This window comes from Nipponia nippon, unplaced genomic scaffold (genome assembly GCF_047370975.1).
Source record: "Nipponia nippon isolate SJK-2023a ecotype South Korea unplaced genomic scaffold, ASM4737097v1 scaffold_2, whole genome shotgun sequence".
Lineage (NCBI taxonomy): Eukaryota > Metazoa > Chordata > Aves > Pelecaniformes > Threskiornithidae > Nipponia > Nipponia nippon.
Window position 1 is genome coordinate 47,336,749 of NW_028262336.1, and position 576,716 is coordinate 47,913,464.

The following is a 576,716-nucleotide window of genomic DNA, read 5'->3' on the forward strand; positions in this document are numbered from 1 at the left end:
GGCTTTGGTGTAGCCTCTACCTTTATTTCCAGATTAGAAAATTCCAAGAGGCAAAATCAAGAGGACCACATTTGTATTTTCCCACCCCAGTTACGTACCTTTGCACATTGAACTTCCCAACTATTTCCATGACAACAGATTATAGACTGACATTTATTTTCTCCATTGGCAGTGAATTTATAAACCAGGGATTTATGAAGTATCGATGTTAAGAGATGCATCAGGATCAGACAGACATGCCACGCGTTTCTGAAATAACTCACGCCTGGCTGTCGGGAGGGTTGGGGCACTTCGTGAAACACTGTGTTTAACATTCACACCGCCACCGCTGCGTCACTAAATATCGCCTGCTTGCCCTGGAGCCCCGGCAAGTGGCGAGCAGATACAGCGCACCGTAAATCACTCGCTGTATCCTCACTTTTATGCTTTTGTAGTTTTATTGCTTTACTTTAGCCGCTAGCTGTTGTAACTGAATCAATTAGAAGTTTACTTATCACATTATCACCCTTGGGTAGGGAACGTGTGGGTATTCCCCTCGCTCCCCAGTGCTGGGACGTGGGGCCGGCTGTGGGGATCATCTCCCAGCCCCATCCCAGCAGCAGGGCCAACAGCATCCTCACCTGTGGCTCTCCCACCAAGGTGCTGGGCTGGCACGTGGGGTCCTCGGGGCTACCCCAGGCCCCAAACACAGTCTGGAGCCCCTTTCTAGCTCCTGCCACCAAGAACAAGCATGAGGCAACGTGGGGCAAGCAAAAAAGGAGCAGCAGCTGGAAGTGAGCCCCAAAGACCCCCGGCAAGCAGGGTCACGGCCCCGATAGCAAAGCCCCATGGTGGCACAGGGGAGCCCCAGGTCACGGGGAGCCCAGGGATGGAGGGACTAAAGTGCCGTTAGCCTGGCGCTGCTCCACAAGTCACCTTGGTCCCAGCTCGGCTACACAGAGAAACACTTCAAAGCACAAAGGAAGGGTACAACAGACGTCGGGAGGAGAAGGGCCTCCTTTAAAAGCTCTGGTTTGATTTGTAGTTCAGCAAGTTCACAAGAACGATTGCTTCAAGCAGAAGGAAAGGTTAACGTGCGAACACTTCACCCCTGAAAACCCGGGTACCACTCCTGATTATGTCACAAGTAAAAAATTAGATTTTTTCCAATACGGAGAAAAATTAATAAGACCTTTAATGAGTCCATAAAAACATTAGGATAGCTTTAGTCACTTTCTTTTTAGTAACTATTAGCCTTGTACATTTTCTTAATGGAAGTACAGAGCAAGAAAAGTGCTTCCTTATGAAGAAAAACGAGGAAATGGCTGCTAAAAGTGGAATAGTCAAGGATGCGGAAATGTTGCTGGCTCCTCCATCTGTGTGAAGAAATGGGAGGGAGAGCCGGGGACAGTGAACTGCCAGGTGAAGGAGACTTGAACAGCAAGGGCATGGCTGAGACACATACAGGACACTTTGGGGGGATTACTGGATGTTTCTGTATTACAATTTTTCCTTTGAAAAGCAGCAAACCTAACTAATGTAAGGAAAAACCATTTCTGTAGGATTTTCTCTTGCTTGCCAATGAATGCCTATTACCTTTGCTAGGTTTATTTCTGTCTGGTCACACTAATGTTAGTAACGCAGATTCTCTCTTCAGAATGAATTGAGAGATGGAAGTAACAATCTTACTGCTCAAATCAAAGGGTTTTTTTAATACCGTAACAGCCTCCCTTGGAAAGAGTACCTTAAGTCCAGAAATATCACACTAAGAGAGATCCTTTAAACTGTTTTCTGCATCTTTTTTTCCCTCCTCCTTTTTATATTTATTTTAAAGTGCTTTCAACAATGCTGACTAATAAGTTAGGATGCAATTCCTAGTGTTGGCACAGCACTCATCTATACTGTTGATTCTTGTTTGCCTGCCACCCTCTGCCTCCTGCTTTCCTTGCTGTCTGCTAACCTGTTAAGCAGCAAGTCTCCAAGAAGTATTTCCAGCCCTGTTGTGGGCAGCTCAAACCCCCCGAGGCAGACATTCAGCCCTGCACGACACCCCAGCAGAGCCTGCAGTGCTACACATGGCCCAGGATACTGTGGGAGCCGAGTTCCTGCATCAACCCTTGTTTTCTCCACATATCCAGGAGTAAGGAATATGACATCCCTGCATGCATTTATGAGGCACCCCCTTCCTCACACCCAGTCCCTGGGAATTAGCAGCACAGGCTGTCTAACAGAGCAGGGTACAACAGTTCGCTGTTGCTTTAGCCCATGGCTTACACCTCGAGTTTGCTGACTGCGTCCCATCCAGTCCAACAGAAGCGGGTGGAAGGGTGGCCAGGAAGGTGCACCAGCAAGCACCCAGCTCCACCAGCACTTTGCAGGGGTCCTGCCTTTACAGAGATGGCAAAGCCTGGTACTGCCAACAGCGCTCGGTTTGGATGTGCCACTTGTTATGCACCAAAGCCAGCCTTGCTTCTTCACATTTGCCTTGCAGAAGTCACATTAGCCCATAAGGCCCTACGGTGTACAAGATCCCAGCCATCAGAGCCATGCAGCATCCTTTACCCACCCAAGACAAGCAGCTTGCTGCCACCGCCCCGTGCTGAGGATGCCGGGCAGCAAGCCACTCAGCCCTTGCAAAGCATAGCACCTGCACATCTTTCAAACTTTGGCCCCGGATCCTTGTGCTCCCGCAGAGAGGTGGGATAAGCTCAGCATGCGGCAAACAATTACAGGGAGGTGGAGGAGAGACAAGCACCGCTCAGCTCTGTTGCAGTCAGCAAGCAGATGGCTCTCTCAGCTTGCTTCGAAACTGAGCTCCAAGGCGCGGAGGAAGGCCAAAACCCATCCAGTTTCCTGGGGGCTGGGCTTTTAATACCTGAGCTTTATGCACTACTGTAGTATAAATCTTAGACTTTCTCACTTTCCCTCTTCTAGGCCAAGACCCCCGAGCCGAATCAAGGCAGCCCCCTGCACCCCCTGGTATGCAGAGCCCGGCTAACACGTCCCATCTGCCGCAGTGAATCAGCAAAATCCATCAGTATTTCCCGGCAGGATTTTGGCACCTGCTCACAGAGTGAGTCGACAGCCGAACCTGTTATTCCCTGCTGCAAGAATAATAAGCTTGCGTTTTCACAATGCTTTTCAGTGGAAAGTTTCCCAAAGCATTTCACAAACAGCACGAAGCATAGAAAAAGGGGCTGTTCCTGCCAAAACCTGAAGCACAGCCGTTATGTTCTGGAAAACAGCAACTGCTAAATAATGAAGAAAAACAACACCGAGCTTTTTAGGAAGCAAAAACAAATGGCTGGAGGAGTGTGGAAAGACATCCTGGAAACTTAGCTAGAATTAATTTGAAAAAAAGCTGTGGATATCTAACTGTCTTGGCTTTAATTTTGATTTCAAAAGGCTTCCTTTTGTTATTTGTGTGCCAATCATAACTAGGCTCCTGCGTCTTTGGAAGACAATCAGCGGAGCAATTGCTGCCTTTATTTAAAAAAAAAACCAATGCATAAGAACATGTAGATCACTTAGATGTCGTCCAGTCAGCAGAGCAGCAGGGTCTGACAAGCACTGCTCGAGGTACAGAAGGGAGTTGCTGGGGTAATCTCAGAAGCGGTAATCTCAGAAGCGATAGCAATTGTCTTTGAGTGCTCACACAGGCACAGGGAAATTTTCAGAGACAGCTGGGATTCAAGTCCAGGTTAAGGTCTCTGACAGTAGGTCTCCACGTCAGAGCTGGGTGCCTAAATTTCCATTTTCATCAGGGGAGAGCCAGTCAATGGAGGGTACGGAGAACTGTGCCTCATGCCACCGTAGACGCTGATGGGCAGCTTAGATTAACTCCTCTCCAGATTATACACTAGTGTCTAAACTTGGCTACCTTGTGCCATCTGGGACTCCTTGGGGTGTCCAGAGTGTTCATACGGGGCTGACGTATGAGACGTGGCCAAGGGTGCCTTTCTGGAGTGGCAGCTGGAGGCCAGGGCTGGACCTCAGGCATCTCAGGGGCCACAGCACAGCCGTGTTTACCGAACTCCCTCCCACCTTGGATCCCCCTCATCTGCAATGGGAGTGCAGAAACCTCATGCCCATGCAGACACCAAGGTGCGCGCACCTACCGTTCACAGCCTTCAGCTCAAATTGCCTTCTGTCCCTCAGTGCTGTTAAAGCTAGAAACAGAAGGACCTCAGAGGATTTTAAATGAAAGGCCCAACAAGCAGGAAAGGGCAAGGATTAGCTGAACTTCAAATGCTCATGTGTGCTTGCTGGCTTGAGCTCCAGGTAGGTAGTCGCAATGGTCTGACACTTACATACTTGGTGCCTAGGAACAGAGGCACCGATGAGGCACGATGGAACGGTGATTGCTGAAAATATTGCTGGGTTTGCAAGTGGCGCCTTCAATTCCAGTAGAAAGTATTCAATCATTCTATCATTATATATTTTCCAGTGAATTTAATGTCAATAATATCTCATTGCACCTTGTAGGGGTTTTAGATTTTTTTTTTTTTTTAGCAAGACTGCTGCTCCTGAATCTGTAACACTCCAGGAACAGTCACGTAAGAACACATATTGAATGCATTTTTGCATTTCCTAGAGATTATCAAATTATGGTTATCAAATCATGGGTTATGATTTAATTACTTTTCATTATCTGAGCTGCAGAGTTCTTGAACCTGAGAAACCCACTCCTTCAAAAGCTAAAGAAAAATAAATTGTTAAAAAATATTACCCTCTGTAACCATTTCTATAAATCCTTCTGGAAAAATCCCCTGCACACCCCAAGGCTGCAAAAGAAATGAGTTTTACTGTTCAAGAAAAAACAACATCTCTTTCTGAAATAAAATTCCGAGTTCTGTTCTGAGCAGGAGCTTTATCCTGAAATGCAGTGGATTTCCATACTTCTGGGTAAATTTTTCTTATTTCAACAAGACCTCGCCTTTAATACTGCAGTAGATAAAGTACCTGGGAAAAGCTGTTTGATAATTGACAAAATGTCAAAGTACGTTTCTGCAAAACTAAGAGATTTATAACGAAATGTGTGTTCTAGCTTTTATTTCAAATTCTTTATTAACATGTTCAAATATTTAAACTAATCCCAGGGAAGAAGGGGAACAGAGATTAGATGCCAAATTAATTGATTGGCTTAAAACAAAGACTACACTGAAAAAAATCCCCGTCACGTGCCGCTTTGTATGTCTGCTTAACTTGTGTAAATAATTGCAGATGCAACTAATTAGCCTAAAATATTACCAACCAATAGCAACAGTGGAATAGCAAGCATCCGCAGAGATACTGGTTTGAGACGACATCTCTTTTGGAAACTGCCTGGTTTTGATTTTGTAGAATCATACAAATGTAGGCTTAGCTTAAAACTCAGGAGGTCAGCTAATTTTAATCCATCCTCCTGTCCTCAGGCAGGAATGAACATCCATTACTGAGAGATGTGTGTCTTGTGTAGCCCTGAAACACTCCACAGTCAGTCTCAGTAGCCCATGCCAATTCTTAACAGTCATTACATTTAAGCTAAATCTTTCTTGTTGCAATTTAAGCTGATAATTTCTTGTCTTGCCTTTGGTCATGATGAAGAAATGAGCAACATCCTACTTGTAGCAAGTTTATACACATTTTAAGACACTCTTGAGATCCCTGTCTTCTCTTCAGTATTCCCTTCCAGGAAACAAACAACTAAATCCTTCCCCCCGTCCTTCCTCTCTGCCTCATTCCCTCCCTCCCTCCCTCCGTCCCTCATTCCCTTCCCCCCACCCACCCACCCATGTTGTATTTCCCAGATGTCTCACAACTTTCTTTTTTTGTCCTTTATGTTCTCTGTAGTTTATCTGTATCTTTCTTCACCTGAAGGTCCCATCCCTGGCGACAGATTTAAAGTAAGTTTGCTGGCCAGATATGTATCCCCTTTTTAAGGGCACCATTTAGCCCATGTCTCCCTAGTATTCTTACGAGTGTAGATGCTCCCGCTTTGAGGGCTCTTGGCTATTTTGGACGGGAGACTCTCTGCTGTTTTCCTTCAGAGGCAGATGGTCTGAAGTGTTTCTCTTCAGGATCCTTTGCTCACCATTCCCCTTGCAGAAAGAGTCTGGTACCTGGTTTGTGGCTGAAGGATGCCATTAGGTGCCCACTGGTCAGTATCTAGATAGATACTAACCTAGTGCTTTATGATACCACAGGACTCTGCAAAACACAAACACTTGCTTGACAGTCTTGTCAGACCCAGTTCAAATGCTTGAAGAAATTAGTGCTGGAAATAGAAGAGCATGAAAAACTTAACTAGGAGACATGGGAATACAATGACCCCTTGGCAAAGAATCACACAAGCACACCTGGGGAAAAGAAAAGTCCTAGGCAGGATCAATAGTGTAGGTGTATTTGTGTACCTACTGTCATTTCTAAGTGTTTTCAACGTTTTGACTCAGGTGGATTTTTCTTAAAGAGATGCATTTGAAAAATGATTCCTGAGGAGAGCCTGCTGGGTTATCTAGGCCAGTTTCTGTTGAGATAGGAAACCTTGGACCTTATGAGAATATCAAAAGTTGGGTGTACGTGGATCTGAGATGGGAGCTACAGTGAACATCAGGAAGTGGGTTTAAATCTTTTGGGAAGTGCAGAAGTGGCAAAATGAGTCTTTACCGCAAGTGTCTAAGGAAAAGTGTAATTCCTTTATCACCTTCACAAGGCCAGCGTAATCCCCAGAGCGATCAGCTTGACCCATTTAATTTCAAATTAATCTTTCTTTGTTTTGGATTTTAAAATTGACTCTTTTAGGAAGAAGACACTCACAGTACTCACAGAAGTACAGTTCTGTATCACAGTTCCGGACTCAAATCTGTCTCCTATTAAAGTCAAGTGAGCGGTAAGTTTAATGAGAATTGAATCCTGATCATACAAAATAGGGAGCTGTGAAGTGAGGGTTGTTCAGTGTTGCCAAGCAGTTTGGCTTTAGCAGGCTCAAGGGCAGCCTTCGCTTGCACTGCGGCGGTGAGGCATTAGATGGAAAAGCCGCAGGCTTGCTGCTATAGCAGGGCAGGGAATTAGCTTACCCAGCCCATTAGATATGAGATGTCTGTTTCAAATGAACTTTCCCATCACCTGCCTTCTTCCCCTCCCCTGAAATAGATGGCCATTTAAGCATAAAAAATAATGTAAGGGAAAGAGAAACATTATGATTTAACCGCTGGAGGCACTTATCTTCCCATACGGTATAAAGTGCCTTGACAGTCACTTACACTAGACACCCACTAAAATCAGGCGACGTGAATCCTACCCTTTGTGCTTTCTTTCGCATTTCCGATTAAAAACCTGGTGGAATTCCACAGTCTGCTAAATTTAATGGATTCTTTCCACTGACTCCAGAGGCTCAAGACAGACCGACCTACCCCACGGAGGTGGCACGCAACACCTTGGGCTGGAGCCGCCAGACAGCTGTTCACTGCAGAAGTGGCCGGTGGGGTTTAGGAGCATACCCCCTGAGTGCTAGAGGTGACTTCCCTCTCCAGAGAGCCTGCAGAAACAAAGATGTGAGAACACAGGTAGTGCCAGGGATAAGGGAGCCCAAAGTTCAGGGCCTTGCTTCACTTGATTCAAACAAGAGGCTTGAAACAAAGGCTGAAGCTATACTGTGCCACAAAATGTGGGGCGGAGAGCCCCAGCCCAACAGGATCTGCCTGACTGCCAGAATGGGTGGGTTTTACAGCTGTGTCAATAGAAAGCTGCACCCAAACTGCTGGCCCTGCTGGACGGCGGGGCTTGCCAAGAGAGGCACATCAAACAGGCTTGTGTTTGAGAGGAAGGTGTGCCCACAGCGGTGTTTCAGATCGAGGTGGTCTAACGTCAAGCATCCTCATCAAAGTGTCTAAAAAGCAGCAAAAGGCTCCATTCTTATCTAAACATTACTGTTTATTATCAGCTGAGATGCCATAAGGACAGCAGGAGCCAAGCTGGTGGTCCAGAAGGGCACGGGTCACCCACAGATGTGTTGCCACATCTGCCAGTCTCACGTGGATGTCCCAGACAACCTATGATATTGCAAACGGCTTTAGACACCCATGGTTAGGTGGATCGTCATTGCTTGCAAATGGGAGCCCAAATATCCAGCTCACATAGGTCTATGTGACAATTTCAAACCCAGTCACACCTGCTGTCTCTACAGGTACTCTGGATTAGCCAGTTTAGGTTGGCTTTGGTACAGACTGCAGCTCACTCCATTGTACCAGCTAGAAATGACCTTAATCTCACAGTCCATTGACCCTCCATGGTTTGGGCAGAAATTCCATCCCAGAAGTGGCAGATTTCACCTCCAGATCTTTTGTTTTGGCAAAGCAACATTTTCTAATAAAAATTTCTCTGTTGGAAAACTACCATCTGGATTTCCTTGGAGATGCTTGAGAACAGCACTGATCTTTTAAATGCAAACACTATTTTAGCTGTTGCCTTTTTAATTTGGGAGATAGAGGCTTGTTTTTTACAGATTTTAGAGGTCACTGCCCATGTTGAGATTGCCATCAAGACCAGTGCTCTATCCCTCATTCGCTCTCTTCACCACGTTGTTTCAGAGGGACGCAGGAGCTGGCCACGGACCTGGGCCTAAGCTTTCCAGCGGCCCCTCGGCATCGCCCATGGGGGACGGGGTGGGGGAGAAGAGGCAGAGGCAGAGGCTGCCTCAGTGAGCAGGGGTCTCCTGGAGGATGGGGGGTGGCTGGGGCAGGAGATACAGCCAAAGGACTTGTTTCAACAAGAGCTGCTCAGACGGGATGATGCTCATACTGCCGTCCTTGCTGAAACACCCAAGAAGTTTGCTTTTTTCTTTCGGCTGTAACCTGAGTGTTAACGTTGTTGTCTGCTAATGAACTGTATCTTTTTTTATCTTGCAGATGCCCAGAGATGTAAAGTTGCTCCTTAAACTGCTCCCGGATGAATAGGTTGGTAAGTGGTTACTTCCTTAGCACTTTACATTCCTCAGAAACCAATTATTTTTATTTCAGAAGCTGTGAATCCTAGAAAGCCTGTTCCTAGCTCAGAAATGTAGCTGAAAGCATCAGTACTCTAAATTAGGAGCATGATCTAATTGATTAGTTTTACAAAAATATGACTTCCAAATTGAAGCAAGGTGGAAGCTTTCATTGCCTTGACTGCTTTAAAGCATGAATGTTTCCTTTTTAACATTGCTTCTCAATAAATACTCTTTTTAATGAATTCCAGTGATGTCTTGTGCATCGCTATAATTTTATCAGACTATGCTGAGATATTTTTGGTTTTCTCCTTGAGAGGTTTACATGGGTGTTCAACGTATTTGATCTTCGGGAAGGGTGATTTGGGAGGCCATCTGATCTAATGGGCTGGGCACTAGACTGGGACTGTAAAGACCCAGGTGCTAATATCCATTCTGTGACCTTGGGCAAATCATTTCATCTTCCTGCATTTCTCTCCTACCTTTTATCTTTCTTTAACACTCTTAATTAAGCCGGAGTGCTACAGATAATACAGATAATAACCAATTCTTCCCTTTCATGAATTAGACATGCTCCTCTTAAAATGCCACAGAGGTCGGACTGTGGTGAATGTGTGCAATTACTTTTAGTAAAGACAGTGGTTGTTGCACACAACCTCCCTGGATTCATATGAGCATCTGGATTAATTATATCCTGTCTTCAGTAATCCTCTGGAGAATGAAAATAATGAAGGGTAAATACCTTTTATTAATACAATTATGGTGTATAATATGAAAAAAGCTGAATGCATCATACATTTCAGTAACTACTTAATGGAACAGGAGGACATTACTAGAACAAACGCCCTGTCCTCAGACACGCTCCCCTCTGGGTTTCAGCCAATGGGCCTTCTTACAGGGAGGCAGAGCTGCCAAGCTTCCCGTAACACCAGCAGCACATCACCAGACCCCGCAGGTTTTGATGCAGAGACGTGACCAGGTAGCAATCGGTGCGCCCTGTGATACTGAGAAGGTGCAGTGAGGAGCTCAAGCTGTGTGCCAAGAGAGGTCGTCCCTCGCCTGCCACGACACTTCAGGCAGGGGGAGGACTGGGCTCTGCAGGCGTCCCAGGGGACCGTGAAGTCTCCATGAACAGCCATGGCAGGCTGCAAATTTTGGAGGGATGGAGGCAACTGCCAAGCTGCTGAGCCACGATTCAGTGGCTGAGCATGTGTCTGTGAAAGTCACTCAGTCATGATTAGGAAAGTAAAACTTTCAGCAGAAAATAATATCCTGGTTAAGCGCTCTTAGTGCCTAAAGTAAGCAGTGACATCTTTGTATTGAAAAAAAACCAGTGGGAGAAATCTAACCTGTGAAAGCCATCTGGATGCACACAGTGGAAAATGGATCATGACAGTCTGAGCACAAGAGGATGTGGTGAAAGGTATATTTTGCATTCAAACAGATAAGGTAGATGAAATTTAAAAAATCCAGAGCCCTCTTAATGCAGCACCAGCATGTTTAGTTGAAGATCACAGCAGTCGGCATTCAAGCACTCTGAGCCCCCCAGCAATGTTAATGCAGGCTCCTTGCAGAGCCACACCACCAGTGGTCAGGGTGGTCTTTCCTTAATGCCGGCTCTCAGAGAGGCACTGTCCGATGCACAGCTATTACTTGAGAGTAACTGTAGCAGCACCTTAAGGAGCCACTTATGTAGGACATTATTATCCAGGAAAGAACTGAAAAACAGGGGCAGTGTCTGTATAAAAGACCCTGGAGCAGAGAGAGAGTTCTGCCCCCTGTCTTCAGTGCGGCGCTGCTCTGCTCTTTCATTCACGGAATCCGATTCACTGCGTGCAGTTCACTAGGAATAGGTATGGTTTACAGTATTTTAAGGAATGGCTAGAATTTCACCCTCAGAGGAACCTTTAGGACATAATAAGTTTTTCAGATTACAAAATGGGCTCTGTCTGCTTCTCATCCTTCTGGTAGAAAGAGAGAAAAATTGATGTATTTTGCAAATTGGAAGGGAGCGTCTTTCTTTTCTCCCTCTCAGCTCATGCATAGCTAAAGCTTAAAGTCCTGCAAGGTGAGAAACACACACCTAGTATCAAAAAAGCCATTTGAACAAGAGGGTTGGGCTAGACAGGCTCCAGAGGTGCTGTCGAACCTCAGCTATCCCATCATCCTGTGAAGAAGTGCGCAGTCTTGCTGCCGAATAGGTCCTACAGATTTGCTCTCCAAATGCCACTATTCCCATGTCAGCAAAGCACATCAGACTCCTAGCCCAGTCAACTCCGGGGAAAAATATGGTGCATCTCTACCACAGAACTTGTTGTGCTGTTCTTTGCTTGTTTTTTGGCTTCCTATTATCTGAGCAGCAATTAAGGGAAAAGGAATTAGCTTCAAGCCAGAATTGGCTTAAATACTTCATAAGGGAATCAAACAGAGCTTCAAAGTCTGACATGTCTAGCTCCAGCCATTGCAATGCATGCCAATATTTTACACTCTGAGTACTGGATGTAGCAATGGGACTGCTGGCTTTTATTTTTTAAGATGCACATGTCCCCCCTGTCTCTGTATTGATACAAACTCTCTATGTCTATGTAATTTTTATTTTCCACTCAAGTAAGTAAAACGTAGTCCCCAGTGAAATATTCAGAGTGTTTGGACTGATAACTCCTTACAGAAACCGTAGCAGCCTTATGAAGATGGGGGAGGAGGGGTGTCCCCACACATCCTTCACCCTTCTCTGCAGCAGACAGGTCTGTATACTGCTAGTCCTCAACTCTCCGCTTCCCGGCCCAGGTCTAGACATCCAGCCCCTTCCAGTTATCCCTCCTGGTCTCTGTAGCCCTCTGATATGAAATTTCCAGGTATCTCACTCTCTAAATGCCTAAGGCCGACATGACCCTCAGGGGCAAGTCATTTCCCTGCCGGGAGGCTAATGCATGTTCACACACTATTATTTTCTTCCTTAGCCTATGCTGCTATTCTCGTCAAACACACACACACACATGCACATGAAGCTTTTAAAAGCAAAGTCAGGAAAGAACGCTGCATTCACATCAAAGAACATAAAATACCCCAGGTTTAAAAAGCTATCAAAATTAGCATTAAACTGAACTGAATATGTATCAAGGAGCAGCTAAGGCACCCAAATAATCCTAATTCTTAGCCTGCTGAGAAGCCAGCCATCTGCCATCTCTGATTTTGTGGGCAGACTGTTGAAAATACACGCCACAAAACACTAGGTCTGTTTTTGTTTACATATATATACACACGCATATATATATATGTCTAGTCTACAGTACTAAATGTACTGCTTTGTCGTTATGCCAATCTTTGTATTTTTCATGAAAGTACTATAATTTTATGACCTGGGCCCATGAGATCAGTATATAGGAGAGCAGAACTGGCGATGCGTCTAATGGCCACTGGGTAATTCCCAGGAACAGGCCAGGTGCTTGGCAGCCTGGAGAAGCAGATGAGGAGGAGGAGAAAGTAGTACCTGCCTCCTGAGGGACGGGTGAGGCTTTAAGCCACTGGCTGGCTTCATGAAGAATAAATGCCACAGGTCCATGCTCCCTCATACATTTCTGAATTCTCCGACAACCTCCACCTTTTCGATCAGACCAACCGGAGCAATGCAAACTGCACAGCTTCAATGAAACCGTGTCTGAAACGTTTTTCAGAGTCGAGGCAGCAGTGGCAGAGAGAAAAGATCCAGAATGACAGCCAGAGGAGGTAAAGAAAAGGAATCTGAAGGGTAAGGATCAGGTAACGGCGTATCAGAGACTCAGGTTCTAACCCCTGTCCTCCACATGGGTGAGGTGACATGTCTGCAGTCATCTGCACCTGCGCCTGAGAGCCATGCCTGAGACCAAGTGCACCTCCCATCTTCATTTGCTAACCTCCACGAAGACTTTTTGGCCTTGTCCCCTGGTGAGGAAGCCCTGCCGCACCAGTGCTGGAGAGTGTAAGATACACCTGTCCAACCTCACATAGCTGATGTGAAAGCACACAGAGAAGCTCTATACCAAAGGCACAAGAAGGGCGGCCTTGACGCATGTCGCTGGGAAGGCTGCTCTGTGCGTTGCAGCAGTGCCTAGGGGCCTCTACCGCTTGTGAGAAAGCCCTGTGCAGGCACACACCTGACGACTGCATGGGCAGGCTCTGGACTCTCTGGCAACCGTTCCTCACCCAGGTTTGCCTTGCTGAAGAAAGACGAAAACCTCCAAACCCAACTCCTAGAGCAGATGAAGCCTTCGCTAACCTTGTATATGCCATTAAAGGCCCTGTGTGCTCATGTTGCTCACCTGGGCTTCCTTCTGTGACTCCAAGTTCACAAATGTTTTTTCTGCCAAGAAACATGAAAGGCTTTTCTGGCAACATGCACCCTGTGGGAAGTGCTGGGGCATCAGAGAGGGCCTGGCCTGAGGCTCATCCGTAGCTTGGTGTTCCCGGGAGGCTGCAACCACCCTTTCAGGTGCAGGGCATCAGTGCTCTTGTACTGCTCCCGGAGTGGTATGAGCCATCTCATGGGGAAATTCACAGTCCACAGTGGACAAATGGACCGCACCTTGTTCACATTGTTATCTGCTGCCCCTAGCTCGCAGCTATGCCTCTCTGCAGCATCGCTGTAGGACTCTCAGACACCTGCTCCCGCAGCTTAACACCAGGGACTGGTCAGTAGCGAAGCGCAACACCCTCACAAAATTCATATAGGGGCAAGCATCACCTTGCAACAGATCCCTGTCTCAGCAGGGAAGCTGGGAGGTACTAATGAACCATGTTGGACATGTGTCACAGCCCTCACTGGATGTCCTGAGGCCATTTCCCTGCCAACTACCAGTTTCTGTGGCACCCCCGACAGGGTTCAAAGAGCTGCCATTGGATGCGAGCCCTGCTACAAACTGACAGGAGCAAATTTTCTCAACCACAATCCACTTGACCATCTGGGTTAGCTATTTCAGTGAAACAGGGTTACACAGGACATGGTTAAGAGGAATCACAGGCTCTGGCTGGATTTCATTGCACTGCTCAGCCTCTGCTGTAACGACCTGCCATGCAGCCCCTCAGAGGTTCCCTCTGGCAGATGACACCCTTGCTTGGCCTCTTGGTGAATGGGAGGCTACTGTGACTGTCAGAAATGCCACGATCATTGAAAATTTTGGTAAGTGGCACCTTCAGGCAAGTGCAACAGAACAGCGACGAGTGTCTTCCATACTCGGATCCCTTCTGCTTCTCAAAAACTATGCGTGATGCTCAAACAACGCAGACTAAAACATGCCCCACGGCCGGAGCACCTGTGCTGAACTCTGATATGTTGTTAGAGTCACTGGGAAGTAGTGAGTAACACCACAGTGAGTAAGGTAGCTGACTAAGCTAACACCCCCATCTTCAAAATAACCATGAACTCTAGGCTGATGCTGTTCCCAACACACAAAGCCAGTCAAGCATCAGCTGTCCTCAGCAAAATATGAAACCCACTCACTCTTCTGCTGTGCCCAGCGCATTGCCATATACCTGCCATGAATTTTCCATACGCAAACTAGTCAAGCAAAATCCATGCCAGCTTCAAAGCCACTTCAAAGCCACCCTTGTGACTTGCATTCAATCTGTTTGCCATCAAGTTGTCCCCTGTCACATGGCAAGCTGCTTGTAGACGTGGCGGTGCATTCAGGATATGTCTGGTAAGAGAGGAATAGCCTCTGTCAGTAGGAACAAAGAAATATGCGTTGTCAAGCCTCTTGTTTGTCCCCTGGATTTCAGTCCACTCTGCATCATATTGCTTTTGCTGAGCAGACTGTGGACCACCTGAGGCTAATATTGGCAGCCCCCATGGAGGAAAAGAGCCAGAAAGAGCTACCTAAATATGTGGCCAAATGCAGACGCTGACACCTATTGTCAGTAAATCATTTCCGTCGAGACCCTGGAGGCCTGGAGACACCCAACACAGCAAATGTGGAAGCCTCTCTCTTGCTCAGTGAAATTCATGTCTGCTGGAAAAGGAGGCCTCAGCAGTCAGCCTAAATCGCAGCAGCCCGCGCGGCCTGCATCAGCTCACACCAGGGAATAAGACCAAAGCATCTTGGCGTAAATCTTCCCCGAGATACGCTCCATTGCTTTTCGCTTGCCAACAAGGACGAGGGCTGAGCCGTTTTGTTGTCTGTCATTATCTGTTTTCATGTTCTCACAAACAAATGGGTAATATTCCCCCAGCAGGTAGCACTCTCCAAGGCTGGCCCCCGGGAATAGATGAATGCATTCATTGCGGGGACCTTTGCATTGAAACTGAACCCAGCTGATCTCTGTGGTGCTGGTCTTTAAAGACAGGCTAACAAACACAAAAGGGGTCAGTGAAGTTATGCCAAACATATGCTGTGTAATTGATTTCCAGATTTGGTTCGCTATCTGTATTACCAAAGAACAAGGGAGGAGAAAGACAAAATATGATGCAAGACATAAATATTTCTCAATGGTATGTTTTTAAAAGTTTTCTGTAAGGCATCATCTGCTCTTTAAGCCTTGACTATTATTCCATTTTCGGAATTTATAGCACAAATAATATCCACATTTTCTTTCTTTCAGAAGTGTCCATGCAGGTCCTCAAATAGTTGGCTATCAATCTGAGGAACGAACATCTTGGAGATGGCTCTCCCAGCCAAGGCCTCAAGAGATAAGAGGATAATAACACTACGCATTAGCCCTAAGCATTCCCGAAAGCCACGATCCCGCTGCAGACCCGGTTATTTCCCAGCATAGGGTTAGTTTCTTGGTAGCTGGTGAAGTTCGCTCCAGCAACTCGCGCAGCATTTCCTGCCGTCCCTTTCCCACTTTCTCAAGAAAACCGGGATGGAACAAAATAGCTTTTGAGGCCAGAGTCGATTGCCATCCCCAGATGCTTTACATTCAACATGCCATCTGTGTTTTGTTTTCTTGTTAAGAGGGTTTTGTAACAGTTTTTATTATCTACTGTAACTAGAAACAACAGCAGGAAATCATGTAGCGCAAAGCAAGTATAGTGAGTGATTTGGCCTCACAATCACCAGCCATCAATCCTCCACTTGAAGCCTCTCCATTGCGAACCTTTTCCATCCTCGCTTGCATGTGTCTATGTGAGAGAGAGAGGGGGTGAGCGGGGGGCAGAAGCACGCATTTGGCAGAAAGTCAGGAGATGGGTAAAAAGACCCCCTAAAACCTAAGGAAGGCATAGCAGGGTTTAATGCTGTTGCAAACAGACATCATTTGCAGCAGCATGCAAACTAGTTAGCTCATTGCTCATTTTTCTGAGGAGCACACAACTTTTCTGCATCTTTGGTCAGCCCAAGAGATTATCTGACTGTCCAATTTACTCGGTCCTGTGCTCTCAGCAATTTGATTAACAGCTTCATTGATTAATAGTGATTAGTTTAACCAACGGAGTTAACCTCAGAATTAATGTGTGGTCAGTAATTTAAGTGACTTGTAAAAAAAAATCATCCTGATTGCTGTCTTGCAGCCCATTTCCCATTAAATCTTTCTTTTCATTTGTAACCTTCTGCTTTCTCTACAAACCCACCATCTCACACAAACTCCTGTTTCAGTGTTTGTACTCCTCTGTATACATTAAGTGGAGGAAAAAGGAGGAAGCAACATGGATTATGATATCCTAGTATAGGGTTATTGTAAAATTGCACTCGCTGCATACTTGGGAATAGGAAATTTCATTTTCAAGGGCTCCCTGGGGGGCTGAGATAAACTACAAAAGTCACAACTTGTCATAATTAAACACTCATGCCCATTACACACAAAGGAAATTATGCACATTTATCTAGGTCATTGAAACATTCATACGGCAATACTATACATGAATGTCCATTAATATCCTGTAAGAATTTAGTGAAAGTGTTCTCCCAGAAGCGATGCAAGGCTGTCTCGGATGAAGGTGCTGTAATAGCATGGAGGAGAGAGGGGGGATGGATGGGAACGGGTAATGTATTTCCAGCAGGAACGCAAAAGCGCTTAGATAGATATACCCACCATTCCCTCTCTGCCAAGTAAAGCATAAATATGTTAATTGGATAAGCTTTTCATATCATTATTCTATACGGTTATCAAACAACAGTAATGAAAGTGGTTTAAAAACTGATCAACAGCAAGTGTTGTGCTGTTTGGAAGTTGGCTTGGTTCGTCTAGTGAAATTTGGTTTATTGGAAGTTGGTAGCTCTGAAAGTATCTCCCACCTCTTCCCTCAGATTTGTATTTTGAATATCTACTTGCTGTGGGAATGTGTGTGTGGGCTGACAAATAAGAAAATATTTTTCTATAGACACCGTTGTAATCATTCATATTGCCTTTATTCTTGTCATCTCCTTGATGGTAAACTGCAGCAATCTCACCTGCCCTCCAGTACTTTCCAAAAGTCAAAAATATATTTTTCCCCATTAAAAAAGCAGCAAGGATTGTTAGAAACAGCCCTGATGAGTTTGGCACTAGCATCTCCTGGGGAATTAATGGCCAGGTGTCGCTAATGGCTCTCAGCTTTGCGTCAACACTCCAAGTCACTCCTAATCCCCAGGACGGGCTCTGCTCCTTATTGCTTAATTAGAACACAAACAGCTCTATGAAAATAACACTGATGGTCTAACTCAAACCCACAAAAGAAGATAAAATGCAGGAGTTAAGGGTTAAAAAAAAAAAATATCCCAGAAGGACTAACACACAGCCATCTGTGTAAGTAGGTTTTGTTTTACAGCAAACACTGTTAATAGAAATGGCTGAAAATATATTTTTTCAGAATCTGATCTGTAGATGTTTTGCAGCTAAAAGACCTGCATTCAGTTGCTTTTATTCCTAGATTATGTTTTATGCTATTTGGACCACTGCCAAGTATGTGACAACCCTTGTGTGGGAAAGTGGCATGAATTTTAAGAATGAATGAGTAGTCCTCCAAGTGTTTGTGCCAGAAGCACCTCATTCACTAGTGGTGTTTGTTTTTTTCTTATATAAGTTATTTTATTCATCCAATCAGTAAAAAAAAAAAATCTTACCATATGACCCATGAAATTTGTGCAACATAAAGGGTCATCAAATAGAAGAACCCACAGTTTTGATATTCCATCAAAATAGTGGGTGAAACTCTCAGCCAATAAACATGTTCACAGGAAATCAGTAGTAAGCCATGAACCATTTTTTAATCTAAAAGAAAGGGAGTTTGTGATAGTATTTGAAGCGATTCTACTTTCTTTGACTTTCAAAATGCTTTTCAAGTTCTGACATGTACAATAGCTTGGTGTTTGAAGAAGTGTCCCATCCCCAGCTCTAGAGGTAGAAAGGTCTGCCTAAAGAAGGGGACTCCTAGAAAGCCAAATCAAATTAGCCATGTGGGTTTATTTTGCTAGATTCAAACTTTATTGTCGGACTGATCCAAGGGTCATGTTTGTGAATACCTATAAGTTTTTCTGTGTGGACAAAGCAATCCAAATTAAACCCAGTGCTCTGTTTAAAATACAGGGCTTGCAATCTATGTCCGACTGTAGGAGAAATTTCCAGACCTGTACTAGTAAGACCCATGTCTGGATGTAGATTCAAACACATGATTTTGCTTAAGACACTCTGTTGCAGCTGCCAAAGAAAGAATTTTTATTCTTTAGCTATTTGTGAATCTGGATATACACCAGATATAATCCTACAGTAAGTAGGAACATGACCTTTAGACTTTTACAGAAAACCAATGCTAAAACAGAGTTCAAATGATTGTTTTACAATGCATTAAAACCTTTCTCTCCCAAATTAGCAGATAACTCTAGACTAAGTCATATTTCCTTCAAGAGGATGTTAGTGAAAATAAAGTATTATTTTATAGGTTTTCTTTGGTGTTTGCCACTTGGGGGAAAAAAAAAAAAAAAAAAAAGAGATGCAGCCATCAGTATTTTGAATGCGTTTGGAAGATGTGCCATACCTATTAGCAGTGCTATTATCCCTGTCGGCAGCGCTGCTGTGCTCCTGCTAAGCTGCCTCGGAAGGCTCACATACATACAATGCATCCTGTTTCCTCTAAAAAAAAATCCCTTAAGCTGACTTCTGCTAATCCCCTTGGCCACACAGAGTGGGCTCGGTCAGGCCGGGGAGCAGAGCCAATTTATAATGTGAGCTGTAGTACCTCTTGCAAGATAGAAATTCACCTTCGCATTTGGGAATTGGGGAGAGAAAGTCAGAAGGTTTTCACAGCTATCCTGGTAAGGAAATCTGTATGAGCTCCATACCAGCAACAGCAGTAATAACATACAGCATCTACTGAGCAACATTAGTTACTCTGCTTTTTGCGTCTCTGTGTGTGTAGCAAACTGGAAGTATAAGTTTTATCAATTCATATGTATTAAAGACTAACGACTTTGCGCATGCAGATTCAGAACTTTTGAGAGATGTGTTGCTTCATTTCTTTCAGCCAGTTCTAGCTTTAGCCTTTTTTTTTTGCCTGAGATATAAATTTTATGTATTGTAAAGTACACCACAGGCATGCACTATAAATTATTTCCCTAGGGTTTCCCTAGGGTGGAAGGGTTGCTTTTAACAAGATGCCTATCCAAATGTGGCTGTGTGCATTTATCAGTCGAGTGTTCAATTAATTGGAAACTCTCAATAGCTACGTAGGACCTGAAGCTTTTGTCCAGCTTAGCCTGTTTGGCTACATTTCATATGGTGGCAAATAATTACTCTTTTGCACAAGTGGTACTGCGTGAGAAAATTTTCCCCACGTGAGAGAAAAAAAATTAGTGCCCTCATTTTATGCACTGAATTGTCACCATTTGCTAAGCATGATGTGTTAGGTGTTGATCTTGCAGTATGTCTCTGCAGCAAAATGTATGAATGTAGCATGGCTGGGCATATCTATGCCTCATTGAATCTACTTAGCCTGGGTAACAAGAGGAGTGAAAGAATGGTGTATGGGAATCAGAACAGCTCAGCAACCCTATTGCCCTCCCAAGACTTGTCAGCGAGGCCTGAAGCCTGTTCCACCTCATCTCTGCTGCTCTTGTACATCTTTATAAGCACACCTTCATCTTGTTACAGAGACAAACCCCTAGAAAGGGAGCGAAGGCATGATTTGTTTCTCTCCTTAGAGATTAGGAAACGCCACCTCCTTCTTCGCCTTTCTTTTACATAGATATATGTATGTATGGGATTCCCTGGAGAAAACATGACAGAAGTAGGTCTTCAGGAAGGAAGGCATCAAAACAGGTAAGTAGTAAGAGCGTGGTAGCTTCCCGCAGAAAAGCTGCACCACACCCTAAGGGCCATGGAAAGAAATGGTGCGGGGGTGACACCCAGGCAGCCGAGTTGGGACATGTCTGCAGGATGGAGGCCACAGGTGGGCAACATAACTTGGAAATGCAACACGTGGGAAAGCGCAGGGCTGTGCAGTGCTTCAAAAGTGAGTACAAGGCAACTGCAGCTGAGAGGAGTCAAGAGACAGTGGGGAGGGCTGAGGCGACAAGCAAAGAGGACAAGCTTTGCTGCAGCACGTTTCCCAGGCTGGAAGGTGCAGTGCCTGAGCTGCAAGGCAGTTGGCACTGGGACTGGAACGGTCCTGGGATGAGCCTGCAGCTCTTGAGCACGGATCTGCAGGTTGCCGAAGGAGTGACTCCCATCCCACTGGGTGTCTGTTTTCCCATAGTGTTTCCTGAATGTTAACATGCTGTTATAACGCATACCCTTACACACTTTAATACATCATCAGTTGTTTAAGTTGTATCTGCATAAAATGAGTGTTCAAAATACTGAGCGGCTGTGTAACCAAGAGTTGGGCAGACCTAAACACTTCATGAAATACCAACAAAATAGCTGTAAATCTCAAGCTTAAAATGCCCTGCTCAATACGAGCACAATATTTAATCTTACTTTTTCTTCAGGACACACATCATTAACTGCTAATCAACTCAAGCTTCAGAAATCCCTGAGCAGTATTCTCAGTTTTCAAAAATGCAGTTAAGAAACAAAGTACTTTTTATCCCACCCTTGGCAACGGTAACAGGTCCCAGAGGTGTCCAGGTGCAGACGACATCACTGCACGGCACACCGAACCACGCTGCGCTGGATATACTTTGCCTGTGTTTTATAGGACTTGCACAAAGCCCTCCAGGTTGACAAACATAACTGCTCCGCGGCACATGGCGTTACACGCACCTTGGCTGTCAATTAGGCAGGGCCTGGGAAGCCGAGCCAAGAAGCCGGCGGAGCTCGCCTGCTCCCATGAAGCCTGGGCAGGCGGATGCAGGCTGGCTGGGGGCAGCGCGCCGCGCAGCTGCTCCGGCTGGGTGGGAGGCGGAGGAGGGCTTGCTTTGCCGAGTGAGCTGAGCTGTGGCATCAGGCGCAGAGCAGATCCCTGTTGCTGGAAGTTTTTATTTCCCTGTTGGAATCCAACGTGGGAACGATTGCCCTTTTTGCACAGGGGCTAAGCTCACGCACACCCACTGCAGCGCCCTTATTTGTAAGGGAGGGGTTGCTATTTAATTAGCCTGGCGAGATGTGCTGTGCGTTTCTACGGAGTGAGAGAATGCTGCTTTGTTAAAAAGTATGCTTGCAGGTGCTAACAGGAGTAATTGGTGGATTCCCCCCAGCATAACGTTTCTTCTGGGGAATTTCTCTGCTGGATCCTGGAGCCTCTCACATCCCTGAATAAGTGCACTGTACGTGCCCCTGCAGTCTTGATTCTGCAGGCTCTTGCTCCAGAGTCTTTTCCCATTTCTCTGATTTGTAGGGGGTATTTATACAGCATGAACACAGTCCAGAAAGCAGACTGCCTTCATTTGAGTTCATGTTGTGTGCCAGAGACTTTGGCCACTTCCTTCCTCCTCATCTTCCTCCTCCTGCCTTTTCTCCCCCTCCTTTTCATTCCACAACAGTTAGTGCAGGAGGCTGCTGATAAAGGTGCAGGCTCAGGAGTCAAAATATGGCAGAGTCTATTCCACCAGGTGCAAGGAGCCCCACACTGTCTGTGTGGGAGGTAGGAACAGGATCAGATATATAGGGACACTTGTGCTGCACTCCCCCAGCTCCAGAATCAAGCTTGGAGGAATTGCCTTGCCACCGCCCCCGTGTTAATAAATCCTGCCTAGTGGGCTCAGCTGCCTAGGCAGCACGTGGGGCTGAGCTGGCAAACCTGTGCTTCACCACATGGATGGACTAGCTCAGGTCTCCATGACCTCAGACATTTCTGTACCAGGCTAACACGTGGAGTAGATGTGCCTCCCTGCTCTCTGCCCATCATCCTGCTCTGGGAGGGGTCTCCGATGTCCAGGGTCCCACCTGGTACATCCTCTCTCCAAATTCATAATGAGGGTGATACTGCACAGCTAAGGGCACCTGCCCTGCCAGCGGTCCCTGGCCTCCAGACCAAGCATGATGCAGCATCTTCTGCCCACACTGCTCCAGGCTGGCTCTGTCTGCAGCAAAATGGCTGAATCCACACTATGCGACACACCAGCCTGTCCATCGTAATTACCAGCATTGCTGGGGAGGCCGGGACAGTCTGAAGTGCACAAATCAATGAGAGGGTTGTGCTGCAGCCCTCCAGAACAGTTGCTTTGTAGCCTGGCTCCACAGGGATGTGAGGAGTGGGGATGCGGATGTGGCGTGAGGGAAGGCGTAAGGTGCCAGGCCTGCTGGGATAGCAGTGGAAGACCATGCAGCAGGGTCAGACCTGTTATGGTCTGGTCCACACAGCCTGTATGGCACTACCCCGGTGTGTTACCCAAGTTTTATCCCAGAAAATTCAGGGCTGGCTCACTCTAAATGAGTGCCAGGCAGCAAACTAGCAGGAACCCCAAGATGTCCTGGGCACCTGGCTGTGGCTTCAAACGAAGGAGCCAGGCTATTGAGCCAGCCATCTCTGCGCCAAATGCTTCCCTAGTAATGACTGCTGTGTTGCTCAGTGTGGAGGGGGGAACAGGTTTTGAGATAAATTGGACCCAAAAAATTAATGACCTGGATGATTAGTACCAGGTACTTGAACTGAACCCCCATCTGAAGAAGGAGCTAGTGGAGGCCTCTGGAGGGCTGTGCTAGTTCTGCTGAAGAAAGCTGCCTGGTGTGTAGCTTATTTCTGTGTCGGTCCATGCCTCCTAGCTCCAGGCTAGAGGGCATTACCATAGCTGGCTTTTATTTTTCCATTCTAGAGGGACCTTTTAATGAGGAGGCTTTGCCTCTCAGACATCCCCTCCTCTGTTCCTGAGTCGGTCTGGTGTAAGAGAAATAAGGATATGGCCCAGAGGGACTAATCGTATAAATAAGATTTTAGGATCTGACTCTGAAGTAATAAACGAAAGGCTAGCAATTTCATATTATGAAACCCCAGCTGCACGAACTCTCGACTTCAGCCTAGTGCCTCTGCCAGCTTCCAGCTGGCTATCAGAAATCATTTCCACTTCAGTGAGACCAATGTTAAAACGTCCCCTTAATCCTTTTCCAAACCGTGCCCACACATTCTAGCTGTATTTATTTTTACTACAATTCGAGCAGAAAAGGTGGCCTGACGTCACCCTAGGAAAAGCACAGCGTTCGTTTGAACACTTCAGCCTGACGTCCGCCCTCCTTCCCAGCCTGTAAGGCTCGGGGCTCTGCTCAGCCCTGCCACAGCCCCGTCCTCGCAGCCCCGACCCGCTCGGGCATGCTGCATGGGGGCAGGGAGCCCAAAAGCAAGAACAAAAAATGAAAACAGAATGGGGAAAAAAAAAAAAAAAGCCTACTTCACAGGTTTTTACCACCCATTTTGCCGAGGTTTGCAGGATACGGGTATGGCTGGGCCTTCTCACCTTTTGAGTGTGTTGCAGCTCATTCATCAGGGGAAGATGGCGGGCGGCCAGGGGGTGGGTTTTGCTGAGCTGTGTTGGCTCACGTTCACCAGCTGGCCCACGCTTTCTGGAGAGGGGGAACAAAATTCTCTGCCGCCCCTGTCCTGTGAGCCCTGATCAGTGACATTGCAGCTTTCCAGCTGAGTGTGGCTTGAAGCAAGGAAGGTGGCGCAGGCTGGGTGCACGGGCACCCTGCTGTGGCTCCGTACCCGAGGCAAGTGCCGCTGGAAAGAGCTTTTTGTAGAAATTTCTGGGTGGCAGCAGCTGCAGGACAGCTGCTCCAGAGGCAGCTGTGTTTCAATGCATGGGGGAACCATATCTATGTAGGGGTGTGGAGAGAGAAGCCTTGGGAACCCCTTCGGGGTGGGCGGCAGGGCAGCTCCTGTGGCCACCGAGGGCGGCTGCCACTGCGCTGGGGCCCACCGGCCGGCATGGGCACGAGGCCTGCGTGCGTGGGGCGGGGGATGCTGGCACCACTGCTGCTCCTGTCATTATCAATAATAATTTCACGTGGCCCTCGGTAATCTGGGGGAGGCGCTGCCATTAGTGGGATGTGGGGAGATGTCGGTGGCTGGGGGGGCATGGGGAGGCTGGCCCTGCAACCCCCCCCCTTGCATGGCAACTGGTGAGACGGGGGGCCTGTGGGGGGATGGCTGCCATAGGAACCTGCTGCTGGCTTTATTGTTAAACAAACAAAAAAACAGCCCCTAATTTCTGACGGGGGTGTCAGTGCTTCAGGGGGAGGCTGGGGGGCCACCGCGGCTCCTGCTGCAAGGGGGAAACCGCCAGGCTGGGTGGGTGTGAGTCGGACCTGCTGCCCCTCCGCAGCGAGGGCTGGGCTGTTTCGGAGGGACAGGAATCCAGACCAAGGTGGGCTCGGTGAGCACAGGGCCAGGAAGGACACCGCTGCCCCGCAGCTGCCGCAGAGGCCCATCGACCTGGCCTGTCGGTGGACTGAGGCTGTCCAGAGAGGAGTATGGCTGTGCGTGGGGTGCCTGCAGTTCGTGGGGGCACTCCGGGCACGCAGCTCTCTGCAAGCCTGTCTCATTTCAGTCGCTGGGAACTGAGGCACCCAAAATCATTGGTCAGTCTTGAGAAGTTTGGCCATCATGCATGGTCACAAATCAGCATCAGCATACCCTCAAGTGCCAGTCCTTTCCTTCCCTAAAATCTAGGTCACAAACAGTAGGGTTTTTCAGCTTGTTTTAGTTGGTCCACATTTTCCTTTTTTTCTTTCTTTCATTCTTTTTCATGTCTTTCTCTTTCTTTCTTTCTTTCTCCCTCCCTCCCTTCTTCCCTTTCTTCCATCCCTCCTTCCTTCCTTCCTTTTCCTTCCTTCCTTTCTTTCTTTCTTTTCTTTCTTTCTTCCTTTCTTTCTTTCTTTCTTTCTTTCTTTCTTTCTTTCTTTCTTTCTTTCTTTCTTTCTTTCTTTCTTTCTTTCTTTCTTTCTTTCTTTCTTTCTTTCTTTCTTTCTTTCTTTCTTTCTTTCTTTCTTTCTTTCTTTCTTTCTTTCTTTCTTTCTTTCTTTTTCTTTCCTTCTTTCTTTCCTTCTTTCCTTCTTCTTTCTTTTTCTCCTTTCCTCCCTTCCTTTATTTCTCTTTCTCTCTCTCTCTTTCTTTATTTCTTTTTCCTTTTTTTGTCAAAATAAGCAGGGTTCCCTTCAGGGGCTGTGCAGAACTGGAGCCCTATTCACAAGCCAGAAGTGTGATACACTGGCAAAGTTGCCTGTGGAGAAGAATAAACCATGAACAGTCATATCATTGTTGATCTTCTTTCAATAGCTATAAAAAAATCCTTCAGATAGATATTGCTTTTTAATAAACCAGGAACCTCTTCCAAAACAACCTGAAAATAATTCAGCCTCTGACTTCTGACAAGCTATCACTGCTGTGCACAGAAACCCAAACATTTGCTGCTCGTGAAGGCGCGGGGATGGCAGCACAGTGGCAATGGCTTCATGGCCATGCCACCTGCAGGGTTTTCTGTACTGCTGTTCACGTTGGCCTAACCTTGTAGCAGAGCTGCCAGCAAGCTCTCCTGCAGCTGCAGCACAGCCCAGTCCCAACGCTGTGCTGCAGCTTGCCTTTGAGCACTGTGACAGCTTCCCCCAAAGTCTATCAAAGGATCGATGGTGTTTTAGGAATGGTATTGTTTCTGCTGAGGGGAGCAATCAGCTATTTCCCAGCACTCAGAACAGGTTCTCCTTCACCACCATCATTATCCATAACACCATTAGCTACAAAGCAGTGTCTCGCTAATAACTGGCTTTTGCTTATTACTATGAAATTATTCTTCTGTGCCATATGCCATCTACATTCCTCTTCCAAAAACGTGCTAGGGACTCCATTAGTGGCATCCGCTGTTTATTGGGATCACAGCAAGCAGATAGTGCTTGAAATGTTCCTATTCACATGGGCATATCACGCTAGAATTCAGAATAAACTTCAAAACGGACAAAGAAACAACAAGAGAGGGGAAAGAATGCTCCCTTTGTGCTTTAATATTCACTTATTTATTGACAAATGCAAATTCATCCACGGTGAGCTGCCCCAAGGAGGCACAGCCACCAGACCAAGGACATCAACACTAAACAGGAATTTCCCCTATGCTGATTTGCCTGTGACTAAGCCCTGCTAAAATGTTTAAAGAGCCATACCCAAAACCAAAGCCATAACTATTGTGGTGCTGTAAGAGTCAATATCTACTGGGCAATAAGGAGCACAAAGGCATTAAAGTGATTTGACGCTGGGAAGTTTAAAGGGTCAATACTTGAAAATTGTGACTCAAAGAGAAAGCTTCAGCTCTGATGCTCAACAACCAGCAAGGGAATAGGGAAACCCGGGGACATTCTTTCTCCTGTGGAGGAGGGTGGGATCCAGGCTGATTTACACCACAGCCCCCCCTTAAAAACAAAGAAACAGATTAATTCCACCGCAACCGTCTACGGACAGAGCTGTTGTCTGCCCTATTTTTTGCTGGCAGATCTCCAGGAGGAAATTATTGTGGGGATCTTTGATGCTATCTGGCATCTATACACACTCATGCATATGCAGAAAGCAAAAGGAGTGCAACCATTAAAGTGGGAACCAAAGCAGGACAAGTCCTGAATAAACCAGGTGGGCGACTGGGAGGAGGATTTGGGTAGCAGACTAAAGTAGCATATGCACTCATTTTTAAGACATATGCTCACAAGCAGACAGACATACACACACATTTATGGAAAAGGCACACTGAAAGAACTTTAAGCTAATGAAGGTTAGGAGGATATGCCATTCATACCCACCCCCAAGTGAGAGTTCCCGTGCTCTAAGCCCTGCTGAGGTGGACACACACTTCCTGAACGTGTCTGATGCTCGGCGTGTCCGTCCCCACGCTTGGCACGCACATTTAGACATCACACTTACTTTGCAAACTTCTGCCCACCCAGAGGCAACTATTGTCTTCTGATGGACAAGTGAAGGAGCCGGCTAGTCTTTGGGCTTCTCCCAACTCTTTCTGCACAGCTCAGACAGTTCATAGGCAAGGTCTGCCTTAAGCCCTGGTAGAGCTCCACTGCCCAGCCTGCAGTTGGCTGGCCACTGAGAGAGCTTTGGCTACAGCACAGCAACTTCACAGATGCTTAACTGCTAACAGAGCCAGAGCAGCCATTTCAGTAGCTAAGTAGGCATAGAGAAGTTTGGATTATGTCTCATTTCTTCCAAATTACTTGTCCACCGCCTCCCTATTCCCTTATTCCCAGAGACTACAGGGCTGATGATGAATGGCCAAAACCCTTCCAAGGAGTCCACCATCCTGAAAGAAAATCATGTGGCTGAGCAGTGTGAACGTAGTCAGAAGGGGGATCAGAAGAGGGGCTCTGTTTTTTTACTCATTATCAAGAGTATGGTAAGGGATTTGCAAGTGTATTTTGTGCCTGGGATGGTAAGCTCCGTGGGAGCCTTCAGTACACAGCAGAATGGCAGATTACTTCTTGTGAATAAGTTTTGGGGGCTCATCAGGGTCTAAAGATGAGATATTGTGTTAGTTGTTCACACTTTCTATCATCCTGCACACACACATAGAACTACCAGTATCTAGCTTAATCTAAAAACTAGGTATCATCTAATCTAACCTGAGAGTCTTGTCCCTAGACAGTGAACAGAAACAGACACCTCCAGAAGGTGACTCAGAGCCCCTCAAATAGGTACTCACCAAGGAGCTGCATTCTCTCCTTCCAGCAACAATAGAGGCTATTAAGTATAAATAACCAGACCAAGTGCCCAGCTTTCAGATGGTTGAAGTGGTCAGGTGAGGTGAATTCCACTCACAATATATAATATTTGTATTCATTCTCTTGCTTTGTATAAAAATGTGTATCTGTTATAGTGGGGGCATGAGAAAGCACACACAGACACACACACACACACACACAGAGGAGAGGAACGGAGTTACTGTGCAAAGCTACGGCATCTCAAGCCTCCTTCCTCCACAGTAGGGCTGGCCAAGGCACCCATCAGGTATTGAGGGGCTGTGACCACCCTGTACTGTGGTGCAGACTTGGCCACGGAGGCTGCGGTGTTTTCCTGGTCTGCCTGATATTAGCTCAGACCATAGCGTTCGTATTTTGAAATATTTTCTTTCTTCTTATGTCTTGGTTTTGTGATAAATCAAATTATTTGGCTGTTATCTCAATCCTTCAACATTAAACAATTCATTTTAGCGTTAGGCTTTTATGATCAATGGAAAGCTCTTAATCAGAGCTGCCAGCAGTGCTGCTTTTATTTAAGGCTCACGATGATTAATGAAAATGTATATGATCTCAGTTGTGCTAATTTTTGCTAACTCTGCCAAGTACTCCCAACAGCCTGGGAGGGTGACCGGCTCTAGTCCACTTCATGCCTCACCGTGGACATGCTGAGTGAGCCCCACGGGCAGGGATGTATTCCCAGCTCCACACCCACCCACTGCATGAGTGCAAACACCCGCTGAGGACCATGGGCTGTAGGGCTCTAAGTGAACCCAGGATCTGGCCCTGAGGGAACTCACATTACTGAGAATAAGTCAATAAACAGAAAAAGGAAGCCCAGATGGCAACCAAAGCCCAGGATGAGTTTGCACGTCTGGTGAACAGAGCAGGAGTAAAAAGGAATAAAAAATTTTTTTAATTGGATTTCCTCATATATTCCCATGGAAGTCAGTGAGAGACTAGAAACGTGGGGTGCCATGTGAGAAGAAGTGCATTGTGTGAGCCCTTTTCTGCCAGCTTGTGTGGCAAGCAAGACTACTGGTGTTAACAATTAGAAAGTTCACTCACTGTAATCCAAAATAGCATTGACCAAGCAGCTCAGAATAACAATACCTCTTCACTGGATTCTTTCAAGTGAAAATTCCAATTTAAATGTCACCTGTTTCATACTGTCTTTGGGAGTAAGTCGGTGAGGACACAACCGAGGACACAACCAAGGGCAGAGCAAAGATGACCTTATCACTGAGTGAAGACAATGGTGAGCAGGGCTGGTCCTGAGAAGGAGCAACCCAAGATGGGTCAGACCACAAGTTCCCATACATATACTGCAGCTGAACTCAACCCCGATGGTGTTTGATGAATTTTGTCAAAGTTTGCTCTGGAAAGATGAAAAAACAACCCTGTGTCCTAAGAAGCCAGTGAACTTTGGGGGAAGAAAGCACATTTGCAGCTGCTGTGTTTGTGGGTACCCTCAGGTCTCTTAAGGCATTATCAGGTTGTCAAGTTAAATCTGAACACTTTGGCATGCCAGCACATGGTGTTTTGTACTGCTGCTGCTATATTTCCAAGGATGCAAACACTGCCATCCATTGGTATGAGTCTATCACCTCTGTGGAATTCCAGCCTCATGAAAAAAATTTGAATTTAAAAGACAAAGACACAAGACCCATGAATGGAACAACATTCTGGTTTCTACTTAGGCATAATAATAATAAACTAAAAATCATACAAGAAATGAAGCAAAATCAGAGGCAAAAAGTTTTAGAAGTAAATGGCTGGGTAGTTACAAGGCATGAGCAGATGTCATGCCATCATTCAATGAACTACCACATAGGTTGATCTGAAAAACTGGCAGGTCTTGGAGAAAAAAAGCTTCTGAAGAGAGTAACACCAGGTCTGCAGAGTGAGAGAGAAGATGGGGCTATTTAATAGACAATGCTGACAGCAATTTGGGCATTTTTGTTTGTGCCAATGAAAATTCATTTATTTAGCTTATTCTGTCCACTGACTTCATAGAACAATGAGAAAAAATGTCACTAGCAATTCCTAGGGAAGATTTTTTTCCATCAGGAAAGGTGATGATCAAGCATGTGTGTGGAAGCGTAAGTGGTATTCATGAAGACCCATCCCTTCTGAAAAAGATAAATAGTCTAATGTGTATAAAGGGTGCCTTGCAATAAAGCTGTTAAAGCAAAGAGACAGGAAAATTATTCTCTTTTTTAAAACAGCTGGGCCACTGACTCATTGTGTGGCCGTGGGCAAGTCCTGGGACTTCTTTGCATCTCAGTGACTCCAGCAGTTCTACTGGATGAAAGCAGAATGGATGGCAGTATGCTCCAATATTCAATATGCTGCAGATGCCGCTGCTGAAAGAAGCATTCCTGGCTAAATAAGCTCACAATGCAAACCCAAAAGAAACCAGGGATAGCTGGGGGCACCAGTGCGAACAGCAGCATTTGTGTTGTTTCTCGAAGCCTTTCCGCTGTCGTAGATCTTAATGGTCATAGAAGCTTATAGCTCAAAGTGCAATGGATTGGATTAGATGAGATTTAAAATTGCTTCTATCCTGTTTTTCAGGTATTCTTTATGATAAATCCCATCTATCTCTCTATCTATGTAAAACAATATGAAACTCTGATTAGTTTACTGTGCACATAGCCCCAGAATGTTTTCATATAGAATCATAGAGTCGTTTAGGTTGGAAAAGACCTTTAAGATCATCAAGTCCAATGTTAAAACTGTTTGAGGTATGCATGGCCAAACCTGCAAACATGCTGCTGCCTAGAACGGTCTTGAAGTGGTTAATCAAGAGATTTAACCTTATTTTTTTATATGTTTATACATAAAACCTTATTAATTATTCCTATCACAAGATAATTCTGCAAGCTAGAATCATTAAAATAGCACGTGTGACATATTTTAGAGTAAATTCCTCTTCACAGAAAAATATCTGTTAAAGTAATAAATATTCTCTGCACTAAACTGAGGTGCACAGTAGACAGAAGTATAGGTTAAAGTCTTGTACAGCAATGTTGGCTTTGGGACCCAGTTCAGCACAGCGTTTAATTGTACGCAGGTACTTCGATCCTAATGCAGCAAAGCACTAAAGCACATATTTAATTGCCACAATGAATAAAGACCTAAATAGGAATGGGATTGCACATTTTTAGCATTCTTAGTAGTTCTTCATGTTCAGCAGATGTTTAATGCTTAATGTTTTACTGAGCTGGATCTAGGCTAAATTTATTAACAGAAAGATTTTAAATTTCTTCAGGAAATTTCAAGCAAGGAAATTTCTTTCTGAGAAAGGTCAGAGTTTATTAGCTTTTGAAAACACTGGAGATCCTCTGAGCTACGGCTGGAGAGAAAACTGTTCCACCGTTTTTTGATGATGCTTTTTGAGGCCAGCCTGCATTGCAGCACGCGGAATCACTGCCATCTGACCACCTCCTCAGTGACTTATCAGAACAAATTAAGCGTCCAGGGAGTGTGTACCAACATCACAAACTTGCAACTTCTTCTTCCAGGACCAACTTCCATGAACGACCTCAGTGAGTGAATGGGCACTGGAGGACAGACTACCCACTTACCTCAGAAGATTAGCTTTCAGCAGCCTGAGAAGTACACATTGCTAAGGCAGGGAGGAATAATTAGCATTGCTATCGTGCTGTACATGTTCAGGAGGAAAAAAGTAAGCAATGCTGGTGCAGAAATCAATAGAGCACACACTTCATGGTTACCGTATGCAGTTCTGGTCAGTCTTTTCCAAAAGGGATATAGAGGAATTAGCGAAGGTAGAGAGAAGGATGAAGTGGGTGATCGGAAGCACAGGACCTCTTACATGTGAAGAAGGACTAAAGAGACGAAGACTCTTCTGTTCCCCTACAGTGATAAAAGAGGTGATGGAGACGATTTATGCCTGAGGGCTACATAACCACAGATGGCATGGGGAAGGTGGGCAGGCAGCAAATTTTGTTGTCTTACCACAACAGTTCGGAGGTACCCCATGAAATAAACAGGCAGCAGATTTAAAAACCAAAACAGAGAAGAAGCTGGTTTCATACTGTGCATAATTACAGCTGTGCAACTCATTGCCATAAATGGCTCAAAGCAACTGAAAAAGGGATTAGAAAAGTTCCCAGGGGAGGGTCTATCGGTAGTCTATTAAACTGAATTGCAAACACAACCTCTGGCTTGGGAAGTCTTGCAATAGCTGGCTGGTGGAGACTGAAAAGGTGTGCCAGGACAAGGGTGACACTGCACTAGCTTTTTTTTTGCATACTCGTCCCAGGTATCTGCTTCTGGCCACTGTGGAAGATTAGGTCTTGAACTAGATAAACCTTTGGTCTGATACAGTATTTCAGGGAGAGGGTGGGAGTTACGTTCTTATGCACCTCTTATGTGAAAAGGGATCCCACCTCCACTCCCCCATTGCGGGACCCTGGGTATGCGGCCCCAAGAAATGGCAAGAGGTGGGGTTAATCCCCATGATCTCCTCTTCTTTAATAAAGCTACTCCTAAACAAAGCACTGGTTCCTCATGAAACAATGTCTCCCCACAGGAAAAAACCACTATTGTATGCTCTGTGGCTTCATTGTCTTGTCTTAAGATGGAGGGAAAAGGCAAGGCGTGCCAACTCATTGCCAGTTTGATGGAAAAACTGAGTTTACGCAGACCAAGAGCAACTAAATTAGCATGTTGTAGTCACTAACTATGGTGACTTGGAGGAGGAAGCTGGTGTCACTGACAGAGCATCCAAGTGTCAGCCCATAGGGGACACAACAGGTCTTCTGCATACCTTTCTGCACACAGTCAGGTCTCAGGAGGACATTATCATTGTAGATGCTTTCTGCTCTTCTCATTTTTCTCAGAAAAGCCGCCATCTGTCAGTGTTTTATTCTCGCAGCCTCCGAAACACAGGATTTTTGTGTGTACTGAGGAGCATTTTATTAAAGTTGCAGCAGCAATAGCAACCCAACTATTTGGGCTAGTGCAACCGAGAAACACAAATTTGAAATAGGAAAGCATATTGTGAAATCAGGAGCTAAACTCTTGCCCAGGTAACAACAGGCTAATTTTGGAGGGGAGAGATGTGGCTTCAAGTTTCAAGTCAATGGAGATTTGGGTGGGGGAGTGTGATGGTGGGAATGACTTACTGTTGCACCGATTTATTTGCAAAGTGCACTAACATCTGATCTGAAGTCCCCATTCCAGCTTGGTTTCCTGCTCCTGCCACTGCTTCATTACCCCCTTCCCTCACTGAAGATGAGATGGGTATTTTGTGCTCTACTGAACTGCTAAAGGACAGGACATGAGTCATCACAAGCGAGCAGATTTTGCCTCTTCTTCCCATTGCTCAGCTTTGCTCCAAAGGAATGTTATGCCAAGAGCTGTTGACATTAAATCTGAACACGTTTTGCTGACCGTTGCAGAGTGCATGGGTGGCTGAAACAGGCTCGTAACTGCAGATTTCAAGAACAAGCTTAAGGGAAACCCTCCTTTGATCAAGAAAGGTGACTGCATACGCTGCATGTGATTCAAGCACGTCGCAGGTGATTTACTGAGGCAGCACCAAGGGGCCACATTTTCAAGTGCGTGGCACCTACAGTCAGGATGAGACTTTGCCCAAGGAGCTCAGCTCCCCCAGAGGCACCCAAACAAGTAATGCTCAGGCTTTCAGCAGTGCAGGCTTTCACAGGAACTGAGCAGGAGGGGAGGGGAGCCAGCTCTCCCGGCATTTTGACCCTGAAAGCCCAAGGCAGGGTCAGAGAAAATTCTCCCTTTTGCTCAAAGGCCTGGGATCAGGTCTGATGGATGTGCCTAGAAGGGACGAGATGTCTTGAATCTCTAGCCATGTCTGTGCTAGCTGTGCCAGTCAGAAACTTGTGCCCTTGTCTAAACCATGTTTGCTGGCAGTGAGAGTGAAAGCGATGTCTCCAAAGCATCCGTTGCTGGCCCTGGTCAGCTGGTCATTCTTCCTACCCCCACTGCTCGTGTCACCTTCTTTTCCCTGAGACGAACACATGTGTAGTCCTCCCTGTGCTCCCATGAGAAAAAGCCACTTAAACCCTCTGAAGACTGAATGAATAGCACAGGAGCTCACCGAAGAGCTAGCAGTTGTTCTTTGGCAATTACATTAACAGGGCTTGGTAACAGAAAAAGAAAGATGATGAAACATATTCTGATTAATTGCTCTGTCCCTATCTGTGAGGGCAAAACCAAAACCTTTCCATGCTGTGGGGCTTGTGCTCCTGGGGCTGTGACATTCCCAGATGATGCCACTTGCAAGAGGGAAGAAGGGCCTTAACTTTGCTGGTGGGCCTGGAGGGAAAGCCGTGTTTCAGGAAGTGTTATGGCACACATCCCGGCTTGAGGAACGCATGGTAAGGCTCTCAAGCTCACAGCACTGTATTTAACAGCCTGCATTCTTTCCCAGCTTCGCCTTTCATTTTAACAGGAGATATTTTCTGTCCAAATGACATTGCTGAAGGGAGGCATAACAGATGAGAGAATGCTATAGTGGTCTTGTCCTCCTGGCCTAAAATAAAGCGCAAAAGGCTTAGAAACCAACAAATAAATGGGAAAGAGGAACCTCCATCTTCCGTTTCAAATAAGCGAACACCAGCAGTGCCATGAAAAAACGGCAATTTGAGGGTCAGCAGGAGAGAAAGAGGAAACCCTTCCTACCCGCAGATATCTGAGGGTGATATGGAAATAGGTCAGAGCATATTGGTTTCCCTCCATGGACACACGGCACGTATATTATCGAGCAGAAAGGCACTGCAGGGCTGGGGGGCCAGCATGATCATGGGGCTCTGGGAGAGCTTGCTGTGAACGAGCAAGTGGGAGCAGGGAGGGAGCACGCAGCAGCTCCTGGCTCTAAATCTGTTTTCAGGGGATGGAGAATCTGTCTGCCTGAGTCAGGCACAAGCAGCGCAGCTCTCAGGAGGAGCAGAGAGCAAAGCTTGCTGGAGGCAGGAATTTGAAGCAGCCAGGCTGCAATTTCTGCTCAGCTAGGCGAACCCACCTCCATTGTAGCCCTGGATGGCAACATTTATAAGCATGGCATGAGAAGGGGAAAGTCACTGAAATGGCTGCTGTGCTGCATAGCGGCGTTGGTACTGGAGGTGCCAGGACTGCACTGGGACTTCACCTCTCCCTGTGTGACTGTGGCCACATTCCTCCCATGCTGACTTGCCATGTGGCCGTGGGCAAGCCCCATGGCTTTCCTGGGCCTCCAAGAGCTTCCCAGCTGAGCTGAGCATGCCCCTTCCACCAGCAGATGTTGTGACCTAGTGGGTTTTCACGATAAAGGTCTTCAGGCAGAAAGCCCTATCTGCTGCCATTGGGCCTTGGGTCCCAAAGGCAAGGGATTTAAATCCCAGAAGAGAAGGTAGCTGCCTTCTGCAGGACTGGTTTCATGGCTGACGATAGCAGACACTGGACCTGTAAGGCATTGGCTTAGCATGAAGTGCAGAGACCCACTCCAGTCCAACACAGGCTTGCACAGCTGCAATATTTCTCACCACAGAAGGTCAGGGAGGCCTTAAAAGTTGGCAAATATGTTTTCTCATCAAAGCACACATTCACTTAACAACAGCCCCCGCCTCCAGCACGCTTTAAAAGGAATACGCAAAGGGAATACACACCTTCCTGTTGTTTGTTCTGCATGTAAATCCCACTCCCTTGTACAGCATTTTGTCTGTCTGATCTAGACAGACTGGCAGGCTTTCAGACAGGACCAACATACACCCTGTACCTTGCAGTATCTAATTTGCTCACTCTCCACATGTAACGCTATGACGAACACAGGGGCATCCCAGCCTTACTTTGAACTCTTCAGTCTCCTGTAGAGCTACAAGTGACAGTAGAACTCACACAGCCACAAGAGATGCGGGAGGGGACATTCCTTCTGTGACCACACCACCATGGGGAGCTTTTGCTTGTTTGGGTTTCATAAGGTCCAAGAAAAGCATAAAAAGCAAAGCCATGTGTAAATATGCCCAGATAAAACCTGCCTTTTTTGCCCCCAAAGGCTGTGGAGGTGGGAGGCAGGCAGCGGTTGCTCCAAACTTCTTTCCTCCCATGTTTATAGACACCTTGATGCTAAGAGCTCTTCAGTGGCCAATGCAATACCTGATCTGACTCCATGTGGTTTCTCTTCACCATCTGTATCATTCCCTCCCAGATCATGGCCAGACGGGCTGGACTTTGCCAGCAAACGGGCTCCTGGGCAAAGCAGACTCTCTGCTGGAAGGGTCATTTTAGCCAGCTCTTCCTCTGTCTTTCAGACTGGGCACCGCGGCATCCCTGTCAGTCCCTTACTGGTGCGTCCTTCCCTGGCTCAGCTGCATGCATCCAGGTCCTTGTCCTTACGTTGCTTCAAACCCATCTCCCTCAAGGATGGTAAATGCTCCTCTTCTCTTGTGACAGTGTTAAAAGTGGGCGCTCCACATCCCAGATGTCTTTTAAGAACGGCCAAATGGCCTGCTAAAGTCTGACCAGCCCTGCTTACTAGCATCTTGTCCTGGTACCGTGAGAAGCTTTAATTTTGGCTGGTGTTACCTGGCACCTGTGGCCCCATCATTCATCCAAGCACTGCCCTGTTGCTTGGTAGTGACCAGGGTGGCTGCTCTCGTACCATCAGAGTGTGCTACCCAGGCTCTAAAAGGGGCGATTCCCCATTTGGGGGGGATCTCAATCTCCCCCATTTTCTCCACGCACTAAAATCACTAGCTGGGCTGCATGAAGAGCCCGCGCCTGATGTTTTTGTGCCTGCGCGTCACCCGGCAGGGCTGTTCAAAGGAGCCAGGTGGGGGATGCCTGTGCTGAGAGTAAGGGGCTGCAGCCATGCAGGTGGTGGGCAGGCCCGGCAGGGATGCCCGGGCAGAGGCTGCTCTGCTCCGCTGTGCCCCATCCAGGCTTCGGGCGTCTCTCCTTTTTATGAGCTGCACATTCCAGTCTAGCTGAGCTGTTGTTGACCGCACACTTTGCTTTGTTTTATTTTTTCCCTCTTGCCAGCACACACAGCCTAGGCAAAACACTTGAACATTTTGTCTTTTAAGTATTTACTTCCTCAGAAGCAGCCAGCCTGGCACCCAGTCAGATTCCCAAAATAATCCAGTAACAACTTAAATAAACTGCCTGCAGGTGTTGTCCAGCTGCTTCATTGTGAAGAAGCGTTGAACTCTCCACCCGCCCCTTAAAGCCAGGGAGGGATGGTGCAAGACTTGCTTTTTTGCCTGCCGGTAAGGCCTGATGCGCCGCTCCTGCTCCGGGGCTGGGACAGGGCTGCCTAGCCCTCCTCCTCCTCCCACTGCCTTTTTTCCACTTGCGCTCTGAGATCATCTCTAGCGTTACTGTCTCTAAGATATTTTGCCATCTCCCCCCACCGCAGACAATGGAAGAGGAAAATGAAGCAATTCACAGTGATTCCCTGCAGAAGCCGCCCTAAGCAGAGGTGGGGGGCACAGGCACAGGGGCCCGCAACAGAAACCTGGGAAGTCCTGTCCCCATCCAAACCAAGGGGCCGGAAAAGAACGGGAGTTTCATTCCCTGAGCAAAAGGCGGGTGATCAGACTTGACGTAGCCAACAGGGGACAGAGTTTAGCCCCAGGTCAGTGCTGTCTGTAGCACATGCAGGGGTACAGCTGTGCAGTGCCGTGGACCCGCGCTTTCTTGAACCTAGCCGGTCCCCGGCAGGGCGGTGTGCTGGCACTGGCTCAGGCTCCCTGCAGCTGTGCCAGCCGGAGCTCTTCCTGCGCTTCAGCTCACATAACCCAGCACCATCCCGCCAGGACTGGCAGCACCAGTTAAATCCAGGTTAAAGGAGAGCTGTGAGCCGCTGCAAACCTGCATTCGACTACAGCTGAGCTGTAAACCTGCTCCTGCTGATGTTCATGGTAGGGAGTCGGGCCAAGGGAATAGTTTTGAGAGGTCAATCTTCAAATCCAGTGTTTAAAAAGAACTTTTCTACATGAAATTTTACACACGCCTGTTTGTGTGTGCCTGCGTGCTATTGAAATAATGCTAACCCATTGTATTTCTACATGCATGTAATGGATATCCACGTTTTCCGTGCCTGTGCACATACACACATGCAGTCACACACACGCTGGGGGAGGAGCGTTAGATTAAGCTGACTGCAATAAACGTAAGAAGCAGATTCGATAATGACCCCAAATATGGACCCAAATGTTCCTTCTTCTGCTACTAATTGACCTAATGGATTTCATATTTGTAACCCGGCCGTGGTTTGTATTGTAAGTTTCTTTTTGTTTGCTGCTTTAGAAAAACCAAGAACTACTAGAACATAACACATACCATATTTGCAGATGTAATCGCTACGAAGCACCCCCCCCAAGCAATCGCCAATAGTGGATTACTAATAGTTTGGAGCAGTTGCGCTGTAATTTATGATGGCAAACTCTGGGGCAGAAATCGTCAGTCACTATGCACACAAGTACAATGATATATATGCATATTAATCTATTTTAACAGCAACATGATATTCTAGATCCTCAATCGAATGCACAGTGCTGTCAGAAGGGAAAGCATGATTTGCTTTTATTCTGGCAGGGGAAAAAAAGATTTGGGGGGGAAAACTGAGACAACAGATTAGCGTCTGAGGTGGGAGTAGATCTGTCATCTCGCTGTATGCACCTAGCTGCTGTGCGGTCCTCTCCCTCTTTGGAGGAGCAGCCTCGCCTTCCTCAGCAATGCTTCGCTTCATCTCTGTTTGTCCATCCACACTCTTCCCCCCTGCACATCGCTGTCCCTATTACTCCTTGTTTCCTTCTCCCTTCGGTTCCACCCAAGTTTCAATGACTCTGCCACCCTTCCCACCTGAGGGAGAAATTTGAGTGAATCCTCACTCTTTTTTTTTGAGATTGCCAGGCACAGCGGGGAAGCTAATACCTACACAGCTGCCTGTGCCACAGTTGTTTCAGCCACTTCAAAAAAAAAAAAAAAAAAAAAAAGGAAGAAAAAGAAAAAAAAGAATTGGATGCTCTACATCTCTCAAACTGGCACCTTTCAGGAGTGCTAAATGGTCTTAATAAGGAAATAAAATGCAGGCTATTTATCACAGAAATCAGAATGGCACCTTTGCAGCTGTTCCTGTCTCTTGAGGAAAAAGATATAATTAGGTAGATTTTTTTTTTTTAATTAAACACCCACTTAATTTGGAACCACTCCAGTCTGCTGAGTAAGTGTGTGTCTAGGCGAACTTTAAAACACATTTTCTGTACCAGATAGAAGAAAATCTCAGAAGGAGCCTCCCTGGTTTATTGTATGGGTGTGTATTGGGACAGGTTTAAAAACATTTTAGTGTAGCTGACGGATCATGACCTTTTAGTACCAGTTAAATCCAGATTTATTTTTTTAAGAGGTATGCTATTGAAAGGCACTGGCAGTCAAGTTAGAGAAGTCTGCCATAGTATTTTCACAGGATCATTCCAAGGTATTCTGTTGCTCATGCCAAGCAATAAAACCTTTCTTTTTGTGCGCCTTTCTGGACACCGCTGTGCTCTCAGCACAGGCAAATTATCTCCAAAAGATACTATTTCACAGAGAAAACTATGTCTTAAGCAAGAAAGTTTCGCTTTTCCATATTAAGATAATGAAACAAAAAAGGGGGCGGATTTACATGTGTTGTACATATAAAATGAGAGAACGGGAGGGTACTCAAATATTGTTTTAATTATTTTTCACTTGTAGTTCTCCATATGTTTGCACTGCAGTCAGTGAACAATAGAAGAGCTCTCCTGTGGTTAATTTTACACCTGTAAAGTCCCCTGGATACAAACCAAGATTGCGTGGCCAAGTGGATAAAGTATCTGGCTTATCTTGCCAATGAATTCATATGCTCCAGGGGGTTAGGGAAGATGGGGAGAATATGAGGAATTCTATTATTTTCAGTCTTTAGCAGATTTTCATTACTTTTACCCTTTCTATCTCCCAACACCCGAGGAAAGAGACCCCTACAGCTTCAGGTCTTCAACGCAAACACTGGAAAAAATCCCCGCAGTGTCTCTGCTCCCTGCAGGCAACGGGAGAGAAATCCGGGGCTCCCTCCGTGCGCTCCCCCGCGCTCCACGCTCCGTGTGCAGGAGCAAGCGGGTGTGCGTGAACCCGCTCCCAGCGCCGCCTGGCCGAGGCAGTGGCCTCCCCGGCTGCGCGGCGGCAGGGAAAGCCGCACCTCGGGGACGCTTCAGATTTCTGTTCAGCCCTGCCCGTCCCTTTCATACTCCTTCTAATCACCTGCCAATTATCACGGCTACAAAAGCAATCGAGACACTCCAGCATTTTTTCCCTACCAGCACGCTGGCTGAAGACGCCTGGGTTTCCAGGCCAAGCCTTGCAACAGGCTTCAGCGTGACCTCGGGCAAGGCACAGCGTGCCCGCGCTCTGCGGGCAGGACAGTGATGCTGCCCGGCGCCCGCTTCTCGCCCGCTGGGGTTGCGCGTGCCGCCTGGCGAGCTCTGGCTCTTCTCTGTGTCCCTCACCTTCTCTAGCAGGCTCAGACCTCCGCTGTAGTCACTACACGTTACCGTAACCGAAATTAATAGAAATAATTAGTGCTTCACAATCATGCAGATTTAATATGCCTGGGAGTCTGACACTAATATATCAATAGCACAGTTTACAGTACATCATTGGTATTCTTTGGGAGCCGTGACCTATATTCTGATGCAAAGGATCTTCAAGGTTCCTTTGCAAATAAAAGTAAATGTTAATTAAAGCACTTTTCTTCGAAAAGCTTTCTTTAAAATGACTTACAATTCCCGTATTTGCTTTATGGCGCGCACAGATAGGAGGATTCGCAGTCTCACAGGAAATGTCATGTGAATGTAGGAAGGAAAAAGAAAAAAAGCCGTAAGGAGACAGAATCCCCTTCTACAGCACATCAGAATACAGACTTTGGCGATGGGCTGCAAGAAGGCTGAAGTGAGGAGGGTACCTATTGCAGATGGTTGAAACACTGTTTTTAACTGCAGAAAAGGTTTGGATCAATTTTTCTTTTTAGTGAAAGGGATGACTAGGACATACAAAAATGAAATGTAGTCTAACATTTGCATTGCTTTCAAGATAGATGCTTGGAGGCATTTTATTTTCCCTTTCACAAAATTTTCTCTCTTAAAGAAAATTCTCTTACATAGCTTATTTGAGGTTATATCTTTCTACGCAGCCCTTTACAGTATATTTTCAGTTACATTCACAATGCACTTCAGAACGCGAGATCACATACAAAACGCATCGCCTTTTGCAGACGTAAAAACACTCCTCTTTTTGCACAGAACAATTCTTTTTTGTGCAGTTCTTCCAGCTAGAAGGCCTACTAAAGCTCAGCTAAAATATATGATCTCAGTGTAATAGCCTAAGAGATTCCGATCACCAACAAACATTCTCGGTTTTATTAAAAACAAAACAAAAACCCAAACCCACAGAGTCCCCAGGGAGTCAGACTCTGCTATTGTTCTTCCATTTCTGATGCAAGTCAGGAGATACCAGACAATACAAATTACTGAGTCACCGCTCCCTAAGCTGTATTTGCTTAAACAACAGCTCTCCCAGCTGACCTTTCCAAGTTAGCAGAAAGCATGGAAAGACAAAAAAGCGCTCAGTGTTCAAAAACCCAAGTGCTTTCATGCAGCCAGGTATGCTGTGAAGCTGGGAAAGCGGGAAATCAGACGGACGTCCCAGAGGGGAACCGTTTGAGTCGGAGCTGATTTGGATGGGTTTATTCTGCGAGAAAGTGGGGACAGAGAAGGGTGGCTCACGGCTGCAGGGTCTAGGCAGAAAAGGGGGAGGCAGACCGAGGAGGCACTAGATAAATAAAGGAAATACCTACATTCTAGCAGATAGGATAGTTAACTCAATCCTAAAATAAGGATAAGCAGGGCTTCACTAGTAAACGGGCACACAGGACTCAGAAATTGAGTCAGGACGAGGCGTACAGCAGCAGACTGCTGCTTTCAGCACTTTTTCTTTAAATATCTTAGAATTCACCAAACAGAAGATAGATTACACTTTATAATATAAGCCTCCTGAGGGAATGCTGCTAAAAGGCTGTCAGCAGAAAGAAAAAGAAGTGTTCAAAGTGTGCATGTAGGGTTAGGGACTCCACATTTCAACTCACCTGCAGCTGGAGATGAGATGCATTTACATTTCTTCCCCTGGCTGAAGACCTAATATTCATTACAAAAGCTATTTCAAAAGAGTTCTAGCTTAAAAATTTACTCACACGTAACCCGTATAAAATAAAAGAATTTACATAGCTACACTTCAAACAATCTCGCCTACCTCCAGTAGGATATGCAGAGAGATAACTTTCAGTTTCATTTGGGTTTGAGTCAGGCCTTCAAATAAAGGCCAGAATTTACTTAATTACTGTAGTGCTGACGGGCGCTCTGCTCAGAAACGCTTTTGCACAAAGCGTTGTATATAGAAACAAAAATAAAGTTTGGCCCAGAAAGCTTACTTGTCATGGTTTCAGCATCCCTCTGCTCCGTGAATGAGTGGCTTTTGTTAATGATCACTGTCATTTTCCTGGCATTTAACTGAACGAATTTTCTTTGGAGAAATTAAGACAGACACGGGAAACATCTCTATAATCCAAAGTACTGAAGATTATGTTTCTGCAGTTCAGATTCACTGGTCGCTATTGTGACCATATTCTCAGATCCCTGTGGCAGAGGGGAAGCTGGGGCTTTGGCTCACATTCCCTCAGCAGAGATTTGTGGTAGCCTAAGGCGCTGTCACGCCTCTCAGTCTGTCTTTCTGCCTTGGCAGAAGTCAGCAGAAGAGCATTTGGGCAGGCATCGCAGCCATTGCTGTTCCGAGTCCAGGGTGCTTGTGCAAGCCCCCACGCCAAATTATGAGCTGGCGTGGGTAACTTAGACAGTCGCGATGAGGTCAGTAACCCCCAGGAGGAGGATGAAACAGCTGAATTTGCAAAGCTTGTCTGAGTGCTCACAACACCCATTTCCTACATTTGTTCCTTGTGATCATTTGATGAGTTATTATATATTTTTTTTTTAATTTGAATGAAGCTCTTATTTGCTAACCTACATCCTGATACTTCAACCACGTTTCTATACGTTAATCTTTCCTACCTCAAGGAGTCATAAACAGGATGGAAGTTACACACTCAGATGCTGTTTACAGAATTGGGCCATAGGCTCAAGTATCAGTGTAGTAAATTCAAAGCCAAGTAAAAGCTTGACTAGATTTGCTTCCGGACTAAGCAAGACTAGGTTTTGCCCACAGTTTCTGAGAAGAGGCTTTCTTAGGACAAGTACCTATTTAAAATGAAATTGAGAAAAGCCACAGAAACACAAAAGGTTTCAGTGCTTGGGGTGTGGGCTTTTTTTCCTTTTATAAAGAATATGCTGTCTTTGTTGTCTTGTCATAGGAAAGGTATCTTTTACTGTTACTACAGTTATGAGGGAAAAAGAAACTACATTCAAAAATAAGATCTCCATATAAAAACATTTCACTGGTTACATGGAGGAAAGCAAAGATTTTCACACACATATTTGCTTTTGTTTATCTCTGCTTCCAGCGAACACTGAAAGCGTAGCTCTATAGAACTACATCCTTAAAAAAAAAAAAAAAGGAGACAAAATGTGCTCAACTAGCACCTCCACGAGATCACACAGCAGAAAAATAATCCTCACTTATAATCCAAATACATGGAAGGATGGAAAGAATGTTTTATGGAAAACTATCTTACTGGAATTTAAGAAGAAGAGTTCTGCAATGTGCAGAAAACAGAAATTTTTTAATAGGTTGCTGCTTTAAATGACTGAATTTATTTCTATGAAGGTCATGACCATAAAGTAGAAAACTAACTCGTCCTTCATAACAGTGGCAGAAGGGGAACAGAACATAGCAACACTGAAATGTTATCTTTGATCTCTTAGAGGAAGTGGCAGAATGATGTTGGGTTTTTTTTGTTGTTGTTTTGTGGTGTCTGTTTTTCTGTTGTGTTTTTTGTTTGTTTTTTTTTTAAGGTTTCTTAAAAAAAACCCTGTATTTTTCTCACTTTTCTCAGTTTGGAGTCCATAAATTACCTGTAAAAACATTTAAACAAAACCAATCAGGTCAGTAATGCATTACTATTAATTTCTCAGTGTTTTCATCTTTCTCTGACAACTGGGGGAAAAAAAAATGTGCCTACGTATTTCATTTTCATGTCCCAAGCACCTGGCTGTTCTGTTCACTCCTTTCCTACAGCCACTAAAACAAGCGTAGTAGTATGCAACAGACAAGAACTTAAAACAATTTTCATTCCTCCCACCCCTCAGTGTGAAATAGCTGACCCTTTTCTTCTGAAATTTCCTGCCTGTGCAACTGGTAAGGGAAAGGAATTATCTTGTGGATCAGAAAACTAAGCCCATCCCTTTCAGCATATTTGTTGCCAAATCTGAGTGAAGACTGATGCTCTGGGCAATAAGAACCAAAGTAGGATGCGATACAAAAACTGCTCTCAAAATCCAGCTTACTAGACCCATTGCTTGCAGAATCCTAAACGTTCTCCAGTGATAATGCAGACCTCAGAAAGCAAACTGATGCTTAATGAAACAGGCCTGCCGTTCTTATCAGCTTTCATGGTTCGCACAAGTGAGGCAAAACATGGACTGGATAAAAGAAGCGAACAAGGTAAATAACGTAATGTTGTATAGTAGTGGGTGTTTCACACAGCCAAGCAGACTGGAAGCTCGGTTGGCTACAAGGGGCCTGCTCCAGATGATGTTATTCTGGGTCCTTTCACCAAACCCTCAGCCAGCCTTCAGTGTCAAAATCTTAGAGAGCAACTTGAATAAGATAACGCTCTGGGCTCCTACAGACCCTCAGGATTTGTCTATATGTGCAGTTTAAAAAGTGTGACATTAGCAGGCATTAACTGACATAAGAAGAGTGTAAATCAAACGAGCCATGTCTGCGGCAGCCTGAGCTTTAACTCCTTTGGCTTGAACTAGCTAGAATTGTGGACTGCCTTCTGCATACTGAAAGGCACTAGTCAGCAAATATTGGACATCTTATTCTGTATTAGGACACGAAGCAATTTAGGGCATTCAGTAGAAAAGACAGGCACAGCATCCTATTAGCAGTATAGTTTTTTATCTTTGGTTAGTAACCTCTGCTCCCAAACAGAAGATCTTGCAGAATTTCCCATCTGGTTAGGTCCCTTCCTTTTCTCAAGTCTTTTTGGCACTTACTCAGCAGGCTTTCACTGCCATGTCATTCTGATGTCTTCCCAAGGCTAGAACGCCAGTTTGTTTCAGTAAGTTTCACCTGTCCAAGTACTTGGGGATACAGCCAGCTCCCACATCTGAAAATCCCCTCAATTTGGGCTGGTTTGTTACTCTCTGTCATGTACCTGTAACCCTTCCTATCTCAAACTAGGCACCCAATGATATTTTTAAATGTCTTCTGGCCTACAATATTGTTATACTGCCTCCTGAAACCTGACACTACATGCAGAAAGATCTCCTTCTGGACAAGCTCTGGTCCCTTCGCACTGTTTTGGGAATTTCCCAAGCCTCATGCACTTGTCTGCCTGCCAGCGGCTCTGGAGTTCTCTGCCTCAATGGGGCTTACAGAGCAGATGCCACCCTTGGAAAGTTTGCGCCAGCAGATTAAATGCCAAAGAATCTGCTAAGGCTGTGAGAAAAGAGGATGCTGATCCTGGTGGTTCCATCAGCCCCGCATTTTATTATTCATACAAAAATGTATGCGAACAGTTGCCCCATGTGTTAAAGATTTACAGATGATGTTAAAAGTAACTAAAACAAAAATAGCATCTCACTGAACAAACAAATCCAAACTCAAATTAAATCATTTTTAAATGGAAAGATTTATCTTAAAAGGATAAAGCTCAGCTAAAAGTGAAACTTCAATTGTTCAGTGAGAGCACCAAAATCAAATTCTCTGAACTGCATCATTCTGTCAGAATATTTACCGGTTCTTTCAGTCAAGGTTTTCGGTTTCTCAGAAAAACTTTCGGCCCTCGGTAGGTGGTGCTGCAGCCCTTCAGTCTACCCAGGAGTAAAAGGCAGCCCTGTTTCCAGTGCAGTAGTGAATTTCGTGGAGTAGTATCATCAACGTCACCTCACCACTTAAGGTGTGGGGGGGAAATCTACACTAAACTTGTAAGTTAAATACTTACATAAGCTCATAGTTCAGGTGGCATTTAACGTCAGCAGTTCCCATCTCACTTCATGGACAGATACCATCATACCATATACTGAAGAAAAGAAATCGGTGGTTGTACAAGAGAACTACAAAATTATCACATTGCCACATCTATAAAAAAATCAGAAATAAAGAACCGCACAAATGTTTAGCCCCTTCTACATCTTATTCTAAAATCCTATGAGCACTTCCATTAAACAATCTGAACAAACACTTGAAGAAAACAGAAAATAATGGTATTGGCATTGTTCTAAGGGATGAGTCCTGGCTATTAAAGCAGAACATGTCTGTGAGATGGGTTATTTACACGCATGCTGTGAAACCCACAACATTTTCCATCAGAGCCCCAAGGAGCACCGAGAGGCCTCAGCTGCCTTGAGCAGCCTGCCCCTGTCCCTCTTGGCCACCCCTGCGCATGGGCCGGGACCTCCCTGCAAGCACAGCCCGACCTGGTCCCCTCTGGGCTACCCGGCAGGCTGGCTGTACAGCCCTGTCCCCTGCAGCCTCCCCTACCGGGCAGGGGGACCAGGGCACCCTGCTCATAGCCATGTCCCCAGTCCTGCTCGGCCCCGTCTCCTGCATGAACCCCAAACCCGTGTTCAGCAGTGTCTCTGCTGCTGCCGACTGGACTCTGGACCTGCCTTGTTCCCCTGCCTCCTCTGGGACTGCCGGTGGTCCCTGCCAGTCACCACCCCAGCCCTGACCGGAGCTCCCTGTGGGAAAGGGCATGGTGCTGCCCCTGCGGCGGCTGCCCTCGGCCCCGCCTTGCTCTCCCTCACTGGGGGAGCACTGCTCAAGCTGCTCCCTGACATTAAGTGCAAGGAACAACTACGTTCATTTGTTAGACAAGAGCGTGCAGTGACCCACCTCACAAATGCGTAAGAGTCATCTGCACTACAACAGACAGGTACGGAAGAATGGAAGTATTTCACGGAGACTTCTCTCCCAGCTCCTACAGAAAATGCTTCAAGGGACTGCCAGGCTCAGGGAGACCAACGAGTGTTTGCTCCGTTCATTTTACTCGCTCACATACCAACCTATCTTCTCCAGCAACGTGGCAGCAAGCGCTGAGGAATCTGCTGGAAAACTTTCTAGCAGCCTACCTAATTTGAAGCAACACTGCCCAAGAGCAGAGTAGGATCCGAAACAGAGAGCTTATCGGTCACCCAATAGCTACTTCAAGGATCTAAACTTTAAAAAACAACAAGAAAAACCCCAACCAACCAGAAAACACCCAAGCAAACACCAACCCTCTTCATAGTTTAGAGGGAAGGGAAAGGCACTCCCTTGCAATTTTTTCCAACTCCTATGGAAGTGCTATGTCGGAAACAGAATCATTAAGGTGTCGTTCTTGCAGGAAGAGTTATTTATAGGAACAAGGATGTGACCACTAACGCAGCAAGACCCACTACTGCAGGCCTGACGTACACAAAATTTCTGCTGAAACCCACAGCAGTTGCAAGTGAGAAGTGGAGGTGGGGATGGAGTTTTGCCATGGTCTTTATTTCCATGTCACTGCCAATGTCTAGTGAAAATTAATACTGAAGTATTTTAATACTTGTGTAATATATATAAAGAGATATTTTCTTTTTGCATATCATAGTGATACATGTAATTATTAATATATTGTATGAAAATACCATATGCACCACCATTCACAAGGCTACAACAGATGCATCAAGAAAGCATAACATTTTACACGTTACCAGGAAACGTGTACCAGATCCTGGATGTGAACAGTACCAGATCAGAGGGCTGTCAAATCTGATGCCAGAAGTACCGGATGAAATATCATCGCAAATCCAGAGACGTCAATCATGCACGAATAAAGTGGTCCAGCTCTCCTGTACAGAGAAAGGACTTGTATTGCATTAGAGACAGGTATTAGGACTACAAAGATGGAGGAGGACAGGTGGCGAATTCTCCGTGTTTCAAATGAACAGATTACCTTCCAGCCCTGTTTTATTCCTTGAATGAAGACTAATACAGAAAGTGATTCCACTGCGTGAATAAGGCCTAGTCTACGAAAAATGCACCAGTTTAAAGGAGTTTCTTAAAAATTTTACTCAACTCCTACGCTTTTGTAGAAATCTCTGTTTCAGATAGCTCACACAACGCTGTAACTGACAAGTCAAGTCCAAAAGAGTTTGCTTCGGTTTACTCAATCAGTTAAGGCAGTCTAAATTTGGAAATCACCTGACCTCAGTCAGAAGATCTCCTCAAAGCCATGGTTCCTGAAAGGAGATCAAAAGAATCTTTTCACATGAAACGGTACCTGAACTGTAGATCCATGGTGCAAGAAATATTTAAGACACACATATGTAGTCAAGGAGCTATATGCTAGTTTTATTTGTAAAATACTTTATTCCTAACAGCAAAATACTGTAACTTTATTTTATAAAAGTTAGCAAAAATTGATACATTTGAAACAGAAACAAGAAAATTATTTCTACTTTTATTCAATTCTCTTTTCAATATGGAAGCTATAGGTATGCACCACACTAACAGATTTCAGTGCCAGACAGGTCATTCAATAAATATATCATTCTACCATTAAAATCTGTGAAGGACAGTGAAAAAGTTTCATAAAACTACTGAAAAAATATAAGCATTTTTGGCTTTTTCTGAGGTTTGGAACTAGTAATATCTACACACAACAAAGTTCTTGGCATTTATAAGAACGATTGTATAGAACAGTAACAGCAGAATTTGTCCGTAGTAAACCAAAGCAACCAAATTTGCACTACAACACTTCTAGTAAAAAAAAAAAAAAAAAAAAATATCAGAAATTCAGCCTATTTCTTAAATCCTACAGAAGACTTCTGCAAGGAGGTGGTAGGGAAACTTAAATTACTAATTTCATATCTGATAAGGCCATTGCATATCCTAACTTGCAATAAAAAAGCTGATCCTATACTGCATATAATAAACACTGCTTCTTTGTTATGAATAGAAGTGCGAACAAGTAACTTCACTATTTTATCCTATTGCTAATAAAAAAAACAAACCATGAAACCTTTGCCTTGGAGAAGACAGATTTCATTAAATCTTGTTCTGCTATGTACACAGGCATAATTTTGGAAGCCACAGTTGCATCAACTTTCAGAGGTGAAACTGGTTCCCTGTGTCAGCCTTCTGCAAAGCTTCTTTCTGTGAAAAAGTTGGTCATCTGAGACTACACTCAGACATAATGCAAGTGGCAAGGCCACTTCACACCCCAGTAGACAGCAAGAAGACTGTGTGACTGATGCTGGAAAAACAAGTAATGGAAAGACGTATATCAAAGATTTCCTCTTTTGAAAACAAACAAAACAAAAAAAAACCCAAACCAAAAAACACAACCAAAAAACCCCAACCAACAAAGAACTCACCCCACAAAAAAAGCCATTAACTTCTGTACAGTTAATGCTGTTGAATTTCAACTTACAAATGAAACAGAGGGGGATGTGAATAGAATATATATATAGTCATTCATTTTTATGAGTTTGACATCCAAGTAATTTTCAAAATTTGTTTGTTTGGTTTTGGGTTTTTTTAAAAATATATAATTCAGTGCACTAATAAATCTTAGTGTTGTGTGGACAGAAAGGCAAGGCAAGGGTATCAACATTTGCTGCTGACAATAACTTCTTCCTCCAAGTGACAGAGGAGCCAATGAGGAGAGGAGCTTTGCTGGACCTCATGCTCACCTACAACAAGTGACTTGTTGAGAATGTGAAGGTCAAAAGCAGCCTTAGCTGCAGTGACCGTGAGATGGTGGAGTTCAGGATCCTGAGGGGAGGGAGGAGAGTAAAAAGCAGGCTCACAATCCTGGACTTCAGGAGAGCAGACTTTGGTCTCTTCAAAGATCTGTTAGGAAGTCCTATAGGATTAGGGCCCTGGAGAGAAGATGGGCCCAAGAAAGTTGGTTAAAATTCAAGGATTGCCTCCTCCAAGCTCCAGAGAGATGCACCTCACTGAACAAGAAGTAAGACAAAAATGCCAGGAGGCCTGTGTGGATGAAAAAGAAACTTCTGGACAAGCTGAAACACAAAAAGGAAGCAGGTGGAAGGTGGAAGAAATAACAAGTAACCTGGGAGGAATGCAGTGACATTGTCTGAGCATCCAGGGATAAAGTCAGGAAAGCTAAAGCCCAACTGGAATTGAATGTGGCCAGGGACGTTAAAGACAACACGAAGGGCTTCTGTAAGTACAGAGGTGACAAAAGGAAGGCTAGGGAAAATGTGGGCCTGCTGCTTGAATGAGACAGGGGACCTGGTGACATAGGACATGGAAAAGGCCGAGGTACTTTTTGACTGCTTTGCCTCAGCCTTTACTAGCAAGGCTGGCCTCCAGGAATCCCAGGTCCCAGAGACTAGGGGGAAAGGCTGGAGCAAGGAAGACACACTGGGTGGAAGAGAATCTATCTGGTCAGGGAACACTTAAGCAATCTAGACATATGCAAGTCCAAGGTGAGCTCACAAGCGCTGAGGGAGCTGGCTGATGTCATTGCAAGGCAACTCTTGCCTCTTTGATCGATCATGGCAAATGGGAGAAGTGCCCAAAGACTGGATGAAAGCAGATGTCACTCCTATCTTGAAGGAGGGCAAGGAGGAGGACCCAGGGAACTACAGGCCAGTCAGCCTCACCTCCATCCCCAGGAAGGTGATGAAGCAGCTATCCTGGAAACCATTTCCAGGCAGATCAAGGACAAGAATATCATAAGCATGGCTTCAACAAGGTGAGGTCATGCTTGTCCAACTTGATAAACTTCTACGATAAAATGACTGGCCTGGTAGATGAAGGGAAAGCAGTGGATATTGTCTGCCTGGACTTGAGGAAGGCCTTCAACACTGCCTTCCATAAGATCCTCACAGACAAGCTGTTGATATATGGGCTGGATGAACAGACAGTGAGGTGGACTGGAAACTGGCTGAATGGCTGGGCCCAGAGGGTGATGATCAGCAGCACAAAGTCTAGTTGGAGCCAGTGACTGGTGCTGTACCCCAGGGGTCAATACTGGGTCTGATCCTGTTTAACATCTTCATTAATGACCTGGATGATGGGGCAGAGTGTACCCTGGAATGTCCTAGTGGACACTAATTTGAACATGAGCCAGCAATGAGCCCTTGCCAAAGAGGACAGAGCCAAAAGGTCGGAACCAGGCTCTTCTCAGTGGTGCCCAGTGACAGGACCAGAGGCAATGGGCACAAACTGAAACACAGGAGGTTCCCTCTGAACATCAGGAAACAGTCTTTTTACTGTGACAGTGACTGAGCCCTTGCACAGGTTGCCCAGGAAGGTTGCGGAGTCTTCATCCTTGGAAATATTCAAAAGCTGTCTGGACACAGTGGTGGACAACTGGCTCTAGGTGGCCCCGCCTGAGCAAGGGCAGTGGATCTGATGACCTCCAGAGGTCCCTTCCAGCCTCAACCATTCTGTGACTCTGTGAATAATCACAGCACATCTTTCAAGATCTTATAAGTTAACAAAGGCAGGATGACAAGTCTCTAGAACAGCAGCCTACCCAGACAGCAAAGCAAACATGCCTAGCCTTGTAGACTTGAGTATTAAAAGCTATGATTATAAGCTTGAGAAGGTGTACCACTGGTGCTGGTCATCTCTGACTGCATACCAACAGTATAGCATGTGTCCTCAGTTTTAACTGAAAAGCCGATGACTTGAAGCTGACAGAAATTTTTATTTCTGAAATCTGAATCAGGATCCAAATCCTCTAGATGAAAGTTGCAGCAAATTTGCATCTTGTGGACATCCACCCCAGTGGATGAGACATATGCCACTGAGCAGCAGACCAAGCTCCTGAAGAAGTATTTTCTTTAATTTTCACCAAGAAAAAACAGAACCAACCACTGGACTGTTTGTTCTGGATACTTTTTTTTGTGCTTTTGTAGAGCTAAATCAGAGGAAAGAAAATATTACCAACTGTACTTACATTGTTGTCTGCCTCTTTCCTCATCCTACAACAAAGACTGCTATAGGAGGCAAAAAAAGTGAGACATATAACAAGTTAGCTATACGCAACACATTTTTTTTTCCTTTCTGCATTAGATATTTTTGCTTAAAATATCCAATTGTCAAAGCAAATTTAATTCCTCACACATAATGAGATAATTTAGCTGCCTATGAGTCTTCTTCCAAGGAGGACCACTCTTTCCTCTCCACATTTCTATTGCTTCTGCTGACTTGATGCGCAGTGCATCTTTTCTAATGAGATTAATCTTCAAGAGTCAATGAATCATGAGAAGAAGGTGCTTTTAGGGAAGAGTACATTGCAAATGCTACAGAGAACAGTGGAAGTAATTTCTGAGGAGCACAAATGCTACTTATACAAGGAGTTAGGGTTCCCAAGTCTTCTGCTAACTTTGGTCTCGTGAAATAATACTATTTAGTGCTGCTGACAACTCAGTGTAATAGGACAACTCAACGTAATAGGCTTCTATGTGGGATTTATAAAAACCTTCTAAATTAAGATTTGAGACACATGTCAGAGAGCTTCAGTCCATGAGATTGATAGTGTCACTTTCAAATGGCTTTACTGAAGTGGGACTCTGTGGAGGACTCTTTGCACTCGGTGCCGGCACTGCCAAGACTTTCCGACGGATTCCAACTGTAGCCTTTTTATGGTCATGTCTGAGACTGCGGATTGTGCTGTTTATGGCAGCCACACATGCCTTCCAATCATATCCAGTTTCCTTTAGATCAAAGGATGGATAATTCTCTTGAAGAAAGTCTAAAAATAAACAAGTATATAAGAGTGAGTTATCAATTACTTCTGCAAGCTATATACTCTTTTTGGATATAATTAAGCCAAAACAAGTGCATGCTACCAAAACAGGACAGCTAGGCGTATTAGGAGGCTTGAAGAGCAAAGCTACAGGGCAGATATTTTTTCCCTCCTCTTTCTGTTTAATTTGAAAATGAGTAACGAAAGATCTAAGCATAAAAACAAAATATGCAAAAAAAGCATGTAACTGTGTATGTGGCCTCGATCCCTTGAAGTGCTGAATAACTTCAGCGTCTAATGTGGTCAACCAGAGCAAAGAAATCTCAGGCTCCATTTCAGCATGGCCAGTATTTGGCAGGACCAAGACCTCCTTCAGAGGATCTCTGACAACTATATTCACTAAAATGAAACACAGCAATTCAACATAACACAGCTGTAGAGGAACAACAGTGACAGAAAAACTGCAAGAGCTTGTTCCTTACTATACTGCAACAAGATCAGTAAACAAATATTTGTCCCATTGCTACCAAACTCAAGTAAAGCAAGACTACAGCACCTTTCTCCCCTTCAACAAGTAAAATGAGTAGTTTTAAAATCAGATTTTAATTTTTTTTTTTTTAAATTACTGAGGAGTGATTGTTCTTCTGAGCTTAGCTGAATTACATGTTTTCTCTAAGCAAGCCCCTAAAAGATTTAAATAAGCACCAAAAAGGAATTCTCAGCTGTAATTTCCAATCAAAGGCAAAACTATTTCTACTTCTCTGATTAACATCTAGATTTACCTTAGTAGAATGAAAGGTATAGCTAGTTGATATTATGTCAGTTTTGCTCTTCCATTGCTCTCACATATAGTAGCAAGTGAAAATCTAATATACTATCATTGTTTACAGTTGATATTTTAACTTGTAGTTCCAAACCTGGAAACCTGTTTTGCCAGAAAAGCATGGGTCTGAAGGAATAAAATAACATACAGAAAAACTTGTGCTCTTGCAGTTTACTCTGCTCCAGGGCGGGTGGTGGAGGAAGCGAGAGCGCCTTAGGTTCTTTCATTCCCAGGATGCTCCTGTAATAAGCTGTGCTGACAAAGGATACACGAGCTGTTGGCCGAAGCAGCACCCAGGCTCTCTTCCCCTCCATCCCTGACAGCAAATTCAAGAAAATGCTTCACCTCAGAGCTACAGCACAGAACAGGAATTTCTACTACCACGCCTACAGAGCCTTTGTACATGGCCCACGAAACAGCTTTTAAATTATGCCTTTTCTTTCACAGAAATTGACCAATTGTTGGGACTACAGTAAGGCTATGCAGGCCCCCTTCCTGCTCTGCAGGGTTACATTCAGGGACCTGATGCTGCCATCCAATCAGGCCATCTTATAGTGTTAACGAAAACAGGGCCACGGACTGCCCTCTGGCCCCAGAGCCAAGTGACACGGCCTGACTGCAACCACAACACAGAGGACTTTGTCTCTCATCTGCTCTGGAGCCTACATGGTGTTTCCTGCGCACCTAAGACACACTTAACGCATCTTTTGAATGCTGCTTCAGCTCAAAACGCCATGAAACAAAATACATGTACTATAGGAGTATGTGGTGACGCTTAAAGTGGCAAAGCTTCACAGGCTAGTGGTGAAGGAATATGTACAGTTTGGGAAAGCCCACTCTTATGTATAGTCTTGCTATGTTGGGAATGGTTTTTGGCATGCTCTGTCCCTCAAGCCATGCCCAGACATCGCCCCAGAGAGTGCAAGTCCCAGCTCCATTTTATTCAGCGCTATTGCTGTATCCTCAGAGGCAATCTTTCCACTCATGCGGAGCTGTTAGGCTGCACTGTCCAGATCTCAACAACCCTTTCAACCTCCCTATACTCCAGACATGGAGGAGAAGCAGTTTCAAGATTTGTTAGGAGATGCACGTTGCAAAAAAGCGTGACGGATCATAGAATATCTCAAGTCAGAAGGGACCCGTAAGGATCATCGAGTCCAACTCCCTGCTCCTCGCAGAACTACCTAAAACTAAATCATATGACTAAGAGTGTTGTCCAGACAAGGCTAACTAGTCAAATATGCAACCTTACTAACCCAGTGAGCACTATCACACAGTGATATCATAAGGACACAGGAGGAAGTAAAACCCTACATCAAGCCAGTGCTGTTGGGAAATGTTGAAGGCACTCCACTATTACGCTGCCTGCAGCCTGGGATCCAGCCCGGTAAATAACATCCCACAAGCAAAACTTAAGAATTCCTGGCAAAGTAATTTCTCTTCAGATTTCCCATAGAAAAAGCCAACTTTTACAATGAAAATATGGCAAGAGCACAGAAAATTAAAGAAAAGGTGGAAAGATTTTTATATTGCATGACCGAACCTTTTCAAATATGTTGAACTCTCTCTTTAACATACTGCAATAGCCACGGAGCAAATGGCCACCAAAAACCTGAAGATCTTTCCCCCAACACCATTGTTTGTGCTGGCCATGCTTAAATCTTACCAGATAATGTCAACTTTTCTTCTGTGTGATCACCCATACACCTTTTCTACCTACAACCTACTTCACATTCCTCCTCACTTGCTACGTAACTATTAATTCTACTGTCACAGCTCTATTCGCTTTATCCAGCCTTGCAGGAGGGACCAAATGAGACTAACAGAAGACTCCCTCTCAGGATGGAGCATGGATCAATGTTCCAGAAGTCTTAATGCTGAAGCAAGAACAATGAAGAAGGCAAAACATCTGCTACAACTCCAACCATAACATACCCTCCCTCTGCTTCCAGAATAGCATTTGCAAATAGAATAAACAATAACAATTTCCTGAAGACATCTTGGATTCATGTAAGCTGAGGAAACTGCAAAACTGTTCATATTCATACAGTGGAACAGGCTGTTACACATTATTTCAAAAGACACACTTCAGTAAAGATTCGTTATTCAAATAGCTCAAACTGGTCTAGTTCAAAATGCTGCCTGCTCACTTGGCAGCAGTCCTTATCCCATCTGTAGCTTCTGACAACTACGTTATTTGCTGAGACCTTTTCTCTCAATGGAGCCTCTTAGGTGAATAGGGACAGCCAACCTCTGAGCCCTTAGAAGGGCAAGGCACTTGAATCTCCTCCTTTCCAATCACAGTCACTCAGGCCGTGAGGGACCTCGGGAGGTCTCTACTCCAACCTCCTGCCCAAAGCAGGGACAACTCTCAGGTCCGACCAGGTTGCTCACGGCTTTGTCCATTGAGATGTTGAAAAAGGACGGAGATGGCACAACCTCACAGGGCAACATGCTCCACTGCTCGACTGTCTTCATGGGGAAAAAGAGTCTGCTCATATCCAGTCTGAACCTCTCTTTTCCATTTATGCCTGTTGTCTCCCATCTTCCCACATTCAGTGCTGCAAACAGCTTCACTCTAGGAGTTTACTGAGAAGATAAATAGTGGCAGGTTGCTACTAGGTTCCCTTAGAGCCTTCTCTTTTCCAGACTAAATAAGCCCAGTTTCCTCACCGGGCAAGTGCTCTAGTTCCCTGTCCCTTCTGGCGGCCCTCCAGCTTTATCAATACCTCTTTCTTGTACTAGGGGATGCAAAATTGGATGCAGTAATCCAAATGCAAACTCATGAGTACTAAACAGAGGGAGATAATCCTTTCCCTTGATCTGCTGGCTGTGTGCCTGTTAATACAGTCCCAATTTGCTGTCAAATGCAAACCTGATGAATGTTCTCCATTGTCTCCAAGTCATAGATAAAGATGTTAAACAGGCCAGGTACCAGGGAAGACCCCTGCAGTACCCCATGTGTCAGTCACCCAAGCAGAGCATGACCCACTATCCTCTGAGCACAAACATCCATCTAGTCCTTCAATGTTGTCCACCCATCCAAACTGTAACATCCCAACATGAATACCAAAATATTGTCAGAGACAGAGTTGGAAGCCTTGCTAAAAAAATAATCAAGCTAAGTGACAGCCACTGGTCTCCCCTCGTCCACAAATCCAGTCATTTTACCACACATGGCAATCAGGTGGATCAAACATGATCTACCCTAGGTAAGAACATGCCGACTGTTCCCAACCACCACCACCACCCCCTCAAGGCCCGAGAGACCTTCATGGTGAAGAGCGAGGTAGAGGAAACACCGAGTACCTCAGCCTAATCTGACTCTGCTGTCACTAAGCTACCTGCCCCATTCAGCAACAGGCCCACACTCTCCTTGCTCAATCTTTTATGATTAATGTTGTGGCAGATCTTCTTGCTGCCCTTGACATTCCTTGCAAGTCTCAACTCTAGCTGAGCTTTGGCTTTCCTGACACCATTCCAACACTCCTAGGCAAAGTTGCTAAATTCTGCTTCATAAGCTGTCCTTGCTTCCAATCTCTATATACTGCTTTTTTTGCACTGGAGCCCAGTTATGGATTCCCTGCTTAGCCAAACTTGTCTCCCCATAATTCAACCAGTTCTCCTAAGTGTCAGGATGGGCTCTCTTGTGCTTGTAGAATGCTGTCCTTAAAGAACTGCCAACTTTCCTCAGCTTCTCTCCTCTTCAGAGCTGTCTCTCACAAGCACTCACCTATGAATTTCCCGAATAAACCAAAGTCTGCTCTCCTAAGCTAGAGGGTCTGTACTCTCAGACCTTTTCAACTCTACTCAGGATCTTGAGGTCCATTATTTCATAGTCTCTACAGGCATTACTGCCACCGATTATGACACCCCAACCCTTCTTGTGAAGGGTGCCATAACCTGCTGTGCATTACCTCTGGTTGGCCTACCTAGCCCCTGTATCAAGCAATTATCCCTGACACCCTTCAGAATCCTCTGGGACTGCTGCCATCTCCCACCGTGTTGCCCTTTCAAGCAGATGCCATGGAGACTTGAGTTTCCTCATACGAACCAGATTTGTGATCTGGAGACTTCCTTGAGTTGCTTAAATATAACTTCATCTACTTTCTCTCAAGTTTTTCCACTCCTTGCACTAACACATGTCAGAACAGTTTCACAGACTTATTTCTGAAGCTCCATGGTTTGTTCATAGGATACAAAGTTAATCACTCCTGTTACTTTCCCACATTACCATTTGAACAGATTTTCTTACTTACCTCTGAGAGCATTAATTCTGTTGCAGTCCAGTGGGCTCATGCCACGTTCAAGATTACCATATACATTGCTTTTTACCAGCACATCTTCAGTGAACATATGACGAATTAGGTAGCGAGCTGACAACTCTGGCCGAGACTTTCCCTTAGCTACATAAATGACTGAGAAAGGCAGCTGAACATTGCGCCATGGACTTCCGAGAAGTTCTAGAAAGGATGTCAGAGAGAGAGAGAGGGAGGGAGACAGACAGAAATTTTACTTATCTGATACTGACCATACTTCAAAGCCGCTGTATTACACTAAAACTATGACACAAAAAGTTCTCCCTGACACTATTGTACTTGCTTGGAAAGACCAGAGCAAAACCATAACACTACAGCTAATACTAAAATGCAACATATTGCAGACAAATGTCCAAGTAGCCAAAAAACCCTGCCTGTTTTACAATAATGTAACAGCACTTCTGATATGCTTTCAGCCATGCTAGCAATGTAACCTACATTATTAATGACTGCTTTCTAAATTGTTTTCATTTCACATGAAAAGATGATGCTATTCCAATTACCTAAGTAAATAAAAGTTCTGCTACTTCAATGGTGCTTAGATCCTGTAAGTGGAAACTGAAAAACAGTGAATATTTTTTTAACTACTTCAACCTGACTCCACTGCAAACATTAAAAAATAAAAAATGCAAAATGTGTAGTAAATCAGGAGGTCTGTGGGATCAGACTAACAAATCTTGGGTGCAGGAGCAGATCTGATACAGCCCAAAAGTGATTCTAACCAAATAAATTATTTCCAAGGGCAACTAATCTCATCTCATTTTCCTTGAAGCTCTCTAGAGGCATCACATGCTGTATATGGAATTTTTTCCAATGTATTTGTATATTGTACATTTTTATTAAAAAGAAAAAAAAAGGGATAAAGGGTGCTTTAAAACGTTTATTGTCCTAAATTGTCAGTTTTACAGAAAGGTGTGCTTTTCCTCTGAAATTGCAATATCATTCAATAGATATTCCGAGCTAGCTTATTCCATTAAGGTAGAATATCTACCAAATAAAAAAAAAAAAAACCAAAACAAAACAACAGGGCAACTGTGAAATAATTCTTGAAAAATAATTATTCAGAGAAACTGAAAAGAATATCTTACAGCTGAACTTCCCAATCTTACAGTGAATATACATCATGGGACATTGGTAGATGCAAATACATGTTCTGTTAGCCAGATAATGTTCTTGTTTGCTCCCATGAAGACTTACTATATATACGAAGTGACTGCCTTAACAGGAAAAGAAGAATCACATAGTTCAGCAAATCCTCTTACTACACAGTAAGTCTGTGCTACTACAGTAGCATCTTCTGCCTCTCATTGACGATTTAAAATGCAACACACAAATCCAGAAGATGAAAATTTCTTAGTTTACCCATAGGTTCCAAAGACTGCGGTTTCTTGACTGAAGATGCATGAAAAGCTTCTGGAAACTTATCCAATCCTGAATTCTGCAATGTGTCAGTTGTGGAGCTGGTCATTTTGAGAGAGTTTTGAGAATTGCCTTCACTACCTTCATTATAATTTAAATCTACACAGTGAGATGTATCTGGAGCATCAGCCACTTTTTCTTTCCCTTCAGCTGTCTCCTGAAACATTAGATGAGGTTAGCACATGCACTGGGAGAAGCCTATTGGTTTTCTAATTAGTGTTCCAGTTCATTTCCCATTTAGTACAAATTAGATTCCAGATATTTACGATATAGTTACTCCTGAATTTCAGTCATGAAAACCATAAGTGAAACAGATACTAAATACGCACAGATATGCACAAAGCTTTTTAGAAGCAGAGGTAAATGGAGTTACAGGTGTTTTGGGAGTGATGTTTCAGTCAATATAAAGCTGAAATGCATGGCTCAATGTATCTGAAGGAAAGCCTGCGAAAACAGTGCTAGCTTGAGTTTAAGCTCGTAATCAAATTTGACACTACTGCTGGGCAACGTTTACAGTGCTCTCCTTTTAGTATCCTATGCTTATACATCTCTTAACTGAATGCTGGACACAGGAGCAGGAAGAGACAGAGCAAGAGAAAGGGATATGCTTCCAGTATCCCCCATACGGAACCAGTGCTTCAGTCAGCAGGCCTATGCAGAGCAATGCAAAGACAGCACCCAAGGAATTTCCAGTTAGAGCACTTGTATGATGAGGAGTTTAAATAATTAGTTTGAGAAAGAAGTACAAACCTAGTACTTAACAAATTATCGCCTTGAGACAACTTACTGGGTTTATTTTTGTTTCAGAGCGTAAACAGCGGATCATAGCATTGACATTTGTGATACAGGTTTTCCAGTCTTTTCCATGCTCACTCAAATCATAGTTTGGAAAGTTAGTTGCAAGAAATTCTGCATATAAAACGTAGAAAATTTTTTAAGCTTCATGACAAAAAGCGGTATTTAAAAGTAGTCTAATTTAGAAAGAAATAAAGAAAGATAAGAAATGCTTCACGTTTACTGTTCTCCGTTTAGAAGCTTTAGATTTCCAGCTTTAATTAAAGTAAACTCACATTTTAAAGCTAAGCAGCACTATGAATTTAAGATGTGCAATGACACTTTTTTGAGGTGGTGTGAATAATGCTTTTATTATTACACATTTCCTGGTAGAATTAGGGTAAAGGTGTGATTTATCGTACTAACTTTAAAACAAAACAAAAACCCCACAAAAAACAGAGACAGGGTAATGCTGATGCTGCAACTACTTCACATGGCTTAAATAATCTCCCACCCTTTAAACAGGAAGAAGGAGATATATAGATTCACACGTATGTGTGCCCGCCCCATCTTCACCACTTCTCAAACAAGATATGTGAACTTAAGGGAAAGAGAAGAGTATTTAAGAATCACCAGTTAACGTTCATCGCAAGTATACCATGGCCATAAAAAAAACCCCAAACCAAACCAAAATCGAACCAACCAAAACCACAAACCCCATGCCACACACAAACACAAAATAAGTTGTAATGAAAAATTTAGAAACAGTCAGCATGACTGATGAACATGAAGTACACAAAACCAGGAGAAATCAGAATTGTTTTATCCACATTGAAGAAAAATGAACATTGAGAAGTACAAAGCGGGAATTTCAAAACCAAAAGACACAACAGAGTGGGGCATATCCACTACTGCATTTATCAGTTGACCAGCTGCTAGACAATAGTTAGCAGAAACATGCAGAAAAGGACTCCTTGCAAGTTAATAACTTTGTTAAGTATTAAAGAAGTAAATCTGGGCATTTTGAAAGGTAGCATACCTCTTATTGCAGCAATTTTGTTTGGATCCAATGTTCTGCGCCCTCGTGCACTCACTCCCATAATGCTGCACATTAATGTTTCCTTGGGAAACAAGACACGAACTAAGTAGCGCGCTGCATACTTTGGTTTAGTCTTTTGCCGAGCTTTCATCAAATAGTTTCCAAGAACTTTTACATTTCTCACTGGGTCACCAACAAACTCTTTTGTAAAACAAAAACATTTAAAGAAAAAAAAATTAAATACCCAAGCAAGTTGTTAAGAAAAGAACACTTTTTCAAACTCTTTCTCTTGACTTCTATGGTACTCTCGGTATATGTTCTCTACTACAGCCAATTCTACTACGTATTACTTATCTTTGCTGTTACAAAAGCAGCTTTAAATTGGAATGCTGACAAAGATCTTTTTGATTTACATTAACCACAAATGTAACTCACTGAAATAACAACACCGAAGAAAATATATTAGATACACGAGAGTCCGAAATGTTCAGACTGGCCTATTTTACACACATGCAGATACCATGTATGTTTTCAAGACAACGACCCAAGAAGAATGGCATATCCGTACACAGTACTGCCAAATCATACACTGTTTACAAATTCCCAGATAGATTTCTGAGTATTTCACCTACTGTTCATGCAGCTCTTCAGCTGTATGAACTTATTTTTTAGACCAAAAGCAACCAAAACCTCATAGCTCAGCCTTCCACAGGACTCGGGGCGTTTATACTTTAGAAAGAAATGCATTAGTTTTTAAAACATAATGCTATTTTATATGTGCTTGCTTATTATAATGCAATGACCTCTGGAATTCTTCGTTTTCTGTGGAATTAAGTATTTTGAAAGAAACCAAACACTGGAGGATTTGAGAATAGAAAGGATTTTTCACTGATAAAATCCTCCACGAGAAGAAAAAAGGCATTTCCTTCACAGAAATAAGGTAAGTTGCTTTCTTAAACTCAAAACATGTATACAGGCATACGCCTCACTTAGCTTTACTGGCAATCTCTTTTGTCTGTTCAAACATATGCATAGCATGCATACATTACTTATGACATATACACAGGTTAAAAATAGGTTATATCAAGAGAGGAAAAGAGGGCCTAGTCTTAAAAGAACCCAAAGTACATGCTGTAAATCAAAGGCTTGTGGTAGTCTATACAACTGTATATACACCGCAGAGGTTTTTAAGTGATCCCTGGCATATTAAACTTCCCTATGACCTTTGTTTCAAGAGTTTTAAACAGTATTCCATTATAGAAATCCTTGTAAGGCAGCCAGTTCTGCTCCTTTACTTTTGCTAAATAATGATAAAGAGATTTCTTTAGGCATATTTTTTATACTAGCAGCAGCTTTTTAGCTTTTGTTTCTAAGTATTTATCACAAAGGAACTCACCAAAGCTAGGATTGATGGAGACTGAAGAAGAAGGTAGCTCTTTACTAATGTTCACACTCCCAGATGCATTTCTGTAGTTCACCACCACAGCATTATTTCCCAAACCGGTCTCAGATGGCGCTGGCATCGATGACGATGCCACTGGTGAAGACGCAACGTTGACAGTACTTTCCACAACGTTGGCTACAAGATTTGATCGTGGAGAAAGGTCAGGAATCCTGTTAGTTGCTGCGTAGGATGAATGCAATGAATGCGTAGAAACTATAGTGGGGAGTGGTGGGCTCTGCCTACGAACAGGCTGCTGCGATTCAAGCTGAAGACTCTGTTGAACATGTTTTATTGTGGAATTGACCTGAACGTGGCCATTTTGTAAAGCAACCCTTATGACTGGGCTATGCCTTCCCTGGCCTGGCGAAGAGAGATGAAGAGTCGATTCCCTTTCCATGGATTTTTGTACTCTTATTTTCCCTTGGGACAAATGATTGGAACTTCTGTATGTAAATCCAACTGGTTTCTGCAAATGTGATTCAGAAAACAATTAAAAGGTTAAATTAGACATATATGATAATTTTTCTCTTTTGCAAGCCAGGAAGGCTAGATTTTAGTAATTATGCTATTGGCAACAGACTCTTCATTGAAGTAGTCATTGTCATGATGCCAGTGCTATTACTTTTTAGCCTTCCCTCTATTTTCTTTTATTCTCACTTGTAGTTCCAACACTAAGAGTTTATCTGGTCAGCTTCAACATTTCTCAAGTTTTTTTTCCACCTGGGGTGCTGGCACAATTGCTTTCTAAAAAGCCAGAGAAATATATAATGAGAAAGGCAGCTGTGTAAAGGCTTTTAAAAAAAGCTCTGTAAAAAAAGAATAGGCAAAATAAAATTTAAAATTTGTCAGCCATTGACCCAGTCTGCTGAATTTTCAAGGGATGTCTCCACTGCCATGTTAGTTTCCTTTTAAACAAGAAAAAAAAAAACAATTCACTTTCTCTCCTGGCTGCCTCTTCATTCTTTACTTGCTAGCTGAAAACATTAAACATTCAGATCTCATCTACAATGGAAGACTCCAAAGAGACCAAGACAAACAAACTGAGAGGCGAGTTATGCTTTCGACCGCTTGGAGTACTTTTATTAAGAAACGTATGCACCCTAAAGCATGTGTTCTAGTTCAAGTCACAGGCAGGAGCTACCAAATGGAGCTGACACATGTGGGTTTGTTTTTTTGTTTACAGAAATCTGATTATATTCCACCCTTGTAACCTTTAAAAATCTAGGACCTGAAGAAAGGCTTATATGCTTGAAAGTCTGTCCATTTCTGCAGCTACTGGAGTTGATCTAATAAAAAAAAAAAAAAATAGTACCTTTACCACCAACCTTTCCTCATTTATATCCTTAGTCCATCACAGGTACAACAATGGTACAGCTATAAAAAAAAATCTACAGCATTCCTGACAGTTTTAAATATAAAGTGCTAGCAGAACCTAAGAAAATGGTTGGCAAGTTGCATTTGCTGGCTTCCCCCTTACACCTTATAGCGATAAAAGCCTTCTTCAAAAAAAAGCAGTACAGGTCACTTTTAATTTGAACATTAAAGCAGCTGCCATCCCACATGATCAGAGGGGAGGGTAAGAGCACAGAGGTCACAGGGTCCAAGCATAGCTGACAAGACCAGTTTGTTCGCTGAATCTTGTATTTTTGGATGTGCGGATGGTACAAGCTTGGAGTAGTCAACAAAAAAGCATTCTCAAATAAAACCTAGTATCTTATCAATAACTGACATGCACAAGAATGTCATCGCTTTTACCCACCCTTAAAGCAAATGTCTTGACATCTCCTGACAGCAGGATGACCTCTGCCATATTAAAAGCTTTGCAGTATTGTTGACAAAGAAAGGTCATTATGGATTTTATGACCTTCTTCAAAAACCATCTGTTATGTTTTCCTTTTAAAGAGCATTATTACAAGTACTAATAGTCTGTCTCTTTAGTTAATAGTGGATTGACCATATAGGAACAAAATGGATAGGGTGTACTCAGTATCAAACCTTTTCAAACATTTTGAAAAAAGGTGTTTTATTAAAAAAAAACAGAATTCTATACCGTAATGGATATGACAATACACTGCTGAGATCTAAAAATCAGTCAGTCAATTGAACCAGCCTGTGTGAGTGATGCATAAACTCTCTTCTAACTGCAGAAACCAATGAGACAGTACACCACATCTCGTAAAGCAGCAATACCAACATACCCAAGTTTAAAATGTAACCTACACAATTCATTTCTGTTCATTCCAATACAAATAGAATTTTACAGCATCTGTCACAACATCCTGAATTTGATGGGAGCCACTGGCCATTCTATGACCACTGGTCAATAACACCACAGGAGACTGAAGCTGGCGTACAGCAAGAAATCTAGAATAATTTAATTGAAACGGATTTTAAGTCTACTACTTTTCTACTAATTTTAATCTTAGTGAAAGGAGAGGATTTTTTTTTTTCAAATAAGCATCAGAGGAAGTGAGAGAATTAAAGGAAAAATGAATGTCTTAGGTCTTTAATACTCACAGGTTTGAGCAACAGTGGCTTTACACGAGTATGCTGCATTTCTGAGACCTTCCGATGAAGCAGGTCAAATTTTTTGTCCAGTTTCTGAATGGCATCATACATGGCCTGACAACAAACATAAGAGTGAAAACAGTATTGTTTTGCAAGAATCCTATTTAAATCTGAAGAAATCAAGAAAGTTTAATTAGGGGCAAAATTCCCTCCCTAAAACTGGGTAAGATCTGTAGATAATATATACATTCTGTAAGCATATTAAAGATCAACTTAGATATAAAATGCAAATAACAATTGTAAATATCACAGTAAAAAGATTTCTCAGAGAAGCTTACTCTTGTGACTTTAATGTGGCTGACACTTAAAGGTTGTTCTTCCTGCTTCCAGCAGATGTTTTATGTTTACCTATTTGGTATGTTTTGTTTTACATTGAAAAGCTACTGACAAGCTCTAAGGTTAGTTAGGTATCATGATAAGCTATTTTAAGTCATAATAAGTTTCCAAGTACACAGGTAAAAGGCTTATAGGCAGCCACCGAGATATTGATTTCTGTATCACCAATGGGAAATATGTTTAGAAAAATACTATCTGTAAAGTAAAAGTCCCAACTGGAATTGAATGAGGCCAGGGACATCAAAGATGAGAAGGGCTTCTGTAAGTACATAGGTGACAAAAGGAAGGCTAGGGAAAATGTGGGCCCGCTGCTGAATGAGACAGGGGACCTGGTGACATAAGACATGGAAAAGGTGGAGGCACTTGGACTGCTTTGCTGCAAACGTGACTAATGGTACCCTGGGCTGCATTAGGCAAAGTATTGCCAGTAGGTCAAGGGAGGTGATCCTTCCCCTGCCCTCAGCACTGGTGAGGCCACACCTGGAGTGCTGGGTCCAGCTCTGGGCTCCCCAGTACAAGAGAGACATGGACATACTAGAAGAGTCCAGCAAAGAGCCATGAAGGTGATGAAGGGACGGGAGCACCTCTCCTATGAGGAAAGGCTGAGGGAGCTGGGACTGTTCAGTCTGGAGAAGAGAAAGCTCAAGGGGGATCTCATCCGTGTATAGAAATACCTGAAGAGAGGTGTCAAAGAGGACGGTGCCCAGTGAAAGGGCCAGAGGCAATGGGCACAAACTGAAACACAGGAGGTTCCCCCTGAACATCAGGAAACACTTTCACTGTGAGGGTGACTGAGCCCTGGCACAGGTTGCCCAGGGAAGTTGTGGAGACTCCCTTCTTGGAGATATTCAAAAGCCATCAGGACATGGTCCTTGGCAACTAGCTCTAGGTGGCCCTGCTTGAGTATGGGAGTTGGACCAGATGACTTCCAGAGGTCCCTTCCAACCTCAACCATCCTGTGATTCTGTGAAAATGAGATGTAAAAGATGTACGGAGAAATCAACGTGGCCATGCCTTGCAGAACAAACATGGCATTGAAATCAGTTCCATCCACACTTTTAATAATCACAGAATGAAAGAGAAAGGATTTTCAAATTCTAATTATTGTATTGAAAAGTTTCTGATCTTCAGTCAATCCCCAAGGTCAAGTTTTCTTTGAGATGTTAAAAATTTGTGTTGCCTTACTAAAACAATCAGGTACAACTTTTCAAAAGTATTAATGTGAAGGCCCAAATTTTCAGACATAAAAGCCAGATAAATCGAAGCATTCAAAGTCCATCAGTTATGACCATACGTTACTGCGTGATATAGGAAGTTCCTTCTTCAGTGTTTCCAGGATTTAGCAACTCAAACATGATACTTACGCAGCAATTTAGACATACACTTTGTGCCTTAACAGTATAAAAGAATCAGATAACAGAATATTAACCTAGCATTGAAAGGACATTGCCAACTTCAAAATATGTATCAGGCACATGTCATCAGCTATTACTGCAAAAAAACCACACACGGACATTATAACTCTATGAGTTGCAAAGAAGAAATGTGTCTTCAACAAACTAAAGCAATTTCATTTGTTGATCTACAGCATAGCTAGACAGAAAATTTTAAAAATACATATGGCTGTAAGAAAAATTGCTAGATGGATTTGTAGTAGAAAGGATTTAAAATTATTTTCAATTTTATCAAAACCAACAGTTTGGTTTCAATGTGATAGCTACCTTTTAAAAAAATTAAATATCCTTAGACAGAAGAATATATAAATCTTCCCAAAATTTAGCAATACCTCAAGGAAGCACTAAAAGACCTTAAATCAGTATGGACAGTACAGGCATTATTAAAAGGCTTCATGTAGCCCTAGGGCAGATTTACTGGGAATAGGGGATAACAGTGGGGTGAAGGAGATGGAAAGGGGCTAGTAGGCAGCAAGAGGCTATAGCTTCTCATTAGCGCTACTTGCTACAGCACGCATTCCCTGACTAGCGGCAAGAACGTTAGTCACACAGTCAATTTTCTTCCACAGCACTGCTAAATATATGCTTAAGGAGACTTACAAGACATTAATACTTGCCTACAAGCCACTCAGAAATTATCCTCCCTAAAGCATGGCCTGAATGTCTTTCACTCTACAGAGTACTGTGACTCCAGAGTCCCTCAAGTGCTCACCTGAATAAATATGGGATGCTTTTAATTTTCAGTGCAGTGATTTTCAATCTGGCCAGCTACTGCTTCAGAAGTCAAAAGCAAAGAGCTTGCCAAAACAACACTACTAGGATTTTGGCACACTTTTGGCAAGCCTCATGTACTTTCAAAAGCTGGATATGTATGACAGTCAGATCTTTCCCATTACTGTGAGGCCCCTCCCAATAAATCACTAGACTTCACATTTTGTATTAAAGCTTAATATTTGAAAAATATTCTTGTCAGCTATGGTGAAAAGTTCAGAGAATATAAAGAAATAGATTATTTTTTCATTGAAAATATTGAAGTGGGCAACTAACAAATAAACAACTGGAAAGGATGAAGTCATAGGTTATCAAATATAGAATGCAAATCTTCCTGAAATTTAACTAAAATTGTTTAAATGCCATTTCAGAGATAAAGAAAAAAAATACCTGGCAATAACTGAGGACCTCCATAAGAGTTTTCTGCTGATCTCCAGTGTAGGAAGCTTCAGTGTAGGAAGCTTCAGATACAATACTCCCCTATGTCATTAAAATAACAAAAAAAAAAAACAAACAAAGAGTGTAAGCTAGTAATACATACACAGTCTTAGGATATCACATTAAGCCAATAAAACCCAACTTCAAGCCTCGTGTGTTATTTTAGTCTACCCCAAGACATATATCCCCAAAGCAGCTTTTCCAAGTCAGTCAAAAAAAAGAAAATTAACTTACACATTCATAGTCTGGTTCATACTCATAAATGACACTGTCACTATCTTCATATTCTCCTTCCCTGGTTCTCATCTGGGAAATAACATCAAGAACTTTTCATGTTTTGGTTAATGAAAGAATTCAAAATATAAACTACAGAAAGAACCTGCTAGGAATCCAACTTGGACACTGTCAGTTGTAGCTATATTCCCTCCCCTGGCTACAAAAGGGCTCAAGAAGGCAAGAATTAAGAGTCATCTCATTTATGTGCCTGTAGTCAGGTCGTATGAACACTCACCTCACTTTTGTTTTAAGAGTATCTTATTCTAGTTTAACATAAACCTCTGGCAAATTTATATAATAATATGTATTTTTATTTGGTTATTCTAAGGCCAGAACTTTCTCATCTAATTATATATGTAGTATATAGCTAGGCTTACGTAATTATGAGACTCCATGTAGATTTTTACACTAATTTAAATAAATCAATTTGAAAAAAAAAGTGTCTTTATTTCAATGGATATAACTCTGCACACAGAAACTGTAACAATGTCTAAAAGAATTTTCTTACCGCTTGAAAACTGCTTTTACACAGGAATCAACAGTGCCACCACCTGGACAATTCTAACATTTTTCTTTTACTGGATGGGAGCAGTTGCTGTCCACCATACATCACTGATTTCATGAGTCCGTTATTGTTGTTGTTTTGGTTTTTTCGTGTGTGGTTTTTTTGTTTGCTTGTTTTGGTTTTGTTTTTTAAACTAAGTCATATTTAATCAGGTCTTATTTTTAAAAAAGGGAGGTTGGAGGTGTGGGGGGTGTTGGTTTTGTTTGTTTTACAATGGGCAGAATTAAACAGAGTGGAACTGCTTTTACAGCATTAAAGGCACCCCAACTATTGGAATTTAAGAATAAAATATGGTGACATGAACTAAGCTTCAGACTGCCTCAAGTTAAAAATATATGTAGTCTGTCTTTGGACAGAATTGTTCACGGAGGCGAATCCTTATTCAACATTAAGTTTCAATTCTTATTATCCTAAATTGCACAAAAAGATTTTTACTGAAAAATTAAGAACATCTACATGGGAAATTAGCATAAGTTACTCTCCACTGTACACTAGCTGTTGCCATACACATGTACAGTATCCAGTACAACAAGGTTTTACTAGAAGCTTCCATGCATTACATGGATATCCTACCCATACTTCTTCACTGCCATCAAATGAGCATACAAAAGTGAAGGAAAAATTATATTCCCGGTAACATTGAAACTGGCCTCAAAACAAAGGGCTACTGTTTGGTGAAACATACCATATTCTGCCCCACTAGAGCAGGGGCAAGTCGTTTTCTTTTATTATGCAAAACCACAAAATCCATTTTTTCGGGGCTGTGACCATTTCCTCTCTGCATACTTGCAGAATGGCTCATTTGTGATGCCACTCGTTCAGCTAGCAATGATAAGCCTTCGCTTCCTGGAAAAGTGGAGAGAAAGCAAAGCACATCAGCAGGTTTCCCACTGCATTAAACATTTCATTACCAAAAACATGCACAGTCATCCATTTTTTTTACTTTCAAACTGCTTGGTTATTTTGAAATTTGTTTACTAGCATACTATTAAACATTTATTAATCCAACTTATTTAGACCTGAAATTATAAATTCAGTTTAATATTCTTTCTTCCAAACTCTCTCCAGCATTCATTTAATTTGCCTTGCTTTTCACTGTTGATTCTCTGTTCTCATTTCCATGTCCGATTGTACAAAGTCACGGAAGTCAAAACCCCAACAAAACCAGTTAACTGAAATTCAGGCAATACACTCACAATGAAAAACACAGTTCCCATTTGTTTAGTCCTCAGCTGTCCCTTCCCAACACTTATGGGGTCCCCCCAGTTTTGTCACTGAAGCACTGCGCAACAAAAAAGATCTGCTCCAGATACCTCCTCCGTTGAGCCAGTGTAGGTCAGGGACTACCAAACACAAACTACCCACAAACGGTACACAAAATGCCATTACCTCTTCACGTGCGGGCCTGGCACACAGTTAAAAAGCCATTATCACAGTTTATCACTGCTCCATCCTAATTCTTTTGAAGCCCACATGATTGCCAGACCTACCTTTTAAAGAACGTTAAAGGATTTTCACAGTTAAGGGAAAAGGCACATCTCTACTGCCAAATCTGCCTGTCCATCATTTACAGGTTTCTACCTCAAACTTTCAGGAAAGGGCTATGGCAACTCTTTTAAAAAGAAATAAAAACACCCTTAAGAGGGGAAGAAGAAAAAAAAACACCTAACTATTTCCCCTTGAGTTCTACCTCTTTTAGCTATAGACAGGCCAAGCACTACATAGATAACAAGATATACAGATATAGATAAGAGAAGATATTAAAAGACAAGTAAAACTTAAGAAGCTAAACAAGACCTTGGAACATTTCCAAGAAAAAAGGAGAAAAACTTAGCTGTCATAAAAAGGCAACACCAAGTCTTCACCATACTATCTGCTGTGAAGGAGCTTTTTGGAGCTTAGGCCAAGCTGAAAAGGTATGGTGTGGAAGTTTTGTGGGTACCTACTGTAAGCTCCTCCCAAGTAAAAGGGGGCTGCATGAGGAAAGTTACAAGGGTACTTCTTACTACTTTTGCAGAATAATGGAGCTAATTTCATGGCCCAACTGGAAAGTAGAGCGAGTATCTCAGAAGTGAAGGAAGAGAAAATGAATCTAATGGGACATGGACAAGCTAAGAGAAATACTGAAAAGCAAAGACAACTGCTTTCCTTTTACACGCTAGAAGAGAAGGGGCCAAGGACAGGACAGAAAAGTAGTACTATATTTAGCATCATAAACTAGAAAAAAAATTTTCTTTGCGTTAAGAGCCCAGACAAATGTAGCAGAGTTGACAAATGCTACCTAGGCAAGATCTGTGCTAGATTTAGGTATGTGTAGTTAACGTAATTTTGAAATCACAATCAATAACTGAGTAATAAAAATACATAAGCAGTTACATAATATTTGTTCTCTTAGGTGAAGATGAAAACCTACCTAGCCTCCCCACCCAGCTCCAGAGTTTGCTTCCTTTCCCAGATCACCTCATGCCTCTGTCCCTGCCACACAGACCAAGCTAGCATTCATCTATGGCACTTAGCACCCCCAGGACTTAGAGCTGGGAGATGGCAGCACTCTGGGACCAACACCAATACAGGCAAGAGGACACGTTGAAAGCAGAAGTGGTGCAGGGCAGCAGGATTAACACACTGGTACAATGTAGTCCCTCAAACTTCAGATACTTTCTGCAGCCAAACCAGAATGCCACTTCACCTGGAGAAACATTACGTCCCTGACTTAATTACATTTTAAACATATTATGCTTATGTTAAACTAATCGCCTTTCTAATTAGTTTCCCAAATTTAGATTTAGGTACAAATACGATGACCTAAAAAAAAAGTGCCAGCAAAACTGATACCGAGTGTGTGGGCATAAATGCGTAAGTAGAAGTATTCTGCAGCAGGCGGGGAGAAATAAAGACCTAGATCTATATCTTAGTGATGAGCTTGCTCTGCCAGCTAAGTATCTGTAGGCAAGAAGATATGAGACAAAAGTAAAAGAAACCGGTTTGGACAGACAGAATGAGATCTGAAGAAAAGGCACTGCTCTACAAGACAGTAGCCTAAGATGGTGGTTGAATAAAACCAATCAGAGAGGATTTCAGTTCAAAGAGTTAAGTTCAACAGCTATATTCAAGATAAACTTGTCATGTTTTGATCGTACATCTCACTAGACTCAATTTTAACTAGACAATACCTAACGCTGACAATCTACAACAGAAGCTGTAAGCCCAAAGATGACAAAACCATCTTTTACCTTTTAAAAAACAATCATACCCACTCATCATGATTCTTTTGTTGATAATGAAAAAATTACTCATATCCTGAAACCAAGGTCAGCAACTGTCTATGACAGTTTCTTGGACAGGAATTTTTATTTATTTATTTATTTTTAAAACAGATACAAAACCCAAAGTAAACCATCCTCCTCTGCCAAATATATTTTTAGACATAAATGTACAACAAATTACAGTATACTCTACTGTCAAATAGAAGACCAAAAAGATTAAAGGTTCTCAGAAGCACCTAACAACACTAGGCAACAGAGATGTAATTTGACTCTGCTGAAGAGAAATACTGATGATATTCTCTATAAAGTCAACTGCCATCATAAAAAAAAAAGAAAATCTAGTAAGTAAGTGCCATCACTTAGTTATAGTCATTTTTCTTGCTAACTTGGTAATACTGCTACTGGACTTACTAAATGCTCATAAGCTATGATTAATTGTCTGGGCCAATGGAGAATTGGGTAAGATTTCTGAGAGCCTTTGATCTTGCATGTTGTATTGGGTTTGCGTGGCAAGGTTTTGGTAGCGGGGGGGATACAGGGGTGGCTTCTGTGAGAAGCTGCCAGAAGCTTCACTTGTGCCTCATAGAGCCAATGCCAGCCAGCTCCAAGATGGACCCACCGCTGGCCAAGGCTGAGCCAGTCAGTGATGGTGGTAGTGCTACTGTGATAACATATTTAAGAAGGGGAAAAAGTTGCTGCACAACAACAGCAGCAGCTGGAGAGCGGAGTGAGAATATGCAAGAGGAACAACTCTGCAGACACCAAGGTCAGTGAAGAAGGAGGGGCAGGAGGTGCTCCAGGCACCAGAGCAGAGATTCCCCTGCAGCCCGTGGTGAAAACCACGGTGAGGCAGGCTGTCCCCCTGCAGCCCATGGAGGTCCACGGTGGAGCCGATATCCACCTGCAGCCCATGGAGGACCCCACACCAAAGCAGGTGGGTGCCCAAAGGAGGCTGTGAACCCATGGGAAGCCTACGCTGGAGCAGGCTCCTGGCAGGACCTGTGGACCCAAGGAGAGAGGAGCCCAGGCTGGAGCAGGTTTGCTGGCAGGGCTTGTGACCCCGCGGGGGACCCACGCTGGAGCAGTCTGGTCCTGAAGGACTGCACCCCGTGGAAGGGACCCATGCTGGAGGAGTTTGTGAAGAAGGGAGTCATGGGAAGGACTTCCTCCTTCATGTGGGAAGGACTCACACTGGAGAAGTCCATGGAGGACTATCTCCCCGCTGAAGTAGGGGAAGAGTGTGAGGAGTCCTCCCCCTGAGGAGGAGGGAGTGGCAGAGACAACATGTGATGAACAATCCCCATTCCCCGTTGCCCTGTGCCACTCAGGGGGAGGAGGCAGAGAAATCGGGAGTAAAGATGAGCCTGGGAAGAAGGCAGGGCTGGGGGGAAGGCGTTTTAAGATTTAGTTTTTATTTCTCATTACCCTACTCTGATTTGATTGGTAATAAATTAAACTAATTTCCCCAAGTTGAGTCTGTTCTGCCTGCGACAGTAACAGGTGAGTGATCTCCCTGTCCTTTCTTGACCCACGAGCCTTTCATTGTATTTTTCTCTCCCCTGTCCAGTTGAGAAGGGGAGTGGTAAGAGTGGCTTTGGTGGGCACCTGGCATCCAGCCAGGGTCAACCCACTGCACACATTAAAATAAATACAATGAATTAAAGACAATCACCAAAGGCTACTTACAGCTAATAATTTACCACCTTAAACAACCATCTTATATCATTGCACAACAGTATCCCCAGTGCTCCACTAAATTACACTGGACAGTTTATCTAAAAATCTCATTTTTTGGGTTAGGTTCTTCCAAGACAGTTATTATCCAAATTGCTTGCTAATTCATTCGTAGGTATACTTACTTTACAAGTAAGTAAAAAACTGTCTTTTTAAAATACAATATTTCAGTGGGTTCACTATTAAAGACCTCTAAAGTAATAACTAAAAAGGTCCCTGTTTCTAAATGCATTGCCAAGCAATTTCTATAAATTAGCTTTCTCATAAAACACATTTTAAAGATATGGGTAATACAGAAAGCATTCAAGACAGGAACACTGAACATACAGCATTAAAACTAGCCATTAACTATTAGATCACAATAAAAGCGAACAGTAATTACCATAGGCACGTTGAGCCACATGGTGAACAACACTGTTTACTTCAGAGTTTTGTTCCATTGACATGCAGCTTTGTGTGGACAGTCCATTTTCTCCATGGTCAATAATCACTGCTTCAACATCATCCCCAACATTCACAGACACATAATCTATTAGCATATGCAGAAAGAGAAACAGGTAAGACTAGACACCATTCTGCATATCAGATGACAACTGTAGTGCTTGTATCACGTCTAGTATTATCTGAATCGTACCACGGGCTAATTTAAAACCAGTTTCACTTTAGCATCTAAATGCAAAGTCACTTTTAAACACAGGCATTGAGGTTTTAACACGCACTAGATAGGAAGCAGCTTACTATTGCTTAGACAGTGGGATTCCTGAAACTATTCAGTACCCAACTCTTCCTACAGTGTCCAGCTTCAACAGGAACAGTTAGAAGCCAGTAACAAGCACTTCTGAGAACGCCATTATTTACATTCAAGCATATAACAAGATATATTAATTTGGTTTTGAAATTTTACTTTTGTAAATAAGAAATGCTTAATACACTTGAAACAAATCAGTCTACAAATCCTAACTGCATATTTGGTATTCAGATGAAACCAAACATCAGCTCCCAATGAGATGCTGTGCAGAAACACTGAATGGCAAATCTCCAGTACCAAATTTTTTCCAATTAAACATACTACATCAAGAAAAAACGTCCTGGTTTCAGAATAACTGTATTATAGCTATTATAGCTAGATCTGGTGGTTTTGGGAGGGTAGGGGAGGGAGTGGAATTTATTCTTGATGAAACAAATTAATGGAAGGAATCATACTGTGAACCACTAAAGTTAGGAAATAAAACTTAAATTCAGCCAGCACACAGTCATAATGACATGCTAACTATATGAACACATGCCATATTTTCCACAGGATCTCTACCCTGCTCAGTGCACAGGATGGACTGAGCTCCAGGAACGAATCAGAGTGTAACAGCGATCTGGTTCTTTACTCTTATACAAACAATTCACTCCAAATCCTGCCCTCTTCCCTCTGTTCCAATTTCTTAAGAGACCAAAAGGTGGGAAAGAAGCTGAATTCCACAGGTCAAAGTTTTCCCTATGAGCAGTACTCCCATCTAATCCAGAAGAAACAACACAGCAGGGTTTAGGTTTGGCTGTCATCAGATTAGGAAAGACTCCACCAAATTGAGGGTCTGTTCAGAAACACCTATCAATTGCCATGCAGTCAATAGCTATGTTTACAGTAGTAAATGAGGCTAAAAAGCTAGTTGGGGCACAGCTGCCCTGCAAAAAGTGGTTTAGCTGAGAGGACATGAACTGGAATTTAGGCTCGAAGTCAGAGAACAGTTCTTGGCCAGTTTTAATTAGCTGTATAGAAGTAAACAACAGGACTACTCATGAACTTAATTTAGGTGCAGCTTTTAGCAAAACACTTCAGTGATGTTCACTGACTGAAGTTCATTACAGGCCAAGATGAGTTATTTGCATGCATTGAATTATTTAACTGCCTCACAGGCACAAATTTTTTTGTTGACAATCATTTAGTATTCTACCTACTTTGGGACAGAGTTAACCGAGAGTCGGGAAGAGTGCATCTGCAATGAAACAGGTGGGAACAGAATCCTCTGTGCCAGTCTCCCCAGCCACTATGCCACGTTAATGTATGGCCTGACAAACACCTTACTTAGAGCTGGGCCTCTGCTGCCCTGCAATCATCTTTCTGTCCCTAACTAAAGGAAGTGACACAAGTTGTACATTACCTTTGTAAACCTACAATGCACAGAACTTACCCATATATTCATAATCTTTGCCACAAATCTCATGCCTCACTTTTGCCTGCCTTATTTCCTGCGGGCCAATCAAGCCTACCTGACCAGCAACTACGTCACTCAAATCTACAGCAGATGGAGCAAGGGAAAAAAATCTGTGGAACCAGCACGTAGCAAAGACAAAGCAGCTCCATCTGGACTAGAGGAAGGCCGGTACGATCAGAAGTCAGGAGACTTTCTACAACAGGTTGATACTGAATGCAAAGCTCGGTCTTCCATACCCCCCCCACCTTCCCTTAAATAAGTGTCAAAATCAGAATTTCAACAGTGCCGTGGACACTGGGCAGAAAGTGTTTCCAAAGTCTGTAGCTACAGCAACTCACAGCTGGAGGATAAACATAAACTAAACAGGAAAATACAGAAAAGGAAAACACCACACTTCCAAAAAATATCTAATGAATTACAACACATTTCTACAATGATGTAGAAGCAATGCAGCAACAAGCACTAATCTCTCGAGACTTTTAACCTCTAAGATGGTGGTCAGAATCCTCCTCATTCCCAGGGCTTTTAACTTCCATCATCCATTGCTGAACATGGCTGCTCTTATCCAGGGAAAGGAAATTATTCCCTCTTCAGAATGGCACTCTTACATGGACAGTCAGGAAATTTTGAGATTAGACCACATGACCCATTTCCATGAAGGTTTATCAACATGACTCATCACTGCAACAATAAGGAAAGCTGCTCCAAGAACTGTAGACCCACCTGCTTTATACCAAGCACTTCTTCCTTTTCCTAATCTATTCTAGTTGCCTTGCCTCTAAAGTCAGTGGACAAATTTAAATATCTTTGCTGTAGATTGACTACATTCATCACCAAGAGAATATCTGTGCTCAAAAATATTTTGTTTAGAAGACTTGTCAACAAATATTAGCTAGTTTTAAAAAAAAAGGGGGGGGGGCAGGAGAAGTAGTTCTCATCTTGTAGTCCTATACATATCTTATACAGGCAAGGGAAAACAACACTTAATGTCACTACCGTAGTCATTCTTACATGTGAGGACAACTTTGTTCATTCAACTACAATCTTCACACCTTCAAAAACTTGTGACATAAGAATTCCAGCTATTTACTCATAACCTTAGAGAAACTGCAACTTAGTCCCGCAAGCCATTCTAAATATTTCTGACGCTTCTTAAAAGTGCTAGCAATATGGAGTAATACCATATATATAGCACCAAGCAATATAAAATGCAGATCTGTCTCTCTCAAGTAGAAAGCACAAACTGACAGATTCTGCAATTAATTTGTGCCCCACAAAAAAAAAAAAAAAAAGAAGTCATCAAGATATTTTTTACTTGTGACTTGAATGAAAACGCAACTGCATTTCTTGTGCCAAGTTAGTAACTTCACTGAATAAATTAACTCCACTGACACAAAATGTCATGACATAGATGTTTAGATGTTTCCAGTAAGTCTTGAAAGGAAATTATAAATTTAAAAAGTGTGATTAAGAAAATATTTTATGTTTCTATATTTCAAATAAGGCTTTTACTGTGAATTGAATTACACATTATAGTAAGACTTACTAGATAGGCTGGTTTATCCAATCACTGGAACAACTTACTAGTTTAAGAGAACTCTGAATTTCTGTTTGAAAACTGAAGTGACAATCATCTAAAATTAGAAAACATCACCAAACTAATTTCCTTCTCAGACTCAATGCGTGCTCTGGGTTATATGGTATAGACTATGACTTATTATTTTCAGGAAGGCAGTAGGATATGCTATATTATAAGGTACAGGTTCATAAAAAAATGCATTGTACAGAAAGATAGTTGTAGACAGAGCAGTGCTGCGAAATGATCAAATTAGAAAGCCAAGATTGGAGGTGCTCTTTTTAGCTTAAAAGCTGTTTATGTTCACTGTTTGGAATTCTTTCACGAGGAGCACTTCTTTGCTTCTGCACAAAATCATCAGGTAGCAGGTATTTGCAGAAAGCTAAAGGCACTTAAACTTGAGCCCAGCTTTCATAATGATCTACATGCAAAAATGTCCAACTGTGTGTCTAACCCTGCATTAGAAGTTACATTACTATATTAAGTTACAGCTTTTTATGCAGCAAAGTAAAACCAAGCATCATAAAGAATTTATTTCCAATAACCAATAGAGAAATACATTTAAAAGTAATTATGACTTGAAAGTTTTCTCTCTTTGGAAACTCTGTCATTTGATCAACATACTCCAGTAACAAAATGACTACTTATCTTTTTACTACTGCTCAGTCACCTATCCCCAAATAATATAGTAGTATAGCCTTTGGCGAAAAGAGCTGAAAACAGAAGAAAAATGTGAAACATAAGAATGAAAGACGAATAGAACCAAACCGCAACATAAAGAAAACTTGGGGGGGGGGCATGGACGGACCACCAAAATAATTTAGAGAGAGAAAAATGTTGATATGAAACATGAAGAAATACTTAAAACAAGCAAACAAAAAAATGCCCACAAAACCAGAAACCTAAAACCAAACATGAACTTTTTCAAAGCCAGATTTAAAAAGACAAACAAAAGCCCCAAAAGCTCTGTAGCAACTATGAATTACATACCAAAGCAAACCAAGCAAAGCAACCCTACCCAGACAAATAAAAAATATATCAAGGACCTTACCTGGGTTTAAACTATGTCACAAAAGGAGAGCCAGCTAGCATTAATCTGGACCACAACTAGATCCTGCTCTATTTATGGCCTGACACTTATGCCAACATACAGAAAAAAAGAAACACAAAGGAGAGCACAGGGACACCAGTGTCATGATGCCTTTCAGGGGTAGTATCATCCCACCCCAGCTTCAAGTAATCATTTGCATATTAACCAAATCTCACTGCAAATGTAACAGAGTTTTACGCACGTTTCTGCATACCACGATAACCAAAGCTATGCGCACAGAAATACAACCAGATCTGATGCATCAGCTGAAGTCTGAAGACAAGCTGACAAGATTACTTTTCTTTCCCCAAGTACGTTACTAATTAAATACACCACATAAGCCAGTGGGATAAGGAAGCGGTCTGTACTGCGTCAGACATTACCTGATGAGTGCTCTCGCTTATTGCGGAAACAGCAATGTAGGTAACCACGAGGCATGGAATGGGAAAGGGAGGCGGATGGGAGAGCTGAAAGCACCAAGTAGTACTAAATCCTACCCCAGCCTCTGCTTCAGAGTTCCTGGGGGCTGCTAGCAAAATCACTAAAACTAAATCAAACTTTTCACAGAAATCCAGTGTTTCTTCTTCATTTTCTAAGAGTTCAGTTAGACACCTCTATTTCTGCAAACATGATCTCAATACTCCCAGGTGCAACAGACAGCCATGGAAGCTATGTGTAAGATGAACTAGATTTTATAAAGATGCTTAAATACTGCACTCGGAAAAATGGGGTATCATCCACCTCAAGTTGCACCCTTGAATTTAGCATACTTCTGACGATTTTGTCCTTAATCTAGACAGGCTGTCACAGATCAAGGACACCAGAATACCAGAGATAAAATGCTTATCAACAGTCTCTGAACACTGGACCAATAGTTAATTTAGAATGCTGTCGTCAGAATTTGCATGACTGAAATTTGCAACAGATTAAGACAATGGGATCGTATATTGAGCAAATACAAACCAATTACTATGGTTAGAAGCAGAATAATGAAACCAGATTTCCCGTGGCTTTATGTCTCATATTTGGATTACTGAGATGCTAAGATCAAAACTCAAGGTAAAACAAGTCTTCCAGAGAGGCCTCTGATGTTTAATAAGATTTGAGCTCATACTGTACCTTTTGACTAAGGAATATGATTAATGACACATCTTTTCTATTGCCGAGAATTTAGAACACTCTTAATATTTGTTAAGATTACTGAGTCACAGACAAAGGCAATCAGGAGACCAAAAAACTGAGGACAAACGAGAAGGAACAGACACCCAACGCATTACCCTGTACGTTTGCTTAATCAGGAGCATATCAGGACTGCTATGCTCCCATGCTCCTGCGTCTCAATCCTACCCCTTTACTTCATGCTGACACTTGTATACTTGCACAGGGAACTGGCCCAAGCCTAACCACACCAAAAATAAAACTACTTGTTAGCCAGAAAAGCTCCCTGAACCATGAAGTCACACAAGGAAATCGGGCATCTGAGCAAGAAACAACTGGAACCTCTTGAGAGGGCAGAGGTCTGTGGCAGCAATGACAAGCCAAATGAGCTTAAACTGATGTGAGACTGTACAAACATTACTCCTTGAAAGGGCAAGGTGAAGCATGTAACTGACAGACATATACCTGTTTTGATCCTAAGTAAATGAAGCCCATATACATCTGGGATACAGAAGTTGCACTATGCATTACGTCTTCGAATGGAAAGATCATTAGGTCAGGCATCTCACTTTGGGAGCATTACTCATCTCTGCTGGTACTCAGGTTTTGTATCTGAGTAACTGCAGCACTCAGGGACCTGCCAGGGCCGAGCCACCGCTGTTCCACGACAAAGTCTCCCCAACATTTTGCCACTACGCTCATCCACCATTTGAAGACTACGAAACGCGAAAGCTTCCCCCACCACACACCATGCAACTGCCGCTGTCACCCTCTGGCCCTACACCATGAGGCAATCGAGCTGTGGCAGGGCCACACTACTGCTCCTGAGCAGTAACTTCCCCGAGAGTCCTGCTACCAGCCCCACCGCGGCACGGCCGCGCACGGTGGCACCGCGGGCCCCTCTGCCCTTGGCTGAGCTGCGGAAGGAGCGACGCTGCCGGGGCGCCTCGGGAATACGCCTCCCGGGGGAAAACCCGAGCGCTGCGGACAAGCCCGCAGCCCGCCGGGGCACGTACGCCCGGCTCCGAGCGCCCAGAGGGGGAAGAGCGGCGCCTCCTGCCCGCCCGCGGGGACCCTCAGCCCCGCCACGCGCGGAAACCGTTAACGCTGCCGGCTCCGCCACCCCCCCCGCGCAGCACCTCCAACCGCCCGCCCGCGCGCCCTCCGTGCCTCCAGCCCCCACCGCCGCCACTGACGCGGCGACGACGGGCAGCAGCGAAAGCCAATGGCGGCGGCTCGCCGCGCCGGAACCGGCGAATAGCGGCGGGCGGGGTGGGCGTGGCTCGGCCGGCTCGGCAGAGAGCGTTGGGGCTGTTGCGAAGGGTGAGGGAGCGCTCTCCGCGCCCCGTCTCCCCTCCCGCGGGGGAGCGGCGGGGCGGGGGCGGCCGGGAGCCTTACCCTCGGCGGACATGGCGTGCTGGGGCGGCAGAGCGCGGGGTCCTTCTCGGGCGGGCGGCGGAGCGAGCCGGGGCTCCTGCACAGGCAGGTGTGGCCGGAATGCGGCGTTGGAAACGGAAGCGGCTTCTCCGACGTGAGCGACAAACTGTTTTGAAGCAGTGCGGCTGCGCGCTGGGCAGGGGGGCGCGCCTGCCAAACGGGAGCCGGGGGGGCGGGGGCGGTGCCGCCCTCTCCCGCAGCCGCCCGCCCGCCCGCGCCCCGGGCGGCCGCCTCGACCCCCGGCGGCTGAGGTGCGATGCCGGGCGCCGGCTCTCGCGTTACGGAAAGCGCCCCGGCTTTCTCTGTCCTCGTCTTGGTTGCGTGGCGCTGCCACGCTCCCGGCTAGCCGCGGCCTGCCCGAGGGCAGCGGGTTCGGTTTCACGCAGGCTTCTCCGTCCCCAGGGGGATGGAGGGCTGCCGAGCTGCTCTCCGAGTCTCTGCGGGAGGGCAAAGCCGTGGGTGACTTCGTGCCATCCCCTCTGGGCTTCTCAGACTGCAGTGCCTCTTGTGCATGCCATCCACAGCCTCACGTCTCAGCATACGATAGCATCGGGTTATCTTGCCGCACCACCAGGTTCAGTTTTGGTTCTTCACAAACCACTTGTTGTAATGGGAGAAGTCCAGTTACAGACGGGTATTAATGGCTGCAAAAGGCTGCCCTCACAGAACTGTACAAAGCCAGGTTTTGGGGCTCCAGGGGAGTCCCGCCCGGCTCTGCATGTTTGAGGGGGCAGAGGGCTGAGATGGTCTGCACCAGCAAATGCAGCGGGGCTGCCGCCTCAGGGACTCGCATGTGCCAGCACCTGGGGAGGCAGATCAAGGACCAACTACTGGGTAGACTGAGTCAATGCTTCCTTCATCACTTCGTGATCTTTAGTCGGTTTTAAAGGCCTTTTCTCTCGTTGACATAGATAGCAAGATGGAAGAGCAGCATCTACAAGCTCCATCTTGAACGAATCAGTGCAGTACATCCAGTTTCTTGCGTAAGTTTCTTCACCAAAACACATCAGAATTTTCTGATGCTTTCCAGTTAAAGTACTGGGCTGAAAGAGCATTCAGTAAGCAAGCTGAGAGTTTCACTTTCCTTAAAGCTTGAGGTGATGAGAGAAAATGCCTGAGTAATAGGGAGCCCAGCCAACAATGCTGTATTCAAAACCAGCTTTTATCTTCCCTTTATTTTTTCCTGCAGAAACAGAGGAACTTTTTTTATGATAGGGCAATGTTTTGTATGGATGTAAAGAAGCAGTCCCTGAAAAGAATTATTTGGGCACAGGCAGGTCTTGGGAGGCCACAGAGGCTGAATGGGGTACTGAGAGACAGACTTAAGAAGTGAAGTACCAGAGCGAGGGATAGGGGATACTGCCAGCTGTGGAAAGGAAGCATTCAGGGCAAGGATAAAGAAATTCTGGCTTTGAAAGGAAACAGATTGGAAAAGTTTGTTGGATATCTGATTTCCATAGTCTTGTGGGGCGGTGGTATTTGGAGGAGCTACGAGAAGGATATTTAAGGTAGGGTTAAGAGGAGGACAGTCTTTAGGAAGTGAAGCTAGATGAAAAGGAATGATCTGATACGCTAGAGGCTGTAACATCTCTGTTGTGAATTACAGCATGCTGTTTTAGTAAGTTTTGTCTTGAAGATATGAAGTGGTAGGCATTCCTCTATATTTCTACAAATATTGTTTCAGTGGCTTACTAATCATGTAGAAGGCAGGATTTGAAAAGAAAACTGAAGGAAGTGGAGGTAGGCGGGAAGTTGTTACAGGGAAGGGAGCCAGCTAATAGTTAATGCATTTGAATGCAGAATCATAGCTTCAGAAGGAGTGAGAAAACCCAATCTGCAAAGAATTTCTTTTTCTTCAATCAGTTTTCACTAGAAATTTCCTGAAATTAATTTGTTGGTCATCTTTCCTGGTACTTACAGTTATTGGAGCCAATAAAATAAAAATATAAGTTTACCTACTTTATCTGTTTCTTTAATGTCTTCATTTTGGGTTTGAAACTTGGTATTTTGTAGCGTTGGACATTTCAAATGACAAGTGAAGTTGTGGGCTAACTCCAGTTACACACTAGTCTTCGTAGATCCCCAAACTTGTTTTGTGCATTGAGTTGAGGAAAGTAACAGAAATTACAGCCTAAACTTACATTATCGGGATTTATTTGATGGTTCAGCTGGCTTGGCAAAGTGAAATGCACAGAAACAGATCACAGTATTAGGATAATATGGTTTGGCATCAGTAGTTAGAGGGTATGGTCTCCATTTCATTCACTTTGCTTTGGGTCAGCCCTTAAATTATCTACCAAACCCAAGAAAACAGTGCAAGTGTGAAGCCCAATCTAGAGGATTCATTTTTGAGGCTCTACCATTCTTAAATGGTCATAAAGCCATTTGTTTTCCTTACCCATAATGAAGAAACTGTGGAAGGGGTGTCTGCTGCTGAGTAAGCCTTTAATGACTACCAAAAGGAGGTACTTTTTAAAAGGAGAACATTAAAGGATGAACACTGAATACTAGTAATAATATAATAGTCCTGTGCCAGCCTTTTAAATATATAAAAAAACTTGACCGCTTAGGAGCTGAATGTCATGTTCCTACATATTTTGAATGTCCTTCACTCATAAAAATGTTTTTAACTGATGATTTATTTTTTCAGCTTTGGAGGCTTGTAACAGAACTAAGCCACCCGACCTAGATTCAGTGTGACTCGTTAACAGACTGGCCAAGCCACAAGTTCAGTCATGTTACTTAATTTTCTCAGTCTCAGTGAAAACCATAGTGTGAATTTCCACAGAAAACTCTTTGGGGGATTGCTTATTTTGTAGATGCATGTTTTTTGAGTGGTATTAAAAAAAAAAAAAAAGGCAGCCTAACAAATCAAAATTATCGCAAAACCGTTATTAGAGGGCAAGGCTTCTCTTATTTGTTCAGGTGCTGTTAGCAAAAAGGCTTTTTTTTTGCCTCATTAGTACCTCGCTGCTAGGTACGGAGAACGTTGCTGTAATATGGATGAACAGCCTGAATTAACCTGTGAGTTTATATCAAGAAATTGCCTTGGCCTTTGTTGTTCTTCTTTGGGGACTGAGGGAGCAGCTCCGGCCTCTCCTCTCACCCCAGCTGAAGGTGCCGGTGAACTGAAAAGGGAGATGTAGGGGCTGTTGTTTCCTGACAGGAATAGCTTATGGTTTGCAGCCTTTTTGTGAAATGGCAGTAGTAAGAAGTATTTGCATCAAAGCTCAATAATCTTCTGTTAAAAAAAAATTTAAATTGGCAGCAACCTATTTGGAGTGAAAGTGCATGAGAGCTACCACTCCTATCCGTGATGCCGCTACTGCCATCGCTATTTTGCACAGCTTTTTAATTTGTCTTCTAAGAAAACAGTAAACTGCACTGAGAATGCTGACATCTGTTATAGGATAAAATTCTCTTAACATTCAGAGCGGGTTTCTGATTTTCCAACTCTGGGGAAGTTTAAATGGCAATGCAAGTGAATCCAGTGGGAAGGACTGTATTCAGCTGCCTACCTGTTCTGTTGTCCTGACCTTGAGCCTATGTTGGAGGATACAGTTCCTTACGAAACATGTCCTCAGTTTTCTCTTCGGGGGGTACAGATGATACGATGTGAAACCTCCTCCATTCATACTGAAGTAATTAAAGGCAGACATCTTCGGTCAGCAGAGCAGGATAACTTGCATTCAAGAAGTCAGGAGAACCCGTTGAAGGATTCTGATGACCAATGATGTTGGGCACCAGAAAAGTTTCAGGAGAATGCTCATGTGCCAGTAGTTAAAAATACAAGCGGGACAAGCTGGGTAATTAAAAACCTGTCAGCCTGACTTTAATCCCAGGAAGCTATCGGAACAGTTAATACACACTTCTGTCACCAAGTAGAGAATTAAAGGAGGGAAATATAATTAACCCAACCAAAAATAGGTTTATGGAAAACAAAGTCTGTCAAGTATAGAAACGCGTGTAGAAATCAGTACTTGGATTGCCGCCAGAACTCAGCTGCCCTCATCCCTGGAAAGATGCTTGCCCCGGGGCCCGATGAGTTGAAGGGATGTTAAAAGTCATCCTGTCCGGTCCCGTCCCGTCCCCCATTCCACACAGAGGCACTGAAACACCTTTCCTTCTCTTGCCTGGTGGCTGCCCGGCCCCGTCGCCTTCTCAGCCCCCCCTTGCCGTGAACATTCCCCGAACGCCCCACGCGTTGTGCATACCGCCCCACCCCGGGACTGCAGGGGCCCCAGGGCCCTCAGCCTGCCCCTGCACCGGGGCTCTTCCCAGCGCCTCACCTCACGGGTGCCGTAATGGGAGCGTCCCTCGCCGAGGAGACACGCAGCTTGAACGGAAAACCGCGACGTTGCAGCATCAGTCCTGCCCGTTGCCGCCCTTCGCTAGGCCAGCCCCACGGCTAGCAAGCCGAGGGGACAGTGGGGGCTCAGCCCCAGGTGCTGCCCTCCCTGGGGGCAGCCCGGCAGCTGCCTGCGGAGCTGCCTTCTGTCCCGCCGCCTGGCCTCCAGGCTGGCTGAAGGGCCGGGTGCCGGGAGAAGGTGGGTGGCTGCAATCCGGTGATCGGACCCTTTACTGGGGAGGATCCCTCGCTTCCCAGACCGTGTCCGTGTGACACAGAGGAGCAGACGGATGCGACCAGCAGTGCTCCTGGGAGCAGGCACTAATGCTCAGTACTTGCAGTGAATTTTACGCTGGTCCCCTCTCTGAAACGGGATTTCTGTTGTGGATCAATGCCTCTCTTTTTAAGGCCAATAAAAGCTCCAGCAAGAGATGGAAGTGAAGACATGCCTCACGCTTGCTGGCTCAAGGAGGACCCCACCGGGTTGAATGTGTGGCCTGAGTTGCCAAGTCTCTGAGAACACTATAGGGAGACTGTATAGGAAGATTTGTTGGGTAGGGGTTGAATTCCACTCTGGGGAGAAGGTGCCAAAATTTTCAATTATGTGGCATCTAAGGTTTAACACCCATGTGCTTTATCATCCTCCAAAAAAACCCCCCAAACCCATAACCTTCCCGTGCATGGTTATATACGTTCCTTATACGTATCTACACAGCATGGTGGGATGCTTTGCTGAGAGGCAGGGTAGTACAACCTGAGAAGAGCTTGTATACACAGTGATACTACTTATAGTATCTAGTTTATATTATCTCTGAATGGGCTTGATGGTGGTATGCCATGTACACATACCCAAAGGTACACACTGAAGCCTGGATTTTACAGACTTACAAAAGTCGCTGTCATCTCATATGTTGTAAACAGTTAAAATGATTTCACTTTGTATATATAAAAAATCAATGGGTATATTTTACGTAGTCTAATGTTTCATCTTCTCTGCCACTGAGCGTGAAAAAAATACACAGGCGTACAGCAGGCAAATGAAAACCAGCTTGTGCCTGCCTCTACAGGCTAAGCTCATCCTACAGATCGTGCTTATCTGTATTTCTGGATTGAGAAAGGCACACAATCCAACGGGAAATTATCTACATAATCATTAACTGCTTGACCATCTGGTTAAAACAAATTTTATGCAAACTGATTCCCACTTGGAGACTACTCTAGCACCACACCCATCGGGGCAATCCTCGTATCCTTGCAAAGCATGACTGCACATAGCCCAGCAGCATTCCACACAGCTGATTTTGTCCGCTCACTCTAAGGCACCAGACCTGCGCATTTCAGCTTTTTTTTCCATATGCATTTTTTAAATACCAAGTACAGTGTTGCAAAGCTACTGACAAAATGACAGCTGAAACCACAGTTTCACACGCTGCACATCTTCCCCTCCCCTTTTCCTGCAGGTACGCAATTTTTGAATAGCCATACAGGGGCGGTCATTTAAACCACTTAGCTTCCATGTCCTGACTTTTCAAACTCCTGATAACCAGACAGTTTTAAAGTACAGTAGTGTTTGCACTTCTAAGTTTGTGTTCATAATTTATGGCCTGCCTTTAGCCCACGGCTTGCTTTATCTGATAAGGTTCAGTCACTGGATTCTCTATGCCTTGGGTCTGAAGTGCTGCAATTTGTTTTGTTTTCCAGCTGAAGATAAAGTAGCGGTCTTCCCACTATTATTCATCCCAGCTTCCTTTCTCTTACCTTTTTCTTACATGTAAAAGACCTGGGGCAAATTCAGCAGTCTTTACATTCTGGAAAAATTGTACTTGTGGGTCCACTTAAAGTCAATGACAGTTTGGATACAGATTTACTTACTCAGGTTATAAAAAAATTTAAGTTGAAGAGCAAACACGATTAAATGGTGTGAAACATGTAATGCGCTGAGACTTACCTTTGGAAATAGCATACTTGTAGTCTGTAGATTAGGCTTCACATTTCATTACAAGAAAGTAAAGAGAAGGTGTGATTTAATTGCAGTCACGTTTATTTGCAGTTTCTATACACACTTTCTAGGTAATCAAACTTTTCTGACACATTTTTTGAGAGGGGTTCACAATGAAACTGTCACCGTTTTTACTAAAAATAAATACAAGACTTAAAGTGTTGCACAGCTCTAAAATATACAAAGGCTTGGATTTAATGTAAACTTTGAAAACATTTTACAAAAGAAACCATCTTTGCAACAATTTAAAAAGTTCATATTTACAAATATTACAAAAATACAAAATGGATGCAAGTCCATAAACCATTGTCTTTTCTGCCAGCATGAACTGGTGCTAGTACCAAAATAGTTACACTGTAACCTTCTTAATTTTTTTTTTTTAAATTCTTTAAGTCATAACCTACAGTATTTCTCTATCTGCCACCATTGCAGCAAATGCACTCAATCACTGACCTTTGGCAAAAGCAAACATATGCTTTATTTGCTACAACTATTCCATGTCCTCTATGCTGCCACAACAAAAAAAAAAAAAAAGAAAAAAAAAAGAAACGGGGGAAAATGTTATTTTTCAGAACACACAGCTGTATAACTTCAGAAATCATTTCCGTAACATCAGTGCAAACAACGGAACAGTAGGTTGAAGTGATGGTTCAGCGGTTACCTGATGCATGTACTGTACCCTGTCTCAAGAGGTGAGTGATGTTCCCTTCACTCTGCAGCTTGTCCTCCGGTGCCTTAATGGCACGCCTGCAATGCTACAGGGGTCCTCGCCCTTCGTTTTCCTCTGACGCCCGCGTTTGTTACGAACTCTTTTCTTCACAGTGGATTTAGAATCTCTCTTTATTTGGGTTTCAATCTGCTAAATATAAACTAGAAAATTAAACAAACGAAGTAAGACTATATTATAATGGAATTGTTCTGCGGCCATTTTGTACGTGACCATTCCAGTCAAAAAAAATTTTTAGTGTATATGTATTTATTTATGGTCTCTATGAAATTATTGATTGGAAATAAAAAGTGATATCATCAAAGTCAATTCAGCTGTACTCTCTTCACAGTTTTGAATGACTGTTTAACTCAGGACTATTAAACATGTTGTAAAAGTGCTCCTGGTAACAGTTTTAAGGAAAATGACTGAAGATGACAAACTAAGGATTTGCTGCCCAATGTCTAAACTTCCTTTATTCATGTTCTCCAGAAAGTGGTTTGTTATATGCTAAACATTTCCTCTTACAACATTCTCATTCATTCACTTCACTTGTGTTCAGACTTATTTTCCTAACTAAGCTACTAATGTGATTAGCCTTTTGTTTCCAAAATCTTGCTCCCGTTACTTTTTTAGAAACTATTTTAGACTTCTAGATTATTCAGACTTCCCGAATTTGCAGACCTTCAGCTGACAGACCACCCCTCTTCCCAACGCGCGTACCACATGCACAGCCACTCTACCTTGCACACCAAACGCAACCGGGCTACACAGAGGACGGTAAGAAACCCTGAATAATATATTTCTTGTGGTAAGCGCTAGACGAAATCAGACATGAACCTCATGGGGAATAACATTTGGGATTTTTTAATCCATTCTCACTTGCTCAGACTCTTTAAAATCCTAACAGTTTTAGGTAGAACCTTCCTCTTTAAAACATGCTCTGCCTGCTTTTAAAAACTCTCAGCTTTATGCATTACATGATTAAAAGCAAAAAAACTAGTAAAAACCCATTTCACACATCCTGCTTCCCTATCCTTTACTTACGCTTAAAGCCAGCTTTTAGTTGATTTCTTTAGTACCGAAGTACGCTCCTTCTGCCATCCTACTCGACATGTCCTATTGCACGCCACATTCCTCCTCGCGCTATTTTCTCTGCACTAACCCTTCCTCTACTCCAAACCATATCCTACAGCAACCAACACCAACTGCATTGATTTTGGACAGAGGGCTGCCTTCTCCGAGTAGCACGGACGGGGCTACATCGATGGAAACCATGGTGGCCCAAAGGAGAATCAGGCCTGTTGGTTTTATTCCTTTTGAAAATTAAAAGTATAAAGCGACTCACGGGTTAAGTTTTAAAAGTACACGTTCTTGCAGTTTTAAGACGAGAAAATTCAAGTAACTTCAAGTAATTCAGCTTTTATTTCCCTGCCTTCATTTGTATCAAAGCAGCCGCTTTGATTTGTCTCCTTTCCCACCCCACCCCAGTCCCCCACCCTGTTCCGCGTTCTGGTAAACACAGACAAGATCCCAACTGTACGTGGCTGGCACAATGAACCAGAGCTTTCCCCTTCCCAGCTCAGCAATGAATATAAATAATGCATACACACACCTATTTCCCAGCTACGTTTTCACAGTGTCATTTTTGTAAATATTTAGGTAGCATGAATCTCATCAGCACAAAGAGAAAGCTTCACTGAAAATTCATTGCGGATATTTACTGATAAATCGAAAGCGCTTCTTGCATGCTTATAATTTATTTTTTTCCTTTACGAACCAGAAACTAATTGTCTTTAAAGATTATAGTTACCAGGTTATGACCGTGTTATGTATCCCAATAGCCTAATAGGAATATGAAAGTTAAGTACTATTTCTTTCGCATCTCTCCTCTCTGAAGCGATCCCTGCTAGAATAAAGGCCCAGGGGAGGCTGTGGGATGGGACCCTTTGGGGCTTTGCATCAGATGCGACTTTGTTCTGTCAGAAGCACGCTTGCCTTCCCCACCGATCCTCATGGTAACCCTCCCAGCTGCACTTTCCAGTTAGCTTCTTCAGAGCTGCCTTAGAAAGACAAATGGTTACTTTAATCCCATCGCAGTCAGCCTTTCCATTTCCTTAGCTAAGGCGAAGAATTCCTCCTTTCCACTGCTCAATGTCGTCAAAGTGGTTATTGGTGGCCATGTGAATTTTTTATGTTTGATATGAAAATGGTATTCACAGAATACAGTTATTACATTTGACTTCTTTTGTCTTCTATAAACAAAGTTGTTATGCAGTAAATCATTTGCCACGTCCACTTTTTGATAATTCTATTTACAAATTTTATCAAAAATATGGTATTTACATATGTTTTGTTAATTTCTTCTAAATTTTGTTCCAGCTCATTTTAGTGTAGAAAAATACCAACCCTCAAGAGCATTTTCTTTTTTTTTCTCCCTAGGGAAGCACTACAGTGAGGGATTTGTTTCTAGATGGGCAGCTTCTGGAAAAAAAAAAAAGTCACTTTTAACTCTATGGAAAGTGTATAGCCTTGAAATCTACAGTGACAACAGAAATGAGAGTGGGATAAACCAAATGAAGCGAAAAGTAAACAGAACAGACATAGCATATCTTCCTCCTTTTAGAAAATGTAACGTAATAAATAGCTACAGCTGTAGTCCTCTGTTTCCCCAGCGTCTTACAAACACAAACACATTTAAGCATCGATATTGCCCTGCAATTTTTTTCTTTTTTTTTTTTTTTTTGACTGCTACAGCATTGGCCTCTTATATTCACATCCTTACAGAACCCAAGTGGTGTTGGCAGCCTGGCCCTGGCGCCCACGCAGCCTACGTTGAGCTCTGAGAAGACCGATCATCGTGGGGGCTGCCGTCCGAGTTCTCCGTCTCTCCTTCGGAGATGGCCTGCATCGGCGTGTTGTACAGCCTGCAGCGCACGCTGTACCGGCTGCTGCTGGCTGCCGGAGGCGCCCGGGAGCGCCCCACTCTTGAAGACGCCGACATGGGAAAGCTCTTGGAGGAGAATCCTTCCGCGTTGACCCTGGGGGAGCAGGGGGAGAGCGGGGACAACGCATCGGGGCTCACCGCGGGGGGAGACTCCTCTAGGCTTTGAGGGGCATCCGCCGTCAGCTCTCCGGGAGACTTGGGCAAAATAGGGCTTTTCAGAATTTCCGTGGCAGACATCCTGTAGCTGGAATCCGATCGGCTGCCCTTTTTAAGGAGCAGTAGTTTAAACTCCTCATTGGATGTGTTGGACTTTTTGGCATTCCTGTATATGAGCCCAGGGGACCTCTGACTGCTTATGGGAGTGCCCACGCTGCCGGCCGGTGGCACGTTGCTGGCGGGCAGTGTGCTGCTGGTGGGGGGCTGGCTGCTAGTCCCAGACGAAGCTCTCAATCTGTTTCTTACGGAAAGGTCTCCAGAATCCTTTCTCCCAAGAACTTTCCTTTTTGATCTGTAAAAACACAAAGGAACACTCCTTCATATATTGTCTTTGTAGAATAACACTTAATGCTGGTCTGGAGTTTCACAGATTGACTGTGCTTTCATATTAGCTAGAGTTCTTGTAATCCCTCTATCAAATACCGGAGGCTAGCAGTGACTGACGGTACTTTAGGCCATGATAGCTCTTGTACAACGAACGAGGCACTGAGCCGCAGAGTCCCTCTCAGCCTCACCCAGCTCTTCCAAAGCAATGTATGCACAGCCAGCTCTGTATAAAGATGACAATGCATACGGAGTCTTAGGTGATAACAATACTCAGCGTAACCTAGTCAATATCAGAAATCTGCAGTTTCAGTTGTGATCACAAATTTCAGCTGAATACAAAATTGAAGAGAAGCCCTCTCATCATTCTCGCTACAATGACTCAGTCACCAGAATAGAGCTGGTGGGCAGAAGGCAGGAACCGCTGCGGGTAGTTTTCTTTGGAGACACGTATGTTTGTTAGAGAGAACGGCCTGATGTTGTTAACTGTAAAGCATCCTACACAAGCGATGAAGATACTCAGAGTGCACACCAGATCATAACAAAACATCTTTTAAAAGCCACCTTTTAGAAAACTAAACTCAATAAACTGAAGAAGGTAGTTTCAGGACAAGACTTAACCATCGAATAACCATCCTGCAGCTATCGTTAGTGGGCGACTGTGCAGGGCTGCGTGTTAACATTCCCCGTTGGCGCAAGGTTAGGTCACCTGTGAATGACTGCAAACAGATCCTCGGTAGTGCGGGGTTTGTTTGGAGACACAAAGACATCCTCAGCGTCAGCCTGCAACTCCTCACTCAGCGGAGACACGATGGAGTCGTCGCTTGGAGAGGACTCTTAAAGAAGGAAAGAGGCCACGCTGTGAGTCAGACCCCGCCACGCTTTGCAACAGCACCGCCAATGCGAGGCGCTGGCTCGGTTCACAACCGAGCGCCCAATACCAACACACAGGCTTTATCCGCTGATCTAAATATCCTGTACATTGCATCTTGGAGCCCATAAAGGGGTCACTGCTAGGGCCTGAAACCGGGATCTCCCGTTCACTGTACAGCTGTGATAATAAGGCTCCCCTGTTCCCAGGGTTAGCGCTCCTCCCTTTTCTCTTTTCAGCTGAAATGCAGCACAAGGGAGGAAATAAATATCAGAGAAATACACTCTCAATACACTGAAAAAGCATAAAATATCTTTGGGCTGGCTGGCCAGCTAACAGATCGGGGGGGCTCTGTACTTAAACCTACAGAGACACACCGATTTGCGCCTCCAGCCAGCTTTTTGACTCCACCGCCAGTCAAGTCCAAAGCGGCACGATCGGGTACAACACGGGAAGAGTTCACAACTGACCTTTCAGCGAAGGCTCGTCCGCGCCACCCGCCGGCTCGTCCTCCCTGCCGTCATCAGAGGCACTTTTGGTTGGGATACCTGATGCGATATCGTTTTCCTGCTTGCAACTCACTTCGCTGAGTGAATTCACTGCTGCCGTCTCCGCTTCGTAGCCGATATTTCCAGGCACATGGTGGCTTACGTCGGGTTGGTGCTTAAGCTGATCGCTGACGGCCGCCCCCTCAGCCTGACCTGGGCTTTCGCCCGCAGGCCCAGCTTCCAGCCTCCCCTCGCTGCCTGCGGAGAGCTCTCGCTGAGCCTGCACTTGCTGAAGGTCATGCTCTGTTTCTGCTCCCTGGCTGGGTTTCTTTGCTTCGCCATCACCTGTGAGGACAGCTGAGCCCTTCTGAAACCTGTCCTCAGAGACGGCACACGTCTGATTCAGAGCACATTCTGGCAAGCTCTCAGCGGCCCGGTGCGTTTGGTCCTTCCCAGGTTTAATTTCAACCAGACCCATGCTCGCCGAAGTTACAGCTTCTCGCTTACAGCTATTCTGCCCACTGAAAGAGGAGCTTTTCTCTAAAGGCGGCTTTCCGGGACCCCCTTCTGCTGGGGAAACGTCAATGTACGACATTATGGCCTCCTCTGTGGAGTACTGGCGCGATACTGGTTTCTTAGCTAAGAGCGGCCTCATTTTGCCCAGAGAAACGTCGTTCGCCATCAAGGCGGTCTCCTGTATGCAGAGCAGGTCTGGGACACTGCCTTTCTGTTTCCCTCCTTCGGGCTTGTTGACCGCCCGGAGGTGGACAGACTTGAGAACGGAGGGTGTGATGGCGAGGGCAGAGGGAGGGCTAGGATGCAGGGCTTCCCCGACCGTGCTCTGCTTGCTGTGGCTGAAGGCATGCAGCTGGTGCCTGTGAGCGAAGGGCTTGCTCAAGACATTGTGAAGAGCACTTAGGTCAAGGTGAGTAGGAGGTATAATTGGAAGTTCGAGGTCTTTGCTCACCGAGGCGGTGCCGTCTTTTGAGAGCGGCTGCTGCAGCGACGACTTCCTCTCTGGTACTTTCGGCTTCCTCTTGCTCCCCCCTGGAGACAAGGGTCCCGAAAAGAAAGCAGTTGGAAAAGAAGAGGTGGGCGTCTCCGACTGGCTGGAGTACCCGCTGGAGGGTGAGGCTAACCCTGCCAGCTTTTCGGGGGAGGCCAGCTTAAACTCGTTATCCACTGAAGGGAGGGATGGGGTGGTGGCTCGTGACCCGGACTGGGACGTCTGGGATTCGGAGCTCTCTGGTGACTTGATGCACTCTATGACTGTAGTACCCGTAGCAGTGCTTGAATTGGACAAGGACCTGTAAGGATCGCTGGATTTCAAGTCGTTCAGAAGCCAGAGGTCTGCATAGTGAGGTTGTTCAGCACCTTCATCTTTAAAGGAGGGGATATCAGTGGTGTCAAACGGAGCGTCCTTTAACCCGCCGTCGCCCTGGTTCGCCCAGGGGAGCTCCTGCTTGGCTGGCAGGTTGGGGCCTTCCACTCGGGAAGGTGTGTTTGAAAACTCAAGGGGCAGCTTCATCTCCCTGGCGGTGTGAGAGACGTGCTGCCCGCCGCCGATCTTTGGTTCCTTCTTGTCAGGGAGGTCGGTGCTGCCCTCCGATTTCCTCAAAGACGAGCTGCGTTTTGGTGGGGCTGGCTTTGCCTTTGGTTTCTTCAGTGAGATGCTCTGCCGTCCCTGCCTCCTGTGGCTCACGCACTCCTGCCAGGCGCAGTCAGCCAGGCTGGAGGTCACACTCCCGGTCTGTCCGCTCTCGGAGCCTGCGGCTGCATAGTTGCAAATATAGCTTTTATTACCCTTGAGACCGCAGTCAAAGTGCATGGAGGTATAGTATCCTTCGGTATCCACGGAAAAGTGTGAGCTAGTGTCTGCCTTGTCAGATGGGGTCTTTTCGAGGAAGCTGTCGTAGGTGGCCATGCTGGTGAAGCTGGGGCATCCCAGGCTGTCGGCCTTTGGGCGCTCGGGGCTGAAGTCCTGGCGACAGGAGGCATCGTGGTGATGGTGCAGGTAGTTCCACTCGCTGTCGCTCGTGTTGCTGTTGTTGGGGTCATCCAGTAGATCCGCCACGGTGGAGGTGAAGGAGCTCGCCCTGTGGCCCCTGACCTTGTCCACGTGGTCACCAAAATGCTCTGTGAGGAAGACGCTGGAATCCTCATTGGCATTGGGAGCGGTGTTGAGTGACAGCTCAGAGTCACAGTGCGAAGAGCCCGTCAGCGGAGGAGAGGCGGCAGGAGGAATGGTTTCGGACGTCTGGGAGGGACATGTGGAGCTGCTCCCGCTCCAGTTGCCACTGGAGGACTGGTGGTCATCTTTCTGGTCCATGTGGCTGCTGAGCAGGACTCCTGCTGTGGAAATAGAGTGAATTGGGCTCCCGAAGGTGTCTGAGTTGGACGAAATCTCACAGCTGCCTGAATCAGCCATCCTTGACAGCCGTGATCTCCCCCTCTCGCCGATGCTGTGTTCGGGGCTGTGCAGGTGCTGAGGACAAGTTAAACCAATGGGCTGGCGCTCTTGTGAACCCTGCTTGCTCAAGACCTCCTTCCCCTTTTTCGGGATCCTCTCCTGGCTGGCTAGGAAGTGCTCTGCTTCGTACCCTGCACTCTTGGCGTTGGCATCCTGACGGCCCTCGCTGGCCCGGGCGCCCTCGCGAGGAAGGCTCCGCGAGCGGATGCGGTTGTTTACAGTGGCAGCGAAGACGGCATCCCCGTTGTCCGCCAGCACCAAGATGTTGCCGGCAGAGTGGGAGAGGGAGGCGACGATGCTCTGCCCCCTCTGGGCGCGGATCCGCCGCCGGGAGGGAGCGGCTATCAAGATTTCTTCCGTCTGGCACTCTGAGTCCCGGGTCCCCGACCTCCTGCTGCCGGAGCCGGAGAAGTCCGGGTTTGCATGCACAATCACATTGCGCTCTCTTGCCACCGGCGACTCATCTGAATCTAGGACACACGGAAAGCCGGGTGAGTGGGAGACAGCTCCACATTTCCTGGCGCGAGACGACCCGCGGAGCAACCCGAGAAGCATTATCTGCTGTATTCTTTCTTTTTTAATCTTGCTGAGCATTGGACCCAATTTAACTTTGCTATAAAGAGTATATAAGGCAGACCTCATCCCGGTGAGGTGGGGAAGTTGTCCTAGTCCTGCAACATGATCTCAGTTCTCCTATTTCTGCAATGTGATCTCACATGGAGTTGATCTTGCCATGGTAAATATTAAGATAAATACTAAGTTTTCAGTTTTTGTCACTATTTCAACTAGTTAAAGACAGTTTTCAGGAGTGGCTGCTGGACAAAACACTCTGAGCTTCTAAAAATAATTCTATTTTGACTACCTGTCTGTTCAGAATTGCCATATCTGCTTCTTTACTACCAAGAATATTTGCAAGGCAACAGGATCTTTCTTTCATAGGTTCTCTGGTTGCTTATTCCCTATGACAAACACATTCCTGCTGCTTCCATCAAGTTTCACAGCAACGGACCGAGATACCAGAGCCATCTTCAGGTGCTGATGAACATTAAGAAATAACGATCCCGTTAGTTTCGTTTTGGGTTAATACCAGTTTTACTCTGGATTTGCCCTCAACAGAGTTGCTCCTAATTTACCTGGACAAAATTGAGGTAAGCGCTTGATTTCGGGCAAATATCCTTGGTAATAAAGAATGAAAGGAAGGAATTGAAGATGAGCATGATAAATAAAGGGAACGTTTAGCAAAGTTTCCCGTAGGGTACCAGCAGCTGTCTCTAAGGCGGATATCAAACTGCTCGTCGGAGTGAGTTAGCCGGCTGTTGTGACAGCCCATCATCACTTTGCTGAGCAACATCTGTCAGTTCTTTACCTTAAGCTCCCCTCACGCAAGAAAAAACTTTCACTTAATCTAGTTACTTTTTATGCACATAACTATGGGTTCATAACAGAAATAAAATGGAAAAAAAAAGAACTGATTAACATTTACACAATAAGAGCTGAACACGTACATCTATATTACTCAGTAAGGCCCCCGGTCCATCAAGGCCATATGGAGTAATATAGCTTTGCTTACTGTAGTAAATCAAAAAAACAAACCACATAATTCCCAAACTCCACAAGCATTTATGCTTTTGAGGTTTCGTTTCTTTGGAAGGCTGGCTACCAGCTCATATCCCTGCAATTTAAGTTGGTTAGAAAGCTATCTACGGAAGATTTGTATTTATACTACACCTATTTCTTGTTGCACTCTTCTGGGGATGCCAGAGATGGTTTTCCTCCTCCTCAACTTTCGTCTCCGCTGTAGTACAGATTGTGAATGAACAAGAGAGCAGCGTATACTAGCCTCTCTGTCAAAACCAACTCCTGCAACCCATAAATAGGTCTCATTAGCCTTTAGAAATAGTAAACAAATTTTCATGGCTGGAACACAGTGGAGGTATGTGAGCTTGGATTAAGCCTGTGAATAAACATAAGGGAGCCCTTATGTAGTTCTTATGTAAATTATATCACAGTATATCACAGTTTTACATCTAATTCCAGCTCCCCCTCAGCAGCCTGGTCTGCCAAAAATAACAGAAGGTGTAAAAAAAAAAAAAAAAAAAAGAAAAGAAAAGAAAAGAAAATCAGGAAGGAAAATAGAGTTGAGAGCTCTTGGTAACAGGGCATCTTTCTTATAGCTATTTATCCATCTGTCATCAGGACAATGACAGTAACTTGTCTGCAAAAAGTAATCTGTTCAGCTACAGCCTGACTTATTTTAAGCAACTAAGCATAAGAAAACAATTTAAAGTTATAATGCCATATTGCAGTAGCTGGGCGCTTCTTAGGAGACCAATATGCCAAGGGGGCTAACATTTCAAAAAGGAGACAGCTAAAATGGGGCCAAGTCCCTGTGCAAGTTTAGAGAGTGTTCTTCGTGACGATGACACGCGGCCAAGGGTGACATAAACGGGCAGCTGCTATTTATTTGCATACACCAGTAAGTGGCCTGATTTTCGCAAGTGCTCAGCACATGGCGGGATGCGTGGGAGTCCACTCTGGGAATCGGGTCACGCAGTCAATCAAGATCCCTAGTGTGGATTTAGGAGCCCAAGTTCACAGGCACATTTATTTATGACCACAGTCATACAGAAGAGGCGAGAATTCCTCACTTTCTTCATGCTTCCATGGCATTAGCACAGGGAAGTGTCTTTGACTTTGTTTTTTACAGTGTATTGTCAAAATAAAGTTAAAAGGAGGCATCACCAGAAGACCAGTGCCCATCTGTGCTGGCCTTTTGCAGAACTGTGCAATCACGCTCTCTAAAGTTGATGTGGGACAGGTCGGAAAAAATGTGCCAGGTCCATAAAAACACTAACGTAAGGATCGCTGGTACAGTGGTTTGTAATCTTAAGAAAAACGAACAAACTAAACCAAACAAAAGGAAAAAAAAAATCCTGATAAGAAGCTCTATTTTAATAGCGTATAATTATAGAAAACATAATTATACACAGACATACACGTACATATTACACTACATAACAATGTAAAACATTAAAAAGTAACTTTCTTGTAAAAGTTCTTCTTGAAATCTACTACAGTGAAATAGAGGCTTCAGACAGATGTCCTGTAACCACCAATGCCCCTGGAATAAGCAGAGGAAGAACTTTCTTTAATATGGAACAAAAGTGCCGTAAACTCCAACAACAGTCATTTTCAAAAAAGTGAACATTTCTCAGGGTTGGGAGAAGCTTAAAAAACAAAAAACAGAGAACTGAAAGCAAACTCTTTGAAACTAAAAATCAATCATCAGCATCATTGCTGGTTTTCCAGCAACTGTGAGTTAGCCGAGCATGCTCTGTGCGCCAGATGCACGGGGGTCATCTCCGAGAGGAAAGTGGAAGAGGGTCTATCCTCCCCGTGACGCATACAAATTATTCCCATTAGTGCTAATGAGAATGATACACATAAACATCCAGAAGATTACATACCATTCTTGATCTGTAAAACTGATCAGTGGAAATTTGGTTCCAATGTATGGCAGGTGGAGTCTAGGCAAAAATGGCTATTACTGGAAAAGTTAACATTGGTCCCAGACCTAACTCTCCTCTGAACTGCATTAGGTGACATTAGCCATGTTAGAAAGCCTACACCAGTTAGGGTCCTATATTGAATCTAGAAAGACCGTCATTTTAACACCCGCTTTACCTTGTGGAAACACGCCACACTATTTGCTACTTTCCACGGGGATTTCTGTCGGCAGCGCCCAACCCGGGACCTCGACCAGCCGGCTCCCGACTTCCAGCCCGGCAGGGTCTGTGCAGGCAGCTCTGCCGGCCAGTCGCCTTTCCTCCCACGGGGCCCTGGCTGGCCAGAAGCACTGTCCTGGTGGCGGGGACACCGTCTCCTGGCTGCCACCTCCCCGGGTGGGCAGAGCTGGAGGCACTGAGCGGCATCACCTCTGCTGCCGGGCTGGGGGGGAACCGGGACTGCGTTGCCACCACCAGCAGATGGTGGAGCAGACGGCGGCTTGTCACCGTGATGCTGTAGGACAGACATGCGGCAAGCCCAAAAGCCCAGAGCCCCTCGGTTGGGGGCTGAAGCTGGACTGTGGGCATTCAGCCCTCCCCGGCGCCACGGTGAACCCCGCAGCCTGTCTTGCAGGAAGGCTGGGCATCGCTGACAGACACGGGAAAGAGCAATGGGATGTGAAGGGCTGTGACCTCCCCCCCGGCCCCCCAGTTACCGGGAAAATAGAATGAAATACAAATATTTTCTCTGGGGAATGAAGGCTAACTGAAAGCTCCCTGCTTTTTTCCTGATTGTTTATATTCAAGTCTATAACCATGGAAGTCAGCTCACTTTATGCTCTTACATTAATCAAAACTTGGTGCGAAATATTATTGAGGAAAACTCAGATCAACTTTGTGTTTACCATAGCCCTCTGGAAGGAGAGAAAGAGAAAAAGAGAAAGAGAAAAACAGCCTGATTTTTGATTCTGGAAATGAGTCATATATCACATTTAATAAGTGATATACCTGCTGCTTCTATAAACAAATTCTCCTTTAAATAAATCTAGTCAAATGTATCCAAATCTTATATAAGTAAAAGAAAATGCCATTACTATACCTTCAGCATAGCTGCATGTAAAGAGATCTCAGAGCGATGGTTTGCATGCTACACAGTCATGCCTCGCATGTTTAAAGCACTGCAAATAGTAGCCTACATTCTCTAGTTTCTCTTCTCCTGCTACACATGATAATCATATGATTAATTTCCGTGGCTTTCTGCATTATTTCAGTCAGCTACATTCAAAAAGTTATTTGAGGTCTTTGTAAATACAGACTGTAGGTTATATACACAACAAATGTACATTGTTTACACAGGGAACCAGTGTTACGTTACACTGTATAATATGACTCTGAAAATATGGGCCAAATTAATCCTAGATGCAGCTTCAGTGACTCCAGCGGCCACGCATGAGGGATTAATTTAGCCCACTGTCTTCCAGAAACTAAATCCTCAAGCTAGGGTCTTTGCCCCCAGACTGCACAAGCCCGTGACTTCAAATAAATTAAACAAAACAAGTACTTGACCTCCCTTGAACCATGCAATAAATACAAAAAGAAAGAGAAGAGATTTGTACCAGTGACATTGATCGGGATAATGCAAGAAGAAATCACTTGGGCATCTTGTTTCATTTTCTCCTCTGGAGTTGGGAGAGGTAGTGCTTTACTCCAATTGGTTTGTTTATCCAGTGTAGAAGGGATATTATGTATTGGATTTTTCGGCCTCTGCCCTAACATGACATCTGTATCTTCGTCCTCTGGTGGATGGGACTGCAAATGAATACATTCAAAATCAGTGTCTCCCACTCAGGCACACAAGGCTAATTTTGAAACAAAGCAGACACACAGATCAGAAATCAATTACAGGGATGCAAGGAGGAACCGTTCTAGCTAAGTCACACAGCACAAGCTATTCTCCAATGGAAAAATAACAACCTGCTAACAGGAGAAAAATACCTCAACATACTGGAAACAATTCAGCATATTTACAGTGACATTTACAGGACATCTCCATCAGAAGGGGCATGTCCTGCGTTCGTGGGTAGCCGTTGCAAGCATGCCCTCAATTACCATCAGCACTAGACACGTGGGCCCTCATTTGCATCCGCAACCTTTTGAACACCGGAGTCCACTGATTACTAGCGAGGACTGGCCCCATATCACCATTCATTTGAGGACAAGCATCAGAAGGCCCAAAGTTTGAAAGAAGATCCCTCCGTACTTCAGGAAATCATTTGCATTTCATTTTTACAAACTCAGAACATGAGCAGACCGAAGTTACAGCAACCCAGCGGCTATGCGGTGGGAAGCGACAGGTGCTGGAAGAGTAGCCACCATCAGAAGAAATTCAAAGGGTTATTTAGAAACCATGCACATTTTTACAGCATGCTACGAGAAGCACTAGATACCGAAGATAAAGAAACGGAGAGAAAAGTATACTGCATGGAAGAAACACAGATGGTTTGTTTTCTTTTGGAAGAAATAACAAATCCCCCAACACCCTGTCTTGCAAAGCTGCTATAATTTCATCTAGTAAAAGAGAAATAAATTAAGCGCATTTTTGTGTGGTGCTGGCTACCAACTCGGGTTTGGGGGGTCTCTTTGTTGCAAAAAAAAAGTTTTGTTTTGTTTGGAAGGGATGGAGAGGAGAAACACTTACCTTTTTCTGCCTAATTTCCCTCCCTTTTTCCATTAATACATTCTTCTATAAGCTGTGACAACTCTTCGACCAGCCCAGGACGTCCATCTGGCTCTCAGTTTTTAAAAATGAAGCGCAATCCCTTTCAGGCTGGCTTTCTCTTCGGTCCTGAATTCTCAGCTGCTTAACTACCAGCCTTCCCCCTCATGCCTGCTGTTTACACTTCATTTGCCAGTTTTAGTTTCGGTAGCAAACACGGTGAAGATAAAATACTGCTCTCCGGCTCCTTGGCAGGGCGTTGAACATCGCAGGATCACGCCCAGGCTGCCATTGTACTTCTGCCATTCCTCCGCCCAGGCTCCCCACAAATCCCGGGAGAATTAACCGTCTCAAGCTTGCCAAACAGCTTTTACGCCCCGGCCCCAAAAGCATTTAAGATCTTAACTCGGCAGCTACTATTTAAACTGTTGGAGGGCGCTTACTTACCTCACCAGCGTTACCTCCCGCAGCACCCCCAGACCCGAGACAACGCACGCTTCCTCCTCCTCCCGCCCGCAGAAAACCCCCTTTTCCCACGTAGGATCTCAGGCAAACATCGCAGCCTTCTTTCTGCCTGCAGCTTTTGTGCCGATCCCCAGCAGACGTGAATAGCTCATATAAACTTCAAGCACAAAAGACTTTGTTTCCTAGGTAACTCCCCCCCCCCAAAAGTTTGATGCATGCATGCAAAAAAAAAAACCCCTTGCACACACGCACGCACACACACGGAGGCTGCATTTGTTGCCGATTCCTCCCCTGGATGACAATGAAGCGCTGGACAAAGCGGGCAAAGTGACCCTGGCGGCCAGAGCTCCTCCTCTCCAAACAGTGGCATCACCAAGTGGCCAGAGAATAAATACCCGCTGTTGTGCTGGCATTGCCCAAACAGTTTCTGACCGTTTAGGAAAAAAAGAAAAGGGCCAGTTTGGCAAAAACATTGCAAGAGAATGAAATGCAATCGCTAACGCTATCGCGTCTGTCCAGGTTCAGGCCTTTTACAGGAGGTGATAGGAGGAGGTGGCCCCGTCGCCACGAGCTCCTGAAACCCATCCAAGGTGAAGAATGAAAGAGGGGGGGAAAAAAAGTCATTATTGTATCTTATTGACAAGAGAAAAACAGAAAAGGCTTCTTTTAGCGCAGTAAAGTAAGCAAGTGAAAAGCAAGCAAGAAGAGGGGTTAGGATCTGGAAAGGAGAAGAGTTGAGACAGGGCTGTTAGTTGAGGATTGCTTGTTTTTCCAGTACCTTTCTACTCCAGGGGGTCATGTGGCAACACTCAACTGGGGAGGGCGAACGGGTGCTGTTAAACTATAAACGTGAAATGTAAAAAAAAAAAAAAATTAAATTAAAAACATACACAAAACGTTTCTGGTAAAAGCACATCATTTTTTTCTGGATAGATTAGCATCAGAGGCAAACCAAGCTGAGATTTCCACCCTATTTCCTACTGATGGGTTTGTTCCCCAGAACAGACTACTTCTCTACAAAATGCAGCTCAAGCAACTGTGCCCACAGAGTGGTTTGGACCCCTGTGAAATCTGTGCTAATTTTGCTTACTCAGATTAGACAAAACTGCAGTGAAATTGGTTCAACCTCCTCATACGGACATGCTTAAATTGTCCCAAGAATGCCTTGTATTGATTTGGTAACTCAAACTGTGTACTGCTTGGAGCTGAAGCAGTGCAAGGTACTTATCCAATTACATTATAAATGCTCTATTTCATAATATAAGGGAACTTTTTTGCATGAGGTATTTAAGCAAGGGATATAAATAATGCTGGTCCTGAGGGTGATTTATCAAATACATTGATTGCTAATGTTTTCTGATGTTATCATTATATCTCTAAGGTTGCAATCATTGTGTCAGGGCGACAATGGCCAATTGGCTTTTTGTCACTTTTTATAATGCTTGAAAGGACAAACAGCAATGCCCATAACGTCCTGGGTCTCGCTGAATCTCTGCACCTCTGAAATCCTCTTCTGGCGGAAACTCTGGTTTGTTTGTTGCAATGTCCTGTTTTCAAAACCAAGGAGTGAAGGATGACTTCTTTTGAAATAGGAAAACAAAAAAGGAGATAAAGAAAACAGGTCTGTTGATCACACTGGAAAGCTCCAGCAAGTGTTTCTTGGTGGGGGTTATTATGTTCCCCTTCATCAGTTAGCAGACCTGCCAAATAATCCTATGAACACTGTTCCCCCCAATCTTTATCAACACCGCCATGATGGATGAACCACAAACCTCAGTCTGAAAGACTGCATTATATGGTCTCCTCTCAAAAAAAAAGCTGTGGTGAGACTCAAAAGGCCTAATTCTCCATCTTGTCCTACTCTCTTCCTAGATACGCCTCCTGCTCTGCCCTGGTCCCATGTGAAGCCTCCAAATGAGCTGCCCATCAGCCTTACAGGAGAGCAGAGGGGGGAAATCAAAAGAGGACTGTTCCCAGTTAACATTTCCAGCAGGTTAGTTTCTACCCAGGTCAGTGCAAAACCAGTTCTCCCAAGCTGGGAAAAGTCCTTCTTGCAGGACAAACACCTCTGTTCGTGCAATGCAGGGTGCAGAGATACTGAATACATCAACCAGTTAAGTCTACTCTTCAGGTACACAAGGGTGATTTCACCCTTGGTCCTCCGGCTGAGTCTCCAGTCACCTGCTCTGAGCAGACTGACTGCATTTAACGGGATCAGGGTTTGAACGGAAATTCAGCTTCCCTGTGGAAAGTGTTGGAGGATCTCTGGGGAGGGTCGAGACAGGGGGGAGACAAATGCTGCTGAGGTGACAAGAGTTGAGGATATGAAACTCTGCAATGTTCTGCAAAGGCCTATGACGGTCTTAGTGCACAAGGAGAAGGGGACAGGAGGGACCTCCTGCCCTGAGCTCCAAGCACAGCTACGCGCATGAGCCACGTGGGGGCAAACCTTCCCAGGAGAAACAGTGGGACCTCGACTTTGGCCTCAAGCAAAGTCTGGCTGTGCATCTGTCTGTCCTGTCGGTGCGGGGCTTTCCTACCTCCGCTGTGTGCTGCTCTGCCCTCATCCTCTGAGAAAACACCCGTCCGGTTATGCATAACCATAGCCATCGTTGATGTGCTGAACTCTCAGGTCTCTGATTAAGCACAGCAGGACAAACTTCCTAGGCAGGTTCCTACCATGAAGAGGTAGGACAAAAATAGAGGTGACGGGCAGAATTTCAGCTCGTGCTGTCACAGCGGTGCTCCTGAGAAAGCTGGTGCCACTGCTACTTCGTCAAGGGGTCCCAAGGTCACCTACTGCCTGTTCCCGCGCAGTGCCTGCCACCGGGCAGCCAAGGGACACTGGGATATAGCAGCAGCCTCAGCATTTCAACACCTCCATGCTGGGGGAGAGAGAGAGCTGCCGCTCTTCAAATGTTCTCATTCACTCAGAAGACCAGAATATCTCTAAATGTCCTGAGTAAACACGTAATTAAGCAAGAAATTATTATTATATACCCAAGGCTGTTCTGGTCTGATGGACAAATCTGCAGTTAGTAATTTTTCAAAGTGAATTTCTTTTGTGTGGGTGTGCTTGGCAAACAGCAACAGTGATAATCAATCTGTTAAATACAAAGCCAGAATACTTTAAATAAGCATTTTTCTTTAATGGGCTAAGATTGCTTTGAAACCAAACTGGTGCGTAATTGCTTGAATAGGGATTTATTCTGCAGTCACTGACAAATGTGAGCATCTTTATTTTCTGAGCTATCCCATCAACTTCACTTGCAGAGGTGCCATTGTGCTTGTGAAACTGCTTTGCAGTAAAAATCTTAGTTGCATATGCACGTGATCTGATTTCTCAGTGCTCTGCGTCTCTTTGATGTGAAAGTCTTTGGCTTCTGTGCACTACAACAAAACAGTCGGATGTCCAAGTCTGAACTAGTCAACAAGGCTTCCCCCATAAAGAAAGAGAAAGCGGCACTGCCGCAGAGCAATTCAGCTCACCTTCCTTCAGCACCTAACTCAGGGCGAGACTGAAGCACCCCTGAACACTCTCCCCACTGATTTTAGGAAGAGCCTAGTGTTACTTGCAGGAACCTAAGTCAGGACACGCGATTCACCCTTTTAGCGAATGAAAATCTTAAACCCCATTAGTGCAGTGACAAAGAAGCAAGTCAGCAGTCAACAAGCTTGCCAGCCTGGCAATTTATAGGCCTGCCCCATTTATTGTCCCAGAGCTGGGATCCGGAGAGGGAAATGAATGGGCCAATAACAGGACACTTCAGCCCCTCTTCTGTTTTCCATCCCCCAAAGCCTGAGATGCCACTGTTGTTCAGGATCTTCAAGATATAAGGGAAGACTAGTGCAAGAAGCATCATTTGCGTTAAATCATGTACCTAGCCTGCCTTACTATAGTGACAGCATTACAGGAGATACTGGGATTTCAAAATTAGTGCACAGGGTGTATTGAACACAGTGCAATGGTGAGCAGAAAAACACAAACCCAAGAATAAAGAACTAATTTTTCTTCAGGTAATTAAAGATGTCTTGAGAATGCTAAAGCCTCATCAAGAGCATTTATCCTCAATGTGTTTGTCAAATTTAGGCATGGCTGAATTGATTCCTTCCCCCTCAGCTGTGTTTGACCACGTAGGCAAGGTGTTACCTCGCAGGACATCTCGCTGGCTGAGTCACAACTCCCAGCAGCGCAGGGCCAGTGCTGGCATTGCCGACACAGCCCTGGCAGTGTCAGCACAGCCTTGGCGAGGGCAGGAGGCGGCTAGCAGCACAGTGGTGTTCTCCAGAGGATTATTTTTGACTCCTGCTGCCTAAAAGTTGCAGCTAATAAAAAGCATAAGCAATCAATATTATTTCTTCAGGCTTCTATAGCACCGAGTGGTGGAAATTTCCTTCCCAGGAAATTTCCCTTATGAATAAAGTGGGTGATATTCACCCGAGCAGAGCATTAGCATGTAGCTTCAGCATCTGCAAGCTTCCTATAGGGTCCATTTCTAACATCAAACAGAACATATGCAGGATGCTTTCACCCTATGTGAGCACAGAAATAATATGTACTTGTTAACAGTATGTCCTGACTTCACGTTTGAAAGCAAACATTCACATACTGGAAAGGTAACATGTAGAATAAGTGTGAACTAGTGTTTAATCCCACTTTCATGTGAGTCAAGTACTGACTCCTTCTGTGGCCCTGGGTGAAACCTCCCTGTCTCCCTTTCTCTGCCTGTAAAACCGAGAGCCTGCTGCTTCATTAACTCACAGGAGTTCAAGAAAATGATATTGATTTACGTGGTGGAAAAATGAAAGGTCTGGTAAAAGGAAAAGAAATACTAATAAAAGGTTAGCAGCTTTCCAGTGTTTTCAGAGCACAGTTGACTACTTACTTAATTCAAAAGTAACATTCGTACCTATATAGCAGCTTCCTTACACAGTCAACTGATGCTGAAGAGAAAACAATGGGGACACTTCTGCCCATGCTATTTATTCTGCAAAACACAGCCCTGCTCACCTGCCTGCTCCCAACGTTTATATTTCCATATGTTTCATTCTCCTCAAGTTTTTGTTTTATCTGCTTGTGGGTGTTTTCTTTTCTTTTGGAGCATCACAAATGTGATCTGTTAAAGTACTGACAATCCTTTAACGATTAATATACTGCTCCAATGTTTTGACAAGGTAAAGGCAAAAATAAGACGTGTTTTGTGACAGAAGTCATACCACACATGGCATTCTAGCAGATGAAGGTACAAAATAATCATCCCATGACACAGGGTAGTGGGTATTGCGCTTATTGCACAAATAGTGCTGTACAAGTTCATTCTGACAAATAACGCCAGGCAGGTTTTATTTCTAACAGCTACAGGCAGGATTCGCACACAGAAAGTGCAGAGCCCAACTCGTGCCTGGCCCTTAACTCAGTTATTTTTTACTGAGGCTTGGTATGGTTTCAGCACAAAATGGTGTGAAAGTTAGTACGTGCAGTTGTGTTTCCCTTTGCTGTATAAAGCATGCTAAGGCAGACCACAGGGAATATTTTTGAAATGGCAGGGAGATGGAATAAAAGTACCTGATGCATTATTTTCTCTTCACATGATAATTATGAACAAACTGACACTGAACTTTGCGCAACTGAGAGCGTGAATTTCCAAATATGATGGGTTCCTTGCTCCATCTCCCTTGTTTAATTGTAACAGCTGTTCCATGAGGGGTTTGAGAAAGTGTGGTCGCATGACATTCTGAACTTGAACACTGAGATTTTGGAGCCTGGCTGGTTGGACTCAGGGAAACCAGAGAAAGAAAAAATGAAGAGAAAATGAAAGAGCATCCTGAAATGCAGTTGGAGTGACACAGCATCTTCACACTCCGTGACTGGCCTCAGCAGTGCTACAGGCAGGGTTGTCATGGGAACATGCGTGAGGAATATTTCACTCATTTTCCCAAGTCCATACCTTCCTCATACTCTCCTCAGATTGTTTTTGGGGTTTTTTTTTTGTTTCATTGGCAAAAATGCCTGAACAAATGATACTTATAAATGTGTTTGGTTGTATAGTTCTGTGCAGAGAGAGACTAAGTATGCTAGAGTTTTTCAGCTTTAAAAATGAATGACTGGGATGGATAGAAAAGTAAAATCATGTCTGCAAAACCAGGAGGGGCATGGAGAAAGGGAGCGGGAAAGCAGTGCTCGCTGTTTCTCACGGTCTAAGAACTAGAAGGGATGCAATGAAATTATGAGGCATCAGGTTTTAAACAAACAAAAGATACATTTTCATACAGATTGTTAAAGTCATTGTCACAGGATGCTGTTGAGGCCAAGGTGTAAATTTGCTAAAAAATGGATTAAACAAGTCTCAAAATCAATGCAGACAGGTTCCTTGATGGCTATTATTCTGTATTTGATCTCTGGCTCAGGAGCTCTGTAACCAATTTCTGTATGAAACTGGAAGGATGAATCATGGGACAATAAACGGCATAAACCATGCCCTGTTCTTATACTCTTTCCCGAAGGATCCCCTTCTGGCCTCTGGGCTATGTGGGCCTTTCACCAGACAAATCAGGGCAGTTCCTGTAACAAGAGTAGACTATAAAGCTAACTCCAAACTTATCTTGCCTGGGACACAAAAGATCCTATGTCGTTTCCAGTTCTCTACTTCTTCTCCACAACAAAATGATCATGTGATGGAACAGTACAAAATGTCCCTCCAGACCCATTTACACTGGCATTAGTCGCTTTGGACTTGAATTAATTTGGTCTTTCTAGGAATTTGTTGGACTTTGGCATCTTCCTCCCTGTAAAAATAGTCATGCCTAAAAGTGAATCTTCATCTGTTGTGGTTGATTTTCTCTAGCTTTACTACACAATCTTTGGAAGATCTTTGCAAAAGCTCATAGCCACCTAATTGGTAGCAATAAAACAGCAGCCAAAATGTACAAATGTGGAAGCCTTGGCTGGTCTCAGACATAGGTGACCTGTTTTTCAGTAGCTTTCAGTAGTGATAGTTCTCCCAGTCCTCGCAGTGGTAATGTGAACATTTCTCAAAATCAAGCCACTTATTTCAGTGCCTTAATGCATGCGTTTATTTTAGATGATCAGTTTGCAAAAGTCAGATCCTGTAACTTTTAAAAATTTCCCAGGTTCTTGTTGATCACTTTCCGAATTTATAAGAAACATAGAAAGGGGTGTTTATTGTTGTTTTGTATTGCTTTCACCAGCACCTTTCCAAAGCATTGGAAAAGTGGAATAGAGAACAGACTGCTATGCCATGAATAAAAATTCTTGTGGGATTTAACATCTTTAGTTCATTGACGAATAGATGATACAATCGACTGGAATCAGATATCAAACATTACTGACAGCCCCTGAAGCAGATACGCCTTTGCAGATGTCAAAAAGCTTATGCCAAAAAGGGTAAGCTAGCCAATAACAACATTCTCAACTTTCTCTTGTAATGATATCATTAAGTCATGAAGGCTGGCACAATATCAATTAGTTATTCATTGTTCCAGTGTCTTGTAAAAATCTCTGATTAACCTTCTGCCAGACAGAGCATTCATGTGCAGCTTCATCTTGCCTTGTTCTCTCTTTTTACAGTTGCCCCATGAACAAGGAGTTCTCTAAGAAATGGGTCAAGGCACTTTGAAGTATTCTGACCTTGGAGTATTTGCAATTACCAAAGCAGAACATTGCCAGATGCCTTGAAATCGATAGGATGACAACCTCCAAGCAGCTCTTGTTTGCTCCTCCTCAAGGGAACACTGAACCTGGTCAGCTTCCAAAAAAAGGCCCAATATGGGTGGGCACAAAGCTTAATATTTTTCCTCTTGAAAAGAAAAAGGTGGACTTGCTGATAAAGCCAAGACATCTGCATTCAGCATGACTTAATTTTGCCAACTAATACAGGACTCAGAGGGCTGCTCACTATTTATTATTATTTTGTGTTCCACAGATGGAAGTAATGTCTAAAACACACTGGTTGTTTTCCAAACACAGCAAAGATTCAGGCCTTTCACCACTGAGTATGCAATTTCAAAAGACAGGCCTCATTCCCCATCTGATACTAAGAGAGCTTTATGTTCAGTATACTGTCCAAACTATTATCTGTAACTAGTTCTGATCCATAACGTGGCGTCACCTCTCCTTTACCTTTCAGTGACCCTACAACAGCTCTAGCTTTGATGATGACTTAGAAAGAAGAAACAGGTAAGCCTGTTTCTCCTTTACGTCTTCCTACTCTTTTCTGTGCTTTCCCTTAACATCAAGATATCTTCTTTTGGTTGAATCATAAGGCCTGCAAATTTAACCAGTTCAAAGCCTGCAGTGATGGTGATGCTCTCCTCTAAATTATCCAGATAAGCCGTCTAAAAGCCAGAACAGTCAAACCAAAACCTTATCAAGCATTTCATGCTTTCAGATGAGAAACAAAACTCCTCCTACGGACTGGCTAGCTGATGTTTTGCTCCCTAGACAGATGCTTTACACTGTGACTCCTTTACCATTACAGTATTTCCATGTAGTTAATATAATGGATTAGGATGAATGTACTTGGATTTTTAAGCTAAGTAGGTGATGATTCAGTAGCTACACACTTATAATGTGCTCATGGGTGTAGCATCTCTGTCCCTGTGCCTGCAGATGCAGGACATATCTATCCCTACACTGAGGGCTGGCATTAGACATATGCATCAATTAAAAGTCAAATCCAGGTCTGACCTGTGGAGTTTAAAATGGGTTGAGGAATGCAGTGGCTCTTAGCACAGGGCAGAATTTAGCTACTATGGCACTTTCATGGGTCAAACACCCCAAGCCACAGAGGTACCAAAGTCCTGCTGAAACCAGTGGGAATTAGTGACACAATCAGAGTTAAATTTCTGGATCTGAGTGCATTTCCTTTAATGATGATAAATACAATATCGTCAACACTAATTTGATTTCAAATTAGTGCAGCAGGGGCAAGTCAGCACAGACATACAGGACTAGATATTCAGCTGGAGTTCCTCCCTGGCTGGCTGCAAGGACGTATGTGAGAAATGAAGCATCTGAAAAACCGTAGGTGGACACTGCAGAATAGGACCATTGCCCATACGTACATCGAAACTGTAGCTCCTCATAGCTGGAGAAGTGCTGCTGAACCTATCTGCACCCACGCGAGCCTCAAGCCAGCACTCAAAGTCATTGAGTTCTTGGCTCCTGGCAATGCTAATGCACGGGCTGAAATTACAGCACTTACTGAAATTACAGGAGGGTCCTGGAATTGCTACCTAAAGCAGGAGCAGAGAATGTGAAGGACTGTGGAGAAGCATGTGAATGAGTGCGTATGTGTGCTGGCCACGTGTGAAAATAAGATGTTTCTCAATGGAAACGCCCACCCTGGGGCCGGCTGCTGGAAGCTGCGACCTGAGTTATGTTACAGATCAGTCTTTAAAGTCAGCTCTGTTGTACCCACACAGGCTCGGGGCAGGAGGGGGGCACTTGTGAAGCACTGTCACACTTAGGTCCCACAATGCTAATAACGTGTTTGTGTGTGATAGCTGTAGCGAAAGACTTACTGGTAGCAAGTGCCGATCCTTTATCGCTTGCCTCTTTTGACTGCAGATTGCGGGGAAAGGAGGAAAGGGGGGAGCCACCACAGTGATGGGGCCTTGGCCTTTTTGCTCTCTGTTATCACCTCGGCTTCGATGTTCTGTTTCGGAGGAGAAAGAAGACATGAGTCTTTCAGAGTGTTAAGAACATAAATATCTCTATTAACAGCACCACAGAGACGCAAAAAGAACGTGGACTCCAAAGATGAAGGTCCTCCTCTTCTCCTCTGACTGGTACCTATGATCCCTGTTGCACCTGAAGGGGAGAAGCACTTACTGGATATTCAAGCTCCTGGAAGAGCAATGCTCACACAGCATAGCCCAGTGTGTGCACTGAAGCTGAATTCTCCCCGAATGGGATTTATACCCTTCATCCCTAGTGCCAAAGGAGCTACCTTCTATGTGCTTGGGACCCGAGTCCTGATTCCCAGTGGGAACTTGCAGCTCCTGTTGCCTTGAAACATCAAGCTGCAGTAACGCCTGGACTCTACACGTATGAAATATACGCCTCTGAGGAGAAAGAAGGAAGCACAGCCCCAGGTAGGATTTCCTTCCCCGGCTGCATGGCAGCACCAGGTCCTGAGCATTGGCTTGACATCATGAAGGTTGTTGCAGTGGCAGCTCTGTGTGGAGGAGGTCATCCTGGAAAAGTCAAGATCTCTCCACCCCAGGCCCACAGGAGTCTGCCTTCACCATGGGGTCACAATGTTCAGTCCTCTTCCAGCATCAGTCTCAAGTCTCCGAAACCTTCCAAGTGCATGGGATAACACTTAAGGACTTCCCATCTCTAATTTCAGGCGAGAGTCAGATAATTACTGTTTGCACGGAGTGCTGCTGGAAGGGGATGATGAATTCACCTGATGCACATAACTATGGTCCAGTCAAAAATGTTTGCTGCTAGCATAGCTGTTTTCTGATCTAATGTTTAGTTTTAATTACTCCTGGTTAAATAGATAAAGAGATAATGAAATTTTGATAGAAGAAATAGGTGAGACACAATAAACATGTTTAGGATAAATTTCCAATTATACTTTCACTCCAATATATGCAGTTATTTGGAAAATAAAATAAAGCAGCAAATGCCAAGCTGCCTGCTGAACCTTCACAGCTGCCGTTAAACGCAGAGGATGGGAAGTTGCCAACACAGAGATTTGTAACTTTAAAATGATGAGGCATTTTCTGACAGCTGCCTTCCCCTGCTGCTGTCAGGATTTCTCCTGCCCACAAGATGGCAGGCAGAGATCAGCCTGGTCTGGGATAATTGCAAAGCAGAGCTGCTAAGAGCAGAAAAGCCAACTTCTGCTCTGCTCCAGCACTGCTGGGACTGCAATTCAGCTGTATCGCTCTTTGCAGTGCTATGAAGACATACTGCATCCTCAGTGTGTTCTTGAGCTAAAATCTGTAGAGGGGTTCAACTGTGGTAATTAACTGGAATGTTTTAACCAGCTAACAGATGCTCTGCAGATCCAAGTAATTGATTATTATTATAATCTGATAACAATAATAAATGAGCAAGACAATGATAGCTGTTGGTGCAAAATGATTCCAACACAGGAGGTTGCTGCTGAACATTTTAAGGGTGACCTGCATGGATTTTCTCCTTCCTTATTGCATAGAAGACAGACAGGCTTGTTTGCCTACTTTTACATGCTTCCTGGTGAGAATTTTCCCTTGGTTAGGTTCCCAGTGAAAACTGACCTTTCCCCATCTTTTGCCTTCCCTGTTGTGTGCTGTTGTAGGACCATCCAGACGCTTGCACCTAGGAAATTCCCTTTATGGCAGGGATCCAGGAGCCTGGTTAGGACCTTGATTGCTCCCGCTTCCCCCCTGTGTTGCATGATTCGGTTTTGAGGCTACAGGTCTCCAGTTTGTCAGGCGATGTCAGGAGGTGTTCCCTGCCCAACCCTTCCAAGCTGTCTGAGGTATCACCTGGCTTTCAGCTGCCACCATTGAAGGATGCAGGTCTCCTCCAGTATTGTGCTTAGAAACGCCATGCAGACAGCTCAGTTTCTGTGGAGACTCTGTAATACCACTGGGCTCTAGTTTCAGCCCTTGGGAAGTTAAATCTTATCTGTCCTGGAGCTGAGGCATTGTTTAACATCTGTTTAACAGAGGCAGACAAGATGGCCTTGTTGAAACGCTCAGTGCCTCCATCCTTTTGGGGTCAGTTCATGGATTTGCTCACACAATTCAGACATATCCATTTTAATAGAAAAACATATAAACAAAGAATGTAAAAAGGAAAAGTCCTTTCCAGCTCTACTCTGGTCATCATAAACAAGCCGAAGAGGGCACAAGTCTTTTCTACTGCTAGAATTTCTTCAGATTTATTTCTTAGCCTGAGTACCTCAGTCCCAGCGGACACCAGTGCCCACAGCCCTGTCCCTGTGCCCGAGCACCCTGCCGCTGCCTGGAGGGGACCGGGGAGAGGCAGGACGTGTGCGGCACTGGGGCCGGAGCGCGCGTGAGCACCTACCTCTGCGCAAGGCTCGCAGGTGCTGCTTGGCGTGGTGGTGCAGCTCCTCCACGCAAGGCGGTCTGGTGGAGGGGAGGAAGATGTTTCTTTGCTGATGCCAAGGTGCTCGGTAATAGACACTCAGTTTGCTTTCTGCATCCAGGTTGGAGACAGCTGTAGGATAAAACCAGAGTGCAAGGTAAGACCCCTAGCCTCTCTTACATCAACCGAGCTGAAAAGCAAAGGGTCTCGCTTGGAAGAGCAGTGCCAAGAACGAGCACTGGGGATGTTACAGCACCTCTCCTCCCACCAAATAACAGCAACCAGTATCTTCTCCGCATTTCCATACCACGTTATACCACTTAGCATTTAGACAATGCACTTTTACCAGATCGCAAATGGCTCTACGGAGGCAAGTAGGTGCAATGATACTATACTGGTGTTAAATATATGGACTAAAGGGATAATCATTTCATAGATAGCAAAGCCAAAATGTAAAGAAGCTATGCAACCTTCCCACAGTGACATTCTGAGCAAGGGCAGAGGGAGGAATGGGTCTTCCATTTACCCATTCTCCTGCCAATATGCTCTTTCACTACCTCATGTTATGCACGACTAATTTCTGACACAGGTTGCTAGCTCGTTGCCTTCCAGAGCGTAACAACTGAGATTAACTGCCCGCCCTGCTGAGTGACACTAACTGTCACCTATCAAAAGAGGTTCCCTTAATAGACAGGGACTTCTGAGGGACAGGAACACTTCAATTTCTATACAGAGAAATCCTAGAAGTCTGCCTCTGAAAGTTACATGAACCAAGTCCATTAAAGGTTTGAGGCACTCAGGGGAGATGTGCCCAACCTCAGCATACGCAGTAGCTAGATTTCCAAAGGCCAAAGCAGGAGAGGAGGGCCATGGGGGATGCCAGCGCTCTGCCCCGGCTGACCGCACAGAGCGGGCTCGTCCCAGCTGTGCTCAGCAGCCCACGTAACACAGCAGAACACGTGGCACATCCTCAGCTATAGACTGGTCTTGCTCCTTCTTCTACAGGCATCGATACAAACAGTCTCTCCAGTCATCATCATCTTGTAACACCAAGGAGCTGCTGCAGCTGCAGGCGGGCTTCCTCATGCACGGGAGGAAGGGTGGTGGAGGTACCTCCTGGGGTTCCCTTCCCAGCGAGGAAGCAAACAGCCAGCGTGCCTCGGGTTGGTCCCCACACCGGCCATGGCCACGCACTCCTCTCCTTCACTCTCATCTCTCTCGACCAGCAGGAGCCCAGAGGAGCTGCCACGAGTGGAGCAGAGGCAGCTTCAATCTCAACACAGTCAATCTCAACACTGATGGCCAGAGCCCTCTTCCACGGAGAATACTACCAGGCATTTGTAACTCTGTGTTAGCCAGCCTGTGTGCCAGCCCCCTTCTCCAGCCTCTGTCTTGCCCACTGAGATGATGGGTATTTTGCGGCCGGGCCCTCCCCTTACATTGCTTTTACCACTCCAGGCAAGCGCAGCCCCCAGCCCTTGCCCCGCAGGGTCCTTGCCACTTCCACAAGAGCAGGAGAAGGGATGTGCCACTCTTGTGGGACACCACCGAGGGGCAGGCCAAGCCAGAGAAAGGGGTTGGCGGCAGGACGCCCACAGCAGCATGTTTTGTCCAACCAAGGAATTAGCATGTTTCAGAGCTCTCATCTACTTTCTGTGCTTTTGCACTCTCCAACCTGCAGGAGCAGTTGCCCTTCTTTGAGGGGGAGTCAGTGCAACATGTCAGAGAGCTGCTCTCTGGTGGAGACGCTTTGCTTTTTCTGGTTTTGTTGCTTTCTTAAATGCAAAACAACATTCACTCGGGCTGAATGCATACCAGTGCTTTGTACAGAGAAAGGAACTGGGTAAGTACAGTAGGAGAAGAAAAAGGAGGGAGCAGACACAAGGGGAGAAACCCAGGAACCGTGCTGCCATGTGCGGGATGCTGACAGACTTTATCAGTTTCCTTGATAAAAAAAAGGCAGTTCACAAAACTTCGTGGGTGTCACGATGGAAGTGGTGGTATAATACGATGACAGACTCACTGAAGTTCAGGTGCTCAGAGCTTAGCATCACCGAAGGGACCCTGAACTCTGTGCCCAGTCGGCAGCCTTGCTTTGCTTCTCAGTGCATTTTTGCAGGTCGGGTTTCACTCAGTTTACAGTACATTCGCTGCTCCGTACAACTGGCTGGCCATGGTGTCGGTGCAAGGAATGCCACCAGGGTGAGAAAAAAACGATTGATAGTACAGGGGTTTGTAGGATGAATGACAGCAACCTCTAGGTGTTCACCATGAGGATTTACTAATTACATTATCGACACTGTAATAACATAATGCTGACAAATCGCAAGCAGAGCTTTTGATGACTTGTCTATCTGTCACCACTGCAGGAGGTGAATATCTCACTATCATGAGCTGATTTTGATATTTCCTTTCCCCCTTGAGGCTAAGGAAACACTATGTCTATTTTGCAGACACCGTACCAAGACACAAAGTAACTTGCCCCAATCCTGTTCTGAGCCACACTCCCTCCTTGGGAAGCTCAGCTCAGGACAAAAATCTGTAAGTGACAGTAATGATACCCCACCCATTCTTTATATCACTGAGGATATGTGATATTCATGATCACAAATTGTACCCTGGAGGCTAATGAAATGGCAGGCACAAGCAGTTCCTTCCTACTCCCAGAAAAAAAACTGTCTAGACTGCAGCTCTAGTAGTTGGCTGTGACGGAGCTCAATAAGTGACTGGAAAGTTTTACCTACTTACGAAATGTTCAGAGATTTCATTAGACTAGAATAGATTTTGCTACAAAATGTAACTTGTAGAAAGCTCTTCTGGCTTTGGCAGCAGTGTTTTACAAATAAGACGAGTAGGAGCTGGGTTAATATACTTCGTGTGAGACTTAAAAATGAAACCAAGCTAATACAATTCTGCTACACGCTTGCTGTTGTAGACGCACATTGCTGTTCACAGATAAAATAGCATGACCTCTTAGACATCCAACAAGTCTCCCTTAGCCAGCCAACCTGGCAGTGCTGTACCAGAAGAAAAATAAAGCACAAATACATTGCTTATCTTCAAATGATAGGACACTAAGAAGCTTACAGTACCCTGTGCCATGGCCCCAGCCAGTGCGCATCCGTATCTTCTCACCTTTCCCTGCAGAAACTCTGATTCGCCATGTCAGGGAATATGCCCCACCGACACCAAGAAAGCAGAAATATTGCACAATACACACTGAACTGAACAGTCCTTTAAAATACTCAAAAGCTGGAGTGGATTTTCTAGGTGGTCCAGAATATAAACTAAAAGAGCTGGCAAAAAAGCTGCAAGGGGATGAATGTTCTCAGCCTGCAGTGGGGGAGAAGCTCCGAGGGAGGAGAAGCGCCGGGTAGGGTAGAGGACAATGCTGGCCCAAGGACAAATAAGTATAAACGCGCCACAAAAGCAAGCAGGCTGGATGTTTGAAGAACAGCATCCCAACCTCAGAGCAATGAAGCTCTGGAAAGGCCTCTGGGAAAGGGGAAAGAGAAGGAAAAAGCTAGCTGGTAAGTGAGAGAGCCTGCACCCTTTCTGAAAGCGATTATCTGACGTGATTGCCTGCCAAAAGAGGGACCTGCTTCCACTTCATTCCTTGCACATTGTCCTTTGCGTATGTCCTTCCACGTCCTTTGCATATTGCCTGTGCTCCTGCAACGACACCTCACCTGGCCCCCGCTCTTTGGGCATGGGCCCCTGGGAGCTGGGCACCGCTGCTGGGAGCTGAAGCCAGAGGATGCAACTGCCGGAGCAGAGCATGAGCTTTCAAGACCACCGAACGTCTGATTTTCTGCACAGGGTTGAACCTCTTACCTCCACTAAAAGAAAAAAGCCAGCCCTGCGGCAGGGTAATTCAGCAGTCAAAGACCGCTGGGCTGAGATCTAGAAGACCTGTTCAGTCAAAGCTTTGCCATATACTTCTGTTAAGAGCCTGGGTTAAATATTAACACTCCCTATGCCTCGGTTCTGTAAAATGGGGATAAGGTATCTCTTCCAGCCAGCACTTCTTTTCACTTGGTGTTTTACACTGCACGCTGTTTTTACAACGCCGAGCCTGCGCGTGGCTGTAGCCCCTCAGCATCCTCATAATACGCATAATAAATAAAGCAATACAGAAACTGTAAAGCCAAAGCCTTTAAATTATTAACAGCTGGACACCACAGTGAATGAGAGAAAAAGCCTGTACAGATATAGGAAATGCTGCATTTCAGGCATCAGATATAGATTGTTAATATATTTTTAGTGTGCGCTTTGATCAATTTAGAATATACAAGTGAATCATATAAACTATCATGTTCATTTCATTCCCGAGTTAAAGTAATTGGGTTTTTTTGTTTTGTGGGATGACAAAACGACAAGAGACCATTTAAATGGATTCTCCATTACATTCTGTGGATCCATTAACGTTGGCTGGTTTCCTGACAACCAATGTCAAACAGACATACGCTAATGGCTGTTCTCATGAGAAGATTTTTGAAGGTTTCCAAATAGCTGTTTTATCGAAGTTGATCACGTTTATCATTTATAGACCTCATCTTCACATCCTGTCATTCACTCTCCCTCCCTCCTTTAGCAAAGCAGAAAAAGGATCCTGCCGTAGCAGAGCTGGATGTGGATGCTTGAAGGTTGCACGGCTTTAGTGCACTCAGGCGTGGTTGTTCTAATAATAACACCACAAAGGCCAAGCAAGAAAGATTTCTGCTCTATTTATTTGATAGGTCCAGGGGTTTCCCCCCCCAACTCCGTCTGCTTCTCTAGACACTTGCTTCCCCCTGCCACAGCTCCTTCTGTTTCCCAACTTTCTGCTATTTCTTTCAGTTTTATAGTTGCGGTTAGGCATCAGAGGGGAAAAAAAGATAATTTCCTATGTTTCCTGGTTCAAAGAGAAAACATGATTTTGGTGTAAGGTGTGAAAAAGTGTGGAGCCTGGAGGGGATTTGAGTGGCGAGCAAGGAAGGTGCCTACGTGCTAAGGGGCAGAGCCCAGAGCTGTCATGCAGTGAAGTCCAGCACAAGTGAAGCCGAACCGGCGGCTGCTGAATCCTGATTAAAATATCTGGATTCCAAAGGACAAAATCCACAATTAAAAAGGATCAGACTAGCGAATAAGCCTATTCCAGAGCCCAGTTGCTCTTATGAGAGGCACTAATGACCCAGGCACTTTGTGGAAGGCAGAGGAGCTGGGGGCTGCACACCCACCACGCACCCACCGCTTGCTTCTCCCTGCTGTGCTGCAGGGCTGCGGGATGCTCCTGAAGGCTGCCGTGGCCAGCAGCACCGTGCCAGGCTCTGCTTGGGAAGCCCTTCTCCTCCAGCATTAAGATGGTTGACCTGTCATTTTAGCAAATGCCATTGTTTTTAGCCATTTCAGGTAAAAATGGTGACTTTTTTCTTGTGAAATTCAATGTAATAAGAAAGGTGTATGTTCACTCAGCCTTGCATAAACAGGCCTACACCAGCAGCAGCAGCAGGGTTCAACCTGATCAAACTCTTCCACACCTGCTGCCCAGGTCAGCAGTGAGTTACTGCCTGCTAAGTTTGTGTGTAAAACATCGCAAGAAAATGAATTCTGAGAAAGACCAGATGATCTCAAAGACTAGGCAGCCTGGCAACACATCCAACTTCATCATGCATTTTAGTGCATAAATGTTTCATTGAGGCAAGTGCTGAGTCTGATGTGAATTTTATTTATAGCCCCGAATGTCTCGAATGTATGCTTTCCCCAAGTACTCGTGTCTCCGCTGTAATACCCAGGGGGTTTATGCCTACAAGGCTGGTAAAAATCTAGTCGCTTCTCCACTGTATATGTCCCACATTTTGTGCAATGCATCAGCAAGCTCAGTACTTTCAAAGCAGCTCCCTCTGCGGCTGCTGCTTCACAGTGATGGCACATTGGGTGCCGGGGCTCACCCAGTTGGGGACACAGGAGCCCGGAGCTCCTCGGAGATGGGACAATCGCTGTTTTCTACAATCGTGCTTGCTCCCAACTGTGCATGCACCCAGACACTTCCCCCAGTCTTGACCTATTTGCCAATGGCAAACCCCGCCAACTGGAACCAGAAATAGCTATTTGGATCAGCCACCTTCCCATCCCATCTTTATTAAGGACTGCAAAATGCCGATGCAAAGGGAGTGTGTTGGCAGGGCTGCTGTTCCTTGCAAATAAGGCTACCGGCTCTTCAGCATTTTAATCACCCCACTGAACAACGGCAACCTCACCATAACTTCAGCGACTATACCTACAAGCACGGGCATGCACACAACTCCCCTCATACCTCTAGATAAAAAATTTCAAGCGACTGGGGCCAGAAACTCAGACGTACCCTGGTGCCCTCAGGAACCCTGTTCACCCTGGCACGGGCAGGATGCCATGCTTCCCCACCAAGGGGAAGCAATAATTTCTGTCCATGTCAGTGCCAGAGCAACAGCTGACAGTGATGGCTTTCTCTTCTGAAGCCCTTTTGCCAGGGGGGGACATCAGATGATGGGAATGGGACAGGCACTCTGGCCGCTTGGCACTGCGGGGGCTGCTGAGAACCCTGCCTGTGCTTCCCTGTCCTCCTCTCCCCTGGCAGGCTGGTGTGCAGGCCAGCTCCCCCAGGAGATGTGAGAGCTGAGGCAGGTCCTACCTAGGCCTTGACAGAGCTTTCTAAGCACACTTCTCACAAAAGACAAGAGATGCTCAACTCTCAATGAAATAGAAAACTGCATGCCAAAACCCTTTTTCCTCGCTGCTCTTGTGCATCTTTGGGATTTGTTCAGGATCTGGATGGGATTCCTCCATCCTTGGTCATATCTTTCATTCCTGCGTTCCTGGTATACTCTGACGTTTGTGAGGGCACTGTTCAGCACAGATATTTCCCTTTCGGTCCTCTCAGTGCCCACTGTCACAGGGCCATGGGTGACTGATGCCCCATTTCAGGTGGTTTCCTCCTTGGTTACTTCTCTCTGGGAGTCCATGCTGGAAAAAATGGCTTTGTACATCATTATTTCTTATTATTGCTATTATCAGGGCAGAAACCCAAATGATTTCTGAGGATTTTTTGCCCTGTGCAACCTGACTCCAGGATGGATGTGAGGAGCAAACTCCAGCGGCACAGGCCCTGAGACATGGCTTGGGCGACCGGTCTGGACCCAAAGCCTGGATCACCACATCTGCCCTGCCACTGGCACTCAAGGCACGCAAAGCAAAGCTGGCGCGACCATGTCCTCATGGGCTGCGGCTGCCCCCTGGACAAACACGAGGGGAGACATGACAAAACAGCTTAAGTCTTTAGCTACCTGTGGGCAACAACATGAGCACAATTATTATTCTGTTCTGCGCTCATGGATGGACAATTTAGCAAATTTTTCAAACTCAAGCAAAAAGGCAGAAACGTCACCATCAGCAGAAACTGCTGAGAAAGACCATGATCTTTTATGTTCTTTGTATTGTTTTATTTCTTGCCAATACAGTGAAACTTTTCATGTTTCAACCATGGTTTCTTAGCGCATCCCTGTGACATTTTTCTGCCTCCCATTATGCCACACATATGGAAATAACACCTATTCAGGAGAAAAACAGACAAGCGGACAAAATCCCATCCATATTTGGTGTTCAGCTATCTGGAAAGATTAAAATATTGGAAAGCATAGGATTTGGATGTCATTTCCATGTGCAGATCCTTGAATTTTGCATTTACCTGATATTCAGTTGAATGCCACAACAACAGACATAATTCAAGAGGGCTGGGAAGTGTGCAGTTCTATATTATACACGTAAGAAGATTAGGCTGTTAAGCAATATGCACTTATGTGAAGAGTACCACATGCTAATCCCATTCTTGGCTTTGCTGCTTTCAATCACTGCTGGCGGTGTTTGAACATATTTTTAACTGCTTTTCCTAACTCTGTCAAGTAAGTTACAGCGGCCAGAATGGGACTTGGTATTTCAAAGTATTTCAAAGCTGTCACTGCAGTATAGGCAATAACCTCTCAGAAATACACAGTATTTTATATGTTCAAGCCTTCATTCCTGTGAAGTTTCTCTAGCCAGCAATTTCTTCCTCTCCTTTTAGTCCTGTTCTCCCATCTATGTTTTACATGGCCTCCAAGAGTGGCTGGGAGAGAAACAGCTTTGTGCTCTCAGCTACGAAATAGCGGCAAATATAGTCACAGACAGCAGGTTTCTCTTGGAGGGTTTCATTAGTGGAGCTGCCCTTCTCACCCATGAGAGGTGAATGGCATTTTTATTTTAGGTGCACATGTCTACATATTATACATATCCATGAATATGTGCAATTGTGCGTACATACCCACCCCATCACACCCAGCTCTGCAGCAAAGAAATCCCCCCCGGTGCACATCTCTTCTAATGCCTGGTGACAGAAAGCACTGGAGGGAGTGCAACATACTTAACTATTAATAAACATCTGAAATGTTCAATAATGTATGTGTAGCCATGGTGTTTCTATGGTCCTTGTTCAGTCAGAGGTAGAAGGAAGCCCATCAGGGAAAGCAGGTTAGTAAGCAAAAAAGAAAACCACCAGTAAGGTCAGGCTTTATTCCCAGGCCAGCTGAAGGCATATGACTAGACAAGTTTTCTCAGTTGTGTATGTTTATGCATAAAATTAAACATTTAATCCAATTCCACGTCTTCAGAGACCACAACCCAGCTGGGAAGTGACTCATGCCCCAGCTAAGTGAGTGGAAGTGGTACCAAAGGCAGCATTGGTGTTGCTGCAGGACAATGGTAAAGAAGGCAGGCAACACCTGAGTCCTGTCTGGCAAGCTTAAGTTTGCCATTAGGTCATCTATTCTGCAGGGTGAGTCCATATTCATTTCAGTTTGCTACCATGCTCCATGAGAAAACAAAGAGCTAATTAGCCAGTAAAATAGGGAAGGCATAAACAGTGTTAAAGAAAAACCCCAAACCCAACTAGTTTAAGGTTACTGGACCTAATAGTAAGGATGGCTCATTACAGCAGGGATGATATGACACCACACATCTGCACACATATATACGTGTTTGTGCACAGACATACCAGAGCATGTAACTGAAATCAATGTCTCAAGAGAGCCCTTTCAGTCCTACATACTTAATTAGTTGAAAGCACTTCTTTCAATTTGACACACTTGCAGCGCTTGTCAACACAGATTTCTTCCCATGTTGACCCTTCACATTACTCCCACTCTCGATACACAGCAAGATAAAGTCTCTTAGCTCCAGCAGTGTAGTGTGTGGTCTCTATAAAACACTTGTAAGCATGCTTTTAGACATCTTTTGCAATTCTCTCTCACTACTCTGCTATTTTTCTCCTGTACTGTCTCAGCCCAAATCACTACTAAGCTTGCCCGAGTTGCTCCAACAGGTCACCATAACGCTCTCCGTTTTATCACAGAGAAGTGTGTGGCTCACTGTGATGTTGCTCTCAGAGTAGTCACCCCGATTTCACATGCCAGCACTCAGGAACTAAGCTTTACAAAATTCATTTACTATTCTACCTGCCTTGGTTAATGCTTACCTTCAGGATCTTGTGAAAAAAAAACCAAACCCTCACATTCCCCAGCCTATGGACATTTTTGTGATAGGTCAAACAGTGTTTTAGCAGCAGTTTTAACATATCTTGCCTATTCTCCTACTCAAAACATTTAATTCCCCCACATATTTCTATCTGAACATTTACACCTAAAGTGGTAATTTTCCAGTAATGGCCTTCTGAGTCTATGCTGAAGATCGTCTTTTCAAGAAAAGCAGAGCCTCACACATTGGAGCACCTGTTTCCACATCAGCATCCATGATACAAACAACCTCTCCACGTTTCTGAACATGCAGCCCAGCTGTAAAACACCAGGAGCCTTGAAAAAGCACACTGGGAGATGACACTCGACACAGAATATGCTGTGTTTGGCATGTTGGAAGATAAGATTCAGATGACTTATTCCAAGTACAGCAAATATATTTCTGTTTTCCTTGAAATCTTCATAAACCAGAACCTTCCATCAAAGCTCTAAGAGTTAGTCTCCATCAATCTCCGTGCCTTCTCTGTTCGGCTCTCAGAAGCGGCATTTAGCATCAATTACGCCAGCGGTGCTGTGATACACGCGCCTGTCTCTTGGACTGCGGATTGAGGGCACCAACTTATTTTACAGAGGGCATCAGAAGGCCATCAGCGGGTGACAGCGTTTTGTTTACTACTGACTTACCCTTCATTCAAGATGATAACCTGTAAGAAAAAAAGCCCTATATCCCCAATGCTTAATCTTGTTAGTCCCTGATGTGGCTCCCCATGGGTAATGACCAAGTCATTGTTTTGGAAGGGCAACACATACACTGTAGTGGAAAACCACTACGAAACAGGAACAGCAAAACCAGAACAAAGACACAGTTTACGTTTTGTATCTAGTATAAAAATATTTGGGATATTTTTCTGTGAATGACTTTCCTCGCTGGCATGAGTTTGACCCTCTTGCCTTCAGCACACTGCATAGTTGGAAGCTGCTCCCAAGTGAAAAACAAGACTGAAGAGTTTAAACAGAAAATGAACAAGCAGGGCCCCTCTTCCCTTCCACTGGCACCGCATGTAGACTGAGAAATCAAACCCCCAAAAGTCAGGAACAACAAGCCATGTGTTAAGAGTAGAGAAGGTGGCTCATATTTGACACTTCTTCCCTGCCATCAGGCTTTTTCAGCATGCTTGGCTAGATGCCCTGAACACCACTTAACTGCAAGTTGAGGTAAGTAGCAACAGTTTCCTCCAATTATATTTAGTAAATACTATGCTACTATTGCTACACATGTTCCTTTGAATTACTCAGAGACATCCGGGGGAAGACAGAAAGTCAATCATCTCAGAGAGACCAAAGGCAACTCTTTCTTGCTGCTGCTGCAGCAACATCAGCCCCTTCCTGCTGATGACCTGGTCCTGTCTCAGGACTTTAATTGCTCTTGAGGTCATGCCTGCCCCGGGAAGCTTCCTCCCCATAACGCTAAGGCAGCGTGTTTCTTGGGGCAGGCAACAAAAATCACGCGCACAACTCCATGAGGCTACTCCTGTGCCACCCTGATGATGGCCCAGGGTTTGCTGGGCACGGGGTGTAGTTAAAGATACAACCAGTTCACTGTGTAGCTCCTCTGGGTCCTTTCAATAACACTCTTCCCCGAACTCAGTGAATACCTAAGTCCTCCATCACCAGCCCTCTCAGATGTTCCTTTTGGCCCCGGCCTCCCAAGTAGTTTACTTGAAGCCCAGTTTCAGACAACTGGCTGTGAACTGGGCTTGCGGAGCACCCAGCCCACAAAGGGGCTCCAGGCCAGAAGGGGGGTCCTATTCCAACACTGTCCAGCAATATCCTTCTCCAGTCCCACTTCTGAGAAGACACTCGTGTAGAACACCAGAGCAAACAGGGCTGGAAGGGTTCAGAGAGCCACGCTGAGAAGCCAGCTAGGAAGAAGTAACGTGGCTAGCTGACTTGCTGAGTTTCACTTGTTGAAACAATACTGAATACAGTCCTTTTTGTTTAGTAAGGGGAAGGAGAGCTGCTTGAAAATACAGATTCCACCCACCCCACCCCATGCTTTCTCAAAGGAATTGATTTTAACGAAGAAACCTGCTTAGGGATGGATTCTTGTTAGCCTTGCAAGGTGGGGAGAGAGAGTACAATACATTTCCCTTCCTCAAGCCTTTTGCTCCCTATGCAAAGCCCACTGCAATCCGCAGTGCAGCGTAACTGCACAAACTCCAGTGCGTGCAGCAGCACCGCATGCTCCAAAAGGCACCGCAGGGAAAGCGGGGCTGGTGCTGGTCCCCCCCACCCCATCCTGCGCTGCCAAGGACGTGTCCCAGCTCCACTCCCCGCCGGGGCTGCAGCTCCTACCCAAGTATTGCAGCCTCTCCCCTCCAGGCTTTTGAGCTCAAAATTAGCCCTTAATCCGCAAAGCACAGACATGTTATGATACATGGAATGGACTGTATTACTTACAGTACTTTCTATACACATGGATACAAAACCACTGAGATATACTGGATTACTTTTTAGAAGGAATCCATCCAGATAACGTTTGGAAACTGTCTATTGTATACCTAGACGGCAGGATGAATTACTTATGTCAAGATAAGTTATTTTCCCACTGTTGTTATTATTTGAATAACATGTACTCAGCTTGCTCACCTTAGGCACTAATACTGTTTTCTGTGGAGTTGCACTGTTTTTTTCCTACTGCATTTCAGGTCCTTGCTTACCTAAAATGGTCCACAAGCCTCAAATGGTAAATGCTAGCTTGCAAATTTAACCGAGAGGGGAGCATTGTTAGCTGTATCCCCTTGCACGTCCCTGCAGAGAACGCAAACCTGTTACCATGCCAGCTAGGGAGCCCTTACACCTCATGCTAACCCGCTAACCCCCACTTCGAATTGAGACATCATGGTCACAGGCAACGAGCATGTAAAATGCAGCATAAAAACATTTAAGCTAAAATAAATTTTAAAACACTTACTTCTTGTGAAGTGTCATAAGGTGTTAACAAAGATCGTAACATAGACTATCCTTTACTGTTACGGCTAATACGGCTTTATGAGCCAAACCCATATCCTATTGTTTGTACTCACATTTATAATATTAAGCCATATATTTATGCGGAAAACCTAATTGAGTTCTGATGGGATTTCTGATAAGTCACAACTGCTGAAGAGCTACAGAGTTTGTCAGATGCGCAGGGGCGTGGGACCACTCTCTGGCAAGAGTTTTCATCCGGAACATAATAGCAAACAGCAAATTCTTGCACATTTGTAACTCGTCTGTCTTTGTGCGCGCATTGGACTGAGTACCAGGTAGTTTTCAACATGTTGGCTTTAGCGCAGCAAAAACACATAGTGGCAAACAACTCCTCGCTTAATGTAGCTATAAAATGATTACCTTTTAAGTGTGGGCAGACATTTTATCATGGCTGTGTACAGAGTACTGCACATGAAGAAGAAGGTGCAGTGAAATGGATACGTTTTGCTGCATCCAGTCAAAACCAGGGCAGAAATGTCAGGTGTCAACGCCTACTGGTAACTATCAGAAATACGACTGTGGCATGACATTGGAAGCTTTCAAGCTTCCGATTGTAAGCAGTGATGAAAATGAAATAAACTGCAGGAAATAAGCTGCAGGAAAAAAATCCACAGGAAAAGAAATTAAGCCAGAAAATACTGAAGGAAAGGAAAAAGGAAAGGAAAGAAGGAGAGGGGGGGAAAGGGCATCATCATTAAAATTATCACGCAGAGAGTGTAAGTAAAGAATGGGGCTGCCGAGTAGCAAACAGGGTTTGACCTTAACATATCACGTATTGAGTGGAACGGTGGCTCAGGGGAGAGAGCACTCTTGGGACGCTTGGATTTGTTCACGGGGTGCAAAGTTGACAATATTTCCAAGCATAAAGAAGCAGACAACAGAAAGTAATCACAAAAGTAACTTTCCCCAGGGGAGATCTGTCTCCCTGGAGTATTTCTGTAGCTAGCAGATAGGCTCCTCACTGATTTTGAGTAGGAATGAGCCTCAGAGAGCTCTGAATAGTCCTCCGGCAGAGCCTGTCCCCCCCTGTTCACTGTGGAAGGACCACAAGAAGATGGACTGTGCTGAGCCGGCGTGTCCCCCAGCCACCAGGCACCAAGAGGGGAGATGCTGCCTTTACAGGGGAGCAGGATCGCCTACTTGGACACAAAAGTGTGTCTGCAAAGTTATGGATGGGTTCCCACATTTACTTGTTGAATATATTTAATGGCAAAGTAAAAAAAACAAATTGGGTCACAGACAAGCAAGCTAGCAAGGTGACTTTTAACTCAAAAGGTGAAGCACTGCCTGAGAAACTGAACAAATACACTCATTTTTATGAAGAGGGGGGTCAACACGCTCAGAAATGTGACAGAGTAAGCCAGACCAGGTGTCAAATTTTGCTGTCCTTGCTCTGTCCTTTCTCAGTCACGGCTCTGCCTGACTTCTCTGGACCCTTTGGCTACACCAGGACATCAGGTCTGGCCCTAATTACCTCCCTCCCACTTTACTGCCTTCTCTTCTCTGCCTCTCTTCTTTCTCTGTGGATTTTCCAAGCGGCGTTAAAAAAAGAAGTGCTGGAAGAGGTGCCAGACTGCTCTAAAGGCTGAGATGCTCTACATGCTGAACAGCGAAAGGCAGACGACACCCACGGATATACCCCAGCCCTGATCTGGCAGGATGCTGTCTGGGGGGAGGTGGCAATCAGTCTTCGCATCTTATCAACTCCCGCAGCATCTGCCAGCACAGGGGGAGAGGGAGCCACCCCAGCCAACTTTTTTTATAATATGGATATTGTTCGTTAAGTCAGAGACATTTTATATACAAATACAGATCAGTTCACAGCCATCTGCTTATTTTCTATGTAGCATCTAAAGTATCGTTAGGGTGTTACAGAGAATATGAAAACAAGCTCTTATCTCTGCTGCTGACTTTAAAACAAAAAAAAAAAAAAGAAAATAAAAGGAAGGAAGAAGAAAATATAGGAATTGGTATGCAGTGAAAAGCAAAGAACTGAGACAGCATTTTCAAATGGTGGTTGCCTGGGCTGCTGTTGTTTGGAGATGCAGTTTGGCCTGGTAGGTGGATATGTTGGCACATCCCCACTCTGGCCCGGGGCAAGTCACCTCCTGGCCTTTATAGCCATCTCTCATCCTTCCAGGGACCTCCTAGCCTTTTCTCTCTTCTTTCTACTTTTGTGTCTTAAGGGCAGAAATCATCCTTTACACTAACCATTTACACATACAATAATAGGCCCCACATTTCATGTGCTAGTCCAATAATACTTTATTGGGTGTTTTTTTTAGTGTTATATTCTTCCAGATAAAAGTAGGCGTGCTTATTCCCTGCTAGGGCATGCTCCAAACCTTTGCAGATGAGCTGTGGTTAGTATTGCCCTGGCTGTGGTTTTGGACCCACAGGGCACTGCCAAGGAACCTCCACCATTTACAAGCAGCTCCAAAACACCGGACTGGATAAGTAACGGGTGGTTCATTATTTGGAATTAACCTGCCATTGCCAGTAAAGAAAAAAGAGCCAGCCTGGAGCCCTTCCTACAAGAGCTCAGACCCACACAGCACGGGGAGACACACAAATTCACTGATCATCTGCCAGATTCATTATCACTTGAGGTTTTTTAACTACTGCATTTAAATCACAGCTAACTCTGATAAATCAAGATTGTTTCCCTGACTTGCTGGTTTGATAATTTCATCGTCATGTTTGTTCATATTAGTAAGTATTGATTTCCTGTGGGATGCAGTACATCTTCCCGTAGCGAGTGAGGGTGAGGTCACTGCTTGGCAGTGGTTCTGTTAGGCAGAGTTATTTCTGAAGTTCGGCTATTGGCATACTCAACACACTTTGATTTTATCCAAAAAACGGGATTCTGTGCAACAGCACAGAAGAAAAAATATCTAAAAAGTGCAGCCACTAGTTACCTATGAAAATGGCAGTTAGGCAAAGGTTAATTTGGATGCTTTTCATTTAGGTTATCCTTTTTCTCTTTTATTAGCATCCTGATTCCTTTTGTTTTTGTCATATTTGCACAATAGCAGCATTTTACAAATACTGCAATGCTTCTTCACTGTACAAGTGCCAAAGCAGCCTCTCCACAGTTAATACAACTCTCCCTATTTTCTGCAAACATTTACACATACTTCTAGGATGGAAAAGCTACAGCAAAACTTCAGCCTTTCAGAAGAAAATATCTAAACTTTGAAGATTCTCATTTTGATCCAGAAAACAATTTATTTTGCAGATAATTCTACAGGACAGTGGAATAATTTTCAAGCCTTTAAGAAATTTCAGTTCTATCGCTCCTGAAGTTACAGCCACATCCATGATAACTTAAGACTAAGGGAAATATTTGTTAAAGGGATGGCTAGAAGATACTCATCTTCCTTCCCCTTCAATGCCCTTCTATCTGTGGACACTCAGTGAGTATAGGATGATGTTGCTCCAGAAGCACTGCAGCTAGAACAAAGCAATGATAACCAAAGTGCCACATGTCACTCACAGAAACAAGCCTCGAAGTAGGGTAGTGGGCAGAAAACACTTTCTTGTCCCGTTCCTGAACCACTGAGACAGGTATGTGCCCAGAGCTGCGCTCATTCAAGTAATGCCCAAGGTAACTCTTTGTATTCAGAAATTCTTTTTTTGGGGGCCAACTGAAATGAATTTGTTGCCTAACACAGAAAGCACAGGTTTGCAACAGCACTGTCGCTTGCCTAGTCTGTGACAATTCATTCAACCCAGCAGGGAGAAAAATGTCTCTTCCTCCAGCCAACTCCACACTCAGCCCAGACCCCCCTGAGGTGAAGCCCCACTGAACCACAGCTCTCAATTTTCCAGACCTGCCTTTCGGCTACCGTCATCCCCAGCAGTGTCAATGGGGGCACAGATCATCAGGTAATTAATCCCCCCTTAATGTGATGAAACAGGGAGACTTGGGGGTAGCTGTCCATTGGGCACATATCTCAGTGGTACCTAACATTTCCAGCCAGGTGCCTATGTAACGTAACACTGGTTTTACGATTACAGCTGATGATGACCAGAGTTTCATTCTGGATTTTGTACTGGCAATCTTCCATTTGGACTGGAAGGTCATAGTAGGTCCCTTCCAACGGAAAATATTCTATTCCATTCCATTCCATTCCATTCCATTCCATTCCATTCCATTCCATTCCATTCCATTCCATTCCATTCCACTCCACTCCACTCCACTCTACTCTACTCTTTCTACCAACATGATGCAGAATGGTCACATTTCATGCTGCTATTTTTATATCTAAGCTTCAAATTCATAATATCTCCCAGCCTGACAACTCGCTGCATTCAGGAACTCTACGTATAGGTGTTGGGAGGTCTCGAGCGGTACAAGGCAGTGTATTGCGTACACGAGCTAATTAACCTCTGGAAATAATTCAGGGTTTAGCTAACTCCAGCTGTGTTATCTGGGATCATTTTCCACTCTCAAACTATGAAGGTTCTTCGGGTTTTAATGCAACAAAATTACTTTTGTCTTTCTACAATACACTATACTGGCAAAGCAGCTGCAGCCACACTGACAGAACTGCAGTTTAGCAGTTAGCCTACTCCTCACACACCTACATTCATCAAAAAGACATGTTATGCTGATAAATGGTAGTAATGGCTTTGGCTGGCACAGTTTTACTGGTCAAAGATCACACACCTTTCAGAGCTTTGCCCCATGCCTTTGCACAAGCAGAAATGAGTAGTGAAGAAAATGAGCTTCAGTATGTTCATTCAGACTTGCTATGGGGAACACAACCTTTTAGGTTCAGATTACATGAAAGGGATTTAAAAGTGTGGGACACTGCTGCACTATAGTTTTTACTCCTTGTTGACTGCAATTTCCATTTCCCCCCCTTGATCTTTCCCCACTTGGCCCACTGAGTAAATACTACTTCTGCCCAGGAAGTATGGATTTCCGCCCAGCAAAGCCAAAATCCTTTTTCTGGGGTCATAAGCTCTTCAGGGTTGTTCTGTGTACCAAATCCTATTCCGATAGCCCACAGACCACAATTCGTAATATAAATAATGTTTATTGCATCTCTTGGATGTATCACCAATTGCACAGTGCCTCTGTTTAAACAGTGGCTGCCAGAAGATGAAGGCAGGGATCTGCCTGCCTCCAAAAAAGTTTCCGATAATCCTGAGGGGACTTCACTGTGATGCTGGCACCAGAAACAATTTGGGACCTGCAAGCTGACCAGGCCATGGAATCACCTTCCTCCAGAGAGGGCCAGAGCCTGCAACAAGGCCAACCCAGGGCAGGACGACTGGTTTGGAAAATGAGCAAGGCTGACTGAAAGGATCAGGGCAGAGAAGATGACTTCCTGAAAAGTTACCAGGAGGTGTAGGTGTTATGAAGAGGCACCGCAGAGCATGTAGAAGAAAAACTGTATGAAATGTAAAATTCACACATGCAGTAAGTAGAAACCCAATGCAAGTTCAGAGGATGGGGCTGGAGTAAAACAGACTGGCACATTGGCTGGCCTTTGAATAGGCTAAACACTTTTTGGTACATTTATGCAGTGATGTACAACTTACAGGTTTATTTATTTTTTATTTTTGCCTCATATGAATAGGCACCTTGCACTGCCAAGGCAGAAAGGGACAGCGGTCAGTCATACATTGAGACAGAAACAACTCAAGACGAAAGATTTTATCAAACCTGGGAGAATTTGCTGGACTCCTCCAAAGTTGAGAGAGTGAAAAATTACCAAAGGTAGGTTTAGGCTGTAAGACAGAGGACAGTCCTGGACTGCTCCAAAGAACAGAACTGAGCCTTCAGCACATGCCAGAACTGGGGATCCCGAGGCACATTTCCAGGATGAACACCCTTTTCCCAAGGCACTGCAAGAGCCAGGCTGGAGACACCGAGCCAGCGACCAAGCCTCTTCTCTGGCCAGTCTTGAAGCTTACAGCAAATTGCAAGATTTGGACCGGGGCATAACCCTACAGTTTTGGAGTTGTCTGAGATCGGCATCGCAATTCCATGCACATTACAGAAGGAGAAAGAAAGCACATTACTGCTTGTGCAGGTTGAATTTGAGGAGACTAGGAGACTACCATTTAAGCGCTGCACACCTCGTGTTTAAAAGGCTTTTCAAGGTATTACAGAAGGGGTTCACTCGTTTGTCTTGTATTAGAGCTGCAGCATCTCCAATGGACTCTGCTTTCCCAAAATGCTCATTAACCCATGCCTTCTGAATCACATCCGCTGTACCTGCCATTCAAACTGCACTGCCGTAAGTCAAGTCCCTTTCGTACATATCATGAAAGAACATCTTGAGAATAACATTTAGTCGCCAAAAACCTGGGAGGAATTCATACCAGCAGGGAAGTAAAACCATTCATTCTGATGAAGCTGACATACCACGAGAACTTTTTTTTTAAATTGTTCTATGACACGCTCACTGTTTCACAGTTAATTGAAAAAAACATAAAGTCACAGAATTGTTCTGATTTGTAGTAAAAACAAAACCGTGTGCTACAATTAAGTCCCTAAACCACTGCTGAACAGGGTATAGTAATTATTGCAGGCTTGGCTCAACATTTGGAGTTAGACATCAAAAAAAAAAAAAAGGCTTTGGTAGGCTGATGCTGAGAGAGGGAGTCAGGCACAAACTAAATGCAAAGGAAAATAGATTCCTCCCTTACTGGCCTCCCTTACCATGTCCGTATTTGAAGCAGGCGGTCTGGAGCAGAGCTGTAGCAAGGTGATAACGCAAACCTAGCACCGGCCTCACTGCTGGCCAGTCGCACAGCAGAAACCCTGGGAGGCAGGCGTGGGTTATCAGCTGGGTCAGGGCAGGGCTCAGGGCTGCAGCGTGCCAGGAGCACTGGAGACGAACCCCTCCGAGGTCTGCAAGAGCTACCACAGCACAGGCAGTAAATAATACCTTGTCAGCAGGCCACATTATTGAATAGCAATAACTTTCCCTAATAACTAATTAGTGTCACATACAGACCAGACTCTTAAGAGATAGAAAGTGCTATAGCTCTTCCTTCATCAGATTGCAGTGCTGAGGTCGAGCTTTACTCATCTGCTGGACTGGCACAGGAAAGTACCTGCATGTGAGCCAGGACCTTCCCTTTGGCAGCCATGGGTTGAATCATGTGGTTTGTCACCTCCCCCAGCTCTACGGTGCCGTTACTTCTGCGGCCATCCTGCCTGGACAGCAAGCTCTGGTGCATTTGGTTATCCCACGCTAAACCCTGAGACCTCCTCCAGCTCCTGCTCCCCAGCGGGGACGCGGCTCTGCAAAAGGAGGCTCCCAGCAGCACCCATCTTGGGCAGGGCTCACACCACCCAGGAATGGGCTCGCTCCTCCTGCAAAGGCTCCTTGGCATCCCTGAGACCCCAGGAAACCTCAGGGAAGGTTTATTTTGCTGGGCTCAATAACGTGGGCATGGTCAGCACTCTATTGCCCCACTTTTCTTGTGTATCAAACAGGGGGACATATCTGTGTTGCTCCATGTCGAGCATGTTGCCTTTTCATTCATAAAAGGCAGCCTGTATCTTTAATCACTTTGCCAGAATAACAGCAAAGAAACAAGCACTTGATTGCCTGTGTTATCAGACACTATTGGAAAAGACTAGATAAGGATGCTGAACAACCTTGGCTTATTAGTATTCCACATGCAAACGCTTCCCCATAACCCAGAGTCATCTGTATCCCGGCAACCCTTAAAATTTCATTCTCACTGAATTGCCAGATCTTTATCAAAATATAATTACAGTCTTAATTTGGAAGATAAATTTTGATTGCCTGTGCTATGCCAAAAAAAAAAAAAAAAAAGTCAGGTACATGAGAGCCGAGGTACAACTGTGAAACGTGAATCTGCATATTCTGACATTGGTGCGTCACCTTTCCTCTTATCAAAAGTTGGGCTCTGATAGCTAGCAGTGAGGTTACATAGGGGTAAATAGGCAGGGACATGAAAAACCAGTCTCCTGATGCCATCAAATGAAATTTGTGCTAAAAACAGGGAGGAATCTGAAATCTGCAGCTACACACAAAGATTATCACTATTATGAAGATTATATACTATTACCATTGCGAGGTGAGTGATGTGCAGGACTGCTGTGCAAACCTGGAAGAAAACACCAGTCCTTCCTGAAACAAGAGATGTGCAGAACTCGCTTTTTTCCCTGCTGTTTTTTTTCCCCCTTCAAACCCTGGCAGAAAACAGCACAGTGTTTTATAGTTATATCCAGAGGGTTCTCAAAATGCAAGGGTCACAAAATGGCTTCAGATTTCAGCAAATTGTTCTAGTGTTCATCTTAAACCTAACTGACAGCTTTTAAAAGCACTCTTAAGAACAGCCTTTGTGGTTGATTCATTCCAGTAAGATCTTCTGGCATTAAGAGCTTGGCTGTTACAAGGCTGAATGAAAGGGGTGCTGTTTTCCAGCAATGATAGTGGAGTCCTATGTATATAGGCTGCCACCACCTAAACACCTTGTGTCTGCACACTTCATGCGGCACAAAATAGCTGTTCCTTCACTTACGTGCCTATGTGAGCCAACATCTTTTATTCCTCGAAATGACTGAAGATATTAGGATTCATGCATGTGTCACAACAGACCAGAATCATCCGTCTTTACTATGTGCTGTTACAGCGATATATTATATTTGATCCCACTACCATCTGCAGCAGATGCAGAATCAACCTTTACATACAATCGTATGAGCATACAGTTGGAAATCCCATCACTTCGATCGAGCATTATTACCAAAGACATACTGCTGGGGGGAGGTACTCTTCTGCCTTCCAAGAGTTGATATGATCACAAGGATTTTTCCAAACTTAAAACATGTAGCCTAAAAAAGTATCCCAGAGGACTATAACCACTGTCTGCTCTACCAACAGAGCCCAAAGGAGAGGAGACAGCCTAGCAGGCAAGCCATGGAGGTTACCTAGTTTCTGACTTATCAGACTACAGCAGTCCAAACCCACTTCAGTTTTACACCGTTGAAATGCCACGGGGGAAAAGATAATTACTTGGATGACAATGGCATAAACGCAATTAGATGTTTGACCTTAGTGTTTCTTGGTCACACGCACAGAGTTGAACTCATTGCTAAATTTGGGACTGGGAAGGTATTCTTTTCCTCCTCCTCCCCCCCTCCCTGCCCCTCACAATGAGTTATTTGCACTTTCTCTGCAGCCCTGATAAGGATCCTTTCCTAGGACAGATGTGATCTCATCCCTTGAAAGTGATTTCCTTACCTTCTGGGGGGGCTTTGGGTACTCAGCCTCAGTCCTCTTTGTTATCTGCTTCTGTAACTTTGATCACCATTGAATGCACCATAAAATACCTCTTTGACACACCTGTTAGCTTGAATTCACTCCCACAGAGCTTATGTTGTCCTCCCCTGAGAAGCCCATGCAAGGTGAGAACAGCTGGAACAGTGAGCAAGTTCTACCACATAAACATACAGAAGGATTACACCCTAGATTGAAAGTCATACTGTGTCAGAGTTACAGCATGAAAAATGTGCTTCCTCGTGGGCAGCGGTCAACTACATCACTCAAGTGAAGTCTGTTTCCTTCGTGCTCCACTGCCCTAACCCTCTCCAAGAGACCACTCCAAACCAAGTGCAGTTTTGACCAGAGTCCAGTGTAAGCAAACACAGTTGCCAACTAACGATAAGACCCAAAGCTCACTGAAGTCTAAAGAGATACCGCAACCTTTGCAGTCACTTCTGTGCACTGGTTCCCATTTCCTAAAAATCATGCCCATCACTGACACATCAGTAACACTTTTGCTGACAGTAGCAGTAGAAAGTTTTACAGCTGAATGGGCTCAGGGACTGAACCATTCTTGTCCCCTTGGTGGTAGGACCTCAGTTGGTCTAAGTCATACTGCAGCAGAAATGGAGGGCAGGAAGGAACCATGAGAGAACTGTCTGGTCCGTGACTTTTGCAACCCTGAAACACAGCTAAAATGCCAGAAACAGCAAGAGAGGCACCCACCCCCAGACACAGAAGATGCTTCCTATAGTGAATTTTGACTGATGTGTGACCAAACCTGTCCTAAAACCACCAAAATGCAAAGCCAAGCATAATTCCACTGCTCTAAAGTGGACTGAGCATTTCTAGTCCACCCCAACTTTATTCTTACTTGTTCTTAAAAAGCCTAGAAGAAGGACACCCCATAAGCTCCACAGGATGCCTGTCCCAGTGCTTTATTTCTGTTTGCACTTGGAAAGGTCTTCCTAACCTTCCCTGCTGCAAAGTCAGCTGGTTCCTAAGGGGGAAGGCTGCAGAAGCGGGCACACTGGCTGCAGTCACATGCAGCTCCCCTCGTCTTTGGGTAGCGGACTCCATCTCTAGTGCCGTGAATTTGTAATTGCTCACCTCAGATGAACTGAGCTGAGACAAACAAGCCAGAACTAGTGCCCTGGAATACTGCAGGCAGGGGGCAGGGGGAATATCTGAGCCCCCAAAGGAAGAGGATGAAGCAATGCTTACTCCAGATGCACAGTTCTTTGTTCTCCTTTTTAAAATGCATTAATTTCCTGCTGATGAAGCGTGCCACACTAAAATCAGAGGAAACCAAAGTTGCCTATCCAGAGCAGCAGATTCAGCCTAGCGCTAGAGAGATGGAAAGCTTCCATATGCCATGGTGACTAGTTCAGTACAGCCTCTTATCCATTCCCTCCACCTGGCAGGCACACTGCCCCCACATCAGCACTATCAGTGAAGGCAAGCATACATCTGGATGAAAACCACACTGAAATGAACATGTTGTTTTGAAAGCCTGGCTTTTGGCTCTGAGTTACATATTGCAACACTAAGGCTAACGTTGGGAGGACTGGCAGAAGAAAGAGGTTACCAGGTTTACTCTCCCTCTGCACCGTGGCGTGTTGCAGGGGGAGGAGTTCAAAATGGCCCCTGTGATGGCTGCCAGCATCTTCATGATAGCTAGTAAAAGAGAGGTTTATTTCTCCCAGATACTCTCCACCGAGAGCGTTCTCAAGGGAAGCAACGGATTCCCCAAGGCTTTATCATCAGCAGGAACCTCCTGAAGGAACATTGCATATTCAGAAGGTATCACAATGTTCCCATTTCTATTCTGCCTCTTTCATTTTTGAGCCCCGATCTCCCATCTTTGAGCTCACAGTTGCCATGATAGGCTACAGCAGAAGGTATGTGGCTATCACATACACGCCCCAAGTTCCTAGTAAGCGAAACTGAGGTCTGGCTTCCTCAGCTCTCTCGGATGTTCTCCTGGGTGAGGAGACAAGCAAGTCTCACCACTGGCAAAGGGGAGCCCAGAAAGGAGTGTTATGAGCCTTCCACAGCCAACTGGACTCTCGATGTTACAGCCTCTGCCTTTGGACCAAGCAGCATCACAACCACCACAAACCCAAACTGTGCCAATGAGACCAGTAGCTGAATACTTGGAAATATAAACTGGGGATGCTCTTCCCCGCCCGCCATTTTGGCTAAGCCACTTTACCCTTGATGGACCTGTCCTGACAACCTTATTTATCTAAAACTGGCTTGACTGCTGCTGCTGCTGCTGATTCCAGGAACCGGCGAGCAGCACAACCCTCTGTGCTGCCGACTGTCCACGGTGCAGCCTGGCAGCCCACTGATTTCTATGAAAGACAGCAACAGGGCAAGTGCAGTGGAGGGAGCAGCACGCAAGTGGTTAATGCATGCCACGAAGAAATATACATGCATATACTACCTCAAACAGCCAGAACCTCTCATGTTGACAGTTTCCACTCAGTTCCACTAGAATTAAAATGCTCATAATAAAAACCTGGCAATCAAAAGCAAAGAAATTGTCACCAAAGCAAGATTCATTTCTCTCTATGTAGTTGAACAGAAGTCTTTCTGCCTCTTACAAGCAACATTAAATGCCATCCATTACAGCAACAAATGCTAGTCGAGTCCCTTGCTTTCCACCTGTGATTTTAAAAGTACATTTCCCATGCAGAAAGCTGTGTGCTTGGCAACCTCTGCATCTCCCCTCCTGACGAGTAGCAGAAATGCTGCATGCTAAACTCTTCCCTGTAATGACATGGATTCCCACACCAGAGAAAAATTCTCAAACTACCCAGGCAAAACTTCAAATAACCTGCGAGGTATTTAACAAACCAGAGGCAAAAGCTGAAGTCAAACCCTTAAAGCATACAGAGAGAGACAGAGAGAGAGAAAAGAAATGCCCTCTGCTTGACTCAAAATAAAGGTCTACTAGAACAGTTCTGCATAGGAAAGAAAATGAATTACCATCGTGGGGACCCTCAGTCATTTAGAGTCTCCAGTCAAGGCTGAGAGCCATTCTGAGACTGCAGGTTTTTCCTCTAACTTCACTCCCCGGCTCTGCGAGGAACTAGTTAAAAATGACATCACTGCTCATACTACCCTCCTCCCCCTCCCCATTCACTTGCTAAAAAAGCTGAGGCTGCTCCTCTCCCCCTGCATTGGCTCCACATTTGGTCCTCCATCCTCGCCAAGTTCCCGGTCTGCAGTTGACCGTGCGGGTCGGTGTCAGTGCGGGACGGAGGATGCACCGTCTCTCCGCGTTTTTACAGCATCCCCGCTGGCACCCACTTGAGAAATAAAATAGCCTTTCCCTTAAGAAATCGGAAGAGGTCTAACCTCGCGATGTACAATGCATTACACAGCCAGCTCCGTTTGCAGAAGGCAAACAGTCTTCCTGTTTGAAGCAGGAGGGAGAGAGAGACCCTCCTAGGGGCTCTGCCTTTTGGCTCGTCTTCCTTAAAGGAGAGGACCCTCTCTGTGGTTTGCTGCATCCTCCTTGCGTTAGGACTGCAATCTATCTTTTTTTTTTTTTTTTTTTTTTTTATTTCCCTCCCCTTGAGCGTGACATCATCAGACACCAACTCTGCTTCTGTAACAAAAAAGGATCCCAACCAGAGCTACCTGGTTTGAGGTCATCTGGAGGACCCAGGCGACGCTGGCTCCTGAGCAGTTGTCACTTCTTACAAAATACTTTGCTCTTACACATGGTCTTCTGGATTTAATAACCCTGCGCTTGCTGCAGACCAGGACACGCAGCTGCCAGGCTGAGATCAGTCTTGTTTCTATCCCCGCTTGCTCCACCAGCGTCAACAGCGAGCAGGTAACTCTGGAGCACTCCCCTGGTACCCGTGATTCACCTCACAACTCCATTTGTTTCCCTCCCCTAACCGCTGGGAAGGATGCTGCAGCAAAATCCCTTGGCCAGCACTCCTGGCTGCTACAAAGCAGCCAAGCCGCGAGCACCCAGCACACACGCTCCCAGCACTCGTCCGCTCTCCCAAGGTCTCAGCCTAAAGCACCACTGAAGGGAGCCTTCTCAAAACATTGTCACCCCTGACTGATGGCTGCAGGAGCCAGCAGCTCATGGCCGAGCGCGCAGCCAGCCCCAGCGCAAGGCCTGTTTGTTGCCAAGGGCACCCGCTGCCTTATCTTCCCTACCTGCCTTATCTCTCCTGGGGTAGCGCTGGGGCTTGTGCTGAGCGCTGCCCATCCCCGAGGCGGCTGGCAGGCCCCAGGGCGGCCGGGGTGAGCCCCGCTGCTGCTGGGGTGAGGGACGGACGGCGGCTCCCGGGCTCCGCAGCCTCCCTCACACAATCCCATGCTCACGGCAGCAGCTGGCAGCAGCGGTGGCAGCCACAGCACTGGCAGGAGAGGAGTCTGTGTGTACGTGCATATGTATAACATATGCTTTCGTATACCTATTATATACACAGAGAGCTACATGCAGATACAAACACAGATATGCATTCTGGATCTCTTAGCGCTACCAGCAATGTCGCAGGCGTATCAAATATTGCCCAAGTAAGGGGACTGATGGGATAAGGCATTTGCAAACGTGCTTATAGTCGCTTCTGCGCTACCTGTCTATACAGCCTGCACACAAATATAACCCTCGGTGCTACCTTGGTTATAGTTGGGTATTTGACATAGAGCTGTAAAAGCTTCACAAAAGTCAGCTGAGCTCCTCTAAAAGGTACAGTGGTGTGTAACACACACGTCATGTAACAGTACTTCTTTGTGTGTTAGAAATGTCTTACATGGGGGGGACTGCAAAAGTCTTTCAGCAATGAAACCCCCAGCAGCCCTCTGAATTGGGAACATGCCAGTGCATCAGATCCCACGGAAAATCCCTCCTTGAGACAGGGAGGCAGTGGGAAGTTGAAGGAAGTCAGTAAAAATCTTGCCTCAGGGTTTATTCATAACTCCTTCCCCGTTCTCTCCTTCTTCAGAGCTGTGTTTTGCATGTGGGCTGGTAACACATTCGTATCAAACACCAGAGCCCTTCTGAATGAGCCAGAGTTGAAAACCTGACATCTCCTGTCAGCTGGGACAGAAGAACGGTACACACTCAGCAAAGAGCAGGTGGTGTTACCCTGGGATAGGATTTCCACGAAAGAGTCTCCCTCTCCATCTTTAGCAAGTGCGTGGCCCTGCAGGTCCTCTTCTCCAAACCACAGCCCTGCCAGGCTGCACCCATCTTCTCCGTGCGTGCAGCAGGCACAGGCCTCTGGCACAGGCAGAAAAGAGCCCGAGACTGAGGCGGGATGACTGCGGTGGACAGGGATGTGGAACCATCTTTGAAACTCCTCCGGTGTGAACCTTCAGATAAATACAGAAGAGCGTGTCCTCTGCCACCACTCATTCATCAAACCTCAGTTTTCTCACTGCTCTGATAGGGATATCACCGTCATTAGCAAAGGGGGATCCTATGTACACATAGCAGCATCAATAACATCTCTGGAGTAACATCGATTATACATCATATACCAGATCAAAAGAGAAAAAAGCAGAAAGTGTGCCAATTCACCAGATAAATCTCCATATTTCCCTTCTAAATGAAATAAGTGTTTAACCCAAGCTTCTTAAGGAAAAAAAGGCAAACCTGCTGCCTATCCCCTGCATCCCATCTCCATAATTTTTGAGTTCCCTGCCCAAATTTCCCAAAATAATTTGATTATGTTCTATATAATTAAGTTCCTACAAATTTTAGGTGGAAAAAAGAAAAAAAAAACAAATCTATGCCACTCTCATTGAGGACACACAGGTAAAATTCAACTATTGCACTTTCCATTGGGAACCTACTGGCTGGCTAGCCCTGGGCTAGTGGTGGTTCCCTTGCCAGGGGAGAGGGAAGGGTGTCCTGTGGCTTTTCTGAGAAGGCAAACAGCGTTTCAGAGAGTAAAGGACTAGTTGACAAATCCACATGAAGTCCTTACTTCTTGGTTTTCTTTGGTTAATGGGACAATTTCTTTGGTGTTTCTGTTTTCTTTTCCTAAATCTGCTTCTCACGGGTCTATCAGTGCTTCACAGTTCAAATGCCTAGGTATTTTATCCCCTGAAGAAACCTTTGAACACCCCCTTCTCATTTTACTTTGGTTCTCCTAAGTGATGGCATTGTTTTAATCAGCATGCCAGGAGCGTTCACAGCCTGCCGGCTGGTTATAACAGCTCTGAAACCTGACAAGTTCCACGCTCATTCCCGGTCATGAGATGTTTTTGTAGGAAAGCAAACAACTCATTCCTGTAAGAAAGAACAGGCAAACAAAGTGCGGGATTGGGGGGGTGGAAAGAACCCAACATAAATAAATGAGGGCTGAAACTACATCCAGAGCTCCCAAAACTCCAAATCAAAGAGGTAGAAATCCTTCCAGCCAGAAGAAAGAGGAACTTGCCCACCTCTCCCATCATTTCCCCTCCTATTATACTGATATTAACTAACAGTTTCACTTGGCAAACGCAGATTGTTTCAAACCTTTGGGTGACTGAGTTGAAGATCGGTGCTCAAATAAATGAGCGTCAAGTAGCAGCACTGCCTTAATGTATGCATTTCAGTGTACCTTGGGGTACCTCCAAAGTAAATGGGGTAGAATATGCTCCATATTGTATGACTTCTCCACTTGCCTTAGCAAATGCACCTCATTCAGGATTTCCAATATCCTCTTTAATCTAGCATGATGCCTCCCATGAGCACAGTTTAACAAATGCATTATATTGTATAAATGGGTGTTTCCCATTTTGAGAATCATTCAGAGGTGAGCTGAGAGTCCCAGACTACTTTTCTGCTTTGACCAGTCTTTAAACGCAACCAAGTCTGGTAACAGACATGAAGAAGTCCGCAGATGAATGTCGCATATCTACATCCTCTGCTATTTTTAACATTACAGAGCGTACTGAAAGGAAGAACTGCAAGTCCTCTTCTTTAATGATGTCCCTGCAATTTTCGAAAAAATCTAAATTTCAATACTCTTCCATTTCAACCCAAACTGTTACAAAGTAAATCAAGGTCACGGCTGTCTGTCACTTTCCCAAATTACTCTTGAGTAAAGACTGCCTTCAGCCAAATAATATCAGTCTAAATAGGAACTCAGCCTCTCCTGTTTCATTATCCCAGGGAGGTTTCAATTTCAAAGCTGACTTGGACTACATAAAAGTTAGCTTTTAAGCAGAAGCAGTGCAAATATTCCTCCCTCCCCTCTATTTTACCTTCTCAAGGAAAGAAAGAAGAAAGTAAGACCCAGTACCAGTTCTCCTGACCTAACACAAAAGGAGAGGGCAGAACAGCATGGCATTCCTCTGAGACGAAATCTCAACGCCATTTTTTCACCGCCTATTTTCCTTCCTGCTCCACTTGACTACATGGTACCCTAAAAACAGGCTGCTCCAGCCTGCTGCTCCCATTTCAGAGCGTTGTCCTTGGTGGGGGCAGCTCTGAGCATCCCACCATTTGGCAAGTGAGGACAACTTGATTGGCCCCGGAGATCCTTACTGGGGTTATGCTTCTGATTCAGTCAGGCCCCCATAAACAGACACAGCCCAGCAAGGTGCAGCTGGAGAGTGAGAAATGGAGACAAAAAGGAGGAAGGAAAGAGAAATTTGGAAGGGAAAAACACGAGAAAGGAAGGAGGGAGGCTATCGCCGTTTTCCACTTTCCATGTACCTGCCACACAGTTTGAATGGCTGGCATGCACTTGGCACACGATACAGCTCACGTGTTCACCACGTCACCTCTGCCGCACTTCATTCACCACTGCTGGGTTTCATGTCCCCAGCAGGCAGTGGCCTCAGTGACAGTCACACACCGAATTCCAGCCTCCAAGTCTTCATGCCAGGCTCCTTGCAAAGGCTGGTGTTGACTTCAACATGTCTCTTTTAAGCTTTTAAAACTCTTCGGGGAATAGCCCTAGCACGGCTATTCCCTCTTGCTTTGACTTGCATGCCTGAAAGGCCTGGTCGCATCGTTGGCCTGTCCCCATTTTGGCCTTGACAGCCAGACCAAGGGCACTGCAGCCCCATGCTGAAATCTGGAAGCAGAAAGCAGGAGACGGGAGGGCCTGTCTTGCACCTCCCAATTCCTCTTAACCCTGACCTTTCCCATCTGTTACCGCACATCCCTGTCTACGCTCTGTTGCACACTCTGGAGCTATGAAGTGAATGCTGTAAATTCAGGTAGCTGTTGACATCAGGAGAGGAGATGCAAACTGGGGAGAAAGAGCAGTAAAAAATAATTATACAGTAAAAAATAATTGTACTGTAATAAAGAAAATGTAGTATATTTTGGATATGCTGGGCTGAACATTTCTGAGGAGGCAGGAGGGGAAGTTGTCAAAGTTGAAGCAGTGGGGAGGGACGACGGGAGGCAGCAAACACACTTCAGGGTAATAATATCATCTCGAAAGCCTTTCCTCTTTTGCAGTAACTGTACTCTGGGCTAGTTGTCTAGCTGCCATCCATGTGAAATGGGCATTGCTTTGTCACAAGCAACATAAAACGTATTGCAGATGCTTGTAGCAATGGAAAATACCAAAAGTAAAGTTCCAGAAAATGCAAATGGTAATAACTAATAGCACACTCATGCCTGGAACTGAGATTGTCAAAGCCGTTCTGAAGGGTTCAGATATGTACCGTCCATCAAAAAAACCACTTGGCTTTGAAAATCTCAACTCCCATCTTGCTACACTAGAATAGAGGGAGCTCTTTTGGCATTTGGGAGGCAAGCAAATGGTTTTTCTAGGAGACAAAACAGCTCATGTATTATTAAAATAATTAAGAACTAGAAAACAATGCAATACAACAAAGATGCATCTTTAGGTTTTGGGGGATAGCACCCGGAGGATATCAACGCCCAATGGGACTGGATTCCACTATCACGTTTTAGACCATTCCCCCATACCCATCCGCATATGTAGGTACCTCCACGTGGCCACGGACCCACATTCTCACCCTCACAGAATATTATGTTAAAACCTGAAAGCATCAGGCTCATCATCTCCTCCTGTGGTTCTGTTTCCTAAAAGGCTGCATCAACTAGCAGGCATTTTTCCCACACATTATAAAAAAACAGTCTTCAAGGTACAACGTCATTGACTCAGGGCCCTTTCATAACATCAACTCACAAAGCGCAACTCTTCTGCTTGCTACAAGCCAGGCCTTTCTTATATTCAATTATATGTCCTATATACTGTCATTTCTTAAACCAGAATTAATGAGCATCTGGTAAAAGACAAGTGCTGTTCTTCCACCAGTTCTGACGCATGCCTGTCATTGCAGACAAGCATCGCTGCCGGGAGGTAACTTTTGGCTGAAGCACCTGCAAGGTGAGTTGTGAGCCTTGACAACACCTTCACAGATGTCCTTCTTGGTGTCTGCTCCTCTTCTCCTACACCCTCCTTTCCAGAAACAGGGCCTTGGCACGCAAACCAGACCACAAGGCTGGTTTGGGCAATCGTTCTCATTTTCCCATACTTGTAGTATTGGTTTTGCTGCAACTGTAGCAACCACACATGTTGGAGCTAACAAAGGAAAACCTTCCACAGCTGTGTGGGAAGATATTAAAACTTCCCTGCTGCTCCTTAGGCCCGTTTGTTTTGTTTCTAATGCAGATAATTTTTAAAATTGGAAGCATGTTTGGAAATATCAGAAGGAGACAGGGTTATTCTCCCCCCCATTTCTGAATTTAAGTTGTCTGATACATGTATTCTGGGGACTCGTGAACACTCAAAGGTGCAGCACCCTTCAAGTGTCACATACATATATATATACGCATCAAAGTATACACACACACATACATACCAATGTACATACATGCAAGTAAATGTACTATATTTGACTTGGTAGTTCATAGCTCCAATGCCAGGTGCAAAAGGACTCAACCTGTGGAAAGCAAAAAATTAATCTCTTCTGCCATTGCTCCTCCAGCCCCTGGAGCATCTGTTGGAGTGGGGCTGAAGCAGGGCTGCCCCGGCACCCCCTGCCTTGCTCTCGCAGCTCCAGGGCACCAGGCTCCCAGGGGGCTGCTCCAGCCCCACGTTACGTGGTCACCTGAGGGAGAAAGCGGCCCCTTCCTCCATACGTGGCCATCTGAGCATGGGGGAGCTTGGTGGCAGCAGCAACATGAAAGCCAGTGCCTCACCTTTCTAGGGGACTCCTTGCTATCTGGGCTTTCTGTATGGGGCTTTAAGGAGCATATTTTCTCACTGCAGAGAGGAGAAACCCTCCTGGACCCATTTCTCTCCAGGCTACCTGGGTGCGCAGCCCCTGGGTGGCCGACCAGCAGAGACCCTCCTCGGGGGCTCCCCGCTCTGCCCTGGGCTGCTGGACCATGCTGGCACCAGGGGACAGGCACCAAGCAAAAGCCACCAGAGCTATGTCTGCTTGCACCTTGTTTATAAAAGGTCTGGTCCTAAATACGCTGTATGTAGCAGCAGCTATGAATTACCAAGGTACTTGCTGGTGAAGATTACTACAGGTTTCTGCTCTTCTTCCTACCGTGATCAGCCACACACATACAGCATACAAGCAGCTTTTAGCCTTGTTTCTTACAGAAACAAGTGGGATGGGATCACGCTGCCTGCATGGCTGCGCCTTCCCCCCATCCCCAGCCACCATGGTCCCCACTGGCCAACTTGGGCCAGATCCACAGAAGGTAGGTGACACTGGGGTGCAAAATAACAATTCAGAAAATTTATTTTTCTCATAGATTAAAGAAAGGATGTGATTTTTCACATCACCCTCACCTAGTGAAACTGTATTCCCCCAGGTCTCCAGCAGCACAGTGACCATAACACCTTACCTAGAGCACTGGAGACATGGATGCAAACCCTCCTCTCTTCGGAGGGATGCGATGCTGTATTTCCTACCTACGAGAACAGTGTGTTACCCACTGTGCAATACGCTGTTGTGGCATTGGTTTTCAACACTGATCCTGGTTTGTGTTAGAGTCTCAAAAACTAATAAGAGGAACCAAAACTTTCTACTCGCCAGGACATAAAGTTTCCTTCTCCTAGTTTAACTAATACATCAGGCTATCCAATGGAACCTGGATTGCCAAGGAATCAAAAAATAAAACCTTGAACTGAATTTTGGGTCCTTCCCTGGGTAACAGGGAAACTTTTTACCTGTTTACTATTCCCAGTATCCCGTTGCGTTTCCATGCCACCCCAGGGTAACAGGGTGTGCAACCCATGCTTTGGGAGAATTATGATGTAGTTTACAAGTCTTATAATAATAAAAGATGTTGTAGAAGGATCAATATATTTGCCTGGTCTTTTATCACCAGAAGCAGAATGGAAGTGTTTTTTTAAATGGGAAACGTACTAGTATAAATATTTTGGATTCATAATGTAACTTTCACTCACAACTCATTAATTAAGAGATGTGGATATGTGGCTCCATCCATTTCTATGTAATCCAGTAACGCCTCAACTGCCATGCTGTTTGGGTACCAGCTGCAAAATAAGAATTGCAGAAAAGGATCCTCTCCTTGACCCTTCTTTTGCCCCACAGTGCGTCACTTGCTTCATTTGTCTGAAGTCTTTGCTTAGCCACAGGTGATCGTGTCAGGCTTCTTAGAATAACGAAGCCCTGAGTTATGTGAGTATTGTAACTATATTATGTTTACTGTCTCTCACTAGCATTTCCAGCATTCTCCATCCTTTTTCACAAGATTTTCTTGTTGTTTATTTCAGAAGAACTACTGACTGTGTCATAAATATTGATGTTTTACTTAATATATTTTGCTTTTAGCCTGGCAACTCTATATTTCTGCTTGCCAGGGCTTTGCTTTTCAAACAGCTAAGGACACAGTTGTTATAATACAGATTAATAACTGCTTCAAAAGACCGTAAGGTTTTTTAAGATGAATAGAAATACAAGTAACCCACTGCCTAAAATAGTAACCATGGCATTGTCCTAGCACAACTTGTATCTGAAAAGCCTGCAAACCATCCAGCAAGAACTGCCCTATTCTGACCTGCTAAACCAAGGCAGAACTGCAATAATCACATAGCATTTATTGTGTGCTTTGCAGCAAGCTCTAGCCACAAACCCCAATAACAACCTAGGGAACTATCACTCTGTACTGACTGCATCGGTACAAATCACTATTACTTATCTAATAATTAATATCACTTGATGGAAAAGGATCGAGTGATTTTCAGTGCTGTACTTTCAGCACTGCCTTCTTGCTTTGATATCGAGTTAAACCCTGAAGATATATCTGCTGAATTTTACTGACAAATTACATTCATCATCTATGTGCCTGCCTTGTCAGGGTCTGAGATGTAATACATACTAAAATACTACACATGATTTTCCTGTTAGAGCACTAAGCACATACCACTCACTTACTGTGCTTGATTCCCAAAATCCAAAACAACACGTTTAGTGACCCCCAGGGAGAAGCCAAGCTATGGGATTAGAGACCTCTATAAGCAGTGACCACAAAAACAAGAATCCAATGGGAATTATCCCCAAGTGAGTTTGCCATCTGCTGCCCCAGGAGAACCACCCCAATTCCTTTCAACACACATGGAATTTAAGATGATCGTGGGAATTCTATATTTATTCCTCCATATCTGTTTGCTTCATCCTTCAGCTACGAAGGAGTCGATCATCATTTGCCCTGTGAGCTAGGAGTGCTATATTTGTGCTACGACCAGAAAAACACCAGCCTGGGGCAGTGGGGCTGAGCCGTCCGTCTGGAGCTTGTGGCTCTGCTGCAGAGGGTGGCCGAGGAGGTGCCAGGAGGAGTGAGGATGGACACGGTTGTGGCAAAGGCAGGGGACAAAAGAGCCTGGTAAAGGATACATGCGACCCCGTATTTCTCAATCTTATCGCAGTTGGCTATGTGTCTCTAAAAGATACGTCTGCTACTGAAATTTCCCTTCCAGACTGAAAGCAGGAGGAAGAAAGTACCTGAGCATGTGTCTTTGATTGAGGGACAAGGTGTCTCTTCTGACAAGCTCTGACCACCCGCTGCTTTTAGATAAAAAATAGCTTAAAAGCCTGGTGTCTGTACTTGCCTTGGTGACAGTGCGAGGGGAGAACAGTTTTATTTCATCCCTGTCCTCGTCATCGCTTTGGGAAAATGAAGAGAGGGACGTACATAATCAAATGGGAGAGAGAGATGAGTTGAAGTAATTCCAGGTGCTGCCCATAACAGCTACAAGCAGCTCAGAGAAGGGAAAAAAGGAAAAAACCTTGAGCCTTCATGTCCTGGAAACGAATGGCTGCTCTTTTTAGAGATGAGCTGCCTTAAGCTGGACTCCCTCATAGGAAAGGGAGATGGTCTGTGACAAAGCTTTCTCTGCGAGAGGCCACAGTGGTCACCTCCAGCTGGAACTGGTGCAGCAGTGAAATCCTGTCCCAGCCAGAGCCAACAGCAAGATGCCCAGTTGCAATCAGGCGAGGCCAAGGCTGTGGACACTCCAAGTGCCTTCTATATACCAAATGTTTGAATGGATGCTGAAAATGCTTAGTCTGGAAGACAGCAGCCTACTTGGGCAGGCTGGTGGCTGAGGCCGATGTGTGCAGCAGCAGTGGCAGGGCTGCAATAAGCAGTGGTGGTAATCCTCTTTGTGAATCAATCTTTAAAAAGCCAAAAAAAAAAAAAAAAGTTTGCACAGAGCCATGCGACATCATGACAACATGCAAGGGAATGGCATAACGCAACTATTTTCCCTGAGTTTCATTAGACAGCCCTGAATTTTGTGGAAATATTGATAGGCGAAGGGAAAAGGCCAAGTGCCATTCAGTTTTGACAGGTGGAAAAAATAATGCCTTGTACAAAGCATGATAGCTTGATGGTCTGCTTTGTCCCCTTTCATCAAGGACTAGCTCCCAGAGGCAGTAGCCAGGATAAAGCACACGTCAAATACAAGGAACCAGAAAGGCAGAGAGATTTTATGATTAAATATTTACAAGGGAGAGTGGAAGCGGGGGGAGTGGAGGATGTACATAAAGTATATGAAGCAAATGGTGCAGAAGAGACAGACACGGCGATACGGAACTGCCTGATGTGAAACCGAAACCCAGGTTGCGGAGGAGGCATGACCTACCTCATTTATTCACCACAATCTACAATTGGAAGTCATCCCAACAATTTATCTCAATTCCTTACTCAACTACATTGCTATTTGATAGGAAAATAGCTTCTCCCTGCTAGCATCTACAAGACCTGGCTAAACTCCTATTCATAGTAAATCTGGGACTAATTTTATTAAAGTCCTTCCTTGGTCATTGCACTCTTCCTGAAAAATACTGTGCCAACAGCTACATAGATAGCATTAGCTCATACAGACCTAGTGCCTTTTGATTTGGTATTGGCAACAGTGACTGAAGTGGGTTAGACAAATGTGGTTAGGCTTGGCCGTTTGTAAATGAGCAGTGCTGCAGACTGCCTAGTTGCTTTTCTGTTTCTGCCCTTCCTCCATTTGCAAACGCCCCTGTGTTCAGCTGCTTTGGTTGACTTAACATGGGTCAATACCTGCCCTGGGATGGAGACCCGCCAAGCCGAGCCAGTCGTTGGCATGGTGCTCCAGCTGCCTACTCTATCTACTGTGCAAGGTTATTGCACAGCATCCATGAGGTACGAACACAAGATACCATGAATGGGAATTAAAAAAGGTAAAATCATTTCTCTTTGACAGCATTTAAAATCTGCTTCCCTGGCCCTTTGAAATATGCTTCTCACCAAAGCTCCCTGTTCAAACAAAACCAGTGCACTGTACAGTGGATTGGTCACAGGCATCTTTGTTCTGCACCCACACAAAATTAGAAGTGACACTTTACTTCCATTGCAGGCCAGACATCAAGCAGAGTCATGTCCCCACTTATAGTTTATTTAAAGCCATAGCTGGCTTTTTAGGGATCAAAGAGAAGGAGGTGTAGGAGGGGGATGCTGTTCAGAGGAAGACTGGGAACGAAACAGTAGTTTAGTCGTATGTGTCTTTGACAGCTTCATGTTCACTTTTTAAATTGCTGAAATGTAGCATGGCAATGAAATTATGTAAAGCACGAGACACCGAGGGGTGGCCTATGAAGCTTTTTCAGTTTGTTAGTACTTTAGCTCTCTGCAGTACCTGTCGCAAAAGTAAGGGATTAGACTGGTGTCAATCAGTGCCGTCCCACTAAGGGCAGCTGCAGTGGGAAGCCAGGCTAAAGGCTCAAAGGGCTTCGCAAGCTGAGAGTATAAAGCATCGTCAGGATACACAGCACGCTGCCAGCATCTGAGCCCTGGGACAGGACGTTTGGAAAGGGCACGTAGTTTTTTTTATCATGACTTGGACTCTCTTTCAAAGGAATGCCATTTAAACCAGAAACAGGGCTCTGTGCACGGCCAAGCTCTGCAAAGCCAGCAGCTCGCCTCTCCCCAGATCGGTACATCTGCGTTACAATCAGCTGGATGCCCCAGCCCTCTCCCCTCCCTGTAACTGGGTTTCAAGTTTACAAGTATCACAAATGAATTCATTTCCTCTCATTAATTCTCACAAGTAGTTGCCGCTCCTCTGAACTCTGTATTTCTCTTGCCCCCAAATCTCTCGGGAGCCGCTGGGGCTGAAAAAGCCCTTCTCGACAGGAGCAGTTTCGGACAGCTGCCCAAATGAGAAGAACGAAGGGGGCCTCATTAGACCGGACACGGCACTCACAGAACGGATGGGGAGGGGGATTAAATCAACGGAGAAACTTGTAAAGCAGAAATCTGAGCAGCTTCATTTTTTCAGATAATTGTTTTCAGCAGGTTTCTTATTCGATACAAGCCTCAGCCAAAGTGGTGTTACAAACTATCGATCTCATGCTTCCAAATTCAGTTTATTCCTCTCTCTCCATCCCAGGCCTCTAATCTTCTTGCTTCTCTTAGCAGCCCACTAAGTCCTCAAACCGGCGGCTGAGATCCCAGAGTCTCCCCACCATCAGCTATCGCTCCAAATACGCAGCACGGCAACCTTTTTGACCCTAGAAAGTTCTGCACTAAACAGCCACTTTGAAAACCTTACTGCACTGACTGCATGCCAGATGAACTTTTGGACTGTCTCGTTGACGCTTCCATCAGGTCTTCTGCCACGCGCAAGGCTGCTTTCCTACACCCTGACTCCCCGTGTATTTTCTTTCAGTCTGGGGTTTCTCTCCCTCTCGCTTTGTCTCATGTGATTTTCGTACCATAAGCTCACATGGACGTTTTCTCAAATAGCAGAACAAATAAGCCAAGGCAGCCGCACAGTTAGGGCAGGACTCGGCACAGGGATATGAAAACAGCATGTGCATTTCCCTCCAAAACCCAGCACAGAAGGCGTAGTAACATCGAAGGCTGAAACAAAAACACAGGAAGTATAAGGTTAGGTGAAAGGACTTTCATGCCTTCCCGGTACACGACATACACTGTGGAGAGGCATTTGTCATCCAGTGCAAAACTTCCTTTAATGACCCTTGGCTAGTCAAATTATTCCAAAATGAGAAAAGCAAAAATAAATCCAACCAAACCCACCATATGGATATGTTCATTCCTGAGAGAGGGCACGTTCCAGTGATCAAAATGCTGGATAGCACATGAAGAGGTCTGGGCTTGTGTCCCAGCTCTGTCACAGAGGCTTTATAGATGATCTTGAGCAAACCACTTAGGGTGGGATTCAGTTGCTTAAACAAAGGTGTCTGGTACCATTGAGATGCCCTAGGGTATCTGACACATCCGTATAGGGCCGGTCGATACAAAATAGGACCCTGGGGCAGCAGCTGGAGGCCAGGAATGATTTAGACACCTGTATTGCATCCTGTACTGCTTTCTGACTGTCTGCTAGAGATACCTCATGCAGCTTTCCAAGCCTCACAGCTTCTAAGCTAATGCACCCATTACACACCTCTCCTGACCCCTGGTGTCCTGTATCATCAATGACAAGCTATAATAATGACCCATACGTTGCATTAGAATATGGCTCTTTTGGCCAACTTCTTCACTGAAAAAGCATATTTTCATTCCCCCTGCCCACAACGGTCCGTTTTTTGCTCGAAGTGAAGTTTAAAGCGGGTTATGCTCTACCAGGATGGGCGCAGGCAGCTTATGCATCTAGTCCACTCACGCTTGGCTTTTGGGCTCTATGCTACAGGCCCCTCTATTGGCCATGAAAGTTGGTGTCACCTCAAGCAATGTAACAGCCCATTTCTTGTATTTGTCACTGCAGTCACCCATTTGGCTTTATTAGGAGTGCAAGGCATAAGCTGTAAAACCCTGCATGGGGACTGCATCGTGATGTGTGACATTCTGCAGCATTTGCCAATCAACCGTGACATCACAGTCTCTTGATATATATAATGCCATAGGTTGACCAGTCACTACACAGATATGCTGGTCAAGCTCGGTGCAAGGCCCCATTTAAGTATTGGTCTGTTTTGCTGCTTTGGGGGGCAGGGGGGTGGGAGCTCACATAGCCGTTCCCTACAATCCTTGTGCCAGGATCTGGTCATCCTGTGATGCTGGGAGAGCAACTGGGGACTAATGACCATAAACCCTTTAACGTGGTCCAGTTATCACAGTGCACTGAAAGCCAGCTGCCCAGAAGAGGATGGACTAGGTTTATGCCCCCATTGCCGATTTTGAAAGAGTAGCAGCAGCCTTGGGCATATTAGATAATATGAACAGCTTCATAGCTTAGGGATCCGCTGTTGCTCCTGCTGCTTGTAGATTTGCTGAGATGAGCCTTAGATGTGAAGCCTGCTTTAAGTCTGCCCCACCAGAGTCTTCACATCTTGCCAGGACACCTTTAAAGTTGCTTTTCTTCCAGTGGTATGGTTTTGGAACAGCTGGTGCCATATTTAACATGCTAATGCCAACAACCATCACAACAGCTATTATTCCAGTGAGTGACTGGATTGCATCTTGGTTACAGACTGCAGAGCAGCCAGAAGAACCCCATTCCCCATCCTGCTGTACTCATAAGAGCAGATAACCTACCCCGTTATCTTCCCTTTTGGTTGCCAGTGCTCTCCCTGGTCACCCTGACTGCCTCATTTGCTCTGTAACCTTCATGGCCCAGGACCTGTGTCGTGTGAAGCATGCTTTCATATTCCTCAGTGCTGGAATTGCGTCACTTGGTAATAGCTGTGCCTGAAGCAAGCTCCAGCCAGGCTCTGCGCTCCCTGGCCCAGGGTGCCAGGCCCACCAGGTGGCAGCCAGCAAGGCTGGGAACACCCTGCACCCCGCAGCCCAAAGCCAGGCTGTGCAGGCAGCAGGACTCCCTCCCCCAAGGGCAGTGCCGCCCACAGGGTTTGCCCATGGATCCTGCTGGGAATGGAGTCACTGTGCTGGCAGATTTACATTGGTCTCCCAGTCCCTCCTGTACAACACCTCTGGAGAGACCCATGGGCCAGTTTATTTAGTCCACTGCGGTTAATTCCTCATGATGGAGAAAGCCTACAAACTCCCCAACACACTCAGCGAAGCTGACATGTCCATCCCTGTGTGTCTTTACAGCGTTGAGCACACAGCCCCCTCCCAAAATATCAAGCCTGCATTCCTTTAGCGCTTTTCCAAGCCCAGCGAGGCACGCACACAGGGGTGCCACCGGCCCGCCAGCCATAATAGGTTGGGCAGCAGTGTCCTTGGTTCTGTGGGTGGCCAGGGCCTGCGATCATCTCCTCCGGCCATGAGCTGGCTGTTGGACTGTGTATGCTCTGAGCAGGCTTTACAGCACAATTGCATTTCAAAATTCATCACCCGAGCCCAAATTGCCGGTGAGTCTTTCAGAGACAGAAAACTTTGGCAGTTGCAGTTTTTGGTGGCCAGAGGCCATTCCCGGTGAGTATAACACAGGCAGGGCGTTGGCTCTCACAGTGATTTACTGTGCACTCAAAAGGTAAATCACAGTTTCCTCCTGACTACTTGTGGATGTAATCACGTAAGAAGGGGAACGAAGCATTTCCATGGAGTCCTCCTTTCTCCCAGTTTGCAAAAGCATTTGGTTCCTCCATCTTACTGATGTCTGACATCTGCGCTTCACTTGTGCTGTTGAGAAATTGCGACTGGGTTTCGGAGTCCAGCCCAAAGCCAGGGTGACTCCTGCACGCTCCTCTGTTTCTGTGCGTCTGCCTCACCATGAGGTGAACACGGGTAGCACGTTCTTTTCTGATAGCTTCGCAGGGGGCAAAGAACATTGGCGCAAGTACTCAGGACATCCACCCACAGCCACCTCCTCCCAGGTCTAACATCACTACTGCCCACACTTCGTCCTCAGATTCATGCCAACCCATGTATCCCCGCTTTGGGTGAGTGGAAGCTCTCCCAAACTACAGGCTGTAACAGGCATCCAAAGGCCAGACACGAAGATTTCAACAGGGGAGAGGATGACTCCGTTCCTCATTTACTGCTCATTTATGAAAGCGAACACAGATCTGCTGGGGGCAAAACTGACAGCATCTCCAGCACTCACTGGCTGAGATGCCCCAAGCCACCAGCACCGGGACAGGCACCTGGCCTCCTATTCTGCACGCAGCATTAAAAAAGCTCTAGAAGCCACTGTGTAGGGGGTGAGGAAAATGCCTCAAAGCCCCAGTGAGTAAGAGGACTGCAGCTGGGGCTCCTGCTGCAAAGGATGGCTACAAAATGGAGATCTTCCTCCATGCTGCCCTTTCTCTCGGGTGCCAGCAGAGCAAAGTGGTCCTCCTTTCGTCCTGCCCATGCCCTGCCAGGGGTTGCACGGGCAGCACAACCGCTACCCTGCTACCTGCACTGCATTAATACAAAATCCACTTCTACACCAGCTGCTACTAGCTCTCTGCTATCCAACAACAACCAAGATAGTTGGCAACAGCAGAGTAAAATATCAGATCAACTGTGTCTTTGAGGGACTTCGTAAGAGGCCAACAAAAGCAAGGACGTTCAAAGCTCTCAGCTAAGCATAGCAAGAGGTCTCGGTGGAGCGTCAGATGACGAGAAACAGATTTGCTGCATTACATAGTCATGTCAAAGGGCTGTGCTGGAGCTTTAGCTGACGGCAAGTCTGAATTTCTTTGCACTCGCTGGCTTGAGCCAGACAGAGGACCCTGCAGCCTTCTGTTTCATATTTTGCCTATCTTTTTTCTTAATTTCATTGATCAAATTCTGATAGCTCTCTTACATGTCTTATCTTACTCCAGACTGGCCCCGCTGTTTTTGCCATGGGGATGACTTTAGCACAACTGCTGGAGGAGTAAGGCATCTCTTGTTATGATTAAGGGATGGTCCACAGATCAAAAACATAAAGATGCATTATTAAATGGTAGGTAGTCATGGTACAAACCCTTCATGTTAAACTGAGATGCAGTTCTTGCTTGGTTTGGAGCAACCTGATTTCAAAAGCCTTTTTTAATATGGGAAATTTGACGAGCACATGGTATTTCTCTCTGGCCATTTTGTGTATTTTCCCATGAGGACTGTCTGCTCCATAACAAAAGTAGATTTATCCAAGAAGCGCAATGTTAATAATTTCTAAAATCCCTATTTGTTCTGGAAGACAGTCAACAAAGGCAGCTACTCCAGAGCAACTATCGTCAGAGCGTGGCTGCGTTCGCTATACATCAGTTCCACTTCCCCAGGAAGACAGAACTTATCCCATTCCTGCTGAACCCAAAATGAGCTGCTAAAGAAAAATAGCTCAATCTGTCTGTCCCAGGGTCTGCATCCCTTTAATTTAATTGTTTTACAATTACACTTTTATTTAGCTGAGAACATATTTTTGACATACACAAAGACTTAGAATTGAGCTCAGTTAAACCAAAAAAGGCCCTATTATACAAAACAAAAGTGGCTTCACAGACTGTTTCTAGTTAAAGGCGCACCCACAACAGGCTTGCAATGACTTAGCAAGTAATACCTGCAGAGATGCTCCAGTGTGTGTGCTACCATACACATATTCATCCACACAGTAAGTAGTGGTACCTATAACGCAGGGAAAGCCATTAAAAGAGGAAAGTTTTACGCTGAGGAAAATAGAGACCACTGAACACAGAGATGAGGGGAGGTAGCTCTGCTGACAGTGGGAAACCTGGTAATTTACCAGAATTAGACTGTATCTGACTCTCCCCAAATCCTGGTTTTTTCCAACTTAGGAGAGCGAGGCATGTTTAAGGTCTATATTCCAGGTCTGTGGAGTCCCTGGACGTTACTAGCAGGTGTTGCACACCATTACACCAACAGACCAGAGAGACCGCTCTCACAACACGAACCCATTAACAACAGCAGCAACATTTGGAACAGGACATTGCTTTCTTGAGCCACAAGACGTCATTACATTTGGGGAACTTGTACCATAATGGCAAATTGTTGAAGCTATAACCAGAAAGTACTTACTTGCTTTTAATTATTAATTAACAGGGTGCCCAAATATTCGGGGGAGGGAGGAATGGGACGATTTCTGTAAAGAAGGTACCCGGAAAGCTAGGTTACATTTTATAAGGCTTCATTTGCACAAATAAAGCACTTGGTTTCATAAACCTGTCAAGGAGCAGTTCTGTATGGACTTCAGTGAAATGTCGCAGAGTGCCACTGGGAGATGTCACTATATAGCAATAGCGCCAGGCCAAAGACAAGAGCTGTGTCGAATACAGCGGAAGGCACATGCATTATTTCCAGGGGGACTATAAAAAGGGGGAATGGGGAGGTGGGTGATTAAATCATTAACACTTGGATGCTTGACACTTTCGTCATTGGCTGCCATCCATCCACTGACTGTTTTAAGATGACCAACCCTGGCCACAGAGTTAAGTGATATATGTTGTTGACCTCCCCTTTAATCTGTCAGGATCAGCATTTGCTAGTAATACAGTCGCATGTGCACGCACACACACATACACAACCCCCAAAGGCTTACACATTAGTGTAATCTTTACCAGGCATCAATAGATTTGACACTAACAAGGTTTAACAACAAAACCAAACTCTATCCCCTACCGACCCTTCAAGTTATGGAGAAAACTGCTGAAAGAGCTAACTGCCTAGCTAAACGCATCAAGCCTCGTCCTGCTACTCCCTCTCTAGCCCCCTCTCCTACCATCTCCCTCCCTCCGAGCATTTAGCTGGGTCTCCCTTATTAAACTGATCATGAATCCGATGCAAAAAATGTTTGACTGAATCTGCATTTTGCCTGGGGTCTTATTCATTTATTTATTTAATTTGGTGTTTCATTTGACAACAAAAAAATCCTGCCCAGTCTGCATTTTTTCTGCAAGGAGCAGACAAATAGAGCTATTTCTCCATGGTAGCAGAACCGAACAAATCAGAAAGGGTTTACAACCTTCTTCTGCAGATTTTATCACCAAACCAATTAGGTGATATCAGTGCTGTCATTTAAAAAAAATAACGGAGACCCCTGCCCTGCTCCCACTGACGCTTTGCAAGGAGAGGAGAAAAAATTAATAAAAGTGTATCATCTGGCTTTGAAGGCTGGCTGAATTTCAGATAAGGTTATTACACAAAGACCAGTCCCATCTTTCTCCACAGTCCTGTGAAGCTATCTGCAGGCGGTTAGCCGTGTTTGACGAAGGGCTAACATCCACCCATGAACCACCAGCCCTGGGGAGGAGGCACAAAGCCAGCCGAAAGCTGAGCGCTACCCAGCTCCCTGCTCCCACCCCGCAGCCCGCCGGCTGGCAGGGGAGGGCTCTGGGTACTTCATGAATCCCCCGCTCGGATAAGTCTCTCGGCCATGTGCAAACAAAAAATCAAATCATAAAAATGAAATACTTAGGCAGGCTTGCCAACTCGCAGAAAGCAAGGACAAACACTGAAATGTCTGAGCACTCTGTAAATCAGGTTTGATAAGAAGCACCTGTTACTGAAAGTTTTACTACATTCTTTGGCTCTGGAAATGGAAAAAAAAAAAAGAAGGAGGCATCCTAAAAATGAGGTGCGACTGTGCAGGAAAGCGAGCTGTGCTCCGCAGGCATTTGGGGAAAACATCCTTCCTCTGCCAGCGGCGCCCACGGGGAAACCTGGCAGAAAAAGGACTCGGCCTGCGCTCTTCAGCCCACAGCAGCTCAGGGCCACGGCTGCGCGCTCTGCTACGCCTCTTAGGAAAGCAGCCTGATGCCCAAGGGGCTCCTCTGTCCCCCACGGCACCCAGCCACGCCGGGACGCTGCGGTGCTCATCCTGGGGGAGGAAGGGGCGCGGAGAACCAGGGCGGCAGGCCCAGCCTCTGCGTGGCCTCCCCGCTCCCCTGCCAGGCTCACAGATGGCCCAGCCCTGGGACTTGGTCCTCCTAATCTCCCCACGGACAGCAAATGGGAGTGGGGAGCAGTAATCCCCTCACTCCTGCTGGCCATCGCGTGAGGGGATTAACACTTTCCTGCCCCGGAGAAGCTCGGGTACTTGGCTTCTGCTCTGGCTTAACAGCAAAGATATCAGCAAACATTCCTTCCATGGCTGGGAGAGGTGGGAGTGTTTAAGAATTAACCCAGCCAGCAAAGGAGAAAAATTGCGACCAGTAAAATTTGCTAGGAAGAAAAAAGAAAAAACCCACAGGTGTGATTAAAACCAGCCATTTCTCGCCAGCGTGCACACAGGGCTCCTTCTGCCCGAGCCCAGCGGCTGCGACTCGCTGCACATCGGGCAATTCCCAATTACGCGGACACGTGTTGCTCCCCTGGCCGGGTCAAGGCCAGCAGAAGCTGACCCCGCACTGCGCTGCTCACAAGGCTTGGCATTGCAATGCCAGACACGGAAACTGCAGCAAAGAGGGACAAATGACCACTGCCTCTCTGCAAGACTTCCTTAGGTTTCCTAAGAATTTCCTAAGAATTGTTAGCTGCCTACTTCCAGCCTCTTCGTTTCTGATCCCTGCGTCTGGAGGTGATGCTGTGCAGAACAGCAAGGAGGAAAAAGTCATTTTCAGCTAAGGAGCAGTCCTTACCCCAAACCCACTGCCTGTTCAATAGGCTGCTCCATCACGTAATGGCACCTCCGATTTTATTATCGCTGTGCAGCAGAGAGAAACGTTCTCCGGCAGCATTCCTATTTTCATTTTCTGTGGGCCTCCATTTGTTCTCCTGAAAGTATTTTTTCATTAAAAAAAAAGTCCAAACTGCCTCGTCTGGTTCACTGCATATGATCGTTGATAATAATAACTGGGATATGACACATGGAAACCAGAAAAAGAGAAAAGGCGGGAAAAGAGATTTAGGGAGAGATTTCAAAGATTTAAAAATAACAACGGCGATGGTTAAATGAGAAATTTTCTTCTCCGCCTGGGGAACCAGAAATGCTGTGATTAATGCTTGAGTTCCCCTGGTCAGGTTACCCACCCCAGCGATTACAAGAAGAGCTGAGCGGTGCAGCTCGAGTTCAGAAGGGGAGCTGAAGCATAGCAGAGGCTCTTTGATGCATTAAGGCAGCGCAAGTCAACAGCAGGTCTGGCTGTAAGGGAGGCAGCAGCCTTGGAGAACGTGACCTACATAGGGGCTTCAGCCTCCCAAGCAGCAGTGAGGGGAATCAGCGGCTTATACAGCCACGGACATTTCCTAAAATACTTATAATTGCGGTACTCGCCGGCTGCTCCATCCCCTCCCTTCGTGTGTAAGCCCTGGCACTGAGAGCAAGCGGATAACGGAAAAGCAGACCAAACATTTCTACAGGGTTTCATTGAGGTATGACTTACGAATGAGCATTTTCATTAAAAAAAAAAAAAAAAAAAAAGAAAAAAGGTAAATTAATCCATACATTTATTCAAATCCCCTGCTCTGATCCCAAGTTAGGCACAAAGCAATGTTTCCTTCCCAAGCCAGCAATTTTTCCGTAAAAATAACCTCACAAATGGGAGGAAAAGGTGCTTTACATTTTATTTGCTCTAGGAAGTAATAATAATTTTTAAAGGGGCGATATACCTCCAGCCCTGTTTTTCCCTTAAAATGACCCCAAGCTGCATAGGAAAAATATTTGCTCTCAGTGCTTGAACAAACCTCAGTGAATTAAGTTTTTGTTGTTAATGGCACGGCTGCTGTTTGTCTGCAGAGAATCAAACCAGATGTGGAAAATAACTGAGGGTTTGGTGGCTCGGCAGCTCACCCTTCAACCTCGGGGAGGAAGCCCACTGCCTAAACCTGGTTGAGGCTGCAAACAGCCCTAAAGCCTCGGAGATGCCTGGGTTTGTCTGCTGTGGCCATCAGTGCCCACCCGGCTGCCGGTAGGGGTCAAGGCGGGAGAAGTGGGAGCCCCAAATGGGCTCCAGAGGGAGAGCCAGGCGCTTTGGCACCTCTGTGCCCTCCTCAGGGAAACTTTCACATGGTGCAGACAGCTTTGAGCTTGTGATATTATTGAGGGTTAATTAAAATTTTAAAAATCTGTCACAATTGCCATCCCAGAGAAAATAATGTGTTCGACTCAGTAAGATTGCTTGGGCAAAACTTTTTTCTCCCATCAGAAAGTTCCCCCAGACTGGAAAGATTCAACACCTGGAGAGCACTAACATGGAAACGCAGCGGTGGCCTGCAGCCTGCAGCAGGAGGTCAGGGTGGCCGCCCCGTGCCACCTCCCTCCCCAGGAGCCGGGCTGCACCTCCCATGCTGCCCCCCAGGACCGATGCCGCCGGGAGTGAGGATCTCGCTAATGAAGGGGGGGAACACAAATACCCTCAGCAAGTACCTTGGCCAGAAGGTCCGCCCCGCAGATGCGCAGCAATACAGTTCCCATATGGCCCCGCAGTGGCTTTTCTGAATTTTAGCTGGAGATGTGTGTCAGAAAATGTTTGCTTTGTGGCTTCTACAGTTGTGTTGAAAACTTTTGCAGGAAGACAAAAAAACCTCAAATCCACCCATCACAACATTTTGTGACCAATTCTATTAAAACCTTTTAATCACATTTTTGACCACAGAAGCAGGAGGAAGCTGCATCTTTGAAGTGTTTTCCCTATTTTGCATGTGAGCTTTTCAGCCCGTCCCAATGAATACCCGCGACATTAACCACAGCCATCTAACAGAGCATTTGAAGCACAACAAGCACACGGGTGGGAGGCTGAAGAGGTGACCCTAGGCAGCGTGTGCCAAGGAGGGGTACACGACAGCCTGCATCGCCTTGCCGGGGACTTGCTTCCCCCTAAAACAAGCCTGAGCCCTGTGAAGGAAACATCTAAGCGGTGGGGAAAGGTGGCTGTGCGGATCCATTAGCAGTTCATTTCAGTAGCCCCGCTCCTGCAGGAGACCTAATTGGGCGTACTGAACCCGGTCCGGTGGGAGGACCAGTGGGAAGCTGTCCTGGCACGCCCTGGGAGATGCTGGGCAGGCACAAGGCTCTCCAGTGGCTCCGATGGCTTATTTATATTTCTCACCACATGCACCTCTGAATGAGGTGATACACTGCAAATTTAGCAAATGGCAAATTTAGCAAAAGGCTCACTCATCTTCCACTCTCTCTTCTTGTAGCTCTTTCCCTATGAAGAGATAATATAGCCCTTCATTTTCTTCATGGGACAGCCAACAGGTACTGACGGTTTAACCCCACTGTTCCTTTATCCTTAAATACCCAGGCTTATACTAAAAAAGTATAATTTCTGGAAACAAATTATGTGTTTTGGACAAAATTCCCAAATGCAGAAAATGGAGGGCGGTATTTCCATGCAGTATCTCTGTGGCTGCTAAGTAGTCTCCACCGGAGTCAGCCTTGCTAGGCTTTCACGTGGCTGAGATAAGGAGATGTACACTCTCCAGTGAGAGAACAATCCTATCACGTGCATCAGGGAGGCAAGGGCAGGAAAGTCACATTATGCCCCATCTGATAAGGCTGTACTGATGGTCTTGCAAAACTGAATAAATACCTTGTCAATCTAGTCATATTCATCAGAATATACAAGTTAGCATTAAAACAATGCATGTGATTTAAATATTGCTGCAGCACTACAGGAAAAGCGCATGCAGGTGTTATGCAGATTTGCGTGGGGCTGTCTCTGTCTGTGTATGGAAGAACCGTCGACTTATAAAATCAGGTTGCCTTTGTAACGCCACGCACAGATCTCCTTTTCTCCCCTCCCCGGAGAAATCAGGATGTGAAGAAGCAAAGCTTTCTTCCTTCTTGATGTTTCCTAACTAGGCCAGATCACGTTGGAAGATGGCCAAAAGTTAATTTAATATTCACCGCTGACCTGTTTTATTCCTCGGAGATTTCAGTAAAAAGTTGGGTGAAAGCCTTTTCCTCTGTTTGTCTGAAAGTGCACCACTGTTAATGCCAATCCCTGAAGCACGGTCTGCAGTGCACACATAAATGATTTATTCAAAGCTACCGCTACTTATTTGCTTCATCAACACACTCCTGCAGAAACTTGCTAGCTGCTGCTCAGGTAATATTCACTGGCAATCTCAGCAGCATCAGGGAAAAAAAAAAAAAAAAGAACAAACTGCTTCCTTTTTATTTTAACACCCTTATCATGGCCCTTTAGAGTCATGAAAGAGATTTGGAAAACAGGTAAAAAATACCAAACTCCCAGCTCTCCTCCAGCTGACTGCCTATCACCGGGCTGCTTAGCCAGGAGATTATGCAGTTGTGTAATCTGCAATGCAAAGCTGAAACCCTCCTGCTAACCATCAGTACCTGTCTGCAGTACAAAGGTGTTGTTCTGGCTACTGCAAGTAAGAGAGGATAAGGGGAGGGAACTGCAGAGGCAGAGGAGATTTTTTTTTTTCTTTAATAGCACATGAAAATCCAAGACAAAGTGCAATAAAGAGTGCAAATAAATTTGAAGCGAGTGAAAATCATGATTGTTTTACTTGCAGGTGAAGGGCATTGTGATCAGGTGTTACTAGATGTGCTGATCACAGAAGTAATTTTTTACCTGAATTAGGAATTTACAGATACTACACTCACATGCGCATGTGTTCACATGCAGGATCACTGATTACCTGTGCAGCAGATTCTGCTAGACATACATACATACATACATACATGACTGATGGCCATCAGTCCACAATAGCCCTACTGACTTTGGAAATTGCCCTAAATATCAAACATGTTATGTGTCATTAATCCTCTTAGCTTCCATTTTCTACAATAGGAGTTGTGAGTGTTCAGCTCCTTCTCAGACTTGGCTATGGAAGAGAATATATTTCTGTGCTTGCTGCTACGTGCTCAGATACCTAATTTAAGTTACTGGTTGTGACAAAGACATTGAATTTAAATTAATGATTCTGGATTCGGTCTTTCTTCAGTAGAGGGATGAACTGCTGTGCTGTAAATGCTGGTGTCCCAACCAGTAGTGGTCATTAAAGATCTTGATGATGTGTCTCACAAAATGGCTACTAGTTTTTTTCTTCAAATCAAGCTGCCTTAGAAGAACATACCCTTCTCATTTTAATTGGAAAAACTATGCTGAAGTTCCTGAACTAAAACATGCTCTTTCCAGTGAGCCCTGGTACCTGTGTTAAACACCTGCAGTGCTACTCCTGCCTTGATGGCCTTTCAGACACAGCAGTTTTAGGCAGTGGATCATGCTGGATAATAGCTGCTGCAGAAGGTGACGTGTCATACATAATTTGATGCTCGCAAAACTGTATCAGAGGCAGATTTTCAAATGGATTGGAGGTGCATACTGAAGGGTCCTGACGGATGCTTTCCAGGATACAAGTATATATGCATACCTATAGATAAATTCCTCTCAGAGGAAGGAGAGATTTTCAGCTACCCATGATTTCAGTGATGCTTAAAGGTGACACATTACAGCACTTCTGAAAACTCCCAAGAGGTAGATATACCTCCATGGGACTAAACCCTATTGAAAACCTGCCCAATAGGGTGAAATTCAGTTCATCGAACACCAGTTGCCTGAAAGTGAAGTGCCTACCCTAGTCCAGTCGTCCAGACTCCTCTGAGTCAGCGGAGAGAGACAGGCACCTTGGGAAGGCAACTCACATGGCCCACCTTGGATGCCTCCAGCACGGTGAAGTGAATACCCACCTGCAAGCATCCGCCGCTCTGCCTTGACTCTGCCCAGAGCACCCTCGACCAGATAACTCACTTTTAGGGAGCTGCTATTAGACAAGATGAATCCCAGCCTTGGAAATTAGCTGGGATCTTTTCCTCTTACTCCTTGTTTCCTGGCAGAGATCCCTGTTGGGAAGGCTCGCAAATCCCCAGGTCCTCAAATTAGGCTCCAGGTAGGGAAGTGTCTGTTCCCACACCACTTGCACCGCTCCTCCTTCTCCTCCCACATCCATTTTGCTCTCCAAAAGATTAATTCAAACAGAAATATTCAGTACCCAGAACAAGTAGCCAGGCAGCCCGTTTCTGTATGTACACAAACTTTTAACCTTTTCGGGGGAGTCTTTTCCTCACAATAAATAAATAGACTTGCAAGGCAACTTTTGCAGAAAAATTGAAACTGAAAACTTATGATTTGTCTGTTTTTTCCCTCTTAGGAGACTAGCCTTGACTCTGGGTGCCAAACACCACTTACCAAACAGCTCCCCTGCTCCCTGCACGAGCTCTGGTCCTTGCGTGAGGGCTCCCAGCGAACATGGCCTCAGCAGCTAACTTGCTGCTGACACAGAGCCCAGCTCTCCTTTGATTTACAACCTCCTTACGCTGCTCCGATGCAAACATCCTGCAGCCCAACGTTATTGAATAACTCGTATGATCTGTCTCCTGTGATTTCCATCAAAAACGCCTGGCCTAAAAGATTTTCATAGATCATAAATCGAAGGTTTTATCCGGATTTCTCAAGTGATGGTGAGCAAGATGTTTGCACCTATGGGAGCCTGTTGAAAACTTCCTTCAGCAAAAGATAGTTTTTGAAATGAATAAAGATTTTCTTGTGATTTCCAAACCAATACCATATCTTTGGAGGCACACTAAAGGGAAGGTGTTTTGTTTCCACAGAAAAAATTCCTTACTAACGAAGATATTTCGCTTTGTTCAAAAATTTCCGCGGATGATAAACAAATTAAAAATCTCTTATGTCATCAGTACCTAATGTTTAATTAAGTAAACAATCCTGCTTTACCAGAAAGGCAGCAATCTATATATTTTGGACCAAAAAAATGCAGACGTTTCAACAAGTACAAAGCCAAAGGAAGAAACTACAGGTACACAATAGCAGCTAGTGTTTTTTTTTTTCTGCCAGTGGTGGAAACGTTTCCCTTCAAATATCAAACGGTGAATTCACTTCTTAAGGTGAATAGTTCAAGTGATAAAGGCACATCGAATAAGAAAGCAGAGGAGAGAGAATCATGCATGCACACGTTAACCGCAAATCATCTTATGTAGTGTGACTTATTTATACTGTACATCAATAAAATAACAACTTTCAACCCACTTAGTGACTTTTTGTGTAGGGACAGAAAGCGAGCACACCTAAGTAGGCAAGGAATATTCAGGTTAAATGTACAAATTATTTATACTTTGTAGTCTATTTTGGAGGAAGAAGGGTTTGGGGGGGAAAGGGGAAGAAGCAGAATGTACTTCAAATAGCATTATTTATCATTTCCTGACTAAATATAGCATGTATCTCAGGAGAAGGTTGACTTGCGCTTTCCAGTCAGCAGCAAAGGGAATTAACCCGTGCTTGGGTTTGGCATAAACTGGTAAATCCTTCAAGTATGATCCACCCCTTCAATTAAAGTCAAAGCTGAGCTGCTGGAACTGGATGTAAGGAGAAACATTCCCCTTTTGATGACGGTTTGCCTTGAAGAAAATGCGATTTTCCCTTAATGCTTGCTAACCTCTGAGCATGGCAGGATCTCTGTGGTATGGAAGGACAACCCACCCCCCCTTCAGCCATCGGTCAGCCGCAAGCAGGAGACCCACATCCAGATGTGCCAAGGAAACCAGCCCTGGATGATCTAAGTCCGAACAAAAGTGACACTCCAAGCTGCAGGAGACCCAGACACGGAGCAGTGTGAGACCTAGGAAAGAAACTAGCAATTTCTGAAGCTGTGAGGCCCTGTGTTTGTGTAAATCTTGGATTTCCCCATTTTTTTGGTGGTGTCTGACCTTTGCCTTGCCTGCCTCCGCAGTCTGAGCGAACAAAGTTGGCAATGCTGTTCATGGGAAGGATTAAGCAGGAGCACTATTTCAGTATTATGTTCCAGCACTTCCCTCAAAAGCTGTGCAAATGTGCAAAATAATATGTTCCATTAAGTGATGAAAACTCACATGAAAATTGAAATAATGACCCCTTTGGAAAAGCAACAAATACTTCACCAAGCAAAAGCACACTCGCCTTTGCACTTCCAGCATCAGACTTATTTTACAGCCCTCAGAATCGACTCTGTCATTTATATTTCATCAGCTATAGCACGCTAGGGTACTATAAACATAATCCAAAAGAAGTGCCAGCTCAGCTTCCAGAAAGAAAAAAAAAAAAAAAAGCCCTAACAAACCCCACCAAACCCAAGCCCTGCTCCAAAGGGAAACACAGAGCAATCATGGGGTCTGCTCCTAATAGAGGGAAAGGCGGGCTCCTCCCTCCTGCTGGAGACAGCACCCCTTTCCAAGGATTTACGGATGGGTTGCTGCAAAGGTCGCGGGATGGGGATTGACGTCTCTGTGCTGTAAAGAGGAACAGGCAGACTTCTCAACTGCCTCAACCGAGGATACTTATCTCATTTTAATCCCAAATTTATTCCTGGCCCCAGAAATCACTGCTGTTATCCCACATATGTTATTACGAGTTATATACATCAAGCATGCTGAAGTGAAAGCCTAAGGCTCCAGACAATGTTCTTTCCAGTGCAGAAGTTGTTCCCATGTTATCTGAAATAATTTGTATGTCTGGTTTTCTGTCTTCCCTCCGTTACCTCTTTGCCCATCAGCGCCGTTCATGTTTGCATTGCGATAACTTGACAGATACACAAAAAAGTAGCAAAAAAGGTCTTGAGTATTTATAGTCTTCCTGTTGTTCTGGTGCTACATTATCTGGTGTGCCTGCCTGCAGTAAAAGGAGGCAAGGCTGGCTGGATGCCTTGGCGAATCCTAACGTGCTATCAAGCTTTTCTTCTAAATCACCAGTTCAAATGCAAAGTCAGCAGTGACCGGCCATTCTTATGACTTGCTCCAGCTCCTGAAATGCCATTAACTCTCACAAAACACACACCTACTTCAGCAGAAACCCTGTTGCAGTATGACTTGCAGCCATAGCCCAGAGGCTGGGCACCGAAGAGGCGTTCGCTACCGCATCGCTTCTAGATATGGCAATGGTTATCACACGCGTAGGACACGTGGGCCCTCGGAGAGCTTCCTCTTGGGCTCTATGTTAGCAAGTGGTGCAGGGCAATGGGAGCTGGTCTGCAGAGCGAAACATCACTGAGGACCTCATGTCCACAGGACCTGCAGTTTGGGGTTTTTTTTGCACCCCCCGCCTGGCTCTTGCCTGCCCCGTGGACTGAGCGCCTGCTAGCAGAAATGCACTGGGCGTCCTCCTGGGACACATCTGGTTTGGTTTTACCCAGCAGGTGAACTGCTGTGCCCGGCATGGCTCCACACTGCAAAGCAAAACCCAAAAGGGGACCACAGGGAGCACCCTCCTGGACCAACCTCTGGACTCCAAGACACGAGTTGGGGAGAAGCAGGGCACCTCGCTGTCCCCCGTACAGCCCACCCCACCGCCTCCTCCCCCTCGATCATGGGGCACATGTGGAGACTGCCAGGGCTTGTGGCCTTGGTGTAGCCAAACATGCACCAAATGTGGGTTGTGCATGCGGTGGGCGAGAGCAGGCAGGTCTCGCCACTGCCGCTGCAACCACAGCTCTGACTGTCCGCTAGAGCGAAGGCAGCTGGCTCTTACCCACCGCCCAAATTTCACATGGGAGCACAGTCACGTATGCATGGATGCCACTGCTATCCAAAATACGGCCATAAATAGCATGCAGGCTACAGCAGGTGTGGCAGGCTGTTTTGCCATAAATAGTAGGGAAAACGGGTCAAGCTGTGACTCACGCATATATGCTCACGCAGGGTTTTGCCCATTGAGCCTGGAGCTGCTCTAGTATTTTCAGTGGAGTAAACCAGAGCTGGTACTGGCCTAAGAAGCTCTATGCACACTGATTTCCTTCAGTTTGATGTGAACTGCTCCAACAATCCTACTGCCACTATTCCTTTTGGAAATTATTGCACAGCACAGGAAAAATTAGCATGTTTTTCCCTTTGAAGAGTTGCTGGTTACTACTGTGAGTAATTCTTCTCCTGCCTTGGTCTTTACATGTTCTGCAGGCGCAGACTACTGCATCTCCTTCTCGGCTGTGGCACTGCCAAGCAAGCCGGGTTTAATTCTTGCAAAGCACAACCGACAGTCTAGCACCCTTCCAGCTCCATCTTTGCTGCCCTTTACTGAACTCTAGCCAAATTGCCTCTATTTTTCCGAAAACCAAGGGATCAGAACCAGCCTCAAAATTCCAGTGACTGAGTCTCACAGAGACAGGGATTACTGTCTCCTTCCCTGGGACCTGAAGTCTCTCCATAATGCCTTATGTTTTAAACCTTCTTTGAAGCCAGTCAGTGAAGCGCTGCCCACCTTCCCACATGCTCCTTTAGCGCAACTGTGTTCTACTTCAAAACATCAAAAACATGTTTCATGTTTTTCCCTAGAGCTTAAACTTGTGTTCTAACAAGTCAAATCTCACTTTGTTATTCTCTGCTCATTTTTCCAACCTGGTAAAGCCTGCCTGCCTCCCTGTTCAGTACTCCTCATGGTTCTCACTGGCTTTTCCAATTCTTCCCAAGACAGCGTCACCTCCAAATTCCTCGATTGGTGTTTGAGAAAGGAGCCTTCCTAATAATAAGTAAAAATAGACTAGACTAGACTAGACTAGACTATAAAGAAAAGAAAAGAGAAGACCAGATGCAATAAGCCAGCAAAGCAAGTTGCAGAGCCAGTCCAAAGTGGCAGACGTTGCCATCTGTGTGAGCACCAACCAGTTACAGAACAACGTGAACACAAAAGGATTATTTTTTGCCTAGAGAAAAAAAAATCAGTGAAAGATCTCAAAACAAATGGTAATGTCTCTGCTCTCCCAATAGCAGGCATTATTCACTGATCTTTCAGGGAAATTAAGGCACAGAGATTTAAAGGGATTTGCCTCTGGACAAAATAATCAAGAAGAATGACAGTAAGAGATGATTAATATTCCAGATGGTAGCAGGGTCTGTAATTAAGACACGATATGCCAAAAGATACAGCCAAACAAGAAGCCTGCCCTCATCTGCTTCTTAGTATTACTAATTGTACGGTTATTAGGCCAAACAGTGGCTTTTCCTCATTATTCCAGCAGATAGACCGGTGGAACCATGCTCTGCCCTCCCTGAGACAGAAACAGGAACAGCCACCGGAAAAAAAACAAGATCAAGGGGATCCTGTATCCTCCCCTCACCAGACTGAAGGCAGTAGCTTAAAGAAAAGGAGTGAATGGAGGCAAGTCCACACTCGGGGCAGCAGGCGAGCCCCCTCCTTGCCCACCTCGCCTTCCCAGGTGCCTCTGTACCACAGGTATGAGGCTCTGGATGTGGAAGACCAGTCAATGGATGATGTGGATGATGGTCCAGCTACACCACAGGTGTCGCCAAGCTCAGAAAGGCCTATCCCCTGTACCATGACCACCTCCATGAGGATGGAAAGACGGGTTATATTTTATAGTTCCACAGGCAGTGGAAGCAGGGACAGGTATCCTGGGAAGAGTACAGGGACACTGCTCAGTTGTGTAGGGGTGGAGTCAGGTAGGCCAAGGCACAGCTGGAGTTGAATGTGGCAAGGGATGCAAAGAATAAGAAGGGCTTCTACAGGTATGACAGATAGAAAAGGAAGGTCAAAGAAAGCATACCTCCCCAATGAGCAAGACTGGCAAACTGGTAACAACAGACAAGGAGAAGGCTGAGGTACTCAACAACTTTTTTGCCTCAGTCTTCACTGGCAATCTTTCTTCCCACACCTCTCGAGTGGATGGACTGCAAGACAGGGACTGGGGGAGCAAAGTCCCGCCCACTGTAGGAGAAGATCAGGTTTGTGACCACCTGAGGAATCTGAACATACATAAGTCTATGGGACCTGACAAGATGCATCCCAGAGTCCTGAGGGAATTGGCCGATGTAGTTGCCAAGCCACTCTCCATGATATTTGAAAAGACATGGCAGTCAGGTGAACTTCCCGGTGACTGGAAAAAGGGAAACGTTGCATCCATTTCTAAACAGGGTACAAAGGAGGACCCTGGGAACTACAGACCTGTCAGCCTCACCTCTGTGCCTGGGAAGATCATGGAACAGATCCTCCTAGAAGCTATGCTAAGGCACATGGAGGACAGGGAGGTGATTTGAGACAGCCAGCATGGCCTCACCAAGGGCAAGTCCTGCCTCACCAACCTAGTGGCCTTCTATGATGGAGTGACCACATCAGTGGACAAGAGAAGAGCTACGGTTGTCATTTATCTGGACTTCTGTAAGGCCTTTGGCATGGTCCCCCACAACATTCTTCTCTCTAAATTGGAGAAATATGGACTTGATGGGTGGACTGTTCAGTGGATGAAAAACTGGTTGGATGGTCATCTCCAGAGAGCAGTGGTCTATGGCTCTATGTCTGGTTGGAGATGGTGATGAGTGGTGTCCCTCAGGGGTCTGTATTGGGACCAGTACTATTTAATATTTTTATCAATGACATAGACAGTGGGATCGAGTGCACCCTCAGCAAGTTGGCAAATGACACCAAGCTTAGTGGCGCAAATGACATGCCTAAGGGATAGGATGACATCCAGAAGGACCTGGACAAGCTTGAGAAGTGGGTCTGTGTGAACCTCATGAGGTTCAACAAGGCCAAGTGCAGGGTCCTGCACCTGGGTTGAGGCAACCCCCACTATCAATACAGGCTGAGGGATGAAGGGCTTGAGAGCAGCCCTGCGGAGAAGGACTTGGGGGTATTGGTGGATGAAAGGCTGGACATGAGCTGACAATGGCTCCGGGGAGACCTTATTGCAGCCTTTCAGTACTTAAAGGGGGCCTATGAGAAAGATGGGGACAAACTTTTTAGCAGGGCCTGTTGCGATAGGACAAGGGGTAATGGTTTTAAATGAAAAGAGGGTAGATTCAGACTGGATATAAGGGAGAGATTTTTTACAATGAGGGTGGTGAAACACTGGAACGGGTTGCCCAGAGAGGTGGTAGATGCCCCATCCTTGGAAACATTCAAGGTCAGGTTGGACAGGGCTCTGACCAACCTGATCTCGTTGAAGATGTCCCTGCTCATTGCAAGCGGACTAGATGACCTTTAAAGGTGCCTTCCAACCCAAACTATTCTATGATTCTATGATTATACTAATTCCTTTATTTGCTGTGGAGCTCCTGTCTTAAAGCCCCAGACACCAGAAAACCACTTTATGCCATGAATAACCCAGCAGAGGCAGAGAGGGGCACTTGTGAGGGACAGGGACAGAGACCCATGGACAGAGGAAGCGTATGGAGTGAAGGAGCGCCTCATCACTCTTCTCTTCAAATCTCTTTCTTACAGCCACCAAGACAATGCTTGGCCAAAAACTCCTAACTCAGTCTCTCTCCCACTCCAGGGGCTGCCTTCTACATGCAGATGGGGGTCATGGATGCCAAGTGCCTGGGGAGGATCACCGTCCAGACACTCGTAGGGAAGTTCCTCCTGTGTGTGGCCCCAGAGGCACCTGGGTGCACAGCTAAGGGGTTTGCAGTGCCAAAAGAGGTCCTGTCATCGGACAGCCTGCACCCCACCGTGCTGGTTATCTTCTGTAGTGCTTCATTGTAGCACTGAACTGAGTCCCATTGGTGCTCAGAGCTTGCAGTCCTGGAGCAAGCTCTCCCCTGAAAGTGCACCAAAGTCCCCCATCTGCTGCACAGCAATGTAAAGCTGAACATTTCCACTCTACCAAGGCAAGCATGACCCCGCACAGATGAACCAGCTGGGACCTGCTCACTAAACGTCCTTCCTACAGCTGTACAGACGCACATTTAGGTTTTCAACAGGCATCGTATACACGAGATGAAGAACGTGGGACAGTTTGTTCACGTGGATAACATGCGTACTATTTGAATACACATTAAAAACATTTCCCCACTGGAACTCAGCATTTTTTAACTTCAAACACATGCTGTACTTAATCTAAACAGAGCTAAAAGAGAATGTGAAGAATTGGATGTCTTTCAAAGTCCCAACAACCCGTCTTTTCAAATCTTAGACCACCCTTCATCTGATTATTTGTGGGCCTAATGAAGTAATTGCAGAGTGGCAGCCTGATTTCCTCGAATAAAATGTCAACAGTCACGAATCTCCAGGAGTTTCCGCAGCTTGGTAACACAGTGACTGCAGCATGGGGGCCCGTACATGTTTTTCATATTAGGGAGCAGATGGAGGCTCTAATTCCCTCTAGAGCAGAGGGATGCCTTTCAGCAAACAGTAGCAGATGACATGCTCATTTCTGGAAATGTTTTCCACTTCTATCCAACAGATCAATGGGGTTGTGGTGGAGAAGGAGCTGAAACAGTCAGACATGGTTGGACAAAACACCGCAGAGGGGATGGGGAAATACAACGACCACGTCATAACCCACGAGTCTCTGTTCCTCTGGTGCTCGGCATGGGGACTTGCTGCTCTCTAATGCCAACAGATTTGGTGATGGTGCCCAGGCAAAGAACTCTGCAAAGCCACTTGGCTTTTAGAAACGGAGACCACATTAGCACTGACAGCATTGCGATATTTCTCAAGAAATATGCCATTTTTCACTAGGTGGGTTTTATGGGTGATCTAACCTTTCTGTAGAGAAGACATTAGTGGAGCCACTGTGGTGGCAGGATGGCTGCGGTCTCTTTGCAAGTTTGCAAGTTTGTACAGAGTGCTTTTTCTTGAAGTCAGAGATTTTGCAGTCCTGGCTGCAGTAGGGTCAAGCAGCCTGTCAGCTGTCTGACTAAGGGAGGTAAGCTGCAAAACACGAACCCTGGTTACGCCTTCAAAATGAAAATACCCAGGCTTGCTGTCTTTTAACCCTCTTTTCAGGCATGACTCTTTGTTCTGCCAGCCAGGCAGTCACTCAGGAAGGCAAGGAGCATGGGGGGCTTCGAGTATCCTCTGAGCTTGACAAGGAAACTCTCTGACAAAGAAAATGCTCAGGACTTTTTAATTCAGCCTTGGCAAGGCAGTGCCTGCCAAGAGTATTTCCCCAACCCTCTTTCCCTTACTCCTAGCAAGGAGAGACCAAAGCCTGCCCTCGGGAAAATACACTAGTAAAATTTAGAAGAACATGAACTAGCAGAGGGAGAATAACTGGAAGACTATGAAAATACAGAATAATGTTGCTTACGGTAGGATCTAAACCGCTGTACATTTTTAAAAGGTGTACAGATTTGTTTCTCTTTCATGATGCCGATTATGTATTTTCCCAGACTCCAAGGGGCTGTTTAAAACCCCATCTACTGCCTAACTTGGGGATTTCCAACACTCTGAGTTTTCTGGAGTATTAATTTTACTGCTGGTGCATGCCGACTTAGCCCATTTCTGAGCTATACAAGTTCCCTCTGGCAAACTCTGCCACTGCCTCAGCTCTGACCTACATCTTCTCGGTTGCCTAATTCAAAGCTTCTCCTGCCCGAAGACTGCCTGTCAAAGCGTAGATGCCAATCTATATGCTAAGAGGCAGAGAAGCGCCCTGTGACAGACCGAGCTCCTCTTCCCAGAGGTGAAAGGCCACCAGCTGGGAGAGCTGTCTTTCCTTCCTCTCTCCTGACTGACAACTGTCAGCAACCAGCCCTCTAATTCACGCTGCACCGCAGGAACTAAATAAACAACTGCATTAGGCAATTACTGCAATAAATGCCTTCTTTCTTCCCTCATTTCCACTACCAATTTGTTGTTGGAGGCAAAAGACCACCTTGTTGGAGTGGCTTAATTTTTTTAATTGTGAAATAACCACCTCACTAACAGGTGGGTTATGGTATGTGTTTAAAATTCATTTGAATGAACATAAAGTCAGATGGGCTGTAATGTAATGCAAATTTGAATGTCTTTGCTTTTAATTCTGCTGAGCTTTTGCCAAGCTCAGGCATCCTCTATGGCGAACAGAAGATCCTCTCCCATGAAGCCAAAGTGTGTGGAGTTTTTTATCCCATTTTTATCCTCAAACATTTAAACTTTGAACTTGAGCTTGCCCTGTGTATTTAAGCACCCGGGAGTTTGCTGCTGAGGCCAGTCCAGCCTGCCCAGCAGTGAATGCAGGGAGGGGAACCTGCAATGGCAGATGTCCTGTTTAACTATGCCCAGATATGCTCTGCCTTTAGACGGAGATTTAACTTGTACACATGGGTAGATCTTTTCCACAAATGGCATTATCTGCTGATCAGGCCCAGACCTGATTTGATTAGAGGAATTTCACTTGAAGCTGGAAAACTGAATTCTCCTGGCAGTCAAAGGCAAAATAATTCAGTAAGCTGACAACACATTCAAAATTAATTCTGATTTTTAGAAGAGAGATCTTTTGGCAAGGTTGATTTTCCTACCAATCTGACTTTTTTTTAACACGCAGCTCACTATTTATTAAGCAATATCAGAGGTTTGAAAATCCACCGAATGCTGTTAGAACAATTGCAACATTCAGATACATGAGGAAAGTGTGACGTGGTACTGATTTATTTAGCGTGATAACAGATTTATATCAAAGTAGATTTCTATAGCTAAAAAGCCTAAAACATCTGCAAATTTACAATCATTTCTCTTCAGTCACCTTTGCGTGCATTATACGCACATTTTAAAATGGGCTCATGCATGTATTTCACTTATATGTAATATATGTATAATTCCTCATTGTAAAAGTTTGTTCAGCTGTTTTCTCATGTGTATCGAGATACATGTGCAACTGAGGGTCAACAACACCCTGTCTCACAACCCAAGCATTTCTACACATGCCACCTCGAGCTGCAGAGCATCAGCTCTCTGCTTGGGATCCTGAGGGAAATGCAGCTCTGAAATGAGGCGCCTGAGCCACGCGATGCAGCGTGCCTGAGAGCACAGCCCCGCTGCACTGGCACGGACTGCCGTGGCAGTTTCAACACCTCCTGCTCCTGTCACGGGCTACTGTTACCACAGCAAGGAGAGTCAACAAGAAGAAGAAAGTTGCAAACCAAACAATTTGTACAGAAGGGAAAAGGATAGGACAGAGATGTTTAAAAACTGGCCATGGATCTGTAGGATTGTCAGTCACATCTGCAAAGTCTTCATGGCCACTCTCCAAAATACTGCGCTCCGCAAGTGGATGGGTATTTGCATGAAGATGCAATGCCTGTCTTTGCCTCCTGTTGCAATTTTTTCTTAGTGTTTTCCACTGAGCTTGGTATATAATATGTGCACACGCGGGAACACAGGCAAGTTCCTCAAGGGAAAAAGCAATCCTTGGAGCAGACAGAGGTTTAAAAGTCTCCGGTTTTGAACGGCACCACAGCAATAGCAGGTGCTTCCACTCACACAGACAGGAGCTAATTGTAGGACTGGTGCTGGCCTACAGGCTTTCTTTTTTATCATTATGTCCATAAAGTCTTTGACTGTTCTCTGTAGTTAGTGACCACACACACAAAGAGGTCTTTCATTAGCAGCGCTCTATAGGAAGTCAGGGCACCGAGTAAATGATACCTTAATGTTCCCTTTCAAAGCCGGAGTGGTTTGACAATGACGCTTGTTAGCGTACCGCTGTACGTTCCTCCTGCCCACTGTCCTCCAGCTTGCAATTAAGCTTACAAACATCTAATATTTAGTTAGCCTCCAAAACTTTGGCAGTAGTTGTTTGTGAGTTCCTTTGGGAAGATGCAAAGGAAGAGCTCTGTTTGAAGAGCGTGGCTCCAATTCCATGTTACAGCAAGCGCTCATCAACCACACCACCGCCAAGAGAGGTGCGTGCACCCAGCACCCCCAAGGACCGAGCCCCACAGCTGTGTAGTCAGCAGGCAGGCAAACCCAGCAAGAATTCAGGGGTCCCGTTTATTTGCAGGGCAAAGAATTACCCTTTTGTTTCTGGAAAGTCCAATGGGATTTTTAATGTTCAGCCTTAGGTGTGATGCTGGTTTAAACCCGAGGCAGAGTCTGTTCAGCGGATATTACCACCTACAATGCAGCACAAGTCAGCTCTGGCTATAGACCTCTGTTTCCACCTGCAGTACCAACATCTGTGACTTTGTGGCCCAACGGAGACGGTACTATTCACTCCTGTTTAATTGACTACTGCAGCTTGCTACTTCTGTACCACAGGTTTCTGGGTCTTTGCGCATTAAATGAGAAGCAAAGAGAGAAACACAAACAGCAACTGTCACAAAGTCCTTTTTCTCCTATGAACTGTGTGCACTAAACTGAACTATCTTACTGACAGCTGATGGTGGAGAAGTTACAGGCATTACAGCTGAAAGTATCAGTAAGCATGAAACTGAGCATTGCCAAAGCCTACAAAACCACTTGTGAATTAAAATTAGCACGTTAAGCGATAGCATGCTAATTGGCAAAGGAAAATGTCCCGTTTCTGAAAGCAGGGGGATTTCTTCCCCATATGATCTGCTTTGCTCCAGAAAGGAATCTCTGTTTACCCACATTAGTTAGGACGGAGCTGTGTTTTGGTAAGTCAGTCCTATTTTCACAAGGAAGTCCTATTTTTATAAGGCATTGTACTTTTCAGAGACTTCATATCAAAATCCATCTTCTTGGAGAAGCAGAAGCAAAGGACTGCATGAAAAACAGAAGGCAAGAATAACAAAGACTACAGTTGCCGAGTCATGTGCAAGGCATGTTTACAACAGCAGACCAAATATACCTCAATATTTTCATCATTATTCAATGTGAGGCTCTTCTGATATTTTACAAAATGCTCTTAGTTTTGACAACTTAGATTATTAAGGGGGATTTCATGTACCCAGCCTAGTTTGAATGATGTGACTACAAATGCTTGAAAACAAAACACCAAAAAAAAAAAAAGAAAAAAAGGGAAAAAGCCCACAAGTGAATACTAAATAAACATATTTAAGTGAATACTAAGTAACCATATTTAGAAACATTGAAAAAAGAAGGTAATTCTTCATCACTTCTTCCATGGATTTTGAGTTGCATTCTATATAACTGAAGTACAGGCTGATGGAAATGTGATATAAATATTTTTATTTTAGTTTTTGGGAAAAATGGTAGGTTTTTTGGTTTTGTTTTGGGTTTTTTTTTGAGCTCTGCAAAATTAGCATTCACAAAGCCAGACAGCCAGGTGTTTTGTCTGTAAGAGATAAGCATCTCATCTCTCTCCCAGCTTTGTTTGACAGATGAGCACTATCCCATCACTTTCAAGGCATATCAGCCAAATTGAGATCTTCCAGCTGTACCCTTTGGAGCAGATGAGTAAAATGGTGCGTGGGAAGTATACATTAGTAAGGTAGCTGTCTAAAGCATTGTTGGAGATACTTATATTTGGAAAAGCTAGCTACAAATATGATACAGATCATCCTAAATAAGAGATGGACTGTAGTTACATGGCCTATTTTCTGTATCAGCAAAGCCAGCTCAGGAAACTCTTGCTTACCTTTGTCTTCCCCCATATTCTCAGCAACGTATATTAGTTTTTTTGCCATCTTAGAAAGGCAATAGTCACCCTCTGGAAATCCTGTGCTTTCCACCGACCACAGAGGGAGCCCAGATGCCTAGCCTGCAGTAGGACTCAAAGTGCAAGACAGTTAAAACAAGGTGATTATAGGAGATAAACCCTCAGAGGAAGGAGCAAGTGCTGAGGCTGTGCTGTTAGGCTATGAACTTCTGGTGGGTCCTTCCAGGTAAGCTAGTGCCGTATCTGTCAGGCATTCAGCACTAAGTCCAGACTCTGACCTGAGCTTTAGTACCGCTAGCAGAAGCCAGCTGCCAGCACTCCTCGTTTCCTCGCAAAAGCTTTAGAGTGCACAGTTCTGCTCACAACCTGGCGAGTAGATGGGAAATCTACTGAGTTTCAGTGAGCAACAACAGGAATGCCTACAAAATCTTTGTGCTCCAAGACCCATCTACAAACGACAGGAACCTCTGCTGTCAGAGCCCAGATGACAGAACTGTGGGTGACCTAAGCCGATGAGAGATTGGCTTTTGATTTCACCAGGACCAGGTTTTAACTGTGCTTCTGTCGTGACATAACCAGAACCTATTATATTCCTTATAACTTTCCAGCCGGCTGTGCAACATTTGTCCTGTTGAGGATATCCTGGCACCTCAGCCAGGAGAAGGCACGATGCTCTCGTTCTGCCCTCATTTGCACAGGCTCAACATTGCTCCCTAGTATGTCCCATTCCTCTCTCTCACCCTTCATCACTGTCAGGATGTTCCTCAGGCCCCCTTTTTCCATCTTATCCTTTTCCTGCAAGTCTTGCCTGAAATCTTTATCATAACACCTCTTGACACATCTGAACCACCATATTATTGTCAGACGTTCTGCTCATCCAGAGTTTGGCAACTTGAGCCACACTCCTGTGAAGTGACACAACTTCCATGTCTTGCTTTGACAACTTGGCACTGGGCAACTGAAATCTATTTTTAAAAGTACTAAAAATAATCGTTTGTTTTTTTGTGAAAATCAGGATTAAGCTGGTCTTCTATGCTAGGAATCTGTAGGGTTTCCTGGAGGGAGTTGGAGACTCGCTCCTGCAAGGCTATTTTTAGAGCATCCAAGACAAGTTCCATAAACATGTACTAAACAGATTTTTTTGCAAGTGGAAAGCAGTGCTTTTTAGCACATTTGGTCCCTTCTTTTTTTCTGGGTTGGTGCTCATTTGCTGTTGGAACTTTCTCCACAAAAGGGAAGAGATGTTGGGGGCGACAAGTTCTCCATTGCCTCTCTGCCTTTTTTCCTCTACCATTGATGGCAAAGACACTCCTCCTGCATTTTCAAAGGCTATCCCAGGTCTGGATGTTATGAACTCAGGGTTACTTTATTCTGGAGTATTTCTTACAGTCTGCTCCCCCCTGGGAACATGGGGCAAAAGACAGTTGCAGACTGGCTGCAGCAGAAGCAACTGTGGTGCTCTGCTAATAACCTGGTGAGCAAGGGGAGCCGTGAGACACAAAGGACCAGGCAGATGCATTTGACAGACTGGTGGGACTTTCTTCTCAAGTTATCGGTGACTGTGAGAGGAATCCCATCTCCTCGTCCTTCCTCACATCTGAACTATACAGCTGTACTAGATAAACGTCCCAGGAAAGAGCTGGAGCTGGCTACAAACATCTCTGCCACTCATGGGCTGATGCTCCAAATCTCGCTTTTCAGCGATGTTGCATACAGAGCTCTTCTATTTGCTCTTTCTTGCAGGGAGATTTTAAAATTATCCTCCAGGCAGCAGCAAAAGCAGTAGCAGATTATTCTAGCCTCCAACTTAATGAATCTTGTAAAACAGCCAAGTGGTTTGTCTACAAAATATTTTGGAACTAGAAGCATCCAGCAGTACACGCAGCTTAGAAAAGGACTATTTTCCTAACAAGCTTTCCCACAGTGGCGTTGTCAGTTCTCAGTGCCTTTGTATGCCCATGGATCTCCTTCGGTAACTTTGGCTCCTTCACACAGCCATCCTCCCCCTGATGTTGCAGGCTCCAACAGGGCATCCTTGAATACCTCAGAACTTGATGATACACAGGAAAAAACACCTTCATGCCATTTTCTGGTAATTTCCTTCATTACACAAGCTATTTGCCTGGCCAGCTGGGTACGCTTGCCTCCAACACCTACAGTGCAATTCTCCTGCTGGTTGCAGGGCACTGAATCACACATTTCATAAGGGCAACTTCTGCTCTTGCAACTGGGCCAAGCTCTTAGGAAGGATGCTGGTTACATCTACAAAGACAAGCCGTGTGGTGTGGAAACTCCTTTCCCATTAAACATTTTCCAGTGAGGACATTTCCCTTCTAAAATGACCTGTTAAGATTAGGAGTGAAAGGTGAACCGCTGCTCCTAAGCAGAGACTGTATGGGTATGTCTGTGAAGAGAAGGTTTTGAAAGTTGCTCATCTTCACATCTATAGTTCCAGTTTAAACAGGTGATGACCGAAGGAGTAGAAAACAGTGCTCAGTAAATATAAAAATAAATAGAGATAGCAGGGTGAAAAGGAGGAACAGAGCTTAGAAATGTTCACTAAAAATTTAGTGGCACTAGGATTTGGGGGTGCATGTAGGATTCAGCAAGACAGAGGTGGTGGAATAGTTTGTTATGGACGTTTTGACTTTTTTTACTGACTTCTATATGAATACAGCATCATTAGGAAATTTTGGCCAGTTTTTACACCCCCACGGTGCCATGTGGAAAACCAGAGCTTTGATTGTGAGCACTTGCCCAGCGTTTCTGGAAGGCTCCTGTTCAAGATGTGGTACAAGTCAGAAACTTTTTCATATAACTGCAAGGTATGTTAAGGAGTCTTGGGACATCAGAGAGTGTGCTACTCTGCCTGGGCAGAAAAAAGCTGTTCTATGGTTCATGGCCACTGAACTCTCAGTCTCCTCCTGTTTATTGATGAGGAACTCAATGACAGAAAGCTGTATGGCACTACTTTGGAACACGGCAATAAAAAGATATGCATGAGGGCGGCAGGAGGGCTGTTCCTAATACCTACATTGTTCGCTCTTGCAATTTTTTTGTCCACTAGTTAAATACCTGAGTCATAAATAATGCAAGGCTTCGGTTGGGTTTTTTTGGTTTGGTTTTTTTTTTTACATGCACACCTTATTTTCACTTTCTTTTTTTTTTTTTTTTTTTGTCTATCCAGCTCTGTAAGCTTTTCCTTTTAACACTTCTGCCTCAACTTTTGGCAACACCTGGATCACATATTTAATTTGCTTTTTATCTCATCAGCTTGTTAGCTTTAAACAACTGACACACTCCATCAAAGGAAGAAAAAAAAACAAAACAAGAACCATATTAACCTCTGTTACCCATATAAACTAATTAACTCTAACCCCTCCCCAATTGCCTCTGGAGAGGGGAACTGCTTTTATTAGCTTCCTGCTCTTTTTCCACCCCTCCTCTCCATGGCTGCTTTCCGTGCTCCTGAGGAGCGAAGCACTGACGTGCCCCCATCCGTGGCTGCCCTCGCAGCCCTCAGGGCTCTGCAAGCACCAGGCTGCCAGGAGATGCTGAGCCCCGCATCCCTGCTTGGCCACGGTGCCCGAGGGAAGGGAGAGAGGGTGATTTGCACTACAGCTTTTGGTCACACCTGGTTGTTCAGCCCATAGTCAAGGGTGGTGACCCTTAGCTTCTGACCTTGGATTACGTTTCAGGTTTTAAACGGGCTTCCCGTCCGCTGATTAAAGCTTGTTTGTTCAAAGCGAAAGGATTAAGAAGAGTAATTATAATCCTGCTAATTTATGTGATTCTTCATGCTAAACCATGCCTGCGTGCATAGACATCTGTGAGCACACGTGCCTGGGACGGTTTTTTGTGTGCATTTGTTTTAAACCTGTGCCAGCAGCGAGGGAGACAGAGATTATTAACTGGCTGCTGTTAGTCCTCTCTGTGCCATATATATGTCAACACACACGATCGTTCTTCCTTTTTCATTAAGAACTAACTAAAAGCAGTGAAGCATTTCAGTACGCTAAGCTCTTGCTTCTGAATTGTTATTCAACAAGTAACCTGACACGAAAGGTGAGAGCAACTGTGGCTATCCTATCCAGCTCCACATAGCTTTTTGGTCATCTCTTCCATCAAACACAGCCATAATTACACATTTCCAATGCACTGTATACCAAAGACAGGTATTGTGCATGTGGAAGCAAATAACGTAGACCAGTATCTACTTACGGTAGGCAGGCGAAGGGGATCTCGGCAAGAGTCCAATAAAAAGTCAATAGCAGGTCTGGGGCTGTAACCATCCCCATCAGCATCATGCAAAACAAGTGGATCAATTCAGAGCTCAAAGCAAGAAGGAGGTACAGGGCTCTGGGCTCTCGGCGACCCCCTCACAGTTATTTTGTGCCAAGGAAGCTGTCAGATGGACAGTCCTGGAAACTGAGCTCCTCTCTGCAGCTGGGCAGGGCAGACAGCCCGATGCAGACCCAACTAAAACTCAAGGCATGATTTATGGTTTCCTAAAGAGGTTTTGGGCTTGGTCCTAACTTGATACAAAAGTTGTTTGAGGGACTTCTCAACATGCTTCCTGACCTGGGCCAGGAGAGTTGTTTGGATCAGGATTTGGCGAAGCCGCAGGTGAGCCAGCGCCCCAACTGGGGTCTGTGGTCCCTCTCCAGTAAATGCCTATGGTGCACCCAGCACTGCCAGGCACAGACGGCGAGGGCCCACATGGCTGTAGCCAAAGCACAGGGTCCAGTCAACCCCATCCTAATGGTGGCAATCATAAAAATACCCATTTCTCTAAAATATCCAGCTAGCACACTTTCAGGGGCAACAGGTATTATACTGGTTTTTCTCCTGACAAAAGCTACAGACAGGAATAGGTGTCTGGGCAGGCTCTATAGAGCCCACGAGGTTTTGTTTTTGGTTTTGTTGCCCTCCCATTACCAGCTGAGCAGCAGTGCTGCAGAAACCTGCCTTGCCTGCCTCTCCATAGGGATGACTCAGGTTTATTCCATCCCAGGGTCTATGACACTCTAGTATCACCACTTAAGTAACTAAAAAAATACAGAGTGAATCTGATGTGCAGCCATTATAGAAGTGGCCCACGTTGCGAGGAGCCTAGCTTTGATGTGCCATCGTGGCTACAGCAAGTCTCTCCCCGCTCCCATCTGTGTTGGTGAATTTGAAGGCTTTTCTTCTAAGGATGCAAAATTGATCCAAATCCAGGTGGTCCCTCCACCCCCCAGCTCACATGAGAGCACCGCTTAGAAAAATAACTGCCAGCCTGTCCTCCTCTTTGCTTTTTTTCTCTCCTGTCCATGTTTCCCCTTTCCTGCCCCTGGGACCAGCCCCGTGGTCCTCAGCCCGCTGCCGGCCAGAGGTGATGTGGGAGGGAGCTGGGCGGCCAGCGGGGTGGTGTTACCATCTAGGACGACCCCGACTGCTCCCCGTGGTGCCCGCCCGCAGGAGGCTCAGCGTGCTGGTGGTGCCGGGGACTGGCCGAAGCAGCCCCTCTCCCATCCCCGTGGTGGTCTCTCTCGCAGTGCATGGGCTTCCCCAGCTTGTGCCTGCACGAGTGTCCCCACCTTTTGCTCCTCGCTCCGGCTCCATGTGAGAGTGCAGCAGCAGCAAAATTAAGGCAGCAGATTAGAAATGCTAAAAATTTTCAGTGCTCCCTCCCCATCCTCCTCTTTGGGAAACTGTTTTCAATCACTTTATGTACTGAAAACAAACATGAAAGGAAAAACTCTCCTCTGCCTTCAGTTGTCAGAGCGAAAACTAGAATTCCCTGAGCTCTTTTCAGAAGTGCTAATATTCTCCCCCAGGCCTTCATTATATCGCACACAGATCTGCAATCCTCTGCACACAGACAGGGAGGCAACAGCCTTAAAAAGTTGGGCTGCTTTATTTATTTATTTATTAAAAATAAAACCAAAAATTTGCCAGTACCAGCAAACAGCAGATCAGAGAGTGGAATAAAAAGGGAGGCTTTTGGTTCCAGTGGCAATCGAACGGGCAACGTTCAGTCGGTGTGACAGGGGCCTCTGACCCGGCTTGGAGGGAATACAGCCAATATGGCCGGGTCCTCGTCCTCCAGCCTGGCACTTGCACAGCTCAAAGCAACTGAATTATGTTTCTGTAGGTATCCAGTTCTCCTTCCCTTGTTCCCAGCAGGGATCTCAAACTTCGGCCTGCTGCGACTGAGCAAAATGGTGTGCTCCCTGCTCCTTGTGCAAGCTGCCCGATGCATAAATTTCCTCGCTGTTCTCCCTGCAAACCATTTAGATTTTGTCAATGGCCCTTCTGCTTCCAGGCTCAGGAATAGTCTTTGTTTGAACTTTGAAATTGAAATTTGTTCTAAGGGAACAAATAGTCTTAAAAGTCAAAATTCCAAGTGGGGGCTATTTGTGATATTTTTAAAATCTGGGCAAACCCCCAAATCATTACTAAATTTCCCATCAAACAAAAAGAAATTATTTTCAGTTTGATCAAAATTCTGTTCTCACTTCAACAACAGTGGAAATGCTTTGTTCAGTTTTCATGATCTTACAGCACATTAATTTAGAAAAATGTTTCTGCTGAAAAGAAAACTATTTCCAACAAGAAAATTAAACCATTCAGTAAGATGAAGTTTAGAATGAAATTTTTCAAATTTACTGGAACACTTCACAATTATTCTATAAAATAAAATTAAATTGCAAGTAACAAATCTGGGGGAGACTTTTCAGTTTTTAGGAAATCAGCACTTTCAACTGGAAAAAACATGCTGGGAAATTTCTGAGAGTGCAAAGCCAGCCTCATCCCACAGTTATGGATCCCATTCTCTTGGTCATCTCATTTTCCATCTATTTATAATCTGAATGAATCCAGCCTAATGTATAACCTGAGATGGGAAAGAGAAACACATTCAACATGAATGCTCTCTCTTCTTCTCCATGAACAGTTTTGACAGCCACGATGAAGGCATGATATACATATGGAACAACTGTAGATAATGGGTTTGAAACAAGAAGAAATTATCTTCTGTGTTACTGAACCTTTCACAACATCCGTGGTTTCACTTGTGCTGAGCATCCCACCTAACAACACTGTCCACGTGCTGAGACCATACGAATTTACATTCATAACAAAGGGAGTTGTGAATCTCATCTGTGGCCAAAGGACTCAGAAATCCAACCTCAGACTTGACAAAGCCCCATTTTACCAACTTGGGAGTAAATTTCCAGGCCTACACAAACTGGATGCTCTTGGCTGGGCCTTTACTGGCATAGCTCACACAACCTCAGTGGGAAGATGCTAGCTTCCACCGCCTGAGCATCCAGATTAAGATCACGTTACAACCACTCCTAGTGAAAAGAAATCAAGGTTCAAAGCTAGGCTGAGCTTTACAGAGACAGCGGAGAGCACTCTGATGGCACCTCTGGCAGGTGGAGCCCTGGGAGGTGGGCAGAAGGAGACCTGTGCCCAGGTCCCAGTCACCGGAGGGGTCCTGCATGCCCACCTGGGCCAGCCCTCCCCTCCCCAGTGCCTCTGGAAGGGGTTTGAAGAGGGACCCTGATTCAAGGAAACTCTCCTTTGGTAGTGAGGTACCCAAAACACAAGATAACAACCCAAATGCCAACCGAGGACCAGGCAACAGAACAAACAGACAGCGGGTGAAACTCCTCACTAATTCTCATGTCCTGTCACCCACTTATGAGCCCCTGGTTTGTGGTTTTTTTTGTTTGTTTGCATATTACAATCGTGGGTATTTACTAATGGCAAGACTGCACTAGCAGCACCCTCACTCCTGGAATAACTCCAGCACAGAAATGACATTTATAACACGCTGCCAGCAGCCATCCACATCAGCCCCCTCAATTTTTAGATCACAGTTTACAGCAGATAGAGCTTTTTTGTCTCTCACTTTATTCACACTGCCTAAAGAAGAGAGAGAAAAAGGGAAAAAAGCTCTAAAACATTACTGTATTGAAGCCTTTTTAAAAAACACCCCATGAAGCACTATTCCAGTCGGGTGTCTCAAACACCCTGGGAAGACATTAACCCTACCGTACCATTGCAAGTATACAATGTCTATGGAAATGAAGATCCATTTGGATTTCACTTGCTAGCCTAGAGCATTTTTGGGCTTTCTCCAAAGTTATGCGAGTTAGATGAGTCTAAAATGTCAGTGTCAACACTACAGCACTGGGAACAGAGACAGGGGTATGTGAATTGCTGGCCTGATTTGAGCCAAACTTTGCAAACAAGGCACACCATAAGACATACGCCCATATTCATAGCAAGGCACCTGCATCAGGGCAATAACAGAGTTATCCAAGCACAGAGCATCTTTCAACTGCCTCTAACAGCCCTGTCGTTAAAAATGAGATCAACTGCTTCAATGTGCTATATAAATGCTAGGATATCAAACTAGAAGCCTATGTTTAGGATGAACCTTCCACTCCTAAAAGTTGGAAGTATTTTTAGTGTCATGTCTCTTGAATCAGTTGGTTGTGCCAGGGCTGGAAAGCACTGATTAATTCTAACTCTCACCAGATGCCATCCAAAAGGTCTGAGCTATCTGTCCACTGTCTGGGGCCCAGGATTTGAGTGGTTTAGCATGTACTGCTGTCGATTCTTCTATAGCTCCACACACATTAGAAAGTATTAGGATAAACTACTTTGAAAACTTGTATTTTGCGTACTGCTTGCTGCTGAGCATCTAGTAAGAAAGCCAAGTTTGTTCACATGCCTCACTGGAGTAATCCTGAGAAAATCAGTAACATAGTCAAGATACAGCCATGCCATTCATATGGAAGCCATAGTTAAGCTAGAAGTTGAACATGGCATCCCTCAGGCTGTTTTCCAAGGCCAAAGAATTTTTAACTGTCATTACAACACTGAATGCATGCCATGCAACACATGTAATACACCCCCACACCCCCTCCCTTTTCTTTTTACTAGAGACAAAAATCTCTCTGAAGCTGAACAAATAACGAAGTATATTGTTTTCTGATCTATATGATGCCCAGAATATTAACCCTCCATCCTCAGAATATATTCAAGACATGCGGAATCAATAAAACAACCTGCTTTTTTTAAAGGCTACTCTTTGGCGTGGCCACCTACCTAGAGAATTTGCCTCAAATGATCCTAAAGTACTGATTATAATTTTCTCACTCTTCTGTTAGATCAATTCTGGCTGACAACTGCTCTCAGCTAGTCTCTTGAGTGTTGATTAAGTTTGCTCTTGTAGCTGAGATACAACAGAGGTAAGGCTCACAAGGAGAAGTAATTTCTTTTCATAGATGGAGGCCAGCTCCGGACTGAGGCGAAGTGGATGGTCTCCTAGGGCAACACACTGCTTGCAGAAGTGAAATGGCCCTGGTCCTTCTACTGCCCTTGCTCACGCCAGAGCCCTGGCAAGGCAGGGTGGCTGCTGCTTCAGAAAAGCAACAGGCAAACGGGTAAGGTATTTCCAAAGAAGGGAGAGGGAAGCATCTGCTCCCACTGGTGGAGCTGCAGCTTCCAGCCCTCCAGGCTCCACAGGGGTAGCAGATCTACAGATCTCCCCATCTCAACTCTTCACCCAGCTTTGGCCCGCTTTTTGCCACAAGCATTTACTTTTGAAGCAGCAAAAATCATTTTTGCCTGTACTGCCGAGCAGCTTGAAACAGCAATGTTAATTAGTCCCACAGACCAGAGTTAGAAAAAATGGACAAGCTTTCAGGCACTCAAGTGCTTCTTACTTGATGAAGCTATTTTCTGCAAGTAGAACACATTCAAATAACAGAATACCCTTTAAAATGGGCAACAAATCCAATTAACTGACAGGATCTGAAAGGATAGGGTGGGGAAGGAGAGATAAGGTAAAGTAATAAATTGCAAAAACTGAAAAAAAGCCGCACATAAAATGAGATGGATTTTGGTTGTTTCTCAGTGGGAAAGGAGTGGCACAGCCAACAGGACTGGCTGCTCTACATGTTATGACCCGCTCAGTAAAAGCACTACTTGATATCTATTTAAGAGGTACCAATGGCAAAGTATGGCTGTCCAGTGGGTTCCCAACCAGTCAGTATTCAAATTTAGAGAGGTCTACATCATCAAAGGTGGAAGAAGCTGAAGTTGAATCTCAAAGTCAGTCTAGTCTCATAGCTCATACAAACCACCTAATGTGCTATCACATCCCTGCTGCAAGATGTGGGTAGCATTGCGAGGACCCGCTAAAAGAAGGCTGTATAAACAATGCTTCAAATGCTGTTTTGCAAGGTCAGCATAGGGTAAGCTGGGGTGCAGCATGCACAGGCACCCTTACTGAAATAAAAAACAACTCACTTTTTTACTGCACATAGTACACAGCTTGCTACCCAAATGGAAAGGTCAAAAGTCAAGACATGATTGATATTCTTCAAGGATGACACAAAGGAAAAGAGGCCCTGCTCTTAACCACCGCACCACAGGCCCAGCAAGACGGTTTTATTTTCCTGAGGTTGAGGGTAAGATTACTGTGATGCATCCAGCTGGCAAGGCTGTCAGAGAATTTCCCCAAGGCAGAGTCTGAGCCTACAGACTCCACTGGGCAAGATAAACAGATGTACCAAGCACATACTGAGATCTCCGAGTATACTAATCACGCTTTACACCATGTCTAGGAACAATCCCGCCAAGGTTTATTGCATGGATGCGATGACCTAGATACTTGCAAGCAACACAGTAGAAGGCAGCAGCATTATTCTGCTAGAGTTACAGGCAGGATGAAATCCACAGCCCTATGAAATCACCAGGTGCCAGGTATGATAAATGAGCCCGGCTCCTTACTGTTAGGTATAATCTTAGCAGGGCAAGGGAAGAAGCACAGTGAAAGACGACAGACTCAGGAGAAATACTAAAGAAATCATCTTGGCATATCTTCTTGTCCTCCTTATGCCAAAATCTCCTTCACCCTTCAGCATCTTTCTTCTCCTCCCCACTGCCAGCCACCAGCAGGGATGAAATAATCAGGTTTAGCAGATGAGCATTATTGGCAAGAACATCTGTTTGGAAGTGTACCTTTGCAGCAAGGCTAATTGACTGTTTCTAGGATTGAGTACTTTTTAAAAGGAAGATGTGAATCTGATGCTAAAACTGAAATGAAAATAATTCACCTTTTATCATCACTTAGCATGACAGCAAATAGGAAAACAACAGGGTCAGCAACTGCCTCCATACTGAAAAATCCATGTTTCCTGATCTCTCCTTTGCTTTTTACCTTCCATGTACCTGATAACTCTGCTCAGGGTCTGCTGAAGACAGAAGATTATTCATCTGGAAGTTGCAATCCCTTAATTAATGCTAATAAACACCCAAAAGGATCCCATCATAATTAGCGTGGCTCTGTTAAAGTACTGGAGAAAATAGACTGCTCTACATGTAGGCTGCTGTACCCTCAGATTGACAAGCAAACTGCAAAACTACTTAAAAGCAGCATAGGGCTGAATCCTGCTCCACTTCCATGTATGTCACTTTAGTGATGCTACCATGAGATACAGTGGTGTAGGCCCCATAATTCAGTGATGAATCTGTTTTAGTTAAGATTCTGATTTAGTTAAGACTCTAGGACCTGAGAAGGCAGTTGTTCCTAAAACACCCCAGCCATTCTGGTGGGTCCTAGTACCAACTCTGGCAATGCACTACTGGACCAGAGCAGTGACACAAAAACAACCTGAGTTGTTCAGAGCCAATGTTGCACTTTCACTTGTCATTGATCCGCCTTTTGCCCATTAAAAGCAATGGTGAAACTCATCCTGGTTTCCATAGAACAAAATCAAGCCCATGTATGACATGTGGCTAAAAAGCCACAACCAGTTGTCAGTGTCTATTATTGCTGCACAGTATCTACATGTAGGCAAAAACAGATCAAATTTAATTTTAGTCTCTGATACAAGTGCTGTGTAGAGTAATACATCCTCACCACTAACTGGGCTGCCCCTCCAGTTCTGCTGCCCAGGGCCATAGTCAAATCAGCACGCAGAAGAGGCTTGCCCGGACGTAAGACACCCATGGAGTGAGTCAGACGTGCTCCTGTTCTGCAAGGGATTCAGAGCACCAGGACAAAGGCCATTCAGCGTCCCAAGAGAGCCAGCATGTTCAGAATTCAGAAAGATTAAACCCAACAATGACAGACAGCTCCAAGAAGTATTTTTAAATGGCAGCTTGCCACACGAACAGTGAAGTGCAGATTTTATTAACTAACTTTTAGTTAATTTACTGTCCAGTGGGATTCAGCAATCAAGAGACAGCTCTTTTCATGTGAGTTAAAATACCGCAGTGGCAAACCTTAGGTAAGCATATTCCCACTGTGTCTTTTAACAGTGTCAAGCAGCTTGGGGTGTGGGGGGAAGAAAAAAAAAATAAAGGAGATTCTCTAAGTTGTGTTAACGAATCCCCCCTAAATGCTGTGGCTGAAATCCTCGCCCCCATGGCAGCAGGAGGAAGGCTCTTCATGGACTCCCGGAGCGCAGACTCCACTTGCAGTCAGCAGTACTTGCACTTCCACTTCACTACCCCATCCTTCCTGCTTTTCTTGCTTTCTCAGTCTGCCTCTGTTCTCCCCTTTTAGCTCACACGTTACTGCAATCACTTCCAAATTAAAAATTAAAGACACTAAATCAATACAAACCTCAGAGCTAACAATCTGTGTCCAAGCCTCATCATTCATTCTTCTGCCTTGCTTCTATTCCTCTGGGCTCTTGCTTTTGTGGTTTCTGCTTCTCCCACGTGGGGGATCATTTATGCCAAAGGTGCCAGATTATTATTAGGAATGGTACACCGGCTCTATTGGGAAGAGCCGAAGAACTAGATAACCTGTAAGCAAGTGGCCAAACGAAGTGCAGGACTGAGGAGGCAGCTGAGCTTTCCCTGGTCTGTGGGCAGAAGTTCAGCCTCAAAGGAAGAAATGCTGCAGTTGTCTCATTCTCAGCCCTGCAGTAAAGATCAGCTCCCAGATAAAACGGCAATTAAGGGGTCTCTCTTACTGGCCAAAGATAAACCTCCCATGTTTCCTACCTGAAGAAGACACGCATTGGTTCAGCATTTGGAGGACTTGAGATCTAGGTTCAGTTCAGTGTTTGAACAGATCCTTCCCTAATTCCTTATGGCAAGTCACAAGGAGCAATTGAAGACTGTTACTTGACTACATATTGTATAACAGTAGACACAGAGGGACCTAAGCTAGAGAGAGAAGAGACAATTTCTAAGTGCTTTGTCAAGCCCAGACAGCAAAGAGAAGCTGAGGCAGTTTGGCTTCTATTAACCGCTTTAGAATGAGTCAATCCTTTCTAGAGCAGCTATCTATCTATAAGTATATACAGTACATATGTTATAGAAAAGGTATATATACACAGTAGATATATATGAAACTATTTATGTGTTCTTAAAAAAACTAAGACAGACAGCAACCCTACAATAACAAGCAGATCCAAACCTCAAACTTCTAGTTTTTATTACCAAAAGTGAGGAGAAATATTTTTTTAAGAAATGAAAGTCACAAAGGGTGTGCCTGTCTCATTTTTCTTCTGCTCCAGTTCTATACAATGCACAGCATGTGGTGGTTATCTGACAGTGAGATTCTTCAAGTCCTGTACACCACAATGGTGAGTTTGAAGGAGCATGCTACAAATGGCATGGCCTCAATTCAGGCTTGTTTTACTAATGCCTTGTGTCTATTTTTACAACCTATTTGAGAATTCCTTGCTCTACAATGGTGACATAGTTTTAATTTACAGCAGTCAGACTCCTAGGAACATTGCTCCGAAGTAACCAGCGTTTTGACCTCTGCACTTTTGGATGCTCATGACCTTTTAGAAACTTAAAAAAAACCCCAAACCCCAAAAGCATGATCATCTGCAGAAGGGAAACCTTAGGCAATGTCTGTGGCTACTCTCCCTGCTCTTGTCTCCTAACAAATCTAAAAGAGATGCTGTCCTCTCTGGGTGCATCTACATTATTATTTTAGCTCACATCAAGTGTATGGTTTGGAAGCAAATCTACCAATCGTTCCCACTTGCCAGATTTTGGGTCACATCACAGAGTGGGAGATTTTGAACCGGATGGTTTTTCACCTTGAAATTAAATTGGAAGGTGCACCCCAAGAGTGCACTCAGTGTTCTCCAACCACTAATGGACATTCAACTCCCTGGTACAAAACTAGAGTTAGCCCACAGTAAAATCCCAAAATGTATATGGTATGAACATCAGTCCTTGGCACCATCTGGTCCTCTCCTCTTGCAGTGTATTTACTACTTGATAATGTAGTCACAACCTCTGGAACTAGTTTCTAACTTTCCCTAGGGCTTGCTTGGGTAGGGTCTGCTGTGCCACTGCTGGGCAGGGATCAAAGCCACCAGCATGTGGAAAGACTGGGTGGCCTCTTCTGTCCACCTTCCCTCGCACTCTGTTCCTGGTGAATCTGCCTCTCAAATCATAGCCCTTAAATATGACTTAATGGAAAGAGAGGCTGTGGAGTCTCCATCCTTGGAGATATTCAAAAGCCATCTGAACACAGTCTTGGCAAGTCACTCCAGGTGGCCCTGCTTGAGCAGGGAGGATTGGACAAGATGACCTCCAGAGGTCCCTTCTAACCTCAACCATTCTGTGATCCTATGACAACCATTCTTTCCAACTGTACCATAAAATCTGAAATTTACAGCTCACATGGAATCAGAGGAACGTGTTGTCATCAAGCTCCCCATGGAAAGGGTTTGAGGGTTCCCAGGGCTGGCAGAGTAACCCACCATAACTGTCACGAAAGGATGCTACTAATTCTAGGAGTAACACTGAGCTTGCTCTTCTACAGCTGAAAATATTTGTCCTTGATTGGAACATCTCCCAAGTCATAGAAATGCCATTTCCATAAAGACATGGTGCCCAGGGATGTCTCTAGCAGAAAATCGAGGATTGCAGCCACTGGCAAGCAGAGTGACTCCCTGCCTAGAGCTGGGCAGAAGCCTCCGCCAGCTCATGCTTCAGCTCCTGCGCTGCCCTGGGGGGAAGCCGGAAGGGACGGTCGCACTGACCTTCCCTATCACTAATGCTACAGAGAGCGTGGCGGGAAATGGTACTGTAAAAGTATACGCACAGCAGGGTACCGAGGGGAAAATGCAGATTAATTAGATCGCAGACAAAAAAGAATGGTGAGCCATTTATTCAGGGTCAGCATTTTTGAGGAAGGGAAAACAAAACAGTTTTGCTTATGGTTCAGAAGAACACAATGTTAAAACTTATTTGAGGTTTGAGGCTAAATATCTCCTAAATTCACAATAGGATTTTTACAGAGGTCAAATACAATTTTAAAGACAAAAAGAAAATGCAGGCTTAAACATTGCAGAAAACCCATCATTTTGACTCTTGACATTGACTTTGCTGGGCTGGCAATATCCTCCAGCCAAGTCTTTTTGTCAGAATTCATCATAAAAAGCATTTCAGATGGCCCCTCTGCAGCTTTCCAGAGCCTTCGACAGAAGCTCCCTTTTGTGAATTGCATAACCCAGAGGACAGCACAGCTGCCCAAGGAGCCATCCTTACCAGCTGCACACTGATACGTGGACATCACAAGACAGAAAGCTCCAAATAGCTCAAAAGCAATACAGTGAAAATAAAGGTTCTTTAAATATATGGAGAAGCCACAGTAATGGGATCTAAACCATGGGTTATAAATAAAAGAAATGTAGAAATAAAGCACATCTTACCACGTGCTTTCACATGATGACTTCTACCATTAATCATAAAGTTTTGGTTGGGTTTATTGCATGTAGTCAAGAACCTTCAGCTGGATTTGCATGTCATGATGTAGCCAAGGCCTTCAGAGTGTTTTATTTACTAATTAAATGGATGCTGGTAGGCTAAGTGCCAGTCTGTGCCATTACACAATTACATTAAAAGGTCTGGATGATGTAGGACTTTCATCACCCATTTGGGATTTTAACAGGCCGTTTCACTTTCTCTACTCGTATCGGCTCATTACAGTAGGTGCTGTCGTTAGCGTTCAGTCAGCCAGAGCTGAATTTGCAGCCAGTTCGATGCGAGCATGTGCTGCTGTGTATTAATGAGGGAAGTGCTGAGGGTACCACGTGACCCACAGCTCTGCAATTAGCAGCTTTACGAAAGCATCTTTTGAGGACCCAAATGCAACTTAATCTTCTGGGAGAAAACAGCAAAAGAAACAATCAGCACAACATTTCAAATGGGATTTAAGATAACGCTACCTAAAACTGAAAGCTCTCACGTCTATGCAATCGGTTTTAGGATACTGGCCAAGTAAGTACCACGTCTTTGTTTCTGGAATAAAAATTCCAGCGGAGTACACTGCCCTTCATGTTTGCATCTTTCTTTCTACATTTTGGAAGCCGCAAAATCTGACCCAGCATGTCTGCATGCCTTATTATAGCATGACATCACCCTCGTGGCTATAATTTGAAAGAGAAAACTTGTCATTCCCAGTCAGATACCCACTGCACACACGACATTTGGTTCGTCAGTCGTTCAAAGACCAAACGTCTGAAGTTTCTCCAGAAGAAACTTTTTTTCCGCTGTGTTTGTACAATATTCAAAATGCCTTCGCTGCTCTGACTGGAGTTGGAGAGAAGTGGCCTTAAGACATTGCCAGTGATGTGCTTGTTTCCCGTCTCACTAAAGGGCAGACTCAGAGAGTTCGCAGTCCACTTTCCTCCTGCACTTGGTATCTCCTATGGCTGGGACAGACCTAGCTGATAGGAGACGGCAGGCTCGGGGACTCCAGCTACACTTAGTCTGGCTGGAATTGAACCTACAAACAACTAGATTTCTCCTAACAACCTCTTCTATGAAACTGGCTTTTAAAAGTAATTTTTCTATCAATGATGAGAAAAGATGGTGAGGATCAGCTCAGGTAAGCATTACAATTTGGAGCCTGTCCAAATGAGATCAAACGTTTTGAAGTCGTCCTCTTGTTGAAGTCTCTGTCAGCTCCTGAAATTTCTGGCAGCTGCTTAATGCCTTCTGGCACTCTCCCCTTCAGCCGAGAGCACACAATATCCTTGGGGGTTTCATGGGAATTGCTTCTTTCTAGTACCCTCCCAGGACTACTATCTTTTACCCAAATGAGAAATACTCTGTGATGAACTTCTCCCTCAGTTCCAGCTGAAATCATTGAGCAATCATTGAACATAAAAACAATGCTTAAATCCAAAAGTTAAATAATCTAGCTCAAGATTTCTGTAACAGTTTGGTGCAAATTAGGTTGGCTCCTGCTTTTATAAAGGCTGGCTCGATTCCTAGATTTTACAGACACCTGTTAGCAGACATTAGCCACCTCTTTGGATTTTACTTCTAATACAATGGCATTATTCCAAAAAAAATTCTCCAGCAGGTAACACAGATGGGCAATCAGCACCTACCAACCAGATCAGTGTGAATACTTTGTGCGATAACAGCTAGAGTGAGGATTCACTGTGTTTATCTGACATGATATTCTAGCTGACATATCAATTTAGTTAATCTGACACTCAGCTAAGATTTCCTGCATGAGAGCTGTTTACAGCAGGGATACTCAAATGGCAGAAAACCCTGTCCAGATCCAGGTGGTAAGTAAATGTTGTAGAATCATAGAACAGTTTAGGTTGAAAGAGACCTTTAAAGATCACCTAGTCCAAAACCCTGCCAATGGGGGGGGGGCTCATCCAGACATTGTAGAGGTAACACAATGTTCCCCAAATTCCTGCAGAAAACTCCCATTTCTCACTGCTCTCTTGCTCTCTGAGGAGTAGCTGCAGTTAGTCCCCACAACCCCAGCCATGAAAGTGGCATGAACATGGGCAGAGCTAGAACCAGCATGCTGCTTCTCAGCCCCAGCAGAATTAACCAGAGGACTTGAAGTCAACTGTCTTGGGATTAGGCAGAGTATGGACCAGCCTTGGTGAACAGCCACACAGTGAAACCTAGGTCCCCTGTTTCTTGAGAAGATCTTGTTGATGTCTAATAATATGCAGGAACAAGACCACACGAACTGGTAGTACACCTGTGTAAAACTCTTCTTTAATCTCAAATTGCTTTACAGATGTTCATTAAGCCTCACCCCCTCCTCTGATGTTGGCTGTATGCCCATTTTGCAGATGCCCCAGCTGAGGCATCAGTAACTGCTAGCTGGGGAGCAATGAGTCAGAGGAAGAATCCTGATTTCAAATCAATCCAATCACTCTGTGATACTCACTTCCCTAGAAAACCTTTAAACTTGAGCCATACAGAGGTCAGAAACATAAAATATCAGACTCACCATTACTTCTAGGCATAACTCTCAAGAAAAGCAACAAGAAAATATCCTGACATTCTTTTCTCCCCTCCCTGGAAGCCACTGGCAACATCCTACTGAACTTAATGGAGCCAATACTCTTCCCATTATCAATTATGACTGTCAAAGCTGTGTTGTCATTAGTTACAGGATTTTTTTGTGATGTTCAGACATGTGCCTAAGAAGAGGAACTTCTACAGATCAATCTGTTCAAGACCAAGACATTGATACTCTATGGTCTCTTACATGGTCCAGGTGTTACTAAAAAACAGATAATGACCGAATAATAAATTATCCAGATCAGGAGTAGAAAAGCTATGGCAGTGGAACAGCTCCCATACCAACACTGTATCATGTGGCTGGTCATGACGCTATGTTGGTCTTGGGACTACTCGGTAATCTAAGTTCCTTGCTGTGACCAGCCTGAAGCTAATGCCACCACGTCTTCAGCAAAGGTGCGGGATGTTGTCTGTTGTCTTGCATTTGCTTTGATTGTCTTTAGCAACAATGTTCAGTCCCCCCTAGGCAAATGTTTGTAGATCCATTCAATGAATAGGTCTTCAAGGCAATTTGCTAGTAGCCTGCATTTCCATAAACTGCAGCAAACATTCTCTTAAAGGCATCAAATAAAAAAGAGAGACTTTGGATATTCAAGATATCTCTTGAACCTGAGCAATGACTATGGCCACGCAAGGATTTCTTCAACACTTTTCATCTGTACTTTCTCTTCTCTGGGTTCTCTTGTTACCCCTCTCCTCTTAAAACATCTTCTTTTCCTTTTGAAGAAATACTCTATTAGCTTCACTTTTAGAGATTTTGGGCATCCATAGTTATGGCAGACCAGGAATTTTAGATGCTGAGCCCTACACTGTAATGTTGGTTTATAAGAATAAAGTTGAAGACAGTCTACCAAATCTTCTGTCTGGCTCACCACTACTATAGTAGTGTTCCCGCTAATAAATTAACTAATGATTCCCATAATCCATTGATGAACCATTCCATGGGAACTTAAAAAGGCATCTAAATGTAGCATTTTAAATCTATACACAGATAGATTAGTATCACTTAATATATATCCTGCAAATTGCACAGTTTACCAAGCAGTAAGCAGTCTAGGTACCAACCAGTCTAGACACTGCAGTCCCTGTTTTGGGCAGTAAGGGTTTTAAGAGGAGGCTTTTTCCTGGGATGAAAGGTTCTGTGGTAGTTAAATTTTCTGAAGAAAAGTATCTGAATACCAAAATGAGCTTGAATTCCCAGCTAGTATCTCAACTCAAGCTACCAGAAATAAGACCATCAGTGCAGTAAAGCAAGGATGCGTGCTGGCTGAAGGGCACATTTCCAAGGACATTAGCAGAGCTGATATTCAAATGGAATGGTCCTTACTTCCATGGCAACCACAATTCCTCTCAAATTCTTCAATCCTTCAAAGCAAGGAAGTTATCACCGTGAATGTTCTCCCTAGAAAGATTCTTCTAACCTCATCCAAGGGCCAGCAAAGCCAACAGAAAGATTTTTCTATCAGTCAACTGGTTTTCTTATTTCTAGGGCTTTTCAAATATGCATCAATTTGTTTATGAAAGACAGTGCTCACAGCTTTGTGGGGATAATCTCCAGTCTGAAACCTATCAGAAACAACAAATTAAGAGGAAGCATCTCCATGACCCACCATTTTCTAATTTTAAACCAAAACTTGCCTGCGCTTATGGTGCTATCCATCCATAGATGAGGTATGCCCCATTTTGCAGAATAGCTTGTCTCAGTGCAGAATAGCTTGTCTCAGTGACAACAGCTGTGGCAAAAAATTAAATGTTCCAGGATGAAAGCATTTCCATCAATGTTCTTCTGTTTAAAATCGCAAAAAAGATTTTGTGGCATTGCTCTTATTCTTTCTCTCTCTTGCTCTCTCTCATCCGGCTGCTAATTTGGGCTTCCCAGCAGGCTTTCAGCAGAGAAAGCCAAAATCAGGGGGTAGATCCTCAGCCATTGGATGTGTTTAAGAGCTCTACTGAAGTCACTGAAGCTGTGACAATTTACACCAGCTAAGGATCTGCCTGCAGGGCTCAAAATGCAGTTGTTGTCCCTCCTTCCCCTTCACCACACAAACACAATCTTATATCTCTTGTACAGTAATTCACTCCATACTATTGGGAAGAGGAAAGAACAGAAAAGGAGTTCCCTAGATTAAACGTTTGCTATTCGAGGCTTGGATAGAAACCCACAAAACTGTGAGTGATCAGAATGCACCACATGGAAATGATGATGGAAAACCCCAGTGAATAAACATGCCAGCAAAGCCTATCTCTAAAGAACACATTATTGTAGGTTTTCTTTTTAAAAAAAAGGAATTTGTGGTTGTTGCATTTTTTTATAATAAACATTTTCTTAGTTTCCTGTATTCTGCCTTTTCTCTTCTCTCCATAAATTTCGCACCTCTACAGGGTGAATTTCCCCTTCTCTACAGTCCCATATGTTCCAAAGTGAGACGGCACATTAGCAACCAGGCCAACTACAATTGAAAAAGTATGCAGGAGCACAGAGCAGGCTATGAGATGCATGGGAGGAGCGCCTCATTTTTTTCCTTGTGGATCATCTGGTTAGCATTGAAACGGAGCTGATGGGCTGTACCGAAAGTCCCTCTCACGTAAGGGCAGGTTATAAAGTCACCAACCAGTGTAGCAACCTACAGTGCACTCAGTCGCCTGTGGGCAGACCAGCAGAGCTGCCTGTGCTGCTCCAGCATGTGTCCCATGGGAATTACGGGACAGAGACAGCACTGTGCAAACACGGCTCCCTGCTTGCAGGGTCAGCCAGCCTCGAGCAGGACCCAAACCAGCTACTGCCTTGTAAACAGTGGGACTCAGAGTAATTCCCAAAACCCTGGCAATGTCCTGACTGCATGCTGGGGTGAGATAATGGCAAGCTCCACCTGACTCGCCACTCACTTTTCCCTCTTCCAAGGTCTGGGTTTCGGAGGGAGGGAGGGAGGGAGGGAGGAAGGCAGGCAGGAAGGCAGGCAGGCAGGAAGGCAGGCAGGCAGGCAGGCAGGCAGGCAGGAAGGAAGGAAGGAAGGAAGGAAGGAAACCCAGGGGTACGTGGGTACCCCTCCACCACGGGAGACGCTCTGCAATCTAATGCCGTTCCTGGTCTGGGTCATCACAAGACCAGGACCTTTGGCCGCACCACCAAAGGAATCCTCCCCATGTAGCAGCCATGGGAAGTCCTTGCCGCTACACAGAGTTTAGCTACCATAAAACTGAGTGAGCAGAAGTGATGGGATTTATTTCACCTACTTAAACATTCAGCCTAGGTTCTTTCCATAGTCAAGAGAGACATGCACCTCCCCAACACAGTTCATCCCACCTGTTTTAGGATGGGCTGGATCACTCTTGAAAGGTACTTGTCTTTCTCCACTGTCTCTAGAGGACATCTTAGATGCTTTTAGACAGCCAAGAAAAATGAAATTATTTCCACCCAGGTGTCAAAGCTGGCTCCTTCCATTCTTGCAATTTGACTGATATGATTAATCAGTGGAAGGAACTGACTCAGGATAATATTGAAGAAAAGCAATTAATAGGAGTCAAGACAAGATAAAGGAATCCAAGTTCTCTGCTGATGTAAAGGAGCAAAATTTATGGTTACTATCTGTACTGTCATTAGAAGAATACTATATTTCTATAAAGAAAGCTTTGTATTCTAGTTCATGAGTTACAGAAAATGTGTCGATTGTGCCCAAAATGCCAGCCTAGTAATTTCCAGTGTGATAGTTTTGACAGTCTTAATGAACGGGCTCAGCAAAAAACAAGGACTGGAATACAGAGATAGCTGTATTAGGTGGACTGACAGGCTCTTTGAGAAAGACTGCATAGGACCTGCCCTAAATATTCTTAGCCATTCTGTGGTAGTACTTCCTCACTTTCTTAAGCATGAAATTTACTTACATATTCTAAAAAGGAAAAAAAGGGGAGGGGGGGGAGAAGAAATTGGCATTTTTAGAGTGCAAGCATATTTACATAATCAGGGCAAAACCCTGCATTTTAAAAATGCCCTAAATACATATTTACATGAGAGAATGCAATGATTCCAAAGAGGCTGATAATATGCATTTTAAGGATAGCTAGCTACATATTTACACAATCAAGACAATAATCCCCATTAAGGATTTTTTTTTTTTTTTTACATTGCCACATTAGAAAACTGAACAGTTATTAATCCACACAACTCCACATTAACTCCTAGATACCGCGTGTCCTCAGGGCACTGCAGTACTAGCAAGCGTACGCTGAAGCCTAGAAACCTCCTCATGAGGAAAGGAGAGGTTCCCTCTCTCTCTGGGTTTTGCTCAATTATCAGTCATCTTCCAAGAGATCTCCTGGAACAGCAGTCTCTCTGCCGCAAGTGGCATCCTGCTCGAGTCACTGCTGAGCTGCACACAAGCAAGCACTTTTTAAACACCCCGATTCAGGACGCTATTTCTGAACGAACCGCGCACATGTCTGCTCAGCATGGTCATTCCTGAGCGCAAATGCACGCGCGGCAGGAAAACCCGATCTCCTCAGAGGCTGTGACAAACAGAGAGCATGTGGGATGTAGTGCTTTGGGTGTGACAAGGCAGGGGGAGACACGGAGACGGAGAGAACAAGAAAGGGTCCCTGCTGTCACCAATAACAGCCTCTCCTAAACAATGTAATGTAGTGAATAGATGAATAATATGAAAAGGAAGCTTGCATTCTCTCCTCCATACCCTGTGAATTTTCCCCATCAGAAAATCCTATCTCATTAACAAGTTGAACGGTATTTTTATACCTTTTTTTCTCTTCCCTTCTCCCAGCCTCAGTGCCAGTGACACAGGTATCAATGAGTTTTAGCAAATGAGAGACACTAGATTTTGTTTTCTTATGGTAAATCACCATCTATGATCAACACAACTACTTCAGTGTATCTGTGGGCACAACACTGTTTTTAAAAATAGACTCAAAATAATAAATTATGAAGCATTTTAAAAATTAATGCATGCTCCACTTTAAGCAGCTGTCAAATTCATCTGCTCCTCCTCCTCGCAGGAAAACATCTCTTCCTCAAAATATCAAAACTCTAAAGACAGTCAAATACAGAGCTTCGACTGGTGTGGAAGGACAAACATCCATCATCAAAAGTACTGGCTGTGTTTCACATCTTTTCTGCATTACTCCACTTCCCTACAACTTCCAGCCCTACCCCATCAGCAGAATACCTGAATTCCCTCCAACAACGCACCCAGCAACACGCCTGTCATCTGGTACGTGTGCTTCATCCTCTCTTTTCTGCTGCCAAAGGGGAAAGCTGTGTATGCAGTCAAGCATTTTGGTAGGGTTTTGTTTTGGGGGATTATTCAGATTTACAGATTTCCAGTCTCTACACAAGGACAGGCCTCCTAGGGAAGAGACCACACGTGGGCAGAGCTTGGATGGGCAGGTGGAGGAGTCACTGGTCTGTAGGAACTAGCCTAGAGTAGGGCTGACACTGTTCTTGGGAACAGTCAACAATATCAGTCATGTCCGTGATGTTTTTACAGCACCTTTGTCTGCTGGTTGAACTTTTTGAAGCATTTATTTTGCATTAGCTGATTTTTGCTGCTGTTGTTCTCAGGCTCCTCATAATACTCCTTAGTCTCGCCTCACTGGCAAGCTTCTGGAAAAAGATTCCCTCCTCTGACATGTGTCCATCTTGTTCTCGTTCCCTTTATACTCCTTCACACATTCTGCTATCGTACCAGGTCCAGCTCAACAAGCCCCATCTCTGCCTTAATCAGCTAGGAATCCAGTAACAAAAAAGGCCAAACATGAGAGGAGTCATCATTTCAAGGGTATTGCCTCTTCAGCATCTCCAGCTGCTGCCAGAGTACAGGAGGACACTGGGGACACAAAACAAATTCACATCCCCTACCTGAAAGCAGCATCACACTATAATAAATAGCATCACAGGCCGCTGGACCATGAAGAAGAGAACACTGAAGAAAGATTTTGAAGAGTTTTACCTCCTTCTCAAAAGAAGTATGGAAAAACAAGGAGTCTAGCTGTCAGCATAATCTCTGCTGCCTGGTAGGCAAACATTTTCATGAACAGTTGCGGTAATTTCTTACTCAAATTAAGCAAACAATAGTGTTTACACACACAAACACATGCACGCACACACCCCAGGTGAGGAAAGCTCCAAGCTGTGGCTATCCCTGACCACTGCTTGCAGACACAAAAGCTGTTGCACAGCCCCCTTACAAATATTTCTCTCTGCCACAGACCCGCTGGCCTGAGCACAACCAATAAACGGGCATCAGAATGGAGACAGCACAGAAAATAACAAGCCTCAGCAGGGTCATCAAGGGAAGAGATCGATCAAGAAGAAAGATAGGCAGCCAACACAAGTGGACTGAGACGGCAGTTGTGCTTTCAATAGCATACGTTTCTTGGGCCATAAAGCTGACACCGGGACTGCACACTTGCATTCCGACCCAACACATGTATTGGAGAAGTAGAAAGCTAATGTTGGCCTATTAACAATTGCTGTCCTCTGTAAATCACTGCAGGACCTCCCTTGAAGCATATTGCCTCCCATTTATCTCACAGGCATCAAGGAACCCTTTGCCCTCTTCAACTTGTTGTTTGGCCATTAAATCAAAACATTGCCTTTCGGGGAGAGGACTGGTTCACAAAAGCCAGAGTGGAAGACAGACCACTCCAGTATGAGGTTCATAACATGGCTGGAGGATACACATGACTTGCTCCCAACTTGCCATGAATTTCTTGCAAAGATTTGACTTCATTTTATTTCCCTTTCTGGAAAAAAATGGTGCTCCTAGGGTTTGTCAGTGCTCCAGGAGAGAAAGTACTACAGAAACCAGCAGCTCTTCAGGACAGGATACATGCACAGATGTGCTACTGTTTGAAATGAATGGAGATTAACAGTTTAGCATCAGTTTCCTATGAGTTGCTCAGATACAATTTTTCCTGCAGAGTTAATATAGGGCTAGAATGGCAGAATTTAATGCTATAATTATAATTTTCATAAATCTGGCTTATGCCGAAAAATTGAAAGAGTGCTATTTTTTTAACTAAAAAGCATCTTTTACAATTCCTGTATTATTCAGGGGAAAATGAACTGATAAACAATTGTCATAGGAAATAGGAAGAAAAGTGTGGAGATGAGATATTTCTATGCACTTTCTCATCAGCTGGACTCCAAGGACGTAGTCAGATACATTCCCTGATAAACTCACTCCTTCTGTGGTCAGTGTCCTGACTGACAAGGGCTGTAATGGCCTCCTACTGACAAGGAGCAAACATGTCCCACTTAGTCACACAGTAGGAAAGAGCAATAAGCGAAAAAGCAGTGGTGAAGTTCCTGTGGGAGAACACGGTGTTCACAATTCGTACCGCAGCGATGGTCCCACGGCAAGAGCTCACCCCGCTGCCTGCACCATCAGCCAGGGGTGGCCCAGGTTTGTCTGGGACAGGAGATGAGCTCCCCTCAGTGCTGAGCAGGTGGGAATCCCTGTTCTGCAAACCCTGTGTGGATATGCGCCATCGCACCTTCGCCCGTGCAGGAGAGGATAAAGGTCTACGGTGTCACCCTAGCGCATACGAGAACGAGAAGAAGCCATCCGTCTGCGCCGAGGTGCTGGGGCCGGACTGAGAGAGGGGGAGCAGCCACCCGAGCGCAGCGTGCCCTGGGGCGGGGTGGGAGGCTGTACCCGCAGACACGGTCTTGATTTACTCACAGGCTGCAAACATAAACCAGATATTTTTATGTTCTGTTATTGATGTTAACCACAAAACTAGAAAGGTTCTGCGCAGCCAGTAAAGATAGCAGTGTGAAATCCAGGAGGGCCATGCCACAAGTTGTAGAAAAAACTAATAAATTTTGGAGGAATGTTTCAGGCTTACTCTGTTTCCAAGGGACCCAGAGATTCCCTATGTGCGTAGCTCACAGGCCTGGCCAAAGGGGGCTTGGACAGACTTCAAGGGAAATCTGCAGCTATCTCTGCCTCCGCTGCCAGAAGTTTAATGGTGCCGTCCAACAAAGCGCTGCTGTCGACTGACAGAGGGATGGAAAAACAGATCAGATGCATGCCTGCCTTTGGGGAAACCTGCTGCAATCCAGAAGAGCCTCCCATCATTCTGATAAAGCAGTTATCCTTTCAAAAACCGGTTTCAAATCTCTTTTAACCAAGGTGGACAGGCAACGACCAGGGTCCCCTGACGCTGTCATGCCACAATGCTGCCATGCCAGGAAAACAGAGTTCCCCCTAAAATCCAAACCTTTTCACAGAACCAGTTTAAAAGCAAACAAGGAAGAAAGATGTTTCTACCCCCAGCTGATATAGTTGCATTCTGCTGTGTCAGAAATACTGTCCTCGTGAAGTATGCTTTTATTTCAATGGACCCAGTAAGTCTGAAACCTTGTGATGGTTAGCTGTGCCGTCACTGATCATGTTAGGCCCTGCTTGCCTCATACTTTTCCCAAGGCAGCAGTTTCCAACTTCTCTCACATCGAGAGAGTATTGCATTGCAGTACCAAGGAGGTACCTGTGGAAAGGGAAGAAGAAATGAAGAGACCTGGTCATAGCTGGCCAGAGCCAGGGCAGACCCATATGTCCCTGCTCACACTCCAGGCCCTGGTTACTCTTTTTACGGACACTCTTTGATGCTGTGCATACTTGGCCTTGTTTTTTAAGACTAACGCTTCTATGTGCTGTTGGATCTGTTTGTCTGAAAAACTAATTACAGGTTTAGGAGCACATGGAAACAGCACAGATCTTCAGAAACTACATTACCAAGAAAAGAAAAAAAAATCAAACACTTAATCTTAGCAAATGAAAAACAAAATATAAGCAGGAAAGAAGCCTGTGCTTTTGAGATACTAAAAAGGGGAAAAGGCAATGATTAAAAAAAAAAAAAGTTATAAATACTTTTCCTATTATTCATGCAATTCAGCTGGATAAAAAGTTGTTTAAAAAAGGTCTTTTAAATGACTTACAATGTGCACAGCTAAAAGGTTTATTTTTGCCTTTCTGGTTTTAGATAAAAGTTGTTTTGCTGATCAGAACAATTATGCTCATAATGGGGAATAAAAGGAATTTGTTACCTACAGAAACACAAACCAGTGATGCTGGAGGTACAGTCACTATTCAGCATTCTGCTACTTACATTGGTTTCATCTGTGAATTTTATTTCTCCACAAAATGTATATACCTTTTTTATTAGAGGCTTTCCATTGCCCTATGCAGTTAATACTTATTTTTACAACTGTGGAACAAGCAGGAAAGCCTTCTGTTTTGGGAAAAAAGAAGAAAAATAGGGACTACAAAAAGCAAAATAGGGGCTACAATTTACAGCTAAAAAACCAGAAAAAGTAATATCAAAACTTCAGTTCAACGCTGACTTCGCTGTTGCTACCAACGGGAAACGCTGCTGCACACAATGATTTGTGCTAGGTTCATCTCAGGATTTGTGCTATGTTCAAAACCCACCAGTATCAGCTGTTGCCAGAAACAGGGAAGCAGATCACACACACTACTCACTGTCACAGTTCTTATAGTCCTAGAAGATTTTATTCCCTTGGAAGCTTCATACACAGTGTCTATCCAGAAGGACTGCATTTTAATTATCCCTCAGAAGGCTGGCTGGATGTTGGGTGTCTCAGTAGTTTTGCTTGCTTTCTTAACATTGCCTTATTGCTTAAGGCTGTACAGATCCCTTTGTAATAACTGAAAGCATCTAAGCTATGGAAACATTATCTCTTGGAAAAGTAAAAACAAATCAAGATTTGGGTTCAGGATGGCTTAGCAGAGTGAATTCTTATTCATAGTCTTCACATTCTTGCTGAGGCTTCAGTTTATTGAATTCCCCGATATTTTTCTCTTGCTCTTTGATTAGTAAAATTCACTCTAGGTTTCTAGGGCACTGCTGAAGCACATGTTCTTGCAGTATCTGTGCTCAGTGGCGTTACAGCATGTGGAGAAGAAATGATGAATGAGTACAGTAGAAGAAAGAGAGGGGCAGTACAGAGATACCAAGTCTTCCCTGGCATCTCAAGAGAAGTAACCTCTCGCAATGAGATTGTCAAAGAACTGATCACACAGATTTATTCTTCCATGTCAAACAAGAGTCTCAACTGCTCCTCAAATAGCAAGCATATAGCAGAAGAAATGAGAAGGTAGTGAGGTAGGACCAACTGCCCTGGAGTCAGCTTTGTCTTGGCTTTCATGGAGCATGAGCTGCAGAAGCACTTGCACTTTTTATACCAAATAGGTTCCTAAAATGAAAATAAGACTTTCCAATAGGTCTTAATAACTCATAGGCTTAAGCAATTCTGGCCTGGTAGGACGCTGAGGACAACAGCAAGCAGTGTGTGGCAACCAAGATCAGTTAGCCATGGCAATCACAGGGGCATGTCAAAGGTCTCAGTTTCTTCACTTGGTGAGAGCATAACCTTCATTTTGCAAAAATTATGTTCCTATTCCCCACAGTTGTAAAGGGAATATTTACAAATGAGCCAAAGAATAGGTGTCTGCCTCCACCTGTAGGAAGCCTGCAAGAAATTGTTTCACACAGTATAAGTAGTCCTTGCTCATCTTAACCTCACCCACAGCTAACGTGTGGGGATAGCAAAGGAGCAGGGCCATAAGGGTGCCATGTGAGATGCATGGAGCGTACCCAGTGCCTTAATTAATCTGTGACTCGTGACAGCAATTTAAATGTAGCTTCTCCAGCTTAGCTTACAATGTTTAGGTGTAAATATGAGGGGGCAGTATGTACTACCATAGCCAATGCTGTAGCACCAATAAACCAGAAGACTTAAGTGTCTGGGCTGTCAATTTGGTAATTTGTATTAACACTACATTCACTTCAAAATTAATTTGAAAACAAACAGCCCTGGTAACACTAACTTTGGTATGTTACAGCTTATTAGCGAAAACAGAGAAAATAAAACTGCACCACGCACAGTTGGAGGTCCCGCAGGATCCCAAAACAGGATCCCACGGTGCCTTTTAAAGCAAATTGTTAAATCAGGACTATGCATGTCACTACAGAGCTGTCAGATGATATGGTTCCCAGGTTTCAACATTCTCTCTCTCTTTTGCACACAAGTGCGTACACAAATACTCCCACAGATTCAACAGAGCTGCTGCATACACCTCTGCCAATCCCTTGCCTGCATATGTATGACTTCCACTAAAACTGGCATGAGTTCAGTGAGAAATATAATGTATTTCTCTCTGTCCCATAATGCATGCAGCAGTGCTTTCTACCATTGCCATTTGTTGTTTATGAAAAATTCAGTTTATGCAACACAATTAGGAATATTGAAAAATGAGAGGGGAGAGAACATCAGGAACAAATATATTTGTCCATGACCCTTTAGAAAAGTAACATTTAGAATAAAGACCAACAACACTCTCCATTCTGAACTCAAATGAGTCCATCAGTCATCTAAAATAACAGGCTATAATTAATTAATAATATAGTGAATTAAATTATCGTAAGCCTACACCAGAAAATTATTTAAACACAACCACAAAATAGAGAAGGGTGGGGAAGGGCTGGGGTGCAGGCAAGGTAAGCTCCTCGGATGAAATCGCCCCCACATTCATCAGCCTCCCACCAACTTCAAGGCCCTGATTTCTCTCCTAGACTCTCTACCAGGTTTCACTCTCAGCTCACTGCGTGAGATCAGAAAAATTTCCAACACCTCCATTTCTGCCAAAGACGGAAACCCATCATCAAATTCAGACTACTGTTTGATATGCAATGTCTTTGATTCAGCACAATACTGTGGCATTGTGGCTATTTTTTAATGCAAGAGTAAGAGACATCCAAGGTATTTTGAGCCTCCCAGAAGGATGTAAAATACCTTTCACTGCATTAGGTTGGAGGAAGGCTTGTCTTGCTAATGAGACACTGCATGAAAATACCTGTGACCTAAGCTGAGTCCCTTAGTCCCCCATCCTACAGGGATCACTATGAAAATGACACCTGTACCCTGACTGACTCTTGCGAAAACTCGGGTCTCGTTCCCCCACTCGTGGGGATGGGCTCCAGCAAGGTGGGGGCAGCGGGGAGTGGGACGGAGCAGGGTAAAGGACCCGTGCAGCGGGACAGCCGCAGCAGGCAGGAACTCAGACAATACACAGGGAAAACAAACCCAGCGCACTATAGACAATCACTGGTTTTTGTTCTTACAACCATTTCCTGAGGAGGTGAGATAATCCAGTATTTGTCATCTTTGAAGATTTCAGGCTGATGGGTGGTTACGCGAAACTGTTAGAAATGGCACGGAGCCCAAACTAAGCGCGCGAGGAGACGTCACTTGAAGAAGTCTGCTCTGGATTTGTGCAGCCTAGCTGTCATGGTGCAAGATAAGGAGAACCAAGAATGTGTCTTCTCTGACCACAGAGACCCTGTAGGTTTCATTTCTCAGTGGTGCTCCAGAAACAATTCATCCTCACTCAGGTCTGAATCTTCATTTTTTTCCACATAATTTCCAGCTCCCCAGAGAACCTTGTCTTTTCAAATCCCTCCCGTTTTCACAAGGATTATCTCTCCCTTGTTGTGGTTTTGAAGACATTCAAATTCAGATACATAGCACAGTGGTTTGAAAGGTTACTTTCCTGTTTGACTGATCATTCTTGACCCATTACCCTCCCAGCGCTGCCCAGTGCAATAGCAATAACAGTTGTCAAAAGTGGGAAAACAGATCACAAAACAAAACATAGATATATCTATCTGTAGACCTGTATCTATTATATAGATTTACTACAGTGCAAAAAAACTACCAGTACCAAAACATAAATCCAATATGGAGATAAAATACATACCCACGTATACCCCTCCTTTCTTCTGTGTGGCCGTGTTGAATAGACTGGGGCTGGGCAAAAAAATAAGCTTTTTTCCTTTTCCTATGTGGAGTTTCCACAAAGGTCACCCAGCAGAGCAGCAGGGAGATCTCAAGAGTCGTGGCCAAAGCAATGGGGGTGAGTGGGGCAGGGGGTGTTCATAGCCTCATTGCCACACACCAGATCCCATCAAAATACACTGGCCTGCTACAGAGGCGACCTTCAGTCTCTAATAGAAATGATAGCCACTGACACCTACTGCCACCCTGCACATCTGAAGAAACATTCAGCAACTGACTGAAGGGCCAGTTTTGTGAACTGAGGCTTTATGTACAAATCCATCTGACCTAACTTTAGACATCTACCTCATGGGCTGAGGTGAGAAACAGAGTCACCTTGGTCTCTCCTGCAGCTGGAGGTGAGGCCCTTTCAGAAAGGAGCTCAGGTCTTAATCCAAGGGTGACCGCACTGCTCATTTGGGACCTCGTGTCAGGTGGGACGAGTCCACGTCTTAATGAACAGGTCTCTTTGTCTAGCGGGACCTTTTAAAGCACAAGGACTGGGAAATCCTGGACGGAGAAACTGCAACCCTGCTCCCACCTAACATGAATGTCCAGAATGCAAAAAGACTACAGTAAATCTCTGACTTTTTTGTTCCTTGGTTTATTCTTCTTGACTATGGTCTACATTTCTTGGAAAATTCCTCCATCTCTCTGTTGGCAGATCAGTTCTACACTTGTCACACGTGCTGCTTTAGCAGACCAATAACTTAATTTTCCCCACAAAGCAGTAACGTGTTATGGAATGAACATTTCTGATTTTTTAGAGCAGTAAAAAGTCTCTTATTCAACCTGTTTAATAGGTTAAGTGGTCATTGGGTATTAAAAAAATAATCAAGTATGCTTCGCTTCCCAATCTCTCTCCCCCTCTGTTTTTAATCTGATGTTTTAACAGTTTCAGGATCAGGGAAGTGGTTATTTTTGGCATGATATTCAGAAAGACAATCTTGCAATAGTATTCTCTACCAAGTAAGCGCTCAAATGAACAGAGCTTATAAATGATTAATATAACAGCAGTGAGATAACCCTGACAAGTACATCTGGTGTTTGTTAAATGAAGATTATTTCTTTTAAAGTTTTAATTGGGCCACGTTAATTGGATGCTTTTCTTCAGTAGACATATTTCATATCACGAAGTTAAGCCAGGTTTTGTTCAGCAAAACTGTAAACACGCAATTAACCACAGAAGAGCATGGACCCCTCCTTATGCTTGGAACACACGAACCCTGAAAGTAATTTTCACGGGGTTTTCCTCCCTAAAATCAAGTGGAGTCATAAGGCTGAGGTCTTGTATTATGGTCTGAAAACTGAGTGATCCCTCAGTAATTACCATGAGCCTGCACAGCACTGGCAAACCTGTCAAGACCCCTTCTTGGTACAAATACCCTGTGTACTTCTGCAGGAGTGTTTCCATGAGAAATGGTTGACAAGAACGGGACTGTGACAGCCCTTGGTTTCCCTTGCCTGTCGGAGCAGAGTATCGCCTTGCCTGCGTAAAGGAAGGCAGCAGCTCTGCTTTTGTGCCAAGGGGGTCTGAGCCACTCAGGAATGGCTCTGCCAGCGTTTATGAGGAGTGCATAGCACTGTGACCAAAGCCAAGAGGGTGTTAACACACAGAGGGCAAGAGAGAATGTACTACCATGTCATCTAGATTATTCAGAGTAAGACTGGAAACCACCTTTGGAAAAATACTGCCAGAAAGGCTACACAAGCCCTTTCTGCTTGGCAGCTGGGTTAGTCCATGGCACAGGGACTGCGGGAAGCGACTGGGTCAGTGCCAGTCCCATCTGCCCACACAAGTGATGGGGAAGCGGGAGAGCTTCCCATCTACTAGGATACATTTTCCTGGTTTTGAGTTTCAGCTTTTTAGCTTATCACCCTTCCTTTCTTTCTTCCCTTCCTTCCTCCCTCCCTCTTTTACTGTTTCCTATTTTCCTTTTTCTTCTCTTCTTTTCTCTCCCTTTCTTCTTTTCCTTCCTTCCTTCCTTCCTTCCTTCCTTCCTTCCTTCCTTCCTTCCTTCCTTCCTTCCTTCCTTCCTCTATTTCTCTTTCTTGCTTGCTTTCTCTATTTCTCTTTCTTTCTTTCTTTTCCCAAAATTAGCTAAAACTATTGTGTAAAAGCCGCACACATAGGCTGTTACAGTAGAACCACTCACTGATCCCTACCTACGGAGGCTTTCCAGTGCTCTGTACAAGCTCCTTTCACAATGAGAGCACACAGTGTTGTGAAAGAAGATGAGAAACCACAAGAACAATGTTATTTATGGGAACAACTTCTACTTTTGCTTTAGAATAAGAAGAGGTTTTAATCTATAGCTATGATGTAGAACTACATAAAACATGCATATGTTATACCAAGGTACGCGCACACACTCAGCACAGACCAGAGTGCTGTCATTTTCTGGTAGACTGAAATTATGACTGTACACAAGTGCCTAGTGCATTGTGTAGGCATGATAATGCTTTAATGTGAGTAGCTATATAGCTATATGGAGAATAGCTATATAATGTCTATTCTCATTAGGTAGTAGCTGTAAAGCTTATTTTCACTGAATTAATTAAGTTGTTTCTGTTCCAGATTCATGCCAGCAGGAGTTATGATGGATTAAAAGTCGTTCCAGCCATGATCTCCTTGAACATGTGTCAAAGGTCTGCAGCTGAGTGCCCATGTAAATTAGAGTACTACAATTTGCCTTTCATTAGCCATCAGGTTTTGGTTTGAAATGCCCCCAAGGAAACTATGACCAACTCTATGATCTGTAGAAAACACACTTTAGTCCCACAGGCCCAGTTCAGGGCAGTGTTCAGCACAGGCCTGGTTTTAAGTTAGTGGATACACTGACTTGTCTCAGCAGACCTAATCATGAACTTAAAGCCATGCTCCTGTGCATACTTGCTGAACCCAGAGCTAAAAGCAGATCAGCCTGAGAAACCAAATACATGCTCCATGATCACTTTTGGACATCCAAAGGCATTTTTTACATTTTAACATGGGCAAAAAGACAAATGACAGACATTTTCAGGGGACTAAAATCCAGAATTGCTTCATTCTTGATACACAACATGTCTTCCAGATATCCAGCAATGGCCAAGCTAACTGAGCACTAAGAACCCTGGGGAGTCACAGCTCTCTGGCAGTACCATGATGGAAACCATGCTAGGACCATGGACATAAGACTCCCACATGATTGAGTGGGTGGGGGACCCAAACCAAGCAGGAAGCCTCAGAGCCCTTGGAGACCTGGCTGAAGAGCTGGGTCTGACAGCAAGGCTCCCTCCACAATTACGATGAGGATGCCAGAGGAACCAGCTGACTTGGGAGCCTGGAAACCATGAGGTCCATTTCCTTGGGGCAGAGTATCCAGCAGGGATGCCCTGGAGCTGTGGACCCCAAAAGCTCCTGCCCTCCCCACTCTGACACCATCTTTCAGGCAGATTTTTAAGTCGCTGGGCAGGTAAGCTGGCAGCAAGCCTGCGAGGTTTCTGAGAAAACCTGGCTGGCAGGAAAGTTTCGAAACCTGCCTGACAGGCAAGGTCACATCGGAGCTTAGAGGAAAGAGGATGATTGACAGAAAATCAGCTGAAAGGAGCATGTTTCCATATGATGTTTTACATCTGAAAAAAATCAGCATATTCTAAGATAAAAATGTTCTTTTGGAAAATTTCCATCACCTCTACTTAAATGCCTATCATCTGCCACAATCTCGCTTTCAGCCTTACAGAATTGGATGACCGTTTGCGTGCTGCAGGAAGTCCTATTTGGAGTACTTTCTACAGCAGATTGTTTCTCTGAGCAAGCTTCATTTGGCCACAGAAAATGATATACTATTTAGCTCCACCACGGTGCATGCTATGTCAGATCAGAAATATGACAAAAGGAAAACATTCCCATAACACAAAATACTCTCTCGAAAACTAAATCTGTGGGATACATGGGTTACACAAGGTATCCTACAGCTGTCAAAAAACTGCGTGGCAGCAACCCTGAGACTCCACTCCACTACATGGATTTTCCCTTTTCTCTTTTAAGTTTCGCATGAAGAACTCACCCTACCAGGCTGTAGCAGTTAATAAATACCATTGGAAAGAAATCTGCTATCCAAATTTTAATAGGGTTTCAGCCACTTCAAAGCTGTTCATTTCTAACACTTTTAATCCTTTTCAGCCGCTAGCTGTCTTCCTGCCAAAGTCAAGTCAATTAGTTAAGAAGTCATTAGAAAAGCCCTCAGATACGAAAGCCATGCCTTAAAGTCCAGCTCTTTTGCGGCCTCTCTCAAAAGACAGGGCTGCTACTTTGGCACGGTTTCAGCCCCTTGGTCTACCTGAAACACAAATGCAGAATCAGCCTGACTCATCTGCTTTGTCTGACTGCATCCTCAGCCACTGAAGAGGCTTGCTCCAGGAAAGCAGACGAGCAAGTACCAGTAGAGCAGCAGCCACAACTTTCGTGCTGGCGACTGAATAACGAAGCAGTTGCTTCAGCAGACCTGCTGCGACAAAGTCGTGCCAAATTTTTAACGTCTTCAGGGATGCTGCTGTGCACTAGCCTCACGCAAAAGCCTTGGTAATCAGTGGCAAGTTCAGTTCTCCATGCCATGAGTCAGCCCTCACCCCAGGGCCAAACGGCGTGTACTGGTTCACAACTGCTCTCAATGTGGGGTCCAGTGATTTCCCTGCCAAGAGAAATATTTGGCTTGTTTCTGACTGGAGCCCTGAATGCATACCTACAGCGTGGGCAAAGAGCAGAGCCATGCCCCAGGGCAAAGCAGGGAGTGAACCAACCTGACAGCACAGAAACACCCAGTGAAATTTATTTTCATTTTTGGCCCATCATCTCCAGTAGGCTTATCTGGTGTTGCCATACAAGCTGTAACTCATGCCAAGACTCAAAATTTTCACACTTCTAGGCTCGCTCTGAACAGAGTGATGAACAGAGTGATGGCATCAATGCCTGTCCCAGGGGTGCCAGCCTGTTCACCGTGCTCCCTGGATATCCCACGGCCACAACGTGCTAGCCCCAGCTGCACCGAGTACAGCTGGCACCGACGCTGCTGCCACACTCACGGCTGCCAAACAGAAGGGGACCCCTTCCTCCATGGCGGTGAAACATGGCATTTGCTGCTGATGCATCCCATCCTCTCACCAAGACACATCTCAGCGAACAACACAGCGGGGTGCAAAGTAAATCCCGTCTGTACCATGAAGCCCTGTGTGATGCAGAGAGGGTGCACTAGAAACTGTCCTTTTTCCTAAGCCCATTTGCATCCTAAGGCAGGCTGTCATCAAACTTGGCATTGCAAAACAGAAACTGGCAGGGACCAAAGGCAAGAAGCATGCGCCTGCTGCAAGTACTTCCTCACACATCTCTGCATTTTGCATTGCAGCACAGCAGCAAACAATTATATCGAGCAACAAAAAATTGCTCAAATTACACATATTTACCCCTACAGTAAGTCAGAATGGGAGCTGATTCACTCATCACTCCAAAGAAACTGGATGGAGTGACTAATGTGGAAATGATCATAATTTTCCCTGCCCTTAATTTTGAAACTGAATTTAAAAACATACAGTCTGATGATGGCAAAAGATGGGTTGTAAATATTTTGATATGGCAGCATGAAAAAGGAGGCTGAGTGTTAAATACATCACAGCAAGAAGCAGGAAGGGATGCTCTTACTGTACTTGCAATTTTCATGTGGATTGTGCAGCGTCAGAAAGATATTGTCAAAATAGACGAAATTTGGTAAACAGCAAAATGAGCCAGGGCTAGAAGCAGGCTTAAGTGAAAAGACCGGGAGAGCTACCATTTCTGCTGCAGAAATGGTGAAAAGATAAATGTTCAAATTGCAAGTGCTGTAAAGTGTGAGCAAAAAATAGCCTGCACCACAAGGAGCGGACGCAAAAATTGCTCTCTGCAGCCTTACTTTGCAGTTCGGGCCAAGCAAGAGCCAGCAGAGACAAGCAAACAAGTGCTTCTGAGCCAAAACACCGAGGAGAAACAGAGTCGGTGCAAATAACCTGCCTCCTGCCACCAAGCCCTGGCATAGGCAAGGGTCCCCTGCCCGGCAGGGGGATGGGACGGCTCCTGCTGTGTGCTGCGTGTCTGCCCCGGGGTACAGGAACGGCACAGCTGGAGGACACGGTTACCCCTGATCTTCTGGGAGATGAAGAGCTGGCGAGATGCACGGGGTGGGGCTGGGGGACTGTCACTTGCTTCTTGCCTGCTCTGTTAATCAAGATATTCGCTCCTCCAAGGTGGCGACTGTGACCATTCTTCCAGAAGCTATAAATCAGGGCGAGGAGGGCACACGCCACCCGGCCATCCGCCCCGCCATCCCCCAGGCCAGCCCCTCCACAACTGCAACAGTGCAGGGCACCGCCAGGGCCCCACCGGCCATGTTTCAGCTCCCCTTCCTTGCCTTCTGCCACGACTGCAACGGAGAGGAGCTGGCTTTGCAGGGAGGTGTGAGCCCCCCAGGCAGGGATGGGCAGAAGGATGTGGGGGCAGCTGGTCAGTAGGGCTGCTACCCAGCACTTTCGGGCAAGAAATACACTTTGCATGGAGGAGCAGCCTTGGGGAATGGAGAGGAGGCAGAAAGGACGGAGCTTGCTCCCGCTCTCTGGCAGCTAAGTCACCGACAGCACAACAGGGATCCATTTCCCAGGTTTTGAGGATCCACTACTAGGCTTTGGGAACAGAAAAAAATACTCCCTTCTCTCCCCCAAATATCCACCTGCCGGTATTGGCAGCTTTGGAAGAGGCAGGTGGAAAATGTCCTGCATGTGGAGGCACAGGCAACCCACCATCACCTCAGCATCACTCTCTGTGCACAGGGGACATTTTCCAGGATTCCCTGATGCCCAAAAATGCTAGGGACAGCTGCTCACAGTGAGCACTTTGCCTTGAGGTCCAGGACAGCGTGTAGCAACCCCGGTCCCGGACCAGGCCACCATGGTGCTAGCTGCTATAGGACCAATGAATGTATACCAACAGTGTAACACCATGGTGATGATGTGAAAATCATCAGCCCTGTGCCGTGGCCCTGGGTTATTGTACTGCTGTGGATGTACCTTGGGAGACAACGTAAGATACCTGTCTTTCAGATGACTCTCTTATTCCAAGCAATGCTGAGAAACAGCTACAGAAGGCACGTGGGTGGGATGATGGGTTTGCAGAGCTCTTCAAAGGCTTCACAATGTCATCCTGACCTGTAGAGAGCCTGATGTTTCACTGCCAACTTCATTAAGTGTACCTCTGTTTCAGATAAGCCCCCAAACAATCTTTTTTTGTGTGTGTTTTAATTTAAGGGAAAAACATCTGGCTGCTAACGATGCTGTTGTCATTGGAAACATAATTAAGACTTTTGTTTTTGTAAACTAAAAATAATGGTGAGTGGTATTCAACAGCCTGAAATCTTTATGCTGTGTGTATAGGAGTCATGATTTTTCTAATGAGATGGCTGTTTGAAGTGTGTTTATATGTCTATAAAGAGAGCTAAATAGCACGTATTGATGTTAATTGCAGAGCTGACAAGTTGTTCTACCCTGTTATTACATTGCCCCCTTCCACATGATCCTAATTCATAAGCGATCTGAAAAGTTGTTTTGTTTGGTTTTAAACAGACCTCCCTCGGTGGGGAAAAGCTCACTGTGGTCTGCAACTAACCCTGAGACGGAGCTCACCAAAGCACGGCACTTGCCCACAGCCTGTGTTTCGGCCTCAGAGCGGTTCTGGCGTCCTGAACGTGAAGCAGATGAGATAGAAAATGCAACACCTCAAACCTGTTATCTGCCCTGTGCAAAACACCATTTGGATTGCCACCCACTTCTGGGAAGGGTCAAACTCAGCTCTTTATCTTGTCCTCGGAGAAGAAAAGGAAAGGGTTGGGGGAGGTCTGGGGTTTTTACAGGCACCGTCACCGCCTGTAAAAGCAATACAAATGAGGGGTTCAGCTCAAGCTCGGTTCCAGGCTCTCTACAAAATGGTCTCCTGACATTGCAGCAACACCATGGCTGCAAGAAGTCAGCTGACTTCTATGGGCCTCAAAAAGACAGTGGATGGTGACAACTGGGGCAATGCGTATAGGATTTCCGGACCCACAGACAGACTGGCACTGGGGAGGGACAGTTTGCTTGTGGCCAACTACCTCTATGGCTGTGAGTTGGGTGAAGAGCGTGATCACACCCGAAAATCCACTCAATGTCTACACGCATTAGAGAGATAGTCTGCAACAAGGAGAGGCCGAATGGACCAGCAGACAGGGATGGCAGTACTGCTAACATCTTAACTACGCTGCTGGAAAACCTGGGATTAGGAAGCACTGTAGGTTCTGCGTTTCATCTGTCTGATGAAGAGCTGCAACATACGTGTAGCACATTTCCATGTTGAAAGCTGAAAGTCTCACCTTATCACATAAATGCACAAGCTGGAGTGTACAGATATTTGTCAAATACCACAGGATTTGCAACAGTATCCCAACTGGAAGTGTTGGTCTCTCGAGGCTCTCAGTCCATGCAAGAAAAGGGATTTTTAGTTCATTAGTAGGTAGATACAGGAAGAACTACTGAAGTGGGAGAATAATTGTCAGGGAAAAAAAAAAAGATGGCAAGAAGCCACAAGAGAAAGCAAAGGTTTCCGCTGCTGAGGAAACAGGAAACTAAGACTTCCTCCTCCTTGCTGGTCCAGAAATATCACAACTTCTGTCCGTCTCAAAACATTGCAGAACTTGTGCATTTGGTCTTGTGTGGGACATTGTGTTGACAAAAACAAGCACAGAAATGGGGCAGAGGAAAGAGCTACCCACATGTTTTTCGCCATCAGACTGATCTTGGCTGTGGGACATCTAGGTGAGAAGCTCCACCAGTGTTTTATTTACTCCAGCATGTTTGCCCAGTAACGCAGTTCCAGGAAGATTATCCTGCTGATACTGCAAAGGTATTTTCCCTGGTTTGCCCATCCCTAGTACACAATAGTACATTGTCAATTATAACCATGCTCTATTTATAGTTCGCCCCATCCAGTTAACGGATACAGACCGAGTGGGGTTTTCCTTTTCCTTCCCTTGGAGAGGACTCATTTCACAGGAATGTTTTCTCCCTATTCCTCTTGCCTGAGCACGAGTCTATGTGAATACAGATGCTGGCTGTCCAAGGACTGCAGCTCTGACATGAACTCACACACACCTCAGGGACGAGCATCTGTTCCCTCCGTTTCTTCGCAATCCCTGAAGAAATGGAGAAACCTCTTTGCTTAACACAATCAAGACAGAGGCTAACATCTATCAAGTGCACCGGCAAGGAAGCCTAGCCATTTCATCTCTCCTCCGACACGAATCCAACAAAATACTGAAGAGGGTCAGGTTGAGCAGAAGAGACAGATCACCCTGGGCCACTGGTTCAGTTATGGTGGAAAAAAAAACTTTCATTGTGTAGCCATATGTACAAAATCTTGTGTGATAAAACCTACAAAACCAAATAAAACACAAACCACTAGAGGGGCAAAGCACCCTGACTTGGTCTGAAGGAAATCGCTCTACTGATGGGGAAGCACGGAGGAGCTGGGAGCTTCCTGCACTGTTCTGCTGACTCCCGTTCCAGCTAAGGAAGCTTCAGCATGCCAGCGAGAGCCACTCTTCTCTCCTTCTTTTCCCCTTTAGAAATGCTTAGATGCTTTTTTGGCATTTGGGGAAACAAAAACTGGCTTCCACATGTGAAAGGAGAAGACATACTCCTGCTAAGTGATAAGCATGTTCAATTCCTACTGACAGAGCTGGCTTTTTAAATAATACACTATCTTTGCTGACTGATACATGTGCTGACAGGTTATATTATTTGAGAATAACATGTGAGGAAGTTTATTTAAGCATAATCCAAATGGACAGAGTTAAGTTTAAATGCTATTGTTTGGCTTTTGAGAGATTAAGTTTAGGAATTTATCATTCTCTTGATGAATTTTTTATTTATATAATGTGTCAAACTGTAAAGCATATCAGTACATGCAGTCAGAAAAGATACTCAGTATACACAAGAGGGTGATGTTATAGCTTGCAGAGATGATGACAGTTTCGGTTTTGTATTCAACAGACATCCACCCAGTAGCGCAGGACAGATCTTCCATTCATTCAATCAACTTCATTTACTGAAATACAGATGAATGATGCTTAGCTGTAACCAAAATCATGCTATCTTCTATGGCAGGAGCCATAGCAACCACTTGTGTACTGCCAAGGGTTTGGTTTAAAACACACACCTACACTCTGCAGCAGAGACCCACCAGTGGGAACAAACCTAACAACACCCACTCTCGCAGTCCAGGGAGAAACACATACAAAACTGTGACAAGGGCAGCCAACAAGGCGGCTTGACTCTAAAATTAGTTGACCTTGGCCACGTCCCATTGAAAGAAAGGCTCTCCACAAGCTGTGAAAGTGATGCTCCTACATATACCCTCTCCTTATGTACACACGCCCCCCTGGCAGAAGCAGGAACGATGGAGAATCGTTCGGTCAGGGCAACACAAAGGGGCCTCTGCCCTGCTTCTTCTAGGTCAGCGAGCAAGTGCTGTGGTTAAATTGGGGTTTAATGTACAAACCGTCACTCAGTTGTTTCTGATTGTCCAGAATGTGTCTTTGTTTAAACACATAAACCTCCATCTGGTACCCATTACCGGCCCATTTCTTCATGTTGTGCATGGGTAACTAAACACAGCAGTTTGTAGGGAGGGTGAGCTTGGCTTGTCCACGTGGCCCCACAGCTCCCTCAAAGAGCTGGCTGGGCAGCCACAACGGCCCGCTTGCCCAGTCGAGGAATTGCCTCTATTGCTAAAAGGGGACAATACGTTAACGTTACCAAAAGGCAGGCTCTCCTTTGCCCAGGAAGCCAGATCTCTGAGACAGGATTAGCAGGGAGTGGGTTTCAGACAGGCATGTTTTAGTAATAACAAGGAGTGATCAAGGGCAAAATGACTGAAGTGGGGTGAGCCCAACCCAGAAGGTTCAGATCTGCATTCCGAAGTCCCAGATCTGGACTGCAACATGTTTCACACACATCCACCTTTTCTTCTCTCACGCACACTTCTGTAGGTGTCTACAGCTTGCATCATCATTGTAATAGAAATCCACCTACTGTATTTTGGGTTCACACTCAGACATTTGCCTCAACGGGCTAACAAACTCCAGCCTTCAGTTCTGCCAGGTTCAGCAACCTTCCCCTGTCCTTGCAGACGTTGAGTTTCAGGTACCTGCACCAATTACTTCTGAGCTGACACAAATCACTGTCATAGCTATCTCACTTTGAGAAGGGTTTGTAGAATAAAACGCACCCCAATCCTATGCTCACAAAAATGTTTCTTTTCCAACCAGCACAGACTGCAAAAACATCAACCTGTCCTGATTATGGCTCCCAAAAATGTCTGTCCATTGTAGAAGTGGCAAAATGAGACAGGTCATCTCCATGTTCAACCCGATGCGCACACACATATTTCTTTAAAACACTGCATTTTATATATTTGTAACCAATTTTATAAACAGCTAACCTTTGTATACTCCTAAACTTTGAGCTGAAGCTCATGCTGTCTGTCACAGAAGGGGACGCTCCTATTTTTCCTCTGGCCATCAGTGCATGACGAGAGCTTAGAAAAGCCGGCGGCTCTGGGAGCACTGTACTGGTGCCCCAGGCTTTCAGGTCCTGTCATCCCATGAGACAGCTGCTCCTCTGAAAAGCACACCCCTCTTTTGCCTGTACACCCACTTCCATTCCCTCATGTCTGGGGCTGAGAGAGACCCACACAAAAGCTTTTGCGGTCTAAGTCCACCGGCTATTTTCAGAACTTCACAGTGCGTTTCTAGAGAGTGGCAACCACATTCATACCGGCATGAAAAGGAGAACAGGGAAGAATGAAACTATTCAGAATAATGTGATTTTAAAGATAAATGACAAAGGGCAAACACCACATTTTTGCAGTTTGCCGACTGCTCTTCTTCCTAGATAAAGGATGACCACCATATTAATAAATCATGTTGGGTCTACTGCTTCTTTCTCTTAGGATAAATTCAGTCACTGAAACTCATCAATTTCTAAAGTCAAGTGAGTTTCACTAATCATCCCAATGTCATGGATGGGGAGCTCTGTTAATAACTTTTAAAATGACATTTTGTATTTCAAAAATCAGACCCTAAGCATTCACAAGATTGGCCTGAACAATTCATAATGCATCAGGGTATTTTATTTAGCTTCTATTTTTAGACACTGGGGGATATATTTTCCAAGAATTTTCTGCAACTCCAGGTGTCTATAAAGTTAGAAGAAATCTTTGATAGCCACCACATTAGAAGGAACGGGGGCTGAATAAGGTTTATTCAAAATAAGAACACTCAGCAGTGTTGCACTCAATTGTGGCAAAATGTGTAAGGCCAAGACCAGGACTCTGCCCATGGGTAACCTAAGGATTTCATTTGATTAGCTGTCACACATCATTTTGTATCAAGCAGCTCATTTGGCTATATTTATGGTGACAAATGGACACCTGTGCGCCAGACACACCAGGCCTTGGCTATTACATGCTGTGAGTATGAACACATGCCTACTCATACCCTGATGATCTTCTTAAAGCAGCACTTCCTGGAGTCAGGTGATTAAGTGAGAGTCAGTGGTATATTTGAAGGAAAACAAAATGGTTTTAGCTTTCTTGGTTGCAGAGAAAAGCTTACACCAAATAAAGCTAAGAAATCTGAAAGAAAATTGCTTTGTAAAAAGTACATAATAACCATGGTAAGTTTCTGGTCCTTGAATGACAGGTGTTGTATATATATACACACACACATTTTAGTCATCCAAGAAACAACCACTGCAGAAAGGGCTTGGTCTGTTTTTAAGGTGTGCACTAATGAATGCCCTTCTCCAGAAACCAGTCAACAACAGCAGTGGTTTTCAAGGCAATCCTTTGCCTTTCTGCGCAAAACTGAAGCTGTTGCACATTCTTCCTTCAGAGCGGAGTTTGCAGGAAAGCTTTTATGGACTGGCTGGTCGTCAAATTGGTAGGGGAAGAAGAGGGAGGAGCCATGAAAAATACTCATTTCTAATAAATCCGCGATGGTTTCACATCCCTGAGGCAGACTCATGTTGTTTTTGGCGGGCACGACATGAAAAATAACACTGAGTCTGTGACTTGTGAGCAGTTTCCTGCATGGGCTGTGGATTTGCTTTGTTTTCTGCTGTTATTATTATTGTTATTAGATGAAGGTTGTGGAAAAGAGCATAGGTGCGTGCAGGGGGGTGAAGTAGGAAAAAGTTAATCTGTCATGTCATCACTCTTTTAATTCAAAGCATAGAACCTTGAGGTTTTTATAGTGTGAGGTCTGATAATGATAATCCGGCACCACCTGAACAAACAGTCTGCGGGGCAGTCCACACCACAGCGAGCGGGAAGCGAGCGGTCCTCCGCCTGCTCTCTCCTCCTGCTCCGAGAAAGCTAGCCGTCTGAAAAGGGGAAGGGGGCACACGCCGTGGTGCCCATCCCATCAGCTGGGCCAGGGCACACAGGCACTGGGTTAGCCCAGCATATAATCCAAAGGATTCTTTGCAGAGAAGAGCCTACTTGAAGGCTTGCCCAAGACCTTGACCTCTGCCAGCTGTGGGTCCTGGGGCAGCCTCCCCTTTTGGAGACACGCACATGTCTGAAGAGGAACAAGCCTGTTAAAAGTGTTTAAAGCCTTCCTCACACCAGCGTTTACCCAAAAAAAGGTCAACAGCAATAATGTTTCTATAACAACTAGTACTGACAAAGGGGAATGACCTCAGCTTGGGCCATGGGAAGACCAGGTCAGAAAGTACTTAAATGGACAGATGCTCTTAAATCACATGTGTCTGAGGAAATTAATCCAAAAGTACTTAGAGAAGTAACAGAAGTCTCATGAGTCTTAACAGGCTCATTAGTGGTCATCTCTGAGAAACTGTAGATGGGTGAAGGCCCAGAGGCTGGAAAAGGGTAAGCATGAATCCTTGCTTTAAGAGGGGGAGGGAAGGAGGGGCAGGGGAACTCCTGGTAACACCATGCTGGAAGAGGCTGCCTGTGCCCCGGAGGACAGAATTACAATTCAAGTTGGAAAAACAGTCTGAGAATAACATCCTAGAATTCAGTTTGGATAAGGGAAAGCTTCCACACAAAGGCTGGAAGAGTCAGCCACACTAATACACCATGGGGAATCACTGGGCCAGCTGCAGCTGTACAGGAGGGAAACCTGTGGGTTAGAGCAGAGCACAGGGGCTCTTGTGATGCCTGACTTAACCCCAGTCTGACAGCTGATACAGGAAAGGAAACTTCAGATGGGGCAGAGATGCTCTTCCATTCACACAGGGAAGCAAGTATGGGAGCAGAACACCAATGAGGGAAGGTGGCTAAGCTCACCTAGCCTCTGAGCCCAAATGGCACGCAAAGATGGACAAAAAGCCTGGGGAAGAAATGAGACAATAAACTGAGGATGCCGACCCTCAATCCACTGCTGTAACATAACTCCCAACTCCCCTTCTCCCTGCCTTCATTTCTGCCTCTTTCCCGCTCTTGCTCTCCACTCCGGATGCTCTTCCACACCTCTTTTACTTGAGATGAACTCTCCAGCCTGGTGTGTCTCACCATGTCCTTCCTCTGCTCAGTTCTGTCATGACCATGTACCCCAAAGGACTATCCAATTTCATCTCTCTCTCCAGGATGGATGAATAAAACAGACGGGAAATTCAATAAGCCCAGTGCAAGCTAAACAAGATGAATATTAACTTCATCGCTCCATCACTGGGTTGTTTAGGTTCAGTGCTTCTTTAAGTGCTCCATCCTTTAGTTGTGTTAATCTACACAGCACACTCCTCAGGGCAAGTCTTTAAATTGGCCAGAAAAGCATACTTTATGCATTTATATATTTGTATTATATCAGTGACATCACTGGTGACACCATTGTCCAGACATGTCATCAAATCAATACAGTCAGGGATTTGGGGTTTATTTGTTTGGGAAAGTGAAGGAGAAAAAGAACAGCAGACCACAAATGAAGAAAATGCAGTGCCTTAAAGGCTTCCATGGGAGGGTTCTGTCCGAGATGAAGGACAGAAGAATTAGCTGTTAAAAGAGGAATCTCAGAGGAGCAGCTGTGCCATGTCATGGCAGCTTAGCTGCTGTGGACACCTCTGCAGCGCTGGCTGAGAAACGGGCAGCCTGCACTTCAGGACTGTACAGAAGGGGCTCCGCACCATTTTATCATTCATGATGATGTGTCTGACGTGTTAACATGAACAGGAGCAGCCACTTCATAAATGGAGACTGCTGTCTCCCAAAGACTCTCCCCAGTAAATCACTGGCAGTGTAAATTACCCCACTATAAAAACCTGGGGTTCTACAGGAGCCACCAAACTCATCCCATTCCCTCTCTGACTGCTAAGCTCCTTGTTGCTCATCTTAGTTAAGAGGGGAAGAGAGGCAACACTGAGGCAATATGGATGAGAAGAAGTGATCTTTAGTGAAAGAAAAAGACAAACCACTACTCCTTCTTTAACTCAGACATTATACAAGCAAGAAGCCAGCGCTTCTTTCACAGAGAGCTGAAGACTGAAATACACAGTACAGTCACTCTCTTGGTCACCCCACTGGTAGATCACCATACTTTGAAACAAAACCATTAGTAGAAAAGGATTCTGCCTGAATTTGCAGAAAAGCTCTATAGGAACTCTATAGTAGTTTTGATGTGAACCTCACAGGGCTGAAGAGCTGGGCAAGCAGCATCACAGAAGCTGAGAAACCACAGACAGAAAACCCCCACAATTTTAGTATGAAAACCAAAAGTAATGGAAGGGATGGAAGTTCCTGAAAGGTTTAATGGGACACGGACAGAGCACAAAGACTCCAAAGTGTGAAGGCTCTCTAGATGAATCATAAAACTAGGTAACACAGAAAAATGAGATACTACCCACAGACAAATGGGGCTAAAAGTGTACGTACTCAGCTCATGGTCTGAAACTCCCCTTGGTGCAAACGCATCTCAGGTGGTTTCACTAACCCAGCAATGATCCTTAGGTTATTGTGTCTCATCTCCTGTGCACCACAGGACAAGGAAAGCCATACAAGTGTCCTTAAGTTGGGGTTGGCAAGTTACACCTCAAAATAAAACCAAACCCCTGTCTCTTTCCCTCCTCCATATGAAACACAAGACATCTCACTACTGTTGAAAATGCAGGAATGCTTTGCTCCTTAACTTTTTTTCACTGATCTATGACACAACCTGAAATCTGATATATGTAGCACCAACCCAAAGTTGTAAAATTGTTATCTTTTTCCATGATGGACATTGCACCTGGATAACCACCTCCCTACCACAGAATTCCTCTAACAGAATGACCACGCCAACAGGCATGTTACTGCCCTCAAGTTATTCTTCTTTATCTTGTATTTTGCATACGGGTATGGATTTCCTTCGAAGATGTAAGATTTTATTTATTTGGCGGGAAAGAAGCTTTTCCTATCTGCTCTCCAAAACCTTAGGAAAATCCTTTAATTTTTTTTTCCCAACATATTTTCTGTGCTAAAAGATGAAAGTAATAGCCCTGATTCAACAAGGTATTTAAGAACATGCCTAATTTTAAGTACATTAGTAGTTTGACTGATTCTATTGTAATGAATTTTGTGTTCATGGATGATCACATGCACCTTGATGAAACAGGGCTAAGAGATTTATTTTGATGGGTACCAAGTATGTGTGGACAAGTGCAGATACATATGAACTCCCTACAACATGAGACATGAAACAACAGCCAGACATTTTCACGATCCTGTATCTGTTAGTCAACTCACTGTTGAAGAAGTTGTTTTTTCCCCCTCTTATACAGGAAAAGTCTGCAACACCTTGCGAACTGGTCATAGCGGTAAAGAATCAAAGCATGCCCCTGTGCCACATCGTTCCCTCCCATCCCAGCCTTACTTAACCCAAATATGGGTGAGCCAACAGGCAATGATGCAATCCTCCTTAATGTCACCTATGGACTCAAGATTTTTTCCTTTTAGTTTCTTGATGATTATGGAAGCTTCTCTGGGCACGGTCCTGCTTCTTCCACAGAAATTGTCAGCTGTGTCCTGCAGCCTATTTCAGTTACGATATTAGCTGTTCCTCTCCTCCCTGCTTCCCCAGCCTTTTCTAAATTGCAGGAAGGTTCCTGTGGTTTACTGGTTCTCCCAGCACTCAGAAATTGCTTTCAGTGTCACTGAGTATCATGTCTACAATCTATCCATAAACAAGGAGAAAATAGGGACTGGAAGAAAACAAAGAAGAAACAAAAAATGCAGTTAGTGATGCTGCTTAATCTCCACTGCCCTAGAGATGGGCTACGTTTTATGGGTGAATTATCCTCGAACATGCAACTGGCAACATCCTCTGTGAAATGAAAGGGACTGCCTTGAAAAATAACATTAAACATTTAAACGTGCTCAGTACTGCCATTCTGTTTCCGTTTATTCCTTTCCCTGCTCTTCTTCTTCCTTGTGCATGTCCATGCATGGAGTTGGCAAACCCTAGGATGGAGTCTGTTGTAATAACAGAGTCAGCGTTCACCTTCCTCCCAACTACAGAGGAGACGGTATCTCCTTTGCTATTTCTTACCCTAAAGCTACCAGAACAAACACACCCACTCATAGTCTCCAAACAAGGCCAAAAAAGTAGTATGTAATCACATACGCTGGAACGAAGTGCTCCAGGGGCAAATAAACAGACAATTCGGTGCATGGCAACCTGGAAAGCAGCTGAAATGAAAAAGGACATTTGATGCTAACTTCTGGTTTTCTTCCCCCTTATCAGGGTTTGCTTGTACTTCTGCTGCACCCTGGGAGAAGTAGCTGTGTACCGTGAAGATAAGCCTTCGTGACAGATCGACCCAGGGCGCATCTTCCCGGGTCCTCAGAACGCCATGTGAGCACTGAGGAGCAGAGCAACATCTCTCTGCCTTTCCTCCAGCTTTTTCTAAACAGCGGAGGAAAAGCAACTTGGGGTCGGAGTTACTGATGCAGTTTCACTCACTAGGAACGTTTTTACTAGTTCCCATGGAGTACCAGTGAGGGATTTGGTTTTCATCTGTTTTCCTCCAAGTCATCCCAATGTCTTGTTCCCAGGTGGTCTGCCCTGAGAGTCCCACATTCAACATGCTATTAAGTCGCCAAAACATATATATAGTAAAGACCCCTCTGTCATGAACCTTCATGGCTACAATGTCCCCTGACTGAATAATATGGCAATCTCCTCCTCGATTTCTACCAGTAAATGAAGTCATCTCTTGTGGCTTCATCTCCCCAGGCTTTCAGAGCTCTGTATAGCCACTGTTCTGGTTCTGCCCTGATGCAAGACCTGCCACGCACAAAACCCTTCAACAATCTCAAAAAACCTGCTTGGACCCATACAAACACACACTCACATGTGAATATCACAGGTATGCTCCAAATATTCAATGTCTTAAAATTCAGTCTCACTTATAGCCAAGCTAAAACAGGCCAGTGCATCTCCTCCCTCCAACTCACCAACAGCTGTGCATACATCAAGCACACACGTAGGTAAGGACAGAAATCAAAGTGCATAATTTCAGAGAGTCAGGGTCTGATACATGAAAAACCCTGAACTTTGTGTATGCTGCATGTATCTAAACTCTGTAGGCTCTGAAGTGAGTAGGAACCGACAGAAAACAGAGCCAGTGCCAGCACGTTTTTTGACAGCAGTGGCATTTGGTTTGTAACTCATTGTACTTGGGGCTGGGGGGGTGCGGAATGAAAAAAGGGGAAGATAGGAAAGTAGAAATAAAGCAAACTGCTTGCTATTTCTCTCAGGACCATCCACGGACCTGTTCAGCAGCATTCACATTTGCTCAGTTGCTCTGCTGCAACACGCATGACTTACATTATAGTGCCAGGTGAGCGTCAGTGTTTTCTCCTCCATGGCAGGATGGAACATGCCACCCTTAGAGATGCAGGCCCTCCATTTCTGGATAAGCTGGGTGATCCAAGAGACAAGCAGTGGACATGCAAAACACATATATGAATTTCTCCAATGTTTCTTTGGCATTGTTAGGGAAATCTCCTGTGTATTTCTGAAAGTATTATGGGTGACCAAGAGAGGTTGCACCAACATGTGAATCCACCCGTTTCACTACAAGGGAAGAGTGTAACCGGCAGTAACTCCTCCCCACCTCCTATGTTCATTTTCCCAGTGCCAGGGAGTGCCCTGCTTTGGGTCCCATCACAGGCAAAGGCAATGGCACCAGGTCGCTGCAGGCAGGGCCCCTTGCAGCGAGATGGCTTCACGGCATGGCACCTTTGGTAATGGAGTTCTCACACCCCATTTTTGGGCAGCTTGCAGGATAGTGAAGGTCAAAAATGGCCAAAAGCAACACCTAAACTGGAGGAAAGCTCCTGCACACAGAAACCCCTCTGGCAGCTGATAACCAACCTGCCTGCAGACTGACACAGGACATGGATTTGTTCACAGGTGAAGTTCTTAGCCAGGAAAAACTTAATAGCAACATCTACGAAAAAGATGGAAGGAAGTGAATCCTCTTTTGTTATAGGCATCCACTTGGAATAAAAGCTTTATCGTATTTACAATGCAAGAGGAACTAAACTTAAGGTTGAGACGTCTGTGGCTGAGCTGTGGCTGCCAGCACAGCTTATTCTTTGAGAAAAAAACCAACATCCAGTAGCAACTGTGAAAACCATCATATGAGAATACTCATAGGGCACAGCTAAGTGCAGTGACATTCCTGGAAACCCCTACCATATCAGAGCAGAGAAGCCACAATTATCTATGTAAGCATGTGGTCAAAATCCATTCCACAAAACTAAGTAGAATTTCCTATATCATATCCTCTTCTTTTTTTTTTTTTTTTTTCAGAAATTAAGATAGAAAATGATTTATAAAAATTACTTAAAGAAAGTGTCTTCTTGCCTGCAAAACTCACAGCTGCATTTTACAGAATTGAATAAATGCCACATGTAATTGTCAAGTGGTGTGGATGGCAAATACATTCAATGACCAACCTAAACACTTGCGTGAACCTGTCATTCATCCAATTTTCTTTCTCTTCACCTTTGCCCAGCCAAAAAAAAAAAAGACTTCATAGATGAAGACTCTATTGCATTAGATTAAAACCAAATCCATCCTTCTGTTTTGGTATACTTAGCACAGTTTAAAGCCGCCTTCTATGATTTTTCAAAATTCAGATCATATATTTAAATGAACATACTGTTTCAGAATTAAAGGCTGAAAAGTTTCATTTAGCAAATCTGAAAATGACATATTTTCATGTTCAGAAAAATGCTGCAATGAAATGTTTTGACTTTGTTAAACCTTCACTTCCTCCTCTTTTCTGTCAAAAATACTAATCAAATTTAACCCATTTTCTAGAACAATTTCAGTATCTCTGAAATTACATTTTAGGCAGAACTAACTGTGTATTGACAAAATCACCTCTTGCTGCATTATCACCTTTCTTAAGATAGTTCTGTTAATAATATAACAGCAATGCACTTTGTGCATTTTTGCTGTTTTTTAAAATTATTTTGATCTTCTCTAGCTTTCACGAGGTACACCTGCATTTTTGTGTCCTGTTTTCAAGTGTGCTTTGGAAGTGAATTTCCCTCTCATCCCCATGCACCGTGCCTTGGCTCACATCACCGAGTGCTTGGGGAGCATGCAAACCGGATTTCTTTCAGATAAAACCAAACGGCAAGATGTGCTTCAGGAACATATCTACCAGCTGCTAAAGGGTGTTCAGTCCATGGGGCTAGATCTGGTGAGCCCCTGCAACATGCACAGCGTGGGCCCAAGTTCTCAGCACTGACTTGTTTTTTGGATTTGTGTGCCTACTCCTGCTGCCCTGCACTACTGCCACGCAGACAGAGCCCACAGCCCCCCAGGGAATGTCTGTTCTCGGCTCTTGACATGTTTTACAAACCTGGCTCATTGTCACCATTACCGCTTTGCACATGGAGAAAGTGCGGCTGGCACAGTGCAATTATGGTTGGTATTTTCACAGGTGCTTGCTAATTTTGCATACAACATGGCTGGGCAGGCACAGAGAGAAACTCATGGTAGGAATCACCCAACTTGGGGGGTCTAAAAGCTAGACCTCTGAGTCTGAGTTGGGCAAGAAAGGGAAACGGAGACCTTCACAAGGCAATGTATATCTTGTCTGCCTTAAACAGCTCGCACACAGGAGAGGTGGCTCTTCCATAAACAGCCACTGACCATAGCAGAAGCTGAGATAACCAGTTGAGATTTAGGTGTCTAACTTTTAAACTTAGAGCAGAAGCCAGAAGGTCCCTCAGAAGAAAGGTTTTCCAGTACAGTGTTGATCAGCCACAGTTGACAAAAACTCTCTGGATCCGACTCACAGACCGGCCGAGGCCGGGGAGCACCTCTGGAGAGCATCCAGCCCAAGCTGCTCAGAGCAGGGGCAGCTGCGGCAGGTTGCTCAGGGACACATCCAGTCAGGTTTTGAGTAACTCCATGGGTGCAGACTACACAACCTCTCTGGGCAACCTGCTCCAGTGCTTGATCACACTCACCATAAAAAGGTTTTTCTTATTTTCAGATGGAATTTCCTGTGATTTCAGTTTGTCCTGTCACTGGATATCAACGAGAAGAGTCTGGATCCATCTTCTTCTGACAGTCAGTACACCAGTGGTCAGATTAAATTGAGCAATCTGTCGTTAAATGTAGGAATATACTGGTTTGTTCTGGTGATCAATAATTCCTAAATTAATACATCCCATCAGATTTTTCTGACTAGGCCATTCAATTCCATGACAAAGTCAAATAGCCATTTTCTCAAGCCTCAATATCAACTTCTAACTGCTTGTGTTTAGAAACTTCACAATTACGATGTTTATTCATGTTTCATAACCTCAAATTCAGTGTTGAAAGATGCAATGAAGCACCAATAAACTTTATTTATGCAGTTAAAAGTTTATTGCATAACCCATTCCAATTTTCATGAGATTTTTGCTCATAAATTTCTGCAATCCATTTCATCATTGATGTGTGTGCACAGAGGGAGACAGAAAGATGACAGATAGACAGTGATTTTTATGCTTAATCTTGTGTAAATGAAACCTAAAATTCAAACTGACTTTGTAGACACAAGCAGTGAGATTCACATTACGGTTGAAAAAGTGCATGCAGAGATACATGAGATGATGCAGGTGTGAAACTGTGGTGCACCACTGGGCACAGATTTTTAATTTTTATTTTCTTTCATTTTTCTTAAGAGCAAAGTTTATGTCCATATCCGTTCTTCCTTTGACAAATTATGATTCCATCAAATTAAATTGTGTGTGTACATCTTCGCCTCTGTTCCTCTCACACATTACAATCTAAAAGCCTGTTTCTGAAGAGAAAGAAATCCAAAGAGTGCCTGAAAACAGCTCTCAACCAACAAGAATTTAAAATGCACATGAGGGCAAACTCTCATGACTGGAAGTATGATGGATGTTGGGTGCTTACCTCCTAGTAGTAGAGATTTAAGAAAAGCAAGGGCAGGGCGACCGAAGCAAAAGCTATTCTAATGGTTATAAAAAGGTTTCCTTTGCAACGTGGCAGTCACCTGCCCACAATGTGCTCGATGGAACAAACTCCCTTCTCATCCATCTACACAAAATCCAGTAGACTTCAACCCAGACCAGGTAGGCAAGTCTCATTTGCCAACTGTAAACTGCAAGTTGGATCAATACAACAACATATGGACAAAATGAAAGATCCTCTAATATGAACATCTTTTTAACGGATTAAAAGTTGCAAGATATCTCCTGGCTACAGTTTCTGTGAAGGGACTGAACCTGCCAAGAGAAAACCTCTTCCAGTAAAAGGGTAGGCCTCATTCAGCCTCAGTACCTGAGACTGGGACTCTTGCCAGCACCATAACTACGTCAAACAAATGGATGGATTATCGACCATGCAACGATGACACAAGACAGGCTTCCTTAAGTGTTTTTCCTATGGCTTGATGCTGAGTTGAGGCCAGACCCCTTTTTCAATGATGGAGTGTTAGTAAATGAGCTTGTACCTGCAGCAAAGAATTGCACATCTAAGCATGCTCCCCACTGCCTGTTATCACTCCATGTCTGGGCCAGAACTAAGTATACTCTGTCTTGTTCCCCCCCTGCTCCTAACACAGACTTTCATGGAAACTGATGGAGCTTCTTTGCAATTACTTATGAAAATCAAAATCAAAGTAAAAATTAAAAGCTGAAGTAAGTCTACACAGGAGCTGAACTAACCCCAGGGTTTCTGTGAAGTCATGTCTCATGAGCAAGAAGACCTCAGGACCAGAAATTAATCCACCAAAATTTGCACAGTGAATACTGGTCCTAGCTCTGAGCAAAAAAGAGAGGAAAGGCTCTTCCACTTCTTCCTAATTCCCTCTTTTCTCCCTTTGTCTAAGGAAGCCCAGCCAGCTGTCAACAGTAGTTCTTTGGCAATTTTGTAGTGAGCTCATAACCAAAAAGACAGCTAAAAGCAGTCATAAACAGCTTAATGGTGGTCCTAATTTGCCAGGTCTTGGAGTGAGTGATAAGGCTGTGCTCAGTCTCTTCCTGTGCTGAGGCTGCCATGACGCTCATCAACAGAAATGGAAGTGGCATTTTTTATTGTTTCTATTTGCCTTTTTTTCCCTCTTTATCTTTCAAGCAAGAATACGCTGTTCTCCAAAAAAGCAGCAGCAACTACTCCAGCTTATCTCGAGTGACTTCGCCTTCCAACAAGATGGTCTTTAATGCTATATTTAATGCCAATTCTAAGTTCTCAAACTGGGTTTTTCTTGTAAACCCTCATAGCTGAAGCAAAACAGAATGTACTTCAGAAGCAAAATGAGATCTGCCCATGCAACACCTTTCAGATGCTTTCAGTTGCTAATCTGCATCTTTAACAATGTAGTATTGTAAAGTGAGCATCATGTGATAATGTGAAGTCTTTATAAGTCAGAGACTTTAATGGAAGTCGTTGGCTATATGCCCAAGCAGGCAGAGGTTTCTGTGCTCAAACTCTGCAACCTCACTTGACCATTAAACACCCTACCACATCAAGATCACATTAACACCTTTGACTCTGGGGACCCAGCATATTCTGTTGAAATGAGCACAGGATATCAATCAGCTGGGATGCCCTCCTTCTTCCAGATCTAATAGCTATTAAGCTGTTGGCAACACGAGAGGCTTGGAAGCTTACTGGAGAGCTCTTGGGATCATATCACAGGAAAGTAGGAAGGGCTCTAAAGAGAGCTCCTTGTTTGGTATAATCATCAGGGGAATGATATGGGCACATTACAAGCCTTTACTTCTGTTTTATAGAAGCAGATAGATCTTCCTCATGATGCACAACTTTAGAAAGTAGCCCTTGCCTCACTGCCAAGATTAGTTATCTCAAAATAACTATCATTCTGTTTATAACAGGAAGATTTGGGACTAGAGTCACTGATAAGGGTCTGGCAGTTCAAAGCTGTCATAAACATATTTGAGGAAACAGCTCACAGCCCAAGCATCCTTCCACTTGGCCAAGTCCCCTCTCCTTAACATGACTACCATTTGAACTTGCGGGTAGCCAGCAAATGGCAGAGCAGACCTGAGGCAAGAGACAAACTAAATCTTGGTCAGCTCTAAGCTTAAGTACGCAATGGGAGCTCAAAGGCCAGTTTTGGCCCATATATTTTTCCACTGACCCTTGCACAGCCACAATGTAAGATCTCACCTTCCAGTACTGTTGTTTTTATGAGACTCTAATACCCTGTTTTACCTCTTCAAAGACAAGATGGTTTAACTCTGGCATCCAGATGCAGGTTTTGAGATCCCCTATAAGCTGTCTCTACCCTCAAGAGTAACTGTCAGCCTCCGCTCCATGGGAGTATCACCAGCCCAGTTCCTGAACACAGGCAGACAGCAGCATCTGGTTCTTCTGGCACAAGCATTTCCAGTATCTCTCTGGGAAACTAAAGTGTGCCACAGGCTGGGTTCAGCATACTTGCCACCAGTTAAACCATTCCATTGTAAAAACAGAGATAGAAAACGCAGTATTTTTACACACTAAGTAACATTAGGTCACCCTGGAGACTAGCTTTGGAAGAAAATGGCCTTTGGAGCTCAGTGAGATGATATTCAGCTTCCAAATGGAGGCACTATTAGGAAGAAGTATGCCTAATGCCCATGGAAACCGAAATGAAAGGATTCCCCTCCGAGCTGCGTGGCAGTAGCTCCGAGGCACCGCAGATCAGTTAGGAAGCGCTCACCTCGCAGGACAAGGTTGGAAAGGAGGGGCGTTTTCGGTGGCTGCTACCCTTTGCTCATGAACATATTTCTCTCATATCTGCTCTCATTTTTCAACACTGCTTTAAAAAACTTACTCCCAAATGCCCCATCATTCAAGCCGGCAATACCCTTTGCAATCAAATTAAAAAGCCTAGACAGCAAATAGCCTGTTTTCCTGCTTGCCAGCACCAGCTGCTTTAAAAGCCTAACCTTTTTTAATTCCTCTGAAACCTTGTATCTCTCAAATACCAACTTCCCTAGAAACATTTTCTTCACTTGCTTCTCTGACACAGGCAAAATTACTTCAACAAGTATTTCTCTAGAAGAGATGAAAACCGGAGATCAGTGGGATTTCCAAGGCTGTATTTGGTGCCTTTTCTATACTGAATTGTGATACGTAATTTTGATTTGGGCCTCTCCAAAATTACAAAGTTATTTGTGTTCTTTGATATAGTAAGGAGTAAAAAATAAGTCATTCAAGAGAATATAGGTAAGGACTTATCTGTACAAAAATGTGATACATATAACAATTCCCAGGCATCACATCTGAAATACGCACATGTGCATGCACTCCACATATTCATACATACATTTACAAACGCATAGCACTTTCCCAGTTAGCCTAGTAGAAGTGACAAAACCTAGAGGGACATAGCACTATAACATCCCAAAGTCCTTTTGGGTAAGATTTCCCAGAATGTTCTTTAGCTCTGGAACAGAAAAACTACTAGGAACTGGGGATTTGTGAACCTATCTTACAAAAGGAGGCTAGAAGACTTCAGCTTTAGTCTTGCAAAATGAAGGCTGAGGGATTATATTGGTGCCTTCTCTAAATTCATCATGGAGATAAAAGCCAAAAACGAAGGCAGGCTATTGAAGCTGGCTCAAGAATAAATGGTTATAAACCAGTCAAAATTAACTTAGGCCGGAAATTAGAAGCCCCCTAAGTTTTAGAGTAGTGAGGTCCTAGAAAGTCTTCAAAGGAACTCAGAAGACTTCCTGCATTGTTGCTATTTCGCTTAAAGTCATCTCCTGGCTAGGTATGGCCAACCCTTCCACTGGCACAGTTAAAAACCTACTGACATGCATGACTTACTCCATCACCAGGGCAGAAGAAGATATCTTGGTGTCTTCAAAAAGCAGGATTTTGTTCCAAGAGGAAAAAGCATGTTTATGAACAGCTGGGCTGGCCAGAGAATATGGCACCCCTCAGTTGTGTTTGGTACCTTGCTGATCCAAGCAGGCAGCCATGTCGCGGCCTTGCCCTGGCACCTCACTCGCACATCTCTGCCCCAGACCTGTGTGGTTTGCCCACAAGAGGCACAGGCTTGCTCCCCACGTGCACCCCATGCTTGGCTTGCAGTGGCCATGGCCACTCACTTGGAGCAGCGAGAAACCAAACACTCAACCTGCAAAGATGCCTTCTCCAACCAACCCGGGTCATTCACAAATAAGATTTTACCCTTGGAACAAAACCCCAAATTCCTCGCAAGCCAAAGCATGCCCATGGAGGCACAGGATTTGCTTCAGGGCAAACGGTGAAGGATAGATCCTAGCAATTTCCCTGGGACCCTGTTATCTAGCGAAAACCCGCTCAGCTCATCACTAAATCCACAGAAGTGGCCAGGCAGGTAGGAGGGCAACGCCAGTCCCTGTTGGGATTTGTCCCTTTTGATGCCAAGAGACAGCAGGCAAGCGTCCTTTCATTCTCCCTGTTTAAAATGAGGGCTGCATCCTTCCTCTCAGGGGACCGAAGCTGCTGCTAAGCCCCGCTGGCTCCATGGCACCCGCGCAGGCAGCTCCCGCGCCGGCCTGGGAGCGTTGTCCTGCCCCTCTTCTTTCAGCAATGTGCTGGTAGCAGCTTTACTTTTGTTTTGCCGACTGATCCCTCCATCTGGGCGGCGGATGGGCCCATTCAGCAGCCGTCTCCCGTCTCCTGCTGCTCCCGGCTCCAGCACCAGCATGGCCATTGTCTCTCAAAAAGCGGTCAGTCTCCCCAAACAAAAGTCCCCAGAGCTGGGTAAATCCTTCTGACATCAGCCCCGCAGCAAAGGCAGCTGAACTTGGACTTTCCCCCCAGCCACTCTCTTTGGGACTTGTTCAGCGCTGCTGACCTCGCATCAAAAAGCACTGAAACAAAGAGCATCCTCACCCCAGCGTATGCTTAAATGTCCCTCCCAATCCATGCTGGGCCCCATCAAGAGGTTGGTGGAGCTTGAAAGCTGCCAAGCCCTTCTGGGCTGTCTCAGCTTGAAAATCAACAAACAACAATGCAGGAAAGGCCCTAATACTGCTTAGGTGTTACATTCCCAGTGCACTGGATGATTTCCACGTAGGAAAATTCCCGCAGCGATTCCACAGTATCTTTACAACTACGTGCACCAGAGACAGCAGGCACTGCACCCTGCACATTGAGATGCACATCCTTAAGCCACAACAGTCAATAACTGATCTGCAACATTGCTGTGCAACAGCATGCCTGCGTTCTCTGCAACGATGGATCAGAGCACAGCCACACAGCCTCAGTATGCTCATCTTTCATTTCTTCTAATCAATATGGAAACATGGGATGGAAGATGAGGGTCTCATTTGCAGACTGCAGTTCTTTTTTTAAGGATAAAAGAGAAAAAATATAGAGAAAGAAAATTAAAAGCTTTGACCGTCCGAAAGGATCTAGTTTTCACTTGAACGGAGAAGAGAAAAGCACTGAAAAAAGACGTAGGAAAGACATATTCTGTATTACAGATGCCTACTTAGACTTCTTCTTTTCTTGACTAGGAATTTTTGTTAATTCTACTGCGATGTGATGTAGGGTACCCACTTATACAGGACCTACTGTGCCAGTCAGGTACAAATATATAATGATCACCTTGCTGCTGATACGGGATTGAAAATTGAGGAAAAGAATGGACTTTACTGTGAGAAAAAAGATTTTCAAGCAAAATGAGATAAGCATTAGTTCACAGTGGGGATGGTAATAGCACCTGCCCTTACATCTACATGTACAGCACAGTTTTGATGGAGAGAGACATTAGACTAAATCTCCCCCATCAAAAGTTTCCCGCATGGCTCAGGACAAGTCATTTATTTCTGCTGCATACATATCCCTCCCCATCTCCCAGGACCTCTGAGAGATGAAAGACCTTAAGAGCAGTAACATATCCAAAGGCTACAGCATCGAGGGCCACGGGAGGCACCTGGGCCATGTACAGAGCAGGTCAGGGCCCCAGCACAAGGCAAGCCTCTCCTCGTGCTGTGCTGGTGAAGCCTGTCCAGAAGCGTGACGAGCTGAGCTGGCTTCCTCTTAGCTACATCACCCTGTGCCATTTAAGCTCACTGGAGACATGGATCACTCACAGGTCACAGAAAGAAGACAAGTCCTGAGGGTCTCAGAAAGAAGACAAGTTCTGAGGATCAGCCACAGCTAGAGATGTTTAACTAGCACTTAACCAAACTATCAGATCCACTAAAGCCACTTACTTCCAACCAGATCCTCCTGGGACTGTGAAATACTCTCTAACTCCATTTCTACAACAAGTCCATGAGATCTCCCATGACCACTGACGCAATCACGCAGGAGCAACTCTGTGATGCCGCTGCCATCAAAGGCCACCAGCCCTGCTACTGCTGGAGGAGGGAACTGTGGAAGACCCAAGCTCCCCTTTTCTCCTGCAGACACAGCCTCGCTTCTCATTTCAAACTGCCTACTGTGGCTGGGGAGCTTCTCCATATGTTTTTCTGCTATGTGCACTTCACGATTGATGGCAAAGGCATGAGATAAATGAGGTTCTGAAGAGCCCAGGGATCCACTTTTCCATGTAATACATCAAAAACATAAGAAAATTTTAGCATCTTTAAGTGAAAAAGTAGTAACCAGCCTGGATTTTAAAAAAGAAAGAAAGAGAGATTCATTAAATCAGACACATTCAAAACTAGCAAGGGTCAAGACTGCCAAGTTCATAAATACACAGTTTGGGTTGGTTTACCTAGATTCTATCATCTCCCACCACAGTCACTGAGATCATGATGATACTATTCAGCCACATTTATGAAGCTGTGATTGAGAGCTAGGTAATATTTTCCAAATCAGGAGAAAATAAAAAAATTACAAAAGCCCTCATGGGCTCACTAACCCTTCTCAGCCAAGTACGCCAGTCACAAAAGCCTCTCCAAGCTGGTGACAGTAATAACTCGAGAATTCCAAGTACCTCATATTTACAAAGTGACAGCTTTCAAAAAAGAAACTTAGAGCCCTCCAGAGCTAGAGAATAGTCTGAAATATTTCCTCAATTAGCAAATTTAGCTTTTCTTTCACTCCTGATGTGGCCAACATAAACTTTCCCATTTTCTGCTGTTTTTTTCTCTTGGAGAGCATCATGCTTTGCAACAGAAGCATGAAATCCCATGATTCCAGTTGTCATTGCGTTTGGCATCTTTTTTGCCAGGGGTATTTTTGCCATCATAATATGAAGCTTCCTACAAAATGGTGGCTTTGGGTCATTAGTATGCCAAGCATTTTTTTTATTTATTTTTATAGACAGTTCACCTTCAGGTTTCTTGGGATTTTAATGCTGTTCAAAGGCTTCAAAGAATATTAGCACTTTCAGCATTACTTACTTGTGTGATTTGTTTTCATCCTCCATAAAGATGAGAGAGGACTTTGAGTGTTTTCTCTCTGTGTCTGACAAATGTTAACAATGGGTATTTGCATAAGAAAGGCTCATGATTTATATTTTGATTTCCAATCTATAGTCAAGATAAGCCTCACCAGAGATCATTTTGGGAAGATAAACATTTATCCCATTTTCCTTTTGACAAGCTGAAAAACGCAAAAGTTTGGCATATATTAAAAGGGAGGATGCAGCCTTCCCACACTAAATTTATAGACTAAATTATCAGAGCTGGCCTTCAGATCTCCTCCCCTCCTCCCCTGTTCTGTGCAGAAAATCTGTAGAGCAAGGACCTTGCGCTCATGATTATTTTTTTTTTAAAGCTCTCAGCACTTGGTGGTGGTGTCTGAATAATTAATCATACATTTGTATATGGTTATGCATGCAGAACTATTTGTACCAGAAAATAACAATATGGACACACGCAGAAACCGTGCACACACTTTTGAGAGATTGCCTGGCTAATGGTGGCAGAAACACAGCCTACGTGTTCAGTATTGGCTTCTTATAAGGAATAAATATCTTAGCACTCAAAACCCTTTATGTGACAGTGGTATTATATTACTGGTACCATAAACCCTAAGAAGAGTTCAGACTCCACAAGAGAAAAAAACAGATTATGGGCAGGTTGATATATTTTTTTTTCTCCAACCTTTCCCCTGAAACAAATAATTTCGCAAGTCTTTTCCACCCATTTCATTTAAGAGATGCTCTCAGCAGATAAGGTTAGCATAGTACATATGTCCCTCTCCAAATCCTCACTCATCTTCCTAACTAATCATACCTGAGATTCAGCTGGCTGGTCATGCCCAGCATTCATTCTGCAGGGCTTACTGAGCCTTTGTGGAAACCGCAGCTTCAAAGTCATTATTCCTTAAGGTGTTTTTTAGCTGCTACAGCATTTTTCCTGCGCCCACATCCTTTACCTACAGGGCTTTTCCTAGCAATTATGATTTACGCTGCTCTGTTGCACAGCATTTTTATCTAACTGTGGGATTTTGCCCTACCTCATTCCAAATGCTCAGTTCCTACCTTCATCAGTTACAGCCAGCGTGCTGGCATCTCACCCAGCTCTTCATCTGACAGCCAAACTACTTACTCACTCAAGCTGGCGCACACTGCTCCCAGCTCCTGCGCTGTCTTTAGGATATAAACAGCCATTCATGGGAGCATCCCTTATTTCTCCTCTCACCTTTATCCCTGCACCCCAGCGTGAAGCTCATACTTGAGCACTATTCCCTTGGGTATAGTGTTACAAATCCACTGTCACCTTCCCTATGTGCCATAGTGGTTGTATCAGGGGTGCCTAGCAGGGCATGCTCCAGCAAGTCTCAGGGGACATGTGTGAGATCTGCTGGAGCGATCTGTGACTCCCATCCAGCCCGTGTGCTCTGGCTCCTCGGCACAGCCGAGAACGGGAAAGGACGGTACACGCTCTGGTCATGCCCCAACGTGGAGTTTGGACACAGCTGTGGCATGCATCCAGGCGCAGATGCTGGGAAACTCTCCAGGGTTCAGCAGCACGGGCGTTGCATTGGACAGAGGCTGTCATTGCATTTCATAGCTACTCTGTTTGAAAACACGAGACACTGAAGATTATTAAATGCCTCTGAAATACGTGCCACCAAGCGTGGCATTCCTTACCGGCTGCCAGGACAAACAAAACCAAGTCATTACATTAACATCTATATCCCCCAAGAGTACTAGACATTGGCAAAGGGTGATGCTGGGGAAGGGGAGGAGGGGCTGGAGACGCAGACAGGAGGGAGGGGAGAAGTCTTTCCTTACATACAGAAATAAAAGTAAAGTCTCAACCAGAGCTTGTAATGTTGTCCTTTCCGTGACCTTCTCCAGCCTGTGTTTACCAAAAGCATTGCGGAAATCACTCCAATTACTACATACTCGAGTAGAAGGTTTTCACTGGCACATAAGCTCACATGTGCCGGAGATGCCAGAGTCACAGCTTTCCAGACTAATGTAGCTCTCAAATGTGCACATCACTGCTGATAAGGGGATGAGCAGTGGGGGAGGAAACACGCAGGCTCTTGCAACACAGCTCTTCAGTTTTTCAGCCTGAAAAAATGCAGTCTTTCTGTGGGTATGCTCCAATAGCTCGAGTGTCTGCGTAGCTCTTCCTGCCCCCAGTTCCCATTCCCCTCTCTTGCTGTGACTTTGCACGCTCTTCCTTGCTCCACTTTTGAATAACTCTCTTCGCCCTTCCCCAGCCAGCAGAGCGCAATCCACCGGTACCCTGTTGTTTTACAGCGCCCACCAGGCTTTGGCTGTATCATGCACTGGAAGAACAGCTGTTGCCTCCTCTCACCCTTTTGCCAAGCAATGCCTTTTGCTTTTCCTTTTGTTGAGCATTTGCAAGTTGGAGGACCCCCCCTGCAAGCTACCTAAGTGTTAAGCGCTATGGGCCCTGGGGACCCGTGACCCTGCAGAGCAGCAGACATCCTGCTCTGTACCTGCTCTGAGTACCACGGAGGTGGGTGGATTCCTCCAGGGCTCTCTAAAAGGTTGAAAATTAACCTGGGAAGAGATAAGGGATCAAATTAAGTTAAGTGGACTGTTCAATTAATTGGGTTACAACACAGGAGGAAAGAAAGCCAAAGACAAACAAAAAAATAACTTTAACTATACTCAACCATGATGCTCCAGAATGGACAAAGAGATCTGGAAAATCTGCAAAGGTCCAAACATGTGAGAGGATATGAGGTCTCATACCAACCTTCTAGACTCCCCTTAGTGTCTCCTTATACTTATTGTTTGGCTATGTAGCAAAACAAAAAAAAAAGAATAAAAGTCTGTTTAGTGGGATTTCATCTTTTTGTTTCTATAAAAATAATTGCTATTAATGCTGGGGAATTTCTCCATATGAGGACTTTATCCTCAAGCAGAGGCACCTTTGAAAGAAAAAGCCCTCATCTGTGAAGGTAGGATGAGACTCAGTAAAAAACTGTCAGATACAGATAACCCTTCCAGATTGTATAGCTGGCTATTACTTTACTATTTAGGAGAAATGCCGAGTTACAGAATTAAAAACGTATGATGTTTTTATATAGGTGGCTGTGAACAAGTAACATCTTGCAAGCCTTAGAAAATTCTTTCTCTGTCAATACAAGTAAATTTCTAAAAGAGCAGCTGCATACACTTATTTTTTGGAAACTCGGAAATGAGGGACAGATTCAACCCATTCAGTTTTAACAACCTATTGGAGGTATTTCATAGGAGTTCACCAGAGACTTGAACCTCTGCCTCTGTCCCAGTGGTGGTGTGATGGGGCGTCCAAAGATGGAGCCCAGGGCAACCTCCTTCTTTGTCCAGGCTCTGCAGGGAAGCGTTACAAGTCAGGTCAGATCAACACCAGGTCCAAGTCTGCAAAGACCTATTTGAGTAATCAGTCTTGGCAAAGGTAGCAAATGCAACAGCTCCACTGAAAGCAACCAGCTGTCCTCCAGGTGAATATCCCACATAACCTGAGCAAGCATGGTGGGATTCAGCCAAATATGAGCATTGTTATTACACCTTATTTACGTAAATATTACATATTACTCGCCTAAAACTTTGCAACAACAGGCCTCTGGTTATTATAACCTCTCCCTGCACAGTTTACCCCCTGCAATAAACTTAGAAAAGATTCATTTTAATGCAGTACAATATGAACAGCCTAGTCCTTCCTCCAGGAGGTACTTCGCATGTCAGAGCACTTCATATACTTGTTACCAACAAGCACAGGCCCTTACAGTACAAGAAAAATACTTTGGCAATAAAAAAAGCAACAGGCAGCAGCTACAGACACTATTATTTAAATAGCAGTGACTTTAGAGTCACCTTTTGAAAGGTAAAATAAATAAATCCTTACGGCAAAGCCAACATAGCAAAGCATTCTGGGCTTTCCTATCTGCAACACCAGAGCAAGACTTGAGCAGCTCTGGGGCTCTGGAAAAGGAAGTCGCTGATAGATACAAAAGGCTACCAGACAAAAAATGAAAGTAGTTAGTGCATGAACAAGCAACAGAGGGAAAATGTGGGGATTTATTTGACAACCCTTTCTACAACACCCCAGCAATCTGATAAGTGGTTGGGACTTCCTCTGGAAAAAAGAAGGAGTCAAGTACGGCTTATTTTTTAAGGATAATGTGGAACAAAATCGCTTTTCCTCGATTCTGCCAAAAGCCCCAGTATGAAAAAAAAGAGGAAAAGCAGCAGCTATCTGTGCAGTGCTGCAAAGGCCTTGCTCGCTTACTCAGTGAATTTAAAAACTCTAAACTTGTTTTCGTAAGGATCCTGCAGGGATTAGTCCGTATGTTGTAGGAAAGGTGGTCACACTTTTTCTTGGAAACCAACTGGTCAGCTACCCTTTTATGGCTACGGCTGCCGCGAGAGGGACAACATGCCATCGCCAAATATGGAGCCAGGCTGAAGCCGCTGAAGCCATTTCTTTTGTTGGACCCAAGCCATTGCTTCTGCTTTTTTATTGCATGTTGTGTTCAGCTAGCCCAGATGTAATAAAGGCATCGAGATGCAGGAACACCCGTGCCTTCCCTTCAAAATATTTCCTCTGGAAGTGCTGCACAGCCTAATTAAATAATGACATTTGCAACAGGAATGGTAATGCAAAAATTAGAGCAGCATTTCGGCTTGTATCGCACCCCTCCTTGACAAGCAGCCCAAAGTAGTTGACAGTATGCAGAACATCACGCTGTGCTAGAAGACCTGATGTGCTCAGAAAAATAAAACCCATCCTCGGTTTGTGCTGCAGTGGAGGAATCGGGCAAGGAGCTCTCCCGGGAGTCCGCGGACAAAGTGCTCCATCACCTGAACCTGCGCAGTGGCGTGCTGAGCCGCCTGCCTGCCTTCCAAAGGCGAGAGCACCTGGCAGCATGTGTATTTAAAGGCAATAGCGCTGCTGAGAAATAAATGCAAAGCAGGGCCACGCAGATCACCACCAAGATGTTATTTGGCTCCTGTGCGGCTTAGTGCTAGCCCCTGGCCGGAGGCTGAGTGCTGGGGCTCGGCTGGGGCGACGAGGGGGCAGGCGGCACTGACGGGTGGCAGGTACCTAAGGGGAGTGCTGGAAATGCACTCGGCCAAACTTGCCAGGCACACTGGGGAAACTGTTCAACAGAGAATTATATGAAGCCTTGGAAGCAAAATGGAGTGACTAAATGCAGCTGGGCTCATCCAGAGATGACTTGGCCTATATAATACCTATCACCATTCCTCCCCTTCTATAATCAGCCTGAGGAAGGAAATTAAAAGCAAACAAGGAGACACAATAGCAATATCTCTTCATCAAACAAGGAGAAGCAAGGGAGAGCAAGAGGCCACAAATTACAGTTGCTTTTCCTTGGCCCTGCTTCTCAAAGATGCTGTGTTGTGCCTCTCCATCCCCGCCTTTGCTCTGCCTTGTGCTGGCACAAGTGTTTGCTCAGCTCTGCGGTGAGCTGGACCAGGGGAGCTAATCCAGGCTGAAACTAATCTAGCAAAAATGAGTTACAGCACAGGGGCAGGAATGTGTGGCCAGGGCAGGGGGAAGGGCAAAATCAGCTCCCTCAGCAGCAGTACCTGGGGGGGGTCATCTCGAACCAGCTGGGAACGATGGTGTTAGAGTCCCTACCTGTGAGTGCAGCTGCTATCATAGCAAGAAAAACAGTTCGTGTGGCCAGAGGCACACGGGGACTTTAAGCTCAGTGTCTCGGATGCTGGCTAGCAATGGAGACAAGAAAGCACAGAGCTCAGCACATGCAGCAGAGCCTGCCTGACAAGGCGGGTAAATATTCAAGCAGCTAGCTCTGTGCTGATGCAGCTACACAGTTAGTCGTGATTTAATGCTAGCTCCGGTGCGTTTGCATCCATCATAGTCGCCACAGAGAATTAAGCACTGTGAGTATAGGTCAAGAAATAGAGCTGGTCACATTTCTTTGCATTCAAATTGATGTTCCAAATGCAAAAAGCAGCTGGAATTTTAACATTTTTTTTTCCATTTCCACCATTTGTAAATAGCTTTTAAGAACACTGAAAGGAGCTCTGCCTCCCCAAAATCAGTCACAAGAAATGATTTCCTTGTATTAGCCTTTGACCTCCCTCTCCAGGCACCTCCAATTTAAAACAGCATTCATTTGTGGTATAACCATGTTGGCTACCAAAGAGTTAGAGCAGAGATGAGTTAGACCCACCGGTAATAAAACATCGCAGTGTCCCCTTCACTCCACAGCCTTTCTGCTTATGCCCAGCTCAGCTCTGAGCCACTGCATTGCTTTCACCAAACCCAGAGCTGAACTCGTTGCTGGCAGAAACCAGAGGAAACTGGGGGCTGTGAATGAGTGCTGACTCGCAACGGTTTCTCAGGAGCCATTACGATGTCAAGGCAGATCCAAGCGCAGTGCTCTTCAGCTGCTGGAATGTACTATCCCTCGCCTTGACATGCTTCCTGCACCCAGGAGAGCCAAGGGGAACTGGCACCAAGCTGGGCTGGCTCCAAACCAGCCGAAAATACCCCGGAGCTACTATCCAGTTGCCCTGATAGGGTGCGTTTAAGACCCCTATGTGCTCCTCTAGCAGTTCAAGGTGACCTCCGCAAGAAAGGTCCCTGCAGTAAACTTCATCCTTGGCAAAGGACTGGGGGAAAAGAAAAAAAAAAAGGAGGAGGAAGGAAAGAGAATCAGAAAAATGAATTTTCTGGTAATTAGTTTGCCGCATAGTGAAAGTAAATGATAGTTAATCCTAAATTAAATGCCACAGAGTAGACAGGAATAAAAAGAGTGAGACAGACAGACACACGCACACACATATGCAAAGGTTTGCAGTTAACTCACAAATGCACTCACAAATACCTACTGCAGAATAGCTATGAAAGTAACAAATGCTTATGCCATGCCAGGGGTGGATGGCACGTTTCTGATATCTCAGAGGAGGGTTCGATTCTGCTATCAATTACACCACCAGAAACTTTTCAGTAACTCCCTTTACGTGCCTGAAAACGAGATCAAAACCAGGCCCAAGGTCCCTGCTCCACAAAGTTTGCTGTGTACTGTTGACAGTTAAAATGATGAGCAAAGACATCAAACCTCAGGGAAAGAGGGAAAAATAAAGGTGACCAAACAGCAGGAAAAGGGGGTGGGGGAGAAGAGACACTCCTAGGAAAGCAATTATAGCTTCTCTTTCATGTTGCTTTCTTCATGCTTTGTGGAGACCAAGGGTGTTTTGCTTTTAAAAGCCAGGTGTGGCAGCAGGAATGGAGAGAATCTGAGCAGAGATGAATGGAAGTTTCAGAGACAAAAGGAATTAACTGACTTTCCTCTAAAAGCTTTTAATGATATTCCATCCAGGCCACTCTCCTGACTTCCCAGGGCTGATACCAGTCTTTGGCTGGCAGGAAAGCCTGTGGCTGCTGTCCTACCCTGTCACACAGACGAGACTCTTCTTTTAGTAAAGGAGCATATAAAAGATACTATGTAAAGGGAACTGGCATTGCCATAGTTTGTTTTTCAGAAAATCTGCTAAGCCTGAAAAATAAACCTATGGGTTGGTCTCTACTTCCATTTTGAATTGGGCAGTCTCCTTCAGCAGGTACGAACTTGCCTGACCCCAACCAGCAGAGCTCTGCTCTGCCTATCAGTAAAAGTCAAAGAGCCCGCGTGCACCAATGATGCTACACAATGGAAAACTGGTACAAAATTCACATTTCATATGCATGCATACATACACGAATTTGCTTGCATGCATGCATGCATGTGCATGCGTTTGAATTTAATTTTGGACAATACCTTAAATTCAGGCTGAAGAATAGAATAGCAGAAATCAGAAACTGCCAATCACTGGCACTTAGTCATGCAAAATATGCCTAATATCGTAACTCCCAGGTTACCGTGCTGGGACTTCACTGGCTATCAGAAGTCATGCAGGAACAGGCCAGAAATCCTCTGGAACGCATAGGGAGTGGAGCCAGTGGGGAAGGCAGCCATTTCCTTTGTTGGCAGTAGGGATGGGATGTTCTCCTTCCAGTCTGTTTTTGGGCAAGGAACTCACTCATGAGGGCTCTTTGTAAAGTGGCACTGCATAAGTGCAAACACACTTTACCTTTCCGCACTACGTAAATCAGCAGGAAGCTGAAAAGCCTGACTCCCCGCCTGCCCCTGCTGCTCGCCTGGGGCTCTCCATCCAGGGGGACCGGGGCAGGCAGGGCTGAGGCCGCCCGGGCAGCTCCCGCACCCTGCGCTGGAAGGAGCCCCTCCGCATCTCCCCCCAGGTGAAGACCCCCGTTTGCAGGGGTGCTCCTTGAGGGTGCTGGGAACTGGCGAAACGTTTCTATCGCACAGTGCTTTTGGAGGTGCACTTGAAGAAAAATGAAGGCTCTCGGTGAATTTGTAATCAACTGAGACTGCCGCATAGGGGGGGCTGCAGAATTCAGCGTCGCTTTACCAATATGCTGACTAATAGCCTTGATTAAAATCCTAGGGCGATTTCTGTAGCACACAGGAGCGTTAATTCCAGTTCAGTTAATTACCTGTGCCTAAAGAAATGCCACTTGCAGCTTCACCCAGGCCTGAAATTCTTTACCTCCCCTCTTAAAAATGGTGCTGTATACAAACACGCAGCTGCTCCATCTCCCTGGGATCCACGATCCTCTCTGCCCCTTTCCACTTCTATGGCCCTGCTCATTGCAGGGGGGTTGGGCTAGATGACCTTTGAAGGTCCCTTCCAACCCAAACTATTCTGTGATTCTATGATTTCACTTGGGAGGTAGGACGATGCCTGTATGGTGACTCTAGTTCCACAGATGAAAGATGCGATACAAGGGCAAAAGATATGCGCTGCCTCCATGACCTGATTTTGTCCTTTTCCATTTATCAGATGTTGGGTTTTGTAGCTTATGGCTGTTAGGGCTTCTTTTGTAAGCACTGCATGTTTAAATGGGAACTCTTGACTGTGCTGCTGTGGCAGCTGCCATTTTGCATTCATGTGCAGAGAGTGAGCCATCGAAGGAGCTCTGAAGAAGAATTCACATTACTTATTTTTTCTCCTTGTTTTGCTGTTGCATTTAAATATACAATAAAGGTCATCCTGACTGAAGGGACAGAACTGCTCTATGGAAACATGTAATGAATGCGCTGGATGTAAAAAGGGCAAACGTCCTTTAAGCAAAAATACAATTCGAATTATATTTAAAAAAAAAGAAACGAAAAGCTTTTTTGTCATCAGACAGTTTCTTTTTGTGACTAGCGTGGGTCAAGGCTCGAGGAATTATGAACTCATGAGCTGCCACAATTGCAGCAGAGGAAATACTTCCACTGCACAGGAGCTGCTTTCCTCTCCCAACTTCCCTAGTCACTAGGTGGGGAAGTTCGGGAAACGATGGAGCTGTAAAATTTGGAGAAAAAAAAATTACTTTTGCATGTTCTTTGACCTGTTTCATGTGCTGCTCAAACCTAAAGTAATTAAGCATCTCCAGTATCTCTAAAAGGCTTACTCCTGTGAGGCTTATCCGTGTTTGAAGGCTCTGACACAGAAAGGAAACAAAACACAGCAAAAGGGAAGCCAGTGGCAGAAAGAGTTTCCCGGCACTCCTGAATCCCAGCCTAGTGCCTGTCGCCCCACTGGTACTGACAACATAAAAGCTGACCTAAAGAAATCATTTGGCCATTTCGCATTTTCTGCCAGGTGAGCTCTGCAGAAGGAGGGTGCAGCCTGCTCGCAGAAGGGGCCACAGCGCTGCCCCTCTGATGAGCAAATGGCACCCTGCAGCCCTCTTCCAGCAGCTCTTCTTTGCATCGCCACACGCAGAAAACGAAGACCTTATCCGATGAGATACGGTCCAAACCTACACCATAAAGCCAGCAAAGCTCTGTTAGCAAAAGCCCAGGCTTGCAAAGCCTCAGCTGTATGCAGTGTGGTTTCCTTTCTAGTCTTCCCCACCTCATCCTCTCCAAAGACATTCCCAAGTGAGCAGCGACTGCTTGTTAGGAATCAGAAAACACTGGTGTGACACAAATTGTGGAAATTTTAGCTCCATTGGGTGCAAACACGGCGACACGTCGTTGCAGGCCAGGGGACACTTATAGGTTGCAAAATATATTTAAAAACCTGGTGTGTACGTGCACTGAGTAGAAAGGCAGACATGAAACCTGATCAGCCCAGCCAAGAATTACCTCGAGTTTGGAGAAACCCGTTACAAAACTTGTGAAAACAATCACATCTAAGCATTATTATGCAAAATTGAGTTTTCATGCAACACATTATGACAGGTCTTTCAAAAGGAGATCCGTAAAGACAGGAGAAGGAAGGAAATTAAAACAAATGGGAGTTTCAAATCGTAATGAGAGGCATGGAGGAGAAACATAAATCCCAACTGGAAAGACGTTTTGAAGAATGATAATAGTAACAGTTCAAGTCTCATCTCTACTACCACTTTGGGGGCAAATCATTTAAATCTGTCTTATCAGTTGCATATAATGTACCACTTTTTTCTCCATTGGCATATTCTGAGGATTAGTGTTTGTTAGATTTGTTTTCCATAAATATAGTGCAGTATCTATACACTCAGAATATAATCCAATTAGAACAATCATGCTTACACATAGCAAATGATTGGAAATTGCAAAACGCACAGACTATGCAGTGTTGTCTGCCCCAGGCAATCCAAAAACTATGACTTACACTTCAAGCAGGAATGAGAGTAATTTTAAAATCTCAATTTAAAAAAAAAAAAGTTCAGAAAATTGTCTTGAGGAGATCTTAATTTATGTTCTGCCTTTTGAAACTTTAGGATTTCTATTTTCCAGATTTTCGTACAGCCAGAAGGATTAACAGATGCAGCCAGAATCTGAGACTGAGAACTATGTCAGGAATTTGAAATAAATCATTAATCTCCGACAACTCTGGAAAAGGCTGAACTCAAACGACATCCTCATTTGTCTCATTTTTAAATACATGTCACTCCCAGACCCCCGACTGGGTTTGTGCAGACCCAATAATCCCCCATAGGTGATTCCCCTAGCGAAAATGCAACACGCAGCCGATGCCAGGCACAAGTTTGCAGCAGTGAACCGCTGGCAAGCACCAAGGTTGGAGTTACTGCACCACCTCCCACCCCATTGCTGCCTCACTGCGACGCTTGTTTGGGCAAAGAGAGAAAAAAAAAAAAAGCAGCCACTCAAATTTCCTAAAACTAATTTTTGGAAGGGAAATAGGAAAAGGTCGGTGTGGATGCTGCCACAAGTTGGGATGCTCTCCTGCCAGGGCTCTGCCTTCCTACGGGCTTTATAATCCAAAGGGGCTTTTATAGTGCATGGCAACTTCAAGTTTGCAGGCGCTGGCTGTGGGGCGGATGCTCAGCAGGTTGCTCCACCGGCAGCAGCCCTCTCCTCGCATGCCAGCACAGACAAGTTGGGCAGGGCATCTTGCTGCGCATGGGGGATACATGAAATGTGGAGCAGCCTCAAGAAAAGGTCACTCGTGGAAGCTTTCAGCTTTTAAAGTTTTCAGCTTTTTGCCCCAAGAAGCAGGAGCGTGCTGCCGGCCAGGCTGTGTGAGGGCAGTAGGGAGCCCGTCAGATGGGGCCCTGCCCTCGTGCTGTGGTGCCCGAAAAGCTCATGCCAGCACCCCGGCCTGGTGCCAACGATCGGCTGAGGTCAGTGGAGCTATGAAAACATACAGCAGCAGAAAATCCAGCCCTCTGTGTTTCTTATGCCCCCCTTTGCAGCCCCATTATATTAATCATCCTCTGCTTTGAGACCAATCTGTTAATTACACAGTTCTTCTAAGCTCTGCTCCCACCTTCAACTGAGTCAAAGGCGACGTGTACAATAAACAAACAACTGAAAATAGGTAGGACCAGATCTCGACTGTATATGCCATTAGCTGGGGAAGCAGTCTTTTCAGTATAGGCGATCTGTAAGCAGCACTGCATAGGTGTTTCTGAGGGTGTGGAGAATGCACAGCCTGCACTCGGAGTTGCTCACGCCAACACAAAGTATGGTGTTACTACTTCAGGAACAGCTTGGGAGACAGTGCTCCTTTACCTCCTTCCCTGCAAATACTACCACCAGGAACACGTTACTCAGTGCTTCCTTCAGATTCACTCAATACAAGCAGCGCAAAACACACCTACTGGCACACTGATAGGAATTCTAAATTCTTCAGCATCCTCTCAAGCCCTTAACTCTGCATCTGTCTGAAAGCGTGAAGATTCGCTCCTCCGCCTTTTTTTTAAACTGCTCTTTTTAAATTTTTTTTTTTTTTTTTTTTGCTGCCCATAGATTTCCCCAGTGTCTCCATTTATCAAAAGCCCTTTTTCTTCTTGAGGGGAGCTTTAGGAAACTACTACTGCCGCTATGGTACATGCAGGTTCCTTCACCGCTCTTCCTGCAGCTCCACGTTTCTTTTCCCGGGAAGAGCAACATCTGCAGAACTGCATACTAGTATACACCGACCCTCGCCATTTTAACTATGATATCTGCTGCTCTGCTGAAAGCCTCGGGTCTTGGCATCACCTGATTGCAAGAGCCCCTGTTTTGATTAAACACTAAGAATTTTTCTAGCTAATCTCACTGTAGATTCATAAAAAAGACTTGAAACGCTTCATAATGTTTCAAGACTTAAAAAACAAATAATAATAAAAAAAAGTTAACCGAATCTCAGGTGACTCGGGCATGACTTCTGAATACCTGGGGCTGACGGCAGAGCGGAAGAGCTGTCTGCACGTTATCTCCGTATCATGGCAAGCGTTCCTGCAGGCCCCATGAGCCAGGGAGCTCAGCATCATGACAGTTACAACGATTACAACTTTCTTGTGAAATCGAGAACTGAACAGAGGTACAAAGAGATTTAAATAGCATCGGATGAATCATGTGAGAAAGGTAGAGCCAAGCTGCGAAACATCCTCTCTCTTCTTGGCTCCCAGCCTATGGGCTCAATCTTACCATAACAGTCCTTCACAGATTATCTAGCAGCACAGCACATAAATCTCCTTTTACTTCAAAGCAGTAGGTAATCAATACCCTAAACAAGACAAAAACATGACTCTCTTTAGAAAATTGCTTTCTTGATAGAAGACAGGGAATAAATATTCCTAATAGGTACCTACTTGCTTTTAAATAATAAGGGCATCAGCTCAGTAATGTGAGATGCCTCAATTAGAGCCCCATTGTGCTATGAGATGTACGAACAGGTCAAACTGGTTCAAGCTATTCTTGTGATAATTTCCAAAAATAAAGAACAGAACATGGGAAACCATCAAAATGCTGAATGTGAAACCTCTTGTAGTTCTGTCAGACATCTTGAGTTGAGAAATCCCCAAGAAAAAAGCAAGCAAACTGCTGTGACAGGCTGTCCTTAATTAAAAAAAAAAAAATAAAAGCACTGAAAACTGATTTTGCATTAATTCTTGTTTCATGGGTTGCAAGGATGAAAGGCAGCAAAGGAGTGTGGTTGGTGAGGTAACTCCCCCTTTTGATAATGCGCGCACACACACACACACTTGCCCTCTTCCTACATATGGTAAAGAAAATCACTCGGCTTTGATTTTCATAAGTAATCAAATGAGTCACATCTAGCCATAAATTAACATGATTAATACTGAAGAGCAATCCACTACTTTAAATTTGCCCACTGGCAGTTGCACACACAGATATATTCAGTGTTTTTTTAATACAATTTTGCAAAAATGAAACCATCTCTCATGCTTCAGCATCTGAGATATGAATGAGAGGTGCTTTGTGTCAGCAGCCTCTAACGTTGCGAAACGGTGTTTCCCAGGTCACTTTAAAAACGGGCTTGAAATATGATGATGGAATGAATTTCCAAACCTCCTTTGATTTTTTCCTAATTACACAGATACTCTGACCTTCTTTATTTTCTCCAAAGACCGCTTTGCATCCCCAAAGGTTCAGTAAGAGATGTAGAGCCTCCAACACTGTATAGCTATGTACAGCCTTCAACATGGCTCCAAAGATCCTGGAGGTTTAAAATACAGCGGGAGATCACGGTTCAGCTGTTGTTATTATGAGAACTGATAGAAATTTTTTCCTCTGCAAGATAACTATGCAGAAAACTGGGTTTCTGCTTAAGGAATACTTTCTACTAAACTTCTGTTTTCTATCAAAAAATGTCAGTGCACTAAATCCCGTAGACTACAGGTGTTAAATGCTGCTGCAGTGAACCTGGGGAACTATTTGCATGTGTTGCTCATGCTCTCGCCTCGGGGTCATGTCATGCATCCCTCACAACCCCACACTGGGCGCCTGTCTTGGGATGGGCCGTGTCCCTTTACCACAGGGGAGCCATTGGTTTGATCAGGCTAAAGAGAAAAGTGGAAGCCTGAAGCATCTATTAACTATAAAACTCACAAAGTGCCCCGGCAGTGTTTCAGAAGCAATATATTTAGGTGTTAGGGAAAATACTTCATCAAAACCTCACAAACTTTATATGGGGAAAAAAAATCCCTCCATTTTCAGGTCCAATTACCATCATGAGAAGCTCATGTGATAACAGTATCAGTGCCAGGTAAAAAGCAGATAGGAGGACCTGCCTGGGGGAGTCTGTGATCTAAGTATTTCACCACTGTCTGCCAAAGTAATATGCAAAGGTATGGTAAGGAAGATGTAAGCAAATGCTTCCAATTTGTATATCTGAAATATTATTACAAAGTGCTGACTCCTCTCATCCAGTGCCTCTCAGCTGCGTAATTCTATGTAGAGAACAGGGTTAAGGAGTGTCTTCAGGGCCAGGAAAAGACTTTACTTACAGATCAACTGCAGATTTCACATCTAAAGTATGCTTGGTAAAAAACCATGAAAAAACTGCAGCCAAGGTTAGCAGCACCAGTGGAGCAAATGAGTCAGAGGACAGCGTGGAAGAGAAACACGCACACAGGAGTAAACCAGCACAGGGGATAAGGGGGCTTGAACATGAAGGGGTGAAACAGAGGGAGCCAGTCAAAGTAGATGGCAAGGTGGCTATAGAGAAGGAGATGAAAGAAGCATTGCTGTGGAAGAATAGGGGTAGGTTTTAGGGAGACAGGTAAGTTCTGGGCCGAAGATGGGAGCATGGCCAAAGCTCCTACTGCAGATGGTTTGGGACATTAGAGCAGGAGCAGCCAAAGGTGATCAAGGGCTTTTGGCATCAGGGTCAAGCTGGTGGAGAAGCAGGATGGTGAAGTACAGCCCCATGTTTCCAAAAAAGGTACCTTTGTGCAGGCCTCACTGCAAAACTACCTCCAGATTTCCACACCGAGCTCAAGCAACCTTGGCCTCTCTTCAGCCACCATCTGAGCTTCAGTTTACAATGTTGACATTCGGGCAGTTGTATTTGGTTTGTAAGGTGATAGGAGATCATCGCTGTATGCTCTCTATTGCTGTAGTCTTTGCAATGCCAGCAAAAACACCAGAGCTTTTCCTTTCCCCCAGGGAATGCTTGACGTTAACTTCCATGCCTTGCAATGGCTCTGCAGTCAGAAGGTCCCTGGGTTACAGGGATCAGACCTACAAATCCTCCTCCTGCCCTCCTGGCAGCGACCTGCCAGGAAAAGTCACATCCTGACAGATCTCCCACCCAAAGACTATGCATTGCTAGCGCCCATGACAGACATGAACCACACGGCTGGGCAGCAGAGAGCAGCACTGCTGGGACTTGCGGACAGTGATCACCACGGGTTGGTGGGCGGGGGGTTCAGGAAGAAACCTCTGCGTTCCAGTGCGGAGATGTGCTGGGAACACATCCAGCAGCCCTGACCTCAAGTCAAGGAAAGAAAGAGAGAAACATGTATCAGCTTTGTTCAACAAGAGAATCTTAAATTAAGAATTTAAGAGAGCCTCGGATCTATCCTAGCAATTGAAAGGTTCAACTTCATCATGAGATCTGGAGAGACTACAGCAAAACGGATGCTGGTATTTTACAGAGGGATTGCCTAACTCCCATGTCAATCCATGTGTACAGTTACATAGTTTAAAGGAGAAGAATAAACACAGGCACCTTCGGAGAGGAACAAAATGACACCCCTACCATGAAAAACCTTTCCCATGAATGACTTGGTCCTTTCCCACTCCCGGCCCTGCTCCCTGAGGAAGAAAGTGCTGAGCAGCTCTGTTGGAGCAACCAGACTCTATCACAGCTTTTTCTTCCATGGCTGAATTCAGGTCACGCCTCCACGGTCATTAATCCTGGCTCTTTGCTCTCAGTACACATTTGATCTGGATCAGCCTAGGGCACATAATCACATTTAAGATGAATTAGCTAGAACACATGATATGGAGTTTATGCTGGCCTCACGCCAGCTGCGGGAGGACGTACGACACTCGATCCCGCATAAAGCCTGCCAGTACAAAGTTTCCCCGGTGCTGTTTTTGGAACAAACGTGAACCGGCAGAGCCACATCGGTCCCCTGGAACCAGCCCTCCCCACAGACCGGTTGCTGCATTTTTGATGCAGTTACTCTTAGTCAGAGGCAGACTAAGTCTGACTTATTTACAAAGCCAGGGTAATCAGACTTACTCTTAGTCAAATTGCATTTCAGATCTTACAGCAGAGCTGGCCCACAAGTCAGGAAGATCTAAATCCTCCTAGACTGGGTGTAAACAAACACATGGTGCCTTCTTAGCTTTGTCGCCTTCCTTGCTGGGTCTGCTCAGGGCATGTGCCACGGTTCTCCAGTACTAGAGTAAGCAAAACCACACTCTAACTCCCCCCTCTGCATTTTGGAAACAAATTGTCTTACCCTTTTGGGCACATAAAAGAAAACTAGAAGACTGTTTCTTGACACACAGGTGATTTAACCTGTGACTTTACTGTTGAGTTTCTGCACCATCAAGCTAAATATGGGAGGAGGAGGTGGGATGAGAGATCTCCTGTCCAGTGCTTACTATTTTATTGCACCAAAACAGTCACCGTCAGCTGCTATCTCTGCTTGAAAACATGTTCCCAAAACATCTGCTGTGCATGCCAGTGATAACCATTTAAAAATATCGTATATTGTATGACACTAATTGAGCTCAATATAGTAGTTAGCTTGAGTATAGAAAACTGGCGAGTGTTCAAAGTGGAGCGCCTATGTAGACAGACGACACAATGCACTGTCTTCCTGCTAATGTCTGGGTGACAATATCTACACATGCCATACCAACATGAGCTTGTAACCAAATGTTTTCATATTCAGATTAAAAATAGAAGAAGTTTTCTGAAACAACCATTGCACAAGTTATCTTTTACTGGATGCAATTAAATTGTACTTAAACTCCTTGGATTGGATCCCTAACAGATAATTAGGAGGAAAAACATAAAGTTCTAGAAAATAAAAGCTGTAGGTGCCTCACTTGGGGATGCTCACAGAAGTGAGATAGTTTGAGCAGGGCTCTGAACAGCAATTCTGCCATTCTCCTTGTGGCAATGAAAGGTACAAATGGAAGAAAAAGGCAGAGAGACAACCTGGCTCATCTCCTGGCCTCCCACTTCGCTTTGTCCTTTGCCTTAGTTTCCTTTTCCCTAGTAGGCTAAATCATTTCTATCCTCCATCTTGAACCACATAATTCTGTTATTTCTAAGGTGTGATAACATTTCATTATTCCTGCCAGTTGTAAAAGAAAGCTTTCAAGGACCTTGGTGAAATGTCTTCTGTTCTAGCCTAGCTGATTCATGAGATAATCTGTTCTTAATATATACAGTCCTAAGCCTGTAGCCCTTAAGTTTTAGATCAGCATAATGTTCATTCCTTGCTGTGACTCAGTGGAGGCTGCAAGAGATGGCGGAGGGGAAAAAAGAAAAGTATTTTTATAGAAGGTTATTTTTATTAGAAAATAGTGTGTTGTATAAAAACAGCCTTATTGAATTGAGGTGTTCAAAGCGATTCCTGCAGAGTAAGATTATAGTGAGCAGAGTGCAGGTGAGAAGGTCAGAACTGCAAACTAAATGCAATTTATTCCACTGGTGTAGAAACCTAGGAATGTACTCCAAGGTAATCACAAACACGTGTGATACAAGTATCTCACATGCATAGATGTACATCCCACCACACAAATCTTGAACTGTACCTCACAGGCAGTAACGACAGCAAACATAGTAAAAAGTACAAACTCCTAGTCTCCTCACAAAATCGTATGTAATAGATGACTTTCAGCACAAGTGACGAGAACAACTACATGGCTAAAAAGACTAAACTCATCGTATGTTTAAATAAAGCATTTACTGAAAAAAGCCAAGAGTGCAGAAAAAAGGATGTGTTTGGGTGTGTCCATTTGAAACCATAGTAAAGCCCAAGACACAAAGGAGATCAGCTTGAAAATAAAACCCAGGTGGTACATTAAGCGTACATAGGTGAAACAACAATACAATGCAGTGGATGTAAACAGGTATGGGGATTAAAGCTAATGCAAAGGGGAAGACAAGCCATCTGTAAGCTGCCCAGGGGAAACAATGTATGAGATCATACTGAAATTTTAGCTGCTTGGATGCACGGAAACCAGGTGAACCATTTCTGCAGAAAGAATGATCTCACATTCATTAAAGACTGAGCTCTCACTGTCCAGTTGCTACCTGCTCCAAGCTCATCTCGGATTAATGCTGTCCACTACAGATGTGGGCAAGGGAATGTGCAACGAGGGAGTCTCACTAAAAGCAGAGTTCATCTGCAGTGCTTTGAAAACAGAGAAGAGGACGGGGAGAGCAAGAGAGCAAGAGCAGTATGCAGTTAAGTCACCAAACCACCTAGTGCAGTCTTGTATCTAGTGTGAAGACTACACTGCTCCGTATGCAAAACCAAACTGCCCACCAGCAACTATTTTGACCAGTGGCTTTAATAAAATGTAGCCAGCCAGAAAAAACACACTTATATATATTGACTCCTCAATAGTTACCCAAGATCAAAGCAAATGAAGATGGGGGGGGGGGGGGGCTGGGAAAGGAGGCTGTTTTTGTCCTTTATTCTGGGAAAAGAGGTTTTACTCCATTATTCCACAGCTCATTCTATATATTTTCTGCGTGGCATGTTCTTGTCCATACCAAGTTCACGTTTTGTCATCTCTAGTCGTGCTTAGCCTTCCATTTTTCCAGTGGAAGTTAGATGTGCAAGTCTTGCCAGCATGGATGGCGTGCCCATCAGCAAAAGATTGCACAGACTATGTTCGCTCCACTGGCATTTCATCACATTCAAATAGCTGTGAGCCAAAGAAATCTACGAGTTATGTTAACAAAAATTTCCACTCACCTCTATTTTCCCCTGCTTTAAAAAGAAAGACAAAACAAAAAGACTACGGATGCAAAGATCAACACCAGAAAAAGGCCCAAAGAAACCCAACACATGGTAGGTTTCTTGAAAGAACAATCCCTTTCTCTGAAGAGCATCTGTAGTATAGTATGTCAGTCGGAAACCAGAATTTCCTGCAATTAATCAATTTAATAAAAATAATTTGACAGCCTTCCTTCAAATGCTGCACATGGTTTGGTTGCATTTCTGTTTCTGGATCTTTTGATCAATCAAGGAAGAAAACTGACTGGCTAGACTTGCTCTACTGAAAATGAAAGATGAACTGGGAAGCTCATTTATTTTTGTTGGAGAAAGAAACAAAGACAGACAAACTGACCAACCAGCCAAATCAGGCCACTGGCCAAACCAATTATTTGTGTCTTGCCAGTCATTTCACTCCACATTTGTTCCTCTAACAAAACTAAGCAGCCCGTTCATACAGTTATTTGCCTAACAATGATGAGGCAATCCAAATTCTTCTGGATTGTTTTCAAACAAATTTTGAATATAATTTTGTATTCTGTTAATTTTTAAAAAGAATGAGTTGGATGCTTTCAGGCCTCCACACTTACTAGTACCTATTAAACAACCAGAATGAAGCTGACTCGCAAGAGAAAATGTCTTCTCAGCTGATGGAGACATAAAATTCAGCATTTCTGGCATGCAGCTGAGGAGGAAAGTGATTTCCTCTACAAATTATGCTTTAGATGTTCCACTATCCGAACCAGAACTGCACAGCAAGTTCAGGTAGGGGAAGACTGAAGAACAGGACAAGATCCTACCAGACACAACTAGAGGGTTTGCACTTGATTTATGGTCTCACAGCCTGAGAATATACCTCACTAGTGCTGCTGCTATAGTAACGAAACCAGACTGGTATGCAGGTTTGTGGTAATAATATTTGTTGAAAGAGTTTTCTCAGTTGCATATTCATGCTTCTGCCTCTTTTTTTTTTTTTGGCATATCTCTAAAGGAGATCAGTATATGAAAGCAAGAAATGCAAAATTGGAGGGGAAAAAAGGTCTGTAAAGGCTTTATAAGAGAAACACATAGGACTCTGCAGTTACTTCCCAAATATTAGGGATCAAAATGTTAATGGTTATTTGGGAAACTCCTAGGCATTTCAGACACCTTTTGGACTTCGAAGTGCCTGACCTGGCGGCACAGTCCTCCCAAACTCTTAGAAATGTCAGCAGCTTTCTAACTGAAGCACTGAATGGGAACTGAGGGGAAGAGAGCAAGACTTGGTTTATTCAAGACCAAGTTCATCCTATGGCACCAGTGACTCAAATCCTTACATACCCGCTTTTCTTTAAATGCTACGAACAGCCCCCACTCATGCAGTGAAATCAACAGCAAAACTTCCATCACCTGTATACATAAAGTTATCTGTGTGCTTTTGCTCTTGCGTGGGCAAAGATTAAATCCCATTTATCATACTGACCCATGGACCGAAAAGAAAGAGTCTGCTGTTTGGCCTTGGTTTAACAAATCCCCTTCTCCAGAACAGATCTCCTGTACTTGATGGCAGTATGTGCGCTACTGATCTGAGATCTTAAAAATACCCCTTATCACAACATTAAAGGTATGGAGGTAATTAAAAAGCAAATGAGGACACTCCGTAAAGGTAATTCTGGTTACTCTGACCTGTAAAGGCATGCAACGCTTTTGCTCTGGGTATTTAAAAAAAGGGGAAAGTGGTTTAGTTAAATATTATCATGGCCTCTTTAAGAGTACAGTGTTTAGCACAGAAACATAGGAGTATGCTTTCCTTTCTAATGGAGCTAAAATGGGACCATTTTAATATAATATTTCAAAAAGAGTAACGAATTTGGGAATCAGTGAAGAATGGCATTTGTCTTCACTTACATGATTTATAATATATATTTTCAATATTTTCTATTACGATATGAGATAATCTATCTGTCACTTTATTCTTTCACTTCTATTCTCTGTTTCTGTAGACCCACAAGGAAGAACAAGGCCCCTCCACACCTACTCACACTAATTATCGTTCTTGGCGCTCATGTCTCACCCACAGCAATAAGCTGAGTAATAAGAATCTTTGACTCACTGAAAAAGGGGAATGGAGACCCATGCAGCTGATCTTTGGTTTAGTTCCTTCATACAGGCCACCAGCCTAAAACTCAACCAGTGTGAAAAAATTACTTTTCATGGACTATAGACCACTAGCACATAAGAAGAGAGGAGTAAGATATGGCATGGCTTTTGGAGTACAAAAAATATCATCTCTGATGTGGCATACAGAAAAGGGAAGACTCATCACATACAGCACAATTTACCTTCTTAATCAAGAAGAAATACAGCCTCTGCACTGCAGCTTGTTTCTCCAGGGCCAAAGAAAAGGTACCAACACTGTTCTTACCATCATAACTACTGCAATTCAAAGAAATGAGCCATCCACCAACACATCTCTTTGAAGAAAACCCAAGGCACTGCACCTTGGTGTAGGAGGTCTGAGCCATTTCTTCAAGCTTTCCCCCCTTTAATAAATAAGGGCAGCTACAACATTGCTCCATTTTGAGCACATCAGTTTTGGCCTTTGGTTTTCTGGCAAAGCACCAATGTATCCTCTCAGTTATAAAAACTTGTCATGCCTCTGAGATACCAACTGGTTTGGAAAGGTGAACGTGGTCTAAGTGCCTATTAACGGTCAGCCCCTGTTAACGAGACTGAGCAAGAACGGTGATAAAAGAGGGGGTAAGGAAGATACTATACTGAAGTACCCTGAATCTGGCAGAAATTTTTAAAGCTAAAAGTGGCACTCTGGCTTCTTTCCCCCACCCCTGCAAGAGGTCAAGAGCCAAACCAGGAAATTATAGAGCAGCATGATTAACATCTGGCACAGGAAACCTTTAAGGGATGTGACATGAGAACACCTGGCAAGACAGTTTGATTAAGGACAGCCAGCATACATTTAGACACAGGAGGTCATGCTTAACTAACCTGCTGGATATCTTTGAAGATAATGCTGCCGTGGCAGATAAGAAAAACATGACAGATGCTGTATAGCACACTGAGGTTAGATTTTTCAAACAAAGTTTTGACAAGGTCCAGCATCAGAGATGACTAATGGAGACAAACAGAAAGTTATGGATTGCAAAATAAAAGGACGGAACAGTGGCTGTGGAAAAAGAGATAAAATCAGACATTGGGTGGGAGCTTTATGTTGGGAAAAGGGTATTGAGTGGAAGGGTCAGATTTACAAGGGTTATCCCATCCCACTTGCCCCAAACACTGTTTCTGTGCAGCATCTTCCAGACAAAAACATCGTCATGACCTACGCTACCTTTGATTAGGGCTCTTACATTACGGCAGCAATGAACAATGGCCTTTAGAGTCGCTTTTGGTTCACAGTACTGAGTTTGTACTTGTACACTGATGTCAATACAGAAATACTGAAAAGAATATCTTCACACGGTGTTCTAGCTCTCATGTTAGGAAATAAATCTAGGCTGAGCACAGTCAATGCAGAATTTGGTTCACTCAGCAAATGTAGCTCAACACAAAAAGCACAAAAATAATCCCTGAGAAGGAATCAGGCAAAGCTCTATATGCTAAGTACCATAACGACATGACACTTTTGTAGAGGTAAAGGATTTCAAGGGTTGTAGTCAAAAAAACATAATTAAAGCCTCCAATATATGGCAGAACATCAGAGAAAAGGAAAAAAAAAAAAAGAGAAATGGGATACAAACTTGTGTTAGTAGAGATACAGCAATAACAACAGAAATCAATGGCTTGTTCTGGAGATGGAGGCTTAACAGATGCTCTGTATTAGTCACTATATCACAGCAAGAATATTATTGCCTCAGAGGGTGCAAGAGCAGGGCAACAAAAAGTGAAACCAGATCTTGGCTCTTACTGGGCCCTAAATTATTAGGTGGGTGAAGTGAGGGCATGTTATGTTTATTCTCATTGGAAAAGAGAATACTTTGATGTGACCTAGTAGAAGATTTTCAAAATCATGAAAGGGGGTGATCAAGGTAACCTCTACCAAGCTAGGGTGGAGGAGCAGGGGGAAGGGAAGGAATGTCAAAACAGGCTGCAAACATTTCAAATAAAACAATTGGGAGTAAACAGGGAAGTTGTCAGGCAGAACTGCTTCAGCTGAAGGGCAATAAACATGTGGAACAAGTTACCAGGAGAGGCAGCTGAAACAAAGGCTATACATGAGCTCAAAAGACACCTGGACTTGTTTCAAGAGAAGAGAGGGATTCGGGGGCGGGGGGGGGGGTGAAAACCAGAATGCTGGGATTAAGATGCACTGTAAAGCGGCAGGTATGCTGAGCCAAGTCAGGGTGCCTAAAATTGTGCATACTGTCACACACTGTAAAGCAAAGTTCCCTGTGTTGCTGCCACACCTTTACCCTGGAGCCACAATTAAGAGAAATATCTCCACATACAGACCTTCCCTCCTGCAGCTTCTTTTGGCCAAACCATTTAAATCGAGAAGAGCTCTTCTCCCAAATACCTCAAGGCTACAAATAGCTCAAGGCTGTAACGAAGGCAGAAATGAGCTGCAGGAGTGTCACCGAGTCCCACCAGCAATGACCTCCTCAAGCACAGGCTACGCCTGCCACTGCTGCTGCGTTTGCTGCACGGCCCCCCGAAACACCGGCTGAGGTGCAGGAGGAAAGCGGCAACCAGAAACAACCCTGTGCTCACTTTTCAGGGGGAACTTCCCAGGTCCTCAGCCTTTCAAGCCCTGAAATGGTCAGAAGGTTTAAGAGGCAGGTTTCCTGCAACCCCAAAGTTGCCACAGACACAGCCGAAGCCTCCTAACGGCGGGGAGGGGGGGTGTAGGACTCCCCGCTGCTGCGGGTCCATTGCAGGGACCCTAACAGCTGTCTGTTTACCTGTCTTCTTTATTGCATTTCGGTTTAAAATATGGAAGAAAAAAATTGTTGCGCATGCGCACTCCAGAAAGAGACATGCTCACCACTCCCATCCCAAGGCCAGGATCTGATCAAGTCCATGTTGGGCATCAGCCCGGAGTAACTTCCCTGCAATACCAACAGCTATGTGATGCAGTTTGGACCAGAATGATGTCACGGTAAGCAGGTTAATGAAAAGTGGGTAAATAAAGATCTTAACTCTTCCTGTTTAAATTCCATTCTTATTTTAGAATAGCCACCTCAGAATTAGCTTCAATTTTGTTAAAAGAAAAATAATAGTACTCCCTGGTTTAGAAATTTACACCCACCAGTTTAGCTTCAAGCTATTTCTTGTGGATGAGATATAGCGTGCAGAAATTAGGCAACTGTTTTGGAAATGTTCGCATGCTTCTAATACAGAATTCACCACTGTGGAAATATTTTTCACCACTTTATTTTTATATTTGCTGTTAGTTATAGAAACATGTAAACCTGGGACTGAAACGGGATTTCTCTTTTGATATTTCTTCTTCTATTACCTGACACCCTGATTTCTTACTCAAGCAACAATCACTGGTTCCTAGTGTTTATTTTGTTTTAATATGTTATTAAAAAAGCAAACGTCAGAGCTGTTCAGAAAAGCATAAATAGCAACATAACTATCAGAATCGCATACAAGAGGAAGAATAAAGTAGATGAAGAAACTGTCCTGTCGAGCATGAGCATCCTGTCCTAGCTACAATGATCATAACAGAGACAGGATTTAGAACAAGGCACAAGGTAAAAAAGACATGGTTTTTTTTTTTTAAACGTCTTACTGTTCCTTTGGACACAGCTTAGCCAATGATGCTACCTTCAAATATCCCTCGGATGGGTGTGTTTATCTCCTTCAGCAAGTGCTGAATCCAAACAACCACTTGTTCGAAAGCCCAGTCAGTATTCTCCTTCCCCCTGCAAACCAGAGCTGTATCGCCCAGCTTGCTTTCCTCAGGGTGTCCACAGTATTTCTCTCCAGGAGACCTGCTGTATAATTCACATCAAATGTGAAAGTCCAGAAGTCTAGTTTGCAAATCTCGGCCAAGGGATTCCTTATCCCTCCTGATCACACCCAGCACCCCAGAAAAGGCCTTTAACTGGCTCCAGTCATCACACCATCACTGACAGGGATAACAAACAGAGACCTCTGGGGAAAGTTAATATTATTAGGCAGGGTGTGAAAACAGTTAATGCTATTTGGGGTAATGACAGACCACATTCCCTGCAGGTGTAAATGGAGTTTTGACCATTTATGGAAAGAGGGAATTTGGCTTTTGGAGCATGCTGTCAGCCCTGCCAGCCTCCTCCACATATGCTCCAGCACTCACTATGGAAACCTCAAAGACCATCTTTATTTAGAACTTTAGGCAAGTCCCTTCCAAACCCATCCATTCCTTCATTAGAAAGTTCACATCTGGGTGATATTACTGAGATGACCAGATTAAATACCCATGACTCTGGTTGCCTGCAGAAGACAACTGGCATTACTTAGGCCAAGAGACAATTGCTAAGGAATCCGAATGGTGGGCTATGTCACACACTCTTTTGCTCAAATGTGTTGCTCTGGAATAAGCAATTTCTAGTAAAAATGTGTATTTTGCACTTGTTCCTTGTTTGTGAAAAATTTTCTTCGTGTCCAATATTTATTTAGGATACGTCTTTTGACTGCAAGGTCTGGGAGACTAATTACAGTTTTCCTGTCTCAATTATCCACTGATAAATTATCTTGATTATCATGATGACTACGCTGTGCTTTGCACAACTAGGTGTAGCTTGTGAAATGCTCCTTCTGCCTTTCTAGAAGTCATTCTGGAAGAGAAACAGGAAGCATAGCTCCAGTTTAAGCCACTGAGCAAAATGGAGGGCATATAACTGACAGATGGACTGACAGAAACATTGTAAAACAAGATGAGAAAGATTAAGTCTAAAACCGCATAGGTGGGTCGCCATCAGTTATACCCCAGGCTACTCTTAACCAACTCCTGATGACCTGAAAACCAGAAACAGTTTGCTAAATACTTCTGTGAGACAGGTGCCCAGGCTGGAATCTAAAATAATCAGATAATGTCTTCATCACAATTTCCATCAGTAACAACTGTTCGTTTCCAAATATGTAAAAGTATAAATGCACATACATATATATGTAGTTCCAAACTATGAATCTATTTTGAAAAAGAGGAGGAACGAAGTTTGTTGTTCCATATTGGCATAGCAACCGGCAGAGAAACACATCATCTACTCCACACAGCAGCAGTGCACGGAGCCAACCGGTTGTGATAGAAATAGGAACAGGCAAGGAGCCTGCTGCAAGGCAGCGTGGGGCTGAGAGGCTGGGAGGCTTCCCTTTCCCACCAGTCTCCATATCATTTGGTCCCAGCACAGTGAAGCAGGTTACATGAGGATTTTCTTCCTCTCCAGCAGCCTCTACAGCTTTATCATAAAGGAAGTATAGCTTGGGTGAATTTGTATCACCCCGCCACACAGGACAGCTCTGAGAAGGTGGGACGAGTTATGGTTATAATGAACTGTCTGCACCAAATTTTTTGCTTCCCTACAGTAAGTTTCTATAAAAAGCTCTGACTTCCTTTTAAAGAAAATAAAAATGAAGCACAGAAAAGAGTCTATTCCTGCTTAGATGCATGTTCAGGCTGATGGCCAAAGACAGCAGTGAGAGCAAAAGCCTTATCAAAGTTTTAAAAAAAAAAAACGAACTGGAAAAACCCAAACAAAGAAATATATCCCAGGATAGATGCTTAACTGAACCCGCTGTGACACAGCATCCGAGTTCCTGGCCTTTCCCACTTCCTTCACTGCTTATTTGGGGCTTGACTGTGCTACGGTCGGTCTTGCCAGTCTGCTCAGGGGAGTCCCAAGGGATGCGCTTTCCCACCTCTCTGCATAGGACTGGGAGAAAAGGTGCGGGAAAAGGAAAGCTGGAGCCACCGAGCCACCCCGTTCCCTTGCAAGTCAGCAGGCAGCACAGGCAGGAGCAGGCAGGGTAGAGCCATTCGCTCTTGCCCTCTCCAGCCCGCCACCCCATGAGCTGGCTGGCCACGAGACAGGGAGCAGACACCGCGCTTGGTGGCACAGCGTCCTCCTTCTCCATCCTACTTGTCACAGCGCATGGAGAGAAGGAATGGGAGGGCTAGGGGTGCCTCCAGCTGCCAGTGCCCTGCTGGGGCTGTGCCTCCTGCTGTGGGAAACAGCCCCTTGTCCCCCGGGAGCCGTCGGGGTTTTCAAGGCAGAAACCTTGTACGGCAACTAAGGCACAAATGGTATAAAAAATCAGTGTCAATAGACGCGCTGCAAGGGAAATGTTCTGTTACAGCAAATCGGCACCTATGTCCCTCATGAAAAGACTGCATGAAAAATATCTCCCCTATTTCTTAACGGGTATAACAAAAAAGTACATTTAATTTTACTAGAGCAGTAAAACAAGCCTAAGTATTCTCTCCCCATCTCTATAGTTAGCATTTTACAGAATGATCAGTGCCAGCACATCCCCTTCTCCTGCATGTCCCAAGAGACAGTTTAAGGAATCTTTTAAAATGAACATTTCTTCATTCACACACAGAATGTACGTTCCAGTGCTGCTGTACAAATGCTGTGATGCCAAGAAACGACCACACGGTTCTCCTATTCAGGCTGCTTTTTTAAATGGAAAACAGAGTTTTATCCTCAAGTGTCTGCTTTTGGCTGACATTTTTCAATTTTCATAGAAATCCACCAAAGATATTCTGGCATCCAGAAAGCGAAACAGTTCAGTTCTGAGCTAAAAATTGAAGTTTTCCATTTGGAAAGACTGACAGATATTGTTTTGATGTTTTGATCCAAAATAAACTTTCAGCTTTCCTGCAACAAGACATTGTTTGGTCTCGACTCTTGCTTTAAACCAGTTTCCTCCCTACTTTCTCACCAGAGCAGCCCATGATCATTTGTGTAAATACTTAGGTCTCTTTCCATGACCCATGCTCTTTGCTTAGCCTGCGTAGCTCTGACCACGCAGCACTACCATGCCATTCCCCTCATGCACATGCAGGCCATGAAATGTACTTAGACACCTGACGAGTGGGAGCTGGACATACAGGTATTTTTGTGCAGCTGGGCCTATACTCTTAAGCTCAGTTGCAGTGTTCCCCTCTATACACATCATATTGTGTTGCACAGAAATGGGTTAGGGAAGGGATTTCCAGATCTCCCTGAGAAACCAATTTAGTCCTGAAGGCAAAGAAGCTGAATGAATTCACGTTACCCCAGGCTACACTAATTGCATTAGAACCAAGGACCCCGTTAAGAAACAGTAAGGCACAGTTCAGGCCTTCATGACAAATCTGCTTCTAGATTTCTCTGCTGTTTGTGCACTTCTGTTGTGTTATTTCACCTCTCCCTGCTCCAAAGGAGACCAGAAGCTGCTAAATGACTAAGGAGGAGGTTAGTCCGGAAAACGAGAGCCCAATTCTGCTGCCCAAAGTGACCCAAGCGTCCCAAGGAAGTTACAGCTCATACAGCTCATGCGACAATTCAGCTGTCATTAGATTCATTCACAGGGAAGCTTGACAAGCCAAAATGACAATGTGTAGAGAACAAGGAAGGCTCAGTGTCCCCCTCCTCCTCTTCCCCCACTTGTGTCTGGCCTGCTCGTTAGGTCTAGTGGCGGCAATTAGTTTCACCAGCTGCAACGTGCACACTCGTGGAGGCAGGCACTATACAAACACCGTGGGAGCAGCTCTCCCAGCCTCTTAGGGCGCTGTGGCTTGGGATTGTATAAATGGGTACGATAGACCCTGCTGGGGGAAAGTGCAGAGAGGTGAACCAGCTTGCCCAAAATCACAGGGTAAATCCACGGCTTGGCCAGACCTAGGATACCAGTCTCCACCTCCTAACGCCCTGACCACAATGGGACTGTACTCCCAGCAGGAAGAGAGCGTGGGGAGGGCAAGTGTTTCATGAGACAGTGCACTCCCTTCCCTCCCAAAGCACATCCCATCTTCGGTAAGGCCATCTCCTGTCCCAGCTGCGCCACAAACTCCAGGCTGGCACCACAGGACCTGGGCTCCTCCCGGCAGTGGCAGCGCTGGCACTGCAGTGCCCTCGGGGAGCTGGGGCAGGTCCCCAAACCACTCTCAGGTATGTCCCCTGGCAGCCATTCCAGGGTTAACACAGAGCCACGTTCACATTTAATTTCCTTGGTCAGGTCTTCTGACACTTGCTTGAAACCTGGGCTCATTTGGAAGACATTAGGATTTTGGGTGGAGGTGTTGCTCATACCCTGGACCGGCACTCAGAGCTTTAGCTTGTCATTTCAAACCTCTAGAAGCAAGAGACATGGGATTTTCCCACCCCTTTGCTTTCCTCATAAAAGTGCTTTCTAACGACTTTTGCAAAGCCGGCTTTGCCTGCAACGTGCAGGTCTCCTCCCTCGGCCATTTCAACACGCGGATAAGTTACAGCCCTTCACCTGCTCTCCGCCCTGATGCCTGTAACATGCAGCAGCCGCTGGAGCTCCTGCCCTGCCGCCACAAATCTTCGGGGAGAGATGAGCCAGGTGGGAGCGGGGCAGCTGGAGGTGAAGCGATGGCGAGACGCGTCACGCTGCCTGCGCTGGTGGCTGTGAGAAGCGGGGCAAAACCCGTCTGTCGCACACCGCCCATCTGTGCCACGACGAGGAAAGAGATGTAGGAGGCTTTCAAGGCCAGCGGGTGTTGCCTTCTTAGCGGACCGTGACATCCATGCTCTTTACAGGCCTTACTTCATAACAGCATAAAAGAAGCAGAAGTTGGGGTTAGAAAGGAGGACAAAAAAACAGTAAGCAATCTTGTATTTATACTGAGAAAAACAATGAGAAGACCAGAGGGGAGGATCCAGTCTTCCTAACACACGTGCCTTAACTCCTGCGGGGGACGGGGATGACCTCCCCTAGAAACACCCACCTCTTTCCAATGAATATGCAAGGAGCCCCAGAGGACTGCTTCACTATCTGCCTAAAATAGAGCTGGGTGGGTTGATGCCACTCTCGCACACTCCTAAGTATCCACTATAAAAGGCCTTTAGTCCTATTAATCCTCCTGCACCACAGAGTGCAACATCTCATCGTGTGAATGAAGACTGGAGCATAAGGCACGTATTTGTGTTGGCTGAAGTAAGGCTGCATGAACACCATCAGCTCTGGCGTTTTCCCCACGTAGTTTTCGCAGCCTTAATTGTATTCTTTCAGTAAAGACATTTGTAGTTTTGTGCTTTTCAGAGTTTTGGGGGGTTTGGTTTCTGGTTTTTTTTAATGCGTAAGATATTTAAGATGCCAGACAAGAGCCTCAATCTAGTACATCGATGGATTTTTTTTCACTCCATTCACAGAAAACCCCACCTCCAGAGCTGATCAAACCAGAAGAGGCAGAGAAGACTGGAGAACTGTTTGGTTTTCAGCAGATCCCTCCACAACAGAACAGAAACTTCCTGACAGGCTTCCCTTGGGATCGCTGCAAAAAGTAGATCTCATGTAAAAGCTCAAAGCTTAGTTGGAGAGGAGCTGACTTGGCTGTTCAGGAGTGGTGACACCGGGCTGAAGTGGTGATACACAGTGAAATTACCAGGTGGAGAAGAGTGAGACTTCCCCGCAGGCCAGCACTGAATATTAGCAGGCTGGTGTAACAGGGGTTGTTGTGCTGTTCAAATAGCCGAAGGGGCACACGGTGCATGAGATGAGCATCTTGTACTGTATCTCAATACATATTTTCCTTTACAAAACAGTTGCTTGTACAGCTCTCAAGGTTTTTTGTTTATTCTGTAGGTTTCCTGGGGTGGCAGAAAGGGGCCGGTTTACGTGTTTGTAAACATCATGCTTCCTCTCTCTGAGTAAAGCTGGTGATGTTTATGACACTCAGTGCTCTACAGGTATTTAGCAGCTTGATGCAGTGCAACAGGCCAGTGAACAATTTGCACATTGCTATGGTGAAGCCACTTCAGACTCCATCACCGGTTGAACTCCTGGTGAGACTTTTGCCTCTGAAGTGATAAAGTTTTAAAGCGAGTAAGTACTTGTGCTGCAGGGAAAAAAAGTAGAAAAGAAACCCCAAATCCATCTTCTTTGTTTGTCAGATGTTGGTACTCTGCTTCATTTCATAGCCATTACGTTTTCAAAAAGTAAAACAAATAAAGTGCAGTGAATGCCAAGGTCTAAAAGAGATCAATATGAAGACCTGCCTAGAACAGACTGTGCATTAAGGCTATACACAAACGGTTTCACTGCCGTCCCTCTCGAACCCTGTGTTCTGGTAGCCACCTAACTTAATCTGTTTAGCATGCAAGTAAGCAGTGAATCAAATTCTTAAGCCACCATAAATGCAGGCCAGTAGAAGAAAACATCAACAGTATTTATTCTTGACAGAAATCCTAATATCAGGAAGACAATATAGCAATGGCACAAAGAAAACATATCAAAACCAGATTTGATCCCCTCATCCTCAGATGCTAGAGGAGAGGCTTACAGGTTATCCCAGGTGCTGCTGGTGGCTTGTAGGGCAATTCCCTCTGGCCCCTGAGTGCCCTGAACACTTATTCATACACTGGTCCATCTCCACCACACTCACGAGACATAAACACTGCTGCAACTGGTCCTCAAAAGTGTTTTCAGACCATTGCTTCAAATAGGGTAGTGTCTAGCTTTAGGAGTTAAATTTCAGCGTTCATGTGTCTTTGCTTATTGTTCCCTGATAGAGAAGCAGCATTCTTTGCTTGCTGAAGCATGCATCAGGTCAGTGCGTAGTTTCAGGCACAGCCCAGTGCAAAATGGGGCACAGCTACCAGGGTACCAAAGGTTCAACAGCAACATTTCTTAGATTAAGGTTTTCCTTCCCCCCATATCACGCACACGAATCAAAACTCAGGAAGACAACAGAGTAGCATTTGTACTGACTAGCATTTTAACCCAAAGGTGACAGCAAAGAAGAGAATATATTTATCCTAAATGAGAAAGATTACCTAGTAGGAGACGGGGAAAGGACTGTAAGACAGTGGAAAGCATAGAAAAGATTCAAGCAGAGGGGAAAGAAGAGATACACTCTCTTTTCATCCTCTAAAAAGGCAGCACATGCAGCAATTTCTGCAGTTCAGACCAAAGGCTCTCCTTTGCTTCACAGAGTTTGAAGGAAGGGAAGAAAGAGCCAAAGAAGAAATGGAGCTTCTCTAGCAGCTAGCAGTGCGAGTGTTATGCCAGGGTGCCTTTCAAGAGCTGCAGCACTGGTATCCAAGCATTAATTCCTCTTCGCCGCATCGCAGAGAGCCAGTGGCATCTCAGCAGATTCCAACTTTACCTTAGCAATGCCCAGCGGAGCAGCTGCACTCTAGAGAGCATCTCGCTTGCACGTCCCCAAGCTGTCAGTTTGCAGCACATCACTCCAGCCATCCGAATGGGAGGCCAGCAGAACAGGGAAGGCTCACAGTGACCTGCCCAATAACATTTTCTGCAGACTAGAAATCCCAGTCAAATCTCATCCAGCCCCATCGTAACCTCCCACAATCAAACCTGACAAGGAAAGCCAACTACAGAATGCGTTTCAAGCCTCACCTGGTCTCCCAAGAGTAGCTCTACATGCTTGAAGCATATTGATGGGCTTCTTGAAATGCTTGCCTGGCTAAAGTGACCTACAATACCAATTTACAGCACATCCTTTATTCCATTTGCCTCAGTTTTGGAACCCAGGTGCTGTATTTAATGGGGGGGGGGGGGACCTCAAAACAAGTCAAGTCAGGAAGAGGAGGTGGACAAAGGAAGAACAGAAGAGCTGGGACTAGCTATTAATCTATAGTAGAGGTAATTATTATCATTTGAAGGGTATGTTGACAAATATGTTATGATGGGGACTATTAATCCTTATAATCATCTATAAAGGTGCCTCCAGAGTAGAACTGTCTTTACTCAGCACCTTTATATCTATGAACCTAAAAGAATGGATAGGAAACAGTCAATTGGCAAAACTGTGCTCTCTGAGCTGTACGGCCAATCCTTGCTCCACCACTGCCCAGCCCCACATGTGTGTGCCAACACAGGGAGCAGAATGCTTTGTACACAGATCTGATCCTTAGCACAATATCTTCTGCTAATAATAAAGTAAGAGTTGTTTGAGGACATTAAAACAGGCCAATCAAACAAAAAACCTGGGCTCAGGTTCTCAGGCACTGGAAATCAGTGCAGCTTCAGTGATACTAGTCAAGTTACACCAATTTGTTCCTACTAAAGGTCTGGTCCATTAAATGCTAACACCATCCTTGGGTTTTGCTTTCTCTCACTGGGTTCAGGGAAATAGGCTCGTTTTTTTTAAATAAAAACTTCCTACTCACTGTCAAGCATCTGTGTTTGAATTCAGGGAAAAAGAAGCAGCAGAAAATATTCATTTTTCAAACACACTTTTATCACAGCATGTGCAAAAATAAAAATGTAAGGCTATATAGAGATATATATGGAGAGATAAAAAAATCCCATATATGTGGCATATGATATATATATGGCATATACCATACACATACCACGTATATTTGCATGCACACACACACGGTATATACATGGACCTGCATGTTTGTATGCAAACACTCATGGCACAGATGTCTGGAGAGAGGGCAAAGAGAAGTCTTCACACAGCCCAGATTTTCAGGCATGGCCTCCCCCGGCACCAGGATAAATGTCTCTCAGTGACCTTGTGGAACAGAAAATGTTCCTTTCTGTAGGGTCAAATGTTGCAGAGCATCCAAGCAGGCATTTCCAGCCCTTCCACATCCTCCAGTAAGGTTTCCAGACAGAGCAGTTCTCTACGAAATCCTTTGAATTTTCACAGTTCCTTCAGTAAGGCCTGACAAGTCTCACCCCATCATATTTCATATGACTTTTTCCATAGGCAACAAAAGCAGGGGAGCCACGGCAGCTCTCCAACTTCAGCAGCAGCAGGTACACCTGAGCGGGTGCAGCAGGGGACAGCCACAGGCCGTCCTGCCCCAGCCCCACTGGAGTCTGGGTCACCCTTTTTGCTGGTGCCACCATCGCCACCATGGGCCTGCACGTCCCTCCAGAGTGGGGCTGAGCAAGGACTGGTGAGAGCAGACGGGCGATATGGAAGTTAGCTGCAAGCACACGACCTTACACTGAACCCCAGGTGAGAAACTCCTCTAAAGAAGGATCTACCCTCAACAAATGTTTCATTTGTGCCTTCAAACTCTTTGTGCTAACATGGCAAACTACATCTATTTGTGCGTTGTCAGCTGTTTTGAAAGGGAACCAACAATTACAACCCGAGGAATTTCTTTCCGATTGTTAATTCTGTTCTAGCAGAAGCAACGCAGTCTGGGTGTAATGGAGGCTCCCCATGATGTGTGCCTTTCACATCCATATAACGGAGGCTTCCAGCATGTTTGCAAAAGTCCATTCCTTGGAGCAAGAGAAAGCCAGCTCCTGCGTGCTTCCCTCCCCCTGAGTTACACACAACTTTAGGCATCCTCGTGCTGCAGCATCCCAGTGCAACAGCGCTTGGGATGCAAAAAGGTAATGAACACAAGGCAGTCGTATGCAAGGCATCTATACATATACCCATATTGGAGTAGCCTTATCCTTCATGCCTAAGATTAAATGCTTTGCTCAATCAACATTTCAGAGAATGTATATTTTTTCTTTTCCAACAGGAAAGGAAAAGATCTGTTGCATCTTTCTTCCCAGAGGCGAAGGTGTCCCAGCTCGGGCAGACCCAGGTTCCCAGGGATGCCCCTCTTATCTCCAACACAGCAAAGAGGTGGGGGGGAGCACCAAAAGGAGTGCCAAAGTTTGCCTTTCCCTTTTCAAAATGTCAGTGCTCATTGATCATTAAATCATTTCAACAGCTTATTAAGTAGATGTCACAGAGAGTTACTACCAGTCTCCTATTAATTCAAAAATACTAATGGGGTTTTTTTGAGTGTAATTTGTTTCTGAATGAAAAATGCTCCCTGTATTAAAACTGAACATTTTGGACCCCACTAGCCAGTGTGTGAAGCTGTTGATAATACAAAACATACATTTAGTAGAAATTTTAACACTGCAATATGTTTTTAAGGTTGCTCTACAGCTTTGTTGTCTTATTTCTTTATCATTTCAAAGGATCCCCTCCATTTGGTTTTTCCATTTGCAGACAAACTGACATTCTCCTGATATATATTATTCACAGGTTCATGTCAATACCAGCATAAGCAGAAGCTATCAATCACTTCTCTGATGATAACAGTAAATAAATAATGCACACTTTAAACCTTCAAAGCACTGCATAAATATCAGTTTGTTTTCACAACACCCCTTTAAACATTGAGGTAAGTAGTTTAACCATTTCACTAGGCACCAGCTCAGATTCAAGAATGGCTTAAGACCCATATGAATCATTTTGTATATTACCCACAAAAGACGTACATTCTGATACACAACCTATATATATAAGACCGAGAAAAGCATATTTTCTCCCCAAAAAATAAAACTGAAGCCAACTACTTCCCATTTTAGAGGAAAGCCAGGAAATGTTTCCATAGCAGAAGGGCCACACAGTATTACTGGGCTGCGCTGCCCTTCCCTTTGGATACTGAAAGCTTCTGCTTCCCCACAAACACGGAGGAGACAGGAGACACCACTGTCTGCCTCCTCCTAGTGCCTTCTTTCCTGCAGGACATGAGGCTGGAGCAGCAGCTACACATCTCTGTGGCACCTGCAGACCTGTGCCATACCACTCTCCCACGCAGGGACAGCACATGCCTGCCACAGGCAGGTAAGTGCCCTGGGCACAAAATGAAATACAGGGAAAAAAAGCTTTTTTATGGTGAGGGTGGTCAAACCCTGGCACAGGTTGCCTGGAGACCTTGTGGAGTCTCCATCCTTCGAGATACTCAAAACCCAGCGGGACACAGCTCTGAGCAACCTGCTGCAGCTGACCCTGCCCTGAGCAGGGGCTGGGCTGGATGCTCTCCAGAGATGACTTCTTGCCTCAGCTATTCTGTGTCTTTTGCATAATGGAGTTGGGATCCCTCATTTGGACTGCTACATGCTCATACAAAATAAGTACCAATATTTGAGGATACCAAAGCATTTCACTGCCTTTTACTTTTCTGTGGGTCCAGCTAGAAATGTCGTGCCCATGGCTAGAGATGTCATCGACAACCCACTCCTGCACAAATGCTACAGGGAGCCAGACGCGTGAAACAAAAAACACACAGGGAGGACCAAACCAAGACATCTGATTCCAATATACCGTGCAAGGAGCGGACAGGTGTTCTCTGTGTTTAGAAGCCTTTCAGCTCTAACATGAAACTACTGTTTGTTCTCCCACAAAAGACTGGGATTAAGTATCAACTTTTTTCATTTTTTTTCTTTTCTTTTGTTCAACAGCTACCAACCAGGCTTCGTAGCATCTTTCTCCCACCGTTTTCCTTCACAGATATAAAAGCTTCCTGCCCATTACGTCTTTGGTTATTTCACATCCCATTGATCATTCTGCCTGTCCAGCCAGCAGAACAGCAGCAAATAAGCAAGCAAACTAAGATAAGGCTAGATTTTTGCCCTGGAAAGCTGCAGCCCTGTGCTGCCTCCCCTGTGTTCTTCTCTCCCTTTCCCCCTCCTTCCTGTATCTTATTTCATCCCTAGAGACATTTCCAATAGCAGATAAATCAGCACTTTGAATTCTTCTTCTGATGTTGTAACAAGCTGGCAACTGGCATGACATGTTGTAGAGAGACACATGTGAATACCTAAGTCAGAAATAATGAGATTTCTCTCTCATATTCAGCGTGAAATGAGAGGCAAATGACATCACCGCTGAAAACAGAGGAGTGCAAGAAGAGGTGTGGGGAAGGGAGGTAGAAAGAGCGGATGTCTAATCCATTTTGCTTACTACAGCAGATTTCAGAAGAAAAACTGTCTCACAGGCAGCACCCTGGGAAACACAAACTCGGAGGGATGGGACAGTCACAGAGCACAGTGTCTCAAATCCAGGCAGCTCCACCCTGTATCCCAAGGGCACGTCCCCCGTGGCCAGGCACTGCTGCGTCTCATGGCCAAATGAACCAGCCCTTCAAATAAAAACCTAAGAGACGAAAGGAGGAAACAAAAGAGAAAGCGGATAAAAGGTCCCAGTAAATCAATTAATGCAAAAGTCTGCTTCAGTTTATAGTCAGCACTGGTAATTGCTCTGTGTGTTGCCCGTGATGAATAGGGGCTGGTTACCGTTGCACGGCTCATCCTTCTTTGCGCGGCTGGGAACCAGCAGAACGCTGATCTCCACTGAAAGTCTTTAATTATTGTTAAATTAATCAGGGCAGGGTGTCAGCTCTGGGTTCATGCTTAATTGTCCCATTTTCTCGCAGCCTCAGGCTCCCACCTTCCTCCCTTATCCTCCCACCCCCTCCCCAGCCCCTGCACACGCATCATTTTTAGTTTGGTCTGACACTGGCTCCTGTTTACACAGCAATAAGCCACACAAAGATTTTTGAGATCCTGCATTTCCACTGCTTCAGGACTTTGTCTCTTTGAAAGCCACAATGTAACACAAAACTTTGGAAAGCAGAACTCCAGACATAGTTAAAACCACAAGAAAGGGGGTAGAGTATTTTGCCACCAGTGTAGAAGTCAGAGATACCGTTGTTGCTGTTACTACTTAACGCTGGGCGTGCAACCACTTCCCAGTTCTGCTCTCATTCTCTGGGGTGGTAGAGAAGAAGGGGCGTCACCATCTTAAACCTTTTCATTCATATTAGGAATCACTCCGCTGAACAGTTTTTTGTCTAAAATCAGCATAAGCAAGATGAGAATCTGGTTCAAAATGTTTCTCTTTGTGGTGTTCAGACAAGAGGTCAAGAGCCTGTCAGTGGTTAAAGATGACTTCCACATCTTTGGAAGATTCCTTCCCAAAGTCTTAAGCCCCTAGTTTCTCTCTTCCTGTCTCCCCAAAATGCTGAAGGATTAGTGGGATTGGACTAGGATATTCCATGCAACTTTCACAATGTTAAGCCACAAGTATGTAAAAGATTACAGCAAAGAGAAAGAGACTGTGCTGAATGAATAGAGAGGATAGGACAAGAGGTAATGGGAGCAATTATGGAATAATTAAGTTGTAGCAGAAGACATCTAGGTTAGGTGTAAGGGGAAAAAAGCAGTAAGAGCAGGAAAGGACTTGAATAAATTTCCTAGGGAGACCGGGGAATCTGTCACCAGGGGGTTTTCGGAAGCAGATAGACAAACAGCTGTCAGGAATGATGCAGACATGGCCTGAAGACATTGAGGTGGTCTGAATGACTTCTTCCAGCCCTACACTGGGGAATCAGACTGGGCTAAGGGGAGGGTTATTACAGATGAGCAAGGCAGCAGCAAGGATCCTGAGGACCTGCTCAAAATAAAACTGCAGGGACAAATGCAGTACTCAAGGTTTGGCCCTGTAGAAATCTGAAAATCACTCCCATCCGCACTTCAGTGTGGGTCCAGCCTTTACATACAACATAAATGTTCCATGATTCTTATAATGCAAACATATCATTTACAGCAAAGTCCGGAAAAAAGGTGCGTTAAACTAAACAGTTTATTTATTAATCAAAAAGCATAACCCTCCCAGCAGCCTGAGTTCACCACTTTCCATCACTATGCAGAAAAAGTTAGTCACTTCTATAATGCAACCTGCATAACATAATCGTGCTGCTCCCCTTTCTCACCCAACTGAAATGATCCACACAGCAAGGCACCAAGGGAGAGGCCTGAAAACCAAAGCTGTGCACAGCCAGCATAAGCAATATTTCATTATTCTTTTTTAGCATAGTTTAAAGAAGACTTTGTAGAGATCGCTCAGAAAGTTCCTTCACTATTTCTAGGTCACTGACAGGTGAGCAAGTTCACTGTTTTGAAGAATACGTTATCAAGAGATGCCCAATCTAAGTGATCTAATGCACCTAACGCTGTGGAGCTGCTCACGAAGAACTTGGCCATGAATCTGAGAGCAGGAGAAAGACTTGAACTCTGAAATCTCAAGTAGGATCCCTAGTCATTCATTCCTTCATATTACCACATGACTTCTTTACTTTTGGCTTCTCACCAATAAATGAAAAGCCTTCAACATACTGAAGTCGGGCTGTATAAGAATATATCTTAGCATAAATACATTTGATAAAGAACCACTTTAGATAAAATGTGCTTGTATCACTACATTGATTCTTTCTTACTTCCTAAAAATGGAGACAAATTAGCAAGTCTTTATTATCCTAGAAAAAGGCATCTAGCGTTTTATTGGCACTCCCATATTCGCTCGGCTCAGTTTTACATTCATCAGGGGTGACATCATTTACATACCTTTATTTGCATTAGAATGGCAATTTAGGATCATTGTGCAATCCCAGCAATATGTATCGCACTGCACAGCCCTGATCTCCCTGCTGTGCTGGGAGTAAGGAAGCTAACACCACCATAAGTGATACAATAGTTTATCTTTACATAATTGACTGCTTTCAGCTCCTGATACCTTATTTTGGGAGGGCTGGGGGAAGGGAGGTGGTGGGAAAGAGAAGGACAAGAAGGAAGAAGAGGGACCACAATGAGATTCACTCCCTCAAAAGAAAATGTCTTTACTTTTTATCCAGACATGTGAAGCAGCAGAGTTTATTGGTTAAAATTAGTCTTTAAAAGATACGTTTCAGTCAGCCAGATCCTTTTTCCTCTGAAGGGCAGATATGGCATGATCTGCTTCAGAGACGAATGTGTCAGGGTCCCACCATGGCAGACAGAGGGACTGTAGCAGGCACTCCCACAGCACTGTCTCATCTTTTTCGTTTCAAACCCAGAGTCACGAATTCCTTTGTTTTCTCTTCAGACCCCAAACTGCTCCAGACTAAGCAGCCCAGACAGCTCCTGGGCTTCAACTGCCTCACTATCTTGGCTTATTTTTGTTCCAAAGACACTTCTTCTAAAGATCAGCCCCCATTGAAACAGCATTACCTGTATAATAACAGAAGCTCTCTCATATGTGTGCATTGTATATACCACCTAATTTTCTGAGGGTCACTACATGTCTTATCAAGAATGGCATTTGTTGGAGGGTATATAATCTTTCTTTCTTACTTTTTTTCCCATATACTAGAAGATCCCTCTCTTTCACAGATAGCTGTAGCTGAGATGTTATTGATTACTTTTTATCTGTGTGAAACTTGCATAACAAAATCACCGGGTTTCATACAATCAGTAAAGAATGAAAGGACAGAGTGGGTAAAACCAATTCTAGACGCAGTGCAAACCGAATCAGGACAAGACTCATGAGTTTGCTGGCACTTATTATTCTGCTTTTCTCGTCCATTGTATGCATCATAGCGTTATTTCTGAAAAATGTTCTTAAAGTCTTTTTCTGAGTTTGTTTACCCCTGGGGCTAGTATTTTGTACTGGGATTTTAGCTCTGCCAATAGAAGAGTCAGCTAGACAGTGTGTTAACCAATCCTCAGGCTCCCGTGCTTTATTCCCAGATGCCTCTTTATACTGTAGCAATTTGTATGTTATTGTTAAATAATTGGAGGTGGGGAAGATGTGAGAAGGAAGAACAAGTTACTTGTATTGGCTTCCACAGACGAGAAGGTAAAAGATAGTTAAACTTCTCCCAAATGGATAATTTCTTAATTATCTGTATAGATTTTCTGTCTGTCTTGCTCTTGCTACCACTGCATCTCATTAGGAGTTGTTTAGCTTCAGACAGTCTCACAATTGTTGTTTCTAGATGCTTTTGAAAATTACTATAATTTGTTTGTTACTTGTGTTAAAAAAGGCTTGAATTACGAGCTTTTCCAACAAATGTTTACCAAGCATTACAGAATCCATAATGAAATTTCACTCTGTAACACTTTGTGGGTTTATTTTTTATTATTATGAGGTTGTTTTTTTACTAATCTGAAGCACAGCAACCCTACCAAATAGTTAAGCCCAAAATAAAGCTCTTAAGAGTTAAGTTATGGTTAGCCTAGAGTACTGGAAGTAGGACTTCATTAATTTGAGCAGTATGTTATTACAGCTTATACATAACAAATCATAGCCATTAGTAGCTGAAAGTTATTACTTGAAGGCTAAGCAGGATCTTGCCTGAAACAAGATGACAGTCTTGCTTGACCTTCCAGGACCACGTGTCATATCTCCATGCCACAAACAGGTTACACCGGGTATACCCAGAAGGGACGTCAATTCCGAAAAAAAATGTTTTTTCTGCTCCCATGAGACAAAATGTGCTGCGGCACTCTTGGGTGAGGAGAGTGGAAAACAAGAGAGATGAAAATGTCCTCTCCTGACACCACTTTAGTAAAGTGGAGCCTGAAACGGTGACCGGAGGGGAAAGAGGTGCCACCTCTTTACAGCTGGCAGCACTTCTTAGCAGTGCACAAGGTAACAACAGGTAACACTGTAAATGGCCCCAACCTCCTCCTTGAGCCCAAGACAGATAGGAACAGCCCTACCATGAGGTGCCTGAAGGGCTATGACCCCAGACCTTTCAGTGGGGAGAGCAGAGTTATTTGTCACATTAGAATATCACTTTTCCTTCTGAAAGTACTGTGCCCATTTTAGTTTATTAAAAAAAAATCCTTAACACGCTTGAAGGATTTAGCAAAGGTATCATTCTTCTCTGTTTTCAGTCTGTTTTGCTTGTGGACTTGACAACATGAATCTATGACTGGCCTTCTTCACTGCATGACAGAACGTGCATGCTCTCCGCAGGCTCTACAACAGGATGCTTTCCAGAAACAGCAGCAGCAAATCTGAGAGCAAAAGGCCCTCAGGAAGATGAGTAATACAGAGAGCAAAGGGAGGGATTTCTGTGGCACAGGGCCCAAACTGCAACTCTTTATGAAGATCAATTGGGTTTGGATGTTACTGAGCGTGAACAAAGAATGCCTCCATGTATGAGAAAAGCGCCCACCCATCACTCATCGCTGTCCCTCGGGAGCTAACTCAGTCATCAGGCTGTCCAGTATCTCTGCTGTAGAATTTGGTGTCAAACCACATCAGCCTGAAAACTATTTCTCTAGGCTAGCACTGACATTCATAGTTCAGAAGAAAGACTACAGGTCTGATTCATCCTCATTTTATGCCACAGCAGTTCCACAGAAGTCAGTGGAGCCACACCAGCGCATACCCAGAACAGGTCCGGCTCAGCAGTCGGGAAGTGCCAGTCTCGCTCCTAGACAGCTTCTTGGGAAGAGAAGCTCCTGCAGGGCTTGTGTTCCCACAGTGTGAGCAACAACAGTGCTTCTAAGAATCTGCACACAGGATTTTTGAAAGGGAAAGATTCAGATCTGTGGGAAGTATAAGCCCGGTATGAGCACTTCATGTGGATATCCCATGCAGAAAAAAATATGACTGGCAGGGCACTGATTTACTTCAGATCATAATATTGCTCCTTAGCCACTGCATTTTGGTTGTGCTGTAACCTCTTCAAATGGCATGTTCTGGAAATCATTTCCAGCGCTGTTTTTCATGTTAATATTTTGAATTATTAAGCTAAGTACTTTGAAATCAGCCCTGCTGTGAGCCTCTGTGAGGCTTGACCAGGTGACCTCCAGAGGTCCCTTCCAACCTATAGTTTTCTCTGAATTTAAGATTCTGAGGTTATTTACTTCCAGTGCTGCTTATTCTGCCAAGGGTCTGTTTCAAACCAGACTCTAATCAAGCTCTCCCTGCTGTAACCCTCTTACCACAAAGTGCTGACTTTCTAGTTACTAACAGACTACTAACCAGAGTGCATTACTGCAAGATCATTTCTAGCCCCACTCATCTACACCAAATCGGCTTCCAAATCTGCTTTTACCACTTACATTTCTTTGTGTATGGGAGTCCCTTGTAATTTCTCCTTAGACATTCCTTACACCTGAGAAGCAACTGGGATTTTCCAGGCTGCCCTCATTCATTTCCCCAGTGCCTCCACATGGCTTCGACAGCTCACCATTGCTGTTATCTCATGGTAAATGAGAAGGGCCTGATGGCAGCCAGAACATTGAAGCAAACTTCATTTTGCTTTGTTTTTTTACTTAAAAAGAAATACACTCACACATTGGTATGGCCAGATATGTGGCAATGTCTCCCTCTGCTCCATACAGAGCCTATGTCTATACATACCACGTATATGTGGAGCCTGTGTAAGCAGCATTCTTTCCCAGAGAACACACCCTGTTCCTCTTTGGATACACCACTCAAACGCAGACAAATTACAAATGTGAATGTGCTACATCATTCATGTTTCTCTTGGCACTTCCACAGATTTTTTACACGGCGTGCCAAAAGTGCTTCTGTCAGTCAGTATCCAGCTCCTCACCACCACGGCAAACGCCAGAGAGAACAGGCACAGATTTATTGGGTGAGGATGGCAGGAGCAAGGGGCTAGGAAAGGCTTCACCCGTTCCACTAGTACCAGCTGCCTGGCCCACATTTGTCCAGTTACTCAGCTGTCCTCTCACCTCTACCACCCCTATTCATTTTGGTGCTGCAAACACCCCGGTGCTCTCCAAATCATCTGCCTCTACCTGGAGGCACTGCTGAAGCAAACCAGTTCATTCAAGCTGGTAAGCCTGTCAGTCACTATTTAAAAGATGTTCCAGTTTTGCAGTATATAAATTAACCTTGACACCTACTGCAGCAGTACCTTTGCTTTTCCTGCACATCCAGCTGCACTTGATGGAAGTTAATAACTGCAGGCAGCAAGAGAAGGACACTGCTTTCAGGAAAAATCGTGAGGAATAGCTTTCAGGGGACATGAAGATGTTCCCTGCAATGCAGAATTTTGAAATTAGCTCAAAGTCAAATACCCCAGAACACTTACTTGTCTATCGCTTTGATCTTTGGTGCTCAGCCCTGTGGCTTGGTGGATGTGGCATCTTTACTTCTGCTTGCTCTGTGCAGGAGTTGTATTTCAAGGCATCAGAGTGCTGAGGGATATTAGTAGAAGGTAGCATTTGTGTGGCCCTTATCCTAATTAGCTGTGTTTCCACATGTCCTTTAATTCACCCAACTAATCCTAGTGATAGCGTGACCTTTATCTTTCACCTCCTTTATCACACTCAGCAAATGAACTAGTTCCCATAACCTAGGCCAACCATTACAAATAATCAGCCAGGACTGAACTCTACAGCTTTTCTCTGCAAAACCAAAATACCTTTGCTTTGCCAAATTCAAAGCAGAGCTACAAGCTAGGAATCAGCTTGTAATGTATTTGTAGCAAATATTTTATGCAAATTCTGGCATTGTTTTTTTTTAATTAAATATTCCATCAGCTATTCATCTGTTATTCCAGACTTTTACTAACTTGACTATCAAATAATATTCTGCAAATATTTGCCACAAATCATTACATTATGTTTGAATGCACTCTAATATCAAAGCAAGCTGGAAGACAGCAGCCATGTCACGGCTGCAGACATCACTTGTGCTTGGACTGCGCAACCAAATCTAGCCCATGCGAAAAAGATACAGCGTCAAGTCAGGAGACTCTCCCCTATTTTACTTTGGTGCACACACAGCCCAGGTGGTTTCAGCAAACAAACAGGGCAGCGCTAAGCATGAGAAAGAAAGATTTCTGTGCTTAAGCCCTAAGCATATCTCCTGTGTGGAACGACAGCCAAGAAGGCAGAAAACTCGGCAATCTGCCACTTGGGCCCTATCTGGTTCACCTGGAAGAGTGAAGCCCAGACCTCTCCTTGGGGTAAGGTGCATTGTCTGCTAAGGAGACAGTCAAAAGCCAGCGCAACAGCAATGTGAGATGCCAAGATATGCAACCAGCCTGCAGGCATCCCCTCGCTGCGTAGGGGATATAGAGTCAGAAGGAGCTCCCATACACCTGAGCAGAGGCTGCCTGGGCTCGCCCCCAGCGGGCTTTGGAGAGCAGCCGCAGATGCAGGCTGCCTTCCCCCACGACAACTACTCCAGCCTGGAGAGTGCTGCCTTACAGGGGAGGAGACCCAGGGCCAGGCTCACTTCTGCAGATGCTTGTATCTGCCCCATCAGCTACATATATGCTAGATTTTTCCCCATAACACCAGAAGTTTGTTTTATTGGTCTAAGCAAACTAAAAGAACAAAACCAAAAAACAAACCATCCAAAAAATCAAGAGCACCCTTCTTTTCCATATTTGCACAACAAATTCGATGATTCACAGTGGCACTAAACAAGATGGTGTCAATAGGACCAAAGCATACAGAGACCGGTGACCCATGTCAGCAGCTACTAGCCTGCCTGGCATGGCCTCCGAAACAGGCATGCCCCTGCTCCTGAGCAGCCCGGCTGCAAACAAGGTCCATTGTGTCTTTTCCAGTGACCCATTCTGTTTGCTGAAAGCCGAAATGGGGCCAGTAGCTTTCCTGTTGGCATCCCACTTTTCGGCTGCGTGCCTCGTTCTCCCCTCCTCCCCACAGCCGACCAGCTCGCTTAAACAGCCAACAGCATTCATTTGGATTTATCATGCAGTTATGGCCCGAGTCCAGACCCGAGCTGGCAGGATCGGTGGAGAACCAGCATCGTCCTATTCAGCTACACACAACCTACTTGTCATCCTTTTGGGAACCAGTGACTCAGACGTAACTTTATTGCAGCCTGGCAGCTGGTGGGACCAGGCGAAGCATACAAAGAGAATAACGCCGGCACCCACCGAGCCCCGGAGAGCAGAGCAGAAAGCTGCCTGCAACCCTCATTCAAGCCCTGGCATAATTAAAACAACATTACCATTCTTGGTGGCAGATTTTCACCTTCTGTAAACCCAGACTTTCTGTGAGTGTTTTGTTTTACCAATTTACTATGTCTGAAAGTCAATGGATTATAAAACAGAAGAGCGAGTTCTGTTTTCTTTTGTGCTACTGCTATGAGCAAAGCCATTGGAGCCTACCTTTGGGGCTGTGCATATGGTGGATGCTTGACTGTAGCCTTGCCAGCTACCAGGGAGACAGCAAATCAAAGTAAGGGTTTACTCTTTTGCAAGGCTCCAGACAAGGTCTTTTTTCAGATGCTATATCTAAAGGGGGCAAGTAAGAGAAATCTTACGTTTATTATAGGCAATCTTTCCCTCTTAGGCTGTGGTTTCAGAGGAGAGCTGGGCAGCCCCATAGGCTCCCTGTGCTGCCACAGTCTCTCCTCCTTGTCTGCTGCCCGCTCCCACCCGCTGCAGTGCCCTTCCAGTCCTGCTGACACAGCTCGTTCTGCAGGCTGGCTCAAGCTGGACCCAGGAACTCATCTGGATGGATGAAGGGGAAAAAAGAAAATAGTAAGTCACCCTAAGCAGAAAGCAATCACAGTCTGTTTGCCTCCACACGGCAGTGTTTTGTTCAGGGTATCTGCTCCTTCCCAAAGAGCCACCCCTCACATAAGCACTACAACATCCCTGTAATGCCCTGCAGAGAGCGCGTCCTTCTGGTAGCTTTGCATATGCTCTAGCTTAGAAATCCAGCTCCTCTGTATCTTCTCAGTTACCAAAGACCCAACCAGTACCAAACTACAATATCTACATTTCTCCGTAAATACAGACTTTAGCCCTGCCTCAACACTGCAGATAGATACAAATAGACGAGGGTAAGGGAAGAGGAAACATATTCAGGGCAGTTGCAGGAGAGAAGCTAAACACATCTCCCTCCTTTTCCCTTCCCAGGATGCAAGACGATGCTGTTACTACATCCCCAGACCTATTTACATGAGTGTGCTGCCAACGCATTCCCCATCCACCCGAGGCAATGCCCGCTCCCGGTCTAGGCAACTCCAGCAGCTGATCCCCCTTCTCCTCACATCGCTGCTTGCTGTCCTAACCCATCCCCCAGCTTCAAATTTTGTCTGCTTTTCTGGAGGGAATAGCTCCTGCGGTTGTCTCAGCAGCTGCTCTTCGCTTTCCCAAGCAGCAGCAGAGCTAAATTGACCTAATTCCTGCTTGTTTCCCTGCCACCCACAGAATCTGAAATAGCAGCAGTGAAAACTGCCAAGGCGCTTGTCAGCGGCCGCTCTGCCGCAGCGCGGGACCGGCTCACGTTCACTCCATTTTCTGCAGGTCCCGCAAGGGTTAGAAACTTTTTAGACTGCAAGTTTCAAAACCTGCAAAGGCGGCGGACAATTATTGCAGACAGCTCCTTAGGCAGCCTCAAGGACAAGTGGATTTTTTGTACCCTACGGCACATCCTCGGCAGCGTTCTTTATACTGCAAACATCAGACATATCTATTTGTAAAAATCTATGGATAAGTCTGCCAGCTGCTGTCTCACCTCCTTTTCAGATGTAGTTTGGATTTGCAGTCAGGTTTGGACTATTAGGCTGATTTTACTTCTTTCTTTTACTGCAAGCTGGGTCAGTCTTGATCATACCTTCAGCAAGAACAGGACTTAAACTTGTATATGTATTCTGTAGTGAAATTAGCTGTAACCTGCCAGGGACTCTGAGGGACCTGTTACTGCTTCACCAGGAGCAACCTCCCTTTGCTGAAGTCCACAGTCTCAGATATAAAAAAAAAATCATATAAAAAAATCATTCTTTCCCTTTCATGGGACGCACTGCCACAGCCCAAGCTGCGCAACTGCCCCCAAAATTTAACAGGCTACAAAGCAAGCGGGAGCGGGAACATTTATGTTAATTAGCATGTGGAGAGGGAGCCAAAGATATGTTAAGATCTGATATGGCATATGGGATCCGATAGCATGTCATTAGAGGTAGAAAGCAACCCTTCCCAGTGTAGCTTTTCAGCTCCTTATTAAGGCTTTCTGTTCAAACTTCGAAGCGCACGGGCTGAAATTTTCCATGCCATAATTGCTACTATTCTGGTAATTAAAGCTGGCTATAATGCAGAGACACAAGGGCATTTCCTAACTTCTGAGTGTGTGCCTCTAGAACCTTACTCAATTTTTTTTCTAATAGCAGCTGAAGGAGGAGGAAGGCTTGAGTCTCTAAGCCTGAACATGAGCAAGGCTGGCATTCAAGTTCTCCCAAACTTGACGGGCACCAGCCTACATCAGACAGGGATGTAAACTTTACCAGAACATATTTTCTGTCCTTGCATCTGCGCTGGGTTTTTATTGCTCTTGAGACTCAGGGCAGTCTCAAATTTAAGTAGAACTCCTGTACCAGTCAGACAAGAGACATCACAAAAAATAATGGTGGCCAAGCACTCTCCAAATAATCCCCCCTTCCCATACCTTTGGCAAAGGGAGCTGTTACGAGTAGAAAAAGGCTCATAACTTATCATAATATGAAACATCCTTTTGGATTCAAACTGAATCAAATGACGCCCTGTGCACCATTAACCAGGCCTGCAAACATTTGCAGGAGAGTGAGAGGGCTTCGTTCTAACTAAACCTTGAGTCGTTCAGTTTCCAATATTTAATTGAAGCTTCTGTAGGTATCTTGCCCGCTTCCCTATCCCAGCTCTCATCAGCACAGTGACCAACAAATATCATTCACTTAAAGCTTGCCAAAGCTTCAAGTAAGAAATTCTGGCACTGCTTAGACTCTTAGGAAACCTCAGAGCCAAACAGCCTGTGTAATAACTATGAAAATTGTATTATTAGCTTCTAAACAGAAGCAGCATGACATTCTGCAGAGGAAATACGCAAGCTGTCAGAAGCACTGAGAGAAGGTGTCAGCTACAAATTAATGGCTATTTAAATATATTATTTGTTCCAAAGTGTTAAAAATGAGATTTTTAGCTCTGACGGCAGAAAAGGTGGTGGTGTGTCAAGTCCCACATCAGCATGCCATCTCTCCCAGCTGCTGCTGCCAGCATTTCAAAGCTGCTGATTGGTACCATTTAGAGACTCCCATGGGGAAAGGAAGCCTCAGGAGAAACAAAAGAGGTTTTATCCCTTCCCCTTGGTTTACTTGAGGCAGAGACATTCCACTTTTGGCTCTGCTGACAAACACACATGATTAAAGAAATGAAGGCAGAGGAACAGAGATCAACTTAAGTTATCACAGATGGACAACTTGGACACAAATCTATCTGATGGACTCCTATTCATTGAGAAACTGAATTTACAACTAGTTAACTATGTGTTGGCTCAACTAAGCAGTACAATGTGGCTTCTACATCCTAAGGGTACCGCAGATTTCCAAAGAGCGCTGTGAAAGCAGAAAGGTCCTTGCAATCTGAAATTTTTGCTGCTCGTCCCATTTCGCCCATTTAAAATTTACTGCCTAGAAGCAGCAGAGCCTCTGATATGAAACAGCCTGAGAAAATGAACTGGGAAAGCTAAAAGCCAAGCCAGTGGAAGGCAGAAATCTCTAAGAGGCACTGTCTTAGCTACCATACCAGCTCTTTTTTGTGGGGTGGGTATGTGTGGGGAGGCGTGTGCTAAGCATTGCTATCGTAGATGGAATTAATCCCATACGTGCTGCCACTGAAGATATTTGGGGACTAGAGGCTGGTACTGCTAAGTGGAAATACTACTGAAATTTTTTCACAGCACTTGCAAAGAAAGAGAGCAAGTGTGGCACGCACTGGTACTGCACTGCCCACAGGTGAAAAAGGGACCATTGATTTTAATCTGTTTGAAGAGCCATCTGTTGAATCTACTGCAAACATATCGATGGAGACTTGTAGGTCCAAGGTAGATAACTTGCCACACCCAGCCACAAGAGTGGGTTGGCATCGTCAGCGCTTGGCATGGCATGAAATACCCATATTTCATGTCAGCATTTCCTGAAAAATCTTTCTGCAGGTCCGTGAGCCTTGGGAGACTGGGGAGGGAGCACTCAAGGAGGTGGGACGTGAAGAGCTTCAGAAGAGTTAGGCTGGTTTCAGAGCATCCTACCACCTGGGTCTCATCGCAGCCACAGCTCGGGTGCCTGCAAGACCAGGCTACCAAGGACACAGACCTGAGACTTCCCTGGTCCTGGCTCCCATGTGCCTGCTGACTAGGTGGGGAGCTGGCAGGGAAGGAGGCAGGTCTCAGATCCTGCACTGCAGAGGAAGTTTTCTCAGGAAGCTGCCTGGCATCCATCAAAATCGCATCGTAACCAACTCAGTTACACAGACTCGTCTGATTTCAAATTGGCATTGCCTGATGGAAAACATGCTGTATCAGAATATGCCCAATCAACATGTCTGAATATAAAATGATGAAGGACTTTCCCTGAGTCCACTGTGTCCTGGGGCAGGCTATCTGCAGAGTCTGGGCTACTTCACATATTTCTCAGTGATCTTTTGAGTCTGAAATCCAATGCCAACTTCAAAATACCAGCCTTTTTAAGCCATTTCTGTCTAGAGATCTAGCACCAACCTTTTGTACTTACGGCACAGCTCCTTTATCTGGTCAAAACCGCTAAAACATCACAACATTGGTGCATCCCTGATTATGTTGACACTATCAGCATTTGAAAACTAAAAAAAAAAAAAAATTAAAAAACCATCATAAGAACTCAATATGCTATCCAATGCCAAACAGCAGCAATCCTAGCCTACTTACTCACTCATTTCTCTTTTCACTGAATTACTTCTTTCCACAAAGTTGCACAAACCTCTCGCATCAATCTCAGACTCTCACTAAATGTCAGTCTACGCAGAACTTGGGTGCTGGGAATAACTGATGAAAGGATGCAATAGTCTCAAGTATAAAACAAGAGGGACCAGGGATAAAATGGGCGACAAATGCAGGCAGGCTGCACTGGCAAGCACTCCAGCAAGAAATCACACCGTGGAAGTTAGAAGGGGAGTTTAAATTAGAGGAGGTACTGTTATTCTTAAGGTTTGTAATCAAAAGCCTGTGGTTCCAATTAGGAAAGCAAAGATGCCTGGCCAACATGCTGTTACCAGCTTTTTGGCAGGCAAACCCATTTACAACAACCAGGCTGCCTCTCCTGCACTCAAGTATTTGTTTTTACATTCAAGCCTTCTCAGACACTACGGCCCTTGGAACAGACTCCAGCCACACTTGTAGAAGGCAAAGTCCATATCAGATAGATCATCAAGCAGCACAAAGTATTATTACTTTCTCAAAGCTGCTATTCAGTCACACCTTTTATGTTATTTCTGTGAAAATGAGGGAGTGATTTCAATTATTATGTATGGAAAGAAAAAGAGACTAAAAATAGGAGATGAGTTGTTGTTGGGTTTTTTTTTGAACCTTCGAGGCTGAAGTTCATAATAAGGGTCCCCAGCATAATGCAAAGCACCTTCCTTTGATTGTGCTCTTCCACCTGCTGACCTTTGGAACATGTCTGGGAGCACCGCAGTGCTGCGCTGGTTGTTGAGTGTCGGAGGTGTTTGGTTATACTGGAGCAGAAACAAGGAAAGGGAGGGGTATTCACAAAGACTAGCATTTGCCTAAGGAGAACTGGGGCTCCTAAAGTCAGGCTCCTGCTCTGCATCAGCCGCAGGAAGACCTCTTCTCTCTCTGTCTGTCTTCCCATCTCACTGTGTCTTGATCTTCAGTGACTTGAGTCCCTTGGGTGATTGGTGGGTAAGCTCCCTTCCGAGTTTCACTCTTCCACACAGTCTCAGCCCAATGCAAAACTGCTTGTGTTCAGCAGAAAATGTCCTCCACCTTTTCTTCCATGCTTATTTAAAGCTCCACTTCATTATATTTACTGGTATTCTGACTTTAATAAATAATAATCATATGCTTCTTGGAGGCTCTAGGCATCTTAACGCATAATTAATCATACAACCAAACCCCATGAGCCTTCAAATCATCATTAGAAAGAAAATCTTCCAGCCAACCACCTTGAAAAAAAAAAAAAACAGATCCTTTCTCTCCCTTAATTGGTCTGGGAAGCACAGCCACAGCTCTCTCAAACGGATATCTTCTGCACCATACCCGCAGATCTGGGCTCAGACCAAACCAGGGAAATAAATTCCAGGGGTGCACAGCCCACACAGAGGAACGGCCTGCCAGCACCCGTCTCTCTGCAGCACAACCTGTCAGGTTGAAGTGACCACGAGAAGGAAGAGGGAGAGAAAAAAAGGGAGCATCCTTTCTCCTCAAGTCACGTAAGAATAAATATGGAAAGTGATACTTCAGGGATAAAGCACTACACATGGACACGGGCAACTTCACAAAGCTGCTGTTAACTGATGCACGCTTCTCTTCTCCTAAAGGTGGAAGTGTAAGAGTAAGGCTTCAGAACTGCTTCAACTCTTTTTGCACCCAACACCTCCTTAAATCAGGAAAGTTAAACTCAGTCTAATTTCCTTTACAGTAAACATCAGCCTTGATTACAGCTGGAGAGTCAGCATGTATCCCTAACAGCAGCAGAAGGTTGCTTCTGGTCTACACAATAATATTAATCATACTCTAACCTAAATGAGCACTGGGGCCACAGGCTGAGGGTTTTCTGCCTTGGCAGAGCTCCAGGTTAGCTCTGTCCCCATGTACTGTGGTAGGTCGGGACTCAGGGAGAGCTTAGAGAACTTGAACCTCTCTGCCAGCCCCAATAAGCAAAGTACAGCTGTCTGGGAGCAGCAGCGTAATGTCTCCAATGGCCACAGAGCACGTGGCCAGGCTGCCCTCGCTGCACCTCCCGTATGCCCTCCTGGCCCCAGCCACAGCGACTGGTGGGTCCCCGTAACATAGACATGGGGCAAAGATCTTCAAGCTCCAGTTTTCCCCATTAGTGACGCCGCAGCACCCTCCCAGCTCGCTTCATTCACCTGTGGTCCTTGCTATTGGCATGACCCCATCACAGGGCTAACCCCTGCGCACTCCTAGCAAGTAAGAGTAGATAGCTTAAAAGACAGGTTATTTCCTTTGTGTTATTTAAATGCCCTTTCAGTTTTCCCTTCTGTTACACAATGAAGTAAGGTCTAATATGTAATGGGTTACCGGCAGGGCAGAAGGAGCAAATAGCTAACTTGTTTGTTTTAGAAGGAGTACGCAATAAAAAAAGTGCAGCCTACTGTATTGTGCCCACGAACTTTATCCTTCTGACTAACACGCAGTATCCAAGAAAAATTTCCTGCTCCAAGAGTCTGTGACCTGGGACTGGAGCCCAAAGACTCCCAGAAAGCTCCAGCAGCGTGCATGTCCTGAGAGAATGGCTAACCTGGCAGTGTTTTTCCTTACACTAAATCCTTATTGCTTTAACAAGGTTGCCTGGAAGTGGCTTGAACAGAAGAAAAGGGAATGCTGCTCTGATCAAATGACTCATAGAAAGAGGGAGGGAGGTCTTAAGATACTCTTTGGAAAGGATTTAAAAGCTGAGCATATTGTTCCAGGAAATGTTTACAGACTGGAAAAGAGGAAGTTTTGACTTTCATTGGCTTGTTCTGTTGCAATACGGCATGTTTACCAAAAATCCATAAAGAGAGGGAAAAGAAAAGCTCCCTTCTGAAGAAGAGCTGGGCAGGAGGCAAAAGGAGTGCAGCTCTGCCAGTGGGAACTCTGCTTTAAAGAACCAGCCAAGAGGAGAAAATGAACTCCATCCTGGCTCCTCCAGGCACACTCATACCTCAGCCCCACAAACATCTCAAAGAAGAACAAAACCCAGAGTAAATCAGAAGAGGCCAGAGCACGAGAAGTGTACTCTCACTGCAGTTTTTAGGGCCATACTTGCCACATGCTACTCACTTTACAGACACCAAAGAAGACAGCACTCCTCCCTGGAGATGTCAGCAGTGTCTGGGAGATGGTGCAGTTAGAGGGAGACTATATTTGGAGTTGTGGTGGGGTTTTTTGTTGTTTTTAGAGATCGAACACAACATCGAACATTCACAACAACCAACAGACAAAGCAGGACTTCATGGATGCTCCTATGGAAGGGCTGAAGAAAATCATGTCATGTTTTAGGTCAGTGGCTCCTAATTTTTTTACAGCTGAGACTCCTTTGAGAAAATGGGCAGTGACCTGTTTAGTCCTTCAATTGCTTCAATTGCTTAAACTTTCTGTTTAGTCCTTCAATTGCTGCATTTTGTCCTGAGCCAGTGTCATTTCATTCCCCTAATCCACTCAGGATGTCCCCTCCTGTCCCCTACCAAGAGGCTGCAAGATCCTCCTTTTGCTGCCACCAGATTTTTGGCAGCAGCATTGCCCCAGAGGCAGAGCTCATGCTCCTCTCTGACCTCGCAGAAGTGCCATGTCCCAGGGCTGTGAGACATCCATGCTTGCGCTGCTCCTCACCCTGACCGAGCTCTTGCCTCTCCAAAGAAGTCTTGTCCTCCCACCAGAAAGAGCTGCAAGAACAGAGGCCTCTGGAGGACCCATGTGAAAACAGCCTAGCAGAAAGTAAGGGCTGAGAGAACAGTGTGGGTGTCCCTCAAACTGCACCGTGTCCCCTGCTCTGAAGCTTCACAGCATCTCCTCTATTTCTCCCCACCCTATAACCCTGGCTCCAAAAAGGATGGGAGTACTTTCTAATAGGCCCCAGAGCTTGTTGGGAGGGAGGCAAGCAATGAAAACAAAGGCTTGGCATAGGCCACGACAGCAGAGATCAACCCAATACCCATCAAAGGTGAAATGATGTTCATTTAGAATGACAAAAAGACAAGGAGCCTGATCCAGAAGGAGTGAAAGAAAGTTTGGGAAGAAAGCAAGCATTTCACTCCTGGAGATGTGTGCCAGAAGACAACAGGAGATGCAAAAGTCATCTTTTTCATCCTTAGCTCTTTCTGCAAACCATATATATTCATTTTCTTGCACTGCAGGAAGCTTAATGAGGGGTAAAAAGACCATACTTTGTTCTGCAAGCCATTTTTTTAAGAAACAGAAGTTCCTCAGATGTCAACACTACTCTAACCTGTGGACCCCTAAGTGGACTAGCTTTTGCTTTGGAAATGAAGGGTCCCTGCAGTTCACTGACTTAAGACATGGTGAAATCCTAACCTATTTGACAAGATATTAGTCAAAAAGCAGTGCCAGAATGTGTGAATTAATAGGACCCATATGTAACTGCTTAATAGTAACCACTCACTTAATCCTGTGTAGCTAAATGGTATAACAAAAGAATTAGCCAGTGACATCCACTTAGGAAATATGATCCAATCGATACTATGATTTCTTTTTAACTGCTGAACTGGTTTTGACACATATGAAAATGTGGTTTCAATCAGACCAAATTGCACCACTAAAAAGCCTTGTAAAGAAGCCCAGACCTGTGGGCTTTAAACAATGCACTGAAGTGAAGAACATTCACAATGGGATTGAGACTGGGAGCACGGGGGGAGGAAATAAGTGGTCCCTCAGTCATTATTACCAGCCATGAGATCACACAGACCTTTCATCTTATATTATCAATCTCCCTTAGTGCCAGACTTACTATAAAATATGTAGTGCCAGGCAGAGCTGTAACAGGAGGAACAGTCAAATTCCCCTTGCTTTTCTCCTCCTGATTGCCCTCATTTACATTAACTCCTCAGCAAACAGTAATAGCTAATGGAGCAAGACTGTTACAGTCCTGGTTCAGTGAGAGTGGCTAACTGCGAACACTAAAAGGATATTCAGAAACACAGACCAAAATGATAGCAACTGACACTTTAGTCTTAGTGGGGGAAAAAAAAAAAAAAGAAAAAAGAAATAAGAAAATAAACCTCCCAGATTAAAATATCCCCAACACCAGGGCCACTGCAGTGTAATATTTTTATGAAGAAACCCCACTGGCCACAGCTGATCTGATTTTCTGTATGTCCAAACGGGAGCTGAATGAAGCTTCCTCCTGGCGATGATCTCAATCCAAGCCCTCGACCCACCAAGCACTGTAATTGTCTTGGCTCAGGCCAGACACGGCCCCTAAACAGCATCCCACCTGCAGTTTTAAGATGGGATTTCATTAAACTGAATTATCTTTGTGCAAAATGTACAGATTAGCTCCTGGGCTATCTCATATTCATAAGTACACACAAGCACTGATGAAGCCAATCGGGTTTGATCCCATGCAGGGATCAACGGCAAAGCTAACCGACTTTGCAGACCGACCGAGAGTAATGCATCTCCTGTGCGTAGAAAAGTCAAAGAGGAAAAACAGGGCCAGAAAGAGCACACATACTGAGCAGTATGTGGTGGGTGGGTGTCCATCCCTGTATTTGTATGCCCGCATGCCTACCCTCTGACTGCGCTTGCAGATGACAGAGAACAAATATAGCTATGAGCTCTGCACGCATACAAAGTGCCTAAAAATCGTAAAGGCTACAGTAGCCCATGGGAAACAGGAGCACTTCAGTTTTGGAGCTGAACGTATCATAACGACCTCAAGAAACAGGCTGCCACATTTCCTCAAACAGGTTAGTACTTGTTTTACAGCTTCTGGCATTGCTGCTGTTCCCCCTGGAGCTGCCCTGACGGGTGCTGAGCCCAACACCTGCAGCCTTTGAGGGAAGCGGCCCTGCGCCGTCCTCAGGGTGCAGCTGCATCGCAGTCACTGCCTTGTCACACGTACGCCTCAGCAAGATTTATGCTAACTAGGCTTGCGTCCTCGTAGTACTCTGGTTGTAGTATCAGGGTGCCCGACTGAAGCTGCCTGCTGCGGTATCTGGCCAGCCTTTTCAGGCTGTTTTGCAGGCTGCAAAACTGGGGTTGTGGCAGGCAGACAGCTATTGATACCGATACGGCTAAAGACTTGGCTGTATTTCAGTACAGTCCCAGCAGGCTCTGCAGACCACAGGTGGTGTGGTCCTCCTCCTCCTCCATCCAAGTTAGAAGGTGAAGCAGTTAGCACTCAGCTACTCAGCCTACCAAACATTAACTTGCCCAAACCATGTCAGGATCCAGAAGAGTTTTGTAAAAAAAATAACAAACTGCTGCTTTTAAAAAGCTTTGAGTTTCTTGGCTATTTCCTTTCGGAGGTCACACAGAGCAGGTTTTAAGATTCAAAGAACTGTTTTCCTTTCGGGATACTGCCTACTAGTTTCACAGCTGAGGGAGGATGGATAGACATGAGTGGGCTTCTTTGATTTGCTTTCTGAAATAAATATTTGTTCCCACGTATCTAAGTCAAACATTAACAATAATGCCTTACTCTAGGAGCCCATAACAACATGAAAGGTGAATGTGAAGATTTAGAAGAGTCAGCTGTTAAAAAAAGACAAATAAGGCAATGCAAGCAGTATCTCAGAGAGGTATTCACCCCTTTGTGCAAAAGAAGTCCCAGGTCACCAGCCTCTGTACTATCTAGGAGCAAAGAACAATTTCTTTGTTGCTTTCACCTCTTTCTTTAGTCATATTGTTCTTTATTCATATGCCATTCATTCACCATGTCAACATGGCAAGCTGTCCTGAGAAGAAGGACATCTTGCCAGTTAGGATAACAAAGCTTTCACCAGAGAAAGGATGTTCGCAGACATCAGCACAGTCCAAATCCGGCCCCCTCTCTCCAGAAAAGAAGAGGCAGGAGAATTGCTGTTTCGATAAGCGATTTTTGCCCTAACAGTCAAATGTTTCCTCCATGCTCATGAACTGCCTAGCACAAAGATGAGGAATCTCCACAGCTCACGTGGGAGGAAAGGACGGGGCTGGGGCACATCTCCTCCTCTGCAGGTGCAACCTCATACAAGGGGGAGCGAGGAAAGAGGTTCTGCAGCTGGACGTGCCACACCGGCTGCTGAGACCGAGCACGCTGCACCGTGTCAGCATCACGGAGCAAAGCCAACATATTAATAGCTACAGAGAAAAAAATCCCAGTCAAATGTTTGCCAAAGCTCTTATAAGAAGTACGACCTGTTCCAACAAAGGTTATTCCACAACTAGCTCAGCCTAGAAGCAGACTGGTAATCTGGTGAACTGCAAGGGCAATTCCTCTGTTTCTGAGCATGGAGTTACTAAAGCTTCTGAAATGCCCCACTGGTGAACTGATACTGATGTTAACCCTGTAATAAAAATAGAGTAGGAATATTAGCCACTATGCACAAAGGCGTACAAAACGGTGAAGAGCTGATGGATTTATTCATATTTATTTTGGGTGAGCTAAAAGCAAATGTAAATTTCAAGCATGCTCCTCAGCTGCATCTCATCACTTTTAACCTTACTCATTACAAAAATCCAAATACAGTGTACTGAGCTTAGGACTTGCATTTGCAATTCACTGGTCACTGTGTTGAGATCCTAAGTGCTAGCAGAAACTCATGCATGGTTTTATTTCTCAATTTACACATTTCAGTCATAGCATAACGCTCGGAGGAGAGATATTCATTTTTTGTACAGTGGGCCACAAACAATGTAGAGGGACATCTTCCCCTCTGCTCAAGAGAGTGCAATATACCATCAACATATCCTGCAATAGTTTCCTTGAGAAAAGGCAAGCTATACATGCTTGGTACACATTGAAATGCTTGTTGACATGGCTCAGTCCTTGAACAGTCATCTTCCCGTGGATACGTCTGCTTATGGGAGAGGCCCTCTCCCATTGCCTTCAGACACTTATCACCCTACTGCAGTTACCAGACACTCTTCTTCCTCTTCCCTACTCCATCCTGACAGGTAAGCAGCTCCCTCAATTGCTTCAGGGAAAAGTCAGCTGGCTTAATTTAAATAACTTGGTGGTTCAACCTAAGCCAGTCCCTCTGGGTTTTAGTTCCACTAAGACTTGTTTTACCCAAAGTTTCCATAATGGTTTGACTACTTCAGCTGGGGGTGTGATGTTACACCTGTAAAATTAAAGTGGTAGCACAGATGTAGTTACACTGATATAAAATATTTCACAACACCGTAATTTATTTCTCCTTGTGAGTGAGTACCTGTAGCAGTGGAAACACCTGTGCACTGCCACCAGAACATCCATGTTCATCCCATGTGAACCTCATGAGGTTCAACAAGGCCAAGTGCAAGGTCCTGCACCTGGGTTGGGGCAACCCCCAGTATCAATACAGGCTGGGGGATGAAGGGATTGAGAGCAGCCCTGCAGAGAAGGACTTGGGGGTATTGGTGGATGAAAAGCTGGACATGAGCCAACAATGTGTGCTCGCAGCCAACCATATCCTGGACTGCATCAAAAGAAGCGTGACCAGCAGGTTGAAGGAGGTGATTCTGCCCCTCTACTCCACTCTGGTGAGAGCCCACCTGCAGCACTGTGGCCAGCTCTGGGGTCCTCTGCATAGGAAAGACATGGACCTGCTGGAGCAGGTCCAGAAGAGGGCCACAAAAATGATCAGAGGGCTGGAACACCTCTTCTATGAGGAAAGGCTGAAAGAGCTGGGGTTGTTCAGCCTGGAGAAGAGAAGGCTCTGGGAAGACCTTATTGTGGCCTTTCAGTACTTAAAAGGGGGCTTATAAGAAAGATGGGGGCAAACTTTTTAGCAGGGCCTGTAGGACAAGGTGTAAGGGTTTTAAACTAAAAGAGGGTAGATTCAAACTGGATATAAGGGAGAGATTTTTTTACAATGAGGATGGTGAAACACTGGAACAGGTTGCCCAGAGAGGTGGTAGATGCCCCATCCCTGGAAACATTCAAGGTCAGGTTGGACGGGGCTCTCAGGAACTTGACCTAATTGAAGATGTCCCTGCTTATTGCAGGGGGTTGGACTAGATGACCTTTAAAGGTCCATTCCAACCCAAACTATTCTATGATTCTATACCTAAGAGATGATGCCATTTTAAGACTCCGGCTTTCAAACCAACATAAAAGCACTTTGTGAAAAAAACAAAAATCCAAAACCTCCACACCCTGCAAGCAGTCTTGTCCAAATGCGGTCTGCCTCGGCCCTTTGTACTGGCTCCCGCTCTGTATTGCAGCCTCTGTGTAACTCAGCAGCTTCTTAAAATGCTCTCCCATGTGCAGCTGCAGCTGTCACACAGCTGGCAAGGCAAAGGTGGTGATGAGCACAGGCAGCGGGAGCCCTCACTTTGATGAGCCCTCACCCCCTCCTCCAAAGCAGCAGGACCACAACCCTGGTGGGTTTTATTCAGTGCAGCCTGCCTTTCCCCCTTTCCCGTGTGCCAAGCAGGTGTGCTTTGCACCCCCAGCACAAACATGGGCAGCATAAGAATGAAGGGGCAGAGAGCAGGGAAACTTTTCTCCTAGTCTCTCACTATCACTTTAAGAGGTGATTTATTTGGGGACACACGTGAGCACATGCTGTTTGGACCAAAGAGAAGTTGGTTGCTGTAAGCAGGGCCTGTGCACGTTCAAGAAAATGAGAGCAAACCCCTCTGTCAATAGCAGTGCTGGAGATGCTTAACTACCAGCAGGCATGAGAGCGGCTCAGAAGGACTCATTTTAATGGGGTGAGAAGACACTAATGCACCATTTCAATCCTGGCATTCCCACCACGGCTGCCAGAAAGGAGTTGCCAGATGGGACTGTGGGGAATGCGTACAAATTGCAAATTTTTCTGATGATTATCCAGACAAGATCACCCATCCATTTCATCGGAGGCTTCACAGCCGACGCTAGTGACTTGGAAAGTAAGGTTGTACATCCTAAGCCATCCAGTCTGGCTTTTAGATTTTATAGTTTTTAATTTAGATTCTCTTGATTTAGATTCTCTTCCATCTTCCTTTCTTGCTGTGCTGGAAACTGTAATATATCATGGGCAGAAAACAGAAGTGAGAGGGAGGGCAGGAAGGGAAAAAGAACAACAAGACTACAAAAGCGATCAGGTCAGCCAGAGCAGGCAACAAGAAGAAGAATATAAAATGTCAGCAGTAACAGCAGAGGCTGAAGGGACTGGCAGGGCAGAAGAACCAGCAGTGGGATGTAGGGGCTTTCAGCAGAAGATAATCTTTAAAACAACAAATCAATTCAAAGCATTGTCATAAAATACTCCTTCATACAAAGAGTAACACAACCCTCCAAACATGGGTGGAGAATAACATCTTCCCTCAAGCTACAGCTATAGTTACCCCCTAAGCTTTTCCACAAAGGACAGAAAGGGAAGCTGGAGTGAACTGGCCAAATATTGGAGTGAGTAGTAACTCCACCCTGCCTTTTAGCTATTGGCAAGGAAATGAACACCTAGCAGAATACAGCAGATTTTTATCAGAAACTATTTTTTCAATACATCTGTAATATTAAAAAAAGAATAGATTTAAATTTTATAGTGGTAGAGACCACATTACTAATCAAGCTGGTCACCCTCCAAGAAAATCCAGTAACCACATCCAGTAACTTTATTAATTGCATATGGTGTTTTTCTTACAGCCCAGGCTCCTGGAGTCAGGTCACTGAGTGGAAGCTAAGGTTATTATTTTAGTGAGAGGAAAGCGAAAAAAAGGAATTAAAAATTAAACCTTATAATTGTGGAGAACCATTTAGAGATGAGCAGAAGTTTCAAAGTACAGAAGATTTAAAAAAAAAAAAAAAAGGCATTACTATGTTTTAAATCTATTTGTTTTTTTAAAATAAATGTCAGTGTTTTAAGACTAGATTTTGACTATCTGGATGTCGCAACTCACTTCAAATAGACTAACAAGGTCAAATACAATGAATCCGTTTCTCTGGACTTCTTGACAGCTTGACATTTCAGAGCAACCTGCACCAATCTTCAGTTTCAGTATTTGGACCCTGTGAATTAAAAGAAAACAGCAAGAGCCAATGCTCTATCCACCACCCCTCCTTACAGACTCTCAGATAAGGGACCCATTCTGAAACAAATATTTTCTGTGAATAGTCCAAAGAAGATAAATGAGAAAGATCAGATGTCTAAAAAAATTACTTGAGAGTACAAAGTGAAAGAACTGGCATTGCTTAGTCTGAAGAAAAGAGGGGATGTAGCAAAACAGTCTTCAAACATATAAAATCTGCCCTGGAGAAAAGTCAATTTTCTATGTTCATGATGAACAGGGCAGTAAGTAACAAGCTTACATCACAGAGAAGAGAATTCAAGTTGGATAGCTGGAGACACTTTCTAATGATAAAAATAGCAAAGCCATGGAACAGGCTGACCATGAAGTCTTCAATATCAGAAGCTTTTCAACATAGGTTAAACAAACACCTTCTGAGAATGACATCGGTACAGCTGATCTGCCTCAGGGCAAGGAAATGGACGGCGCAATCCTTTGAGATCCCCTCTAGCTTGAGCTGTCTACGATTGCATGAATTGTTTATTAAACTAAAACTACTTACATTTTAGAAACTCTGTGGTTTACTGTGCCATATAATATGAAATAACCTCTGAAAACAAGTTAGCTTGTGGGAGAAATTTCCTTTGCAAATAATTCCTCTTCATTAAAACAAAGAGGAATTTTCTAGTTTCCTTCTTTAAACTGTGGCAAGAATATTTACTTACTGGTCTCATTCCTGTAGCAAGGTGAAAGGCCTACAGAGCATTCCTTTTAACAAAAACAAAAGCTTAAAATGACTACTCTCTCCTTCCCTAATCTTTTGTCTGTTTTTCAGATCACTTGTGGGTATCTTACTTGCTCTCCCCTCAGATGCTCTTCGTCCTCACAGCAGTTATACTACAAGGGAAATCTTCCCCTTAGTTTCATTTCTGTCTCTCTGCTACACTGTGATAGAAAAAAATATGTCCCACTTGCATATGTAACTGACATTCCTCACACCTCACACCTGAGGACTGATGAAGCCTCGCCCTAAAACACTTTCTCTAGATTTTGCTTGCGTGGATGTAAACGAGTGAAATACAAGCAGATCATCCAGGCAGTGGTAAATGAGATTTCAGAATGGGAATATGCCACGAACTCATGCTACTTCCAAGGAGACAGTCAGGAAACACCGCAATACTCAAGCCCAGACAGTGATCTGCTATCGTGACTTGGTCTAGTACACAGGAGCATTTGCCAAGAGCATGAACTGATGGCACGATGCAGCAAAACCCCTAAAGTTGGCCAAGTCTCCCTTTACAGGATTACCCCTCTCCTCCCCAAAACCTGAAAAATACATGAATCTGAAAACTTCTCTCATGCGTAAGTTCAGTCCAGCTCTGCAACATCACAGGGACTGTACCACAGTCTCTCTCTTCCACTGAGAAAGAAATGGAGGGCCCAGTGAATTCCCTCCATCACAACACACTGGTATAGGCAAGTTTTCTTTCCAGAAGAGCCATCTTTCTTTTAAACACACTTGTGATGAGCAGTAAGGGAGAGGATGCTCCTGGACAACGTGTCAGACCCAACTCTAGTGCCCCAGGCTAAGTCCTCGTGGGATCAGGTAGTGACAGTGGTCAACAAGACTGCCATCAAAATGTGCTTGGCATAAAGGGCCAAGGGATCAAAAAGAAAGGACATTTGGAGAAAAATAATTGTTTAACATAAGTAAGAAGAGAAGATGAGGAGCAAAAATGTGAAGCTGTTGTATTCCCCACCAGTGATGTGAAATGGTAAATGCCAGCACCTTCACAAGTTCGTAACAAATCCTAGTCTGGGAGCTTTTGAAAGAGAGTACTTAGAGGTTACAAAAATATGGTATGATGCATGAGGGTTACAAAACCAGGAGATCCCCCAGGCATGCACTCTACCTCCCAACCAGTCAGGATTATTTTCCACTGTTCAGCAGTAATGCATTGCACTTACAACAAAAAAATTGTTTTGAATACAGTTATCTTTATTGTAGGGCTCCTGAATAGCTAGGCTCACAGGGGAAAGAGTGAAGACATTTAAACAAATTAAGTGAGCAGAAACTATTATAGTGTTTTTAAACTGTTATTAAAGACTTCTACATCCTACTGTAATGGGCACGTCTGATACCTGTGAGGCAGTTGCTGCTCTTTGGAGCATGGTACATTTTGGACAAATGGCCTCTTGAGGGAATATTGAAACAACAGACCTGAAACAGCTCTATTGTGTCAAAGGCACCGCACTGACCAGATAAACCTTAATGTTTTCAAAGAAATCATTGTATTCTTAGGTTGCTGAAGCATGCATGAAAAGTTTTCTGAACAGGGTGTGCCCTTTTTGGCTCTACCAACTTTTAGAGAGCCCCAAGGAAGGTCTCACGCCTTTCATTTATATTTTTGTAGCTTTCTGATTAAAATACATGCCTGACCTAAAGAAGCAACTAAAAAAGAGCTTTCCCAATTAATGTCACCTGCTAGATCAGCAGGCATTACAGGTTATCAAATATTAAAAACAACCTTTTAGAAATGCAGAATTGGCCTTATTAACCCTAGAGAATGGAAGTATGTGTGGGTGAAAAGATTACTTCAGTGAAATAACAGGAGCTTGACTTTAACTTCAAGTGATTTTCCCTGAAGCATTTCACCTCAGCATCGTTCCTCCACTGGCCAGGTACAGCACTGGCAAAGGTCACTGCTCTACCTCCTGAACTATTTCAGCCCTTTTTTTGCAGGCTTTCTCTCTTGTAGTGAGACTGGTGGAGACAGAGGATGCAGACGAGTGCTGCTGAGCTAATAACTAACTTTGGGCACAGTCAGTGCAGTCACATAGGAAGGAGAAATGCAGCTTCATGGTTTGTTTTGCTGGTCTACTATGGCCCTAGGTCTAGGTTATTAACAATCCCTCTGGGTTCTCTCTTCATGAAAAACTTCAAGCGGTTTTTCATGGCATCCTCATGCACAATAGCAAAATGCTACAGGTTGCGCAATATGGGAAAGCCAAACTGAGCCTCCTTTCTTCCTTACCTTCCTTACCCTTTTCAGCAGCTTTGCTGTCTGCGGGGCTGGGGGGGGGGGGGGGGGCGGGGGAGGAGGGTTGCTCCCCCACCTTGCTCTTGTTTTGCCCTAGGCCTCCCATAATCTACCAACAAATATCAGATTGCTGGCTCAGCTGGAGCATTCACTAAACAAGAGATAAGGATTTCTTACATAGGAACTGTAAACCCGTCATCAAAATGCCTATAATTGCAGGAGAAACCAGCTGCCCAAAATGTGGAGGTCTCAGCTGAGTTTTGCCCACAGCCACAGGGCTCTTGCCTTTCACCTCCCCTCATACTTGTTCAAAGAGAAGAAAAAAATCCACTTTTAGCTCAATTAGTGGGGGCCATTTCCTCTGGTAGTCTGTGTCTCCAAGTAAGAGAGCAAGCATCTGCCAATTAACTACATAAAGACAAGTACAAAATCCCAGGTTGTGAAAGGCTTTCAAAGGTGATGCCTCTGGTACGAGCCTTGCCTCCCTACTTACTTCTGCAGATAGTGCAAAGCGCTTCATCTCTCTCCCTTTGCTCTCTAGTTTGGCTTATCTAAGGTCTACCAGACATACGTGCTTACAAGGAGCTTTTCATTAGAAGCAGGGCTTTTGCCAGGGTACACAAATACAAGAGTAGACATAAGCTATCTTTTCCCCAATATTGCCTCATTGAACTATCCCTCTCTCCATACTCTACCTTGCTTTCTTTGCACCCAACAGTGACCTAAACTGTTCAGCTATAAGATCTGGACAAGTATTTCCAGCAACTCATAAAAGCCAAAGTCAGTCAACAGCTCCTGTGCCTTGGTATGTCAGAAGTGCTTGATCTCAGTAGCACGCCAGCCCACCTAAGAGTAACAAGGCATCATTTTTCATATACTTTCACAGAAAGGAGGATAAATGGAGGTTCACGCCTGATAAAGCAGCCATCTCAGCCTGTGATTGAGTCATGACTGCTTCTTCAACCATGATAGCATGATATTAAGGAATTCTATTTCTATGCCTCTGTCTCTTTCCTCTGCAGTTTCATTTTACATTTCAAGCTCAGAGTTTTATTATTTTTTCTTTCTTTAGCCATTGTAAAAACTAGGGATAATTTGTACCTCTTGAAATCCTCAGTGACAGGTACAGTTTGTCCTGATTGATGTTGACTTTAAGTTGTTTTACAGAAACTATGTAAATGACAGACTATGAACAGAAAAGGCTAATGAAAAAGGGCAGAGAACCTGAAGGCTGCAAAGGTGGCCACTGGTCAGATGAAAACTAGATCTCCAGGTTTAAAAACATGGATGGAAGCTTGTAATAAACAGCTGGTTTATGCCTGGCTTAGATAAGGGGCTAACAGACCACCAGCACTGTTAGCAAGTCAAGTTTTGCCTCCACTCATCTGAAGAAAAGAAGATGTCATTCCTGGCCAACAGTTCACTCCTTGTGCTGTTCAAAGCAACGACAGACGGACAGAGCTGCGGTGCAGGTAAGCAAAGAGCAGAAAGCCATCCAGAAAAAGCCAACATCCTCATACTGTATTGTATGCATCCATCATATGGCAAGGTAAGAAATGAAAAAGCAACTTCATGTGCTTGTGAACAAAAATAGACATTTGAGTTCGGTTATTACAGCTGTAGTGTTCTCCCACTCCCAGCTCCGTGCCTTTTTTCCCCATACCACCCACGACACTTGGAACAGCTTCCAATTTCCTTTTTACCTAATGCCCTAAATCTCCGCAGAACCTATTTTCCCCTTGAAGCCCTTCTACATCTGCCAGACTTGGCCTGGTGTCTCTGCACCATTTCATGGCCAAATTGTTGTCTTGGTGCTGGTAAACTACCTGGAACAGGGCTATATTTCCTCCAGTGTTTGTGAAGCGCTACATGTGTTTATGGAGTGCTGTATGCAATAGGAATCTGAGAATGACTTCCCGCATTACGTGCCATCTTATAGCACACGCTCTCTAGATTTCATTACAAAGAGCCCTAATCCTCACACAGTCATGCCTAAATCTGTCTGCTGCTACAGCTATGACACCAGCATGGCGATGAAGCAGCTGTGTGTGGGGAGTCCAAAAAAATGCAGCAAGCTTCTTTTTGTTCAACATGCATTTTGTCTCCCTCACACTTATGTTACTTGCAGTAAAGCAAATAATTCATGGTCTCAAATATATATATGTTAATTTTGCTGTTAATGTTATTATTAATGTTTAATTAGTCTTTGCTCTGAAGATGAAAAACAGTGAAGCACATAAGTTAGGCTCCTGCAATTACTGTGATTGCACTCACAAAACCAGCTAATTGCACTTGCAAATTACAACTTAGCTATTTGCACATGTACTTCCGCAGTCTGCCGGCACCACCATGATAACTGTGTAGAGAGACTGGAAAAAAAAATAGGGTGAATTATAGTAATTTTGTGGACCATTATTGGGTCTTTATTTCACTTCCCACACACTAGGATTTTCCGATTCTGCTCCTGTGGCACAAGGGTTTTCAGATGATCACATCCCATGATGCATGTGAGACCTGGAGCTGTTCCTGGGGCTGCAGGCCCCGAGAGGTGCCGTTGCTGTGTCCCTCAGCTGACATGAGCAGAGAGAGGTCTCCAGGCGAGGCGGTGGGCACGGGCCTTCCCTCCCCACTGTCGGCTCTAAGGGGCATTGCCTCCCTGCTTCCAGGTGTGAAGTCCATCTGGCTCACCCCTTCCGTGGTGCACCCACGCTCATGGAGGGCTGCTGGCCCTCACCCTCTGCTTTCAATGTGCAGCCATTCCCTAGCATTGTGGTGGCCCAAAAGCTAGGTGTGGGCTAAACGAGCTTGGTGAAGCACAAAACAAAGCTCTCGGACACATCCTCTGCAGAACTTCATATCTTGGGCTAAATGACAGTTGCAAAATGGTCTTTTTGGCATACCCATTCATGCTTGTCAATCCTACATGGAGCGCTCAGAAACCCCACCATATCCTTTAGGGAGGTGGTAACACCAAGGTAGCTTTGGCCCTTACCCCTCCAATCACACCGTGCCCTCAGAAGAGAACTGAGCATTTGTACTGTGCACAGGTAGTACATCTAATTGCGCAGAGCTCCCCGACATCTCTATCTGGCAACACTCAAACCCTTCACACTGTCGCAGCGATGCAGAAAGGACTAGACCTGTCAGCAGCCTCCCTGAAGCAGCACTGGAGAGAGTCTGCAGTGTCTCTGTGGCCCAATTCATTCACATTTGACCACCTATTTGACAGGACATTAATATAAGAGTTAATGGTTGTTAATTTTTCCTGATGATTCCTTATGAAATGCACATGACCTGGATGTCTGAAGGTAGCAGGAACACAAGGGCTGATCAAGACACTTTCCTGATGAGCACATTTCAATACATCTATTTTGCAGCAGTCATGTTCTCTAACAGCAGCAGGGCCTTTGAATCCTTTCCCCTCTCCCTCACAAAATTAAACATTTGCTTGTTTTTCTAATCTTGCTATAGACAGCCTCCACAGGTCACGCACAGAAATGAGGACACAATATTAAAATCAATCTGCCCCGCATACTCATTTAAACGGAGGGGAAAAAACAGAGCCACAGAGCAGAACTGCAGGACTGGAATAAAAACCAATAAAGTGCCCCTTCTCTAATTTCGTTGAAGGTCTTTCTAGAGTTTTATTCCCAACAGTGCTCCTTAGATGCCTCGGTTTGCCTGCAGAAATGCTTGATATTTCTGTAGTGCAAATCAAAGTGAATTAAACATTAAAGCACCGTGATAGCATAGCGGGTCTGCTATAGGAGCGAAACTGGTTAACATGGCACTGAAGTTTATGAAGCAGTGGACTGGACTTTCCCCCTCCTCCTCTGCAGATGTATTTACTTATTTATTAGTTCATTCATGCATCCTTCAGCGCAAAGCAGAGAAATCTTCTTCCAGTATAACTGTTGAGTTATATTGGTCTGGCACTTTGAATTTTCTGCATATTGCAAGACAAGTTACATACATACAAGCTATGGGACACGCTGCATTCTGATGTGTCCTAGCAGATGGTGCTTTCCAGTACTCCCTCATTAAAAGGCAGCACATTAACTGAAGGATCCCAAACACTCCTCAGAAGAGGAATCCCTCTTCCTTTAATGGAAGGCTAAGGGGTGCATAAACACGCACTGCCTGAACACCATTACCACCGATCTTCTTCCATCACAGGGTATAAAAAGCATTAGAGATGTCTTATTCACAGGTGAGACCCTGGAGCACCTTGCACTGACTCCCATTCTCTTATCTGACTCACAGAGGGGCTGGCAAGCTGACCGGAGACGGCAGACTGTTTTCTGCAGTCGGCTTTCTGCTGGCCTCCTTCCCCTCCCTCTTGATCGTACACATTCCCTGCTTGCTTCCCCTTGGCCAACCCTGCAAGATTACAAAATGAGAGGGAAGCCAAGGACTTGTGAACACCAAGGGGAGCAGGCACTTGCACAGGTACCAAAGGGTCTACAGAAACCAACTCCACATTCAGACGTAAGGAAGAAGAGTTTGGCATCTGCATTAAGAGATCCAGGAAACCAAACACAACCACAACAAAAGCTGGGGCTTAAGGATAGAAATGAAAGAAGTAATTCAGACGAGCACACTAGAGAGCCAGCAAAGAGAATTAATTCTTAAGGCCAACTAAAGGGAGATACTCCAGGCAGGGCCTTGACTTCCATGTAGTAGAAATCTGCACTTCAAATTAAGCCCAGAGGAAGTTTGTCCACTGGAGCTGAATCATGAAACCACCATTCAAAATGATTTCATGTAACTTTTGTGGTTTTGGGTGTTGGTTTTTTTTTTTTCAAGAGAGAAGCTGCAAGGCAGTTGAAAGCTCAACTGTATTAAGGTTCATGGGGGCTAGGTCATCTGGAGAAGCTCTGATTCCCTCTGGGCATTTTGATGATTCTGACTCCCCTCACACACATCTCTGTTTCCCTCTCTCAGCACATCACATCCATGGCTATCAAGCCCTGACCAGTGACAGCTGAGCAGGTGAACATGATTCAGAGTCCATCTTTACTCTCTTTAAAAATATTTAGCAGGTTCTCTAGAGATGCTTCGGATTCATTATTATGCCAGACAAAAAGTTCAAAGCCTACTTCAGCACTGGTGAACCCATTCCTTGCCCTGTTTTCAAACTGCAGACATTAATTTCACAGCTAATTTTACTTCAGAAGGATGATTTTGCATAATCTGAGAGATTGCTCTAAATCTCCATTATGGTCCCCCCACCAACACAAAGAAGAGAGGCAACATGTATATGTATCTGGGGTCATCACCAGCTGAACATCTCAGCCAAATAACGTTCAGCCACGTTCCTAAAGAGAGGGCAGAGTACTCATACATAGATCCCCACTGTCACTAGGATCAGGCCTAAAATATACTATTTTAACACATGGCCACATCAGAAAGGAGAGGCAGGGAGGCCATACAAACATCCCAGGTCAGTGTTTCTTTTTATTTCAACAGATGAACACACAGAACTGCACAGGCAGCAAGCCAGAAAGCTCATACATAACCTTGCTCAGAAACTGGCAGATCAGGTTCCTTTTTTTCCCCTACTATTCTTATTTTGAGGAGAAAGTATTGTGGAGAGCCAGCATTGCGGAAAATGAGCATCAAATGTTTGTAGTAGCTATACTAATGTGAAGACAGGATGACATTTTATATCTTAAGTTCATCTATTCTCTTTCAAATATTCTGCATGCATTCTCCCTCCATCTTCACTTTCTTTTGAGAGCACGGCCACAGCAAGTATGCACTATCAATTATTTATTAAAATCCTTGGCTGCTTCTGCTCTGATTTCTGACTATAAACATGAATGTGCCTAGTCAAGATGAATGATCATTGATTCAAAGAAGTGCTTCTTTGATTGATAAGCAACTGAGATGGCCTTCACTGCCTACTTACCTTGACTTACATTAAGTGCCCAAACTCCCCACTAACGTCAGGGCCCCTTTGACCTAGGTATTAGCCAGTATCTATGAAAGACTACCCCTCCCCTAAGAGTTTCATAACCTAAACACCCATGAAAAGTAGAGATACAAAGAGGTGAACCAGCCTGCTTGCCACCACAGAGCAGGCTACTAGCCAGGCACAGAACACAATCCGTATCTCCTGCCTCTCAACAGGGATGGTGGCTCTTGCAATAGCTTTCACCAATACTGCCAGTGATTCAGGTTGACCTAGTGAGGCTGGCTCTTCTCCACTGCATATGTGAAGCTGGAGACTATTAAACACTCTCTTACTGTTTCTTTCTCCCTCTCACTGGTTGGCATTATCCGTCAAGAGAGGTTCCGCAACTAACAACAACAACAAAAAAATAGACGACTATGTTCTATTTGCTTAAACAGGGGATACAAAAATACAGAAAAAGTATATGTATAGAGATACGAGGAGAGCTTGTTTAAGCCTATATCTTATCAATCTAGATATTTAACTTTGTTTATGAAGTGTTCTCTCTCTGAATGAAGGCTTTTATTGACAGGAAACGTTTAGCTTTTTTCCCCTTAAAATCAATTCTGAGAAAAGCCTGTATACTCCTCTGGTAAACTGCTGATTTAGAGAGTAACAAGAGGATAATAATAATCTGACACCACCCTCTCCCAACAAAAAACAATAAAAAAGCAAGTATCTTCATTCTCCAAGACACCCATGTGTGTAGTGTGGCTAGTCCCCTCTTTTCAACCCTGTAATCATTGCCCTTCTCAGCAGAGTCAAGGGCATTAATTTTTACTCAGCACATTTCAAAAGGCCTCTAGATGTCCTACCCTCCTGAAGGGCAGCAGCTCCCCACACACATGAAATTTCTGCCGAAGCTCAGTTCCAGCTATAGGTTTATGTGGTATTTATATGCCTGCGCCAGGACCTACCTCTTGTTTTTCCCCTCGGGGAGCACCCCAGGTTTCATACTCTTTCCTTACTGCATTCCTCTTCCCTTCCATTGCTAGCATCCTAACCTGCCACGCTAGGCTCAAATAATACCTGGCTACTTTCATTTGCAGCAGTAATGCTTCATTGCATGTTACAGCACATGCAGTTGAACAGAACTAGATGGAACTATACCTTTGCTGAAACATCACATTGGTGACTTCCATAGACCAAAGCACTCCATATGCAGATAGTGGAAAAGCACCAAGAACAACTCAGGTCCACCTCTATCTCAGACAGGATCCGTTTTGCAGTGTAGCTGTGGCATAAGTTGGAGCGTAAGATTTCTTACCCTGTTTATTTTCAGGAATTACCCAGCTATAAGGGATTTTATACTGGGAAAATCTATAAAATAATGGACCACATGAAAGCATCTGGTTAATACAGCAAAGGCCACATTTTGCTGTCAGTAGTTCAGATAACCAGTGCAGAGGGACAGAAACATCAGAGGCCTCATTTAAATTGCCCTCTAGAGAAAACTCCCCAAACTTGTTATTTAGCAACAGCATAACTGTGACAGGTACACAAAGCATGCTCCATATTACAGTATTACATGAGCTAATGGAAATTATCTGCAGGAGTGATGGTGTAACTGTTTGTTCCATTGACTGGTACAGTCTTTGTCACCATGGCTTTAAAATGGTGCAACTTGCATTTAAAAATACAAATGAAACCATAAAGGGCCACTAGGGCAGGGTTTTATGATTACAATGAGAAACAGGAAATACTTTGGTAGGGACAAATCTGGGAGAGAGCGGAGGGAGAGTTTTCAATTATATGCACACACTTCCCAGGGATGCAGACCTTTTTAAAGCACATTTCTAGCCTTCCGTTATCAAAAATCTTTTAAAATATTCAGACATGATTAGATCAAGCATTTCCCTACAAAGCCCAATGAATGAGGTATGGCATTTCAGCTGTCTGAACGACATGACTGCAGAGTGAAGCCTAGGGGAGAAGAAGAGACTTCAAGCTTCACTGACATATACTCCATATAAAAGGCATGCTAGGCAGACTTTTTGGGTCAGTGGTAATCAGCAAGAACATTAAAGCCTAGCTGCACTGTAACCGTGGAAAAAAACCTCTTTTATTCTCTAATAGCAAAAGCAGTCACAATGGCTGCGGTGAGCAGCCAAGTGAGGGGCCACTTACCCTCCAGCCCTGTCCTACTGAAGCCAATGGTGCTACAGCAACTACGCCAGTGAGTGAAGTCGGCTTGCCAGAGCCCCAAGACACCAGCATGCTCCTAAGCTGCGTAGGCACGCTCTGGTTTTGCACCACCCGGTTAGGAGACAGCTTAAGCAGAGACGGATCTAATGAAAATGTTCCTCCTCACCAAAAGCATGCCAGTGAACATAAAAGGGCGCTGATGATTGGTATTAAACAAACGTGTCACCAGCTCCCTGACTTACACACTAAGGAAAGCTGTTGCATTTATGAGGTGCTTGGTGTTGCTAAAGTCAGCTGGCAAGAGGCTCGCATCCCCTGCTCAGGTTTGTATTCTTTTCTCCTTGCTCTGTTTGAAATTCTTCAGCTGTTAAAAGCAAGACTGTCTTGCTGACTGTCGAGTCATTCAAATCCCAGATTTCACTTCCCGTTAAAACGGCACACGATGACAAGAAGCAGGTCCTTATTTTACCCCAGCAGAGATTTTCCCTCAAATTAATCATTCATGCTATGAGCAATTAAAGAAACTGAAATCTATATACAGGACTGGGATAGATACTGCACTTGAGTATATGTAAATAAGCTCCAGTGCTAGACGGTCTGCTGTTTGAATGTGATTTCAATTACCTTATGATCAATTGGAAATCTTATTTGGATGACATAGGGCCCTTTCCCAAATTTAAAGTATACAACTTTAAAATGAGATTCATTCCTTCAAAGTAGACCCCAAATAACTAGACAGAGCCTCTTCAGAGGTTGTTCTTAGGTGTGGCTGGCTTGAAGAAGGTTTATATCTCTGTGCAACTCTCATTGAGAAACAAAATCAGAACTTCATCATGAGTAAGGTAGAACAGAGGCTATCAAACACCTTTCAGCAACACATGCATCCTTGAAAAGAGCTTGGATACTCCCTCCTCCTGCTTAGCCCTCTCTGATGCCTGTCTACCTCATCACTCAGTGCTACCTTAGTCAAGAGGCCTGATGGGCCAAAGCAAGTTTGATTTTAAAGATTATTGACAGCCAGTCTCAGGAGGAGAATCAGAAGAAAACTTCATGAAGGGGTCCCTTGAAGAAAATCCATGAAACCTTCCATCACACAGTGGGGACTTGTTCCAACTGAGTACCCAAAGGGTCTGGCTCCAAACCCTGCAAAACCTCACAAGACCACCTCGTCTGTAGAGTCACAACTTGTGTCTCCCCCAAAGCCATCTGACAGGGTGACGCTACAAGTGTGGATATTTGCCTGTTTGTCCCGCAGTCTTCATGATGGACACAGCCACTTTTAGGATGGGAGCAAGGAAGCAGTCACCTGGCACTCAGTCTGTGGGGAAACATCCAGGCAGACACACACGGCTAAGGAATGCAGTAAATAATTCAAGGCCTGGATTTTAGCATGTACCTGGAGCTCCCACAACTCAAATTCTAATAGCACAGGATCAAAATACAGAAAAGGATCATGGAAAATAACAGTAGAGAAACCCAATGCTTTGCCTCAATGGAAGCATTTCCTAACTTTTAAGGAATGATAAAATGACCAATATGCACTGCAATTAATGAACACCTTTCCTTTCCTCTGTTCCTGGAGCCAGAAAGCCTGCACACCATCGCAACAACATTACAGGTCTCATTTTGTGAGTGTTGTGAGCATTGCTATGTATGACTGAGTCTGCCATTCCATCCCGGACGTGCTCTGTGTTTTGGGAAGCTACCGGCTGGTGTTTTCCACCCGTCAGGACCGAGGTGTCAAGCATATGATGCTGCTTCTTGAGCAAGTAAAGAGGCTCTTGCTGGCATAGAAGCAAATGAGCAGCTTTCCCAGGAGTGTTTTTACAGGACACTAGCTCAATATTTAATAAAAAAAAAAAAAAAAAAAAGTCAAGGATTATGTATGATGAACAGCTGGAGAATGTTAAACATATTTTACTTTAGGTTTGGCAGGGTTTAGTAAATCATGATTTAATCACACTCCCAGGCCATCACTGTAAGCGAACTCTGGAAATGCTCAATAAGACATAAAGAAAGGATAAACAGAAGAATGGAAAAGACATTTTACCAGGAAGGACATAGCCATTTGTTACTTGGCTTTGGAGCGAAACAAATGTGAAGAACTCTCAGAAAGGAGAGATGAGAAGAGATATGAAAGAACACCATGTCACCTTCCTCCCTTGATCATGGGCATGCTTCAGCTGCAAACCTGACTGGGATCTCTGGGTGGGTGTCCCCATCCCACATGTGCACACATGCGCGCGCACAGAGAGAGAGAGAGAGAGAGAGAGATGTAGGCTCCAGAATGCTTTAATGTGAACTACCCATTCCTTACTGTAATACAACGTCAATGTTGGGAAATGCTGACAGCTTTTTCAATCAGCTAGGCAGTGCATAAGCCCAGATAAATTAAAATTAGTTCCGTGCAACTTTTGAGGAATACTGTCATATGCTTTACTGAGGATTAAGGGACAAGTCAATGAAAGCTGTGAAACTCACTTCGGTGGCGCAAGGTTTAGCTGTCTGAGCACTGCATTTACCTTATTCAAGCATTTTTAATAGTCATTATAACTAAGCAAATGCTCTGATTTATTCTTTATTAACACCAATTGCTCATTTTTTGTGGTTTTATTACCTCCTAGAAGCCAGAGGTTTATAGGTTCTGGGCCAAATTTAGAAGCAAGGCTTGTAAAACTGGTCTAAATTATACTTGAGTAAATTATATTCTACACGATCTTCTTAACTCCAAAAATGGGAAAACAAAATGTTAAACCGGAGGTCGAAGCAATTAAGTGTGATTCGTTGCACAAGCCACACCATTTTCTGCCCTCCTGCTAACTGCTTGAGTGAACCAAAGCAAACAAGATGACTTATACTAGGTCAGACCAAAAGTCTGTCCAGCTCAGCACCCTGTCTCTAGTCCTTTGCCTAGGCTTCCAGATTACAGGACACCGTATTACATGGGACTGCAAGACAGCATAGAAGCTTGCTCCATCCACTCCACACACATCTGATGTGGCAGCACCTCCCAACAAACAACAGCACCAGCAGTTGACCAAGGCAATGTACAAGAACTTGCCATGACTTTTCTCCAGAACACCCCATTTCCAGCAATGTGCCCCTCTGGGATTTCCTGGAGCAAGGCAAATGCCCCTGTATTTATCAGCACTCAGTACATCTCCTTTCCATTAGTGGATCCAGTTGCTTTACATTCCACGTATCTTTCTCGTATCCCAAAAGTTGAGGCGAGGAGCTCCCCAGTTGCTCAAGGACCCACCTCACATAGTTTTGAACTTATCACTTTCTAGTTTGCTTTTGCGTCCGCAGCATCTCTCTACTGTACCCAATTTTTCTGGTTTCTTTGGCGACAAACTATAGTAAACCAGGGTTCCGGTCAGCTGCTTAATAGAGTAAATTTTATGCGGCTTTAAGTTCAACATTTCCTCCTGAAATTTTTTTTTTACTATTACTTTACAAGAAAATAGCACAAAAAATAAGAATTTGTTTTCAGAATCCATTTTTTCACACACTTGTGACTTTTTACATTGTAAATGTTTACCTTGTAAACATTTTAAAACTTTGTTGGTTTCTATTCTTCATATTTCAGGTTTTTATAAGTAATTCACAAAAATTTTGGAGTTTTCGGTAATAAAATCTCCACTCTAATTGTCCAATTCTTTTTCCCCACTTACTAAGCATCTTCCTGCTCTTTGTGAAATCACTGCTCCCAAATTGTGCTGATGTAAGTGAAGGAAGAAAACCTTGCCTAGTGTCTTTTCATTCTCTCCTCTACCCTGAAACAAACTCCTCTCCCTTGCTTAGTCACATGCATGTTATAAAGAAGACGAAAGTTATACAAAATTTTACAATACAAGCCAAGCGTTTGCCAAGCATTCTGTTTTAAAGGATAGCGTGAGACCAAGTGGAAAACATCGGTTCTTACCGACACAGCTAAAGCCCCCAGCAAGAAGCTAGATCGTCTTCAATTAGTTTTATAAAAACATTCATGCACAGCTGCTTGATTACTTCTAATGGTTTGGCCAGAAAGACTGTTCTAAAAATCCATAGAAGTGAAGGCCTGAGGGCTTTCTTACCTATGTGAGAATTATATTTTTTCAAGCTAACTCTTACTGAAAATTTAGACTTCACAACTTCCACAGCAAGATGGCACAGTTGGCAGAATACAATGAAACCAGTCAAGGAGGTCCACGCAAGCACAGTTCATTACTAATGAGGACTGCAGACGGGCCATGCTTTGAAATTCAGATACTTGAACTTAAATACGAGGAGCTTACAAGTCAGTTGTGATGGACTTGCGCATTAGCAGTGTAACAAAAACGGCACGTTCACAGAATATTACCCATTTTGCCCCATGGAAATGCAGGTTTCTAAAAATGAACAATCAAATGAACAATTTTAACACGCATTCAATTTGTCCTGTCTTGGGACTACTTGTGCTGAGTCAGATTCCTGCTAGGAACTGGCTGAGTTTCTGGAAGGAAGGTATTAAAGACTGTGGTGGAAGTTAATCCTTTTAATTTAAGCATGTTTTAAAGGCTGCTGACAGCCACTAAGATATAGGACAACACATACCGTCTTTTCAAAAGGAAAAACTGGGAAAAAACACAGTAAGGAAAGGAAAAGCCACAAATGGCAGCCCCCATGTTAATCATACTTTGGACAGCAGTGGCAACCAGGCTGAAACACAGTCTTCATTCGGAATGAAGTCAGTCTTCCACTTCAAAACCTATACTTCAAAAATTAGCATGCTCACAGATTGTCAGGACCTAAATACAGTACTTCCTGCCATTGTGAGCGCTAAGCAAATGGCTTCAGTTCAGGTACATAAGGCGAGACAGCGTGTACTGAAGCCTTTCCTCCCAGCCCCGTGGCTTGTGGTGGCTGCAGAAGCCCCAGGACAGAGAAGATGACCTCAATGGGCAGCTCTACCCCCACCACATCCAAAACCTGGTACCAGAGGCCCACGCCACCCGACGGTAACAACGGCCCTTGTGGGACCACTCCTTAAATCCTTCTGTGCCAACAACGGCGTCCCCACCAAAATCAATGGCAAAACCCCCACGGACGCTGGTGAGGCCAGGACATCACCTGGGGTGCCCAGTGGGAGCCAAGACAACAGTGCCATCGCTTCAGCCACGTCAGAGAGAGAGCGGGAGACGCCAAAAAAAATTAAAAATGAAACTGAAAGGGGGATTTTGCTGTGAGGTCTTAAAATAAAAGAAAACTCCTTAAGAGAGTGATAAATATCATTCACAGCTTTTATCTAAGCATCAGCTCAAAGTATTTCCTTCTTTTCTAATTAAAATAGGGATTTGAGTGCCAGAACAATGATCTCTAGTCAAAGACTCTCACAGACGGAGGGATCACACCAACTCATTTCCTACTTAAACAATGAAATCAAACCAAGGTTTGGGAGACCAGCGTTTGTTGCTATTATTTGAGCTGGCACCACGCGCTCTCTGCAGTACTTTGATGTGGCTGCCTTAGGCAGCTCATAACAGGAGTAATAATATTGTAAAATATAAACAATCCCAGTTAGCAGTTTGGGAAAGGAGAAAAAAGAAAAACAGAGCCCCTGCTTTTGCAGCAAGAACCAGCATACCACCCCACCTTCTCTGCTTGCGGGGTCCAGTAAAACCACCCCCAAATTTTAATAGCGCCAAGTCTGTGCTCCTGAACGTGATGGAAGGGGAGATCAGTGCCAGCACAGACCCCCCCCCCCCCCCCCCCCCCAAGCCAGGTGGCCGTAGGTGTGGGGCAGCCTGGGCTGGGCTGTGGGGAGCTGGGGACAGGCCCTGCTGCGGCATCGCTGGGGCTGGGGCTGGGGCCATCGACCTGGGAGGCTGAGATGGGGTCCTGGGCCATGGGCAGGGTGGGGGGAGCCCCAGGGGGCTGGGCAGGGACAGGCTGGGCTTGGGGTGCCCTCAGGGCCCGGGCACGGGGACTGCACACTTCAAACCCAAGACCAACGCAGTCATACCCCGGGGTTACCCCAAGTGTCCCCCTGACTGGCAGGGAAAGGGCTCTCTTGCTGACACAGGGGCCATAAAAACTTTAAATTGCCAATGAAAGCGATAATCATGAAAAAAATTTAAGTGCTGAAAAAATATTGCTCACATTCCAATGAATGCCTGACACATAGGAGTAGATAATTTTTAAACTCATTTACTGCTTTTCAAGCGCACATTGCAATGAAAGTGAAAAAAGCGGGCACTGGAAAGAGCAGCAGAGCATACCTAACGGCAGATAAATCCACACATCCTATGGAGTGTGACCAGCCAGGCATCCATCCTCTTGAATGAATGAAAAGCAAAACAGATGTGTTGACCACTTAGGAGTACCACTATTTGCCTGATTCTGCACCCGTTCCCTTTTCTCTCCTCGCATCTCCTCGCGTTTCCTCCTTCCATTGCCATCCTGATCCAGTGCCTCTTGAAATCAGTGGGCCTCCTGCTACTGCTTTTTAAAGGCCTTCGGTCAGACTCAACAACACTTAAGGTCCTACCATTACGAGCAAACCCCACCAAGTAAGGAGTTTCCATCATGAGATGTGATATGCATGGGAAGGCATGGCTGGCAATGCTGGGAGACAGGCCTGCCATAGTTGAGCTGAACCAGGAGGTGGAACAGAATGACTAAAATCACAGAAATCCCAGTTTAGCAAGGGAAGAGGTAGCCTAATCTTGAGATGGGAGGGCAAAAATGACTTTGTTTTAATAACTGCAGTTCTGCCAGGGACAAAAAAAGCAGCACATGTCACAGAAGTAGAATAAAGTTAATGTTATTAATGCTAAGAAGCAGAGGGCTCCACTGAATCCAAAGCGGTTATTGTTCTTCTACTATCAATCGCTGTGCTAAGAGCCTTTTGTGTTTTAAAGCCTGAAGCCAAGCTCACAAGCCTTAAGATTCATTAGATCAAAGGAAATGGTTTATAGAAAAACAGGCAGATTTAAGGACATACCCAAACATATCTATTTACAGGTCTAATCCTTAAGGCATTGATTGTATTACTCAGTCTGTACATGGACAATGGTACTGGTGGTGGTGCTGCTCCAACTCCCTCATTAAAATACATTCAGATAGAGACCTAAACATTAAGAGTTGTGTTTTCTAGAAGTAAATTTATATGTACCAAAACCAGACAGTATTCCTCACTTCCTTTATCACACTATTTCCAGATAGATGGTATGCATGATACGAAATGCTGGTCATAAAATATTCAACCTCTGAATCATAAAATGAAGAGTGGTTTTAAGTAAGTCTATTCGGTAGCTTAAGAATTTACAAGCTTTAAAGAAGAGTGTTTTGGAGAAAAAAAAAAAAAGATGGTGGCTCCCTAGCATTTATCCAGGTTTCTCTCATTTGGAAATGAGCTAGCAGGAGGAATGTCAAGAGAAAAATACCTAACCACTGTCATATGCATTGGCCAATTTTGCAAGAAAAATATCTCAAGTCAACCAATTTTAACTGTTATTCTTCTATAATTTTGCACTTCCTTTGCAAAAATAGAAGGTACTATCACCACCAGGTATCACTACCACTTCCAGATTAAACAGCAAAATCTACCAAGATCTCATCTGTAAAAACAGAGAAGAAAAATTATGGAAGTACACAGTGAATGCAGCAGCAAAAATCCTTTGAGTAGGATGGAAAACTGCCTCTTTATTGCACTTACAGAAAACATAGCAATATGCCTGTCAGGAAGTCCTCTAGACAGACAACCCACTATTTATTTATGTTTTGGATTTATTTTAAGGTGCTGAGATCAGTTCCAAGTAAGCACACCTTAAAAGGAAGACCATATGCTAATCTCCGTCCATTATTGTCAAGTCCAAGTATTCAAAGATCAATAGTCAAATGCCTTTGGCTCCTAAAACAGAGTCTGCATACATATCAATTAGATAGAAGTATCAGGACTGTGTGTGTTGTTTTTTAAAAGGTAGTTTAGTGCTTTTCATTTACCTTCAGGGCTGTGAACCTCTCAAGTTCAAAATACTAATGTTCACAACCAGACAAGCTAGTAGTAACTTGCTTCTCTTTAAACAGGGAGAGTTGATGCTCAAATGAACATATGACTCTAGTTTTTGGCAGTCTAAGATGGTCAATAAAATCACAGAAGTTGGCAACGCTGCCCACACTGTCAGCAAGCCATGAACTAAGGGCGACGGTTCATCTACCATTTTACAAGGTCCCCTTCCATCAGTGTTTTTCCAAACAGCTACTAACAGCATCTCTCAAACAGTACAGCCTATGCTAGCACAAAACTAAAAAGATTAATAAAATAGCTGTTAATTGCATTCAGGGACAACAATATTGTAACAAGTAAGATGAGGACAAAATACTTCAGCTTCATTTGCACACTTAGCACAGTGTGCACGGCACACCACACTTCTCTCATGCATGGCATTCACTTAAACGCAATGAAGGCCTTATAGAGTACCCTCGGCTTCAACGTTTCACTCATTCTCATCTTTCTGAGGCCACCATCTATTCCTAAGATACCCACTTTTTTTCCCACCTCGTGCAGTGACAAAGGGTCAGAAAACAATCAAACTGTAATTTCAATGCAGATGAGGCAAGCAGTAGGAGTACATGCTTCTTTTTTACTGCAAAGCAATCTCTCTTAATGCCTCAGTGCTTTGAGCACAAAGCTGTTTCTCTGCTTGCAAAAGAAAACAAACACACAAAAAAACCCAAGGGGAGGTCACACCAGAAGCACGGAAACCTTTGGGACCGTGCCATGATTTGTGGAGTGGCCATACCGGTTTGCTATGCCTGTCCGACAACAGCAGACCTCTCAAGCATCTTCCTTCCCAACAAGTGGAAGAGCCCTGGGTCATGTCATGGAAAAGGAGATGCATCCCAGAGACTACATTACTTGTTGGGAGAGGTGTCCTAGCCCTTGGCTCTGGCCTGCTACTGAGCAGACCCGCGTCTCATTAGAAGTCTCCTGTTAGGTGGTGTAACCGCAGCTGCATCGCAGCAATCCCCTTCCACCAGATCCAGCTGCTTCCAGTACCTACGGTCAGTCACAGGATGTTACCGAAATAGGTATGAAATACAGACCTGGCTGCTAGGAGGCAGCAGGCAGAAGTCAAGCGTGGGGGCTCAATGTAAGATAAGTACCAGTCTGCTCCAAGCTAGGCAGAAATCACACAGTGCTCTCAAACGACAGTCTCCAAAGCCAGGGTATTCAGGCTTTCTTCAGAGCAAAGACATTTGTAGCTAGGAATTCCCCATCTAGCAGCACTGGCCTCGGGGTAAAAAATAAGATAAACATGGTCCCTTCACTGAGCTTGGAGGAGGTAGCAAGGTATCAGTACCGGGAGGTAGTGTGGAACCAATTAGTTTGATGTTCTCACTCCTAAGCTAGATGACCTCAGCCATGCACACAGTACACAAAGGAGAAAAGTCAGCACCAATTTTCTCAGCAGTCCAATACAAGGCCATAACCATGCTAGTCTTTCAGAAGAAATGTCATCCAAAGGGGCCAGCTTCCAGAAAACGATGCCAACCCACACCAAATATATACGGCCCTGTGCTGAAAGGCTGCTGCAGAGCTTCCAAACTCCACAGAAGCTCAGTTCAAGTCCTAGCCTGGCTTTAGGCCTGCACAAGGATGCAGCCCCACTCCCCATACTTGTTATCGTATTCCAAAACTGCCCATCACCCTTCCGCAGTTATGAAAATTTGCGGACATTATCCTCACTCCCCCATCACTGCTGCATGCAGCCTAACAATCTCCCAAGCAAAGTCACCCTTTGAGGGCAAGCACCTCCTTCTGAAAGGACCTCCCACGTGTCTCCTGTCATCAAAATGAGAAATCTACGCACACTGGTGACTGACTGCCAGTCGGTGGCTGTTCTGCCATGGGACATATGGCCTCATAAAGGAGTTCAGGCCATTCAGGCTTTACGCAAGCAATTCCTAGCTGTGTACTGCAGCAAGTTGCCACTTTAACATTGCTAACATCACTTCTGCCTCCACGCCAAGTCAGGACAGACACTTTCTCCCTGCAGTATCTCCCCAAATGTTTCAAAAGGCAGGTCACACTTAAGGAAACCCCCAGCAGAGCTGGAACCCCACTTTATCCTGTTCTGCATCAACACAGGGACAAGAACACAACTGTAAAAGAGTTAATCCTCCCAATGTGGGTATTTTTCTTCATTTTACCTTAGCTTAAGTAGGGTAAAAGAAGGTAATTCTGCAGCACAGGTATATCCTAAGCCAAGTCTATAAGGACTAAAGCATTTTTATCTCCAAATCATCCATTCCACAAAATTTGTTTTTCCACATGCTTACAGTTAAGGTGATTTGTTTGAGCTTAGTTGTTTTGCTTAGTTTTTAACATAAAAAACGCAAAATTGTAAAACTGAAGGTTTAGGAAAACATTTATATGAAATAAAGTACCCCACACTGTTTTAATTTTCTTGCTGATATTCACGTGGGTTTCTCACAGCACGTTTGTCAAACATTGCCCTTTACATTAAGGCTTTGGCAAGTGTGATAAAATACAAACACAGGCTTTATAAAACCATATTCACAGCACAAATTTACATTTATAGCAGTTAATATAATTAATATAGAGGACAGCAACAGTAGGGTGCATGTATTCTGTGTTTTCTTCAGCTGCTGAAATTGTAGCAAGAGCACGTGATTTTGAACGTCTGAGGGTAAAGATGTAAACATTAGCCCCTTTGACACAGATAGGAGGAGACTTGTACGTACTAACTGAGCTCATAAGACTCAATAAGAAATTAAGTAAAACGAAACAAGTAGCCCAGTTTCTCAAGAAAAGAAAGATAACACTGTTCCCAAGCTCAGAAGCACTGATTAGCAGAATATACCCTCATTTACTGCTACTGTATAGCCTAGACACACATAGTCAAGTTCCGTAATTAGTATCCTCTGTTACAAGGATAGAGTATGCATTCATGTCAGAATGGAGGGGAGAAGAAGAAGGGTGGGCGAAGATACTTTTTCCCATATAAAAGAAGCTACTGTGTTTCCGCGGCTCTGTGCAGACGCATTCTGTAGGTGGCCGTTGAAACAACAAAGGAAGTTCAAGGGTTCAAAACAGATTTCTGCTGCTTAATACTCAGAAATCTGCATTTTTAAACTCAGTGTCCCTGCTGTGCAATTATGTATGAATTTAAGACTAGTCGTTTTCTTACAAGAGGCTGTGTTGTGCAAGTGGGAGACAAAATCAGGTCACTCAATCATGAGAAGTAAATTTCCCCCACCAGCCATTGTACTTCAGAGAGAGAGAAAGAGGGAAAGACAGATTTTTTCCCTCCTCAGACTAGTCCAATTTCTAATCATATCCTTTGGAGTTTTGAATACCCTTTCCCTTCAGACCCAGGGACTAACATGGGAACCTAATTAAACCTTAAGTAGTGTTGTGTAAAGACCAACACTGTTAAGATTTGACTGAAATAAAATATGAGCCAAGGCTGCCTCTGTAAAATATACATCCCCTGTTTAAAACAAGGCACCTGCCCTCTCTGAGACTTCAATGTCTATTCCAATCTCCCTCCCTTCTCTTTTTTGCCTTTGAACACTTCATTTAAAGTTGTTTCTTTCCTCTGAGACATTTTATATATCCACTCAGTGTCTTCACAGTGGTCCATACGAACTGGAGCTCACGCCATTCCAGAGCAAAAAGCCTAGAGAGGAGACTAATCCAAATTGCTGTGCTTTGCCCCATTCCTCACCTTAGGACCTCAAACTGTCAGCAGAAATTCCTCCGATTTCACCGTGGCTTTGCAGGGGCAAGAGAATCCATAGCAGCAAAGCCTGACCCAGGATGCAGCCTCCCTCACCCACCACCTTATGATGAACATCCACACACATAGAACAGGAATATTTTACAACTGTCCAGAGAAAACCCAACCTGTCTCCTGGTGTCGGACCAGAATTCAGTATTAGTGAACACCTCTGAGACAAAATTTCTATTGCTAAAACCAACTGATTTCTCATATGCTTTCACAAACAGAGAAACCAGTAATTAGGGTTAAGGATTTTGCTAGAAAGACATGGCAAAGGAAGTACATCAAGCCTAAACCATATGGCTATGTGTGTTTTTTATTCGCTCCCAAACATTATTTTCTGTGTGACTGTGAATGCAAAAAGGTGTTTAGAAGAGTAAACCTGAGAAGAAATGACCTCCTTGACTACCGTGGAGGAGGCTACTCCCAAACCAGCAGACAACAATTGCTTCTATAGGAAAGATATGACCCAGGTCCATCAGCTTTATTTATATATGGCAGTTCTGCTCCGTAAACAGTTCGTTACACAGCACAAATTCAGGGTGTGCTGTCACTGCCTCACACACGTTGGCTCTTCCAAGGCTCCCAGACAGTGGTTTATTTGCTTTATGAGCATTCATTTTTTAGTTTCTGTATTAAAAATAAGCACTATCGGACATTTATATTTATTAGTCATTTTAAAAAAAATCTCTATTTTCAGTCACCAAATGTCAACAGCAAGTATACCTTGTTAATCAAAGCCTATTTTCAAAGGAAATTCATGCTGTACACTAGAGGTTACAAAGCTCATTCTGTTTAGTTCCAACATGTGCAATATACCACATTAGATCAAAAAGGAAAAACAAATCAGAAAATGTGTTTTCCTGCTCTGATTCTCTAACATAGCCCACACAGTTTCAACCCTGACCCAGTGTAGTTCAGTGCTGAAGAGCTGTGGACTAATTCATGGTTAGTGAGTCAAGCAAGAAAATCAATCACTGGATCACAGTAGTACCCTTTATCTGCAAATGAGAAAAAGCCTGGGTTTTGCCCTTTCTTTCCATATACAACAAAATACAAATGGCTGCAAAGAATCTTGAAAGAGAAACTGAAATGTGTGAATAAATCTAATAACTGAAGATATTACAATTTAAATACATGGATGGATGGATAGCTATTTAACATGCACGTACATATCTATGGATGTTAGAAATCACAGCTAAGGTTGCCATGCTCAAACTCTATTTACGACCACAGACAAGCTGCATGCTTACCCAGCTCCCCAGCTCTTTGCCTTGCTGAGGTCACAAGGCTATTTTTTTTGAGAGTCGAGAAAGTAAAGTGAAGGTGAATTTTGAAAATAATCTTTTTTTTTTTTTTCAGCCTGATTTGCCACTTTGGCATCTGAAAGAGACACTAGTGCATGGTCTACTGAAAACAGACTCCACTAATTTATGAAGGATGTGTTTTTCTCCCTGCACAGGGCAGGTATCATAGACTACATTCGCAGGGAAGAAAGATCTCAGCTAGCCACAGAAGAGTTATTAAACATCTCTGTATGACTTCTGCTGAAGCCTTCTCCTGAAATAAGAGCAAATTCCAACACTACAGGCCCAACTGCTGCTTTTTCAGCAAATGTCCCTCCAATGCTAGCTGGGGACCTGCATAACAACTTCTCTCTGAAACCTTCATCTTCCAAGCACTTAGCAAGCCTCATTTTTCCTTGAATGCATTTCAAGGTCTCAAAGTGCACTCACAGGGCAGCTTTTGCATCAGCTCATTTTTGTAAGAAAATGAAAATTACTCACCCACTACATATCCATCTTTTCCTGTGCGATATGTCCTACTCTTGTTGAACCCAGTGGTCCCCCCAGCAGTGAGGGGACCTCACAGGTCAGATGGAGGCATGGCACAAATGAGGGGACTAAAAAATTAAGCTCTGCCAAACCTATGCTAGCTTGGGGACTGCAGCACAACCATGCATCTCCAGACACAGAATCAGCAACATCTAGCTGGGTGTATTAATGCTGTGGTGGAGCCCGCACTGCCAAAGCCAGAGGCGGGAACAGCCTGAAGGACAAGGAAAGCCTCAGCTGGGCTAGAGGCAGCTCTAGGAAGGAAATGGTAAAGCGAGGTGAGAAACTGGACCCAGCCAGGCCCAGGACCCACTCAAAGCTGTTTCACGAGGCATGTGACTGCAAAAAGATTGGGAACTATTAGATGGAAAAATAAAAAGCAAGCCCAGCATTAGGAGTTAAGATGATAAATCCTTCCAGATGGGACCCATGCACCACTGTTCTTTCTGTCCGATCTCCTGTTACAAAGGACTGAAGCCACAAAACTGCTCTCAGATCCCACACATCTATAGTGAACTAGCTCCTCTTTGAATTCAATTTCAGCAGGTAATAAAAGGAAGGGATTTCTCTTTCAGTTCTTGTTAGTATTTTCATCCCATTTTGGAATTTGTCTATCATTTTTATCTTTTGATTTAGAAACGTTAATAAAGATTGATGGTCTCCCTAAGGAAAAACAGGTGAGCAGATAGCACAAGTTGGATTATATCATCCCAATAAATCTTCCTCTCAAAACAAACACAGCTTTCTCTTCTTGCAAAACACTGCTCTGTAAAGACCATACTTTGTTTTTTAATAAAGAAAAAAGTCTTTCAACTGTGTTAACGATTAGCAAATGAATATGGCAGCTAACCAAGATGCTCAGGCCTGTAGCTTTAGTCACTTACCAGATTAATACACATAAATGAAGGATTCTGTAGTCTTCACTTACAATGGCTGAAGTCATCGGGATTAGATGGCATGGTGAGGAACGGCTGCAGCACTGAGCCCAGAGAGGCAGGGAGGACGGAGAGAGAAGCTGAGAAGAAAGGAGCTCCCAGAACACATGCACATAAGGACACTGCTGTCTGCAGCCTCCTTTGAGTGGTGAATGATACAGAGAAATAAAAGAATAGTTCCAGAAACAGCTTATAAAAATAATTAGTGGCATGAAAAGATGTACAGATAGAAAGAGACTGAAGAGGTCTGATGTGTTTAATTTAGATATAATGGCACATGAAAAAGGTACACAAAGTAATGAATAGCACAGAGAAAGAACTCCAGGATTCCTTAATCATCCAGCTTTGTAATGCAAGAACAAGTGGGTATTCAGAGAAATGAAACCAGTTCCAGGGAGTTCCCAGGCAATGCACAGGTAACGTGCGGAGCCGCTGGCCTCATTGCATCACTGAGGCCAAGAATTTAGGAAGAATTAAAAAAAAACAAACAAACACGCCCCCCGCTCCATTAATAGTAGCATGTGCAATGACAACATGCAGAGTGAAAAAACAATACACAAGAAACTGATGCTTCAAGGGGCCTGTCAGAACCAAGCCTCCCTTCTCTAGGATAAAGCTTCATGTGTGGGCAGTTGTTACTACTTTTCACTACAGTACTTCTTACACTTTGCTTGAACCATCTGGTACCAGCCATGACTTTTCTGATCAAAACTATTTTCCTGAGTATTTGAGGATTGCCATGAGGCTCGTGGTAGAAAGAATACTCTTTATCCCCCCTGAGCCCTCTCCCTGTGCTACCTCAGCCTGCAGCAGCCCAAGCCTGCGAGGAGCCCAAGGGGAGACCTTGGGCTGCTCCCACCACTGTTACAGCAGGAACACTAACATTGCCGTGTGGTTGTTCCCATGGCCCTGGAGCACTTCCATGGAGGCACTTCATCCCGCCTCCAGCAGCAGCAAGGCTGAATACAACATCCCAAACTGGCTGTCATCCTCAGGCATTTTCACAGCTACTAGAGGGGGTGTGCATGGACACAGCTCCCCAGCTTTTCTTAACAGCTGATAAAATGGGGAAGCTAACGTAGGTCTTCTGCCACAGGCCACAGCTGTGGGGTCCTCCTCAAGCTGTAGAAGCAATTTAAAAAGACTCTGGGTGGACACAGGGCCAGTGGTGTGGGCTCATTTCCACAGTTGAAAAGAAAACCAGGTTCTCCCCAGGGAAATGGGCAGAGGAGTCAATCCCGCACCACATCAGCACCTGGGGAGCAGGGAGCACTGGGCAGAAGGGGCACTCTTGGTACAACTCAGGCCATAAGCAATGGGACAGCTTTTGCCTCCAGAGGGCAGAAAAACGTAAATGGAAACGATCCAGCTTGCTGTGACTGCTCCACATGCCCGCTCCTTTAGTGAGCTCCCTCAGAGAGGGAAAGAAATGAAGAAAAAACAGAAGTGATTCATGAGGGCGTGAAGCTTTGTCCGCCTGAATAATGAACTAACGGTTGGCCTTGCCGACAGCCCTGCGTCCTTTTACAATCTCATCAGTCCGCGCTTTGTTCTCGGGCCCCGCTCAGCCATCAGCCGAGGAAGTTCATCTGTCTCAGCAGCATGCAGTAATGATAGCAAGGGTTAAATACCACTTACATGGAGGTACAAAAGGCCAGTATAATTTTATATGAGGCCAGACAGCTGGTTTGTATAATTCCAGTTTTCACAGAGCGTTTTCTTTCCAGTGCATCCCCTTAAAAAAAAACTTTTCCCTGCGAGTTAATTCTCTCACTGGAGAATGCCAGCGCAGCTCCAATTATCAGTGAGACAATCCAAAGCTAAATTTGCTGTCAAACTCTGACTCGGGCTAAGGCTTCAAGAGAAAACTGCTCATAAAAGTTCTCACCGTGAAACCATTTAAGGACAAGGTAGAGAGTTTGTTTTGTGTCTATCCTGTTGGGGTTTTTTCCAAAAACAACCTTACCCCTCTATGTTTCTAAGAGTTTCCAGATAAGAACATCTGTTTTTAAATAATCTCAGTGCTGCTTTGGAGTTTCTACAGTGTACAATGACACAATCAGCTGCTTTTTATTAACTTATTTGTTTGTGCAACAACATTGGTGAATGTTCGTCCATTCATCGCTGCACATCTAGCAACTGGGGCAGATCCAGTAGCAGGAGTGTTCAGTGCTTGCCAATTCTGGTACATTAGCACTAGCTAGTAGCTGAATCATGCTTGCCTTGCCTGAGCAGCCTCTCATTGAAGACAAACACACACACACACACCGAGTTGCTTACTGAATCCTCTTTCCTCCACGTTTTAACACCTAAAAAGTGAGCTGAAAGCATAAGTCAACAGCAAGGCATTCAAGGTGCAGCGGAATCCTCCTTCCCCTTACTCCCTCGTCTCCAAGATTCTCCCAAATCATGGAAAAATGCCCTTTTCCAGGGATACCCCTGCAACATGAGTACAGGGTGGAGCTGATCCATGAGGACTCCCGTAAACAGATTTTACACTATCATGCACAGCTTTGCGAAGCTTTGAAATATCACCCTAGAAGCTTTTGGGATTCCTCACAGAGGGTGAGCTGACAGTCTCTGACTGCCAAAGAGCTGAGGGGAGGGGGCAGAGCAAAGCAGAGTCCCAGTTTGATAACACGCTGTGTGCCCCTCACCTCAGCGCACTACTTGAAGCCTCTGGTACATGACCCTCCTGTTGAGGATGGATGGAGGACACAAGGCGTCACTATCCAATCCACAGGATTACAGGGCAGGAGCAATACTGAGACCCATGGGTTCAGGGTATGCCACAGCAGCCTCGACAACCAAAAATGAACAGTTTCATCAAGTCAACAACGTGCACATTACCACAAAAGGGAGAAAGTCCTTTCACTGCGCTTGGTCTGACTGGCAGCCTGCTAAAGGCAAGTGGGGTCTGTCTTGTCTGCAAGTCTTCCTAATGGCTCAGAGCAGTGGAACTGGTGCCTATCCTCTTAGAGGATAAATGAAAAAGCATGTTCCTTGAAGCTTTTAATCATGGCACCTCGAGCTCTTAAATGCTTCAAAGACTGGATTATAGAGGGGTAGACAAAAGAACTAGAAAATCCCATAGAGTCCACTCTGATCTCTGCGCCTATATATTCTGTAATTACCCCTTTGACAGCACCATCCTATCTGATCTGATTTTGACTCTTCGCAATGACTGGATGTGGACAAGCTGCTTGGCTGCTGTGAAGATGCTGTGTGTGATGGAGTGAGGGGGTGTTTCAGTGAAAGCCAGGTCTCAATTTGTCCTACAGTACCTGATGATCTTACAAGCACGGATTAAAAATAGTTTTGAAATGTCTGGACCAAAGCACTATTGCTGTCCCTGCTGGAAACAAAAGCACCTTGTGATCATGCCACAAAATGAGAAGTTTCATAACAAGCTCTCTCCTCTTCCACCGTAAATCCAAGAACAGGGATCTCCACCCCCCACTAAAATGAACAAAGCTGTAGATCTGGGTTTAAAAGGTAAGGGGGATCTAATTACACTTTACAAGCCACCTGCATAACCTGAGTAAACTACTATTTAATTGAATTATTCTTCTGAAATTTTCTTTAAAGAAAAAGATAGATAGTGACTCATTATGGTTTCTTTGATCCTTTCCAACAGAAGCAGCTATATGAAGAAAGCAGTTTTCCTTCTCTGGGTCCTCTCCTATTTGTTTCCTGTAGCGTCAGCCTGCTCCAGCAGGCAGTCCCTGCTTGTGCCATAACACTGCTTATCCTGCCCACGATCTCTTTTAAGGACACAGCAGTTCTGATTAAACGCCATCAGCGCTACTAATGAGGCAGGTCTACTGTCATGGGTGGGTAAGACAAAATGAGTTCTAATGCCTACCCAGGCACAGCAAAGAACTACCACATCAAGACACTGCTTGTGACTTCCCCAGCCTCTACTAGCATTTTGAGAAAGGGTTGACTCCTAATACACCCTGCTCTGGCCACATCCCCTCAGGAATCCCAATCAAACTTGAGGTTCCCCCAAATCCCTTTATGCTGGAACATCTCTTTCTTGAGAGGCTTCATACTTATACGATCATTTAAATATTCCTCTGCAGTAGAATGGTACCTACACTGCCTCTACCATGCTTGTGAACTATGGAGGAAAAGGAAATATTAGTTTAATAATGCACTAAGGTGATGGTAACAAAAGCAAAGCTACAGCTTTCCATAACATTAGATTTACTATATTAAGCTTTTAATACTGCAAGAGATTAACAATGACAGATTCTGTTGTAGACTAGCAAAAGCTATTGCAATTCTTGCAACTTTCACATTAATCACATTTAAACATGCTGCTAACAGATGGGCATCATGGAGCGCTAGGTCTCTCACAAGCCAGTACTAACAAAAAGTATGTCTAGGAGATCTTGTGGCTTCTACAGTTCAGAGAGATTGTATATGCAGCCGCTTTATTATTGTTTTTGTTGCATATTATCTGTGATCATTAGAAAAGCTCAAGTTAAATAGATGACAGACTTCAGCATACGTGAGTGGGAAGGGAAAGGGAGGGGGGCAGAAAGAATCAAAACAAGACCACCCACACAAAGTTCCTCTAAGTCCACATTTCACATGCATGATCATGATTTTTCCACTACAGAGGGAAAGCCTTAGATTCTGCACTGCAAGTTTTCCTCTGACACTACTACCCGCACAAACCTTTTCCCAAAGCCCAGACACAAGCCCAAGCTGTGAGAAGTGAGCTGCCAGGCACCAGCCTGGCTGGACAGGGAATGACAATCTGTCCTCCCCTGTCATTAGTGCAGATGTCAAGCTCAGGTGGCCCTTTCTGACTGAAGCTGGGAGAGCACCTGAAGAGAACCGCAGCGTTAGTGCTTGGCAGCCAGATAGAACATATCAGACCTTTATTAAACTTCCCAGCACCGTTTTTTAATTAAACCAAGTCCCAAGGTACAAGCTCATCTTTACATGACTGTAATTAACCAGGACACATTGTGTGTAATGTAAGAAAGCTCAATCTCCTCTGTGAGCCAGGCCTCAAAAGAAAGATTGGCAACTGCAAACTTAGCCCAACCTAAGGTTTGTCCTCACAGGGCAAGAGCTGGGGTTCTCTGTAATAAGAAATCCTGCTTGCTGAAGGAGGACTGGAGAATCCCACCTGGGGTACTGCCGTCATCAGGAAGAACCACACAGCACCTGGAAGCGTTTGCCCGTGAAGGACAGAAGCACTCTGGATGTGGCAGGGTCTCAGCCTCGCAAGCCGCCTGTCATTCACAAAGCAGATCTGTGTACGTGGGGTACCTGTACAGTTTCTATCACCACACAACCCAGCTCGTCCTCACGGCTTGTGTGATATCACCTCTGAGAAGGGATGGGCTGTCACCCTGCCACAGAGCTGAGGAACAGAGACCTACAGAGCCTGTGGTGGTACCCACTTCACACCATGATGTTTACAGAAGTTAAGGGACTCATGCAATCACACAATCTAGAAACTTTCTCTGCTCAACAGTGAGAGACAGGCTCACCTTTGAATGGGATGGATGGCCCAAAGTTTAGAGTGCTAAAACTTGGTGATCTGCATCCCCCTAACAACCTTCACCTGAGCCCCCATGAGAAGTCAGCAGATGAATCCAGGTCTCCTAAGCACCAGTATTTTAGCCACTGGGCCCTCCTCCTCCTCAGCTCCAACCTGCAGGGCTGAACATCCTCAGCCCACTCAGGAGGGACTCAGCACCTGCATGGGTCTGGGTTTCCTCTACACATCTACCAGCCATTTACAGATAGCAGCTGAGTCTGCCTAAAAGCTCCCTGCTATGTTTTCTCATAAATGAAATGGTGCACACGTGGCTCATCGGCAGAAAAACAAACAGAAAAAATACTGTCATTCCCATGCCGCTTTCCAAACTGTCAGGAGGCCAGCCACCCTGCAGGGCCAGATCCAGGCAGGGCTGCCTCTGAAGGGGGTGAGGTCCCACAGCTACAGCCTGTCAGTAGTTTCTTCTGTACCATACCACACTCCATGATACACAGTGGTTGCTCAGGACAGAAGAGAGAAACTCCTGTCTGGACAGCCAGATGGCAATTCAATCTTTAGGCTAAGACCTATACTGTTAAGATTTATTCCAAGGGCTGCAGTGGTATTGAAAACGTTTCACAGACTCCATCCTGGCCAAGCATGGCTGCCTATGAGCAAGTTTCAGCGTTACTCAGCCTATAGCACCCTGCTCTAACACATGCCATCGTGCCCAGAAGGCACACGTAGGAATTCAGTGCTGCTCCATGATGGAAAACTTCCCTGGTAGTGAAAAAGGAGACCCCGGTCTCTGAATAGCCTCCTGAGGAGGCTCTTCTCACAGCCGCTCCAAGGAAAACATGTACTCTCTTTCTTTCTCTCTTTTTTTTTTTTTGTAATCATCTCCCCACTATGCATACATAACACCATCCACAGTAACAATATGGAAAAATGACTACCCTAACTTTAACGTTTCTTCAGCAGAAATGGAGAACAAAGCAGAGGAGGGTACTTAGGGACCAGCAGAAAAATAATCTCCTTTTGATGCAGCTTGTTCAGGATGAGCCTGATCTTCAGATTCAGGCTCGCTGGATGTACACACCAGAAGCATCCGAGTTATTTTAAACAAGCCATGTTGTGTAGTACAGCTTCTACAAACACCGCTTCAGCAAGTGGTCTTTCAGGAATGACAGAGACTGCTGCCTCACCCACTCCCTCCCGCTGCTGACTTCTCTCCCGCGCACCGACGCCGTCCTGCCGGAGGCTGCACAGCGCCCAGGCAGAGCAGCACGAGCTGCCCGCCGACGTTACACACAGGAACACGTTGCCTTGGAAAGCAGTTAGGTTGCAAAGAGGAAGCAGAGGAGAAACATCAGCTGTTCCGCACCCCCGAAGCTGCTAAGCAGCATGTCAAGGAAGGGGAGAAGGAGGGGAGGTGGGAGACACAATTCACTTGCTATAAATGGCATACGAAAGCAGGAAGGAAAAAGGCTGCAGGATAGCAGACAGACCTCTGATGTGGTTTCCTGGTCAGTATGAAACCAGGCTTCTCAGACCCCAAAATCACAATGAGAGCTGCAGAACCACATTCCAGTGTCCACAATGCGCTGCACCAGGACTGCACTGGCATCGGGCTTCCAGGGAGCGGGGGTTCACGTGACAATCACAACAGACCACCACAATGCCACAACACAGCAGGAAAAAGGCTGTACAGATCTGAAAGGCAGACTCAGGTGGGCTTCCACAAGCCCTACAAGGTTGTACAATGTTCCTGTAGTGCTATCAGGACACAAAATAGTAGAGAGCGCTCTGTATTATGCAGATGAAAATATTATTGGTAAATAATTTAACATCCTCATATCCAAGGAATATGATCTGAAAGAAAAAACAAGAACTACTTTGACACAGCAGATGTATCTTGGACTAAAAAGTATTGAAGTACTGGCCAAAGTTTGACTCAGCTGTAGCCTTCAATACTAGAGCACTTAATTATGCTATCCAGCACTTAGCTCTAGGGCTCTGTCCATCTGGCTCACACCACTAGAATCAAGAAGCTACAGAAGAGCAGACTGCAGCAAACAAGGTCAGTATGTGCCAACTTCTGTAGAGACATATTTAACAAGCCCAAGGTTGGACTGTCTCAAAAGGGAACAAAGGCAGGGGAGACATCTCTCTGCAATAATAAATACAGCACATTCCTTCAGTGAATCTGCAAACTACACTGTAGACTTGCATCACTTTACCTTTCACTTACCCATCTCTTCTCTTGGAAGAATTAAAATCTCATTAACCCGGCTGAGGTTTTCTACATTTTTTATTTTATTTTCCAACTCTTGCTGTAGTATAGCAGGGGCAATTCACCCAAAAGCAAGGGCTTTACTCTTGCAAGTACAATTAAACAGCACAATTCCCAGATTCTCAAGCAAGATGCACCTCATTACTGGGGCAGGATCACCCATTACATCCAGTAGAAGAGTTTCCATCAATACCACCACAATGTCTCGAGTCCAAACTAATCTTCCACTGTGAGAAGGAGGGGACGGGAAGGAAGTGAACTCCACGATGAGATGCTTTTGGATGAAGACACAAAGTCAAAACAAGGAAAGAACAAGAGACATCAATTACCTTCAATTTTCACCTTTGTAATGAGAGCTGTAGTACTGAATGTTTTCTCCCTTGTTCGACCAGGTTGCTGCTGATGTGGCTGTACAATTCTTCTCCACTTTATTAAGCTTTTCTAACCTCAGTGACCAGCATTATCTTGTCCAATCTTTCCACTGGTCTTCCTCCTTTATCTAGCTATGTGTTTATGTATATAGATATATAAAAAGGTGTTCTTCCTCTAGCGACACACAGAATTTTGAGGAAGAAGATGCTATCCAAGCCTGTTCTATTTCAACTATTGTTTATAAAGGTCTGCACAAAATTGGGCACACTATTTTATGTTAAATGAACTTTTTAGTCTCGCAGTCCAAGACGCTGCTTACCAGGTCAGATCTACAGCCAAACAGGAAACAAAATTCCAGAAAGGAAATAAATAATCACCCCGAGCTGCGATATTTTGCAGCTCCCTCTCATTTCCTTTAACAAACTGCCATTCTGCTGGGTTCTTAGGAACAAGCAGATAAATGAAAAATACTTCTAATCTACATTAATAATTTGTGTTAAGTTCCACTTGGACAATTTCATAAATGAATAGCCACGCTACAGCTGCCAAAGGCAGCTGTAACCCATTCACTCATTTACAGACCCAGCACCCCTCAAACAGGGGTGCTCATTTCCATAACATACCTGTAGGCAGATGATTTTATCGTTGGATCTGATATAGAACAGCCCTGTAAATTTTGCATGTATTGACACAGGTCCCAAAAAAAGTTTACAGTGCAAATGGGGTAAATACCCTGGGTCGTACTTTAAACAGGCGGCCAAGTGTCAAGGGGAACTCTGAGCACAGGTCCTGTGGCTCTGCTTCGGCCTCTCTCCTCCTCCTCTGTCAGACACAGGCGGTCAGCCTCATCTGCGGTCAGCCCATGGTCAAGACTGCCATCCTAGCTCACCTCCCAGGTGCTCCAGCTAGCTTCCTTCCAACAGATCTGGTCCAGAGCACTGTGGTGCATGGTGCACGTGGCTGGCAACTGCGCATCTCTTTGTACAACACGGCTACCTTACCGCAGCCCTGCTGCCTTGCTGGCTGATAGCAGACATACTGCTGCCTGGGTAGCCCCATGCCCCAGGCAGTGGCCCGGCCCCACAGCCCTGCCCTGGCTATGTCAGCTGGCCCAGGAGTGAGCAAGAATGAAACTGGAGCCATCTGCGTGCAGACTAGCATTGCTTTGCCATTCTGGCTTAAAAAGGGACAGCTTGTGGGCTCTGGGAACCGATTCACACCAGGTAAAGGCGATGGAGAATTAACAGTGAATCTTCAGGTGAGCTTCCTAGTCTCCATTGGGAGGATTTTGTCCAGAACACAGCTTATCCAACCCCTGTCTGCGCACCAAGGCTGAATCAAGCCTGTGGCAGCTGTAACAGAGGCCAAAAAAATATTGCTGAAGTCATGAAGTAGTGATACTTATTTTAGGCTATTAGCAGAGTAATGACAAGATGATTGCCACAAAATATACTTCAGCTAGAGTGCAATTTGAAAGTAAAGGAACTTAAACCAGTGATTTTAATGTGCCAGGCACATTGAATGCATTTACAACATCTATTAAAAGCAGGTTATGTTTGGGGGAGGGTGTTAATTAAATCTTAGCAGGTTATCAGTAGTTTATTAACTGAACAAGACAGCATCACATTAAAGATAATCAATGGAGAATAAACCACAGTCGTAAAAATTAATACTGTTCTTTCTCACAATGAGGGAGGTTTGCCTTTACCATTAATACAGAGGTAAAAGCATAGCTTATCCCCTGCGAAACTGTCACGAAAAGAGGAGCAAAGGATAGGATGGCCCAAAATGAAAGTCATTCAAGGCATAAGTTTCCAAAAAAAAAGATTAAAATTGAAAAGAAATAATCAGTAATTCTAGAGGGGAAAGAGGAATACGAACAAGCAGTTTTGCAAGCAGCAGAACTAATGAAGCCTGTTTTTCTCCAGCTTTTATGTCATGCAAAGGACTGACTTTCACATTGAAGAAAATCTGAGCTCCAACTGGAGCACTTTTTTTTATTGGGCTGCAACATTTATATGGGATTCTTTCCCCAGTGGATTTTCTAGTGTCTAATAAAGAACAAGCCCTTCCTTCAAATGCAGCAGGAATAGTCTGTTCTCTCCTTTACCTGGCAGCCTCTTTTATGATTTCTACACCGTGGCAATGTAGTTGAAATTGTAGCTGAATTACAGATACAAAATTTTTGAATGGCTGGTGTGAGATACACAGGCACGCCCACCCCCTCCCGTGCTCTACATGCACGGAGCGTGCTATTCCTTAATACTTGTTTCAATAAGAAACCAGGCTAAAAATGGTGTTGTCAGAATAATCCATCCTATGGGGAAAATTTAACTTTGGCATGCTAACCGTGTGCAAGACTTCAGGCAATTTGCTGCAGAGACCAAGATTTCAGGTTCCTGCAGCAATACTTGTTGCAGGGGAACAGAGTGAATATGGGAGGCGAGGCTGGATTTCTTCGGCATGCTGAGATAGGAGCCCCTGTGATGATGTTAACGGCTGGGGTCCAGGAAGGCCAGAGGAACTGCATTTAGCACAGCCGAGAGCAGCAGAAGCTGCACTGTGCAGCCAGAATAGGTTTTGGATAAGCGTGAGGAATTCATCCCCTCAAAAAACAAGGAGGAAAAAAAAAAAAAAAGATGCTTGCATTCAAAAGTTGGACTGTGCAGAGCTATGTAGCTTACAGGGTAAGAGCTGAACATGTGAAAGTAAGTGGTCAACCCATGATACATGCTTCTCTTTTTGAGAAATTAATTAATGTACATCTCTTGACTATCCTCCTGTACACAACACTTCACGAAAAGCCGCTTCACCAAAGAAAAGACCATGTCTATGCCAAGAAATGGCCCCTCTTTTTCCTGCAAGTACATAAACAAACCTTACAGGGAGGAAAAATGGAGCTGGGTACTATCTGCTCTTTGGACCCACTCTGATTTGCATGATAAGTATTTAATCATAACTAATCTCTCGTTTCACTTAAAATCAAATTGCCCCTTATCATATCTCACTAAATACTGGATGCAGTGAAACATGTATACCATCTTACAAAAAGTTTGCCTGTCAGCATCACAGTGAGTTATTGCTGCATATTCTGATCTGATTTCTGCAATCACATGCAGTCAAAGACCATCTGAAGAGAACAACGCTTGGTAATACCCTTGGGGGGGCGGGGGCAAAAGAAACCAACAACAAAAAAATGGCAAAATTCACCATGCACAGGGAGCCCAGTTTTGCCCTTAAAGCAATCCAAAGCCTGTGCACACAGAGGAATTTTTCAGTGCACTCCGCATATTTCACTCCTAAAAATGCACTGATTCTGCAGCCCGATACACACATCTTCAAGGAGAAGGATCAGCGCCTTTTCCCCCCAACTTGCCCTCCGTCCAGGCGAACTTAAAGGTCTTTTCAAACATTGTCAAGCTAACAAAAAAACCTTGAGAAGGCAGGGGGAAAAGCTGCAGAGGCCTGAACAAGCCATGCATATTTATAGCACAAACACACCGCCCTATGCTCATTCTCCTTAATCACATGCACACGCTAGCAAGACGGCTCCTCCGAACTTTCTCAGGGACTTGGTCAGAGCGGCTGTAGTTCAAAGTCCAACTGCCTTGGCAGCTGAAAAGAAAGAGAAAACCACGGTGGCTTTGTAAGAATTACAGTGATCCTATTAAAAAAAAAAAAAAAAAATGTCATTCTCTGCTGAGACTTAACATGGCAGTGCCACGCAGCACTCATTGAATCCAGCAGCATTTCAAGCACACAGCTCCTGGTGTAATTAAACCACAGGCTTAATTAGGTTCCCATCACTATTGCTTTCTTCCTGCCTTCAGCCAAGAAGGTATAAGAAAAGATTGTCCAATACAGATACTGCAATTTAAAGTCCTGAGTTAAGAACACAGTGGGTGTATATCTGCTATAAAATCTACCCTAAAAACATGCCAGTTGTTAAACTAAGCAGTGCATTAGACACAGTTAGATATAATGAGAATGTAAATGGAAAGTATTCTAGGGAGATATTTCAGCTAAAAACAGCACGCACTGTATGCTATCTTTTATTTTAATGATGCTCTAAGCCCTGCCTTTTTGAACTTTTTATAAATTCTGCTATCTCCCTTTGCAGTTACTTACATATTGGTATATAAATTCAAAGACGAGAAGCAATTAGGAATGAAGTGAAGACTCCCTCTCTTGATGCTAATACATCAAAGGAAGTGAAAAAACCTTCCCCCCGCATACACACTCGGAAACACAGAGAGTTTCTGCTCTTCACAGCCTAATAGCTCAAGTAGTTCCAGTTGAGGGTCTGATGTCAGCCTCCGATTACATGGAGATGCCAAGTGATTGGAAAGAGCAGCTTTTGAAAATCCAAGCTCTCTGACTCAGAAGACCACACAACCCTGCAACGATGCTTTTAAAATGCATATGTGTATTATTCACACCAGCTGGTCATACTTTTTTCCCCGCTTTGGGGATCATAACATTGGTTTTAAGAGTTCCCTGGGGGTCTCTGCTTGATTTGGGTGCAACATGTCTAGGTATGTGTGAAGGAAATGTGTCAGATTAGGGGCTCTTTAAAATAGCCAGTGCTCCCCCGTGCTCAGTCTGTTTTGCTCAGTCACTTCGGAGAGAGGAAGAGCCGGGTGCAGGCTTTAAACAGCCACGCTTAAGAAGCCTGCCTTCACCAGAACGGAGAAGGAGAGGTTGGGACCAGCTCGTGCCAGGGAGCAGTAAGGGCTGGCTGCCCTCTTTTCTCTCCACCTTTGTATATCTCTGCCAGACCAGCCATAATCTGATCCTTGAAACGGAAGCCACAGAACAGGGAAACCTACGTAAGAAATGTCAGCAAAACCTGATTCTGCTGATCGAGAACAGCAGTTGAGTGGCACCGTTACGCTGGATATTTATGTTTGCTTCCTGCAAGTCCTTCCCTCAGTCCAAGGACATTTGAGAACTATGCAAGAGTTTTCTGGAAACACTCCAGGCCCTTCATCTTTCATAAATGGCAACTACCATCTTCTTTGCACGTGAATCACCAGGTGAATGACTTCCCCATGCCCTCAATAAGTTATCAGAGTCCACTTATTTCTTAATCTTCAGATCTCTCCTGTATCAGCAGGGGAACTAACCAAAAGTAGGAATGACTCCATTGATTTCACTGGAACACTCATCTTATGTTTCTGTATGAACACATACATTAAATTATAAAGGCTCTTAAATAGGAGCATGGAGTTTTAAAGGGGCTGTGGGAAGTATTTCTGTTAAGCCATCAGATCCACAATAAGTGTAAGTCGCTTACGGGCCTGATTCTATTTTCTCTGCAGTTTTACTCCTGTGTAAAGGAGACCTCATTGGTCTTAAAGGAGTTAAGCCAATTCCACCAGGATTTCTAATAAACACACTGAAAAACCTTGCTTGGCTCTTGAGTATGAGCCAGAAAGAAGTTCCACTAATGATTATGATATTACACAGCTATATAGCTGAGGAGAGGTGGGAACCCAGCTTTGAATACTTTGGGATATCAGGCCTTTCAACTGGCAGGCTCTCCATCTAGCAACAAAACCCCCAAACAGTTCAAACCTGTTACATTAGTTTAAGTGCTATTTGTGGAATGAAAAGCAAGGAACTGTAGAACAGCAAAGGCCTTCTATGCTACAGCACTGGAAGACCAAGTAAATGAGATTCAGCAAAACTCCTGAAGATTTACATCTATGTAACAGGGAATAGCTTCAGAGGAAACCACAGCTGTCTGCTATTCATCTGTTACCAGGCTGTGCCAGATAAAGGCTAGTGGGTCTACCTGAGCAGTGGGCTCTCTGAGGTTTTCTTCCAAGAGTCTCACCGACCTTGGCAAGACAAAGGATTTTACACTCTGCTTTTATCTGCAAAGAGGCCAGAGTCTGCCTTCCACAAGCCAACCTGACTGAAGGTGACAACCCCAACTTCCAAAGCATTACACCCCTGCCAAAGCCACCTGACAAATTCCATCCCATTACCTTCTATCACACACTAAATGGATGAGAAAAAAAATTTCTCAAGCCAGCCTCTGAATGGCTGTGTTCTTGTGTAAAAGGTCTTCTATTGCCATCCTGCAAACAAAGATAAGGAATCTTTTTCTAAATGACGGTACTCTAGCTAATGGTGCTCTGGCTAATGTTATGGTAAGGTAGGGATGAGATCCTTAAGTGAGCAGGTTTTTCTTCCTCTGCTCCTTTGTTGTTCTGACAGCAGTAAAGGTGAGCAGGAAAGCCAGTGCTTTGGCCTCCCCCTTCTTCCTTTGGTCTCCGCTAACTTGCCACCAACCCTCTGCATTTACAAGAAGCCAAGCACTGAAGAAATTCTCCAACTTTCCCACACCCACAACTTGGGTTATTTGCATTCATGGGCAAACTACAGTCAAGTACACCAGAGAGGCGAGTTCTCTAACACGAACGAGTAAGCAGCAACCAGCACAAAACCAAAAAACCACACCCGGCAAGTAAAGCCAAAAGCCCTTCTCCATTTCCAAAAGGACAAGTGAAGAGGCTGTGTCATTCGATTTGGGCAGGTGCAGGACACAAAGCTGAAGGCAATGGATTACGACATCCAGCGTACAACCCTGCTTTTCTTTGGAGATTTTATTCTGCACCCAACAAGGATTTGCCAATTAATATGATTTTAATATAGAAAGGGAGCTCTGAATATATCCTTGTGCCTCATGTTCCCCAGGCTGCATTAGAGTGTATCTCTAAAAGCATAACTACCTTTACACTTAGATATGCTCATACACTGTCAAAATACAGAGTTAGGGGAAGCTAGAAATCAATTCTGATTTGTCTCCAGCAGTATCACAGATATTTTAATGTAAATGTATCCAACCCATGGAGGTCTACAGTTGTGCCTCAGCACAACGGAAAATCCACATAACGAAAATGGCACGTTAAATTCTCTAGGATTTGGTGAAGCTGGGATAAAGTGCAACACTTATCTACCCAACTTGCACTTGCTTCTTTTTTTCTTTCAAGATGGCACTGACTCTTAAGGTCTTACACACCTGCCTGAAGATCTCTGCAAGTATGCTCACCAAAAGTTAGCCTGGGACAGCCTTACGACGCAACGATATCTTAAGCAGCAACTGAGACTTCGGGATGTTAAGTCAAGGAGGAGGAGAGGCATTATCTGCTGAGCCTTGGGTCCAACATATGTTTTGTAAAAATGGTAGGATTGTGGCAGAAGGCACATAAAAACCTTCCAATGGATTAAACATTTCCCTGCAGTGCTCAAAACCCAAACAGAAGAGCATTGTATCAATGTGTAAAAACAAAAACAAACAAAAAAAAAACCAAACAAAAAACCCCAAACCAAACAAAATCAAAACCAAACCACCTAAAAAGCACAATGAAAGAGACTAAAAGCAAAAGTGAAACTAGCCAGGCTGTTCTCAGTAACCGACTTCAATGAAACGGAATAAATTAATGCAGAGCCTAAAATGATAAAGAATCAGCTCACAGCTGTCTTTTTTTATCTCAATACTGACACTTCAGGAAAGAAGAAAAAAACTACAGGGGAGCTCACTGCAGAGATCCGGGGGCCTCTGAAGAGCAGAGTAACACGGGAGATCCCCACACTTCTAAGCGGCTGTATCGCTAACTGCAAGCACGTAGGAAAATCAGGAACGGAAAAGTGGAGCAATGAAGATACAGCAGGCAACCGCTGGAAACGATACAGCTTTTAGAAAGACTGGCTACTGGTAACACATCGATGCTTTCAGAAAAAAAGCCTGGAATGTGTGGAATTCTCCTGGACGCCAGGGTGCAAAGAGGATCTCGTTAATGAGGGCTTTCAAAATCTGCTGCCCAGTCATTGCCGATTATTCAGAAAGCAAGATGGCTTACATCACCAGTTTCTGAAAAGTACAATATTCCACTTAGACTGCCAGATCTGTAGTCCCCTGGACTGAGAAATCATCTTTCCAAATAATAACGGAGGCACCGAGTCCCAAGTCTACGCACAAATCCAGCACTTCTCCTACATTTCTGTCTTACCAAGATAATCAAGGATCTAATAATAAAACTGGGCAGTACCACACTGCTCGGTTCTCTTGCTGGCAATAAGAAAACTCTAAGCAACAGCCAGACTGACAACAGTCATGTTATTCCCACATGGTTCTGCTTTAGAAGCAGTCCCTGGAGCTGCTCGTGATGAAACACAGCAAAGTACTTGGAGCGGCAGAAGGGCAAAGTAGTTAGTTCAGGAGTTGAGGAGCAAAACATTTCTCACCCTTGTTTCTCTTCCAGTCAGAGGGTGGGAAAGGATTCATATTTGCAAGATGCTAGCTGGCCAGAGGCTTATAAGAAAGATGAAAGGACAAGCAGCATCTGGGAAGGCGGAGGCGAGGGACCTTGAGTTTTTGAAGATGACCTGCTTGCGACTGCCCAGAATCAGTCCTTTATTCTGCCTAACAAGATTTTCCAATCATGCTTTCTGAACAGCGGCAAAAACAAAAGAGCAACACATAGGTAAGTACCTTTACCAGTAGCTCAGCAGAGGAGTTTAAGTTCTTTTCTTAAAGCAAAGCATACCCAGCCTTGCAAATGCTTACTACTTCAATAGCAACAGAGCTGAGAAAAATTACGGCCTTACGAAAATGACAGCAATAGTGATACTGGAAAAATGCCAGTTTTAATTAATTTCAATTTTCTGTTAACATTCCCTGAACCAAACATAGATGTTTTATTTGAATACAACAATACATAATTTTCAATATAAAATTCAACATTAGTACGCAAAATTGTACAATATGCTAATTTCAAGAGAGCTCCTTTCCTGCTCCCCTTCCCCTTGGTATCATCTCTGCAATTACCAAGGAATGGGGGTAGGGAAGCCCCTCTAACCACTGGCTCCAGTAGCTCCTGAGATGGCGTTAGCCCATTATTTCCTTTTTCGTCACCCAGCCTGTGCCTTCACAAGGGAATCTCGGAATCCAGCTGGCTTACAAGGCACGGAGAAAAAGGCCTTCCAATGTCACAGCTCAGTATCTAGGGCATGTCTGGTAGCGTTATTCTCAAATCACTGTGCTGCACTTGGTGTTAGAATATCAAGAATGTCTTGCTGTGGCAAGATAGCCTAGTAGTTTTAAACTGAGTACTTAAAAAATGTGTGGTTGGGCTGCACTGTTGTGATGCCAACATACCAGTACCTGGCATCTTGGTCAATGCGCCAAGCAGCCCAGCACCTCCAGACTCCTGGTATGCAACAAGCTCAATGCGACCATTACAGTCATGCCACGGGTGAAGGGCTGCATGCCCATCACCAACTTGTTCCTTGCGGTGCAAGTCCAAACCTCCAGCCAGTTCCGAGTTATTCTTAGATGTGGCATTTGGGCTGGACAGCCAAATGCCAGCCCAGCGGCCACCTCACCATTCCCATGTTTGCCACAGGAGGCAGAAGTCAGTATGCCTTAATGTGATGCTGGTAAGGTCCTGAGCAAACCTGTGACCACCTGCGATTGCATCCTTGGTTTCAAAAAACCAACTGGGTGCAGTGAGCGGAATACTGTCAGGAGTGAAGTGTGTAGGCACTTCATGCTTAAAACAAACATTAGCATAGTCTTGCTGAAAGTAATAACGAAGGAGGAGGTGTCAGCCCAGAAAGGAGAAAGCACACTATCCTTATACACTACAGTGAGGGTGGGCAGTTTCCTGCCAGGCAGTTTTATCTGGCCCTTGGGAACACTGAGCAGTCCGGAGGCCAAAGGCAGAGGTTGCTGTGGATGTGTATAGATTTGGGGGATGCGAGGAGAAGATGTGCAGAATGGTGCAGGTCAGCTCCAGGTCCCAGACGTAGCGCTATGCAAATGCAGCTGCGCTGGTCCAACACTGGATGGGGAATAAAAGCAGCCGGAGCACGCAAAGAAGTTGACTGCTCATGCGCATTGGGTCAGTGTGGAGACTTTCACCTTAGAAGCACATGTGGCACAGCGCTGCATGGAGAGAAGCAATGAGGACCGGGCAATGTGCCTGCAAGCAGCTGTGTAGCTGGAGGCGAGGCGCACACCTACGGGAGGGTGGGTAGTGGCAAAGCGCGGCATCGTGGAGGAGCCCGTGGCTGGCCAGACCGAGGGACATCTGCAGCCCTATCAGCGGCACTGCGCTGTACGTTGTGCTGTGTACAGGGGGGAGGAGGAACAGCAGCCCGACACGGGGAAGATCATGACCAAAAGTCTCTCCCCTCCTAGAGAAGGATTTAAAAGGAAACAGAAGAACAGCAAAGCAGCAGATTCTGTATTTATCATCACAGGGGTAAAGCTAGACTCTCTAATTAAGCACATGACATAACTGTGCTATAATATCAAGGTTTTGCACTGTGATTTGAAAACAAGCTGCACTTGCACAATGCAGAAAGAAAAAAAGCTGTATGGATTAGAAAGGCTAAGCTCTGCTCTCACTTACATTAGTATATACCCACAGTTACTCAGCTCAAAAGACTTACAGATGCGAATGTGATACAAGGAGTTTCATTTCCTCCGACAGTTCCCTCACTACATCGGCCAAGCCTCCTTCTCACCACAGTTTCCAATCACAGCCCAGCACTCTGCTCTGATTACACACCCGTCCTGAAACCACAGAAAGCCTCCCTCGGTCTGATCTACAGTTGATGTATATTAATGTATCACCAGCAAAGTCAGTCTACAGCTGCCGAGGATCTAGTTTAAATACCGCTGAAGACTTAAGACTTGATTCTGTTAATCAGTACAGCTTCACTGATCCTAGAAAAGTTAGTTACATTTCCACACCGCTCCAAAAGGGAGAAAGCCCAGAGCATGATTTTTTAAATAGCATATTCATTAAAAACACATAGAAGAGGGCATGCTCTCATTTACCCCAGTGTAAATTCACTTCACTGCACTCACTGGAGGTACTCGGGATTCAGAGGGGAACAGCAGAAGGCAAAAACTAAGCCAAATTCTCCTTTGAAGCCATTGCTTTTCCTAAACCAGATATTAAGAGGACAGGATTGACACCAATCTCTGCTATTCCAGACTTTCAATCCACAGCCCTACCTATCAAAAAAACATACATATTCACAAGTGCTTGGGAAGCGTACGCACCAGTGAGAGTACAAAATCATTACACTGCTGTGAACACGAGCCATATTCAGCAGAAATCAGCAGCTGTTCGGACTACGGAGCCTGTCACCGCTTTTATAGTTTGGGTGGAGAAGAAGCAGGATTCAAGCGCTTACTACTCGTAACACAAGTCGCGTATTGCCTTGATCTTTTTCTTCCCTCCCCTCTCCCCCCCCCCCCCCGGCTCTTCAGGGCCACTCTTTAAACAGAAAGAAGTCATTAACCAAACTTCCTTATTTTATGGCCCCAAAAGTTGGCTAACGACGAAGCAGCTTTATTATTTCTACTTAAGAGCTTAAAATTTTGATCGGGAAGTCAGAGACACTTCTAGGGGGACGACAAATCTATCCGGGAAGGGGGACAGGCCGGCAAAGGGAGAAAGCCCAAAGACGCCCGGGGACGGGGGCACATCCCCATCCCCCCCGGGGCCCCGCAGACGAACCTCGGCCCCCTCCCCGGCCGAACCCTTGGCTGCAGAAGATGCGCCCCGAGAGCCCCGCCAGCCAGCTCCTTACGTAAGGCACAAACCGCTGACATCATCCCTCCCGCCGGCATCGCCGCGGCGCCCGGCGGCGCCCACCGACCCGACCCGACCCGACCCGACCCGCGCTCTCCCGGCCCGGCCGCTCCCCACCCTGCCGCCGGGGCTCCCTTCGCACCGGCTCCGGCCCCCAACTCTGCGCGGCGGGTTGCCGGGGGGTGGCTTCCCCCGCCGCCGTGCGCCCCGTCCCGCGGTACTTACGCACTGCCTCCTGCTTGGGGTCGAGGCCGCGCACGGCCCCCTGCAGCCCGGCGATGCGGCCGTGCAGCGCCCGGACGCGGCGGTGGGTGCCCTGGATGTCAGCCTCGACCTCCTGGAAGAGGGTACAGGCGTGCCGGGCCACGTCGGAGAGCTGCCGGAGGATCCGCGACAGGGCCACGTTGCTGACCGAGCAGAGGTCCAGCACCATCAGCACCGCCGCCGCCTCCCTCTCCCCGCCGCCGGCCGCCTCCGCTCCCTCGCCCGGCTCCTCCGGCGGCGGGTCCCGCGGCGGCGGCGGCGGCTCCGCGCCCCAGCTCTCCTCCAGCACGGAGGCGGCGGGCTGCCGCCGGCACAGCCGCTGCGGCTCCACGGTCCGCTTGGCGAAGGGCATGGCCGAGCCCTCGGCCGGGGCTCTCCCGGGCTCCCGCGGGCACTGGCGGGGATCGCTGCCTTCCTCCTCTTCGCCGCCGCCGCTCCTTGCCCCGCCGCCGTCACTCGCGGGCGGCCGCCGGCGGGCGGCTCATCGCCTCCTCGCTCCCTGCCTGCGCGGGGCTCCGGGGCTGCGGGGCGGCCGCCGCGCCGCCGAGCATCCGCTGCCGCCGCCGCCGCTGCCGCCGCGGGGAGCCGGGGCGCATCCGCGCCGCCTCGCTCGCTCGCTCGCTCGCTCGCTCGCCGTCCCGCTCCGGCGGCGGGTGTGAAGGGGCGGCCCGAAAACCCGGAGAGAGGAATCCCGCGGCCGCCAGGAGGAGCGAGCCGCCGAGCCTCCCGCCCGGGAGAGCGGCGGGGCGGGGGCCGGCGACGGGGCCGGGGACCGGGGCGGTGCCGAGCGGCCGCCGCCGCGGGGAGGCGCTGCAGGGCCCCCCGTGCCGTGCCGTGCCGTGCCGTGCCGTGCCGGGGAGGACCGGGGAAGGACTCCTTTCCTCTGAGCGCCCCAGCCCCAGCCCGCCTCCCCTCCGCGGGAGCGCTGCTCAGGTGCAAAGAAGAAGAAGGAAAAGATGCCGAGAGGGGCAAAAGGGGACCCAAGTCGGCAAGGGCCGAGCGCGGCAGGAGGCTGGCGCCCGCCCGCTGGTGTCACCGCTCCGGGCGCCGCGGAGGATACGGCACCCTCCAAAGTCAGGTTGGTGCACTTGGGCACCCGGCTTCTTAGGGGGCGTCGGGGAAAACCGGGTTCCCGTCGGACAAGGAGGACTGCTTCTGAGGCAGGACAGCTGAGCTTGCTTACGTACATGCCCGAAAGCCTAACGAACAGGCATGAAATCTGAACGTAAACTGTAAATTATTAGTGGTAAATACACAGAGCAGATACCACAGAAAGAGCTACTGTCAAAGGAGAGCCGAGCGACTGCAAATGCAGGCATCCCACAGTTTGGAAATGTTAGCTTGAGTGCGCTCGCTTGCCCTTAGCTTGTTACCCTTGCGCACGTGTGTAGCGATGCAGTCTGTCATTACGTGACCACATACAGGCGGCTTTCAGTTACCTCTGGTCAAATAACCTGAGTTGCAGATAGCTGCACCGAGGAGAGCGTCGCCGCCAGCCCGGTGGTACGCGCATCCCGGGCTCTGTGGGCGCAGCAACCTGCTCCTGGGACAAGCTTAGGTCCCGAGGGTGGATGTGGTTCTGTTTGTACAGCTCGAAGTCTGAGCTGATAAACTTTGCTGGCCCTGCTGCTGGCTTTTGGTATGGACAGTTCACGTGCCTTCATGCGGTGCCTGTGGGAAGGGGAACACTCCACCGCGCAGAGTGAGCACTGAGGTCTTGAGCTCAAGTTTCTAACTCGGCTTGAAATGGGCAGCCCCGGCCCTGTGCTCGGCGGGAGAGGAGGGCACAGAGCCTGCCGCTGCCTGCCCCAGCCTCCGCGCCACCTCCCCGCACCTCCCGGGGCGCCCAAAGTTTGGGTGCAACCCAGTGGGAGCGGGCAGGGATCTGAGAGTCATCGCAGACCCAGGGGCAGCGCTCAAGCAGTACTAAAAATATTTCTTGGACCCAAGTGGAGCTGCTGTTAAAACCGCTGGGGCATTTGTACCCTGTACTCCTGAGTTTCCCCCGCAGCAGGGTGGCTTTTAGCCCTGGTAATGGAGCACAGACTGTACTGCTCTTCCCACCTGTGGGAGTCATGGCACATTATAAGCCACTGCAAGGTATTTTAATATTTCACTTGAGATTCATAAAGGGAGAGGGAGCGGTTCAGTTTTAATGCTCCAGAAAAAGCAGCAGCCGTCCAAACTGGTGTGGGATCACAAAAAAAGGACCACAGGAGTCAAACCTGTTGGAAGCAGCGTTGTAGCCAGGCAGGGGCAGGAGCCACCTTTGAGGAAAGCAGCTCAGGTGCTCGCCCTGCCTCTCTCAGGCACCCAGCGAGTTGCTGGAGCGGGCCATTCGTAACAGGTAAAAGCTGCAAGAGGCAGGAGTTTAGACTGCGACTTATCACAGCCTCCTGGCTGCATGAAATGTCTGACCAGCTCAGGTAGGGCAGGAGCTGTGCAGCTCATCCTTCCCTTGAAAACAACGCCTTGGTTCCTGCAGCATACCCCTACTCATCCTCAGCAAAGCTACCAGAAGCCAGCGCTTGCTCTTCCTTTACTTTTCTCAGTCTGTTATTACTACTCCACATTACCATAGGCTCCACGGTCTCTCCCTTTGCTCCAGGCTTGGAAAGGTACAGCTCGCCTTCAGGACGCTACTCGTCCCGTGACAATTGTGTGACTTCTGTATGTAGCAGCATGAGACGCCCACAGTGCCAAAGCCACACATGAGCAAACTTCTTTAAAGGAGGCAGGTCCTGCCAAGTCTGTGCATCTCCACCATAGGGAGCATATCTTCATTGTGGCGGCCTTGTTGCACTTCTGTCCTTCCCTCCGTAAGTGTAGATGTGCCATTTTTCTTAGTTTTTCATTGCAAACAGAACAGACTCCGTACACAGCTTGGATGTGGGGTGCCGGCACTTTCCACCAGGCAGGTGGAGATGACATCTCATTTTCCTTTGGTCAGAATACAGCTCCTATCGTTGCAGGTGCTGGGGGGGCAGGTAACGCCTTGCCCCAATCACACACCTGTAATTTGTTTTTCATCAGTAATATCAGGTGGTGCAAATCCAAATTCAGCAGCTTCTCGGCTGCCTGCAGGATTGCTCTTGGTGTGTCTGTTCAATAGCAGATGTAGTAAGTAGGGAGCCGTCTCAAAGGTTAAACTCAGCCTCGGGGGATGGGTGTCTGGAGGCTCTCTCTGTACCCAAAGCAGAGGAAAAAATTCTTCCATGTGGGATTTTGAGTGCTTAAAATTGGGCCTCAACTCTGAAGTGCCCCTCGGAGGGGCCTGTGCCTCGGCGCTGACTGCAGGGGCAGCCCAGGGAGGACAGCTTCCCTGGGCTGAAGTTAAACCTCAAGAGTATTCCCCGGGGTATTAATTTGTGAACACATCGGCCTGGACCAACCTTCTGCATCAACAGATTTCAAGAAACACAGACCTCGGAGACAGATGTGTCAGAAAGAATATTGGTCATGAACAGAGATGAGTATGTGAAACAGTTCCTTATGTATTTATTTATGGCAGGAAAAGCCTCCTGTTGGACTGTACTGCCTTCTTGCATGGGTGTGAGCTGTATTCCCTGCGTTGCTTGCTGTAAATTTAGGTTGGGATGCTGCTGTGGATGGCATTGGCTTTCACCCATGGCAATGAAAGGCTGTGGGATGGTTTGCTTCAGAGGCACAGGCAATGTGGGGGTGGAAGAGTGGGGAAAAAAGGGTAGAAGAAAGGTTGTGCTTGACCTCTCACCAGTGCTGCTGGTGGCAGGCAGGCACCTGGTCATAACCCACAGCAGCTGCTGTGCAGCTTCCCGCCCCTGCACCACAGCTGTATTCATCCCTGGCTTGCATTTTCTGCTGATATCCTTGCTGAGGTGTGATTGTACAGCGACACCAGCTAGGGAACATTCCTGCTCCTGGAGACAGAGGGCAGGACCACTGGCAGATGAGAAGGAATCTGGTTCCCTGCTGCAGCGAGCTGCAGGGAGCAGGGAGGTGGGATTAGGCAATCTCACCCGGTTTGGCAGGGCTGCTCTGGCCTGCTGCAGTACGTCTTGTTCTGCAGCGCCAGAAAGGGAGGAGAGGCTGGTGAGTGCTGTAGGCTATTGTCATTTCCTCCTCTTTCCACGGCTGTCAGGAGGATGCCTTTAGGCATCATATTAATGAAGTTGTGGCCTTTTGACCATAATGTGGCTTCTATCATCGCCGATGCTAGCCCCCCCGCCAAGTGCATCGCTTATTTATTCTCAGCAAAGATGTCACAGACAGAACATTACCAAACCTGTACCCACGTAGGCTAGCAAAAAGTATCCTTGTTCAGAAACTCCCTTCAAGTTTCAGCTGCCATTCTGCACTTACACCCGACAGTGATGTTCATTGACCACACCAAGGCCATGTTAAAGGTAAAGGCTCATAAGGCAGGAAAGTAGCACAGTCAGGGCAGTTCACTGTGAGTCTGGACCTGCTTATTTTGGACTCTCAGCCCTGACAGTTTGTTTCAGCAGGAAAATGTTAAGATCATGTCCAAAACATGAAACATTAGGATTTTAGCTGGGAACTACTTCTGCTGAAGTGGCTTGCTCTGTTTGAATGGCTTAGTCAGGCTAAAGGCTGGTAATTTAGCTTTTGACAATATATCCTGAGGCACACATCTTCTAGTTCCTGCTTCCGTACGACTTTATTGGCACAATCAGCTATACAAGTGTTGACAAAGCACGCAAGAGATGGCGAGTCTCTTCTAGGAGCTGCTACATGAATAGGTATGGATAGGTACAGGTATGAATATTCCCTGTTCATTCCTGCCCCTGCAGCCTCTCGCAATGCTCACAAATACACCGTCGCTGCCCCTTTGCCATCAGCACTAGCGCTGTGCAGTCTGAATTTTCTTTTGTCCTCTGGGCCTGGGCACCCTTTTTCCTCACTGCTCTTTGAGAAGGTGAATTTAACGATTCACAGGAGAGCTGTTTCCCTTGCACCTCCTGGCGAGGACGCATACGGGCGTTAGAGCAGTGAGTATTTCTCTGCATTAATCTCTCTCTCCTGTCCAACTGGATTTCCCCAGGCACTTGTGTACTGTCACCAGCTTACAGCGATCCAGCCCTCTGCAGCTCTTTCTGGTAGTTGTTAATATTTGTATTAGCAAAAACCTTTTCACTCTTAAACTATGACCCCACTGTTTTAGACACTGGTTGAAGTGGGGGAAATGCAGGGTCCACAGGAGCGCGGGTACCGGTAGCAAAAGGAATAATTGGACTCCGCATGGTGCTGCAAATCATACAGTGCAGGCAAAACAGAATTAAAAAACTGCAAGCTAACTCCCTTTCTCCAAACTCTCTTAATTATAGTTGTTATAGAGTTTACTTGTAATCAGAGTAGGGATGACATTTCAAACTGAAGAGTGATTATTAAATTGACACTTCCTTTAAAATGTGCCTGAAGTCAAGGCTGACGTGCTAATTGAATTTTATTAGTAAGAAATGTCTGTTTTAATAAGGAAACTTCCTTATCTCTCTAGCAAGTTCATGTTAAGTGCACACCTACTGAATGTTTTCCATCACTACTGTCTGGCATTGCCACTTAGAAAAAATCCTCACTGGAGCATCCCCCTGAGCAGCGAAAGCTGTAATTTCTGTTGATATCTTTTGATATTAGTTTCACATTCATACATCCCATTGACTGCTAGCTCTGGAAGATGTCAAGAAAGAAAAAAAGAAAGCTGTTTAAATACTGTTATCGTTTAAGCCTTTAAAAATAATAATGGTTAGGAATGCTCAATAAATGCTCAATAAATCCAAGAACAAATCAAAATTAGGAATTGCTGGCAAACTTCAGTGCCCCCCAAAAACCACTAAATGGTTCCAACTGCCCTAATATGATGGGTGTAAGTATCCATGCTGTTATCCTAGAGAATACTGATTCTCGGTTTGTTGCCTCAGAAGAAGGGAGTTATGCAGAGGACATTTGGGATGCCTTTCCTAGCCTCCATACCAGAACACAGCACAGCAGAGTGGCCTCCAGCTCCGAGGCGGACTTCAGGGAAGCTAGGCTCTACCATGTGGGCTGTGCCGCTCCGTCTTCGGAAAGGGCAGGTGGGCGATTCTTTAGATGACAAAGCCCTCAAACTAAAGGCAGGCTCTGTTTTATATAGGAGAGCTCTGCTGGGGCAGAATTGCTGGTGACCTCAGCTGGAGCGCAATGAAGCCTGCCTCCAGCCTACGCAGGGAAGTGGTTAATTCGATCTCTATGGTTGCAAGTGGGAACATTCAGGGTGACAAAAACTTAACAAAGGTGGTTATATCTTAAGAAACCATGATAAAAGAAGAGATAGACAAAAATAAACTGTGTTCTTTACAAAGAAATATAATCCACTCAAAGGAAACAGAGGGGAGAAAGAAGATGTTTTACTTCTAGCGTGAGATCCATCCACCCTCTTTGTTGCTCTGACTTCTTAATTGCACTTGATTTGATAGCAGTGGGGATTTAACCTGCACGTTGTGGTTATTTTCCCTGTTCTCTTTAATTTCGCCTGCTGGCATCAGGCGGTTTGTGCACATCAAGCCAAGTCTGCAGTCTTGATTCAGGACTCAGCTGACCTCAGCTGACATTTTGCCTGTATCGGGAGAGTGGGAGCAACACTAGTGTAGAGAAAGGAAGATTTATTGGGAACAGAAGGTGAAAACCCCATCATCCATAGATGATCATTTGTTCAGTATTAACAGCACGCGTTTTTACGCTTCCCAAAATAATTTGGCTCGTGCTGATTGCACGCTGAATGCGTCCTAATTCTATCATACAGTCTAAACATGGAAGTAATTTCAAGTTTCTGTATTCTGGTGTCAATCCAGCTTGCAGTTCATGTCAGTTCAGGTCAGTGCCTCCACACTTGCCACTGCTTCTCCCCAAGAGGAGGAACTTCAGTTTGGTCGGGTGGGCGTTTGCCTCGCCTGTACCTTTCTGTGTTGTGGCATGACCTTATCTCACTTGACCCTGGCTGCTGCTTGGAGACCAAGCTAGCATTGCATTTCTGAGAGAGGAGGGTAGGTCCATGTCGCAGGTTTCCTTGCAGCGCCTCATGCCAGCCATCCCCCAGTGGTTTTAGGCAAGCTCCAGGGGTCCAAAATAGCAAAAAAGGGAGGAAATCAGGTTTGAAGACCATTGGGGCAAGTAAATGCAAAAGCTCATGCTGCCCTGCACGTACTCTTTCCAGCTGTATGATTTCCATTATGAATAAAAGTTTGTCTGCCAGGAGTAACTCTTTGATTTTGAAAGAAATCAAAATAACAAAAGATAAATAATTACTTAGTAGGTGGGCTAATTCCTTCTTCCACATCTTTGTCCACAATGGAGACAAAAAGCATAGCTTTACGCTCAGTGGCTTGGCTGTGCTTCCAGCCCTCCACCAACAGAAGGGAAAGGCACCCTAAACATTAATATTTTAACTCTTACCATAAAGCAGTGAAGGCTGGCTTGTACCCTTGAGCAGGCTGAATAGTTCCTGCATGTGGCAGTACCGGTGCTGGAGGCAGAGCCACTAGCCCAGCTTTTAAGAAGAATCTTCATCTGATATAAATAATTTTTAGTTTGAGACCACTTGTGGTCTCGTTATGGCCAGTCAAATTGGCTTCCTGTTTTGTTTAACTAACAAGTAATATTTTAAGTGCTCTGACAATGAACCATAATAGGAAAAGTCTGACGAAGTAAGGGATTACTGGTTCAAGGGAAAACAAAGTTTATAGAAACATAATTAGTCATCTGCTCTTAAACCAGAAAAATATGGTAGAGAAACTGAAAAGGTATCTTTGGGGTTTTAGAGAGATACAGAAACATGTTAAATAATGGAATGTCATTAGAGTCTGCATTTATTTTAAGGTAAATATACAGTTACCCACCTTGATATCTACCCTTTCTGTGTTCTGCCTAATGGGCGCTCTTCCTTGTGTACAGAAAAAAACCCAGCCCTTTCCTGTTTACAGTTGAGCTGCAATATACTTAAAATTATTACTTCAGATTTTGTACATTAACTCTGTCTGCTGGCAAGAGGAAAACCCTCTCATATTATCTAATTATGTCTTCAAGCAGCACTAATGAAGAAATTGCGCAGGCTGGGGCCTGTTCTCTCTTGTCTGGAGGCATCGACAGTGAGCCTGTGGTTGCGGTCGCACAGAAACGGGGAGGGAGGCTGGGGCTGCCAGGCACAGCAGCGTGCAGAATGAAGTTCAGCACTCGAGCGCAAATGTGGAGTCAGGTCCACATGCCTGACGTAGGATTGCAGCCTTGATTCGTGAGGCTGAGACGCCCATCAATGGCTCATTCTCTCTCCGTCCCGGTAGCCTCAGCTGGGATGCCTCTCGGAGGTGGCTGGGCTGGGTCGGGGATGGAGACCGCCATGCTTCGGAGAGGCGAGGCGTGCAGCTGTGCCAGTGCAACCGCAGCACATGCCGACAAGCATATTCCTGGCAGTGGGCTGCGAGCCGGGGCGAGGAGCTGCTGCCCGGCTTCAGGAAAGTCGGGTCTGGTCGGTGGTGGGCGAGAGTCAGGTATATTTCCGCTGGAATCAAATGAGCTACCTATGCTGATGTAGAATAAGGGAAGGTCAGGCTAGACGAGCCAGGCTGTGTCTGCACTCATAGCAAGGACTGAAGCACCATGTGGAGATCAGTGAGCTTGCTATTTTGGTTTAGTATCATGGATGCAACAATTTAGCTGTAAAACCCACTGCAAAAGCCTAACACAAAACTCACAGCTGAGCTCCATGCTGCCACTCCTGACCTGTTACAGATTCCAAAGCTAACTGGTTTAGGGTTAGCTGTGCTAATTTTCTAAACGCTGTTGAAATCATGGCATGGACATACCTGTAGTCACCCCGTAAAGAATACAGAGTAGTGCAGAGAATAGGATACCAAGGAGAATCAGAAGCAGCTCCACTGATGGCTGGCCTACATGAAGACAAGAGACCCAAACTCAGATATGAGTTAATTGGGATTTTCTTCTACATCTCATTAACCTCTGGTATGGAGAATCCAGCAAAGCTGTGATTTATTTACCATAGATGCACTCAAAGGATACTGCATAACTTAGTGTTCTGGTGCTGTGAAAGTTATTTGCAATAATGAATTTCTTAAATTCTTTGGAGAAAAGTGTGTGCATATTCCCTTCCCCCACCAAATTAAAAAAAAAAAAAAAAAAAAAAAAAAAAGAAATTGCAGAGTAACATTCAAAGGCTCATTAAAAGCAGCCAGGGAAAATAGATTACAGAGACTTCAAAGACTCACGATACTGGTTAAGAATCAGCTCTCTTTTTCAAAGAAAATGTTATTAGCTAATCCTTGAAATTTGGGTTTTGGCAGATGACACAGTATTTCCTGCAGGTGCAGAAACAAGAGAGTATTAAAAGAGTTTTGGTAATGCACAAAAAAACTTCCCAACTAGACTTACAGTTCCATCTGTTCAAGCCAGCCTGAGTGAACTCCCTGATTCCTCATACGTGTGCTGAAATGTAGCAGCACTTCAGGAGACTCTAACCTACATGAAGCTGTATGTGTCCTTTACTGAGAAAGCAAGTCTGTTAAGGTAATGTGTGTGTGTGTGTGTGTGTTCGTTTTTTTAAGAGGAAATATAATGCCTTTAATACTGCTGTTATCAATAATATCAGGGGAACTGACAGAAAAGCCAATGCAATGCATAGCGGAAACAGTGTCTACACATAGCTTAGCAATTGCAGTAATAAAACACCATAAGCATGCAAACAAACATCACTCCCCACCACTTTCCTGCTTACATCAGTATGGAGATGCTTTGACATATTATCTCTTTTAAAATCTTCTTTACAAGGTCCCTTGTATGTGTTTTTGTCTGCTTTATCCATGGCTAATCCCAACTCTTCCGCTAGTTACAAGTCCCTGGTTATCAAAAGAGACAAGGCCAGCCACATCTCTCTCAAGGCCTTTGTTAAGCTGAGATCCTTTGACTTTGATTTAAAACCTGGCTGTCTCACAATGACAATTTTCCCAATGAGACTTTCACCTAAAATTTGGCCCAAAAGATGCCCAAAGCTATGTCCCACTGTTTCCATGGCAACCAATTGCTCGGTGTCAGATAACTGGACTTAAGATGCCCTTAGTAGTTAGCAACCTGAAAAGGAGTGCCTGCATCAATAAGGGATAATGGAGTAGCAGCAAAATCCGCAAGGAAACTTACTCCTATTTTCCAGCAATCCAAACAGTTGTTCTGTTGCTGTTCATTTTCAGATATACTCTGAACAATGTGGCTTATACATTCAATGCAGAGACGTTCAGGTGTCTGAAATACAAACCATGGCATAACTGGAGTTCTCGGCTTGTAGAAAAGAAACCATGGGAGCTCAGTTCATTAAGTCTATCGTTAACGCTAGAGACCCATGTCTGTGTACATTAGGAGACACAAATGTTACAGGGACGCAGTAAAGCCTACCACTTCACTGAGTTTTGCACCTGTCCTGAAGAAAGTATTTTGAAGTGTTCTTCAGATCCTGAATATGGTATACAGGCACTTGCATTTGCTTGTTAGAGACAGCTTCTCTTGTTACTTAAAGGTTTATTCTCTGAAGTGTGTTTTGTCCCCATACATGGCATCAGATATACAGTGCTGAGGCCTAATATCAGAAAACCTAACACAGTTACAATTGTTATTAGAGCCACAGGCATACCTACTGCAAAAGAGCCACAAGATACCACGCTGAAGAGTTAAACCGGTTCAAAAATGACTGCTTGTTTGTCTCAGATCCCAGGTCAGTCTGCGATGAACAGAGAGGTGAAGAGACAAGATAAATATTTTGGCCAGGGTGGCTTGTCTGTTTTGATTCAGCACCTAGAATAATTAAGTATTTTCCAATACATGTTTTTAATTAGAGCTCTCTGAACTAGCTGGGAGAGCTGAGACAGGAGGTGGAGAATGGCTGATGACACTGAATGGGATTAATGCAGCATTATTAAACAAGCATCACCAACATTATACAACTATGTGTCAAAAAAAAGCCCCAAACCAAACCAGGCACAAACCCCACCTAGGTCCACGTTTACACCATTATACAAGCATCTTGATTTTCAAAAGTTTCTCTTATTGGTCCTTATTGCTCTAATTTTATTGACATTTATGTAGATGTGTCAAAATGCCTGCTGGAAATTTTAATCCAGTATAATACTGTTCAGAGAACAAGAGGGCTCAGGAGATTTAATTTTTTTTTTTGTTAGAAGAGAGGTTTAAAACAACTTGGGTGTTATGGAATATTTATTGCTCAAAAGAAAAATAACCTAGAAGTCAGTAAGTAAAATAAACGTTTCTGGAAACAAAAAAGCTACATCTTGAGTGCAGGACATCTGAGCAGAGCTGTATAACTTATTATAGTTCTCATTTCCTTTGCATAGATTTATTTCCCTGCAAGTGACAGTAAAACGATGTTGGGTGTACAGCAGGATCACCCCCTCACTCAGACTCTTCCCTATGGGCAGAGGCCCTTGAGGGCAGGGAGGGTAAGGAGTGGAAAGAGAGGTTGCCAAAAAAGCACAGGTTGGGGGGTACTCTGACCGTTACATGAGTCTCTTAACTGTGATTATAAACATAAGAAAGGTATCTACAACCCCTGTACTCGCTCTTTACTTAATGTTGTGGGTCAGTGAGTTGTTCATCTTGCTAAGACCAGGATCGTGCTCTAAAAATGCCTGTATCTGCCCCTGGTTTATAGAGGCACTGTCTTCCTTGCTTGGGCATCTCAGTTACAAACCAGCATCAAGAGTCAGGGGGAATTAATCTGGGCCCCAATATCTCCCTTTTGGAGCAGGATATGCTCACAATGTATCGCAACACCTTCTGTATTAGATTAGCAATATAGTCTCTTGCGCTTCTCATCTGGAAAGCAGAGAAACAATGCTCCCTGGAAGATTTTGAGGGAGCATGAGATATATGGGGGATAACATCAGAAAAGGAGAGTGGCCACAGTGGATTATAAAAGCCACAGTGGTTATAAAGCACCTTGCTGGCTTTACCCAATCTAAGTAGGTAGCAAGAGTGAGTAGTATAACCAGCTTACAGGAGGTGGTACTGAATCATCATGTATGCTTTTTGGTGCATGGAAATTTTTTTGAAGGCACTATAGCATCCCTTTATCACCCATTATGTTCAACAAGAAAACACCTCCCTGTTCATCAACTGGAATGGGAGTTGAATTGGATACTCTACCTGTAAGAAAGATGTCAACACCCTTATCCCAGACCATTGTACTTGAAGTATTGGCTAAGAGTTTTATGTGGATTTCTCCATGGCTGCTATAGTGTCTGTTATCAATTTTAGTTTCCAAATGAGGTGTGCTTATTGCTACTTTAACAAAAACTTTTGGCTTAGTTAGGAATATGTACTCTTTTGCACCTCTCTTGACAGCAGCCAAGGCTGTACAGGCAAATAAAAATGTTCTGAGTACCTGCATAAGAACCCAGAGCGCTCCCCCTGGCTCTGTACAGCATAGCCCATGCTACCCACACTCAGCTCCCTTGGGTGCAGGGGCAGTGATGTTGCAGTGAGGCTGCTGACTGGAGGATCTGTCAGGACAACTGTTCGCATGAGTGATGCGAGACCCAGAATATTTAGGACTATACTACTTTTGGAATTGTATCTAATCTTTTATTCAAAAAAAAAAAAGCTTTGATAATCAATCAAGAGGAAGGAGAAGCATGAGGAAAGAAGTACATTTTTCAGCCTTGTTCCTACAACTTTACCCGCATTTGTTACTGCTTTAACATTTGTCGCAATACTTAAAATCTTACCACAGGCAAAATGTCTCAACAATATTGTTTCCACTTCAAAACTAGATGCAGAATTCCAGTCTTGTGAGTCTGCCTTGACAAGCATACAACACTGAGTGTTGTAAAGTAAAATCAAATTGAAGTGGCAATTCAGAAAAATCCATGTGCAGAACACATTAAAAATTCACTGCAACATCACTGATCAAGTATAAGGTCTTAGGTTACATGAAATGAGTTACTAAAGCACAAATTGTTCTTGAGAGCTACTTATCTTGCTCCCCATAATTAATTCAATACCTTAGATGAGGAGAACAAAGGTTAAGGCTTACTCTCCAGTGGGGGTCACTGTTGAAGGATAGCCTCTAATTTTTCTTCTGCAGAAGTTCAAACACATCCTAAAAATGCCGGGGATAATCCATACAGCTCCTGCGAATGTATTGGAATTTGATTGGAGCTGTTCACAACACCTGCCAAAGTGAGTCCTGTGTAAAGGCAAAATGTGGGGACTATAGGAAGAAAATTATCGGGCAATTAACACTCTATATGCATAACAAAGAAATGAAATAAAAAGACGGAAGGGTGGGGAGAAGTGTTTGACCTCAGATGAAGCTTGGCGGGAAGGATTGAGTCACTAAGAAAAGCTAGCAGCCCTCCTTTCTGCCAGGACGGCATTTAGAAACCTTCAGGTGCTGGTTATCACATTTCACGGCTGCGAAGCCTTTTCACCCAAACTTGCCTTTACTTTTAGTAGAAATGGAAAAGCAGAGGACCTCTGGGGTGCAGTTTGGAGGGGTCTCCACATGCTCCAGAGCCGCCCGCAGTGGGGTCCACCAGAGGAGTAATGTCCCAGGGGAAGGGTTTAGGAAATGGGCTGTGCATTTCAACACACACCTGCCCCCTTGTTCTCCAGCCTTCCCGGGGTTAAGGTTTTCCCAGCAGGAGCAAGAGCCTAATGCAGCTGTGAAGCAAGAAGCGAGCGCCCACAGTTGGGTTGGTGTGAACTGAAGGGTGCGTGGGGCTACATCCCTGTGTCAGTGTCCTGTGGCACAGCTCTGATGACTTCAGTGGTATCAGGCCCTTCATCCCAGATGATTGTCCCAGGTCCCCTTGTTAAACCCTTGATATTAGGAGCTGGTAACCAGCCACAAGCACTGGAGGGAAAGTGCTATGTCCCTGGTGGCTTAATGGATGAGTTGTTTAATAATGATGAGCAATAAATGAAATCGGTACTCTTGCCTTTCTGTATCACTAGGCTGCTTTTGTACCAGCTGACTGACTGGCCCGTTTACTCTGCTCTGGTAACATTAATGTAGGCCTGTATCTTCACAAGTATTGCTTAAGCCCTGAATCTCACCCCTTAAAAGATATTTACTACTATTCACTGTTGGTATTAGATTTCTTACTGAACCTGCTCTAATGCTCCCATTTTGGACTGAAAACTCCCATAAAACCAAAAATACCCCTTCAGAGCAGCACTGCTGTTACATGATATGTTGTTTCTCAACAGCATGATCTTTATACCTGGTTGTATTCAGATTAAAAAGTTGTTATTACTCTTTGCTTCCAGAGGACAGCAGCAGCAGCAGCAGGCCTCGGACCACAGAGGACAGATAGAGTTGCAGGCAGCCCTTATGTACAGACATCTACTCTTAAAGGCATGGTTTTAATAGAATAAAATAACCATACGCACTGGGTCAGATCTTTTGCTCCCATAAATTAGAGTGACGCCACCGGAGCTCTGCCATTTTTAATGGCTAACATCCAGCTCAGAAACTTTCAAGCTGTAAAATGTGGAGCAGGCAGCTCTCCCCTCCACCCGGCATCGGGAGGGAAGAAGGAAGGAGGTATTGGAGTAGTAGTTCCATACATGAAGATGTTAATCCCTGCCTGAAGGGATTATGAACTTCAGCTTTTTACAGTTCAAGGAGCAGCCCCTACCACTGTTAATCATCCAGAGTAACACTTCACTGGGAATAGATTAAAAAATCTGTTGGTTTCATGGAGTACACACTCGGTGCTTCAAATAGTCCTACTGAAGTTGGATGGAGTCAGAGACATCCGAAATGCAGAAATGGCATTTCTTACCTACTACAAACCTTTTGTCTATTTTTTAGCCATTAGTATTTGTCAAAGTCAGCAACTCCGCAGTACACAGGATAAACCTGGAGAGCAGGAGAAATGCAGTTCATTTGTTCTTGAGCTGGGACTGAGCTCTGCCTTCTGCACCACGCCGGTTCGGACATGTCTGCACATGGGGCATGCCTCCATCTGGTACCTGAAGAGGAGACTCTTTATTAGCCGCAAGCACAAGAGAGACCAGGATTTCGGGAAAACATTGAGAGATCTTTAAGAAATGTCATCACTCTGAGAAATTAACACTATGAAGAATCAGACTTAAAACTGTCATTTTTAGAAATGTAGCCTGTGTTTAAGAGGAAAACTGCTGGCAAAGGTCTTTCAAAACCTAAGTATGTTCATGTAGATGTAAGCCTCATGCTTTGTTTAATGCTTGCAATCTCAGCATCTTTGCAACTGCAAAATACCAGTTCTTTCACTTCTGTGCATACCTGTGTCTTTTCATGTCCTTGAACCTCCCTTCTCCATTGCATCTGACTAAGAATTGAAGTGTGTCAGCCAATGTTCACCTGTGGTTAGATACTCTTGGTACAAAAGGGAACATTATTCATAATACAAAGTATTTCATCTGGAGGACTTGGGTGTGGTGTAAGTAGAAGGTGTATATAACAAAGACAAAAGAAAATGCTCCTTCTACCTCACCTGAACAGATGTAAATGTGTGACTTCATGATGTGCTTCTGTTGCACTCTGTTATAAAATGAAAGTTGAACATTTCGTTCTGCTCCAATTTTAGCATCGTCTCCACAGCTAATACAGAGCACTTCACAGACTTTTCGAGAACATCTTTCTTTTTTTTTCCATAATGTTTATGGGAAAAGAAATTTGTCACACTACCTTGCAAAAGGCAGTTGCTTTGTTGACCAGATGCCAAACTGAAATTCAGACATGGATGGCCAGAAATAAGATTTACTTTAATCCTACTAATCCTGAGCTGTTGATTGGTACAAGGCACCATTATTGCTGGGTAAGCTTCCCAGGCTTATCATCTGATTCGGTTTGGAGTCATGAGATCACTTTGGATTCTCAGTTTTTCCTTTGTAAAGGGCAGTATTGCTGCCTCACATTCCATTTTCTGATATAAACAATAATGAGCAAAAGAAATCATGGACCTTTGCTAGCAAATGCAGAAAACTCAAGGCAGGTTGTTTGCTGAGCCTGGTGATATGCTCTACCAGGTCGAGTGGAATGAGAAGACATGGGCCTGTCCTCAAGGAGGTTAGCAGTCTGCCCGGTTAATTATAGGGCCTTCTTGTACTGACTTCAGTGAAGCCCCAAGCCATCTTCAGAAGCTGAAATCATACTTATAGGATCACAGAATCATAGAATCATTTACGTTGGAAAAGACCTTTAAGATCATCGAGTCCAACCATTAACCTAGCACTGCCAAGTCCATCGCTAAACCATGTCCCTAAGCACCACATCTACAAATGTTTTGAATACCTCCAGGGATGGAGGCTCAACCACTTCCCTGGGCAGCCTGTTCCAGTGCCTGACTACCCTTTCAGTGAAGAAATTTTTCCTAATATCCAATCTAAACCTCCCCTGGTGAACTTGAGGCCATTTCCTCCCGTCTTATCGCTTGTTACTAGGGAGAAGAGACCGACCCCCACCTCGCTACAACCTCCTTGCAGGTAGTTGGAGAGAGCAATAAGGTCTCCCCTCAGCCTCCTTTTCTCCAGGCTAAACAATCCCAATTCCCTCAGCTGCTCCTCATAAGACTTGTGCTCTGGATCCTTCACCAGCTTCATTGCCCTTCTTTGGACACACTCCAGCACCTTGATGTCCTTCTTGTAGTGAGGGGCCCAAAACTGAACACAGTACTCAAGGTGTGGCCTCACCAGTGCCGAGTACAGGGGCACTATCACCTCCCTGGTCCTGCTGGCCACACTATTCCTGAGACAAGCCAGGATACTCTTGGCCTTCTTGGCCACCTGGGCACACTGCTGGCTCATATTCAGCTGGCTGTTGACCAACACCCCCAGGTCCTTTTCCATCGGGCAGCTCTCCAGCCACTCTTCCCCAAGCCTGTAGTGTTGCCTGGGGTTGTTGCAACCGAAGTGCAGGACCTGGCACTTGGCCTTGTTGAACCTCATACAGTTGGCCTCGGCCCATCGATCCAGCCTGTCCAGGTCCCTCTGTAGGGCCTTCCTACCCTCCAGCAGATCAACACTTCCACCCAACTTGGTGTGGTCTGCACACTCACTGAGAGTGCACTCGATCCCCTCGTCCAGATCATTGATAAAGATATTGAACAGAACTGGCCCCAGTACTGAGCCCTGGGGAACACTACTTGTGACCAGCCGCCAACTGGATTTGACTCTATTCACCACAACTCTTTGGGCTCGGCCGTCCAGCCAGTTTTTAACCCAGCAAAGCATATGCCTGTCCAAGCCATGAGCAGCCAGTTTCTCCAGGAGGGCCTCCATTTCATAAAGCCGTGCTGACTGGACCTGATCACCTGCTTGTCCTGTACATGCTGTATGATGGCACTCAAGATGATCTGCTCCATAACCTTCCCTGGCACCAAGCTCAGACTGACAGGCCTGTAGTTCCCCAGATCTTCCTTCTGGCCCTTCTTGTAGAGGGGCATACTTCTGGCAGGAAGGCTTAGCTTTGTTTTGCCTAGGGGAAGAAGGGGAGAAACAGGACTCCTGAAACATTTTCCGATGGATTTGAGGACCACCAGAGAGCTGGTGGGAGCCTATTGAAATTTCTCTTCCATCTGGAAGCAGCCAACAGACTTCCATGGGCCTGTGGATTACAAGGTTGAAAACCACTTTAGACATGAAGCACTAACCCACAGAGGGTACTGTGCTCAAAGCCTGAATGCTCACGCTACCTAGCTGAAGAACGAGTACGGCCTCTACAACAAGGTTGTCTCTTGACTAAACAATATCTGATTCATTTACTTTTTTTTAATATACTGATTATGTTGTGTGTTCCAACTTGACAGAGCTGCTTCACAGTCCAGAACACGGCATTTGGTTTGCTTTATACCTCACTGGGATATTATCTGTATATCTGCTGTCTGCATTCAAGATCCTCTGGAAAAATTCCTGCCCTTGACGCTTATCTAGTTGTAGGATAGTTTGAAGGACACAGATTCCCATATATCCGATGTACCCCATGTTGCAATGTTATCAAGGTAACACCATCACACCAATGACGCAATTTGAGTTGAAATAAAAAGATACATATTCAGTTTTACGCTGAACTTTATCTAGAGGCTTGTAGATAAAACTTGAAAGGACAGTAGATGAGTAATAAAAGGCTTCTGAGTCGTAGTTTCACCTAGAAAGAAAAGGTGAAAGTTTTAACGAGGTGAGAACTGAGTTATGTTGATTTTTACTTCAAGATGTCTTCAAGGATTTACACCTCAGAGGGGTTTTTGAGACTGTGACTGTCTTTTTTTTTCTGTGTTCATGGCATCCCTGCAATGGAGCCTGCTCTATTTCTGAGGCTTATAGATGCTATGGTAATACGGACAATGTCTGGTAGTAAACAACACAACCTCCTACGCACAATATCTGTATAAAGCAGATGATTGAGAACAGTTCTTACGATCCCTTTTAGCAGTGGATGCAATTAATTTGTTAACATTTCCCTGTAGTCTCACAAAGAAGCTGAACAACATGGAAATATAAACCAGATAATAAACGTACATTGTTGAATCATCTCAGCCCTAAGATGTTATCCATCATTTATACTGAACATCTTCATACATCTTAAAGAGGAGTCTCTTCTTCTGCAGGTGCACAATGTGTTCTTGAGACCATGAAGTCCTTCCAAACATAATAAAACATGCCACGCCACTGTCACCGAGGCAGAAGTTAAGAACTGCATAACTGAGGTTAATTGCTGTAGTGGTGGGATGTGTAACATTGATCAACATCTCTCTTTACTGGGCCCGCCTACCCAGCTCTTGTCACTTTCCAGAGGAATTTTGAAGGGTACTGATTTACAGAAGTATTATTTGCAAATGATACTACGAAAGTATTATTTGCAAAACTATTAGCTCGGGGATTGAAAGATAGCTGGCTGTCCTCTCCAGAATCCTGCCTCCCAAAGGTAGGATGTGATAAAACCCACCTTTGGAAAGTGCTACCCAGCAGAAATGTCAAATGGAAGCAAATAGGTGAGAAGCAGCAGCTCTCAGCTACCCCAGGGTTTGGGATGCAGCAGGAGGTAGAAATGCCTGCATCTGTGAGAAGCTGTTTGGGGGGAGCAAAAGAAAGTGGCATCCTGGCCCATATGTCTTAGCTCCCCAAATGCGGTGCATCTCTCTCCTGCAGGGAGTAGGCTCCTCAGAGACAGGCAGCCTAAGCTCACTTGTAAGCCTGACTGTGCTGCTGAAGTCAGTGGAAATCTCTGCATTGGTTAAGTGCAAAGTTGATTCCAATGGTAGGAACTGGATGGTGTTGAAAAGACAAAGATCCTTTTAGCTGCTGTGGTTAATAGGGCAACAACAATTTTCACTATTAAGAGACTGCCTTATTATACGGGAAAAGACATCTCTGAACAACCTTTGTTGCAAGAATATTGTGCTTGCAAGGAATTATTACAGTGGGATCAGGGAATTGCTCCAGCAAGTTGACTGAATTTCTTTTAAAATTCCTCTCCTAATAATTTTACTGGTGAACTCATTCTCCAGTTGGACAGTGGGCACCTCTGCATCTGTTCCCATCAAGACACGGGCAGCCCAAAGATCTCTGTGATTGTCCTAGCTTCTTGACTTCTGATTATATACAGCTTATGCTTCTGACAGTTCACATAAATAGTCTTATTTAAAGCAGATCTGATGATCTCTTAATGCTTTTCTAGGCTAAGGTTTCAAAAGAGTTTTCTCTTTAATTTAGTTTATGGCAGCACTGTATTTCACAGCTGGTTTTAATGTATTTTTGGAAACTATATGGAATCAGTACTTGAGTTACAAGGTATGTATATCAGATGGAGCCATAGCCACCATTCCCTGGCAAACTGTTAGATCAAATGAGCTGAATCTCCTCTACTTTATTGCCTAATTAATTCTTGAACGATCATCGAATTGCAGGAGTGGAAAACCTGCCAAGTTTGGTCACATTCTGTATTGGGTTATGTCAGAAAGTATTGGAAAGTGAGGGTTTTCTTTAATCTGGGTTCACAGAGGGAAACTTCTAGGTAGGTGGGCAGGGGCTTCTTTTGCCTGCTTGCACAACTGAATAGCAAGAGGAAGCAGCTCTTCAGCCAAGGGTCAAAATCTCCAGGGAGGAGCAGATCCCACTGGGGAGCAGGACCATGAAAGCACTCTCATTTCTCAGTGCCAGCTTGCTGCTAAACAGGATGGGCTTGATTATCTGCAGCCAAGCCTTCCTTGGATGACTAGATCTTTTATGGTTTTTGTAAGCACTACCAAAAGTGGCACAGCAGATTAGTTGGAGAGCTAAGTCATGGACTGCTGAAGATGGAGTCACAGCACAGAAAAATTTCTGTGAGATCTGACCCTAAGGAGTTCAAGAAACAATGTCTTAGGAAGAACATTGTTGCTGGCAGGGTGATGTTAGACACAGGACCATCAGTGAAAAACTTTTTTTATTTTCCTGGAGCAGCAATTTCCTATTTCTGAGGCTTTATCCTGGTTTTGAGCATAGGAAGACTCTTTTAGGCATCTGGCCACATGACGGGTTTATTGCTTACACACTCCCTCCAGAAAAAGAAAAAGTATTTATTCTACAGCCATGGGCCTTCAGGAGCACCTGACACGCTGCCCAGTGTGCACAGCTGGAGGCCTCACTTCTGCACTGCTTTTCTGGACCATGCTGATCTACAGGTGGTAGCCCAGAGGTCTGGGCAGCCTTGGCAGTGGGTGCTCTGCCTGGATGGAGCTGCAGCTAAGCCACTGAAGTGCTGTGCAGGACTGAGTAGAAGGGCTGCTTTCATCTTTGCTTTCTGTGCAAGCCAGCCTGGGTACCAGAAGGTGTATGATCGCATGATATTCCACCTGTGCCAATAATGTGAGTAGCAGAGCACTTACTGCCTCGGGTACAGGAGTGACATGTCCGTAGCTATCTTGGGTAACTCTGCACAGGGCTGTATCATGTCTGTTAGCCACACCTTGAACATCCCAGCAGGAAAGAAATAAGAGCATATGCAAACCCCAGCAGGGTCAGACCAGCCATTCACCTGTCCCAGTGTTGTCTCCAACAGTGACAACAGTTGGAAGTGCCAGTCAGGGACGGCATACAAGCCTGCCTGCTTTCCCTTCATACTCCCAGCATCCACAGCTCGTGTATTTAGGATGCCAGAGGGTACACCCCAGCCTCCTGCCTTTAGCATTTATATATATAACTGCTGTCAATGAATTTGCCCAATTTGTCTAAGGCAATAGGGTGGAAACGTTGTTGGCAAGGAGACTGGTTTATAAGATGTTGTGGATTGCAGCTATGCTTATTCCTGGAATGAAAGGTGCAGTTGAAACATTATGAATGAATGCCACCACTTCCACTTAATGTGTAAATAAACTCAGGTCAGACCTCACTGTGGGTTTACCTGAGGTCAGTGACACAACCCGTATGTTTTGGTGAGTGGAATAAAACAGCTAGAGGCTAATAGAAAACTCAAGATCTGAAACTTAGTGGCTGTTTTACGTTTAGATCAGAGGCAATCAGCTTTGAACTGCTACTCCGGGCATTAGGGAGCTCTTCTTTTCCAGCAGACTGAAGCTCCTGGATAGGAGTCAGTTGAAAGTGTGGGAGCTCAGCACTGCGGTGAAGACCAGCAACAGACCCAAGGCAAAGCCCCTGTAACAGTACTCAGGCAAATTTTGTTTTTCTGACTGTTTGTTGAGATGCTTATTGGTTCCCAAATGGTCTCCCTCCAAGTATCACCACTCTTTTCCCTGGCACTTGGCTTCGGTTCTCATGATTCGGTTCATCACTCCTATGTTATTCAACCCTCTGAGGAATTGACAGTGATCTCCTCAGAAATAACAGAGTTTCTCTATGTGCATGGAAACAGCCCGCTGGGAGACTGGCGCTCAGAGGGCATGCAGGCAATGCCTTCCTCCCAGCACCTTGGCTCACGTCTGCAGTGGTTCCCTGGGAGCCACTTTCCCTCAAAAGCTGTCTCTGATGGGCCACCAAAGCAAACAAACTTCTGCAACTACAAAACCTCCTGCAACAAGCCCTACTGTCTTTTCTGGAACAAAAGCCTTCATAAAAAAAATCCGGAATGTAACAGCACAGCATGTCTGAGCACATGCTAGCAGAGCTAGACCCCAAACAAATAAATGGGGAAGATAATGCAGAACAGCACCACCTCATGCTGTTTACCATTACTGCAACGACAAACCTCCAGTAGCTTTTCACTGCTCTCATCCCTACGTGTCTTCTACAATTCAGCGAAAGCCATTGAGAAAAACAAGCCTGTTTCTTAGTAAATGTTTGTTGGCCACACAGAGGTTTATATCTCCACTGGTCACATTACCCAGGCATCACAAATTTAAAAAATGTTGAAAACCATGGTCCTATTTAAACCATATTAAACCTGTGTGAACCAGAGCTGTTCCAAAAGTCTCTCTGCTATCCAGGGAACGGGTGGCTATGGAGGGGGAACTCCCTATCTTGGTGATGTTCTTCTATCTTGGCGTCTCCAAGGGCCAGAGGGAGGAGGAGGCTGAGCTCCCCATGTGAGAGGGAGCCCATGGGAAGGTGGATGCTCTCCAAAGTATTTTTGCCTGTGAGAGTGTTGCCCATGGGAGCTCATGGTGAAAGCATGAGCAGAAATATGCTTGTTCTTTCACTGTCATCATAGGAGAAGCTCTTTGTGTGGTGTATCTAGGGACCACTGGAGACACCTATTTCCCTTCAGAGTTTAATGTGCAAAATGAAGGGAATTGGCTTGTTCTTGTTGAAATATTGACTCATCAAAAATTGCCACAAGCACAAAACACTAATTCTTCCAGTATTTTTGAATGTAATTGTGAAGCCTTTGCCCAGAACTAATCCAGACAAGGACAACATTAAATTAACTCTACAAAATCACCAGTTTCTTTTCTTACCACATATACAGGAAAGTCCTAGGGAAATACCCATGCCCCTTTAAAGAGAAATTAAATTAACATAAGACTATTTATATGAATAATGTAAATCATATTAATTTCAATGGCTGCTTTTCATACTGAATTCATTTGTCCATATTTCCAGAGCACTCAACAGCTTCTGAGTTCTTTTAACACTATATGTACTTAGTTATGGATAATTTATCCTTGGAGCAAAGGTTAAGGAGCCCCAGTCAGAACCAGTGTCCAGAAGGTGAGGGAGAAATGGCCAGGGAGGGCAGCCGAGAGCTGCAAGGTGAGGTAATGCTAATGCCCCCACCCCAGGTGCCAAGCGACCCTGCTCTGCCGTGGTCTGCAGAAAAGCAGGGTGGAGGGAGGCGGGCATGCTGTGCCGTGGCAGAGCAAGGAGGCAACGCCACAGCGGGCAGGGCGGCCGGCCATGCATGAGACCCTTGTCTGTGGCTCCTGCAAGCAACTCTAGAAACGCCTTTTCCCGCACGACTACGGGCACTGGTGCAGCTGGTCTCATGCCAGCATCACTGATGGAGGTGCCCAGGACTTCTTGCCTCCCCAGTAAGCCCAGTCCTCTGTGGTTTGTGTTGTGATAAGCCTCCTCGGACAGAACCGCACAAGAGTGTGGTAAGTGAGCTGGCGCACAAGGAAAGCTTTCATTCAGGGAGCATTTATTTGCTTTGGCTGCAAAGCTCTCTCATGTGCCTGCAGTGCTATAGCCTTCATTGATAGATACGGATCAGTGTTTGTATGCTCAGCACCTTTGCTTGCATCTGAATTTTTTCCAAATCAACAAAGTTACACAGATCTGGCTGATATGTCTGAAGCTTACAAACTTCCTCTTTTCCGCTCCTGCCTGTAATAGCTGGCTGCCGGTGATTAGTCTGCTAATTAGCAAGGGTGGACCAAAAAGAAAAAAAAAATGCTTTTAACTCAAAGACATAACCCCCAGGCACATAATTCAGGGATCACCATCTCCTAAGAGAAGCTGCTTGCCCCGCAATACATGTATTTACATTTCACATGGCGTGCCATCTCCTGCACATTCCTTCCAAAGAGTTAAATACAGCAGAAAATTATGCTCAATATTTTAATAACCTTTAGCTGTGAACCCCTAGCCTCACTACCATGTAAAGGAAGAGACCCAGGAAAAAAAAAAAACACTTATGGGGGAAACTTAAAGTAGCTATGCAACTTGCTGGAAATTATTGCAGACTTTCAGCTCTTTAATGAAGACAGGCTTGGTTCCTTGGGCTTGTTTGTAGAGAGCCACCTGAAGTTATGAAGCTGCAGCAGATGCACACCCAGTAGCATCCTTTCTGCCATACACAACCCTGCAGTGTCATCACAGCCTTTCACACTCATGGTGGCACTGAGCTGCATGAACTTTGTTTAGTTTGCAACTACTTTCCTCCCTGCTAATGACCTGCCTCAAGACTGAAAATTCAAGTGAGAGGACCATCATACTCTGAAAAAAACTGCATGTCCCTTAATTCTCTGTGAGAAGGACTCCAGATCAGACCTGTAAGGCTCTCCTCCCCTTCCTTGCATGTTCTAGCTAGCAGGAAATCCAGCCAGAGCTTCATGGCCCCATGGACACTATGCTAACAAGGAGGCAGAAGTGACACAAGCAGCAGCCACCAGCCCTGGAGGACAGCTTTGGACCCTTGGTAGAAAAGAGTTTCTTCTTCTAGGGTCCTGTGGACTCTCAGAAGGACCACCCTGTGTCACCTCCTGGGCAAGGAAGTACAACAGTTCTCCATGCCAACTTTCCTTAAGAGCTGTGTAGCAGGAAGAGGATAAATTTGCTTTCCAAAAAAAGCCCTTCCTTCCCCACCTTGGTTAAGTGGTAAAAGATGCTGCAAGAGGAGCAGGTAGCAGAAGCTGTGTGAAGCAATGGAATTGAGCCTTTCCCCCGTGTCACGAGCAAAGCCTCGTGGGTCTGCCAGGTGAGTTTCAGGGCCTTCCACATTCATATTTCTCTCTTCAGGCTCTGTGGACAGCCGTAGTGAGATCGCTGAGACCAGCGCACTGCATCCACAGGGCTGCAGCTAACGAGCCACCCACTGAGCACAATTGGTTGTCGGCTCAGTCCCTCTCATTTGCATTAATGTTTTGCGCTACTACCAGGCCTGAGGACCCTCACAGGGAGACTGCTGGGCATAAGAAGAAAAAAAAATATTTTAAAAAGCACCATCTTCTTAACAGCAACATAACGTGCAGCCTCTACAGCTCCATGCATCTGAGAGCTGATGGTGCTCAGAGGGCACATACCCAGCGCACGTCTCTAGCTCCAGGTACGCTCCCTGCTTCAGGCAGAAAAGATGCAAGAAGTACGGTTCCCACTAGCGGGGTACCCCTGGAGGACCACACAAGCACATTCCTTTCCATCCCCTCGAGTAAAAAGCGGCCTCCAGCCTTTCACTGTGTCAGCACAAAGAGTAATTCACATGCATATGAATGCATTTGGCTAATCATAGTGTAGGAATAATTCTCTGTATATAATTACATGCTGTACTAGGCAGTTAACACTGCAGGGATGTTAAGGTCTGCTTATATGTAGGCAGGGGGATGGAAGGTTATTATGCAACGTTTACAGGGCAAACGGGCAGTTTCAGGCCTGCTGGTATATTTTGCATAGACATTGAGCTAAAATCTATATCTAACTCAGTGCAATCCCGATGAAAACCAAAAATAGCTGTTGCTGGTAAGATCCAATTTAAACTCTATCCCCTTGTCTTTGTCAAAAACTTATGTCTTTGCATGGAGGTCTCCATCACACCAATAGCCAAAGCTGCCTGGCTTGCTGGATTATTAAAAAGTCTGGTCCTATGCACCAGGTTCACTGTCTCACTTTCAGAAGTTTTGAGCAGCTGTATCTCTCTCATACAGCAAGGGATTAGCAAGTACCTAGTATCCTTGAATATCACGACAGCTTTGTCTGGGTTTGAGGTGTTTCTGAAATCTGTGAGTGAAGGAGAAATATGGAGTCGTTTGAGTAGAAATAAAATAATTTAAACTTGAAAACAGAATACCCTTTTTCTTATTTTTATATACATCAAGAAAAACATAATCTAAAATTGAAGAACAGTTGGAAAAGAAAAGTAGAGGAATATCCTTGAATTAGGTATCAAGCAGAGGGTGAAGAAAGCAATTCACAACGCTGGGGATACAAGATACAGGAAAACTCAGAAGTATCAGCAACTCGAAAGCAAGAGCGCTCTAAGCAGTCACAAAATACGAGGCTGGTTTCCAAAGCTCAGGAGTAAGGCTAGAAAATTATGAGATTTTAAAAGAACAGAAACTTCTACTCCAGTTTCTAAGCCTGGAGAAGATACACCACTCTTCTTTTTTTCTAAGCTATTTTTTGCTCTGCTGTCACCACAACGAGAAGCTTAATTCATACGAGTCAAGTCTGAAATTCTTGAAGAATTAATCGGCTTTCTAAGAGACAGCAAATATTAATAGACTCATGAGAAAGCCTTATGAACTGGCAAGTCTGAATCAGGAACCCCTAGTGTTAGAGCAAACCCAAACAGAGACAACATGAATTGCTGACTGAAGCCAGGGCAAATCTCTCTATAAATCCTGCATGAGCCAGTGATTCTCTGTGTGACCTTTGGCAAATTGTTTGGTCTTGGTTTGTTCCTCTGTCTACTCAGCTGGAAAACTAGGTTAAAAAAAAAAAAGATGACGCAGGAGTTGACCGAAAACCAGATGCTTAGCATGAGCTAAGCCTTTCCAGGTAAATAAATTATTTTTAAATAATTATGATAATACAAAATGTTTGGCATACCTCATGTTTTTCTTTATGTATTTACTGCTGGCTCTGAGCCTATTTACCCCAAGAGGATGAATATGACAACTGTTGAGAGGAGGGATCTGGTGCCGAATCAATAGGGAGAGCCATCAGTCCTTGCAGGGAATACTGGACTGCCAACGACAACACTGTGATAACAGTGAATCCCACCCAGATTTCCCATGGTCTCCATGGGGCTGGGGAAGCCCCCCAGGAAGCTCAGGGCAAGGTCTCCCATTGGGTTGGTTTGGATCCTGGGAACTGCTCACATGGTTCCTGCCAGACGACAGGCAACTTTCCCTAAATCCCTCCTCCCTCCAAAATAACTCAGACTCGGTCACTCAGAGACACACTGCAGAAGCCATTTGTTAGAGCTAGTTTTGGGGAGAGATTGCGGACATATTCCAGAGGCACGGAGGAAAAGTGTTGGTTGAGTGGGGAGGGGTTTTGTAGCTTTGATTTACTGCCAAAGTTCACTTACTAGCATTTATTTACTGCTGTTGGCAGGCTGAGCGTGCACACTGCCTAACAGATTTATCTGTAATGCTGCTGGGTGGTCACTATTCTTGTGTTGTAAGATTAATTGTAAAGACTCCTAGGGCATTTGGTACTGGGAAGTTTAAGCTATTTGAGTAAAATAATAATGCATTTTTCTCCACAGCTCCATCCATCTGCACTAGGGAAGTCAGGGTCTGTAACAGACTAGCAGTGCAACTCCTCAAGCCATGGGGAGGAGCAGTGGCCATCGCAGCGCAGAGAAGGCTTGTGTACCTTATCAGCTCATTCTCCAGGCTCAGCAAGGCAACGCAGTGCTGAAAATACTGAAAAGTTGCCTTGCTGCTCCCTTTGTTCCTATAGGAATGCCATGGCTATGGGCTGTAAATATTTCACTCTCATGAATTTCCAGACCTACTGGCTCTATTTAGCCACCAGTGAACATGTATTAAGTGGCTGGCTTGGAAACTCATATCTAAGTCCTCAAAAGGATCTAATTCTTCTTTTGACACCTAAATGCTATTGATTTCTCTTATTTGATTTGGACGTCAGCACAAAAATCCCTCCTGGGATCTGTGCTTAAAAGTCAATGATCAATGAGAAAAGTATAGTTAACTCTTTAATTGCCCTGGTCTGAACCAAGCTTTTCTTCTTGCCCTGCCACTGTGGTGAGTGTGGGAAATGTTCACAGAAAGCACTGCGTCAGCACTAATCCAGCACATGTCTCCATTTGGGTACCAGAGGTCAGTGATTTGGGCTGCGAGGAAAATTGCTGGCTCCCACCCCTTATGGCCATCCAGCGATCACCAACGGCTATGAAGTGGAAGCACAAGACTTTCAGTGCCCATGACTTCTCTTCTTTGAGCTGCAAACACCACCTGTAAAGCCAGCAGTGAGTATTTTCGTACAGGGAGCTCCACTGGCTTCGCAACCTCGTGGCACAACCCTTACAGCTGTGGTTGTACCTGCCCAGTGGCAAGACAGGGGCTATTGGGGATGCTGCGTGTGCTGACACTCGTGCTACCGGAGGTGAGTTTCACCAGTGAGGAGGGGTTAATGGGAATCCCGTTCCCTGGCAGGGTATGGTGACAAACTGAGCAGATACATACCGCAGAGTTAGAGTACCAGTAATTATTGTGTTTATTTTTTTAGTAGTTCTTAGGGTGAGGAGACAGCTCCACTATAGAGAATATTTTTATGCTGATACATTTTATGGATTTGCACTGAGTGAGAGTGAACTTACTTGCCAAATCAAATATCAGTTTTAATAAAGCTTCTAGGACTTTGCCAGTTTAGGCACACAGGGTGCCATTTTTCTGGGGTGTATAGATTGCTGGCTGGGATTTTTTTTCTTTTTATACTTCAGTAACCCCTTTTTGGCATTAGCATCAGCTTCTCATTTCCTTACAACTGAGTGGGCAATAACAAGAGCTTAGACACACAGGGACTGCTGCTAAATTCACAGGCACACACAGCAAGCAGAAGCTTCACAGTAGAGTGGCCGGACTTCACACAGCAAATAACTCCCTTCTGGGTTTCCAGTGCTCCAGCTACAGTACGAAAAGGTCAAGTGCCAGCTAAAACCTGCAGAAATGTCCCCGTTCACTTTTTCTTCCTGTTCCAACCCTGTGTTACACAGTGCTTGCGCAGCAGCCCGTCAAGGAGGAGAGGGAGCAGCTGGTTTGCATCCGGTGGCTCCCCAAGTCGCCTGGTGCCCGGGACAGCCCAGGCTCCTCCAGGAGCTGCAAGCTCTGGCTGTGCAGCTGAGAGGGAAGAGTTTCCCGCCCTTGACCAAGCTGGCACAGGGTCGCTAGCAAGCACACTGGCCTGTGTGCTCCTATGCTGAACAGGCATCCCAGCATTGCTGTTTCCTGTTCTCTTTCCATAATTCCCCTTTCCAGGGACTTCTCCAGGTTTCTCTGCTCCTGTTCCCCTATGCTAGCAGCCCCTCTGCAAACTGGGACCTTCTCTTCTGCATCTCCTCTGCAGCAGTTTTCTCACTCAGCCTGCAGCCCTTGAAGCCCTCTCAAAGGAGAAGAGATCTTCCTCACTGTCCCTGCCACTTTCTTTCCCCATCGGCAAGACACACTTGCCAACTTTGAGCAGGTTTGGTATGCTAACCCTTCTCCACAACTGCCAGGCCAAGACCAGGGTGATAACATGAAGGTTATCACACATGCACCCCCCTTTTTTTTTCCAAATACATAAAACTTTTACTAGGTTTCAACGCCTAGGAACCCATCCATTGAAGGCACATTATGGGCAGGAGGGTGGGGAGGCAGAAAAGCACTGAAGCAAATGTCCTTTAAGCAGCCTTAGACACCTCTACCTTTTTTCAGGCTGAAGCAGCAATGGATTCCAAGAGTGTTTTGGAGACCCCTGAGCAGGAAAGCAAGGTGAGATCTTCAGCAGAAAGGAAAAACCCCTCAGCAGATATGTGGACTCGGTAGCTTCTGACTTACTGGTCTGTAGAAGGACCTGCCTGGTCCATTCCAGGAACTGTGGGAGCAAATCTTTCCTCACAGGTTTTCTGCCATGGGACAAGATTACAAGCATTACTTCTTAGAGGTGGGAGAGACTTGCTGAGCCCTGTGACAACCCTAAGAGTCCACCCAGGATTAGGATGTCTTAATTAATGGCCACAGACTAGCTCTCCCCAGACTGTCAGAGAAATACTCTCCAAGAGCATCCCAAGGGCAGCCTCTTCTTTACTACGTTACCACGATCACCCCCTTTTCCTCTTCTTCCCCCTAGGCAGCCCAGTCAAGAAAAATGGGGTTACAAGGGGTGCTTTATTCTCTTTAAGTGATGGTCAGTGCTGTGCAACCCAGACCTACAAGTCCCATCCTTCTTCTTTTGCAACTTTGGACATAAAGGTTGAGCTGACTGTACTGTATTTGGGACAGGCTGAGTAATCAATGGCTCAAATGCAAAAAAAAAGCTTACAGAAAGCACTAGCCTTTTATATTTTCTTATTTAAAAAATTACATTATTTGATGATAGATTCTTTCATGGTTGTATCTTGCACTAATTTTAGTGGAAGTTTTGAATGAATGAGGGTTGCAGTAACTGGCTCATGATAACCATTGAATATATAACAGTATTAGTGCCAGCAAAGCTGACACTTTAATGGCAAAGTTACCAGTTCTCACCACAAAAATAAGTAATTTTTCTAAAGTGCATTTGTAAAGTCAATGCATAGTAAAGTTTCACTCTGCCATTGAGCACAATGGTTAGTGATAAAAACAGATCAGAAGGTGGGGAATACAGAATACAGCTCTACAACAGCTTGCCGTTGCCATTTTTTTTTACAGAAAGGCCTTTTTGCCTCTCTCAGCAAAACTGGAGCATTCTTGTCTGTAAAAATGTCACATTTTCACCTAGGGCAAATTCATGGAAATTTGCAAAGATTTACAACAAGAAGCAAAGTTTTAATTTTCATGAATATGCCCCAGGTAAAAATGTGACATTTTTACAGAGAGGAATGTACCATTCTCCTCAGCAAATGAGTATTTTCCTAACAAAATAACAGTTCAATTTTAAAAGCTGCCTTCAATTACATTTTTTAGAGTTACAAAAGGAAAGTTTAATGCACCCATAAAACCCACTCCTTTCCCATTTTGCCACAAACAGGAGCTTCTCAGTTATATAGACAGTATTATTTTTATTGTCATTATATTTAAGATCCTTAACCATGGATCAAGACCCTGCCATGCTAGGCACTGTATAGAGAGAGAACATAAGGCTGGTTCTTGCTTCAAAGAGCCGAGCCCCCATGGCAAGAGGCAACAGCATGGGGGAGCGTATGGAAACGAGAAAACGGATTATCAGCAGAAGAGGTTTAGAAGTTGATGTACCGCAATCACTTTGCCTCATGCTGGGAGAACAGGGTCACCACCTATCAAACTGCAAAACCTTTGAATTCGAGCTGAGGACTAGGGACAGACTTGGAAAGATCTTGCTCAGCTGCAGCAGCCAGAAAAAGATGAGGTGCAATGCCATTAATGCGGAATTTTCCATTTGTCCTACTGTCAGTCAGATAACAAGTTGCTTATATATGAAGATGGGACTGATATAAAACACCAGGACAGAGCACCACAAAGCAGAAGATGGTCCAGGAGTGACTGTGGCATGAGAAGCCAACAATGTCCTGCTGCTGCAGAAACTGCAAGCATTGTGCTGGGATACTGCACCTGGACCATCATTTATAAGTTGTTTGACATACCTGTGGTCTATTTAGTGCTGCTAAGCCCTCAGCTGGAATATTTTTTTCAGTTTCAAGCACATCTTAATTTTTTTTTAAGAGAACGAAAAAAAGCTATGCCCCAAATCCAGTTCTTCAAAGTAGAAAAAACAATTAGAGATCTAGAAAACACAATTTATGAAGTAAGTAAGTCTGAAGGAAATGGGGTTGTTTAGTCTAGAAAGGACAAGACTGAAGGGGGACAATAACAGTCTTTAAATACATCGAAGTTATCTGCAAATATGGGGGAATAATTCTGATGATAGGATGGGAAATAATGGGCTTTAATAGCTGCAAAAGAGATTGAGGATAAACATGAAAAAATTTCTAATAGTAAGGATGATTATGCACTAGATAGATTGGCTGGGGAAACTGTTACATCTCCATCATTTTTGTTTGTTTTTGAATAAGAGCTTAGGCAAACATCTGTTGCGAATGGCTTAGTTACAAGCTGATCCTGCTCTTGGGCAGAGAAGGGATCAGGTCTGTGGTAAGCCATCGAGGTGCTCTGAACCACACCAGCCGCCCTGCCGGAGCTGCATTGGCCTGTGGGGCACAAAAAAATACCAGCGGGACTCAGAGAAGGCACAGGTGAGAAACTTTGAGAAAAGCTGGGCAAGACTGTCTCTCACAATCCTTTCAAACCAAACTGGAAGATTTATGGCATTTAGAGTGTAATATATCCTGTGGCATGTATAATAGCCAGGGGCCTTTGGCATGTCCATATGCTGGAGTTTAAGGAAGTCACTAGTAGTTCTGAGTGCTTCTAAGCTTGGCGCAATTCTGCCGCTTTTTGAGAACATGGTGGACACCTGCCCTCTGGAAGCCAAGGAAAAGGCTTTCAGACTTTTTAAAAGCTTGCTCCTCTTGGGCACCCAGAGTCACTCATCTCCTCTGCAAATTCAAAGGCACCTCTGCTCCGCAGTCTTTTCCAGACCAGTTTGGGGCAAGACATAATTAGCATTTGTAAAAAGAGATGATAGCTCTAATTGAGAGCAGAGAAATGGGAAGCAGGAAACATGGTTTCATACATTGATGAGAAGTACAACCAGTGAGGCTTGAGTACAACACTGAATCAAATCATAAAAGCGCACAAAGAAGAGATTCTGGAGACGTGAAGAACAGCCAGGAACTTGTGCTCTCCCAAAATCTGTTCTGTGGTTTGGAGATTTGGGTCAGACCACACAGATCAGAGGGAGTTTGAAATAACAAGGGTGGGAAGAGGAGAGACCCGCACCACAGCAAACGAAACCCTAGAAGGGGTTTGCAGTAAGTGCCTCAGTCTTACCTGCCTAAAATCCCTTTCAAGTGGAGCAGGAGGAAGAGACCATGGCTGCCACAGCATCCTGCTGCTTCAGCGGTGGTAGGTGCTGCTGCACAGCTTTGGAACGGGCAAGTCAGGTACTGAAGGCACGAGCAGATGAAGAAGATTACCCAGATACTCTGCAGCTTTCTCCGGTGATGCACAGCTTATCCTGAAAATGAGGCAGAAGTTATTTCACTGTTATTGGGGTAGGAGTACACACGTGGGCAAGTACCAGGGTGAAAGACATGCTGTAAGACGTAGTCATTAAACCTTCTGACACTAGTCTGTTCGTTACAGTACGGTGGACTATTTAGCTCTACAGCGCTTGTTCCTTTCTCTTTGAGCATTATGACTTGACACATGAAGACTTTGCTCCTTGGGAAGACAAACAATTACCTTATGGTTCAGCACAGCAAAGGGACAGTCCAGAGACAGGTTGTGACACAGAAACCACTTTGGTTCTTGCCCTGCTATTCCTGCTGCCAGCTGCAGCTGCAGCTTGCCGTGGAGACAGTTAAAAGCAATAACTCATTGGCATCACACTTCTGCAAAAACACCTATTCAACCACCCTGGCATCACAGATGCATGCGTGTCTTCATACCTCTCCTGCTAATGCCATGGGATTTGCCCAAGACCAGTCTTGGAGAGTGAGAGCAATGATCTCCCATTGCCTCCATGAAAAAATGAAACATTTGGAGAAATGCACTCAAAACCTCAGCCCCTCATCTGTAATGCTGCTCCTTACCGTGTGTTTCTGCCCAGAGAAACAAACCATAAGAACAAGTCATACAGCCAAAAAAAAAAAAAAAAAACGTGACCCATCTCAGACTTGTCCCACGTCAGGAAGATGATGCACATGGGAGCTTTCCCTGAAGGTGCTGCCTTTCTGTCTAGCACCAGCACAGCTCTGGTGACAGACAGGACAACCAGAGAAACATGAATGTAGGCAACAGTGGGAGATTTTCAGAAAGTACACCCACATAGGGACCAGGTTTCCAGCAACCAAAGCAAGGGCGTGCACACAGCGTGTGAAGCTGCACTGTGGATGCTGTCAAATAGATTAGAAGCAGGTGGAAGATTTATCTCTGCCTACAAACACCGTCTGAGTTTTCTTCCAAAATTTTCAGGGGAAGTGTAGTTCCCTACCTCTGAGGAAAATGAATAATTTCTACAAGATGTGCATTTTGTGCTCGAGTTCCCTTCTTTCACATAAAGGACAATTATTTTTCCTTTTCCAGGAAATCACCTCTTTTTTTTTTTTTTTTTTTTTGCCAGGTGAGTTTGGGGTGGTGCAGAGCAGAAGTGCCCAGGAGAATGCTTGTCCAGTGGAGAGGAGAGGTCCCTGCAGGAAATATTTGCTGCCAGACCATCTCCTGCTTTTCAACTTTGTGAAGCCCCTGAAAGACCTGGATAGATGTGCCAAAGGTACATTTATGCACATGGGAGAAAGGGGTGAGTGGAAAGAAGGCAAAAGAAGAGAATAAATTGTTTTTGAGACAGATTTTGACAGGAAAACACTCTGGAAGTCAGGTTGCCTACGGAGACTGATTCATTTCAGCTTGAAGCACAAATGTGGTTGCTAGCCTAATCCCCACAAAGCCACAGAGAACTTCCGCTAAAGAGTTCATTAGGCTTTGACAAACTATATGTACCGGGCTGTGTGTGCTTGCTGGACTCTCCTGAGACAGTGGAAAGTATTTAATACACAGGCAAACATCTTAGAAGGGAAGGTACCCTTTCCTCATATATTTCCACGTAAAACATTTTTATAAGATTCATTCAGTGTAACCTGATTATTTCCAGGCTGACATGTAGCTCCCAGGAACAGCTCTGACCCCGGCTGAGGGTGGGACCTCAAGGCATTCAGCTCTGAAACCAGCCTTTCCAAGCGGCTCTCCAGTTTGGTGGCGCAGTTCAGTGGCTATGTGGGGTGGGGGCAGAGGCGGGGGGAGGAAAAAAAAAGCATATTTCTGTTCACCAGCTCAGCCCTCACAAAGTATTACTGTGTTTCTTTCCCAGGGAAGTGCCTAGGGAATTAAGAGCTTGTTTTCTCAAGGGGTACCTGCGTCAGTTTGTTCCAATGATCTGTTTTCACCTCCCTTTTAGGCAGGCTAATTCGCTTCCTGCAGTCAAGGGGAAAAACAACAATCAAATTAGATCATATTATCAGCATAAGATAAAACAGTAGTGGTTTTATTTTTTTGAGCATTTTTATCTCAATGGCACAATTTGGAGCAAGTCCAAACCCTCAGAAATTCTGTAAATTTGCTTTTAAGAGCCCAGCAGGGGGGTTTCGTGGAAAGTGCTCCAGTATATGAAAGAATTCGTGAACAGCCAAGACCATTTACTACAAGATTTAATGTGATTTTTTTGCAGTGTGATTTGTGGAAGCCTACATTTCTGGTTGCTACTTCCCACCATTATGTTTCCATAAAAAAATGCAGGAAAGTTTTCCTTTGTTAAAAAAGTTATTACACTAAATAGCAAAACAACCAAGTCTTTACTAAGATTATTGCTCTATCTTTAAGGACTTGAAGCTTGTGGGGAGAGAAACATCTATTAAAGGTACTGACAGGCCATGGAAAAACAGACAAGTCACTGGATACGCAGGCCCTGTCTTCAGGCCTGAAGCAGCTATCATCAAAGCCCAATTCTGTTTGGCCTTAGAGAGCACTGCATGATAAACTGTCATTTTGATGGAAAATATTATCATCTCAGGCCCAACCATGAGCTCTCGTTAACTTATATTAGCAAGCTGTGCTCTTAGAAGCTAGTGAATCCCCCCCTTTTTGGGCTCCAGTACAACCCAGCAAGCTTGTCTAACTTGCTGATGTATCCTCAGCCACTGGTGTGTCAACTTCAAGTTGGAGGAACACCAACACTCTTCTGCAGCGACACGGAGGAAGAGTTTTTGCAGTGGCTGAGCACCACGCAAAAGCCACGTTGGCCCACGGGCTGCAGGGCCGTGCTCCTCTCTTGGCTTCCCACAGCTTTGCAGGCTGCAGGGTGGGCTGGACCCAGCCTGGAGGGATGGACATCTCAGAAATCCGGTCCTACTCATGCCATAAAACTAGACAGCCAGGTGATGGAGACACCCTGGCAATGCCACACTGAAGAAAAGGCTTCACAGTCTCTGCTCAGCACAACCACAAATGCCCCATAACCCTCAACTGGGGCTCAGCCCCCACTAGGCACCAAAGGATTTGCAGCTCGGGCATCTGTAGGAAAGCATCCTTCATGAGCCCCGCTGGTCTTGGGAGCGCAGTGCCTTCCTACACCTATACCACAGGACTCTAATTAGTAATTAGTCAGTTAGAGACTGTGATCTGTACTGCAAAATGGTACTTGGCTTTCAAACCTGACGCTCACCCCACCATCTAAGCAGCACAGCCCTTCTTTTGGCTCCACTGCTGTACCCCTGCGGGAGAGGACTGCACAGGACACGGCCTCAGCAGCTTTCAAGTGCTTTTTGGCTGGACACCAGTCGATCATCACACTGCTGGTGAGATATGTAGGGATGGTGTAGTCTTCTTGAGGACAATAGGAAAGAATGCCTTGTCACTGGTTTTTCTTGTATGCAGACATAAAAAATATCAATTGTTTTACATTTAAAAGAGCTGATTTTTTTTTTTACTAAATTGAGAATTTGAAGATGTTTTTTAAAAAAGTCATTACTTCAAACAGTAGAATAACAAATGGAGTCGCTGTGGTGGGAGAGCAGTGCAGAAACATGGCAACGACCATCACAAGTTTGCCTCAGTCTCTAGCATCAGCTCTCTCCAGCTGTCACCAGCCCTGGAAAGGGCAGGGGGAGAGATATAACCTGTCATTCATAACCTGTTTTTCACTCTGAAAAATGCCTATAAGTGTCTTCAGCTACCAAAACAAAATTAATCTAATCAATAACTTACTTTAAACTCATTAGCCACAAATATATAAAAAAAAAAAAATTAGCAAATAGCTTCTTTTGCCTTCATGAGGCTCTAGCTGGGTATTTTTCCCTATCAGTGCACACAGTTGAGAAAAAGCTGGGTTACCCACTCTCTTTCATGGCTGAGAATATTACAAAGCAGTAACTTACCCTCCAGAAGTTTATAAGAAAAAGGAGGTTGCCCACAACTCCCTCCTCTGTCACTGCAAAATCCTCCAGCACTTGGGGACAGGTCTGCAGCCCCTCAAACGCACGTGCTTACAATGCACGGGCTTCAGCAGCTGTGCACTGGGGCTTTTTAGGGACAAGGGGGAAAGGGTGCCTGGTCCCACCTGAGCAGGGAGAGGTTTCACCCAGCCCTCCCAGCCAGGGACCCATCAGGTCCCTCCTACCCCTTGCTGGCATGGGCTTGCTCTGCACCTTGCAGGGGCTTAGCATGCAGCTGAGGAATTTTTAGCAATATGTTTGCCGGGGTATCAAAGGCCCAAGAGCGACATAGCTGCCAGGGACGACAGCCAGCTCTGCCACGCCAAGGGCCGGCTTGGCCAGTCGCCAGGATCATAAGTGAAGCAGTTAATTTGCATCTAAATTACTTAGGATTTTAATCAGAGATTAATAAACAAAGGTTTTGGTAATTATTTATACAGATCACAGCAACAGTGCTTTGCACAACATGGCAGCCAGCATCATTTGCTCTTGGGGCTGCAGAGAAATACGAATGGAAAAGAAAAACCCACTGCTCCGCTGAAGCCGACTTCTCCGAGCCTGGCTCTCACTTCAGCAGTGGCCAGACCCTGCTAGAGCACAGGGTCCCCCTTCCCCTGGGGGACGGGGAGCTCTGTCTGCACCCTTGCAGCTGGGCATCTCTGCCAGGTCCCTGGCAGACAAGATGCCACCGCCACCTGCACGCAGGGCTCAGGCCTGAATCCTCTCCTCCTCCTCCTCACTGGGAGCCACCCTGTTTCAGCATGGTGGGAGTTTTGGGCTGCCATCCAGACCCCCTGAATTGCCTTGCTTGGACCCCCTGGCATGAGGTGACCCTGCTAAACAGCCCCCCATCATAGCAACAACCTTCGCTGCTTCTTCGTATCACATCAAGAAAAAACCCCAACGCATCAGTCTTCACTGGCGGAGGATCAGCTGCCTACGCCATGCCTTTGGCAGCAGAAGAGGCACTGGCGCAGAGTGTGCACAGACCAGCGCCCACCGGGGAGGGTGGAAGAGGGGAAACCAGCTCTCTTCCACAAATGCTTCACGCTGAAATAACACAACGGCTCGGGGAGATTTATACTTCCCCATATTAGCTTTAAATCCCAGGTTTATCAGTTGGTTTGTCCTGTTGATTCCCCCCTTATACTCTCTGGGTTTTTTGTCTTCATGCATGCATATGCTGCAGTTTGGTTAAAAAAAAATTAAGAGATTGGACTTCAAGTTCTCGCAGTAATCTCAACCATTTAGCTTTATGCTGCTATAGTTAGTCCTATAAAAATAGAGGATTTTAAGTCAATACTGCCTAGAAACTGTTGTTGCATACAAGAGAAAGGAAAAAGGATCTGTCTCGTTACTTAGAAATGCAAGATCAAAAAAATTCCCTGAGCACAGAGGTGCTCTGTTCTGCACAGCCACATCGGTTCACTTAGCAGAGCAAGGTCAAGAGAGACTCCGTTACACAATGAAGCAGCAGCTTACTTGTCCCTGTTTAAGGAGTCACCTCCCTAGACATTGCTAAAGAAAAAAACCTATGCTAGCAGGAAGGTACTGGAACACATCACTAGCATGAAGGACATGGGTGTTTTTCCAAGAAACTTGAATTGGTTTGGGCTTTAGGTTTCATTTCCCCCAGCAATGCTAGGCAAGAGCAGGCACAGCAAGCCTATTTTAGCTTACATTTTGTTAGTGGCTTGCAAACGGAAACTCAACAGCTTAACAGTTTAACACAGCTGGGGATATTCGGCTTCAATGACTAAATATGCCTGAAAGATGTCGTAGCTGACTTGAAGGATTTTACATTTATTCTGCCCAAAGACTCACTGTAACACTATTTGTCACTGCAGGTAATTGGCCCTGCTCAGTCTCTGCGTTCAACAAAGAAAGGCTCCAGATTTTCCTGTCTGTGAGTGAAGGAGAGTGTTTTTCAGTCCATCTCGGTGGTGGCTTTCAAGATTTCTTTTCTAAGGAAAAGAAAGCAAATAAGTTTACAGCTGCTTCTGAGAAGGCCTTCCATGCAGGTACAGATTCACAGGGATGAACGGAGTTGGGGGTAGGAGGAGAGAAAAAACTACTTGTAAGAGATTTGCAGCTTCTCTCTCCCATTAGCAAGTCCCTGTGCATGTCTGGCCAGACAGCACGCAATTTTTCTCCCCTCCTCACTTCTCCTGACCTGTTGAAGTTGTACCTGTCCTTACCTTCAACAGACATCTGCCACCAGCACTGCCTTTTACCTCTGAGACATTTCTGTCTGAGCTACCACCACCCAGCCTCCTCCTAACCTCCTCCTGGGGCACTGGAGGGCTGTTGTCCCTTCCCCATCAGCACTCATTGCCCCACACCGAGCATGCAATGGGTCCTGGCTCCAGCCCAGGTGAGGATCATTCCTTGTTCAGGTTACTCTGCTGAGGGAAAATCTCATTCAACTTTCTCACTTCAGTGTGCTCAAGGTACTGTACAAGCATCCTCCCAAAACCTTCCTCTAGATAATCCTTTGCAGCCTGGTGGGGAGCTGGGTGGGGAGGGCAGAAATAGATGGATGAGATGAGTGGAAAAGAGCAGCCAGGACCTCTGGAGGAGCTGTCAGAGGGGCTGCTGCCTGGTACAGTTGTGCATAAGGGTTCCTTTCTCACTGTGAGGACACAGTTCAATGAAAAGATCCATACTGTCTGCTCTGTGAAGAATTTTCCAGATTATAAAATTCCCCCAAAATTCAGGTTGGAGGGGGCCTCAGGAAGTCCCCTGCTCAAAGCAAGTCCAATCAGAAAAAGTTGCTCAGGGCCATGTCCAGTTCAGTTTTGAGCGTGTCCAAGGACAAAGAACCCACGTCCCTGGGCAGCCTGTTCCAGTGCTCAGTCACCCTCTCTGTGATATTTTTTCCTTGTATCTGATCAAAATTTCTCTTGCTGCAATCTGTCCATTGCCTCTTGTCCTTTCTTTGTACTCCTCTTAGAGGAGTCTGGCTCCACATCCTCCCATTTGGTAGCTGCAGACAGCAAATAGATCCCCCCCTTTGCGGTTTCTTCTCCAGGATAAACAAACCCTGTTCCCTCAGCCTCTCCTCATACAACAAGTGCTCTTGCCCCCTCTATCTGCCTTGATGGCCCTCCACTGAGGTCTCTCCAGTGTGTTGACACCTCCCTCAGAGTGGGGGTCCAACACTGGAGGCACAGTTCCTCCAACACAGTCTCTCCATTGGTGGCCCCAGAAGTGTCAATGACTCCATCATAAGGGATCTCGCCACTCTGTGCCTGGGAAGGATTCTGGAGCAAGGAGAGGGCTCTGGTGGAATCGGTGAGCATGTCCCTGGGACAGGCTGGAGGCCGCCCCCAGAGGCTGGGCACCGGGCAGGAGAGGCACACGGGTAGCAGGAGCTCTGTGCGGCCAGGGTGAGAGGCTTCACCAAACAGAGGGGGCTCTGGGGCTCAAGGCAGCCCTCACCTCATGGAGTAAGCACGGAGCCTGGCAAATCCCTGAACCAGTAGTATCTGGAAAGAAGAAAGCATTTTGAGCTGTATCAACAGAAGTTTAGCCAGCAGACCAAGAAAAGTAATTATCTTCCTTTACTTTTCGCTTGTTAGAACACATCTCGAGTACTGTGTCTAGTTTTGGGGCCCCTGATTCAGGAAAGTCATTGATGACCCAAAGGGACTTCAGCAAAGGGCTACCCAGCTGGAGCACTTGCTCTGTGAGGAGATGCTGGGGGATGTGAGCTTGTTCAGACTGGAGAAGGGACAGCTTCAGGCAGACCTTCCAGTACCTACAAGGAGGTTACTGAGAAGATGGAGCATGGTGGGAGAACAAGAGACAGTGGTCTGGTCCAGCAGAAGCAGGTGCCACCATCTCCCAGAGAAGTCAATGTGTGTCAGCCCTGGGCCTGGCACCAGCGGAGAGCCTGAGGGAAGGAGAGCCTCCGACTTCCATTGTGACTCCTCTTACAGGCCCTGGCATCAAGGGTTGTTATTTTGAAGCATTTCACAGGGGGATGGGGGCCATTAGGATCCCTGTGGCCAGGGAGAGGAGAGAGGCACACCTGCCTCCTCATGCAATGAGTGGTACCATGGGCACTGAGGAGTTTGGAAGTTTTGGCATCACACTCTGCTTACTCACATCAGTGACCACCAGCCAGGGGTGCTGCCTGATGTGATGAAGGCTCTTAGTACGCACACCATGGTCTGCCTCGTCCTCAACTCCAGGGTGAGCCATGCAAGCTCCTCTTTGGGGATCAGGAAGACCATGACTCTCGTGAAGGTGGGCCCCCAAAAAAGGGCAGCAGAAACAGTCTGCAGCAAGTTTCCGTGCAGTCCCCACAAATGCTGAATGCACCACCAGCCCAGCTCCAACTGGCATCTCACGTGGCCTTCAGTTCTCTTGTTCATGTCCATCATGGAGAGGAATGACACGTCAGAAAATTTCCTGCATCCTGACTGTAAAAATAGCGTCAAAGTAGGACATTTCCTCCTCTACTTCAGGGCTTATTCTTTGTTACTGAAGCACATCATGTAACAGTTTGCAATTAAAACCATCAACAGCATGGAAGGCCATACCACAATAGCTTTGTAGTCAATTATTTGATTTATAATTAAACATGCAGAATTTCAGCTTACTGACTAGAAAGTAGGACAAGTACTGTCTGTTTGCCTGGTTCTACAAAAAAATCCAGGAATCAAGGCTGCAGTTTCTATAGCATGGATAATTTCTCTCCTCCAGCGCAGGCTGTCTAGACAATGAGCAGGTTAGAACAAGGTAAGTTTCGGGATGCAAGTTGTAAGTATTACCGTAGCAACAATTAGAAACCCCCAAATAAACAAACAGCCGGTGGCTATGAAAGCCCCTCAGCCATCTGGGAAGGCAAGCTGGGTAAGACACAGAGAGCACTGCGACATGTGGGTCGGGTTGGCGTGCTCCCTTCCATGTGGTGACGTTCTCCTGGATTCATCAACGCTGCCATCAGCTGACGCAGCATGGTAATTTTGCACAGTGAGTCAGCACTTCAAACTGACCCCGAGGACAGCAATTTCCAGCTCCTTTTTCACTCACACACCAAGGCCATGTTGTCCATCCCTTCCTTCCCTTCCCAGCGAGGATGGCAAGGAAGATTTGAAGGTGGTTCTTGTGTCAGAGTCCTCCAAAGGCCACAGCAGTTCTGTGTTTGCCAGTTCTAAAATAAAAGACAGAATAAAGAAAAGGCCAAATATGTGACCATTCTCAATCTTACTGACGCACTGAACTTTACTTTGTTTAACCCTCCAAATCCTTGTGGTTCATGGGCCAGCCAAATACATGTGGGGCTGTATACATCTCTGCTGAGTACATCAGGTACATCTCCTTGGTCAGGCCTTGCAGTTCTTTGTCTGGCTTTCAGTTTTTATGCACATAAAGTGATATACAGTCTATTGCATGGGCATTTGTGCACAACATGTGGTGTGCTAGGGCTAGCAGCTTTTACCCAGCTGATGAGCAGAGCAGTATACTCGATCTAGCCAGTTCATGCTGTCTTCTCTGAGAAGCGATAAGCATATCTTGAAGGCTGTTACACTTTCCTAACCACTTCACACAATTAGTCTTGAGGGCTTTTTTAGAAAATATCTGTAAAATGTACTCTCGCCACTGCTCTCTTGTACGCATTAGATTACATTTGTCTCTTCTGCAGCTTTGTAAGAGGCCACTAGAGACTCTCAGGCTCTCTGCCTCCACTGGGCATGCCAGGAGGCTTATGAGGGCCACCAGCTCCCAGTTCCTCTGGGATTTCCATGCTCATGTAATGAGAATGAATGCTGAGCCACAGCTCATTGTCCAAGATCGCAAACATCTGTTTGTGGGAAGAGGTTTTGTGTATCCATGCAACTTATTCTAAAACCGACTTTCATGTGAACACAGTGTGATTTGTGCTCAAGACTTGGACAAGCACCATGTGGAGGGCCTATAGCATCACTGGAGCAGCAGAAAGACTTCAGGCTGTGAGCGGCCAAATGTGCATATATCTGACGTGTTTTTCTTATCTGGAGAGCAGACTTAGCTACATATGTAGACAAAACTATCATTACTTTCCCCATACTCTGGCTTTTGAACATCTCTGTTACTTATCTTTGAAAAACATTCACCTTTAGGGTCATGATATGACAGTGAAATAAGATCTGAGTAGTGGATATCTGCATTTTCCACCCCTTGACAGTAGAAAAGGGGCTTTACTTGGTGGTTTGTACAGTGGGGCATTTGTATGCCTGCTTGCCACTCTGCCTTCCTACAGTAATGGTGAACTGTTCTTCACAGACAAGACTACCTGCCTGGTCATCAGAAGAACCTACCTGTTTGCATGTGATCTTTCAGGAAGGTGAAGCAATAATGATGCCTCCTAGGGGATTGTTTCAGGAGTCAGGTTTCAGCTTGATCAGTAACAAGTATGCCTTAGTGCAGAAGTAGCTCCTCTCCTCTCGCCAGCCTAGCCCAAGTACAGTTTCCAAAAGCTTGGATTATTTTGGTATCACAGCGGTTGCACATGCACAAGAGGCAGATTCCCATCTTGAGAAGGTTGCAATAATTGTCTGTATACCTGGCAAGGGTTCAGTGGAGCTAAGAGGTGTTCACCCTATGGGTCAGGCTGCAAGACTGGAAAATCAGTGACATTTAATAAATGCCAAACAAGACATGTTCTTTTTGTGAGTTGGTTGCAGTTAGCACAACACTAGAAATACTCAGCATGGTTACAATTTTCATACAGAAAAGCAAACATGAACAGAGTAGAAATGACTGGATTTAAATGCAAGAGAACAAAACAAGGAGAAATTGCCACCTATAAAAACATATATTTCACTTGATGCATTCTTTCTGCTCCAGACCCATTCCTGAGCAGACAGTCAGCAGTGGACTTTTTTTCCTATTTTCATGGTTAGTACATAGAAACACATGCTCTGTGACCACAAAGATCAAATGGCAGAGTTCTAAATAAGGGTTATGTCCAGTATTACTACATCCACCAGCGACATCAATTGTTAAAAATAAAATTAAGACCATTTAACTATATTTTCCTTGCTTCACCATCTGACCATTTTTCCCAAATTAACTTTTCAGCTGCACAGGGCAGCAGTTTAAGTATGAAGCAACTAACTGGGATTTTTGTATGACTAAATGTTTTCCCGCAGGGTCTGGGAAATGTTTTCATCATCTGTTGCCAAATCATGCCTGCCTCCCAGCTAGCGCAAGGCCATGGCCTCTTTCTGGGGAGGGGAAGATGTTCCTCTGAGCCTACTAAATTGGGCATGAGGTGACTCAGAGTGGCTTGGAAAACTCTTCCTCCTCCCAAATCATTGCATGGGCCTAACACTGTACCGAGTGTAGTTATTTACCTCTCCACAGTGGAAAACACCGTTTTTCCATGCGGGCCTGACTCAGCACACAGTGAGGGTAGCTGCAAACTGCAAGGCTGCTTTTTTAAGCGGCTTAGGGGAGATGCAGCCTGAGCTGGAATCCAGGTCTTCTCCCCAGGCCTCTCCCTGACTTGTTCTTCCTTGGGAGACATGAGGATCCTTTTATTTTTCAGACAAATACCCAGAGCACCAGCAGAAAACAGAAGCCCCTGGATGGATTTCAGTCTCCGGAAGGAGACCGCTGGCACATCTGAACTCCTGGGAAGGCGAGCATGCTCAGGCAGGCATTTCAGCCAGGTGGTAAAGCTTCTGCCCGGCACGGCAATGTCAAATGTCAAATCAGTGCACTGTGGGGACCATCTTCTATGCATCTATCCAAGCAGCAACTGTGTGGGTTTTACTGATGTACATTTGGTATGACAAAAAAGTCAAAGAGAGCTTGGAGTTCCCCTCCCAGCAGTGCAAGAGTCTTCTCCACAGTGCTTCTCTGGTGCTTCATCCAGCCATGATTAAACCATAGGGTCAATGGTGTGGGACCGTGTTGGCAGGACAGAGCAGGTGCCCACAGGTGCTGACTGTGGCCAGTGGTTCTGAATGCTACTAGCCACCACCATAGTACTGCCCTTCCTCTTCCCCACACACCGCCACACTTCTCCCTTGCTGGCTTTAGGCTATTTTCTTCGGTAGACAGGAGTATTTTCTGCTGTTCTTCCTCATTAATGCCCCAGCCCTCCAGTGAAACACTGAGAGGTTTCCATTCATCACGCTTGCCATTTCACCAGTTGTAACATGAATCCGTGACCGCTGGCAAGTACTGAATGTTTCGGTTTTGCCCGTTCACTTTCCTGTGGTCCGTAATTTCTCATGTGTGGACGGCAGTTGCCTGTTTTGCCTCCTTTAAGGCTTCCCATGCATATCTCTAACAGAAGAGCTGCTTGCAGACAACCTGTACCTGGGACAGCCTAGGGAGGCAATAAATGGTAGCCAATTCCTCCCCAAAGCTAGCTACGTATTTTCTTTTCTGTGGCCAGCATTCATGAATCGTTTCCCACGGCCAGGTGTCTGAGTCTTACCCAGCGTGGCCTGGCTCTCTCCCAACAAGCCAGTGCTTTCATTTCAAATCTGAGGAGCAATTTGTCTCTGTAAGTGTGCAGAAAGCCCAAGTAGTTCTCATCGGTAATTGGCACCGAAAAACGGTTGTCTTTTTTTCCACGAAGCTTGCTAGATCTCATTACTGGAACTTCATTTCTAACAGCCACACTGTCGAACATTGACTGGCACATTAAAAAGTATTAAAACTAATGTGGCAAGTGTCAAAATCCAGTCCATGTCGCCAAGCCTCACACCTTCCTTTTTCATTATGTTCATTCACTTGCAAAATTCACTTGCTTATTTGCGCGGAGTGTGAGAGCCGTTAGGGAGAATTAAAGAGGATCTGCTGAAACTGAGGAAGAAAAGCTTAAGCATCTGCACAGAAGGGAGGGAGGGGAACTTCTGTGTGTTGGTTTAAGGCAGTGTAATTAGGACTGCACATACTCCTCAGAGAACAGAAATCGCCTGGAATACAAGCCTGCGGTCCAGAACCAACCTCATCCTGGAAACGCTGGTCTCTGCCATGTGGTTTCTCAGCCACGGTTAGGGTAATTAAATCTGCAGACTCACGAGCATGGTGAAAGCGGGGAAGAATTTGTGGAAAGGAGAGAGCCGCTTACATTTTGTTATCACTCGGCAGAGGTAGTGAGGGATTTAGGCTGATTACATGCGCTGCACCTAATCTTTCATTCCCCGGCACCTGCCTCTCGCAGGGGCTCTCGTCAGATAATGAGGAGTGACACACGGTGTGAAGTGCCAGCCCTATCTAATCGACGCTGTCATCGCCACTGTCACAAGGAAACGCTATGGGAGATAAATTTAAGCCCGACTGGTGTTTAGAAGGATTCAGAGGCTGTTTGTTGCTATTTTTATGCAGATTCTCTAACAAAGAGGCTGGAGGAGAACTGCTGAGTTACTGATCATGAGAAACAATTTCAGCTAATTAGTGTTTCTGACCCATATTAGAAGAGCATGTTTTTTTTTTTTTTCCCCTGGGTGATTTTAAAATGTATCTTGCAGGCTTTAGTCTCATGTAGAGGACTTGCTGAAACTGCCAGATCTAACATCTCACTACCTGGTTTGGGGATCTGCTTTGTGCAACTCTTTTAACTCTTCTGAATGTGGTTTCCCCAAACAAGCTTTGGCTTTTCGAAGGTCAGATATAAACACCATTTCATGGCACTGTCTGAGCTCACATGAACATGTACATAACAAAACAAATGCATGAGTGGGCAAATTTTTCCTTTAAGGACTGAAGTTTCAGTTTGATTCTTCCAAGAGATTATTATAAATTACTGTGGGAAAATGATGAAAAAATGCATGTAGAGTCCTTTCATAATAGTTGCACTGAGAAATATAATAAAAGGAAAATAATTCCCCTTTTGTCTCTATTTTCTTGCATAATCCTTGGTGTTAAAGCTGTGATTGTATCTCTAAGCCCTTTGCTTAACAATTGCTAGTTATAATGTATCAGCCACATTTGCACAGATAATAACCTCAGACCTGGTCATGACGAGGTTTACACCCATGTTTAAACTCCTGTACTGTGAACACCTCCTCAACTTAGAAGAACTGCTCCCTGTACAGAAAAGTTGAGCCCGTGCTTGAAGTCCTACAGGAGGACTGGAAGTCGCGACCTCTCAAGTGGTCTCATCCAGCTCAGCCCTGTATCATCTGTGCAGAAACCTCCTCGCTGCCTGACGTTTGCAGAAACCTACCCACACAAAAACAAATGGCACAATTTTGGCCTCAATCTGAGGCAATTTAAGATAAAAAGTTGAAAATGTTTTCACATGTATTTTTCCTGAGCCAATGAAAGGAGTGTTTGACTGTCTATGGTGCTAACATTCATTAGCATTTTGGAGCATACACAGCCTTAACTTTGTTTGCAATGAGTGCAATTATTGTTTAAAGGACTGAGAAGTGAAATCCTTGGAAGCTAAACTCTGTGGGCTCTCTCCAGCCCCCAGTATCCCCCGATGTGTGTCTGTAGGACATGGTGCTGCAGCAGCTGTTCAGAGGCCCCTGGTGTGGGTTGCAGTGGGGTTACCCCGCAAACGACTGGGCCAGCAGCAGGGTGCTTGCAATGTACGAATATTATATCCATCTCTACCCTATTGGGAGCGTTGTGACTTGCAAGCAAGGCCAAAAAACCTGCCTTTGAGCCAGCCATGCTTTCCTATGGGAGACTAACAAGTCTCCCAGTAAACCTTAAATCTGAACAGCAGTTTTTCCTGTAAGCAAATGAAGCACATGCAGACCACACGGGCCGGGTACCAAATGGGCTGAGCTGCTCCGAAGCCAACAACCATGCAGCTTCTGTGGCTGCAATTCTGAAAGTCCAAAGACATTTTTTTGGACAGGCAGAAAATCAAACCAGACTCTCAGAGTGATGAAGTCTGACAAAAAAAAGAAAAGATTTGGCTGACAAAAAAAGCCAAATCAGCCTAGAGAATTAGGTCAGCACAAAGAAATGCATTTGTGATACGTTTTGTGAATTGTGAGCTGTGTCTTGATCCATGCCCATGTCTCTGCAAATGGAATCCCATTTGGGAAAAATTTGGTCCGTAGCATATCGTTTACTCCTCACAGAGGAAGGGAAGTAATTTAAGGTGGAATCCATGCTTATTTGTAAATGCAGAGGTCACCGGGAGGGAAGACAAAACATGGCAGGGGCTAGGACTAACCAAGTGCTCCCCTCGAATACTCACAGAGCAAAGAAATCCTCCCTGCCAGCAAAATGTTAAGAACTCATAAGCTGAAATCTGTGTGTGAGATCCTTTGGCCCAGACTCTTTAGAAAAACAAGTACACTGGTTACAGCTGTTTCCCCTGCCTTTTTTTTATAAACCCAACAAGAGACTTGAGTGGGCAAAGAATGTGAGCAGTTGCTTTGGACAAGAGGAGATCTGTATAGGTGTAGTCCAGCTATGGGGTAGAAATAGGTGATAGTGGCATCTCTAGCATTTGGCATGAAAAGAAATTGTTCTCATCAAGCAGGAATATTCAAGCTATTCCCCTGGAGAGATAAGGAGCTGCTCCTGCACTGTCTTAAGCAGAAGGAGGAGCGAGATTTAGGCACAGGGAATCCAGGTCCAGGCATTCAAAGAGAAAAACTGAGAATAATAATTTAAATGGATGTTAGCACACTAATTTGTAAGTGACACTTCCAATGAGAGTAGTCTGTTTGGGGATCACAGATTGCAGCTGTGTATACAGGATAAACTGAGAAAAAGGCAGGGGACTTCGGAAATAGCGTTGCTCTCCTGGGAGTCTCCCAAAGTTTGAGGACATAGTCACAGCATATTCCAGATGACCTCACCAAACCACCAAGTTTATCTGCTTCCCAATGCCAAATGAACTGTCTGAAATGGGTGCTGTACTTCTGTCGATATCCGTGGAGGTCTCATTAACTAATTCTTGTGACTTTCAACAGAAAATCTGAGGCTGGACTTTCAGTGCCCTGAAATGGATTTGTTTCTGAGAGACATTCTTCCCTTCAGGTCCCTCTACTCAATCCTCAACAGTAAAACAAACCGGATTAGGCAAGTGCAGTCAGCTTCATGTGCTGCACTCTTACTTTTGTGGCAGAGAAAGAAACAAGGATGTCTTGGCAAAAATTAAAACACTTCCTATCATCCTCTTCATCTTGTCATAACCTTTTTAAGACTGAGACTTTTGGCCCCCAAAGCTGCACCACATGGTACCTTGACACATGCCACTGGGTAAGGCCTGCTTCCCTGGCCACTTTTACCTACCCTGACTTCTGGGGACTTGCTGTCCCTATATGGGTCTTTTTGCAAACTTTTTTTCTTGTGTAAACAATGAAAGGGCCAACAAGGTGAATGATTAACCCCTTGCATGGATGTTGTCATGTTGCGGATCCCTGTGGTGAACAAGACAATAAAGACCACCAGGCTCAACTGGAAATCAGGGCTGAACCACAATGAACTGCAGAAGTGTGAAAGTGCAAAGGACGTTATGAAGCCAGCTGCAGGGGTTCATCAGCTGTAGAAAAAATGAGTATAAAAGGTGCAGAGCTACACTAATTTTGAGTTAAAGTTTAAAGACTTTCTCAGCCACTTGCAGGGACCAAAGTTGTTTCCTCTGCCTGAAAAGCTGGCTCATCCCTGGGTATTGCTGGAGGGTCCTTTGAATGGAGGCAGCTATAAGATTAGTTTCTGCAGGGGGAAACAACCTACAGTGGAGACACAGTGATCTGTATGCATTATTTAAAAGGGGAGATTTATGGGAGATTAGTGCTGTCTCCTGCTTTTACACAATATATGCAATTAAATGTCAGATCTGTCAGTGTTTACGTCTCCATGCAGAAGCAGAACATTGCTTTCCTGAGCTGCTCTTTATCACTCGTATCATACTACCACGATTAAAACCAGTAGCATGTGGCTAGCCAGGCAGCCTACTGGATCACAGTACATTAAGGAATGGGGTCAGTCCTTTTTTCTGATATACCGATTGATTCCTAAGAAAGAACATCTCACCGTACAGGGACTGGGGCGCAACTCCACAAAGGGACATACTCACCTCAAACAATATGTATATCCTAAAGTCCTTAAATATAACTCCATAGAAACCTACATGCCCCCATTCCCCAGTGACTTTAAATCTGCATCCTCTTATGCCCACTCTTATATGTCTCACCAGAACTGAACAGCTCACACCCTTTTAAGACTCCCAGACTCTGTGTTCCCTCGCTATATCTCCCAACTAGCTCTGCCTGGCATGCCTCAAGCAAATTTATGGGATCTAATCTGCCCCCAAATCAGTTTGTGCAGCTGAAAATGACAATGTTTTACACAGTAGCTGATGAATTACAGCAAAGGGTCACTTTTTGGGGACCACCCCCAAAATACTGGAGATCTGCATTCAATTCTGTCCTCAGACAGCTTGAGGGAATCAAATTCATTCCTATCTTGAGATGGACCATGCAGGGGAGAATTGCTCTTCTCACCACAGAAAATTTGGAGTTTATTTGGCCAGAGAAAAGAGGATCCAGGCCTTCCTTCAAAAATTATCTGTAAATTTCATAAAAAATATACCTTCCCCATGGCAAGAGGGTTATTTTTTTCCTCTCCTAACTAATATTTATTGATTACATGCAAAGTGGAACAGCTTCAAACTTGAGAGATCTTCTCTTGGAAGTACTTTTTCACTGAGTGATTCAAGAATACTGTGGTAGTCTAAATCTTTTCAGTACAGAAGGGAGTTTCACACCCTTAATAAGTTCTTGTTTCATCACCCATCATGTCCTATCAGTGATGGAAAGAATGATCTCTTCTTGAGTTTTGCAGAAGGACTTTCAGGCACTTATTGCTACGAGAAGGGCTGAGGAGTCTCAGTCTGAAGGCTGAAGCCAACATCTCTGAGAGAGGCAAGTGTAAGACTTGCCCCCCTCCACCACCTTTCCTACTGGCAAGAGATATGTCCTTTTGCTGGTAAAAATCTGAGGCTGGAAACCAAGGGGGTGGGTGTCAGTCAATTGCCTCAGTTCCCCTGAGAAGACCTCTGTGTGCAGAGCCTGCAGTGGCCTTCTGTGTCTCTGCAGGCACCACAGACCAAGGTGTTCCTGCTGGTGCACATCACTGCTTAAGCTGCAGCTTTGGGCAATGCTGTTACCTTTCCAAGCAGCCTGGTGATGGGGTGAGGGATGGGATTTGGAGTTTAAAAGATAAAGGCATTCTTCTTCTCAATGCTCAGAGGTACTCCCTGAGTACCTGTCCTGCTGAGGTGAAGGATGAGACACACACAGCTCTTCATGAATGTCATTTATCCCATCCTGAATTGTCCCTCAGCCAGTGGGCTTCTCACTCGGCGATGTGATGGCCACCAACTTGGTAGCTGGCCTCTCCAGTGCCCTGCTTTGCCTCGCTTCAGTACTCACTACAGTGTCCAGCAAGATGGGCGGCTCTTCATGCCACACATATATCACCTCAATATCTATAGGCTGAAGCTAGTGAGAAGCTGCCACAGGCAATAGGGAGATTGCCTGCATCTCCAGCTACCATTTTAATGACCTGGCCTGCAGGTGCCAGGTCATCTTCTAGGAAACGGCTCTCCTCATAGTAAAGGAGGCAAAAAGACACAGCAGCCTTGCAGCCCTAAGATACAGCGTCCTGGTATCGGCATAAGGCTTCTTCCAGTATGAAGGCTGGCTTGGGCCTTCCTTATCTAGGGGATCAGCGCCTAAATGTCCCCACAGTGCAACTGGGCTCCCATCCTAAAATGCTCCAGAGATACCAGTAGAGAAAGGATTACAAGGGAAACATGGATGAATACACAAGGTACCAACCAATGCAAATGCTGTTTTGCATATTTACTAGTTCAACAGTAACATACTCATATTCTGGAACAACTACATGCTGCCAGATGACTTAGCAATATTTTCATGTTAAAATCCTTATCTAATCCTTATCTAATCTTGCTTAGCATGCTGGCTTTTGAGAAACTCTTTGGAGGTGCTGACCCTCTTCATATATGTTGCAGGAAACCTAATGTCTCACCAGGATGCCCCTCATGTGACGCTAACCCTTGGCCCTGGTGAACAGATGTGGCCAGTAATGTAGCAACCAGCTGTGGCGGGCTACAAGATACTAACCAGTTTTCTCCTCCCTACCACCCCTCTCTTTCCATCCATACTTTTTGAGCCTCAGAAGCGAACACGTCAAAACCCAGAAGGATATTCATGTAAGTCAGAGGGATCCACTGCAACGTCCTGCAGAGGTTTGTGCTGCGCGCACATGCTCCTGAATGCTCCTGTGCTTTAGTTTGTGTGCTGGGCTTGGGAGGGACAACCTGTGCCCAAGAAGTACCTGTTTCCTTCATTAACTGGAGCCTGGTATGACTGGCTTACACTGCGAGTTTTAGTCTTTATTCATCTTCAGTCAGATGGATTACATCTGTGATATCTACGTGAGATATCTAGCCACTAACCTCTGCACAAATACCAACATAACAATGAAGTGTCCCATTAACTCCAGCTGGAGTAACCATGTATGCCAAACTAGACATGAGAAGAAATTGTTGCAGGGTTAAGCCTTGGGAAGCTAAAGCAATGTGGCCTGATTTCCCAGAGAGTCTGCTGAGCGCTCAGATCTCCAGTTGAATTCAAAGGAGCTGTAGGTTCTCAGCACTTCAGAAAATCAGTTTGTGCCAGATTTTTATAACAGAATGATGCCATGCTGCACTTAAAAATAAACATTTTCCCCCCTGCCCCCTCTCTGTGTCCCATTTTAACTCACTTTTTTTTCCACCGGATTTTATCCATAGCTTTCTCGGTATGAGAAAAGGAAAGAAAATGCATAAGTTTTAATTAATCTTTAAACCTATGATGTAAGCGAGTCTTTAAAATCCAGCAAAAAATGTTGCAAAGGCTGTTATCCTTAATTACAAAATAAATATGCAAACTATGTCACCAAACTCTTCATAAATATCTTTCAGCTGTTCGTTTTAATAAAGAAAAATATGAACCCGTCTGTATTACTCTGAGTTTAAAGTAGCTCAAATGTTTGGTCTACCAACTTTGACAATGTCCCTTTAAGTTTTCTGATTCTTGTGGAAGATGTAGCCCTGGGGTTTTTTGGCTTAGACACAGTACTTGTCAAAACCCTTCAGACTTTCTTACTGAAGTGGCTGATGCTGAGTGGGGTTTTTATTTATTTATTTATTATTATTCTTTTTTTTTTTTCCTAGAATGACCTTGTTTCCAGCTCCAATTTAATGAGAAAATGTGATCGTGTCAGAATTTTCCTTTGGAGAGAATTTTCATTTTATGGATCTGACAGATTTGCAATTTCATGCTTTGATTTGAAGTTTCTGTGATTCTTTTCCTCTTACATTTTAATCTGACAGCCTGTAAGGCTAGGGGGACCTATTCTCCAATGGTTAAAGAAAAAAAAGGTTTTGCATCAGGAAATCTGGGTTCTGTTTCTGGTCTCATCTCCAGACTTGCTATGTAATTTCAGCAATATGAATATATGAGTGTGTGTGTCTCTGTGTGTATTTTGCTGTGTCTTATCCTTTAAATATATAAATAGGCATTTAAATAGGCAACTATATGCAAAGAAGGCAGTAATACTTACCCACCTTATTATCTATTAACACTTTTGAGGATTTTAAGCTTCTTGGCTGTGAAAGAAAAAAAAGATACCAATGCATGTGAGCATCATGGTATCAGCATGTTCCCTTCAGCAGTTGAATTTTGATATATTTAAAACTGATGTTGCATTTGCCAAAGTTTTGCATGTCTGCATATTCCTGCAATATCCTAAACAGACTATTACTTCAATGAACAGGTAGGGAGGGCTGCAGGCTGCATAGATGAAAATACATGACACTTGCCTGCAGCTTTGGCTTCTGCTGAGGTGGTTCCTAAAACAAGTTTAGGCTCTCTGGTCAGTGTGGACTGAGACATCGCCCACAGAGGCTCCAGCCACTGCCATATAGGTGTCTCGGAGAACAGGTGAATATTGCCAAAGTTCCCTATTCACCCGATGGAGAGAAATTTAGGTGCCTCTGCTCCTTAAAGTGTATCATCGCCTTGGGAGACCTTCAAAGGCATGTAATTCTCCATAGGGAAATGAGGTGGTTACTTTAAAGAGACTATTTCATTAGGTGCCAAAAATGTAGATGCAAACTACATGCTTATGTTGGCTAGATCCCTATCATAGAGATGTGAATATTTGGCTGGAAATCTTCAAGACTCTTTCATCTTGGCCATTTATATTTTCATTCAATGGCCATTTATATTTTTATATTTCTGTATTCATGGGTGAGGTATGCCTCACTAAGAAGGGCTATCTGAAAATTTAAAAAAGAGAGGTCAGTCCAAAATGGATGACAGATCAAACTGTTGAACAGTGAAAATACTGCTCCATGAAAATTGATTATCAGCACTCCTTGCCAGGCTCAGAAGCTCTGCGCTTGCAGGCTGTGTCATGTATTTGTAATTGAGCCCAATGCTTTCCTCTTCCAGCTGTCAAAGAGAACTGGGAAGGGAATCTGGAAAGCCACAATTTTGTTTTTGCAGTTCAGCTATTTTCTCATTCATGAATTAGATAGGAACTATGGGACTATTTACAATTTGGCTATTACCTGAAATGTGATCTGTGTAATTGGTCATATCATTCATATTTATTCTCTCTCAGACCAAACAATTCCAAGACCATAAAAGAGGCTTCAGTCTTGTCCCACCAGCCTTGCCAGTGAGACTCCCCAGGTGATCACTATCAGATGTGTTTTCACATGATTTTCATTTTACAGATTTATTTTCTGGCAAAAAAAGAAAAAAAAAGATAGGAAAATTCATCTACTTCAATGTTGGTGGAAAGCACATAAAAGGAGATCTGATACTATAAAAGAGAATTTGCTATTGTCTTCAAATACTGTTTTTTATCAGCTTTTGTTCATTCAGAGGTGATCTGTATCCTGCTCACGCAGAGCTTATCAGATCTGATGAATGATCTGATTCATTTTCATTCATATTCATTTGAGGGAGAATAATAAGCGTGTAAGAAGGAACGTGGCTCTTCCACCTCTGGCTAAATACCCAAAAGAACAAAAGTTAGGGGGCATGGGAGAGACTGGTTCAAGTGCTGTCAGGACTTGAAAGCCAAAGGGGGTCATTCTCAGTCTTGTGGAGGGACGGTAAGCTCTTTTTGGTATGTTTACGTGGTGTCTGCTACAAGGGGCTAGAGCATAAGGGCAAATGGTACGCTATGAAAGCAATACTCCTTAGTGAAAGGCATCGCATCTGGAAAGGGATATAAGCTAAGAGGGAAATAAATGTGGAGAAGGGTGCGAAAAATATAAATTCATGGAAAAATGCACACTCTCTTAAAGCTAAAAATGCTGTGTTTTAACTAAGATGACATGCACTGTTTCAATAATACTCTTCTTTAAAAACAGATATTAAAAATGGCTGCGACACTGATAACCTGTTGCTATTATTGGTGTCTCTCTCTCCTAGGGAGGGAGTAGATTCAGCAGCATCCTCAGCTCTTGGCAGGGATGCAGAGCTACAGCAGAAGGAGAGCAGCGGCATAAGCATGGCCCTTGGGGGGAACTTCTTACCCCTCAGTTAAGGTGAGAAAATTTACCTTCAGCTGGGGAGGTGGAAGCTATCTCGCTCTTGCCAAATTTAGTAAGGGACAAGGGTACAAATGTAGGTAGTTATTGAGAGCACATGTATCTCGTGTTTTTACAGTAACTTATTGCACTGCAACTTCCTGAATAGTATGCCACTTGTGGTAACAGACTTAATTCTGCTACTTTATTTTTCTTGAAATGTAGTCTCTTTCTGGTTTTGGTTGGTTTAGCAGAAGAGTGGGGAGGTAGTAAGCAGGGATGGGCTTGCCGTGCGAGAGAGTTATATAGGTGTCCAGTATTTTTAGGAATTTATTTCATATTGCAACCTTCTTCTCAGCCAGCTATTCTTACTCCTGAACTGTGTTCAACAGGCCAGGTAAGCTGGGTGTGAAGAATTCCCCCCAGAGATACTACAGTTCCCCAAGCCTTGACGTGCCCCACACATCAAAACGCCTGGGTGCTCAGTGTTTGAGCAGCACTGCTCACTGCAAGGGACACCCTTCCCCTCCCATAGATGTGACCTATTTAGCTTCATATGCCACAGGAAACCCTCAGAGAGCCTTTTCGCCTCCTGGCAGTACAACTGCAATTTATCAGTCTCTGGTAAGACCTCAACATCACACAGAGAAACCCAGCAGCCTTTCAATTAGAGGAATGGCAGAGCAAGCAGCCCTGTTTTCATTTCCTCTCTAGTTCGTTCCCTGTGCTTTCTCATCACCATCTAAGCCTTGACGCCTTTTCTTGTGGAAGGAGTTTATTGAGTTAGCTTCTTAAAAAATGCATGTCTTCCAGGAAGGGCTGAAATCCCAGCCCATACTCATTCCTCTGCAGCAGGAACTTGTGCAGATGAAGCACTGGGTTTATTGCAATACCAAGGACAGACGTCTTATAGATGCTATTAGTTTCAGGGACAGAGTTATTTTTAGAATGACAGAAATGCTACTCCATTAAAGAGCATTGCAATGCTGGGAGTATGGCTGCTCATGGACGACTCATTATCCTTTTGGGTAGGAGTGGTATCCCTTAATGTTCATCATCAGTAAGCAGGTTGTTTGCTCTGAGGGAGCCATGAGCCCTCTCTCTATGGTCAGGGGAAAGATGGTCATGTGAAAGGACAAGGTCCCCTTTTTGCTCCATGGAAGGACGAGTGTCAGGCTGTCACAGCAGTGCTCTTATGATGGGATGTGAAGGCTAGGTACTGTGAGCCTGGGAAGTGTGCAGAGGTATATGAGAGTATTAGGTCTGCCACAACGGGGCTGGGGGACAGTCACTGTAGATGCTGGGACAAAGTGTCCTGCCAGCAGTGACCAGTGTTCCTCTTGAAACTCGTTATAGAGGGGAGGGTCCCGGCATGAATTACTGTGTGTGCAGTGTGGGTGAGAGGGGGACTGGTCCCTGACAGCAGACTGGGAAGGGATGTGATTTGATAGCAAAAAGGCACAAAGTTGTCGGGGTGAATCATCCTTTGGAGGCATTTGCAGCTCCAGACAATAAAGAGAGCCGAGACAGCCAGGCAGAGCTGTACACCCTGCTCTCAGATGGCTACGGCTATGGCTAGATGAGAGGAGCCCCACTGGTGTCTCAACCCTTTCCAGCCTCCACAGGTTTGATTTCTTCCCTCTTTTACTGTGTCTGCTGGGAAACAAGCCAAAGCCACACAGAGCTGGATCTGCTCCTGATGTTCCTCATGTTCCCACTGTTCATCTCCATGGCTTTGGGTTGGCCCTTCAGAGGAGCTGAGGCCAGCAGGGAAATTTGGAGCTTGATCAGCTTTCTAAAGGGAGGAGTTTGGATTCAGGGGGTTGTTTCAATCCCATCCCCACCAATGTTTGCTAAAATAATAAAAACTCATTTCCTTCCATTAGCTTGACTTGCATTTGCTATGTTGGTGGTCTCTTTTTCTCCCCTTTCTTAAAGTCTTTCCTTATAAATTTAATCAAAACAAGTTTCCTAGATTTGCTGAGCGATTCCATTACATTTCCTGACCATTCTCTTTCACGTCTGCTTTACCTGTCTGCCTCTATTCCTCACTGTCCTGCAAGGATCTTTAATGCACCCCCTGAACCCACCCAGCCACAGCCCTTCAGTGTTTCCTTCGTAAGCCCTGAAACAGGCTGAAGTAGGCTGGACTATTTGACAGAGTAAGGCTACAGTGCATCCCTCTGCTGCTCCAAGGAAAAATCCCTTTCCCTGACACTCAGCTCTGATTTATAGCTCCTGTCCTACGTGACCAGCAGCTCCCCATCACCTCTCCCCTCTCTTTAGGTGGCTGGTTTCCAGACAGCAGCTCATCATGTCTGTACCGTACAAACTAGGAAACTCATCGTGTCATGCTGATGGATGGCATTGGAGGTGGGAAACGATGGCTTCTCCGCACCCCAAGCCCAGGTGGAGGTATCCCTGCTGTTCCGAGGTCGGGGTGCAGACCCCCCCGGCACCTGGAGCTCACTCCCTGGAAAGGTCCACGCCGCTTCTCCTTCCTGCCTGAATAACCATGACCTACCTTTCTGCATCCTTTTACTTCTCTCTGGCTGAATGCCCTTTCTTAACCTCGCAGGAATGTGAGTGCATACTAACCAGAGGGGATACATAAAACATGTCAGCCTGTACATAATACCATGTGAATGCGCTTACCTGAGACACTGGGGCATGAAGACTACAGTATGCTGCTGGGGAGCAGGAAAATTTATTGGCGGCTTTAGGCCTGACAACCTTTGATGGCTGTCAGAGTGGCAGGGAATAGAGGCAGAGACAGATTTGCGCTTTGCCCCTGCCTTAACTACCAGGAATTTATTGTTCAATCATTAACTTCTTATGTAGAACCTCCTTCCTCCAAAAGCTGCAATTATTACAGAGTGGGGGAAAGCCCTTTCTGCCCTTTCCTTGTTTCCTTTAAAAGAACCCCAAGTTATATATCCTGTGGAGTGTTTGTTTTAAAAGCCTCTGCAACAAGAGGGTAAAAAGTGTCAGAGACAAACCAGGGGTTGTTTTTTGGTTTTCCTTGTTTCATTGTGTTCCAGTTGACCAGCTGCAAACTTTTTTTCATGCCTTCATTGTCGTTTTTACTGTTAGTGGTTTTACTGCTTGATTTCTACTCGGACATTTCTTGCAGGTGTACCTCTAGTGGTAAATCAAGGCTGCCCTTGGCTCTTTGATCTGGGTCTTCAAATAATGAAACCGAGCGCTTATCTCTCTCTTTTATCCAGGTGGCTGTGTACTTTGCCAACACTAATGAGTCCAGTCTCACGACACTGAGGAGACAAGCTGTAGGTAACTATTGTCCCCATTTAAAGGGAGGTGCAGAGAGGCTCGCCCAGCGCAGCGAGAGAAGGCAGCGGTGCTGCCGGAGCAGCACGCCCAGCACTGACTGCCAGCACAGCCTCTCTAAACTGACTTCCCCTACTCTGATAACGACATGGGGAGAGTGATAGCAAGTCTGGCAGGTGCCATTGCTCCTTTGTAGATGGAAAGACTGCTCATAATAATGAGAATACATCATGAAAAAGCATGCTTCACCTTTAAAGCACTTTAAAAAAGTAGTTCTATAACTTCCCAGGTACATACTTAGCCCTATAATCTACTGCTCAGGCTTACTGCGACTGCTTATCTGCTGTGCCCTCTTACTAATTACTCCCAGAGCTCAGGACATTTTTCTCCTGGGAGTTAAGGATGTACATAAGAGACAGTGGGAGCAAGACAAAAAAGAGAAAGGTCTACATCATCTCCCTCTTATGAATTTGCCACCTGCATTGTGCCCAGTCTGCTGTAGAGCATAGCCTGTGGAGCATCCTGGTGTACAGGAGATGATAGCAACCTCGTGGCTGGGGACACAGGAGACCTAAAGGGGCTGACCGATCTGAAGAGGCAGGACAAACCAACAGGAGAAGTAGCTGGGTTGCTGGCAAGGGGCAGGTCATCTTGGTGTAGCTGTCCAAGCTCTCCCACCCAAATGCAGGCTCATGAGAGCTCTACTGAGAAATGACACAAGAGTCTGTTCTTAGAGATCACACAATCTAGCAGCTGTTCAAACGCAGATGGTTTCAGATCCACTGCTGACATGTTTTTCCATACCCTCCAGAATCTGTAATTCCAATTTTAAGAAATGAGAGGTTGTATACTCTTTCTTCTTACGGTGCAAACTGTGCCCAGATATAGCTTAATGCACAGCTGTGCTTTTAGCTGGAGGGTATGGTTTCACAAGACACCTTGAATTGAATTAATAACTCATGGCTCTGCTGTTTTAATGGGTCGAATTGGCTTATCTTGCAATCAGACAAGTGCCAGAGCTGGTGCAAGGAGAGGTAGGGAGTGTGTGGTGCAGACTGGGATCTGGAGGAGGGCATAGAGGGGACCCAGGGATGGAGGATAACGAGCTCTCCCCTCCTGGAGCAGCAGCTAGCTACTAATTCAGCTCATCCATAACCAAGCCCTTACTGACCAGAAAGAGATCAGACGGAAAGAGTGTCTGGACAGCTGAGTCACTTCTACAGCTGCAGGGGGAAAGCTTCTGAAGGCTCTCATGACAAGCTCGGTGCTTCAGGCCACTGTGGTGAGGACTCAAGCAGCAACTGCAAGAGAGGTGTCAGCTTAGAAGCCTCATTACTCACGAGAAAACAAAGGCAGCTCTGCTATCAATCTCCTGCAACACTATTAGTATTAGACTAGTATCGTACTCCCACAACAAGGGATGCAAGTTTTAACGGGTACACTGTAAAAAGTAGGGAAAAATAAGGGAAAGAAAATATGCATTCATGAGCCAAGTTGGTTTAAAAAAGTAATAAATATTTAATGAATGATGCTTTCAAAACAAAACCAAACAGGATCATGGAAAGGCAGGAGAAAATGCAAGTACAACAGAAAGGAACTGGATGACTGTGAAATTCCTAAGCTGGGTCGGAGGAGGGGAAGGTAAAGGGAGGAGCTGGTCAGAGATTTCTACTGACTTCTGTCTCTAGAGTGTCTCATAAAACCCCACATAGCTCAAATTATTTCATTCCAAGACACACATTATAAAGACAAACCTGTTATTAATGGGAAACTTTCCTGATATGAAGGGCAATATGAGGTTGATCTTGTTCTTGCCATATGTCTTCTGAAATGACAACTAAAGACAGCTGAATTGCCTTTCAGTGCTAGGCAGCAGTTACTGACTAAGGAGATTTTTTTTATTGAGAAAATGATTATATTCCTTTCCATGATAATAAAATTCTTCATGACACTCATTAAAAATGCTAAGACTTCCCAGGTAGCTGCTGTGCCTTGCTGGGAACATGGTGCTCTCCTGGTGTTCAGGCAAGCCCAAGGAATGTGTAGAGCTGGTTGTATATTTTCAGCATCTTTGCAATCCTCCTTTAAGAACTTGTGACTTGAATAAGCCCAGGAGTGTCCTGATGCTTCTGAGCTGATTCTTGCGCTGCTAATCTCTGCTCCACTATTTTTAGATAATTTTCCAATCTGCCTGCTTTTCAGTTATGTATTTGCTCAAAGTGATGGCTTATTTATGTGGTCCGGGAGCGTTTGCTATTTGCCTCAATACCTCGGTCTTAGCTCTGCAAACACTTTCTGACTTAAGCAAGCTCTAGTTCCCCTTATCGTCTGCACCCTGCTGCAGGAGAGGTCCCCATGGGGTGCACGACCACCCACCCATGGGGCTGCAGGAGGAGGGCACAGCTCAGCTCCCTCCCTCACCCCCTGCCACACACCCCCGCTGCCCACCAATATAAAAATAATCAATACATAGCAGTCTTTATTGTTTCAAATGTTGAGAAAGAGTACATGCTCCTACAGTATAAAGTATGAATGCATTGTCAGCATACAGCAGTGCCCCTGGCTGCGACTGCAGGAGGTCCCCATAGCACCTGACAGAGGCGGGTGAAGGTGCCCTGGAGCAGCTACAAGCTGGGTTTTGCCATGTGTTGCCCGAAGATAGGCGCGCAGCTGAGGCCAGCGGGGTCTTGCAGGCCCGGACTCACTCAAACCCACATTTGTGCAGCTGTGCAATAAACTGCAGCAAGGAACAGGGCAAAAATTATAATTTCTTTCCAAATCTGTTTTACTCCTGTTTGTCTTAAAATAGCTGTGAACCAAAGACCGATGGGTGAAGCCTGATGGGTGCAGGAGCCAGGCTGCCGCCTCCTGGCCACCTGGCCCTGCGAGTGCTTTGGTGGCTGCATGGGACCCGCTTCTGCTCCCAGATGGAAAAAAATCCTTGTGAAGACCAGCAAGCCACTCCACTGCTATAGCCCTAAGGGAGGGAGTAGGGACATGGAGGGGGCATGAGCCAGGGCTGGGGGGGACGTCTGTTGTCCTTTTCAGCATCTGAAGTGCTCCCAGACCAGGAAACAAAGTTTTATTGCATTTAAAGCTTTATTACCTTAAATAGTGGGAGGGATTCAGAGCTGCCTTCTGGGTTTGAAGCAGAGGCTCCTTGGGCTGCAGCTGGCACCGGGGACTGGGAAAGGTCAGCCTTGGCAGTGCCGCTCGTTGAACTGGCATGTGAGTTGCCAGCGGTGGATGACATCTGTGTTGCTGCTGCAAAGTGGGACTGCCATTTTGCTGTGAAAAAAAACCCCAACATTTCTTTAAACAGGCAGGAAAATTTCACCTTGAATCTAAACTAGGACAACTTGCACGATGTTTGCTGGAGGAAATGCAGTGAAAACAAAGCTGTGATGGCAGAGAGATGGGCTGGACGGTTTTTTTGCCCCCATCTCTGAGTCTATAAAAGTGTGGAAATCTCTCTTAGGGTCATATCTGAGCACTTCTGTGGATATTCACAAATCTGTCAGGTTTTGCTCAACAAACACTCAACAAACAGCACTGAGTTGTTTGGCTGAGACAGTTCACACCCACCCTCCTCCTCTGATAAAGGAGCTGAGAAGCTGCGGAGGGTCGGGGGAAGCGTATTTCAGCTGCAGCGCAGTGGTTTGTGCTTCACACTGCCATGCAAACTGCGTGGGTTTGCACTTTTAGGAAGTGGGGCTGCCCTCGAGGAAGAAAGAGAGGTTTATCTGAGCTGGCGCTGTGAACAGCACTTGGCTGCTATAGCTGCCACTTTCATTTAAGGCCAACATGAGCTCACGTGCCTTACACAACTGCAGATGCTGTGGGTGTTGCAAAAAAATCAACGACTGCTGACAACATAGCTACGGATAAGCCCAAACTCAGGCTATTCCTTGAACTTTGAACACTGAACTCCACTGAAGTGCCAAATGCTATTTATACAGGATACAGGTAGAATTTTAATTCCATATATTCTTACAGCTAAAGACTTGCTTAAAAATGGATCCAAAGTATCCAGTTAAAGCCCCTCAGTAATTTGTTTATTTGGGGCTTTTTACTTTCACATTTGTGACTCAACAGCCTGGCAGCAAAAGGCCTCCATTATTCTCATTATACAAGGCAGCAGGTTTAAAGAAATTGGATCCAATTATGTTGGTTATGTTGATCTTGCCAAACTACCTCTTCCAGCAAGAAATTACGTAGCCAAGATCATTTCTGGGTGACAAATATCTCTCATTTCCTTCAAAACCACAAGTGCCTTTTGCCCGGAGAAGACCGGCCAGAGCAGCAGGATGGTGAGGCCAGTGAACCTCCACCCTCTGACCCAGCAGCCACCTGTGTCCCTTGGTGGGCTGCCTCGGCCGCCTGTCCCCATCGAGGGCACCGAGGCCACTGACCGCCATGGGACCATGGTCCTGGGAGGGTTACACAGCAAGGGCTCACCACCCACTGAGACCTGACCTGCACCTGACTGCAGGCCTGGGTACAGCCTCTGGGACCCCCAGTTTCCCAGCTGGGGAAACAGAGGAGATCTTGCTTGGTTCACCTTCCAGGCTGCTGCATATTCAAGTACCGCAGTGACAGAAGTCACAGGAGCAAATTACATATTGAGAAAAATTTGGCTCTCTGTGGCATTACCACCTATCTCTGCCATACATAGGTACTCCCAGACTGAGAGCGACAGCCAGCAAAGACATGTGAAAACCACTGAGTGGTTTTTACCTTACCAGTAAAAGCCAGTGCTTTACCATACCAAGTCAAGCCAATGCCAGCAAACCCCTCCAATCAAACATGACAGGTTGAATGGCACAACAGTGTTCCTTGGTGTGTCCTCAATACTTTCATGTGTGTATACCAGGGCTTAACCTCGGCACAGGGAGCTGCTCACTGGTGATCACAGATGTGCAAGAGAGTTTACTGCAGACCCTCTTTGTCCCCATCTCCCCTCTGTTTAACCCTTAGAGCCTCCTTGCCCTTTACCTGGTATCCCCTTTGCTACCTAAACCTTTGCAGTCTGCTCTCCCTGCTCAAATACCTCCCGCTGTCTGCTCCCTTTTGCATGGCATGGGGTCTGCCTCGAGGCTTTATTCAAACAGCAATACTTCTGTCAAGGTGTGGCTGATCTGGGAAGTGGGTTACGGATGGAAATGTCCCCCAAAGAGCAGAGTTTCTTGGTTTCAGAGCATGATCTTGGCTTCAGAAAAGCTGGGTGACCCCTGACATGATGGAGATCTGTAGAAATGGGTATGTGTTTTTAAAGAGCATGGAGGCTGTTGGCATAGTTATTTTTGTTCCCTGATCCGATAGTCCCATCTCAGGGATCATTTCTGTCTGTGGGAAGGAAGTCCCACTGTGGAAAAGGCAGAGAGCTATTGAAGAAGAGAGTTAGAAAATTTCAGCTCAGCCTTGCCTCCCAAGCGCCCAAAACACCCAGTTTCCAGAAGGTGACAAACCTGAGGAAGGTCAGTCTTTGACGGGAAGAAGGAATGAGGACCATGGGAAATGATGCCATCAAACAGAACACTTCAGTGTTAATCAGGGGCATTAAGGAGTCAGGCAAAGAAAAAGACAGCAATGTAGAGAGCTGCAGAGGACAACTGCTGCCAGCTGAAAACGCCAGAGGTCCCCAAGCTAGTGGCAATGCCAGAGGTCCCCAAGCTAGTGGCACGTGTGGCACACTCACAGCTGGGAAGGCAGCATGCTGCTCCCGAAAGCGCGCTGTCACAGGGCGGTCGGCAGCGTGGTCAGCCCTGGTTTGAAAGCACCGGAGGTCGGGAGCTGCCCTCGAGCTCACACACGTGTGTGCACACCTGAGCTCATTCGGCTACTGCGGGGCACAACCTGCAATGCAGATCTGTGGGGTGGTCGCGGGAGACTGGGGAATGCGGGCGTGAACTCTGTTTCTGTCTGTGCAAAACAGACGTAAGGGAGGTAGATGAAACAGGGAACAGGATGCAGGCTGACATTTCAAACGCTGCCAAAGTCTCAGTCTGTGGATTCAGATCCAGTGCTGTCTTCGATTACTGCAAACCTTTTCCCTCTTAGTCTCGGTTCTGGTGTAACTAAAAGGACACCATCAACCACATTTCGTTGCCAAGTTTCTTTTTTCTTTTCTTTTCTTTTCTTTTCTTTTCTTTTCTTTTCTTTTCTTTTCTTTTCTTTTCTTTTCTTTTCTTTTCTTTTCTTTTCTTTTCTTTTCTTTTCTTTTCTTTTCTTTTCTTTCTTTTCTTTTCTTTTCTTTTCTTTTCTTTTCTTTTCTTTTCTTTTCTTTTCTTTTCTTTTCTTTTCTTTTCTTCTCTTTTCTTCTCTTTTCTTCTCTTTTCTTCTCTTTTCTTCTCTTTTCTTTTCTTTTCTTCTCTCTTTCTTCTCTTTTCTTTTCTTTTCTTCTCTTTTCTTTTCTTCTCTTTTCTTTTCTTCTCTTTTCTTTTCTTCTCTTTTCTTTTCTTCTCTTTTCTTCTCTTTTCTTCTCTTCTCTTCTCTTTTCTTTTCTTCTCTTCTCTTCTCTTCTCTTTTCTTCTTCTCTTCTCTTCTCTTCTCTTCTCTTCTCTTCTTCTTCTCTTCTCTTCTCTTCTCTTCTTCTTCTTCTTCTCTTCTTCTTCTTCTTCTTCTTCTTCTTCTTCTTCTTCTTCTTCTTCTTCTTCTTCTTCTTCTTCTTCTTCTTCTTCTTCTTCCCTTCCCTTCTTCTTCCTTCCCTTCCCTTCCCTTCCCTTCCTTCCCTTCCTTCCTTCCCTTCCCTTCCTTCCTTCCCTTCCTTCCCTTCCTTCCCTTCCCTTCCTTCCCTTCCCTTCCCTTCCCTTCCCTTCCTTCCCTTCCCTTCCCTTCCTTCCCTTCCTTCCTTCCTTCCTTCCTTCCTTCCCTTCCCTTCCCTTCCCTTCCCTTCCCTTCCCTTCCCTTCCCTTCCCTTCCCTTCCCTTCCCTTCCCTTCCCTTCCCTTCCCTTCCCTTCCCTTCCCTTCCCTTCCCTTCCCTTCCCTTCCCTTTTTATGTTTTTTTGGGGGGGGACATGTACTATTCATAAGCTTCAAGGATTTCTAAGTTTTCAGTTAAAACAGGTTCTAATCCAAAAGGTAAAATCTCCCTATGGATTTATAACTCTAATAAGGAAAATTATGGAGCGCCTTGAGTCAGCAAACCCTGCCCTGTTTATGTACAACTCAGACAGGTAACTACAGACAGTTCACCAGGATCAGTGGGAAATGGGCAGGTGAACTGGGAAGTAGCAGTGACCTGTTTTCATGTGCAAGCTGAGGGAAATGGAAAATAATGTCAGAAAAGAGCATCAAAAAAGAGGAACAAACAAAACTTGAGCATCTTTTCAATAGGCATGACCAGGGAAAAGACTTTTCTTAAAATTCCTAATGACTTTTGGGGATATTGAAATCAAGAGCAAAAAGGGCCTGAGGAAAGGTGGTGGGGTGAGATGGGGATGTGCCGATGGGGTGATGGAAAGGGAATAGCCATGAGCCTGCTGAAGATCATCAAACCCTGACTTCACCCTCCATATCTGTCCATGCAGACAAACCAAAAGCCTTTTGTTTTCAAGGCCTCTCAAATTCAAGTCCCTTTAAGGTACCTCATATTGAGCAGGCAAAATTGAAAGAGCTAAAGTCACAGGCCACTTCTGAGAAAGCTAGACCAAATTTATCTGGGTTTTTTTTTTTAAATTTTATTGTGAAATTATCTGTAGTTTCATCTACTGAGGATTTTTCTAATTTTTTAAAATAGCCATGGTTTGCATTTTTTGAAGAAACAGCATCAATTATCTTTTATTTAAATCTGGAAAAAAAAATATAGCTTTCCTGGTCCTCCAGTCAGCCATAAATCAAGGAGGATTAAGCAGTGTGCAGCGCATTTCTCATTTGTGCCCATTGGGCCTTTTTTTTTTCCCTAGAAGTTTATGGCCTCTCCTTTTCAGCTGACATTACACACCACTCATCACCATTGGTGCTGAAAGCTAGGCTAACATTTGTGGCAGCAGCTACTTCTCAACTAAATCCCCATGTTTACCTTGAAAAATGCCAATCATCCTCCAGTCTCAGTGCCCAAACCATGCAAGACTGGTTAATGGCAACATTTACCAGCTGCAGCAAAAGCATCATCTCAGCAACCTTCTTCCTAGAGAGTCAACTTGGCCACAGGACAGCAATGGCAACCCATGGATCTTCTTTCCTTACAGGAGCCAGGACAGCCAGAAGCTAAGCATTGGCAGGGGGAACTATTTTAGGTCTGGAGACACCTGACAACCTGGAGCCTCACTGAGAAGGGGAAGTTACTGGAGGTGATAACAGTCTGACTGAGGTTCTTGCTGAAGTCTCCTGTCATCTAGAGGTTATGCTTGGCCCTCTGTCTGAAGAGGGTTGTAAGCTCAAACTAAATTTTCCAGCAAATCCCTCGAGTTCTGCAGAGCTCCAGCGTAAGAGCTTGGGAATTTGTCAGCTAGCTCACCGAGGTGGAAAAAAAAAAAAAAAAAAAAGAAAAAAAAGAAAAAAAAGAAGAGTTTTTAATAAATAAAATACAAACCAGAGTAATAAAATAAGCATGGAAGATTCAATGTTATTTGTTTTTATATTAATTTTATGCTGCCCCCACAAATTCAATATACCACAGCTTTGTATATTAAGAAAACATGTGCAACATGGAAAGTATTAAGGAAGTGTTGTAGGGGTTGCGTTAGGGGAGGGTCGTTACTTTTGGCTGTCTGAGAAGCTGTCTGGAGTTGAGGAATGCATGTGTCAGCTGATCAAGACCACAGAAGTGATTAGCGAGGGAACCGTTAACAACGCTGCATGTCGATGCACATCTTTAGGCTAAGTAGTTAATTGCCTCTCTCAAAACTGTGGTTTCAAGAATTCTGTAGACCTGGGAAGAAAACCCAGTGGCAGTTTGCACTTGATCCACATTTTTCAAAAGTCATTTCACATCTACAAAGGCTAGATATGTCTCCTTCTAATTCCTGCTGAGGATTTTAATGTTGAGGTAGATAGCTAATTCTGTGAAGAATGAGGTAGCCATGAACTACACGAGCATTTACCCATCACCTCTCCTGTTTGCTACAACTTTTTGTTTTCAGGGAAGCTTTTCCTTGATTCATGAATTGCACTTCTCCAAGAGTTCAAGCGCATGTACAACACAGCGCCTTCCACCGAAGTGCTGATGTGCAGCATCCCCTTCAAAATGCCCTCCCCACCTTGGGAACAAGCACGTGCCATTCCTCCCTTTAAATGATCTTCTTCCCACCCCTTACTCGTAGGCCTGAAGGAATAAATATGGACCAAACATGACTAGATCAAGATTTTATAGGCTGAAGGAAGAGAAAGACTTCTTGTTGAAAACACTTTGGTGTCTTCATTTCATCTACAGGGGAGAACCTGGAGCACCTCTGCTTGGCAGCGCTGCCTGGACCCACCCTGGGGGGCACTGGACACCCTCCAGTCTGGCGGGTGCTGCCCAGTGAGCTGTACTGGGGGGCCTGGGTTTCGCCGGCAGCCTGATCACTGGCCTGGACCCCAGCCTGTCCACACCAAACCCAAGCCACTGCTCTTCAGCTGAAATGCTGAAGTGTGACCCCATGAAAAAACTAGGTGGTCTTTCAAGAGAGGAGGTCCCAGGCCATTTCCAGCTTTGAGAGCTCCTCTGGAGCTGTCCCCAGCCAGACCATAGAAACCAGGGGGTACTTTCTGGGTGAGATGTAACCACACAAGGCGACTGCTACCTACTGTCCCCCACTGGCGCTCCCAGGAGGACCGCACTGTGCTAATCCAAACTCGGGGTGCACAGGTATTGTTCGCTGTGCTGCAGTCCATAGGCAAATTAAACCAACAAAACTCCCAACTGAATAGAGGAAAAATAAACATTTGCTCAGGTCAGCTGCTCTGATCTGCTCATGTTTTGCTCAGCTCCCCGTACTCTGCAAGCCAGAGTCAGATAACAGACACAATCTATAATCAAGTGGGTCTTTTCCTGTCAATAACATGCAGGCACTGTCAATCCTATCTTGGCCGAGGCCAGCTGGCTCTGGGTGAAGCCCTACCCTCAGCCAGCCTTGGGTAAATTACCTTCCCCTCTAGCTCTGGGGCCACAAACACCGATCCATGCCCCTGCACTGGCTCACAGGCTGGGAAGCAGCAGACGCAGGGCGAGCTAACAACCTCAGTCAGCGCCTGGAGAGAATCAGTCTTTTCAGATGATAGATGCTGGGAGTGACGGACGTGGGTGCGGACGCTTTGTGTCCCTGCTAATAGCTGCTTAACACAACTACGAGTTCTTGCAAGAGTTAGGCACCAGCAGGTTTAAACAATAGGCAAAAAGTCTTTCGTGACCTCAGCTAAATCTTTAACCTGAGAAGAGGCGAGCCGGCTTTGGTTTGCACAAGCACCTACAGATTCAGATGTTTATTTCAGTATTTTTTCTTTTATAACAGCTGGGCTTGTCTTCTCTAGATATGAGTTTTTCTTGAGATATTCTGCATTTAATTATCAGCTGGGATGGAAAGCTTGCAAGCACAGCTGTTATTGCAACATTTCAGTGCTTTGACTTTCAGGCCCAGATGGAATGAACTGTGCAGAAATGAGAAATCAAGAGTAAAGCAAACTTTCTCAAACTTTCAAAACAACTGAATGTGAGAAACAGGCTGGGATGGATTAAGGGCACGCACGGACCAACTGAGCCGCTGCGGTGATGAGTCACGGTGCTACACTGATGTGACACCATGCCACGGTACTCTGCCTCTGCAGAAACGCCGAGGGAAAGGGCTCCTCTGCAATGTGCGGCTCGGAGACCTGGCCTGCCGTAAATCTCTCTGTGGGGCTGGGTGAGGGTTTGGCTCTGCCCTTATTTGGTCAAATACCCTTAATTCTTTTCATGGCTGGAGCTCATCATGGTTAATGATGTTATTTGCAGAAAAAGGTATTTGGCTGTTGAGTGCAGGCGTGGGGGACAGCATGGGTTCCTTGGCTCGTTTGCCGAAGCCGTGCCATGGCTGTCACTGCCAGCAGGCGTGTGCATGCACATGTGTGTGTACACGTGTCTTCCTGTCCCCACGGTGTCCAACAGGTTGGACCCTCTCTAACAAGGTGACTTGAAAATAGAAGCACGTGCTCAGACGCAAATTTGCCTTTTGTTTGCTGCTGAAACACTATTTCATGACCTTAGAAAGTTTAAAAGCTTCTCTTTGGAGGACAAGAGCTAAAATAGGATACCTGCCTCACAGGCCTCCTCTTTCACTTGCCCTTGACACTACCTTTCAAAAGGTGAAGATGACTCAGGCACTGCAAGGGTGCGGTTAGGGTCCCCCTGGGTGACCGGGTCGTCCTGTGTACTCAGCATGGCAGAGGCCACAGGTACAGAAAATGGGAATCTGCCTGCGTTCAAAGCTCAGGCCAGCAGCTTTTTTTCATGTACAAAGCTCACAGCCAGGGTATTCCTCTTTCATGCCCACCCTTTCATCAGCCCCGGCCACTTGGTCCCTGCCCCTGGCCAGCCGTCGGGCTGTGCCGGAGGTACCAATGCTGCTGGGTCTGGATTTGCAAGCCAGCGGGGAGGGTGACGCTGATGATGGTTTTGGTGTGATCCCTCACCTGCAGTGAGTTTGTCCCTGGAATTCCCAGTCTGTGTTGGTATTTCAGGGTCTGGGGGGGGGGTGTGGGGGTGGGGGCGTGTCCCTTTCCCACCCCCTCCTTGGGGTGCCTGCCTGCCCCCACACTGGGGCAGGACCTGTCTCTCCAGTGGCACATGCATCCTCACTTTGGCGGAGGGAAGCGCTCTGGGCCAACACAGAGAGGCTGATGATGGGGCTCATCTCCCCTCATGCCAACCAGGTAAATACCAGGAGTCTATTTAAGGTCTCCATTTCTGGCAGTCCTGCTTCCATATTATGCCCACCACCCCCACCTTGTTTCCCACCTCTGCTGCCCTGGTGCCAGCACGAATGGCCTCACAGTAAGCCAAAGGAAGGAACTGGTCTGGGTTAAAAGACCCATTTTTTTGCCAGGTGGGTGCTGACCCATTTCTCTTCCTTGATCTGGGTGGCAGCAGGGCTCGCGGGGCATTGCCAGGGCGGGACGGAGCAGCCGTGGGGCCGGGAAGGCAAGAGGGCAGCGCTGCTGCAAGGCGGCTTAAGGCCCAAGTGAGACCGGGGCCGCGATGAGGTGCTGGGAGCCCTCCTGTGCTCACCAGCACGGTAGCACTGCAGGAGCTTCCCTCCAGAAGTGCTCATCTCTCCCTGTTAAAGCAGAGGGAGCCCAGATGACTAGCTGACACTAGAGCTTTAACTCTTACCCAGGTGGAATTACACAAGGTTAACCCCACCTCTGATTGCTTTCCAAGGACGCTGAAAAGGCTGTGGCAGAGAAGGATTTGAATCCAGCTTTCCGTGGCTCATACCCTAACGCCTGGACAATCTTTCCTCTCTGGGGGCAGGCATTTGAGAGCCAGACTCTCGTCTGCAGCGTCAGCGGCAAATATTCAAACACCATGACAGTAGAGACAGCCTCAAGCACTTTTTCCTCTCAGAATTAATCAGATTATTTCCCCAGGATAATATTTTATTAATGCAACTGCAACCCATTCCATTAATACCTTTATTTACGAGCGGCTGCCTGTCATGGGTTTACGCTGCCATGGCTTGTGCAGGATGCTGGCTGGTGAGGTTCAGCACCTGCCCCCAGTCAGTAGCATCAGTAGAGGTTTTCCAGTCGTCTTCACGCTAATGCTGAGTGAAGTCCAGGTCTCCCTATTTCCTTGTCAGCTGATTACAGAGAAGGGAAAGGGTGTCCTGGCTCTTTTTGGGGGGCCAAAGAATCCAGTCCACAAGCTTAAAGGAGTGGAGTTCTAGGAAGGCAGGATTTCAGACAGCTTTGTGGAGCTCTCTCCATTGCCTGTGCAAGAAAATAATCTCTTTGGCTGGCTCATCCCGTATTAGCTTCCCGATTCATCCCCCAGGCTCTTGAGTTAGGGCTGTCCATACTTCATTAGTTCACTGAGCCCTGTTGCACCTGCCACATACATGTTATTAGGTCACTGCTGATTAAATAATTCAGTCTCTCTGAAATGACAGTCCTCAAAAAAGTGGGTTATATGCTGAGGTCAATCCCGTTTGCCTCAAGGAAGGCTGATGGTACTGGCCAATGTTGTTGGATTGAGAGAGATTTTTGATGGAGGAGGAGTTGCAGTAACAGGCTGGCTTTGTCAGAAATATAGGCTGTGATTTCTCTGCCCCCAAAAGTGTTTTCAGAACAAAGATCACTGCTCTCCTGCCTCTCCAAGGTACAGAAACAAGAACTCAGTTTCATGAATTTTCTCCATAGAAACACTCAGCTAAATAACTGTGATAGACTGCCTAAACATGAAGTACATGCAGGCTACAATGCACAAGCAAAATACAGCAAGGAACGTCTTCTAATTTCTTTTATAAAGCTGGATATGGTGGTTAATACAGGTGTGACGTTCCCATTTCTCATGGGACAATATTGACCTTGTATTAATCACAGAATGACAGCATCAGAGACTGGTTGAGTTGGAAAGCACCTCTGGAAATCACCTGGTCCAACCCTCCTGCTCAAGCAGGGCCACCTAGAGCTGGTTGCCCAGGACCATGTCCAAGTGGCTTTTGAATATCTCCAAGGATGGCAACTCCACAGCCTCCCTGGGCAACCTGTGCCAGGGCTCAGTCACCCTCACAGTGAAAAAGCGTTTCCTGATATTGAGAGGGAACCTCCTGTGTTTCAGTTTGTGCCCATTGCCTCTGGTTCCATCACTGGGAACTTAATAGTCCCAAACACTCTGGCAGTCTTCTCTGAGAAGGTAAGCCTTGGTGCTAGAGGAAAATACAGCTCCTGTATGTTTACTCCTTTATGGTGGGGCCTTGGAAGCCACAATTACTGAACTCTCCGCTGGTAGAAGGACCTTTAGAAGAGAAGCTGGAAATGCTCCTTCTATTTATAGCAACAGGAACTCCACATCCAGGCATGTCAGTCTGGCAGCTTTCACGCTCTGTGCTTGATACCAGAGACAGGACAGGTTTGAGTAAAATATTAGCCATTTTGACATTTCAGATATTTTGATTTAGAATACATGAAAACTGTGCAAAATAATGATGTTCTCCATGAACTTTTTTTTTTTTTTTTTTTTTGAGAATGAACAGGATAATACTGAAGCTGTTTGAGATTTTTTAATATGGCTATTACTTACACATTAGATACAATGCTTTGGGACGGCAGCAATGCTGTTATATGTGTATCAACACCTGAACAGCACTGCTGCCTATTTGCTCTCTCCAAATACTGACTGTATTTCTTAAAGGTCCAGCTGCTGGAAGCAAGGGATTAAAAATAAGTAAGCTTAGCTTTAATTTTGAAAAGTCTGTGGTCAGGCATTAAAAAGGTGCCCTGAATAAAGATTCAGGAGCCAGGAGTCACATTAAACAAACTTCCCATTCAATTTTCAGTTCTCGCTGTTTTTAAGGCCACCTTGTGATTCTGAAAGCTGGATTCATACATTTGAATCACTGGGGCTTGTAACACCCTGGCCAACACGACAGTGTGAAAGTGAAGATCAAATGCATGAAAATAAAGTTGGTTTTCCGATTCATTTCTTAAGTCCCTAAGGAATTTCTAAAATGTAGTTTATTTTTACCACTTATGATGTGTATTTACTTTTGCATTTCACTCAACTTGCACAACGAAACCAGACCAGTCTTTCTGAGTACTGTGGCTACTGTGACCTGCAGAATTACTGCTGTAAGCCTTCAGCACCTGCCTACAGTAAACTTACACACGCAGCAAGCAAATTCACATCCCCCTGTATGTCACCCACTTCCCATTGTATTAAAAGATACATAATGAAACTATTGTCAAAAAATATCAGCTACTAACACATACATCTAGGTTGAGGATTAACATAAATAACTTGTGCCCTTCTAACAGATGAGAGGATTATATGGTATCCTATTGTGTAGGCAGTAAATAATCAACCTGATTTTCTTTTAGACAAAAGCTAAATTTGAGGCCTGAATTATTACTTCTTCCCTAACGATAAAAGACAGCTGCATAAGGCAAAATGTGCAGTGATGCCTGAGCACAAAAATGAGAGCAACTCTCAAAAGGCTTTACAAAATTCAAAGAGGACCAATAAATACACCTATTTAAGGGAAACAAAAATTTGAGATATTTATTAATTTTATTAGAACTAATTTTGATATCTCATTCCTCTCCTGCCTTTGATCCCGCTTCTTCTTCTTGAGAATAAATAGATTGGACTGCTAAAGAGACATCTCAGGATGTAAAATTACCTGCAAAATTGTCCTTCTCCCTGAGAGCTTCCCAAGCCCAGGCTCAGAGTTACCATTACCATAAGCCCCAGAGCAACTCCTGAGCTTGGGATTTGCATTCTCAGGAGATGCACACAGCGATGCTGTTATCTGAGGGAGCAGAAATCAAAGCACATGAGGTCAGAGGACAATTTTTATCTGTCTGAAGAGACACCTTTTTTTAGCACTGTTTTTCAGGGAGATGCAGGCCTTCAGTCAGCTAAGGCCTGAGGTTTCCTCTCCAGCTCATGCAGAAACTTCTCCATGGGGTTCTCTGAGAAACGCACGGTTACGCAGTGTACCTTCTATGGGGCAGGGTGGCTCACACACACTTCTGAAGGTTTAAAAAAAAATTATTACTTTAAAACGATGCCTCAGGTTCAATGCAAGCATCGAGAAAAGAGAGTGAGACAGAGATTCACACCTTCTTTTACTTACTTGTACAGTGTTATTGACAAATTCTCAGTCCACTAGGATGATCCCATCCTTCCAGGATGCCAGCTGATGTTTGCAGGGCTACCAGATAAAGGGAAAAAAAAAATATATATATAAACTCCTGGGTGTCATGATGCTGTATTTTACAGAGTCACTGCTTCAGAAATGAGGTGACAACAAACTGGCTTCTGTTTTTGCTACCTTATTTAAAAAAAAACAATAAAAGGAAGGAGAAAAGTCCCAGAGAGAGGCAGCAAAACCAACTAGAGACAAAGAAATGCCTGGAAAAAGACTGGCTGAACAGATGGGAATTCCTCTGTCTATACTGGAGAAAAATAACACAGGAAATGACAAAAACCAAACCCATCTCAAATAATGAATGGCAAATGGAAAAGCAAAGCAGAAACTTCTGTAAATACGTTTGTATAGAGGTTATACTGCTGAGTCTATATTACAGGTATTCCTCTGTCTCAATTTAGAGAAGAGAGAAATTGCTGTGGTCAAAAGTGAAGCAGATGCTGGCCTTGAGCAGACTGCAGCAGTCCATGCTTCAGGTTCCAGAGATGCCAGAAGAAACGTCAGCGTGTCAGCCAAGGCAGTGGTCATCCAAAGTCTATTCGCTGAACCATTTTTAACAACTCTGGGGTTCTCCCGTTTTCCTCCAACACTTCTTGGCACTGCCCAATGTCAGAGTGACATATTGGATGAGATGGGCCAACCTGGAGCAACAGCTCTGCGTGTTCTGTGTTAGTGTTGCTATTAGTCTCAAATATTATTTCTGTAACTTTTCCCAAACTCTGTCAAGCACCCTCAGGTTTCTGTGCTCAAAGTTTGAGCCGGGTGCAGGCTTCCACAGACCATTTCGATATCCAGCTTGCAAAGCTGCAAGTCCACGATGAGACGATCTCCACCCAGCTGATATGTCATGAAGACGCCCCTGCACTTTGTCACCTGCAGCCAAAGCCACCTCCAGAATCAACCAAACCGGAGCAAAGTCGTAAACCCAACCATACATTTGTACATGAGAGCAAAAGCATGCCAAGCCTCCCAGGCTATGGGCTGAAAGCAGGACCAGCTGGTAAGCACCTGCACTCTGCTCAGTCTTTCCACTTTGTGCAAAACAAAGCAATTGCAGGGTGCCAGACAAAATTTAGAAAACAAGGCAAGGAATCAAACTAGAGGGAAGAGTAAGAAAGTATGGCTGAGGGTCCAACCCATTAAAATATACATTAAGTTAGCTTCATAACGAAGGTGGGGGAAATCAAACTGCATTTTTCTTCCTCAGATTAGAGCTTACCCATGGTGGTAAAACTCAGAGCAGGAGGAAAACACTGCTGGCCTGCCTCTGCCTGAGCCCCTGCGGTCCAGGTCCCTTCTGCCACACTTGACGAAAAATGCCTGTTACTTGCTTACTCTCACGTTGACGTAGCTCCATGTGCACTTAATGGCCAGCTCTAATGGGAGCATGATATACCTGCAACAGCAGTCTGAAAGGCTGTAAGAATAAATGTACGGGCTTAAAAATATGTGTTACTATTTGTACTAATGCGGGTGATTGGAGTAAATAGGCTGGGGTGAAACATGAAGGACAGTTCCAAATCAGAGCCCCCTAAAAGTCCTGGGATGCCTATATCAAAGTTCCCAACTGAGGATTTTTGCACTAACAAATTCAGAAATCACAGCCCTGAAGAGGCACCTGAATAACACAATTACCCAGACATTTAGAGAGCAATCAAAGCAACAGCTTTTTCTTTTTTTTTTTTTTTACCCCCTCCATGTGGTATGGTATTAAGCACTGGAAACAAACTTTTTCCCAAGGAGGGGTCTTTTAATCCCAGGAGATATTTTGGCTGATGATAGCTTCGAGTGGCTGATGACTCTGCCAGCACTGGTTTCTTTAGCGTCTAAGCTGAGACACCCAAAAGGGGGTTGCTTTTCTGGTGGCAGAGAATGGTGCCTCCCAGCACAGCTCCCCCCGCCGCGGGCTAATGGCTTTTGGAAGCGCACACCTCCATCACCCAAGGTGATTGCTCTGAAGGAAGATGGCTGGAAGAACTCATTAATGACACAGGAAACCATTATTTCTCATTGAGTACATGGTGTCTTTTAGGAACAGCACGGGGCTGGGAAACAAGGCCCAGGTGAGATCATGTGCTGGCTTTTCCCTCAGATAAGAGCATGAAAACTGTAGTAAACAATAGACGCTTTGTATTGGTCTGCCGAACACTGGTATCGCTGGCTTAACACACCCTAAACCTGTGACAGGCAGCATGAACTCCAGAATTCCTTAAGCGACCTTGGAAGGGAATAGCTCATGTATCAAGTAGCAGTCCTACATCCAAGCCTCCTGACAGCGAGGTGTCCAGCAGAGCTTTTTTAAGCACGTTATTCTGTTGCGTGGGGGTGAGAGCAAGGTGGTGGAGGTGCCCTGACTTCCCTGCTACCTCAGAAGCGCAATTACTTTTCCTGAGTCACGTTTTCCGTCCGTCATGGTCCCACAGAGCCAACACGCTGCCTCCTTCTCCGCTTTCCTCCTTGCTGGGCTCTGCACGCCATTTGCTGTCACAGGGCTGGACATGCTGTCACTGCTTCGCATGTGATAGCATGACACTCCTGCTTGTCTCCGCAGCGTGAGGAGGTCCTGGCGGGAGGCCTGTCTGTGGCAGAGACACGACCTGCACGTTTGCCAGCGGTTATACCCGTGTTTCACTGAAGACCACAGCACAGTGATGAGTAAGTTCCCAACATGAACCAAAGATGGGAAGTAAAATAATGATGTTTCTTGTAGGAGCAGCCTAGCTAAGACAAGAATCCCCTTCTTCCACCCTCCCTCCCTTCCTCCCTCCCTCCCACAAAAAACAGACTAGATGCAATAGTAATTAGTCTTGTCTAGCCCATCTCAATTCTGATGCATAAAGCATCCTCAAAATGTCCTCAGATAAGACATTCTTCCTAGCTCATGCCGTTTAAGTTAGCAATCAATAAACATAAACCAATTCATGATTTAACTGGGAATACAGATTCAGCATTTAGCCAGTGGACTACTGGGATGACACAGCTAGTGCCGCTGCTCCCAGACATGTGCCCAAAACAGTGGGTGCTGAGGGAATACCGGGGACTTGGCAGCCTGCCGCAAGGAGGCTTCACGTACCCAAGGCCTCCCGCTCCAAGGTGCGTTTGTTTGGGGGCACGCAGCACAGGGGGCTGCCGGGGGAGGTAGAATGGGAGGAGCGATGAGACCATGAGGTGAAAGACCTCTGATCCAGCTATGGGCTACAGAAACCCAGGGAGTTTTTTCGTTTCCTAATTTCCCTTTATTCTGCTTTGCCGCAGAAGCCCTGTAAGCATTCCACCTAAGCAGGCACGCTTGTGAAGCGGCATTACCTTAAAAACAGCAGAAGGATAAAAAAGGACTTTTGAAGCTTCTCCTGTTTCTTTTCTTTCCCACTTACACCAAGAACTTTTTTTCTAGAGCAGGAAGATGCATCTTTTAATTTTTAAGAAAGATTATTGGGAACACGAATTTAAATACGGAGAGCCAATCTAGAATTGCATGAAAGCACCCCAGAGTACCATCTAATTGTAAAAACTAAGAATGGAAGAGCCATCTAAATCCATCCCGCTGCCGCTGCAGAATAGCTCCCTACAGGATATTTACAAGTTTTTAGCGCCTTGGCCTTGTGCCTCACGTGCACCAGAGACATACTTTTAGGCCAATAAAATATCCCTTGTCATGGCTTAATGCTGTAAGAATTAATTTATCACTAATTATTTCCTCTTTTAAAGCCCTGCTCTTTGGATAGCTGTGACATAATTCTTAAAAATCACACTAGTTAAAGAGGAGTACACCGTCCCCTCCAGCTCCCTGCCCATGAAAGCCAGCTATTCAAATGTTTTCCTTTTCCCAGTTTAATTTCAGCCCTTGCAGTTGACAAGGGGCCAAAACCACTGATCCTGGGGCTGCTGGGGGAAACAGCTCGAGTCCTCTCACTGCTCCTGCCTGGGCACGCTCCGACCAAGGGTCTGCTGGAGGCTTGGAAGGACTTCTCCTTCGTGGTGGTGCCGTCCAGGTTAGAAAAGGATGCGCCTCTTCGGGCTTAATCATGGAGCTAGGTCTGAATTATGACAAAGCGAGGCCTGACAAAGTAAAGATGAAGTTTTGACTTAACTGAAGCCTAAGGAAATATGATTTCACTTTAAGTCAGTCTCTCTCTCTCTTGCGTACACACAATCCCAATGTAAGTGATTTCATCTTTCATAGTTGAAGGTCAGCCATTTCAACACTGTATTTTTTCCACAGCGAGTCACAGTTTCTGCTCTCCTGGCAGATCTGCACAATCGACATCCTAAATAAACCACAAAAGCAAGGCAATTTGAAGTTATTGGACGCTTTTATTTTAATGTAGCACCCAGCTCCATATCACATACATTTTCCAAAATTAGATGGGCATAGTATAGAGCACTATACATTTTGCAGCTTACCACGTGGACAGTCTGCAGCTGTGAAAACAAATTGCTTAAATCTGGCTATCTACTTTATAAGTTAAAATTCAAATATATAATAGCCTCAGGGTATTTTTTTTTTTTTAGATTAACAATGATAATGCTTGCAATACGATTTTTTATTATCAGAAAATCAGTAACAGAGTAAAACATAATGCATATGTTCAGAGCACATTATCATGAAGATAACTGAAAAAAGCTTCAAAATACATCATCTCTTCTCAAAGGTACTACATCATTTGGATCTTTTTTTCCTGAAAAAGTACTTTTACTCTTTAGTCAATAAAATATGTGGCTTCATGAGGGCCTCTCTTCCTTCTTTTACAACGCCGTGTATTTTCTTGTCAAGGACTGTGTGTGCTGAAGGCCGAAGGGCTGATGGTGCTGGAGAAGGGACACCGCTCATTCCCTGGGTGACAACTTTCACAGGCTCTCTTTCTACTGATCTGGAAGCTTAGCTGGGAGGAAAGCAGCTTATACACCACCAAAAAGCAATTTTCATATCATGCCCGTCCTAAGTGCTTTCTGTGAAGGGTTCCAAGTCCGCACCATCCCTTTGGGATCATTTGACCGTGCCAGTCGTCACCACCCCGCGCTGGTTAGCCCTGGCAGCGTCAAGCTGGGACTCTCTGGATGACAGCCGAACAAGTTCCTCTCCCTGATGCGGATACAGAATTCCCAGCAGCAAAACTACTGCCATGCACATAAAACCAGTCTGGAGATAACCTTTTGAGTTAAAAAGGATATTCACCAACTTACCAATAACAGGGCTGAATTGACTAACCACTGACATTTTTGCTACATCAGCAAAACTCCCTGGAAGAGAGAACTAAGAACTGTCTGGAAAGAGGTGGTCATGTTTGCACTGCATCCTAGTATAAATTTAATAACAAGGAGAAGGACATTGATCATGAAGGATTAATGTTTGCTCACAGGCAGTTTGTTTAAAGGAATGCCTCTGAAATGGAAACTGTTCACCTTGCTTAATTACCAGGCCATTATTTATATTTAAAGGCTCAAATAAAAATGGCTTGATCTACAAAGGCAACCTGTCATTACACTTAGCTGGGCATTTTTCTTTTTTCACCGCTGAATTACCATGTATTGAAACAAATATTTAATAGAAAGGTATCAGGTGATGTGAACATTAACAAATCCATAAAGAAATGCACGATCAAAAGGAAGACACGTGAGCGCACACTTACACACACACTGAGGAAGATCCTTATCTACTCTGCCTAATCTTGTCCTACAGACAAAAAATATTTTATTGTCCAAACCAGAATAGCTGCATGAAATTGAAGACTTAGTAAGGCACACCAGGCTCATGGTCTACGCATCCTCTCAGATGAAGCCATGCTCCAGCTCCTGTTCCCAGTTATCCTCTCTTGCTGGGCATATTCTGCTCTGCATAAATACCTACAGAAACCGTGGACTGAGTGAGACCTCACGTGTGGGAAGCTGCTCTCGCTCCCTGGTCGGGCCGTAAGGTGGGACAGGCAGGTCCTAGTTGCTGTTCCAGGTCAGGGACATCAGGGGCTTAAAGTTGATCACTCTCCTGTAGCTAAAGAAAGTGCCCTGAACATTGAGGAAACTGCCTGTGAGGTCTCCCCTTCTGACCAAGATGGTCTGTCTTGGGTCTAGGAGCATCTCCCATCCAAAGTTTCAGAAAGTAAAGGTTTCTGCAAGAAATGATGATTTTGCTGTACCCACATTTTTCCAAAGGAAAAATATTTTTTGAGAAAATCTGTGCTACTGGATTTAGATGTGAATTTTGACCAGCCAGGGTCTGTCAACAGTAGCCATGAGCGTGGCTGCGTGGAGCAACTGACAGAAGCACTGTCTATAGCTTCATGATGCCTTCTCCTCTCCCTCTCAAAATGCTAATAGCCTCCCAAAACCAGACACACTTTTTCATTTTGCGTGGGCTATCATGAATGCTTAAGTACTGAGACATACAGAAGAATAGCTTCCTGCACTGCATGTATAACACACCGACACTTCTCCTTGAATATTTCACTTTACTCTCTATGTGAAGTAGTCTATCATCATCATAGCCAACATTTCACTGAACAGAATACAAATCAACTCACACTCTAGTCCTTGAAGCTGCATGGGGCATTTGATTGCAACCCTAAAAATGCAGGGATGGTTAAATTTTTAATTTATTAAGTCCTGTGATAGAGTAATAACTGAGTAAATATTTCATTGTTGGCTAACCACGTATCCTGATTTCCAGTGAATGAAAAAGAAACAAACCTGTATATTAGAAGGGAGACATTTGAAAAAGACATACAAAGCAGACTTTTCCACCCTTCCTTTGAACAGCATCTATTCCATGAATAACCCAAGTAAAATAAATGGGGGATTATGCTAGAGGATGCTCCTATCAAACACGAAAAAGTCCTCCACTGCCTTAAAAATGCAATGTGCACAGTTCTTTGTAATCACTGAAAAGCTTTCCTTAAAAAAATCGCCCATAAAATAAGAAACAAATGTGCCATATGATTATTTCCTATCGAATAGTAGGGGCTTATTAACCAAATAACAATGTAAGAACTAAAAAGCAAAGGAAGAGTGAGCACTTAACCTCATTAAAATCTCAGGAATGACTCAGTGTTATGAACATATGAAATAAATGATGGTAACTTCTGAACAGTACCACTACTAGCAAGAGGGCAGCGGCTGTTTTGCAGCTTCCCAGAAAAACCTGCAGTTCTCGCATTTTGTCACTGACCAGGAATGGCCGCCTGACCCCAGCTATGCAACAGCGGCACAAAAGAAGCCCCAAATCCAGAGAAACGGTTGTTGCTTGTTGACATAGTGATTTTTAGTTGAATCGAAACCAACGTGCACAAAACCAGATTTTCAGTAACAATTCTGCAAATGCTTATTTTCACCTTCAGGCTTCTGGATCCATGTCCCACATCCATATCCCTTTCAGCAAAAGCAGGCTGTTTCCTCATCACTTCAAACATTCCCACTGATGTCTGTTTTATCTCTCAGCAAGTTTGGCTGCTCTGGTGTCCTCTGATACCCCGCCGCAGCATTCCACGATACACCCTGAAGGGAGGCTACCCAGCTGCTTCAAACCTGCTTCTCCTTCCTCTCAGCCCTCGGGCCATCCTACAGCTACAGGGAGAAAGCACCACGCCAACAACGGTAAAAAACTGCTGCACCATCTCTGCAAGGCGAACGTGTACACTTAAAGTAGGTCAGTGAACAACAGGATAGGAAACACGTGCAGCGTCACGTTTAAGACGGATAACAGGTAGGTGCCATTCCCTCGCAGTGAAGCACACATCATATCCGCGCAGGGAGCAGGGCCGACATTGTAATGTCTGAAGTCACCCAATAGAAGAGTATTGGCCCAAGAAAGAAAACATTTTTATCTATTTATCTCGCCAGCTTCCACTGCAAGAACTGAGACTGAAGACAACGACCACTGCATCCATGGAATTCAGCTGGCCCTGGATCGCACCCAGATAAAAAATTAATCTTTGCTTCTTCATTTAGAAAACAGATGGGCATTAGCAGCTTCACCCTATCAGTAGCATCTCCAGCGAGGTGCAAAGGAACTTTAACGAAAGCCTGTTGTAGAGGGCAATTATTTCCATCACACATTTTGTAACCTCATATACAGCACTTCTGCTACCTTTCTTCTTTTGGAAATACAGTTCTTGTACACATCCTTAAAACACATCAGCAGATATTAAGAAAACAAAGCAGACTAATACAAATGTACATAGAATAGCTTTTATAAAAATGCCCAGAATGCATTTTTAAGCTCTCGTTAGAAATATACTGTTGTTTAAAGAAAAAAAAGAAGAAAAAAAAGCTATAAACCAGTGATCTCAAACATGCTAAAAGTATGCAGAGACACTGGCAGTTGCAAGCAAGTAATCAAACACTGGTGATAGGAAACAGTTATAGCTCAAAACCAGATTTTTTTTGTAATTTCAAGAAAAAATTAAATTTTAGTATTTTTTACTGTTCTCTAATATGATTTGAACTTAAAAATACAAGTTCTCTAACATTAAAATACATCCGTGATTGCATAATAAACAGCGCTAAGAAAATAATTATCTGACATGTGATTGCGCATAAAGACTCTGTAAGTCTAGTGAGTTTTATTCCTGCAGTACATTAAACCCACAGGTATTCTACCATGATACAATCCTAGAGGAATCAGTAACATCCAGAAGCCCATCTCAGAGGATGAGTTTTAAATTTAAGCAAGAATTCAGGAATGCTGTACCTCGTAATGATCGGGGCAGGAGGTGCTGCCAGAACGCATATAAATCAGGAATTCTTCACATAAATAGAGTACTCTCAGGTTATTCATTTCAGTGATAAACTGCATTTACACATGAGGCTGAGAAGAAGGAGGAAAGAAGGCGAAGCATCCTCCCCGCTCAGAAATATCCGGCAGTCAGGTATTTGTTTTCTGTACCTTCTTCACCCACAAAGGCAAAGGCGCGCAGCGGGGCGAAGGGAGACCTGACAAGCCGGTCCTCCCCGCCGCCACCACCTCGGCGGAAACTCTGCCCAGCTGCACCGTGCTCCTCTCCTTGCGAGGCTGTCGGGACGCGTGCTCTGCTCTTGCCGCTGCACGGCGGTGCAGGAGGTCACAAGACAGTGACGGGACGTAGCTGCTCCAGCTGCGTTTCCAAGGCAATTCGTTCCTTGTGAACCTCCTGCAGGAGGGAGAGAGATGCGCTGTAACTTTTGGGATGCCGGCTTACACCACCCCGCTCCGGTGAAGAGCAGACAGGCAAACCACTGGCATTGACTGGAGGCTCAGGGCTCTGCTGTTTAAGTAACTCTCCTTGCAGTCTCAAAACACTGTACCAATGCCACACAACCGCCTCGCACAGCCGCCTCCTGCCTCCTCCTTACAGCGGGGCAATATGGAGGCTCAATCACTTGCTCGGGTGATCACAGAGAGGAGCAGTCATCCACTGCCAGTGGAATAGCTTGGGATGCAGCAACGCTGGCCACAGGTTGGCAATTTTACCAAATTTTACCAAAGCAATTTTACCACATTTCCCTCAAAACGGCTTTCTGAGCACTTCTGGTTCACGCAACCAACCTCTTTCCTTTTGAAAATGAACGAGATTGAGCCTTTCTAAGATGACACAGGCTTTGCAGTCTACGTCTTTGGCAGCTGCATCAGGAAGCTCATCAGTCTCGCTCGGAAACTAACTGTGAAGGCTTTGGGGATCAGTGATTTTGGGAAAGCCTCTCCTGGTCTCAAGGCTGCCCCTGTGCTGAAGGGCACCTGGCTCTCACTGCGCTCCCGTCCAAGGGCTCCCCGGCCCATGTGGGAGCCAGCCTGACCTGTGACTCCTCCAGGCTTTGGTACCCCACTTGGGCAGGCTCACAGCCTCAGCCCAAGAGCGCACCTGAACACTCCCCGTGTCTCAGTGCAAGCTGTGCCTGAGGGGCACCCATCAAGTCTTCTGGTCCCCATAAAAACACAAAGGCCCTGCTCCATCTGAAAGCTTCCAGGCAGCAATACAACTTGAAGGACAAGTTCAGTTTTCTGCTCTTGCGTGAACTCTGGCAAATCTCTCTGTCTTTACATGCTTCCTTCACTCTACCATAAAATATAGGTAACGGCCTGTTTTGTGAAGGTCAGGGAGTTTAAGCATGCTGAAGATAGTGCATGGAAGCAGATAAGACCTGAGCCAAGGAATGATGGCGATGTGCTGTCATTAAAGGCTTTCATCTCCATGCTTATTTCACTCGCTGTCCTGTATTTTGCTATGATTTCAGTACAGAGCATCCACTCTGCATCAGTCTGGGCAGATCCCTGAAAGCCAGTTAAGAAATTATGTTAAAGCAAAGTTGAACACGGAATCAAACTTTCACCTTGACTGAAGAAAAAGTGTAACTGGGAGTTACCTCCCTTTCCACACAAGTGTGTTCATAATATGCAAGGAAGAAAAAGCTGTAGCAGGTGAAAAACTGAAGTCTGTACTACCTTTGGACTGAGAAAACAGAAGAACCACAACTGGTATTTATAAGAAAACAGCCCCTTGAGAACATGTTAAGAGACAAGTCAGCGGACATTAAAAACCAGTGTTAGATGTTCACGTAAAGCATGGTTTAACCAGTCCATGTATACCAAATGCCTGGCTCCAGGAGACAGTTATGTAGAACAAATGATCAGAAGAGAAGAAAGCTATGCTTGAGTTGCTCTTCTGCACTAGGTGACACCACCACATTACCAAACTTTTCAGAACAACAAAGTTCACCCTTTAGACTTTAACTGCCAGTGGAGCTGTAGGCCCATAGGTTACAACTTTTCCCAGAAAGCTTCGTCCTACCCACACATACAGTACAGTTATTCCCCTCCAGAAAGCAGGAAATAACAGAGTAGGTTTCATCTGAGAGGATGAACAAGATTCTCTGCTGGAGCTGACACATAACTGATTGCAGGGAGCTTTGTCACTGATTTTCAATGCATTCCTTACCTTCAGCTGCTGCTGGAGCTCACTGTTCAACCTGGCGAGCACAGCATTGGCTTCTTTGTTTTTTCGTATAGCGGTCTGAATAGCCCTTTTCTGCTTGGAAGACTGTCTGCCAGACAGATAAATAGAAAACATTTCAATTAAGAGCCTCAACAGTGGCTGATGCCAGAAGACCAGCCATCCATTTTGCGCGTCTGTACTCTATACACACCGGACTACACTTCAAATACAAGGTACAAGCTACACATTTAAGAGAAGAAAATGTAACACTGAAACGAGATGGCTGAATCAGGTAGACTATTTGAAAGTAAAACGGTCACACTTGTTAACCTGAATGACAGAAACATTTCAGGTGTCTCAATTATTTCAAAATCACTGCATTCTGATTCAGCTTAAGAGTAATTCCTGCATAGCTGTACTTATTACAGCATCTTTGCTTTAGCTGCTTTCAGACACTTGCAGAGTTTAAAGAATAAGGAGTGGTTAACAGAAAATACAAAAATCATTCAATGCGGAAAGAAAGGACATCTGCATGAAAATACTGTCTCAGATTTTGGGGGACACTGCTGATTCTGATGTTTCTTTACTTCAAAAGTTAATCTTTCTTTCATTCAAAGCAGTCACTTCCATCAAAACCATCTGATGTCACAAACAGGAACAGGTAGGTGGCTTATGGACCTTCCTCATCTCTTGCTGCTTAAAGAAAAGATTTCTCTTCTATTATTATTATTACTCTATAGCACATGGTAACTGATTTGGAGGAAATTACAGTTAGGCAGACAGGTACAAAAAGAGACAGCTCGGTACATAAGGACCAACCTATTCCAAGAAACAGAGGTAACAACAGGAAAAAGGAAAGAAAATACTGGCTGAATATCTAAGCCTTTTTCCAAACAGATTATTTTAAAGTTTTACATCAGGCATCAAGAGCTCTTTAATGACAAATTTGATCTCAAACAGATGCCCTGTTTAAATAAAGTCCATAGTGGCACACAGTCCCCATTAGCTCTTCTCTCTTAACAGAGCTGGTGGCAGTGATCTTTGCAACAGGATCTGTTTCGCAGCACAGGCAGGTCTTTATGCTGTTATCTTCCAGCGAACTGTCAGTTTTCTGTGCACGATTTTGCTTCAAACTACTCTCCATAGGCTATAAAGTAATAATGGAAGGAAAACATAAAAAACAGGGACATATACCTCTGTGGTCATTTAAACATTTTAGGAAAGACATAGACAAGACAGGATTAAGTTGAGATGCTAACAAATGCTGTTATCTTCCTTTGAACCACTATGGAATATACACTCCCAAAGCACAAAATAGCACTTTCAGGGCATCCTAGGAGTCTTATTACTTATTCTAATCTCCAATTATGCAGCACAGATCCAGTTTACTGATAAACAGTTTGCCAAGAACCGCTCAACTGATTTGGGCAGCTCGGTTTTGTTCAGACTGAACCAGATGTCTTTGCAAGGCTTCGGGTGAAGGCGGGCTATAATGTTTGAACGCTGTTTCAGTTGAGGGAGATGTATAGACCCAATGGGGCTTCAAGTGCCTTCGCTTACCATTTGTACAGCCCCTTCTCCATTGCTATTAAATATAGTGAAATCCTTACAAGTCTTTGTTACTGACAGCTTCAACAGCTATATTTATGAGACCAAACAACACATGCTTGGGTTTGGCAATTACTGGATTATCACAAGTGGTCTATGGCTCAGCTCATACCAGTGGCGAGCTCATTTTCAACTCTGCCTTGCAATGAAGAAATATCACAAGGATATGACCAACATCAAGCATTTAATGACTCAATTTCCTGGGCATTTATCTGGTCGCATCTGTCCACATGAATGAGCAAAATTCCAGAAGATATGTGGAAGGCAAAATCACACACCCACAGAGCTAAAAGAAGTTGTGTTAGAGATGCTGGTTGAACAGCTAGGCTTGCTCTTCAGACATGTCTACCAGATACAGAGGTAGGACACCTTTGAAGAGGCTATCAATCAAATATTACAAATTTAAACAGCCACTACAGACTTAGTCTGCATTTGAGAAGACAGGTGTAGATTTCAAGAGACCTGTGTCTTGTGAAGCATTCTCAACACCAGAACTATTAAGCACAAAATTATGCAAAGAGCAAACCCTGCCACATCAGATCTCATGGTGCAGTTTGGCATGCTTGGTACAGGCTTTTACTTTTGAACTGGGATGTGAGGCTTGACTGCTGGCAGGGAAGAAGTCACATTTATAGTGGGAGAAAGCTCGGGGGTCTCCAGCCCCTGCGCCTCCGTCCGGAGCTTCCTGCGGGCGGGCTTGGAGGGCGGCTGAGCGAGAACAACCTCCTGCAAGGGAGAAGCACAGCGATGTTAAGTCTGGCCATATGCATCCCGTCATTGGGCTGGGGAATACTTGTGACACAGAAATTGCTGACAGCTGGCCTAAGATTTCATAATTTAAAGAGGTACAGAGCTTAATTCAAATTTGGTAATAGCCTCAGGTTTCTGACTTTGAAAAAAGGAACAATAACTCCTGCAACCCCTTAATGAATGAAACGATTATACTGGTGTTGTGTCTTCATCTGGATGACAGGCTCTTCAGAACTGGATTGCATAGCTCTGTGTGCATTTGGCGGGGTCAGAGGGAGGGGTATAAATACATATACTAGCCCTCAGTTGACCCAAAAGCATTAAAACCAAAACAAGATTTATTTTTATTTATCCTCAGTTGGTATGAATCAATAATCAATCACTTGCATCCCAACTTACTACCTCACCCATCTGGCATGGAGTCTCTCCCTTCTCCCCTCCTCTCTTACATGAAGCAACACTGAAAATATCTTAGAAAGACCAATGTATAAAATTATCCATGCAAAATGAACATGTTGGAAATGTAGAAGGCCAGTTATTTCTCTTGCTAAGTTACGTCAATGAAATAGTCTGGTTTGTAGGTAAAACAGAGTCTTGGATTTTTATGACTTCAGTGATAAGAAGTGTTTTCATTATTTTAAATTAAGACATCCTTTTTTTTGCAATAAGAAGTAGTTTAAATGCCTTATAGCTGTTTTAAATCTGAAATACAAATATATCCTTTTCAGTATATTTTATTATTAGATCTCTCTTACAAGGGATATAACTATTACTGCTGCATTTCATGAATGAGAAAGCTAAGACTCAAAAAGATGAAGTGACTTGACGAAGATTATACATTTAGTGTCACAGTCAAGTCCAGAGACGACATTTTGTTATCACTTGCACAGTGCACTTATTACTGGGCCAGACTATCTTCCTTACTATGTTTTGGCCAAATGTTAATAAAATAAGAAAAAAATTAAATAAGGAAGCATTTAATGACCCAGCAATCATAAGGAAAAAACCCAACACTGTAGTAAGCAGCCTGACTCAGCAGAAGAGACTACTATGAGTGACAGAGAATGAAACCAACATAAGACCATCAATAATTAGTATTAGAGGGATTACCATTATTAGAGGAATTAGAATTATAAGGAAACAAGGGGTTTCAACATTAAAAAACAGTTCTGCCATTACTGGAAAAAAAGAATCTAAAAATATTATGAGATCTTTTGACCAGGACGTCGGCACTGCACAGATCTCTCATAATACCGTGCCCTGAAATCCTATGCATATGCGCAGCTCCCTGCAAACACACAACGTATGGCAAGTGAGGAACTTGTGTATGCCTTATATGACTATAAACTGGTGGTATGCCAAATGCACAATCCCAGTCTACCTTGAACTGCCAAAAACCTACCAAATCCATAAGATAAATCCTTCTTCCATTTCAAACACAATACTGGAAGAAATGATCCAATACCTAAAAGCAGCGCCCTCTGCAAGGGCTCTTTGGCTGGCTGCTGTTGCAGGGTCAGCACTGTGCCAACAACCTGCTTCCCGCACCCCACAGCCTGGGCTTCTCTGTATTTTAGGGAGCCTGGTGGGACAAGGGTGAGCATGAAGTAGGTGGACCACAAGGATTTCGTTTCCCCAGCAGGGCTGCAAAGCAGAGCAAGGAAGAAGCAGGGCTCGCTAGTAGTAGCACGCGGTGAGCACAAGTGAAGCAAGGACACTGCCCTGAAAGCCCTATCGCATATGGGAAATGACACCGGCCATTTGTCTGTGCCCCCCACTAGGGTAAGAAGTGTGACGATGCTCTCTGGGCAAGGTATGCACTAGGTACAACACCTGCCAACCGTTCTTGGTCGGAGTGAGCAAAGGTTTTGTAGGTGCTCCCTCGTTGCAGGAGGGGCTGGAGCGGGGAGGATCTGTATTTGCCCCCTATCAAAAACTTCTTCGGGCTGGGGCTGGTGGAAGGAGGTGGTGGGAGCACCACCAGGAGTGGGGAAAGGCTCACAGCCATTGCTAAGGCCACTCCATCCCTAAGCAAAGCCCTGTGAAGGCTGCCATTGCAACTTCGGTGCTTACTTTATACAAATGATACAAAAACATATTAGAAGCTGCACATCTTGAGCAAATCTCTTCCAGTCTATTTAGTAGCAGAGTCTGACCTCTAGCAAACAGGTGTGGTTACATCAAAACTGAATCCTCAATAACTGGAAGCAAGAAGCGTGTCACAATTTGGAAGAATTACAGCGATACAGGGGTCAAGTACAATCAAACTCTTTTACTCTTTTTTGTCTTCCCTAAGGCTCCACAAACCCCTATTGATTTGAAACAAATGGCGAATTGCCTCTCTTAAAGCACGTGCATCGATGTGTATGTACTAAGAGCTTTCTTAATGATTTATCGGAGCTGATGTCACACGCGATCCCAGTTCTCTCTAGCGTCTTGACCTCCAGAGAAGGAAAATATGTGAAAACATAACCCTAACCCTCCATTTAATTGCTTTAAAACTTAAAACAACCACATTTGTTGATGAAGGCAAATCACTCCACAATGGTACAAGTGCAGGTCTCACCTTTTTTGTTGAACTGTTTTCTTCTGCCTGTGACGGGGGTCTATTCATCTGAGGATGTAATTCAACCTCAGATACTTGCTCTGTCTGCAACAACAAATCAGTCATTGCTACATGCAGAAAACGACTAGCAGTCACATACAATAAAGTCAATGAAAGGAAACATTACACACAAAAGAAAAGTTACTTCAACAATTCAACAGTAGGGGAAATAGAGATCCAGGGTGACAGCTGAATGGACGACAGATGTCTTTCGCAGATTTTTAATGAAACCATTTTCTTGCATTTTACTGTGCTGGGAAACAAGAGAAAAGTTTTTCTGTGAAGCGTTAGGAACCATGTCTCTGAATGTAAATGACCTAGTACTCAGAATTTCTTCTAGAGTTACCCTTACAGCCTAAATACTCAGAGAAAGACTAAGGGGGGGTCTGTGTGGATAAAAGCTAGAAAGATCTTGGTTGTGCCCTGTCACCTTATCATCTCCTGAAACTCATGAAAATTCATCGGAGTAAGCCTCTGTCTTTGAAGTTTGCAAGGCTCGAGTGAGAAAGTCTGAATTATACCAAAAATTCCAGTAAAGTTACTGAAAACACAAGTCATAAAAGCAGCCAAATAAATCTTCTTCCCTCCTCCCTTCTCCTGTTTCAAACAGAAATTGAGCTGAACACTCATCACACAGGCCTACGCTTGGGCAAAACAAAACACCCTCTCTCCAGCATATCTGACTGAGCAGCAAGCTAAAACAGAGGGTTAATCCCTTGCTCCGCCTCTCCTGAAATCTTCCAGCACCTTTCCATTTGCTTCACCAGGACAGGGCACCGCACATCAGCTGAGGGAGGGGAGCAGGGTTTGGAGCTGCCTGTCCTCAGGCACGCTGCAGCAAACACGGCATAAACACGGTGTGGCTGTTTTCTGGCCAGAAGGTATGGGCTGGCTCTCCAAGGCAGGGAAGGCAGGCAGGAGTGGGGAGGCTGAGGGCACTTGGCATGGGCAGACGGCCTCTTCTCTTTCCCAACTTCTGCCAAGTTGGAGCCAGGCTGACAACGGCCCCCAGGCAGGAGAGGCAACCTGCCATCCGGCGCTCTCCCCAAAAAAAGTCTCGTTTCTACACAGGTGAAAGCTTGCATTTAAAACCAAGTTCAAGGCAAACCTCAAACTTTAAAGGGGCCAGGATTTTTAGCCATAATAATAATAAACTGTCACACACTGAAGAACCTAATTTGCTGTTGCCAAGAGGTTTCTGCATAGGCCCATCAAGCTCTGTAGCAGTCACAAGTGTCCCAGTGCTTAATTGTAAGTTAAATCAAAATGACAGAAAGCACAAAATTTGATATATTTAAAAAGGACGGACTTTTTTATACGACTTCCATTTCTTTCATAACACACACAGCAAGAGCTGTACAGAAGGCTGCAGGGGAAACGCACTTCTGTCAGGTTACTGCTGTTCTCCAACCCTATGGTGTCGAACATGTGCACAGAGGAGGGAAGATTTGTCATCTTTTTTTTAAAATGCATGTGAAATTCCTCTGGAGCGGAGGAAAAGGTGTCTTAGCTGACAAGATTTCTCTCCCCCCCTCTTCTAAGTGTGCTACATCTGTAGTGTTATCTGCTGGTTAAAAAAAAAAACCAACCAAACAACACAACAGCAACAAAAAAAAAACAACAAAAAAAACCCAAAACCCAACCCCACCCTGTAATTTTCCAGTATTATTTGAATATTAATATCCTAAATATTTGGCTTTTAATAACTATTTGATACTAAGATTTCAATTCTGGAAAGCTTTTCATGGATTGAAGAGCTTCTTCTATAATGATACATTTCTGGTACAAATAGGAGAGTGAAATGGAAAAAACAATCTTTTTTTTGGTCTACAAAAATCAGACACCTTTAAAAGTGCATTTAATGCAACAGAGCATTTCTTTATCAGCAAGCTGAATAGGCCCTAACCTCCCTGATTTCTACAACCACTTTTTATATATTTGGAAGCAATGAAGGCTCTAAGCACTGGTAACAGTAGCCTGGCAAAGTCCATGAGGCCTTCATGAATGATTTGGAGATAGCGAAGTTCAAATACCCAGCAGAGCCACATGATAAATTTGGGACCGAATCACTTCACTTTGACAAATTATTCATTTAGGGACAGCAAGAATAAACACAGTCTTTCAGAGAGCCATGTAGTACGTATACTATAAACTATAGCTTTGCTGCACAACACTGAGCAATAAAAGAGGTATACGAGAACCAGCTCGTAATGACCTTTCTTAGACAGGGAGCACTAGATACCCCCCTAACCTAGCCAGGCAGGCAGTTTCTGGTGCTCACACTTTTGTTGGAGTCTACGTTAAACCTTGTATCAAAAGCAAGAATACAGTAACTTATTCCACAGAATGAAAAAAAAAAAAAAAAAAAAAAAAAGGAGACCAACCCCATGTTATTTATGTATAGATAAAATGCAGCTTTTCAAAAACCAATGTGTTCAAATAGCGTAGAATTAACTAAATAGACTGGCACTCTACAATGTCAATTGCAAATAAGCAGGAAAACTGAAATCACAGTAAGAGAAAGGAGGGGGGGGGGAAGAAAAAAAAGAAAAAAACGCCAAACTTTTGCAGAACCCCCCAATTTTCTTTTAACAGTCCCATGGCAGGAGAATACTATTTTAAACTGAAGGGAACTGAAAAGGCAAAAAAGGATAAACTTTGTGTTCTGGTGGAAGCAAATATAAATTGGAGTGCTGATGACAAAAAGGGTACGATTTCAAAATTTCCAACAGTTTGGTATCGCAGCTCCTACTGATGCAAGATACATTTTTTACTAGCTGAGTGCTGTGATGTGGCTGTCAGCCGAACAGCTGTGGCCACCGCTGTGCTGCAGGGCCGTGGTACCCGCTGGCTGAGCTTGGGCCACAGGGCTGGCCGCTGCTCCCCGCTGCCGGGACGTGAGGGTGGCAAAGCTCAGCAGCCAGCAGGGCAGGGACTGGCTGGAGCAGGCAGGTGGTAAAAATAAATAGTTACATTTGACCAAAAAAAAAAAAAAAAAGGAAAAAAAAAAAAGAAAAAAAGAAAAAGAACTAGTTCTAGTGATGCAGTTCATGCATAATGAATAAAATCAAGTGACTGCCATGTCCCTAAAGTGCCCCCTAGTGGCATGTGGGACAGGCCATGTCTGAGTGTTTTGCTTAAAGGAGAGTACCAAAAAATAGCTGTCCGCACTATTCAGAGCCTGCAGACTGAGGCTGCCCCACGGGGTGGGCAAACAGCCGGTGCTGGGCACGGTAAGGCTCAGCTCTTTGGAGGGTCTCCTCTCCCCCTCATGCAGAAGCCAGGTCTACACATTAATGACCTGCCAGCAGAGCTACAAATTCTCCTCTACGAAAGATCTCCATTCCTCGGAGCGATGTGCCTCTGACACAAGTGCCCAAGCGTAAAAAAATCGGTATGCTGTTGCAGGGGATTTTGTTCAGGGACTGACAGCATCTAGCCCAAGCAAAAATCTTTTGTTTAACTGCAACATGCATTGATGCAAAGAAGGTTTGCTGATTCAGCTAACCCAACAAAGTCCTCTAGGCGAGGCCTGAGAGGCTTTACAAATACGTTTGCAAGCTGATGTCTCCCCACATGGATTTTAAAGGAAAAATAACTCCTGCTTCTTCTTCTGGCAAAGGTTCACAGGTTTCCTTCCCTTGACTGATTTGGACGTGGGGTAATAGCTAGTCCCTGTAGCCTTCTGGTCATGGGCAGAGTGAGACTGGCTCCAGGACACTCCAGTCCAAGCTCCTATAGTGGAGCGTAAGAAAAAGGTGATCCATCAGGAGCAGCTGAGGTGGGTTCCCTTTAGTTCTTCGTTGTTTTTATACCATGCTTAGCATAGTCTTTGGGCAACTTACTTCTCATTCAGAAATACAGAAATAAACTGCCTCCTTCATCACAGTAATAAATGTCTTTTAAGTTTTCCCACATCTTGGAAACTTCTCATCATTACATTAGGGTTTAAAATTCTTCACCACTGGTTTATAAAACAGAGATTACACATTATTCAACATGGTCTTCTAAAGGAAAATTCAGTTACAGTAGTTTAAAAGCGCTTAGAAGTGCACGTCATTCATGTCCACAGAATGGAGTAAGCTACTGACATAGGAAGTGCTGCCGTGCTGGTATGGCCGGGTCCACATCCAGGGTTACAGTAGCTGGGCAAAGAAAATCCTGCTCATATGTGCTACCAGCAGTGCAAAAGGGAGTTTGCAACCCAGGCCTAAGAGTATCTTGATTTTGGGAAGAAGAGTAAGTGACCACAGAAAAGAGCAGGACAGTGTCCTATTCCAAATCTCCTGAAGAGCTTCTCTTTGCAAAGACCAAGTCCAGTTATTAACAGACAGTACCTCCTTTCTCCCCAGCACAGTCTTTTATTTTCTAGGAATAGCCATATCCTCCTCATTCTTCCCCGCAGCAGATAAAACTGGCCAACAAAGTTTCTGTACATTGGCCACGGCCAGAGACCAACCTGTGGCCTACGGCCAATATTGAGCATTAGGACAGATAATTCCTCATTGTTAAGGAGAGCATTAGGAATTGCAAATGCTTATTATTTCATTGCACGATCCTTGACCAGCCATTCATAATCTCCTCACTGCCCCATGTGACGATACTTAACAGTACCTTTCTAAAAGAATATGTAATGCTCACTTAAGCACGAAGTGCTTCGAAAGCCTCAGATGAAAGATTTTCATAACTGCAGGAGAATGCATTACCTTAACAACTGGTTCTTCGCTTACATTTCCAGTTCTTTTGCTTTGCAATGCTGGATCACGTGCAGATTTCACACCCACTTTTCAACACAATCCATAACTGATCTTCCAGAACAGAAGGTCTATGCGGAGCTTTCCCATTTCTGTTACCTGAGAGCCTTTTTGCAAGAGGTGAAGTATATATTCAATCCTTCCCACAATTCAATCTTGCCCGCACTTATGCTCCAGGCTAACTTTACACATGGAAATAGTCCCATTGTATTCAATGGCACTACTCACAGAAATGAAATTATCTCCGTGCATCCATTGGAATAGCCCATAGTCATTACCTATACAGTGCCACTGCTTAGCTTTGCAAAAAAGTATTGAGAACAGCTTATCTGTAAGAAAAAGTAGGATACTAAATATGCTTAACGCTCAGTATGTGCCCATTGCAATCTTCTATCATCTCTACGCAAGTTCATTTAAGAGGTATTTTGCTCCTTTCTAACATTCATATTTTTGCGCTTAAAGCCAATTTCTAAGAAGTCAAGATGTCTCAATTCCAGTTTCTGCGAGTCTTGTGCATCCCACACAATCATCAATTCTTTTTATTGCTTGTTACAGAAACTGAAAATGATAAGACAGAAATAAAACCCATAGGGATGCAAATGCAACAAGCTGCCAGGGTCTTAGCGTGCTGCCTGCTTTCTTAGCGCTGTGCAGCCCTGAAGTTTTGATAAGCTTTTTCTTTCCCGGAGCTATCTGAGGGCTGGTGATAAGGTTGAGGAAAAAGGCAGTAAATACAAACAAATTGCTCCAATGTTCAGCCCATTCGCAAGGAAAGAATAGGACCCAGATGGAAGCATTAACAATCTGTTTTAATACTCCACTTCCACAAAACCCGATTAACGTAAGCTGGAAAGGGGTATGTGCATTCCACTAGAGATATAGGCGTTGGATTCTCAGCTTTTTTTGTTGTTGTTTTTACGACAAACGTGAAGCCAATTTCAAAATTTATTACAACGTATTTTAATTAAGATACTCGCCCTTCTTCCACTCTCCCAGAAACCTCTTTAGAAAGGATTTTATGGCATCCATCAACTACTCCCCAAATTCAATTTTAACTGTGCTACTTTCCACCACTTCTTAAACCATAATTTATTTTGTCTGTCTGTTTTAGATTTAATATATAATTTTCATGAGAGGAAGATAATCTACTTGTATTATATTAAAGTGGCAGATGGCAAAATCTTTCATGTTACAGAAGGCTTTCAGTTTTATTACAGACTTCTTCAGTACCTATTGCACTGATTACTGATAACATATGTTATTCTGCAGCCAAAACCGTGGAGATGATCAGAACATCCACCCTCTTCTTGGACAGTGTTTGTAAATGCAAGCGAAAAAAGGTATTCCTTCGGTTTAATATAAAACGGTTGTCTGAGAGAATACCATCATGTATACAAATAGTATGCTACCAAAAGCAAAATATTCACTTTTTTTTTAAATTTCTATAACAAAAGAGTTCATGCCTCTAAAGCTCCAGGTATCCTGCCAGCACTTGAAATTCCTCACATAATTTTAGAGTAAGAAGGTGCCTCCGTTGGCTGAACATTTTCTCCAAACAACTCCGTAACAGAGATAAGCAAACCCTACCTCATCCTCCATGTATCTCAGCTTTACCCAAAGACGTTGGCCGCGGGGGGACCCCCGGACCAGCTCCCGGCACGGAGCCTGCACGTGGCCATCCCACTCAGGAGGCTGAGCGGTCTCAGCAGGACGGAGGGGAGCCCTTCCCCACCTCTTGGCCTCGGAACCGCAGATCAGCATGGGCACGTGTAACTGACGGTTACGGACCCGGCCTGAGCGTACCCCACGCTCGTGGCTCTCCCTGGATTCCGCAGAACACGGAGGCATGTTAGTAGAGACAACTTCTTGAACTGGGTCCCAGTTTTCACTTGCAATTCTGGATGATGAATGGCCAAAAAGCTTCAAGGAATTATGAAGTATCGAGTAACACTTGGAGAGTGGAACATTCGGTATGTTAAAAAGAATAATATCTTTGCTTTCCAACACCATCAGGTGCCTGTGACTGGGTAGGGTGACCCACCTATCATCCCTCACAGCACTTTCTTTCCATGATTTCACCAAATCAATAACATCTAATGGTAATGATGGCCACTAAACTGACAGCCTAACTCTTGAGCTCATATAACAGTGAGATTTTAATCTTCAGAGCTGCAATGTACTCAGGATGTTTAAATTTTATAACATTAACAGCTGCCTACCTACTTCCACTTCACTTCACCACTTTGCCTTCATCCATAATTTCTCTTCAGCATCTGTCAAAACTACCAGTGTGGAACCAGTGGGAGAACCAGGTCCCAAGTCTCCAGAAATAAAAGTCCTGCACAAATCAGTGTGAACTTACAAAACCAACAGGCTGAATATTTAGACCCTGGGAAAAGAGACTAGGAACATCAGTTTTTTCAGCCAAGATATACAGGGTTTTCTTCCAGTCCCACTGTTTTTCAAATTGTTTTATGCCACACAGGCAGGATTGAAGATACGCCTTCATTACTGGACAGGAAGGTACTGAAATAGAGTAATTTAACTAAAGGAACGTTGATATAATTGGGCAATGTTGCAGATAGTGAGCTGATGTTGGATAAAATTCTAAAGTTATATTTGCTCTTCAGTGTTCATCCGTAATTCCTATTAGCATAAATACGCTACTAAATCTGCCACAGTAAACATCTGCAGTAAATGACTTCTGTAGGCTTAAAAGCCAACAGTAATAAAGTATTATTTTGTTTTCCATTAAAAAAAATAACAACAGAGGCTTATATGAGATGGGCATACACGTTTGGTTCCAGTGGAGTGCTATTCATGAGCAGCCAAAGTTACTTCCTATCTGAAATCTGTGTTGCTGCAAATCAGCTACATATGCTATTGCCTTCCTATCTTGATTCTTACTGCCTCCAAGTTACACAAATTTTTATCTACAGCTCTGGGTCCACACAGAAGTTTTGGGGCCACCTTTATGCCATTTCTCCTTGATGACTTAAGTTTACCATTAAACTAGGAATACGGGATCAGGAAAAATTACCCGAGCCACTGAATCCAGTCCTCTACAAGCCCAGAAAAAAAACACCGTAGGTATTTCAACAAGCTATAGGTTATCTGCTCTACATACCATCACTCGGGGTGGGGGGATGACAATGGGGATGACACAAAAAACCCTAAAAAATTTAAAAAACTTAAAACCCCTCAAAAATTAGGGAAAAAAAAAAAAAAGAGTGGAAAGCCATAACTATAGCATGTCAGTAGAAGTGAGCAAGAGAGGTAAGGCATTGCCAGTGTCCTATATGTCTGTACAATAGTTTGCAGCATATTAAATATTTATGGTCCAAAGAAATAGGGAAACTGATACAGATAAAATTATCCTTAAATCCAAGCAGCTACTGCGGACTTGCTAAGTGTGAGATGTGCTACTAGGGATTAGAGAAGGTGTCAGTGAAGTTACACACAGGCATATTGTACAAGGAAAACACTTTGAAATAACATACTATCCAAAACAAAACTCTAGTTTTCGTATAAGCCTGTTTCTATGCATAATCTTTCCAAATGCTCTTTATAGAATTTAGGCAGAACTTGAATTACTTTCTTTTTTTAATAGGAAAGCAACATGAATTGAGGATTCTAATAAAGCATTTCATACTGCATTTCACAGTGTCTTACTGGAAACATCAATTCAAAATGGCTTGCAGCACAGAGAGATACGGTTTGGCATTTGGGTTAAAAGATCATAAATTGGAGACATTGGTGTATCCACATTATGTAAACTTGCCTTTTGTCCATCTTTATTTATTACATTTATTTACAGTCACCATAGGGACCTCAGATGAAAGCACCGCTGCATCGGAGAAATATCTGGTGCAAGCTCTGAAGAAAACTTAGTATCAGCCCACAAACTGTATCCAAGTTGATACAACACCTATTTTGGCAATGGAGGAAAATCCCGAGGAGATGGAGCTACCATAGCCATTTAGAGGCCATCAAGAAGAAAGAAAAGCAGAGTTAATCCACCAACTCTAAAACCCATCGTAGAGGTACGAGGAGATGCAGTTGCACCTGTAAAGGTGTCTCCCCATCAGCAGTGTGGAACGGCGTGGGCTGGCAGCAGCAGCCCCGAGCAGAGAAGCCAGCCCCACGGCTATTTCCCCATAAACTGGCCAAGTTCTCACAGGATCCCAAGGCTCGAGCCTCTCACAGTGAGCCTGTGCATCCACCGAGCTCTGGAGTCAAGGCCACAGAAGTATTAGCTTTAAGTTTTACCTTGTGCTACACTCACCCAGGGATACAGTCCTTCTCCCTCGTTATTCAGCTGACTGCACTATGGAGGCAGAGTTGGATGTGGACATAATTTAATAAGTTTGTGATACGACTAGAGACATTTGGCACACTCTGAATAACCACTGTTTCAGTAACTTACTGAATTTGATTACCTTGGAGGTTCTGACAGGAAAAATAATGTTTTCCTAAAGGCTGAAACAAATTCTACCAAAATCAACAGCAACCCAGGACCAAAGTCAAGATGTCATTTCTATATTGCTATTGATTAAGCTCACAGAAGGACTTCTGCTCCACTGAAACGCAATACCTACCCCTTGATACCTCTCTTCTATGCGCTTTGGACCTTACATTCCATGAGCCCTTTAATCTCACTCTAAAGAGCCAACCGGGCTCTTCCAGGCTGCTTCTCAGCTATCCACAGAAAACTGTAGTCCTCAGAAGAAATGATTTCCCTCTCCTCCTCCATCAACTGATTTCCAAAGCTGAGCCAAAATAATCACACCACGAGCATACTTCCATGGTGCACAGCCACCTGAAATATGTGGGGCTCGCTTCATTTCCAAGCTACATTTGTCATTCACAGTGCTTAACTGCAGGAATATAGCAAAATGTTACGGCAATAAAAAAGGATTTTCAATAACATTGTTGAAAAATAAGTTAAAACAGAAATTTAAGAAGAGTTTGGTAAATCCTGAAACAGGAAAAAGCTGAATGTGTCATTTCAGTATCATGGCTTTTCTTCAGTTCTTGACCCTGCCTTGGTTTTGAAAGCAGATCCCTCCTTCCAACTTCTTCGTGCTCTTTAAATCAAGGGCCCCACTGGACTAATGTAATCCATATGCTTACTATTGCTTACATGCTATTCGTAAGGGTCAGCTCAGCTGAATTATGACCCCACCACACATACTTCCCTACTGTCTGTTACCTTTATCACAGAAAGGCATGCTTGGAGAAAAAAACAGAATGTGATGAGCATGAAGTTCACTATGTTTTCAAGAACTGTTTTTATGTACATTTTTGCTAGACATCAGAACAAGAATATTTTGATGAGGTATCTCATTAAATATCTTCAAAAAATCATCAGAAATAAATTGAGTAAATTTAAGTGATGCATGTAAGCAAAGCATCAGCTATATATTCATTACTGAGTAGACACAGAAGCCAGTTTTTCTTTCTTTCAGAAAACAGGCTTTTGTATTGGAAAGGATTGGATCAAGAATTTCACATGAGAATCTTCTTGTGTTCATCGTTTTAGAAAGGTCCTATATTCTGCATGGCCCAGTGTAGGATGAGCAGCTGGTTCAGTATTTGTGATGTGGTAAGGAAGCTGCTGGACATGCATAAATAAACTAACATCTCTCCTCACTGCCCTGCTAAGGAAACACTAATCAATCACAGGACAAGAAAAATGAACAATTAGCAGAACGTTGCTTGAAAACAATGTGGGGTTTTTTTCCCCCCAAGAACAGGATTTGTTTTATTTACTGCTTTTCCCAATGGCAGCAAGAGGGCTTGCAGTGCACCGAGCCGGCGCGCTGTGGCAAGTCCGAGCAGCGGCAGGAGGGCTGGGGCAGGTTGCAGCAGCAGCTGCTGTAGGCACACGGCAGGGAGCTGCATCGCAGGCTCAGGGGAAGCCAGAGGGAAACGCTGCTCTCTGGGGAGCATTAGACAAAACAGGAACGTGATGGGTGCCCTAAGGAGCATGTGGTGTTAGCAGCACAGCTAATGCCATGGTGACTCAGGGGAAGCACCCAAGTTCAAAGCAGAACGCTCTACAGTCCTCAAGGGAGAAACTAACTGCACTCAGATGCTAAAAAAGGCTGGGGAGAGGGAGAGAGCAATGAGCTGCTGGTGGAGCTGGGGGCAGCAACAAGCCTTTTATCATTTCTATCCTAAGCACTGTGCAGCAGGTGGTGTTCAACAGCAGACTTTTAAGAGTAGATCCAAAACTCAAGTGGGGACTGTTTCTGACCAAAGAAGGTGTCTCACCAAGTTTTTATATGTAATGGGCTGTTAGCTCCCCTATGGACTTGTTTTCTATTATTCACTTCACCTAAAGGAGTAATACATGAAGCATACTACCGCCTACGACTTAACAGAGCCAACAACATAAAAAGAACAAGACACTGATCCTCCATCATCTCCTAAAACATGAAGAAGTATCTGGATACAGATACACATGATTTAGTCAATTTGCATTGTGCTGTGGCTGTGTGATGCTCTAAAAACAAACACACAAAAATCCCATCCAGAAAACAAAACAAAAGCATGCCACTAATGGTTTGAAACTTAATAACATAACTGACAAGGCATTTGCTTCCTTTCAGCATTATTTTTCAAACCCATGGGTGAAAAATACTCTCTCATCCCATGGCTCCCTTAGCAGATGCCCTCTGAGCATTTGAAGCTTGAGAAGCAAATAGCAGGTATCAAGCCCATGCCTTTCAGGCATGAAACTCTTATTAGTAGACTAGCCTTACTAGCCTTTAATTTACAGTTTTGTCTAGTGGGTGCATGTCAGCTTCACTACAAAGAGATTTAATTAGTCTGTAATTTGACATTGCAACACACCAGCTAGACAGACCAATGAAGGACATGTATGGAACTGCAGAGCAAACAGCAGATTTGCATTAACTTGGAAGCAAGAACAACTGCCATGTCCAAGCCAACTTGCACTAACCACTGCAACAGTAACATAAATAAGCAAATAATACACAGGAAAGTGCTAAACCTTTGTCCATACCTGAGATACAGAAGGTCGAGGGGGCAGTGCAGGTGGTGGTGGGGGCAGCCAGCCAGACCTCGCAGCTGAACAGTGAGAAAAGAAGCGGAAAAAAAAAAGACAAACAAAACCACGTTAATTTAATTCCAAATAAAACCAGATTTCCATGATAATTCCTAGTGAAGAGGCAGTATTCAACATTTTAATAACATAAACCAAACTTGATTTTTATTGAGCAAATCCTGTTGAAATAACTTCATGAGTAGTGAATGAGCAGTGATTTAATTGCTGTAAAAGCCCACAATGTTATGACAAAAAGCAGAGATGGAAGCCAGTCAGCCACGAAAGTTATAGCTAAAGCAATCCAATTCTAGTTAAAGAACCCCAGAAACAGGGTCTACTTGTCCTTGGGACTTTGCTCTTTGTCATTTACATTATTGCCTTTTTTAAAAGTGATGCTTTAGCATACAATGTAGACATTAGTGTTCACTCCAGATAAAACACGCTATGTGATGGAGCACAGCCTTAAAAAGAAAACATCTGCCATGGAATTAATAGGACAAAAGCATAAACGAACCAAAAAGAAATCAATTTCTTTGGCTTTATATTTTGTATTTGCATGTTATTACTCTTGGAGGAATTTCAGAGGGAGGAAGAGAATTAAGGAGAGGAATACAAACCCTAATGGTCAGTTCAGGCCCCTTTAACATAACGCAACGTCAGCTTTTAGTTTGAGCCAGCACAAAGGGAGGGTAACAATCACGTAGGTCTGGCCACTGTATTTCTCAGTTTCCTTAAAACACCTAAAACCCATCAAGGGACAAAACTACAGGACAGATGATGGCTTCCAAAGGCAGCTGCAGAGAGGAGGTGTAGGCTAGCACAGAGACACCAACCAGGACTGGTGGGAGTCCTCAGGTGGGTTACTCTCCCCAAGCTCCTGTTGCGCTGAGTGCTCAGCACTTGCACCGGCAAAGACATCAGACAGTCCATCTTGCACTGGTGGTTACTTGTATAGCAAAAAACTCCAACAATATTAAACTTAGAAATGCCTTTTACCACAATAATGCTAAGCAAGCAATTACTTTTATACACTTTTTATTTTCATGTATATTTTAAAAAGCCACAAAGACCATTACAAGCCCTGTTGTGGCTTAGGTATTTACATATTTTATACACCAAGTCTAAAAATGTCCACACAGTTAAAAATACAGAGACAAAAGATATTAGCCATTAAGGACAACAGTGACATGAGAGTAAAAATGTGTGGGTGAAAACATTGAGAACAGTCATATTGACTATATACAGCTCGAGAGAAGCTTATAACACATTGGGGTTTTTTACATCTTCTGTATCATCATCTCTTGAATCAAAATGAAGCCTAATATCACTGCACACAATGCCAAGGAGAGAGGTAGAACAACTAAAACCCAACTTACGTTAAGCAAGGGAGACACTAACACACCTACAGGTCTAAGAGAGATTTGAAAAAACACGGTCATTAGGATCCTTCCTCTTGCATTGAATTAGTTCTGTTTATAAGGCCACTGCAATACCAGTACGATGTCATCACTACATTCTCCACCTCTTCTGTGCAACTAACCTTTAGAAAGGAAGAGCAGAGTAAGAAACCTTCCTTTCCTTTAGTCTGAACTTCAGGTGATTTCATTTATCTAAGCACTGGCAGTGGCTTTGGCAATTACAGCTAATAAAAATATCTGAAAACACCATCTAACTCAAACACCAGTGCTCTGTAGGTCCATCAGCTGTATGCTGTAATAGCGGACAAGTATGTATGCTCCACGCGATACGTTTATCTTCAGGAAACCTTGTGGTAGCTGTGCTGCGATGCTCCATGGAAAACACCTGCATGCACCTTACCCTCCCACCACCGCCGGTGATTATCACCGCGAGGGTATCATCTCTGCTCTCCAAACAGCTCTAATGTCATGAGGGAGCACAAATCACGCACACTTCCTAACAAGCCCCTGGCAGCCCAAACATGAAGCTATGGAGTGCACTGCTGCCACGAGCACCAGGGTCCCTGGGAAGGGACATGTGGAGCCAGAGTCAGCAGTGCTGCAGGCAGGCACCAGCCCCAGCGGCTCCCTTGCCCTTCCAAACATACACAGCCACCTCCAGCGTTCATCATCTTTGTATGTGCTGGCTTACGCTCCAGCAGGCCCTCAAAAGTTTTACTGCAACAGCTGCATCCATTGACAACTGGCCTCAACTTCAACTCTAGCAGATACAACACTTACTGTCCTTGCTCCCTGATTCTTCAAACCCAGTGATATACCTAGAAAAGCAGCAGCATAGTCTTTATGCAGAAAGGTGCTGGGCTTGCTGGAAAAGCAGCTCCTAAAGTGGTTGCACACACTGTGAAACCCCAGAAGTCTCCTGGGATTTGGCCCACAAAATTCCAAAGACAAAAGTAATTTTTCTGTAAGATGGTCAAATTAAAAAAAAAAAACAACAAAAAACAAAAAACCCCAAAAACACACAAAACAAACAAACCAAAAAACCCATCCCCAAAAAACCCGCTTCTTCAGCTTTCAAAATGCAACATATATGAATTAAAGAAGTTAGATGCTTACACCACGTGCATTGGACCCAGTTTCCTCTTTTTAATCCTACAAATTCTAACTCAAGCTATTCATCAAATACTCATAAAATTCCTGCTGTTGCAGAACATCTTTGGCTTGTTAGAAGGAAATCATGCTTATGTGAGCACAATTGCTGGACAAAAGTGAGTTGACTTTTGAGGACTCATAACAACTTATAAAAAAAACTTCACTTTTTTTTCCCCATAGGGCAATGAAAAAAAATTTAATGATAGATACCGCAAGCTTCAGCATTCTCTAGTGTCACTACCCTAAAAGAGGGCAATATTAACAGACATGCATAGGGGTTTATGTGTATCAGGAGGTGACTTGTAATATTAGGGTATTCCAGAGCGCCTGCCTTCCTGGGAGACTGTCCCACACAGATCGGCTCTTGCTGTTACAGATGGCATCACTATGCTAGCTCTGAAAGCGAACCCAAGTACAGGGGGAGGTCTCTTTCCAAAATGAAAACAAGTACCCTGGGACCGAGGAGCAAACAAATGTCTTATTTCCAGATGCACACCCCAGAACTGGGATAAGCTGCACGCCATCGCTCTTTGAAAACAAGTCTTCACACCCTGCACAAAAGCAGAGGGAGCTGGAAGGAGCGGGACGAGCCTCACACAGGTCGCCTCGTTACTGAGCAGCTTGGTGGCATTCACACCAGGGTGAGCAATGTACAGCAAATCTCAGAGACAGCACTGTGGAGAGGCCATACAGGTACTAGCAATATAGATTTAAGTATATCCAGTATCCATATCACATGTATTCCTGTAAATGACAGCATTTTCAAGCACTAGTTACTCCCACAAAGATAGTGATAAGGCTTTCAGTTGAAAAATCATGGCTCTTTACTTAGCATGTTTACACTTTAAGACAGATTATCTGCATGGAAAGCTTCCAGGACCGTTTTTCTGCCCTATTTTGGCAATTACAAAGGTCTGATAGCACTAACAGGACACCATACTAGATAAAAAACCTAGGTTTTTCCAATCGGAAGCTAGATTAATATTTGAAAACAAACACCAGGCTGTAATGCTACACTGAGAACAGGCCATGCCATCCCATCTGGCCATGCTGCTCTGCCTCCAGCCTCCCTAGCAAACAACACAAATCCTCAGCACTTTCATTACCCACAGCAGTGAAAAATATCAATCATGGTGACCATCCAAGTAGCTCCTTTACTTGACTTATTTGATCTAGGAAGAGGAAACCAAGGGAAAACATGAAATTATCATGGTCCAGTCAAACCTATTGGAAGGAGGTCTTTAGCTCACCAAGCACAGCAGCAGGGGAGGATGCCAAAATTAGGGTGGAACAAATTTGGGCCCTTGGGATCTTTTAGAGCAACCTGTAAGACCAACATGCTGCACCTCTTTCACCCAATGATAGTCACTTGTCCTCTTGTTTCTTAGTATTGAAGAAAACTGCCATAATACACTGAGCTGCTGGGTGTATGCTATTTTTGAAAACTAATTAATAATAGAACAGCAGCATATAAAACTACATTTCCTGAAACATTTCCATGTCAAGTACTTGATTTCATTTTCCTTCTTTATAGCTGTCTTCCTTCTTAGTTTTATAAGTCTATCACTTTACCCTGGGTATCACCTCAGACAAGTTAGAGATGTTGGGTAAAACAAACAAACAAACAAACAAACAAACAAAAACTGTACTCCTCCTTCACATCTGAATTGAACACTTTCATAAGCAGTGCCCTGAAAGAGGATGGTTTTCCTGGGTCAAGGGCCATTTTGTACCTTTCTAGCCAAAGCAAAACTAGATACTGCCCAACAAAGGAGGCTGACGTCATCTCACGTCAAAACCCTACACACCTTTCATCAACACGATCAAAAGGACACACAGAGTTTGGTCACTCCTCTTACTTCAGTCACCATTCCCAAAGGGAGAAAGAGGCTCGAGTTTCTCAGCTCACACAAAGGGTGCAGCCCTAACCAAACCCAACCTAAATCCAGGCTGACCTGGATCCAGACAGCTGATACCCAGGTTCTTGCTTCTGTTCTGCTTCCCCACGACCACCACCCCTTCTGCAATTGGGTGGGAACAATCCAGGGACTTAAATTGGGAGAAAATTCTGATAGGGTTCCTCGGTAGAGTCTGGCTGATGTGTTTGGTATTTTTCAAGTGGATGCTACAGCACTCTTGGATCAAGGGAGAGGCTGGCTGACGGCAGATTTACATCAGTTTATGCTGCTTCAGAGTGCTTAGCTTCCAGGTCAGATTTAACAAAAGATCAGTCAATTACTTTTGTCAGGAAGCAAAGGATCTGCAGAAGATTGGTTGACAGCCGCCTGAACATGAGCCAGCAGTGTGCTCAGGTGGCCAAGAGGGCCAAAGGCATCCTGGCTCGTCTCAGGAATAGTGTGGCCAGCAGGACCAGGGAGGTGATAGCGCCCCTGTACTCGGCACTGGTGAGGCCGCACCTTGAGTACTGTGTTCAGTTTTGGGCCCCTCACTACAAGACGGACATCAAGGTGCTGGAGCATCTCCAAAGAACGGCAACGAAGCTGGTGAAGGGCCTAGAGCACAAGTCTTAGGAGGAGCGGCTGAGGCAACTGGGGTTGTTTAGCCTGGAGAAAAGGAGGCTGAGGGGAGACCTTATTGCTCTCTACAACTACCTGAAAGGAGGTTGTAGCAAGGTGGGGGTTGGTCTCTTCTCCCTAGTAACAAGTGATAGGACAAGAGGAAACAGCCTCAAGCTGGGCCAGGGGAGGTTTAGGTTGGATATTAGGAAAAATTTCTTCACCGAAAGGGTAGTCAGGCACTGGAACAGGCTGCCCAGGGAAGTGGTTGAGTCTCCATCCCTGGAGGTATTTAAAAGATGGGTAGACGTGGTGCTCGAGGACATGGTTTAGTGGTGGACTTGGCAGTGCTAGGTTAACGGTGGGACTCAATGATCTTAAGGGTCTTTTTCAACCTTAATGATTCTATGATTCTATAAGATAAGCCAACAGAATTAATTATTCTTCAGTTCCCCAAACTACCTAAGGCTTCGGTTCCTTAGGTAGTTTGGGAAGCCAGCATTTTCACCCTTTCACTCTGACGCTATTTTGGAGAGGTTTTTGAGATACTTTTCCTGCTTCGGTTGCCAAAGGCAGACTGCAGAAGAGTTCTGTGTCTAAGCTGGTTTCTGTTTACCTCTGTCTTACAAAACTTCCCTTCTTGTTCACTGAAATTGGTACTTGGATATCCCATAATACCATTCTCTGTACTCCTTCATTTATTTACATTCCCGACAACAGCATTAGTAAGGTGATTGTGAAATAACTGTTTTTCAAGAGATCTGATTTATTAGTTCTCACTACTATGCCTGCAGAAAGCTGCAACAAGAGAAAAAAAATTGAAGCCGTAGCCAGGAATGTAAATTTCATGAAGGATTCTAGTAAGGTGGTTGTGAAATACCTAATTAGCCAGGCACCTGTTTCAATAATTCTTACTAATATCTCGTCAGAAGGTAATAGCAATGCGAAAAAAGATTTTAGACTCCTGATACTGATTTTGTTATCAGGTTTGTAGAAAGACTGTAGAAAGCATCTTCAGTGCCAGAATAACCTTGCTTCTCACAGTTAGTTTTGGGAAACTGCTCAGCAGCAAAGCTTCGTGCGTCACAGCAGGTGATGCACACACCTGATGTCACAGACACGCTCTTGTTACAGGAGAGTTTCATGTGCTAACCATACAGAACATCAGTCGTACCTCGACTGCATGGAAAATTACCCAAGTACTTCCCAAGCGATTAGGAAGAGATATAGCCAGACCTTAAGCAATTAATGCTTCTGCAGTATGAACTCGCAGGTGTGACTTCATTTAGGACACTGGTGTGCTTAAATATTTGATGGGTCACTTCCAAATCAAACAAGCAAGACACTATTAAAGGTGTTTTTTATGATGTCTTTTTTTAACACCCTGTCCATGAAATTCAGCATGTTTTATGTAAAAGCCATAAACCTGATTTTTTTTTTTTAAACACCTATTTTCTGTTTTGTGTCATATATCCACAACATCGGTATTTTTTACTTCCTGTCCCTCATTTTCCCTAAACCACTCCATTTTCTAGTTACTGTTTTCTCTACCGCTTCCTTTTCTGTGTGTTTCTATTTGGGGACTGTTTCTCCCTCCTACCTCCCCCCTTAAACAAAACTATTCATAATTTTGTTCCCCCTCACTTCACGTTTAGCTTCATTCTCTACCCACAGGGAGGCACAGTCCCTCCACCTACCTCCCACAGGTCCATGCTGCCAGAGCTTCTCACCTCTGGAAATCCCAGTGGGAGTGCTGGAGGCTCTGGCACTTGCTGCCTGTGCCCATTTCCGACACAGATCAACTTGGAGCAGGCACATGGGAGCCGGGAAGAGCAATGAGCTACCACCCACCACCCCTCCAGTCCCACTTGCTGCTCAGACACCACTTCTTGAGGACATCTGCATCTCCAGGGTCTCCCCCACAATGGAGGCAACTTGTCCCCCTGTTCCGCATGAGAAATAGAAAATCTTCTCTTGTTTAACATGTAAAGCTGTTCTACGATGGACCAACATTTTTTTCATGGACAGAGTAACGCACATGGGATCATGCATATAAGTCAGTGGGGCTGGTAGGGCCAGTCGAGAACATTTCAACCTTAATAATTTTCAATAGAAAAGAGGTTTCAGATTAAAATTTCATTTTTAGCAACGGGAGACAGAATGAAAACAGATGCAAACCATTCCCAAATCCCACAAAGACAAGAGATAAGATTAGAAAAATGAGGAAAAATAATTTAAAAGAAGTTGCATTTACACAAATTGTCAAGGAACAGTTACACTTGAAAGGCTGGTAAAGATTTACCCCAGTTTGCATAGACGTAGTCTCTGGACTCAGCTCTTAGAGATGGACATAAAAATTTAAAAATCTAAAAATGCAGGAATATGTTACCCCATCAGATTCCTATCATGTAATAACCATTCATCCATTTATGTCCTCACTATTGTCTCCAGCCTATTCAACCTTAATTATGCCCTTGTCCATTTCAGCGAAGAAATAAGTTACATAGTTGTAAACACATAAATCCTTCATAAAAAATTCTAAAAGGCTGAGAGGCATAAAATTCTTCCATTCAAATCAGAGGGAAGACATTCATATTTTATTCAGAATAAGCTCAGTTCAGTGATCACATATATTCTGAAGGGAAATAGGACTAGAAAAAAACAGCAGGTCCAGTAAGAGATCAGGAGCTGAGTTCCAAAAGAAAAAAATCTATTCTCTATCTAAAAAAAAAAAAAAAAAAGACTTCGCAACATTTACGTTAAGAAAGCATTTCACAGTGCAATTTTCATTGCAGTGATACACTACCGGAGAAGAGTACGAATAGCAGCTCAATTTTGTGTTCTCTATGGTTTATGCATAAAAGACATTTTTAATTTAAATTGCAATTGTTGTTACAACCCTTACAACCAAAGATATTAAATGGACTCTGCACTCTTAACTCAATGAAGCTGGCAACATTAGAGCTCTTGTATACTGTGCAAACAAAATGGCATATTTTACTGATGGTATTTGCCATTATCGCTATTCTAAAATAAAGGTCCTTCAGAACTGTCATCTTCCTGATTTAATGTTTTGGTCTGATTAATAAACACAACACAGTAACATGCAAGACCACATAGTACTACAGCATGAGTAAAATCCAACCCTATTACCCAAGAAAGTAGCTGGATTTTAATAAATCAAGACCAACACAAGAGCAATGAGAGGAAGAGGTCCTGAAAATTAATTACTTAATTAAATTCACTGTGATCTAAATTCAGCATAAAAAAGGGCATCACTGTTCCAGGTTCCCCTTGTCACTTCAGCTTTGAACCAAAAAGTTAGTTGAGAAATCTGTATTTATGGTAACACAAACAACATAACCTCCTGCATAACCCCTTAAAAGCTTGCCTATAGTAACTAAGACTTGCAGACAGCTAACCTCAATAGATACAGATATTTCCTAGCAAATACAATTAAGCATAAAAGAATACAGAAGATAATGCAGTAATCACACTTACCTAGGTTAACTTTGACAGGTTTTTTAGTACCCAGTTCCATGTGCCCAAAAGGGAAAGTCACCTGCATTTGGCTCACTAAGCTAAAAATAGGATGCAGCTGAAAACAGCTGAAAACAGTATTAGGGTAACTATTTGGACCTGTTTGTATCAAAAAGTCTATGACAATGGAGCAACAATAATTTTAATTCTCCAAATCCTCTTTCCTACACAATTACAGAACTGTTTCATTTGATACGTGGACTGAAAACATTCAGAAATACATAAAATTTGGCTGTGATTGGGCAAACATGAAAAACAAAAGACATCTCAACACACACTTACTACTCAGAAATCTCCACACTTGGCAAATAAAACCCACCAAGCCTGTACGTTCAAGGAAATGTTGTGTTCATTGAATGAAGTAATGAAGGTTTGATGAAGTAAAGGAAGTAATGAAGACCCTTCTTCAGAGGTATGAAAAAGAGGATAAAATGTGATGCTGAACACCAGTCTTCCTGTAGCACTAACAAAAACGAAAGGGTGCAGACAGAAGTTTGTACTGACTGAGTCTTACAATAAAAGTACCACTTCAAACTGTGTGGGAAACGTGTCTACGAAGGCATACAGAAGGGATGTGGGGACACGTTTATATCACTTACGGGAATGCTGATGCACACCAATAAATCTGTTCCCTTGTTCCTTTTCTGTGAACACTACACTTAGAGCAGAGGGGATGTTTTCTTGTTTGGCAGCCATCGCTAACCCAGCAGAGATAAGTAGAGGTTACAGATCTGACTGTAGTTACGAGAACATCATCTGTAACAGAAAACACTGCACTTACAATAAAATGCTAGTTGTGTTTTCCTCTTACCCAGTGTGGCACTTAACACCTCATATTTTACAAGTGAGAAAAACCCAAAAATACTAGCCCCACATTGCTGGCTGAAACCAGCACATCCAAAGGAGCAAATCCAGGTTACAGTGAGTATTTGCTTACAAGCTGACTTAAGAAATGGTGCCTGCATTCCACATGTTCTTCTGCACGGACAGCCACAGCAGGAGCGGGTTTCAAAAGCAAATGAGTGCTGAAAACCTTCAGTCAAAAATTCATTTGTAAATAGTTATATGGCTGTTTTGACGAATTACACAGAGATATTCAATCTGCTTCCATATCAACTTGAAACTACACTGTTTATGACAAATTTGTTGTTTCATCAAAGCAAATTTCCTTTTCCAAACAAGTATCCTTTGTTCAACAGAACTGTTAATTAAAAGACGTTATGCAATTCAGAAATGAAACTAAATGGGAAATGAAATGTATTTCAGAGGCATGTGTACCAATCTAACAAGACCCAGACTGCTGTCACTGCCTATAATTGCCCAGAAGTAAATTCTTTAGTAGTTGTCATGGGCAGAAAACGTAACTGAGCAGAATGCCAGAAGACAATGGATGCATTTTTGGGTTTTAATACTTAAGCTGAGACTTGCTCCAGTCCCAGTGCTACCCCAAGGCAGACCCTAGCTTACTGCTGCTGTTGAGGGTAAAAGGTGGCTGGGGGCCCTGCTGCAGGACCGCTGGGCTCCAAGTTGCAGTAATTTTGGCCCCCTCAATACCTGCTCCCTCACCCAGACCGCAGGACAGATGGAAGGGAGCACGAGGAGCCCAGAGAGCAACTAATTCTGCAAATGACCTTTGTGAATAATGCAGGAAAGCTTTGTGGGCCACAGGCTCCCAGGTCTTACTCTGGGAGCTCTTGGCTTGTATCTGACTAGATGGTGAGCTAGAGAAGAAATGAAGATATAAACGAGGTCATATATGCATTTGAACTGACGTTTTTGTTTCTACTTAAAACCTGCTGTTGTCTTTCCAGAAACGCATAAAACCTAGCCAAGTATTTTCTTAATATGTACACAGGCCAAATGCCAGAGATTATATATTAAACAAAAAGAAATACATTGAGAATCTAGCAGTACTGCATTTTTCTCAGATGCTCTCTTAACATCTCTTAACAGAAATTCACATACGGACATTTCAGAAGGTGGGGCCTTTCAACAAGTTCTCTTCGTTTTTTATGTTTTTCCTGGGTAACACTAGTTACAGCGTCCCAGAAGAGTGCAGCTATGGAGTATGAATGAAGACGCTTCCTTCAAGTGCAGTTATGTCGCAATTTAACAATTTTAAAGCACAGTTTCTGTGGGTAATGCATTGCTGGACATCCCAGCCGTCACTGATAAATGTTCTCTGTATATACTTGCCAGGAGAGGGGCATCATAAGATGGTGGCAAACATGATATAGCAGCAGTAAATGAAAAACAAACAAAAACAACCCCCCAAAAAAACAGTGCCTGCAACAAGGACCTGTCACAGTCTGTGGCTGAATTTACTTTAAGAAAAGAGATTTTTCTTCTTCTGCCCTTTAAAAATGAAATAAACAAAAGAATGGTCCAAACCATTGATGGCTTTACAATTAAAGAAGTGATACCTACAGATCAACATGACCAACGAGGAACTGAAAATAAAACTCAATACTACTGAGCACTCCTTTGCAGGTGTGGGAGCAGATTATCCACCAAACTCCCCAAACCAGAATTATTTCTGAACAAGAGTAAGTAGGACAAAAACTAATGTACCAAAATGGGAATATTCTAATCACGTTGGATATACCCTGAAAGCTATTAAAACGGTTGATCTTACAGTCTGGTTTTCTGTATTGACACTAGGCAATACAGTGATGCTAGAAGAGATGGTCATTCCAGCTAATTTTTCTGGTTCAGCTCTGACAATGAGACTATTTTTGAAAACGTAGGAAGGCAGGCAGGGAGAAAACATAAAGCAAAAATTCAGTCAAGGGTACGTCAGGACAAAGTAATCAACTGACCTGTGGATAGAAACACATCAGGTTTGATATTTATGCCAGGCTATATTATCCCAATAGCCAAGAAACCTAAACAGTACATTGCCACTACGTCATCTGTATTGTAAATCTGTAACTGTATCTTCTGATGGCAGATGGAAACTATTCTAACTTCATTTTTTATACTGTCAGCAGAAATAAGAATACAGCTTGTTATTATACAACTGTGTGCAATTTACTTCACGCAAACACGCACACACACTTTCTTGTTGGCGAGGCTCTTTGGTTCAAGGTGACAGTGCTCAATCCCTCTGTCTTCCTACAAACCGTCTTTTTAGAAAGCGCAAAGTGCACCTCCATAGAGAGTTTGGCTCCAAAACAATGACCGCTCCCTGAGAAAGAACTGTCTCTAGATGAAAAAGGTATCCGAAAATGATGAGACTGGAATTTCTACTGAGAAGCAAGATCAGTAGGGAAAAGGATGAAAAAAAAGATGAAAAAAAGTTAAGTAATCAAAACAAGAGAAGTGGAAGAAAAGAAAGCGGCTGTATAAAAATCACATTATCAATAGGATGTTGCAGAATAACAACTATTTAGGGCTTAATGACAGAAAAGAGCATGCACATGTTTCTTCACAGAAAGAAGAACTGAAAATATGATTTCCAGTGCCGACATTTTACTTCAAAGCAGAGCAAGGTAAATGCACGATGGTGCTTGGGTGCGCTGGGATGGGTTGATTTAATCCCCTCCTCCTGATGACGCAGATTTATTTGAACAGGAACCCTTCTTCGAGGTGGGCTACAAATTGTTTAACAAGTTCTTCCTTGAATCCTCCAGGGGTACAAAATCCTTCTTATTCTTTCCCAATGAGTATTTACATTTTTGACTCAAAATAGAACAGCTCCATTAGAGGAAGATGACCACCACAAATATTTAGCATTGCCATCGGGGGACATCCAAGAGAGCAAAAAATGACAGGCCAACACCCTGCAGGTACAGGAGGAAGCTGAACCTCTGGGAGACCTTCCACATTTCTGCAATTTGGTAGCACACTATATTTCAGGTCTTGTCAACCTAGAGCCAATTTTTGTTCCAACTATAAATAGCCATAAATTTGAACCGAACATGAAGAACAGTTTTAGGGTGACCCAAGCACTTTCTTTTTTTGTAAGCTTATCCTTACTTAATTGCCCCATTTCCAGCAAGGAAACCCTCCAAAAAGTATTGACAGGACGAGTTATTCTTTCCTGCACTCACTATAACACTGTCAGTTTGTTAAGCTGCCCAGGAGAAATTGTTACTTTACTTCAAAAGTAATGGTGGCTTTCAAAACTATTTCCATTTCAAAAGCAAGATGTTACTTTTCATTCGCAGAAAGACTTCTTTGAGAATTTACATTCTCCTTTCATTTGTGTTCCAAGAGAAACAGATATCCAAGTTTATTTCCTTCCAGTTATACTATTTATCTGGATTCTGAGAGGATTTGCTGCCTTAGAAAATGTGTACTTGGGTCTGTTTGGTGTTTTATTTTGATGTATAATGAAATCAGAATTGGAAGCAACATCCCTGAACAGGAACCACAGTGAAAGATCAGGAATTGCTTCTCTGTGTAAGGCCGAAAAAAAAAATAAAATATTTATTCCTATTGAGTTTCAGAGTTCAGCACACATAGCAGGCCCCTTGAATTCTGTATGGTGTTTGCACAAAAATACCCTCCCATATAGCAAGAGGTGAAACTTTTTCTTTTCTACTCCAACAACCACATTAGAGAGCCCAGTTAAAACATTCCTTGACACAGTCAAACCTTGGCTTTCTTCTGAAGCATAAACATGACCGTGTTTAACCTAGTCCTTGAGTCAGATGATTGGTGTGCACCGCATAACGCTCTGGTCTGGTTCAAGGGCACTGCTAAAGCACAGCGATGCAGGGTGACTGCTGCCCTGAACAAACAGCTCCTCTTTCCACCACTCACTGTGCAAGGCAAAAGCAATGCTCAAACACTAACCCGCTCGAGAGCAGTTTTCTTTCAGTTCACTCCAGCTACTATTCTACTTTTTTTTTCCTCTCCCCTCAACATGCACCTGTGTCAAATTACCCTTTCTTTTTACTCAAAGAATGGTTTCTGATTGCCCCCATGCATATGGAAGACTTTAACATCAAAAATGTTTGCATGCGAGAAATTTCAGTTTCTCCCAGTTGAACATTAAGGGTTTTCTTCCTGCTTCTGAACTACGAAAAATAAATAGTAATAAAAATCAAATATATTGTAGTTATTGCTGAGAACAGTCTAAACAGCCCGACTAGTTATAAACAGTCAGTGATGACAGACTACCCTATGTTAAGCTTCCCATTATTGTGCCAGAAAACATTATAATCACCTTAATTACAGCAACAGTGATTTTTCCCCTCAGTGGCCATGTAATGCAAGAAAGTGCAACTTCTGTTCTGTAGTGTATTGCTGTCTATAGCAAAGGTGAGCATACACACATGTTGTCAAGCACTTGTGCAAACAGATCAAGGTCCCAAGTATGCAGCTAACCTAAATGGTCTCAAAAGGGGGAAAGAAAGCAAACTTTACCTTGTGTGTTTTGTTGAAATATTTTGTTCAGGTCTAAAGAGGAAGCTCTGGAATGTGATTTTTGTGGCCTTGGAGGTGGAGTAGGGGGCTCTTCTCCCTTTTTCATAGCATCTTCTATTGATGTGCTAGAGTAAGACCTAAGGAAGAACAGGAGAGGAAAAAAGCAGAATTTTTTTTTTTTTTTTTTCAGAAATTTATTTTAAACAACTACAGTGAATAGTACCTAAAAATACACTGACTAGACCTCAGGTTCGTGGTGGAAATTCCTTGCCCTAATGACTAAAAGTTCCCCCTTATAACAAAACAGATTTATTTGGCAACAGAGGGACCTACATGTCTGGGGAAAGGCATGGGTCATGCTTACAGGGCTAGTATTATTTTAAGGCCTTTTATATCACAGCTTCAAGCCTTCTTATGTAACTTTGTCAACAGGATAATTGTAGCAACTATTTTGAATAATCCTGAGTAAAAAATTTCCCCCCCCTTACAGTTTCTCTTGCCTTTCCCAACTGTGAGGGTAGTGTCTATACAGGTACAGCCTCAACCTACCTCTTGCAAGAACACGTTTTGTAATTTATAATATTCTAACTATCAGAATAATTTTTTCATAGCAAACAGTCACCAAATTCCACAAAATCCAGAAAAACTGAATGGCCCCAAAGTGATCAACACTGGTCAAATATATGCCTCAGTACATCTTTCTAGGCCCTTCCACAACCCATTAATCCCAATACAGTGCGTTTGCAAAGAAATTTTATTGTGCTGAATAGCGTCCAATATTTTTCAGCTGTTGTAGTTACCAGTTTTTCTGCAAGACCGAGAGCTTTGTTCAAAATCAGCATTGACAATGTGAGATGTTACGCTTACTGTAACACATTATGCATGACAGGCAAGACCTAAACCACATTCGAGTAGAACAGAAATAACTCCTATTAATGGGAAATGGATCGCTTTTTTGCCAAACAGGCTGTTGTTAGAAAACAGCTCTTTAGCGGGACAGACATTTGGCAATGATGATCCTATGTTTCTGATGTAAACTTTAATAAATACAGGAGTGAAAGCCATAATTGCTTCAAAATTTACATGTGACAAAAAAAAACCTCTGCTGATGCTGAATTTTTTGTCTTGGTCGAGTTTTGAATTCCATAGCCTTACCACATCAGACCTAACCCAACCACCCTGAAATAAATGCTTTGAACCAGGATCTTAAGGTTTTATACTTTTACTTTCCATATTACGCGATGTATATTTTACTTGCATTAAAATTGTACAACCTAACAGTTTGAGATTTTAATTTTATTTTTTTTTAAAAGAATAAGATAAGAATAAGATAGCAGCTACCAGGCAAAAATATGCCTGCCCCAGCAGTGCCAATACAGAGCCCTGTGACAGTGGACCTGGCACCTGAAAGTCAGTTAAGAGTCAGCAGCTAAGAATCTGCACAGCTTAGGCAAGAAAGCCAGACCCTAGAGCTGAGAGCTGTAACAGACTCGAATCGTAGACTCTGGTGGTCAGGCACACCTGAAGACAGAGACCCTCGAGGTTATAGAGCCCTCCAGGCTATGCCGGACAAGCGCAGCAGAAGGTCTGAGTTCAAGGATGTGCTCAGGAATCTTTAGCCTCAACTTCTGCATTGAAGTAGTGACATATAGTCAGATGTGAGACAGGCAGATGTGACACAGTAGTCACATGCAAGTGACTTTTTTCAAACTTGTTTAGGCATTTGCTATTTTATGCATTTTTGTGTAAAATACCTTTTATGCATTTTTTGCATATTTACAATTTATGATTCAGCAACACAGCAAGAAAAAATAAAACAGTACGAAAACTAAAAAGCTTTGGCTAGCAGCAGAAAAATAGCACACAGGGCAGTTTAGCCTTCCTGGATGTAGGTCCTAAGAACAGAGGATTTCAATCTTCATTCATCATGCTTATAGCTGATCCTCTCTTATTAGCAGGCTTTGACAAGCTCGTAAGGAGGGAGCTCCTGATGATACTCTCATTACCTAAGAAAAAGAAATTAAGCCCTCCAACTAGCACAAAAAAAAAAAAGTTTGAAGGTGAATGCACGATATGGCTATACACCAGAATGGTAAAAAACCAAGCCCAACACGTAATCCATTTACACACAATATTTGCTGGCACAGGTTTCCCTTTTCTTTCAAACATCCAAATTCAGCAGGTGTCATTTCTAGCACACAACAGCGTAAGTCCCTAAGTCCTGTCATCACACACCAACCAGCCATAGTCAAGCACATGCACACCAACGAAAGGATTCGCTCACCCACATCTGAGGGCTACTGTTGCCGTTTCTGTCGGAGTGTGCAGCGTCCAACTCCATATGCAACCACTGTGCAGGTTTCAACAGCACAAAACTGCTGAGAACGTTGCCCACGACGGGGTGGTCCCCACAGCGTCCCTGAGGCAGGGCTGGAGGTAGCCACCACCCCGACAAGGCAGTGGGGCTGGGCAGACAGGCAGAAGCCCCAGCACCTTATGACCAGAGATCGCAGGGCTCTAGGCAATACTTATGCAGGCTCTATAGATTACAGATCTCTCCTGGTAAATCTGTCTTTTATCTGAGCTGGAGTTCCAGCACAACACCAGTTCAAAAAAATTAAAAAATGCAACATCAGTTCTTACACCTTGAGTCTAACACCAGAGGAACATATGTCTACTCCTGAAATAGAAAGGAAAGCAGTACCTGGATCGTGGTCTGGCTTTAAGTGCATTAGATTCCTGAGCAGCTGAAACAGAAAAGAAGAACGAACTGCTAAAACATCATGTTTTCAATAAATACCTTTAGCTGAAGGATCCGTGTTCATTAAAAATGTGAGTATTGCAAATGTGGATGTGAGAGTGTGCTCATCTCACATGGGCAATGGGGACGGATTTTCGCTTCTCCTTCCCCTTTGTTTTTGTAGTGTGTGAATGTCCTAAGAATTCAAAAGCCCACATGTAGTCAGACCTTCACCTTTTAATTTGGTTACTAGAACACAGGAAAAGCAATAGGTCTGACAGCTCTGACCTGTATGCCTGGATGTAGTCATGACAAAGCAGCATAAGGAAAAGCATAAACTTTCCACAGAAAACATCTTACTACTAGTCCAGATATCTATTAGTCTTCCTGCTTCCCAAAGCACGAAGGTTTATGTCCTTCCCAAATGCTTTACCTAATTCATATAAACGTACATCATCTTACCACACATAAAAGAAAAATTAACACATCAGGTTGAGACTACTTTGACATTGGGAAGGAAAGATATTTGAAGGTAAAAAGCTTTACAGGCTAAGTGTTGGTCAAACACATTTCTATCAATGTAAAAAACGGTTTGGATGAATTCCAAATATCCTGCCACATGCAGGTTTTATGTGATAGGAAAACAACAGTGCTGACTAACCTTCTCTGGGTAATTCCTCGAGGCTGCTCCTTGGTTTACATAGTCTTTTTGCGACTTTTCTGTTACTCTCCTTACTAACATCAGATAATTTTGCGAAAACATAGCTGTGTGATTGCTTTCAAATTCAGCCCACTGAGATATCCTCAAGGTACTACAGCAGCATCAATGATTGCAATGCACACACAAGATGAATCCTTGCACTTTTCCCATTATTCTGCTAATCAAGGTACAACACTTAAGAGAAGCTGGGGAAAACAAAATAAATCTCAAGAGTTTCTAGCTTCCTTCAGATATACGCCTACTCCAAAGTCAGACATTTATCACCAGCTACTATACAGCACTACCCGAGAATACGACAGATCCTCCAAAACACAGAGCAGGAGCTACCTGTGGTAGCAGCTGGCAAATACTGGCTTTATAATGGCTTGCATTGTACTACATGGGAGGCTTTAGGCTCACAGAAGACAAGCAGCAGCATATGGCATGTGCACAGCCACACACTATTTCTTCATAAAAGAAACTGCTTTTAAGGTCATGCAGTGCTAGTTGGTGCTTTGGATGGAATAAACCCAAAAGTAGCTGGCAGTGACACAAAAAAACACTTATAAACCAAGGTCTAGTAGATTATTGTCACCACCAAACTGGCTCACAGTCATTACAGATTTCTGTCCAACAAACTCTTCCTAGCAACTAAAGGGGAGAGAGGGAATTATTATTAAAATATGCAGTGGTGATAATCCTCCTCTCTCCCTCTCTCTCTCTCTGTGTCAAACTCCCAGAGAATACAACTTTAGAAACTGCTTCCCTACAGCCATATGACCCAATTTTTCTAATTCTGAAGTTGCTGATTATTAAATTACATGCACAATAATTAAATATATGCCACTTAGAAATAGGAGGTATAAATCCTTTCCAAGCTAAGCCATGTTTAAGAACCTTCAAATTTTCCTTCTTTTATGGAGACAGTAATTCTGTTCATACTTCTTTTAGAAAGCCTTTCTTCTCAAAACCTGCAGGTAAAACTGACATTCAAACTCTCCAAGGACATCTTGTTGAGGCAAACAGGAAAGCACACAAAGAAGAGAGAATCCCAAAATGTCTACTAATAAAAAAGGATAGCAACAGAACACTACTGCTAAGGATTTTCTTTTAAGCTTTTGAAAAATCAGGAAATTCAAGGCTACAATTACACAATACCCAGACTTAGCTTTACCTTTCAAGAAAGTATAATATTAAAAAATATTATAAAGCAGGTAATAATGAATGAATAAAACATTCATTATTAGGACATACAAATACTTCTGACAGGATTTCCATAAAGCGTGCAGTTATTTTGGTACTCTCAGTTTGTGCATACTTTGTGTTTGAGGTGCAGGTCTATACACACACACAACATAATCATTCAAGACAATACAAAACTATTTATCCAGTTCATGAACTTTCCACGTTTCTCTTGCTATGGATACATAAGCCTAACTTACATGAAACTGATATAAAATTGAGTAAATTAATTACATTTTTTATTTAAAAGTTTGTATGATTCCTGGAGTAGTAGAGCCTGGTGAACTGAACAGCTTGGCCTGCACTAATTAAAATCCTATACGATGATGAACTCCTATTTATTCATTCACACCACAGGAGAGGGTGAAGTTTCCCGTTTTGAGTGTTTAACTGCTCCCACCCTCCTCTCCCAATACAACTTCATTTAAACATTCCTAAGGATGCAGGCTCAGTAACTTCTGGCTGTAGCGTGATGGCTTATACTCAGCTGGTGCCTCCTTGCTTTACAGGCTGATTATCGGGTGGAAAACTGTACCATAAAAGGTGCAAGTATGCTATGCTGCTAAGGAAAAAGCAAAGAATTCCCCACTCGTTTAAATCACCCGCACTGACTCATCCATTACCTCTTATTGGTGGCCTAGGCAGAAATGTACAATTTAAATGCTCACAAGTTTGGCCCTTAATCCTTTAAATGTCTGAGGGCAACAATAATCCTGCATTTAGGAGCCTAAGTAAACTGGCCAGATATTCAAATATACTGAGCATATAAAGTTTTTACTGACCTCAAATTTTTAGTCCTCCTGATGGCAAAGAAAACTTTCCCGTAATGAACTATGTCAGTATCATCTTTCCTGAATTTACATAAACAGCCCAAATCAATAACCAAAGAAGGATGTAAAATTTCTCCTGCTTCATCCCAACCGAGTTTTCATCCTGAAGGTTAATGATTAAAATGACCTTTCAGAATGATGACCGATTCTGAAATAACCACTCAGTTACTGTGCTGTATCCAGCCCACTGCATAGATAAACATTTTTACTTCTAACATCAATCGTATCGCGCAACCTGAGAACGTGCTTGCTCAAACCCTCAATGTGCAGGACAGCAAGGGGGAAACCCCTGCAGCGACAGGAGTCACGACGAGGGGCTGACACTCTGCCACCGCCTTCCTTGGCATGCAAACACAGCAACGCCGCTGGAGGAGCACAGCGGCATCCAGAAGACCTCCCTGACTTGGAGATGAATGACATAGGGGAAAGACGACAGTGGCACAGGAGATGTGCAGGTGACAGTAGTTTGTTTTTTTTCCTAAGCGTACTGAAGATGGAATTGCTGAACTGCAAATAAAACTGCCTGGGGCGCTCCTGGGCAAAACGGCGGGGAAGAGAACAGAACCGAAAGTCTCACAACCACCCTCCTCTCCCCCGAGAGGGAAGTGTCAGAGTGCGTGCGTGCGTGTGTGTGTGTGTGTGTGTGTGTGTGTGTGTGTGAAGGAGAAGTGGCAATCAGTCGAGAAGAGGAGCTGAAGATAGGAAATCTGGCAGCTGCCAAGTGTTTGGGAAGAAGCCAGGGGAAAAAAAAAGAGTTGGGAAATGAGACATGCAGCTGTTGGGCAGCCATAAATAAATCGAGCTATAAGACAAAACTGCTGTGACAGACATGTGGGGTCAGTTTTCTTAATCAAGGATATCTTCACAAGTAAAAACATTTATGCAAAAGGAAAAGCAAGCAAGTCCAGATTTTAGCTTGACTGGGACGAGGGAGGGCTTGCAAACACTCTTACCACTCTAGGAAAGAGATTAACAAAGAGGAAGGCACGGTAGGTCTGATGAACTGAACTGAATGCATGGGAAGTTTCTGGAGCCGTTCCAGAAATAACATTTTCCAGTAGGATAGGAACAAGGAGTGTATGTTTGAGTTGGAGAGGAGAGAAAAATCAGGGGTGGTTTCAACAAAGAAACACCCCCCGAATCAAAAGCTTACATCAGTGCTGTAAGTGCCACAAGGTCTGTGTTTCCAAAAGACTATCTACCCTTAAACTCCTTGACAGAAAATACGAAAGCTCAGTTTTTACAAAGAAACAGGCCATTACAGAATAGTTACTGAATACTTATTCCATACTTGAGAAGAGCTTTTATCAAGAGGTACAATATTTGTGCTCTGGCATCTCGTTTGTACTACAGAAAAACAAAAGTCAGACTCCTTATAAAATGCTACATTAAAAAATTTGCCACACATGAAGAATGCACATAAGCTAACAAGGGAAAGAAAGCAAGAAAACGTTTTGACAACCTGAAGTACTAATCAAGATTAATTTTGTAAGTAGTAGTCATTATGAGGTAAAAGCTAATTTCAGTAGTAAAATAGTATGAGAGCAGAAGGATCTTAAAAAAATTAATCGAATCACATTAATTTAGGCTTACTGTGATATAAAAATATTTGATCAAAATTCTAATGGAAGTAACAGGTCATTTTTTTTTCTTCTTACCTGTTTTCACAGTCAAGTGCTGAAATTCCTTTGGTATCGTTTTGAGAGCAGTGCTTACTTTAAGAGCTTAATAAAAAAAAAAACAAAACAATGAAAATTACTTTAAGTATGTGCAGGTAAAATCCCTGAGAAAGGAGCATCTAAACCGGTATTAGTTAAAATGTCTAGCAATGCTAAACATACTCGAAGAGAAAACAGAAGTAGCCAAATACCCTCAGAACACCCAAGCACTCAAAAAAGTAACAGTTTTTTGGAGTACAAGAGTCAAGAACAGAAAGGCCTATGCCCAAATTGCCAAATAATCCCAAATTTTGCGAATTGAGGGGTTTGGTGTCTAAATCCACAGACTTCTGTTTCAGAGGTGTAGCGCTCTCCCAGAGACAGCAGCTGGTGACGCCTGGCACAGCTGGGACTCATCTCCCCCAAGTTACAAACCTGGAAAGCCAGGGCACACGAGGGACTGGCTGCTTCTGGCACCTGAAACCTCACCAGCCTGCCCCAAGGAACGTCACACGGCACTGACAGAGCCAGGGTTAAAATTTAGGAAACCCCAGTCTTTGTGCTTATTCCCCTTCCACTGATGCCTACGCATGCTTTATTAATGACTTTCTCAAGGAGTTCTTAATGCATTGTAGCGTATTTTAATGTACTGTAATACACAGTATTATAAATGACTGCTTGGAATGAAGTCTCTCATCTCCATCTACCTTTATCAAATAAAACACGTGGGAAAAGTGTGGTTCTTGTGATACAGTTCTATTTACATTATCTCCCACATTTAACTATATTATAGCCTGACAGAGTGGAGATAATTTACTTGTTTAGTTCTGAAAATGCAGGAAAATTTGCTTCTACAGTCCTGAAATACAGGTTTTTGATTTCTGAGGAGATCTCCTCAGTCAGGAGAACAATCTGCTCTTTCATTTGTCAGAATAGCAATAAATGGTAGAACAAAAGCATTTGTTCTTTGGATGAAAAGGTAGGAATCAGTGTCATAAATACAGCAAATCTGCAGCCCTGAAGGACTGCATGTACCAAAGCAGCTTCCCATCTGACTTAACACATCAGTTACCAAGAGCAAAGCACAAGTTTTTCACCTACACAGGGAAGAAAAAAAGATTCCCCAGGTAAAAAGTAAATCTGCCCTAGACATATAAAAGCAATAACCTTCAAGGCTCAAGTCCTGCTCTTGTCCATGACGAATTTTACAACAAAACAAACCCTGTCAACAAAACATTAATCTCTTGGAATATGCTGACTTGTCAAAATGTTTTACAAACACCCGTCAAGGCTGACAGCTTTTCTTTGAACCAGGGACACTGGGTACTGCCCAACTTGGTCACACCTGACTGTGGAAGGTGATTCAGGAATGCGGACTACCTGGTCTCACAGCTCTGATGCAACCTCATCATGTGGACGGCTGGACGGTCAAGATGTATAGGGGTTTTTTTACTAATGTATAATCCACAGCTCCGAGAATAAGGCAACAAAATACCCACAACTCTTTTGTTTCCACAACTGAGGGACAGGGACAGCAAGTGAGAACGTGAAAGGTCAGGGAAAGGGCACATAAAAGGCAATGACTTTGTGATGATCCAGCACCAACTCTGGAAGCCCTAGTAGCTGCTGAGTGGAAAAAGATCACTTCAATTTCACATGGCTTGCTGCTGATGGATTTCAAGTGAAATAAACGAATCGAGTATTTTCAGTCCAGTTTGTCCAAAACTTTTGTTTTGTGAGAAAATATAGGGACTTTTTTTTAATAGTAATAAAAACTAATTTTGAAGTGTTGCTATTTCCTGCAAAAAGAGAAATCCAAAATTTGGCACAATGTAGTCTTTAGTCTTACAAAATTCCTGATAACAACAATTACAACTTTGTTAAAATAAGAAGTGCAACATTCATTGCCTTTAGGACTTGACGTATTTTAGAAGGTGCATTTCATATCATTCACATATGACAGAACTAATTTTGAAGCAAACACGTGCATTTGTCTTCAGCTGAGCTGCTGTCAGTGAATTAAAAGCAAAGTCTTGCTTTTAAATCTATACCAACACATAGCCAGCTTAGAAGTTAAAAATACCATTGCTTTTGTCAGCGAATATATTGAATTACTAATAACACACAGAACTTAAACCCACAATGGGGCGGGGGGAGAAGTGATTTATTTGAATACCTTGTTTGTCATCTTTCTTTGCATCTTGTAACAGGGCAGAGTTATCAGGTGCCTCTTCAGCTGATGCTTTCTTAAAGAAAGAAGAAGTATTTATTATACTGATTGGCACAGCACCCACATTTCCACAGTTAAATATTTAAGAATACAGACCAACGCAAATAAAGGTGATATTCTCTCTTGCACCACGATTTGCTTTGTAAAATAAAGAAGCATAGAGGACCTCCAAAAGGACAACTGTAACTCTGCTTTTCAAGGTATAGCAGTTGCACACCTGAAATTAGTTTGAGAAGCACTTCAGCAGTGACTCCCAAGAAGCTAAGGGCTACATGTAAGGAGAGATTTCTCACAACAGAGTAATGTCATTCTGTGTTTTCTTTTCTTTTTGGGTGTAACACCTGTGTTAGGGTTGAGGAAACCTTCTCCAGCCCCTTCACAAGAGTCAGTCTCCATCAGAAGAGTCTCTCTAGCCAAAACTCAAGCTGTACTGCAGAGCCCAGTAGTTCTGCATCTAAAGTCTTCCGGCTGAGGTGGCTGATCCTTGGACTACTCTTTTCTTTCAACATGCAGTCATTGAGATGGGAAAAACAAATTCATCAGCATGTCTGCTGGAGGCCCATTCAGGCCTCTGATGGGAAAACAGGGAACTTCTCCCCAGTCTTATTCCTTAACTTGTCTTTATTTCAGCAGCAACTGATAATACAGGCATTTGTTGTTCTTGTAATTTCCGCTGCATAGCTCACAAGAAGGAACCAAGAACAAATTTTACCAGCATTATCTGTAAGAACAAGGATATACTCTGCAGACAAAACAACAATAAAGCAAATGTCAGAAACCCTAAGCTTCCCTAAATATTAAGTAATGCTGTTTTTTTTTTCCCCAGGGAGTATGGAAGAGGTTACAATCCATTGGGCCTAAAAAAAAAAAAAAAATTCAGAAATATAGGTTTTGCAGACATTAAAAACAAGCAAAGAAAATCTCAAGTCAGTAATTAAAGAAGGCCAAGTCCAGAGTAAAGGGCAATGATATCTATTTTATAAAGTTGCACGTGGGATTCCCTAACACTTCTGAGGAAGCACCACAGCAAAAATACGGCTTGAGGACTCTAAAAATGTTTGAACAAAACACTTCACATCCCTAGCTAGCCCTGACACTCTAAAGAGCATCAGACTAAAGACCTAATTCAGTGAATGCTTGAATCAATGCAAGGACTCTCACAAATTTTGATTAACTGTGAGCATACCATTTCTGAGGGAGTTTGGAGCAGCCCCAGCCAGTCATTTTATGCATATAGTGCAAAATCTTGGGTCTTGTCTTTAAGCTTTTGGCAGCAATAAAGCTTGTGGAAAAGAGCCAAAGGAATTGGGGGGGCAGGGGGGAAGGAGAAGACAGACCAGAACCAGAGTGGGAGACAAAAACTTGAGAAAAAAACTGTGAAGACAAAACGTCCTTGATTAACAAAAAGCAGTCATCCTTGTCATTCTCGAGCATAACATTAGCAGTCTTTGTGTGTTTTGTAAATTTAATAAAGCCTAGCTTTCAGGAGACCTGTCTCGTGCCATTATTTTCAATAACTGTTTTGTATTGCAGTACTGTAGTTCAGTAGTCACAGTAAAAATGGTCTTCTGAAATTAAATTAAACAGCCTGGACAATAGGTGGAAAAAGACAAAGACATGGAGATAATGCATAACTGATTGCATTGATAATATAATATTTTTAATGTAGTGTTCAAGTATCTAAACTAAATTTCCTCAAGTAGCCAAGCTACAAATTAAATTGCAACAGTGAATTACTGCACTTCCCACAGAGGGTGATGAATGGGAGATGAATTACTGACCTTCCAAATGATTCTGAACATAAAAACATCAGTTGAACACACACACAAAAAAAAAACCCAAATCATTCTCAAATTAGTTTTGAGAAGAGATTTCATAGTCCATTAATCTTGGACAACAAAGGATCAAAATAACAAGGCCTTGAAACAAACTAATTGAGAGCTTTGCCCTACATGTCTAGGACCCAGACAGTGAAGAAATGGAGCAAAATCAGTCAAACAATTGTGACGTAGCCAGGTAACGCTATCTGTGCTTAGCCAGCAGGCAACCATGTTACAGATCCTTCTTCATTTTCAACCTAGCCATGAAACTCCCTGATTTTGCAGAACATCCTGCCATCTTGCAGAACGTAGGAACGGAGCAGAAGATCCAGCTGTTCCCCCAAGAACATTATCTGACTACAAAGGCAGCACAGTAATCTGCAAGTTATTGGCAGTTATGGTGAGGATGTCTCAAGGAGGAGGGAGCAGAGATAAGGCAGAAGAGGTCTGAAACCTTAGCTGCTGAATATTAATTTAAAAAATTAAACATAAAATGGGGGACTTGTTGCTTGTTTGGGTTTTTTACATTTTGTGCTGTATACTCTCTACAGCTACTTAATTATTACTATAATATTTCTACTATTATCATCTCCACTGCAGCAGAAAAATCTAAAAAGCAAAAAACCATACAATTTATTTGCTTAGGAAATCATCTCCTTCTAGATTTATCCTTACTCTGCACATACATTCAAGGACCGCAAACAAGAAGAGCTTAAAAACCAGATTAATAAGATTATAAAATTGCATTGGTTAGGTTACTGAAACGACATTTTATTTCTAAGAAACACAAGATGACTCTGAAAGCAAGATTTCTGAGCTTTCTGAAATATATAAAAGAACGTTCTAATCTCAGTCCTAAAGCCTGCGCTACTAAAATGCAAACTTCCTCACAACTCTGCAATAACCAAAGACCACTCTGCATATCTGTGTAGTCACTTGCCAAGCCAGAGAGATCCTGAAGTAGATCCTGAAGTCAAGAAGTTACATAAACTGAAGCTTTTTAATTATGTGTATAAAAGATACATAATTATATATTTATTTATATTTTAAATGTAATTTAATTATATAACATATTTCTATCTTTTTTAATATATGCATGTGTATTTGTATACGCACATTAAATTGCAAGTGAAAAAGAGAAGATGACGCTCAGGGGTCTTGCCTACTGACAAAAAAACATCCCAACAGGGATGTGACGTTTTTTAAGCGGAAGACAAATAATTCTCTCTAAAAACGAATATCTTAAGCTGATGCAGTGAGTTAATTCAAATACTCAGTTGACTCACTGCAGTCTGGAAATGGAGTTATGTATAAACGTACATACACATGCTGACATCAGCGAATGGGTTTTCAACACAAATTGCCTTGAATTTTGCCTCTTATGCTTGTTTAAATTGCAAACCAATACGCATGTATGCTAACGAGGCACGCTCTCAAGGGACTGTTGAGCTTTGCCACACGACCACACAGCGAAGAAGTGCTAGCGCAGCATGGCCTGTGGCACAGTCTCGCAGCCCCCTGCGAGCCACCCTCCCAAAATAAGGCCATATGCAAGGGCCAAGGCTGTTCTGCTATGGTAAAGGACCTGCCTACACTGCCAACGTACCAGCAGCCTGCACTACCAAAACAGCAGCTCTGCTTTCAAAACCTGGTATGACTGCTGCACTTCGGCCAAGCTGCTGTACAAAGAGCAGTACCACCCAGGGAGACCGCATATATTTTAACAGTTCCAGAAGATAAACTGGATGCTCAAATCGTTGGCCGCAGCACTGCCCAAAGTGAACATTGTGCTCTGTAGCAGCTCAGGAGAGTCTGTTTGGTGGTGCCACTACCGAGCTGAATTTGATGAGGGAACAGCTGGGTTCTGACCCAGAAACTCCCCAGAGCAAGACACAGGGAGGAAATAACGCAGCCTTGCTGAGCTGGCATGACATACCATTACTTTTTAACTTGGAAGCAGCATCAGAAGTGCCCGTTCTTGCAGTGAGTCTGCCATTTGATTCACTACCTTAAATCCTAAACCCTTAAATCCTACCAGCGTATATATTCAGAGTTGTAATATCCAGGCACAAGTCAGGGGCTATGGTTAGTTCAGCTTTACAGGATCTTTAAAGGTTTGGTTTTTAATCTTAGTGATAAACTCTTTTCCTTAATTTAGTTTTGCTTGCAACAGTCTTCCATGGCAAGGCTGGTATCTGTTGTGATATTGCTAAAATGGATCTTCAGTCTTCCCTTAAAATCCTCTTCCCGGCTCCATACAATTACTACCTAGACCCTTAGATGGTAGCTCCTTAGACTGTGAAAAGGTTGGATATTAAAATGGCGACTGAATCACTTCGAACAGAACTATGCATGTCCATACTGTACAAAATTGGGGATAGTTTCAGTCTCCAAAGAAACAGTGTGTCCAGCAGGACCAGGGAGGTGATCATTCCCCTGTACCCGGCACTGATTAGGCCACACCTCGAGTACTGTGTTCAGTTTTGGGCCCCTCACTACAAGACGGACATCAAGGTGCTGGAGCATCTCCAAAGAAGAACAACAAAGCTGGTGAAGGGTCTAGAGCGGTCTAGAGCACAAGTGTCGTGAGGAGCAGCTGAGGGAACTGGGGTTGTTTAGTCTGGAGAAGAGGAGGCTGAGGGGAGACCTTATTACTCTCTACAACTACCTGAAAGGAGGTCGTAGCGAGGTGGGGGTTGGTCTCTTCACCCTGGTAACAAGTGATAGGACAAGAGGAAACGGCCTCAAGCTGCCCCAGGGGAGGTTTAGATTGGACATTAGGAAAAATTTCTTCACCGAAAGGGTAGTCAAGCATTGGAACAAGCTGTCCAGGGAAGTGGTTGAGTCCCCATCCCTGGAGGTATTTAAAAGAAGGGTAGGTGTGGTGCTTAGGGACATGGTTTAGTGGTGAACTTGGCAGTGCTAGGTTAATGGTTGAACTTGGGGATCTTAAAGGTCTTTTCCAACCTAAATGAGTCTATGATTCTGTAAAGTACAAGGAATCAGGACAAGCCAAGCCATTTTTCTTCTCATCATCAAAACTGGGGGAGTGAGTGTGGAAATGGAGCACTGTAAATGAAAGAAACACTCAAGAGCTATACAGTCAAGAGTGCTTGACTAGAACAAGGTCTGCACCCAAAGCCTGCCGTTTTTGACCAATTCAGATTCAGGAGAGATTTGACCTGAGCACTGTCCTTGTGCCACACCACCCCTCCTGCAAGATGGCTTCGTCCCCTCATCACTGGCTCCCAATGCTGGAGGGCCAAATGCAGCCCCGCAGGACACAAACAGCTAAGGTGTATTTCTCTGCAGACTCCAACATCACACAAGGCTGGAGTCCCTCAATGACTTCTGTGAACTCCTATGTGGGAATATCTTCTGAAGAACCCATCAGCCCTTTCCACACACTGAACAAATTGCTGAGAGAGGGGGTTGAGATGGCTTAACAGTACACTTAGAGACTCCTAAAGTCCTCTCAAAGACTCGCAGTTCTGCTGTTACGCATACCACAGTCACTGTGAAGCTGGGCTATTCCTCTGCACTCTGCAAGGTAACCATCCTGCTTATGCCTTCTTACCTCCGGACGACTGAAGTCCCGAGTCTGCTGACCACCTGGCAATGACTCAGAGTAAGAATCAAATAGTGCGCAGTCACGCATGGGCTTCAAAGAAGCTGTGGGGGGAGGAAAAAAAAAAGGGGGGGGGGAAGGAGACATGCCAAGTCTTTGGTTAATATATAGTTCTTAAAAAAACTGTCCCAGTATCATTTTGCCCTTCATTTCTACATATCAGAACTGATCTATAAGCCACAGATGACAAACACTATGAAAAAAATCTTTGTCTTTTATTTCGAATAATTCACTGTCACGAAAGGGATAACATGTTAATTTCTGTTGTAGAAATAATTGTGAAATTTGGGAGAACTGCTTTTTAGTAAACATTAACTGCCAAACAACAACTGTTTATTTGCATTTTTCCTCCTCACAGTCCAGTAGCAACTTAGCTGGCCTTATAGTTTATACCTTGCTGTCTTAGAAACGTTAAAGGTATTTACCAAACCCTCGACTCCAATTTTCAACGTTTTGAATGCTGAAAAGTATAGTAGAATCTACATTATACACTAAAATTGAAGGCCAGCAAAAAGCAATGACACTAAACACAGCCAATGCTGCAGTATATACCATCTTTAACTAAACAGCATTGAGAGCAGAGGAAGAAAAAAAGGGAAAAAACCCAAACAACTCTAATTTCTCGCAGGAATATTCACAAGAACCTTGTTTCTATTCCACAGGCTCAGGTCCTTCTGCTGATATCACTCTGGGATTAGTTCCTCTAAGGTAAATCTGTCTTTAAGAAAAGCTGTTTTCCAGCTGTTTAGATCAATATATTGAAAGGCAGAATAACCAGTTCTCACGTCAAATTTCTAGTTTCTGGCTAGCATCTAGTTTCTCTGAATAAATTAAGCTCTTGCATATCTGTCTTAATTTACAATACAGTGGGTTACATACAGGGCAAATAGCTTTACAGACTCTGTAAATTAGTTTTAATAAAAACTTTCAGAAAAGAAGGTGGTGGGTCAAATTGTCAATGGAGCTGTGCCAGGATAGCATTTGGCCCTGTGCTTGTAGTTTATAGAACAAGCCATAAAACTAGCAAGATTAATTCATTCTTAAATGCTCTGTCTTATGCTCCAAGTCACTTTATTTGAAGCTTTAACATTCTTATCAGATGCAAATATTTCACTTGAACAAAATTCTGCCTCATTCTGAAACTAATACAACAACCTAATGAAAAACAGTTTCCAGTAATCTTCATTGGGTTCCTAACAAGCCAAAAAAAAAAAAATCAAATGATGAAAACATAAAAAACCAAAAAGTTTATCTTGGAAGCTTCTTTTGACATTTTAGGTAAGTGTATGAAGCACTTGCTTACTTATCGACGCTTTCATTTCAGAAGCTGATACAACCAGGGCTCTATGCTTTCTTGTGATTCATGGTGTTACAGTGTGTTGAGATGTTCTGCTTTTTATTAATCCAAGTCTTTCAAAAGACAGATTTCTGAATCCTGACTAGGCAGCAGAACAAGGGCAAGACATTTTCAGACCCTTAAGCTAACCAGAATTAGCACATTAGCCGAGGTATTTCGAGTGTCCACAACAAACAATTAGTCCTTTCACCTCTTCCATGTAGATCAGCTTGAAATGCTTGATTGTGTGCAACACCATGAAACAACAATCATCTAAGAAAATGATAAAGAGTAGAGTTTACACTAGTCAAGGACTTCTCAGCTTCCCATGCTCTGCCAGGTGCACAAGAAGCTGGGAGGGAGCACAGCCAGGACAGCTAACCCAGACTGGCCAAAGGGCTATTCCATATCGTAATGACGTCATGCTCAGTATATAAACTGGGGGGAGTTGGCTGGGGGGCAGTGATTGCTGCTTGGGAACTGGCTGGGCATTGGTTGGCGGGTGGTGAGCAATTGCTTTGTGCATCACTTATTTTGTATATTCTTTTATTATTACTATTACTATTAATTACTATTACTATTATTATTATTTTCCCTTCCTTTTCTGTCATATTAAACTGTCTTTATCTCAACCCACAAATTTTACTTTTTTTTTCCCCAATTCTCTCCCCCATCCCACTGGGGTGGGGAGTAAGTGAACAGCTGTGTGATGTTTAGCTGCCTGCCAGGTTAAACCACAACACTAGGTAATGGTTTAGAATTAATGGCTGACCTATATTAAGCTTGTGTTCTACTTCATCATGATAATTAAACAAGGCAAACATATTGGATTATATAAACAGGTATTTTGACTGTGAAACCCAGAATTATCCTTTGCTCTGTTTAGGGCTCATAAAGCGTCAGCTGAAGCTCTCCAGCTTTTGAGGTGGGGGTGGATAGGGAGGATCCAGAGCAGTGAGATAATTGGGTCTGGAAAACATGGACCATAAGAAAAATTGAAGTAATTTGAGCTTTTTCAGGAAGAGGATAATGAAGAGAGACACAACAAGTATATGCAAGTAGTGCTTCAGAAGGGAAGCCGAAAGGAACAAATTCAGGAAAAAGAGGACTCCCAGGGAACAACCACAGCCTACCACGCTCTTCCTCCCATTGACATAATGATCCCCTACTACTAGAGATATATCCACTGCAGTTTTACCCAAAAAGGTTTAATGTGAAGACACACCAACGAGAACCTGCATGGAGGACCTTACAAGCTGATTTATGATGAGAACAGGCGTGAGAGTAGCGAACAAAGTGGTGGTCCTGGAGGAAAAAGGGTAGTTGTAATTATCACAAGGGAATGTAATTAGAGAGACTGAAAGTGATGGAGACTTGGAGGTGCGGGTTTTACAGGAGCTTCTCCCCTTGGATATGAAGGTAGTGGATTATAAGGAACATGACACCACCAGAAATTACTTCACAAATCTGATAGAGGGTGAACATTTAATTTTCCTAACTAGAGCTTGATTTGCTCTTTTCCTGTCTTTTAATATATTCAGTGTCATCAAATTTAATGGAGATTTTATTAGGTCTTAAATATTATCCCTTAGCACTGTAATTATCATCTGTGATTAATCCTCCTTGCCCTAGAAAGACGTGCACATTTTTTAGATGGAACAGTATATATTTCAATGTTCATTTATAATTACAAGAGACATAGCTGAAAAGAACAAATGAAAGGGCAGGTCTTTCACTGCACATTGTTACTGAGGTATGTTGCATTTTGGACTAATTTATCTTTGTGCTACAGAAACTGTTGTAATCCCCCCATCATTACTGCAAATTACTTGTAGAAGAATCTGTGGATTACATAAAATGAATTACAAAAAAATTCAACCTTTGATACAACTGGTAACTGCATCCAACAAAATATATTAGCATAGTAAGTTCTAAAGCAGTCCAGTATTGTTTTCAACACATCTTCAAGAGACAGGTATATAAGGGAAAATCATCAAAAGAGTTAAAAGCCGTATGAGTCTTGTTATATGATCTTTGCTACAGATAATCACCTGCCACTTTAGCTGTAACGACACCTGAAGCACACTGGACCAAAGAGGTAGACATTAACGGGCAGGTAACCTCTACATCTTGCATTGCTATTTTGTGCTTTTATACATTCCTTCTTCAGCAATCGCCTCGTAAGCACAATTAAAAATGCATGTGCTGAAAAGCAACCAGAGAGCCATTATGCAGTGTAGAACCCCATCCTACCTGCAGGATGGAAAATGAAACCCGTCTTACACGCATGTCGGGTTCCTGAGATGGCTACAGGAACACGACCTGCCGCAGGGACATTACCTGCTTGAAGGTACTCGGGCAGCAGCGTCTCCGGCAGTGTCTCCGGCAGCTGGTAACCATTCTTCCTCGCAACCACGAGGTGGAAAGCGGCACAAAACTCCGGGAGTGTCAGCGCCCCGTCGCAATCCACATCGCTCAGCTCCCTGCGGGTACAACAAGCACACACGTTTTCCAAGCCGTTACCTCAGGGAAACACACGTGTGCAACCACAGGGAGACAGAAATGCAACTTTGAGAAGGGATATCTTAATACTAGACAAACATCTCTGTCATTTGCACTTGATCCTAACTTGTACGTTTGTCTCAGGGAAAATGAAGGAAGCTAATTTTCTAATACCGACTTGTCACTTTTTTCTTTTTTAATAAAGTACTTTTGTTATGCATCATGCCATACAATATGATGGTATGCATACACCTTTACATGAAATACGTATCCTGTACTTCTAAGGGTGAAATTAATTTTTAACTAGTTTTGGCTAATCCATGCAGGATCTTAAACAGCACAAGCAGAAAAAGCTAAAAATTAACTTCAGCAAATGGTTACATAGCACAGTAACTAGCCTTAAGAAAAGAGCTAAATAAATGCTTTTGAGAAGTTTAAATGTTATTGTTAACTGCTTGCTAAAGCTGTTCTGTTTTTAATTCTAGGATGCTTCTCAATCAATAAAATTTGACTTCAGAAATTCAAGAATTCAAATTTATAAGTTAATTCTTTGCAAGAAATAAGTATTATTTTATCATTAGCACATGGACTAAAATAAAGAAACATAAAACTTCCTACTCTTTGAAAGTAATGAGCATTTTTCAAGCTGTTGAGGTTATAGTAACAAAGACTGAAACATCCCATGTGTTTAACACAGCGACACAACCTGATAAATCACATCACCACAAAATTATAATTATCTACTGGAAAGGAATACTTTTCTTTAAATTTTGCACGGAGAACAACTTGTGTCAGCAACAGAAATAAAATGTGTTTTGTTAACATATTGTGCTAATCCATTCTTCTTAAATAATCTTAAATTTAAATTCCAGTATTCACTTCCCCCAACACAATGTTTCTTCAGTTGTTTTTTTTATTTTCACAACTGACAATCTGCTTTGAAAAGATTCCAAACATATTCCTTGACCCTGACAGATGTTTAGGCTCTTACAAGCTTTTCTTCTCATCTCTCTTCATAAAAGTATATATAAAAGCAAAACTTCTATCAGCATTTTTGATCAACGTTTAAAACTGTTTGTTCTGCCTATCTGAGAGGCAAGGATAACACTGAATTACAAAGCACCGTGTTGTTTATGAAAATATAATAGAATCCTTGTCAAATTTTATCATGTACAGTTCCATCCGCAATCGTTTCTAAATAAGCTCATTAAAAGTAAGTGTGCTGGTTCATTAGAAAAGCACTGATGAATTATGTAGTTGTACTTACTAAAAATTAGGCATTAATTAGGCCTCCTCTGACAAAACACAGCCAGAAACATAAAACCAACAACACATCTAAAACATTCCAGACGTGCTTCTCCTCTGTCTCATCTTTCATGAAAAAAGTCAGTTCACTGAGCTAATGATGCTGCTTACAATATACTTAAGAACAGCTCTCAGTGTTATCGCTGTTCAAACCTTCCCAGTCCCGCTGAGTAGGCGAACATCTCTCCAGAAAACAAGCGTGTCAGGAAGATCAATGAGCACCCTGCTGCTTGGGCCTGAAAGTGATTCTGGAGATAAGAGCAGTAATTATAATTGAAGACACTTTGCAAAATTTAACAAGAACTCTTGAATTAAGCGTCTTTAAAAAAAAAAAAAAAAAAAAACCACAACAGGATACACATCCCCAACACTATTACAGTACTTACCAGATGTGAGAAAGCTCTGGGATGGGCAGCTTTGATTTTGTGAAGAAATTCTTTGCCACAGAACCTGTTGGGAAACATGCCTTATCAATCACTGGAAATTAATTCTCCAATTATTTACCTTTGGTCAGGGCTGCTGCGCCAGAAGCAGCTGGTTACATTACATCTGAGAGATGCTCAGATTAACTGGATGCTAATACAGCTGTTGGACCATTTGTCTCTTGGTGAATAAGTGAGAGAGAAAGCCCGACAGAGCTGTTGACCTCATTTCCCCATTCCCTCTGTATGGGAAAAATAAATAAAAGGAAAACACGCTTCAGCATTAGCGATTCTAACCAGCATAATTAGTATGTCGCCAATGATGAAATAACGGACACAAACGGCTCTGCTTCACCCAGAAGCCACGTGTGTGGCAGAACAGCGCTGGAGTGTCTGCGCTGCTTTCCCAAGATGCTGCTTCAACCATGACTTTTCCCTGCAGTGGCTCAAATGTTATGAAACATAAAGAGAAAAGCCATGAGATTCAGATAGCACATGTCCTGCTGCAGGCATCCACACTCACCCTGCCACAACAGCCCTTCTCATTCTTCTCCTAGCTAAAAATCCATTATTTCACCATCCCATACACACAGACTATAGAGGCAGCACAAGATCCCTGCACCCTGGAAGCCCTTCCTGGATAGAGGCTTACAAAACATAAGGCAACCTAATGCAGAGACTTCTCAGGTCTCTACTACCCTTCCCCTTGCGCCTTCAGGTCAGATCGCCCACTGCAGGGCATAAGAAAAGCTGTAACTGGGGCAGGTCCGAGACCCACCTAGCGCAGCATGTCCTTTCCAACACTGGATGCCAAGAGAGGACGATGTGACCACAACAAAGCCACGTGATAATAACGTAGCTCCAGAATATCCCCCAGCTTCTGACTACCTGCGATTCAAGAACCTTCTCAACCACAGGTAGCACTTAAATACTCACTAACTTCTGACAGATTTTTTCAGTCACAGATTTCTCAAATAACTTCTTAAACCTGGACAAACCTCTAGCACCTCTATCACCCTGCAGCAAGGATTTCTACAGCTTAATTATTTTAGGATGCTGTGGAAGCTCATATTTATCATTTATAAACAGTCATTTTGGATGTGCAAGGACTGCCCTGAGAATCTTGCTCAACATAATGGCAAATGCACAGCTACCTGAGAGGCTGTATATGCATATATACATACATAGGCAGTTACAGACATACATAAGTCTGTGAGGAAATACCATGTTGTTGAACAACCACTTTCTCTTTCAAGCAAACTATATTAAGGGAACTTAACTGAGGCAAAGAACTGGTGAAGCACTAATTTCTGTCAGCAGCAGGTAATTTACTTAAACTTTTGGCTGGATCCGAGCCTCCTGAAGCCCAGTAACAGAGCAGGGCTCAGTAAAACCACCTCAATTTAAAACCTGTGACGTCTCCCTTGCCAGACCAACTGTCTGTACCCACAGTGACTCCTCTCACCGGCAGCCTGATCCTCCTGTTCCAGGTGGAAATGCAATCTCAGTACGCTGCTAACAATACTTTTACCATGTATGTGCTCTCCAGGCTTTGCTTTTAATCACCTAAAGGTGAAAATCTCAGTCCCTCAGAGCCATAAACACTCAGGCTTGACCACACAGGACAGTTAACTGTGTGCTTCACTTTCATCATGTGGATGCTGCCACATTTCTGCGGGGAAAGCAAGCACAACCTTAAGAGTTTTTTTCAGCTCAATATACACTGCAGGTGTGATTCACAAATATAGTGGATCAAATACAGAGAGCTCATTTTAATTTTTACATTAATTTTACATTAATTGCCAACACTTCTCCCTTAGATGTAATTATTTTTCTAAAATCAGGATATTTAGGGAAAAAACATAATGGCCTCAGTACTGGTTTGCTCTTTAAATTGTCCGCCTTTAAAAAGAAAACACAATCAACTCTTTCTCATAAGCTCACTCCAGAGAGAAAAAATAATTAATTTATCTACTTAACACTTCTCAGCTCTCAGCCTGGTCCCTCTACGTGACACGCACAGTGTTTGATAAAAATTACCTGAAATAAAGGAGTTCAGGTCGGGCTGCAGGGACCTGAACTGGTTGATGTAGTAGTCTCGCTGCTCCTCCGTTATCCTCCAAGGGTCATCGGAGTAGTGGGCGCTGCTGTCCTGCTGCTCCCGCTCCGCTGAAAGAGACTGAAGGGAGGGACACTGGCACCGGCCGCAGGCGGGGGGCCAGAAGGGCCAAGCGGGGCACTGGCAACCGCAGGAAACCAGATTCACTCTCTTCTATTAGCACACACGTATTTTAAAAAGATGAGAAGCAGAAATGGCTACCCTGATTACCATCCCACTACTTGCCTGTTAAAGCTGATGCTAATATTGGGTATCTTTAACCAGGCAATTAAAGGAAGTTTACGTGACTGAAGCTAAAAGAAAAACGAAATCTTACTACTGCTGACTGCAAAAAGGGAAGTCCAAGCCATACCTTACTACCTCTGGATTCATTTTGGGGGTTCATTTTGGCTGCCACGCATTACAACCCTGAACCGCACACCTGAAACGGATGGAACCAGTGAAGGACCTCAAGTTGTATTTTCACAGCATGGTGCATGAAAATTTAGCTCTGCTAAGAAACTATGTATTTAGTCTAGGAGCGGCGCTGTAACTACGGAGCTATGCTGCTTCTGGACCCTCAGCTCACCCAGGTATCTCTGCACACATTACGCCGAGCCAGGGAGACGTGCAAGCCCCTACAGACCTCCTTGACCTTCCCATGGTTTAGGTAAAAATTCTCCTTCAGGAAAAAGAATATTCTGGAGGAGAAGGACATTTTATCCATTTACGCCTTTCCTTTCCGAATTACTTGTTTAAGGGAGGTTGGGTGGTGGTGCCTAGAAGAGGGCTGCCGGTACAATTAATGCCTTTGTTAAACTGGAATGACTTAGTATTCGAGATTTAAGCCTGGATGACAACACTTAAAACAGGGAGGCCAAGAACAAACAATAATCAGGCTCCAACCAGCTCCACAACCCTTTCTCTGACATACCCGTCCATTTCCTAAGAATCAAACGCAAAACACCAGTTCTGAAATACATCAAAAGATCCCTGAAACAGGCAACATCATAAAGCTGTAAATTAATTTTCATTTCAAAGTGCTACACAAATGCACCCAATTTCATTTCAAGTTAGCACAAATTATGTGAAACTACCTGTAGATCTTTTCCTGAGGCTCAGGTGACATTTTATTATATGTGTGGGGCGCTTAGCACTAGAGATAAGGTACAGCGTGCCCGAGCCTTACTTATTTAGGAAAAGCTCTCCCTTAGGAGAGCTTTGTCCTTCCATAGGGCAAACTACCTGTTTGCATAGTCAGTGCACAGCAGGCACACTGGAACATCAGAAAGATCTGCTTTTGCAACCAGCAGCAAAACATAGGACCCATCTCATAAAAGCAAACAAATATCCAGAAATTCATTTATTCTGTTTGAGATGCGATTTAACCAACTGGGGTGAAAAAACAGAATACGCAGAATATTAGGCCATAAATTCTGTCCATGCGTTAGAGACAGCATTCTAAATCAAGCAGGAATATCTCTGTGAAACCTCATATATTTTAAATGAAAATGTTTTACTTTTGCTGGGATAACGTTGTTTTTTTTTTTTTTTTTTACTTTTGAACTGAAGATTCTCAGTCTAGTTTTCCTATCTATGCTATTTGGTGCCTCTCATTCTACTTAGCTTCAGCAATTTAATTAATTGGATTATTTATTTCAATTTCTCCTTCCCATTAGCTTTTTTTTTTTCTTCTTCATATACTAAAAAAGCATGCTTCAGCCTCTAGTCTAAAAACACCATGGAGAACATTTTTTATTTTTGAAGTGAGAATTCTTCTGCCTTTTTTTTGTTTTTTAATTTCTCTATTGTTTTATTAGTAGTACTACTAAAGAAAAACATGCAATTCATTACCCGATTAAGAGTGGAACAGGCAAGTGCAGGTTTGGCTCCGTAATTCCCTGATGATGGTCCATCTTGCTGGTGAGTAGAGTGTCTGACTTCATAAGGAGCTACAGACATTTAAAATAAAGTATATAAAGGAAAGGATAATCAAAAAGATTCTGCTAGGCTAAAGGAAATAATTAAATTCCACAAGGTCAAGAATCTAGCTTGTGAACCTAGTATCATGGTATCAAAGTCCGTTTTGACTTCTGCAACAAAATTCCAGCCACATACTTGTCTTTCACATTACATCATTCTTCTTCAGACATTACTGATAGAAACTGTCAGTTATATATTACTAGATAACAGAAATCACTGTTCATCATCTTGAAATATACATTTATATAGCCTGTTTATATATTTATACATTTTATATACTTATAGCCATATATAGCACAAGAATGCATTACAAACAAGAAGAAATAATTCAACTGAGCTGTGAAAAAAATGCTTTGACAATGCTACCAAACAGTAAATCACTAATTTTCCATGTACTCTTCTTCCCCCTTCCCCAATTTCCATTGAAAATCAAAATACGTGACTCACCATTTCTCATTATTTGGAGTAAAGTTAGTAAAGAAAAGTAACAATTACTCCTTCTTTTGCTAAAATAAGTCACTTACGTTCCACTGCAGCTAAATATAGTAAGCAGTGACATAACAGCATGTTTAAGAACAATGTTTTAAAAATAGGTCAAGTATGCAAACACAAAGGCAACTCACTTGCAAACCCTTACAGAGCTAAGAACTTCTGCTGCCACTGTATTTAAAATGTACCACTACAAAGACAGCCTGCATTAGACAGACAGAATTTAAAAACTCTTGATGAAAAGTGAGACCAAAAAATCTTCAAAATTTCGAGCTCAGGAAGACCTTAAAAATTATACCCCTAACCCCCTTGCTTTCCTGAGTGGTCTTATCCTGTATTGGTATCTGGTTTTATTCTTGTACAAGTAAATTCTAATTTCAGAAAAAACAAACAAACAAACACGGGAAGGAAGTTGGCAAACATACAGACGCCCTTGGAGAGGAGATTTAGGCACAAGGCCACACTGCTGTGTGTTTGCTACCAAGAAAAACTTCTGAAACCATCAAGAAAAAAAGAGCATATAGTCACGGCTGCAGGGCTGCCCTTGAAGACACGCCGTCCGGCGTCAGGGTCAGACGTGCAGTACGGCACAGCCCACCCAGCCCGGAGCTGTGGCACCAGCACCTCCTGCGCGTACACCAACGCGGTGGCTTTCAGACCCACCCTTGCGAGTGCTCTTCAGAAAACTGGAAGGGTCCTAACCTTAAAGGGCAGGAAGAACCAGTAGGCCACCCAGCCTGGCACTTGGTACAGCATGGACCATAAAATGTTACCCGCTTACTGCCACTGAGAACACACGCGGCTGAAGTATCCCCAGTGGGATTAAAATAGCAGAGATTCTCTTTCTGGAAAATAGGAGAAATTCCCTTTCTTGAAAATATCCACAGAGTTCTACACCTCTGGGATTTTATCATCTTAAAAATTCAAGCAATTAAATTATTAATTTTAGAAGAAGTTGACAGCTGAATTGGACACTGCTGCCTCTACTCACTTTGCACAGCCGCTGACTCCATGAGAAATTTCACTGAAGTTAGAATTGCAACCAAATTGAGAGGAAAAAAAAAAAAAAAAAACACACCCAAAATACCCACCCCTCCATAGCACCAACAGATCTGGGACAGAGTCCCAGAAAACAGCGGAGCGCACAAGGTGTAACGCGGTCGGCTGCTCCCGATGGTCGCCTCCTGCCCGGCTCTTCAGGGCGTGGGCTATCTGCCACACGTCTTCAGCAGATGTGTCGTACCAGAAGACAACCTTGCTAGCGTTGCTTATTTCAGAAGTCGGCCATCACTGTTTTGATCAGTTATGCCATGGGTGGGGTGGGCAAAAATCCCATCTCTGAACAAACAGCAGTTTACTTGACCAGCAAATGAACGCCTGTGACTCAGTACTGGTATGATTTTCATGTGAAGGCCACTTGATAGTGTTGAACACATTCTTACCATGGCTGTAGTGAGTTTCAAAATGTTGTAATAGCTCTGGTTTTTTTCACTCATTTGTAAACGAGGACAACAGCTAAAGGACTAGCATGCTCCACTCCTCACTCACTGCAAACACACTAACTGAAAGCAGGAGGGAGGATGGAGGAATGCTACACACCTGTGCCTGCTATTGCCACCATCTTCGTCACCACGTGTTGCAATTTGGAAAGCACAGGCAACTTACTATTAGCAAGAGCTTGTAAAGCTTTAGTAAAACTGGCTTCTGCCCCATTACCCTCTTATTAAAAATCGGAATGTTTTCCCACGTACTCTAATGGCAGTAAGATCAAGGACAGAGCACCTATACAGTGCCTTATTTTTGTCTGTTTTGCCTAAGTTACATTGTGGGACTGTTTTTATATTCATGTCCTATTGTTATTTCCATTATGAAACCAGAGAGATGATTATCCTTTCCTGCAAAGGAAGGTTCACTGCCAATCTGAAAACTAATATAGCGGCTACTGAAATCAGGAGCGGGCTTTTCTTCCCCTCTAATGAAACCAAAAGCATCATGCACTCTGAGAATACTCACGAACACTCTGTCACTGGGATATATTGCACAGTCTTGTCAGAGATTAGGTATTAGCATTTATCTGTGAGCAGTGACACATAAATCTAACTAATTTACCAGAAAGAGAACAGGATTGAACAATCAAAATTAAATGGTTGAATCGTTTTCCAAAATACAGGTCTAATTAGATGTTAAAATCATTAGGGTGATTGTCAATTGCATTTGAAATTTGGATGCTTCGGAGAAGAAAAATAAAAAAAACTGAATACAATGTGCCCATCCCAATTTTTATCCTACCTCCATGCTGCTGCTCCAGCCCACTTCTTGATTTACCATACCCATAACTTAGGGGTATTCTCTGGTAAGTAGATGGAGAAGCAGGAGGCGAGCAGATTGGAGACATCGGTGGAGACTTAGGTTCCTATTTCAAAAACACACCAACACAAAACAGAATTCTGAGATAACAGCAAAACAACGAACTGATTCTGCATGGCGATCTGAACGCATACAGCATGATGGACAAAGAAAAGGCAAACGCTGTAGTTCCCTGAGGCCCTTTATTTCCAAGAAAAGACTCCTTACAAAACAAAACCTGGTAAAGACAGAATTTGGTATTGAGCCTTCTAGGGGTAAAGCATGGCAATGCCATAGCAAAGCTTTACAATGAACAGCTTAAGGTATTTTACTTTCAAAAGGTGTCTGAAGAAGTATACGTACAATGCTTAATGTGAGTGGATATCTTTGAATTTACATAACACATTTAGTTAGGGTGAGTGCATTCTTTGTGGGAGAACATTTTTCATATAACACACTTACAAAAAATTAAAACACATCTCCAAATTGGTATTTTAAGCACTCTGTGGATTTGTAGGTGTTACTGGGTATCTATCCTACAGCGTTCTCTTTACCTTGACTTACAGATTGTTTAAGAAGAGGATATGATTCTGAAACAGTTTCCTGTGTAAAAAGGAAAATATAATAAACCACAGATAACCTAGATGGAGCCAGGGGTTTGAGGGCAGTGTTCTGCTTCAGTGTCAGTACATAAAGGCAGAGAGGCATACATGCTCTTCTTCCTCAGTTTGTTATTCCACCCGTGTATCTTGTCATCAGCTCATTCCCGTTGGTTGACCTCAGGCTGGGAACGCCGTTACACCAGCGCACTGTGTGATAAATGTGTGTGCACATCGTGGGAAGATAAAGCGCCTGCCACCAGGCATTTACAACATGACCTGATACGGTACCAGAAGAGAAGGTCTGGGCAAAATTATGAAAATCAAGGTTGCGCTGTGAAGCTGTTTGTATCTGAATAAGAGCTCTCAACTCTCCTAAATACAGGTAATACAAATCTTCCCTAGACAGTTTTATTAAATGGGCAAGAATGGACACTGGGAAAATGTTTCACTGAGGACGAAAGAAAAGCAGATTTCTTTTGGACTACTCCTGGGGGAGATTCAAATGGAAGAAAACCTGGTGGCTTTATCCCACCCAGACATAGTGGCTCGTGACTCAACACCTCTTCTCCAATTGAATATTTCTGTAGTGACTAAGGATCATACTGGTCATGAGAAATCGCTCTGTTTCCTGTTCTGTTTCGCAGACAGATTTCTATTTGCTGCTCCTCCCCTAGTTCTCTCCAAGAAACAGTGGTGGACTAAGTAGGAGAACAACACTGAAAGAATTTATACAGAATATTACAGGGCTGACAGCTTTATACAAGCTTATACAGAGAAATTCCCATCAGGGATGCAACTGGGATGCATCAAAACCAGAGCACAGCCCCAATGGGGATTATTTGCACGTCAGGAGTTCATCTCCTGTCTAGTACTGCAAAACTGAGTAAGCCCATGTGAGCGTAATCATTTACAGGACTGGACCCAAAAGGAGGAAGCACAACAACATATTGGCCTGAAGCGACAAGCCTGTTACCTGTTTGTCCCCTTCATCTGTTCTTTTGTAGGAATTTTTTTCCAAAGTTGCATGTGGAACCTGAAATTTAACTCCATGGAGTTCTGCTGGAGTCCCATAACGTACTTCACTGTCATTTTTCAGCGCCATAAACCGCGGCAGAGGCAATTCTTCATTAAAAGAGAAAAATTCATTTGAGACGACAGAACATTAGACGTACTTTAAGCAGTATCGTCTTGTAAAACCAATGAAAAGTTTATCTGTAAAAGAGTACTATTTATATTTTGTAACGTTTATAAGTGTGGCACCTCTGTGATTATTTTATGTCTGAACAAAAATGCGAATGTTACACAAAGCTACATTCACTAGCTTCATATATAACCTCTCCATGCAAAGAGAAAGAAATAAGCCTTGTGCACGTTATTAAAGCGGGCAGCAAACTCATTTCCTGCCTTGAAAACGTTGTCTGTAATGAAAAGAATGGTTTCCCACAGAAACTGTGGGACTGATGAATTAGTCAGTCGGGATCACAGTATCCTCAACGCTGCCATCATAAAAGGAACAAATTAAAAATGGTAGGGTTCAGAGATCACATCAAGGCCTGGTGAGGTGACCGTGTCAGAAGGTCCCATGTCGCATCTGCTCTGCAGAGCAGGAGAGTGACACCTTCTCACTCTTTAAGACAGTTCATGATTATTTTGAAGAAACACCGTTTATTTTTGTGCACAGTCATCCTGAAAGATCAATACTATTAAAATTAACAGAACGCTCAAAACCGAGCAAAGCCACACATCACCTCTGTAATCACTGACACTTAGAGCTACTATCAGGAAGGAAAAGAAATCAGTTGGAGTTTGGTGCATGTTACTCACCCCACTCTAAAGGCACTCGTACATTTCAAGAGAAAATGTAATTAGCACTGGAAGCATTTCAGTAAGTAAGGAGGATATCAATACAAGGACTGCAAGTACCCTTCTTCACTCAAATTTGTTGATTATCTGCAGATGCTGGACTTGTAAAACATACACAGTAAATCTCGCTTAGTTCAGGTTTCTAATTTAGTTTGTTGGGTTTTGTTTTGTTTTGTTTTTTGGTTTTTTTTCAAACTAAGATCCTTAAAAAGGACGACAGTGCAAGAGAGAGTGCAAAGCTGTCTGTAAGGAAAACTGACAAGACAAATCCAGGCCACCCATGGTTTAAAACTCCCCTACCAGCGAACCGTGCCGGCTGCATCCGATCCCCTCCACTTGGTCGGGAGCTCTGCACCGCTGCAGCTCAGCTCACAGAGGTCTGCACGTGCCCTGCACCAGCCCGGCTTCCCACCTGGGGATGGGGCAGACCTGGGAACCCCCTCCCTGTGCCTTGTAACATAGGTATGTTTTACATTTCATTGCCCTTAGCAGGGACAGCAGAGCAGAAACCGCGCTGGGAGCAGCGACCCGATTGCGAGGCTGTGGGTAGGTCCTGCCTTTCCTGCCTCCTCTCTGATCTTGTGGCTGGCTGCATCGCTGCCTTCAGCGGGATGGTGGCAAGCGCTCTTGCCCAGAGCACAGCCTCACGGCACGATTCGAACACCCACCTGGGATATGGGAGCTAAGGGTTCAAACCTGTTCACGCTCAAGGGAGAAGGCACGTGTTTTGAAGCCTGAGCCCTGCTGAGGCAGAGTATGCACCACCAAGGCAGGAGCATGCATCACCAAGGCAAGAACATCGAGTTCCTTCCATTTAGTCGCTATCAAGGTTTCGCAGCTAAAAGGGACCTGCTCTCTCTCTTCATCGCTTGAGTTTGATAAGCCTCTTTTAAGAAGCATTTTTCTCCACCAAAAATGGTACGTTTAGTATTACTGTCAATTCATTGGGAAGAATAAAGCTGTTTTAAATTGTTTTAAATTACATGTGATACACGTTTTTGTACCGACTGATAGGAAGCATTATGGTTTTGTCACTATCACCCATTTATTTCAGCAGGATTATTTGCTAAAACAGATGAGTTGCAAGCTGCCCTGTGCGGGGGGACCCCTGACCTGCCCACGCCCCCCACGACAGGCCTCCACCCAAAGTAGCTGTCAGCTCCCACTCTGCACAGCTGTCACGACTAGAGGCCGAAGGTGAGAGAGAAATGCATCCCTAGCACTGATCAGCTGTCATTCGTGCCGTTCCTTTGGTAACGCCTTTTCCAGAGCGGGATGTCATCTCAGCTTTGCCATACGTGTAATTCACTGCAATTTTCTACCAGTCACTTAAAGAACGTAACATTACCTTCTGCTCTTTCTCTGCTCCTCAAAATACAATCGTTTCATAGACACATTAGAAGAAAAGTTTACCACCACGGAGAGCTGACAAGCATTAAAGAAAGTGAAAAACAGGTGCATAGCGCCGCAAGCAAAATTTGCTACTTACCATTCTTAATGCTCTCAATCCGTACTGGGAAACCTGACTGCGCTGCCGCAATTAACTTCAAAGCAATATAAAATTGAGCAGGACCAAAATAACCCACGCGCTTGGCTCCACAAACTTCTGTAATCTAAGAGAGAAGAGACACACTGTTGGTCAAATGCATTTCACTCTTCCAGCGAATGTAAACACCACTATGTAAACAAATAAAAATTCTTCAAAAATGCAAAATCCTGCTTGTATTTAAAGTTTTCTATTCAACGTATTTGTTTCAACTCCGAACATTGCTGTCTGATCACATTCCCCTCAGTATATCAGAGACAGGGAGTTTATTATCCTTTTCAGAAGCATTGCTGGTTAACATTGCTATCGTAAAACAGTGTATCGGTTTTCATAGTAGGTAATAGCAGGTAAAATGATAAATTGTTAAGTGCGCTATCCAGTAAAACATTTCTGTCACAGCAACTATGGTATTCACAGAAAATTGTACTTAATATTAGCCCTTACAACAACTGTTCAGACAATTCCCATAACTGGAACATAAACACAACACAAGAAATACCACATCGCACCACTTGAGCAGAACGCTTTTCTTTGTGAAAAATTAACACAGTCTCAGCACTGAAGCTTAATTTCTATACATACTTCCCTGTCTGCTGTTTGCTTCACTCAGCCACCCCTATCAAGCAAACAGCCCCATGTTCACACGCTCAGACAACAGCTAAACAAACAACAGCTATCAGCAGGTTTGAAGCACAGGCGCCAATCCTCCCAGGCATGGAGCTCCCAGATGTCCACAAGCAAACCTCAGCTGGGCGTTGAGGTTAGAACGAAACTCCATTCCCCCCAGACGTAAATGGAAGCCCCACACTGTTTTCCTGAAAATACACCTAGATTGGCGATGTCTCCTGGCTGGCGAGGTTCATCGCCTGCGTGCAGGACGACAGCAGAGCTGTGCTGGTTTCTCATGGGTAAGTGCTGCTCTCCAGAAAACCCCGTCCGTGGGTTGCTCCCAAGCTGCAACAGCATGACAGAAACTGTTCCCATGTTGTGTATAAACAAATAGCACAAATGAGTAGTCCATTTTTTCTAATTTATTTTTATATGTATACATACACACACACACACACAGAGTAGCAAAATGTCAGGTGAAACAATTACTGAAAAAACAAATGTTTTGGAATGGTAATTCTTGCTAAGCAAAGAAAATTAATCTTCAAGAGAACTCTTTCTTCTCTGGATGTGGCTTTTGCTTTGACTGAATGAGCTCTGCCTTCCTTTTCTTCCTGCGAGTTTTGGAGATGCATGGCTTGATTCCTTGATCACAAGATGTATCAAGCAGCTTTCTTTTACTGCTTGATGAAAAAGGAGATTGAAACTCTGTACAAGGACTGCTTCAATTAACCAGCGGCATTTGCCATTCCCTTTCCTCTACGTATCTTTTTTCTGAAGTCACTCTGGCCTTTTTTTACTTTTTCTCTTTCCTCCCCCCCTCCCACCACTAGCCTTACTTCTCTTATTTTCCAGTGGGAACGCAGGGCACTTGGCATGGGCCCGAGATGGATGGTGCCGAAGCATGACTAAAAATGGGAGCGTGCTGGGGATGGAGGAACAGGTGGAGGGGAACTCCTTGGAGCAGAGCTGCGCCCCGTCCAGGGTGCGGGAAGGAGCCAAGCCCACAGCATCCACCTGGGTGGATGGCACTATGCAGACCCCAGTGTTGCAGAGGGCTCCCCACTGCCATAGTGAGCAACGCTGCCCGCTGCGGGGTCCCGCTGCACCAGCGGGTCCCCCGACGGCAGCCTACCGGGGTCCCGTGCAGGAGCTGACACCACAGGCAGATGCCTGCTGTGCTGCAGGAGCAGCGCCTGCCTGCCTGCGGCGTGGGCATGCTGCCGGGACAGCTGATCACGGTACCGCACTGTTTTGGGAGGGCTGAGCAGAGCATCCGTACCATTTCTGAACTCCAAAGCAGGTACCGGCTTCCTTCCCCTCGTCCCTGGATGCTCCTCATTCACTCAGTCCTGCTGCCCACACCTCCTGCGTGGTCCTTCCCTGCCAGTGGCCCCAGCTCTGCCTGCCACAGCGGTGCAGAGCACAGCCCACCAGGTTTGACCCAGGATGGACACGGAGCCTGCGCGGTGGCTGCAGCCCAGCCAGCTCCCCACAGGCACAACCGCCCCGGCACGCCAGACCCCGACAGCTCTGAGGGCAACACGCGGGGAGCCACCGGCCAGGGGCTTGCTGCACGTCCCAGGCGCACAAATTCAACAACCTGGGGTGAAGCAGCCGGAGAAGGGGCACAACCAAGCTGAAATTCAATCTGAGTACATGGCCCTGGTTTGTTAAAGCAGAGGTTCGTTCCATGAAGGCCAGCACTGAGTAAGGCAGTTTGCAAAAGCTGGGCACCTGCCCACACCCAGGCCCTCCCACGGCGGGGTGCGGGTGTTCACCTCCTGCGTGACCCACGGACGGTGCCTGGGGATGGCAGCTGCTGCGGTGCAAAAAACCAGCACGCAAAATCCCTGGGCGTATGAGAGGAGACCACTGGGCACACATACCCCAGAGGGATTTTTTTCTCCCCTTGGGCTGCTCTCCTGCCACAGGATCCTACACTTGCTGGCACGGAGCAACGGCGTTACCGCGATCTGCATTTCCTCCTGACGGCTGCTGAAAAGAGGCAATACTGAGCAACCGGGACTTTCACACAGGGATTTGTGATGCTATCACCCTCTTGAAAAGGTACTGAGAGTTAATTTTCCACTTATTTTTCTATACTTTGAAATATTAAGGCCGCTGAATGCCATAAATGTTCTGCTTGCTCCTGATGTAGAAACATAAACATTTTAGTCTGATCAAGCAGACAAAGTTTTTTATATAAGGATATTCCACCTCTTAAAAATACGGTATTGTTTCTCAAGCACACTTACAACCAACCAACCACAAACTCTCTCTCTGTAATTTTGCTCTTCAGTGGTAACAACAGAAAAAATATTTTATAGGCACAAGCTCCTCCATGTTATTTTTGCAACTAGATCCTGATCTCTTGTTAATGGCCTCAGAGCAACAGATGCAAGCTGATGGAGTAGCCAAATTTATTACAAGATCAATTGTAGGTAATATGCAATTAACATAGATTAATTGCAGGTGGAGGCATTTACTCTTACCAGGTTCCCCGTACAGTTAGAAGAGAGGCACTTGGGTTCTCTTCCAGACAGCATTTCATACTACCTACATCAGGACCCTGCTTAGAGCGGCTAGTGGCAGCAGGCCCTCTCTCCAGCAGCCACAGAGGTAGGTAGCAGATTAGCCTTTATCCAAAATTAATTCCTCAGAACATGCTGCCTGCTTAAATTTCCACAACAGCTTAAAGTGAATACTGCATTATTTTTTTGTTTCCTGGTTTTACCTTTTGCAGGGTCAGCGCACATAGCCTCTTGATGGGGAGATTACATTTAGTGATATGCAATACTGAAGTTAAGCTAGTTTGTGCCTTGTACTATTAAGAGCCTCCGAGATCCATTATAATTAAAGGCACTGTATAAGAACGTGATGTGATATTTTTTCAAGCTGAAACTAGATTCTTTCTCTAATAAAACAGAGAGTACTTTGGAAATAAAATATATGAAAATTTCCATGAAAGACAGGGGAAATATCAGTTCTGCTTTCATTCAACCGATGTTTAAAAACGATTTTTTTTTCTACCCTTTCCTGTTGTCAGTTTGTGTCGCATCCTTTTCAGCAATCTAGCGAGGAAAGAACTGGTATTTTTTATTCATGCACTGCTAAACAGACACATATGTAAATCAAAACAACTTGCATACCTTAATACTTCAAGGGATTTTAATACAGAATTACTGACAGTCAATTTTCATTGCATTTTTTTTTTTTTAATTCTTCAGTAGAAAACTGTAATCCTCCAGTGACAGCCAAATATTGAAGAAAAGTTTAATGAAGAACATGTTGGAAATAATTTTTCATGGTGGCAGGTTACGGATGTTGCCTGCCAAATCTAACCTCAGGATGACAAACAGAATTAGTCAAAAATTGATCTATTCAATGGTTTGCAAGGCAAGAACACGATGCTGAGTGGACTAAAACTGAGTTGAAATTTACTGCAAGGTGTAACGGCTTATATGAAACAATTTCACAGGTCATTTGACAATTAAGGAAACAAGTTCATTCGACATAATATGTGAAGACAACATTTCTCAGAGAAGGATGGAAAGCTGTAGTGTCTAATCTTGTGTTCGTTCTCAGTCAGCCCTGGAACAGCACCTCTCAGTTCAATGGGATTTCAGCAGGTAGCCTTAAAACCCATGTTCTGTAGACAAATCAAATCACATCACCTTCCCTATCAAGCAGCCATAACAAGGAGAGAAAGAGCAAGATCTAGATGCCTGCACACCCTTCCGACAGGCGAGAAGTTTTTCTATGGTTATAAAAATACATACTTTTTTTTTTTTTTAAAGATATCTCCAACTCATCACCATTAAAATTTAAAATGTAGCTACAAGCTGTTCGGAAGAGTGGCTGTTTTAAATTACCGTTCTCCATGCGAACTTCTAATAGAAAAGCTTTACATCTTGAGATGCTGGAACACAAAGCAGATTTTTGTATTTATTATCCACTCGCTGCTCTGCTCTATCGGCTGACAGTGAGTGTTACTTTTGTAATTGCTCCTTGAAGACATCCCACATGAAGCAGCTTTTCCCAGCACAATCTGACATTGTTCCAGCTCTCCCCATTTCTCTCCAAACAAGTTTCCACTGCAGTCTCCAAGAGCACTGACCTCTCGAACACCCTGGGCAGGTCTAATTTAGATTGCAAGAGCTAAACTTCAGGAACTGAACCAGAGCCTAGAGCTGAAGTTTGTTTTCTTTAAGTAGAAAAAGAGGTAAAATCAGAAAGAACTACTCCATAATCCTGTGGATAGGCTGAGATGACCATCCTGCAGCCTGAAGGGAAAGGTTTTCAGCTGTAAGGCAAAAGTAGAGCTGGGATTTTTGCTTTCTTATTTAGCCATTACTCTGCTGTGGCATCCTCTGTATCTAGCTGGCACAGTTTTTTCCCTGCTCTGCCCCCCTGTTGCTACCTGCCAGTAGACAGTCACTGAGTGTCCTTTGTGGGCAAACCCAGCCCAAAGGCACTCAAATCTCTGTGCAGGTTGTGGGACTCTGCGAGGAACACGTGTAAGCTGAATGCATATTCAACTTATCCAGAAAGAAAAAGAAAACGAACATCACTGGCTCCTGCGTTAAAGGAAATTTTCTTGCTGCACCTTTCATCTCAGCCCAACCCCAGAAAGCACCAGAAAGCAATTTTTTTACTTGTCCTTGCTCAACCTATAATGAGGTAGAAAGATTTTCCAGTTCATCAAGTGCCTCTGCGTTTTGAGGAACATGTTGAACAGCCTCTGCCGTTAGCCGATGCACGCCTCGCCCAGCGCTCGCCGGAGGACGGCCAGCCATGATGCCACAGCTCAGACCTCAACCACGGAGCAACCCCAGGCTCCCTTCTGGATCAACCAACCACCCTCTTATAACTGTTTCAAAGACAAATATTTGCAGCAGTGGCTTATCAACAGCTTATCTCAAAACTGTGTCATGCATCTGACCCACTTTACCCTCTTTTTTTTTTTTTTTTTAAATTTGTGTTTACAGAGTCTTTGATCCACTTGTTACAGACGAGTTTTGCCACATTCTTAAACAGGTATTTCTTTCTGAACGGATCATTGTTCAGATATCTGTAACACTACCTGGAGCCCGGGGCTACATATCTCTCTCTTCATCATTTAAAGCGAAGTACGGAACACCACATGCTGGATCCAGGAGGATTACTGCCTGGGAAGGCAAGAGGCAGAGGAACGTGCTGGAGCACTTACATACCCAGCTGCTCTGCTATGGATGAGGTTCTTTAGCTCTGCTCCTTCACATTAGTGGTGTTTCTGTAACTATTCTGTCGTCTTGTCTTTCAAAACCTGACATTTTATCTGTTTTAGACTTTTTTTAAACATCACCCGAAACACTTACTAAAAATCTAGCTATTCTGAGCCAGCATGGTTCCAACGCCCAAAACAGAACTAATTAAAAATGGCTTAGTTCATGGTACACGAGACAACACATACATAATGTATTTTTAAAGACCTAGCTAGAAAACGTTCTCACCGTTTCAGCTCTGCATGATCATCCCTTTACATTAAAGAACACCATAATTTTTAACTGCAAGGCAAGCTACTCATAAACTGCCAAAGCTTAGCAACTTCAGTTAACACGGCGCTAAAAGCAGCAGAGAGCAACCACATCTGTTAGGCAGAACCTGCTGATAGCTCTGCCAGGGTTTCCCCAAACTCCCTCCTCCTGGCACGACCCAGAACCATTCACATCTACGAGTGCCGGTGCTCCACGTGCCATCACACCTTTGCACGTCTAAGGGGAAAGCACTTCGCTTTCAGGAACAGGGAAATATTTTTCCAGCAGCTCCAAGCAGAACGTTTTATGCCAACCCTGAGCACTACAAGGCTTGTGATGCAGTGCACACATGCAGCTGCAGCCGCGGATAGAATCGCATGAAACAAACACTAAAACCATTTTCAAACAACTCTAAGTCTCACACTGATGCCTAACAACAGAAGTATTTTATATACTAGGAAAAAAAATCGATTCCTGAGCAGCGGTTAAAAAAAAAAAATGCAAACACAAGTGTTTTCAATCAGTAAAGGCTCTTGTGAGCAGGCAGGGCAGGAGCAGGGCAGTCATACTTGGTGAGTGCAAGGGCCTCTTGTACCTGACAACACTCAGCTGCAGATGCCTACAGAAACTCAAGCATGCGAACCACGCAGTACTTCTCTCCAAGTAGGAAGACTGGCAATGCCAGCATACCGCAAGTTACAAAAAAAATATTGATCCGAATTGTGCAGCTACCAGGACATGCGAGTCAGCACTGTTAATCAAAAGATTTCGGTTAAGGAGTGTTGGCTAGAAAAACTCTGCCAGGGAATAAAGGCTGCTGATGCATGCTAATATTTATAAGCGCTGAAGTCTACCTGAAAGAAATCCCATCCTCTATGCTCAGTCTTTTGCCTTTAATATACAAGCGCTAATGAATCTTTTATCTGCATGTGACATGGAAAAGGTGGACGCTTTCATCTCATGTCTTACTGGAAGGTTTAAGAAACACCATTCCTGAGGAACATCTGGAAGTCTCCATGCCAAGTAAATTATTTTCACAACAGCAGTGCCTACAGAATTAGGTCAGAGGTTGTTACGTACATTTGCTGATACGTCATTCTGTCTTTCCTTTGAAAGAAAAACCTAGCATCATCTTCACTGAACACATGCCTTTAGGAGTGTGTAAAATCCTGCAGGAGTGACAGAGATGAAGCAAATCCTTTTCAAAACCTCCTTGCCTTTTTCTTTTTACTGTTTTGAAAATGAATGCTCACAGAACAGCATTCATCCACCTAAAATTGTTCTAGCCGTGTTTCATATTCACTAGTTTGTATCAAATTCACATAAAAAATGATACAGGTCAATAAATACATTTCGTGCCAATAAATTTGCATAGGATTATGAGTGAAATGTTAATAAAACTTACTACACTTGGAACACAAAAATAAAAAGCCTGAAAGCAGGTTACTCCAGATTTAGTAACTCGGCATAAGGATACCAACAAGCAGTACGTATTTTTAGAAAAGTATGAGTCTACTTATTCACCAAACTGCTTCACATTCTTTGTAGGTAATCAGTTCCTCAGCATCTGGATATGGAAACACAGATATTCAGCAAGTCACTATCTGAAATGCTGCACGCACAGCCTTGCCAAAATCACTATTAAGACCTGAAATCCCACGGAAATCTGCAGAGTACACAGAATTGCGTTATGGATGTCTTATCTGGTTTTCAAATCTTACTGCAGAAGCAAGGGAGTAAGCATAACGTCCCAAGTAAAATGGCAGGTACAGAGCTGTCACACTGCCCCATCCAAACGAGACTGCGGGAAGCTTCCAGAGGGCTTATCCAAATTTCTTCTGACGCAAGTCCCTGCCAAGAGCATTTCATTCTCTTGGACATGAGACGTGAGTTTCATAAAGCCCATCCTACAGATGGTTAATACTATACATTTTATACATTGTAAATATGCTTCTTTAAAGGCCCTTGTTATTCCAAGGATTTCTGTTCATTTTCTTGCTCACCTCTTCTCTTCCAAGAACTTATCTAGGGATATAACACAGAGAAGGTCCAGGATGTGAGAGAAGAGAACCCAAACCCCCCAACTCCTGCCCACTCAGCAGAGACATAAGCCTGAACCCCCTTACCCACACGCAACTGACATTACACTGCAAGAGCAGCTTGATGGAGGCGGGACCTAACTATCCACGCTGGAATTGGGCCAGGACTGGCGCTGAGCCCACCAAAATACACATCCCTTCCTAAAACCTTCATTTTCTGGAGGCTGAACTGAAAATACTATCTAAACCTTACTACTAGTGAGAGTGAACGGAGAGTTCCTCTGTAGCTCAAGTGGAAACGCTGAGTTTTGCACAGGAGCTGCACCAGCACCCTTTGGGAATGAAAATATAGGATGATCACAGGAACGTTAAGGAACAACACTGTTTTTAACAAGGACAGATTTTAGGGAGAGGTAGTATCCTTGTGTTTTTATCACGTTAGACCGCTTCAGCAACCAAGTTATTAATTATTTCAAGGAACACTTTACACAAGCAGCATTTCCATTAGCATATTTTCATCTTGAGAGTACATTTTCACTGACTTAAAATATAAGACTTGTTTATAAGCTTGAATTCATTATTTAGAATGACATTTATTATGAACTCCAACGTATTTCAATATGCTTATTTTTAAAATCTATTCAAAACACTCTATATATTTACAAAACTGAAATTAAATGTAATTTGAAGCTCAGTCCTAACAACGAAACCTTAATAGGAAAGGTTTCCTCAATCTGTCCAAGCCTTTTTTACACAGGAAGAATGGTCTCTCCATTGCTGCAGTTCAGATATGGATTAAAACACATACTCTGAGTTTAAAAAAAAAAAAAAAAAAAAAATTGAAAAAACTGAAATTTGATAATGGACCATGAAGCCGTTTATAATGCAAGACTCCTCAAGCCTGCTTAAAAACACTTGACTGAATCTTGAAGTTGGTTATTCATACAGACAATCCTTATCCTACCTTTTGCCAAATTTCAGTCTCTTAACAACACTCCACAGACTGAGAAGTCAATGATTTTTTCAGAAAAAAACAAAGGCCCACTGGTTTGGGTTGAAGTAATTTTCTTTGCTTAAGTCAAAATTCAGTTTGAGTATTACTCATACAATACAAATGTGTATTACAGAAAAGTCCACTTCATTTTTTTTACATCACAACGTGTTGTTAGGCAGGATTTACCTTACTCTCTGAAGACGCTAACATCAATTCTTTGTTGGGACTTACTCTTCAATAAACGAGCTAACTCATGAAGCCCAGCAATACAACTCCGTTTTGTTCTCATATTAAAGTATCATCATAAAAAGCTTCGGTACGAATAACAGTTTCTGAAAACCCCTCCCCACCACCCATAAAGAAGCTCGCCAATCTCACCTAAGGCACAAAAAGTAACTTGAAACAGCTGAAAAAGCTACAAGCTTTGAGCGTAGCATTAAGGAGATAACATCTCCTGTGGACACACCACAACATTTTATGAATAGGCAATCAAAATATCTTCTCAAATTTGGGGACTCTTTTAGCACCTAAGGAAAAACAATGGAAATGCTTCCTAGATAAATCCTAAAGTCAAACTACAATGAGGAAAATGGACAGAAAGGCCAGTCCACAATCTCCTTTGTGAATGTATAAAAATTAACTGCTATCAGAAGTCTCTTTTGGTACTTCTACTGAAACACTCAAGCCAAGGCTACCCAAAATATGGACCTTTTCAGTTGAATCGTTCTTCCCTTTCTCATTCAATGGCAATGTTTAAAGACTTCGTTCTGTCCAAGTACACCATGTCATGACAGGTGAATCCCAGAAAACAAAGCTATTTTAACTTGCCGTCACCATCAAGAGGTCTCCGGGACTGCCGCTACAACAGCTGCCTTATTATCTCCACATTTCTTTGCAACTACAACAAGGAAATACTTCAGGAGTTTCGCTCTCAGATGCTATGCCAGGATAACTCTATGATCTGTTCCATTTGTAGGCGTTTTCACAGCTGAAAGCGTACCAAGAGCAACTGACAGCAAACCTCATGACAATTACTGTTATCTTTACATATCCAGGCAAAAACATTTCTCTACTTATTTTGGAAGGCTAACAGCCTTTTCTTCTCAGTGAGTGCGCTTCTGCTTGCTGATGGGACGCAACCCCTCCAGCCACCATCGCAGTCCTGATGCGCCCAGTCACACGTCTCAGGCAAATTAGATGTAAATAAACACTTCAACTTGGATCATAATCAAATAAGGCACCTCACTTGCTTCCCCTCTGCATGGGGACAAGAGATCCAGATGCTGAGCCCTACGGGTCATGGTTTAACTCACAGTACAGCTGTGGGATCAAATCGGTTGTAGATGACAAGAGACCAAACACAGAGGATACCTAAAGTTGACTAGAAAGATTATACAAAAACATCCAACATTTACATTTTCACACTTCGGTGACAGCTCAAATCATTACAGTACAAGGCCTGTGAGGAAATTAAGAATCTTTTGGCTTTAGAGTTTCTGCATAAACATGAATTTCTGCTGTTTGAGATCTAGTACACAGGAATTTACCCCAACTAATGAGGTAGTCCAGGAAATTAAAAAGCCGTAGGCAGGGATGGGTCAGATGCAGTCACTCTGGCCACTGGGAGAGGCAACAATCAAAAATACTCTTGGCTGTTGTCAGTATTTTACCTCTTTTTGGCCAAGCTCTTTCAGCCACAAGCGGCAGTAGCACCGCCGACTGCAAGCGCGTTGAGCCATCCTTCAAGTTTCCCTCCCACAAACTCTTACAAAATCCTTGTCCAAAGCTCAAGAGATGCTCACTTCTCCTTCCCGCTCAGCCAGCGCTGAAGCTTTTCCACAATATTCTCAGCAGCTCAGGGGACAACAGGCAGGGCAGTACCTGAAAGTGCCTTCCCGGCCATAGACCTCCCCCTCCGTGGGCTCACACACCTGGGTGAGGGTTTTCGGAGAAGTCTGGAAAGCCCCTCACTTGGAAACACACAGACAAAGGGTTTAACAAAGAGTTAAAGCAAACATTGCTCAGCTTTGGTCTAAAATAATACGCGGTTAATTGATTCAGCTTTTCCATGACTTTTGGGACAAACCCTTTAAAATGCAGGAGAGGTAACCACCTTCAACAATTAGTGAAAGAAATAAGAGTAATCTTCAAAAATAAGCAGAGGTGGCGATCCTAAATTGAGCTGGAAAGTTGAGTCTTGGATCTCAGTTGGAAGTTGACTCATGGATCAAAGCAGGATGGCCTCTCCCATACAAGACTCTGTTCACAGCAAGATTTTTCTACAAGACAAAACTCAAGTTAATCCCTCTGGATCTATTTGTTTTCAGTCGGCCTTGGGTCCAGTAAAGCAAAATAAGAATAATGCTTTTCTTATACACTGATGTCTAACATACAATTTATATCATTCACCTTTTATCACCAGATTTTTTAACTCTGGCCAGTGCAATACAGATGAGTGCTTAAACATTCAGTTCAGCAAGACCTTTATGCTTGTTTCCAGTAGCCTTTCCTCCCTAATCTTTAATTGCTTAAAACAACTGTCAGACCCGAATACCATGATACGCAAAAATAAATAATACACCACTTAAGAATCATAACTCTCTTGCAAAATCTTCCATAGCACTACACAAAGAGATTATTATCCAACATTAACTTTCAGCAACATGGGTTTAAAGATTCAGCAAACTATTCAGCAAAACTACTCTTTTTAATCCAAAACCACTTATAAAATCAAATTCTTTACGTTAAAAAAGGAGACCAAAAACCAGACAGACTGCTTTAAATTATGTCTTTTCCAGAGTCCCAGAGGGAGCAATTGATGAAGCTTGTTTTCAAAGTCTTGGTAACAGAGTGAGGATTTGTGCAATTTAAAATTAATTGACATGTTATTAGGAGTACTGTACTTAATGGAAATGGGCATAATTCACTGACAGAGAGGTAAGTCTGGAGTGAAATTCTGCAAAAGGATTTTCTAACCACCAGATCTGTGGCAATTTGTGCAGAACAGCTGAGGCTGGTTCACTCTGGAAAGACAAAAGCCACTAATGGCACAGCCTATTTCTCATCTATTACAGATGCTGCGTGATCCATCACACATCACTGCCGCAGCGATTTCTGCTCAACCTCTCTCTCCCGTCCTTAGATAAAGATAATGATAGCATAATTTGTGCTTGAGAGAGACTGTCAAAAAGTGCTTTGGACTTCTAAGACTCCAATCAAATACTGAAAATATCCTTATGACAGCCTTTTCTCCACACAGGGTATCTGCTGCACCACACTGGGGAACTGCACAGGCTTGCACAGCTGAGGGGAGCTACTCAATGGCTGAGATTTGCAGTGGGTATGCAAATCCCCATTTAATTTCTAAGTCCTTGGCACAACTTTCAACAAACATTTATGGCTCAAAAGAGCAAATTAATAAGGAAGAACTTAATACATCGGGCAGAGAAAAGACTGCTGATTTATTTGACTCTGAAAGGATGGGTAAAATGGAGAGCGATCCATGGCTGGTATTGCATGCTGATTTCAGATCTCCAAAGGCACTAACGATCACTGCAGGAGACATATAATACTATCTGCAAAGCAAGAAGGAAGTGCCCAGTAAAACCTCAGCGATTTTCTTCTAGTAGTGGAAACCCCCCACACACCGATTTTAAGAAAAATTTTCACTCTTTTCTACACAAAATACTCCGGCTGTTTCAAAAATAATTCCTATGTCTGTGCTTCCTCCTCCTACACATTCACAAGTAACATTTTGCCACTTTTGCACTAAGGAAATGAAAGCTTCTATCCCTGCCTTTCATTTCCACAGGCCCATTTTATAAGGATATGAGCATAGCTATTTGTGATCCAGGTCTCATTTCACACAAGGTACATGAGCTAGTGTTTATCTTTAAGCCTGCAAGAAATTCTCCTGCAATTAAATGGGACAGTTCACAAACTGAGCATCACCCATGTTTGGATAATATCCGAAAACAGGACCATGAGACTGCATTCGCCTTCAGAAGACAGCTCCGTGCTCCTCTTTGCAAAGCCTGTTGCGCTGCATACTCAGTATTTACAATCTGCTCTAATAATGGCTATACTAAGCAATTATTTTGCATTGGTCCATCGTTCAAGGAAAAGGAGCACAGAGGAGATGCACTGGGAGGAAAGAGTGGGATGCAGCGGGAAAGAGCGGCCGTGTACCAGTTCCACCCGTGGCTGCCACCGAAACGCCTTTTCCAGCTCTCGGCACTGTGGCGCGCGCAGGAAGAGCTCGCGACATATCTGAACTGCTAAATTATTCAGAGTTTGTCATTTCTCTGGTCTTAATGCAACAATTCACAACAAGCTTATTTTAATATACCTCCATTATTAGGACAAAACATCACAGCAGGCAAGGTATTAAAAAATATAGCTGCGAGGCTTCTATGATTCTTTCACAGGACTTTCTGGAGTTAATCTAGAAAAACAAAGAGACATCTGTACACATTACTACGTACCAGAATAAAAAGGATTTGTAAAAGCTTGTCACATGCAGCTTTTCTAAATATCTGTTCATTTTTAGCATTACTTTGCTTCAGTATTGAAAATTAAGCCTATGCACCAGCACAGTGAATGAACTATTTAGCAATCATTTTTCCTTTCAATCGCTTTATTTTCTTTCTTGTTCTTTAATACTGCTAAGTTTTATATTTAGGCAGAAGTCTTTAGGCGAATTATTGCTTAAAGTAAATGAAAGCTGGATACCAAAACCCGAGCTTGTGTTGCGTGCCAATTCATGTCTTAAAGGCAGCAGCCTCTTTTTCTTCTCCTAACCCTCTGCCTTACACTTTGCACAATTTCCGCACTCATGAAACAGGAATCCTGCAGAACAGTTTATCATGCAATTAAACCCTACAAAACGTTCACAAAAGGGGGCCAAAGTGCAGCAGCTTTAAAAACAGCAAAACCACAGAAGACTTTTAGTAAATCTATATTTTAGTAAGCACGTACTCTTTGTATGACTGAGCTAGAAATTGTTTTCTTCTATAAGAACTGTACAACTCAAAATATTTCTCTCTGAGATTCACATTAAACAGCTTCATGCAAATTCACTAGGAAAGCTCATGGGCTGAAAAAACCCAAGTTTAACTGCTTTCTTAGTTTGGACCCTAACTGAGGGCAAACAAAAGCATTAGTACTTCACAAATATATACTCTTTCCCCTATTTTCCTCGCCTAAACCATTTAAACTCCTGAGAGTGCAGGAACCGCTTAAGCTTTTAATTCCCTCAGTGCTTTTGCACAGGAATCTGTTGGCTTAGTAGACTTACAACCACCACTTTGTTAAGCATGAGAAGCAAGACAACAAAGGGAAGTCCTGTTCCTGACGCTCCCCTTCACGCCGGTCCTACCTACCTAACATCGCTCTACTTACCTGCTGCTGCCCGGCAAGAGCGGCACCACAGAGCGTGCCAACAACATGGAGCGCCTCAAGTTTTATTTTATTAGGGGAAGTTAACTTTCAGATGTTCTTATTATTGAGAGCTTACAGAAAGCAAGTTTAAATAGAACAGAAAAATATTTCAATAAAACAGAAAAAAAAAACATTATTGCTACATTTCTTGAGTTGAAATCTTTAAACTGTGGCTTATTTTGCTGTTGAAACTAGGTCTTCAGTCAAAAAGCGGGAGTGTTTTTTTTCCACATATGTGAATACTTAAAATAAATTTAGATTGCATTTCATCACTGGTTTTGGGGGTAGGTTGAGGGGAGGGAAGAGGGGAAAAAGAGTTGAGGTAAGATATTGCCTTTTTTTTTTTTTTTTTTTTTTTTTTGCCTTGCAAGTTGCTGAGGCTTGCTCAGGGGCAGGGGAGAAATGCCAGTTTTGTATCTGTGCTCCTGTATGACCCATCCACCAGGTAACGAAAAAAGTACCTCCATCGGTGACCTGCTTCTCACCACAGTTGTAGTCTCACTGCTGACTAGTGTGAAAGGGAGCTTTGTCTTTCTTCAACTTCGTAGCCACACTAACTTTCTAAGAAAATCATTCTATAATACATGAACAAAGCATTTTCAGCCTCTAGAAACAATTGTTTTGAGCAGAAAGCTCAACACTTTAATCAACAAGCACTTTTTCTTCTGAAAACAAACCAGTATATACATATTTTGTAACAATTTCTATCTGAAAGACTCTCAGATTTTACAGAAGATGCTACATCAAGGTAAAATGATTTTTAAAATCATCTATGCCACTATGGTAGTTCTGAATTCAAACAACTTGTCTGCTCTAACTAGTAACAAGAAAATTAAATACAACACTGTGCATTATGCAATAAAAAAAATTAAAGATACTAATTCCCTGAAAAGTTTCTGGTCAGTACAAATTATTAAAATACTGGGGGAGTGAGGGAGGAAAAAAAAAAAAAAAAAGTCTTTTCTTAACAGATATGGCCAGTACAAGAAAGAATTAACTCACTACAATTTCAAAACCATGGTCAGGATTGATGTCACAAATAATTCCGAATCTCTGCATTGTATGTACCTTACTAACACAAGGAGAGGTATTTACTACCGACAGATAAAATACAGCTTTGAAGAACTGTATGCCTGTGGATTCTTGAGGTACACGGAAAACCTGCATGACTTTAATTCTGCCAAATGAAGATAACCGTGCTACCTTTTTCTCCCAAATAAGCAGTGAGAAATACATGCATCTATTGTTTATTTGTATCTTCTTAAGCAAATGGTCATGGAAAAATTGTGACAATCGCAAATATTCCATTAAACAGCAAAAGCATGCAAAATACCACAAAAAAACCCCATGAACAGTTTGGAACAGCAATAAAAAAAATATTTTTTAGAAAAATAACTGTGATTCCTTGAAACAGCCATTTCCTTTTAGAAACCTATTGGTTTACCTGTCCATTTCATTCTTCCAGATTCAGAAATATGGAAAAAAATTGTTCACAATGAACAAATCATGTAAAAATGATCCAATTATCTACAGTTTATAATGGAATATATTTGTATTCTGTACCTTTCTTTTTAATGCCACAATATTTGGGCACTATACCCTAGGCTCTCATTGTTTTTAAATCCCTCAGAATTGCTTTCATAATAATAATTCTCACAACACTGAAAATCTTTGGCTCCATACTTCCATGTCAAAAGGAATTAATTCTAACTGAAGGAATACAAAACCTTTTGTCCTTTTAAATTAGAAATTTTAACAAGGTACATAATTGTACTTATTGCACATCAGGAGTACAAATTTAATTCCTATTGCATAAGAATACCAGATTTATTTTTTTCCAGCTTGCTAAAAAAGCTGGAGGCATTTCCATGGAATATTAACCTTAAAAATCTTGACGCTCCTCACAGGAAATTGATTTTCTACAAAAACTTCGGAAAGGATTCGACTTGGATTCCTGCACAAGATATTTACAGTCCGCTTAGGTCCAAACCGACAACATGACCCCCAGCTGAGAGCACAGCATATAAAAAACCAACACATTGAACAAGTTGCCGTCAAATGAAACTTTGAGAATAAAAGTCCCAGAGGAGCAGAATGAAAGGTAACAAAACAAACAGTTTAAGAGTTTAACTTTTTTCCTAAGTCCCCTTATTAAGCATTCTGTAATAAAACTGTTTTCATGGTAGTTGCTGATCTTCTGTAAGTCTTGACAGACACATAAAATGGCAACCATCCAACTTATCCTGCCCCTATAAGCTTCGTATATGGCTCATTTTTCAAGGAATGAATAAGAAACATTTCCTACTCAACAAGACGTTTACTGTGAATTCATTCCCTGAGAGAGGTTTTTGGGTTGGGTTTGGGGTTTTTTGTTGTTTCAGTTTTTTGTTTGTTTGTTTGTTTGTTTTGTTGTTGTTTTGTTTTTTGAACAGAGTGGTGCCAATATTTCCAACCAGGGCCCTTTGAAAACCGGCCTCTAATAACAGGCCCTCTTTTCCGGTCCATAACCAAGCCTGGTTTGAGGGGCGGAAAGCGTAGGTGACCACAAGAGGAAGCCACTAGCAGTAGGAACCATGTTTTTAAAACTAGAATTTAAAGGAAAGAAAAAAAAATACTAAACAAACACACCATGCAATACAATCCACCATTTCAACACATCTGTAGGAACTGTAACTTCAACCCTGTCTTGGTGGAAACTAAGATGTTTTCATGAACATCAAAATCTTCATGAATTCTTCACAGATCAGCCCGTTGGGGCAAGGGGATGATCTCAGGGCAGGCAATGACCCCGGACACAATTCACCGATGGATGGTAAAGATCCTGCAGTTGGTAGGTTTTGGCTGCTTTGGCGGTTGCAATCAGCGGCACTGCGCGGGCACACAGCAGACCCGTGACCGGGTGGCACAGCCACGTCCACCGGGAGGACCTGCCCCGGCACCGTGGCTCCCCAGCGGCCTTTGAAAACGTACCGGCGTGCCTCAGGTGCAAGGGGGTCCCTGCTCAGAGTCCAAAGGAAAGCTGCAGTGAAATTCTCTCTTCTCTGAAGACTCATGCCTGTATGGTTTTTGTTCTTACGCCTGATATGACCATTTGTACCCTTATCTATCTTATTAACAAATGATACTTCAAGTTTCTTGGAAGAAAAATTTTCTCTACTTTCATTTTCCCAAGACTCACTGCAGAAATGTCCAAATGTGTGAATGACAGTTTGCAACATTAAACTAAAAGGAGGCACGGTAACAGTTGGCTTGGAAAGGGAGAGGAATAATCTGTTCTTCATATCCTCCATAGACAGGCCATAAACAACATAGGGCTTAAAAAAAAAACAAAACAAACCTCTTAAATCTAAAGATAAGGCAGCAGTAGAGTACAGTGCCTATAAAAGTTACAGAGTTATAACCAGGGATTAACAAATTGCTCAAGAATGACACAGAAATGGGATTTTGGTGTGGAAAGGAGAGGGTGTCTGGGGATGGCCTGAGGTCCTTTCCACGCTTGTAGATAATACAGCTTTCCATAAAGATGAGGCTGACATGATCACATTGTACCAAACCTCCTCAATACTTTTCAAAGCCCATTAGCTTTGGTGTCCATTGGGCTTGAAAGAAGGGCAGAGATGTCAGAGAAATGCATTTCCCAGTCTCTGATTTTCACAGGTCTGACCAGTACCGCTGACACAGCTCAGCCCCTTCTCCCTGCCGACGTGGCCGTCAGGTAGCTAGTCAGGGCACGGGTTGTTTCTGAACCCGTTAATGTTTATGCTGCCACTGGCCCATGAAAAGTGCTACGCTGTGCTCACGCTGCCATGTGCCTTTTTCCTATGAAAAAGGCAGCGTGCAAGGCCAGGAGCGAGGGAGGGATGGCACACCAAGGGTGACTCTTAGGACAAGAGTCCTCAGTACTGTAAGACAAGAGCGTGTCCGCTGGTCCCTACCTCAGTTGCTGTTTCATGAAAAAAAACCTACAGAAACACCATTGATTTTGAGTGACACCTAACATCTACAAAAAAACCTCAGATGTGCTTTTGCTGCTGATCCGTTCTTTTATTCCCTGTTACACCTTCGAAAATAAGAATGACAATCAAAGTCCCGTCTCACTGCGCAGCCTCTCTTACCAGCCAAACCCTCTTCCTTTTGTATATTAAAAAGATCCACGATCACTCCAGACTGGTGCTCCTCCCCTCCAGTTTCTTGCTCTGAAAGCAGCAGAGTCAGCAACAAACCAAAGAGCAGGGCAATGTTCAGACCTAGCTGGCTGGAGTGAAGGTGTGTATGGCCCACGGCTTGGGTCCTGCTTCCCAGCAGAAGCTCAGCCCTGGTGTTTTCAGAACGTGCAAGAAGTTCGCTCTAGGCTGGGCAAGCTGGTTAAACACAAGCATAGAGGATTTCACAGCTTTCCAAGAGACCAACAGCGTATATCTTATAGTGTCTTTGACTAACACATTGCTGCAATTTTTCATAAAATTTAAAAACATGTTAATCTTAAGCAAAAGCGTACATATTGAGTAATATTTGTCAAAACCCTAGGTAAGAATGTTAACAATAATATACAGCGTCAGAAATTATTTTGCATTTCAAATAGTCTTTCAAACAAACCACATCACAAACACTTTGTGTAGCTTAAGACCTCAAACACACTTATAAAGTCAAAAGGCACATGGTCAAGCACAGTCTGGCTCATAACTAGATATTGTTAAATATTTTTTCCAAGAGTTAGTTATAGGCAGAAAGAATTCTGCAATGAGATGAATGGTGGTGTTTGTTATTTTTAAAATCCACTGGAAATAGTTGTGCAGTTTTTGTACAAGGAAGTATTTCCCTGCAATGTTTACACTTAAACATTTCTATAATGAAAGTTTGAAAATAAGGCCAATTTTCCTTCCAAACTGAGAAAAACAGACAGCAGAGACATAGTAAGAAATTAAGGAAAGTCTATTACTCATTTTTACTCATAATGAAAACCACTGAATTTTGTAAAGATAAATATACATTAAAACCTGTACATACTTTCAAAAGGTGTCACGATCCTCTTAATTAAGAATGGAATAGACATGGAGATAATTAATGAGATATAACCACGGGAAAAGAAGTATTTTGTATCAAGACATAACCTCACCGTAAAGGAGCATCAGGCAGGCAGCCTCTCCGGTGCACCAGCGCAACGAGGGCAGTTGCTGCACCACAAGCAGTGAAACTTCCCGAAGGGAAACCACTGCTAAATGATCTAGACTTGTTAGACATGGCTGAAGAAATTAATGCCTCCTTTCACAAACAAATCAGGAATGAGCAAATGGCAATGAAGTTGGGTATTTAATTTAGAAGCAGCTATCAACTGCGACATGCTGAGCTGGCACATTAGATGTGAGGGGCTCACCTGCTTGTTGTGCCAAGTATAATCCACCTGTTCATCTGAATCCCCAACATAAGATGAGACCTCTCTTGGAGTGACAAGGCTGGAAGCACTAGGAGAAAGTACTGGCACAAAAGGAGCAAAACCAACACCGGCACATCATCTACAGCTTCCCAGGGAGTTAGAGGGAATTTATAGAACAGAGAGACGAACAGTTCCCAAAGCTAAGCAGCAACCAAATTTGGGCTGCAGCTACCTGCAGGTACGCAGATGCAGGCCACCCTGCAAAGCACTGCATGAGTAAGGGGGGAACACAATGCCTGGCAAGCCCTTAGGGCACTACATTAAACCTCTCAATGGCAAGGGCATATTTAATAGCTGTAGAAATGAGAACCCATCTCCAACGCATCAATGTTGAAGCACTTGCATTTTCCTTCATGCCAGAAAACTAAGGAAACCAAGGAGGCGATAGGATTCAGCTCTAGCGTCAAGGAAATTTTCTCACAGTCATACATTTTTGCGAGACATACAATTAAAAAAAAAAGCCCTAAGTAAAGCTGACAAAAAGAGCAAGAACTCATCCCTTCCGTTTCTCTTCCCACTATTTATTTATTTCCTGGCAGATGCAGAGAAATGCTGAACCAGCAGCTCTCTTGGCTGGTGGCAATGGCCAGCTGGAACCAAGGGGAACAAAGAGCAGCGCAGGTGGAGCCGCGTGGGAAGAGACGGGGGGGGGCAGAGAGGGGCACAAAAATAGCAACACAGAGCAGATCGGGAGAGATCCGCCTTCTCCTTTTGCTCCTCTCCGCTCACTATCATGGTAACTTTTAAAATGCTATTCTACATTCATCTTTTATCTCATGCCCACACCACTGTTTAATAACTACATTGGTTCTAATAAGAAGTTGCCTTTGAGCAGCAGAACCGACAAATCCCAACTTTCTCTGGACCCTTGCCTTGAGGTGACATTACTCTACGGATTCTTTAATGTTTAACATGGGCTGAGTTCACTTTGGGACCTTTCCCTCAGCAGGAAAATTAACAGCGTTTTCTTTTACCACACGACTTGGGTCTTTCACGCAAGTCTTAGGAACTCTTCAAAGTCTCTCAATGTTCTTGAAATTTTCTTGAAATAGTTAACAGATTCAGAAGTCATTACTGGGCTGAATTAACAGCATCATTGCACAAGCCTCATTTCTTTTGAAAACCTGGCCAAAAAAACCCCAACCCGTGACACGGGAAATTGGCAAATTTTAGATTACATTAAGAAAGATAAGGCGGAATAAGCAGCAATAAAAGAGACCATCTCATTTTTGTGCTGAAAACACACAGCTATGTAGGAAATGGCAAGACCTTTCAGGAACATAAGCTTGCGGTTAGCCATATAATGATAAGAAAAAGACCATTAGCTGGTAGGTCATTCCCAGCAGGAGATGAAACGTCACGTTGCAGACAGAGCAGGGTGACACATTAAGCAAGCCCCTCATGGAGAACCAGAGGAAGGATGCCTTCCCCGTAGCGTACTTTACATGCTCGGAAACTCAAGTGTGTCTTCAGCCATTTGACCATTTAATGGCTAATGAGACTGATGGGTGTTCACACAAGGATATAACTACCTTTCATATTCTGCTTGCAACCTTGGTAATAAATGAGCTACTGCTGCCACGGAGGGGTAAACTGAGCATTCCTTTTGCAAATGAGTACTTCTAGCATTACACTTGTAGCAGTCCTCCCAGACGGACCACAAGGAAAGGCTAACTCAACAGAGAATGAAACATATAATAACAAGGTATTAAAAGCATGGACAGGCGAACTTCTAACAGAACAGAAACAGCAGCAGCAAAGCAAAAGAAACATTTTATATTTCACAGGACTGCCAAGTCATTTTACATTAAAATTTTTTAAGCATTAAGTTTGGGAAGTGGCTCGCTATGGCAATGTATATTAGCTTATGATTCAAACCCACCTTTCCTTGGAACTACACAACTCCAGTACGCTCTTTCGTTATAAAACTACAGACCTGGCCATTTTACAGCAGTGGTGAACTAGTTTTGAAATGGCTTAATGCTCTTCTAAAAATGAAAATTGCTGTACAGTGTTGCTTGCAAGACGTGTTATCTTGCAATAGCCATCAGGAAGCAAAGCAAAATTTCAAGTATTTAGAGTTGGCCCAAATAATTTCACTGCTCCAAACAAAGTTCTCATCTGTGGTTTGTAGAGTCACGTATGAACCATGCCACTCAACTAGACAGCGCTGTGGAAATTGTTGAAATGCTGTTCTAGGCAAATGCCAATTTGACCATAAGATGGTCCTGCAACTAGCTATTTAAGGCACTATTACCAGAATTCTCTATATGGAAGGGAACCCGGAACATGGAAAACTAGATAGCACTACTCATCCACTTCTTTAAACGTATTTCACATCTACAGCCCTTGACACATTGCTCCTCTTTCTCTTCATTAAAATGCCAAACACTCGTATTTTGAAACTTAACTTACGCTGAGCGACCAAGTTACTGTAAGGACAACCCAAGTATTACTGTGCCTGTCTCAGTACTAATTTGAGGATACCCAAGTACTGCTGTGCCTGTCTCAGTATTACTTTCATTGTTACTAATATTTGCACTTGGATATTGCCAAATAATTTAAACTGGGGGGGGGGGGGGAGGATTCACAGACATATCCTCTGCTGTTACCCTTTTGGATGTTTCCCCTGCTCAGAGATATTTACGTTAAGACCTGTCCTTCAGTATCTGAACAGAAGGCCTTCACTCCAATTCCAGAGTGCCCTATTTTGTTGCAGGGCTTAAATTCAGTAGTTACACTAAAATAAAGTGCCTTGCCAGACTTAAGTTAAAGCTTTACCTCTCGTACACTTCCCCTGCAATCAAATATATGCATGGTAAATAATGCAGTCTAAAAACAGCTAATGAGTATTTCCCAAGGAAAATTATACCTTTGGAGAATATCCTCCTCAAGGACAGTCCTGATTTAGATGAGATCAAATAAAAGATATAATTACTATAATATAGCTGGGAGGGCGCAGAGAGAGAGAGAGAGAGAAGGAAAATAAGGGACAGATAACTCGATGTAAATAACATTAAGAATTATTTTCCTGCTGACATCAGCACTGCCCAGCGCTGCTCTTTCTTGTCCTGAAACAATATTTGCTCCGGCCAGTGAACCCGGGACCTGTGAGGTACCAGGTGTTGTAACATCATCACACCCAGGCTCCCCATCCTGGTTCCTTCCTCTCACAACACTCAAAACATGTTTTGACAGCCATGACTTCACAGCTGTATTATTTTATAAGTATACTATATCTCCAGAATAATAATTCAGTGCTGTTTTTAAAAAAGTCCACGGTTAAATGTGGGTAGCAGCAGGTTATAATACAAGTGCAAAAACCCCCAAACCTACTATTTGTTACACTGGTATCCCTGCATCACATACCAGGTGGAGAAAAAAGAAAGCTGAGGTTCTCCTCATTTCTAACTTTGGTAGCATCTCATGAGAAACTCAACCTAAAAACAGGATAAGATTCCGGTTGTGTAATGTTGGGGGTTTTGCTTTGGTTTTTTGTTACGGTTTTTTTTTTGGAGGGGTTGGGCTGTAGGTTTTCTGGTTTTTTGGGGGGGTTTGTGGGTTTGTTTTTTGTTTGGGTTTTTTTTTGTTCGTTTGTTGGGGGTTTTTTTGCTATCAATAGGCTTTTCATGAGGCTACTCAAGGACTCTGTAGGAAGCTTCAGACATGAGCATGATTTTAAGCCTTATGTTATTCCTTTTTAAAGGTTACCAGGTTCCAGCCTCTTTCATCTTCTATCTGCAGCAGACATTTATATTTATAACCTGTTCATCACCATGGTATCTAAAGCACCTAATAAAAACCAGAAACAAGCAGCTTCCTGGTTCCTGCCTTTTGTTATTCAGCAGCAGAGAACAGCAGCTAACAGCATCATTGGGATTTATTTATTTTTGCCTTCTGATCTTCTCCCAAACCAGATAGTCCCCAATGCACACACTGGCCACCTGGCCGACTCTTTCAAGCTTCTTCTCCAACCTCTTTCACCACCACTGCTTGTAATGAGATTCACCGCTGTCCTGCTCCAACTACCTCCCAGCTCCCTCATCCTCAGGTAAGGTCTCCACTTGTCTTACATTCTTATCATAGGAAACTAGTTTTAGTCTATCTGTTCCCACCAGAACCACAAGTGATCCCATCTAAGTATCAGAAGCACAAAAAGCTGCTGGGAGGCACGAACGTCACAGTTACCAAACCCAGAAAGGCACCCGGCCAGCAACCTAGAAGTCAGCCCACAATGATCTGCAGAAACAGACTGTCACTTTGGAATAGCCTTGTATTCAGAGTCTTCCTCTTACTCTGTTTAAGAAGGGAATTACTGTATTTTGAGTCCAAAGGAAAAGTTTCAGGACCCCTTGTTACCATTAATACTGAATTCAGATTTTGTGGAAGAGAAGAATAGATGGCCAGGACATACGGGACATGTCCACATAGCTAAATAGGAGCATATTTCTAGCAGCTACAGTTACCTACATCTTCCACAACTTCAGCAATGATAGAAAAACTCATTCTTCAGAGAGTTAACTTTTTTGCTTCTCACTTCTCAGAATAAGAATCAATTATGGACAACTCTTCATGGAAGATCTGACACTTGGGGTCTTCCAGTCCTCCACCTTTTATACTTAAAATAGTATCAGCAGAACAACAACCACCACCAAAAAAAACCCCAAAACCACCCACAAAACACCCCACACACCCCTAAAAAAGCAATGGGGCGTTCTGAAAGCAGCGACAGAAAGTGCCTCCAGTTGCTAAAAATCGCAAGTTAGTATCCAAGAAGTAATGAAGAGCACACACACAGAAACCCTGACAAATCCTCGCCATCTAGATGGCAGCCACCAGATCTAGTCATCTTGAACTAGACTAATTGAAAATACTGCAAAATCTTGAGTTTCTTCCTGAAAAAAAAAAAAAAACAAAAACCACTCTGATTCCATTCTGTCCTATTAAACTGCCTTTATCTCAACCCACAGGTTTTACTTTTTTTTCTTCCCCAATTCTCTCCCCCATCCCACGCGGGGGGAAGGCGAGCAAGGGGCTGTGTGGTGCTTAGCTGCTGGGTGGCATTAAACCCTTACGGTTCCTCAGCAGATGACATTTATGAGGCACCACGGTCTCCCTTCTGAAGAAGCTGCCTGGTCACCATCACTGCGACACACAACATCAGAATTAGTCCAACCAATGGAAAGGAACAAAGATGATGACGATGACCTCCTTCCCAAAATTTATGTACTTCAGATGTCATAGCGCTTTAACACATAAGCAGTGCAAAACAAAGTGTTTTGATTTAGTTATTATTTAGTTAAATTACAGGTTTTTAAACATTTCCAAATGAACTTCACTTGTGAACATTTCTCACAGTTAACCTTGCCCTAGAAGGCCAGAAGAAATGCTGGCATTTCCCATAAAAATATAATTCTGGGTTTTGTTCCACTTTGCAGACAAAATGAGACCCTACTACTACAGAAGAAAACAGACTCTGTGACACAAGATGCACTTTTGACACAAACAGGAACCACATACGGACTTATCTGCCATTTCATCAAAATATCTTTTTCTAAAATAAGCTTCTTTCTGCAGTAGTTACTGTGATGTGATTTTCTAGACTGGCTCCCCACAAAAAAACTTGATGCTCCTTGTACCCATCCTGTTTTATCACATTTGGCACATTTCCCGAGTCTATTTCCCTAGCACTTACAACTACAGCCAGTACTTTTAAAGGCAATGCATCCAACACCCAAAACATTATCCTCTACAGTTGTGCAGTTATCTTAATATCACAAATTAAAATCCTTCTTTAGTTGAGAGTTACAGATTATTTTTGTAAGACTGAAGAGCTGTCAAAAGACTTCTTAACTGAAGGTGTACCATGGTAGCTAACTCCATCACATATGGTGTGTGTAGAAGCCACCTCCTGCCCTTCCTTGATCTTATACCCCATTTACCTCTAGTTTGAATCAACACATCACTTGGAAAAGCAGCTTAATTTTTTTCTCTTCCACATCACTAAACAAAACCCTAAAATTATCACCATTTCACCCAACATGCTTGCACCTTATGTGCTGAAATGTATCATTCAGTCAGTGAGAACCTACTTGTTTACGTCTAAACCAAGCATTCGTCCTCAATTCAGCTAAAGAGCACAGGACTTTAAAGTAGCAGCATCAGACAGAGTCAAAGAAGACATCGTCGCCAGTGCCTGTGCACAGTATGCTAGCATTTTGTAGCACATTTTATACCATGACTTGTATTTGCATTTCTATCTGTACATAGTAAAGGAAAGGCAGCCTATGGCTATTAAAACATACAGATGTTCTTATAAAGGCAGCAATTATTCAGACGAGGGAAAGCAAAAAAGAAAAAAAATTAAATAAATACAGAAATCATACTATTGAGTTCTTTTTGCCTCCCTCCCCATTTATTTTTATTTTTGGCATTTGAAACCTCCAAGTACTTCACCTTTTACTGCTCCGCTGCTGTTACTGTTGGTAACAAAATAATTCTGACTATATTTGTTACCCCATAGCTCTCATCTTGTTTTGCAAATGATTAGACACATTGTTTTATTCTGAAAGACCATCATCTTGGCTTCCATACACATCATTGTGTAAGTTATGCCATAAGTAAATAATGCATGAAATGTGAAATGTTACCTATGCCAAAGCTGATCTAATGTTTCTTGGTGTAGAAAGAGAGACTTTAAGAGGAAGAAAGGATTAAAAAAAAAAAAGTAAAGCAACTTGAAAGGCTCATGCCAAAAAACACTTGAAACTTATAATAATAATAAAGTAACGCTACAGACGTTTGCTTTTGAAAGTAAAATTCAGCTTCATGACTCATACCATAGTGAGCGAGCAGGCACCACGGGCCATGTTCAGACAGCTTAAATTCAAGCTCAGCCCAGTGTTTCCCGTTAGCCAACTCTAAATTTTCAGTGCCACCAAGCCAATGGGAATGACGAGGTCTGAATCCAGTGTTTCAAGTACGGCCCTGCTCAAAGGAGTAGCTCTCCACCACCTCTGGTCAGAGAAGAGGACCAACCGAGGTTCACGTTCAGACTGCAGGACTATGCAGATGCAAGGATAAGATACTGGAAGAACCATTGGCAGCTTTTTTGGATGAGGAAAGACTGCTCAGAGCAGGAAAAAACCCACAAAGATGAAAAAGAAGGAAGCAGAAGAAAACACTGAAGATGTGCCTTGGTAGTCAGGCTACCTAAAGTTTCTCAAGACCCTTTTTTTTTTTTTTTTTTTTTTTTTACAAGACATTTGCTAATCATGCTGCTCTTGTAGCTCTGCTCAGTAATTTATGTTCATTAGGAAGGCCACCGAATGACTTGTGCAGGTACAACGTCAATTTAACAGGCAGCCTGTAACCTTGGGGTAGTTTTAAGCAGGCCTAGTCCCAACAGGAGAGAGCCCACCGCACACCACAGGCGCGCTCTGCGCGGCACGACAGCCTGCCGGGGGGACACTTGTCGGAGAGCAGCTTCTTCAGCGCTCCTCTCCAAACATACCACCCAGTCTAAAACAGCTGGCAGCACAAAGCATCTTAACTTTAATGTCTGCAAGGCAGGTTCATGGGAGAAATAGTTATTTAAAACATTATTTAAATCCAAAGAGGTAAGACCCTAATTTCATTTTTGGTTGGTACTGGAACTATCTAGTTATTTTTCTAGATAAAGATCTGTCTCATCAGTTGGTCATCATTAAATCAAGCTTTTTTTTTTTTTAAATATGGAGATATTTCTGGTTTTACTAACAAGTAGCATTTTAAAACATTTAAGCAACCATGTAGCTTAATATACATCTTAGTTTTTATTTCATAAGAAATTTGCTCTGTTATCATCTTTAATAAGAGATACATCTATGTGTAGGTACATGTGATAGATGCAAAGTTAAATTTAGATGAAAACTGGAATTAATTTAAAAAACACACAGACTATCTTCATCTGCTAGAAAACCAAAACGACACATTTTTTTATGTACACAAACATTTAGAAGTTTATAAAAACATGTTTTGTCTTTTAAACACTTTGGTAAATAAACTAGGTATAATTTGCAGTTAGTGATTTAGCTGATTATTTCTGGTCACTGTTTCCTACCAGATGACAGAATGAATGGATCTCGTCCCCCCACATCCTTCCACCTCGTCACCCTATCTAAACTGCAGGGGGAAAAAAAAAATACTTCCCAACAGAGTTCTCAATTTTAGGCAGTGGTCACCAAATAACGCTCCTGAATACACTGGAAAAAGAAAATATTGCCTCTGTTCTGGAAGAGGGGATTACTATTCATCCACAGTCGGTTTTCTACTCCAGCAACCTTTTCTAGTTAATTATCCACTAACTCAGCTGTTGAACTGTTTGACTGTCATCAAAAGTTGAACTAGCACATACTGCTCATTAATGTTTTATTTTACCATACTGTTGGTATGTTTAGATGCTAATACATCAAAGAATCTTACTTTACAAATATAATATCAAACGTATTTCTCAATCCATAGTATTTTATATTTAAACAGGTTATTTATCCTGATTCCTTGTCACAGAAATGCTTGTTCCATCTTTCATGAATCTAACTTGGCTAAGTTTTTCAGCTCAGCTAAATTCATGTTTTCAGAGTTCATACCAACCCTCTTTTGCAAGGGGTGTCTGCGTTGGATTCCCCCACTGAAGTAGGTGAATTCTTTGTATTACGTGTCCTTTGCAAAACAGATTGTGGACAACATCAATCAATCTGTGTATAAACATCACAATACTGACAGCATGTTGCTGTAGATACATGCACGACTGAAAAAGGTTATACTCAACCGCGTGGTGAACCCACCGCACTTACAAAAGTACCATAACAAGACCACTTATTAAAAAAAAAAAAAAAGAAAACAACCAAAAAACCCACACCACAAAAAACTCCACCATTCATCATCATCATGGCTTCATACTGCAGCAATCTCTCATGAAGAGAGTTACTGATTTTCATCCCAATGGATCTTTTTCCTCCGTCCCTCTTGTAGAATTATTTTACATCACTGGCACAGCAAAGCATTATTTTATTGGAAAATAAACTAATTAATTCATACTTGGTTGCAATAAGTGTTAATTAGTGAAGGCTTCAGGCCTTGACCAGGCTAATTCTGACCATCCCACTGAATCTCTGTGACAAGTAAGTCTAGGAGTCTCTGGTTTTACAGAATGATTTGAAACGCACTTGGGAAGGATCAGTTTCTACAAATCTTCTACTGTGTATCTCAATGTTGAGGCACTCAAAACTGCTAATCTTGTAAGTAGTGACTACTAAATGATAGTTTAAATGATAAATAATAGTTTAAAGATGTACTAGGACCTTGAATTTTTTTTAATGGAATATATCATCAAGATTGCTTCAGGTGAAGTTTTACCCTTTACGTTGGTATAATTTAGATTTATTTTTTTTTAAATAAATAATAATACTGTGTTTTTTACATCTGGATTTTGCATGTTCCTACTTATATAAACACAAGTTTGCTAATGACTCTAGAAAGGCAATGACAGTTTGGAGGATTGTGGCCAAAATTATTGATACTGAAACATCAGTTTTCCTTTCATCCTCTTGCTGTACCACTTACATAAAGTTGCACTCCTCCTTTTGTTTCTTCCTGACTCAAAGACATCTGTAGGATGTAATTTCTCCATGTGTACTCTCGCCTAACATCACTTTTTGATGGACTTACTGTTAGTCAGTCAGCTAAATCAGATTTCCAACACTAGCATAAGGCCAAATTCTGTCAAGGGGCACAACAGAGCGAATTTTATCTTTTACAAAGTAACGATAAGTCCAGACTTTCCTCACTCAAAAAGTTCTTATTTTCACTGCCACACAGTTCTTATTCTTTTCTGCCTGTTTGAGGCAGACAGTTAATCCCACCCCAGCTATCATGCAGGTACTAATTTATGCTTATGGAAAAAAAAAAAAAAAGTACTGGCCTTTTTCCAAAGAAATACCAACTTAGCAATTCTTTTTTTTTTAAGCTATTCACACTTCTGCTTTTTGAACACAAAAATATGGTTAAACTGTAGAGTTGTAACTATAGAGACAAGTCATGATAAACACAAATTAACTCACGAAGCCTGTGGAAGAAAAGCAAGATTGCTGGTCTGTGCTCCCTATTCACACAGAGCTGGAAGGAGAGTCCCAGCTAAAAAATGCAGTGTCTGTGTAGCTCCAGCATCATACAATTAGTACTTGTCATCCTCGGAGCTCAAAATAACGCAGTGTGTTCGTTTGCAGAGGAAAGAATGCATTTTCTTAAGAAAACTGGATCTCTGTGCTGATAGTGCAAGTCCACAGATAAGATTGAGGTTTATAAAACTGGAAATTAAGGATACCATCAGACAACCAAGTGAGAATTAATCAAATAAGTCAGAAACCAATAAAAAGAGATAAGCACTTCAGTGTAAATCTTGCGTCCAATCCTGCTCCCTAATTTCTTAAGGGGAAATCTTCAGAGACCACAGTAATACCAACAAACAGTAAAACTAGCACAAGGTACCTCTCCTTTGCTGACCAGTAGGCAATGACTCTTTCTAATTTTAACTAGTCTTTCTAACTCTATTTTTATCTGAAATCCACACAGACATCAGCCCACCCGCAACGAACGCACTTTGGTGTCCCGGACCAGAGGAGCAGAGGCTGTAGTCGCTGGCGGCCAGCATCAAAATGGGGTCACAGATTGATTGCCCAAAATGAGACAAGGCAAACCAGCCATCGTCAGCACCGATGGTACAGCGGTTAGTGTGGAGCATTGCCATCCCAATGCACGTAGGGAGCATCATCAAACCGATTCCTCCAAGGAAAAGGCCAGAAAGCGATATTTTTGTCACCCCAGTGAATTCAAAACATTTATTTTTCCAGGATTTTTTTTTTTTTTGTATTTGCACAAATTCAGTTCTTTTTCCCTTTATTAGGAGCCAAAGCACAGGGAACACCATTTTCAACTTAACCAACATGAATAAATATAAATCCGGCTGATGCTGTTGAGTTTTTTCTATTTCTGACAGCCTACAGAACTGCATGGCGCGTGAGTAGTCTGCTCCTTCCTCCTTTGACATAAATATTGTAAAAAATAAAAATAAAAACAATCCTAGCACAGATCTTTCAGGCAAGAGATTATAGACATTTTACAGTTACTTTAAAAGCCCCTGGTGAAAGATCTGCCACAGGCTTTGTGCAAGTCTAAATAAAATCTTAATGGTTCTGCCTTTAACCACACTATATGGCTAGTCGAAGACTTTCAGTACACGGGGGAGGTATGATTATACAGTCCGCAAAAAACACGCTGTCCTGTCCCTGTCGCGCCCTTCTCTGTCCTGTGAAGTGTCTGACATTTTTAATTTTAGTGCTAACTTCAACCATTTTTCCAGACCTGAAATAACTCTTGCTGAGTTCATTCTTCGATCCCTTCTTTAAGGAAAGTTAAATGGGTACAACCTCTGCTGTACCCTGTTGCCCAGCAGAATAGCTGGCTTTAATGAGCCTGGGTGTAATGAATCTGTGTTCAATCGCTTCATTCTTAGCAAGACCCGGGACTCTCGGGTGCACACCATCTGCTCCTACTGACCCGGCTGCTCTTGGATTTTTTCCATTTATTCCAGCATTTCCATTTCTGGCACATGCTCTCATGTTCCCTACCTGCTCTCTGTTACCTAGCCTCTTTCATCTAAACAACCTCTTGGATCAAGCCAACTAACCTTTAAACAAAACAAACCCCTTGCCTGTTTGCTGTTTGGGAGCACACATCACTGCTTTTCCCCACAGGAACAGACATATTCAACAGCGGTACTCCAGCCGGGATGCACCCACACGATTTTTGTCTAGATCGCAAACCCTGCCATTACAGTTAAGGAAAGTGGAAGGAGATTTCCCGTGATGCTTGTGAGCATCTTCCTGATCAACAAGAAATCTCAATCAAAGACTGGATAAGGAAAGGTCCTTCTCTCTCAAAGATTTATCCCACTTATTACACAAGTACAAATCCCTTAAGACAACAGCACAGGTTCAAAGCTTTGCTGTGGCACTAAATGCCAGTTCTGGAAGCATACTGATCTGTAAAACTGCTCCTCAATGAATACCTTGAGAATAAAAAGCTGTGCATTGCACACTGCTTACAAAACGGTCCGTAGCTGCCTCTTGTCATAGCCCAAGCAAGGGCCAGGGAATGGTGTTAAGGACCTTCCGGACTGTGCAGGCTCTGCTTAGTAGAAATCCAGAACTGGTTTCCAACCCAAATTTCCCCATTTCTGACATGGCAAAACTCAGCATGACCATTTCTCAGCTGGTCAGCAGGGATGTCTGCATACTAAGCACTAATTGTGACATATGAGGATTTTAAAAAGCATTTAAAAAAAAAAAAAGAAAAACTTTCACGGTCAACAATTATTTCAAAGAAAACATGTTATCTTAATCCAAACGAGCTGTCTCTGCCTAAAATAGGTGTTCCCTGTACTAGCAGAAAACATATTCCACGAACCTCTGTGCCTTGTTCCCATAATTGTTAGAATGGTAAGGGTTTTTAAACAGAAACTATTAGATTGCATTTTTGGAAGATGATAAAAGACAAAATATCAGCAAATATCTCAAACAACGCTGTGCGTTTTTCCCTATCAAAACATCCACGTTTCCAATTTTATTTTTTTAAATACATTATGATAATTCATTTTTTTCTCTCAAGTCCCAGTAAATGTTAGTAAGAATACCTGACAGCAGTGGGTTTTGAGGACAGGCACTCTAGCCGTAGAGCAGAATGCCACCGTGATGAGTGCCATACAGACTAGAGGGGGAGGGCACGAAAGAGGAAGAGAAACAGCCCCAGATCCCACAGGCCTTATTATCTGAATACTCCTGAAGCCAATTACAGGCTTGTTTCCCAGTAACATTCTCCTCACCGCATAAATATACCTGGAAATAATCTAAAATAGTAAAAACCAACAAGAATGTTAAGAAAAACCCCAACATTTCCAGGCTTCAGTCACACACTACTACCAAAATGACCCCCAAAACAGACTATGATAATAACATGATAATAAACATCACTTAGATGATAGGGTAAGGAACTACATAGCAAAAATAAGAGTTTTTTTCCATACTTCTTTGGAAAATGAAGTGAGTGATACCAAAGTCACGCAAATTTACTAATAGGACTTTAACAAGTTTCTTACATACACCTTCTTATTTGAAATTAAATGCCTTCCTCTTCCTCCTTGCAAAAGAGGTGCTAGATCTATACGAAATCTCTACTTTCACGGCCCAATTCACCTGCACGACCAAGGCCACGGTCTGGCTCAAAACGAAGCAGTGCTACAGTGCTCAGTAACATTTTTGTTTTACAGATCTGGTAAACAGCACAAGTAAGAGAGGGGAAAAATATCCTTGAAACATCATCATTTTCGTTCAGAATCACCTGTGTAATGTGAATTTATATAAGGCATTACGAGATGACCTGACAGCTATCGGGAAAGCAGCAGAGGAGTTTAGTACCCTCAGGCGGTACCCAGGTATAACAGGTATAATCAGCTCAATTTTGACGTAACTTTCTTCTGCTTGATAGATAAAGACTACTGAAGAACAGAATTCCTGTAAATAAAAACAAAATTGAAAAAAAAAAAAAACAGCAACACCCTACCTCTGTTGAGTTTACTGTCAGAAGTATTCTGCAACTTCAGCGCACGAGTCACGTTCCTAACCCACAGGAGGAGACCGCAAGGCCGGTCCTTCGCCGTCCCCGGAGGCCGGACGGCCCGAGCCCCCTCGCGCCCTGACCGACCTCCTCCTCACAGCCACGGGGGGTTCTGCCTCGCACCCCTCCTGGGGACCCTGCTGCCCTGCTGGTGTGGGAGACTCTTACTTGCTACCCAAATGTATTTGCTCTCAACAACAGGCATATAAATACCACAACATCGTTTTACCTGCTTTTTTTTTTTTTTTTTCACTGAAACAACCCTTAAAAACATCCGTGTTAAGCCAGGAACGAAACACACGGCGTGTGCCCTACGGCTCTGCGAACACAGCCGCCTTTCCGATATTGGGGGGCCCTTCTGAGGAGGTAAATGACATTGCCGCTCGCAGCCGGCAGACCGCATGCGGCCGCCACGGGGCTGCGCGCAACCTCACGCCCAGCCCGGTGACTCCGCCACGGCACGAGCAAACGGGACATCGCCTATCCCGAACACGCGAACACCGGGAAGGAAGAAGAAACACGAACTACCGAACATCGGCAATATTAGCAGCTTGCCTGGAAAAAAAGGACACGGACAACAAAGCGACACCGCCATCCACGCCGCTGCGGCGAGAAGCCGTGCCCCGCTCCAGCGCCGGCCGCGCTCCGCTCCGCCGCCCGCCCCGACCCGCGCTCCGCGCCCGCTCCGGCCCGGCGGGCAGGGCAGGGCAGGGCAGGGCACGGCGGGCAGGGCAGGGCAGGGCAGGGCAGGCAGGGCAGGCACGGCGGGCAGGGCAGGGCAGGGCAGCGGCCGGCCGCGCAGCCCCTAACTTTCCGGCGAAGGCAGCGCCAGCCCCTCTCCCGCAGGGCTGAGGGAGCGGGTCCCGTCCCGTCCCGTCCCGTCCCGCCCCCCGCCCCGCAACTTCGGGGCGCGCCGGCCGCCCCCCCGACCCACCTGGTGCAGCGTGTCCGGGGGCAGCTGGGAGGCCCGGAACAGCTCGCCCACGCTGCTGCCCCCGGCGGCCGCCTCGGGGGGCGGGCAGCACCGCGAGAAGAGCTCGGAGTAGCGCTGCTGCTCGCTCTCGCTCAGCGGCAGGAGCAGCCCCCCGCTGCCGGCGGTGGCGGGGGCAGCAGCGGCGGACCCCCCCGCCGGCCCCTGCTCCATGGCGGGGCGGCGCAGGCAGAGCCGTGCGGCCGGGGGGGCGGGCGGTGTGCCGGCCCGGGGGGGCGGGCGGTGTGCCGGCCGGCCGGCGGGCCGGGAGGGCGGCGGGGCGGGAGGCGGCGCCGCGCTGCGGCGGGGAAGGTACAGTCCCCGCCCCCGCCCGGTGCGGCCGCCGCGCCGGCCCCGCAGTGCCCCGGCCCCCGCCGCCTCCCGGCCCCGCCTCGGCCCGCCCCGCCGCTCCGCCCCGCACCCAGCGGCCCCGCCTCGGCGTCCCCTCCCGGCTCCCTCACGCCGGCCCCGGCCCCCGCCTGGCGCCTTTTTCTGTTTGTTTTTTTTTCTTTTTTTTTTTTTTCCTTAAGTTGGTGTGGTTTTAATCTGCAGTACCGACCGCCCGCGCCTGTCGCCAGCCCCGGGATGCGGGTGCTGCAGGGGACGGAGCCCCGCCGCCCCACGCACGGGGCAGACCCACGGCACCACGAGGCCCCGCGCCGCCGCCGGGCGGGTGTGGAGGCGTCGAAACCCCTGAGGAGGCCGGGTCACCCGGCCCACGCCGCCGCCACCCGGTGCCCAGCCTTGCGGTGCCCCTGCCAGCCCTGCTGGGCCTCCCGCGCCGGCCCCGCTCCGCCCGGGCTCCCTGGCGAGGGGATCGGTCCCTCGCCCGCCACCCCCGCGCTGGGGGCTGCGCTCCCGGGGCGCAGCAGCCCTCGTTTTTTCCCCCGGTACAACGGGCCCGCACCAGTAGCGTTTCCCGAAGTACCGCCTGCTGCTGAAAATGCAGCGTGGGTGCTGCCGTAAGGAAATGCAGAAATGTCGTACCCTGAAGCGAGTCCTCGGGGGCCAGCCGTGACAGGTTAACGGAGGCGCGACGCACCACGTTCTCTATAGTTTTTGCTTTCCCACTGAAGGGCAAAGAGCCCCTTGTTTATGCAGACGGGTTTCCTTTTTATTACTCCTCTGTCAGCGGTCAACACTGTAAATGTTCCCCTCACAGGCGGCGCGCCGCCTTGGAAGTGAGGCGGGTCGTGACCCCAGGTGGGAGGGCTGGGGTACCCCAGCAGTTCCTTGAGGCACCTCAAGGAACAAGGCGATCGGCCTGAAGGCAACGCCTGTGGACGCCGGTGTCCTGCAGAAGGGTGCAGGCTCTCCTCGCAGCGGCGCTGGGGCTGAGATACAGCCAGGCCCAGGAGAAACCAGGCTACCCGCTGTTCTCTTGCAGTCCTGTACCATTAGCATCACGCGGCTAACGTTGTTAGCCAGGTTCCTAAACACAAAGCCTTTAGGAAGTCAATGTGGTTTAATTTTTATATGCTTGTTTACTATTAATTCTGGCAAAATATAAAATCCAAATGTAATAATTTTACGTAATGGTTTTACTAGAAAATATTAGGTTAGGGTTACTTCAGTTGAAATTGCTATCAGTTTAATCTATGGTCTGTAAAGCGAAAAAAAATTTTACTAGCTCTACCTCTGTCCTTGTTAACCAACACCTGTTACCTCTTTTTAAAATCTTCTTGAAACTGCTTTATCCTCTCCATACCACGCTTCTGTGCCTCCTTCTCACCTGCACAACACATGCAACCCTTTAATTCCTCTAATCTGAAATGAAGATCAGTGGCCGTCTTCTCAGTGTTTGGAACGCTGAATGGGCTGGTAGTTGCAGTTACTGGCAGGTGAATAATGAGTGATCGTGTTTAAGGATGGAGTGTTACGGAGAAATCTTTGTTCCTTTAGGGACAGTGGATTGCGATGGTATTTTCTCATTTTAAAACCTGTCGTTTGGAAGGAGGGCAAGACTCTTTCAGAAACTGAACCTTGTAGCCCAGCTTAAAGTGGCAAAGACTCGTAGTAGCTCAGAAAAATTCGGTGAGTCCTCTTGAGAAGGTTCTGCAGAGCAGAGAGTGAAGAACCCCTCAACTGCTAGGTTCTTCACCTGGAGAGTCCCAAGATGTCACTGGCCTTTTCCTGTATCTTCAGTCAGGTACAAGATACTGGTCGGAGGAAATGGTACCAGCCGTGTGGAAACGACATAGGGCTTTACCTAACTATGGTCATATTTAACTATATGACTATCATGAAAATAGAATAATATCTTCAAACTAGGTTATGGAAGAACAGCTGTCTTACAGCTGAACTTGAACAAGAGAGATGTTATGCTGACAAGTAAAAGAAAATACTGTCAATGATTTGTGCTAATTGTGTGTTTTCTTGTGCCTGAAGATGCTCCTTGGTAGCTGACCAGCTCAGTACTTGTGGCGCTAATGTCTCATCACGACAAATACTCCCTTCTCCAGCACCCCAGCAGACACCGTTTGACCTTTGTTGATGTGCCGGCCTCAGTTTTTCTAAGTTTTTCTAAGGTGGACCATGGCAGGAAGATACTGGAAACACCCACTGTCCCAGAACACAATAGTCTGTCTTACCAGCCACACCTCTTACTGCAAATAAACACAGCTGCTTTTTTTTGGTTTTTTTTTTCCTTTGGACAACTTTCTCTTCTTCCTTGACCTGTAAAACTCACATTCCTCTCCGTACATCCCACTCGCATCGGAAATGACACAGTGGCTGTGCTCAAAACCAGCCCGCCCCAGTATTGTAATCTCCACGGTGTCGGCTGCAAGACACTGAAGAAGTGAACCCCCACAAGCTGAGGGAGGAGGCAGGGAAATCCCAGTACTTACGGGGAGCTTTAATCCACCCTAGGTGCCTCAGCCCCTTTCCGTACAGTCCAGTGCACCTCAGTTTCCTCTCTGCAATGGCGCCCATGGTCCTTGCGTGCTGTAAGGTTCTTGTGAGGGTACGTGAGTTCAGACCGAGGGCACTTCGTGATAACAGAAGCCGTGCAAGTATCATAGGAAGAGGGCTTCAACCTTCCTGTTTACAGGGAAGTTGTGACCTCATTGCAGGTTACAAAACTTCCCTATAACTAAGAAATGCTACATATCAGTAAATCAAAACAATTCAAATATTTATTGTTTGCTGGAAAAAAATAAAGTCAGTAATATAAACTGGATTGAAATGGGACTTACCAAAGTATGGTTTAGAGCTGTGTGTGGTCCTCCTTTCCTCCTTCCCTCCCCACCCAAATAATAACGCAATGACTTGCTCTAAACCCAGCCAACAGAAGTCCTGCAAACAATTGTGCGATCACGTGTGGGAGAGAGACCAAAGTTGTAGGGGAAAAAAAAAAAAAGAATAAATACTACTTCCAAAGATGTGCCAGTAGGAATAGTAGTAATACGTACAATAGGTGTATTTTTCTTCAGGATGAAATCGTTGGTATAAATTGTCATGTCTAATATGACATATAATACATAATCGCCAGTAAAAAATCCCTCCCAATATTTTAGTATTTAGGGGATCCTGGGAACTATTTTTATTTGAGCAGTACAACCAAAGACCAGTCACTCAAATTTGTATGTTATTTCACTAGTCTTAGGGTTTAGATCATGTCAAACTTGCCCTGGCCCAAAAGGCGTGAGATCTGGCTGGCAGCTGCTTCCCGCTGACAGTGAAAATACCCCACGTATCACCGAGTGAAGCTTCGGAAACGCAGGCAAAGGGCTGGCTGGAAAACCGTGATTTAGCTTTTGCCACATCAGTTTGAGTGAATCTCACCCGTCGTTCCTAATAACAATTCCTTTTATGCTCTTTGCAAAATGAAAGAAGACTTTGATGGCAAGCAACTGGTGGGGCAGGTTTCCCAGCCATGGCATCAGGCATGCTTGGAATATAATCGACAAGCTTGTAGTTTCGTGTATTGATTCAGCGTGCCAGTACTCTTATTATTCTTTGCATCGTTGCTTGCCTGAAGAGATTCCATCTCTACGAAAAACAGGAGAAATGGTTAATGAACTGTGAAATGTGATTCCCTGTTTTCCAGCTTGTTAATACCTCTAATGCATGAAAAACCTCTAAGAAATGGTAGCTGTTTCCTAGCTCTGACCAATTCAATGTTTTCAAAAATTAGATGGCATCATAGGTGAAAACTGCCTTCTCTAAGCAGACTGTGGAAGATGCAGTTCCTGAGAGTTTTTTCTGTAAGCAGCTGAGTACATAATAGAGAATAACAGTTGGTGTCATAAAATATTTGACAAATGTACATTTATTTATTATTTAGGTGGGGAGGGAAGGAGGGAAAGAGGACCACACACAGATCTAAACCATACATTCATAAGTCAAATTTCAATCCAGTTTACATAACTGACATTATTTTTTCTAGCAAATAATAAATACTTAAATTGTTTTGATTTACTGGTATGTACAGTTTCTTAGTTACGGGAAAGTTTTGTGACTTATAATGATATCACGACTAGTTGTGTTTAGAAGAGTCTTTTTACAAAGTCCTTTTACAAAGATTTATGCATGTAGCGTGAGCTTTAGTGGCATAAGGCTACGCCCGTGCACACATCTTTGTAAGAGCAAGGCCAAAAATAGTCTACTGCTTTAGGTAACTTTCCAGGAGGGTACAGCCTCATTTTCATTAATTTCCATCAAAGCCCCTGGCAGTTTATTTCTTTTAAAATAAAGAATGGCTTCACGTGAAACTGAAAAAAAATACTTTAGTTGCACAGTTGTTATTTTTTTAGTTTTAGTTTTGAAAGATTATCCACTTCTATATTCTGTAGATGCAAAAGGTCATTCAACAAACCAAGCACTAGAAAATGTGGTTCCTCTATCATTTGTGCTTTAACTTAGGAATCTCACAAAGCCCTCAGCAACTATCCAAACACCTGGTTTCCACCAGAATACACCCAACCTTACCGTACTGCGCGGCAATGGTTCCTAAAGGTCGCATCATCAGCACACGTGAAAGCCTGAACCAAGAAATACTGCCAGGGGAAGAGCTACATGATCCTGGAAGTCACATGCAGAAAAAAATAGAATTTTAAAAATAAATAAGTTAAAAAAAAATAAGAGGGACCTGTGATTGTCTTCTTCCATGGACACAAGTTAAAAGACAGATTGTGCAATATATATCTTGAAAGTTAACTGTATTCTCATGGACAAGGAGGGAAATGCATGTTAGGCAGAAGGGACTATTACAAGAGCACCAATTATAATTAAAGAAAATTTCTTACTGCTTGGTGAGGTGGCTAATGTTCCATCACTTGTTTCTTTTAACAAACCATTACTGGCAACAACACTCTTAAGTGGAAAATAACCACAGAAAGGGACAGAGACATTAATCATTACAATGAAGCCATTAATGCAAAGCAAAATGCATATTTTCCATTTGAAGAAATAACAATTAAGTAAAAAATCACTGCACATCCACTCTTCTGTGTGTCCTTTTGCTAATTTGCCTCTGCAAGATTTTGCCTTCAGATTTGGAAAAAAATTCTAAGTGTTCAGTTATGAGAGAACCTATGGACCCAAAAGGGCTTTCAATGCTGCTACTGCAGTCTCACGCTTCATATGCAGTTTTGACCTAAGTAAGTCCCCTTTGAGGCAAATAGTATGCCCTTATGCCATATTCCCAGTTACATTTTAACACAGCAAATGGCCCACCTTGTCCTCTAGTTAATTCATGAACTCCATATAAAACACAAACAAATCAGCTGCAGTACGCTGTGGCTTCTGCTGTTAGCACAGACAGTGGAGATACACCAACAATAAATTCTATTTACGGCTGATTTTCCCAGGCCAAATACAGCTACAACGACACTGCAATTGCAGTAAGTAACGTTGCAGGCATTTTCTGCAGGAACATGCACTGTGCCACAAAGCTCGTGACCTGCACGTGACAAAGCTTTTCATTCAGCATCGGTTTGAGAAGGGCTGTACTTTCGCTGCATCGCTCGTTGTGCAAAAGGCGCTGTAACTGCAGCCTGGCCTGCAACGTGATAGCAACCTCCAGCTCTCAGATCTCACAGGGAAAGGTGGAGAAACACACAGCTGGCTCCAATTCCCCAGCAGCCAGAGCTGCATCTCCCTCATCTGCAGCACCGTGCCATGGCCTCCCTACCTCTTCATAACCTCTCTGAGAAGGTGGGGTTCGTCCGGAGCTGGGCTGCTGCGCCTGGCGCAGGGTGGTGGAGCAAGCGCTCAGGCAGCAGGGACGGACTGGGTGGCACGGCTGGGAGATGTGCCAGCCGCAGCCGGCTTGCACAGCCACTACACCATCACGTGAGAACTTCCTTTCCCTTCTCCCACCCCTCCAAGTTCACTACAGATACTTGGGATATCATTTTCAAAGAAAAGAAACCTGAAAGACCTGAGTGGCGTTAGTTTGCATGGGGCGTTGTTTCTCAGCAGCACAGGAGAAGGTTTTCTCGTTTTCTGGTAAAGCCCTCCTATGGCAGGGACAGCCTCTGACCGTTGGAGCCACAAACAGGAGACTGCACAGGAAAAATAACACAGACCACAGCTGGACTCTTAACGTCACTGCAAGCCCAACCATCATCGCCAGCCTGTTCATGGTCTGCAATCGGCAAGCAGGGGAAGGTACCACGGAGGTAATTTTTGCCCCTCTCTCATGTAGAAGGCAGAGCTGCAGAGCTGAACACAAGAGATCCCACACGGATTAGAGAGCTTGAGCTGGGCCACAATAAAGACAGAGCACAAGATGGTTTATGGCATGTCCCCAGGAGCTGCTCTCCCCTTGGAGCCTCTTGCAACGTAGAGCAAATGCTCTTCCCAGGCCCCTCTTCAAGCTTTGTTTCCTGCTTGCAGACTTCAGGAGGGAACAGGGCTGGCTGACCACCTCCTCACTGGGCGCTGCCGGCTTGCTTCCCCGCTCGCCGGCCTCTGCTGGCGCCGCAGCAGCTTCACCAAAGTTAGTCTTCATTTACAGCAGCGTGAGAAAAGAAACGGCTTGTATTCTTTGCAACTCAGTGTGCTTAAAAGTCCTTTATAGGTTTGCTGTTGAGGTATCTAAAGCCAGGATTTAAAATCAGAATAGGATCAGGCCTAAAATAAAGGCGAGTCTCTGCATACGTACATACATTTTATGTTATTGAGCCAACATCGTGTTCATTATTATATAAAATCTTGTATTTTCAGTTACATGTGTTCATATTGCCAGTATTGACCAGCAAAGACTAAATATTGTTAGAATACTATTTGCTTTGCCATTTATACATGTTCTTCATTTTTTCCCCAGGTGTAAGACTTCCAGGCAGTTGACAGCTGAGATATTATTATTCAGTGTAGAGATTAGATATTAAATCTCATCATGGTGGAGAGGGAAGGTGCGTGTAAGGATGATAAATTAGAGTCTTGTGACTGAGGAGTGCATCTTAGTGAGGCTCAGAAAAATGTGATACCGCTCCTGCCTTTGCTACATTTGCCATGCAACCCTGCAGACATTTTTTGTTAGCAGTACAAAGAAAATATTTTCTAATTGTACAGCAGTCTTGTGAGATACAGGCAATGTTTGTAGGGCATTCAGATACTCTGAAAGGGTAATGGAGAGCAAATAAACTCAGTGAAGGACTAGCAATCGGGACTGACTGGTGCGACCTGTGGTGTGATGACAGTGACTAACAGGAACTAAGCTGGTGAAATGCAGGATTTCATTACATGGTTCAGAAGTTATTTCAGTTTTCTGTGCAGACGACCAGGCTCCACAATACAGTTCAGAGATCCCATGCAGGAACCAGACCGCTAGCTTGCAAATCAAAGTGGTACAGCTGCCCATGCCTAAGCTGACAAGCTCAGGTGAAGGCTAATGGCAAAGTTACCCTCTGGAGTCCAAACTACCATCTGTGCATGGTGCTGGGCTGAGCTGTGGTGACATACCAGCTCTTCGGTGCTAGCGACAGGATTTCCAGTATTGCTCAGCAGAGTGTCGCATAGATGTGCATCAGGAACAGAGTGCATAGGAGAAGGATTGGGACACAACACCCACAAGGAGGGCTCTAGATGGGAGAATGATCAGTAGCACAGTAAAAAGGAGAGATCAGGTTTTAGAAGCATCTTTCAAATAAAAGAACTAAAGAGCATCTCCCAAGGTGCCCCTGCCCTATTTCACCCCCCCTCCTTTGAGTGATCCCATTTTTCCCTGTCCTGGCTGTGGGTGACCTGGGACCTTTCCTATCATCCCTCTTTCATCCTCCTTGCCAGTGACTTACCACTGTGTTCCCTATCTTCCCCTGCTGGACCTCTCCCCGCAAGGTACCTCCCCTTCTCTTCCCTCCCTTTGCAAGTGCTAGAGGGCTCTCTTCACTCCGCTTCTATCAGAGGATACAGCCTCTTTGATTAGAAAATCCTGCTTCTGTGCCCGAGTGCATCATTTGGAATCTATGGCTGATGCCACCTTTGAATATTCAGCTCTAAACTGCAGCAAATCTGTAACACTGGAGATCAGCTGGGTGGAAGGAAGGAAGGAAGGAAAGCAAGGAAGGAAGGAAGAAAGGAAAGAAGGAAAGCAAGGAAGGAAGGGAGGGAGGGAGGAAGAAAGGAGGAAAGAAAGAAAGAAAGGAGGAAAGAAAGGAGGAAAGGAAAGGAAAGGGAAAGGAAAGGAAAGGAAAGGAAAGGAAAGGAAAGGAAAGGAAAGGAAAGGAAAGGAAAGGAAAGGAAAGGAAAGGAAAGGAAAGGAAAGGAAAGGAAAGGAAAGGAAAGGAAAGGAAAGGAAAGGAAAGGAAAGGAAAGGAAAGGAAAGGAAAGGAAAGGAGAAAAAGAAAGAAAGAGAAAGAAAGAAAGAAAGAAAAAGAAAGAAAAGAAAGAAAGAAAGAAAGAAAAAGAAAGAGAAAGAAAGAAAGAAAGAAAGAAAGAAAGAAAGAAAAAGAAAGAAAGAAAGAAAGAAAGAAAGAAAGAAAGAAAGAAAGAAAGAAAGAAAAGAAGGAAAGAAAGAAAGAGAGAAAGGAGGAAGGAGGAAAGGAAGGAAGGAAAGAAGGAAGGAAGGAAGGAAGGAAGGAAGGAAGGAAGGAAGGAAGGAAGGAAGGAAGGAAGGAAGGAAGGAAGGAAGGAAGGAAGGAAGGAGGGAGGTCTGTCTGAAAGGACGTCTACGCGACGAGGTGCAGGCAGAGCTCAGGCTCTCTGCCTTTTCCCCTGGTGAGCTGGACAGGGGTGGTTGTGAGCAGGAAGCCACCCAGGTGCACCGGTGCAACCATCCTCCTGTCCGTTCTCTTGGCCAGCTCTGAGCGTAGCACTGCAGTGCTCCCATCTGCTTGCGTGGATCCGCCTGGACGTATCCTGTGCCTCCCCTTGGCACGCACCGCTGCAGAACAAAGCGACAGATGCAGCCTTTCCTGTTTGCTCCTCTGGGCGTGGTACATCAGCCGCTCCTGGCCCTGGTATCAGAAAAACAATTCACGTTGGGCCACAGGATGTGTAGCTACTCTCTTGTGCTTGGTCAGTTAGATGTTTTACAAATATTTCCTACAACAACGCACCAATTCTGCTCATAACCGATATTGCAATCCCTGCGGTTCGGGTGCAAGAAGGCTGCAGTGGAACTCAGGATTAGTCTGTCCTAAAAAAGCACAGCTAGAGACAAAAGGTTTTACAAAATATTGCCACTCTAAATTAAAACACCTAGGGATGTCTGGTGATTTTTCTTTAACGTAAGAACTGATTAAACTGTGCCCCTGTCTTGTAGCCTGGTGGAAGCAGTGAAGGGATCTGATGAAGCCACAGAAGAACCATTTTGAAGTAGGACAGCTCAAAAGCAAAGCTCTCGGTACTAGAATCCCCGGGTTCCTAGTGAATATGTACCCTCTTGTTTTAGCAAGTGGACAAGCATTTTTGAACAGTTGTATTTTTGAACACTGTTGTACTTTCCACATAGTTTAAATAATATACATTTGGCAAGTCTTGCCTTCTCTAAAACTATGGATAGCTTAAGAGAGGATTATTTCCAGTGTGTCTGTTATAATTTAATGAGTGTACTTACTCAAAGTGTAATTGATTTGAGGGAGTAAGATTTGCTCAGAGAGGGCCTGTTTGTTGGTTTTTTTTCTTCTTTTTTGGTTGCTAATTTATTTTTCTTTTGCTCATTAATGGTAAACAAGATAAATTTTTATGAAGTCTGTACCCTAATATAGTTACAGAGGAGTGTATTCATTTCTAGAAAAGTTTATACTATCAGTGTCATATTTGTTAACTTGCAATATTGGGATAAAACAATATGAAAAAGTTCATAAAGTATGAAGCTCTACAGTCAAATCCACAGTATGGCTATACTGGGTTTGGGGGTTAATTTTACTGTGTTCTATAGCATAACTGAGTCTTTCTTCTGCTAACTCTTGCTACAATAAACACAGTCAGGTAATCCCGTACCCTGAGGGCCAGATCTCTTTGTACGTGCCTAACTTTACAATCCATGAAAGAATACTGAATTTACACAGGGCTACACACAGCTGCGAAGCTAAGCGTGTGCAGGATAATGGCCTAAAAATTTACTGCAAGATAAATAGCACTGTAAAGATTTGCAATAAATGAACGTGCCAGATGAGGCCCGACCTCAAACATTAAAATACAATTTTCTATTTTAGTGAATTGTCATTGAAGATTTAATGGAAGACTGCATCCTGAGCAGGCATCTAAATGAAAAGTCATCATCTAAAAAGTCAAACAACTTTTCCAGTTATAAGAAATGCCACGGAAAGAAAATAGAAAGCTAAAAAGAATAGCTAAGCAGGATGAGTGGGTATGAGTTTTGCAAAATCCTTCAAGATTTATCAAATATGTAAGAATGTAAAAAATACGTAGGAATTTATCAGCTTTCAGACAAAAATATTTCTTCTAAGTTATCCACATTAAAAACATTTCAGCAAGGGGAGCAAAGATGCTGGTATTGCATGGCAATATTAGAGATACTTGAAATTTGGAGCACAAAACCAGTCTCTCCGGGACATTCAGTGAACAGATGTTCAGAGACAGTCTGCTGCTTGGAGTACTTACAAATCAAAACCGTGTGAGAAATGTTATAGATGCTGATGTTCACAAGAAGGACAGATTGTCTTTTGTGGATTTTTTTAATGTCAGCTCTAGTAATCCTTGATGATCCTATAGATTCAGAAAAATCCTAATAACTTATTCTGAGAAAACTCAGAAGAGATATGCAGATAGAAAGTAATTTAGTTCTCAGCATTCCTAATAAAAAAAAAAAAAAATTGTGAGAAGCAGGGTTTCTGAAGTGTGGTTTTCTCACAGTTCTCTCTTGTCCAGATACTTGGGTACCTACAAGGGGCTGAAAGAACACCACAGACTGTCCCCAGTGAGAGCACTGTTTTGGTCTGTCTCTACCTTCACAACACTGGCGGAAAGCCTGAGCCAAAAAGGTTCTTCTCTTCTGAACACCTGAAGGCATTGGCGTTACACTTCACTTGGAGCAATCACTCAAGCCAGTGCACGGTGATCTCCTAGCATCATTATTGAAACATTTTTTTCTTTCTTGGTAGATCCATCAGTTTTCTCTTGCTTTCTGCAGTCCAGATGACTACTGATGGAAAAGAATCAGCCCGTTGATCCCTCTTGTCTTTCCTGAAGTTCTGTCCTACAAGCTGGGCAGAAGGGTATTGCCCAAATTCAAGAAGAGCTTGCTTGTAGCTTCTCCTGATCATCTGTGAAATTTAGCATCACATGTAACAGGGAGAAAAAGCACTATAGCTGCCATAGCAGCTAATAGCCAAATCCTGTGTTACCAGTTAAATTAAAACTGAGAAAAATCTTCATGCTCAGGAGGAAGAAATTAGCATCCAGTTGGCAAGGCAGCTATATTAAACCAGATACCAATCTCAGCAGCACCAGAATTAATTAGGAGTAATTGCAATCTACTTCTGCACTGAAGACAGTAATTTTTTTTATGATTATGTATTTTCTTATCTTTATGTTTGAGCCTTTAAGATTGTGATCACATTTTTCAATGTTACTTTGGTTTGATCACTGAAGATGGTATCTGAGGACAGACGCTGTTGTATTAAGACTGTTGTAGATAAAACATCCTACACAAAATAAATACTGAGATTTAAAAATAAAATGCCCCAAAATTAGGAAACGTCACGAATAAGGTAGCCTACACAATGTTATTTCTGTCCTGTTACGGGCATAAAGGCTGATAAATGAAAGGTAAAAATGAATTCTTTAATATTTAGCTATATTGGCTAAATAGTGATGGAATGTACCAGATGATCTGCTATTTGGGAGATGCAACCTTAGTTGCTTCCCAATAAAGAGATGTTCTCGCAGTGCACAAGAGAATCATGTTTTGAAGTGCTGTTCACAAGCCTTGAAAGAGGTGATGCTAAATAGAGCGGGGTGGGGGGGTGAGACAGGAGGAGGCAGGGAGCCTGCTGCCAGCTCTGGGCTGCGAGCGGGGCCTGGCAGCTACGGCAAGTAAGGGAGAGCTGGGGAGGTGGTTTGTGATATTTCTCCGCCAAACCCCTTCATCGCTGAGCTTTGCAAAAGTGGATTGTGTATCACAGCTGTAAACGAGTCAACAACATGGTGCTTCTGTTCACAAGCAGCATAACTGATGAAGTCCAGTTTCTCTCACCGGGATGTGAAATGTGTGGTACGTGTGGTTCATGGCAGTCTTTGCATGCGTAGGCACAGAGGTGCACTTTCTTTATGATTGAATGATTATGAGAAAACACTTAGCAATGAGATTATAAAGAAGAAGAGGTAAAAGTATAAATCATGGTAACTTGTCTTTTAAACCAGAAGTCTCTCCACAAGGTCGAAGGATGTAGTTGGTGAAATAAAGGGCAAAAGCTTGCAGTGCGCCTGCTCTCACAAACCTCTCGAGTGCTCTAATAAGTTCAGCAAGCTGCTTATGTGTAGTCTGGTCTCACTTCTAAAGGTATGGTGATTTTTTAACCCTATTTCTAAATACAGCTTACTTGTACTTCCACAACAATAAAATACCAGCAAGAAAAAAAATCATCTTTTCTTTTGCAATGCTTTTGCACATCTGCGCAAATTTAAATAACTATGTAGCCAGTGAAGTAAGAGTAAGGCCCACAGTTGCTGCAGTGAATTCTACTCTGTAATTGAATCGGCGTATGTGCATCTCAGCTCTGAAATTAGATGAAATGCAAAGACTCTTGTGCTCATGTACAGCTGTGCTGACTATATTGGTTTCCTCGTGAGTAAAGATACGTATCAACATGCCGCACTAATGACAGGGCCGCTCTGTAATGAAATACGTCACACTAAAGAACAGTCATAGGTTAAAGAAAGGGGAATAAAGAGGGGGAAAAAGCTCAGCTGCTCCATTTTTTCAATACTGCTCAAGACATTAATTGCAGAAAATGAGGCACCTAAAAATATCTGAATATAGATTTCCTTAGAGTGCTGATGTTGTCAGTTATGCTCGTTTCTCTCCAGTGTATCTGTTTGCCCAGGTCTGCGGGTCTTTTCCTTCTGCCGCTTGACAGCAGAAGCTGAGGATGTTACTGTCTCCCAATATTAGTTGGTAAACAGATGCTTTTCAAAGCAACAGCTGCACTTCATCAAAAAACTTTAATTTTCTTTTGCGATTTTACAATGAGATAAAGCAGCTGGAATGCTTTGGAGATAAAGGAGCTCATGAATAATTCACTCGACACCTTTATACTGAAGTATGCCTGTCTTCATTAAATAAAATCGCCTCCTGTCAAGGGCAGTGAGAGGGTTTCGGGAGGAAGGCAAAGTTGTTTCCACGTGAGACGCCAGATAATGACAGTTGGTGGCAAGGTGGAAATTAATGTCGGAATCATTTGGCAACTTTTTGTTTATCGTTACCCTTTAGATCATTTCAATATAAAAATCACTTGGGTTCAATACTCTAGAAAGTAATGCAAAGGAAAAAAACTTCAGCAGGTATGTAGATTACAAATGCTTACGGCCAGTGAAAAAGAACAGATTATGTGTGTTTACACAGCTAGCTAAAATCACATACTGCAGCGTATGAGGTATTTTATCCTTTTTTTAGTATGAGGTGGTGCTGGATGCCTTCCCGAGTGCTACTGAGAGGCGCCTGGGGAGGCCCTGGCAGTGGCTGGGGTTCCTTCCCCTCAGCGCCGGCTCAGCAGGGCCAGTGTCCCAGGGACGGTGCAGCTCCTGAGCTGTGGGCTGCAAGCACCTGCCTGAGCAGGGCTTTGTAAGGATCCAGCCAGATCCTTGGCCTTACTGTTCCCCCCAAGGCAGAGCGTAAACTGCAGGCATTTATCGTCCTTGCTGCTGTCTCACTGGCAGCACTGTGAGCGATGCCACTTCGGTTAATTGCCGCAGAGCAGGAGTGCCAATCTGGCTCTGGCTGGCACAGGGCGAGGATGGAAGGCGCGGGGTCTTTCTCTGGAGGTGGAAGAACGCTGCGGAGATCTGAAGTGAGATAAGAGCCTGCTGCTCTCCTCCAACGTGGAAACACGTTTCAGGTCTCAAGCAAGCCCCTAAAGCTCATACAGCACAGAAATATTACTGCTGGCAGGTGTAAGGGAGCAGACAAATGTCTTAATTGGATAGCAAAGGATGTATTTAATAAATTGCACAGACAGAGAAGCTGGGACAGGGCCTACAGCAAAGAATGGTCCTGAATTGCCAGCAGAAGAGGCACAGCCCTTCAGTTGGGGTCTGCCAAGAGGGAGATATATGGAGGAAGCCATACCAAGGTATTTATGAAGAAATGAAAACGTTCTGGGGAGCTGGTTGAGAAGTAACAGTGAGCTACCTCCTTCCAACCAGGGAACCTGCAGACGAGTCTGGAGTAAACCAGGGTGAGAATCTGCCCGCTAGTTCTTCAGGGGAGCTCCATGTGTGGATGACTACTACAGAATTATGAATGCCTTGCTAATGTATTACTCACCAGCAAAGTTGAATGTACTAATGCAGAAAAAGGCACTCTTATTCCACATATCGTTTCAGAATAATCCTGTGTCAATAGAGCCCCCTGGGGAGAGGATATAAAATCCTCATTGACAAATAGTTTCTGATTGCCAGTCAACTCCTATGTCTCATAGAGAGCTTGACCACTAAAAGTACTGAGTAAAACAGAATATGGGCCCATACTGCAATCAGTATGTGACTGCAGCTTGCAGGGACAGTCTGGAGTTAATTTCTGAGCAGATGATTTGGAGAAAGTTGTTGTAGCAGCTTGGTGTGGCTGGCTATGCAAACTTTTGCCTGGATACTTAAACAGGCTTTGCAGCTTCTACTGGCCTATGTGGCAACACCTTCTATGGTTTCTCTAGCTAGCCTCAAGCTAGCTTCAGTATATCTACTTAAGGTATACTTATGTCTTTGCCCTCAGGGTAGAGATGCCATGAGCTCTGTCACCTGACCATGCTCCCACAGCTGGTGAAGGAAAGGTGAATGCTGTGACTACAGCACCACTAAGAATTTCCCACTGAATATTTTTTCCTGTTTCCACCCTTGATGGTATGTACTTGTCCATATTCCAAATAACTGCATCCTTCTAGACAAAGCTACTGTATTGGAAAAGAACTCTACTATCTACCCCAGCTAGATACAAGACGCATAGCTGCTCACACTGGGCAGCTTTTGGCCAGCCTTAATGATATCTCTTCTACTTGCAGACACTTTTTGATGACAGTGCATCACAGCTATTTTGAGTCAGCTCGAGTTTGGTGCACTGTAAAGAATTTTGCTCACAGTGATTCAGCTGCACTGCTGTTAGCAGCTTTAGCATGGACAGTGCTGCCAGCAGAAACCTCAGGAGCAAGGATAACTGACATGATACTGAGAGCAATGCAAAGCTGTTGACAAATACAGCTCTTTTAGTACCACTGACTGCGCTAAGCAAGGATGGAAAACCTCCTGCAGCTTCCTTGGTGCGAGCATGAGTGCAAAGTCATTCCTTGGGTTTTCAGATTGTCTAGTTGAAGCAAAGAACGCTATGGGAGGCTGCTGAGTGATGCTGTCTGGCAATGTTCCCATGCTAAAAATACAGTGGAAGATAACTGCTGGGTTTTTTGGGAGACTACTCCTTCTCAGTTTTCTGTGGATTTTATGCTGTGCCTATATAGTGCTGAATGGGAAGTATAATGCCTCTTTTTTCACTCAAGCTCAAAACTTCTTTGGTCTGGTGCCTTTTTGTTGGTGAATGCTTTTGCTTCTAGCTACATTTCTGTGAAGGTGTTTCATGGCCTTAGCATGCTGTCAGCTACAATTTATTAAATCCTAGGGAGGCCTTTACACATTCTTTTACCTCTCATTGAGAACAACTGGCAATTTATGGGACAAAAAACTAGCACCTGTTAAATTTTGGAATTGGTGGACTTCTAGCCTTGCATTCTTCATGCACATTTTCAACATTTTGAAAGCTGCATTTCAAGGCAAAAATCAAATAGTATCTCCTTTTCGATACAGTGGAAAAGCCAATCTTTTTCTTAAACTGTCTCCTGAGTGACTAATGGCCATACTTCTGGAACGAATGTAAGCGAGCAGCCTATCTATTCTGAACACTTTTATCAGCACTTCCGAGAGGCTTGTAAAAGACGACAAAAAGCCGTGGTACAGTAATTACTGTGATGGCAGACTAGAATTCCAACGCTTGTGTGCTTTTTCATTTAAGAACCAGTTGCAGTGATTTAAGATGTTACCAATCCTTACTCCCCTCCCTGCCCAGCCCCAGTTATCTTTTCCAAACCTCTTACAAGTAATGTTTAAGTGTTTCTAAGCCAATATCATATGAAATCTGGATGCTCAGCATCAGCTGCCTCTCACAGTAATTTGGGTTCTGTTACTAGACTACTAGATTTCACATCAAACTGGCTGAAGGACCCTTTCGCTTTACTGATTCTACAGGGGAGGATGTGGAAAATGTGGTTGTCTTCACCTCTGGCAGAAGGACAACAACAAAGAGTTGGTCAATAACAATTTACAGTGTTGCAGCTATTTCTTTACTAAATGTGTATCTAAGACCTAAACTACAATTTTGCAATGCCAAAGGGAATAAATCCAGAGTTGCAAGCCACTCTAATAAACCTCATCAAATAAACCAATCATTTGTAAGAGTCATAAAAGAAAAACTACTCCATTTGGCTCCGCAGTCCTCCATTACTTGGCTAGATGCATTTGCTGAAGACGGAGCTCCACTAGACTGATTCAAGCCAGGATGACAAATTCCGTATTCCAGATGACAAAATATTTTCCATCAGGCAAATAAATTAAAAAAAAAAAAAAAAGGAATCATTATCTTTCAGAGATAGATCTCTTCCATATTGGTGACTCCAGTCTTGTGACTACAATTTGTTGGAATTTGAACTGAATACTCTTTATTTTCAGAGTGTTGGTTTGAGCTTGTCAATAATCTGTAATAACTGAAAAAGCGTCAAAACCTAGTGTGCTTAATGCTAGGAGAAAATAATAAAGGATAGATTTTAAAAGGTCATTATCAAAATTTCTTCACATGCACTAAAATTAGACAACTTGGAAAAAGGTATGAAAGGTTTCATTTTATTCTTCAGCTGACCTGACATCGTACATCTGCACCCTTGAATATAAGCAGCAAGGAGAAACAGCTTGGAATACGTAAGTATTTGCAAGACTTATGTTAGTCATCATTAAAGTGTTTTTGTACCCTGAGTGACCTGCTGAAAGAACTTTGAACTTGAATGCTTGTCTTTTTTTTTTTTTTCCTGTTAGGCTAATAAAAAGTATTACTTCTTCATATACGCTTTGTACCTTCATGTAAGCTGTGAGGCATTCCCAAACTTCTTCTTTGTAATATTGGGAGGAATACTGGTTGGAAAGCAGGAGCAGTAGCCTTGGGTCAAGGGAAAGTATCCAGGCATGTGAAATGACCTTCAGCTGACTTCATTGCAGAGTGATAGTTATATATGCTCAAATGATGTCCGTTGAGGTAATGCACTTGGGAGCAACACTTGCATGCAGCACCAAGATTTCTGGGGCCATACCCCTGGATTCTCAGTACTCTAGTAAGCTGAGATGTACTGCGAGTTTCTTTACAGTGAATGGTGGAAAAACTTGTTTGACATTACAGGGTGTAAAGATATGTAACAGAAATCCTAGAATTGGTCTGGATGGAAACGTGCGTGCGAAAGCATCAGAAGAAACAACGGAGCAAAGCGGCAAAGCTACATCATGCTGGAAGTGCCATTCCTCTTCCTGTTATCTCAGCATTAAGACAGACCATAATCATAAAGTTATGTGAAATGAAGAAGCAAACAGAATGGGCAGCAACCTTGTTGAAGATTCATGAAGGATAAAATAAACAAGGTTCTGAGGAAAAATATTGCCCCATAATACTTGTTGACTCCTAAAGAATATAAAAACCTGTCCAAACCCAATTTATCATCAACAATTAAAAGGAACCCAAGAGATGTAGTGAGGACCTGAAAGCTATTTGCTGTTGCCATTCGTATCACATACAGGTGATCCTGGCAAAACTGCTCGGGCACGCACATGTCTTAGTGCTTCCAAGTATGTGGGCATGAGAGTGTGAATGGGTGGAATCAGCTTAGTGGATTATAAATCAAAATTATGTTCTGCCTGCCTAAGGTCCTGTATTGCCTTTTGTTGCACTAACAACCTACAAGGACCGTGTATCTCCCGTTGTGTAATACTACGTTATGGACTTACTTAATGGGTTTGCCATTTTCTTGAGCAGAATGGCTCAGAAATTCTGATTCTGTTCTCACAACACTTCATTCAGCAATTTCAAATTTGGGTAGTTGTGGGAGAATGGAGGTTTTCCAATATATATCGCAAGACAAACTTAGTTAATGGTTTTGAAAGTGAGATCTGGTAAATTTGGATAGAAATGTATGGCATGATTGCTTATGCACAGTAAGAGCTGGCTCCGATAACTCTGTTAGTCCCTTGCAAATCAATATCCTGAACTGCTGTGACCAGTTTGGATGATATTATCATACAGCTGTGTATGGCAAAATGGCTGCACAAATAGCTGAGGACATGAATTCCTGTGAGCTTTTTGCTTTTCTTTCTGCTAGGTCAGACCACTTGAGTTCCAAGTTTCAGTACTAGCAGAGATAACCATTCCTGTGTGAACAGGAACTTAAAGGCAATATTCAGTCAAGCAGAGCACAGGCGAGTTTGGTTAGGGGGATACAGCCACTTTGTGTCACTCAGTGGTCCAGAATGGACAGAGATGACACTGTCACTTTACTGATGCTGGTGATACTGGTACTGATGAAAGCCATTATAGTCTATATTTAAGTTGAAAAGATTTCACCTGATTTAGCTCATGGGAAGTATAAATTTCACATTTTTAAGCTAATTCTTCATTTCATTTGTCTTTGTTTTGTCAAAACAAGGAATAACTTCATCTGCATGTCCCTAAGTAAAAGTAACACCTTAATGTCTAATTAAAGGTGCTGAAGGATAGAGAGTCCCTGGATATACCTGAAACTCCCTGCCAGAACCAGAGAGGGAAGAGTCCTTACTGAAAGGGATGTAGAGAAGAATGAGAGCAGAGCACCAACAGAAAGTGAACTAAGTGTATCAGTCGTTGACAACCTGACGGACAGCATCTGCAGCGGATATCATTTGCTTTAACATCAGCCTCCCAGTACTGTTAGTCCCTGTTGCAGGATCACTCATAAAGAGGATAACCTTTGCTGGCCTGAAAGCTACCAAACAAGATGCCTGGGAAAAACACAGTGATTGCATCAGTCTCATCTTTCTGCTACACTGCTTTCCTCCCTCTGCTTGCTAATCTAAATGCTGGTAGGAGGCATTGCTGTCTTTCATTGTGCAGTATTGTGTTATGGACTTATTTAATGGGTTTGTCTTTTTCTTGAGCAAAAAGGCACAGAAATTCTCCCACAGTTCACCCTTCAGCAAACAAACCGTAACTCAGGACATCACATCTTTTAGCTATGGGAGCTGTGTTTCTGCCACATTCCTTTACTTGTTCTTTCCACATCTGCTTGTTTGGGGGGAGAAATGGACAGTTTTGGTTGAAAGCAATGCACGCAGACACACAAATCCAGATATGTCATATCTTAAAAATATCTAGAAATATAGCCAATTGCCCACTTCCACAGCACTTGCTGGTGTAAAGCTTGGTGAGGTATGTCTTCACCCAGCTGCAGGCACAGATATACTCTGAGTGCTTCTAGCCTTCACTTTCCCAGGAGAAAATTAGTTTGCAGCATGCTGTAACCCCTAGGTGTATTTCAGGACTACTCTATGCAATAAACTAAATGTTAGTTGCTCTGCAGCATATCCACTAACATTTGTAAGGAGTCTCCTCCTCTTTTTTTCTCTTAGCACAGTGGCAACAACTGTGCCAAAAAGGGCTTGTTTTTTTTTCTCTTTTCTTTTAACACAAATTCTTTTTGCTGGTTAGAATTTCTGAAGTGATCAAACATGACCCTGTTAGCTGGGGTCTGCTCCAAGACCCATTGGAAGTCTGTGTCTTGTGCAGAAAGATCACCTAGCAGGCATTATCGAGGTCCTGCTGCATTCTGAACACAAAGAACTGAGAATCCTGAAGACTATTGCCCCCTCCTGTACGGCAACAACTCCCAAACCAGCTTGCTGCCCAGCACTTGCAAGACTTCAGTGGCAGTGGCTGATCGCTTGCTTTCCTCGGGGACAGTAGCTACTACAGCGCTTCTCCAGGCTTCCTGCAAGCTGCTGTTATCCCAGAAAAAAAGGGGCAAGCTGATGCCTGAAAAAACATGGCATCATGGTGTATTGCTACGTGCTGCCCTACCCCACTCAGAACAGGTCTTTACACAGACTTAATTTTGTATTGTTATGTGAACAACACACTTAATGCCATTATCAGTTGCTTAGAAAAATACTACTCAAATATAATGTATTTTGAGTATTCTAATCTATTAAAATAGCTTTATTGTCTTCTTAGCACATTTTTGAGCTCCTTTTAAGAATGAATTACAAGTGTGACCTGACACTTGTAACATGTGGTTTAGTATTCTTTTATCCCTTCTTAGGAGAAGGGTTCTGTGCTTTTAATATTAGCGTGACTTTTTTTTTGTTTTTTTCTTGCTATTAAGTGGCTATGTTGCTACTTATTTACATTGTATTACAAAGGCTTTGCTGAAAAAATGTGCCTGGGATTTGTGGTGACAGGTGGTGAAATTTATTGTCCTTAATTCTCGTAGGAGTTCAGTCCCAATGAAACCAGGATTCTTCTGTGACCGCCCTCTCTGACCACCACCTCATACATATATAAACCCTCAGACACAGCGCTACAGGAGAGGCTGTGGGTAGCTGTACCAGTCCAAGTAAAGTCTGAGGGAAGAACCAGGTTTCACCTCTCTGGGGCCCTCCTTTTCCCTGTCGTTGATTGTGAGAGTGTGCTACATTACCCCTTAACAACTTGTGCTAAGTTCTTCCCTCTCCCTGAGTGTACGGAGACAGTGGAATCTTTCCACGTTTCTGCCCACTGCTTCATCTCTGTGTTCCACATGTTACCAGAATATTTCTCTTCTGAACTCTTCTGTAGGATCTGAAAATGCGCTAGGCCTTAATAAAACACATACAAGATCAACAGTATGCTGCCCCTAGATATTTCCATTGTGGAGCCAAGTAAGTGGGGAGGAGAGCCTGATGAATGACTCTATGGCCACACATGGGAAAGAGGGAAAAGTGTTTCCAAATGTTCTGTTAAAACCTGTGACATATTTCTTAAAATTTTCACATTTCAAGTCAAAATCCCCTGAGACAGAATTTCTGACCTTCACCATCTTTAACTGTTTGTTTCCATATGTGCCACTGCCAAAATGCTGAGTAGGCATTTGAGATTTACCTTCAATACACCATTTTAGCTTACAAGATGTATACTGTGAATCTAGAAACTTTGTCCTGAAATAGGTGCAACTTCACTGCAAACACTAAGCAGAGCATATAATGCTATCTGAGCAAATGGCATTGAGGCATTACAGATGATAGGATATCAGCATACTTAAGAAATATAGGCAAAGAGCACTTGAAACTCTATGAAAAAGCTGTATTCCTTTCAACAACAACAAAAAAGAAACAAGATAATTTAGGTCTACATTAGCAAGTAGGACCATGCAATAGGAGTGCATCTGTAGAGTAAAGCAATTGGTTCCATGCTAAATGTATTTGTGGGGATTTTAAAAATTATTTTAGATTATCTCTTGTCTGGTTCTCTATGTCTGACCCCTCTTTGGCAGCTGGAACACATTTCTGGTTTAGTTTCACTCAAAAAGAATCCAATTAATGTGCTCTGAGACCAGTCTGTGGTGTAAACCAACGTGCACCAAGTAGGGACAATCAGAAGGTTTGCTTCAACAGTTCACTCCTGACGCAAACTACAGTGTTCATGTTAACCCCAGAAGACTTATAATCAGGGTCCTGGAGCAACTGTTTTGGGAGGTAACCTAAATAAAAAATAAGCATTATCTGAAAAGTTATCTACCCCCTATTTTTTTCCTACATGCACGTTTCACCTGGGCACAGCTCTCCCATAAGCGTTCACAAAGCCACTTTGTGTCTCATTCAAATTCTCTTTCTATATTATCTCCGCTGCCAAGGAGGTTGCAACCATGATGAGAACTGCTTGTTTTGCTCACCAATCATTGTCACCTTGCACAGTCCCATCTTCCTGTATCCAACTGTCTTATTCTTAAAATCTAAGAGTAAGATAGATCTTTAGGTCAATAACTGACGTCTTCCCACGGTGTCTGTAGAGCGCTGACAGGATCAGGTGCTGACCTGTGACTGTGGTATGCAGATGTAATGATAACACATAACTAATAAGAAAGCTGTGCAGGCTTCCAATGTACTGCATCTGTGTCACCTTCCAAAAAAGAAACCAGGTTATTCACACCCTCCTTAACCTCCCATGTGCAATGATTTTTAAAGTGAGAGATAGCCAAGAATGACTTCTCACACAGAAGTATGTTATCATGCAGTCTGCACGTCTCTCCCCACGCCTCAGCAAAAACCAGGTCCTTCTTAAGAAAGAGGGCAGAGGTGTTCTGTTAACAGTCTTCATTGCTCTACTGTTCCCCCAATGTACCTCACGGCAGAGACTAAAGGGAAAACAGAAGACGATAAAGCCAAACGTTAGCATTCCGGTCATGTGGCTAGAAACTTGAGCTAGGATTAGCAGCCAGCAGTTCTGGTTCCCTAAATTACTTTGGCCAAGTTGCTTAGGCCCTGTTTACATTAGATTTCCAGCTGTATGGAGAACTAGTTCAAATATGAAAGCTTAGATTTTTCTAAAGCCCCTAGTGTTAGGGATTTCCTCAGTTGATGGATGCTCAGTCTCAGACACCTTTTAAAGAGGCTCTCTGCAGCATCTCAAATCACAAGATGCTTTTAAAATTCAGAGTTTATTTAATTTGATCCAGTTGTGCTGCCTCTCAGCAAAGCAGCAATTTTGTTAAAACTTTTTTCCTTTAAAAAACCTCTTTGAAGAATATTTTAATTGCATGTCAAATAAGGTCTCAACAGTGTCCCATGATACTGGGAGTCCCTGTACTCATCTTTAGCTCAGTTGTCTCCCACTGAAGTCCTAGTTATATATCCCATCTATACCAGTAACTAAGTAGAAATTTTAAAGCCTTCGTCCCATGCCAGCAAATGAAAGCATGTGAATGGAGTTTTCACCTTCTTTCTCAGTTTCCTAATCTGCAGAAGACAGACAAGTGGCAGAGAGACAATACTACTAGCTGGCTGTTCAGGGAACTGAACGCTCCAGACACGGCACTGAACTAGCAGTAAAGCGCTAACACTGTTGACTCGCATGGCCTGTGGTGCAATCTCACAATTGGTACAAACTAATCTGAAACCAGAGCCTGAACGGAGCCATCCCTGCCCTTGCCCTTGGCCACGTGCTCCCTGTCCTGGTTTCAGCTGGGGTAGAGTTAATTTTCTTCTTGGTAGCCCATATGGGGCTGTGTTTTGGGTTTAGGATGAGAACAATGTCGATGATACACTGATGTTTTGGTTCTTGCTAATTAGTGCTAAGTAGTTCCTAAGTAGTGCTCACACTGGTCAAGGACTTTTCAGCTTCCCATGCTCTGCCGCGTGCACAAGAAGCTGGGAGGAGGCACAACCAGGGGGGCTGACCCAGAGTGGCCAAGGGGCTATGCCATAACACATGACATCATGCTCAGTATATGAGCGGGGGGAGTTGGCTGGGGGAGGGTCAACGATTGCTGCTTGGGGGACGTGCTGGGCATCGGTCGGCGGGTGGTGAGCAATTGTACAGTGTATCCCTTTCTTTGTATTACTATTGTACTATTATTACTTGTTTTTATTATTGTTGTTACTACTACTATTACTACTGTTCTATCTTTATTTTACTTTAATTATTAAACTGTTCTTATCTCAACCCATGAGTTTTCCCCTTTTGCCCTTCCGATTCTCTCCCCCATCCCAGCAGTGGGGGAGTGAGCGAGCGGCTGCGTGGTGCTTAGTTGCTAGCTGGGGTTAAACCATGACACTCCCCGTCGTGCCAGGTTTAAGAGCAGGAAGACATGCAGTGAGTATGCTCAGCTTGATCATCTGGCTGAAAAACAACTCTGCTAAAAGACAATAAACCAACTAGAATGGGGACCTGATTCAGCTCCCTGTTGACCACATGAATGTTAGCGCTGACACAAGGGCAGGGGCAGAAGAGGGGCTAGCAAGAGGGGAGATCAGGTCTACTCCTTTTAGCATTATTATGGTCCTAGATTGGCTTAAGCTGTTCATAAAAACATACTCTGAAACTTATTGCAAAATGGCATTTACAGCACGATGAACTTTGAACTGGCCCACAGGGAATATAAGACAGACTGCTAATTGCAGAACATGTTCAAGTACAGTTCTGACCTGACAGGGCAGTGCCGCTATCTTTCTTTTCTCCCATTTCTGAACATGTGGCTATGCCGCTTATAGCTGCAGATGCCACTGGGAATAACTAGCATAAACAGCAGCACAGTTTATTTGCTGGATACTCCTAAGATGGTTAGGTACCCACCAGTTTTAGAACTGACTGCAGAAATGTAAACAGGCACCAACCTGGTCTCAGCAGATCTTCTGTCTGCCTGTTGCTTCTTCCCTTATATGATGTCCCTAACACGCTGAGAATCCATAGTTAATCTGGCCCCAGCCTCTGCCTCCCAAAGTAAAAAGCTGTACGGCCATCTGACATAACACCTATCCATTACTACATACTCTCTGCAGTATTGCGGTTCTCAGTATTCAAAACATTCGGAAGGAAGAGAGGATATAAATTCAAGATCTCTAGAGCTTCCAAGGATTGCACCTGAGGGTGATCTGCCCTAATGACTGAGTAAATCAAACAGAACAAACAAAAATCTTCATTACCACAGAAACTGATCAGTGAGCTAAAACAGCTTGGCATGGTTCCTGTCTCAGTGGATTCACCTCTGAGACATCCAGAACCTTGAAGATAATGCCGTTATTAATTGCTTCAAGTCTCAAAAGAGGAAGAGTGAAGAACAAAGAAAGAAGCCATATGGTGACCTCAGAGAAGTCTTTAAAAAAGAAGGCCAGGCAGCTCACGTGGGGAGAGACATTCCCAAAGATTAGAAGGCAAGAGCAGAGCTCACTTTCCTTCACTGAATACTTGTAGAGGCTTTGAAGCCCTAGAGTGGAAGATGAAGAGGCAATGGGTTATAATAAACATCTCCCTTTCACCTTCTTTGGCACGGAAGGCTTAGACTTTCCTGTGCTTCACGATGCTTCAGCACATCGTTGAGAGCAGCAGTTCACCTCGACTCCTTTCCATATAACTGGAAACAGCAGCTTCTGGGTTACAGACTCCTCTGATTCCTGTGACCCAGACACAGGCTCTGAACTGCCCCACGCCTGCTCCCCAGGCTCCTCTGAGATCACAAGGAGGGAGGCCAGGGCCACAAGCAATGAGGAACTCCACCGAGCCAAATGCTGGAAGCTTCAGAAGTCAGATGTCTCCTTCCACTTTATTGCCCATCCCCCTTTTGGCACTCATTTAAGCATTTATTCTTTTAGGAAAATAGATTGTTTGTTGTACAAATTTGCACGTCTGTTACTTCTATCAAAAACCCAAAGTATTTTCTGCCTAGCAATATATTCCCTGCCATTTCTTTTAATGTTCCCCACAGGTCTGCAAACTCCACATATGGGCAATGATCTGTCCAGGCCAGTAGGCTGCAGAACTACAGCAGACTATACAATGAAAGCACATCTGACATCCTCTTGGAAACGTACAGCATGCAAACCAGCACATACTGCAGCACTGTTTCATAAGATGACCTGTTAAAAGCTACTCACATATTCCCCTGCTCCTCAGTAATTCCACCAGTTCCACTACTCTGTGCAAAATTAATAAAAGTGTACCAAGCCAGTGACGTAAATGGTGATATCTATGTCTCAAATAATTCACCTGACATTCTATACCGAATTATTAAACAAATGCATAGAAAATGCTAAGCGAATGCTGCAGAGCACAGAAATGGCCCAGCAAGCCTAGTTGTTGAGGGAATGCTGCCATGTCCATGGCAAGCAACAAAAAAAGCGTTCATCAGGGTTGGATTTATTAGTCTGGGCTTAGTGCAGTGTTAATGTTATTTTGGGAGAGGAAGGCGGGGCTTGTTATAGGAGAACAAGCTTAGTTTGTACGTTCCAGCATAAACATATTCTACATCAAAGGTAAAACACTGTATATTCCTGAATACTGAAGGAATGCCCAAGACGGCCGTAGGATTGCTTCGCATTTGCAGCATGAAGTTGAATACAACGGTTAGCTGAAAGCGTGACAAACGGTGCTAGTTATCCAAAACAGGCGGATCATGAGTTCCCACTGCAGCATCCCAACAGTGGGAACAATCCCACCTAGAAGGTGCAAGAGGAGTATTTGCCTACAATGCTGGATATAATCTGAGTGAGTCATGCCTTCCCCTAAGTACTGATGTTCCTACAAATGCACTTTATTCATTGCAAAGAGAAAGCTATCATTTGCACATGGCTGTGCAGCGTACATATGTTGCATATCAGGATAAAACACAGCCAAGCCTATTTAGAAGTGAGCTGCCAGAGACATGCTGTCATTAGACAAATCCCAAACTGCACGTCGCAGAAAACAAGAAAGTCCAAGACACTGCTACACTGCTACAGCTCAAGATTTTCTGTGACAGCAGGGTATTGGTTATGTGTGATTTATACTGGGGAGATAATAGTTGCTGGGTAAATACAAAGAAATATTGGACGAGCAGTGGGGAAAACAAACACGGTCACATTTAAAGAAATTCTGAATGGATGTTTGCATCAGTTAAACTGAGGTGTGCTTTTCTTATCTGCATGAAAACGACACTTTATTCCAAACAGGCTACTGAGACTATGCAATGACAGCAAACATATTAGAGAATAATAAATGCTGAGGCTGCTACTTTACTTTTCCAACGGGCAATTTTGAGGTTTTGTGCAAACTGGATTTTCTTTAAACAATTTTCTGACTGAGATGGTCATTTGCAGTAATACCTACACCTGCTTGCTGAGTTGTGCTATGAGCATCCATCAGCTCTGCATGATGTATAAGAGACATAAGCATCGGCAAGCCAGCTAATTCTTTGCAGAGCAATAAATCAACATACGTGTCTTCAAGCTGAAAATTAATAAGTGCATATAATTCTTCATAAGTGTATCTGGCGATTTGAAACACAATGCAGCACACACAATTGAGGATGCAGGAGACAGATTTTTTTTTTACTGAAATGAAAATGCAATATTTCATGCTTAGGTTTGAAAGAAGTATAGCTTAATAAAATAAAGCTCAAGTCACTCTTTTACTTCAAAACTAATTTATCGTACATTTTACACATACTGCAAGTGATGAACAATGGCCTTGGATAATTACTTTCCTTACAAAGTGCGGGAATCAAAGGATATGTTTTAGATGTGTGGTCACAGATATGACCGTGCTGATGAATTGCAAATAACCAACCTGAGAGTCGATGATGAGCCTTCTTTGATAGCTGTACTGTTTATAAATTGTCTTTTCCATGACAATCTCAGTGGGAGAAAAGCACTTAATAATAGCATTTTTGGTGCGTGGATTTAAATTAAAAGAAAATGTGGCCGTGTGCAACTATAATTGCTAACAAGGAGAAGAGAACAGCGCTGGTCACTTACCAACTCTTTTGATACGTAGGCGTGACAGGTTTTGCTCACCAAAGCTAGTACTAGTCCTGGCAGCCCATCAGAATCCAACTCGATTTGCAGATCCTAAACAGGGTCTGCAAAGATTTGTGGAGGGTTGGGAAGCAATTCTTCACTTACAGTTCAGCCAAGCCCTACATGACATCATTGAAGGACAATTTCGTTTATCGTTTTCCAAAACTAATTCCCATTTTCCCCATCATATTCCAGGTAAGCTGTGGCAACAACTACTGCTGTTGACCGCAAGAGGCACAAACAGCATCCCACCCAAATGCTCATACAGGCTTGGTCATTCAAGGGGCCATGTGATCACCATTTAGTGAGAGCTAACAGAGGTCACTGAAAGCCAGGAAGCCTGACAAATTTCCTTTATCCAGTATCCGGGGTTTAAGTGATCAACGCCCTGTAGCAACAGAGACTCTGAAAGGCTCAGTCTTCACTCTCCAACGTTTTAGTAAGGCCTCAGCGCTTTGTAGGAGTAGACACATACTTGGCAGCAAATACCAAAACAACTCATAAGCGTTGCCAAAGGCAAAGCTGGTAACACATCTTGCGTGATCAAGGCTCTGTGTCTGTGCTAACACACTCACTCGTGCACTCCTGTGTAGCGGATTATTTTACAGCTTCCAATTAATTTAACAAGATTCCCGTTTTGAATAAGTAAGCCATGGATAGCTTTAATTCCAATTTGTGCAGGTTTAAGGGGAAGATTAATATATAGTTATTTAACTTCTTCACCAAAAGATTTTTATTTTTCAACACTCTGACCAAAAAAGCAACGGTTCTTTAGGGAAGGCTTCCTGTTTGAGGAGCTGGTTGCTTACCTCAGCCTTCTTCCCGATGCCCAGGCTACAACCTTCAGCTGCTGTTACCAGCATCTGACTCTCCAGCCTCTCCTAGACATAAACATTTTCCATAACTGGGCTCCTTGTTTGAAAAACTGGAGTCCAGACCATAGAAGGCTCAGCCCATGAAGAGCGTCTTCACAGAGGGAAATTAAAAAACGCCAGCTCTTACTTGGCTGCGTGTTCCCCTCTCTCTCCTGCCACTCTCTAGCTGAGCACAGTGAGCTCCGCTACAGAGCAAATTTCCTCCCCTTCTGGGACTCCAGGCATATGAGCCTCAGTGGTAGAGGATTCGTCTCCCTGAGTTCAATACTGAAGCAAGAATTCATCTTAAGACTGTAAGTCACAACACGGTAAGAAAGCCTGTGCAATTTGGAGGCAAAAAGTTCCCTTGAATCCTTGGCAGAATTTGGGAGAATCCAACCTGATTCCTAGCTGCCTCTATTTCCATTATTCTGCTGGAAAGTGTTATTAGCTGCCAGAAAGATCTGCCCTGGTTAAGGCTGTTACCTGTGGCAAGCACTGGTCATTCAAGCTGAATAGAAAGCAGTTAAATTAAATGGCCTTTTGGTTGGTGGCAGCTGGAACAAAAGAACAGAAAGGCTGGGCAGGCGCGGCGGCAAAGCTGTACGCTCGATTCCTATGTGACTGCTTAACCGAAGCTGTGCCACTGGCCACAGCAGTCAGACAGTACCACTGACCCGATTAGACAGCAACAGAATTTAAAACTCTTGTGAGAATGACTGATATTATGTGACCGAGGATTCAGTAATGCAGTTCCGTGTCTTCCATGCCCTAACTGTAACTAACAAATAGCACAAACATGCATTTCTTCTAGAAAATTAAGCAACATTCCGTTGTCTTCAGCACCATTGGTGAAAAATAGTAACTATTCAGCTGTGGCCTCTCTAACCATTTTTACTTACAGATTTCAAGTTGTAAAGTGGGATTAATATCTAAGTTTTTAATATAATTTAGGGCTTGTTAGCTAAGACATCCTAAATACAGGTCAACTGCCATTCTTTGCTGCTAAATTTAAGTTTGTTTCAAATGCAGACAGGCTGCCTGGTAGCTGCTGGATCTCCAAGAAATTTCCGTTTTACCCCCAAAGCCCCAAACCTCCGTACACCGCGGAGCGCGGGTCAGAGAAACAGGCTGCTGCGCTGAGAGCCTGCGCAGCCCCTGCTTGCCCGGTGGCCCAGGGCCGCAGCGGCCCTGCAGAGCCGGCTCCAGCGCCGCACGACCCCGCTCCCCCCGGGTTCCCCGGGGTCTCCTGGAGGTAGCTGCCTCCGTGCGTTTCCACGAGGCTAAGCGCTAGTCTTCATTCGTGCCAGGATCATTTTTTAACTGACGTTAAAGATGTGGGCTGTTCTTTGCTCTTTTGCTGGCTGAACTATTGTAATTTCTCACTGGTGGAAAGGGATATCTTGCATTTTGTATTTTGGACACTTCTGTAGAAAGTCATTTCCCTCTCGTTGACTGCATTGCCCCGCCTTTCTGAATGTACCCCGGGTTCTGTTCGTGAAAACTAATGAATGATTTAAGTAATAATAAAGTTACTCCTGTTTCCCCAATTTCTACTTCCCATGTGCAATGAACTGATGCCCTATTTGGTAAACTTGCCTTAGAGCAGCAGTAACAAGTAGGATTGGTTAAAGAGGAGGGCCAGAAGAACGGTTTTGTTCTTCACCCACTCCTGAGCATTCTGGGGATTTTATTTAACACCTCTAGAATTTTGGATTTTTATTTTGTCCCCTCTGCAAGGAAGACGAGCGTGAATGATGCTGGTGGATAGCGTGTTGGTACTCTGATCTGCCCCAGCAGCACCGAGGGAGCGCTCCTCAGTTTGGGGGCCCCGTGTGGCCCGGGGGTACCGCTCAGGCGGAGAGACTCCTCCTTCCCGCCGCGGCGGTGCGCCGGGCTCCCTGCAGCTTGTGCGGCGGCCTCTCGGCGGCGCTGACGCTGGGATTTTGGGACAACGGCAAAATTTTGGTGAGCGCGTCGTGCTCAGCAAACCCATACGTCTAAAGCGACTCCCACGCCCGCGCCTCCGCCGTACGAGCCGCGCCTGCTCCCGCTGCCCTGAGACAGCGGCTGGAGCGGGCGGGCAGGTTGCTCCGCCGCGCCCTTGAGCTGGGGTGAAGCCGGAGGCGGCCGCCAGCTCCTGCTGCGGTACCCGCGGCGGAGCTGCTTGACCTACAGCCCCACCTCGCGGCAACAGCGCGGCCAGGCCGGCCGGCCTCCCCCGGCCCGCAAACCCCGCGCCTCTGCGGCCGCCTGGCTCCTCCTCGCCCTCTCCCCTCCGCTCCGCCCCACCCCGTCAGCCCGGGGCCGCCGCACGGGCGCGCCCGGGAGTATCGCCAGCCCCCGGGGGCCGAGTCCGGGCGCCCTCGGGGCAGGGGAGGCCCCACGGCACCGGCGCCCCCCACCCTTGCGCCTCCCTCCCCCCGCCCGCCAGCGCTTCCAGGGGGCTCCAGCGCGCTCCCCGCCGTTAAGGGCGGCCCCGCCCCGCCCCGCCCCGCGTGGGCTCAGCGCGCGCCAGCGCCTGATTGGAGCGCCCCGTCCGCCCCGCGCGCACGCGCGCGCGCCCTCGCGGCCCTTCCGCCCACTCCATTGGCTGCCGCTGTGGGCGGTGGTGCCGCGGGCCCGGTGGCGGCGCATGCGCGGGGCCGCGAGGCGCGGGTTGGAAGTCCGCAAGCCCGCGCGCGGCGGGGTGGCAGCGGCAGCGCCGTTGGGGCCTTCGGGGCCCTTGCCGCCCTCACCGGCGGCCCTCGCTTCTTCCTTCCTTCCCGCCCTCCTCCTGCCCTTCTCCTTCTCCCCCTCCGGCGCCCGTAACCGTTGCTTCCTGCGCCGCGTCTCGCTTGCGCGCGCACGCGCACACCCAAAATGGCGAGCAAAGAAGGTAGGAAACCCCCCTCCGCCCTCTCCCCGGCTGGGCGGTGGGGTGAGGACGCGGGTGCCCGGGGGGGGCGCGGCGGGGCTGAGGCGCTCCGCGCTCCCTCTCCGAGGAGCTTCCGAGGGGGTGGTGGCGGGGGTGGGGCGGTTGCAGTTCTCCTCCCGCCGGCCGCCCCTGAGGGCGTTTCGGGACCCCCTCTCCTATCCCGCGCCCTCCCTGGTACAGCCGCGGCCCGTGGCGGCGCCGAGTCCCTGGTTCATCGCTCTCCCTTCCCGCAGTGCTGGAGGACACGGTGGAGGAGCGGGTTATCAGCGAGGAGTACAAGATCTGGAAGAAAAACACCCCCTTCTTGTACGACCTGGTGATGACACATGCTCTGGAGTGGCCCAGCCTCACCGTGCAGTGGTTGCCTGATGTGACCAGGTGAGAGAAAGGAAGAGAGGTCTGGAAGGCGCCAGGGAGGCTCGGGTCTCAGCTGCTGATTCGCTTAGTTTGCAAAGCGGGAGCTGAGGCTGTGTGCAATTGCTTGTTCCACTTCTCTTTCTGCCTCTGTTAACCATGCCTGCTAAGTAACTTGAGGATGAAAACCACGCAAGACAAGAATAATTTGGGTTAGACTCCTCTTTGTGAGCTTGTAATGCTTTATTTTGCTTACAACTGTAAAACCCTTTCGGGTATGCAGAAGCTTTGAGGAAAAAAGTCACAAATTGATACTTTACAGAACTCTAGCTTGGCCTAGCAGAGGATGTTGTGAGGTGTGAGGAGAGAAATCTTTCTTAATTTATTGATATGTGAGATCTAACACTCTTCTACAGTTAATGCTGACCAGAGAAATCTATGTACTGAATTAGCTTTTTCTTGAAGACTGTTTTTACTCATGTGCCTTACAGATCACTATTCTGTAGAAGCTATAGCATCTGTCTCAGATTTTTTTGTTGTTGTTGTTGTTTTAAGTCTGGACTTACTTAAGAGGATATTGTTCTAAGACTGGTGCTTCACGTTCTGGTTCTGTCCCTGGCACGCTGTTGGCTTCACATATTTTAATTTTCCCATTATTCTGCCTCCCCCTGAAAATTTTGGGCTCGCTGGTTAATTTCTTGAAGAATTTTGAAGATGGGGATAGATTCTGTTTATGTGCCAGCTACTATAGAACTTAAACTGTCACAGTAACCACTCAGGGCTCCATTGAGGTAGTGGACAAGGACTGGGTCCGTCATGTTGTTGTAACTGGATACAGCTAGGTTTTTAAATATCTTATGTGTAAAGTTCATGCAATAATCAGAGGATGGTCTCTTTCCTCTTTAAAATTCCGCCTTGCGTATGTGATGTTACACCTGGTGGTCACTTAGTTTTGTATACCAGAATGTTTGGGGAAGATGTTGAGAGATGTGAGATGACTAGTCATGGCATGGAGAAAATGAAGTGGGGATTTGAGGGTGTGGAGCCCTTATGAGGAACACTTCTGCTTGCCTCGTATTTTGCAGATTGACTTAATATTCAGTTTAAAACCTGGTATTTCCAATTATCCAGTGTCAAAATATGTAAGCCATTTAAGGCAAGGACTCTCTCTTTGTATGGCACCTGACATGATGGGACACCTGTTCCTGATGCAAGTAAGTGCGTGTGCATTGTGTGTTTTTTGTTTTGTTCCGTATTTTTCTTTCCCCCTCAAAATGTATGATGATGCTTTCGAAGTGGTGTAGTAATACCTGCGGTGGTTTATGATTGCCCGAATGATTCCTGTTTGCTTGGATTCAGACAGTGTAATTAGTTTGTTGCTTTCAAGAGTGCAGAAGTTGCTTGGTTTTGACTGTTCAAATTTTTCCTTTCAGAGATAAATGGCACTGTCCATCCAGCCCTTCACTTATTACTAAATGTTGCATTTAACCACCAGAAGAGAAATTTGATTCTAGTTAGCTAGGATTTGTGCAGTGTTTAAAAATGAACTTCTGAAATAAAATAATAACTGGTAAAAGCTTCTGAGAGAAGTAACTAAAATAGGTTGCCACTTGTCCTCAGTATTTGTGTTTTATAGAAAGCCGTATGGATTGTTCTCTAAATCAATACTGTGTGACTGCTAGGGCAATTAAAGACAAAAGTAGGTATTAGTGTCACCTTTAACTACTGTACAAATTGTAATTGTCCCTTTCAAGCCGTAGTGGCAATGTTTACTGACTTGTATTGTCACTCTAGCCTTGCTGGTTGTATCTTTGGCTTGCTTATGTTGGAGTCTAGTTGACTTTATTGCACAAGTCTCTTGTGACAAAGGAAAGGATCTCTTATGCGAGTCTCTCTTTTCTAGCTCCCTGAAGAAGTTTGGATCTTGAGTGTTATTGATGCTAGCTATCAAGCTTCTGGAACTGAGCACGTAATTTTTTTTCCATGCATTTATTATTCTAAACAGGCCAGAAGGAAAGGATTACGCTCTACACTGGCTGGTTTTGGGAACACACACGTCCGATGAACAGAACCACCTGGTTGTTGCAAGAGTCCAGATTCCCAATGATGATCAGTTTGATGCTTCGCAATATGACAGTGAGAAAGGAGGTGGGCATGCATGCATTCTTAGATTGTGTTTTAGCAGCAGCATTGCTAAGTGTTCTGTCTAATGGTATTCTAACTTTCTGTTAAATATGAAAGCTGACATATACTTATCAGTTCACAAGTTCACACTAATTCTAGATAGTTAATGGTGACTAAAAAGAGGAAACTTCTTATTTCGGGAGAACTTAAGTAATATGATATACAATCCCTACTAGCATTTCTACCAGCTCTGTCAGTTGTGGTGAAAAACCGATACACATCTACCTCAAATAGAGACTGAAGCTCTGAAGGAGTTTGTATCATAGAGGATTCCAAATATCTAAAGTGTTAATGCTGTTGTGTCACATGGTGCTAGTCTTTCATAGGCTTTATAGTATTATGATAAGATGCTTACCATTGTTTCTTGGAGTGGGGGAGATGGCATGAAATGCTGTTTCACCCATTTAAAACAGTTGATGTGATAAACTGACCTTTTTCTGACAAATGTAGAGTTTGGTGGCTTTGGATCTGTGACTGGCAAAATTGAAACGGAGATTAAAATTAATCATGAAGGTGAAGTAAACCGTGCTCGTTACATGCCGCAGAATCCCTGCATCATTGCTACAAAAACACCATCTGCTGATGTGTTGGTATTTGACTACACTAAACATCCTTCAAAACCAGGTGGGTCAGACAAATGCCAATGTCAGCAAAATGCCTCTTGTCATTGAGGGGAAAACTTGTATTTAACTGTAATTGGGAGGAGAGATGATGGGCTCTGGAATCTGAATAAGAAGGCCCATATCTTTGGTGACTTTTTAACTGCCTGGTTATGCTCAATAGCATAAGAGAATCTTGATAGAAGCAGCTCTCTCCTAAGAGGCTGACGTATAAAATATGATTATTGCAACGGAAACAAAGTTCTTGGGTGCTAATGATGCTCCTATGGATTGATGTGCAAGGTGAAGCTAAATGGAAGGAATTTCCTCTCTTTCAGACCCAAGTGGAGAGTGTAATCCTGACCTTAGATTAAGAGGCCACCAGAAGGAAGGCTATGGCTTATCATGGAACTCAAATTTGAGTGGACATCTTCTCAGTGCATCAGATGATCATGTAAAAACCACATCTTTTCCCCTATTTAAAAAAAACAAAACCAACCAACCAGACAACCCCTCCTAATTTATGCTGTAATAGATAATTAGAGAAATACTGGGTTAGTGTAGCTGTATATTGCTATGTGGGGAAGCTCTCGCATATTGCAATTATATTTCTAAATGCTGTCAGTTGACTTCAGGCTGTAATCAACAACCAGTTCTTTCTAATGTTCTTGATGAAGTAAGAACAGAATGTTTTTCCAGCAGACAACTATAAGAAATTGTTGTATGACGACCCTTTAAACTGGCTTGAGTCTGAGACCATAAATCAGTAAGACTCTCAAAGATCAGTTGAACTAATAGCTTATAAATTTCTTTGTGGGCTTTAAAAGTGTAAATTGCTTTTGTGATCTTATAAATAATCCTTGGGCCTTGAATTTGCAGAAAACTGATTGATAACGTAGCTCACTTCTCACTTACAGCATATTAAGTGTTCCTTTTCAAAAACAGCTGTTTCAGGAGTGTCTTCTCTCTGTTTATGTGTAGAATGTGATTATTTATGTATTCATTTGAAAGGTAATACAGTCAGAGTCCACATAACAATAAAATATGACTCTTATTTACAGACTGTGTGTTTATGGGATATAAGTGCTGGACCAAAAGAAGGCAAAATTGTTGATGCGAAAGCAATCTTTACTGGGCATTCTGCAGTAGTAGAAGACGTGGCATGGCATCTGCTCCATGAATCTCTGTTTGGATCCGTGGCGGATGATCAGAAGCTTATGATGTAAGTTGGGGTTAAGCAGTTTCTGGATAGTGCCTGCTCTGTGCTGTCAGTGGACCAGTCCAGAGCTCTTAGATAAAAAAGTCTGAATTCTGGAATGCTCTCATTTAGCTCCTTAGTGCAATCAACTATAGTAATGCTGCAGAATCACCGAAATCTGCATGTCATTTAATGTGTTCACATCACTTGAAAATAAGATGTAATTAATGTGTATGTCAGCTTCCTGGTGCGAACTGCTTGTGTACAACAGACACAAAATACTGAAAGGTTATGGAATAAAAACTGTAGCTTCAGACTTAGGTTTAGTAATAATGTAGTCTCTTAAACTAATGTGTAGTGTAGTGAAAAAGAACCTCCTGTGAAAACTTTTATGTTTGTTCACTCTCGCTCTCTCCTCCCTGCCCCTCACCCTCCCCCAACCCCTTTGTTGCAACAGCTGGGACACAAGATCTAATACCACATCCAAGCCAAGTCATTCTGTAGATGCTCATACAGCCGAGGTCAACTGTCTGTCCTTCAATCCTTACAGCGAGTTCATTCTAGCAACTGGTTCTGCTGACAAGGTTTTTACTTGTCTATACTTTAAATTCATAAGTATTCTAGATGATAGTTCTATAGCCATTATAGTAAAACCAATTTCTTGTTACTTCTCCCAGACGGTGGCTCTGTGGGATCTTCGAAACTTAAAATTGAAACTCCATTCTTTCGAGTCTCATAAAGATGAAATTTTTCAGGTGGGTAGACTTTTCTCACAAGCTGTAGAAAAAACTAGAAGAGTACTGACTTGGACAAGAATGTGTAGATTTTCTTATGGTGACCAAGCACAATAAATAAGTCTGTTAAATATTAAATAGTGAATTTTGGTTCAAGAAATACGGACAGTACCACATAGTTTCTTTCTGTCTTTCCCCACTTGACTCTGAAGCAAGTAGTCAACAACTTATTGCTAAAAAGATACTGGGAGTTTGCAGGTACCTTCAGTACAGGTAGAAGGTTTCTTTAAAATGTCCTGCTGTAGAGAGGACTTGGGTTCATATCTAATGTTGTGAACTCTGCCTATTTAGTAGGTGCAAGTAACAGGGAATTTTAGACAATTAAATTTCATGATATGGTAAATCTGTGACAGTGAAATAATGTTGGCTGTTCAGTTTGAGAAATCTTAAGACTTTTAAAGCGCCCTATTTGAGCTATAGGATATCCTTTGTGCTGGAAGAAACTGATTTATTGAGTATAGTTGTTGAAAATTACTGGCCAGGTGCTGGTGCTGGTTATTCAGGATATGCTTTAGAAATCAGTAACTGCTCCAGTCAAGTTGTTTTCTTTCAATAGGTTCACTGGTCTCCTCATAATGAAACAATTCTTGCTTCAAGTGGTACTGATCGTCGGCTTAACGTATGGGATCTAAGGTGAAGAGCAATTCCTTTATTTTAGCATATATGAAGAGATGGTAAAAAAAAAAAAAAAAAAAAAGGCTGCAGACCTCCTTTATTTGGTAGACTTGATTTGTGCTGTTCTCCAGCCTTCCTTGCTTGCTTAACTCGGACCTGGTCTTTCGGGTATACAGTAGAAGCAGCACAGTACTTCTAATGTTACTTCTCTGTGAGGACGTCTTGCTGATAGAATTGGTTTCTGCTGTCTTTCGTAAGAAGTGATTTCTGCCTCCGTGTGCTTCGCAAGTTAGATTCTGTTTCAGTAATGATGGCACCAAACAGTTGATGTTTTATACCTGAGGCTTATAAATTACTTGACAGTGAGAAAAGCCAATAGCAAAAGCAAATACTGGAAACAAAGGCTAGGAACTCTGAAGTTAAGCTGATAGAGGATGCAACTGTCATTATTAATAAAAAGTATAAACTACTTTCTTACAGCAAAATTGGAGAAGAGCAGTCTGCAGAGGATGCAGAAGATGGGCCTCCTGAGCTGCTGGTAGGCTTCTGTTGAGGTTTCAGTGTGCCGACATGCTGTATGGCAGTGTGATGCCTTATGACTGCGCTACTAAAACTGCAGCGGTTCATCAATCTCTTCCCCTCCCTGGTTTTCAATCCATTGCTATAACTTGCAGTAGGCTTCCTCTGTTCAGTCCCGAGGGTAGTGATTTCTTTCAAAGCTGTCCTGGACATGATTTACACATCTTCATTGTCAAACATATTTACAGTTCGGCCATGTGCTTGTTGGTACTCTTTTATAACTAAACACGTGTAAAGCCAAGGCCTCAAATTGTTTCTCTTGCGTTAGACCAGTTAGGTCCCATATAGCTAACCTTACTGATGGAGAAAGGCTTATGTTTTGGTTTGCTTCCTTAGGAAACAAACAATTAAAAATGCCTATAGTTTGGTTTCCCCATTTCCTGTGTAGCTGTATAAGTGCTCATATAATTAGATGAGGTAATGGATATAAAATACGGCTGGATTTCACAGCCTAACCTTGTGTGAAGTAGCACCATTTCGACGATGTCAGTCCGTTGTTGCTATAATAATAAGAACTGTCATCTGAAATGCTGTCTCAGCAATTGCATCTGGCCCATAAGCAACGAATGGGATGCGCTGTTTCACACACGCTGCCTTTCCGGCTGTATTGTGAATCTCTAGCAGCAAGTTGTTCTTCTTTGTGTAGCCATCCGCATGATGAATTTAACTTCTGAATCTTGGGTTTTAACAGATTTCTCTCTAGAGATGAAATGGCTTACTGAAGCTTGTGGGTTTTTTTAACAGTTTATTCATGGAGGACACACTGCCAAGATTTCAGACTTCAGTTGGAATCCTAATGAGCCTTGGGTAATCTGTTCTGTATCAGAGGACAACATAATGCAGATCTGGCAAATGGTGAGTGTTGCAGCAGCTCTTGAGGTGCTCCGAAGCTTGTTGCATAAATGAGACTGAAATGGCTTGTTCTTCTTGGGGCAGCTTGTGCCTTCCACGACTGAAAGTAGCCTGTCCCCTGTACTTCTTACACTGTTTGATTGGAGAGTAAGACTTTCAAAAGAAAAAAGAAAAAGAAAAAAAAAAAAAAAAGACGAAACCAACCTGAATAAATGCAACTGCTAGCTAATTCCTGACTCCAAGTCTTAGGTACTAGTTAATATTAAGAATAAATGTGGCAGTTGTGAACTTATATCCAATACTAGCCAAGACTTATTCTTCCCCTCATCCCCCACATGTTGAATGTGAAGCAAGATGCCTTTTAAGTCTCCAGTTAGTTCATATTATCTTACGTTGCAGGAATTTGATCAGTTATCTTATAAATAAATGTGGAATAAAGTCACTTCAGCATAATTTCAATTAAAAAATGTAACAGACTTAAATGTGCATCACAGGTCAGGCTTTCAGTTTTTTATACCTGTTCTTTTTGTGTGTTCAGACTGAGGTTGAAATAAGTCCAAATAAAATGTTCATGGTAAGGCCAGTGATGAAATGGCGAATGCTTACGCCGCTGAAATAAAACCATGTGAGAAGAGAACTGCTGAAGTCTAGCCACTGCGCACGCATTCCTAAATCTGGCTGCCCTGTAAGGGAAGGCAGGGAGAGGGCCCCTTTACGGAGGGGGTGATGTCTGTGCCTTCTTGGCATTATCCTGTTTTTTCTTTATAAAGTGTAGAAGATTGTTTAAACACAATTGTGTCTAGCGCTTGTAACGTAATATTTTGTGTCTTTAGGCAGAAAACATTTACAATGATGAAGAACCAGATATAGCAGCAGCCGAACTGGAGGGTCAAGGAACATAACTTCTTGTCCTTAAGGAAATACTGGGTGTGACATAGTAATATAATTTGACTACTGTATACATTTAAAAAAAAAAAAGCCCTTAAAAAAACCAAAACCCAAAAAAACCCTAAAAACAAGCAGTGGGCAGAAGCATTACATCAAACCGAGAATATTCTTAATTGGGCATAAAAAGTTTGTATAGGCAAGTTGTCATGGGATTCCCTTGGTTATCTGGGCACTTTAAGCCATTGTATACTGTACAGCACTTAGCTTTTAGGGAAAATGAGAATGACTTAATACCTATGTCTATATTTCTAAACAAACTTAGTGGGTTCCTGTAAATAAAACAGTCAAATCCTCACTCTTCCCACACAGACAGTGCGCAAAAAAAAAAAAAAAGTTTTTATTGATATGTAAAAAGAGCTTTTCACTTTTACACAACACTTTTGAATTGGCTTTGCATAAATAAAATTTATTAAATAAAATGCTTGGTGTGTTTAATGTCCATTGACATAACATGAATGCCTTTTTACCTGAATATAATTTAATTTCTGCATGGTAATAAAGATACGTAGTTCTTAGTTTATAACTTATAACCGCAATCAAAGGTCTGGGGAGGTGGCAGTTGTCTTGATGTGAAAAACTTGGAATAGACCACTCGGCTCCCTCACAGGCAGGCTGGGCATAGAAAGAGATCTGAGGAAGGCGTGGGGAGGGCCAGTCTGGCTCCTGTAAAGTTCAGGTATAAATCTTGAGCAGACTCCAGTTGGGTTTTGATTTGGGGTGGGTGTCTTGTTTGGGTTTGGGTTTTTTTGGTTGGTTGGTTGGTTGGTTGGTTGGTTGGTTGGTTTGTTTTTTGGAGTGGTGTGAAGCACTGTCCTTTAACATTTTCTTGTCTTAGGTGCTAAGATGGCAACGCGGTCTCGGTGAATCGGTATCGCCTGTGTTTAGTTAGAGCCCTCCTGTAGCTTTTTTTTGATGAAAATCATGTGAGGCAATCAGGCAGGTGTCTAAAATACATTAATATCTCAAAAAATACGAGACAAATGTACAGTTTACTTCTAAACCTCTCGCTGACTGAAAAGCTGCAGAATTTGGACCGTGTAGAAGTAAGATATCTCTGTATTATTGTGGTTCTACGGACAAGTTATGGATCACCTTGGGAGCTGTCAGTCAGACAGATGTGAGCCGGTGTCTAACTTGAATTCAAATTAAAGCTCTTAGTTACTTAAGACAGGCCTCAATTAAATGAATTGCTGGCTGCCCTGATCTTTCTGCTCAAACTGAAGAAAAATAGAAGACTGCGGTGACTGATACTGAAAATGTGACTTTTGATGTTGAAAATGTTGCGCTTCCCTTGATGCCTACCTTGCTCTTGTCTTTATTTGAATTTTAACAAGTTAGTAGGCTACGGGGCTCAAGCTGCGCGTCTCACGGTACCGTACTGGGCCCGGCTGGGATGGAGGTGCGGGTTTATGGCTGGAAGGCTGTTGACGGTGCCTTGGCTGTGGCTGGGCAGCGCTGGCACACTGCCTCGGTGGGGGGGACGCAGCCGGGCCAGCGGGGAATACTCCTTACCCTGTGTCACCCTCAGCAATAAAAAACGAGGCAGGGGAAGAAGAAGAGGCCTTCCATGGTGGCCGTTGCTTGGAGGCTGGCAGGGCGTTGGCCCGCTGCTTGGAGGGGGCAAGCGATTGCACTTCATTTTTTATTTTTATCCCCCCCTCCCTTCTCTCACCCACCTATTAAACTGTCTTTTGTCTCTACCCATGAGATTTTCTTCCTGCCTTGCTGTGGGGAGGTGTGAGCGAGCAGCTGCGTGGGTGTTTAGCTGCTGGCCAGGGTCAACCCACCCCTCTGCCATTCATGAATGGAAAGCTGCTATTCGAGGTAAATATTCCTATTTTTTAGGGGTGAGAGTTGAATGAATAAGGGTTTTGATTTAGCTCCTTTTGTGCTCTGTGTGGGAATGGGGTAGGCTGGACGCTCCCTAGGTCTAGCAGACCTGGAGAATGTTACATCCCATCCTTAAAAAGCATTGATACTTGGGAGCGGGGTGGGAACAAGCAAAAGATGGTTTTGACAAGGGAGCTCGTTCACTTTTATGAGCCTAGTGCCACGTACTAGTACCGTGGGAGCGATCGGTGTGCGGCCAAGGCCAGCCCTTTCCAGGACAGGGCAGGCAGTTGTTAGCTGGAACGTGGCTCTAGACGTCGCGGTTCAGCGTGTGGTTCCTGGGGGCGGCGCTCGCCTCTGCGTCGCTGAGAGGACCAGCTTCCTTCCAGCACGTCCCCTCCGGCCGTCCCCTACAGCAGCCTATCCCCGTGCTGGTGCCGAGGGAATGGCAGCAAAGGTGCGGAGTGAAGGTACTGCCGGCTTTCCCGTTTGGTTTGGCCAAGGGTCGCTCAGCTAGGAGTTGACGTCTGTTGACACAGTCGTATGGGCAAGCAGGCCAGCAGCGCTCTCTTCCTTGCCTCCCAGGAAGGGCTCCCCAGCGATACCCGAGGGGAACTCTAGATGCTCGGGTGCCAATTGAATTTGCAAGTGGCAGCAAGTGATACGCGTTAACCGTACTGAACTTTGGTGAGGTCCTACTTCCTTTTGGCATTGTTTGACATACGCAGCTCTTGGAAAGTGGGAAACGAAGAGGTCAATGGCCTGACTGATTGTTAGGGGTGGAAAAAAAAGAAAGAAGTGTTCCCTAGAGAGCACGGTGGTGGCTCTCCCTGGCACAGGTACAGCTGTGGGCTGCTACGGGACCCCGCTGGTGAAGGGGTTACTTCAGGGTGGTTTTGCAGTGGCATGTCCAGTGTAGGTCATTCCTGTAATTAGTGATTTCACCTTTGCGTGTCCATTATGGTTGGGTTGTTAATACTTAAGTCTTCTTACTGCCTCACTAGATAGTTGAGTGGCAGACTTGGCAGTCCTAGGTTAACGGTTGGACTTGATGATCTTACAGGTCTTTTCCAACCTAACCGATTCTATGATTCTATCTGATTATGCCCTTATCCACATTATACTTCATTATTGGCGTGCATACTGTACCTTTTCACTTCAGCACTGAAACAGCAGAACAAAGTGCACTTGTGAGCTGCGTAAACCCTCCGCAGAGAAGCACCTAGTCAACACCTAGTTTGACCTTTTGCTTTCCAGGCACTAGAAAGTCCCATGTGGAAGATTTTTGTAATTCTCCCAAACTGGTACTTCAGATGAATGACTTGCAAACCCAAACATGCATGGGTTTGCATGTTATGCATGGCCAAGCATGCATAACAAATGGTAACCTGGTGTTAGAAGCTGTGTAACTCCTCTCTCCCTTTAAAAAGGCAATGATTCTCTGCTTTAAACATCAAGCCTACATAAAAACCACGTCCCAGAGAAAAGGGTTAGGAGAAGAGACAGCAGAAGCCCAGTCAAAGCCAGCGAAAGTCTTGATGACCAGGCAACATGACAAGGATCAAATGGTTTTGTATGAATACTGGTGATGGGAAAAAACCCGAAGCAAACAACCACCCCCAACCAATTACATGGATTAAACACCAGTAACATATCTTGGACTTGGCAGAACTGAGGTAGTTATTTGGACTCTTAACAAGAGGACATAACTTCAGTGGCAATGATAGTGAACTACATCAGTATAGAATATCTGTCACATGGCTGTAGTTAGAATAAGGTTAAAAACGGAGAGACAAATTCATTTCCTCAGCATGAGCAAATACCACAAGATGTAACAGGGTATTTAAATATTTAGATGCTGCAAGTGATTACTTTCTTGAAGTGGAGTTTTAGGAGCAGTATTCTTGGCACAGTCTTGAATTACACGCAAGGCCTGCTTTAAGACTCGCCCGTCACAGTCCATAAGGTAGGCACACCCCAGGCCTTTGTTTGAGCAAGAAATCCAAAATAATATTCAATCTCAAACCCAGAAGACAACAAACAGTTTAAAAGGAAATGAAAATAAAGTCTTTGCAGGCAGCACAATATTCTGAAATTACTTAAAAGTTCAGGCTAGATGGGTGCCAGTCAGCAAGATCAATAAAAGCTAGCGTAGTTAGGTGAGACCAAGTTAGGCTGTTAGAAGAAAATACATCCTTCTCTCAAGAAGACATGTCTGAACAAGAGGAAAAAAGGTAGATAATGGGAAATTTGTAAAAAATAAAGAAAATTCAGAAAGGAGCAGAACAAGTGCCTGTGAGGAATGACTTACTGAAGGCCTAAAAGCAGGTATCTTTTTCGAGTACATCACACCCGCTTGCCAGTCAGCCAGGGAGACGGAGCCCTGGGCAGCAATGGACCGGAGGGCTCAGGATGCAGCTGGTGAAAGAGCTTCTGGCATCAGAGGCGCTCTTCACAGGGAAAAAGTACGGCCCCACGCGTGTGTGCATGCGTGTTAACAGGAGACTTGGCACCCAACAAAAAAAATTTAAAAGAAGGGCTATTAACTGTGATATATAGCCAAATTTCTCTCTAGCAAAAGCTTGCAAATCTGACCAGTTTCTACGAGGAATTTAGGAAGACTGGGGAGATCCACAGCACTACTAACAGCAGAGTTGACTTCTGTATCAGTACGCACCGTAAGAAAGGATGGAGATAGTAGAGATGCTTATACAGGGGCAGAGGCAGGGCCTTTTGTGGGGACAAGTCTCAGAGGTGAGGGAAGGAGCAAACGAGTACAGCAAGGGCAGCGGCTGAGACCAGGCAACGTACTTGGATTTCCCAAGTACTTGGCACAGCTCTAGAAAAGGCTGAGGGGTAGGACTTACCTTGCTCAGCTTTTATAAAATGGGAATCTTCAAACAAGTTAATTAATACTATCTTCAGAGTCACAGAGCACATCGTAGTACATTGTTGTAAAAAAATTCTATGTGCTACCTAGAAAAAAGTATACATAAAGGAAAACTGAACTCCCAACCAGTTCTCATAAATTTAGGCAAGTTGCCAAATGTTAGGGAATATGCCAAAAGAGGCAAACAGAACACTTAACACTAGGAAACTGGGAGAGAATGGTACCTTAACAACAAGTGACCTCACATTCGTATGACAGAATAGGGAGCACCTGATGAACTAGACAACCTGGTTTTCAACAGAAACCCCCACATTCTTCACACTGCACCCAGCTGAACTATGGTAGATCACCTTTTGGAGACAGCAAGCACCAGCAGCATGCAGAGCAGGCAGCCCCAGGTTCAGCCAGAGCTCCTGCTCTCCGGGGTCTGCCATGCCCTCCGCCTCACGACGCCCGCCGCCGTGCCCGCCGCCTCACAACGCCCGCTGACGACGTGCCCACCCTCCGCCTCACGACGCCCGCGAACTGCTGGGCTGCTGGGCGAGCGTAGCGGGTACAGCACTGCGCTTACCACAGTCGGCCTGCGCGGCTTGTACCGGCTAGCAGCAGTAACGCGCAAGGCACCGACATGACCCCGCGATCGCCCCCTTCTTCGGGCATTTCACTTGAACAATACGCTTGAACTCAAATTTCACAACTTTTAATTCTCATTCTTGCTTTTTCAAACAAATACAACGAGCTCAGTAGATCCAGTTAGAAGACATGAATATGATGTTAAAGAAAAACTCAGAGTCCAATATATTAAGCATACTTATTTACTTAATCTATACAGAATCGAGTAGATAAAATTTCAGATTCACATTAGTGAAAAATCTCTACAAAATGTTTTTGAAAAGCAAAACAAAGACTGCCTGTTCATTTATCATTTTTCCTCATGAAAGCAGACATGGGTTGTAAAAATAAAGCAGTGTGTTTAGCACAAACTAGATTTCTGCATCACTTTTTTCACAGTTATTTCCATCTACAGTCCAAAGAGGTAGATTTTCTGCAACACCTGAGAATTGAACTGTAACGTAACCAGGTGTAATGAAAGGAAGGACAAAACATTAGGGATACAGCCCTAACTTACTTGTGTATGGATACACATATTTGGGTCTTGCATCACAGAATTTAGCTTTTTGCAGCTTAATCATGGTGAAACTGTCCATCAGGCCCCAGAGTTTTGACAATTAGATGTACTTATTTCAGGCTACATCAGTTTACAGCCCAGATTAAACAGTTTATGGTAGTGGGAAAGGCATTAATACAAGTTTACTTAAAAACCCTACTGGAGCCAATTTGGCTGCAGACTGGCAGTGCAAGAGCCTGCTGTACGGCAGATCAGTTAGAGTGCTGAGCTTATCCCTTATATAAATTTGTATTTTTATTTTTTTAAAACAACACTCTTTAAGCAATGCATGAGACTGTATTGACTGGTTTCAGGAAGCAAAGTATAGCTCACCTTGGCCAGATAAGCTGATACGATATGGGTGTGTTAAGGGTAGGAAAGAGAAGAGATCCCCGTTTTAAAAGCCTTTCACTTGGGGCATTCTGCTTCATTTACATATTAAGTCAGTAACAAATATATTTGTATTGCTGTTCTATACATGTCATGTCTCTAAAAGCCCTTTAAAATATTCTTGCAGCAGGGTCCAAAAAGTCATTCTTGCCTCTATATAGAACAAGCACTATAGAAAGAATTGTTAAAGATACAAATGTCCAAATAATAAATTGTAAAAATAGAAAACTGCATGTCCTACCTTGCCAAGGGTATGATGCATCAGATACAAAGTTTTTCACTTTTCCTCAGGAAAATTACTTCATGCTTAGTGTTAGCTGAAAACCAGTTCTCACAACAACTATTTTTTAAACAGTTTGATTCTATAAAGCAAGTCCTTTGAAAAGCGAGTCTGAAATACTTCTTTCCAGTATTTTTTATGCCATATGGTTAGCATGATTAACATTTCAAAGCTCTGAGTCTAACTTGATTGACTGCT

General features: G+C 44.2%; 4 protein-coding genes and 2 long non-coding RNA genes across 15 annotated transcripts; 2 read left to right on the plus strand and 4 right to left on the minus strand.

Annotated features, from left to right (window-relative positions):
• Nucleotides 1-7,376: 7,376 nt before the first annotated feature.
• On the minus strand, nucleotides 7,377-81,677 carry BEND2 (BEN domain containing 2). 8 transcript variants are annotated; one of them, XM_087759179.1, is made up of 12 exons: nucleotides 79,387-79,575; nucleotides 74,516-74,662; nucleotides 69,819-69,979; nucleotides 68,527-68,598; nucleotides 68,245-68,334; nucleotides 65,243-65,347; nucleotides 62,678-63,191; nucleotides 61,282-61,482; nucleotides 60,256-60,377; nucleotides 59,412-59,625; nucleotides 57,990-58,193; nucleotides 7,377-7,495 (listed from the first exon to the last, which is right to left on the minus strand). In XM_087759179.1, the coding sequence occupies exons 1-12, from the start codon at nucleotides 79,439-79,441 to the stop codon at nucleotides 7,446-7,448; spliced, it is 1,935 nt and encodes a 644-aa protein (XP_087615305.1). In that variant the 5' UTR covers nucleotides 79,442-79,575; the 3' UTR covers nucleotides 7,377-7,445. The 8 variants fall into 8 exon arrangements, with proteins under 8 accessions (XP_087615305.1, XP_087615302.1, XP_087615301.1 ...); XM_087759176.1 differs by lacking the exon at nucleotides 7,377-7,495 and adding an exon at nucleotides 48,529-49,433; XM_087759175.1 differs by lacking the exons at nucleotides 7,377-7,495; nucleotides 79,387-79,575 and adding exons at nucleotides 49,298-52,913; nucleotides 81,560-81,663.
• Nucleotides 81,678-87,981: 6,304 nt separating this feature from the next.
• On the minus strand, nucleotides 87,982-348,030 carry NHS (NHS actin remodeling regulator). Of its 3 annotated transcripts, none has more exons than XM_087756307.1 (9): nucleotides 347,500-348,030; nucleotides 114,707-114,859; nucleotides 112,198-112,331; nucleotides 103,433-103,495; nucleotides 101,090-101,282; nucleotides 97,696-97,827; nucleotides 93,480-96,437; nucleotides 92,848-92,974; nucleotides 87,982-92,106 (listed from the first exon to the last, which is right to left on the minus strand). In XM_087756307.1, the coding sequence occupies exons 1-9, from the start codon at nucleotides 347,888-347,890 to the stop codon at nucleotides 91,482-91,484; spliced, it is 4,776 nt and encodes a 1,591-aa protein (XP_087612433.1). In that variant the 5' UTR covers nucleotides 347,891-348,030; the 3' UTR covers nucleotides 87,982-91,481. The 3 variants fall into 3 exon arrangements, with proteins under 3 accessions (XP_087612433.1, XP_087612435.1, XP_087612434.1); XM_087756309.1 differs by lacking the exon at nucleotides 347,500-348,030 and adding an exon at nucleotides 139,539-139,625; XM_087756308.1 differs by lacking the exon at nucleotides 103,433-103,495.
• Nucleotides 348,031-423,386: 75,356 nt separating this feature from the next.
• On the minus strand, nucleotides 423,387-425,496 carry LOC148055776 (uncharacterized). Its single transcript, XR_015704667.1, has 3 exons — nucleotides 425,427-425,496; nucleotides 424,504-424,751; nucleotides 423,387-423,537 (listed from the first exon to the last, which is right to left on the minus strand). It is a non-coding gene; the product is annotated as an uncharacterized LOC148055776 (long non-coding RNA).
• Nucleotides 425,497-429,708: 4,212 nt separating this feature from the next.
• Nucleotides 429,709-530,074, minus strand: REPS2 (RALBP1 associated Eps domain containing 2). The gene is made up of 18 exons (XM_087758255.1): nucleotides 529,828-530,074; nucleotides 495,093-495,216; nucleotides 492,714-492,862; nucleotides 491,082-491,205; nucleotides 488,175-488,272; nucleotides 486,263-486,401; nucleotides 484,187-484,250; nucleotides 482,334-482,476; nucleotides 478,607-478,701; nucleotides 473,156-473,225; nucleotides 470,980-471,045; nucleotides 466,514-466,556; nucleotides 463,810-463,946; nucleotides 449,769-449,833; nucleotides 437,946-438,029; nucleotides 435,210-435,355; nucleotides 433,025-433,130; nucleotides 429,709-431,242 (listed from the first exon to the last, which is right to left on the minus strand). The coding sequence occupies exons 1-18, from the start codon at nucleotides 530,035-530,037 to the stop codon at nucleotides 431,174-431,176; spliced, it is 1,932 nt and encodes a 643-aa protein (XP_087614381.1). The 5' UTR covers nucleotides 530,038-530,074; the 3' UTR covers nucleotides 429,709-431,173.
• Nucleotides 530,075-545,012: 14,938 nt separating this feature from the next.
• LOC148055777 (uncharacterized) lies at nucleotides 545,013-553,997 on the plus strand. The gene is made up of 3 exons (XR_015705155.1): nucleotides 545,013-545,334; nucleotides 547,386-547,449; nucleotides 549,273-553,997. It is a non-coding gene; the product is annotated as an uncharacterized LOC148055777 (long non-coding RNA).
• A 7,542-nt stretch (nucleotides 553,998-561,539) lies between these two features.
• On the plus strand, nucleotides 561,540-570,399 carry RBBP7 (RB binding protein 7, chromatin remodeling factor). Its single transcript, XM_087756771.1, has 12 exons — nucleotides 561,540-561,798; nucleotides 562,071-562,215; nucleotides 564,197-564,339; nucleotides 564,826-564,999; nucleotides 565,313-565,428; nucleotides 566,036-566,196; nucleotides 566,630-566,756; nucleotides 566,850-566,927; nucleotides 567,523-567,599; nucleotides 568,062-568,119; nucleotides 568,905-569,015; nucleotides 569,846-570,399. The coding sequence occupies exons 1-12, from the start codon at nucleotides 561,783-561,785 to the stop codon at nucleotides 569,912-569,914; spliced, it is 1,275 nt and encodes a 424-aa protein (XP_087612897.1). The 5' UTR covers nucleotides 561,540-561,782; the 3' UTR covers nucleotides 569,915-570,399.
• Nucleotides 570,400-576,716: the final 6,317 nt, after the last annotated feature.

Coding starts and splice junctions, on each gene's coding strand:
- BEND2 (XM_087759174.1), bottom strand. CDS start 79,441: ATGCCTCGTGGTTACCTACATTGCTGTTTCCGCAATAAGCGAGAGCAC. Junction 68,335..68,526: donor ATGAACCAGACTATGAATGT/GTAAGTTAATTT, acceptor TTAATGACATAG/GGGAGTATTGTATCTGAAGC. Junction 58,194..59,411: donor GCAGTCTTTGGAACCTATGG/GTAAACTAAGAA, acceptor CATCCTTTCTAG/AACTTCTCGGAAGTCCATGG.
- NHS (XM_087756307.1), bottom strand. CDS start 347,890: ATGCCCTTCGCCAAGCGGACCGTGGAGCCGCAGCGGCTGTGCCGGCGG. Junction 114,860..347,499: donor CCCCAAGCAGGAGGCAGTGC/GTAAGTACCGCG, acceptor TTTATCCTACAG/CTGTCTCCAACCTGGATGCA. Junction 96,438..97,695: donor AAGAGTGCAACAAGAAATAG/GTGTAGTATAAA, acceptor CGTGTGTCCTAG/ATTCAGATGAGTCGCCGGTG.
- REPS2 (XM_087758255.1), bottom strand. CDS start 530,037: ATGGAGCAGGGGCCGGCGGGGGGGTCCGCCGCTGCTGCCCCCGCCACC. Junction 478,702..482,333: donor GCCCGAGTACCTTCAAGCAG/GTAATGTCCCTG, acceptor CTCCCCCCACAG/CTTCTTTGAAGCCCATGCGT. Junction 473,226..478,606: donor GGGACTTCAGTCGTCCGGAG/GTAAGAAGGCAT, acceptor TCTTTCTTTAAG/AAAGCATCAGCTGAAGAGGC.
- RBBP7 (XM_087756771.1), top strand. Junction 564,340..564,825: donor ATATGACAGTGAGAAAGGAG/GTGGGCATGCAT, acceptor TGACAAATGTAG/AGTTTGGTGGCTTTGGATCT. Junction 569,016..569,845: donor TAATGCAGATCTGGCAAATG/GTGAGTGTTGCA, acceptor TTGTGTCTTTAG/GCAGAAAACATTTACAATGA.